Source organism: Cynocephalus volans, chromosome 2 (assembly GCF_027409185.1).
Source record: "Cynocephalus volans isolate mCynVol1 chromosome 2, mCynVol1.pri, whole genome shotgun sequence".
Classification (NCBI taxonomy): Eukaryota; Metazoa; Chordata; class Mammalia; order Dermoptera; family Cynocephalidae; genus Cynocephalus; species Cynocephalus volans.
In genome coordinates this window covers 209,151,173-209,655,973 of record NC_084461.1, presented here as the reverse complement: position 1 = coordinate 209,655,973, position 504,801 = coordinate 209,151,173, and the positions used below count along the sequence as shown (strand labels likewise).

General features: G+C 46.4%; 14 protein-coding genes and 2 pseudogenes across 23 annotated transcripts; 7 read left to right on the top strand and 9 right to left on the bottom strand.

Annotated features, from left to right (window-relative positions):
- The first annotated feature begins 1,840 nt into the window (after nt 1-1,840).
- TSSK1B (testis specific serine kinase 1B) lies at nt 1,841-3,063 on the top strand. The gene has a single exon (XM_063087433.1). The coding sequence runs from the start codon at nt 1,951-1,953 to the stop codon at nt 3,037-3,039; it is 1,089 nt and encodes a 362-aa protein (XP_062943503.1). The 5' UTR covers nt 1,841-1,950; the 3' UTR covers nt 3,040-3,063.
- A 4,676-nt stretch (nt 3,064-7,739) lies between these two features.
- Nucleotides 7,740-8,816, top strand: TSSK2 (testis specific serine kinase 2). Its single transcript, XM_063085770.1, has one exon. The coding sequence runs from the start codon at nt 7,740-7,742 to the stop codon at nt 8,814-8,816; it is 1,077 nt and encodes a 358-aa protein (XP_062941840.1).
- Nucleotides 8,817-10,687: 1,871 nt separating this feature from the next.
- On the bottom strand, nt 10,688-20,389 carry ESS2 (ess-2 splicing factor homolog). 2 transcript variants are annotated; one of them, XM_063085768.1, is made up of 10 exons: nt 20,250-20,389; nt 19,112-19,280; nt 18,931-19,026; nt 16,767-16,936; nt 16,529-16,646; nt 15,952-16,085; nt 15,019-15,121; nt 14,109-14,218; nt 11,674-11,789; nt 10,688-11,218 (listed from the first exon to the last, which is right to left on the bottom strand). In XM_063085768.1, the coding sequence occupies exons 1-10, from the start codon at nt 20,382-20,384 to the stop codon at nt 10,939-10,941; spliced, it is 1,431 nt and encodes a 476-aa protein (XP_062941838.1). In that variant the 5' UTR covers nt 20,385-20,389; the 3' UTR covers nt 10,688-10,938. The 2 variants fall into 2 exon arrangements, with proteins under 2 accessions (XP_062941838.1, XP_062941839.1); XM_063085769.1 differs by having other exon boundaries at nt 11,065-11,180.
- Nucleotides 20,390-23,752: 3,363 nt separating this feature from the next.
- Nucleotides 23,753-24,995, bottom strand: GSC2 (goosecoid homeobox 2). Its single transcript, XM_063084369.1, has 3 exons — nt 24,740-24,995; nt 24,379-24,632; nt 23,753-23,857 (listed from the first exon to the last, which is right to left on the bottom strand). The coding sequence occupies exons 1-3, from the start codon at nt 24,993-24,995 to the stop codon at nt 23,753-23,755; spliced, it is 615 nt and encodes a 204-aa protein (XP_062940439.1).
- Nucleotides 24,996-45,308: 20,313 nt separating this feature from the next.
- Nucleotides 45,309-48,576, bottom strand: SLC25A1 (solute carrier family 25 member 1). The gene is made up of 9 exons (XM_063087189.1): nt 48,422-48,576; nt 47,958-48,065; nt 47,767-47,866; nt 47,552-47,690; nt 46,935-47,019; nt 46,675-46,779; nt 46,394-46,509; nt 46,240-46,313; nt 45,309-46,048 (listed from the first exon to the last, which is right to left on the bottom strand). Exons 1-9 carry the CDS (start codon nt 48,513-48,515, stop codon nt 45,934-45,936), a joined length of 936 nt encoding a protein of 311 aa, XP_062943259.1. The 5' UTR covers nt 48,516-48,576; the 3' UTR covers nt 45,309-45,933.
- A 667-nt stretch (nt 48,577-49,243) lies between these two features.
- CLTCL1 (clathrin heavy chain like 1) lies at nt 49,244-148,773 on the bottom strand. Of its 5 annotated transcripts, XM_063088046.1 has the most exons (33): nt 148,509-148,767; nt 133,922-134,129; nt 117,086-117,354; nt 104,854-105,015; nt 101,954-102,067; nt 99,230-99,403; nt 98,348-98,545; nt 97,232-97,432; nt 96,974-97,126; nt 96,249-96,371; nt 94,783-94,920; nt 92,114-92,278; nt 91,214-91,394; nt 89,680-89,843; nt 88,293-88,418; nt 87,386-87,528; nt 86,774-87,008; nt 84,826-84,948; nt 82,066-82,211; nt 72,476-72,659; nt 71,197-71,389; nt 70,427-70,584; nt 65,936-66,100; nt 63,677-63,784; nt 60,568-60,735; nt 60,335-60,484; nt 57,617-57,748; nt 57,103-57,213; nt 56,683-56,853; nt 53,413-53,634; nt 50,629-50,701; nt 50,080-50,119; nt 49,747-49,837 (listed from the first exon to the last, which is right to left on the bottom strand). In XM_063088046.1, exons 1-32 carry the CDS (start codon nt 148,713-148,715, stop codon nt 50,100-50,102), a joined length of 5,085 nt encoding a protein of 1,694 aa, XP_062944116.1. In that variant the 5' UTR covers nt 148,716-148,767; the 3' UTR covers nt 49,747-49,837; nt 50,080-50,099. The 5 variants fall into 5 exon arrangements, with proteins under 5 accessions (XP_062944115.1, XP_062944116.1, XP_062944119.1 ...); XM_063088045.1 differs by lacking the exon at nt 50,080-50,119 and having other exon boundaries at nt 49,244-49,837; nt 148,509-148,768; XM_063088049.1 differs by lacking the exons at nt 49,747-49,837; nt 50,080-50,119; nt 50,629-50,701; ... (1 more) ...; nt 56,683-56,853; nt 57,103-57,213 and having other exon boundaries at nt 57,637-57,748; nt 60,361-60,484; nt 148,509-148,772.
- A 120-nt stretch (nt 148,774-148,893) lies between these two features.
- Nucleotides 148,894-154,661, top strand: LOC134370805 (protein-tyrosine sulfotransferase 2-like; annotated as a pseudogene).
- Nucleotides 154,662-155,513: 852 nt separating this feature from the next.
- Nucleotides 155,514-178,270, bottom strand: LOC134370804 (ATP-dependent zinc metalloprotease YME1L1-like; annotated as a pseudogene).
- Nucleotides 177,661-260,980, bottom strand: LOC134369294 (protein HIRA). 2 transcript variants are annotated; one of them, XM_063085644.1, is made up of 25 exons: nt 260,859-260,980; nt 239,978-240,040; nt 238,037-238,147; nt 236,740-236,830; nt 235,303-235,397; nt 228,086-228,181; nt 226,527-226,687; nt 224,106-224,273; nt 222,194-222,307; nt 218,756-218,826; nt 217,985-218,090; nt 215,703-215,918; nt 214,286-214,371; nt 209,549-209,746; nt 207,478-207,639; nt 196,580-196,784; nt 196,070-196,174; nt 194,179-194,327; nt 192,015-192,176; nt 191,354-191,412; nt 190,874-190,979; nt 189,513-189,635; nt 188,774-188,937; nt 186,259-186,347; nt 177,661-178,444 (listed from the first exon to the last, which is right to left on the bottom strand). In XM_063085644.1, the coding sequence occupies exons 1-25, from the start codon at nt 260,893-260,895 to the stop codon at nt 178,328-178,330; spliced, it is 3,054 nt and encodes a 1,017-aa protein (XP_062941714.1). In that variant the 5' UTR covers nt 260,896-260,980; the 3' UTR covers nt 177,661-178,327. The 2 variants fall into 2 exon arrangements, with proteins under 2 accessions (XP_062941714.1, XP_062941715.1); XM_063085645.1 differs by lacking the exons at nt 239,978-240,040; nt 260,859-260,980 and having other exon boundaries at nt 237,828-238,122.
- A 963-nt stretch (nt 260,981-261,943) lies between these two features.
- Nucleotides 261,944-265,237, top strand: MRPL40 (mitochondrial ribosomal protein L40). The gene is made up of 4 exons (XM_063087519.1): nt 261,944-262,053; nt 262,405-262,488; nt 263,725-263,883; nt 264,801-265,237. The coding sequence occupies exons 1-4, from the start codon at nt 262,001-262,003 to the stop codon at nt 265,123-265,125; spliced, it is 621 nt and encodes a 206-aa protein (XP_062943589.1). The 5' UTR covers nt 261,944-262,000; the 3' UTR covers nt 265,126-265,237.
- Nucleotides 265,238-268,397: 3,160 nt separating this feature from the next.
- On the bottom strand, nt 268,398-272,554 carry C2H22orf39 (chromosome 2 C22orf39 homolog). 2 transcript variants are annotated; one of them, XM_063086983.1, is made up of 3 exons: nt 272,411-272,554; nt 272,124-272,291; nt 268,398-269,530 (listed from the first exon to the last, which is right to left on the bottom strand). In XM_063086983.1, the coding sequence occupies exons 1-3, from the start codon at nt 272,432-272,434 to the stop codon at nt 269,402-269,404; spliced, it is 321 nt and encodes a 106-aa protein (XP_062943053.1). In that variant the 5' UTR covers nt 272,435-272,554; the 3' UTR covers nt 268,398-269,401. The 2 variants fall into 2 exon arrangements, with proteins under 2 accessions (XP_062943053.1, XP_062943054.1); XM_063086984.1 differs by lacking the exon at nt 268,398-269,530 and adding an exon at nt 269,538-272,012.
- A 2,455-nt stretch (nt 272,555-275,009) lies between these two features.
- Nucleotides 275,010-302,616, bottom strand: UFD1 (ubiquitin recognition factor in ER associated degradation 1). 2 transcript variants are annotated; one of them, XM_063086554.1, is made up of 12 exons: nt 302,492-302,616; nt 299,335-299,467; nt 298,938-298,970; nt 295,522-295,643; nt 290,102-290,232; nt 287,685-287,757; nt 282,680-282,748; nt 281,611-281,676; nt 281,318-281,365; nt 280,237-280,325; nt 279,491-279,572; nt 275,010-275,128 (listed from the first exon to the last, which is right to left on the bottom strand). In XM_063086554.1, exons 1-12 carry the CDS (start codon nt 302,492-302,494, stop codon nt 275,054-275,056), a joined length of 924 nt encoding a protein of 307 aa, XP_062942624.1. In that variant the 5' UTR covers nt 302,495-302,616; the 3' UTR covers nt 275,010-275,053. The 2 variants fall into 2 exon arrangements, with proteins under 2 accessions (XP_062942624.1, XP_062942626.1); XM_063086556.1 differs by lacking the exon at nt 302,492-302,616 and having other exon boundaries at nt 299,361-299,413.
- A 775-nt stretch (nt 302,617-303,391) lies between these two features.
- On the top strand, nt 303,392-326,068 carry CDC45 (cell division cycle 45). Its single transcript, XM_063086591.1, has 19 exons — nt 303,392-303,442; nt 303,581-303,640; nt 304,306-304,398; nt 305,471-305,608; nt 306,535-306,675; nt 310,445-310,500; nt 311,728-311,776; nt 313,173-313,234; nt 315,062-315,112; nt 316,562-316,681; nt 317,516-317,647; nt 317,916-318,014; nt 318,707-318,868; nt 320,458-320,596; nt 320,684-320,767; nt 322,004-322,122; nt 322,299-322,375; nt 324,362-324,428; nt 326,020-326,068. Exons 1-18 carry the CDS (start codon nt 303,392-303,394, stop codon nt 324,424-324,426), a joined length of 1,698 nt encoding a protein of 565 aa, XP_062942661.1. The 3' UTR covers nt 324,427-324,428; nt 326,020-326,068.
- Nucleotides 326,069-328,718: 2,650 nt separating this feature from the next.
- On the bottom strand, nt 328,719-330,211 carry CLDN5 (claudin 5). Its single transcript, XM_063086837.1, has one exon. It carries the CDS (start codon nt 330,048-330,050, stop codon nt 329,394-329,396), a length of 657 nt encoding a protein of 218 aa, XP_062942907.1. The 5' UTR covers nt 330,051-330,211; the 3' UTR covers nt 328,719-329,393.
- Nucleotides 330,212-491,099: 160,888 nt separating this feature from the next.
- On the top strand, nt 491,100-499,610 carry SEPTIN5 (septin 5). Of its 2 annotated transcripts, none has more exons than XM_063088235.1 (11): nt 491,100-491,185; nt 495,877-495,973; nt 496,080-496,166; nt 496,427-496,550; nt 496,647-496,781; nt 496,926-497,043; nt 497,146-497,247; nt 497,890-497,986; nt 498,075-498,210; nt 498,479-498,581; nt 498,715-499,610. In XM_063088235.1, the coding sequence occupies exons 2-11, from the start codon at nt 495,964-495,966 to the stop codon at nt 498,769-498,771; spliced, it is 969 nt and encodes a 322-aa protein (XP_062944305.1). In that variant the 5' UTR covers nt 491,100-491,185; nt 495,877-495,963; the 3' UTR covers nt 498,772-499,610. The 2 variants fall into 2 exon arrangements, with proteins under 2 accessions (XP_062944305.1, XP_062944306.1); XM_063088236.1 differs by lacking the exon at nt 491,100-491,185 and adding an exon at nt 494,890-495,231.
- A 366-nt stretch (nt 499,611-499,976) lies between these two features.
- Nucleotides 499,977-500,833, top strand: GP1BB (glycoprotein Ib platelet subunit beta). The gene is made up of 2 exons (XM_063088238.1): nt 499,977-499,986; nt 500,223-500,833. Exons 1-2 carry the CDS (start codon nt 499,977-499,979, stop codon nt 500,831-500,833), a joined length of 621 nt encoding a protein of 206 aa, XP_062944308.1.
- The last annotated feature ends 3,968 nt before the right edge of the window (nt 500,834-504,801 follow it).

Below are 504,801 nucleotides of genomic sequence, written 5' to 3'. Positions count from 1 at the left end.
CCTTACCGGTCATCTTTTTTAAAAAAAAAAAAAAAGGAGGTTCTGAGGATAAGGAAGGAGGGTCTACCCTGTAAGGACAGACAGGTGTGGTTTCACCTGCAAACACAACTGAGAACGTTTCAGACAAATGAGGAAATGGCCTAAGGCAGTGTCATACAAGGAGATCTGCAAGGAAGCTCAGAAAGCAAAGCCGGCCTCCTCCAGTGGAAGGACCTGCCTACACAAAGGGGGTGGCAGGGGAAGGCCACATCTGCGTGGAAGACAGTGCTGGGCAGAGACTAGGCTAAGCATCCCTGGGAACAGTGCTCCATGATGACTTTGCACCTATCATCATGAACAGCATAAACTTGGGAGGGGAGAGAGCAGTTGGGGTGTCCTCAGCAGGAGGAAGAAGGAAGCTGTCCAGAGGAAGGACCAGGCACACACACAGGTCTGGCAGTGGATGGTCAGGGCTGAGGAAGACGGTGAAGATGAGGAGCAGAGAAAATGGAAGGGCCTGCACTGGTGGGGACCCAACCCATCCTGGCCAACCTCCAGCCCCACCTACTAATTCCTGGGTGTCCTCCTGAGGGCCCCAGGATTCTAGCCCATGACACATGGGGTTGTGTGAGGGACGCGCAACCTTTCAAGACAGGTAAGGCCAAGGTCAAACAAAAGATTAGGCCAGACCTGCTGGCTCCTACTCCCCAAGGGTATGACCCAAAGCAGGTGCTGGACAAAAGGCCTGTCACAGCAGAGGGGCTCCACTTTTGGCAAAAACAATGGTCCCTGTCCAGTGCTGCCCTTGCTGCTTATACCGTCTTCATGGAGCATTTCCAGGAGCAGCTGCCAGTGCTCAGAGCAGGATCCAGGCCCAGCCTTCTGCACTATCCCCCATACCCCCAGCCCCAGATCTGCCCTGGGAGACCAGCCAGAGCCATGGGCTGGGCAGGTACCCAGGAGGGAACTCACAGCCAAGAGCAGAATTCCTGCTTGTTGTCTCCCACAGAACCATTGTAAGAGAAGCAGGCCAGCAAAGGTTCAGATGGGGAAAGAGAAGTACAGGGAGGTGAAAAGTCCAGCCAAACCATGAAGAGAGAGGGCAGAGTCCTGGCTTCCCAAACTGCACTGACCACTGGGCCAGGAGTTTTGATCCACCTCCCTTCTTGGCCCTGTTCTGCACCCCCACGGGCTGCCCGTGTGGACAGCATAAAGGGCTAAAAGGAGGGAAAAGAGGTCAGGGGCGTCCCTCCAACCCTTGCCAGCCCATGCGGTCACTGCATCCTGGCTCTTTTCCTCCCCCAAAGGTCACTGCCACTCTCAAGGTAGTACTCACTACACTATTCTCTCCAGGTTCCAGTGACCGTTCCTGCCCTCTTCTGTGCAGGCCAGAGGTCTGTTACTCACCTTAGGGCACCAGCACTACCCTTGGAGTTTCTAGTCTGCCTCCACCTTTGTAAATCCCAATTTTAAACCCTCCTCAGATTATCCTAAATTGAGTGTGATTTCTATTTCCTGCTGGGACCCTGACTGATATGATCACCATCCTGGATTTCCTGGGATGCCATGACTTGCAATAATCAGTGCCACGACTCCACAAGCAATCCTGGCTCCATGTTTGGAAGCATAGGCAGATCGATGTGTCCCCCACAACCCCATCCTACCTCAGGTCCCAGCCAAGTTTGAGGCCACTCTCTGCTGGCCTTCAGTCTGTTCCAGCCCACTGCCGACCTTCCAGAGTTCCAAGTCCAAGTGGCTCAGGCACTTCTCCTTTGTGACTTCACCCACTGAAGTCACCTGGGAGACAGTGCTGAATGTTCCACCCCAGAGTCTTGGCCTCTAGGAGACAGGGACGGCTGGCCTGGCCAGCCCAGAGGACTCTCTGTCCACAGTGTAAATGAGGACACTCCTGGCCCATGTTCCGCAGGGATGTAGAGGGCAGCCTCAGAGGCATTGGGCACTCCTGGCACCATGGATGATGCTGCCATCCTCAAGCGACGAGGCTACATCATGGGGATAAATTTGGGAGAGGGCTCATACGCAAAAGTCAAATCTGCTTACTCTGAGCGCCTGAAGTTCAACGTGGCAGTCAAGATCATCGACCGCAAGAAAGCCCCCGCGGACTTCTTGGAGAAATTTCTTCCCCGGGAAATCGAGATTCTGGCCATGCTAAACCATCACTCCATCATCAAGACCTATGAGATCTTTGAGACATCAGATGGCAAGGTCTATATCGTCATGGAGCTCGGGGTCCAGGGCGACCTTCTTGAGTTCATCAAAACCCGGGGAGCCCTGCAAGAGGACGATGCTCGCAAGAAGTTCCATCAGCTCTCCTCAGCCATCAAGTACTGCCATGACCTGGACGTTGTGCACCGAGACCTCAAGTGCGAGAACCTTCTCCTCGACAAGGACTTCAACATAAAGCTGTCTGACTTCGGCTTCTCCAAGCGCTGCCTGCGGGATGACAGTGGCCGACTGACGTTAAGCAAGACCTTCTGCGGGTCTGCAGCGTATGCAGCCCCCGAGGTGCTGCAGGGCATCCCCTACCAGCCCAAGGTGTATGACATCTGGAGCCTGGGCGTGATCCTTTACATCATGGTCTGTGGCTCCATGCCCTATGATGACTCCAACATCAAGAAGATGCTGCGCATCCAGAAGGAGCACCGCGTCAACTTCCCACGCTCCAAGCACCTGACCGGGGAGTGCAAGGACCTCATCTACCGCATGCTACAGCCCGATGTCAACCGGCGGCCTCAAATCGACGAGATCCTCAGCCACTGCTGGGTGCAGCCAAAGGCAAAGGGCATGTCCTCTGCAGCCATCAACAAGGAAGGGGAGAGCTCCCAGGGTACTGAGACCTCATGGACCCCTGAGCCCAACTCTGACAAGAAGTCTGCCACCAAGCTGGAGCCTCAGAAAGAGGCTCAGCCTGAGACGAAAGCTGAGGAAGAGACAGTGCTAGAGTCCAGGCAGTTGGAGACCCCGGGCGTCACCAGTGAGCCGTTGACCAAGGAGACAGAGGAAGGGCCCCCCCAAAAGCCTCCAGAGACACACACCTAGTGAGGCTCTTACGGCCCAGGGGTCCAGCAGGGAATGAGGCAGTGCCCATGACTTCAAGCCTGAGCTCAGAAGTCAAAGGATGAGAAGGGACGAGCCGCACAGGGAAGACAATCCCAGATAAGCCGCTATTTTTGTCAGTGTCTTCTCCCTCTCTTTGAACTTTGTAATGCACATGGTTGAAGGAACAATAAATCACTATATTAGTGCAGACCCCAACGTGAATGTCTTTGCCCTGGCTGACTGCCATCCTGGGCTCCCCCTGGCTTCCCACTCAGATTGCACTAGGATTCTGCACTGACTTGGGAAAATACATCCCAGTGTGCCCAGCCCAGACTGTGACCTTGGGCCCAGGCTGAGGCAGCTGCACCAGTTAGAGGATAGGGCCAGAGGTGGAGTGGGGGAGACCTGCAGGGGCAGGGGCAAGGGCAGAGAACTGAGTGTGGAAGGAGCTGCTTCAAGACGGAGGCCCCCAGGGGCAGTGCTGGGGGCGGGGGAGGGCACAAGAAGAGGACGGGCCGAGAAGGGCGAGGGCTGCCTGCAGAGGAGGGGCAGGAGGCCAGGGCCTCCCATGCTGGCAGAGCTGGCTCTGTCTGCAGTTGGGACTGAAGGTCTTGGCAGACCTGTCCTCATCACCCCAGGGCCTCCAGTCCCCCCAGGCTGTCAGTTGGGGTTGGAGAGACTGCAAAGGCAGGCGCACCAGCCTCTCAGCCCCTCCTGAGTTCCCCAACCTGCTGGACAACTTGTTTTCTGCTCTGTCCACCACAGGTTCTCCCCATTTCCAGCCAACACCCAGGTCTCAACAGTGCCCTGAATCACCCCACCCTGTGGTCATTCTCCAGCCCAGGAGAATCAGAGGACAACCCAGCCATACTCCAGCCTGAGCATGTCCCGCTGTCCTGTGTGGCCTTGGCCACACTCCATTCCCCTCGAGTCCCAGCCTGAGAAGCTGACACTGGCAAGGCAGACAGGGCAGTTGTGCTCATGATGCATGCTTGGCACCTGTGGGCAGGAACAGGCGGCCATTGGTGTCCCACGGGGCAGGGGCCTGCACTTGGCACCACCACATGCCACACACCCTGTGTGTGCCGTGTCCTAGGCAGTCCTTACCTTGCCACGGTGGCCCCTTTCCCTTCACTTCACTCCGGACAACCTCGTGTGGGCCTGTGGGTTTAACACACGCACAAGGGCAAGAGCTTTCAGACTCACCTCTCTCCTCAGCATGATCTCTGTCTTGAGAATAGGTCCCTGGGAGAAGTGGGCTCCAGCGAAAGCCCTGGGCCTGCCCTCTTTGTACCCCTCCCCACGTCCATCCTACCTCTCTCTCCCCACAGCCCCCTCCCACATGGCTTAGTTCCTCTGCCCTGACTCTCCTGTGACCTCCCATAGTGGCCAGAGCCACCTCCCCCCCTAAGTCTGGCTCCCACTGCCCGCAGGAAGCCCAGTGCCTCTGAGGTCCTCCCAGGCCTGGCCTCCTGCTGTCAACCCATCCTCCCTCCGCTGGCCTCCTAGCCATCCTTCACTGCCACACCCCCCATCACACACACATGCCATAATCACACCTGCGGACTCATCTCTGCAGACTCTGTCCACCTCTCCAGGCTCCGCCGAGAGGCCATGGCCCCCACAAAGCCTTCTGGGGGCCCCTAACAGTGCTCAGCAGCCAGTACTAGGACCCTGGCAGGTCCGGGTCCTAGGCACACAACAGGTCCTGAATAACACTGGAGGAGCCACCCCACTTCTCCCATAAAGAAACTCGTTGTGGAGCAGGATCCCAGAGCGAATGGGGCCTGCCAGGCGGGGAGGTCCTGACAAGAGGCTCATGAGCCTCCTCTCCCATCCTTCCTGCTGGCCTGGGTGGACCTTGGGGCAGTGGACAGCAAGAGGGCTCGGGAGCAGCTCACAGCAGCCCAGCCAGGAGGTGCGCCTGGGAGGAGGGGCTACAGGAGGAGCACCAACTGCATGCTTCACAGCTCAGAGACCTGCCTGAAGTCACACTGCCATGAGCAGCAGGCCCAGGTGACTGAGGCCCACTCCTCTGGTGGCCTCATCTTGCCAGGTAACTCCTGTGGGTTGCTCAACCCAGTGGGTTTGGTCCTGGCTCATGAGGTCCTCAGCCACCGCCCCTGTCTAGTTCCCCAGACCTCAGCCTTCCCCAACCTCCCTAAGTCCAGTCTCCCAGTTCTCTGTCCTCACAGCTCCACGATGCCATTTCCCAGCACAGCCACCATCGGGCTGTCTCACTGTTGGTGTGGTAAGGAATCTCCTGGCCTCTGTACTGTCTAGTTCACCAGCACATCTCAGCACCCAGGACAGACCCTCCCACTTGCAGGATGAATGGGTGAACAGGTGCCCATCTTATAGAGGAAAGCGAAGGCTGAGTGAAGTGGATTTCCAGAGCATGAAAGTCCCTGGCCACAGGACTGCAACACTGGGGGCAGCCCCGGAGTTCCCCAGGTCTAATCTAACCCCCTCCCTTGGACACACCAGCCCTGAGTGCACTTCTTGAAGTGCTTGCTCCACACTCTGGCAGCTGTGCTTGTGGGATGCTGACACCTGCCACCTCCAGCATGTCCCCCAAGAACCATAGAGGCCACATGGTCCTGGGCCAGGGCAGGGTGTGAGGGAGCAGAATACACAAAAAAGGGAGAATGAGTCAGTGGAGTCAGACAAGAAGGCAGATATGCAGAGAACTGCCCCGCATAGAACATTTAGGGGTGCAAGGGAAAGGTGAGGAGGAGGAGGTGCGTGTCATGCTCCTGGGTCCTGACCTGCAAATCCTCATAGCCAGCCCCTTCTAGGACACAAAGGAATGGCATTCTGGTCATCTCAGCCAAAAAGAGCACCCAAGAAAAAGGAATCAACCTAAAGATATTAACCAGGGCTGTTCTAAAGAGCTCAGATTGGAACTTGGGGGAGGCTGTTGCTGCCGGGAGGTGGTCCCCAGGGGCACATCGGCCCACCCTACCCATCCACATCTCAGCTTGGCATACTGACTTTGGCTGCCTGGCTCCTGTGATCTTCCACAGTACCCTGCAGACACAGGGTGCTGCCTGTGCACTCCAGGTGTGTCCACACAGCTGTGCCTCTGGCCAAGACTTCACATCTTCCTGGCACTTCCTGCCCCTCTTGTCAACCTAGTGGAGCTTGACAATCCTCTGCACCCCAGCTCCAACTTCACTTCCTCTTTGAAACCTTCCATGACCACCCCCACATAGAGACAGGCCTTCCCCCCCGCACCCCGAACAACAAGCACACAGGTAGCCCCTCTGTGGGCACAGGATGCCTGTGATGGACAATAAATGAACACTAGGGCTTCCAAAGTACCTGAGGAGACACATAAAGGATATCACATTTTCCAAAGCAAAAATCCATACACATGCTCTGAAAAAGTGTTTTCATGTTGTTTCCAGGTGCAAAGTCAGTTTGACATGCAAATCACATGCAGTGTCACCATTCCAACAGGCAACCACTGCCCACTCCTCACAGAAGTCAAAGCGATGTGATTCGGGACACCCCCTCCTTGCCAGGTGCTTGCTCTCGACAGTCGATGCTCTGGGTGCTACTGGCCCCCTGATCCCCCCCAGTACCAAGGTCCTGCCACAGGCCCCATCTACCCACTAGACAGTGATCCAGACCCAGGCTTGCCTTTCTCAGTCTCACTGACCCCCCCAGAAGCCCACCTGGTCTGGCCTCCTCTGACCCAGTCAAAGCATTGGTCCCCATACTCACCCCAAAACCAGTTCTCTTCCCTCTCTTCTGCCAGTGACCATCTTCAAATGCTCCTTGGATCGTGCCTCCGTCTGCAATGGCTGCCTGTCACCTAGAGAAAAAGCCCTCGACCTTCTCTGCTTCCCGCCTGACTCTATTACTCCAGCATTCTCAGAACAAACCCTCTCATTTCCCAGGCTCCTTCCTGCCTGGGTGCCTTAACACCTCCTCTACCTGGACCCTGGGCACCCAGCTGGCACACCTACAGCCCTGAGTGCTGCCTGCCCTCCCACCTGCATGCACGCAAGCCCCTGCTCACCAGAGCTGCAGCGACTCATCTGCCCTGCTCCCTACCCCAAGCAGCCTGCTGGCTCCTGCTCCCAAACATGAAGCTCATTTCATCCACCAGGCTTAGAAACAATGCTGGCCTGGCTGGACCAGGGCAGGTTCCCAGCCAGGTACTTCCATTTCCAAGGACACGAGCTCTAGAGGGTTTTTTTTTTTAACCCCCCACACCCCAAAGAAGCTGCAGGAAACTGGCCCTAGTGGGATGAGAACCAATGCAGGGTCAGCCCCCATGGCCAGATGAGTGAAACAGGCACAGGGCTGGTAATCTGGCTGGACCTGAGCTGCCTCCCCTCAGGCCTGACTAGTAACTGGGAAGCCACACCAAGGAAGAGGAGCAGGGATGGTTACCATGGTCCTGGGTGCCAGCTTCCTTTCAGTGGGTGGAGAGCAGGCGCTCCTGCCAGGCCAGCCTGGCTTCCAGGGTTCCAGGGGCCCCGTTACTCCCAGCCCAGTTCCCACTCCCAGCAGCCTGGCTTTATGACTTCATTCGCTGAAGTCACTGGAGACAATGCTGAGCGTTCCACTCCTCCAAGTCCAGGCCCAGCCCAAGCAGACGACTCCCCACAGTGTAAATGAGGACAATGCCTGCTGGCCCACGTGGGGAGGGGATGTAGAGGGCAGCGGCCCCGGCCGCTCCTGGCACCATGGACGATGCCGCGGTCCTAAGGAAGAAGGGTTACGTTGTGGGCATCAATCTCGGCAAGGGCTCCTACGCAAAAGTCAAATCTGCCTACTCCGAGCGCCTGAAGTTCAACGTGGCGGTCAAGATCATCGACCGCAAGAAAACGCCCACCGACTTTGTGGAGAGATTCCTTCCTAGGGAGATGGACATCCTGGCAACCGTCAACCACCGCTCCATCATCAAGACCTACGAGATCTTCGAGACCTCTGATGGGAGGATCTACATCGTTATGGAGCTCGGCGTCCAGGGCGACCTCCTCGAGTTCATCAAGTGCCGGGGAGCCCTACACGAGGACGTGGCACGCAAGATGTTCCGCCAGCTCTCCTCAGCCGTCAAGTACTGCCACGACTTGGACGTTGTGCATCGAGACCTCAAGTGTGAGAACCTTCTTCTTGACAAGGACTTCAACATCAAGCTGTCTGACTTCGGCTTCTCCAAGCGCTGCCTGAGGGACGGCAATGGGCGCATCATCCTCAGCAAGACCTTCTGCGGGTCGGCAGCGTATGCGGCCCCCGAGGTGCTGCAGGGCATCCCCTACCAGCCCAAGGTGTATGACATCTGGAGCCTGGGTGTGATCCTTTACATCATGGTCTGCGGCTCCATGCCCTATGATGACTCCGACATCAAGAAGATGCTGCGCATCCAGAAGGAGCACCGCGTGGATTTCCCGCGCTCCAAGAACCTGACGGGCGAGTGCAAGGACCTCATCTACCGCATCCTGCAGCCTGATGTCAACCGGCGGCTGCACATTGATGAGATCCTCAGCCACTCGTGGCTGCAGCCCCCCAAGCCCAAAGCCATGTCTTCTGCCTCCTTCAAGAAGGATGTGGAGGGCAAGTACCGGGCTGAGTGCAAACTGGACACCCGGCCAGGCTCCCGGCCTGAGCACCGGCCTGACCACAAGCTGGGGGCCAAAACCCAGCACCGGCTGCTGGTGATGCCCGAGAACGAGGATAGAATGGAGGACAGGCTGGCCGAGACCTCCAAAGCCAAAGAGCATCACGTCATGGGAGCTGAGGTGGGGAAAGCGAGCACCTAGCGTGCTGAGGGCCTGGGGGCGTGGCGCATAGGTTGTGCTCACGTAAACTAAGTAGCCAGATAGGAGCTGAAGAAGGCACAGGTGCAAGGAACAAGTAAAATTCGTCAATTAAACCACTATTTTGATTACGTGCTATTAGCTTTTTTCCACTTAGCAGCAAAGACATTAACTACTGACCACCAAATAAACCACAAAGTGTATACAAGCTTCGAGAGTGCCCGGTGAGGAGTCTTTTTCTCTAGGACTCAGCCTACCTCCCTCCCTGCAGCGTGGGGGTGTCTGCATAGGGGTCCAGGGACCGGTGTTCAGGCACAGGCAGACTCAGGGTGAGGCCTCGTGGGCAAGGAGAGGGTCTCCACCTGCCAAGCCTCACACTTGTCTCCCTCTGACCTGCCCCATCCCTGATGCCTCCAGGGCTGGCCAGATCCACAGCGCTCCCTCACCTCATGCATTGCAGCCACTCTGACCCCGTCCCACTCCCTCACTCAGCCCCTAGCTCAGTGTCCTCCTCTCCCTCTATCTCAGGGGTCATTTGACATTGGTGACCTTGCCCCTAGACATCCACCCCTGGTCCCCCAGGGGCAGGCCCAGCTGAGACCTTTCACCTGCACCCTCCCCACTCTGTGGACCTGCAAGCCCTGCTCAGCAGCCCTCAGTGTTGGCACACTGGCCAGTCTGTGCTTCCTGTTTGGTCACCCGTAACTCCCAGGAGCATGCTGCCCACATCATGACCAAGTGCTCAAGGTGGCCAGCACCTGAACAGTGTCCCCTCTCCCTCATGCCCACTCAGATCTCTGCCTCCCCACTTCCTGGGGGTTCCCTTGGGCTAAAGTCCACCCTTCCCCAAGAGGGAAAAGCACCAAAAGCCCCACTTTCCTAACCCCTAAGCAGTCCCAGCCCAGGGCCCAGCCTGCTCTAGCCCTGGTGGGTCCCAGGGCATGCCTGGGACTCGGCCACCCAGGAGCCTACACAGGTCAGCAGAAGTCCCAGGCAGGTATCAGGGCCACCCCACCCCCGGCATCCAGAGCACATTAGCACTTAGGGAGGGGGTGAAAAGACAACGCAGGAGGACCCAGAGAAGATGGGCCTAGAGCAGGGCTGGGCACACTCAAAGCAGGAAGGTCTGAACAGAGTCCAGGTGCCTCCGATCAGTGTGAGACCCCTTTTGCCCAGAGGGCACAACCCGTGACTCCCACTTGAGGCCTGAAAAGATCAGCTGGGGAGCCACGTCCTTGGGCCCAGCTGGCAGCCAGCCTCCTGCACACCCACACCCTCAGCCCACGGGTAGCTGAGGCCTGTAGTACACAGGCACCTGCAGGTCCGTGTGTAGCCTGACCCCGTTTCTTTTCACATTGTGGCCTTTGTGGCCTGGTTACTATTATCTGGAGGCTCCTGCTGGTGGGAATGATGACAGGGTGAGGCTGGTACCTCAGCAGGTGGCACACAGTGCTTGGAGCAGAGTGGGAGACTGCAAGGACAGGAAGCAGGGGACAGCCCTGCCCCACCTGAGCTGGGAAGGTGGTCTTGTAACAAATCATGCAGGTCAGGCCCAGCTGGGAGGCTGCAGACCTGCACCCAGAGCCCCTGGTGAACTGAGGGTCACAACTTTCAAGGGCTGCAACCCTCCCTCAGAGAAGCAGAAAGAACTGGGGGATGGGAGGAAAGAATGTGGGCTCAGCTCAGAGGCAGGTTGCGGCGTCACAAAGAGCAGTGCAGGAGTCACCTGCCCCCCACCATGGCCACCCCACCTGTAGCTTCCTCCCCTGAGGGGCCGTCACCTCAAGTCCCATAGTACTGAGATGAGATGCAGGCACCAGGGTGGCCCCAAGGCCTGTACAAGGAGCAGGACGGATGGAAAGGTGACCCTGCCATACTGTACCAGGTGTCCTTTAATGACAGTTCAGATGGGGGTTAAATAGAAAAGTTTCAGCAAGGCCTTGGGGCACAGCCTGGGTGCCTCACACCAAGGGGAATGGGTATATGTGTCTTTCTCCTGTGGCTCCTGGATGGTCAACTGCTTTTGGCACAGGCCTGGGTCCCCAAAAGGCAGGAGTCCTCTACTGGGTGTACAACTGCCCTGCAGGCTCCACAAGGTGTCCACGGGCCCAGCCCAGGCCTGGTTCTAAAAGAAGTCTGAAGCTTTGCGCCGGGCAGGGAGCTGCAGCAGGTTGTCCGTGATAGAGGCTGGGTCCTGTGTGAGGGGCGTGTGTGTGGCAGAGCCAGGGGCTGGCGTGCTTGTGGGGGTCTGTGGCCCGCTGGTTGGGGTCTTGAGGTGGGTCAGGCGTGCTGGAGATGGTGTGTAGCTGGCTCGCAGGGCCCGGTCTGTGTACTTGCTGGCCGTCCTACTCACAAGGCGCTGCAGGGCTGGGGACATGGCTGGGCTTAGGCCTTTGGGGGTGAGGCTGGGGTGGAGGGGTGGGTGAGAGAGGCAGGGTTAGGTAGGCTGGGTGCTGCCAATGGGGCCAAATTTGAGGTCAAGCAGAGGTGCCACCCTTGAGAACCCACAGACCTCTGAGAGTTGCAGTCCCCAGCCCCCTCCAAGGGGAATAATAACACTTTCTAATATGAGCTGAAAGGAGCTCATAGCAGGACAACAGGCCTAAAAGTGCCTCTCAGGACTGGGTCAAGGAGGATGTGGAGGAAAGAGAAGACAGAGAGGGGCCCACGTCCTGGTCCACATGTGGCCACGCTCTGGATCAGAGGAGCCACCACAGCGCTCACTGAAGAATCCCACAGACCTGCCCTGGAATCTGCCCTGCACACACTGCTGGGGGAGGCATCTACACTCTGGGGGAAGTCAAGCGAGAGCAAACAGAGACACGCGCCACCCCCACCTGAGGGCCAGGCCACCCCTCACCTGGCCAGGTTCTCTGTCACCCTCCGCAAGGCCTCCTGCTTCTTGGCTCGGTTCTTCGCGGCAGCTTCGTTGGCCATCTTCAGCCCCAGCCGCTCCCTGCGGCCCGGCTCTAAGATCTGAAAGGCAGCAGGCGTGTGGGTGGCCTGTGCTAGGCCTGCCACCGTATCAGGCAGAAGAGTATCTGCTATGGGCACCAGCCTCTTGCCAGTGGCCTCCCTGATCCCAAAAACCCTCTGTCGCCTCCCATTACATGCCCCTTGAAGTCATCGCCCATCCCACCTGACCTGCCCACCTATCCAGGCCTGGCCCTCTTCACCTGTCCTAACACTCCTCTCAAAGCAGGACTGCCAAGTTATGACCCTCTGACAATCTTTTAGGAAAAAAGTGTGTCTTGTTTTAGAGTGTTTCCCTCTAATTATAGAGTGAACGTCTCTCTGTCTTTATCGACCAACCGTATTTCTTCTGAGAGCTTCCCACATGCATCTGTGGCCTACTTTTTATTTTTTTCTTTTTTCTTAAAAAAAGTTTTTTTGATGGCTGGCCAGTACGGGATCCAAACCCTTGACCTTGGTGTTACAACACCAAGCTCTAACCAATTGAACAAACTGGCCAGCCCCTATCCGTGGCCTATTTTTCTATCAAAGTGCTTATGCTGTGTTCTGTTGTTATTCACAGGAGCTTCGTCTATGCCAATGAACTTACGCTATGCCATACACATTTCTTTCCAGTTATTTAGTTTTATTCATGACATTTTCTGCTGTACTTAATTGATCATTTTCAGATAGCTATTATTTACTTTGTGATCTCTTCCTTGGCTTCTATGTTTGGAAAGTCCTTTCTACCTTAAGATCAGATGAAATATTCACCTTTATTTTCACTTAGCTGTTTTATGGTTATTGTTTTTACTTTTAATCTTTCCACTTTTCGGGAATTTATTGTGCTATACCCATTAAGGACCTAGTTTAATTTACCTCCAAACGCTCTGCCAGACAGCATAATTTGAACTGCCACCTAATTTCTTACCTGCTCTAATTCTTACTACAGCCTGTTTCAGAACTTCTCTTCTTTCCTCTTGGCCTGTAGGTTCTAGACCCAGCAGCACACTTCTGAAGCATCCAGGGTCTTATGATATGCTCTAGTATCTGCAGCATACGTTTCTCTCCAGTATTCCTTTCTCAAGTTTGTCTTGATTATCCCTGTGTCCCAGACAAATTTTGGAAGCAAAGTACCCAAAACCGCTGCCCATACTTTGACTGGATGTACATTACCTCTATGAACTACTCTGGGGAAGGATCAGCAGTGAGATGCCGGGGGGATCCCTGCCAGGCCCTGGAGAAAGGCCGGTGCCCTCAGGCCAGTCACCTGGCAGGTGTCCTCCTCAGTCTGCAGCATGAGCCCATGGCTTTCTTTACGGAAGCCAAGCGACTCCTAGCTGCTGTAACTTTCCACTGCTGTACAAGTGGTCTCTCTTTTTCTGCTGCATTTCAAACTGATCACTGTCAGTGTTTAAAGGGACTGATGAGAGATGACCTCTTACCCAGCCGCCTAACCAGACCTCCTATACTCATTCCAGACCACACCTGACTCCTTTGGGTTTTCAAAGTAGAAGATGTAATACCACACCCTTGGGCTCTGCGACAACACAAACTTCTGCCTCTGGCCACATCTCGACACTCTAGAATCAGCACAGGCAGGGGCCCAGCACCTCGACAGCAGGATGTGCACACTCCCACGTTTCAGGGGCCCTTTCCCTACCACAGCAGTGCCTCAGTTTCCCCAAAAAACTCCCTGCAGACCAGAGTACCTCACCTTCCCGATGGCTCTCCGCAGCCACACCTAACTGTCCACTCACTCACGCCATCCTGGGCCACCCAATTTCTACAGACCACCCTCCACCCCGCCTCCCCACCCCACCAGGCCCTCAGGGGCCACCATGATGCACCCCTGCCCTGACACATTGACTTGGCTCATGAAGAGCCTCCCTTACCTGCTCCAGGCCTTGCACACTCTGCTCTAACCACTCCTACAACCCCTGGCTCAAGCCACACAATCTGGTGTGTCCTTAATTATGTTCTACAACCAGAGACCTTTCTCTGCAAGCACACAGCCCTTCTGAGGACACAAACAATGTCCCACAGCCTTCAGGGCAGTCGTAGTTTCTGGCCTGACTCTCTGTGACCGTCCCACCTCATGTGTGAACAGCCCCCAGCCTACAAGCTCTAGAGTGGCCCAGTCCACTCCCTGTCTTGGTGCCTTGGCCCCCACCGCCCCAATCCCTCCTTCACAGACCACCAAGCCACCTACACTTGTCTTCAGCACCTGACATTCAGAAGTGCTGTCAGTCCTGCTTTGACCAGTGATAGCTGGGGCTCAGCCCTCTGTACTTCAGGCATTCACACTGAATCCCACCCTGTACCCCTCACACTACAACCCACCTTGAAGGCTGGACCCGGTGTCCTGTCCACGTAGGGCGTCTCTGACCCTTCGACTCTCAAGGGTGTGTTCTCAACCTCCCCCCAGGTCATCAATGGGGACTCGTTCACACCTGCAGATGGAGAGCCCATAGCCATCTCATGCCAGGGGACCCAGATTGGGGTACTGCACAGGCCCTCCCCTTCACCACAGCCAGTTTACCCCATGTGCATCCCAGTTAACATCAAGGATGGCAGCTAGCCCTCTTTTCTTCCCCATGACTCTGGAACCCTGGCACCTCCATCCTCTGAGATGAAAATGCCAAGGTCACTGTGGGTCCAAGGCAGGTCCAGGCCCTTGCAGCCATGTGCTTAGCCTGGGGGAGGAGGGAGGGACTGGGTCAGCTAGGCCCCCATGCTAGCACATGGCCAGGGGACCAGCCTGAGAGGCTCCCCCCACCCCAAGGGAGGAGACCCTTGGAGCTTCCAGGGCTCCTAGAACCCCGGGCAAACCTGTGGTGTCTCACATGCCCTGGCCTGTGTCATAGCAACCAGCACCTGAGAATGCAGAGGCCAGTGTGCAGGAGGGCAGAGGGATGCCCACATGTACCAAGGAACTGTCCCAAGCTTCACCCACCTCCTTGTAAGCACTGCCCACACAGCACCCTACCCATTGACGTCACAGTGAGGACCAAACGTGAAATATCACCCCAAGACATCTTAGGTAGGGTCTGCCTGAGAGTCCAGCCCATGTATGGCTGACCCGCCTGGGTACCCAGCCCCTCTCAGAGCCCCAGATCCTAGCCCTGTCCTTGCACAGATGGGAGACTGGGTCCCTAAGTCACCCAAGGTGGGGGGACAGACCCAGGTGGAGCCCATCTCCCCCCAGGCAGTCCCTCTGGTGGACCAGCTTGCCAGCAGGTGCATTTCTCACCAGGGGCAGGAGAAGGGGTGGCAACAAATCCAAATCCGCTCACTCGGGGAGACTCCTGAGGGATCAGTTCCTTGCCGTCGGGGCCCACCTTGCCCTGTTTGTGCTGGAATAAGCAGAGAGGCTAGCGTCAGAAGGGCCGGAGCCCACTCTCTCCAGCTGGCCAAAGGGCAGCTGCACAGGAACACGCTGGAAATGCTTCCCCTCCGCAGGACAAAGCCAAACTCTGGGGCTGGCAGCCCAGTTGGGGAAAGAGAGGGAGGACCCCGCCCCCCAAAAGACCTTGAGAGTCTGCCAGAGTGGGTATCTGAGCAAGAGAAGTTCCCCTCCTCCCACCCAGCATAGTGCCAGTACCCTCAGCCTCAGGCGGCTACTTCCAGAGGATCTTGACTTCAGGCTCCTGCAAGGGGCAGTGCTGACAATGGGGCCTGTGTTCTAGTCTCTTAATGTTTCCCACCCTTCGTGCCCATGACCACCACTGTCCCTCAAAGATCCCCCATTTGTCCTGCTCCCAGGCCCAGAAAATCTCTGCTCTCTGCCCCACCAAGCCCTGTCCCACCCAACCCACCCTCTGGGGCCAGGCTCCCTCTGGCACATGCTGGCTACCCCAGCTGTCCACCCCAGAACCCTGTCTGGTGCCTGTGCATGGGTCTGGTCAGACTGGGCTGATTCCCAGCAGCCTCTTTTCTGTCATGTCCCCACCATCAAGGGAGCTGGCACAGATCTGGACCCATAGAATGTGTCTGATCAAGACAGTGTCCCAGTGAAAGCCCACGGGGGCTGAGAAAAGACTCAGGACCCTGCTATACAGGGGCCCCAGACACTTCCACCTACCAAGCTCTACCAAGCCCAAGAACAGTCCTAACTTAAAAGTGATATCCAAGATCAGAAGGCCATGCCTGCCCACAGCCAGCCCTGCTAGCCCCTCCTGCTCACCTGGGCGTTCAGGGCGGCTGCCTGCTGGAGCTGGGACCTGCTCAGGGCTTGGCTGAAGGGGTCCCTGAGGAAGCGCGTGTTCTTATGCACCACCTGCCGGGGCTTCTTAAACAACTGCTCTTCATCAGAAACACCTGGCAGATGAAGCAGAGACGCCAGTAGGTGTCAGGGGGTGGGCACGCCCCACCTCAGCCCCACTAGCCTAGCAACCTGAGGAGCAGGAGCATGCAAGTCACTCACAGTGGAACAGGAGCATCAAGACTCACTCAGACCCCACGTCCACAGAACCTGAACAAAGCCGGGGATGGCCTCACTTCCCTATTGACCTCACACAGACCCACCTACCCAGACACACCAGACTGCAAGGGAGCAGAAGACTGCAGGACAGCACGTACACACACTCCCTGCAGGCTGATCCAAGCACAGAACCAGGGGCTGGCTGATGAGCTCAGTTGGTTAGAGCGCGGTATTATAACACCAAGGTCAAGGGTCAGATCCCTGAACCGTCCAGCCGCCCAAAAAAAGCAAACACAGAAACAGACACACAGAGCTCCATTCCCCGACCCCGCCCACTCACCCTCCGGGTAGTACATGAGGGAATTCTTGGCCTTGTACTTCCAGGTCTCCACACTGGCCTGGCTGCTCTCGATGGCTTGGTGCTCTGCCGAAGGGAGTTCAAGGTTATCTTTCTGCCTCTACAATCACACAAGAGAAAAGTGATGATCAGAGATGCCCCTGGGCACTGTGCCCATGGCTCTGGGACTCCATCCACACCAACAGAGGGTGCTTATGCTGCCTCCGCACCCCAAGGATACCTTCTCAAATTCTTCCTCAGCCTGGTAGAGCCAGGCATGGCGTGCCCGACTCTTCTCCTTGGCCACCTCCATGATCTCCTGGAAGGAGGCATTGTCCTCACTTGTGTAGCGGCTCAGGAAGACATCCAGACTGGGGAGCAGCTCCTTTTCCTCCTCCTCTCCAGCCTCTCCTGCTCAGGGGTTGCAGGTGGGAACATACAGTACCGCAAATGACATAAACACCACTTTGCAGTAAGAGGAGACGAGCACACCACCCCAGGAATCATGCTACTCTACACGCAGGGCTGGAATCCTCACCCCCAGGCCCAAGTTCTGTCCATGAGAGCCCACACTGCTAGAGGACTCCCCATGGGGGCAGAATCAACCCATGCTGACTGCCCAGGGAGCCCTCAGGTGGTACCCTGCAGATGCCCGGCCAGCTCCACTCATCTGCTGGATGTCAGGAGAAGTGTGTGATCTGATTCAGGTTAGAGAGGCAAGAGTTCATGACCTCTCCTGCCAAAATTGTGCTAGTCCTGTAGGATCTACCTCCAAAGCCCTCAGGCTTTCCCTCCTTCCCTGGGACTTCCTTACCCTAACTGCTCTTCCCCTCCCATTACTTGCACTACAGGTGGGTGAGTGTCACCTAAACCTCTGGACCTGCCGGCTAGCACCAACAGCAGGGACTTCATACAGCCCAGTGCTCCAAATAGGCACAACCCCAGTCACCCCTGCCACCACAGAAAGTGGCACCCCCAATGAGGTGGCAACCTGGTGCTGCGTGTGGTGGTGTACACCAGAGGGGCCATCTGGAGGAGAGCTTTTTCTTCCATTCTCGTGATAGTCTTGACCATCTGCTACATGCTAGACTGCTCAAAGCACAGCGGCTACAAGTTCAAGAGCTGGGGTCAGAAAGATGAGGACTCCATCCCTAGTCCACTACTGACCACCTCTGAGGCCTACAGAAGTTACTGCCGTTCTGGGCCTTGGTTTCCTTGTCTGCAAATGTGAATAATGACTGTACCTATCACTGAGAGTATGGAAAGGATTTCTATATTTACTGACAAGTCGGGTATATATGCACACACACAAAAAGAATCTACCAATTTCCCTGTGATTCATGTGCCACATTCCAATAGAGAATCAAGCTCTCAAGACAACAACAGTGTTAATGGGAAAGAGCTGCACTGTGAAGCAGAAAACATCACGTTTGTGTGAACACACATCTGTGCCAGTACAGCACACTGTAGGCTAGAACTGGGTAGAAAATAGCATCTTGTCCATCTGTGTGTGCACTGGTGTTCTGCTATGGACGAAAAGATTGACCGCACGCAGTCCCATAGCACGCGGTACACTTATATTCAACAGCACTCAGAATGCTCGTTCCTAAACAGATTCCCCATAAAGTGGGGATGTATCATATACACCTGTGTGCCAGTAAACATGTTGAAGACAACTCATTCATCCGTTCTACGTGTTTGTGGAAGGCCCACAAAATGTCATATGCAGTTCCAGGTGCGGAGCACGCAGATGGAAGCAAGCCAAAGTCCCTGCTCTCATGGAGGGGATACTAGTTAGGGAGAGAGAAAAGCAATAAACAAACAGCAAAAGCTTTTAAAATGTTATGTCCTGCAGTGGAAACACAAAGCCACGATGGAAAGCACAGAGCACCAGAGGTGTGTGACTTTACACTGGGAAGTCAGGAAAGGTTTCCCTGAAAGGGTAAAATATCTGAGCAGAGACCCGAAGGAAGAGAAGGAGCAAGCTGTGCAATTATCTGGGGGAAGTGACCAACGTAGAAAAAACAAGTGCAGGGGCCCCTGAGGCATCTTCAGGAAACAGTGACAAATGGAACCTGCTGAGGCCCATGAAGCCCACAGGGTGGGGGCTGGCACACAGTGAGCAGGCTACTGAGAGAGGTGGTGAGATTTCCATTCCACAGAGGTGGGCCAGAGGCCCAGAGGACTGCCTCACATTTGAAAGCTGGATTCAGATCTTCTGCCTCCTAGTCCTAGTGCTCTTTGACCCCACCAGTTACTATTGAGGCAAAAAGACCCTTTGGGGACAAGATATGACCTACACCCTTCTGGACCGCACACCCCACTTCCTCCCACCCCCAGAGCCTCACAGAATAAGACTCCCAGGCAATCCTGACGTATGACCAAAAGAGGGAGCTCTCACTCACCTTCCTCCAGGCCTTGGCCCCGGGGCCTGGGCTTGTTGCCCACCACTCCAATGCCTGTGTGTACCTCAGGGGTTTCAAACGTGGCTGGAGTCACATCTGGAGGGGAGTTAGGAATTAGAGTGAGGTTGTGCCAACAGCTCAGTGGGCTTTCCCTTCTCTGCCACCCACAGGGTCTTCTTACAGGGCGGCGGGGGCTCTCGGGACATCTTGCCCAGGGCAGAACCAAACTTGATGGCAATCTGGCGCATCCGTTCCAAGTCTCCATTCTCCTCAGCCTCTAGGTACTCCTTTTGTGCTTGGAGCTTCTCCACATCAGGAAAGAAATCCCTCTGGATGACCGTCTGGAGGCCCTGTCAGAAAAGATCAGAGCAAGTCAGAGCTACCATCTGGGCACCCCCACCTCACAGTCCATGGCTGTATATGCTAAGGCCCTTGCTGAACCTCCTTCAACTTCTGCCTGCCCCAATGATTGGGTCTTGCTTGAGGGAGCTTGGGAACACTTTCTAGCGAGGTTGAACATCCCATGGCCTTGCTGCAACATCTAACATTATTAAACCCTCTTCGGATGTCCATGAAGCCCTTCACTCTCCCCTTTCCCATTCTCCTTTGCAGGCTCCACCTGCCAGCCAGACCAGTATGGGTGTTGCCACCTTCATTCCACTCACGGACTTCCTATTTCCAACCCAAACTCTTTTCCTGAGTGACTTCAACCAACGAGTCACCACCACCACCACTGGTTGAGATTCCCACGTCTGCACCTCTGGCCGGACTTTGCTCCTGAGCTGCAAATCTGTGCACCCAGCTGTCCACTAACGCCATCTGTCTGTATATCCCCGAGGGATCCCAAATTTAACCAGTCTAAAACCAAATTCACTTCCTTCAATCCCCGCGGCAGCTCCTCCTCCTGCGTCTTTGCAGTAGAACCAACACTTCAAGGAGCGTCGGCGGCCCACTCACTCAATTGATGCCGCCACAACCGCAGCCTGTTTCCAGGACCCCCAGCTCTGTAGAAAGCCTTCTTTGCCACCGTTTTTCCAGTATTTCAAACTCCTACTCACACTTTAAGAGAAAACCTTATCTAACTGAATTCCACCACAAACAGAGCCGCCCCCTTTCTCTCCTGACAACACTGCTAGTGTCTCTCACATCAAGGACACCTCCCTCTGTCCTGTTTGCTTGGCTCTCGGAACTTCCCACACACGAAGAACAGAGAGGGGCTACTCCAATTCCAGGAGGGGACCAGAGTGCCAATATCCAAGAAAAGGAGGGCGAGGAGGGAGAGGGATCCGGAAGTTGCCGTCCCCGCACTGAGGTCGTACCTCGATATACTCTTCTTCGTCCAGGACCCGCTGCTTGCTCTTCGCAGCCGCAGCCTCCCCCGCCGCGCGCTTCCTCTGGGGCCCGGCTGCGGAGGGAAGCAACAAGGCCCGGGCTGATGAGTCCGGCGTCTCCATCACTATCCCAGGACCGCTCGGGCAACGCAGGCGCGTCGCAGGGACGGGGAGGGCGCACCATTTGCGCAGGCGCCTTCAACAGTAGGCCAATAGGGAAGCTGTGCGTTTCGAATGCCGGCCCACTCTTTGTAGTGACGTCACTACAAGCGCTGGACCTTATGGGAGTTGTAGTCTTTGTCCCGCCCCTCCCCTCCACCCCGCTCTGTTTATGTGTCTGGGCTGTGGACGTGAGGGGGCGCTGTGGTAAGGGTTATGGGGCCTGTCGTTCCTGTTCATAGTGAGAAATTCCAGCCGCTGCAGAATGCAACGGCCTTGGAATTCCGATTTCTCGGAAATAGTCACTGCGTATGCGTCGATATTATTAACAAAAAGATACTTCAGAAAATTTGGTTCTATACGCGTTTCAAGCTTTATGCAAGAACAGAACGCTAAAATAATTCTTGGTAGTTACCCAACAAAAGTTAAAGAAAAGAGAACAAGACGGTGGTTCAGGGCTGGTGGTTCAGCTAGAATGCAGTGCTTATAACACCAAGGTCAAGGGTTCGGATGCCCTTACTAGCCACCCTCCACCCCCCCCCCGCCCCCCCCCCCCCCGCTCTCAACAAGTCGGTGGCTCAATAAAGAAATGCTGGTTAAAGATTATTAGGCCACAGAATTCCAGAGTGGACTTCCCAGAAGAGGGTTAATTCTCACTGAAGTGGACCAGAAAATTGCCTAGGCATTTTTCAGGAGTTTCTTCTCAAAAGGAGGTTGTGAATTATGTCCAACAAACAAGTTCTGCCCCAGAACAATTAGTACAATTTTACTTTTACAACATGCAGTCATCCCTTCATTTATTGGACTCTATGGTGATGCTCCTGCCCTCGTAGGGCTGACAGTCCAATGGAGCCGACACTAGTTAGATCATCCCACGAACAAGTGTAAAATTGCAGCTGTGACAGTGCAAGAGTTTGTACTTGGGGAATCTTGACCTAGTGAGGGAAGCCAGCCCCAGGCAGAAAGTGATTGCAGGTCCAAAAGATAAACAGGCATTGGTCAGGTAGAGAGGGAAGAGCACGTATAAAGGCCCAGCAGTGGGAGGGAGCAAGGCAAGTTCCAAAGAAGACCTTTGGATTTGCACAGAGTGCAGTGAGACATAAGATGATGCCAGAGGGGCAGGGCCAGGCTGCACAGGGCTTTGTGGGTCATGGTGAAGAGTTTTGTCTTTGTTCTGAACTAAAGGGAAGCCACAGTGGGTGCATGTGGAGACAGCTGCAATGGTCAAGGTGAGAGACGATAGCGGTTTGCATCGTCGATAGCGGATGGTGCAGTTGGAGCTGGAGAGAAGACAGATTCTGGGATCTATTTATTGATTTATTTATTTAGAGGTAAAATTGACTTGCTATTGGCCTGGCTATGATGGGTGAGAGAGAGGGAGGGGTCAGGTGATCACTAGCTCTCTGGCTCACGCACCTGGTCTGCACAGGGGAACAGCTCGCTGTGGACAAGGTGACCTTGAGAAGCCTGTAGGCTTCCAGGTGGAGTAGTCAAGGGGACAGTTGGACACAATATCTAGCTCAGGGGAGAAGCCTGGGCTGGAGATGTATATATGGCAGAAATATGGGAACTGGAGTCCAAAGATGGAAAAGATAAACCAGGGAGAGAATGGAGATGAGAGGGCACCTGCGACTGAGCCTCAAGGACACCTATGTTAATGATCAGCTGTGGAGATCAGCCTGCCAAGGAGCAGCTAAAGAGCAAGGAGAAAATTCAAGAGAGCAGCATAGTCACTGGTCCCTTGAAGGTGGAGCTCAGGCGAGCTCATGGCATGGCTGCTCTACACCATGACAAATGACCATTCAGCCAAGGAGGGCAAGGGGCCTGAAACCCAGCAAGATGGGAATGACCAGGACACGATCATGTCCACGGGTTGGCAGTGCAGTCTCCAAGCGCAAGGCCAGGATCAGGAAGAAGAGCTTTGTGACAGCCAGAAATGTGCATCCTGGGGAGTGGAGGTGAGAGCCACCTGTCCTGGAGGCACGCACAGTGGTAGGGCATACCTGGTATGGTATGGGGATATGGGGACACCATGCCTGCTTGGTGTGATCTGAGCCAGCCAGCCTTGGAGTGTCCCAGGAGCTGCAGCCCTGGCTTCTGCAGTCCTGGCTTTCACACATGTACTGTGTCTCTTGAAGATTCGCCCCTCCCACCCCCCCATTCTTTCCAGGACCTGTGAGGAGACAGAACAAGGTGCTCAAGCCAGGTGAGGTGGTAGTAGGTGCCTTGGGCCCACTTGGGGAATCAAGTCTTGTTTTCATGCTGTCCTTCACCCTGGGGCCAGGATGATGGAGGGGAGGGAAGGCATTTTCCAAAACAGTGGGTGTGGGGTCTCCCCAATCCAACCTCCTGTTGCTCCACCCTAGGATGGCAGAAATTGCTGTGAGGGAGGCAGGCTGCACAACATGGAAATCCCCAGAGAGAGGAAGCCAAAGACCCCGACCCATGAAGCAGGTTAGCAGTGCCTAGAGACCGGTGCAGGCCCCCCGGGTGCCAGACCACGATCAGTGTGGCAGTCTGTTCTGCTGGGGGGCACACTAGCACAAGGACTGAGAAGTCACTGGACTGTGCTCCCAAAGACACATCGGCCCCCCACTCCCTGGGAAGGAGGCAGACGGGGCAGTTCTGCACTGGGAGTGGGAGTTGAGCCACAGAGGACTTGGGACTCTTGCTTTTGTCATATTTGTAGCTGTTTGTTTATTTCTCGGTATCAGCATGAGACTCAAAGATTAAGGAGCTGGGGAGGGGGCTTCTGAAGATTACCTCATCCAACCTTCTTATTCTACAGGTCCAGACCCCAAGATCTAGTGCAGGTCCTGTGAGGTGGCAGCCACCCCAGGACTGCATAGACACCACCCATCCTGCCTGGGGAGGGTCTTAGGCCAGGTCGGGTGGGGCCCATATCCGTACTGAGGAGAGGAGGGAGGCCAGCATGCCCAGAGGTGGGGAGGGAGGCTCCCCTGGGAGGATTCTGGGTCCTGGTGTTGATAAGTGTGGTTCCTGTGCTGTGGTGGACTTCAAGCCTCTTGGGGTGGGGAAAGGGGATTGAGGAAGTTGACCTACTCTATGCCCAGCCCCACCCCTAAGGGAATCTCCACTGTCTTCCTACCCCATTGGCATTGGGGAGGAGAGGGCACCCAGGTGTTCAGTGTCCCCTCCTTTCACGGTGCAGGTGGCACAGGAGAACACACATACACAAACACCCAGCACTAGTTCCAGGAGACAAGATGTGGAGGTGTGGAAGTCTTCTCCCGGCTGCTTTTCAGGTAGGTCTGTCCTCTCTCTGCTGCAGGAAAGGACGCTGCCAAGCCCAGGAGTCGCTCCCAGAGCCATCAGCAGCTCTCCTTGGGGGGCTTCTTGGCTCCGGGTAGGAGCCGTGCGGACGCTGACTCACGCTTCTGGTGTCGCCACTTGGCACGGCGGTTCTTGAACCAGACCTGAGGAAGAGGGGCTGCTCAGGCCCAGCCCCAGGACCCGCGTCGCACCGGAGTCCCGAGGGGCCCACAGGTGGACTGGGAGAGGGGCTTCACGACAGGAGTGTGGGCGGACGGGGCCTGCGGAGCCGTCACCCAGCAGCGGCTGCGGGCCACCTTCCCTTATTCGCGGAGGATAGAAACGATGGCGGCTCAGGACGCAGGATGGGAGCCCGTTTCCCACCTCGCCCCCAGCTTCCGCCGGCGGCGGCGACCAGGACGCCCCTTTCGCAGCTTGTACTCTTGTGAACTTCCCAAATTCTGGAACATGAACGCGCGCCTCTTTTATCAGTAGGAAAAAAGAGGGAGGGAAGGATTAAAATAAAGTAAAAGAAAACCAGCCTGACCTCCGCTCCAGTTCCAGCGACACCGTCCCGCACGTGCCTGGCCCGCCCGCTCCTCGCCCGGGACTGGCCCTGCGCCCCACCGCCGTCGCGGAGCGTCCTCCCTCCCCCGCGCCGGGGCCCGCGCGGCCGGGCACCCACCTCCACACGCTCCTCGCGCAGGCGGATGCGGCCGGCCAGGCGCTCGCGCGTGCCCACGTCGGGGTACTGGTTCTGCACGAAGAGCGCCTCGAGCGCCTGCAGCTGCTCCTCGCTGAAGATGGTGCGGTGGCGCCGCGTGCGCCGCTGCGGGCCCGGGCCGACCGCGCCGGGCAGCGCCGCGGAGCCTCCGGCCGGCGCGGCCAAAGCCGCGTGCGCCGCGGGCCCCAGCCTCAGCGGCCACGGCAGCCGCGCGCCTGCGGGGCGAGGGCGCGGTGAGGCGCGGGGCCGGGGGCCGAGCTCGGCACCGACCGCGACGCGCCCGGGGGTCCCCCGCCTGGCCCCGCGCCCCGCGCTCACTCACCCAGCCCGGCGGCCGCCTCCGGGGGCCCGCGGAGCGCGGCGCGGGGGCCGCAGCAGCAGCAGCAGGCGCAGGGCGCAGCCTCGGGTGCGCCGGGCTCCCCCGGCTCCGCGGGGCTCTGGCGGCCGGCGGGCTGCGGCAGGCGGGCGCCTCGGGCCGGGGGGCTCCGCTCGGGCAGGCTGGAGAGGATGTGCTCGATGGAGAAGGGGCAGGGCCGTCCGGGGCCCCTGCGGCTCGCCGCGCCCCCGGCCGCCGCCATGCCCGGCCGGCCCGGCCGCCGCCGCCGCCGCGGGAATATATACGTCGGGGGGAGCGCGGCGTAATCCCCGGGCCGGGCGCCGAGTCCACGCGGGCTAATCCCGCCGTGCCGGCCCAGAGCGCGCTAATCCCCGGCTGCGGCGGCGGCGGCGGGAAAGCCTGCTCCGCCTCGGCGCGCGGGGGCCGGTCGCGCCGCGGGGACGGAGCACGTGCCCCCGGGGGTGTCCTCCTGTCCAGCCAGGGTGACCCCCCTGGGAAAGGACAGAGGGCCGCCTCCTCACGGCCCGCGGGACCTGGCGGTCCTCCTTTCCCGCTGGGGCCGCCCCGAGGACGCCCGACCCTGGCAGCCCCGAGTGCGAGTGCGGCAGCGCCTCCCCGCCCAGCCCCTGGTTCCTTTCCTCTCTCGGTTAGGGCTGGCTCCTCGTCCCCTTTGGGACCCTGCCGTGGCGCTTGAGTACACCTGCAGAAACCCTCCCAAGACGAGCGGGCTCCTGGCCCCCAAACACCTGGTCTCCAACCTCAGATGGGTCCCAGTACCATCAGCAACTCGACGATCCCACCGCACTTTGTCCCCAAACCTGCCACCCGCTTTGAGATCGGGTCTCAGCCTCCTTGAGGAAATGGGAGCGAGGGCAGAAAGCGGCGTCGGGCCCCGTGCCCCCAGTTCTCTGCCTTACGTCCTGGGTCAGGGAAACCTTGCCGTCCCCTTTCGAGGCCTCGCCTGCCTGTCCCATTCAACACTCCAGCCCCACGCTGCCCTCCCCGCGTCACTGCCCACTCGGAGCCACGATTCTCAAGTTATCGCAGGTGGACGGTCCACGTCCTCACTCTTCGGCCCAGGATGGTCCTGCTCTGTCCACACCACCCCCAGGTTCATCCTGCCCGAGATTGCTCGTGACCTGCACTTGACCAAATTCGTTTCACCCTCAATTAAGCAGCATTGGACTTCAGCTTAAGTCCCTCTTCTCTCCACCTTTGAAAATATATTGTGTGGCTCTCAGGATAGAGCAACAGACTGACTGACTTGTACCCAGCTGTCACTTCCTGGCTGTGTGACCTTCCATAGGTTCCTTCGTCCCTCTGTGCCTCAGTTTCCCAATCTATAAAGTGGTGTGATAATAGTGAGCTAACTCAAGAGTTGCTCTTTGGTATCAACCAGTTACCTGGTGTGAGTCGTTCAGAGCCCCTTGGGCACGGGGGAGGGGGGGTCCACAAACATTAGCTGCCACTGCAGGGCAACACACTTCCCTACCCTTCTCCTCCCACCTGGCCAGCCTTTCTTCAGGCTCCTTTGCCAACTCCAGTCTGGTATCAGTGAGGACACTTTGGACTTCCAGTGACAGAACCTGCTGATTCAACTCTGTCACAAGAGTCCCAATGTAGGATGTCGAGAGTTTGTTCATCTGGGAGGCTCAGTGATGAAGCTGCCACCTCTGTGAGTGGCCCTGCCTCTCCCAGCCCACCTTGTGGTTGCAGGATGGCTGCCACGGCCCCAGACCTCCCATCTCTTCCCATGTGTCCCTTTGGATGAGCGTGGAAACCTCTCCCAGAACACCTCTCAGGACTGCATTGCACACATGCACCTAAACCAACTACAATGCCCAGGAGTAGCTCTCCATTGGACCAGGGAGGTGCATGGGGGTCGACTACCCTCCAAAGTCAGAGTTCCACTAGGAAGGGGCAGCAGGGTCAGTGGTCAGGAAGACCACCGTGATGTCCATTACACTCTCCTTCTTCTAGCCCTGGCCGTTCCTTCACTCCTCCCTGTTCTCACATTTGGTCACTTCCTGCAGCCTTGGAGCTTCAGGTACCATCTGATGACTGCCAAGTTGATACCTCCAGCCTGGCCTCTTCCTCTGCTCCAGGTTAGTATTTCCTGAAGTCTGCTCCATGTCTCTATTTCAATTACCAATAAACATCTCCAAGTCACCAGGCCAGGAATGAACTCAAGATATTCTCAAAACCCATTCCTTGCCTGGTATTCCCCACCTTGACAAATGGACCACCTAACCTCCTGTCCACCTCGGTAAATACACGTTCTCTCCACCTACCCCCCTCTGCACATAGCCCACTTCTTCACTGGTCCACCTTACTAAATGGCCCGCTGGGATGGTTTTGAAACATGTCCACAAATTCTATGACATTCCTCCCTCTCAAAGGTGGAGTCTAATTGTCTAATTCTCTTCTCTTCCCTTGAGCATGGGCTGGCCTTAATGATTCATTTCTAACTAACAGAATGCAGCAGAAGTGACACTGTGTGATGTCTGAGGCCAGGTCCAACTGCTGGGTGACACAACTTCTCTCTCTCTCTCGTCTGTCTCTCTCATCCTGGGATGCTTAAACCTTGCACCTAGCCACCGTGCTGTGAGGAGGCACAAGTAGCCACAGGGGAATGACATACACAGGTGTCCAGCCAGCAGCTCCAGCTGAAGGACCAGCCAGTGACCAGCCTCAAGCACCTACACGTGGGTGAGGAAAGCTTCCAGATGGCTCCGGTCCCAGCCACCATTGGACTGCAACCACAGGAGGTACCAAAAGTGAAAACAAGCTAGCTGGGCCCACTCCAGCTCCAGAACTAGGAGAGGTGTTAATAACAGATGACCATGGATGTTTTTACAGCACTTGGTTTGAGGTGCTTTGTTATGTAGCTATAGATAACCAGAATGGGTTTTAGTACTGGAAATGGGGTGCTGCCTGTATGAAACCTCGATCATGTGGTATTGGCTTGGGGATCAGGCAGAGGGGGGAGCTGGAAGGACCTTGCCGAGGCTAACAGTGGGGACTTAGAGGAAAGTGAGGAACATGTTATTGGAAGATGGAGGAAAGGAGACTATTTTTATGTAGTCGCAGAAAGCTGAGCAACACTGTCACCTGTAGTAGAATAGGAAACAGACACTAGAGAAATATACCTAATAAATAAGATGATCTACCTAAGGAGATGCCCAGAGAGAAGACTGAAGGCACTGCCTGGCTTCCGCTAGCTCCCTATAATAAAAGGAGAGAAGGGAACTGAGCTAGAGAGTGAACTGCTAAATATAAAGAATCAGCTTGTAACGCTAAACACCTGCTTACCAGAGGAACCGATTCACCCTGGAGAAATGAAAACTGCTCATGCAAAATGCTGCATATAGCTGTTCAGGGCAGCTCTGTTCATAATCACCAAAGCTTGGAGACAACCCAAATGTCCATCCCGGGGCAAGTGGATAAGCACACTGCGGCCCATGCAGCCCATAGAAGACTACTCAGCAATGACAGGCGGGGTGGCGGGGAGCTCTTGAGGAGCCCACAGCGACAGGGACATCTGCGAGGACATGGATGAATCTCTGAGACATCATGCTGAGTGAAAGAAGCCAGTCTCATAAGGCTACATACTGTGCGATTCCATTGATACCACACTTTGAAAACGGCAGCCTTACAGTGATGGGGAGTAGACAGGCGGTGGCATGGGGGAGGACGACCAGGGAGTGAGGGAACCCTTCTGTGTCCTGACTGTGGCGGAGGTTTCACGAATCTATAAACACACAGACTTGTACACCGAAACAAGTCAAGTTTACTGTATGTTAGTTTACAGTTAAGAAATTTAAATGAGGAGCCAAGACTTTTTAGGTTTGAAAGAAGAAAGCCCTTTGTTAAGATCTCAGAGGGAGCGTAAGGGGCTGCTGTCTCGGACCCTTTCAACGCCACGGCAGGAGGAGGCTCCAGGGCAGCTGAGGCTCCCGGACGTCGGGGCAGCAGCCCGCGGGCACCGCAGCGGGATGCGAGGGAGGCCGCCGGGACTCCGGCTCCGCGTCCGGCGGGGACGGAGGCGGCCCACTCCCGCCGCTCTCGTTCTCACTCCCTAAACCCGGAGCCTGAGACTCGGATTTGGGCTCCAGAGCTTTGCGAGCCAAAGGAAAGTGGTCGGGGGAAGGCTGCTAAGGTTCCACTCCAGCCCACGGGGGTCTGGGGCCACCTTGAGCGGGATCCGGTGCACAGTCTCCCCCACCAAGGCGGCTCCCAGCGCTCCAGACCCACCAGCTCCCATCGGCGGGGCGCAGGGCGTCCCCGCAGCCCTGCCACGCTCAGCGACACTCGCCTCTTACGCTCCATCCCGATGCCCTGGAATCCTGGTTGGTCACGACATCTGGAAAAGGTTCAAGCGAAGGTAGTGGGATGAGCGGCAGCCCCTGCCACGTGTCAGTCCTGAGGCTGCAGCTGAGAACCGTCCCCTCCCTTCCGCCGCCCCTGTTCGAGACCCCACTCTCCTAGGAGCCGGTAGCACTTCTGCGTGGCTCGCCTGGTGGGTGACCCAGGTCCTCATCCTTGAGGGGTCTGAGCCCCTGGGTGCAGCGCCCTTAGCAGGCCACCGTGGCTCTAATGGCCCGTTTACAAGGGATGGCTGGGTGTAGGGGCATGAGGCTACGTCCAGTGCGTCACCAGGAGATCGAACTTCCCTGCCTGCCTCCAACGGGCTGCAGCAGCACCGGCTGCCGTGATGAGCTGGGTCGGACTCTCTGCCAGTATGGGGACTCCTTTGCTTGCTGGCAGAGGAGCCCAGAGTGACTGGGCAACTGTCTGAGTTCATGTTTGGTGCCACTCTTACTATGTTCCTGGTGACGGCACTCCTCTCCCCCACCCCCCAACCTGGGACCCAGAACCTAAAGTCGTGAGGATGAACAGGACTGCCCCAGGTGGGTCACTGGGAGTCCTGGGGAGCTGGGATCCCCAGGGCCCACACCCATGTGTTCACTCATGGACACAGCGCTGTTTCCACCCAGTGCTCTGAGTGCCTCTTCCCAGGACATCCTCATTTCCAAGCTGCTAATCCTGCTCTGTCCCGGCCCCTGAACCAACCAGCTCAACTATTTGCTACAGCCCACGGGTCCCTGTCTCCATTACCTTGGGCCTTCTCTGTCCACACACTGTGGATGACAAGAAGCTCTGCCCTTCTGGGGCCTTTGCCCTCACCGCTGCAGTTCAGGGCCACCCAAGTGAGCTGTAGGGGAGGCGTCAGTGAGGCCACATGGGGGTGGCAGTCACTTTCTGTGCAAATTACTTGTGTCCTTTGGACTTCCTCAGAGCCGATTCTGGCAATGCCATCTCCATTGTGTGACAGTACCCTAAGGCTCTGACAGTACCCAGCTATGATGAGCCATTCTGAGCCATTCTGGCCGCATGGTTAGTTGATAGCCCGTAGTCAGAAGCTCATTTCCTGCCAGGGCCCAGGAATGTGCCAAGGACAGTTTTGTGAGTGGTACATGGCATGGCCTTGCTCCAGAGCCTTAGGAGTTTGCACTGTGACCTGCTGCAGGTCCCGCAGGAAACCTTTCTCTGCCACAGGATTTGCCCTGGCTCTGCTAGGTCGTAGGGCCAGGCTCAGGGCTGAAGGTGCCACAACCTGGCCCTGCTGTAGACCTCTTTCCCACCCTGGGCTCTATCCAAAGCTGGCATCCTCCGTGTCCCCCGCAAATGGCTCGTGGCAGTATCCCCACATTTTTTGCTGTCTCCCAAACATGAAGAGGCCTGGCTGCACCATGTTCTTTCTTAGTGGTAGGAGGGGCAGGCGCTTGTCCTTTACTTAGGAGGGGATGTTCCAACATGCCCCAGACCTCTGCACTCCAGAAACTTGCTTTGTCTCTTTACTATTGGGTTGTGAGAGTTCAAGTCCCTTATCAGATATGTAATTTGCAAATATTTTCTCCCATCCTGTGGGCTGTTTTTCACTTTTTTTTTTTTTTTTTGGCTGTCCTGTATGGGGACCCAAACTCTTGACTTTGGTGTTACAACACCTTGCTCTAACCAACGGAGCTAACTGGCCAGCCCTATTTTTCACTTTCTTGATGGCGTCTTTTGCAGTACAAAATTTTTAAATTTTTGAATAAATCCAGTTGATCGGGCTGGCCAGTTAGCTCAGTTCGTTAGAGCACAGCCTTATAATACCAAGGTCACGGGTTCAGATCCCCATACCAGGCAGCAACCCCCCACCCCCCACCCCCCAAATCCAATTGATCTATGTTTTCTTTGGTTGCTTGTGCTTTTGGTGCCATATCTAAGAAACCATTGCAAAATCCAGGGTCACAAATATTTACTCCTGTGTTTTACAGTTTTACAAACTATAAACTTTATAATTTTAACTCTTACATTGATCCATTTTGAATTAATCTTTGGCTATGGTGTGAATAGGGTCCAACTTCTTTTTTTAAAAGTTTTTATTGAATCAAAATTGATTATACGTATTTTGGGGGTTCAACATTGAGATATGTTGATCAAGTCAATATTACTACCATATATATTGTTACAAATCATAATTATCCTTTATGCCCCTTGTCCAATCTCTTCCCATCCCCCACTCCCTCCCCTCTGCCCCCTCTAATTACCCTAGATTTCTTCTCTCCTTCTGAAAGAATAATGGTTACTCTGTTGATTTGTTGCTTAGATGATCTGTCTGATGCTGAGCTGTGTGTTCAGGTCCCCCAATATTATCATAGAGCAGATGCTTCTTCTGTCACCCTGAAATGGGCTTTGTGGAGAGAGATGTCCTCTTCTTTTATCTCTGACTCTCCTTGCGTCAATGCACTCCAGTAGCTGGTGGACCACCTGCATGGTGGTTGTGGTGTCTAGCCACTTTCGCAGCAGCCATGGTTATTGTGTTGGCTGTGGTGGGCCACCCACATGGAGGTGATGTTTTTGGCATGCTTCTTATTGCTGGAAGTGTGCCTGGTTGTGGGGAGAGTCCAGTCCCTAGCTCCATACCCCAGGTCCCCAGGTGGGTCCCAAGATGCTGGCATGGTGTGCCTGGTTATGGGAGGGGAGTCTGGTCGCTAGCTCCAAGCCTCAGGTCCCCAGGCAGGCCCGGAGGTGCTGGCGCAGTGCCTGTTTGTGGGAGGGGGGTCTGGTCCCTGGATCCATGCCTTGGGTGACCAGGAAGGCCCCTAGGCACTGCCATGGTGTGCTTGGTTGTGGAAGGGGGATCCAGTCCCCTTCTCCATGCCTCAAGTCTCCAGGTGGGCCCTGAGGTGCTGGCATGGTGTGCCTGGTTGTGGGAGGGGGGTCCAGTCCCCGGATCCATGCCTTGGGTCCCCGTGTGGGCCCCAAGGTGCTGGTGCAGTGTGCCTGGTTGTGGGAGGGGGGTTCTGGTCCCCAGCTGTATGCCCCAGGCCCATGGTGGGCCCCAAGGAACTGGCAGTATGCCTGGATGTGGGAGTGGGGTCCAGTCCCTGGCTCCAAGCCTCATGTTCCTGGGCATGCCCCAAGGTGCTGGTGGTGTGAGTGGTTGTGGGTGGGGGTCCTGTCTCCAGCTCCATGCCTCACATCTCCTGGCAGGCCCCAAGGCACTGGTGGTGTGCCTGGGCTGGAACTAATTTTTTGTTCTTTGCTTATTTCTTAAATGGGGGAACTTCCTGTGGGAACCAGTACTTGAGCTGTGTGGTTGAGTTAAATTGATCCTTTGCTGCTATTTCCTAGGGAAGGCTTTTTGTGCAGCTCAGGGTTTAATGGTTGACCTTATAGGCACTTCTAGCTCTCCAGAGACCTGGTGCACCTGGGTTGTGTAGAAACTCTGATCTGGGCCTGAGATTTTTCATCAAACTGCACCCCATGCAATTCTGCATTTCCGACCAGTCTCCTCTGAGTGTTCCTGTGCTGACTGGGGGATGGATCGGCTGTCCTTGCTGTGTCCCAGTGTTCTCCTGGTGGGCCCGTCTCCCCCACTGCTGTGCTCCAAACGCTTCCCATGGGATGGGCCCTGCACCAGTCCCTTGTGATGACTCACTGGCCTCTGAACAGCTCCCCTTTTTCATCTGTTCTGGCTCCTCACTCCTGTGTGGGTCCACAGGAACACTATTAGTGGTCTTGCTCTCCTGGGGGCCACCAAGGCTCTCTTCTCCCCTGCCGACTTCAAGCAACTCCATCTGAAGGGCACAGCTGTGGCTTCTGCCGGCTCCTGCTCCATGTGCCCGGCAGTTCCAGCCTTAAAGTGGCTGCAGCCCAAAATGCTCAGAGCAGTTTTTTCTTTCTCTCATAGTGGCTTCTCCCCCTTCATGAACTCTGTAGGTCTCTTCTCTTCCCCTGAGCTCCAGCAGCCCCAACTTGGCTGATGTTACATTTTTATAGTTGTAAATTGGTTGATTTGTGGGAGAGAGTGGCACTGGGGACCGTCTGTTCCACCATCTCGACCATAACCCTTATATCTTCATTCTTTTTTATTAGCATATTTATTATTACAAATCATGATTTATCTTTATGCACTTTACCCAACCTATCCGTTCCCCAAAACCTCTCCCTCTCTCCCCCTCCAACTTCATTCTTTTCTTTTGGAAATCTAGTTGTCCCAGCATCATTTATTGAAAGGACAATGCTTTCCACATTGAATTGTTTTTGCACCCCTGTCAAAAATCAATTGACTGAGGGCCGGCCTGTGGCTCACTCGGGAGATTGTGGTGCTGATAACGCCAAGGACACGGATTCAGATCCTATATAGGGATGGCCGGTTGGCTCACTGTTTGAGTGTGGTGCTGACGACACCAAGTCAAGGGTTAAGATCCCCTTACCGGTCATCTTTAAAAAAAAAAAAAAGATCAATTGACTGGATCGACTGGGCTGCATAGTTAGCTCAGGTGGTTAGAGGACGGTGTTATAACACCAAGGTCAAGGGTTCAGATCCTGGTACAGGCCAGCAACAAAAATAAAAGAATGAATTGACCGTAAATGTAAGAATTTATTTCTGGATTCTGAATTCTACTCCATTGATCTATCTGTCTATTCTTATGAAAGTATCATGTTGTCTTGATCACTGTAGTTTTGTAGTGGGTTTTGAGATTGGAAAGTGTGAGTCCTCCAACTTTGTCTTTCTTTTTCGACACTGGTTTGGCTATTCTGGTTTCCTTGACTTTCCATATGAAGTTTAGGATCAGCTTACCAGTTTCTGCAAAGAGACTGGCTGGAAGTTTGATAGGGATTGCACTGAATCTGCAGATCAGTTTGGGGAGCAAATTGTATAGAAATACAATTGATTTTTTGTTGATCTGGTACTCTGCAACCTGCAAGACCCCTTTATTAATTCTAATAGTTATCTGTGGATTCTTTAGGATTTTATAAGTATGAGATCATGTCATTTGTCAACAGAGCTTGCTTTGCATCTTCCTTTACAATATTGATGCCTTTTATTTCATTTTGTTGCCTAATTGCCCTGGCTAGAACCTCCAATGCAATGTGAAATAGAAGCAGTAACAGTAGGCATTCTTGTGTTGCTCCTGATCTTGGAGGGGAAGGATTCAGTCTTCATCATTAAGTGTGATGTTAGCTGCGGATTTTTCACAGATACCCTTTCTAATCCTAGGTTATTGAGCGTTTTATCATGAAAGGGTATTGTATGATCTGTTGGTTTTTTGCAGAAGCCAGATAATGAATTAAAGTGGGATTTGCTAGGGACCACATTCCTGCATTCTTTCAGTCTTTAACCATGACATGAACTGCTGCTATTCTTCCTGGGATGCAGCATTGTTTTTTTCATCTTGGTAGGGGGACACTTCGGGAACTTTCACTTAGCCTTTCTTACCATATGAAAATAGATCTTTCTCTAAGTGTCACAAATCCTGTGAATGTTCTGCCAAATGCTAAATATGTCTATTTCAGTGGTGCATTTAGAAAGTGGAGAAATAACCAGTGGGTAGGTCATGAGCCACATGGACCCACTGTGGGATGGAATTGGGCCAGGACTCCATTTATAGATGAGCTCTGTACTCCTTCTCTAACAAGGAGGCCGTGATGGCGCTTTGGGTTCAGGCATCAGTGTTAACTTGGGTCCTGTGTCCAAAAGCTCTAGAAAGATCTGGGTTTTCCATTTCTCCAGTATACAATTACCTGAGTAAATAGATGCAGGCTCCTTTGCAGAAGAATTAGTGGAATCACTGCTATAAACGCTTTCCATCATGTCACGGATCCTTCTCCATGAGTTACCTGGCCTCATTAGTGGCTGGGAACTGGGCAAAGGATCGTGACATTTCACTGAGGCAAATGACCTTGGCCTTTTGCTCTTCTATTATTTTTATGCATAGAATTTACCATTGTAACCATTTTAAAGCATTCAATTCAGTGCTATTAAGTACATTCACAATGTTGTGTAACGATCACCACCATTATTTCCAGAACTTTTCCATCATTCCGAACAGAAACTCTGTAACCATTAAACAATGACTCCCCAATCTCCCTACTCCCAGACCCTGGTAACCAGGGGTTAAGGATGAATAATACTCTGCTGTATGGATACACCACATTTCTTTTATCCATTCATCCCTTGATGGACACTTAGGTTGTTTCCACCTTTTGACTATCATGAATTACGCTGCTATTAACATGAGTGTACAAACATCTGGTTGAGTTCTTGCTTTCAGTTCTTTTGGATATATACCCAGAAGTGGAATTGCTCTATCTTAGTACCACACTCCCTTGCTCCAGGACAGCCTTGGAACCAGGGACTGTGTAGGGAAAATATAGGAAAATGGTCAGGGCCCCTCAGATGTTCAGAATCTTGCCAAGCATTTGATGTAAATACGCACATGTGCCCAGGTGTTCCTTGGTCTAATGTAATTGCACATGAGCACCCAGGTGTCCTGGGTTATGGACTTAAGTATAAAGGGTGAGTGGCTCTGATCCACAATGTCCCCCACCCCTGGGATACCCCTGGGGGGGCCATGGGGAGGCTGCCACCGCTGCTGCTGCTGCTGAGGGCTGAGGACTGAGGACTGAGCTCGTGTCATCTGCCAATGGCTCCCGGGATCTTTCCCAGTTACCTAGAGCATGGACCTGTGTGTGAGGGGTGTGGTGACCCAGCCAGGTGTGTGAGGGGTGTGGTGACCCAGCTGGCATGTGAGGGGTCTGTGACCCACTCTGTACAACGGGTTTGAAGGGTCGGTGGGCCGTAGCCCCTAGCCCAGATAATACAAATGGAAAACTTAGTGTAACTAAAATAATGAAACATTTTGGCTTTAGTTATGAATTGCCTAGCCTTACAATCGGCGTAGTCACGTAGCTTTATAGGCGGACTCTGCTTTGGCGGCAGGTCCAGGTCTGAGGGGAGGGGCACTGCTCCCAATAACCCAGTGGGTTCGGGGGAGTCTGAATTCAAAGTGCTCAAGGACATCCACCCAGACATTCCTACCCTGTGTGTCAGGGTCCCATTCCTTTGCCACCAGGGCCCTGACTTTGAGGCAGGAGCCATGTCTAGGTTGAGATCCCACATTGCCTGGAGTCTTGCCATGTTCCACTAAGCCCAGTGCTTCATTTTCATTTCTATCTGCCCTCCGCCTGCTGGGTCTTGGTACATGTGCTAATGGGCTCCGACACTAACGCTTTGCATTATGGTGTTCTTTTTCATCGATGTATCTGAACCTGTCATGTTCTCTCCTCGAGGAATCAGTAGTGCTCAGCAGCAGCCACTTGGTCCCACAGCACTCAGAGATCCTACGTCCTCCCTATCCCCCAAGAGCCTGAGGCATTGCACCAGCTACTGCTTCCATTTTCACCTGTCTCCCATCTGGTTCTCCAAGGTGATAGTCTTTACTGTCACACTGCTACCCAGGCCGAGGGCTAGCAATTCTCCACCTGCCACCTTGGCATCTACAGGCCAAGGAACACTTGGGATCAGCAGAAACCTCAGAAGAGTGATGGTTCCTCATTGCCACTGGCTGACTAGTGACCCACCTTCAGAGGGCCATCTTTGGGATGACTTCCTGGGACTGCCCACTCCTGGTGTTGACTGTTTAGGTTAAGTTCCCTAGAAGCAAAGACTGGTATGGGGAGTCTTGTTCAAATGACTTATTTTTGAGGGTGTGCTCTTACAAGAAGAGTGCAGAAATCTATATTAGTTTCTTAGGGCTGCTGTAACAAAGTACCACAAATTGGGTGGCCTAAAACAACAGAAATTTATTCTCTCACAGTTCTGGAAGCCAGAAGTCCAACATCAAGGTCAACAGGACTGTGCTCTCTGTGAAGGCTCTGTTCCTTGCCTTTCTCTCAGCTTCTGGTGTTTCTGGCAACTCTTGGTATTCCTTAGTTTGGAGATACTCACTCCAATCTCTACCTCTGTCATTTCATGGTGTTCCCCCTGTGTGTCTGTCTCCACATAGCATTCTCCTCTCTGTGTCTGTCTCTGCCTCTTCTTATAAGGACATCAGTCATATTTGGATTAAGGACCCACTCTACTCCAGTATGACCTCATCTTAATTTACATCTTAATTACATCTGCAAAGACTCTATTTCCAAATAAGTTCACATTCACAGGCACCAGGGGTTAGGACTTCAACATTTCTCTTTAGAGACACAACACAACCATAGAGGGCGCTAACCATCCTGGTTTGCCTGGGAATCTCCCAGTTTTTGTGCTGAAAGTCCTGCCTCCCAGGGAATTCTTTAGTTCTGGGAAAACTGAGATGGTTGGTCTGCCCCGAAGCAGGACAGGGCCGGGTGATAGGTGGAGAATGCTAAGCAGAGGGCTGTCTCAGTCAGAGGCCAGTTCCTATGTAATTCCACATAGAAGCGCTGAGGTAGACACAGAGCATTTCACAGACTTTTACCACCTTGAGGCAAAACAGGCACAAGCCTTTTGTAGCCCGGGCCAGTCAGTCGTGTCAGAGTTCTGCCCTGGGCTTGGGAGGGCTGCTGTGTGTTGGCTCTCACTACCCAGGGCAACTCTCCAAGATGGAGGCAGCTGTGAGCCATCAGGAGCCAACACTCAGTGGCTGGGGGACCAAAGGGAACCTGGACAGAGCCACCTGTGCACAGCTATCCACCGACAGGATGGATAAGTGGCACACCTTCCTACCTACCCACCAAGGTAAATGCACCTTGCAAACGAGCAAGATTCCTGCTCATGTTGGTAAATATACACCTCTCTGCCCAGGTAAATGGGCCACTCATCCACCTCCAGAGCTGCCCCAGCCTCAAACTGGCAGGCAATGCCTGATGCTGTTCCCCTTCCCCTGCCCAATCTCGTCGGTTCTACCTCCAACTCTGTCTGGCATTGCCAGGTCCATCTGTCTCTCTGCACTGCACCCATCTTAGAGTAAGTTGCAGATGTCCACCATCTGTGCCCCCACAATGGCTTTCTAACCCCCTTCCAGCATTTTTCTCTCCTGACCTTCACTCCCAAAGTGAACCTCCCCACAGAGGCCACAATGATCCCTACAAACACAAATCCAATCACGGTGCTCCCTCACCCAGTATTAATGGTCTCTGGGCCCTGGAAGCCCTGGACTCTCTCCCTTTCCCTCTATCTGCTCCCTCCAGTCTCTCCCTTCTCCCTCTCAGTGCGCCCCCCCCCAGCTCCTCTAATGCAGGGAACTAGCCCCCAGCCCACCAGCAGCCCTATCCTGTGGTTCCAGGCGCCTCTGCCGAGGGGCCTTTCCTGCTCCCCTACCTGCTCTCCACCCCGGTCCTCTGCCCACTCTCCCTGGCTGCCATCACTTCTTTTCATGGATTGGAGAGGAGTCCCTGCTCTTTTCAGGAATGGTCAAAGTTGGTTGACCCAAAAAGAGAGAGGCAGATTTGGGGCCAGAGCCTCTGGTGGGCCAGGAGGGACTGGGGGAGGACCCTGGACCACCGAAGAATGGATCTTGGGTGGGCACTGACAGACCATTGGCTTTGGGCAGTCAGAGGCTGAGAGTGCAAGGCAGGCCGAGCCAGGCCTGGGCAGGCTTGGGAGTCAGGTCCCCCACTGCAGAGGTGAGTCTGGGGGCGGGGTTCCTGCTGCAGCTAAATGGCAGTCAAGGCGGAGGTGGACAGGGGGTGCCCGGCACCGCTCAGAGCTGGGGGAGGCCGATTCGGGATGGAGGTGGGGGTCGAGGCCGCCTCCCACCCTGCCTTCCCTCCTCTCCCCCTCCCCACCCCCTTTCCCACCCCCGCTCCGGGCCGAGCGGGAGAGGCCATCAGGATTCCCCTGATTGCTTTCTTTCATCCCAGTGCCTTTCTCTGCAGCAAACGCCCGCTAATGCCTCTTTTATCAAGGAATTAGGGGATTTAGGGCCGATCGCACAAAGGGGCCCTCGATAGCAGCCGTAATCAAACGCCAATCGGCCCGATCTCGGCGGGCCGGGGAAGAAAGCGAGCGGCGGGGATTAGCGCGGGTTCCGCGGCCGGCCGGGCCGAGATAGTATCGGCGCGGCCGCGGGGCTGGAGCCGCCCGGAGGGCCCGGCCGCGGCCGCGGAGAAAGGCCGGCTTAGCGCCTCGCGCCGGGGATTCTGAAGCCATTAGGGGGGATTAACGCTCGGGTTAATCTGCTTTGGCCGCTCAATTGTCAGCAGCGAATGCGCCGGGCGAGGACGCCTGGGTCGGAAGGACCACGGGGCCTCGCAGGCCGGCAGTCCACAAGGCAGAGCTGGCCTCAGTTTCCCCAGCTGTCATCCGGCCAAGGCGGGTCCTGAGGCAGAGAAGGAATGTGCACCTGGGTGGGTCGGGCCAACCAGCCTGATGTGTGGTCCTGCGGAGCCTGTGGGCACGGAGCCTGCTGTGTCACTCTGCCCCCGCCAGCCTTCCTGGGTCATCAGGGAACACAGCCCTTGCCCTTCTTGTTCCAGGCTAAAGGAAGGACACACCTGCCCTCTTACCAACCCACTTCACATCTGGGCCCTGATTGCCTGTGTGGCCCTGGGTGTCAGCATGCCCACTGAGCTGGGGCTCCTGAGCAAGGCACACTCCCCTCCCCACCGCACGGCCAGGAAGCATGCTGCAGACTGTGTAGTCTGAGAGGCCAGATAGAGCCACCACTTGCAGACTCTCCATCTGTGCCTTGGGATTCCTTTCCAGGGTATGGACCCCTGAGGAGCATTTGTTGGCTGACTCACTGGCGGGCTGTTGTGATACTGCCTGCTGCCTCTGTCACCCCCTTTCTCACCCCTTGTCTTTATTCTCCTCTCCCTAGGTGGGGCAGGTTGGGGCTGTGCAGGCCTGGGCCAGAGGTCCCAGATAGGTTCTTTGTCTCTGCCTGGGTTTTCCCATCTGAGAAATGGGGATGGCTGAGAAAAAGAAGGGCCCAGCCAGGATGATCCAGTGTCCAGTGGTGTGGCCTGAGCTCATTTCTGCTTTCTGTAGGGACACAACCCCAACCCCCACTCCTCCTCCCGCTTTGCTATCAACAAGCCCCCAGAGTGGGAGACTCAGGGAGATGTGCATGCAGCTGGCCCCCTCCTCCACGCGACTGTGGCAAGGCCACTGTGCCTTATATAAGGCCCTGGGCAATAACAGGTGGCTGGACCAGAGCTGCCCAGGCAGGCGGCAGGCAGGATGGAGAGGATTGGAGAGGCTGGTGGAGCCCTCTTGGTCCCTATCCCCTTTCCCATGGTTGAGACCAGGGACATTGGAGCAAAAATATATAGGGAGAGGGCTGGCTAGAGCGCGGTGCTGATAACATCAAGGTCAAGGGTTCGGATCCCAACACCAGCAAGCCACCAAAAAAAAAAAAAAAGAGGGAAAGAGAGAGAGATACAGGGGGAAGAAAAAAGAGTCAGAAGTCCTTCCTTCCTTCATTTAGAAGTGACCAGCGACTCTCCAGTCCAGGACCTGTGGAGGGGACACAGGATGAGCTACAAGCCCAGGCTCTGCCCTCTGGGTGCTTGGGTCTGAAGACGCAGTAAGACAAATAAGGGAGCCCTTAGGGAAAGAGGAACAGGCTCCCCACTTGCACATGCGTCAGGGAGGGCCTGAAGAGCAGCGAGAGTTTCAGGGTAAAGGTGGAGGGTGAGGAAGAAGTATTCCAGGGAGAGGGAACCGCGCGGGCACAGTCAAGAGCAGGCTGCCGCGGGAGATGTCCAGCTCTGGGACACGGAGGCATCTCCTGGCAGGGAAGGGTGGGGCGGAAGGCCGGGAAACGTCCCCTCAGGCTGGCGCGTCAGGAGGACCCTGGGCAGGCAGCCAGCCTCCAGCGTGAGCAGCCGGTCGTGCAGGGAGGAGCCGACTTGGGGAGGGTGGACAATGACGGCTGAGCAGGCCGAGCGTCGCGGGGCTGCAGCCGAAGGCGGGGTAACTCGCGGTAAAATCCGAGGACCAGGGGCTAGCGGCAGTGACCGCGAGGGACCTCCAGGCAGCCGAGCCTTGACCAGAGGGAAGAACCCGCGACAGCGTGAGCGTCTCTGGTCATGCTCTCTCAGTCCTGGCAGAGCGCGTGCGCTGCCCCCAGCGTCCGGGCGCATCCTCGTGACGCCATCAGCGCACGCCGCTTTGACTTCCGGGCGCGAGCTTCGCCAGCGCGGATGGCCTCGGCCCTCCGGGAACACGACCGGGCTCCGCGGCTGTCTGCTTCCTGGATCGCCTGTCCCCGAGGCCGTTGAAATCCGACTTCTCTTTCAGGAATAGGCCCCAGGAAGCTTCCGTCTCCGGACCTCCGTGGCCGGGAGCTGAAGGCCATGGTCTGCGGCCATGGCCCTCGCCGCTCACCAGAAGCGACCCTTCTCCTGGCCCTGGCGTGACCTGGTCCGACCCGCAGAATAAGCCCTCGTATCACGATCGCGAGCATTTCCCCCCATCACAACCCCGGAGGAGTCTCCGGGCACCGAGAGGAGGGGCTGACTCTCCAGGGTCATCGGCAGCTGCGGTGGGGGAGGGGACTCCGATGTGCGGTCAAGTGTGTAGGGCCGCCTCGGGCAGACGAGCAGGCTGCCCTGAGAGCCTCGGGGGCCTCAGCCCGGTCAGCGCGTAAAAACTGCTCAGGGCCCCAGGAGCTTCTGGAGGCAGCGCTTTTCAGCCAGGGCTTGGGCTGCTCTGGGAGCTAGCTGAGCCTCCGCCACGGTAGGCATTTGAGCAGAGCGTGGGAGCAGAGGGGCCAGATGGTGTGTCCTTTGAGGTCACTTCAGGATATGACACCCCAGGTCACAGTTCCCAGGTCAGGCCCAGCCAATGGAGGATTAAGGGGGTGGTAGGTGGGGGTGGCTGGCCAGGCAGAGGAGACAAATGTGACCAGAGTGTGATAAGGGCCTCGTTGGCGAGGGTCCGGGGTCATGGCGTGGCCCAACCTGAGCAGAGGGGAGGCTGCTCTCAGGGATATCTGCTAGGTGGGTGGAGGAGGAGGGGAGCTACAGGGCCACACCAGGGGCCACCATGTTTTCCATGGGTCACCCTTGCTGGTCTAGGCCATGTTTATCTACTATCCTGAGTGTTCTCTATGGTGCTCCCAGTCATTTCAAGCCAGTTATTCACTGCCTGTGTCTCCGTCCCTGTCCCTGGCATGCCTGGTCTGTTCCCAGGTCTTGAGGCCAGGAGTTCCTCAGATCCCCTCATTCTGTGCCCCTTATCTAAGACCCCTGTCTGGGGAATCTGTGAAAACACGTAGAAAATAAAAAGTGAGCTAGAAAAATACTACCCTCACTCACCCTCAACCAAGGCTGTATTTGCTGTGAGTGCTGAGGGACACAATCCAAAAACCAGAATTCTCTTTGTTGGCTGAAAGCAGACAGACCCATTTGTCAGTAGTAACTGGCTTTTTTGGGTACTGAACTGACTGCCATCCACCACCTACACAAGGTCATGGAAAACCCCGGGGGTGTCCATGCAGCAGTGTATAAGGGGAGCTTCGAGGAATTTGGGGCAGGGGTGGATAGAGGGCAGCTGCCTGGGGCCTCGGCCTAGAGGAGACAGGACACTCATCCTCAGCCCCACAGCGGTGAAAACAGGGTTGGAGGTTGGCCAATCCCTACCCCAGGTTTGGTCACCACCTTGCCTCTGCTTCCGTGCCTGTCTGAGGCCATTGTCTCCTGGGCACAGTCTGTGAGGATCACAGGCTTGAAGCTGTGCCAGGTGGTGGAGGCTGCCTGAGGCCGAGTGGAGGCTAGCTGTAACTTCCGACTAGTCACCAGGCTCTGGCTGTGGGCAGGACATAGTGACACTACTGTACAATGATGTGTACACTCACCCACCTCCTGGGGTTCTCCCCAACACCGCTCATGCTTCCTGGTTGGTGGGGGCTAGAAATTCTGCCTCTGGATTAGCTCAAAGACCCACCTCTGCCACGTCTCTCTGCCCCTTTGCTGCCATTACCACAAGGGCAGGAAAAGTTCCAGCCCCAGTGCCCTCCAGGGTCTGTGCTGGGCCCCTGTCGTTGGCCACTTTGTCCTCTCACCCTACTCGCCCCCCCCCCGCCCCCGCCGCCGCCTCTCCAACCACCTCCAGCCCAGAGGCACTGCCAGTTCTTTCATGGAGATATACTTCCCCTCAGGTCTCAGCTTCAAGAATTGAGGCAGCAACTTCCCCAGATGACGTGTGAGTTTTACCAGGGCAGGTGGCTCCTCTGTGCTCACAGTCACAAAGGACTCAGACCCAGCTAAGTCAACATTTCCGGCTGGGCTACCTGATGTCCACCCTGTGCTTTGAGGCACAGGCAAGGGGACCTTGGGGTTGGCAGGGTCCTTGTCCTCCCTGAGGAGAGGATGGGAGCTAGATTGTTCCTGGGGAACGGGTCCCAGGGTGGATGGAGACCATGCGGTCCTACCCCTACTCAGCCCAGTGCAGCCTTGGCCCCTTCCTCTCTGTGAAGGGGGACAGGGACAGGATTCAGGTGCAGGTGTGTAGTCAGTGTGGCTGGCATCTCTGGAGGTCAGTATGTGGGCGCATGCTGTTGGGCTCTGTCTGCTCCAGGAACTACCTGGAAGCTGGGGAGAGTGCAAACAACCTCCCGCAACCTCAAAAGCTACCATGTGTGAGGATGTACTCTGTGCTAAGCATTGTCCTAAGCACCCTAACAGGGATTTCATCTTGTAACCCACTGAGGTGGGTTCTTATTACCCCACTTCTCAGATTAGGAAATTGAGGTTGGGCGACTTGCCCAGGCCATACAGCAAATTGGGGAGCAGGGCCTCTGAGCCTCACATTCTGCCCCACCCATCACCCCTACTGCACAGCCTAGAGGGCAGTTCCCAGGGTGCTGAGTGCCCCTCCAGCCTCAGTGGCCTGCACTGTGAACCAGTGCTGTCCATCCCTGCTCTTCATCCCCACAGAAAAGCTTCTGAGGTCGAGCTGGTGACCTGGGCTTGGGGGACAGGGAGCCTCCTTACATGGAACTCCAGCCCTGGTGCCTGCATGCCCTGATGTGTATGGGAGAGGGGGGACAGCCCCAGGGCCTCTTTGGGTGGGTAGACTTTGTTGCCTGGTCCCCAGGGCCACCTTTGGGTGTGGCCAGCCCAAGACAGTGCAGGCTCTGGGTGGTGACCAGCCTCCAGGCCTTCCCTAGTTCAGAGGCTGTCCCCAAGGAGACTTGAAGACACCATGCTCCCTTTGTCCTCCAAGCCCACGCTTGGCCCTTAGATCTGCCTTACTCCCCAGTTGCACACTTGGCCTGGGCTCTATGGATCTGGCACTATGTGAAGTGGCTGGCACAGGGCACTGACCCCCCAAGGAGCAACTCCAGGGAGGGGACCTGCCTACAGAAGTTTCCTGCTGGCAAGAGGCTATTTCTGTCTGAGTCAAACACTTGCACGACTTCCTTCGTGGACAGAGACACTTGGACAGAAGGTGATTTCTGCCCCTACACAGCTGGGAGCACCGGTTGATCCCTCCTGCCTATGGGTGTCCTCCACTTGGTTCATAGGCTGTGGAAGGAGGGTCCCAGGCCAGGGGACACACCAGCTCAGGGCTCTGTGGCCTCCAGCCCTGGCTTGGCTTCTGCCTGTGCCTGGATCCTCAGGCAGGGAGATTCCAGCCAGAACACCTTCTCCTGAGGTCCAGAGCTGTGGGGTGAGGTGACTGGGGGTCCCTAGGGCCCTGGCCAGCCAGTCCCACCCCCCTCCTGCCTCAGGATACCTGTGTCCCAGCCTGGGTGAAGGAATGAGGGTCTGCTCAGAGACTCAGGAGAGAAGAAGCAGGGAACCCCCACCACGGTGCCCTCCTCCCTGCAAGCATCCTATTTCACAAAGAAACCTCCTGAGAGAGGGAGGTGAGGAGGCAGGCCCTGCCACAGACTGAGGGACCCTGTACCGACCCTTCCCCTGGTGAGAGGCAGGCGGCGTCCTGGTAGCACTGTCTCCTGGGCCCTGCAGTCCACTCTGCCCACTTGGTGCTGTCTGCCAGGCCACTCTGAGGGCTCATGGATATACCCTCCAGCCCACAACGCTACAAGACCTTACCACAGGGAAGGCCTGGACATGGCCCAGTTCCTTCTTAGCCTGGTGCTGGGTCTCTCGGGGAACCAACACTGTGGCCCCAGGGTGGACACAAGGCTTGCCCACTACCCTGCTGGGTGGTTGGCCTCCCGTCCCCCTGCAGCACTGTCCTCAGGTGGGTGGGAGCTGCCCCCCTGCAGAGGCAAGGCCGTCACTACCCACCTACAGATGGGCGCATACAGGGATGAAAGCAGGGGCAGGAAGATAAACAGGATCCGGTTTATTCTGTCTTGGCAGGGTGGTCCTGAGAGTGGCAGGTGCCACCCTGTCCCGGGCGGAGAGAGGGCCCGAGGGCCAGTTAAGGCCAATGGCGGGAGAAGCGGGGGGCACGCAGCCCCTGGAATGCAGTGAGGCCAGGCTGAGGCCCGGAGGCAGCTGTGGTAGGCTGGGGCAGGGTGCCCCTGCTGCCCAGGGTGGAAGGCACCGGACTGGGACCAGGACATGGCTACAGGGCTGTGGACCCAGGCCACACAGGCACCCCGGGAAGTGGGGCATAGGGTCACATGACACAAAACATGAAACAGGCACGGGACTCATGAGTAAGCACAGGGACAAGTGGGCACAGATTCACAGACCAGAGGGACACCCAGCCGTGGCAGGGCCAGACATGAGACACAATGGTGGTGTCACATCGAGACCACAGGGGAGACATGGCACTATGAAACACATGGACTTGATGGCCATAATAGACAGACCAGACCATGGAACTGTGGGACGTGGGAAGGGGGCCTTTTGGCACGACTGCACTGGAGTCATGTGAGGGGAGGGGGGTGGGGCTGGTCTGGAGGCACCTGGGGCAGTACCACACAGACCCTCTGGGCTTAGTCCGTCTTCCACACTTTGTTGAGCAGCTTTACCACCTCATCGTAGATGATAAACACGATGGCCACATCCAGGCAGACCCGGCCCAGGCGGGGGACAGTGCCCTTGTAAAATCTGGGTTGGGGGAGGGGTGGAAAAGGGAGGGAAGATTAAAGAGGAAGTGAAGGAGGCAAATGAAGGACAGTGTCCCTAGAAAGGGCACCCACCGGATGCTGCAGGTCTAAGGGGGAAAGCCTGTGGCAGACAGGGAGAATGCCAGGGAGGGTCTGGGGTGGGGACAACAGCCCTGCCCATCTCCCACTTACGCCTTGAGTCCCTCTTTCCTCAGGATCTGTAGGCCGCAGTCCCATGTGCTCCGGTATTTGTGCGCCTCCAGACCCTGCAGGATACCCGCAGGCCAGAGCCTCAGCAGCCAGCCCATCCCCAGTTCCCTTCCTCCTTTCTTGGCCCCATGCCCACCTGCATCCGGGTCTTGATCACGTCCAGAGGCGTGTTCCCAAAGACACTGGCTGCACCCGCAATAGCTCCGAAGACCCCAGTGATCAGTGGGTTCATGGGTTTGTTAGGGTTGTCCCCTGGATGGGGGGCAGGTACAGTCAGGGGATGCTAAGAAGAGGCTTTGAAGGCTGGGGAGGAGCCTAGATCAGGGCCAATGAAGGTGGGCCCCCACATCTTCAGGAATGGCCCAAGGGGAGGAGCCTAGCTCAGTGTTTGGAAGTGGGGTCCTGGGGTTCACGCACCTCGATACCAGTTGCGCAGGGAGGTCATGACAAAGAAGCGGATAGCCTGGTTTGAGCCTTGCTTCAGCACAGTGGCCGTGAGGCCCTGGTATGTCCCCTTCAGCCCTGGGGGCAAGCAGTGTGGGGTCACACTGGTGTTGCCCAGGCCCCAGCTGGGGATTGGGGGTACTGCATGCAGTGCCAAGGCAGGAAGGGGAATTGCAGGCCCTTTCCAGCCTGGCCAAGGTCCCTGACCCTAAGGAAGACAGTCAGCGGCTCACCTTGTTCCCGCACAATCTCCCTGACCCCGTGGAAGAACCCTCTGTACTTAGGGTTGGGGGAGGTCTGGTCATGAATGAACTTCACCTGAGAAAAAGGGAAGCAAAAAAATTGGCTCATGGGCCACCACCTGAAGGGCACACTTGGCCCCTTGGTTGTCTGACTTAGAGCCCACCAAAGTCAGGCCAGAGCTGGGGGTGCAGCTCTTTACCTGGAAGCAGTGCAGCACAGGGACACCAACACAGAAGAGGCCCCAAGACAGAAGAGGGCCCACCTGGTGAAGTTATCTCTGCGGTTATATTTGCTGCAATTTCCCACAGTTTTGGCAGCAAATGTATTATCTCGTGTTTTCTGTTTTTGAAAGTATTTTTTAAAGACCTTAATAACGTCTTCCCACTGCTTTCAGGACAGAGCCCAGTTTTCACCTGCAGCCTCCACTGGTGGCCCTTCCTGCCAGACCTCCCGCACCTAGCTCTCGGGTAGTCCTCCCTGCATGCCTTGCCCCACTCCCTCAATACCCTGCAATCTCCTGTGGGGTCTTCCATGGAGCACAGGACCACCCCTGGCCGGCCAACCAGCACCCCCTACATTCCCTGCCCCCTGCCAAGACCTTCCCCACCTTGATGGTCTCCATGGGACACACGACCACCACGGCCTCAGCCACACCGGCGCCCAGGCCGCACAGAAGCCCGCGCGTGCTGTCCAGCCGCCCCTGGGCGTCCCGCATGTGGTTGCTGAGGAACTCGAACATTCCGAACCTGGGGGCGGGAAGCCGATGAGAAGCACTGCCTTCACCGGGATCTACTCCCGTGGCCGCCCTGAGCGAGGTCTTACCTGACGGCCGCCTTGGGGATGGAGCCGTAGAGCAGGGAGCTGAGGCCGCGGTACAGGCCCAGGACGCCATGGTTGCGGACCGTCTGCCTCACGCAGTCCCCTGGGGGAGGGGCTGGTCAGGACCCCACCGCCCCGGGCGCCCGCCCTCCGCAGCTCTCTGCCCCCCGCGGCTCCGGGCCGCCCCTCCTCACCGATGCCCCGGTACCGAGGCGGGTGCGAGCGCTCGTCCAGTTGCAGCTGCGTCTTCACGTACTCGGTGGGGAACGTGATGCAGATTTCGATGCCGCCCGCCAGGCCGCCTACGGGAACCCGGTGCCCAGCTCCTGAGACCCGGCCCGTCTGCCTTGGCCAGCTGCAGCCGCCGGCCCTCGAGCCCCTCCCCCGCCTCGGACTTTGCCCGGCGCTGCCGCCACCGTGGGGAGGCCGGGCCGGTGCCCCACGCCCCCACCTCACTGTTCCGACGAGGCGCAACCCGCGGGGCGAGCTGCCGCGCGCCGGGTGGGGACTGGGGCCGCGTCCCCCACCCCCCGCTAACCCTGGCTGACCCGGAAGTGGAGCGGAGCCTCAGCGTCCCGAGCCCACCCGGAAGCGCGGCGGGGCGGGCCGGGCCGGGCCGGGCCGGGAGGTCGGGGGCCCGCGTCACGGAGGGGTTCACCTGCCAGGATCGCCTTCCCCGGGTGCGTCAGCTTGGCCTTTCCCGGCGCCGGCGCGGCGGCCGACAGAGAGCGGGGGAGACGGGTTGCGGCCATGCGGGCGGCAGGCGGGGCGCCCGGCGTTGGCCTCGGGTCCGAGCCTCCTGCGCTCTGCGCCCAGCCCGCGGCGGCAGCAGCAGCAGCAGCGGCGGCCGGTTATGGTCCCGGGGGCGGGGCTGTCGCGTCAGCTCCCGGGCTCCGCCCCACGTGGTCTGAGCTGGGCCCCGCCCCCGGCCCTCCCCATGCCGGCTGGGAAACTGAGGCCGGGATGGAGCGCACGAGGCAAGCGTCAGGGCGGGGACCGTAGCGCAGCCTATGGCTGATGCGAGGTCCCCGGGAAACCGACAGCAGCGGGGGATGAGGGCGGAGTCTTCGCGAGCTGTAGGTCAAGGTGCAGTTTGTATAACTCGTCTGGGCCTGGAGCCGAACTAGGCGCAGGAAGAATAGGCCTCACAGTGTGCGTCTGCCACGGAGGAGGCGAGGCGAGAGGAGCAGAGTCCCCTCGACCAAGACACGTGGGGCTAGCCCATCCCTGCTGTCTGAGGGTTTGGCCTTCGGACAACCCCTGGGGCTGTGCGGTTACCACCCTGCTCCTCTCCTGGATTTAGAGCTCCGTGCAGCGAACATGGGAGAGAGAAGACCCCAATACAACCCAACTGTATTCTAGGCAGCTTCTCCGTGCGGACTCAGGTCTCCCACCCCCAAAGAGGTCACAGCAAGGCTTGCAGAGCCTATTAAATTGGACCCTGTCCCTCCTACTCATACCAAGCACCAAGCAGAGAAACTTTGCCTTGATAAACCGACTTTAATATTCATGACCGGTAGGAGGCTCAGAGCCATGTTATGAGGTCTGGTAGCTCCATACAATATGCATTCCTGTTGTGTCTGCAAACTGGCCTGGAGAGGGCAGCTGTAGCCAGCGCAGTGTGAGGTGAAGAGAGGGTACCCCTCCCCCCAAGCGCCAGGGAATCCTTGCACACAAGAATCTCCCTAGGAATGCCAGGCTCCAGCCAGAGGGCTAGATGCAGAGGTCCACCTCCAGGCTGGCTGGGGGCTGGAGCTGGTCTTCTAGGGCAGTCAGTTTCTATCCTGCCTTCCCCAGGCTCCAGGATGGCTCAGAGGCTGCTATCATTGGGCTTCAGCAGAAATAAATAACGGCCAGGTATCCCTGCCTCCTGTCAGGGTCCTCTGTGCTGCTGGAGTGCCACGCTCCTTGGAGGTTAATAACTCAGTAGAGTGGGTGTTAAGACTGAGCACCCACTACACACTGAAGCTGTACACGGGAGGTGGGGTGAAGGCAGGAGCAGTGGTGTATGCATAGGGGAAGCTGGCAGGGGCTGTGCCGGCAGCAGGGCCTGAGGTCAGCATCAGCTGCTGGCCTGTGGAAGAAGCACAGAGTGAGCAGCATGCCCACTGCCCATGGGTGTCCTCTCCTGGCTGCCCCTGAGTAGTCAGGGGCCCAAGGAGTAGGGTCTATAGGACAACCCTTGACTACCCGAAGGCTGAGGCACTGGGGAAACAGATATCTGGAGACAAGGAGAGTGGTGTTGCTGTTGTAGGGCTAGCCAGAAAGGGTGGCCAGGCTAGAGGGTAAGAGAGTCCCCAAACAGGACACACTTACTTAGTTCAATTGGCTGGGTCTCATTCATGCCCATCAAAATCTAAAAAAACCAGATTGACATTAATGGTGGGTGGGCACAACAACCCTGGGGAGGACACACTCAGCAGGAGACTTGAGACCAGTTGGTGTGCTGTGTGCTCACACCACACCCTCAGGCCTGTGTTAGCCCCGCAGTGCACTCCAGGACCCAACAGTCTCTCTAGTCTGCTTGACAGCCAGGTCATCCCAGGAAGGCTCTCAAGTGCAAAGCCCCTCCCAGCACAAGCCAGCAACAGCCTTGCTGCCCAGGGGCCAGGCAAGAAAGGACACAGTAGCAGCTCACAGCTGGGCAGATGCCTCATCAGAAGGCAGGTGCCCTCAGAGCAGGGAGGACAGTGGCCATGCCAACATTCCTGGGTACACTAACCTTCTCCACACCTAGCAGCCACGGGGGTCCTTTTGGCCCCCACTCCTCCATTCCCATCCCAATCTCAAGTCCAGCCAGGGAAGAGTGGTGTGGATCACCTCCCTCCAATCCCCAGGGGTCTGGGAGCTACAGGTGTCACCTACCAAATAGGAGAGGGGCAGGCTCTGCCACATGCTCCTGCTTGCGCAGAGTCTCTGAGGCATCCAGTTTGTCCACCTGCAAAAGAGGTTAGAGCACATGAGCCCCCACCTGACAGCACAGTCTGGGCCTCTAGGTGAACACGAGCATGGGGAGCCTGAGGCCAGGACACAAGGGCCTCTGGGTGTGGCCTGATGATGTGCCTGTGAGGCAGAAACAAGTGGCCATGCCATACCCTGATGCACGTTTCACATGCGGTGAGGCCAGGATGAGATGAAGCCTCTGTACCTGGGCTCAGCAGGAGCCCTGGTGAACCCCCAGCTGCTGCTCCAGTGCAGCAGCTTCCCAGTGGGCATTTGGCCCCCAGGTGCACTGTAGCAGTGGCCAGTGGCTGCAGGAGGCAAGTGCAGCCTGACTCACGTGGGCACCATCCTCCTCTGGACACTGCTGGTTACCAACCTGCAAGAGACACTGCCTGCTTCTAACTCCAGCCAGCCAGTCCAGCTGCCCATCCCTACCCAGCAGAAAGAACACATGGTCCTCAGGAGACAGGCACCTGACACCTGGGACACTCCACCTGAGAGGCCTTTGAGGACGAGCTGCCTCTTGGCTCTTTCTCAAGGCTTCACCAGGCACTGCTCCCTGCATGTTGCTGCCCCTGTGCAGTGTTCCCAAGCTGGGCAGGGGACAGAGGGAGGTGGGGGCTGTCAGAGACAGGTAGCACTGTGCTGGTGGGGGCAACAGCAACTGTGCATCAAGGATGACCTTGAGTAAGAAAAAGGCAGCAATGATGAGCCCCCGTGCCTGCTCCAGCCCAGGGCTGAGAGAGGAGGAAGAGCACGGCTAGCATGGTGGATGCTCAGGGCTCAGGTCTGAGCTAGCCTACCCTCCCACCTCCGCAAGAGCACTGGGGAGGGGGGGAGGCTCAGAATGACAGCCCTCATGCTTCCCCGATGAGCCAGGGGACCCCAGAGCCAGTTCTCCAATCAGGAAGAAGCTATGCCTTCCTGTCTAGCTCCCTCATCCTCACAGCACTGCTGGGCCCCAGCTCAAGCCGAGAACAAGCCCACACCCCACCACTGAGCAGGAAACCCCTTGCTGGACTCTCCTCTCCCTAGCCCTCTCCCCACCAACAGGTGCCTTGTCTGGCTCTGGCAGAAACAGGTGGGTAGTAGCAGGGACAGGCGCTGAGGCAGTCACTACCTCCCAGGGCTAGGAGAAGTGTCTGGGAAACCCAGGCCAAGGAACAGTGTCCTCTAACGAAAACCCTGGGTTAGTTGTGCAGCCACAGTGCTGACCAAGGTGACAATGGATGCCAGAACGAACTCTATCATTCACAACAGAGAGGGAATGTGCTCCTGAAAGTCCTTGGGGATCCAAACTCGGCAACAGTGATATTCTCTGAGGCCTGGGTGGGCCTGAGTTCCTCTTATGTTAACCCATAGGCCTCTACTGCCAGAAAGAGATTCCAGCCACATTCATCCTTCATGCAGGTTCTCAGGAAAGATGAACTGCTTTCAGGTTGAGACATTTTAGCATTAGCAATGGGACAAGCAGCTCATTCTGGGTCAGAGCAGTGTCCAAGGGCAAACTCCACATAGCACAGACACCTCCTGGAGGGAAATGCTGTCTACTGCAGTTGAGGAACCAGCAACCCTTATAAATCCAACCAATCAGTGTCCCCTGGCAGCCTGCATAGCTCAGGCCACGTGGCCAGGGCTGCCCCTTCCCCTACCCCTTGAGAGAACTCAGGGAGCCTCATACTCAGACATGCTGTATGGATGGGACCTGGTGCTCTCCTGCAGCAGGGTGATGACCTTGAATGGCTTCTGGGATGGCCCTCGCCAGGGCTGTAGGAGCCCTTCCTACAAGCCCTTCCAGGCCAAAGCTGGCAGCCCCAGCCCTCTCCCCTGCCCCGTTTCTTTGCTACTCTTCACTAACCCAGAGGTCCCTTCCTCCCCTGACACCACTGAAAGAAGCCTCAGCACGAGTGTCTTTGGGGTCTCTATCTGGCTTGACGTAGGGCAGGTGTATGGTTGGATGGGCAAGTATGCACTGCTAATAGGCAGTTTTTCCACAGTAACAGAAACAACAAACTAGGCCAGATGACACAGACGTCTGGACAGTGGCTAAAGCTAGGTCCCAGACAGGGACCCGAGGGCTTTGAAACCCAGGGAGAGTTTTAAAATCAGACACTGTCACCTCAACAAGGTTGGTAAAGTCATCCCCTCTGTTGCTGTTGGAAGGATTCAATACATGTGTTAACATCTCTACTAAATGCTCAGCAAAACGGGGTTACCACCAGAGGGTCTGCCAATGGCTGCACCTCCAGATTTCACCAGAGGCTCTCTGAGGTGAGACAGCCCCGCCCACACAGAGCCCAATGGGCTGTGCACTGGAGGCTCTACAGGGGAGCCAGTACTGCCAGCTGGTGCCTCCCTGTCACCCTGACAAAGCCTAGGGCTGTGGGCAAGGACACCTGCCGTGCTCCCTGGCAGTGTGCACGCTGCCTCAGATCCCAGGCAGGATCTGCCGCAAGTGGGAAATGCTTTGTTCTACCTAATGCCCCCCATGGAGATTCTCTAGAGGAGGTTAATGCTGTGCAGAAAACCACTTGAGCATGAAGGGAAGAGGCCATTCCCAAAGGCAAGCTAGGGTTGGTTGAGCAATCTGGGCTGGCTTCAAACAGGCCCACCACACAGGCCTCTGCAGGCCTGGGGCCAAAGTCACCACCAGGAATAGGTCACGTCACACAATGGCCAGGGAGCCACAGCGTGGCCAGCACTTACCTTGCTAAGGTACTCCCTCATCACCTGGATGAAGTAGGGCATGGCAAAGTCCACAAGATTGTGTCTCCAGGCCAGTTCGAGCACCACATCGGGGTGAAGCAGGTCGTAGCAGGTGAAGAGAGAGGCCGCAAAGCACTCCTGCTTGCCTTCCTCCACAAACCACTGCAGCAACTTCTCGGCCAGCTCGGCATCCCGTGACTCTGCAGTATGTTGCATGGCGTCCTGCAGCCAAGGCAAGTGCACAGCTCAGGCCCTGCAGGCTGCTGAGCCAGCAGGGTAGGGAGTAATGCCAGTTCCATGACGGCCCTCCCCTCGCTGCGGAGTGAGTCTGGACACACAGCTGAGCCATTCCCTGGGCCTTGCTGCCCTTGGTCAGATGGAGGCACCACTTCTAGGGGCCTCGGGGGGAATGAGTGTGACCCTGTCAGATCTAGTTGAACTGCCTAGACATGGCACACACAGGTGCAGGAGCCATGGAAGATGGGCCCCAGGCTCAGGGCATGACCCACATGCAGAGGGAGTACATGGGCTGCTCTGGGTGGGCACTCAAGGGGGAGGTACTGCAGTGTCAGCATGCTCAGGCCAACAGCTGGCACTTCCTTCCAGAGTCCCACTCAGCATGGAGCAGCTATGAGGGGCTCAGCTAGTGCTCAAGAAATAACAATATGCTTTTTCTTCAAGTCCCTCAAAACCCATACTTGCCATTTTCATACTCGTAAATTTATCTAAAATGACAACATTTATAAAATGAATTGACTGGCCAGGTAGCTCAGTTGGTTAGAGCACAGTGTGGGTAAAACCTAGGTCAAGGGAAAAAAAAAAAAAAAAAAAAAAAACTAAAATGACACTGCATGGTGACTGGTCGTTAGGAAACTCACACTTTCTAGAGCCACCCTCTATTTCCTAGCCACGTACCAACAGCTGGGCACCTTGACTCCAGCCCAGCCCTTCACAGCAGGGGTTACCATATTTGACCAGAGATGAAGTCCCTTGCCCAAAGTCACTCAAACCCAATCTGGTTTCCCACTGACCAGGACCTGTGCTCTCCAAGGACAACCCATGGAGAGTGCCGGAACAGAGGTGCTGTCGGCCACCATCACTGTCTTTGCTCCACGTGACCACTGTCACCTCCAGCACAAGCCTGGAGACTACTGAGTGCACTCAGGTTCCAGATGCGTGTGGACCCAGTGCCCACAGAGCCAGCTCCACATGTCCCTCTTGACTTTCCTCCTGAGGAATTCTCTCCCACCTGCTAGCTGCTCAGTTTGCTGAGTCCTGCTTCGTCCCCAACACTGTTCCTACTAAAGCACCAGGACTCTTTTTTTGTTTTTTTTTTTTTGGTCAGCTGAGACTCAAGTGAAAGCTCTAGGCTGCTGACTCTGTCTTCCCTTCTCCATGGGCCTTGGGGACTATCTCCCAAATCACCTGCCATCACCCGAAAGCAGACATTTTCAGAACTCTTGTGCTCCAGACTATGAGTTCAGGGCCCAGTGGCAGATCCCTAGAGAACTCTCAGGTAGAAGGAGCCCAAGGGAAGCTCTCAGTCAGCCCTACCCTGTAGACTGGAACTCCCTTGGGTCTGAGACACCCCCCCACATTTTCTCTTCCCCTCACCACCCCCAGCCTGCACCACTCTCAGGGGTGCTCACTACCACTCACAGGGTCCCCGTGTACCTCTTCTCCCAGCCCACGCCTGCTCTGTCACTTCCATAGGCTCCGGTTCTTCACTTGTGGCATAGAGGGGCCCGTGTTCCCCCTGCTTCTCATCCTGGCTGTCTCATGTCTCACAATGGCCAAGCAGACCACTGCCCAGTCCTCATGGCTGCCACTGTCCACAATGCTTTTATCTACATTGCTTCTGTCATCTGGAAATACTTTCTCCTGTTGCTCTCTGACTGGGCACGCACACTGTGTCCTGGCCACGCTCTTCCAGGAGGCCTCCCAGCTTCAGCTCTGGCTCCAGGACAGGCCTCTCTAGCACAGGTGGCAGTGCTGACATTTGTGGGGACCATCTGGGCATCGGGGACTCCTGAGCACCATCCCTGGTCTCTACCTCTACGCACCACACCCCCAACTGGGGAAGCTTGCTCAGCCACTTCTACCTGTGCCTTATCCTCTGTTCTCTCTTCTTGGCCACATGGCTCTGAGTGGGGTCGCTGGCTGGAAGACACCAGCTGGCCCTTAAGCAGCACTTACATCACCGCTCAATCATGATGGCCTGAGTGGCTGTGACTGGTCAGGCAGGGGACAGCCTCCCTTTTGGTGTGTCTGAGTCCCACTGCCACCTCCCAGCAGCCAGCTCATAGGCACTATGTGCAATCTCCGAGCTTCAACAGCGCTTCCTCTCACTTCCCTCTGCAAGGCCCCTGTTGACACCCCAGAAAGAACAAGGAGCTCTGTCACTAAAGGCTAGGAGATGTCACGGGACAGTCCAAAACACTGACAGTGACAACTTGGGGTGAAGCTCTATTTGACCATGACATCATGAGTCACAGGCCTCAATGGAGTCTAAGCCAAAAACTACAGCCCAGGTGCCATGAGAGCGAGGCCCCTGTGCTAGGTGGGTAGCAGAAGCTGTCCGTGTGTCCTGGGCAGCTACTCAGGAATGCTCAAGGACAGTAGAAACACCCTCAGATCAAGCTTACAACCTGCTTGGGGGGCTTACAGGGTCTCCTGGCACATGGACTCCTTAGGAATTAGCTTGGCCACATACATATTATGGCACGGCCCTCTTGGGCAACTCCACTTTACCCCAGTGGGGAGACGCTAAGGCCAAGCAGAGGATGGCGATCCCTCCAGGCAGCCCGACCTGACTGGCAGATACCTGGATCGGGGTCTGAGAGCCATGCTAAGCCACCTCTCGTTAGCAGAAACAAATATTCTGGACATTACTTTAATTTAGGTTTTTAAATCTTGATAGGAAGTGAAGCAGGTGCCAAGAAGTGAACCCTGCCACACTACGTTTAGGTAGAGCGAAACTCACACGTACCTGCTGGGAAAATAATCAACTCTGGAAGACTCTGTAAGAGTCTTTCAATACAAATAATTTTTAAGAGGCTCTAGATCACTCCCAACTCTCATCCCATGTTCTAAAAATGGTCCCCCCCTTAACATCAGTCCCCCACTCCCAAGAGGATCTCCTGGTGAAGCTTACAGCCAGTCTCAGGAAGAAGAGAGAAAAGGTGTGAACCCCATCCCCTGCCCCCCAAAGCATCAGGAAGTACACCAAAGTTGCAGGGTGGAAGAAAAAGGGGGCACAGGGCCACTGACCTTATAAAGACGGTCCTTCTTGCACAAGTCCACGCTCTGGGTCCACCGTTTGTTGCCCTTGTACAGATAAGCCGCAATGCGCCGGAATTCGATCAGTGGGTGCTTCTCCAGCCGCTGAGCCAGGTTGATGTTGTCAAAGTTGTCATAGGCATCAATAGATGCCCTCAAGCCCTAGGAAGATAGACTTTCTGTGAGGGAGGAGACACCATGACATGTGTTGGCCATGTGCAGGCACCCAGAATTACTTGGTGGTGGTTGCTACCACCAGTCTCAGAAATGCCCCTGCCCATGTATCCTCTGGGGCCCTGTGGGACCTGCACACCCTCCTGTGCAAGGGCAGCCTGCTGCAAGGACAGACTGTCCCATGGTGGGGAAGAGGCCACCCTGGCCGCCTTGAGAGGCTCCCTCTTCCAAACTCACTTGATAATCCTCCTCTTCTGTCAGCAGGTGATTGAGTGCCTCGTTCACACTCTTGTTGTTGTGGCTCTGGACTGACTGCAGGTACGGCTTCACAAGGGGCAGCTGGCCTACCTGATGAGATAGGGGAAATGGTCAAGGCACTCAGCAAAGCTGGTCACAAGGAGTCTGGGCAGGGGCACCCTGTGACACAGATGAAAGGTATGGGTGGGCATGGGTGCTGTTCTCTAGATGGGCCAGTTCCAGGGCACCTTCTGGCCACCTGGAAACAAGAGACCTTCACGCACTCCCACAAGGAGGACTGTCTGAGCCATTCAGTTGATGCCAATTTCACCTGTGGATGTTCTGGCCTGAACACAAACTTCTATCTGAAACCTACAGCAATTGGATGAATTAAATCTTGAAAATGCCCAGGGATCAATTTCCAAAACTGTTTATAAAGGTGCTACCATTCAGATGACCTTGGCAGAACTGGCCCAACACACTCTTCTCTGACATGGGTTCTCTGCTGACTCACCTTTGAAAAGAAACAGACCGTCCGGGTGTGGTCCAGCCGGGGTGACAGCACCAGCAGCAGGTCATTGATGAGCAGAGGCTTGTAATCCAAATAGAACTGCAGGGCTTTGTAACAGAGTTCAACGTTGGCAACCTGGGCAGCAGCGGGGATGGTGGGGAAGCCGGGGTTAGTCCTTGAGGCCTGTCGTAGCCAGCCCCAGGAGACTGACTGGTCCCTGCCCACCTTGCAGTACTTTTGTCTGACATACTGCACATCTCTCTTGAGAGCCAGGGCTTTGTTTCCTGCCTCACCCAAGCAATTACACCATATATCTGACACAGGGTCAATGCTCACCCAATATCCGCTGAGTGAAGGAACAGGGTGTAATAAGCTGCATAAATGAAATCACCAAAATCAAACATCAAAATATGTTTCTAGGGCTGGCCCATGGCTCACTTGGGAGAATGTGGTGCTGATAACACCAAGGCCACAGGGACACCAAGTCAAGGATTAAGATCCCCGTACTGGTCATCTTTAAAAAAACAAACAAACAAACAAAAAACCATGTTTATATCCAAGCAAGATTTCCTCAGGCCCCTGGGAAGGTCAACCTGAGCCATAAGCAACTCAGTAGCACATCCCATTACATCCCCAGTGTGAACCTCAGCAGCCAGCCCAGGCCGAGCAGGTTCTGATGGCAGATGAGAAGGCCTGTCCTCAGGCTGCTGTGTCCTCTGGCACGTTCCCACTGGTCTGTTGCCATTCTCTTGCTGGGTGATGTCATTCGGTGGCCTGCTGACTGTAGCACTGATGTCCAAGGAGCAAGGTGGTCCCTGCCTTCCAGAAGGGCATGAACCACAGGGTGACCAGGGTGTGCTCTGAGCTCAGGACTCTCTGGCTCCTAATGATGGCCTCACGCTACCTTTGAAAAGCACCTACTGTATGCGAGGCACCTGCCATCAACCACTTGGCAAGGAGGAAACATGTCTGTTTCATCAACAGGATAACTGAGGTTCACAGTAATGACACCCTAGTCCACAGTGACAGAGACAGCAAATGATTGAGCCAGGATGCCAAGCCCAGTCTGTGTCAGCAAGGCCCCTGCTTGGCCTGCCACTGCCCAGCTTGGGGGCCAAGTGGATTCCAAAGCACCTCCTTTTGTGTGCCTAGAACACAGACTCAATGTCGCCTTGTTGCCTGGGCCACCATACCAGCTAGTATTCTCCTGCTGAGACTGGGGATGGTGTCTCTCCCCTCCCCCTCCACAGCAGAGTGTGGCAGAAGCATCATGCATCACATGAAGAAGAGGACTTGGCTGTCAGCCCTGCAGGCGGCAGACAGAGATGCTGCTCTCCCAGGACAAGTCTCAGCTGTCCTGCTCTGTCATATTATGTACCACTAAGAAATAAAAGGCTCTGCCATTTCAACCATGGCATGTCAATTTTAAGGTACACTCTGGTATCAGAGAAGTTAAAATGTGAAGAAAGTATACATGGCACTGATCAAGTATGGATTTTCCAACATGTGGACCTATCTACATGGAACTGGCCAGGTGTGCTGGGCCAGGGTAAAGTGTGATCTGCCCATGCTCCCACCAGCAGCCCAGCAGCCTACAGAACCCGCTCAGGGTGAGACCCCCATTAGGGGCTACTGAATTTACATGCCACAACACTGAATAACATGGATGTCCTTCACCAGGAGGCTCATTATGTGTGGCTGCATGTGTGACCTTGAGGATGACTATTTCCAAGAAGGGGAAAAGCTGAAGACCTCGCTTGGCAGCCCACCCATTGTCCACGCCCACCTCAATGGCTGCATGTGGAAAAGAAGGTGCAAGAGAGAGACAACACCTCCCTGCTGCGAGGGGATGCTGTGCCAGCCCCGGCTCTTGACTCGAGAGTGGTAGGACTGAAACGCAGCTAGGATGCTAGCTTTCACTGGCAGAGAGCAGAGGGGAGAGACATACCCAAGGACACAGGGACAAAATGAGGACACTCAATGTAAAAGGACTGGGAGTAATGACAGAGCACTTCATCCCTTTCACCTTTTAACTCGCATGCAGAGCTGAACAGAGGAGGAGGTTGGATCCGCGCAAAGACCAGAAATGCAAAATGACAAAGGCTGGCTTGGTGTCCACACTCACACTGACACCACCCACAGCTTGGCTGCTGGTAGAGTGGGGGGTACTGGTTTAGCCCAACAAGTCTGCAGAAGGAACAGCTGCTCCCAGGTCAGGTGAAGACCTGAGGCTGGGCAGCCCCGGCCTCATCCCTCTACTACGGGATTTACAGTGCCTCTATCAGGTGCCTGCACTCCTCTAGGGCTGGCAGTTTTGCGTGGGAGAGACATGAAGAAAAAAAATTCCAGAAGGTGAAAACACATGAAAAAAAAAATGCAACAGGAAATGGGGACAGTGTGTGGGGCTGGGAGCCCTGAGCCTACAGGGTAGAAGGAAGAGCAAAGGGAAGTCTGGTCATGAGAGGGCATGGCGTGGTGGGAGGGGCCTGACCCTGCTCGCAGCCCTGCTGTGTGGCCCTACACCAGTCATCTCCTCTTCCTAAATGTCAGTTCCCTCTGTGTAGAGAGCATCACCCCCACCTGCCTGAAGGGTGGCAACTCACATGAGACATGCATGGGGGCACACGCTGGCACTCACTGCACCCTCACCCGCTTTGCTGTGTCCCTGCTCCCAGAATAGGGCCTGGTAGAGGCAGGAGGGGTGCTCTGTGTCCCTCTTACCTTGGTAATGATGTCCTTGAACTGACCTTCTCTCCACGCCTCAGTAGGGTGACTCATCATGGTTAGGACGGCATTGTCATACTCCTCGTACTTCTCATAGAGGAACACCAGCTCCACCCAGAGATGTGCCTGCTCCGCAGCTCTGAGCACCTGAATGGGAAGGGCACAGGCTGGAGGTAGATTTGTGCCATGTGTGGACGTGGCAGCCAGGACCTGGAGGAGGGTATGGGTACCTTCGGGATGTTGACACGGGACCAAAAGAGCTCCAGGTGCTCCGGCATCCTCTGTGGCTTGAACTTGGAGTAGAGGATGGCCAACTCTGTGAACATGCCCATGTGGGCTCGCTCCAGGCCCAGGGCCGCCTCCAGCAGGGAGATCAGTTCCTCAAAGTAGCCCCGATCCTGCCAAAACAATAGCCACAGGTGAGGCAGAAGAACTGCATGCTCTCCCGCAGCCTGCCTCCAGCCAGAGCCCCTCCCAGAAGGACTCTGCAGCAATTCGATTGATGTTGAGGAGGTAAGTGTGAAAACGATGCATGCACGTACCGTGTTACAAACTATACACCACTGTAGTGAGCAACGTGTTGGATCATTTGACAACTGCCACTCTTTGGGAAGTTCCCAAAAAAATTAAACAGGAAATGGGGGTAATAAGGTGTGAGGATCATTAATTTTAATCTCTGCCTCCACAGCTCACTCCTGGGAGCTTGACTCTAATAAGCCTTCAAATGCACTCAGGATGCCATCTCACTATCCCCATGAGGTCCAGCCCTTTGCATTCAGCCCACCGGGGGCCTGCTCAGCATGCTGGAACCCTGGAGAAACACCCACCACCACGTGAACACTCTCCCTTCATATTAATGACTACAGCCCTGGAGAGGGCTTATCCTAGAGGACCACCTCATACCTCTCCTCCCCCAAAGAAGGATGCCTCCATCCCCCTCACTCTCAGGCTAGCCTTGCCTCCTGGTCCCATGCCTGCCTGCCTGCAGCATCTGCACACACAGTCTACAAACTGTTGGAACCCACTCAACCTGTACCTCCCGCTCACATACCGAGGCCACTGCTGCAGTGACTCCTTTCTTTTCTGCAAAACTTTCCTCTCCACAGCTGGCCTTCAGCAAACCGTCTAATTCCCCTGTCCTAAAACATCCTCTCTTGACCCTATGTCCCCTGCCAGCTACCATTCGTTTTTCTACTCCCCTTTGCAGCAAAAACTCCTCAAAAGAATTGTTTACTTTCCTCTCCTCATTCTCTCTGGCCCACCCAGTCGGCTGTCTTATCCCCATGACTCAAGGCTACCAGCGACCTCCTCTCTCAGCTCTCCCTTCCTGTCATCTGCCCCGCAGCAGGACCCAACACTCTTGCTGTCTGCTCCCTCCTCCTGGCACAGCTGGGAGACATCGTGCTCTCTGGTTTTTCTTCTCACTTCACTGGTTGATTTTTCTCTCCTCCTTACCGCACTGTGTCGGCAGCTCCAGGGCCCAGAGTCTGGTCTCTTCTCTACTGACGTTCACCTCCAGGGGATCTCATTCAACCCCATGTTTTTATATACCATCTTTATGTCAACAACTCCCATTGTGTTTCTTCAGCTGGGTTCCTTTGTGGAACACCAGACCCTATTTCCAACAGCCTACCTGATACTTCCACTTGAATATCCAATCGGCAGCTCAAACTCAGTGCATCCAAAACGTCATTCCTGTCCTTCCCTTCCACGCAGTCCCCACCTTCAGTCTTCCTCACGCCCACTAATGATACTTCTGTATTTCTACTTGTTCAAGCCAAAAATAAATGAAGTCATCCTTGACTCTTTCTCTCACTCCACATCCAGCCCATTAGCATATCAAGTTTGTTGCACATCCAAAACACATACCCCAAACCCAATCACCTTATCCTGTCTCACCCATCTTGCCACCATCCTGGTCACAGCTACCATCCCTGCTCACCTAGATGAATGCAACAGACTCCAGATGCTCTCCCAGCTCCTGCCCTGCCCCTCCACCTGCCCACAATGCCCCAAACTGTCTGTCATCAGCATATGACCCAGAAGGGTCCCCTTTCCCTCCACAGCCCTGCACTCCACTCCACGTACAACCCAAGTCCTTCCTAATGGCTTGTGACCTGGCCCTCCTTTACTCTCCCCACTATTCTCTGGCTCCAGCCTCATGGGCCCCTTCCTTGAATATATGGGCATGCTCCTCCCTCAGGACTTGGCCCTGGATGTTGACCCTTCCCTCAAATGTCTCCATGGCCAAATTCCTCAATTTCTTCAGGTCTTTGCTGAAATGTTACCCTCTAGATGAATGCTACCTTGCCAGCCCCTTTAGAAACTCTACCCAGGCACTCCCATCCCCCCAAGCCTGCTTCCTTTCCCCCTATAATTCCTCACCTTCAAACACACTATGTAACTATTTGTTAGGTTTGTTGCTTGTTAGTCAATCTCACTGAATGCAAATTCAACTGAACAGAGGTTTGTCTGTTTTGTTCATTGATACAATTATCTAGAATATGTCTAGTACACAATAGGTGCTCACGTATTTCCTGAATAAATGAATCATCCCATTTACCAGCCTCTAGGCCACTTCATTACTCTTCCTGCTTGCTTCATAGTTCACTTCCCAGGCTTCAGTTGAGCAGGAAAGCATTTCTCACTGAAGGGTCATCAAGCTTGGCTGGATACTGTATTCGGACACTGCTGGTCCCCCAAGCTGGCCAGAGCCCCTCCAGGCTACTTCTCACTCAGTGAGGTGGGGCTGGGGCTCGAGTTCCATGGGAACAGTAACATTGCTAAGCCAAATCTTTAATCTGCCTTGACTAACCACATGTGGTGTGACATACAGCTCCAGGACTCCCGGGTGGAGGCCCAGGTCCCTAAACATGCAGATGACTGTCTATCAACCACTTAACAGCCAAGCCAAACTACGATGTGAACACACAGTGCCCCACCCTTTTAAAGGGTTTCTTCTCTTACACATACTCTGTCCCTAAGGCATTTGATTAACATACCCCCTGTGGGTCGCACACTGTGGGGAACTAGGGTGTGGACCACAGCCCAGAATTCTCAGCAAGTTACACAAGAGTTGTCCTGTTTTGCAAGCCATTAACTGGGCTTCTGAAGGCCCAATGACACAAGAGAAGGGAGAGAACTTCTAAAATCACAAAATATCAGCCAGCCATGAGGTCCAGGATAGCTAAGAAACCAATTTGAATTTAATTTACAAACTGTCTAGCACATGAAAGAATTCCCCACAGAGACAATGCTTTGTACATGCTCATCTGTACATGTGACACTGTGATCATCACATACTATTTGCAGAGATCGTCTCTGGCCAGAGATGAGTACCTGGTAATATCGTATTAGCTCCTCCAGCTCATCAGCATGAATGACGATGTGAAGACCGCACAGCTGTGCAAGGCGGAACTCCTGCCCGTCCACACAGGCAAAGCACACCTAGGGGAAGGAGGATTAGAGAGAGTGAGTGTCCCCAAGATGGACATGGCACCACAGCAGCTGGCTTGCAAGGATGCAGCTGAAAATGCAGAAATACCAGGAAACAGGCTTTTAAAGTTGGATTCTGAACGTCGATAACTGTAAGATAAACTGCATGAAACTGGGAGAAAAAATAATGACATTTATAATCTGCAGGCCAAGGGCGTGTTTGAGACAAAGGAGAGAACGAGCTCATGTGTTATGTCTTAAGTCCTGAGATGCAGAGGTTTGTTTAGGTGACAGAAGGCATGCTGCATTCAGCTTTGGAGTTTGAAAAGGGCTTAACAAAGCTCAAGAATACTTGTAATGAGAAGGTATTTTATCTGGGTGCTATTTACCCAGGAGGAGCTTGCTTTAATGATTATTTCTTAAACTGTACTTTTGTTTCATATATTGTACTGTATGTGTACTTAATGAAAAGAAGTGTTAAGAAGTGAAGAACTCCCCTGTGCAGAAGGGTCCTCTCTGCACCACAAAGCAAGCTGGGTTTGTGTGTAGTTTCCCTATTTCCCCATGTTCTATATACAGCACATGTTCTCAGGGTATATAAAACAGAAAATGCAGACAAACAAAAATAATCACATAATCCAGTAGTAATTAACTTAAGACATAATCTTTGGTCCACTATTTTCTGTGTGTACACAAGTACCCTGCCAAATCTCTTACACACACAACAGAATTACATTATGTATTCTGCTGTCAACATATTTCATAATATTGAAAACACCTTTTCTTGTTCATTTTTTTTGGTGGCTGGCTGGTTTGAGGATCCAAACCCTTGACCTTGGTGTTACCAGCACCATGCTCTAACCAACTGAGCTAATCCGCCCTGCCTGTTCATTTTGAACAGCAGGGTAGAGTTGCAATGCATATGATATTTGAACAGCAGGGTAGAGCTGCAATGCCATAGCATTTATATTAGACATTTAGACTGATTTTAGTCTTTCATTAAACAATGCTTCGGAAATTCATTGGAGCTAAACTGAAGCTAAAAGCTAAGCTTCTGCACATCTCTTTACAAATTTTTTTCCAGTTAAAGATGATTATGCCCGGTCCTACCAATTTGCCACAAAAGACAAATAATGTCAATTTACACTGACTACGCTACTAATAAGGTGATATGATTTTATAAAGTGTTATGATAGTTCAACATATTATTGTGATTGTTGTTTGACTCATTCATTCATTCATTTTTTAGCTCCCATTTATGAGTGAGGATATTTATTCATGTATTTGCTTCTACTTATGAGAAGGACACGTGGTATTTCTCTTTCTGTGCTTGGCTTGTTTCACTTAACATAATTTTCACCAAGCTCATCTATGCTGCTGCAAATGGCAGAACTTCCTTCTTTTTTCTTGCTGAGTACTCAGTCTCGAACTACATCATCAGTTCTCCTTAGTCTCCAGTTTGCTGACTGTAGGTCTTGGGACTTCTCCACCTCCATAATTACATAAGCCAATTCCTTTAATAAATTTCTTTCGATACATATCCTTTTGGTTGTTTATGGCTATAAAGCGAAATCTCACATAATGGGCCCATTTTCCCACTGATACCCAACATCGAACTGTTCTAATAGAATGTAGAAAATTTCCATTCACTGGTTTGATAAAATAATTTAACAATTTCAGGCTTGATAAAGCAAAAAATTGAATTGAATTGAATGCTATAATTAAAGATCTTCAGGCATGATTCCTTCCTTGATTTATCAATTTTTGATTTATCAATTTTGAACAATGAAGATTTCACATATCAGGTTGCCATAGGTTACATGATGTTATTATAATTAAGAATTATATAATAATAAAAAAACTTCGGACAAATGAAAAAAAGTTATGATAATACTTTACTTATAATACTGATAATTCCATGCTATTAAGACAACTTCTGGGAGCTGAATGGTCCGACATAGGGTTCTCTGGGGCCTTTGCTTCCAACCACAATGCTAGCTTCTGAGGTTCTCTGAGCCATCCCAGAGGATTCGGAAACTTGCCTGTACAAGAGGTCATCACTCAGACTCATTGCATTTGAAAGAAGAGTGTGGGGAATAACAAGCAGGAAAGGAGAGAAGACTTGTGAGACCAGAACTATTCTGTAGACTCCCCGTGGCTTACCTCCTTCCAGGTCCGGGTGCTGCTGGCCTTGCGGCTGCTGTCCACTGCTGCCTGATACTCCCCAAGGTGGACCAAAGTAGAAGCCAGGCGGGCGAAGTTAGAGACGCTGCTATACAGCAGCTTGGCAGCCTCGTACTTTCCCTCTTCATAACAGCGGTCTCCAACCTACAGATGATCAGGGAGCTGAGACATTCCCGAATGGGAAGGTTTCTCCAGAGTTGGTTTTAAGCTCTAGATAGCAGAGGTATTTTTCTGTTTGCTAAAGAGGTAAGCATCTTTCCGATCACATCAGCAGCAACAGGCCACTGCAGAGCACCCACCTGCCTGGTCCTGCATGACCCTGCATTCTGGCACCTCTCAGGCCCTGGCTGTCATCTCCCATGCCTGCACCCCATGGGGGCCAGCCTCTTTGCTGCTTGCTTCCAGGCTGTTCCCCTGCATCTCACTAAAAACCGTCAACAGTGAATCCTGTGCCAGGCACTACTCACCAGCCCTAGTTCCTGATGCCATTTACACATCTTGTTCCCTAACATTTTCTTTTGACTTCCTCTGCTCTGAGGACCTTGTCTTCCTCAGAACAGCAGCCAGTTACTGCCATGGCCATACTTTTAACCTCACCAGAGAGCTGCCACCCCTGGGAACCCCTGTCACAAGGGCCCACTCTCTGCCTAGCACCATACTCCTCCCCCCATCCAGCCTCACTGTCTCAACTCCACTAGTCCAGTGACTTGACTGATTTGCTACTGCTACTGCTTATACTCATTACCCTCCTGGCAGCCCATAGTCAAACAGTATGGCTCTTGGCATTCACCCTCAACTCTCTTGGCTGGTCTCAGTCCTGCTTAGAGGTATTCTCTGCCTGTTCCACGCCTGTGACTGCTAAACAGGGCCAAATAGAAGTGGAACTCCAGAGTGCTGACAAGGCTCTCTTTAAGTTCATGGTCACCAACCTCAGATGAGCTCACAATACCACCAATCCTCCTTCCTTAATCCATGTCTTTTCTCCTTGTCAAGTATTTCTTATCTTCTCTCCTCAAACCTCCAACAATTCCTCAAGGTGAGTACTGGCTTCCTATCTCAAGACAACAGAAACCATCAGAAGAGCCCTTCTATGGCTCCAGGACCATGGCTATCTGCTGAGGCCAACTCCACTGGTGCACTTGACCCTCTTCCCCTGCTCTGCATCAGGGTCCCAGCAACCTCCTGCATCAACATGCCCTCTATACTGAACCACTCCAACAAGCTCAAGGAACCACTGTAATTTCCCTTAGCTTACAACAAGTCCTATTCATTCTGCCCTCAACTTACCTGGTGGCTGCCACTCTGTTTCCACCCCTCCCTTTATAGCACATTTCTCAGAAGAGGCATCCCTGTGTCTACAGTAGCTGTCCCCATGTCTTCCTGTTTTCCTTGCAATCCACTCCAATCAGGCTTTTGCCGCTGACCCTGCCAGGGTCATCGCTCCTCCTGACAGATGCTGACATGGTTTCCTGGACAACCCCTGCCTGCTTCTCTCCACCTCTCTGGTCACTCTCCATTTCCACGTCACCCTGCTGCTGGGGCTGTAGGGCGGCCCAATCTCCGTCTGTGGCCCATTTCCCCTTGCCCCATATCTTTACTGCACACTCCCCCCAGACTGTGGCTGTGTCACCTGTACACCAAAGGCTGCCACATGTACATGTCTACCCTGGACTTCTCCTCAGAAACTTAACTTCTGCATCAGCTGGACAAGTCCATGTGGCATCTAACAGAGGTCAGACTCCTCCAAAAGTGAGTTCTGATGCCCCCCCAGGCAGTCTTCATACACTGTTCCCACATCTGTAAGCACGAGTCCCATGCCCCCAAACATGGACTACCCACCCTCACTTCTCTTCTCACACCTAACTCATCAGCAAACCCTGTTGGCTCTGTCTTCAAGACACGTCCAGAAGCTGATGACACATCACACTCACCATTCACCTCAACTGCTTTGTCTGCACGGCAGATACACTCCCGCTGGCGCCACTGCCCCAGCCTCCTTCCTGCTCTCGCTGCTCTGTCCTTGTCCTTCCCTCTGTTTTCAACACAGCAGCCAGAGGGATTCTGCTAATGCCTAGATCGAACCATGTCCCTGCTCTGCTCAAAATCTTCCAGTCTCACCCAGAGTAGAAGCCAGAGTCCTGACGATGGCCCACAAGTCCTGACACACCTCACTGCCCATGCCTCTCACATTTGATGGCTCTGCTCCAGCCACCACGACCATCTCTGCACTGCTCCTGCATACACCCCAACACTCTTGGTGATCCCTGCACTCAACCTTCTCTCTGCTCTAAGGTTTCTTCCCCACAGAGATGTAGACTTGGTGCCCACCCTCACACCCATGCCATCCTAATACTCCCCATCCCTGCCCTCCTTTCACTTCTCTCCTTTACACTTACCATTTAACACACCACTATATCTTTATGGATCTTACCGTCCATGGGGACAGAAATTTGACTATTTTCACTGCTGCATCCACAGCCTCCACCCTGGCACACAGCTGATGCTCAATAAAAGTTTGTTGATGAATGAATAAATGAAATATTATATCAAAGACTGTAATCATGTAAGACTACTGTTACTGCCAATTTACAGGAAATGCAGGGGAAAAAGTTGAGATGCAGTCAGCAGCACCACTCACCAACAGGCGGTGGACTGGACCTGGCCTCCAGGCTGAAGATTACTGACCCCTGTCTCAGAGGACTGCAGAAGGTGGGAAGCACACTAGGCCTTGGGGCCACCATGAAAACAGGCAAAGCACAGGACAAGCCCTGCTCCCCCACCCAGCCAGCCCTGGGTGATAGAGCTTCTGCCTTGCCCCCACAGCTCCTTTGACTCAGGAGAATGCTGTTACTAACTCAGAAGGGGATATGGGGCAAGATTTTGTTTTCTAACATTTTCATTAATTTTCTGATTATAAAGGCAATTTTTGAAGTTATAAGTCACTAACTAAAAGATACAGGCAAGTAAAAGGAAAATAATATAATACCACCAATTCCAAATCCCAGAGTTGTTGACTGTCCCCATCTAGGGCATTTTTCTAGGCATATATGTTTATTATATCATGCATGCAGTTTTTCACTCTTGCTTAAACTGAAAGGTTTTCCATCACCAACCAGGCTCTAACTACTTGTAATGGCTATGTTATATTCCACTGTTATTTAACTATTTCCTTTTGTTGGACACTGGCTTTCAATTTTTTTTTTTTGTCTGTTTCGTGACTGGTACTCAGCCAGTGAGTGCACCGGCCATTCCTATATAGGATCCGAACCTGCGGTGGGAGCTTCGCTGCGCTCCCAGCGCCGCACTCTCCTGAGTGCGCCACGGGCTCGGCCCTAATTTTTATTAGCATAAATCATGCTGCAATGATAAAATATTTATATGTAAAGCTAGGTGGATCTTTTCTACTTTCTTGGGATAGATTTTTACATCTAGACTTACAAGACCCATGACTGGAAATACAAGTACTAAAACTCTCCACATGTATTTAAAATATTTATGCATTAAATGAACTGATATTTTCCTTTATGTTTTTCTTCCACTGTTTATATGCTTAAAAATGCCTTTCTCATGCAAAGATTAAAATATTTTTAAAAATCTTATTAAGGAGAAAACCTCAATTTTTACCTTTAAATCTTCATTTGGAATTTTATTTTGTTTTGTTGTTTTTTTGTTGGCTAGCCAGTGAGGAGATTAGAACTCTCAACGTTGGTATTATCAGCACCATGCTCTAACCAAGTGAGCTAACCAGCCAGTCTTGGAATTTTATTTTGATTACAGAATTACATGATGAGCTTTAACTTCTTTCAAAACTTTAACCTAATTTCTAACAAGTTAATTGGAACTTATTTTGAAATAAAAAATTCAGGTCTACTTTTGTGTTATTTATTTCAATGAACTGTGTACATTCTCTCAAGAAGAGTGCACCTGTAACTACTGCAGAGTTAGAATATATTCTACTGTCCCTTCATCTCCCTCTATCACTTTTTCCAGGGGTAACATTTTAACTGCATGTCAGACTTTACAATTATTTAGATCTTCTTTTATTTGATGTGGTTTTTTTTGTTAAGGTTTATTTAAACATTTTGGTTTTATTCCTATATACAAAGGAATGTTTTTTTCCTATTATATTATCTGATTAGTGCTGACATATGGGAAAGCTATTAATTTTCAAAACATATCTTTTATGTACCCAGATTATTAATTCTGAGTTAATCAGTGAACTCTGTCTTCTTGTTGTAAGCAATGAGAACACCAGCACGTAAGTCCTGACATCTCCTCTTTGAGAATCATTCTGATGTGTACAGTCAAGGGCAAGTCAAATTCCATGGGTCTTAATTTCCATACCAATAACAGCAACAAGTTACTTACTTCCATGTGTGCCTTGTTTCTCACCATCACAAATGTGCATCCCTCTAGGGAACATCCCTGGCCTAAAGCTGACTGTGATAGTTCACAGGGGGCATGGCCTACCTGCTGGATGTGGGCATTGTTGGGTCCATTAATACAGTCTTCTAGCTCAGACAGACGGCTGGTTTTAGCCAAGGCAAAAATAAATTCAGTCTCTACATAGGACTCACGACCCTTTTTCCTGGCCATCTGCAGGAATTTAACTAAATCCTCCCAGTTGTCTAAAGACAGAAAACAAAGACAGGTTAACCCAGAGCTGATAATTTTGAACAGGGGCTCAATTTCTTCCATTCTGTCCTCAGCCAGACACGTTTACCCTCCCCACTATGTCTCCCTGAGAGCTCAGGCTCCAGGTAATGTCCGGAAGGTCTTGACTAAGCTCACTAAGCAGAACCCTATCCCAGGAGGGAGAAAGGGAAGGCACAGGGCCACACATGAGCCCCCCCGGGTTGGGAACCTCTATGTCCCCAAGTAAAGACTTCACCAGGGGATGCCAGGATGCTTATTCTAGCCACTGGAAAGGTCAGTGCCATAATCAACTAGAAACACCAAAAGATCCCCAGGAAACTTTTGGTCTAAATCACTGACCTTAACATTATTATAATAGGGATATATATTGTGCTTAAACTGCCTAATCTTATAAAAGAGGGCAATAGTCAACTGAAGACCAGTGTCATTAACAGAAAAATATTTATGTCAGACTCTTTTGGAAAACTTTTACTTAGCTGTGCCCTCTGTTACCACTGGATGCATAATACACAGAGATTCTTGGTCCAGGTGTCAGCCAGGTGCTGTGCCAGAAGCAGAGGCCCATGGAAAGGGAATTTACTTACTATTCCTGCTGGCTGCCTGAACAACTTCTAGGTAAGAGGAAGGGTCGTCCGCTCTGATATAGGAGTCAATGGCTTCCTTCACCAAGTCTTTCTGGAGTTGGGCTCGGGCCAGCTGACTCCACACAGCAGGTTCATTGCATCTCTCTGCAAATTCATATGCTCGGTCTAGGTTTCCAATGTGCTCGATCAGGACCTAGGGGTTATAAGAGGATTTGCACTCCCCACATTACCTAACCAGCTCCAAGGAGCAGACAAATTTTGTTTGGTTCCCTATTCTGTCTAAAGTTGCATGACCATTTCAATTCAGCCCAAAGCAATTAGGTACTAAGTATTTCTCAGATGAATGAATTCAAAGAAGAGACCCAGCTGTTTTATGGGGAAGGGATGCCATACAGAGAAGAGACACTTTAATAAAGAGGAATAAAGAAATGAAGATAGCCAGATTAAGCTTTCTGGGCTGGGAGTAGGACACAGGACATGCCTCTTGATCTTGGCAGGAGAGACAGTACAATAGAGCATATGGGCTTCAGTAAAGGCCACCACCATGTGACAGTGGAGGTGGTGGCGGCAATAACTGCCCCTGATATGACAGGGTGGTCTGTCTCAGGGCAAGGCCATAGCCCAAGTATAAGCACAAAACAAGGGCTTCTAGATCAGCAGCTTCACAGGCAGGTACAGAAAAACAGTAAAGAAGAGGCAAGGAAGTAAGAAATATTGGTAGGATAGTAGTTAAAGTGATATGTTCTGTGGTTTACAAATGACTTGGAAATAAAACCAGAAAAGGCTCATAGACTGGAAAGAAAAGAAAATGTGGTTTGAGGGAAAAGAGTTCTAGGGAGGTAGAAGGGGAGACAGGGAGGGCTGGAAGGATTGCTATGGGAGCTCAATCTCAGATACTGAACAGATCCTGCAAACGAGGCATGGGAGCGATAGGGCAGGGGGATGGGGAGTTGAAATAGCATAGTGGTGAAGTGCTGCAACAATTACTACCTGGGGGTAAGGTGTGAGCCCCTCTGAAAATCAAACACCTAAGTCACCAGGGCTGACTGCATGACCTTGTGTCAGGTACTCAATTCCAGGAGAGTGCTAGGAAGCAACTGAGAAAAGGCGGGCTAACAGGCAGGTGGCAGGAGCCCCAGCAGAGAAAAGCATGAGAATTTGAAAGACACACTGGACAATCAGAGGTTCTGACACCCTCAGTGATGACAAGGACTCAAGGGGGCGCTCACGGCATGGCAGAGGGTGCTAGGGTCCAACATGACTGCACACAGCAGCCCACCTGGATTGCTGAGGCATTCACATCAAACTTGCAGAAGATGACAAAGGCCTCCTCATACAGTGCACTGCTAACAGCAATGCTTGCAATGTCTGGGGCATCGTAGTTGTCCAGGCGGCTGATGTATTCCATGACCCGCGTGCGGTCTGCCTTGATGGCTGTCAGAATCAGCAGATTCTGGAGATTCCTGGGAAGAGGGGGTGGTCAGCTAGTACCGGAGGGATGAAAGCTGCACACAGCATTTTCTGGCAGGTTGGGCAGCCTAAGACCCCTAATTTTTAAAAAAGAAATGTACACATACATGACTGATAAGTAGATACAACAGACTATTTGTGAATTATATGGGGTCTAAAGAGAACAACATAGTAAAGTTTTGGGAAAGCACTGCTAAAAGAACCAGAACACTGTCAATCTCAGGAGCCCAGCCTTCGGCTCCCACTTCAGAGGTGACTATTATCCTAACTGTGCCTCTATCAGTCCTTTGTGATTCTTTATAGTTTTATCACTTACACTGTATCCCTAAGCAATACAGGTAGATTTGCACATTTTTAAACTTTCGTTTTCTTTAGTCATACTGGATGCATTCTTGCAAAACTTTTCTTTTACCCTATTAAAAAATGTGGGGGGAAAAAATCTATGCAACATACCATATATCAAGAATCTAAAAAGAAATACCATATAATCAGTATCAACTGATTCAGAAAAAGCATCAAAAAAAAATCCAACACCTGTTAATATTAAAAACTCTCAACTAGAAACAGAAGGAAACTTCCTCAATTTGATGAAGGACATCTACAAAAAGCCCACAGCTAACAATGTAAGTAGCAGTGAGAGGCTGGATACTTTCCCCTATGCTTTACCCTAGGATTAGGAATGAGACAAGGATGTCCACTCTCACCACTTCTAGTCAACACTGTGCTGGAGGTTCTAGTCAAGGCTTTTAGGCCAAAAAAAAAAAAAAAAAAAAAAAAAGAAAGAAAGAGAGAGAAGAAAGAAAAGAAAGAAAAGAAAGAAAAGAAAGAAAAGAAAGAAAGAAAGAAAGAAAGAAAGAAAGAAAGAAAGAAAGAAAGAAAGAAAGAAAGAAAGAAAGAAAGAAAGAGCATCTAAATTAGGAAGGAATAAAACTGTCCCAATTTGCAGGCAACATGAATGATACGTGAATGATCTCATCATGGAATATACCAAAAAAGCAAACTAATAACTTAGCTGCTAGAACTAATAAGCAAGTTTTAGCAAAGTAGCAGAATAAAAGTCAACATACAAAAATCAATTAATCAATTGAATTTCTATATACTAGCAATGTTTAGCAATGTGCAATTGTAAACCAAAAAACTACTTACAATAGCTTCAAAAATATGAAATACTTAGGTATAAATACTAATAAAACATGTATATGATCTATTTGCCAAAAACCATAAATTGTTGATGAAAGAATTCAAAGATCTAAATAAATGAACAGACGTATCACCTTCACAGACTCAAAAGCTAGTAAAGATCAGTTCTCCCTAAATTGGATCATAGATTTCATGCAATCCCAATCAAAATCCTGGTAGATTTTCTTGTAGATATAGATAAGCTAATTCTAAAATTTATATAGAAAGGGAAGGAACTAAAATAGTAAAACAGTTTTGAAAAAAGAATAAAGTTGGAGGAATCACATCACCTGGCCAACTGATTTTTGACAAAGATGCAAAAGCAATTCAATGAAGAAGGGACAGTATTTTCAACAAATAATGCTGGAATGACTGGATATCCACAGGCAAAAAGATGAACCAAACCCTAAACCTCACATTTTATTGGATATTGGATCATAGATCTAAATGTAAAATGAAAAATTACAAAACTTTTAGAAGGAAACACAGGAGAAAATCTTTGTGACTTGGTATTAGGCACAGAGTTCTCAGACTTAACACCAAAGCACAATCCATGAAAGAAAAGTTTAATGGCTGGCCAGTTAGCTCAATTGTTTAGAACATGGTGCTGATAACACAAAAGTCAAGAGTTCAGATCCCCATACTGGCCAGCTGCCAAAAAAAAAAAAAAGTTTATGAATTGGATTTGATCAAAATTAAAACTTTTGTTCTGCGAATGACAGTTAAGAGCATAAAAAGAGAATCACCAGAATGAGAAAAAATGTAAGTAAATCATACATCCAACAAAGGACTTGTATCCAGAATACATAAAGAACTCTCAAAACTCAGCAATTAAAAAAAAACTCAATTAAAAAAGAGTCAAAAGATTTGAAGAGACACTTCACCAAAGAAGACATACAGATGGCAAATAAGCACATAAAAAGTTGTTCAACATCATTATCCATTAGGGAAATGCAAATTAAAACTATGACATACTACTATACACTTTTTAGAATGGCTAAAATAAAAAAACTGATAATACCAGTGCTGCTGCTGCTGAGGAACAATTGGAACTCTCACATATTGCTGGTGGGAATGCAAAATGATACGGACATTCTGGAAAACAATAGTTTGGCAGTTTCTTAAACAGTTAAACATACATCCATGTGACCTAGGGATTTCTGGGTATGTTCAAACAAAAATCCGGACACAAAAATCCAGACATTTCTGGGTATGTTCAAACAAAAATCCGGACACAAAAATCCAGACACAAATAGCAGCTGTATTCATAATCACCCCAAACTAAAAACAACTATAATGTACTTCAATGGGTAAATGAATAAACAAACTGTGGTACATTCATACAAATATTCAGCAATAAAAAAGAATGAAATACTGATACCCACAACAACTTGGATGAAACTCAAAAGCATTATGCTGAGTGAAAGAAGCCAGTCCATTTATATGGCATTCTCGAAAAGGCAAAACTAGAGAGTGGTTGCCAGGGATTGGGGGGAGGTGTAACTATACAGAGCTGCTAGCACAAAGGAGTTTTATAGGGTGATAGAACTGTTCTGTATCCTGATTGTGGTGGTTATACGAGTATATGAGTCTACCCATGTATTAATCTTAGTACTGTACCCACCCTGCCATCCCCCGACAAAAGGTCAATTTTACTGTTTGGTGATCTTAAAAAGAAAAGAAAAGAAAATGAAAAACAAATTTAAAGATACATCCTAAAATTAGTATTCATTCCCACTGCTATCTGGTATGTATTCCACTGTATGACTGCACCACAATCTATTGGTTATATGGATTGCTCTAAGATTTTTGCTATTAGAAACCAAGCAAGTGCTGCTTTGAGTATTCTTGCACACATCTCCTTATACACATAAGCCAAGCTCCTTTAGGGTTTATCATCAAGTGAGGAAATTCCTGGGTACAAACATCTTCTAGCACCAAACTGTTTTCCATGTGTATTAAGTGTTCCCAGCGGGGGCACATAAGGGGCCCAGTTGCCCGACAACCTCATCAGCGCTGATTAGGAGAGCTGGATTCCTGCTGTTCTGGCAGGAGTAAAGGGTGGCCTCACTCTGCTTCCTCAATGGCTAATGAGGCTGAATTCTTGCCTTGGGTTCACAAGCTGTCTTTCCTCTCACCAAAGGCCTATTTAAGTGCTCTGCTTGATTTTTCATTGGGTTGCTTGTGTTTTTCTTTCATTACAACTTCTCCTTATTTAGTCTTTTGTTGGTTATGTCATGCTGCAAATTTCTTCTTCCCATTTGTAGCTTCCCTTTTTTTCATCTTCTTTATGATAAAATTCTTAAGTTTATTTATTTATTTATTTTTAAAGTTCTTATGTTTAAAACAGTCATTCGTTTTTCACTAAAGCTTTATGTTTTCTGTGACTGACTTAAGAATTCATTAGGTCACAGACATATTCTTCTAAATATAAACTCTAAAAATATTATAATTTTGCCTTTTACACTTAAATCTTTTCATAGTATGAGACAGATACCCAATTTTAATTTTTTCCCAAATGGACAACCAATTGTCCCAACATCATTTACTGGAAAGTCTATCATTTCCACCTGTTTTAGCCAGCTCTGTCATAAATAAATTTTTTACATACATGTGGGTATAGTTTAGGGTTCTGTATTCTATAGGATGAGTATCTCTTATCTGAAATGCTTGAGACTAAAAGTATTTTGGATTTTGGATTTTTTCAGATTTTGGAATATTTGCAGAATACATACTGGTTGAGCACACCTAATCCAAAATTCCAAAATCCAAAATACTCCAATGTGCATTTCCTTTGAGTGCTGTGTCGATGCTCAAAAAGTTATGGATTTTGGAGCATTTAGGATTTCAGATTTTCTTTTTTTTTTTTTAACTTTATTTTTTATTTTATTTATTTTTTTTGTCACCAGCCATACCGCGCTCAGCCAGTGAGCGCACCGGCCATCCTTATATAGGATCCGAATCCGCGGCGGGAGCACTGCTGGGCTCCCAGTGCCGCACTCTCCCAGTATGCCACGGGGTTGGCCCAGGATTTCAGATTTTCATTAGGGAAGCTCAACCTATATCACGATGGTCCATTTCTCTATTCCTTCACCAAAACCATCATGTCTTAATTTAATATAGTTTTATAGTAATTCTAGATTAGAGGAAGTCCTTGCCACCCAAACACCCACTCCCACCTCTTGGGTAATTTATTATTTGTTTTAGATGTATCTTGACTATTTTGGGCCTTTTATCCCTTTGCTTTAACATTTAAAACCTCTTTGTCAAGTTCCATAAGTAAATAAGTAAGAATTGTTACCGGTACTGCACTGGAATTTGAATGATGTGGGTAAAACTGATGTCTTTAGACAGGATCTTCTGATCATTCATGAATTACATCAAACTATTAACCATGTTTGAGTGGGAAGGACTGCAGAAGTTCACGTCGTTCTTTATTTATCTGTCTTCTGGTTTGTTTTTTCTTTTAATAATCACATCTACTTATTGAATACATTATATGTAAATTCATTCAGGCAAGCTTATAATGGAATTACCTGTCAACAGTTATACTTACTTTTCTTATATACTTTTAAAATACATTTTCATTGTCATTTTATTTATACTTTTTTCTTCTTTTTTAAAAAATTTTCAGCAGCAGTTGGTTGGTACAGCATTCTGAACCCTTGACCTTGGTGTTAGTAACAACATGCTTTAAACAACTAAGCTAACTGGCCAGCCCCTATATATACTATTTAATATACTGTTATTTTTCAAAAAATACCTAACAGTTCTATCAATTACTTGGAGAGGTATATTAAAATCTCCCAATACAATGAATTTGCCTATGTCTCCTTGTAGTTGTCAATTTTTGCTTAATATATTTTGAGGTTATAATATTAGGTGTATACAAGTTCAGAATTATCTTTCTGATGGCAAAACCTTTCATCATTATGTACTTGGCCCTCTTTACTTCAATAATGCTTTTTACCTTAAATTCTATTTTGTGCAATACTAATATAACTATATCAATGTTTTTAGGTTTGGCATTTTCCGACTGTTTTTTTCAACTCTTTTATTTTCAACCTCTCAGAAATCTTATATTTTAGATGTATTTTATAAAAAGCATATTCGTGATTTTGTTTATCCATTCTCACCATTTTTTTAACTGAAATATATGATCCATTTACACTTAACGTAATTGTGCCACATTTAGATTTACTTCTATCATCTCATTCTATACTTGCCGTTTATTGCTACCTTTTCTATGTTATCTTTCTCTCTTTTCTTGGCCTTCTTTGGGGTTAATAATTTTCTTATTCTATTTTTTATCCTCAACTAGTTTAGAAATTATATACTCTGTTAATGGTTCCACTTGAAATTTTAATACATACACTTAACCTACCAAAGACTAATGTTACTTATTATCTTTATCTTCTTCTTGAACAAAAAAAGAACCCTAGAATACTACTTCCCAACTTTCACTCAGTAAGAATTTTAGTTCTTTTTTTCCTAATACCATAAGATATTTCTATTGTTTTATAAAGCCACTACTTTTTTGCTCTTTATTCTTTCTCATTTCCTCATAGGACTGCTTTCCTTCTGTCTAAACACATCGATTAGAATTTCCCTTAGTGCGGGTCTGTTATTCACAAAGTCCCTCATTCAATCTGTATGAAAATATCTCTATTTAACCTTTCTCTCTCTCTCTCTCTCTCTTTTTTTTTTTTTTGGTAGCTTGCCAGTATGGGGATTCAAACCCTTGATCTTTACTCAGTTTTTAGAAGTATATAATCTAAGTTGACAACAGCTTTTAATGAGCACTCTGAAGTCACTGTATCACTTCACTATTCTTTAGCTTCCAATGAAGCTGTTGATAAGTGCTAGTGCTGTCAGTCTAATTCAGATTCTTTTGTAGGTAATCTATTTTCTCTCTGGCTGCTTTCAAAATTTGTTTTTGATGTTCTGAAGTTTTGTTATAATGTATACAAGGGTGGATTTAAAAAATTAATCCTCCTTGGGATCTATTGGGCTTCCTAAATACGGGAGATAGAATATTGTCACTTTTATTGAAGTCGCCATAGATTTCCTTCCAAACAGAGTATTGTTCATTCTCTGTTCTCTCTGAGGCTCTGATTAGATTTCCTTTCAACCTCAACATCTTTTTATTTTTTCTTATTTCTTCTTTCAACCTCAACATCTCTTAATCTCTTTCATATTTTCCACCTGTCTGTATTGGCTACATTCTTATGATTTCTTCAAATCTATCTCCCAATTCATTTATTCTATAATGCTGCTAAACCCCTTTGGGATTTATTTCAAAATATATATACTCGTGTGTGTGTGTCAAAGTTATTTGGTACTACTTCATCTTTTTTGATATTTAAAAACATTACATATAATTTTATATTCTGTGCCCAATAATTCCAACACTAGTAGTTTCTGCAAGTCTGATTTGACTATTACTGCTGGCTGTTACTAGTGGTGCCTTGGTTCCTTGAGCATTTTATCAATTTTTTTTTACTACAAGCTCATTATTTCTTGGAATGTGTTATATGTCAGAATTCTTTAAAGCCTTGCCTAGAAGATAGGTTCTTCTTAAGAGGATTTGTGTCTGTATCTGGCAAAGATCTAAAGGCACTATCTGATGGTGATCACTTTAAAGTTAAAGTCCTAAGCTGAGGATTTTTAACACCATGCCAGTAGTAGAATTCGTGCTAAAACTGGTAAGAGGGCCAGCTTGTCAGGGCCAGTTTTTTCCTCTCAATCTAACACTGAGTTTCAAAAAGCTCTTTTCTGTTTTGTTTTGGCTGGTCTCTCCGCAGAGGCCTAGGCAATACTGTTACATTGTTAGTTTTTCCTTGCATTTACGAGGGGTTTCTTAGTAGACATCACACCTTTGTAGGCCCTCGGGTTTTGTCTCCTGTCTTTGTGTCCTGTAGGGTGTGAGAACCACAGCCTTGGTTCAACAGGGTTTGGCAAGTTAGATTGTATTCTTCTCTAGTTTCCTGCTCTTGTTACTACCAGTAGTTTTCAATGCTGGACTTCTTTATTTACTTACTAGCTCATCAATCCATTTAAAACATTTAAAAATTTTTATTTATTTTTTTGGAAGCTGGCTGGTATGGGGATCTGAAGCTTGTGATTCATTTTAAAAGATAGTTTGCATAATTCATCCTACACTTAAGTTCTTCCGATGATAGGATCTGTCCAGATCTCTAGGTGTCTAGTTTGCCATACTGCCAATCCAAGCTATTTTCACCTACACATAAAACTATGTCCAGTGAAGTACCCACAGAAAGAAGAACAAGAACTTGAAGGTCCACCTACATGTTAGAGAAATAACAGTGTTCAAGAAGGCAGCAGAGTTAGAGTCACCTTGACGTGTCTGGAAATACCCACAAAGTAATAATACCTAACAGAGGAGATTGGACAGACAGCAAGACAGAATATCCTAGCCACCTTAGAAACCTTAATGCTGGCATCCTATAATCAATCACGGTTTATGATTCTATTAAAACATAATTTCATATTCCATAATCCACCATATAGCATTTCCAAATTTAAAAACAAAAAACATACACTGCTTTCTACAATACCACAGCCTCTGAAAGCCTTTCTGGCCTACAATATAAATCTTATAATTAAATATTTACAGCACTAATCATCAGGGAAATGCAAATCAAAACCACTTTGAGATATCACCTCACCCCAATCAGACTGGCTATTATAAAAAAGACAGAGAATAACAAAAGCTGGAGAGGATGTGGAGAGAGAGGAACCCTGCACTGTTGGTGGGACTGTAAATTAGTGCAGCCATTACGGAGAACAGTATGGAGGTTCCTTAAACAACTACAGATAAAACTTCCATATGATCCAACAATCCCACTCCTGGAGATATATCCAGAGGATTGGAAACATCAGGTTGAAGGCATACATGCACTCCCATGTTTATTGCAGCTCCATTTACAATACTAGGCAATGGAACCAACCTAAATGTCCATTGATGGATGACTGGATAAGGAAATTGTGGTATGTATACATCCTATGGAATACTACTCATCCATAAAAAACAATGAAATTCTACCATTTGTAACAACATGGATGAGCCTAGAGAAAATTATCCTTAGTGAAACAACCCAGGTACAGAAAGAGAAATACCATATGTTCTTACTCATAACTGGGAGCTGAATCCATAAACAAATGAACAATAAAGAGAGACGGAGAAAGAAAGAAACAACAATCACAGTAACATATTGAACTTTTAAAAAACTAGAGGTGGAAAAGGGGAGGAGATGGGGGAGAGGAATGGGGGCTAATGAGGAATTTGGTCAACGGACACAAAGAATGATCATGTATTGTAATGATGAATAAGCTAACTATACTGATCTAACCATCACACACGTTCTACACAATTATTGAAAATCAACATTGTACCCCACATGTATGTATAATAAAAACAAAACAAAACAATAAATCTTTATAGCAGGATTTGTGATGTGAATATGCAATAATCTTTCAGAGAATATTTGACAATGACTTTTATTTTTTATTTATTTATTTATTTATTTATTTTGTGACCGGCACTCAGCCAGTGAGCGCACCGGTCATTCCTATATAGGATCCGAACCTGCGGCGGGAGCGTCGCCGCGCTCCCAGCGCAGCACTCTACCAAGTGCGCCACGGGCTCGGCCCGACAATGACTTTTAAAGTGGCAATAAATACTAGGTGAAACCATGCTGAAGTGAAGCTCTACCTCCAAGATGTCTGCTCATGCTGCTACTTCTACTCCTAACAGTCTTCCCTACCACAGCTCCCACTCAGATTATAATTCCAGAAAATGTTTCGATACGAGCCCAGATTTGGTTTTCCTGCCACCTCTTTCCAAACTTTGTTCACCGTGATTTCAAGAATTTAACACACACTTGTGACACATTAGGCCCTCATAAAATGTTAGCTCCCCTTCTCAGTTCTTTAACTATGGTGGGCCAGAGCAGTCAGAGGAATGAAGGTTTCCTGGAGAATTTAGGCTGGGCTAATAAGAGATAGGTAGGGTTTAAATAAGAGAAGGCAAGTGCTGAACTGAAGATACAGGAGGGAGTAAGACGACTGGCTGCATGTCGGGGGAGCAGCCAATGATGAGGCTGGAGAAGTGAAGCAGACGAGATTATAACAGAATGTGAATGCCAAGCAGATGTGTGAGACTGACCAAGTCCACAGTTACTCCTGGCACACACTCACCTGTGCTCGCTGAAGACAGAGTTGTCCAGAACAATTTTCTCCAGCAGCTCAATCAGTTCGTTAGGCAGGTCAGCTGTCATAAAGGCTTTGACAGTGACTGAGACCTCTTCAGGATCCTGTGTTTCTGACAATGCTGTTTGTACCACCTGGTTTTAAAAAGCATTTAAAAGAACTTAAAGTCAATTCAAGACTATATTTTTGAAGCTAAACAGAGGGAAGGACTTCTCCAAGAAGGGAAGACAGCTGGAACAGATACAGAAAAAATGGGAGTTTTCTCAGGGTAGAAAGGGAAGGACATCTAAAAGAGTCAATCTCAGGGAATTCTAATTTTGCTCTATTTGACAGTTTTTCTCTTACATCAAAAGGGCTACAGACTCTAATCTCTCCTCCAAAGACCACACTAAATTTACTCCAAAGCCAATACATAACACAGTGCACTAAACAGGTATTTGAAATGCATGTTTGCTTTTATCTGTTTCTTAAAGCCTCTTTCTAGCAGACAGCACTGCTGCTACTATGGCACAGTCCACTGCCAGTGGACACGGTCAAGTGCAACCAGAGCTACGGAGCTGTGTGCCTTTGGAAGCCACTCAGAACCACACTCTGAAGGAAAAAACAACAAAAGACTGGCCCTACTGCCCCTCATTCAATTACAGGTGTCTCACCTACAAAAGAAACTTACAAAGAGGGCAGAAAGACAATTTTCCAAAGAGTATGTTTCACAAATAACAGCAGGTTAGAAGACCAGCACTGTTCTCTTTGCACTTTGTACCAGGGCCTTCAGTGTCTTTAGGATCTATCATTTTGCCAAGTTTCTGGTGTTCCTCAGAGGTTGGTAACAGCAGTGTATTAATGAGAAAGAACAGACAACTCTGAGGAGGTCTTACATAACTGACATACACTGTTGGCTATGAACTTTCACCTCCCAATAATGAGCGGCCTTAAAGGAAACCAGGAGCAAAGTCAGCCCATTCCACCTTTTGGGTGGCCTCTGTACACTCAATGACACCTTAAGATACAAAAGTTCTGCCTCTGTGGAGTTTACAACAATCACAATATGCATGCAGAGTAGTCATAGAAAAGGAGCTGTCGCAAAGCTAAGTAACCAAAAGAGCTATCTTTGAGGGAAAGGGGTACGGTGATGCAGCACAGAGTCCAGCCAAAGAAGAAGATGTGTTTTCTGACATTCTGACAGTGACATCTAACTGCCAATTCTTGAAAACCTTAGAGTGGTTTAAACAAATACATAGAAGTTGTTTAAAGGACAAAAATAAATTTTCACCATCTATTTGAGTGAACACAGGATGCCCAACCTAAGGTTACCTAAGGACACGGCCTCCTCTAAGTAAACTTGTCATAAGGTTCTATTCCAGACACGAAAAGCAGTCTGCCTCTGTCATTATGGGCTCCCAATCAGAGAGGCACTGCAGTTAGTGTCCCACCAGGAGGTGGCTACAGATATTCAATTATAGCAGACATAATGACTGGACCAGCAGCTCCACACAGCATCAGGAAGACAAGAGGTACCTGCTGGCTCTAGTTCAATACAGTCTTAAAGCTGCCCTTCCCTAGTGCCAACACAAGGTTATCTACACGGTGAACCAGATGGGTGGACTATACCTAGAGACATATCTGATGTCTGTGAACTTGGGGGTGGATCCCTAGTAGAATCTAAATAAATTCTGTTCCTGGCCTTTGTCATTCAATGTTTTTATCAGATTTGGATGAAGTGTATTAAATCTTCAGGCAAGTTCTCAAGACAGGTAGGCCCAAAGCTGGTATAATAAAGATTCAAAACAACATGGGCTTTTGTAATCTAAATGTGTTTCAAAATTAAAAGTTTACTTTAAAAAAATAATGGCACAAGCTTGAGAGAACAGTAAACAGAAAACAGGAAGGTGAAGTTCAGTAGAGATAAAGGTGACATCTAGCTCTCGAGTTCAAAGCACCTGCCCAGCAGATTGGCAACATGCATGAAGAAGGTGCGAACTTTAACTGATTGCATGCTCAGAGCTAAAGCCACTCTTGGGCCAGGGTTTTGTTCCCACACTGGTCTCGGTCCATCCCTAAATAGTATGCCCAGCAGCCTATGGAACAGTGCTGAGGATAACAAAGGTACTACGTGCTAACATCTGCGAGGAGGGCAGGCCTCTTCCACAGAGCTGCAGGAAGCCCAGAGGCCAAGGCAGACTCTCACCTGCCAGGCTGTGCCTAGTAATGACCCCTGGCCCCAGCACTATGCTCCAGCTCCAAGGAAGTCAGCTCCAAGGATAAGTCAGCTGAGACAACCTTGAGAGCCACTTAGCTACTGTCAACAGAGGGCTGAGATGGAAAAGCAATTAGCATCCAGCATGCAGGCACACCATCAGATTTTTTTTTTTTTTTTTTTTTTCGTGACCGGCACTCAGCCAGTGAGTGCACTGGTCATTCTTATATAGGATCCGAACCCGCGGCGGGAGCGTCGCCGCGCTCCCAGCGCAGCACTCTACCGAGTGCGCCACGGGCTCGGCCCAGATATTTTTTTTTTTTTTTTTTTTAATGGGGCTGCACATCCCCGCTCTAGATACAAGGGCCAATTTTATGCCCTTAGCCACAACCCCAAGTCAGTTTACCCTTGGTAATCAAGTTGCTTCTGCAGGGAAGAAGGTTCATAAGAGCTGTAAGATGTTTTAGATGTAACAATTAAATCAGTCATTTGAGCTACAAGATTAGTAGAGGGCAAATTGCAGGCATGCATACACACCCATTTGTGTGTCTCACCTGGTCAATCAGCTGTCTCCTGGATGGGTTGGTCTCCTCAAGGACATAAGCCCAGAGCTCTGGATCCTTCCTGTGCACCAGGTAGCGGGCCTCGCTTTTGAACAGAGAATTCTCACTGCAAACCTGAAATGAGTACACCTGTGTTTAACACAAGCAGCCAACTGACAGAAGTTACTTGGGAATACACACCCCAGTTAGTTCCCTCTTTCCTGATACTACATTGGTGGACAGCTGGAGACCAAGCAAGACATTGTGTTTTGACATAGGAAGAGCAGCATCCCGCAGGGTTAACACTGCACTCCTCAGAGAGACAAAGCACCTCAAAATGCAGCTTTCTAAGTTTATAGCAACTCACAGGGAAGTGCCATGGCTCAGCCAGTGGATATTTCTGTGATGATGGATATGCTCTATATCCTGTGCTGTCTGATATGGCCACCACTAACCACAGGAGGCCACTGAGCCCTTGAGATTTGGTATGCAACTGAGTAAATTTTTAATTTTAATTTCAGTCATTTTAAATTTAAGTATTCACATGTAGCCAGCTCTAAACCATCTCTAAAGAGTTATCAGAATAGCCCAGAACTAGTATAAAATAGCACATATACTGCAAAATTTAGAGGCCTAAAAACTGTAAAACGGAGTTCACTGACTGATCTTGAGACCCTTTTCTGAATGTCTAACAGACCTCCAAAACACCAGCTGTGTCCTAGAACGTTCTGATGTGTGAGGCATCTGCTAGGTCCTGGTGAGAGCCATATCCGTTGAGTACCAGATGCTAGGCACAAGGCAGATACATGCATGTACCTGTGAATGCAACACAGGCTGCCTGTGTACACATGGCAGAGGCCAGAGCAGGCTGGTGTGGTGTCAACCACACAGGTGCTCTGCCCCTGAAATCACATTGCAGCTCTCTTTTGGACAGAGCAGACCTTAAATGAGCATTTCTTTCCAATCTAAACCTTGCCTCGCTAAAAGGACACTTCACCACACAGCACAGACAAGTGCTAAGGTCTCGAAGAAGTCACTAAATTTTGCTTTAATAAAAAGGTGGTAAATTAAGCCAAAAATGGCTTACTGGTATCAAACTAACTAAAGTCCCAGCTTTACAAAAACCAGTTCCCTAGAGACTGTCAGGTGAGAGGCTATGTCCACTCAGACCTGTTACTCCTGTGGTCAGTGTCCAAAAACTAGGGTAGAATGAGAAGCTGGTAAACTGTTCTCCATCTTCAACTCCACACATTTATAACCTAACATATGCCTTCCATGGCTGCTACATGTGTTACAAGTGGTCAGAAATTCTGAGGTGCTGGGGACAAGCAGACGACTGCCTATGAAGAGCTTACAGTTAAACAAATATCAGGTTCAACCACATTGAGATTTCTGGTCAAATGGTTAAGTACTGACAGTTCATATGGTTTAACCTGAATACACAATTACATACATGCAGATCCAATCCCAGGCAGACACAGGCAGGGGACCTGAGTGAATGTTTCAAGGTTGGGGGGATGGGCAGTAAGAGCTGGGTCGATCAGGAAGACAGAGAGGACATGTGTAGGGAGTTCCTCTAAGAAGGGGGCAGACAATACAAGGGCACCAGGGAACTGCAGGCCACTCCAGGAGTGGTGGCAAGAAGGGCACTGGTCAGGTCAGTGGAAGGAAGGTGGTAGTCCACAGAGGAGCTCATGGGTCGGGCTTAGAAGTTCAATTTTGCTCTCAAGTCACCAGGTAACATGGAGTGCTGTAAGCAGAAGGGTGATGTGTTGAATTTGGGGCCAACTAGGCCTATAGATACAATACATACAAACAGGGCATGAGCAGATCCCAAAAATGTGTCAGACCTGCCATCTCTGGGTACAGAGAAAGCCCTGATCAGCCCCCACAGGCACATATTTGAAGCTCTGCCCCATGAGGCCAGAGCAACATGGGCTGCTAAGCAAATTGTGCCCACCTTGATGAGCTCCAGGTCACACTGTCCCCGTTCATAGGCAACACAGGCCAGATGTGGGTCCCGCTTCTCACAGTACCGGCCCACCACACTACTGTCATAGTAGACGTTCTCTCTCAAGAAGCGCTCGGGACTGTTGTTGCTGTCAATGTAGATTTTGGCAAGTGCATTGTGAGTGGCAGGCTCTTCACAGCCTTCATGAATCCGGGACTCCAGCCAGGGAAGCAGTAACTTGAGCCTTTGAAAGAAAGAAGATACTGTCAAAGCCTCAAGGCTACTATCAAAAACCTCCAGGACAATCCCTGTGCTGAGGGTTGCTTCTTGAAACAAACAAGCAAAAACCTCTCAATCCATTAACTACGGGTTGTTCTAGGGATCAAGACAGACCTGGTTTCCAAATTTATTTCAATCCTTAAAGCTTTTGCCTAAGGTCTTCATTACCAATAGCAAATAACTCACTACTAGATATAAGATGTGTATGTGAAAGACCAGCCATGGAGACAGTCCTGGGGCTAACAGGGCGACCATGAAGATATCCAGGATAATTAGTCAGAGACTTAACAACAAACACTAGAATCCAGGTGCAATAGAAGATACCAAGTAAGGATCTCATACCTGTTTCTTTTCTCTACTTCAGCCACCAGCTCATCAGTAGAGAACTGTCCTCTCACCACCATGACTAAGTTTTTAATTACTTCTTCAGAACAATCCACATCAAGCAGTCCCCCAACCACAGCTGGGATCCGGCTGGGGTTGACCTAGAATAGTCAAGGTGGTGATTTCAGCGCTGCAGACACAGGTCATTGCTAGCAGCCGCCTAAGACTTGGACAGTGTGGGCAAAACCTGAAAGGGCTCCTGTTTAGAACTGAACTGTGTCCCATCAAAATTCATATGTTGAAGCCACAACCCCCAATGGGACGTTATTTGGAGATAGGACCTTTAAGGAGGTCACTAATGTTGAGAGCGGGGCCCTAATCCAATAGGACTGGTGTCCTTATAAGAAGAGGAAGAGACACCAGGAGTGCACACACACACACAGCAGAAAGGCCATGTGAAGACACAGTGAGGAGTTAGCTGTCTGCAAGCCTGGGAGAGAACCCTCACCAGAAACCAATCCTGCCATCACCCAGATCTTGGTCTTCTGGCCTCCAGAACTGTGAGAAATAAATTTCTGTGTTTAAGCCACCTGGTCTGTGATATTCTATTTTGGCAGCCTAAGCGGGCTAATATAATATTATATATTTAATATTTAATTATATTGTAATATTTATAATAATATTTAATTATATATTTAACATTTAATATAATAATATAAATTTCTGTTGTTTAAACCTGGTCTATGATACCCTATTTTGGCAGCCTGAGTAGACTAATATACTACCCTTCAAACTCACAGTCTCTGAAATGCTTAGGTGTCAGGCAGCCTCTTAGGTGTAGGTTATTACCACTGACTGAAGCCCAGAGGCAGCCAGGCAGTCCTGGGCAGCTCTGGGGAGCCAGAAGCGACCGTCTCAGCAGTACCTTCTGAACGTAGATCTCAATGTACTTCTGCAGGTTGTTGCGGTATAAATATAGCACGAGGTCATGGACAAAGTCAAACCGATCACATACGATGATGAGAGGAAGCTGGTCTGTGAGCTTGGCCTCCTGAGGGTCGGAAAGCCCAGAAAAGTCAAGCAGTAAGGACCCTCAGAGCCAGACCCCAGGGCTCATCGCCCAGCATGGAACAGCACTGCCTCTGCAACAGTGACCCACAGGAGACTCAGACTGGATTTCCCTTTAGATATACTGTCATTTTAAGGTATTTACTTTTGGGGATGTAGTGTTTGCTTTGGCAAACAAGTGAGGAAATACTACTAAAGTATTTGATTTAAAAAAAGGTGTGGGGGGGAGGCTAGCTGGTTAGCTCAGTTGGTTAGAGCATGGTGCTGATAACATCAATGTCAAGGGTTTGGATCCCAATACCGTCTAGCTGTTAAAAAGAAAAAAAAGACTTCACTAAATCTGGCAATAACATCTCAAATTTGTACAAAACCAAACATTTTTTGGGTTAAGAGAAGCAGCTCATTATGCATAAACCCAACACAGACCAAGCTGCTCTCAGGACAGCACGTCTGCGTTAGGGTTGCCTTTCCAGACAAGCAGCCACAGTGCATGGAAACACCAGCCTGTGGGTGCAGGCAGCTGCCCTCCACACACTCGCATTCCATTCCCAGACAACAATGGCACTTTGGCAGGACAGCCAGCAGGCCACGCAATCACACCTCCCCTTCTCTGGACCTGCATCTAGATTACATTTCCCAGGCTCCCCTGAAGTTTTAGGTGTGGCCCTGTGACCTCATTCCCTCCAAGGGAACATGAATCAAAGTGTCATCTGCCACTTGCAGGTCTCACCGATAAAAGCCACCCATGCTGGTTCCTCCTTATTCTTCCCAGTTTTCTGGGATGGCAAAGGAGTCATCGGCCTGGTCCTTGAAGGACGGTGGGAAGGAAAGCCACCCCACTTACCTCCACGAACACGAGGGTTGTCATGTGAGAAAGAAGCAGGCTTCCTATTCTTTACGCCATGAGTGGTTTATTTATTAGTGCAGCCTTGCCTAGCCTAACCTACAGGGGCACAGTTGGGATGCTGCTGAACTATAACGTGGCAATAAACTAATTCCTTCCATTCACATGCCAAGTAATTCAGAGCACAGCCTCAAGCTTCTTTCCACAAGGGATCTTAAAACCATGAATGGGTTCCTCTAAGAATTTCAGACTACAAAGTTCTAAGAGATCTGCCACTTGGGACGAAAGGAACACTGGAGAGACAAATCCAGCTTTTGGCCTCTTAGAAGCCTGGCTGATGGTCTGCCTGATCTGCCATCAGTGAAAGCCGCTCCCAGAAGCAGGCAATGCCTGGACACACCTTCAGGAAGTTCTTCACATGCTCCGGGTTGTAGCAGCTGCTCTCTCGGCATATCCTCTCTACTTCTTTGATCTGCCCCATCTTACAGGCTGCCTGAATGTATTTCAAATGCACGTCTGGATCTTGGCTGAAGTTCACAATTGAGCCCAGGAAGTAGAAGAGGCCTATGAAGAGAGACTGTTCCATTCTGTCCCCATAACATCCCCCTGCCTTCTCTGTAGCTGCTGCCCATGATGACCCTGCTCTATTCTCCAGGTACCCACAGCCCACTCAGAACTCATAATCCATATGAAGTTTGTCTGCTTTGACCTCTCCCCCAAATAGCAAGTCAGATTTCCAAAAATTTGGGAAGTATACCTGGGATGTTTTGGTGTAAAATACTGGTGATTTGCTATAGGTGTAATTCCTTCTGGGGGGCCCAGGGACACCTCAGATGGTTATCTTCAAGAGTAACTCATGCTGAGATAACCTGAGAGGGCTGTGTGACTGTTGCTCTAAAAAGTCATGCCAGGGACAGAGGAAACAAGCAATGGTCTCCCACAGGAGCTGCCAAATGGGGGGGTCTGTGACCTGACACAGAGCTGATGTGGACACCACTACATACTGAGCCCCGAGTGAGGCAAAGAGGATGTCAGTCAACAGAGGCAGATGATGTTCCTAGTCATTACAGGGGCCAGCCAGGGATACCAGTAACAATAGGATATGATACAGCAGAGAAGGCCACTTTTCCTGATGAGGTCTTCAGTTCTAACAGTGAGGCTCTGACAACAGGAGCAGAATGGTAACCCCAAGGCCAGTGGTTCCCTGCCAATGCTGCTCTGCTGCCACTTCCCATTCCAGCTCCACCCAATCTTCTGCTACAGCCTTTCCTATAGTGCTATCTTCTCAAGAGAAGGCCAGCTACCTGAGGGCAGGGTCTTGTCCCATCCTACTCCAATGCCCCAACCGCACTGGGCACATGGCTTGACACCCCACTGGACAAATGCTCAGTCTCTATACTGGGCAAGATAGACAGCCACTGGCCTGTCCTCAACAAAGCCACTCCCCCTACCCCCAGAAGCATGCTATTTTGGTGTGATGCCCACAGAAGCACAAAGGAAGGAAACCAGGTCAGCCTCATCAATCAACTGGGTAACACACACCACAAAGAGACAGACCCTCCTTTGTGGGCTCTCACTTAGGAGAGGACCAGGCCCTTTCACTGGTACCCAGGATCATAAGTGCAGGATTTTAGATGAATTCTGTGCCAATGTGCTGCATAAAAACTTCAGAGATATGAGGAGGATTCCAAGTCTTCCCATCCCAATGCCAACCAACCTGATTTCTTTCTTTGGAAACACCAATAAGGTTACAGAAGCTAAGCAATACACATGAAATAGCAGTAATATTCTGCAACACTGTGTATGTAAGGCAGTGAGTGCTGCATGTTGCCTGGCTTTGCAGCAAGACCATTTTAAGTTAGGCAAGTAGACGTTACACCTCAGAATGGAGGTGCAGTCACATGGCGGGGTCAGCAAGAGGCGGCATGGTTTACCTTCATAACTCTTGAAGGACTCAAAGAGCTCCACCAGGGACTGTGTACCCAGTTGTTCGTGGTACTTGGAGGCCACTTGCACGCACAGCTGAAGGTTCTGCCTGATGTTAGCAGACAGCATGGCATGCAGACACTCCACAGAATCCTCCACTGACAAGGAGCCAAAAAAGTTGACAAGCCACTAGAAACAAGGAAGAATCTGTCCACAACTAGGCATGCTTTTAAGAGTTGCTACACTTGGGGACTGGCCGGTTAGCTCACTTGGTTAGAGTGCAGTGTTGGTAACACCAAGGTCAAGGGTTCAGATCCCCTTACTGGCCAGCCACCAAAAAAAAAAAAAAGTTTTAAAAATGTTGCTAACAGGGAGCTTAAAAAAAAAAGTTAACACTTTGAAATAACTGGATGACCCCCTCCCCAACCCAGTGTCAAAAATATAAAGAATTTTCACTTAAAAGGACTAAAAAGCAACTATCCATCATAGGAAAAAGTGGGAACAAGGAGTAAACTTGGGATAAGACACTGACCCGAAGTGTTCATCCTAGAACATTCCACAGCCAATACTAAAACCTATTCTGTAAATGGAATACAATAGCTATTTTAGCTTTTGCTAATGGTTTCAGACAGCCCTGCTGAGTTGTTAATGTTAAAAGATTATCTCTATTCCTGCTATTAGACTAAATCAAAGGTGGACATTGGAAAGAAAGGATGATATAGGGCCCAGACACACTGCCGAGCAGATGAAGTTTGTGTGCAGGCTAAATTTGAACTGATTTTGGCAGTAAAGTATGACAAGCTCATGCCATGGTCCCATAATCAGACAGGTGGACACTCGGGGGAATGTGATGCTAACGACTGCACAGGTGCCAGCCACCATGGGAGTGCCCCAATGATGCGCCATACCTCGGGATTGAGGAGGTGAGTGTGGACCACAGCCCTCTTGATGTCATAGAGGTCGGTGTAGTGCTCCAGCGCCCGCTGCAGAAGGCCCGCCTTCTCACAGAGCTGGGCAATGTGGGCCCGATCGTAATGAGTAAACATCTGATTTCCAAGGATGGCATCTGCAACCTATGAAACAGTGAGTTCGGTAACAAAGCCTGTCAGTGGCAATAACTTTCAAAGCAGCTGCTCAACCATGCCCTCCAGGATAGAGTACAGCTCAGGAACCCGTGCTATGGGTGGTTCCTGCCCATATCCATGCTTCCATAGCAGCAACAGCAGTGCTTATGGGTTCTGAGCAGAGCCCTGCCCATCCTTGAAATCATCTGAGGCCCTTCACGCAAGGTTCCGATCTCCCTTGTTGCAGAGCTGGCTATAGAGTCAAGCTGTGAGAAAGGCTGCGGTGCCATAAAGCGCTATTACTGGGATTAGTCCAAGTCGTTGTTGCAGCTTTTTAGCAATCACATTCTCAGAGGGTTTTCTACAGCAAGATCAATGAGCACGCTCAAGTTTACCAAGCCTTCCTTTAATGAGCTCAGTTCTCAAACTCATAACAGTCTGAATCAGACCTGAAAGTAACAAATCCTATCTGTTACTAGACTTCTTCACTAGATTAAGGCAGTATTAGAAGTTGGGGGTTACATTTAAAAAACAGTAAGCACTCCTGGAAAGAATTCTGATGAGGTTTAACATTATCTTTAAATAAGTAATCTCTGGGCTAAGAATGGATGGGCTAACAAAGCAGCCTTGCTGCCCTATGATCCCATCCTCAGTACCTGTAGCTGGTCTTGATGAGATGCACCCTTGGGGGCCTTCCCCTGCTGCCCAGTGCACTACTGCCCTTCCCTCCTAGAATGTGGAACACCAACCAAGTACAGTACTGGTCAAATACACAGTCACCACAGACACAGTCAACACCATACTGCTCCAGGATTCACACACTCCAGGTTGCACAGGGAGTAAATGAACCAAACCAAGTCCTGAGAGTAGAGCTTAAAGCACCTGCTTCCCCTGTCTTTTATTTCCTTCAGATCTATCCTTACTAACGTCTTGGTTTTAAACATTTCCCCTTATTATAGTAACAGTGTATTTTGGAGAACTCAGAAAACACAGATAAACCAAGAAAGAAAACATCACCTAGTCCCCATCATCCAGAAAAGATGACCCAGCATTTTGGGGTGCTGTATGCAGCACTTGCTAGCACCCTGCCCAGTTGCTTGCTCATCCAGGCTGCCTCCCTTTGGGATTTGGGTGCCCCTTTGGGTCTGTCTTCTGAGTTTCTGTTTCAATCCTGATTCACTAAGAACTGTTCTATATGATCATAAAGTCATGGGAGCCCAACAGTATACCAAACAGTAAATTAATAGCACTTTTATTTCCTAGAGGTGAGATATGACCCACTTATCAGTAGCTACCATTTGATTTGAATAAACCGAGTTAACAAAACATTATAATTGACATGTTTCCTAGTTATAAAACATGTGATCATTAAAAAAAAAATCAGAAGACAGATAAGTAAAGAACGAAGTGAACTTCTACAATCTTATCCACTCACAGAATGTTGGTTAACAGTTTGACATAAATTCCTCTAAATCCCTTTCCTGTATACATATCCAAATTTAACCAAAAATAGCATCTACATGTGATTTGATCATAACTTTGAGGTCGAGAAATGATGCCCCACCACAATGAGGTACTATCACATACCCATTAAGATGGCTATTTTTTTTAAAGGGGGAAAATAAGTGTTGGCAAGGACATGGAGAAAATGGAACCCTAGTGCATTGCTGGTAGGAATATAAAATGGTACAGCCTCTCGGAATATAGTAAGGCAGTTCCTCAAAAAGTTAAACACAGGATTACCATGTAATCCAGCAAGTCCACTTCTAGGTATTTACCCAAAAGAACTGAAGAGATATTTGTACAACCATGTTCATAGCAACATTATTCACAATAGCCAGAAGATGGAAACAACCTGTATCCATCAACTGATGAATGGATAAACAAAATGTTCAATAGAGTATTAGTCAGTCTAAAAAATGAAGAAATTTCTAACACCTGCTATAATATGGATGAACCTTGAAAATAATATATACTATGTGAAAATGCTAGACAAAAGGACAAATATTTTATAATTCTATTTATATGAAGTATCTAGAATAGGCAAATTCATAGAGACAGAGAGTAGAATGGTGGTTGCCAGGGGCTAGGGATAGGAGGAATAGGAATTATTGTTTAATGGTTACATAGTTCCTGTTTCGGATGATAAAATATTCTGGAAATAACATAGTGGTGATGATTTTACTATACTGTGAATGTTCTTAATACCACTGAATCATACACTTAAAAATTGTTAAAATGGTAGATTTTGTATGTATATTTGACCACAATGATGAAAAGAAGAAAGGAAGAAATGATGCCCCGATTGTAACTATTTCCATGAAAGTCTTGCACCATGACTTCTGGGAAAACCTTGTAGGAAAGTTATGAAGAATGTCCACTGAGAAGTACAAAGATAAACATCTGGCACGAGCACAACCCAGCCCAAAGCCACTGTGCTCAGATCAGAAAGTCCCACAGAGAGGTGCAACAGGTACTCTAACCCTTGGCATTAGCCTAGAAATGTCACTTGCCTGGGGTGCATGAATCAGGTTCATCTCCAACAGCCGAGTCTGGAGGTGCCCCTCAGCTGGGTGATTATTCTTCAAGGCATCCAACAAGAAGGAAGTACACTGCTGAATTAAACTGTTTTCCATAAAAATGTCTACAATCTGAAACAGATCCAAACCACATTTTCATGCAAAGGAAATAGTGTTTTATCTTCCTATTGAAATAGTTCCTGAAATAGAATCTCATTTAGAAATTCAACAATTTAGTTTCTTTCTTTGCATGTTCTTATGTCATCAAAGCTCATGTAATTAATGGTCATTATTTAGTAATAGGTAATTTTTGTGAAATCATACCACCTATATCATATCCACCAACTGGGCATTTTACTGGAGTGGATTAAAGGAAGTAACTTTTATAACATATGAACCCTCAGAATGCTCTGAAATGATACAAGCAATCTTAACAATATACTTAATTAAATCCTAGAGACAGCTAATACTTGAAGTCTAGCCTTTATACTATCATTATATTATTCAGGCATCACCGGGAAAATGAAAACATCTACTTAGATATCAATTATTAAAGTTGAATAGATGTTAATTTGAAGAACTAATAAGCTTTAATAAGAGATGAAACACAAGGGGGTCTTCAAAAAATTCATGAAAGGATAGTATTATCTTTTAATTCTATTTTTCCATGGACTTTTTGAAGTACTCTCATATGGGTAATAAATTTACATAAATAAACAAACAGTAAATTGCATAACTTTTCATATTTAAAGTATAAGAGGAAAGTTTATATTTACAAAAAACTTTAAAATATGAAATGCAATCAAGATTTAAACTGGAGACCTCCATCCAATTGACAGCCGAGTAAATATGGCTCAAACCCCTTATTCACTATCTCCAAAATATCTGCAAATTCCCAGCTGTATAAACCCAATATAACTGCACTTATCATTTCTAGACAGGTTTACTGCAGGTTACTTGTCATACGTTTACATCTAAATACTATGGAGGATGTACTAAAAAACTAGACCAATGCTGACATAAATCCAGGTCAGTCAGACACTAACAAGATGAAAGTCTGGGTGCCTCGCCAGCACTCACCATAGTCCTCAGAGAGTTCAGGCCGTTTGTCAGAAACATCTAGTAGAGCAGTAACTGGGGATGGGGTGAGAGCTGGAGGGTTCCACCCTGAAATGCACCCACATACCCTACCACCCAAACCACACAAAGGAACAAAATCCTCACAACTTGACATGTGAATCCTAGAAAACACTTCAAAACAAAGGCAAAAGACAAGTATTCAAATAATAACAACTAGAAGACAAGCTCCGCTAGTACATTAGGTTTGCAAAAACTGGAACATTAATAGCAGACAAACAAAAAAAAAGCACTGAGACACATTAACGGAAAAGCAAAGGAAGGGAACCTACTTGATGGCTATAAAAAGCCACGAGAAGTTGTCCCAAACAGCCTGTGCTTACCTGGTTAATGTTGGCCAACGGCTCCTCATCCTGTACTAGCATTTGAGAAAACTGCAGACCCTGTTCTGGGCTGATCCTCATCACACTCCTCAGCAAAAAGATCCAGTCTGGGGTACACCCAACCTAGAAGCAAGGGAATACCAATCAGGCAATTAAACTAGAAAACTTGACATTAAAAAAATGTTCTCCATCCTTTGTTCTGGACTTGTGTTCACAAAGAAATGAACAGCAATAGAGTATGTGTGTATACCAGCCCTCTGCCAAATATAACATCCAACTACATGAATTGATTCCACATATTCATGAGGGCACAATTAACTATACAAACAGCCCGACCACAAAGAAGATACCCCGACCAGTGTGCAAGCACAGCTGCCAGTGAGCACACTGGGACAAGATCTAGACACCCTCCAAAACACCGAATTAACATACAGAAGGGTGCTGAGGTGGGAGGAGGAAGGGAGAGAAAGAACAAGATAGATAAAATTACAAGAAAGTTCCCAACTGGAAAGGAGATAGAAGTACTATAAGAATAAGACAGTATAATAAAAAACTGAAGAGAACAAAATATGATCCTTACCAATGAATGACAGATGCTAACAGCAACACTGACAACTCCTTCACAGAGTACTTATACAGAAGGGTGTTTTATAGACTTCAGAATCAGCAACCACCCAACCACAAATGAGTTATCTGTGAGATGCCAATGGTTAAACATGCATTACCTTTTTGGCGTACAGCACAATTTTCTGAAATTGGCCTGTTTCTGCAAAACACTGGATAACTTTGCTCGGCACATTTGCCCGAAGGTACACACTCAAAGCGAGGGTAGGGTCAGCAGTTTTGACCAAATCGCCAAGCTCTTCTGAACACTCCAGCTGTGGCATGCCAAAGGACAAGGCAAAGTTAGGACCAGAGGATTAGGGAGCCTGTGACCCAGTTTTTAAACTGTGCTGGGGGTTATGCTCTCACAGTGTTTTTACCTTTTCCTCTTTCAGCCACTTTTCTAAGAGTTGCTTGCGCCCCTGATGAAGAACCGGCCGGCAAAGTTCTAAGGATTCAAGTTTATTGAGCTGACCCTGGTCAAGCAGAATTCCAAAGTACTGGAGCAAAGGAGAAGCCTGACCAGGCTGGGCGGGTACGCTTTGGAACTTCTGAACTGTGTCGCTGGTACGCAGGATTCCCTAATAATAAATGGAAGCAGGTCACTGTGTTGTAATCACAGGGCATCCCTTCACTCAACTTACTTGCATTAAAAAAAAAAAAAAAGCTGTCAATCAAAATTCCACACTGAACTATCAGAGACAAAAAGTGCTCTACCAAGGCAATTGCTTCTACCTTCAATAATAACCGTTAAGTATGGTAGGTCTAGATCTTAAGGGCAACTTCATGGTTAGGGTCTTCTCTCCTAGCATGCTGCAGTGAGAATCAAGCCTCTAAATTAGTCGTGCAGTAGTGAAGTTCTACTGTCTTTATATCCTAACTCAAAGTCCTAGATGAAGACTAGAAATGGTTTGTTCATAACCATCAATTGAAAGACAGGAAAAATTTTTTCAAGGAGAAGCAACTTGAAAGTTTTACTCAGGAGGACATCTAGTCTCAGGACAATTTATCCAAATGAAATCAACCAAAGAAAAAGCCATAAGCGGAAATGTTATACTCTAGAAGACTGAAGAAAGTCTAGAGTAGGACTATTGCTAAATACATGTAAAATAGGGTACAGGGAATTGATGTGTTATATAGTTGTATGTTTGACCACTAGGTAGCAACAGTGGAAAATTCTAAGTCACTAAAACACAAAACTGTACCTAAGCTAAGATGTTGGGTAAGAAAGATGTATGCACATAGACAAGAACTGGAAGACAATGAAAAACAACATCTTGCTATCAGGGCAGCAAGATGGTGCTATATGTTGTTTGTTATTACTATCATACCACTGGTGCAAAAGTTTAAAACTGAAAAAAAAAAAAAAAAAAAAACCCCTAACATAACATTAATATACTCCAATATCAGTAGTGAAATGCTTTTATGATTTATTTCACTCTCAAAGTTGGTTCTTGAAACTTCAGAGTACTTGAACCACATTCAAGTTTCATTACCTTTGGTGCAGATGCTGCTACTTTGGCGGCTTCAGCATAGTTCCCCTGTGCAAAAAAGGTACTGAATTTTCTCACAAACAACTCCTCTGCCCCAGCCAGGTTACTACGAATGGCCAAACGCAGACCAAAGTCTGGATTCTGAAGAACGCTGGTGGCATAATTCACAATGTTATCTTCTTCAACACAAACTGACAGCACCTGTAAAAACCCAAGTGAGACCGGCTTATCCCAGAAGAGTGTTCCATACATATGCTCTTCCATGTTTCCTCGTAACACTGAAATGTCAGTCAAGTTCTCAGCTCATGCTGAGCATGCATGTGATGCTGGCCCTAACAGTGAAAGGATGAAAAGCAGCCAAATGACTGATGGTAACAGTGTGAGACAGCTACAGCATGGGATTCTATAAAGTTCTATACAAACACATATGGACAATGACCCCAGGGATGCATCAGGACTATGACAAAATGGATGGAACATTTTTCTTCTCAATCTTTTTTTTTAAGCACAGATTTTCTTCTCTTAACTATCTTTTTAAACTTTGATTGGGAAAAGTAACTCAGATATCATGGTATCTGCTTTTTCAACCCTCCCCAATCAGTGTGTGCATGGCATAAAGACAGTGCTGTTATGTATTAGAACTGCTGCTCCACTGGTAGAAACTCCATGTGGGAAGGAGCTGCTCTCCTCTCAGAATCAGTTCTGTGTTAGGAACGGTATTCTCTGAAGAAGGGAGGTGATGATATAAAGAAGGGAGACGTGGGTGTAAGTTTAATAACAGGAGCTAACTCCATGTAGTTACCCCCGCCCCCGGAGAAGAGGGAAAGTTTAAGTGCCAGACCCCAGTAAGTGGAAAAGGTGGAAAATGACACCTCAGTCACATACCTGTCCCTTTTTGTTGACACCAATAATTCCAGAGGTAAGTTCGTGTGGAGCTGTTACAAAGATCGTGTCGGCACTAATACGGTTCATATAGATGCACACACCAGACTCCAGGTCATACATATGAAGATAGCCATACTTTGTGATCAAGTAAATCACCCCATGTTTGGCTCCAACCTACAAGAAGACAGAGAACAGACTGGAAGAGTAAGGAAAAGACAAGTAGAGTAAAAGAGCTCACAGATGATGAGAAGTATTCTTGAGACTTGCAGGTCAAGAGATTATCAGTGGGAGCAATGCTTCTCTGAGACATGGGCTCCAGTCCTACACTACTGAGAACTAGTTTTAAAGCTAATACTTTGCCCAACCACTCTCAAATACAGGTCCAAGAAAATCTGGCTATTCCACATCCTTTCCCCAAACCCCTTTAAGCAAGCTGTGAGTTCACAGAAGAAGGAGAAAATTCTAAATAAAGACCCCCCCCCCAAATTAAGTTCATGTTCCACCCTGCCCTCCTCCACCATTTATTAACCTTTGACCTTTTCCAAGTACCATCAACTCTTACAGAAAAATATTTAACACAAAAAAAACCCCTGAAGGTGTAGGGAAAAGACAAATGAATTTGCCCAATTAGATTACTATAAAACATACAAGGGTACTTCAAAAAGTTTATGGCAAGATTTGTATTATCTTTTAACTCTATTTTTCCACAAACTTTTTTTTTTTTTGGTGCTGGCCAGTATGAGGATCCAGACCCCCCCTTTTTTCCCCATAACTTTTTGAAGTACCCTTATATAATAACTTTTATAGAATTCTATTAGCATAGGAAGACACAGAGACAAATGGGAACTGAGATCCCTGAAGGAGAATCAATCATATACAAGAATTTAACATGAATGAGTAGGTAACATATCAGTGGCAAACAGACACTTTAATCAATATACGATGTTAATATAACCAGCAAGCCATCTGGGGATGGGGGGTGAGGGTAAAGAATTAGATCTCTATCTTACTCTTTAGATCAAAGTAAATTCCAGATAGGTGAAAGATTTTAAATAAAAGCAAATAAAATTAAGAGAGTAAAAGAAGAAAACATAGGTGAATATTGTGATTATCTTGAAGTATAGAATTATTTTCAAAACATGATACCACAGCCACACAAAAATGCAAAACTTCCACAAGGTGGAACACGTCACAAATTATGACTAGGAAAAAACATCTGAAACATCACTTTTTTTTTTTTTTGGCAGCTGGCTGGTACAGGGATCCAAAACATCAGATATTTAGTATTCCAGAATTACAAAGAGTTCCCACAAATAAGATAAAGACCCCAACAGAAAAAATGCAAAGATTAGGAAGAGGCAATTAAAAAGGTGCATATGAGTAACTGATAAATCCATTCTATTTTGACAGTAACCAAAGGAAGGACAAGAAAACTATTGGACACTATCAGCTATCAAGGGCAGCACTGTCGAAGCTGTCAACTGGCTGGCATGGTTGTGAGAGCCAGTGACACGCACTTGCCCCTGACTCAGCAGTTTCATTCCTAGAAATTTATCCTTGAACTTCTGGACTAATGCACAAGCCGTATGGACCACAATGCTTCTTGAAGTGTTTATTGTAAACATAAATACCCATCAATAGAAGATTGTTTAAATGAGTCATGGCACGTCCACAGAACATCCACGGATGATGCAGACAATAAAATATATATGTTTTTTGTTTGTTTGTTTGTTTTTGTCTTTTTCGTGGCCGGCACTCAGCCAGTGAGTGCACTGGCCAGTCCTATATAGGATCCGAACCCGTGGCGGGAGCGTCGCTGCGCTCCCAGCGCCGCACTCTCCTGAGTGCGCCACGGGCTCGGCCCTATATATGTTTTTTAAAAATACACGTATTTTATTGATACAGAACAGTCTACAACATAGTGAGAGAAGATTATTAAGTAGCAAGGCTACTTAAAGACATTTTTGCAATTGTCCATTTGTACATATATCTGCATAAATGTATGTATGTAAAGTTACTTCCAAAAGGGTGGTGGCAATTATCAGCAAGGAAGAATTTCAGTTGATATTTAATTCTGTTACATTTATTGATACTGTTGGAAATTTAGACAACACATATTTTTATAAGACAAAAGTGTAAAAAAAAAAAGGAGAGCAGATCATATAATCTTACATATATAGTGGGATCACAACTTTGCTCAGAAAATGTTTACATCTAAATTTTTTCTTTTTCTAGTCAAGTGAAGCAATGGGAATGGAGAAGGAACAAAGAAATCTGTAACCAGTTGTGATCAATTAGCTGTAAACACCACTGCCCTCAAACCTGTATATCTACATTTTCATATATAACAAGTAGTAAGATCTTTGATAGATTTTACATCCAATTGGTTGAGATACAGAGGACTGTTTTCTTCTTTATATATTCTTTACACAGTGAACATCTAATCTTCTATAATAAAAGAGATAAGTCCTAAGATTTTGGTACATGAGTTGGAAAAGTCTCATGCTGCCTAACCCACGCCGATGAGGAGCACTCTTTTCTGAGAACTCTTTCTCAGCTCATGTACCAAAGTCCCAGGCCTCCAAATGAGTTTGAGTGAATTACAGATCTCTGGTGGAGGGAGACAGCAGAAGCGGCCTATAGATGGTGGCCTCTTGTACCTCAGAAGGTGCTAGAGTGGACAATCTAGAACATAAAGATATTTAGAGAGTAGCACATTCATACCTGCATAGCCACTGGAAAATCAGTCTGTGCCTCTGGAGGGAAAAACACATCCACAGCTTTTTTTACAAAAGGTTGGTTTCCTGCTGCTGGCTGTCCGACTTCAATTATGTGCAACTAGAAGAGAGATTTTACATCAATCCAAGTAAACGCTCTTGGTGGCAGATGGGTGCTAACCACAGTACCCCTCTTACTAAAGGTCAGATGGTGACAACAGGACAGATGGATCTTGAGAGCCCTGGTTTCTTGCTTGGGAGGTGAGAAGGGCTGATACTGCCGACAGAAGTGGAAGCACAGGAAAGGAAGCCAGGCTTCCTGGGGAGGCAATGGGAGATGGTGAGCAGAGCCTCAGGTCCACACTGTATGACTAATGCTAAAACTTACTTTCAAACAAAGCAAGATGATCCCTTGGTTGAGGTGCTTATGATTATCCACTAACCTGTTCCCACCACCACCAATGTCAGGAAACCTGAGAACACTCAGTTCCAGGATGTCGGCCAAGTCACTTCCTTCCCTGGGCCTTGGTGACAATGCCCATGAAACGAAGGGTTCCAACTACAATGTGCTGTCTAGTCCAGCTCTGTTCTCAGATCTCCTGAACACAGCTCAGGCTAACATAAACCAGGTAGTTGAAAAGATTTTGTCACTGAATGCCAAACTCACAAGACAGTCCGACCATCGCACAGGCCTGAGTTTTTCAAATTTATGCTGGGAGATGTAAGAACCTTTGTAGAATTTGGAGGAATAACTGTGGATGAGGGTTCATCCATGCTTTTATCAACTCCAAGTTCCTAATTTACATAGGTACCTTCCCCATAACTTCCATCTAAAGAAAAGATACCACAGCTAAAACAAAACTAGAGAAACATCAAGAGTAGAGCTGGAACAGACTGAAACAACAAGGGTAGGAGGGTGGGCTTAATAGAGGAAATGGACAATGGTATCCTTGGTGGACAGTCTGGATTTGCCAGGCAGAGAGAAGGGAGGAAACACCAAAGAAGCTGAAGCCAAGGAGAAACACTGGAAGATGGACTAGAGGGGGAAAAGCTGGCACAGCAAGCACACGGGGGTCAATGCAGGTGCAGACATGGGAGATCTAAATGTCTTGCACACAGGCTCTTCAAGATAAAAGGTGGCTTAGTGGCTTAGCACAATTCTTTAGCTAGGCTGATTGGTAAGACAGGGTGGAGTAGGTCTGACCTAATAAATGGCTATTCTCTAATCAAAACGTGAGGTGATAAGGGCTCAGTCTACCACAAAAGGCTAAAACAGACATGAGACTTGCTAAAAGTCAGATGGTGACAACAGGATAGATGGATCTTGAGAGCCCTGGTTTCTTGCTTGGGAGGTGAGAAGGGCTGACACTGCCAACAGAAGTGGAAGTGCAGAAAAGGAAGCCGGGCTTCCTGGGGAGGCAGTGGGAGCTTAGCAGTAAGGAACCCGTGTCCAGGCAAACTCCAGCCCACACACAGAGACCAGTGAGTCAGTCTGATAATGACAGGTGAACTCAGTTATAAGCAAGGAGCGTGCAAGGGGCACAAACTTAGAAGGACATTAATAAGATCCCACACCCTTCACTGAGGTAGAAGAGATGAGATTCAGCCACAATATATGGGGTGGCACTTGGGACAGTTACTGTGGAGGGAACCGCATTTCCCAGGCCACAGGCCTCTGAGTGTGGAATGGCCTGTCACGGAGGACTGCTCTTGGCTCATATCCACCCTTGCTTGCTTGCCTGAAGGGAGCAGCCACCTGACAGCTAATGCAGAAGAGCCGAGCATGCCTGGCTTGCCAGTCCTTCTTGTCTCGGAGCTGCTGTCTGTGCTACAGAGGGCTCACTCTGTAGAGCTCTCTTCTCTAGGGAGCTCAGCGGGACAGGTTCTGCTCCTGAAAGAGGCTTGTCGCTGCCTGGCACTGTCAGTGAGGAGACTGTTAGCCTCATTCTGAGGTGATGTGGGGGCAAGCTCTTTGTGTAACATCACTAAAGTCACTGTCCTTTAATAAGTCCTTAACAAGCTTTATTAGCAACAAGGCTGACATTTGTCCTAACTCCTATTTTCCTACTGGTTCTCAGCTGAGGAGGATATGAAGTATGTTACTCGACAAGAGACCAAAGTATCCAAAGAAGTGTATTTCTGATGAGGAAGTTTGGGAAGCCACATACTGACTTAGAACTCCTCTTCTTCAGGGAATACTTTGGGGCTAATGGACAACCCCAGACAATGGCTTCAAGAAGTGTTTTTGACAAGAGTATACTGAGATAAGGGCACTGTTTGGAAGCAGCTCTCCAAGTAACTGAGGCAACCCCAGTAGAACCCCGGATCTTCCTGATATCACAACCTCTTACACCCTCACACCTCTGCTCACAGCAGCCCTGTCAAACAGGTGCTGACCATTCTCCTGAGCCTAATGAAACTCAACTTGCTCCCAGACATGGCCTCATCTCTCTGCAGCTTCCCTGTGGTCCAACCACCACTACCACCATCACCATCACTGCCTGGGCAGAACCATGCTGGGTGGCATGGGAACCATGCCTGTGGCAAGAATGGGATTGCACTGGCGATTTCACAGCCATCTCCCCCATGACACTGATGCCCAAGAACAGAAATTATGCCTCACCCACCTACCTTTAGGGCCCACCCCAGTATAGTTTGTCTAAGAGGATTTTTAGGGGGAAGGAGCCAATGAATCAACAGCCAACTTCAGGTTACTAACTGTATGCCAAAGTTGCTGACAAACCACCAACATGTACATCAGGGTGAAGGGTTCTAAACACTGCCATGAGCCTTTGTTTATACAGACACCTGAAGGCCCTGCCCCACTACAGCCATGTTTGTATCGACTCATAACACTGACTCATGATACTTTTTCTTAGCAAGAAGACAAGGTAAAGCGGATCTTACCTTGCCTCCTGTGGGACTGCGTACAGCAAAGCAGAAAAGGGTGGAAGGCTTGGCATTCCCTTCAATCTTGAACTCTGCAAAAGCGGCAGCATGGCCTTCTATGGGTTGTGAAACCTTCCTATCCATAGAGTAGAGCTGCATTGCCCCAACCACACGGTTTTGCTAAGAAAAGTCATTTTGCAATGAAAGGGAGAGAAAAAAGATGAATGTAAGAAAACAAATCTTAAAACAAATGTTTCTAAAATGAAAGTCACATACATCACTACACGTTTTAAAATTAAATCTGAATTAAAAATTAAATCTATTTGCTATTAAAGGCATGATATAACTCTGAGTTTGATGTGAAAACATGGCAACACTAGTGAAAAAAATAATAACAGAAAAGTAAGATAGATGATCCCAATATGTTAAATGCATGCGTGTGCATTTTTCCACAGAAAATAAGTCTTGTGCACTGTGGAGGAAAAACTCCAAAATGATGACAGTAGTTAAATCAGGGGGATAAGATTATTGGCTAACTTTGAAAATTATTTTTTTCCAAAATTTATAAATAGCAAAAATTGTACTTAATAAAAAACAATAAGGCTAATATCCTTACAAAACTTACATTTTCTAGCAAAGAATTTCAGTACATTTATATCAAATGCCAAATGCTCAAAAAGCTAAGTAAATGGAGCATGAAAGCATCATAGTTTAAGTTCCTGTAATTCAACATTCAAACAATCATCTCTGCCAAGTGAGCCCTCTGTCAATTCCCCACCTACTAACATTGCCTTAAAATGAGAAAACAAAGGCTTCAACTTTTTTCTCTTTAAAAATCTTTCTTATTGTACTTTTCCATTGCACAGACTTATGTTAAAGTTACTACGCAAAGTAATGATAAATTCTGAAACATGGATGAAACTTGAAAACATGTTAAGGAAAGAAGCCAGTCACAAAAGACTTCATACTTCTGATTTCACATATGAAATATCCAGAATAGGGTAATCCATAGAGACAGAAAACAGATTAGTGGTTGCCAAAGGCTCATAGCTGGAAGAAATAGGGGAGTAACCGGCAGATAAATAGTGTGTATTCTAATAGAAGAACAAAAAGGAAAGGACAAAACTCACTCTCCCCAGGAGACTATGGGAAGATTTTCAGCAATATGGTGACTGCATACTTGAGTTCCAATTCTAGAGAAGACTAAACTGAAGCCAAGATGAGGAGGCAGACCAGAGAGAACACCTGAAAGTCAAGGCTAGAGACCTGGGCTCTTCTGTCTGGTACTTGAGAACCCAGAGGCTACACGTGTGGCTCCAGACAATGACCTGCTTCTAAGCTTTAGGCTCCTGCCGGGGAATACCCACCCCATGACTTAAATGTGCCAAATTTGGGTAAAGGCATGTTGAGGACTGTAACAGGCCAGAATTCAACACACAAATGCCTTCTATGTGCAGGCACCACGCTAGGGACTAATAAGTAAAATGATATGACACGGGCCCTTCCCTCAAGGACAGATGGTGAGAGTTTCTGGCAAGTAAGCAAGCAACTGCAATACAGGGTGCTGACTACTGTGACACAGGAGAGAACAAAATGCCTTGTTTCCTCACCCAGACCAGTTAGTCAGGGAGGGCTTCCCAAAGTAAGTTGCTGGAGTAAGAGCTAAACAGGTGATGGAAGAAGATAATATTGATTTGATCAACATACGTCAACGCTGAACCCCCAAAATATGTATAATCAATTATTCAATAAAAAAAATAAGGTGGTTCAAAGATAAACAAACATCTGCATTTGTAACTGCTTAGACAGTGGTTGGAAAACTATGGCTCCATGTTCCTCTCCCCTTTTTAATGCTAAGGTAAAATTCACAAAACAAAATTAACCATTTAAAAGTGTACAATTCAGTGGCACTTAGTACATTCACATTATGTAACCAAAACCTCTATGTAGTTCCAAAACATTTTCATCATCCAAAAGAAATCCCTGTACTCACCTCAGTCTACCAAAACCCCAGCCCCTGGCAACCACCAATTTGCTTTGTCTCTATACTTTTACCTATTTTAAGTTATTTCATATAAGTGGAATCACAAAACGTGGCTTTTGTGTCTCACTTCTTCCACTTAGTAAGGTTTCTGAGGTTTATCCATGTTGTAGCATGTATCAGTACTTAATTCATTTTTAGGGCCAAATAATATTCTATTGTATGGATATACCACATTTTGTTTATCGGTTCATCTGTTGAATATTTGAATTGTTTCCACCTTTTGGCAATTATGAATAGTGTTGTTATAAACATTTGTGTAAAATTTGCATGGACACACTTTCATATCAGTGGAATTGCTGGGTCAAATGGTAATACCATTTAACTTTTTGAGGAATGGCCAAACTGCTTTCCACAGTGGCTAAACCATTTTATGAGTACATTCCCACCGCTAATGTACAAGGTTTCCAATTTCTCCACATCACTGCCAACACTTGTTATTTTCCATTTTGCAAAAATTACAACCATCTTAGTGGGTGTGAAGTGGTACTTCACTGTGGTTTTGAACTGCACTTCCCTAATGACTAATAATGTTGAATATCTTTTCATGAGCTTGTTGGCCATTTGTATGCCTTCTTTGAGAAATGTCTATTCAAGTCCTTTGTCATTTTTCAATTGGGTTAACTTTTTGTTGTTGAGTTATGTGTTCTTTATATATTACGAATACTAGACCTTTAGCAGATATATAATTTGCAAATATTATCTCCAAGCTGTCTTTTCACTTTATTGACAATATCCTTTGGTGCACAAAAGTTTTTAATTTTGATGAAGCCCAATTCATCTATATTTTTTTCTTTTGTTGCTTGGACTTTTGGTGTTATATCTAAGAATCCATGCCAAATCATGAATCATGAAGCATTCTCCTCATGTTTTCTTCTAAGAGTTTCATAGTTTCAGCTTCTATATTTAGGTCTCTGATCTATTTTGAGTTAATTTTTGTATATGGTATGAGGTGGGGGACCAACTCCTCCTTTTAAATGAGGATATGCAGTTGTCCCAGCACCATTTGTTGAAGAGACTATTCTTTCCCCCCTGAACAGTCTTAATACTCTTGTCAAAAACCAATTGGCCACAGATATATGGACTTATTCCTGGACTTTCAATTCTGTTCCACTGGTTTACATGTATATTCTTATGCCCATGGGTTTTTTGTTTTCTTTTGTTGTTGAACGTTTGGAATTTTTTATTTGTTGGTTTTTAGTTTGTCATAAAGCATATAAAAACAAACTTGTGATTTATAGTCTTTCTTGTTTTATATTCCTTAAGAATGATGATTTTCTTATAATTAGGTGTGATTCTCGAGGGTATTTTTGACAGCCTTACTGAGATATAATTCACATACCATACAACTCATCCATTCAAAGCATGCCATTCAATATTTTTTTAGTATACTCATAGGACTGTGCAACCATCACTACAATGTAATTTTAGAACACTTCGATCCTTTAAAAGAAACCCTATTAGCACTCAATCCCCATTCCCATCTCCAACATTCCACCCCCAGTCCTAAATAACTACCTATTTTCTGTCTCTATAAATTTGACTAATCTGAATGTTTCATATGAATAGAATCATATAATATGTGGTCTTTTGTGACTGACACCTTTCACTTAGCTTAATACTCATATTTATGAGGTTCATTTACCTTACGGCATGTATCAGTATTTCATTTTTTAAAATTGCCATTAAGAATAATAAAATAAATTAATATGCCATTGTACAGACACACATTTAACTATTTATTAGCTGATGGACATTTGGATTGTTTCCACTTTTTGGCTATATTTATATAATACTTCTATGAACATGTGTATGTAAGTTTTTAGCAGCGATTTTTATCTTAAAGTCTCATTTTGTCTGATATTAGTATAGCCAATCCAGCTCTGCATGGTATATCTTTCCTATCCTTTTCTTTTCAACCTATTTGTGTCTTTGAATCTAAAGTGTGGCTCTTGTAGACATGTAGTTGTAATACATATATATACATATTCTGCCAACCTCTGCCTTTTAATAGAAGTGTTTAATTCACTTAATGTAATTACCAATAAGGAAAGATTTACTTCTGCCATTTTGCTATTTGTTTTCTATGTCTTGTCTTTATTGTTTCTTTTTTCCTTCATTACTACCTTATTCTGTGTTAAATAGATAATTCTCAAGTTTGTCATTTCAATTCCCTTGTTATTTTTTACTATTTTCTTAATGGTTGCCTAGGGATTACAATTAGCCACTTAATTTATAACAATCTAATTTGGATTAATACCAATTTAATTTCAATAGTATACTGCTCCTTTACAGCTGCATTGCCTTCCCAATTCTTTGTATTATTTATGTACAAATTACATCTTTATATATGTTACATGCCTTTAAACACAGATTTATAATTACTGCTTTATGTAGTTGTGTTTATTATTTTTATATTTTTGTCCTCAACACAAGATTATGTTTTATTATGATGAATATGCTAATTATCCTGACTTGATCATCACACATTGTACACAGGTATTGATATTCAATCCTGTAACCCACAAATATGTATCAATTATTTTTTTTCTAATTTTATTAACATTATATTTTTACATTCTATGATGTTGTTGTAGAGCAGTTGGGAGAGAGAGAGGAAAGGGGAAGGAAATGGGATGGAAGAAGGGAGGAGGAGGAGGGGTGGAATTGAGGTCTATGGCACCACCCACATTCCCACAGGGGAGACTGGTGGGCTTCCAGCAATGATTTGATTATTGCCAGGCTGTGTGCAGATGTCAAGGGGGTGTAGGAATAGCTCTTGCCCCCCACCACCCCAGCTCAGGAACCTGGGGCCTTTCTTGATGAGGCTTTCTGGTCGTCACTGGGCTGGTTGAGCATGGGGAGGGACATGGTCAAGACCCTCGGCCCCTGCCACCCCAGCTTGGGAGAGTGCAGGGTGTCTCACTCATGCTGCAGCTTGGTGCAGGGCTGGTCGCTTGTGCGGGGGGGCTCAGGTGAGCCCAGGGCGCTTCCTGCAGAAGCTCAGTGGTCGCCACTGGGCTGGCTGTTCATGCGGGGGGAGGGGGGAAGGGCCATGGACAAGGTCCTCGGCCCCACCCCTGCTGCCCCTCGGGAGAGCCTGGGGCTTTTCCTGCAGTGGCTTAGTGGTTGCACTTGTTGGGGGATTGTGACCAAGGCCCAAGGGCCCCATCGTAGAGACTGGTTGCATGTGTCGGGAAGCATTGCTGAGGCCCCGGGCCCTCCCAACTTCCTGGCTTGGTAGCCCAGGGGACTTCCAGTCCTTCTAGGTGTTATAGGTGTTCTTTGCTGAAATAAGATCTTTACTAGTTATCAAACTTTGTCTCTGGTTGTGGGGACTTTGTTTTTTCCTTCAGTTCTGTGTTGGATTATTTGCTATTCCCACCACTTAAACTCTGCACTGGAACTAATTTGTTGTTCTTTGCTTACTTCTAAAATGGGGGAACTTCCTGTGGGGACCAGTACTTGAGCTCTGTAGTTGAGCTAAATTGCTGCTTTGCTGCTGATTCCCTAGGGAAGGCTTTTTGTGCAGCTCAGGTTTTAATAGTTGACTTTATAGGTACTCCTGGATCTGGTGAAATCTAATGCACTGGCCTCTGAGTGGCTCCTTTTTTTTCAGTTGTTGTGGCTCCTCGGTCCTATGTGGGTCCACAGGAACCCTGTTGGTGGTACTGCTGGCCTAGGGAACAACAAGGCCCTCTTCTCCCCTGCCACCTCCAAGCAACTTCATTTGAAAGGAATAGCTGTGGCTTTTTGCCAGCTCCTGCTCCGTGCACTCAGCAGCTCCAGCCTGAGTTCAAATCCGGGTTGGGAACTTGCTTGCTGTGTGTCCTTGACAAAGCAACTTAACATCTCCGTGGCTCAGTTCCTTCAACTTCTGCCATGGGATGACCCTCACCAGATGTCAGTGCCATGCTTTCAGACTTCCCAGCCTTCAGACCATTAGCCAAATAAAGGGCTTTTCTTTATGAATTACTCAGACTGTGGCATTACTTCTGGAGTCTGGGAAGTCCAAGATCAAGATGCCAGCCAATTCAGTTCCTGGTGAGGGCTCTCTTCCTGGCTTGTAGATGGCAGCCTTCTTGCTGTGTCCTCGCATGGACTTTTCCCAAATCAGGTAAGAAAACAGGATGGGGAGCTGAGAAGACTGTGACTGTGTTCGTCATTCATTCAGCAGACACTGTTGCAGAGCAATGGGAGAGGGGCGGGGGGCGCCAGGCCCACTCCAGCTCAGGAGACCAAGGGACTTCCCATAGCAGTCTGGTCAAAGCTGGGCTGGAGGGGCTGTATTTGTGTCTTAAATCAGACATGAGAAAAAGAGTTATCAACAAAAAGCACATTAATACACTGTCTTTCATAGTTTCCTAAATATTTACTTATGCCAGTGCTGTTTATTTCTTTATGTGGGTTCAAGTAACTGTCTTGTGTCCTTTCATTCCCACCTGAAGGATTCTCTTTAGTATTTCTTGTAGACAAGGTCTGCGAGATACAAATTCTGTTTTTGTTTACCCGGGAGTGTCCTAATTTCCCTTTCAATATCTAAAGGATAGTTTTGCCGGTTTAAGAATAGAATTCCTATTTGATAATTTTTAATTTTTTTTTTTTTTAGCACTTTGAATATGTTATCCCATTGCCTTCTGGGCTCCATGCTTGATTATTCCCTTTTACTTACTAATTTTAGAAAAAATGAATTGTTTCCCTATCATTTTCCAAAGAGACTGAGAGCTTGTTTGCTTTTGTTTCATCGTCATTATGGTTTTTTGTGGTGGTAAGATTTAGTTTCTTTTCTCTTTCTTGTTTGCATTTTTGAGTGGGTTTTGTTCTTTCTTGTGTATTCGTAATAGTGATTATTGTTTTTCGGCTTCCAGATGCAGGATTCCCTTAAGGATTTCTTGCAGGGTCGGTTGTGTGGTAAACTCCTGCAGTTTTTGTTTCTCTGGAAAATACACTATTCCTCCCTCTTTTCTGAAGAAAGCTTTGCTGGGTATAGTATTCTTGGCTGACACTTCTTTTTTCTTTTAATATTTTGAATAACATCACCCTATTTTTTTCTGGCCTGTAGAGTTTCTGTTGAGAAGTCTGCTGTTAGTTTGGTAGGGGCTCCCTTATAGAAGATTTGATGCTTTTCTGTTGCTGCTTTTAAGATTCTCTCTTCATCTTTCAGCTTTGCCAGTTTGACTATATTATATCTTAGAGAGGATCTTTTTGGGTTGGATCTATTTGGGGATCTTTGAGCCTCCTGGATCTGAAGGTCGGTGTTTCTCCCTAATACCCAGGAAGTTTTGTTATTATTTCCTTGAATAGGTTTTCCATGCTCTTTCCTTTCTCATTCTCTTCTAGAACACCCATGATTCAAATGTTTGCACACTTAAGGTTGTCTGCTAGCTCTTAGATTTTCTTTGTTTCTTAAAACTTTTTTTTTTTTTTTGCCTGCCTGGATTATTTCAAAAAGACTATCTTCAAGATTAGAAATTCTTTCTTCTGCTTGTTCTAGCCTGCTGCTTAAGCTCTTAGTTGTGTTTTTTATTTCACTGAGTGAATCTTTCATTTCCATGAGTTCTGCTACATTCTTTTTAAGGTATTAATCTCTCTGTAAATTTCCTCCTTCATACCATAAATTTTTTCCGCTTCATTATGTTGCCTGAGTCTTCTCATATCTCAGTAAGTTTCCTTAAGATTGTTGCTTGGGATTCCTTTTCAGTCATTTCAAGGGTTTCCTACTCTAAAGGGTCGGGTATTTGGGAATTACTATATTCTTTTGGTGGTGTCATATTTGCTTAGATTTTCGTATTTCTAGTATCTTTACTTTGATGTCTGGTCATCTGGTAGAGCAGCTGCTGCTTCTGTTACTCTGGAGTGGGCTTTGAGGAAAGAGACTTCCTCTTCTTTTTCTGGTCTCTGCTAGTGACTCTCCTTGTGTCAATTCAGTTGGATGTCTGGTGGGCCACCTGCACAGTGGCTGTGGCTACTGCTGTGGTGGCAAGCCACTTTTGTGGCAGCCATGGCTGTGGCAGTGGCAGTGGTGGGCCATCCATGCAGAAGTGGTATTTTTAGCATGCTCCTTGCCTGCTTCCTCTGTGGAGGAAGTGCTGCCCTTGGCTCCTGCATAGGACGCCAGGTGTGGCTCTCTTGCTTGCTTCTGGGCGGTGGCTGCTGCCCTCCACTCCTGCCTAGGACCCTGGGTATGCTCCTTGTCTGTTTCCAGGATTGGGGGTTGCCCTCAGCTCCTGCCTAGGAACCCGGGCATGCTCCTTGCTTGCTTCCAGGCAGTGGGGGCTGCCCTTGGCTCCTGCCTAGGACTCTAGGCATGCTCCTTGCCTCTAGCCAGTTTTCTTAAGTAAAAGTTCTTTGAATATTTGCAAGCCTGTGGTTAATTTCCAGAGTTCTGAGAAAGCAGTTTTGACAATGCTTGCCAGTGTTCTATTTGCTTTTATGGAGGAGCAGATTTTCCGATGTATTTACTCCATCAATCCTGATGATGTCCTGTGTATAATTTTTTGTGCGGATACACATTTTAATTTATCTTGGGTTTATCTCTTTAGGAGTGGAATTTCTAGGAAATATGCTATGCTCAAATTTTTGAGAAACTGACAAACTGCTTTCCACCACTGCTGTGCCATTTTACATTCCCACTGGTTCTGATATGAGGGTTCCAATATCTCCACATGCTTGGCAACACTTGTAATTGTCTGCCTTTTTTATTATAGCCATCCTCGTGGGTGGGAAGTGATAATCTCACTGTGGTTTTGATTTGTATTTCCACTATAACTAATGATGTTGAACATCTTTTCATATGTTTATAGGCCACTTGTACATCTTCTTACAGAAATATCTGTTCAAATCAACAGTCCACTTTAAAATTGGACTGTCTTTTTATTATTGAGTTGCAGGACTTCTGTACATATCCTGCATACAAGTCCCTTCTCAGATATATGATCTTGAAATATTTTCTCCAAATGGTGGGTTGTTTCTTCACTTTTTTTTTTTTTTTTTTGGTGGCTGGCCAGTATAGGGATCTTCGCTTTCTTGATGGTATCTTTTACAGCACAAAAGATTTTAATTTTGATGTCCAACTACCGATTTTTTCTTTTGTTGCTTGTGCTTTTGATGTTGTAGCTTAAGAAGTCTTTTCCTAACTCAAGGTCACTGAGATTTACTCCTATGTTTTCTTCTAAGAGTTTACATTTAGGTCTGATCTATTTTGAGGTAATTTTTGAATGTGACAAGAGGCAGGAGTCCAACTTCATGCTTCTGCATATGGAGATTCAGTGTCCCCAAACCATGTGTTCAATAGACTATGCTTTCTTTCACTGATTTTTAACAAAGATGCCAAGACAATTCAATTGACTATAAAAGATACAAAATTTAATTGGACAGAAGGAATAAGTTCAAGAGATCTATAGTACAATATGGTGACCATAGTTAATAATATATGGTATATCTGAATATCACCAAAAGATTTTAAGTGATCTCACCACAAAAAATAAGTATGTGAGGTAAAGCACATGTTAATTAGCTCAATTTAACCATTCCATAATGTATACATACCTCAAGATCATGTTGTAAACCATAAATATATACAATTTTTATGTCAATTAAAAAACCTAATTAAAAAAATTATATTTAAACTCCACTGGTATTATTTTGGTTCAGAAAAATAGGTTCATAACTCATTAGAGATAATCTCGTGTAAATCTAAAGATGTTTGTTTTCAAGTTGACACTATGGCTAGGTTTTGATATTTCTTAATAGGTTTTCTTTTCATTTAATCAGAAAATTAACTTTCATATCCTGTTTACAAACCATTAAAGGTGATTTGGAAGCTTAAAAAAATCAATTACCATAAATATAAGGGTGTATTTCTGGACTCTAGATTCTATTCCATTGATCTATTATGTTTATTCTTATGTAGGTACGACACTGTCTTGATTACTATAGGTTTGTAGCAGGTTCTAAAATCGGGAAGTATAAATACTTCAACGACTGTGTTCTTTTTTCAAGACAGTTTTGACTTTTCTGAGTTCTTGCAATTCTATATGAATTTTAGGACTGTTTGTCAATTTCTACAGAAAACCTAGCTGGTATTCTGATAGGGATCGTATTGAATTTGTAGATCAATTTGGGAAGTACTTCCATCTTAAAAATATTAAGTCTTCTGATGCATGAACATGGGATGTTTTTCCATTTATTTTGATCTTTTTTACTCACTTTCAAAGTTTTGTAGTTTTCAGAGTATAAGTTTTGTGCTTCTTTATTAAATTTATTCCTAAGTAGTTTATTCTTTTTTATGTTACTGCAAACAAATTTGTTTTGTTAATTTCATTTTTTGATTGTTCCCTGCAAGTGTATAGAAATGAAGTGATCTTGCATTCTGCAACAATGCTGAACTTATTAGTTCTAATAGTTTTTTATTGGATCTCTTAGGATTTTCAATATATAAGATCATGTCATTTACAGATATTGTTTTAATTCTTCCTTTCAAATCTGGATGCATTTTATTTCTTTTTCTTGCCTAACTGCCCTGGCTAGAACCTCTAGTCCAGTGCTAAACAGAAGTAGCAAGTGTGGATACCTTTGTCTTATTCCTGGTCTTAGGGGAAAAGCTTTCAGTCTTTCACCATTAAGTAACATGTTAGTTGTGTTTTCTATAGATGCCTTTTATCAGGCTGAATAAGCCAAAGTCTCAGTCTTGCTTCTCCTGTACATCTCTAATGCCACTGCCTCTATCTAAGTCACACACGCCTCATTTCTCCTGGATGTTACAGAGTGGAAGAGACCCCCAAAGTGGAGAGAAATACTCCTTTCCCTCTTTGCTTGTTCTTCACCTTTCTCATACATATCTCTACTCCAGAACAGATTATATGGCTTTATTCCTATATCTGCCTGTCAACTAGTCTCCCGGCCTCCAGTCTTCATGGTGGGCCATCATCAACATTCTGATAGCACTTATTTCCATTCTACCACACTGCCAAGAAGGAAAATTAATCATATCACTCTCACTTAAAACATGCTATAGAATTCCCTGGGCCGACCCCATGGCGCACTCGGGAGAGTGCAGTGCTGGGAGCGCAGCAGCGCTTGCCGCGGGTTCGGATCCTATATAAGGATGGCCGGTGCGCTCACTGGCTGAGAGCGGTATGGCCAGTCGCAAAAAGACAAAAAAAAAAAAGAAATCCCATAGCCTGCAAGATACAGCAGGCACTTCAGTCTGGTCCTACCCATCTCTCCAGCCTTCCCCTTTAACTGCCTCTTATGATTACCTATGGGTACCAGCTACAGCGAAAGACCCCAGACTCCCTGAAAGTGCCACTGTCTTCCATTTCTATACCTTTGTACAAGCTTGTTTCCTTCTGAAGTGCACTTTTATAGCTAGCAAAATGCAGCTTAGATGCCCCTTCTGTTGTAGGTTCTCCCTTACTTAAGGGACTCTCTCATGGCTCCCACAGCACTCTCTTCTAATATTTGACAGTTCTCTAACTATTAACATTCTGCAGACATACCTTCCCCACTAGGCTACAGCTAACAAAGATCTATATCCCCGGTGCCAAACATCCTGTAGTCCTCAAGTATCTGATGACTGGATCAGCCACCAGGAATGAAAAAAAGGAGGAGAGAAAAATATTTCTTTCATTATAAAAGGACTGAGTTAGTCACCTTCCATTAAGTCCTTAAAACAAAGCCTAAAGAATACTTCTCATAAATCTAGAGGTTCCAAGATGCTCTACAAAATTCCTCAGTTCACTTCTCAAAGCTGCACCAGAGACAGTTTATAGAACATCAGTAACCTGATGGAACACAGTTGTTAAACAGACCAAAGTTGAGTTAAAATTACTAGATCCTAAGTTCAGATTTCTTTCTTTCTTTCTTTTTTTTTTTTTTTGTCTTTTTGTGACCGGTAAGGGGATCGCAACCCTTGGCGTGGTGTCGCCCGCACCGTGCTCAGCCAGTGAGTGCACCGGCCATTCCTATATAGGATCCGAACCCGCAGCGGGAGCGCTGCTGCGCTCCCAAGCGCTGCACTCTCCTGAGTGCGCCACGGGCCCGGCCCTAAGTTCAGATTTCTTAGTAATCTCTATTTCTTTCAGTCCCAGGCCTACTTCTTCTGCCTTACATCCATACCAACCTCAAATGATTTAACCATTCTACTCTAATAGTAGGGCTCTAAGTTACATCAGACCAACCCCTGAAGGCAGCCAAAAGCTTACTCACCTGAGCTGAGATGCCAATAAGGAGCAGCCACTTCTGGTACTCATCAGTTCGGTAGTGGATCATCTGGCACCCTGCCAGATTGGTGTGCCTATCAAACATCTTTATGGGCTGAGAGTCACCTTCCATGCTCCAGTGGTAGACTGTGGTCTCAGTCACCAAGGCAATAGTGTTCACAGAGATCCATTTCCAGAAAATGACCTCTTCTGCCATAGTATGAGACTTCATTTTACTCTTCATCTCAATATTAAAGATTTGAAGTGTCTTCCCAGCTAATATTTGATGTGATAAAGATTAGAGAAAGACAAATTAAAAATCTGAAAGACAAATTCTTATATTCTTAATTCTGAATCCTTTTAATACAAGTTGTATTACTTACAGCTAATCTGATTAACAGGGAAAAAAAAGCTGTCTGAGTAATAATTAACCTTACTTTGCTGTCTAAATATTGAGAAGAGCTCCCTTACAGGTTCTTCTTCAGAAGAATGTAAAAGTGTGTGAATATTTATAGAATGTATGAATAACAATCAGAATTAGCTCTATTGAAGCAATTCTCAAGACAAATAGTTTTAGATTGGTTTCGTCTAGGTTTAAAATAGTTTTCTGGAGTGGAGGTCAAGATGGCGAAAGAGGAGAGCTGCCTGCCGCTTTTCCGCCACGAGTAGAAGCAGCCTGAGGCCCACGCCAGATGCAGCTGTAGCAGGATCGGTGCAAAGGAATGGCTTTGAAAGGGTGTCTTTACCCTGCCGAGAACTGGGAATCTTCCCCCAACCCGCGCGTGCGACCCGCCGGTGCGCTACGGCCGGTGTCGCAGCCGCAGCCCAGGCGTGGAAACACGGAGGCCTGAGCTGGCGTGTGTCACCCTGGGCTGCAGCGGTGACCGTGGCTTCTGACCCCCCACCCGCCCGTCCCTGGAGCTGGAAGCGAATCAACCCGCGGCCAAGACAGGGAGACGTCCAGCGGGAGAGGCAGAAGCCCCGCGGAGACCACACGCCCTGCGGGGCCACCACTGCGTGATCCAACAGGTAGGCTTCACCGCTGCCACCCAGCTTCATTCCCACCCCAGCCCAGTGCACACAGAGGAGAGAGACGTCTGACACAGGAGGCAGGAACTCCACAGGGTCCACGCTGCTGCTGCACAATCCAGCAGCCCGGCCCAATGTGTACAGAGCACAGAGTCATCCAGCAAGGGAGACAGAAGCTCTGTAGAGTCCACACACCCTTTGGGGGGCCATCACCGCATGATCCAGCAGCAGGTAGGCTTCACCGCGGCCACCCGGCTCCATCCCAAGACTGGCCTAGCGCGCACAGAGCAGGGAGGCATCCTGCAAGGGAAGGGGAAGCTCTGCAGAGACCACACACTCTGCGGTGCCTTGGCACATCCCAGCAGCCTGGGCCAGAGCACACGGAACAGGGAGTCACTGAGGTAGCCATACCAAATTGGCAACCACAGCAACATCTTAGTCATTCAACAGTGTCAAACCTGTGGACTGTGAAACCCCCTGCCACAATGAATAAACATCAAAGAAAAGATACCAGAAATATGAAAAATCAAGAAAGTACACCACCAAAAGATAATAAATCTCAAGCTCCAGATCCTATAGAACAAGAAACCCGTGAAATGACTGACAAGGAATTTCGAGTGATAATTCTAAGGAAACTTAATGAGATACAAAAAAACTCAGCTAGAGATCATGATGAGATGAGGAAAAGTATACAGGACCTGAAAGAGGAAATGTATAAGGAAATCAATGCCCTGAAAAAAAATGTAGCAGAACTTGCCGAACTGAAGAAATTATTCAGCGAAATAAAAAACACAATGGAGAGTTTAACCAGCAGGCTTGTGGAAGTTGAAGAGAGAACCTCTGAACTTGAAGATGGGCTGTTTGAAATAACACAAGCAGACAAAAAGAAAAAGAAAAAAGAATCAAAGCACTGAAGAAAATCTGAGAGAGATATCAGACAACCTAGAGTGCTCAAATATCCGAGTCATGGGTATTCCAGAAGGGGTGGAAAAAGGAGATTGCATTGAAAACATATTCAACAAAATAGTGGCAGAAAACTTCCCAGGTATAGGAAATATCACAGATCTTCAGGTCCAGGAAGCTCAACGATCTCCAAACATATTCAACCCAAAAAGGCCTTCTCCAAGACATGGTATAGTCAAATTGGCAAAACTCAAAGACAAAGAGAGAATCTTAAAAGCTGCAAGAGAGAAGCGTCAAATCACCTATAAGGGAGCCCCCAATCAGGCTAACATCAGACTTTTCATCACAAACTCTAAAAGCCAGAAAAGAATGGGATGATATATTCAAAATACTAAAAGACAGAGATTGTCAGCCAAGAATACTCTACCCTGCAAGGCTATCCTTCCGAAATGAAGGGCAAATAGTATATTCTCAGACAAACAAAAACTGTGGGAGTTCACTACCACACGACCACCCTTACAAGAAATTCTCAAGGGAGTACTGGGTTTGGTTCCTGAAAAATAACTACCACTGCCATAAAAACCCAAGAAAAATCAAAACTCACTAGTATAATAAAAATGGCATTCATGAAGAGAAAACAAACAAACAAAAAGGCTATCTACAACCTATGGAACCAAGAAACACAGAAAACAAATAGTAAATCAGAAAGCAAGGAACAAAAGACACCTAAGACAACCAAACAACAATCAATAAAATGCTAGGAATAAATCAACACTATTCAATAACAACTCAATGTAAAAGGCTTAAATTCCCCAATCAAAAGACACAGACTGGATGACTGGATTAAAAAGGAGGACCCAACTATATGCTGCCTTCAAGAGACCCACCTCACCCACAAAGACTCACATAGACTAAGAGTGAAAGGATGGAAAAAGATTTACCATGCAAACAGAAAAGAAAAACGAGCTGGAGTAGCTATTCTTATATCAGACAAAGTAGACTTTAAACTAAAAACCATAAAAAGAGACAATGAGGGACACTACATAATGATAAAAGGACTTATCCATCAAGAAGACATAACAATCATAAATATGTACGCACCCAATGTTGGAGCAGCCAGATTTATAAAACAAACTCTATTAGACCTAAAGAAGGAAATAGAAACTAATACCATAATAGCAGGGGACCTGAACACCCCCCCGTCAATATTGGACAGATCATCTAGACAAAGAATCAGCAGAGAAACACAAAATCTAAACAATACACTAGACTAATTGGACTTGGCAGATATCTACAGAACATTCCATCCAACAACCTCAGAATATTCATTCTTCTCATCAGCACAAGGATCATTCTCCAGGACAGACCACATATTAGGTCACGAATCAAGTCTCAACAAATTCAAAAAAACTGCAATTATCCCATGTATTTTCTCAGACCATAATGGATTAAAACTAGAAATCAATAACAAACGAAATTCTGGAAACTATACAAACACATGGAAATTAAACAGCATTCTACTTAATGACATATGGGTCCAAGAAGAAATCAAGCAGGAAATCAAAAAATTTATTGAAAATAATGAAAATAATGATACATCATACCAAAACCTGTGGGATACTGCAAAAGCAGTATTAAGGAGGAAATTTATTGCATTAAATGCTCACCTCAGAAGAATGGAAAGATGGCAAGTGAACAACCCTAACACTCCACCTTAAAGAACTAGAAAACCAAGAACAATCCAAACCTAAAGTTAGCAGATGGAAAGAAATCATTAAGATCAGAGCAGAACTGAATGAAATTGAAACCCAAAAAACAATACAAAAGATCAATGAATCAAAAAGTTGGTTTTTTGAAAAGATAAATAAAATTGACAAACCATTAGCATGGCTAACAAAAAAAAGAAGAGAGAAGATTCAAATAACAAAAATTAGAAATGAAAAAGGTGATATTACAACTGATTCATCTGAAATACAAGGAATCATTCAAGACTACTATAAACAAGTATACGCCAACAAGTTTGAAAATCTGGAGGAAATGGATAAATTTCTGGACATACACAAGCTCCCAAAACTGAGCCATGAAGAAGTAGAAAATCTGAACAGACCAATAACAATAAAGGAGATTGAAGCTCTTATCAGAAGGCTCCCAACAAAGAAAAGCCCAGGACCAGATGGATTCACAGCAGAATTTTACCAAACATTCAAAGAGGAATTGACACCGATTCTTTACAAACTATTCCAAAAGATTGAAACGGACGCAAATCTCCCAAACTCATTCTATGAAGCAAACATCATCCTGATACCAAAACCAGGTAAAGATATAACCAAAAAAGAAAACTACAGGCCGATACCCTTGATGAATATAGATGCAAAAATCCTCACTAAAATACTAGCAAACAGAATACAGCAACACATACGTAAAATTATTCACCACGATCAAGTGGGATTCATCCCAGGGATGCAAGGTTGGTTCGACATACGCAAATCAATAAATGTGATACACCATATTAATAAAATCAAACAAAAGGACCAGATGATCATCTCTATAGATGCTGAAAAAGCATTTGATAAAGTTCAGCACTCATTCATGACAAAGACCCTCTATAAGTTAGGTATAGAGGGAAAGTATCTCAACATAATTAAAGCCATACCATATATGCCAAACCCACTGCCAATATCATCCTGAATGGGCAAAAGCTGAAAACTTTTCCTTTAAGAACAGGAACTAGACAAGGATGCCCACTCTCACCACTCCTATTCAACATGGTGTTGGAAGTACTAGCCAGAGCAATCAGAGAAGAGAAGGAAATAAAGGGTATCCAGATTGGAAAAGATGTCAAACTGTCCCTGTTTGCAGATGACATGATCCTATATATCGAACAGCCTAAAGCCTCTAGAAAAAAACTCTTGGAGTTGATAAATGATTTCAGCACAGTAGCAGGATACAAAATCAACACACAAAAATCAGTAGCATTTCTATTCTCCAATAGTGAACATGCAGAAAGAGAAATAAAAAATTTTTGCCCATTTACAATAGCCACCAAAAAAAATAAAATACTTAGGAATTGAGTTAACCAAGGATGTGAAAAATCTCTATAATGAGAACTACAAACCACTGCTGAGAGAAATTAGAGAGGATACAAGAAGATGGAAAGATATCCCATGCTCTTGGATTGGAAGAATCAACATAGTGAAAATATCCATACTACCGAAAGTGATATACAAATTTAATGCAATCCCCTTCAAAATTCCAATGACACTTTTCTCAGAAGTGGAAAGAACTATCCAGACATTAATATGGAATAACAAAAGACCACGCATAGCCAAAGCAAAGCTGAGCAAAAAAAAAATAAAGCTGGAGGCATAACACTACCTGACTTTAAACTATACTACAAAGCTATTATAACCAAAACAGTATGGTACTGGCATAAAAACAGACACACTGATCAATGGAATAGAATAGAGAATCCAGAAATCAACCCACACACCTACAGCCATCTGATCTTTGACAAAGGCACCAAGCCTATACACTGGGGAAGAGACTGCCTCTTTAGCAAATGGTGCTGGGAGAACTGGATATCAATATGCAGGAGAATGAAACTAGACCCACACCTTTACACTAAAGTCAACTAAAAATGGATTAAAGAATTAAATATACACCCTGAAACAATAAAACTTCTTAAAGAAAACATAGGAGAAACACTTCAGGAAATAGGACTGGGCACAGACTTCATGAATACGACCCCAAAAGCACGGACAACCAAAGGAAAAAATAAACAAATGGGATTATATCAAAATAAAGAGCTTCTGCACAGCAAAAGAAACAATCAAAAGAGTTAAAAGACAACCAACAGAGTGGGAGAAAATATTTGCAAAATATACATCCGACAAAGGATTAATATCCAGAATATACAAGAAACTCAAACAACTTTACAAGAAAAAAACAAGCAACACAATTAAAAAATGGGCAAAAGAGCTAAGTAGGCATTTCTCTAAGGAAGATATACAAATGGCCAACAGACATATGAAAAAATGCTCAACATCACTCAGCATCTGGGAAATGTAAATCAAAACTACAGTGAGATACCATCTCACCCCAGTTAGGATGGCTAAAATCCAAAGACTCTGAACGATAAATGCTGGCGAGGTTGCGTAGAAAAAGGAACTCTCATACATTGTTGGTGGGACTGCAAAATGGTACAGCCTCTATGGAAAATGGTATGGAGGTTCCTCAAACAATTGCAGATAGATCTGCCATATGACCCAGCTATCCCACTGCTGGGAATATACCCAGAGGAATGGAAATCATCAAGTCGAAGGTATACCTGTTCCCCAATGTTCATCGCAGCACTCTTTACAATAGCCAAGAGTTGGAACCAGCTCAAATGTCCATCATCGGATGAGTGGATACAGAAAATGTGGTATATCTACACAATGGAATACTACTCAGCTATAAAAACGAATGAAATACTGCCGTTTGCAACAACATGGATGGACCTTGAGAGAATTATATTAAATGAAACAAGTCAGGCACAGAAAGAGAAATACCACATGTTCTCACTTATTGGTGGGAGCTAAAAATAAATAAATAAATTCACACACACACACACACAGACACAAAAACCGGGGGGTGGGGGGGAGAAGACATAACAACTACAATTCCTTAAAGTTGATATGACAAGCAAACAGAAAGGACATTGTTGCGTGGGAGGGGGGAGAGGGAGGAGGGAGTGAGGTTTCAGTAATGGACCACAATAATCAACCACATTGTATATCGACAAAATAAAATTAAGAAAAAGAAAAAATAAATAAAAATAAAAATAAAAAATAAAATACTTTTCTGGATAAGTTAGCAAAAACATAAGACATCCTTTCTCTGTTGTCTCCAAGTTTCACGAAAAAAACCACAAATATCCCTTCACGTTAAACCAATTTCTCCATATAACAGGGTTCCTTTGTCTTAAATTATAAACACGTACTGTCAAACAGACTCATCTTCAATGTTGGAAATATTTTGCACCTGCACTATCCATTAAAGTAGATATTCTGTTGCTATTCAGCATTTAAATGTATGTAGTGAGATACACTTCAGGAACTACATTTTTACTTTTATCTAACTTTCATTAATTTAAACAAACAGCCCCCATGTGGCTACAAAAGGACAGTACAGTTCTAGATAAAAGGCTTTGGCATCCATCCTCTGGCAAGAGACACATACTGTTTCCACCACTGGCAAGGAGCTGAGTTCTGATCTTGGAATCTACACAAAAACTTAGAGCTAACATGAAATATTGATATTGCTTCCTCCCAAGATCAGAAACTAGGCAAGGATTATTTCTCTGACCAATTCTTTTTGACACCGTACTGGATATCTCAGCCGGTACGATAAGGTAATAAAAGTAAAAGGCATAAAGATCAAAAAATAAGAAGTAAACCTATCTTTATTCACAGACAACATAATTATTTACAAAAAATACTCTAATGAACCTACAAATCTATAAAATAACTATTAGAATTAATAGGTGAACACAGCAATGCTGCAGGATACAGGTCAATATACAAAAATATCAATTGAATTTTGAGATGCTAGCAGCAAACAATTTGGAAATAAAGAATTTTAAAGAATTTATACCACCACCAAAAACATAACATTTAGGAATAAATTTAACAAAAAATAAGCAAAACTTCTACATTAAATGATAAAATGAATGATAAAACATTACTGAGAAAAATTAAAGACCTAAATAAAAGAGACAACAGAGGCATACCATGCTCATGGATCAGAACATTTAAGATCACCAAGATGTCATTTCTCCCCAAATTGATCTCTAAGGTTCAATGCAATCTCAATCAAAATCCTAGTATCATTTTTCGGGGGTAGAAAATAAGCTGATTCTAAAATGTACATGGAAATGCAGAGGACAAACAATTTTGGAAAAAAGCAAAGTTGGAAGACTTATTAATACCTGACTTCAAGTCATGCTATAAAACTACAGTAAGAAAATCTATGTTTAAAAAAAAAAAGAAAGAAAAAAAAAGAAAATATGTGTTATTGCCAAAAAGACATACATACAGATCAACGAAACAGACTACAGTCCAGAAATAGCTGCATGCACTTATCAACATTTGTCAACTGATGTGACAAATGTGCCAAAAACCCCTCAATGGGCCCAAACACATTTTTTACAGAAATAAAAAATCTATCCTAAAATTCATATGGAATCTCAGAGGTCCCTGAATAGCCAAAACAATCTTGAAAAAGATGAACAAAGTTGGAGATCTCACACTTTCTGATTGTAAATCTTATTACAAAGCTACAGTAAGCAAATGGTATGGTAATGGCATGAAGACAAACATACAGACCAATGAAACAGAATACAGAACCCAGAAATAAACTCTCACGTATATGATGAAATGATTTTTGACAAGGGTCCCAAGATCATTCAGTGGGGGAAAAGACATTCTTTTCAACAAATGATTCTGTCAAAAATGGATATCTGCATGCAAAAGAATGAAATTGGACCTTTACCTTATACCATACACAAAAATTAACTGAAAATTAACTGAAAATCAAAGACCTAAAATAAGAGCTAAAACTAAAAAACTCTGAGAACAAAACATAGGGGAAAAGCTTCATGACATTGGATATGGCAATAGTTTTTTAAGATATGACACCAAAAGCACAGGCAAAAAAAGAAAATAAATAGACAAACTGGACTGCATCAAAGGACAGAAAAGAGCGAAAAGACAACCCATGGGATGGAATAAATATTTACAAATCATGTATCTGATGAGGGGTTAATATCGAGAATACATAAAGAACTCCTACAACCTGACAACAACAACAGTAACAACAACAAAACAAATTTAAAAATGAGTGAAATTTGAATAGACATTTCTCCAAAGGAAATATACAAATGGCCAATAAGAACATGTAAAGATGGTCAATATCACTAATCATTAGGAAAATGTAAATTAAAACCACAATGAGATACCACCTCTCACCCATTAGAATGGCTATTATAAAAAGAAAAAAAAAAAACAAGTGTTGTCAAGGATGTGGAGAAATTGGAACCCTGTACACTGTTGGTGAGAATGTCAAATGGTGTAGCCACTATGGAAAACAGTATGGCAATTCCTCAAAAAGTTAAAACAGAATTACCATATGATCCAGGAGTTCCACTTATAGGTATATACCCAAACAAACTGAAAGCAGGGTTTCAAAGAAATATTTGTATAACCGTATCATTGGCAGCATTATTCACAGATCTAGCTGTTTTTGAAGTATTATGTCTGAGCTACACAGCTGGAAAAAAGAATTAATTTACCTGTCCAGTTATGTAGCCAAGTTATTCAACAACTCACATCATCATATCAACTAGCAAATTAACTTTTAACTACAATTTGATTTTGTTGTTTTTGGCAGCTGGATGATACGGGAATCTAAACCCTTGACCTCGGTGTTAAAACACTGCACTCTACCCAACTGAGCTAACTGGCTAGCCCTTCATCTACAATATGAGAAACAAGACTGCTGTTGCTAAAGGAAAGTCTTTTATGACGTCATGATATAAGATATATGACATCATGATATAAGATAAAGGAGTGCTGGCTGAAAACAGTTCTAAAGTTAACTACAACTATATACCATATTAAGTTTATACCATACAAATTTATGAAACAGCTGGTTTTAAACACAGTTTAGGTGTGACCTACTTTTGCTGTCTTGACCATATGGTAAATGTTAAACCCTCACCATCTTTAGACACTCGCAGCTTATGGTAAACTGGTTCTAATCAGACTGAACTAAGATGGGAACTCAAACCCACGAAAAGAAATTAAGAGCAATGAAAATGATAAATATGTTGGTTAATATAAAGACTCTATAAATATATTTTTTCTCATTGCTTTTCTTTGCTTCATTAAAGGACATCATATAAAACTATAATAATACAATAGGATTGTTGGGTTTATAATATACGTACATGTGTATATATATACTTCATTTTATCTATTTTGGAAATACTTTATATATTCATACATATAAGAATGACAAAGATAGCACAATAGAGGGGAGAGGGAATGGAGCTATATTGGTTTAAAATTTCTGCATTTTAACTGAGTTAATATTTACCTAAAATAGTCTGTGGTAAGTTAGGATAAATTTTGTAAACTCCAGAACAACCACAAAACACACACAAACACACAAAATAGAAAAAAGAAAAATTCAAAAGAAAACAATATGCTATTCTTTTTTTTAAAAAAAAAAACAAAAATGGCACATGGCAGGCAGCTGTGCACATGTTCCAGGAGCACTTACACACAGCTTGCTGGAGCCAGGGTGTTCTTTGAAACAATCAAGAACACTGACAAATATTAGTTACTGATCAAGAAAAAAAAGAAGACTTAAATTATCAAAATAAGAATGAAAGAGAGGACATCACTGCCAACTCCAAGAAATTAAAAGCATTATGAGGGAATAATATGAATAATTTTATGCCAACACATTAGAAAACTTAGATGACTTGGATAAATTCCTAGAAATATACAAATTACCAAAACTGACACAACAAGAAACAGAAAATCTGAGCAGATTTATAGCAAGTAAAGAAGTTGAGTTAGTAATTAAAAATCTTCTCACAAAGAAAAGTCCAGAAGGCTTTCACTATTGGATCCTATCAACTACTCAAAGAATATTAAGATAACAAGTACTTCACAAACTCTTCCGAAAAGAGAGGAGGGACCACTTCCAATCTCATTTTTTAAGGCAAACATTCACCTTATTACAATGTCAGATAAAGACAGCACAAGAAAAGAAAACCACAGACCAATTATCATAAAAATAACAGAAAAATCCTTAAAATATTAATGAACAAAATCCAACAACATATAAAAATGATCATATACCACAACCAAAAGGGATTCACTGCAGGAATGCAAGGTCAGTTTAACATCCAATAAGAAATTCATGTAATACACCACACTAAAAAAAGACAAAAACCGTGTGATCATCTCAATAGATCTGGAAAATATTTGATAAAATCCAACACCTTTTCATGATAAAAACTCTAAACAAAATAGGAAGGAAGGGAACTTCTCCAACTTGGTAAAGGCTTTATCTACTCAAAACCCACAGCTAACATCATATTCAATGGTCAAAGACTATTTCCCCGTAAGATCAGAAACAAGTCAAGATTATCTGTTCTTGCCACTTCTATTTAACACTGAACTGGATATTCTAGTCAATGCAATATTGAAACAAACAAAGAAACAAACAAAATAAACAGAATCCATATTAGAAGGGAAGATATAAAACTGTCTATTCACAGATAACATGATACCGTATATAGAAAATACCAAAAAATCCACTAAAATCTACAAGAACTAATAGAATAAGTTTTAAAAGTACCCAAGATATAAATAAGCAAAAATCAATTGTATTTCTAAATACTAGCAACAAACAATCCAAAAATGGAATTAATACAATTCTGCTCATAATAATGTCAAAAAAGAATATAAGACTTAGGAATAAATGTAACGAAGTGTAGGATTCGTACACTGAATGCACAAAACATCATTGAAAGAAATTAAAGAAGATGTAAATAGAGACCATAACTAGAAGACTTAATATTGCCAAAATGGCAATTCTTGCCAAATTGACTGATAAATTCAATGCAAACCCTATCAAAATCCCAGGAGGCTTTTTGTAGAAACTGACAAACTGATCCTAAAATTTATGTGGAAATTCAAAGGATCTAGTTTCAAATAGTTTCAAAACTTATTTTGAAAAATATGAACAAAAATACTAACATTATCTAATTTCAAACTTACTATAAAGCCACAGCAATCAAGTAATCTAGTAATTGGTACAAGGATGGACATAGAGATCAAAAGAACAGAATTAAGACTCCAGAAATAAATCAAAGGGGAAAGATGGTCTCCTCAACAAATGGTGCTTGGACAACTGAATAGATATGCTCCCCCCACGCAAAGAAAAAGAAAAAGAAAAAAATAACTTACAACCATACTTCACACCATACACAAAAATTAATTCAAAAGACCAAAGAATCAAATGTAAGAATTAAAACTATAAAACCACTAGAATGCAGAAAATTGTTATGACCTTGAGTTAGGCTAAGCACTCTTAGATATGACACCAAAAGCATGATACATCAAAGAAAAAAAATGGATAAACTGGGCTTCATCAAAATTAAAATTTTTTGCCCTTCAAAAGATATGCTATGGTTTAATGTTTTGTCTTCTCCAAAATTCACGTTTAAACTTAATCCCCAATGCAACAAGGTGGGACCTTTTGGGAGCTGTTTTGGTCATGAGGGATTAATGCCATTATAAAAGGGCTTGACTGAGGGAGTTTGGTTCCTTTTTGCCCTTCCATCCCTTCCACCATGTGAGGACACAGCATTCCTCCCCTCCAGAGGTTGCAGTAACAAGGAACCATCTTAGAAGCGGAGACCCGCCCTTAACAGACGCTAAACCTGCTAGCAGCTTGATCTTGGACTTCCCAATCTCCAGAATTGTGAGAAACAAATTTCTCTTCTTTATAAATTACTCAGTTTCAGGTATTTTGTTGCAGCAGCACAAAGGGACTAAAACAAAACACCATTAGGAAAATGAAAAGACAAGCTACAGACTGGAAGAAAATATATATAAATCACATAGCTGATAAATGATGTATATCCAGAATATATAAAGAACTCTTATAATTTAATAATAAGACAAACAATCCAATTAAGAAATGAGCAAAAGATTTAAACAGATGCTTCTCCAGAGAGATATATAAGTGGCTAATAACCATGTTTAAAAATAAAAGATACTTGACATCATTAGGCATTAGAGAAATGCAAATTAAAACCATGAGACACTAGTACCCAACCATGGGAACTGCTGTAATAAAAAAGACAGTATCAAGTATTGAAACGGATGTGGAGAAATTGGCACCCTCATACATTGCTAATGGGAATGTAATACGTTGCAACCACTTTGGAAAACAGTTAAACACTTTGCAAAAGCTAAACAAATTTACCATATGATCCAGCAATTTCCCTCCACCCAAGAGAAATGAAAATATATGTCCACACAAAGACTTGTAAGTGCTCATGGCAGCAATATTCTTAATATCCAAAAACTAGAAAAAAATCCAAATATCCATCAACTGGTGAATGTCCATACAATGAGATACTATTCAGCAATAAAAAGGAACATAAATATTAAAATAAAATAAAAACGATGCACACTACAACAGATGAGCCTCAAAAACACTATGCTAAGAAACAAAGCCAGATATAAAAGACTACATACTGTATGATCCCCTTTATTTGAAATGTCCAGAAAAGGAAAATCTATTGAGGCAGAAAGCAGATCAGTAGCTGCCTAGGGCTGGGGGTGGGAGTGCGAATGACTGCAAACAGGCATGAGCAAACTTTTTTATTTTTATTTTATTTTAAAAGATGACCGGTAAGGGGATCTTAACCCTTGGCTTGGTGTTGTCAGTACCATGCTCAGCCAGTGAGCGAACCGGCCATCCCTATATAGGGATCTGAACCCATGGCCTTGGTGTTATCAGCACTGCACACTCCCAAGTGAGCCACGGGCTGGCCCTTGGCATGAGCGAACTTTTTGAGGTAATAAACATGTTCTAAAACTAGACGGTAGTGATGGTTCCACAACTCTATAAATTCACTAAAAATCACTGTACTGTACACTTAGAACAGATGAATTTTACTGTATGTAAATTATACCTGAATAAAGTGATCAAAGGAAGAAATAACTAAAAGTTCAACTATAGGATGGGGGTGCTTTTTAGTTTCTGGTGGGGTTTTTTTTTTTTTTTTTTTTTTGGCAGCTGGCGGATCCAAACCCTTTGACCTTGGTGTTGTAATACTGTGCTCTAACCAACTGAGTCAACTGGCCAGCTGTTATCTTTTAGTTTCAAATAGCCTTGGATCACAGAGGAAATTTCCTCTAGCTTGAAATCTGTCAAGTTGTCCTTAGACTGGTTAAAAGAACTTGTGTTATAGGAGGTACAAAATATTTAGCATCACAAAAAAGAAAAAAAAGGACCAACCTCCTTTGGGAATCAATCTAAGGTCAGATTGAAACAGTCAAGGTGAAGAGTGTGCCACCACTAGGGGGTGCCATTCCACCACCTCGCCCCTCCCTACCTGAGCTAAGCACTAACTGCTGTGCAGGCACTAGATTAGCCTATACTCAATCTACTTCTAAAAATTAAGGGAAAAAAGGTAAAATTTGTAAAAAGAAACACAAATATTAAAAGGGTAATGTCATAATAAAAGTGGGAATATCATACTCAGGTCAGTAATGCAAGATTGTCAGCAAACTTTTTCTGTAGAGGAACATATAAGATCTCTGTCACGTATTTGTCTGTTTTGTTTTTACAACTCTATAAAAACCATTCTTAGCTTGGGAACTGTACAAAAAGCAGGCTATTTGCCAGTCCCTCAGTTAAGGTATTATTGTTCCATTAAACTGATGAACAGCAGATAAGGAATTCTACACACCACCTCACACTTTTGGTCAAGTGCAAAAATGTATCTCCAGTTTTAAAGTATTCGCACAAATCCATCAGCAGAGAAAGTCTGTAGAGAGACTAGGTTGAGCAAATCTGCTCCAGGCTTCTCCAGAAGCCACGACATGGGCTGAGCACCTAAGATACGAGGACAGACTATAAGGCAGACGTTTTTACAAGAGTTCCAGCTCATAAAGAGCTCCACCAGCCAAAATGGGGAGAATCTGGGAGATATAGACGAGGTCCCTGTATTTCCTGCTTTCACACTGTCACCCACAGAACTAACTAAGGTGTCTGAAATGATAGACCCACTCCGCAGAGCTCATCTGTAATTCAATTATCTTTGTAATTCAATCACTGTACAAATACCTTTTTTTTTTTTTTAAGACAGTTCTGCTCATTTTGGTGTAGGGCCTTTAAAACACACTGTACATCCTCCACTTGCCAACAATTTGTACCACAAGGATCTGAGATCATCCTTATGGCCACAGGATTGCAGTAAAAATAGAATAAAGCCTTAAAATTATCTCTCTTTGGTTCCAGAGCCTCACACTTCCCTATGCAAAAGATAACAGCAATTCAACATAGTTATAGTTGAAGCAATTAACATGAATATTGAGAAAGAAACAAAAAGGAGCAGCCCCTGCCACCCTGAAGCTGGCCTGGCACTCACAGATAGGCCATGTTGCTCTCCTGCTGGACATAAACCATCTTGGAGTACACGAACTTCAGATAAGGGCCCTCTGAGACCACGATAAAGTGAGACAAAGCAAGCCTGCTTTGGAATTTTGTCTAAACACAGACAAAAACAAGTTTACTGTGCAATCCACAAAATACCAGCACTCTCTCAGCCAAAACACGTGACTGCTACTTCTTTACCAATTACAGCTTTATCCTCTCTCTCTAGTCTTCCCTCCCTTGTAGATAAGATTTATTGAGATACCCAATCATACAATTACCCCCGCTTTCTGAAAGCACCCAATCTACAGCAAATCCTTGCTTCTTTAGTTCATCCCCAAATCATCCAACCAAATCCCAAATCCTATAACAGGTTCTTTCTAACGCTCTCTTACTGAGACACCCTCCAGTTCCCCATGGTATGTGTTCTCTCTTGCTGCAACGAGTAATAAAACCAACTTGTTCAAACACAGGTATGTTCCTTGTGGTCTTTGGCTGGAAGGGATTAACAATATCTAAATACCATGTTTCCACTACACCCCTACCACCACCCCCAAAACACACACACACATACATGCACGCACACACACTAGGAGATCCACACTGTACACTGTTAAAGAGAACTAAGCCAGAGAACCAGGAAGGCTAAAATGCAAGTCATTTCTGAGATCTGCTGAGAATACCAAACAGCAGACATGCTAGATAACGTCTCTCAAAAGTACTGCAGCAATATAAATTGCAAAAAACAATGCTACAAGGTGCGAATTCCATCAAAAACTGCCAAAGGATAGTGATACAGTAAGAGAAACAGAAAAGAATCATTAAGAATCCTTAAAATAGTTTACATTGCTACACTCCATGTTCAAAAAAATGCTTTGACAAGATTGCAAGGAAAAAGGTAGAGTGATAATGGAACAAAGCTCCTTTCAAATAAAAATAATTCAGCTACTTCTTTTTAAATAGAAAGGTCTTAACTTCCAGATGTACATACACTTACTAAAATGACAAAGTAGACCCTATTCCTGTAACAAAACAGAAGCCTAGACAAAGCTAATATTTGGCTTTCACAAATTTTAGGTCCAGAAACAGTTTTCACTTTCCAAGGCAAGTGATATAATGCATTTCACATAAAACATTAATAAGTCCACTACACATGTAATTCTTTAATTTCCCAAATCAAGACAATATGAAAAGATTCTCTATTTCTCAAGAATAGAAAGTTTCCAGCACCTGAGGTTCCCTGAGTGCAGGGAAGTAAAATTCTATTAATTACCTACTTTCCTGTCGCTGATGCACTTCACAAAAGAGTAAGTCTCTGGGCCTGTATCCTGGGATGACTGGAGCACCACCACAGCAGGCCCTCAAGGCAAGGATGCCACACAGCTCTACTGGGGAACACAGTGCTGTCCAGACATAATGCATCTTTGGACCCAAGAGGACAAAGTCCTGGGGATTCACCCCCTCACAGTGTCTGGCACTATGGATGATATTACAAAGAAGCTCTGGTGCTCAGAGGCCTCTTCTTAGGGCACACTAAACACAGCTTTTGCTAAAACTTCTAGAATTAAGTTGAATACTATTGATGACACTTTGTTATGAGCTTACTGACACTTGCCCAATATTTAAGGTAATGAAGCAGTTAAAGCAAGATAAAATTCCTTTCTAAAATTCCCTTTGGACTTACCTTTTAGAGCTATCACCTTAGAGGCTGGATTCATGATGGCACTTTCTGCAGAGATAGGCCGTCTGATCGGAGCCATTGGATCACTCATGTCAATAATCACTACCTGTGCCTGCTCGCCAACTTTCTCTCGGACACATATGAACTTGTCAGATTCCATGGTCAGTGTGCTGAATCCAATGTTGGCTGGATTAATTCCAAGGTTTTGGAGCTAAACAGAAAAGAAGTATTTGATTAAAGTTTTTGCTCTCTGAAATAGATTAGCTCTAGCCTAGTATTTACCAAAGTCTAACAGAAGGAGGGGGAAAAGTTAAACAAGAGTTTAGAAAAAAAGTTAACATTAGGTAACCATTCGAGGAAAATGGTGGCTTGCTTTTCTACACCTTTAACAGATACAGCCATAGGTCAACAGAAGCCTGTGAGTCAACTCTCCAGGGGCTTACAATCCCACAGGGGTGATGGGACACGTATAAGAATAAAGACAACACCAGGGAGTATGAAGGGATGCCACAAGTGATACAGACAAGAAGTAAGTTGTGAGGAGCCCACAAAAGAACACCATCAGAAAAGGCTTCCCAAATAAGCCCACCACTAAGGAGAGCTTCAGGAGGAAAAGGTCTTGGAGAGGTAAGGTGGAGGAAGAGGAAAGGAAAGAGAGAAAACACAAAACTGATTTCTCTAAAAGGCAAACAAGAACAAAGAACTAGCCTAGAGTTTTTGCATAAAACATTTCCCTAGATACCATCAAGTCTGTCTCAATCAGATTTAAGTGAATTTCTAAGTCAGTTTGAATACCTCCCGGCAAGTCTGAGGTTAATAAAAAAGTCAGCAGGTTTGGTAATCTTCCAAGATAGATGGATTGCTTCTACTTGTATAAACTGAAATCAGATGCCTTTCTCCAAAGGCCATCTTATACAGAGTGGCTGGACTAAATAAAGACCTGTTAATGGGATAAGCTTCAACGAAAAACCCTGAGAAAACACACCCTCAAGAAATGTATATCACACCTATAAAGGGCCATGCTTACTTCTATAAATCCCCCTGCCCCAACCAACCTTTATTTTTAAACATTGATCTACCCAATCCCAACCTTACTACTGTTGATTTGACATTTTAACATCTGTTAACCTTGTATAGGTTTACATTAGCAATAAAGATCATGGACCACTGTTTAAAAATAAGCACTACTCTTTGGAAGGAGCACAAACGAGACCATTCATATGGTATAATTCTTTATTCTATCATTTTTTTCCTTTCTTATAGACATGAACTCTTCAAAAGCAGGGACTGTATCTTATTTGTATTTTGTAGCACAGAGTCTAGCATATTTGGGACATTTCAGCTGCTGAGTGGAGCAGGCTGCATGACAACAGGTCCCCTTATCTGATCTTCCTGTTAACCCATGAGGCAAGTACACTATACACAACTTATGCTGGTGAGAAACAAGGCTTTTGGGTTAAGAAATCTTTCCAAAGTCACAAAGGTGACTAATGATGGGGTTGGTTATAATAAAGCTCTGAACCACATAACTGCATTGTTTGAAATTCATATTTCATTTTAACACAGAAAGGATGAACTAAGCGGTGACTATGTTCCCAAATGAGTCCACCAAAACAAACAAAAAAACACATATAATAGCATAAAACATTACTTCATAATTGTAGTGAAATAATTTTTTGGAAAAAAAAAATAGAACTTACTCACTGATATTGCCATTAGAATAAGAAAGTCCTTTCACATTTCAACCTAGTGTCAAAGCAAAGAAAATAATACTGACAGTGGGCAGTGTTCAGGACGGTTTATTAAGGACAAGAAAAACCAAAGTGTTTTTCCTACTCTCAAACACCACTTAAAACAACACTTTTGACACCACATGTGTTGGGCCCTTGCCAGGGGTCCTGGTGGTGTGGTTTTAGTACATCCTTTGTAAGCAAATTGGGGGGGGGGGCAATGTATCTTTTTAGTTTTGTTGCTATTCTTGTGGGGGGGAGGGGAGGGGAGAGAGAGAAAGAGATATTGAGAGGAGAGATTGAGAGATTACCAGCAGGTAAAAGAGCCCAACAACTGGCAAAGTCATGGAGCCTGACAATTGGTGACGGGGGCAGAATTCTGACATTAACCGAGGCTTAACAGTGGCTCCACAACACATGTGGGAGTCTCTCCCTACACACCAAGCAATTCTCCAGTGTCTTACGATTTAACTCAATTCTGACACTATCTACCTGGAGATAGTATCAGATCCCACAGGTTAAGGGCTCAGTCCCAAAAGACTACCCCCACTTTGGATACCAATCACAGCCCCAGGGTACTTCAGACCAACAGGGTATAAATCGGGTTCAATTAATTTGCTACAGTGGCTCACAGAACTCAAGGAAACACTTTACTTATGTTTATCCATTTATTATAAAAGATACTACAAAGGATACAGGTGAACAAAAAGATGGAACAGATGCATAAAGCAAGATATGTGGGAGTGGGTGCTAAGCTTCTATGCCCTTTCCAGGCCTACCACCCTGCAGGCACCTCCACCTGTTCAGCTATCTGGAAGCTCACCGACCTGTCCTTTTGGGTCCTTATGGAGGCTTCATTATGTAGGCATGATTGAGTAAGTCACTGGCCATTGATGATCAATTCCACCTTCATCCCCTCTTCCTTCCCCAACCCTCTAATCACATGGTTCCCCTAGGCTATCCAGGAGCCCCCAGCAGTCAGTCATCTCAGCATACAAAAAGATGCCTGTCACTTTGGAGATTCCAAGGGTTTTAGAAGCTGTGAGCCAGGAAACTGTGATGAGGACCACAACTCCTTATAAATCATAATACCACAGGGTTACACACACATCAGTGTCTCTAGCCATAGCAGGGACAGTCCAGGCTCTTCTGTATATATGGTACACAACATCAGGGACATGCCAGAGAGAGAGACAACTTTAAGACAAGAGCATTAGGAAAAAGAAAGAGTTACTTCCTGAGACAGAAAAGAACTACTCCAGAAAAAAATAATTTGGACTGAAATTAAGTCAAAAGAAAATCTCACTTCTAAAGAAATGCCCACCCTTCCAACCTTGTATTTACATTAATTGTCCCTAACACCAAGAGGTAGAAACAACCAGCTATAAAGACCTCTTCTTCAAAGAAGTCAAAGGCAGAAGGCTATATGCTTTTTCTTTTGTTTTCAAATTTTCAGCCAGGCTAGAGAGGCCATGTATTAATCTTGACAGAAAGTAAGTTTCAGGTAAAGAACATGGCATTCCCCAGTTCTTTGGGGGCATCCCCCAAGTTCTGTTGCTCCACTGAAGAGGTCATCTTTATGTGCACCTCCGAGGAACACAATTTTCTAATTTTTCTATGTTTGGAATACTACACACCAAATTTACCATTGGTTATCTCTAGAGCATGGGGCCCTCTCACTAATCACTGCTTGTATATTTATGGTGTTTGAATACACACGTATGTTAACCTTATAATTATCTTGTAATTTGTGAGAAGATTCACAGAATATTCTTTCTAACGGATTCAGCTACTTATCAACAAAAATCTTCATCAAGATTAAGGGAGGACTAAGGAGTTATTGTTCAGTTAAGGAAAATGCAAAATTTCTCGAAATGGATAGTGATGATGGATGCTCAATAATGTGAATGTAGTTAATGACTGGACTGTTCACTTAAAAATGGTTACACTTAAAAATGGTTAAAATGGTTTATCACAATTTAAAATAAAAAGATTAAGGGAAGATTTTAAAAATGATTTGTACACTGCTATTAGGCTGAGCTAAAGACTAAAATCAAGCATACACAGTCAAGGTAAAGCACATTCAACCATGGGGCATTTTAAAACACACTGAGGTTTTTATAACAAGGGTCTTCATTTGCTAAAAACACTCTTTCTATTTGTTATTCCGACATCTCTTTCCCAACTATAAACAACATCCACCGACTAGTATATTACATTTATTAACTCAGCACAAATGACTCAACACCGACAGCTCGAATCAAGATAAATTAGCCAAGAATTAGCTAGAAAAGCAATAGATCTGCAACATAACCAGAGCCACTTTAGACAAGCCCAAGTACAAAATGGCCCCGCCCACCTCCTCCCCTCCCCTCCCCTCCCCCCTTCCCTTTAGGAGAAGCCTCCTGACTTAAACAGAAACCCCTTTGCTTCGGCAAGGACTCAGTTCTCCACCCCATCCACATTAGCATAATGACCCTCCTTGATGGTATCAGCCAGCCCTTGCCACACTATATAAGCTCTACCACCCACACCTGGTGCTGTCCACCATTTTCAGGGCAGCCCCGGGCTGTTCCCCACTTTGAGCACAGCCCGGCAGAGTTCTTTCTCGAATAAAGCTTGAACGGTACCCGGCATCTCGGCTCACTTTCTTTCAAAAAGTACAAACTGATTTCCTTTCAACAAATATGAAGTACCTACAACATGCCAGGCTTTAGAGACACAATGAACAACATTTAGGCAGACAAGATTCTGCCCTAGCTCACATTCTAGTAAAGGAAACAAACAAGATGATTATAAACTGAGATCATTACTATGATGAAATAAATGGTAAATTAACAGAGTTACAGGAGAACAGAGCTACTTTAGACATAATAAAAGGATGTGAAGGAGCCATAAGCCATTTCCCACATTCAGGCTAACCATTTATAATATATTTGACCTACTGATTATGAGACTTCCCTGGTAAAGTCTGAGCATCTTTTTATATGTTTAAGAGCCATTTGTATGTCTTTTCCTGTGAACTGTCTTTACATATCCTTTGCACATTTTTCTGCTTAACTATTAAAGTCTCTTATTGCTTGGAAGGAGTTTTTTGGTTTTGTTTTTGTTTTTTAAGGTTGATTTTTTTTTTATTGAAACAATTTATTGTACTTATCTGTGAGGTACCTCATTGAAAGTAAGGTTCAATTTATAAAAGTGGAATTTCTAGGTCATAGTTTACACATATGCAGTCATTCTCAGTATCTGGGGGGATTGGTTCCAGGACGCCTCCCCCCCACCCCACCAGATGCCCAAATCCCCAGATGTTCAAGTTGGAAGGAGCTTTTCATATATTAATAAAGTTAGCTCTGTGAAGTGAGCTGCAACCCTTCTGAGTTTATTTTTTAAAGATTTTTATGTAGTCTAATTCATCAATCCTGTATGCATGTGTGTATGTGAATGTATTCTGGGTTTGGCATCATACTTAAAGACCTTTCGTACATTTTCTTCTAATATTCTACACTTTCTTTTTATGCTTGTGTTTCTGATCCACTGGGAATTTATTCTGGTACAATGCTCCAGCTTCTATCCTTTTCTGAATAGCAATGTGGTTTTCTCAGCATCACTTGTTAATAATGTTTTCATCACTAATTTAAAATGCTATCCTCATCTCACAGTAAATTCCCAAATGTATGTCCATCTGTGCATCTATTTTTGACTTTTCTAGTCAGTACTTTTTATCTACACATTAGTACCAAGCTTTTTTATTGAGGTGTCACACTATTTTTTAACATGTGGTAGTGTTTGCCTTCCTCAGCACTCATTACTTTTAGAATTTTCTTTGGTAATATATTGCTTAACTTTTTATGACTAAAAGGAAATTTCAGATGCAAAAATAAAAATATGGGGGCTATCTATATATAGGTGGTGAAACCATGAGACTGGATGAAATCAGTAAGAGGGACTATGAAAAGTAAGATGGGCCAAGGAGCTTAAGGCAGAAGCCCAGGAGCACCAAGTCTTGCAAGGGAAGCAGAAGAGCATCTAGCAAAATGAACTTAATTTAATTCACATATTTAATTAAACTGAGAATGAGAAATAACAGAAGTCCCACAAGGCAACAATCACCTATGCTTAGTAACCCAGGAAACTCCACAATAACACAAGAAAACCTCTCAGTATTACAACACTTCTCATATATGAGCCATGTTCAAATTCTATCATCCTCTTGTAGCTTAGTCCCCTGCTGGTTTATATAATAACATCTAAGATCATAAGTCCCTGGAGGATGTAGATCAGACTGTTACTTACCCTGTCTGCAATTGATGGAAAAATCCTGGAAAACAGAATGATATCAATATCCTAGATATTACAATATTCAAAACAGAGGACAGTGGGGTTCTAGAAGATAAGACTGCTGCATTTGTGGTCCCCCTAACAAAAATTCTAAAATATTATCTATAAGATGATTTGTGAGTCCTTCAAAAAAAAAATCATAAATACCTGCAGATTCAATATGGGGCTCATTAAGAAATCATGCCAAACCAATCTCTTTTTGTTTTTTTTCTTGGATTTGGTGGCTGGCCAGTAAGGGGATCCGAACCCTTGACTTTGGTGTTATCAGCAACGCGCTCTAACCAAGTGAGCTAACCAGCCAGCCCCAACCTCATTTTCTTAAAGCCAAGCAAACGTGGAATAAATTGGCATTTCAGCAGAGCACCTGGCTTAGCTCTGCTGAAGCAGCTGTAAGTAACTTCTAGGGGCAGTAAACCCCGCATCCCAAGCCTTTCTTACCTATGGTACTTTTATGGCCATAGGTAAAAATACAGAACCTTGCTTTGTATTAGTTATCCACACATACTTTACCTCTTGTTTCTTCTCAGAGTCAAATTCAGGGTCTCCCCATTTTGAATCCATCAAAACATCAAGCACATAAAAGCTCAAACAACATATGAAACAAAAGACATTTGGAATAAGAGGAAGAAGCATGAAGTGAGCTTATACGTAAGCAGGTGCACAGCGAAACCACAGCCCAAGGGTGCTGGCCACATGGATCACTGTCTATCTGGTGGTAGGCCCCAGGGTCCATACCTTAATCATCTGCTAGTCAATATTTTGAACAAGTACTCTCATCAAAGTCACAGACAGGGATGATTTTACTATCTGCTAAGTAAGGGTCTGCTTTGAGACTGAAAAGATACTAGGGTTAACAATCAGAATCAATAGATCTGAAAGGACTATGAATAAAAAAAGATACATGTACACAAACAAAATACAACATTCGTGTTAAATATCCAAAAATAAGATCATGGCTTTCTTTGAAAAGTAGCTCTAAGACATAAAATGTCAAACAAGTACAATATATGGGCCTTCTTAGGATGCTGATTCAAACAAACCAAATGCATGAAACATTTCAGACAAATAAGAGATTTAACACTGACAAGGTATTGAATGATACTGAGGAATTATTGACTTTTTTTTTAGGTGTGATAATGTTATTAGAGTATCTTTTAAAAAAATAAAGAGTTCTTAGTGTTCATTGATGAACAAATAGATAAGCAAAATGTGGCATATACATATAAGATTATTTGGCCTTAAAAAGAAAGGAAATTCTGACACATGCTACAACATGTATGAAATCTGAGGACATTATGCTAAGTGAAATGAGCCAATAGCAAAAAAAGACAAATACTGGTACCTAGAGCACTCAAATTCATAGAGACAGAAGTAGAATGGTGGTTGCCAGGGGCTGGAGGGAGACAGGAATGGGGAATCACTGTTCAATGAGTATAGAGAAGCAGTTTTGCAAGATGAAAAGAGTTTTGGAGATGGATGGTGGTGACGGTTATACAATGATATGAATATACTTACTACCACTGAAATGTACACTTGAAAATGGTTAAGATACGAAATTTTATGTTTTGTGTATTTTACAACAACGAAAAAACTTGGAAAAAATAATAAAGAGTTCTCTTTTAGAGATACATCCTAAAGTATTTAAGAATAAAATATAACATCTGGAATTAGCCTCAAAATAATTTGGTGGTGAATGGGGGACACATATAAAACAAAACTGACCATGTATTGGTAAGCAACCAGTCTTGGTCTCCTCAAGCTATCCAGATTTTCCAGGTTTTAGCAGAACAGAACTAGATGCTCTCCAGACAGAGCTGCTGCACACTTAAGTGGGCCTAGTTCATCTACTTTATCATTTTGTTCTTAGTTTGGGGATCAATGTTAGGTTAATATGGCGACATTCTGATTTCAACTACAAATACCATCAAGAATTTGTAACCCTGAAGAATTTGTATCCAATCTTTTCAACATAATAGGTTGTTAATTATTAGTGGCTGAGTAGAATTCCTTATGTAAGGGCATATACACACATTCATGGCATTTGAAAAAGGTAAAAGTACCTCACAAACACAAGTCGGTGTTTTAACATCCGAGAATAGCAAATCCAAAAATAAGATACAGACTATTAGAACCAGAAGAAATTAAGACTGTGGTTCTCAACGAGGAGTGTTATCTTGCAGTCTCTGAAAATAGGCAGGGGCAGTTTTAACTGTACAATGAATAGAGAACATTTACTGGGCTGGGGCCAGGCATGCTTAACACAGGACTTTTCCACAAAAACAACTTTTCCACCTAAAATACCAAATACCACTGAGATTTATTCCACATGCAAACACAGAGTCCCAGAGAAGTGATGTACCTAAAGCCATGGTTTTTCACTAATTAGTAGAAATAATCAAGGACTCTGACCCCTAGTATAATGATTCAGATAGGTACTCTAGCTACACATTTTCAACAGCCCATATAAGTTAAGAGTTAACCAATTCCAGACAAGACACTATCTAATGATTCTTTTCAGTTCTCAAAACTTGCAATTAAATTAACCCGAATTCAAATCAGACACTAGGGAAAACATAAAAAGAAATTACTCATTTGACAGTCCTGTGGTTTCTATATATAAGGGGCTCAGGGACATTAGTTGGACTAGGAAGGCTGCAGCTGTGTTTATACATGACGGCTGATGAAAACATCAACTGCCCATATCAGAGAAGCCAAAATGCCCAAGCTGTACTGAACAAAACCATGTTTCTATGCCTCTGAAAATGCCAGTCCTTTTTCCTTCTGTATCTGTCTCCTTCCCAATCTCATTCACTGCCTTATTCTTGTGACTAGCACATGGATGTTAAATAATTAGTAAAGAAGTTACTTATTTTAGGCATATTTAGTTCATCTGCAACTTAAGAAAATATATTTTATATTTCAAACTTACCAACAAGTTTTTCCTAGCTTAAGAAAGAAGGTGCTTTGTAAATGAGGGCTTATGAAGAATGACAATATTAAAGTCCTTTCCAAAACTTACATTCTTAGGAGAAGATTAGTTCAGGGATAGTTTAAAAAACTACATTTGTACAGTGTTTTACAGAACCTCTCTCAAATTACACCACTGCAGGTTTTCTGTATTTTAAAACTAATGCATAAGACTCTATATTTACACCTGTTAAATGTCAACTAGTTGGATTCCAGCCTGTCAAGATCTGTTTGGATTCTAATTTTGTCACTGAACTTTGCTATCCAGTTTTGTGGCATCCTTCTTCAGCTAGCCAAGAGTGATGGTAATCTCCCAGGCCTGGAAACCACCAACAGGCCTTATGGAAGAGACGCAAAAAACATGGGAGAAGAGACTGAAAGCAGCAGATTCGGTGAAGAAACAAGGGAAGGAAAAATCAGGAAGAGCAAGACAAAGCAAAGAACTACTTAGAAGATGCAGTGACAGGGTGCCAACAACTACTTCCCTAACAGTATATTAATAAACAATACTATTGAATATATGCTGTGATCTGTATGTGATCTTAAGTGAATATCTTCAGACTGTGTTATTACAAAAGCAAAAGGCAGGAGAATACTTACAGTAGAATTCTTTTAATCATTTCTGGAAGGATACAGTGGCTTCCTTAATAGTGGTTTCCTCCAGGGAGAGGGAGCCAGAGGTTGAATAGAAAGACTTTGATTTCCATTTATACTTTCTATGTGGGGCTCTTCTTCCCATGTATATGAATTACTTTAAAGCTTGTTCTAGACAGACTTTGTCCCCACTACAGAATGCTGAAATGCCTGGGTGGAGAGGAACCTTGACTAAGATCCTCGGATTTAATAATTCTTTCAACCCAATAAACTCAAATCTTGTATAGTTTAGGGATTCTGAACATTAAAAGGTGTTCTAAAGTGACGATTTGTTTTTCCAAAGAGGCCCCATCCAAGTTCATTTACTTTTTGGTCACTCTCAAACCCACAGTGGTGGGCACTTTCACAAGGCTCACTCTCCCAGACGCCCTGGCTGAGGTAGATGGTTACTCTTCTTGCTCTGTAAATAAGAAAGTCAGAAGACAAATGCTGGCCAGTATGTGTTTCCAATACCAGGAGCAGAAGTCTGCCAGTAGGCAAAATTTAACAGCTTACGCAATACCTTAAAAAAGGTTTTAAACAGGTATACAGTAATTTTAGGACACAATGAGCCAACTGTTGTTTGTCTTAGTACATCAAACACCATTTTACAAAACGAAATGGCTACATAATGGCAACATAAACCAAATAAGTACTGGGCTATAGGTACAGTGCGTCGCCTTACAAAGTGATATCCGAGAGAAGACTCTCCAGACAGACACAGGTGTATATGGGAAACCACTTTCAGTTAAAACTTACCATTCCTTCATAATTCTACCTTCCCTCCTCACATGTAAAAGGCTTCAAACATTAACCTTTTTCCTCAGTTATCAATAATGATTAACATTTAGATGGCTGGTTCAACTGGGCTTCACCTAGGAATACCAAAGCTCTACCTCAACCTCTCAAGAGATTCTGATGTAATGTCCCAAAGAAGTGTTTTTAAAGCTCCAGGACATTCTCACATGCAGGCCGCCTTGAGAAGCGTTGATTAGTACCAGTCACCATCATTTTCCTACAATGTACAGAGCTCACAGACTCTATATCTGTTTAGAACATCACCTCAGGGAAAAGGAAAACAAAAAACAAAAAAACACATCATCTCAGAGATATACTCATAATTAAAACTTTGACGGAACACATTTCTGCTTTCTGTGTATTGAGCTGTGCCACCTTTCACAGCTTACAAACAAGTAGCTGCTTTTTTTGATACAGCTGGGCCATATCAGGTGTATACTGGGTATTACTTAGTTCTCATAACAGAATTTCTACGCCACCAAATCATCCAGTCACTCCTCTTCCGAATCAAGGTGTAATAAGTTCTTAGCCCTTCAGCTTTTTTCTTTTCTCAGACTTCACAAACAGCAACAACCCTCCAAAGAAAAGTTCAAATGGTTACTCCCTGAGCTCACAATATAGCAGGGAAAATAAACAACTACAATACTGTGGGATGCGGGGCATTGTTAGGAAAGCCTCAAAGCCTCAGGGGCACAGAGGAAGGACTCTTTAACCCTGACAAATCAGGGATAGCTTCTGGAGAGTGTCATTTAGGCAAACACAAGAAGGCTCAGTAGGAGTTAAATGGGTAAGGAGAGTGGTGAGGAAGAATGCATTCTAGAAAGGACATGAAGGGAGGAGCAGGAAAGTTAGGCAGGTGCTGGGCTGGGCAGGGCTTGAAAGGACACTTGGGAGACTGGCATTTTCATCCCAGAGGCAACAGGCAACCACTCCCTGAAGGACTTTAAGCAGATACTCATGCTTTCAGAAGATCACTTTGCCTGTGTACTACAGATGAACAGGAGGAGGGTAGAAGGACAAAGCTAGAATGACCATAAAAGTGGAGAAGGATGGCACAGTCTAGGGCAGTGGTGGTCATGATGACAGTGGCAAATGATGCTAAAAATAAATGGGAAGAAGAGACAACAGGATGGGAAGAATGCATGACTGTCTGCTAAGTTCCTGGCTGGAAACTGGAGAAGATACACATGTGGGGAGACAGGGAAACCCCATTCCTGAACATGATGTGTTTGAGGAGCCCACTGACCATCCAGTGGCCTTCTTCAGTAGACAGCTGTCACAATGACAGCAACAGCTAACAAGGACTCAGTGCTTTATTATGTATCAAACACTTCAACACTTTACGTCTATTAACTCAAAATCTCACAAGTACTCTGAGACAAGAACTGTACCTTTTATTCCTTTTTTATAGATGGAGATGGTGGCACAAAAAAGTTACAAATATTGCCCAAATTCACATAGCCAGTAAGTTCCTGAGTCCAAATTCAATGCCTTCAGTTGGCCTGTCTGTGCTCTTAACTAGGCCCTGCCATTTCCTCTCATACACACAGCGTTGAGGATCAGCAAAGATACATGGATAGCTTGGGAACACTGAGCATATGGGTATACAGAAAAATCATCCAGTAGAGTATCCGGAATAAAAAAATAAAGAGGCTCAAGACAGAGACCACGCGCACACACAAGAGGAGCCCAAAAGGGACATGGGTGTGGCTGGAGAGGTAGGAAAAACCTGGGGAGACTGTGGTACCACCAAGAGTAACAGAGAAAGGATCCTGCAGAGGCAGTAAAGTGCGGTGTCAAGTGTAGCTGGAGAGCCATGGAAGATGTGTGTGACACTGGGGCTTTTATTTTTAAAATGTTCTCTCACAGCCTTTGATCTCAGATTATTTTATTTTTTATAGCAAAGGTTGGCCAACTACAGCTTGTTTTTGTACGGCCCAAACTAAAAACGGTTTTCACGTTTCATTTTTTGTAAGGCTAAAAAAAAGGGAAGAATACTTGACAGAGACACGATGTAGCCCTCAAAGCCTAACATATATACTATTTGGCCCTTAATAAAAACGTCTGCAGGATGACTTGTGACCTGGACAAGAAGTGATTCAGGAGAACAGTGGGGACAAAAACCAGACTGCAGGTTACTGAGGAACTTAAAGGAGTAATGGAGAGATAAGTCAACTCTTTCATGATGTCTGGCTATCAACGAAGAGCTTTGAGGGGACAAGGAGAGAGAATGGAAGAGGTGTGAGCACTGCTGAAGGTAAACAGGAAGAAACCACTGAGAGGCAATGGATGAAAATACTGGAAAGAGAAGCTGCTACTGAGCAAGGCCTCTGTTAGAATGGAGGATACAGGATGCAGAACAAGACAAGAGTAAGGACACCACCTTTGAGGTAACAGGAAGGCAGGAAAGGGTGGCTGCAGACAAGTTTGTAAATCTGCAGGCATGAAGGTGAGGAACATCCCAGTTTATGACTTCTGTTTCCTCCAAGTCATCTGTTAGCAGCAAGCTGGGAGTGGCAGGATCAGGGATTTAAGGAACAGGTGTTAAGTTTTGAAATGTCTGTAGTGAAAGCAGAGTGTGCCGATTACAGCGAAATACAGAAAGCAGAGCAGCTTCAAACAGTTAATAAAGCAGTTACTATTAGAGACCACAAAGCAGAGTTTCGTTCATATGGCCTGCATGTCACAAACCACAAGAATTTTCCAGATAACAGAACATATCCCTTTAAGACATTATAAACTCTGATGGACATCTGAAATGCCTTGCTCCCTTGCCTTTTGAAAAGAGCTAGTTAAGCGTAGGGTTTGAAATCAGAGACCTGGGTTAAAACCCAAGCTCTGCCACTTACTAGTTGTGTAATTTTATCTAAATTAACCTCAGCTGCCTGTGGTGTAAAACGGGATATCACTAACTGCCTCATTATTATGAAGACTAAACAAGATGTAAAAAATACATAGCCTAGTGAGTGGCAAGATAAATGGCTCAATAAATAGTAATCATTATTATATTATTATTATTAGCAGCATTTTGCTAACTTGCATTACTAGCACTGGCTCAGCTTATTGGTAGAATGTAATCCAGAGTGGAGATGGATGTTCAGTACACTTCCACCTCCACGCAACTTCAGGACTGGATCACTAACTAAGTGACACAGGATACTGTATGAAACTGCAGAATGAGGGGACCTAACTGGTCACTATAAAACTCCCAAGGCCATTCTCATTTGGAGGTAGGGCTAACAGTGCTCTGTATGGTGAAAAGATGACCTTTCAACCAATCACATTCCTTGCTGCACAGCTTTGTAGTCAAAAAGACTGGAGTCTGAATCCTGCTCTTTTATTTAACATCTTTGAGTCTGGGTTTCTTCATTTAGGAATGTATGGGATCATAATGGTAGCTATCACTCCCTGAGCCGCATCTCCTCCCCCGCAAAATGTGAGACCCAGCACCTCTCACAGGTGCGACAGGTGGGCGAGAAGACGCGAGGGAAGCGCTGCACTGAACCCTTGTTCAAACGCAGCCGGCCAATCCTCATTTTCCTGAAGCACAAACGTATCAGGAGAACGAACTGGGACCTCATTAAAAAATCAAACTTTGGGGGTATTACTGTACTGAAGGCATTAAAACATCCCGTCACTCATTTTTCCTCTTGGGTCACACATTCTGACGGTCTTCCCCCATGAAGTCACCCTGGTGGACTACGACAGACCACAGACCGGGGCATAAAGATCGCAGGACGCAAAAGGGGAACCTTAGAATGAGTCGCGGATCTCGGAGTTGTAGAGCTTGGAACCGGACTATGTGAACGCTTTTGGCAGGCACGAGAGCGGGGCGTTTCGGCAGACCCTCGCGACCCACCCCCACCCCCCCGGCTCCCCGCCGAGCCGTCCTGCGGTAATGAGCTTCGGCCACAGCACCCTTCGGGTCCGCAGGTGCGGTCACCGCGCCCGGAAATCCGCGGTCCCCACCCGAGGTCCGAGCTGCCGGCCGGCCAGCGGCTTGGCGGGGCTGGGAGCGCGGGGTCGTGCCGGGGAAGCCAGGCGGCCGGGGGCGCGGCTGACAGGACGGAGCGCATGGCCCGCCCCCGGGGCCCTCTCGGCCTCGCGCCGGAGCCTGGCCTCACCTGGAAATGCTCCTGGAAGCGGATGGGGAGGATCTGCGCCATGGCGGGCAGGGGCAGAGCCGGCGGCGGCGGCTGCTCTCCTCCTGCGGGCTGACGAGCGGCGGCGGCGGCTGCTCCTCTCGTGCCGGCTGACGAGCGGCGGCGGCGGCGGCGGCGGCGGCGCAGGCGCACTTCTCCGACCGCGGGTGCCAAACCCCCTCGCGCCATCGCTCTGCGCGGGATCCCTCCGCTCGCCCCCGAGGGTCCGCGAGAAGTAGTCCCGCGCGCAGCCGCACTTCTGGCACCCCGCAAGAGCAGGTCCTTCTGCACTGCCACAGGGCGGTTGTGCGCAGAAAGGTGGACTGGCTCCCGTGGGTGCGCGCGGGAAGGTGGACAGAGTCCAGGGATGCCCAGGGCAGGTGTGCGCGGGAAGGTGGACAGGGTCCGGGGCTGTCCCAGCCGGTGCCTACAGAGCAGGTGTGCGCGGGAGGGTGGACCGGGTCCCGAGGGTGTGCTGGGGAAGGTGGGTCCGGTCTGGGACTGCTTAGGGCAGTTTTGCGGGGGGAGGTGAACCGGGTCTGGCGCTGCCCCGGCCAGTGTCCAGGACAGGTGTGTGCTGGCTTGGGGATCGGGTGTGAGCCGCCCTCAGCAAGTTCCCTGAGTGAAGGGTTTTCAGGAAAGCTAAACAAAGTTATCGGGCTGCCCTTGCCTAGAACCTTCCATATGTAGAGAGGCGGCAGCGGTGGTCGTTCTATCTCAAACTATGAACTGTTGAGTTCAGGGCCAATTTTTATTCAAGCACAGATCAGACAAAAACAGGGAAGGAGATATTCAAAGTATGCATTACAGATGTGTTTCTTCGTAAGGCTCAGCCACCGCTCCTTTAGGAAACATCTTTCCTGGGCCATACGATTTCTAGGGAACGCTGTGTCAGAGTATCCAAGCTGAGAGTCCACAAAGATCATCTAGCAGCAGATGACCAACCAAAAGCCAGTGAGGACCACCCGGATTGCCTGTGGTCGTGGAATAGTAGTGGCAGGTTGGAGCTAGAATCCCACACCTGCTTTGCCAGTGGCCAGTTGTTTTTCTGAGGCACCATTTGAAGATGTGTTTTGCATGCAGATGACTCAGCTGCATGAAAGATATTTGTCAGGAAAGGGAAACCCTTGGCATTCAGCACACGTACTCCCACGGTGTAACTAATACCCTTCTCTACCACTTCATATGTTGCTCACTGGTAATTTTAGGAGATGCACGGTCCACTGTGAATAACACAGTGATGGTGCAATTATTTGCACAATAGCTTGACCATCTAGTAGCCAAAAATATGTTAAAGAATAGAACAACTGTTCACTTTCAAATTAAATCTCTTACAGTATTAGTCAAGACCTCTGCAAGCTGCCTTTAAACATCTGCCTAGCCTCATCCCCTAAAAATAGAGCTAATTTTCGCTGTGGGTAGTACATTTCCCAAATCCCTGTGTTTCAGCAATAATGCCTGTGACCCCACGTACCCTTTACCTCAAACATTATATAAATCTTTTAGTATTAATAGTATCATTCTCTAAATCACCTACCTTTACCAGGGCTTTTGGGGGGTCAAAACTAAAAATTTATATCCTAAGAGAAAGAATTTTAAGAAAATTGTGGTTAAACAAAATGACAGGATTGTTAATGTCAGGACCTCACCTAATGTCTATACTTGTAAAGGAACTAAATGTTCCGACTTGAAAAGGATTTTAATATTCTCACCACTGGTGGATAATTTGCCAAGTAATCCTGAAAAAAATCAGTCCTATGTGCTGATTTCTTATCTTTACAATAGAAATGGTGAGCATATGAAAAAATAATTCATAAAAAAGAAATATAACTGACCTTAAACATGAAAAAGAAAAATGTCTACCTTCACACATAAGAGGCAAGTTAAAGTACACTGTATATATATTTTATATACAGCAAACCCTTGAACAACATGAGTTTGAACTACACGCGTACACTTATACATGGTATCCCCACACAAACTATTTAAGTACTTAACTACTTAAGTAACAATGTGGGGAAAGTTATGCATCCATTTCCGACTGCAAGGAGGGTCGGTGCCCCTGTTGGAGGGTCAGCTGTATATGTTTTATTCATTATAGACGGTCCCTGACTTACCATGGTTCAACTTAACAATATTTCAATTTTACGATGGTGTGAAGTGATATACATTCAGTAGAAATTGTACTTCAAGTACGCATATAGCCATTCTACTTTTCACTTTCAGTACAGTATTCAATCAATTACATGAGATATTCAATACTTTATTATAAAATCGGCTTTATGTTAGATGGTTTTGCCCAACTGTAGGCTAATGTAAGTTTTCTGAGCCTATTTAAGGTAGGCTAGGCTAAGCTATGATGGTTTAGGTATATTAAGCCCATTTTTGACTTACTTTATTTTCAATTCACTGTGGGTTTGTCAGGTACAACACCATCGTAAATTGAGGAGCATCTGTATAGATAATATATATTATATATACTTAATTTTTAAAAACTATCATATCATAAATGTCAAAAACTTTGGTAACACTGTGGACAATGGTGTGAGGAGGGCAATTTGGTGGTATCTATGCATATACATTTTAGTATTATCTTACAGTTATTCTTGCAGACCTCGGCCCAACAAATAAAATTCCAAAGAAAATGAGCAGTTCTTGGTAAAAAAAAAAAAAAAAAAATTATTCCAGGAAACAAGGCACCACAAGCAAGAACCAGGAGAACCAAGAGGCAGATACAGACCCACAAGGTTGGAGATAATGAGATTATCACAAACAGACTTTAAATTCCTATATTTAATGTGTTTTAAAGAGCTAAATGACAAGCTTAAAAATACAGGTGGGAGAAAAATACATGCACAAAACCTGAAACTGTAAAGAATGACCAGGCAGATTTGAAAAAAAAAAAAAAAAAATAGAAATCCTAGAAATGAAAAATATAATAGAGTACAGTAAGACCTTGACATAACATTATGAATGGGTCCAAAATATGGAATCATGTTGTGAGATAAATAAAATGAGAATAGAGGAAGGGCAAGATGGGGACTTTTATCAGCCAGAATCTACTCAGAGATTGTCTTAGTCTGTTTGTGCTGCTATGACAAAATGCCACAGACTGGGTACTTCATAAACAATAAAAACTTATTTCTCATAGTTCTGGAGGCGGGGAAGTCCAAGACCACAGTGACAGCAGATTCAGTGTCTGTTGAGGGCTTGTTCCATAGATGGTGTTTTCTCGTGTCATTTCACATGGCAGAAAGGGTGGAAGGGACGAACTTACCTCGTCAAGCCCTTTTATAAGGCACTAGTTAGACATTACCAATAGGTTGGTGGTAGCATCCATGAGGGCAGAGCCCTTACGTTCTAATCACTTCTTAAAGGCTCCATCTCTGAATAATGTTGTACTTGGTGTTAACTTTCAACACATATTTTGGAGGGGACTCAAACATTCAGTCCATAGCAGAGACAGAAACCACACCAGTTATTTGAATGGAAAGAACTGGATATAAACAGTAGGTAACAGGAAATGAAGTTGTTAGCTAAGTAACTGGAAGGATAAAAAGAGAACCCCAAGTTATCATGGAGGTACACATGGAGGAGACAGCTACCACCCCTAGAGCTCAGAGATGAACGGGAAGAAGCTGGAATTATTACAACTTAGGGGAAGGACTCTGCAGAGCTGGAACTCAGATCTCTAGGGAAGGGTGTTGGCCAGCTGGAACTGGGGACTCTGAGCCCAGAGAAAGGGTCCCATGGGAATGGGACCTGGACACACACTGTGGATGAGGGGCGGCTGTGGAGCTCGGAGCAAGACCACTGAAGAGGGCACCAGGAGGCTTTGACCTGGACCTCTGACGAGGAGGCACATTGAAGCTGTTTCTACAAGTCTTGGAAAAACTTCAAACTGGATTCAGCTCCTTCTGTGGGAAGAATGTGTTACTGCCTTGTTGAAGAAGTGTAGCTGGGGTGATGCTCACAGGAGCAGGCCCTACAATCTCCCTCCACCAACCTACTGGTAACATCTAACAGGGCTTATCTCCCAAAGCAAAAATACAATTTTTAGAGTCTTAGCCCCAGTATCAAAAGCAGTTTATAGAGTAGGAAAGGAGGATAGAGCTGAAAGACAAGATTTAGTAACTGGTATGAGAAACAATGTTACATCTAAATTCAAATTCTTGGGCTGGCTGATTAGTTCAGCTGATTAGAGTGCAGCCTTATAACACCAAGGTAATGGGTTCGGCTGCCAACTGGCCAGCCTCCAAAAAAGAAAAAACATTCTCATGGGACTTTTCTATAGGTGAGTGTCAAAAGTACATGGAGGATTTTTGTTTCCAGAAAGCACCAGAGAACTAACAAGGCAGTGAATAATTATGGGGCCAATATCCAAGGGAGAGGAAATTAGAGAGGTGAGGCTGGCCTGCAGGCTGCTTTTCCTCAAGAGCATCTGCCAATTCCAGATGAGTGGTTAAGAAGCTAGGAATCTGAGCAGCACTTTTAATATCCTCAGAGCCCTAGGAGGACAAAAATTGGAGGTTGGGAACAACCAAGGAGGTATCCTTCTGTATTGTTTGGGACTCCATTCAAACTATGTCAGTCCTTGCCAGCAGCAAACATAAATTCTCCCTGGAGAGTGATAACCTCATCCTGGATCTCAAATTATTTCTACAGTTGTTCATGTGCACTGCTCAGCACTCCACCAAAAAATATTAGGCATACAAGGAGAAAAGACAAAATGATTATAAACCAGGAGCAGTAACAGACAAATAGACCTATAGGGGATCCAGAAAATGGAGTTTTCACAAAGACTTTTAAATAACTGCACTTAATATGGTTAAGAGGATAAGAGACAAGACTGAGGATTTTATCAGACCCATAAACTGTCTGCTGACCTGTCATCGAAGCCACCGAAGTGGGCCCCCAGGCCAGGCCTGCCCCACCCCCAGCTGGGCATTCTCCTGTAGGTGCAGAGGGGTTGCTGGTGGCCGGCTGTGCCCTGGTCTTGGTGCTGGCGGTCCAGCTGGGCCAGCAGGTAGTGGAGTGTTGGGCAGTGTTGGCCAGCCTGCAGAGCCCGCAGTGGGCCCTGCAGCCGGAGCAGGAGGAACTGGTGATGGTGGGCATGGACCACATGGAGTACTGCTATGGCAAGGCCATGCCGCTCATCTTCTTGGGCAGGCACCACGCTGATGCATGCCATGCTGGTCGCCCACCCCACGGTGTGCTATGGCAATGAGACCTGTCATTCCCCACGTGCTAGCCATGCGCTAGGCCTGGTCTGAGTCAGGCCTGGAGAAGCTGCAGCTGCACGAGGCGGGCATGAAGGATGCCTCCTTGCAGGCCTTCACCCTGAAGGTGATCGCCAAGCACGGCGAGCTGGTCCATGTGCTCTGCAACAAGGACCCCTTCACGCTCAAGTCATTGGTCTATTTGTCATGCCTGTTCCCCAACTCCAAGTTCGTACTGATGGTGCGGGACGGCCGGGCCTCCATGCACTCTAGGATCAAGTGTAAGGTCACTATCTCCAGATTTTACCTCAGCAGTTACATCACCAAGTGGAACAAGGCCATCGAGGTGATGTATGCCCCGTGCATGGAGGTGGGCAAGGACAAGTGTCTGTGTACTATGAGCAGCTGGTGCTCAAGATTCTTATGCTCTTTTGCATGAGTTTTCAAGATATGTTCTTCTCGTTCATATGAGTCAATTAGAAGGATTCTTAAGCTCATCTCAACTTCCTGGGCATCGTCTGGAGCAACACCATCCTGTATCATGAGGACCTCATTGGCAAGCCTGGTGGTGTCTCCCTGTCCAAGACCAAGTGATCCACAGACCAGGTCATCAAGCCTGTGAACCCAGAAGTGCTCTCCAAGTGGACTGGCCACATCCCTTGGGACATAGTCCAGGACATGGCCCAGATTATCCCCATGTTGACTTGACTCGGCTATGACCCCTAGGCAAATCCACCTAACTACGGTAACCCCAATCCCATCATCATCAACAACACACACTGGATCTTGAAAGGAGACTATAAAACACCAACCAATCTGAAAGGATATTTTCAGGTGAACCAGAACAGCACCTCCTCCCACTTAGGAAGCTCGTGATTTCCAGATCTCTGCGAATAGCTTTGTTGCCAGGAAGGGAAGAAACTGCATTGGAGTGGAAATTAGACCTCTAATCCAAGAATATTGCTTGCTATTAATTGGCAAAACAGGACTGCTAATGAAGAATGTATTTGCATATGTTTGCAAAAGCTGAATCATCAAAAACATACCTCCAAACTCTCTTTGGACACTGTAGGGTAGAGATTGAAGAGTGTGGAATAGTCCGGCTTTTGAAACTTAGATATTTTATATTTTTCCCCTCAATAATTTTTTTTTTAAGAACTGGATTTGCCGTCCTCCTTAAATTGCAGGACTGCCTTGGTGGCTTTGTTTGCTGGGACAAGGCCCACAACCTGTGCCTCTCCTAATGACCCTTATTTTGAACAAAGAATACATTTAAGAAGTTAATATATGAGGCTTTCTTTAATTCCTTCTCAGTTCACTTTCACAGGGAAAAAAAGTTATTTGAATAAAGTGAACAGGGGCTCAAAAAAAAATATTTGCTATAGTTTACTAATTTGCAGTAGGTCTCATCAGGAGAATAGCTAAAATTAGACAAATGCAACAAAAGATTGACAAAGTGTTTCAGATCCTTGAATTATACCAAGTCAAGAACGGGGGAAGGGCCAACCCGTGGCTCACTCGGGAGAGTGCGGTGCTGATAACACCAAGGCCACGGGTTCGGATCCTATATAGCTATGGCCGGTTGGCTCACTGGCTGAGCGTGGTGCTGACAACACCGAGCCAAGGATTGAGATCCCCTTATTGGTCATCTTTTAAAAAATAAATAAATAAAATATCAAGAATGGGGGGAAAGCGTTCCAAAAGAAGACAACTGCAGTGCTACTTATATTCTTGCAATAAACTTAGCAATGCATCCATATCAAGAGAGTTACCATCTCACTTCCAATTTCTTCCCCTCAAGACAACTTGAATCTCTTTGGCATTCAAAGTCTCATAGGTCAAGAAAGCTTCTGCTAGATTCTTATGCTCTTTTGCATGAGTTTTCAAGATAATGTTCTTCTCGTTCATATGAGTCAATTAGAAGGATTCTCATTTCTGGTTCAATGGCAGATTGAGTTTCTGTACTCAGTTTCCCTGAATCCCTTTGGTCATAACTACAGGCTTTTCACTCATCCCAAATCTGGTAACCATCTGCTTTGCTATTTTAGTTGCATTATTAAAATCACTGGTAGCACCTGTTATAATATGGTCAGTTCCAAATATAAGCTCCTCTGCCACTCTTCTTCCCATAGTAACATCTGTTTCCTGGGTTCTAGTTTCATTCCAGCTGTCATTCTCAGGCAACAGAGACCCATGTCCAAATGCTGGCCCCTGTGGCATGATTGTGGCTTTGTTGACAGGCATTGCATTTTCCGTGTACTATGCAATAATAGCATGACTAGATTCATGATATGCTGTGGTGTTTTTTTTTTTTTTTTTTTAACAATTTACATGCTTCTTCATTCAGGTCCCATTAGAATTTTATCTTTAGAAAACTCTAGTTCCTTCATGGTAACCATTTCTTGTCCATCAACAGTTGTCTTTAATGCACCTTGATTCTCAAGATTCTCCAACTCTGCTCCAGAAAAGCCAATAGTACCTTGAACTATAATTTCTGGATCAACAGACTGATCAAACTATTTTATTGAGACACGATTACAAAATTTCTGTTCAACTTCTTACTTCTGGACTTGGAACCATAACTTGCATGTCAAAACTTATTAAGGCATTATCTAATGCTTCTGGGAAGTTTGTAGGTCCTGTGATGATAATGCCTTCATTGGGTTTAAAACCATTCCTTTCAGCAAGAAGTTGATTTATAGTCTGCCTTCAATATGAATGCATTGGAGATTCAATTCTCTTCCCCCAAACAATCTAATTCATCAATAAATATAACACAAGGAGAATTTGTTCTTGCATCCCTAAAAAGATTTCTGATGGGACTGGCTCCCACACCCACAAATATCTCATGAAATTCTTATCCAGAAGCATAAAAAAGGAACATCAGCTTCTCCTGCCACAGCTTAGGCAAGAAGCGTCTTTCCTGTCCCTGGTCATTCAGCTAAAAGAATTCCTTTTGGAAGTTTACCTCCAAGCACAGTAAATTTTTGTGGATTTTTCAAGAATTCAACGACTTCTTGTAATTCTTATTTAGCTTCCTATACTCCTTTAACAGGTTCAAAAGGTGATATTTTTCATCTGGACAGGATCTATTGCAGAATCCAGCCCTGTTGTTGTCCAGAAGTGAACGGGTAAAAAAAAAATTTTTTTTTAAGAGTGTAAATGCCAAATAGCAGCAGAACAAAGAGAATCAGAGTTAGCCTTAGGGAATCATTGTTTTTTTAGATTAGTGTTTGAGCTTTCAGAAAACCCTCTGCAAAACCAGTTTTGAATGCACCTTGGTGAACTTTAGGTATGTTTTTGGTTTTCATGAGTTTGTCCAAGCTCTGAACATCTGACCCTGAATCCCACAAAAGAAACCCCTGGTCAGTACTGAAGATCTGAACAAATGATCTGAAGAGCTTCTTGGATATGTCTCCATAAGCAAAAGGAACGTAACATACTAAATATATCTAATAACCGTATTTATTTTCAAAGAAGAATTGTGCAGAGACATGAGATGTGTGCCAATAGGAAGAAACGTTTTTGCCTTTAAAAAATCCGGGAAGTAGATTTTTCTATGAGTTGATAAACCTGTCCAATTTTTAATTTAGATAATCTAAGGTCCCTTAAGTTAAGTGCAGGCTTATTGCTGGGAGCCTCATCTTCAAGAACTACAGCTTGATGCTGGTTTTGAAAAACTGATGCATTAATAGAAACAGATGTGTTTTTTGGTGAATGGAAGGCTTTGATGAGATGACTCAGAGGAACTGTAACCAACCCAGAAACTCACCGAATGTCCTCGTTCAAGAGTTTCTAATGGAGAAACTGCTCCTCTCCCCAGACATGTAGGCCTGAAACCAGTTGTTAAAGAATTGACACAACACAATCTCTTTCAGAAAAAAGAAGAGGAGGGATAACTTCCAAATTTATTTTATGAAGTTAGTTAGTATTACCCTGACACAAAAGCAAGACAAACAGTACAAAAAAGAAAACTACAGGCCAATATCACTCATGAATATACATGTAAAAATTCTTAACAAAATATTATAGACTGGAATTCAGCAATATATAAAAATAATTATACACTACTGTGTATAATTAAATGTTAAATGTGTCCCCCCCACAATTCATGTATTGGAAATTTGACCCCATTATAAAAGTGTTAAGAGGGTGGGAATTCCAATTATGGTATTTGAAAGGTGGAGCCTTGAAGAGGTGATCAGATCATGAGGACTGTGTCCTCACTCTTGCTCAGGCCATTCTCTCACCATGTGACACCCTGTGTCACTATAGAGAGTAACCATGCAGAAGAAGGCCCTCACCAAATGTGTCCCTTGGACTTTAGACTTCCCAGCCTCCAAAACTGAAAGAAATAAATTTCACTTCTTTATAAATTACTCAGTTTCAGGTATTTTGTTATAAGCAATAGAAACAAACTAATTCAGAAAATTGATACTGGGAGTGGGGTATGGCTAACAAATATCTGAAAGTGTGGAAGCAGCTTTGGAATTGGATGATGGACAAAGGCTGGAAAAATTTGGAAGAGCAGGCTAGAAAAAGCCTAGATTCTAGTTAGGGCTTAGAAGACAAGAAGACCAGGGAAAGTCTGGAAGGTCTTAGAGACTGGTTAAGTGGTGATGACCAGAATGGTAGTAGAAATATGGACAGTGGAATTCTCACCATATGATACCCTGTGTTGCCATGGGACCCTTTAGAGAATTCCCACCCAGAAGGAGGCCCTCACCAGATACAACCCCTGTACCGTGACTTCCTAGCCTCCAAAACTAAACTGACAGGTTGGTCCTGAAATTCATATGGAAATTCAAGGGGAACAGAATAGTCAAAACAATCTTGAAAAGAAAAAATGAAGTTGGATGACTCCTGTTTCCTAATTTTAAAACTTACTACAAAGATACAGCAATCGAGACTGTGTAGTACTTGCATAAGGATAGACATGTAGATCAATGGTATAGAATTAAAAGACCAGAAATAAACCCATATATTTTTGGTCAATTAATTTTCGACAAGGGTGCCAAGACAATTCAAAGAGGGAAAGAATCATTTTTTTCAAGAAATGATATTGTAACAACTGGTTAACCATTGCAAAATAATAAAGTTAGATCTCTCCCTCTATATACTATACTAAAATGAACTCCAAATGGATCAACTATAAAGCTTTTAGAAAAAAATAGATGTAAATTGTCACAACCTTGGATTAGGCAATAGTTTCTTAGATATACTTAAAACAGAAGGAACCAAAGAAAAAATAGATAAATTGGGCTTCATCAAAATTAAAAGCTTTTCTACTTTAAAGGACACTATCAAGAATTACCATGGGGGACTTTCAAGATGGCGGTGGCTGCGGCGGCTGGCGCGGAGTAGCTGAGGTGGAAAAGGCGGCCACTGGGCCTCAGGCAGCCGGGAAACTTGTGGACCCTCCTCTTGCCATCTCTTAAGGGAGGACTGCTGCTGCTGACCGGTTGTGGGGGGTGACCGCCACTTTGCCCTCGGCAGGAGAGGCTGCCTCATTTACAGGCAACAGCTTTGAAGTGTGGAGCAGGAAAAGAACTGTTTCTTAGCTGCAAAAGCGAGTCTCGAAACAGGGAACACGGCGCCAGGGCTGCTGTGGATGCAGACAGGATCCCGGAGGCCGGGGCCGCGCTGAAGGCGGCCAGCTGCCCTATTCAGGAGTCGAGGTTTCAGGCCGGCATTAAAGAAGATTCCTGGGAGCGCCCGCGCTGCGCCACGACTGAACAGCCCGAGGCGGCAGCAGCCGAGAACTGGGAAAGGCGGCAAACCAGAGACAGAGAGTGAGCGCCCGACCTGGCACAGCACTGTGAGTGACCCCTGGACCAGTCCTGTGGGCGGCAGACGCCCACCCAACTCCCGCCTGCATCACCAGGCCACTCACCGCCCCGGGGCTCCCTCCATTTTCCCAGGTCCGGGCAGCTCCGCCCGGCTCGGCCGCCACTGAGCCCTCGCACTTGCTTGGCCTGGCGCAGGGCTTTCCGGAGCCTGTGGGCCGGCCTCCCCTCCCATTCCCTCCGCGGTTCTCTGGCGGGGCTGGTGGCGTGGGGCGTCTCCGGCCAGTGTTGGGAGGGCAAGGAAGTACGGGCGGGCCGACTCTCACTCCACCGCACCCTGGACTCTGGCCCCCGGTAAACTTCCTGTTACTGGGAGGCAGATACCATCTCTGCGGCCACCAGTTCGGAAAAAAGCCTAACCAATTTCTGGTTGGGAATAGTGTGGTAGGAGAGTTCTCAGGTCCACTTGAACCTGCCGGAGAGCTGGCTGCAGGCGGGCGCTAGACTCGGTTTATACCGGGGGGATACAAAGGTGAACAAGTCCCGAGAAAGATCTACACAGTGCTACAAAGGCACCCAGAGCAACCGGTCGTCTGTGCCTAGCAGAAACCTGGTAGACTTCCTGGGCGAGGCGGTGCCGAGCAGGGTCTTGAAGGCCCAGCTGACAGACGAGGGTTGCAGAAGACACTCCCCAGCCCAGCACAGTGCGCACAGAGTAGGGAGACGTGCTGCCAAGGAGGCGGAGACTCGACAGAAACCACGCACCCTGTGGGGTCGCCACTGCACGATCCAACAGCCTGGGACAGAGCACATGGAACAGGGAGAAGTCCTGCACAGGAAGTGAAAGCTCAACAGCGATCACACACCCTGTGGTACGTGATCCACCAGCCCAGCAGAGTCCAAGCTGACCAGAAAGGTGGCTCCCCGGAGAAGCCCAAGACCCGAGGCAACCACACACACAAGGCACTAGAGGCCAACTGAGCAGCCATGGAGGTAGCCATACGAAATTGGCAACCACAGCAACATCCTAGTTATTCATTAGTCTCAAACTGGTGGATTGTGAAACCCCCTGCCACAATGAATAAACATCAAAAAAAAAATAAATAAATAAGATACCAGAAATACAAAAAATCAAGAAAGTACACTACCAAAAGTTAATAAATCTCAAACTCTAGATCCTATAGAACAAGAAGCCCTTGAAATGACTGACAAGGAATTTCGAGTGATAATTCTAAGGAAACTGAATGAGATACAAGAAAACACAGCTAGACATCATGACGAAAGGAGGAAAAGTATACAGGATCTGAAAGAGGAAATGTACAAAGAAATCAATGTCCTGAAAAAAAATGTAGCAGAACTTGCTGAACTGAAGAAGTTATTCAGCGAAATAAAAAACACAACGGGGCCGACCCTGTGGCGCACTCGGGAGCGGATCCCATATAGGGATGGCCGGTGTGCTCACTGGCTGAGCGCGGTGTGGGCGACACCAAGCCAAGGGTTGCGATCCCCTTACCGGTCACAAAAAAGACAAAAAAAAAAAAAAAGAAAGAAAGAAAAAACACAACGGAGAGTTTAAACAGCAGGCTTGTCGAAGTTGAAGAGAGAACCTCTGAACTTGAAGATGGGCTGTTTGAAATAACACAAGCAGACAAAAAGAAAGAAAAAAGAATCAAGGACATGGAAGAAAATCTGAGAGAGATATCAGACAACCTTAAGCGCTCAAATATCCGAGTCATGGGTATTCGAGAAGGGGAGGAAAATGGAGATTCCATTGAAAACATATTCAGAAAAATAGTAGCAGAAAACTTCCCAGGTATAGGAAATGTCACAGATATTCAGATCCAGGAAGCTCAACGATCTCCAAACGTATTCAACCCAAAAAGGCCTTCTCCAAGACATGTCATAGTCAAATTGGCAAAACTCAGAGACAAAGAGAGAATCTTAAAAGCTGCAAGAGAGAAGAGTCAAACCACCTATAAGGGAGCACCAATCAGGCTAACATCAGACTTTTCATCACAAAGCCTAAAAGCTAGAAAGGAACGGGATGATATTTTCAAAATACTAAAAGACAAAGATTGCCAGCCAAGAATACTTTACCCTGCAAGGCTATCCTTCCAAAATGAAGGGCAAATAGTATATTTCTAAGACAAACAAAAACTGCGGGAGTTCACTACCACACGACCACCCTTACAAGAAATCCTCAAGGGAGTACTGGGTTTGGTTCCTGAAAAATAACTACCACTGCACTAAAAACCCAAGAAAAATCAAAACCCACTAGTATAATAAAAATGGCATTCATGAAGAGAAAACAAGCAAACAAAAACACTATCTACAACCTAAGGAACCAACAAACACAGAAACCAATCAGTAAATCAGAAAGCAAGGAACAAAAGAGACCTAAGACAACCAAACAACCAACAAAATGCGAGGAATAAATCAACACCTTTCAATAACAACTCTTAATGTAAAAGGCTTAAATTCCCCAATCAAAAGACACAGACTGGCTGACTGGATCAAAAAGGAGGACCCAACTATATGATGCCTACAAGAGACCCACCTCACCCAGAAAGACTCACATAGACTAAGAGTGAAAGGATGGAAAAAGATTTACCATGCAAACAGAAAAGAAAAACGAGCTGGAGTAGCTATTCTTATATCTGACAAAATAGACTTTAAACTAAAAACCATAAAAAGAGACAATGAGGGACACTACATAATGATAAAAGGATTGATCCATCAAGAAGACATAACAATCATAAATATGTATGCACCCAATGTTGGAGCAGCCAGATTTATAAAACAAACTCTATTAGACCTAAAGAAGGAAATAGACACTAATACCATAATAGCAGGGGACCTGAACACCCCACTGTCAATATTAGACAGATCATCTAGGCAAAGAATCAGTAGAGAAACACAAGATCTAAACAAGACTCTAGACCAATTGGAATTGGCAGATATCTACAGAACATTCCACCCAACAACCTCAGAATATTCATTCTTCTCAGCAGCACATGGATCATTCTCCAGGATAGATCACATATTAGGTCACAAATCAAGTCTCAATAAATTCAAAAAAACTGGAAATATCCCATGTATTTTCTCAGACCACAATGGATTAAAACTAGAAATTAATAACAAACTAAACTCTGGAAACTATACAAACACATGGAAATTAAACAGCACTCTACTCAACGACATATGGGTCCAAGAAGAAATCAAGCAGGAAATCAAAAAATTTATTGAAACTAATGAAAACAATGATACATCATACCAAAACCTGTGGGATACTGCAAAAGCAGTATTGAGGGGAAAATTTATTGCATTAAATGCTCACTTCAGAAGAATAGAAAGATGGCAAGTGAACAACCTAACACTTCACCTTAAAGAACTAGAAAAACAAGAACAATCCAAACCTAAAGTTAGCAGAAGGAAAGAAATCATTAAAATCAGAGCAGAACTAAATGAAATTGAAAACCAAAAAACAATTCAAAAGATCAACGAATCAAAAAGTTGGTTTTTTGAAAAGATAAATAAAATTGACAAACCATTAGCATGGCTAACAAAAAAAAGAAGAGAGAAGACTCAAATAACCAAAATTAGAAATGAAAAAGGCGATATTACAACTGATTCATCTGAAATACAAGGAATCTTTCGAGACTACTATAAACAACTATACGCCAACAAATTTGAAAATCTGGAGGAAATGGATAAATTTCTGGACACACACAACCTCCCAAAACTGAACCATGAAGATGTAGAAAATTTGAACAGACCAATAAAAATAAAGGAGATTGAAGCTGTTATCAGAAGGCTCCCAACAAAGAAAAGCCCAGGACCAGATGGATTCACAGCAGAATTTTACCAAACATTCAAAGAGGAATTGACACCGATTCTTTACAAACTATTCCAAAAGATTGAAACGGACGCAAATCTCCCAAACTCATTCTATGAAGCAAACATCATCCTGATACCAAAACCAGGTAAAGATATAACCAAAAAAGAAAACTACAGGCCGATATCCTTGATGAATATAGATGCAAAAATCCTCACTAAAATACTAGCAAACAGAATACAGCAACACATACGAAAAATTATTCATCACGATCAAGTGGGATTCATTCCAGGGATGCAAGGTTGGTTCAACATATGCAAATCAATAAATGTGATACACCATATTAACAAACTCAAGCACAAGGACCATATGATCATATCTATAGATGCTGAAAAAGCATTTGATAAAGTTCAGCACTCATTCTTGACAAAGACCCTCTATAAGTTAGGTATAGAGGGAAAGTATCTCAACATAATTAAAGCCATATATACCAAACCCACTGCCAATATCATCCTGAATGGGGAAAAGCTGAAAGCTTTTCCTTTAAGAACAGGAACTAGACAAGGATGCCCACTCTCACCACTCCTATTCAACATAGTGTTGGAAGTACTAGCCAGAGCAATCAGAGAAGAGAAGGAAATAAAGGGCATCCAGATTGGAAAAGATGAAGTCAAACTGTCCCTGTTTGCAGATGACATGATCCTATATATTGAACAGCCTAAAACCTCTACAAAAATCCTGCTGGAATTGATAAATGATTTCAGCACAGTAGCAGGATACAAAATCAACACACAAAAATCAGTAGCATTTCTTTTCTCCAATAGTGAACATGCAGAACAAGAAATCAAGAAAGCCTGCCCATTTACAATAGCTACCAAAAAAATAAAATACTTAGGAATTGAGTTAACCAAAGAGGTGAAAAATCTCTATAATGAAAACTACAAACCACTGCTGAGAGAAATTAGAGAGGATACAAGAAGATGGAAAGATATCCCATGCTCTTGGATTGGAAGAATCAACATAGTGAAAATGTCCATACTACCCAAAGTGATATACAAATTCAATGCAATCCCCATCAAAATTCCAAAGACATTTTTCTCAGAAATGGAAAAAACTATCCAGTCATTTATATGGAACAATAAAAGACCACGCATAGCCAAAGCAATGCTGAGCAAAAAAAATAAAGCTGGAGGCATAACACTACCGGACTTTAAGCTATACTACAAAGCTATAATAACCAAAACAGTATGGTACTGGCATAAAAACAGACACACTGACCAATGGAATAGAATAGAGAATCCAGAAATCAACCCACACACTTACTGCCATCTGATCTTTGACAAAGGCACCAAGCCTATTCACTGGGGAAGGGACTGCCTCTTCAGCAAATGGTGCTGGGATAACTGGATATCCATATGCAGGAAAATGAAACTAGATCCATACCTCTCACCGTATACTAAAATCAACTCAAAATGGATTAAGGATTTAAATATACACCCTGAAATAATAAAACTTCTTAAAGAAAACATAGGAGAAACACTTCAGGAAATAGGACTGGACACAGACTTCATGAATATGACCCCAAAAGCACGGGCAACCAAAGGAAAAATAAACAAATGGGATTATATCAAACTAAAGAGCTTCTGCACAGCAAAAGAAACAATTAACAGAGTTAAAAGACAACCAACAGAGTGGGAGAAAATATTTGCAAAATATACATCTGACAAAGGATTAATATCCAGAATATACAAGGAACTCAAACAACTTTACAAGAAGAAAACAAGCAACCCAATTAAAAAATGGGCAAAAGAGCTAAGTAGGCATTTCTCTAAGGAAGATATACAAATGGCCAACAGACATATGAAAAAATGCTCAACATCACTCAGCATCCGGGAAATGCAAATCAAAACCACACTGAGATACCACCTAACCCCAGTTAGGATGGCTAAAATCCAAAAGACTCTGAACGATAAATGTTGGCGAGGTTGCGGAGAAAAAGGAACTCTCATACATTGTTGGTGGGACTGCAAAATGGGGCAGCCTCTATGGAAAATGGTATGGAGATTCCTCAAACAACTGCAGATAGTTCTACCATACGACCCAGCTATCCCACTGTTGGGAATATACCCAGAGGAATGGAAATCATCAAGTCGAAGGTATACCTGTTCCCCAATGTTCATCGCAGCACTCTTTACAATAGCCAAGAGTTGGAACCAGCCCAAATGTCCATCATCAGATGAGTGGATACGGAAAATGTGGTACATCTACACAATGGAATACTACTCAGCTATAAAAACGAATGAAATACTGCCATTTGCAACGACATGGATGGACCTCGAGAGAATTATATTAAGTGAAACAAGTCAGGCACAGAAAGAGAAATACCACATGTTCTCACTTATTGGTGGGAGCTAAAAATTAATATATAAATTCACACACACACACACACACACACACACACACACACACAAAACCGGGGGGGGGGGAAGAAGATATAACAACCACAATTCCTTGAAGTTGATACAACAAGCAAACAGAAAGGACATTGTTGGGGGGGAGGGGGGGAGGGAGAAGGGAGGGAGGTTTTGGTGATGGGGAGCAATAATCAGCCACAATGTATATCGAGAAAATAAAATTAAAAAAAAAAAAAAAAAAAAAAAGGACACTATCAAGAAAGTGAAAAGACAACCTACAGAATGGGAGACAATATTTGTAATTCATATGTCAGATAAGGATCGAGTATCCAGAATATAAAAAGAAATATTACAATTTGACAATGGAAAGACAAATAGCCAATGTAAAAATGGGCAGAGGATATGAATACACATTTCTCCAGAGAAGATATACAAATAGTGAATAAGAACATGAAAAGATGTTCAACATCATAGTTATCAGGGAAATGCAAATCAAAACCGCAATGAGATACCACTTCACACCCACTAGGATGGGTATAATCAAAAAGATAAACAACAATAGCAGGTGTTGTCAAGAATGTGGAGAAATTAGAGCCCTCATGCAGTGCTAGTGGGAATGTAAAATGGCCCACTTCCTCAAGAAGTTAAACATACAGTTACCACATAACCCAGAAATTTCAATCCTAGGTGTTTACCCAAGAGAAATGAAAACATACATACAAAAAAACTTGTACATCAATGTTCATAGCGGCATTATTCATAATAGCCAAAAAGTGGAAACAACCTAAATGTCCATCAACTGATGAATGGATAAACAAAACGTGGAATATTAATACAAGGGAGCTTATTTGCAATAAAAATGAATGAAGTACTGACACATGCTACAACGTGCAGTAACCTTGAAAACTATGCTAAGTGAAAGACGCCAGTCACAAAAGGCCACATGTCGCATGACTCCATTTATATTAAATGTCCAGAATAGGCAAATCCATAGAGACGGAAAGTAGATGAGTGGTTGCCAGGTGTGGAACATGGGGAGTGAATGATAATGAATACAGGGTTTCTTTCTGGGGTCATGGAAATGTTCTGGAATTAGGTTGTGCTAGTGATTGCACAATCTTGTGATATACTTTTTAAAAACACACTAATTGTATACTTTAAATAGGTGATTTTTATGGTATGTGAATAATATTTTGATTAAAAAATATATTTCAGACATACAGAAAAAAAAAGAAATGTGGACAGTAAAGGCCATTCTGAGGAGGTCTCAGATGGAAATGAGAAAGAGCTTATTCGAAACTGGAGGAAGAGTCTTCCTTGTTATAGAGTTTCCAAGAACTTGGCTGCATTCTGTTCATGCCCAAAAGTCCTTGTTTTCAGATGACATGATTGACTACATGGGAAGTCGAAAGGAATAAAAAAACAACAACAAAAAGAAAATGCACAAAAATTCCTGGAACTAATAAGTGAATTTAGAAAGGTTTCAGGATACAATATCAACATAAAAAAATCAACTGTATTTCTATATACTGGCAATTAACATTTGGACACTGAAATGAAAATATACAACACTATTTGTATTTGCTTCATAAAAATACTTTGGTTGTAAATCTAACAATACAGGTATAGGATTCACACTATGAAAACAAGACAACACTGGTGAAAGAAATCAAAGACAATCTAAATAAATGGAGAGGCATAGCATGTTCATGGATTAGAAGACAACATATTAAGGATGCCAATTTCCCCCAAATAGTACACAGTAATAATACGATTACTATCAAAATCCAAGCAAGTTTTTTTTTGTAGATGCAATCAAGCTTATAATAAAATTTATAGAGAAACATATAGGTCCTACAATAACTAAAACATTTTGAAACAGAAGAATAAAGTTGGAAAAATCACCACCCAATGCTAAGGCTTACTATATAGCCACATTAATTAAGACTATGTGATGCTGACAGACACATAGATCAAAGCAAAAGAGTAGAGAACCCAGAGATAGACCCATAAAAATATGTTCAACAGATTTTAAAACATTAGTAGACAACTTTTTAGTGCAGTCTGGGTTTACAAAAAAAAATTGAATAGGTGAGAGTTCCCATATACCCTATCTCCACTACTCAGTTCCCCCTATTATTATTAGCATGATGAGCCAACGTTGATACATTATTATTAAGTAAAGCCTATAGTTTATATTAGGGTTCACTCATGTTGTACAGGTCTATGGGTTTTGACAACTGCATAATATCATTACAATATCATATAAAACAATTTCCTCACTATAAAAATTTCCTGTGCTTTACCTACATTTCTCTGTCTCTCACAGCCCCACCCTAGCCATGGAATCCCTGGCAACCACTGATCTTTTTACTGTCTTTATAGTTTTGCCTTTTACAGAATGTCTTTTAGTTGGGATTATACAGTATGCAGCCTTTTCAAATTGGCTTCTTTCACTTAGCAATATCCATTTAGGGTTCCTCCATGTCTTTTCATTGCTTAATAGCTCATTTCTTATCATTCAGTAATATTCCAAAGTATGAATATACCAGTTTGCTTATCCACCTATTGAGGGACATCTTGATTGCTTCCAGTTTTTGCAATTAAAAATGAAGTTGCTTTAAACAGTCATGTGTATGTTTCTGTGTAAATACAAGGAGTGCAATTTCTAGATCATATATTAAGGCTATGTTTAGCTTGGAAGAAACTGCCAGATCATCTTCCAAAGTGGCTGCACCACTTTGCATTCTCACCAACAATGAATGAAAATTCTTGTTTTTCCACATCCTCACCAGCATTTGGTACTGTCAGGTTTTTGGATTTTAGCTGATATATTATGTGTAGTGGTTACTCATTGTTTTTTGAATTCATAATTCCCTAATGCATGTGATGTTGAACATCTTCTCATATTCTTATATCTATATGTGTATCTTCTTTGGTGAGATATGTGTTTAGATCTTTTGTCCATTTTTAAATGGGGTTCTTTTCTCATATTTGAATTTTAAGAGTTCTTCGTATATGTCGGATAGAGTCCTTTATCAGAGAAGTTATTTGCTAATATTTTTTTCCAAGTCTGTGGCTTGTCTTTTCACTCTCTTAACAGTGATGTTCTCAGAGGAGCAGATTTAAATTTCTGTCTAGATTCTTTTTTTTTTTTTTTTTTGCATGTGGATGTCCAGTGCATCCATCTCCATTTATTGAAAAGATTAATCTTTCTCTACTGAATTATCTTTGTTCCTTTGCCAAAGATCAGTTGACTATATTTATGTGGGTTTATTTCTGGGCTGTCTGTTCTGTTCCACTGATCTATTTATCTATTCTTTCACCAGTGTTACACTGTCTTGATTATTGTAGCTTTACAGAAAGTCTTAAAGTTGGGTAGTGTCAGTCTTTTGGTTCTGCTCTTCTTAAACATTGTGTTGGCTATTCTAGGTTTTTTGACTTTCCTCATAAACTTTGGAATTATTTTGTCAATATCTGCAAAATAACTTGCGGGGATTTTTATTGGGATTAAGTTGAATCTATAGATTGGGAAGAACTGGCCCAGAAATTGCCCTCCTGGGCATATATTCCATAAAGACTTATATTCACACAAAAACTTTAACTGCAGCTTTAACTATAATCACCAAAAACCTGATGAACTACTACTCAGCAATAAATAAATAAAAAATGAATGAAGTTATGATACATACAACAACTTGACTTAATTTCCAGACAATTATCCTGAGTGACAAAAGCAAATTCCAATTAGTTAAATACTGTATGATTCCATTTACATAATATTGTTGAAATTAAAAAATTACAGAAATAGAGGACAGATTCACGGTTACTATGGGTTAAGGAGGTGGTGATGGGGAAGTTGTGTGACTAAAAGAGCAACATGACTCCACTTAACAACAGAGGAACACACATTTTTCTCACGTGTATATGGAACATTTTCCAGGGTAGACCACATGCTAGACTACAAAACAAGCCCCAATAAACTTAAAGGATAGAAATAATATAGTTTTTTTTTTAACACAATGAAATGATATCACATCACTAACAGAAAGAATGTTGCAAAACTCACAAATATGTGGAAATTGAACAGTACACTCTAAATGACCAATTGGTTAAAGTAGAAATCAAAAGGAAAACTAGAAAATACTTTGAGATCAATGAAAATGAGCAAACAACATACCAAAAATTATGGGATGCCACTAAAGCAGTCTTTAGAGGGAAATTTATAGCTGTAATCACATAAACTTCTAGAATAACACACTGGAGAAAAAAGGGGCAAACTAAACCTAAAGCAAGCAGAAGGAAGGAAATAATAAAGATTAGAGTACACATTTATGAAATAGAAAGTAGAAAAACAATGGAAAAAATAAAGGAAACCAAAAGCTGGCTCTTTCAAAAGATCAATGTATTAGTCTGTTTTGTGTTGCTATAACAGAACTACCTGAGACTGGGTGATTTATAAAGAAGAGAGGTTTATTTGGCTTACAATTCTGGGACAGCTGCATCTGGCATGGGCCTCAGGCTGCTTCTATTCATGGCAGAAAGTGGCAGGCAGCCAGTGGGTACAAGCAGATCACATGGCGAGAGGAAGCAAGAGAGCGAGAGGAGGTGCCAGGGTCTTTTAAACAACCAGCTCTCACAGGAACTATTAGAGTGAGAACTCACTCAGGCCCTCCTCCCCCAGGGAGAGCATTAATCCATTCATGAGGGATCCGCCCCCATGATTCCAACACTGATTCCAACACAGGGGTCACATTGGGGATCAGATTTCCACATGAGTTTTGGGGGGACAACACATCCAAACTCTATCAATCAACAAAATTGACAAACCTTTAGCTGTATTGACCAAGCAAACAAGAGAAGATTCAAATTACTAGTATTAGATTTTTTAAAAAAGAGGACATTACTATCAATTTTACAGAAATAAAAAGGATTATAAAGGAATACTATGAGTAATTATATGCCCATAAATTAGATAGGTGAAGTGGGCAAATCTCTAGACAGACAATAATTACCATAACTTACTCAAGAAGAATAGATAATCCAAATATACGTATTGAATAAAGAGACGGAATTACTAATCAAAAAATTTTTCATGAAAAATGTGCCAACCCAGATGGCTTTACTGCTGAATTCCACCAAACATTAAAAAAAAATTAATGGCAATTCTTCACAAGCTCTTCAAATAAATAGAAAGGAACACTTCCCGGGGCTGGCCCGTGGCTCACTTGGGAGAGTGCGGTGCTCGTAACACCAAAGCCACGGGTTCGGATCCCTATATAGGGATGGCCTGTTAGCTCACTTGGGAGAGCATGGTGCTGACAACACCAAGCCAAGGGTTAAGATCCCCTTACCAGTCATCTTTAAAAAAGAAAAAAGAAAAGAACACTTCCCAACTCATTCACTGGTTCTACGAGGCCTATATAACCCCGATGCCAAACTCAGACAAAGGTCTCACGAGCAAAGAAAACTGCAGACTAATCTATCGTATGAACATGGAAAAAATCCTAAAAATATAATGACATGTATAAAAATATTATATACTACAAACAGGTGTAATTTATCTCAGGAACACAAGGATGGTTCAGCATATAAAATCCAATTAGCTAGAAGGGAACTTCCTCAACCTGATAGAGGGTATCTATGAAAAGCCCATAATGAGTATAAAACACAATGGTGAAAGACTGGCTGCTTTCCCCCTAAGATCAGAAACAAGACGATGATGCCCATTCTTGTCACTTCTATTCAGCATTGTACTAGAGGTTCTGGTTGGAGCAATTAGGCAAGCAAAAGAAAAGGGATCAAAATAGGAAAAGTAGAAGAAAAACTATCTCTATTCATAGGTTACATGATCTTATACATAGAAAATTCTAAAGAGTCCAAAGAAAAAACTGTTAGAACTAATAAATGAGTTCCAGCAAGGCTGCAGGATACAAGATCAATGTACAAAAATCAACTGAGTTTTTAGACACTTGCAATGGAAAATCTGAAAGTAAAAATTTAAAAACACTTCCATTTATAATAGCATCAAAAAGGATAAAATACAGGGGCTGGCCAGTTAGCTCAGTTGGTCAGAGTGCAGTCTTGTAACATCAAGGTCAAGGGTTTGGATCCCCACACCGGTCAGTCATCACCACCACACACAAAAAAGATAAAATACTTGGGAATAGATTTTACAAAAGAACTGTAAATTTATACGCTGGAAACTACAAAACATTGTTGAAAGAAATTAAAAAGTCTAAATAAATGGAAAGATGTGCATGTTCATGGATTGGAAGACTTGAAGTTGCTAAGATGGCAATACTACCCAAATGGATCTACAGATTCACCACATCTCTATTAGAATTTCAGCTGGCTTCTTTGTAGAAATTGTCAATTTAATCCTAAAATTCATAAGGAAAGTCAGAGGCCCCAGAATAGACAAAACAATCTTGAGAAAGAACAACTAGGTTGGAGAACTCACACTTCCTGATTTCAAAACTTACTATAAAGCAAGAGTTATCAAGACAGTGTGATATTAGCATAAGGATACACATATATTTCAACTGTATAGTATTGAGAGTCCGGAAACAACCATGTTGTTATGGTCTGATTTTCGAGGGTGCCAAGACCATTCAATGTGTGAAAGAACAGTCTTTAACAAATGACTTGGTTGATTACAGTGTGGTGCTGATAATACCAAGGTTTGATCCTGTACTAGTCAGCTGCAAAAAAAAAAAAAAAGTGAAAACAATCCAAATGTCCATAAACAGGTGAATGGATAAGCAAAATGTGGTATATCCATACAGTATAATATTATTTGGCCATAAAGAGGAGTGAAGTATGTAGTGATACATACTACAACACAGATGAACCTTGAAAATATTATGCAAAGTGAGAGAAGACAGTCACAAAAGACCACATATTCTGTGATGCCATTTATATGAATGTCCTGAGTAGGCAAATCCATAGAGATGGAAAGTAGATTGGTGGTTGCCTAGGGATGATGTGAATGGGGCATGATAGATCAAGTGGATGGGGTTTCTTTTTGAGGTGGTTAAAATGCTCTAATAATGGGCCGGCCCGTGGCTCACTCGGGAGAGTACGGTGCTGATAACACCAAGGCCCCGGGTTCGGATCCCATATACAGATGGCCGGTTCGCTCACTGGCTGAGCGTGGTGCTCACAACACCAAGTCAAGGGTTAAGATCCCCTTACCGGTCATCTTTTAAAAAAAAAAAAAAAAAAAATGCTCTAATAATGACTGTGGTGATGGTTGCACATATATGTGACTATATTAAAAACCATTGGATCGTACACTTTAAATAAGTAAATGCATATTATGTTAATTATATCTCAATAAACTGTTATTTTTGTAAAAAGGCAACATGAGGCATCCTTGTGGTGATGGAAATGTGAATAAAGTTTGAAAATAACACTGGGAGTGGAATAACTGGATTGTATGGTAAGTGTATGTTTATAAGAAACTATCAAACTGTTTATCAAAGTTACTATACTATTTTGTCTTCCTACCAGCTAAGTATGAAAGTTAAAATTGCTCCATATCCTCACTAGTACTTGGTATTTTTAAAAATTTAAGCTATTCTGGGCCAACCCCGTGGCTCACTCGGGAGAGTGCAGCGCTGGGAGCGCAGCAGTGCTCCTGCCGCGGGTTCGGATCCTATATAGGGATGGCCGGTGCGCTCACTGGCTGAGCACAGTGCGGATGCCACCAAGCCAAGTGTTGCGATACCCGTACCGGTCACAAAAAAAAAAAAAAGAAAAAAAAAATTAAGCTATTCTAATAGGTATTTGTTGTTATATTATTGTGATTTTAATTTGCATTTTCTGAATGACTAATGATGTTGAACATCTTTTCATATGCATATTTTATTTGCCATCCATATATCTTTCATGAAGTGCTCTAAGTTTGTTTTTTTTGGCAGCTGGCTGGTACTGTGATCCAACCTTGGACCTTCATGTTATTAGCACCATTCTCTTACCAACTGAGCTAACTGGACATTATACAAACAAAAATAATTTCACAAAAATTAGGAACTTGTGTCATCTTGTTTCATATTGCTATAACAGAATACCTCAGACTAGGTCATTTATAAAGAAATTTATTTCTCACAGTTCTAGAGGCTGGGGAGTCCAATATCAAGGTGCTGGCATCTTGTGAAGGCCTTCATGCTGTGTTATCCCATGGTGGAAGGCAGAAGGGCAATTAAGAGTGACAGCAAGAGACAGAGAGGGTGAAACTCGCTTTTTAACAACCCTCTCTCATAACAAACCCACTTCCATGATAACAACATCAATTCATTCATGAGGGCAGAGCCCTCATGGTCTAATCACCTCTCAATGGTCCCACCTCTTAATACCATCAGAATGGCAATTAAATTCCAACATGAGTTTTGGAGAACACATTCAAACCTTAACATTAAGTTAATGCACACATACAATTTAGAGATGAAAAATTTAGAGATGAATTTTGTCATGTATTTGAGGGGACAGGAATAATAGGACTAATATGGGAAGAGGTGATGTACTTTGCTCCCCCTCTTGAATGCATCTGTTGTGTGTATATACAACCTCCAACTCATAAAGATCTGCAAGTCCTCACATGTGATCTGGAAGCTGAAGTTAGGGGTATCTGTTGCTTTGTGTTGCTTCACCCCCACGGATTTGTCACCCCTCTTTCCCTGGGTGATGGAGATGCAAAGGATTACTCAAAGCCCATCTCTTCTGAGCAGTGAGAATCCCTGAAGTGGTTAACTTCCCTGGGAATGCTCAAGTGAGAGTCAACCCTTTCATGTGGGAAATTAACGCTGAATTGGGGTTCTCTTCCTGCATTTATTTTCCAGACCAGGAAGTTACAGGAAGAGACAGAGGTGGGGTTATAGTTTAACTTTCAGTGAAACAAGCCAGATGACATTCCAGTAGACAATTAAGTGGTCTTATCAACACAAGCTTGATCTTAGCAAACATTCCTTCTTATAGCATTTTCTCAGTATTGTTACATAACAATCAGTAACTAGTCTGTCTTTGAGCCAGCAACCTGCTGTGCCACAAATCTTTATCTTAAACCAGAGACTTATAGCCTGAGGAAAATTTCCAGTCCTCCGCAAGGTCAATATTTGAAACTGCAAGACTTTGGAAAACCAGGCCCTGTGAAGTACATATGCTTTTTAGTATATTCCACAGGTATCCAAGGAGACCAGGTCAGAACTTGGAGGAGAGGCAAGGAGTCTCAGCTCAGGAAGATATGGGTCCCCAGTGTTCTGCTTGGAAACAAGGTCAATAGGTGGAGGCAGTTAAGAAGGAGAATGGGAGCCAGTAGGAAGGTGTGGGGCATCACTGGATAGGGGTAGGGGAGTCAGGGGGCATGGGCATGGATATCAGGGGTGAAGGTGAGGGGAAAATGAAGTGGCATAGGTGTGAAGTTACAGGGGCACAAGGTACAGCAGGAAAGGGTAGAACAAGTTTTTGTCTATTATTCCTTGAAATAAATTTTTGTCACTCCTTTCTCCCTCTTCTTTAGCAATTTCCATTCCTTATATATTAGGCTACTTGAAGTTGTCCCATGGCTTTCTGATGCTATTTTCTTTTCTTTCCTCTTTTGGATTTTTTCTGTTTTGGAGCATTTCTATTGCTATGCTTTCAAGCTCATTAATCTTTTCTTCTGCAATGTCTAATGTACACTTTTTCATGTTGATGTTGTATTTTCATGTCTAGAAGTTTGTTTTGTGACTTCTTTATGACCTTCCATGTCTCTACTTAACTTTTTGAATATAGGAATAGCATTATGATAACAATTTTAATGTCCTTCTCTGCTAGTTCTAAAATCTGTGTAAGTTCTGGGCAAGTTTGAATTCATTTTCAGATTATTCTCATTTTGGATTACCTCCCTGCTTCTTTGCATGTCTTTTTATCTTGGGATGTTAGGCTCGGTTAACTTTACCTTGTTGGATGTTGCATATTTTGTATTCTTACAAATCTTAAACTCTGCTTTGCAGTGTAATTAAATTACTTGGAAACAGTTTGGTCATTTTAGGTCTTGCTTTTATTTTTTTGTTAGATTGCTCTGGCTGGTGCAGTGCTCTAATTATTCTGCAATGCTAAGGCAAGACTTCCTGAGTACTCTACTCCAAGCCTGTGAGTTATGAGTTTTTCTAGTCTAGTTGCTAGGAACATGCACTATTCACAGCTTTGAGTGACAGCCAGGCAATTTACATTCCATTCCTTTTAGATGGTTCTTTGCCTGCCTCAGTGATTTCCTCATATGATAGTTTTCTTATGAGCATACACTTGTCAGGAGTCAGCAGCATAGTCAAGGGGGTCCCTCTGCAGATCTCCAGGGTTCTCTGCCTATGGAGCTTTATATTCTTTGGTATTCAGTCCTATGAACTCTAGCTGCCTTGTTCTTTCTTGAACAGCTCCATTTCTTCAACTCAAGTAGTCCATTGAGCTGTACCTCAGCTCCGCCTCCCTTTGCTTCGACCTGGAAACTTTCTTCAGGTAGTAATCTGGGGCAATTGTGGGGCTTGCCTTGCTTGTTTCCTATCTGTCAGGGATCACTGTCCTTTGCTTTCTGATATCCACTGCCTTGAAACCATTGTTTCATGTATTTTGACTGGTTCCTTTGGTTGTTTCAGGCAGGAGGGTAAATCTAGTCCTTCTTATTCCATCTTGGCTGGAAATGGAAGTCCCTGACAAGTTTTTTTTGCTTGTTTCTCTGTTCTCTCCAAACAATAGTGGTAAAAACACCCACCGATGTTTTTCCTTCAAGGGAGCATTTTCTAGGTGCCAGGACTTTACCTATGTGGTCCCGGTTTTACCTCATAATGATGCAGGATTTCTTACCCTCATCTCCATTTGACAGCTGAAAATATGAGCCCCAGATGTTTGCTGGTCTGGAGTCCAGACAGGCTGTTGATCCCGAGGCTGTGTGCATCCTGTGGTTCCACAAAGTCTTGCTGCAGAGTTGCCATGGGAGCTGCCTGACCCACATAGTGAGTCTCTGGCTTCTCACTCCTTAAAGAAAAGTTCCCACTTGCAGCCTGGCTTTTGACGTGTTCATGCCTACTCACATTCTGTGTGCTGGCTTTGCTGGGCATGCATGTGTGCCTAGGTCTCATCCAGCCAGTTGACATCAAGTGAGACATGGAGTGGGATGGCCACTAGGCAGGGAAGCAGCCAGAGAGATGTCAGTGGTCAAAGTCACCCAGGCCTTCTAACTCCAAGTCCAGGGCTCCTTCCCCAGACTCAGCATCATACACAGCTGGCAGGGTGGCAAAGACGAAGTCCAGAACCCAGAGGTAGGGGATGCTCAGCCCTTACCTGTGCTTGAAGATTCTGTGAATTTATCTCCTTTTCTGTGGATCAGCATCTGGACCATTTTCTAAGAAAATTCCAGCTTTACTGATAATTCTTTAGTACACCTAAGTCAGTACTTACTGATTTGCTTTCATGAAATTGACTTTTCATGAATATCAGCTGCAGCCGTTGGTGCCTAGCATGATTGGGGACCTGGGGCACAGCTCAGCTAAAACCAATGATCATGATACTCAATTTGGAGATGACAGGTGCAAGGTGGCCTGTCTGCTAGCCCCAGGTCAGCCTGAGGTTCTGCATAGCCAGAGAAGTGACCACCACACTATGAAATGAATTTCTGCATGGGGATGGGGGTGCGGGGGATCAGATGACATCAAAAGATCCCTCCTGGCTCTGATGTTCTGTCACGGCCCACTTCAGGAGAGATCCACAGTGAGGGGTAGGAAAGTGGAAGTTAGAAGGAAAAGGCAGGGGAAGCCAGGATGGTTTGGTATCCAATGCGTGTTCATTTATTTTACACTTACAAAAGAAATTGCCCACCCCTTTGCCCCATTCCCCCCAAAAACAGTCTCTTTTTACAAACATTTAAAAATTAAAACCAAATGAAGATAGACAAGTTAATTTCAGTACAATTATTTTTCAGTGTAGCTGTCATAATTAGAGTTTAAATTTCCTACAAGTGACCAATGTCCAAGTGACTTACAGGGAAATCCTGATTATTGGCCAAAAGGAAAATTCCATATTACAAGTTAGCAAATTCTAGTACAAAAATAGTCCATGTGTTGAAACAGCTTTTCTTTTATATAGGTCTCAGTCAGTCTGCTGACTGCATAATACCTAACGTTTTCGGATTCTTCCTCTCACGAATGGCTCATTTGTCATAGCTAAAGCAGCACAGCGCCTGCAGAGGCAGGGGCTAGTGTCCACCTCGGGGCCGTGCTGGAGATGGCAGGCCTGGGAGTGCCTCACTGGCCCCAGGGATAGCAAGGCAGAGCCCAGCCCCAGCTCTGCATGGAGGTCCTGGAGGGAGGGACAAGCTGCCCCTTTCTGAGGAAACATCAGACCCAGGACACAGGGCACGTCCACCTGGGCTGGTTCTGGTGCGGAACAGCACATCTCCTGCCATTGTCTCCTCCTCCCACTGCAGTCTGGCCAGGTGAGAGGTGGCCCTGGGCATTGTCGATGGCGAGAGTGTGGCCCTGCCCTTGCTGCAGCCAGGACAGGCTGGGGCAGGCTACTTGTCCCTCAGGATATCGAGCTGTTCCTGACACTCGGTGAAGAGGCGTTGGAAACGGAGATTCTGCCCGATGACTGGCAGCAGCTCCTTCAGCAGCTCCCTCTTCCGCAGACCCTGTGTACACAGGAGTGACAGCTGAGTGAAAGTGTCAGTGAGGAGACCTAGATTGTGGGGACTTCCCTGGTCTGGCAGAGACCCTTGTGTCTGCCCTTTAGAGAAACCACAAAGTGAAAAGAACAATTCCTCTCCAGGTGAGAAAGCCCAGGAGACCTGAAAGGCTGGGCTGGCTATGTGTGCAGGGCAGAGTGGCAGGCGGAGGAAAGCAACACAGCGCGGGGGCAAGGGAGGATAAGTCTAGGGTAGGTTCTGCCCTCTGTCTGCTTGAAGTCTGTTGGTACAGTCACTGATGACCTTCTACTGACTGAACAGCGGCTGCAGTGGCTTGGCCTTCCAGGGCAGGATGAAGTGGAATAGCAAGGTTGAAGATTAGGTGAATGGCTACTGGGGAGGGGCTGTTCTCTCATTCTAATGCTTTCCAGGGGTGTGAGGTCAATCCCTGGAACGAACAGGTGCCTGGTGGGCAGTGACTGACTTTAGCTTTAGTTCTGGGGCTCTCTGCCCTTGGCTCTAGCCGATACTTCTTCCATGCCTGGGCACACTGGCACCAGGGTGTTTAACACACACTGCCAGGCAAGGTCTCTACTGCACAAGCCAAAAGAGCAGACTCCTGAGAAGTACAGCTGCCTCAAAGAGAAAACAACCAGACAGACAACATTTACCACCAGAAGAGAAGGCCCGTGATTTAAAAATAAGTGTAATAGATACACTTGCAACAAGACCAGAAATGACAGAAAAGAACCAAGTGTAAATTTAGGTTTGAGCAACACAGTAGTTGAAGCAGATGGGAAAAGCAGAAGAATGGCTCTGCTGAAGACCAAGCCAGAGCAGGGAGTCAAGTCAGATGGAGGAGCAGCCATACTCCAAAAGGGATGCAGAAGGGAGGAGAAACGACCGGGACAGCAGATAGGTGCAATGTCTGCATGATAGGGTCCTCCAGGAGAGAGACAAAGAAATATCTGAGGAAATATTTGAAGAAATAATAGAGGGAGAGTTCACACAATTAAAGAAAAATGAATGGCTTTAGATTGAAATGCTCCACAGAGTGCTGATCAAGTAAGATATGGAAAAACTGATATCTAGACACATTAAAATAAAATATACATAATTTTAGGATATCAAAGATAGAAAAATTCTGAAAAATTTTTTTTTTTGTCGTTTTTTCATGACCGGCACTCAGCCAGTGAGTGCACCGGTCATTCCTATATAGGATCCGAACCCGCGGCGGGAGCGTCGCCACGCTCCCAGCGCAGCGGGCTCGGCCCTGAAAATTTCTAAAGAATAAGAACATATCACCTGGGAAGATACACCAAGATTCACAATAAAATAGTATTTCTAACATGTTGGAAAAAAATCCCATAACCATAACCTTTAATCCAGCCAAACTGCTATTCATATATAAGGGTATAATAAAAATATTCTTAGGCTTACAGATCTTAGAAGGTTTGCCACAGGAAAGACCCAGCCTGAAAATGTTTTGGAGGAAATACTCCAAGAGATAAATCCAGAAGATACTACATATGATTAGATCTATTCCTAAAGTTTATGCTGGTCTTAAAAAAAACAAGCAAACAAAAAATGCAAATGAACTGAACTTGGAGATGAAAAAACAGCTTGTCAGATTAGATAAAACAAAAGCCAGTAATATTATGTGGAAATTAAACAAAACAGTGGAAACAACCAATGATTCAAAGAAATCAAAAGGGAAATTAAAAAATATTTTGAGACAAATGAAAATGAAAACACAACATACCAAAACTAATGGGATGCAGTGAAAGCAGTGATAAGAGAGAAGTTTATAGCAGGAAATGCTTATATCAGAAAAGAAAGATCTCAAATCAACAACCTAACTTTACAACTTAAGGAACTAGAAAAAGAACAAACTAAAGCCAAAGTTTGCAAAGGAATGAAGTAATAAACATTAGATCAGAGATAAACAAAATTGAAAATAGAAAAATATAGATAATGAATGAAACCAAGAGTTGGTTCTTTGAAAGTATCAACAAAATTGACAAACTTTTAGTTAGATTGTCTAAGAAGAAAAGAGGACTCAAATAATGAAAATCAGAAATCAGAGTGGACGTTACAACCAATTTCACAAAAATAAAAAGGATTATAAATAAGAGAATGCTATGAAGAATTGTATGCCAACAAATTGGATACCCTAGATGAATAAATAAATTACTAGAAACACACCTGCCAAGAGTCAATCATGAAGAAATAAAAAAATCTGAATAAACCCATAACTAGGAAGAACATTGAATCAGTAATCAAAAACCTCCCAACAAAGAAAAACCTAGGACCAGATGGCTTCTCTGGTGAATTCCACCAAACATTTAAGAAGAATTAACACCAATCTTCCACATACTCTTCCAAAAAATTGAATAGGAGGGAACACATCCACACACCAAAGCCAAACAAAGACACTACAAGAAAACTACAGACCAATATACCTTGTGAACATTGATGCAAAAATCCTCAACAAAATACCATCAGTTAGAATCCAGCAGCACATTAAAAAAGTTATACACCAAGACCAAGTGGATTTACACCTGGAATGCAAGGATGGTTCAACATGTGAAAATCAATCAATGTAATACACATTAACAAAATAAAGGAAAAAAACACCACATGATCATAATTGATGTAGAAAAAGCATTAACAAAATTCAATTCAACACCCTTTCTTGATGAAAACACTAAACAAACTATGCATAGAAGAAAATGTTTTCAACATAATAAAGGCCATATATGAAAAGCCCAGGCTAACATCATATTCAATGGTGAAAGACTGAAAACTTTTTCTCCAAGATCAGGAACAAGCCAAGGATGCTTGTTTTTGCTACTTCTATTTAACATAGCACAAGAGGTCCTATGCAGAGCAATTAGTCAAGAAAAAGAAATAAAAGGCATACAAGTTGGGAACAAAGAAGTAAAATTATCTCTGTTCACAGACAAGCTGTCATATACAGAAAACTAAAGATTCCACAAAAAACTTGTGAGAGCTAATAAATTCAGCAAATTTGCAGGATATAAAATCAACACACAAAAATCAACTGCATTTCTATACACTAATAAGAAACAATGCAAAAATGAAATTTAAAAAATTCTATCATAGTATCAAAAAGAATAAAATACAAATAATCTTAATCAAGGAGGTGAATGACTAGTACACTGGAAGCTATCAGCATATCTGTGATGTGTGATAATCTAAAATATTTTCTACAAAGTGCAAAATGACAAAATGATTTAAGAGGGAAGATGGCTCATAAGTCCATATGATATGTGGTAAGTGAGATTTCAGAAAAGTTGATTACTGTGAACTAAAGAGTCATGCAGTCATGATTTTTGCTTATATGTTCTTCATTCAAGGAAACCATAGGCATATGTACACAGTGGGGCCCTAATTGAACACCTCAGAAAGACACAGTAAATGGAAAGAAATTCCACCTTCATAGATTTGGAAGATTTAATACTGTCAAGATGTCAATACTACCTAAAGTGCAACCCTTATCAAAATCTCACTGGCCGCTTTTATGGAAACAGAAAAATCCATCTTAAAACTCACATGGAATCTCAAGGGACCCCAAGCAGGCAAAACAATCTTCAAAAAGAACAAAGTTGAAAGTCTCATACTTTCTAATATCAAAACTTATTTTTTAAAATTTTAAATTAATTTTTAAAATTAAATTGGTCTGGAACACAGCTCATCATCACCTCTCTGGCCAATGCTACAGCTCCTACATGAAGACCTCAGCAGAGGGAGGTTTCCCAAGAGCAAGGCCTAGCTGGGGAGACCATGGCTAGCACAGAGCCCAGGCATCTGAAGGGTAGTAGCTTAGTGCTCCAAACCTATGCTTCTCCCTCCTGTGCACACTCAACCAGGATCCTTGAGGCTGAAAAAAGCCTGGACCTTTGGAGTCCTCAAGGTACATTGGCGGCTCAAACCACAGAGTATATAAAGTTCCTACAATATATAAAGAGTTCCTACAAACCAATAAGAAAAACAAATGACAACAAAGTATTTCAACAGATAGTTCAAAGAAAAGGAAACACAAGTGGCTCTTAAATATATGAAATGATATTCTCCTAATAAACCCTCTTGGGAGGGATGCTGGTTGGAGTCCACCCTCCATCCATAGCTGCATTTCCTGTTATCTCAACGACCAATTCCACTTGAATGGCCAATTTTCACCATTAAAGTGTTCACAAAGAAACTCAACAAGAGAGCAGTGAGCTCACACTTAACTTCCTCCTCTGCCCCCAATACCTAGATGAAAAGACAGTAAAAATATAAAAGAAAAAAACAGGAATAAATTCAGAACACTGCTGAAGTCAGGAGAGGATGTGACAGACACTGAGAGTTGGCTATGCCCACTTCTCCAAGGCCTCTTCTACATATTTTTTTACAGAGGCAGAAAAGTTGCTTACTTTTTCTTAAATGGTTGCCTGTGAGGCATGGGCTAATTCCTGGGAAAGCTTTTCTTTTCCTAATGAGAGGGATAGATATTGCTGGTACCGGCTTCCTCCTGTTCTTCTTCCTTGAACTTGGATATGAAAGCCATTTTGTGACCATGAGGGAAAAGTCAGGAGAATCACAGAGATATAGGCTGCCATTTACCTCCAGATAACTTGTTTTGGAGGAGAGAAAAAAACCTATTTCAGCCATCATCAGATGAGTTATTATTTACCTGAAGCTCAAAGCATTTGTCATTGACACAGGGGGCCATGAGCAGACCAGTATTTTAGGCAGTTTATAGAAGGTAGAAAGTAGGTGGGACCACACTGATGGGCGACTCTGGGAGGGGAGCCACAGGTTCTCCTGGGTAAAGCCTCAGTAAGGTGTCCTGCTTGTAGTTGGCAAGAAGCAGCAGCTGGAAGGAGGGGAAAGGAGAACTCATGGTGCCTAACTGGTAGCCTGTTTGAGGATCCTTCCCTCTACACCAGCAATGGCCCACAGCACTCACTTTCAGGTTGAGACAGAGACTGCTATGGTGAACATTGGGTGGTGTTTCAGGCTAAGGCAGAGTTGAGCTGGGTCACAGAGTGAAAGCCTGCAACCTGGCCATGAGTGGGGTTGGTTGGGCAGGTGCCGGCCTGTCTCCCACCCAAGCAGATGGCCCTGGAGGTGAGGTGTGCTGGGGAAACAGCTCTGCTCTTGCAAAGGAAACCTGAGCCAGCTACCAACCCAGGTTCTTCACTTGTAACTACAACCTGACAATCAAGGATCCCCAGATGAATAGGAGAAAATATCCAAAAGTAAAGACCACAAGGAACAAATCAAAAAGTGAACCTAGAGGGCCAGCTTGTGGCTCACTTGGGAGAGTGCGGTGCTGATAACACCAAAGCCATGGGTTCGGATCTTAAATAGGGATGGCCGGTTAGCTCACTGGCTGAGCGTGGTGCTGACAACACCAAGCCAAGGGTTCAGATCCCCTTACTGGTCATCTTTAAAAAAAAAAAAAAAAAAAAAGTGAACCTAGAAAAGGCAGGTAATTTAGGGAACAAATTACCTCAAAAATGTTCTAGTTAGAATCTGCAGCTGCTATCTGAGAAGATATTACAAGCTTTTCCTTCCAGTAACAGACCAGACAATTCAGAACAATCTTCCTTGCTGAGAACAGGAAAAAAAGCTAGACAAGAAGCAGAGCTCAGAGAGCTAACATGTTAATGACTAGTGACTGAGCCATGGTGTGGGAAAGGCAAGAATCCAGAGAGGGATGCCTTTGCTTTGGAAATATTTATTGATAAGGAAGAGTCTGAGCAGAGTGTGGACCAGACTTGAGGGCCTATGGGGACAAAGGCTGGGGCTAGGGTCCAAGAACAGTGGGGTCCCTACTAATGTACACCTCTTCTATGCTGATATCCCAAAGGAATGCACCCTAGAATAAGGGTAAACTGGAAAGAAACCAATCCCTGCACCAACTAGTGCCCAGCTTTGAGTCCCAGGCAGCCCAGAAAACTTTGATTCCTGAACTGGAAGGGAAAATATTATCAAAGAGTATAAAAGAAAATCACTGTCTCTGTGTTTCTGTTTCCACAGAATGAATAAAAGATACAGACTTAGAGCTTCGTGAATCTTCAAAACACCAAAATAAGATCCCCAAAGTCCTTAAAAAAGCAATGGAAATCAGATTTATATCAGGCTTTTTTGGAACAACACTGGCTGCTAAAAGTCTATGGAACAATACCTTCGAAGATCTAAGTGGAATTGATTTTGTACCTGAGACTCCATTACCCAACCAAATTAAGACATATTGCAACAAAATTTTAAAAAGGTTTAAATAAGGGCCGAGCCCGTGGCGCACTCAGGAGAGTGCAGCGCTGGGAGCGCGAGGCTCCCGCCGCGGGTTCGGAGCCTATATAGGAATGGCCGGTGCACTCACTGGTTGAGTGCCGGTCACGAAAAAGACAAAAAAAATAAAAAATAAAATAAAATAAATAAAAAGGTTTAAATAATATAGGAGGCCACTGCACACACAAAGGTCTTCAAAGTCTTGTGAGGACTGGCTCTCCGATCTTTCTGATCTTAATTCCTTTCACCCTCTCCTCACCACTCTGCTCGGCTGTTCTTTCACATTCCAAGCTCTTCCACATCAGGGCCTTTGCACTTGCTATTCCCTCTGTCTGGATGTTCCCCCAAATATATGCATGGCTTCATCCCTCACCTTTTCTGGTCTCTGCTCAGTAATTCAGTTAGTCTTTGCTTGATCACCCAATATGAAATAGCATCCCACCAGTACCCCTGCCCTCTTTATTTTCTTCCAGAGCACCCAACATCACCCAAGACACTATATACACTTACACATTTGCTTACAGTCTGCCTCTCTCCACAAGAAAACAAGAAAGCAGAGAGTTGTTCACTGCTGCTACCCCGTGCCTAAAACATACCTGGCCAGAGCAGGTGCTCCATCAGTAATTGCTGAATGACCCAACAAAACTGTGAACTAACTCTTGTCTCCACAACTTCTCCCATCCCTCATCATCTCTGCCAGCCAAAAAAAATCTGGAGGCGACCACGTGTTCATTATTTTCTTCCTTCCACATCCAACCACTCAGCAAGTCTTGCTGATTCTGCCTCCAAAACACATGTTGAATCTCTCTGTTCCCCAATCATGGCCACCACCACTGATCCAGTTGCCTTCATTTGTTCCTGGGACTGTTGCAAAATACACACCCTGATTGGTTTTCTATTTCAGTTCACATCACCTCTGCACCAACTCTTTCAACACTCCCACTGCCCTAGAAGAAAACTCTACCTTCTCACAAGGTCTCTATGGCCTATGTCCTGCTCATCCCTCCTGCCTCATCCCACACCCTGTACTATTTCCTCCCATATGCCCTCTCACTGACACTGGGACTCAAGGCAGTGTGCTGCAGAAGTCCAATGAGGAAGAATTTCAAAGCACTTTGGCTTATTTTATTTTTTTTATTCTATACCCTTATTTTTTTATTTTTACTTTTTTAAAAAATTTTTATTTTGTCGATATACATTGTGGCTGATTATTGCTCCCCATCACCAAAACCTCCTTCCCTCCTCCCTCCCCCCCTCCCCTCCAACAATGTCCTTTCTGTTTGCTTGTCGTATCAACTTCAAGTAATTGTGGTTGTTATATCTTCTCCCCGCCCCCCGGTTTTTTTGTGTGTGTGTGTGTGTGTGTGTGTGTGAATTTATATATTAATTTTTAGCTCCCACCAATAAGTGAGAACATGTGGTATTTCTCTTTCTGTGCAACTTTGGCTTATTTTAAAAATCTCTGCTTTCACGTTTCAAGAGAGAATCTGTGCAGCAACAATGAAAGAAGCACCTACCACTACTGTGGATTCCCACTGGCTTCCGGTGGAGTAGTGAACCGGACCCAGTAAGTCCTTGCATACTTCTCGGAGTCGGTATTCAAACCCTAATTATAGAAAAACAACAAAACAAAAACAGAAATAAGAACACATTACAAAAAGAAATAAAAAATCAAGAATATGCTAAGTTGTGTATATCAAAATAGAATGAACAAATGCTTATTTTATTGCCTACTATGGGCAAAACGCCTCTGAGTGTCTCCAGTTTGGGGCACTGAGACCCATAATCACAGATTCTCACTCACCCTCTCCCCTGACAACATATGCAGCATCCCCTCTGTATGCTAGGCCCACAGGAAAAACAAGCCATAGCCAGTTCTGTGACAAACTCCCCAAGGTGATGGGAAAACATGAGAAATGGTGGCAGGAGGGGAGTGGGCTGGTGAGATCTGTTTGGGAGGTGACAGGCTGGCATCTGGTGTGAGAGGAAATCAGAAGGGTAGGAGGCCCACAGGAGGTAAGAGGTGGTAAGAGTATGACTGAGTAGTGGTGCCTAAGTGGATGAGTCAACTCAAGGGTTACAGGCACTGCCGGGTGGAGCTACTAGAAAGGCTGGAGGCAGAGTATGCGAGGTTTGTCGGCACTTGGGGGCAGTTAAAGCCATAGGGAATGCATGAAATCACCCAGATAAGGGTGGAGAATAAGAGGGATGAAGGTGGAATCTGAGAAATATTGGAAGTGAATGGGGTCTCACATTAACACTTGACTCCTTCTTTTACAGCTCAGAAAACCAAGGGACAGAGGGAGGGGGTGACTCGTGTATGGAAACTGGAACAGACATGTGGAAGATGGAGAAAGAGAAGCAGGTGACAGAAGTGATCTCACAAATGGGTGGCGGGGGCCTAGAGGGGGCAAGGACTTTATGTGGGCATCAAGGCGAATCCTGATCTACACCCAGGATGAGGCAAACCAGAGAGGTGTGAGAGGAGGGGTATCCTGGGAGACGGGGTACGAGCTCCAAGATGTGACTAGAACACCTCTGGAAAGGTATGAGGGCTTGGGAAGGTTGAGTATTTAGAAAAGCCGATGACCACACATAATGGGCAACCACATAATCCTGGTGGGAGGAGTCCACATGAAGTGTATCACTGGAGTCCTCTGGGGAGGGAAGCAGGGCTTTGAGTTGATCAGGAATGTTTGTTGTCATTACAAGTGTAGACACACACATTCATATTTACATAGTTGGAGACACATGTGACATTTTAGTTCTGGGAATGACATTTATAGGGGTGTGAGGAAAATGGAGTAGTTTAGTCAGGCCTCCTCACTTCAGGTCCGGCTGGGTGTGGTACAGCACATCCACTGTAAACAAGTTGTGTGAGAGTAGAGTTAATGCGCATTTGCGCCCTTGTACCCTTTGGCTTATTGCTATTTTTGTGTGCTCTTCAGTGTGTGAGGCAGCGGCTCTGAACTGCTGGTTGGCAGAGCTCGTGTCTAAAAATAAAGCCTATTGTTTCTTCACCCACGGCTCCAAGGACCTTTTCCTGTTACCTAGCTTGTAGACCTGCGTGTGAAGGGTTGTGACCTAGTCTGGACAACGGGCTCAAGGGGTCTGTGAGACCTAGCCCTAGCTTTACAAAGGGTTTGGTATGTTTTCCTCTGTCTTTTCTGTTCTTACGTTTTTTTCCCTCTAAATTGTAATCAAAATGAGGAGGATGATGACAAAAGCAAAGCAAAAAGGGCAGGAAAAGCTGTGGAGGAGGCCACTCTGTGACCAGGCCTGGTGCCGTGTACTGACACAGGGAGAGCTTTGGGCCAGCCAGTCCCATGACATGGCCCTTGGAGGCCAATCTCGAGTGGGAGAAAGTGCTAGTAAGGCACGACTCCACACTTGTCCAGTGGAAGGATGAAAGGCTGCTATAGGTCACCCCAAGAACAGCACAACCACCTCTTCCAGCACACCTTGCTTTCTGTGGGGGATGCTGTGGAAGGGCACAAGTGCTCTGAGAGCCATGGCAGGGAGCTCCTAGTCTGGAGGGCCAGAAGACTCAGAGAAGAAATAGAAATGCTGCCAAAATTCGCCCTCCCTGGGGTGACTGTCTCGCTGAGTATCAGTGCTGCCAGGGTGTGGTGGAGGGCAGGAGCCAAAACATGGAGTCTGCTCCTTCAGGGAATGTCTTCCCACACATGTGCTACCTCTCCCTCCTTGCTGCCAGTCCTCCTGCTCCTCTGAGGGAACATTCTCAGGCCACTCTATTCAGGGCCTCAGAGCCCATAATGGGGCTGGGTGTCTGCTCAACTGCCCTGATCGCAGCTCTTACTGGGAGGAGGGGGGCTGAGGGATCCACCTCGCTGACAGGGGAGCAGGAAGCCAGGACCTTGGGGGATGACCATGGGTGCCCATGAGGAATGCACGAGAGTTCAGAGAGCTCCGGGCCACCACACCTCTTCCCTGATTCATGGGGACTGAGACAGGCCTGGGAGGATGAAGGAGACGAAGGAGAAGGTCACTCAGGGCTGCCAGGAACCTCACCTTCATTCACGAGGTACCGTGCATAGAGGAGGAGCCAATGGCGGTACTCGTGGCTGGACTGCAGGGTGAGTGCTGCTGCAACCTGGTTCTCTAGGTAGGCCAGGGTGGTCTCCTGCTGCACCACATGAGGCACGGAGAAGAGCCGGGCAGCCTGCCTTCCAGAGCTGCAGAGATTGGCAGAGCACGCACGATGAGGTAGTGGGTACTGTATGGAGGCTGGAGGCTGCTCCATGTGCCCCAGGGGACTGGCGAGGAGCCGGCAGGGGTGGCTGGCACCAGGGCTGCCCAAGGCCTCCCATCCACCAGCCAACCTGGTGGCAAATGCCACAGACTCCTTGGCCTGCCCATCGCCATATCCCAGCCATGGACCTCCTGGCACCCCAGGAGAATCCCACCCTGCACCTGCATCTAGGCCCCTGAGATGATAAGCCAGTGACCCATTCTCCACACCCAAAATACTGCCTTCCATGGCCTTCCATGACCCTTCGCACCCTTGGACTGCCACCTGAGCCTCTGAAGTAACAGGGCCTGTGTCCTGGCCACCCCCTGAGATATAATCTGATGCTGGCCAACAACTCTTGGCACCCACAGCCTGCCCTGCCCAGCCTGCCTGTGCTGAGCAGCTGCTGGGGCAAAGCGGACAGGCAGAGACCAGGCCTACGTGGACTGTTCTTGTACCAACCCAGTCACTTCCTGGGGCAGGGCTGCTGATAGTGGCCACAGTTATCAGGTCACGTACTTGGAAGTGCGGCCCTGGATTATGGCTAACGGTCCTGAGCACAGCATAGCGTCCTGGGATGGCAGGCTGCTCCTAAAGTCTGCACACTGGGCCAGTGAGTCTTGCTTGTCAGAAACCAGGTTCCTGAGGAGGCAAAGGCAGGAGCAGATCTCAGGAAAATCGGGTCTACTAGAGGCTGGCCAGGAGGTCACAGAGAAGCAAGCCCCACCCGACATAGGCAGAAAGCCAGCAGAGGCTGAGTGCCATTGCTTTTCAACACAAGTGCCCATCCCTGACAGGTGTCATGGTAACGGGCCTGATAAGCTATTGTTCCAAACGAAAACTGAATGATAGTGAAGGTGGCTGATTGGGTATTGCTGTGGACATTTCAGCTCCACAGTCTTGGTGCTGGTTCCAGATGCCTGGCTCACACACTGCCATGGTTTACCCAGGGGCCCACATGGTCTGGGACCTCTGGCCTCCCTGTGCTTCTACAATGTTCCCAGGCAGGCAGTTCTTCCACCTTCTGTGGACCCTTTACATCTTTGTTAAGAAAACATTCTTCAAACATTTTAAAAATAGCTGGGTGCCTTTGTAAGGGTGTCTAAGATACAAAGATGCCTATGAAGAGTCAACATTTCTCTTCTTAAATAATCAGCCTTTTTCTGTTATACTAATCTCGTATAATACCCAACATTTTGCAGTTTGGGAGAGCAGGTGGTGGAGATTTCTTTTCACTCAAAAAGAAATCTCAGTGTGAGTATAAACTTGGCTCTTTGCAACTATGAACAGAAAACAGGCTAGAAGGTAACAAGCTTTGGTTCTGATGGACCAAGGGTGTAGGCCAGAAGAGAATTTCCTGGAGTGGCTGGGATACAATTTACACATTTCATATGCCTGGGTTAAGATCTCTGATGCATTAAGAGATTTTGCAAATACAGAAAAGGGCTCTAAATTCCAAACTGGGCAGAGAAAAAGTATGAATCATCACAGCTGGGTGAGTGAATCTGCACCATTACTAAGTCATTAAGTCTGAAGTGTTACTAAGCTTACAGAAATTGACTAGTGATGGCAAGGCTACTCTGGAGCAGAGTCACCTATGCTGACGATGGCAAAAGAGGCCAGCCTGGATACATATCAAGACCCACAAAAACTTTTAAATGCCTATTCCAAAAAAAATGGCCCCAGAAAACAATGCAGAAGGACAGAGCCCCTATGCAAAGGCTCTGAGGGTAGAGGCCATGGGCCACGGTGTCCACAGGGACAGGGTGGAATGTGCTGGCTGTCACTGCAGCCTGCACTCCAGGATCTGAGCCTTTGCTCTGCTGTCCAGAGCAGATGGACACTCTCCAAGGTAGCAGGGCTGGGGGAGGCTTGCTTACCATGTAGAAAGTGATGGATTAAAGCAGTATGCCTTCCCATCGGACAGGTTCATCACTGGGATTCCATGCTGCGTCAGCAAGATCTGTGATACCGTCATGTCACTTCCTGAGGGACAGCACAGGAATAAGTTCTGGGTGTGCTCCGATCAGCAAATGTTTGCACATGCACCAAAGGAGAAATCTGAACCCCAGCTCCCACGGCTCCAGCAACAAGTGCCTTAAGGCCAACTCAGCAACAGGGGGACGGGAGAGCTGCTAAGTGCTGTGTAGAAGTCATTCTCAATACCACCTGCCAGGCTCTGTCACCTCTTGGGGACTCATTCAAACATGCCCTGGAGAGCGAGTGGACCCCCTGCCTCATTGAGAGCCTCTGGCTGTGCCCAGAGCCTGGCTCTCCTCTGGGCTACATGGGGCCCTTTTGCATCAGACTTGGGACTCAGGCTCCCCAGGGGAGGAAGGGCAGCCTGCTGCTTGAGTTACCTGCCAAGATGGAGTGTAGAGACTCTTCTTTCACCACAACCACCTGCCTGTGAACATCCCTAAGAGGAAGACAGGGAATAGTTTACTTTCTAATTGGGGCAAATGTGTCATAGAGAGTCCTCGGCTGCTCAGACACCCTGGTCCCTGCATGCACCCCCAGCCCTGGCCTCTCCTAGTGAGATGGGCTCTGGGTCAACAGTGGTTTCTGCTCCCCACATGCTACTGCACTCCCTCGGCCAAAGTCTATAGCAGAGGGCCCAGGAAACAGAGCCATGGAGACTGCCCCCAATGCCCACACCACTCTGGGAGAAGCTAGGCCATAGCAGCCACACCAGGAGTGTGGCTACACTCTGACAGGTGAGACCCCATTTCTGATGAACCCTACATAAGGATCCTGGCACATGCAATTAGGCAGTGCAATTTATCACGTGGTCTGCTCCTGTAAGGGTGACAGCAGGGTAGGCAGGTTGCCTCACCTCACCTTGTACACCCTCCCTCAGCCCTCGCCCACACAAACAACATTGCTGACTGCTCAGGGCCTCCTCTAGGGCCTGATGGCTGGCCTTCTCCACTACCTGCCCTGCCCCTGCAGTGAGGTGGGACCTGCACAGCCTTGCCCTTTCCCACCTGGAGCCTGCCCCACCCCACGCCTGCCTCTTACCAGACAGACAGTGTGGCCGCAGCAGTGAGAGCCATGACATAGGAGCCTGTGCAATGCAATGTGGAGATTGGGGATGGCAGGAGGATGGGAGGGAGGAGGCGGCGACCACAGGTGGAGAACACTGACAACATCCTCTTTTCACAGGCAACACACACCACGTCACTGAGAAGGCAGAGGGAGGCAGGTGTCATGGGGGCTGGGTACTGCCAGAGGCAGCTGCTCTGGGGCGGGGCAGGGCAGGGATGGCGGGGTTGCCAGAACCTGGGAGCCGGCCTGAGATCTCAGATGAGAGTGACTTCTGTGTTCTTCCTGCCTACAAGGCTGCTTGGAAGGGTGTTGGGGCTTTGGAGGGCCACCACACTCGACGGTCACTCAGGAAGCATGCCTTGCTCATCAGGTAAAACCACATAGATCCCACATGACCGTCTCCTGGCCATAACTAGCCAGTCCAGTCCTGAGAGGGCTTCTGCTGAGGCAGGCCGGGAGAAATGTGGGGTCACTGGTATGCCCGTCCACAGGGGAAACCAGCTGTGCACTCAGAGGGCTGTTTTGGCTGGGGTGGGAGAGGCGTATCACTCCCTGGACAAGGAGTGCCTCTAAGGAGAACACCTGTCCAGTGTCTCCCGAGTGACCACCAGGGCCCTCAGGCGGGCCCAACAAAAGCAGGCTGCTGCCTTCTCAGTGAGGGCCCCCTGCAGGCCCAGCCACAGGCCCAGGGTGAGGCTGCAGTTCAGACCCCAGTCAGTAGGAGCAAGTGTGCAGCCAGCACAGCGAGATCCTGACCATCGCAGACAATCCAAGAGCTCTCCTTTGTGTCACTCCTATCCTGCTCAGCTAGGGCCTCGGCCTGCATGGGCGTGGCCACCCCCCCCCCTCAGGAGGCTTACAGGAAGAAGGTCGGCTAAGGAAAGAGCTCTCACAACTGCCTTTCTAATGAGACACTTGTTATTGGCTTCTGAAAAGGGAGAGGAAAGTGAGATGTTTTTCTTTACAAATGTCCATTTTGAGAGTATGAATCAGAGAAGAACCTGCTGCAGGACCCAGCAGCAGGGAGCTCTCTGTGGAGCTGTGACTGAATTCTAGCCAATTAGCTCTGATGGTCAGGGCGTTCCTAAAGCCAGCCCACAGCTATAATTCTGGGGCTGCAGCACTGGGGAACAGGCCTACAGACTGGGCCTGGGCTGGAGGAACTGTGCAGGCAGAGAGGTCCCAGGTTGCCCTGCAGGCCTCCCTAACGGCTACTGTGTCGCCATGGGGGGTGCTGTGCTGACATCCCTTAGCCCCCAGCTGGCACATGCCACCTTCCTTGGGATTGGGAGCTCAACCTGCTCATCCTAAGGGAGAATGCACAGAAGGAACAGAACAGTGGGGTCCTTCTAGGCCTAACACCAAGGCCCACGGGAATCCTGACCTAAGACCTAAGACCAAGTGTTTATAGACACATGTGAAAGCATTCACATGTGACCTCATGCTAGATGATAAAGGGTCTAACTAAAATGGCTGTATCTGAGCAATCATCTTTGTAAAACTCTGGTAATAGTATCTGCCACATGGTCCTGACTGCAGCCCTATGCCTGGTGGTCAGCTGAGGAAAATGCTGGTCCTCTTTCCAGATTGAGTGCAGGCATGGACAGAGCTCATGTACAGTTCCAAGAGCCCATGGGAAGACATTGGGAGACTAACCACTAATCAAGGTCTCTTCCCAAAGAGCAGAATCTGGGGAAGTCTGTGATGGGGACTTAGGGAACAGTCAGAAATTCATCCTGACCATTTTGGATGAAAATCTGGGGTTCAGAGAAAGAACCAGCCTAGGTCGAAGAGAGCCAGGCAGACCTTAGCCTGGAACCTGAGACTCTGGGGATCTGGGCAGACAAGGGAATCAGACCACCAGATTCAAAGACTGGCTTGGATAACCCTTGAGGGCTCAGTTTCCCCATATGTAACATAACACGGGGATAATGATGCTGACTTCCTTGGGTGTTGCAGGGATCGAGATGACAAATGTACATGTGTGGGCTGGAGTGAGGCTTGTGTGAGCCTCCATGGGAGCCGGCACTTGAGGGGCCATGCACCTTCCCGGACAGTAATAGTGCCACCCATCACAGCAGGTGGTGCCTGCTTTCCATGAGAAGCCAGGCCAGGCTGAGGTCCTCGCCCCCCTTACCAGCTGCCGGCAGCAGTGAGGATCCGGCTGGTGAGCACTGTCTCCCACTCCTTCCCTTCCCGGTTGCACTTCAGGCGGCTCAGCTTCACACCCCCCACAGCAGTCACTTCATTCTCTACCTCTATGTACATGGAGGGGTCGGAGCTCACCTGGAAGGAGGAAAGCAAACACATGTCTTTTCAGGAGACAGTGGGCTGGTTTAGATGTGGGCCATGGGACAGGTGAGATGTCCAGAGGCCCTGCAGCCCTGGGCTCTGAGGCAGGGGGAAGACATTGACAGGTAGACTAGCTGGCTGGCCAACAGAGAAGGGTGATGGTGGGGAGCGGTCACAGGACTGGGTAGGAGGGCCAAGGGGCCAGAGGGTCAGATATGTGGCTCCCCAGGGCAGGGAGAATGCTGGGAGCTGGTTTCCCACCACCTCTTTTCACAAGGGAGTAACCTGTCCCAAGAGCAGGACTTTACCAGCCAGGGACAGAGCTGGGAGAGAGACTTGGGTTTGTAGCCTCCTAATTCAAAGATCCTCCTATCTTCAAAGATTGCTGAGTTTGGCAAGAACAGTGCTTGGAAGGAAAATCCCCAAGGTGCTCTTCAGTTTCCATGGCAGTGAGCCTCACTCTGTCAACTGAGACCAAGGTAGCAGGCGTGTCCCCAGCATAGCAAGTGTGAGAAGTGCCTGTTTCAGTGCCTGATACCAAATGGGCTCAGCCTCATGTGTGTCTGGGGAGCCGACCAACAGATATGCTGTATGGAAGACCAGGCAGAACTGCCACAGTTGGCATTCGTGTGGCCACGTGAGTGTGTGAGCTGGAGCAGAGGGCCAGCAATAGCCTGGAGCCTTTGTCTCCTTCACAGACACCCAGACAGCAAGAACAGTCCCAAGCAGTGCTCAGTGTTGAAGATGCCCAGGGGAAGGGCTGGAGGAGTTTGGGAGGGGAGTTTTATGCCGAAGGCCCAAGAAGCAGGGCATCAGGAAGGAATTTGAGTCAGGGCACTTGTGAGCTCAAGAGCACATCTGTGTGCTGGTGACTGCTGGTGGCGCCCCCTGCCTCCACTCACATCAGCAACAAGAACAAACCATGTAGGTCCCTACCATTTGGCTCCACCTGCTTCAATCCTCTGCACCATGGCCCAGAAGAAATAACAGCTGGGAAGGGTCAATGCCTGCTCTCCAGGGCCCTATGAGGACCAGCCTGGGCCCAGAGCAGTGTGTGGCCAGTGGGAGTATACACAAGGTCCAAGAAGGTTGGCCAAGGATATGCACTTGAGCTGAGGTACAAAGGGTGCGCAGAGAGGTGACAGTGTGTGCAAAGGCACCATGGCATGAGAGTCCTGGACACTGGTGCTTGGCTGTGACCAGAGGGCCTCTGTGTATAAAGGATTATTTGCTCTAGAATTGTGTTTTCAATAAGCACATGGTTACTAGCTTCCACTCTGAGAACTCAAAAAGCTCTGACAATGACTCAGTGCTGGGCACTGAGAAGTAGACAAGGCCAGCGGGGCGGTCGGGAGACAGACCATGACTACAGTCCAAGGCACCAAGACTGAGGCTGCCCAGGGCCAAGTGTGGAGATGGAGAAGGCTTCCAGGAGAAGGGACACCTGAGATGAGTCTTGAAAGAGATGGCCATCCAGAAGATGTGATGGTAAGGGCAGCCCTGGCGATTGGGACTTCAAGAGCAAAGCCGCAAAGAGACATGAGGATGGGGGAGAGGAAGCAGCGATCTTGCTAAGATCTGGCGGGTACCCAGATCAGCTACAACTTCCTCCAGAAGGTGATGGAGAGCCACTGGAAAACAGTTCCTAAGGCAGTGACAAGATAGGGTTTATACTGCGGGAGAGAAAACGTGTACGTGCTTATGAGGGAGAGTTGGCAGAGGGTCCCAGCACTCACCTGGAGGGTGAATGCTCTCTGGGGGCCTGGAATCGGCAGCTTCAGTGCAAGTGTTGGTGCAGACAGACACATGGCCTCCTTCTCTGCAGTCAGGACAGCTGGAGACTGGAACAGCCAGAAACATCCCTGAGTCCCACTCTAATATTACAGGGGGGTAGTGTTAGGAAAAGGTAATTCACCCAGAGGTGAAGCTGAGCCTGTTATAAGGGCATTTCCACCTACTCAGTGAAGGAGAAAGCATAGGGGAATGCTACAATGATCCTCACCTTACTACAGGTAAGGTAGATGATAACAGAGAAACTGCTCAAGAATTCTGGGTAGGTCAAGGGCAGCCCCGAGGAGGAGCGTGGTCTCTGTGCTACATTCCAGGGGGATACATGTCTAAGTGAGCAGGATCCCCAGGTGTCCCACACTGATGAGTCACACCACAGAGTGTGACTTGCAGAACCTCTAATCACTAAGCACAGAGAGGCAGGGTAGGGGAAGGCAGGATGGGCCCACAGGCCTCACCTGAACAGAGAGAGACACAGGCATAAGGCGGGAGTCCTTTCGAGGACGCCCTTTCTTCTTCTTCTCTACTGTCTCTACCTCGAGCTCCAGTTTTCTCTTGGATAGTGAGGAAGGCTTGACCAAAGGGACCTTTTCATCACTGTCACTGCTGCTCTCCAGGAGGTCCCGGGGCCTCAGCTCTTTCACAAGGTTCTGCTCTTTTAACCTGCACAGAGAAGTTATGTCACACTTCCCTTCAAGCAAGAAAAATGTGAAGTGAAATATTTAGTGTTTAAGAACCGCCCCCCCCAACCTAGAATTCTGTATCCAGTGAAATCATGCCTCAAAAGTAAAGGAGAAATAAAAACATTCTCAGAAAAAACAAACACACACCTCAGGCAATTTGTTCCCAGCAGATCTGCCTTGCAAGAAATATTAAAACTTTTTCAGGGAGAAGGAAAATGATGCAGGTCAGAAACTCACATGTGCATGAAGAAAGGAGGGTGTTAAAGAAGGAATATGTGAATATAAAGTAAAATCTTTTATTTTTCCTATTCTCAGTTGATCTAAAGATAACTTTTTGTTCAAACTAATAACAGCAACCATGTATTAGATGATTATAGTTCATGATGAGTGAAATAAATGGTAGTAATATTATAAGGGAGAAATTGGGAATACCCTGTAATAGGGTACCTGTACTATCCATGAAGTGGTATAAAAGTATGTGCAAACTGTAGGGCAACACCAAAAGGTTTTTAAAAAAGAAGTAGAATTGATAACGCTAAAAGAGGAGAGAAAACAGAATCATATAAAATGTTAAATTAAAACCACAGAAGGCAGAAAAAGAGGGGAAGATAAAAAATTAAGAATAAATGGAATGAACTAAAAACAGTTACAAATATGGTAGATATCAATCCACTACATCAATAATCACCTTAAATGTAAATGCTCTAAATATACCAATTAAAGACAGAGAGTGACAGAATGGATAAAAAAACAAAACATTTTTAAAAATGGGTTTATGTTTTAAAACATATATAATTTTCATTATACAAGACACATAGATTACAAGTAAAGGAATGATTTCAACTGTATGACATTCTGGAAAAGGCAAATCTATGGAGACAGTAAAAAGATCAGTGCTTGCTGGGGGTTAAGGAGGAGGGAGGGTTGAATAGGTGGAAAATAGGATTTTTAGGGCAGTGAAACTATTCTGTAAGATACTATAATGGTGGATATGTGTCATTATACATTTGTCAAAACCCATAAAAGATATAATACCAAGAGTGAACAATAATGTAAACTATGGACTTTGGGTGATAATGATATGTCCCACTCTAGTGTGGGATGTTGATAGTGAAGGGAGGCTGTGTGTATGTGAGGTCAGGGGATATATGGGAACTCTGTACTCTCTGCTCAATTTTGCTGTGAACCTAAAACTGCTCTAAAAAATATAGTTTATTTAAAAAAAAGTAAAGGAATGTAGAAAGACATGCCATGCTAACACTAATCAAAAAAAAGGTGGAGTAGCTATATTCATTTCAAAGCAGGTGTCACAGCAATGAAAGTTATCAAAGATAAAGAGAGGCATTACACAATGGTACCTTAATTCCAACCTTCAATTCTCCAAGAAGTAACAATCCTTAATTATGCATATGCCTAACAACAGAATGTTAAAATACATGTGGCAAAAACACAGACTGCAAGGAGAACTAGACAAATCCACTATTATAGCTGGAGACTTCAACACCCCTCTAACAGAAACTGACAGATCCAGCAAACAGAAAATCAATACAGACACAGTTAATTGAACAATATAATCAGTCATCTGAATTTAATTGACATTTATAAAATACTTCAACAATAGCAGAATACACATTCTTCTCAAGCTTGCATGGACCATTCATCACAAAAGATCACATTTTGGGCCATAAAGCACTTCCTAACAAATTTAAAAGAACAGCAACCATACAAAGTATGCTCTCAGACCACAATGGAATTAAACTAGATATCAATAACAGAAAGATGATGGGAAAACGCCCAAATATTTAGAGATAAAATAAAATACTTCTAAATAACACATACGTCACAGAAAAAGTCTCCAGAGAAATAAAATGTTTTGAACTAAATGAAAATGAAAATAGAACTCATCAAAATTTGTGGCATACAGTGAAAGCAGTACTTAGAGGGGAATTTATGGCACTCAATGCATACATTAGAACAGATCTCAAATCAATAATCTAACCTTCACTCTTAGGAACTAAAAAGAGATAAGCAAAATAAACTTAAAGCAAGTAGAAGAAAATGAATAATCACTGAAATTGAAAACAGGAAAACAATAGAGAAAATGGACAAAATAACAAGCCAGTTCTTTGAAAAGATCAGTAAAATTGATAAGCTTGTAGCCAGGTTAACTAAGAAAAAAGGAGAATACACAAAATTAGTGTCAGAAATGAAGGAGAGGCCCTCACTACTGATCCCATGGCAGTAAAAGAATCATGAAGGAATTTTATGAACACCTGTATGCCCACACATTTGATAACTGATGAAATGGACTAATTCCTTGAAAGAAACAATCTACCAAAACTCACAGAAGGAAAAAGAGATAATCTGAATAGGCCTATATCTATTAATAAAATTGAATCAAAAATTTTTTCCAATAAAGAAAGCACTAAGCCCGGATAGTTTTACAGGTGAATTATACCAAACACTTAAAGAAGAAATGATATCAATTTGCTACGATCTGTTATAGAGAATAGAAGCAGAGGAAATAATTCCTAACTCCTATGAGGCCATTATTACCCTAACACCAAAACCAGACAAAGACATTAGAAGAAAAAGTATAGATCAATATCTCTCATAAACATAGATGCAAAAATCCTTAACAAAAAATTAGCAAATTGAATCCAGCAACGTATAAAAAGGATTATATACCACGACCAGCTGGGCCTTATTCTAGGTATGCATACTGGTCCAACGTTCAAACACCAATTAATGTAGCTGGCTGGTTATCTCAGTTGGTTAGAGTACGGTGTTTATAACACCAAGATCAAGGGTTCAGATCTCCATACCGACCAGATGCTAAAAAAATCAAAAAACCAAAACAAAACCCCCCAAATCAATTAATGTAATCCATCATAACAACAAGGTTAAAGAAGAAAAACCTTATAATTTAAAAATATATGATAATCACTAGACATAGAAAAAGCATTTAATAAAATTCAACACCCATTCACAATAAAAACTCTCAGCAAACTAGGAATAGCAGGGAATTTCCTCAACTTGATAAAGAATATCTACAAAAACTCCATAGTTAACATCATACTTGATGGTGAGAAACTAGATGAAAGCAAAGATGTCTCTGCTCACCACACCTATTCAACATGTACTGGAAATCCTAATTAATGCAATAACACAAGAGAAGGAAAGAAAAGGTACAAAGATTGGGAAGGAGGAAAAAACTGTCTTTGTTCATGATGACATCACTATCTTTATGGAAAATACAAAAGAATGAACAACAACAAAATCTTGAATTAGTAAGTAATTACAGCAAGATTTCAGGATACAAGGTTAACATAAAAAAGTCAATTAATTGCTTTTCTATATAACAGCAATGAACACCTGGAATTTGGGCTTTTCTTTGTGGGTAGTTCTTTGATTACTAATTCAAATTCTTTACTATTCACGTTGTCTAGTTCTTTTTGAGTCTGTTTTGGTAGTTTATGTCTTTCGAGGAATTTGTCTCTTTTATCTAAGTTATCTAGTTTATTGGTATACAATGAAATAGCATACTTCATAATCCTTTTGGTAGTTATGTCCCCTCTTTCATTTCTGATTGTATTTATTTATATAATAACCATATTTTAATATGACTTTATGTTCTGCTTTTTTCAAACACTCCATTTGAACTATTTTTCCATAGTACTTTTAGTCTTCATTAATATTAATGAGAGGCTACATAACTGACAGCTTACTTCTTCAACACTTTTCTTTTGTAGAAGTTAGGTAAATACTTTCTTACGATGCTTCAAGAAACATTTCTTGAAGAGACATGACAGAATCCCTGGGTCATAGGCACCATCACTAAACTACTTTCCTCAAGGAGTCCATCATGAATTACACTCCAGCCTGGTGCCCAAGAGCTCTCAGCCTTGCCTGCCTCCTCCCTGCTTACCAGCACATCTAACCATGGGCCAGCTGTTAGCCCCTAAACTGGGTACTGTCTTTGGGCTGTTCTCTGTACTGGTAGCCCCAGGTCATAGAAATGTGGACAGGTACACCAGTGTCTAGAATTCTGAACTCTTTCCATTTGTACCCATATAAAAATTGGAAAAATCACAAGCCCTTGACTCTGGTCTGTGAAACCAAAGAGCCTGTTTCCCACTCTTCTAATGCTTTTCAACAGGGAGTAGCATCCACCTGCAGGCATAGATTAATGTTCTGAAAGCCCTAAGTGAGTGCTTCTCAAAATCCTTAAAATCTTTTTTAAAATTTCAAGAGTGTTGTGTAAACTATAGCTTTGTAAAATGCAGTAAGAATGTCATAGCAATGACAAACTATCACAAAAATTTCTAGACGATTTGATCACTTTCTGAGCCCATCTCAACACTGGCCTATAAAGTTGACTTTGCTTGGCACTGTCCCAGCTTAGGCTGCTCCACTCTATGGCTGGGACTTCTACTAGAGCCCTTGGGAGTCTCCTCACCTCCTGCCTCTGCCTGACACCCCATTCAGGGCCCCTGTGGCCAGTGGCCCCTTGGGAATTGCACCTCCCTAGCCCCATTATGGGCTGGCACCAGTGGTCACCCTGTGCCCCTGGGAGCACTAGGTTGCGGATCTATAGCAGCTGATCCTGGACCCACACATTTGCTGAGGAAGAGCACAGCTGGCTGGAGCTGCTCAACTTATGAATGGGCTTCATCCTAGGTTCTTTCTGTTCAGACCAACTTGCCCGGTAGTCACCCACCCCAGGTCCCTCTGTGCCTCTCCCTGACACATGGCTTCAGGGCAGAGTGCAGTGGGGGACCCATAGTTTCACCCAGGACTGCCACTCTGTATCTGGGAAGCTAGCATTCAGCTCTCAGACTCACCTGAGGCTCTTGGCTAATAAGTGCCACAACAGCAGGGGCTGACATGTGCTGCTCACCTTGAGACAAGGACCAGGACAAGGCTTTATAGGCACTCTTCAATGCTCAAGGAACATCTTTTATGAGGCAGTTCTCCTGGGAGGCCCATTCTGCCTGTGAGGCACCAAAAGACTATGCATCTTCTGACCATAGAAGACTATGTATTCAAGATCAACTGACCAGGAAGCAGGGAGCTGGGACTCAATTGCAAGGCTTATGGCTCTGAGCACTGCCCTGCACCACCAGGTGACACTGTGTCTCAAGGGAAAACCTCCATTGATTGGTGTTTTAAAGAGTTCTTCCTGGTTTTCATTGAGAAACAATGCATGAAATAGTCATATCAAGAAAGCTTCTGCATTTTCTGTAAAGCTTTTATTAAAGATACTGGGCCTTGTTTTATTCCATTTTCCTCATATGAGGATCTAACCCAAATTCCTCTCAGAATTTAGCACCAGCCTCTTGGAGGCCCATTAGACACACATTCTGTCTTGGAAGCAGGAAGCTCAGCCCTAAGTGAATGCTCACTTACTGCCACGAGTGACAAACTTGATGGCCCCTTATTCTATAGGTCTTGCTAGAGCAGTATGTACGGCTGAAAGGTCTTGTGAGATTTTGGGAACACAATGCCAAGGGACCAACCCCAGTGGCATCAGGACCCCAGGACATGCAGTCAAGACTGCCCCTAGCAGCCCAATTCAAGGGGTATCCTCTGTGCCTCTCAGTCAGGGTGTACACCATCCAAGAGATAAGAAATAGTGTGACCAGGGCATGGAAACCCCCAAGGCAAACAAGGAGTGGCTTCCTCAAGGAGCAGAAAGACCTTCTGTCTATGGCACTGTTTCTCTCAGGTGAGGATTTAATTTTATTTATTCTGTTCAGGACTCACTCCATTTCCAAACCTAAGGTTTTAATACTTTCCAGTAAGCCTGTTACTCCCTCTTGACAACTGCCCTGCAGCATGTCCTCTATGGGGGACTCCGGCAAGCTGCACAAGGACTCTCCCTCTGCTCACTTCCTCACCTCTGTGGCACTCTGGCTAGTTCCTCAGACTGAATGCTCTCTTCAGCTGGCTCTGATCTGCTCTCTGAAATATCCACTGACTTTTTAACTGCAGTGACTAATGTATTATTTTTCTTTTCTAAAAACATTTTTTGGTTAATTTCCAAATCTGTCTGGTCTGTTTTGATGGTGTGTCATTCTTTTTATTTTTTATTGAGACATAATCCACATACCATAAAATCTACCATTTTAAAGTATGGAATTCAGTAGTTTTTATTATATTCATACAATTATGCAACCATCACCATTGTCTAATGCCAGAGCATATTCATAGTTCCAAAAAGAAACTGTACCCATCAGCAATCACTTCCCATCCTCTGCTCCCCCTAGTCCCTGGATACCACTAATTGTTGTCTCTGTGAATTTGCCTATTCTGGACATTTCATATAAATGAAGCCATACAATATGTGGTTCTCTGTGACTGGCTTCTCTCACTTAGCATGTCTTCAAGGTTTCTCCCTGTTGTAGCACACATACGTACTCTACTCTTTTTTATTAGTGAATAATATTCTATTGTATAGGTATACCACATTTTGTCTATCCATTCATCAGTTGATGGACATTTGGGTTGTTTCTACTTCCTGGTTATTATAAGTAGTACTGATATGAACATTCATGTACAACTTATTGCATAAAAATGTCTTCAATTCTTTTGGATATATACCTAGGTATGGAATTGCTGGGTCATATGATAACTCTGTTTAACCGTTTGAGGAACTGCCAGACTGTCTTCTCCCATCCACAGTGTATGAGGATTCCAATTTCTTCCTATTCTCACCAACACTTCTTATTATCTGACCATTTGATCTTTAGATTATAGCCATCCTAATGGGTATGAAGTGGTACTTCACTGTGGTTTTGATTTGTATTTCCCTGATGGCTAATTATGTTGGGTGTTTTTTTTTTTTTATGTGCTTATGGGTGATTTGTGTATCTTCTTTGGAAAAATTTCTATTCAAATACTTTGACTGTTTTATTTCATTTATTTATTTATTTTTCAATGTTATACTTTTCTTGTTCTCTTTTAAAAAAGGAAAAAGAAATGTCCCCGAGACTGTTTTTTTTTTTTTGAAATTCAAAGAGAGAGAGATGCACACATGCACATCCCAAACATGGAAGCCTACAAAATGCAATTAGAAGACGAGGATTTGATTGTTGCCAAAGTCCGCCATGGCAATCATTCTGTCAGGGGTGATGGCGATGCTGGAAGGGTGGTCCATCTGCCCAAATCTGCTGCCTTGAGTGCCAAACTTGTACAAGAAGCTGCCACTGGATTTAAATGTCCTGTGTTCCTGGAATCAGCTACAATGATGAGCCCTTCCTGGTCCACGGCCATGTCTTGGGGGCACAGGAACTGTCCATTGCCAGTGCCCTTGGAGCCCAGCAAGTGTGCCGATTGGTAGTTTGGGTGAAGACCAGGAGCTGGTGGTTGCTGAAGTTGGTGACCACCAAGTGGTCCTCATGGTTGAAGGCCACACCTCATGGGGAGTCAAAGTGCTTCCAGAGAGTTCCTTCAAAGCCATACTTATTCAGGAAGAACCCATCAGGCCCAAACAGCTAGATCTGGTGGTTCCACTGGTGGGTCTTGCCCTCAGAATTCACTGCCACATCCCAATGGTAGTTGAACTGCCCGTTCTTGGTTCCTTTCTCACCAAACTTGAGGAGGAACTGGCCCTCAAAGGTGAAGATCTTAATGTTATGACTGTCCTTGTCAGCCACCAAAATCCTGTGTGAGGTGTCACAGGCCACCCCCACTGATCAGTCAAACTGCCTGGGCCAGGAGCCCAGGGTGCTGAATTTGTGGTGGAAGGTATTGCAGGGCTTGAACACCAAGATGCGGTTGTTATTGTGGTTGGAGACAATGATGTAGCCCTCCTTGTCTACACTCATGCCCCAAGGGTGGCAGAGCTTGCCGTTGTCATCCTCACTGCCGAAGCTGAGGTCCAGGAGGCCAGTGCCCATGTAGCTGCGGCCTGACTTGACCACCAGTTTGAAGGGGTTATTTTCAATGTGCTAGTTGCACATGGTCACCAACACCAGGTGTTCACCATCCAGCTGGGGCTGGTAGCTCATCACATAAGTCCCATTCTGCTGACCGCTCACCTCTGCACCAAACAGGTTGCCACTGGGGCCCAAGACCATGGCTGACATTAGTCCCCCAAGAGATGGGGCTAGCCAATGATAGTGAAGGAGGCCACCTTACCCCGGAGGGCCTGCTTGAGGATATCATCTGTGGCTTTGGTGAGCAGGGCAAAGGCCTCACTGCTAATGAAACCAAAGGACTTCATCTGTTTTAAATTGTATTGTTAGTTTTTTTTTTAAAGATGACTGGTAAGGGGATCTTAACACTTGACTCGGTGTTGTCAGCACCATGCTCTCCCAAGTGAGCTAACTGGCCATCCCTATATAGGGATCTGAACCCATGGCCTTGATGTTATTAGCACCACACTCTCCCAAGTGAGCCACGGGCCAGTCCTATCATTAGTCTTTTTATTATTGAGTTGTAAGAATTCTTTATATACTTCAGATATTAGACTTAATCTGATGCAATTTGCAAATATTTTCTCCCATTCTGTAGGTTGTCTTTTCACTGTTGATAGTGCCCTCTGAAGCACAAAAGTTTTAAGTTTTGATGAAGTCCAATTTATCTATTTTTTTCTTTAGTTGTTTGTGCTTTAGATGTCATACCTGAGAAACAATTACCTAATCCAAGGTCACAAAGATTTCTCTCTATGCTTTCTTATAAGAATTTTATAGTTTTAGCTCTTATATTTAGTTCTTCAATCCATTTTGAGTTAATTTTATATACAGGATAGAATATTAATCTTTCCTCACATTTTGTTTTATCTTTCATGATTTTAAGTGTATTTGTTTTATAGTTCCCATTTGACAATTCTATGACCAGAGGTTTATGGAGTCTAAACCTCCTGTTCATTATATCTCCTGACATTTGTACACAATGGACTGTTTGTTTCCTCATGCGTTTTGTTACCTTGGATTGTAGTTCACCTAGGCAGTGCTTTATTGGTGGGAATGCTGTACACCCAGGGGTCAGGGAATGTCCCTACAAGATGGATTTACATCTTTGTCAAGTGCCTCTGGATGTTAATTAGGCCAGAATCCCCTTTTGTATTCATTTCTTGGCTTGGTGATTTCTAGACAACAAAGGCAGTGTTAGATTGACCCAAAATTCACATGACGGTAGGCCTGTGGTTACACTGTCTCAAGGGAAGACTGTTTTCCTAACCCTCAAGGGCAGGCAGAGACATTCCAAATTCTCTGCCTTGTTTCTGTGTTCCAAGTCGGGTTTTTTCTAGTACCTACATCTCTCTGGAGCTGTCCTTTTTCTAGTGGCTTAATTTCAGGTTGGTAACTTAGTTCCAAACTCTGACATGGCTTAGGCCCAAGACTTTCTCTCAACTCAGTGTGGCCATTAAAACTCAGTCCCCATGGGCCAGCCTGTGACTCACTTGGGAGAGCGTGGTGCTGACAACACCAAGTCAAGGGTTAAGATCCCCTTACTGGTCATCTTAAAAAAAAAAAAAAAAAACAGTCCCCAGGTCAGCAGCCCCCAGCCTAGCACCCATGGTGTGGTCCTGCCCACTTGTCTAATTTTTCTTGTTCACTCTTAGATTTTGGCTCTAGGGACTGTCCGTACTTTCTTGTGAACTAGTCATACATTTTGGGGATATGAATTACATTTAATCTAGCATTTACAAAGTGTTTAGTAGCAAGAAGGTTTTGAGATCCTCCATATTGCTGGACAGAGCAATTGCTAGATAAAAAAAATCACATTGAATTTTTTCACTAAAACAATCATGACTACATTACAGAATAGAATACCACACTAAGTTCACAGATACAGGAGCAGACTTGAAGGGAGAATCCTCCCACGCTGGCTTCCAGGGACTGTTCTCCAAGGAGAACAAATTCTGCCCAGACAAGCAGTTTTGAGATCATAAGCAAAGACCCAGGGACAGGGACACTGCAGCTTTAGTTGCAAGGCACTGTCCACTGCAAGGATAGGTCTCATACTAATGCTCCCTTTATGGGACACCAGCTGGCTATGTGGCTACTGTAAGAGTCACTGACCAATCTCCCTGCACTTGGCTGATGGTGGCACAGGCTAGGGTGCATCTGCCTAGGGCTGCTGAGCCCTAGTTGCCTTGCAGTGAGAAGCAAGCCCAAGAGGACAGTCTTTAAGCCCTCAGTACCTGTGGAAGAAGGCAGCCCAGCCCACAGGCAACTCTCCTAAGTCCCCGACCCACTGGGATGCGCAGTGAGGCCCCTTCAGTGGCAGGCTTGGAAGGAGGGTCACTCCCAGGAGGCAGAGAAGCTTGGTGCCAACAGAGGCTGCATACACTTGCTCTGGTTGCCTGAGGAGGACACTCTCCTGTAATTCACCAGTCTCCTGCTCCTCTTCTGGGCAAAGTCTGAGCTCCATTCAAGCAACATTAGTCTCAGCACAGACTGTACTGACCAGCACTTGTGCCTTTGCCCTCCTTGTTCTTTTGCCCACTGTGTTCTCCCCCACGGCTCCTTCTAGCCTCCTTCCCACTTTAAGTAGCTGCCCCTTTCTCCTTGGAGCTGGTGGCTTACCATGGGCTCTGCAGTCTTGCTCCCCCACTTTTTCCCACCAAGAGCAGGCTGCTTGGTGGGAAAGCTGCTGAGGTACTGCGGGCCAGCACCAGTACCCTCCCTGGTCTCTCTGGGTCCCATGCAGTTACTGCCTACCTTTCCACGGTCGTGGGAGTCACACTGGTCAAGGCAGGAGCACCTGGCGTGGCTTTGGACCGCTCTGTGAATCGGGAGTCAAATGCTTTCATGGGCTCGATCTTGGACGGGGTCGTTAACACGGAGGGTGACAATGCAGCAGGAGTAGAGGTAGCATTCACACTGGGGGCGAGGAAGATTGGAGGCATGTCAAGCATGGTCCTTAAAGGATGTGGAGCTCTAGGGTTTGCATTATGTGGAGCCTATTGAAAGGAGCACAACTTTCAAATGCCTATAAACACATTAGAAATTTAATTTGCTGTTTCTATTTCTTTAAAATTTTCCTGTATTAAAATTTTGGAAGTCTGGCTACCTGGGAAGGTCATGAACAAATGCATTCATATTTGCCCCTTTGTGTTGTTCTGAGAGCTTTTGGGAGTAGCAAGAAGCCTAGAAAGTGGTTCTTACAGCCCTTTTCTCTAATCATTCCACAACTTGAAAACAGCATCTCCACCCCAAACCACTCCAACCAGCAGGCTTTCCCACTTCAACAGTAGGTCTGAGAAAAGGCCCCACCCAGGGTCTTGAAGCCATAGTCAGCTCCTGGCTGGCCTCTCCCATCTCTCACTGTGATGATGACAATTTCTTAGCATTCTTCTTCACGTGCTCACCCCACAGCCCTCACCTTCTACTCCAGGAAGGAAGAACAGACCCACGCATGAGCTGGCCCAGCTTCCCTCCGTGCCTAAGCCCATCTCACATGATGGGGCCCAAAGCCACTGGGCTTCCTGCTGCCCACATCCAGGCTGGCACTCTCCACCTTCATCCTCCTGGCAGTCATCCTGGACAGCCCTCTCCTCCTCCTCTATGACCTAGGACCACCAGGATCTGTAGGGTGAAACACTTCTCAGATCTGGCACTGTTCTTCCCAGACCCTCTTCCCCTCTGGATGCTTTGCTTCCTAACTGGTCTTGCTGCTCAGTCTCCTTCTCTTGCAATTTGCCCTCACAGTTCCCTCAGAGGAGGGACACTTGATGTTTGGCGCATGCCTCCACAGCCATGACACCAGAACCCAGAAGTGGGAGGCTTCAATAACACAAGACTCCATGCTGTGACAGTTATCAGTTGTGTGATAGCGTCTGGCTAAATTTTGGCACCACTGCCTACTGGAGCCATCTTCCTAATATACAAGTCCCAAAGCCTTCTGAGTCCTCACTCTGGGGAAAAGCCTAGACTACCCGGTTTAGCACACAAACCCAGGCTTTCTCCTCTCTTTCCTTCCCCTCTTTAGGGGCTCGGGACTCCGTACCTGTGCTGTCCCTACTCATCACACCTCCTCCCCTGGTTGGCTTGTATGGGCCCTGGGCAGGATGCCCTCTGAGAAGCCTCCCCAAGACCTGCCCAGCACCCCCTTGCCCGGATGGCTAGCCACTGCTGCCCAGGGGACCTCAGGAGCCACCCTGCAATTCTATGGCTGCCTCTTCCCCACTAGTCTACATACTCCCTGAGGACAAGGACCCACCAATCGGTCCCCTGCAGATGCCTCAGTCTGGCACACGGTGTAACCAGAGCAAGTGCTGGGCAAACGTTAGCTCCTGGTGCTTATTCAAGCTTGCCTGGTCCTTTCTGACTTCTAACTTGGTTTCCAGGAAATGGTCAGTGAGCTCTCTGAGCAAATATCATTCTGGGAGTGTGAGGGGAATCCGGGGATGAATGGTGTGGTGTGATGCTCTTGACAGACTGAAATGGAGGGTAAAGCCCCAGAAAGCAAAGCCACCGCCAGTGTAGAGCTGCCAGAAGGTGGGGCTAGCCCTGCAGTGGGTGGCATGTAACTGGCAGTTCCCCACCCTTAGTAGCCCACCCCTCGGTGACTGTGACATACTCTTTGTGAAGGCCTCACAGCCTGGTGCATTACAGACTCACCTGAACAAGTCTTCCCTTCTGAGCAGGCCCTCATCTGAAATCAAGCATTTCTTTCTTTTTCTATTGAAGGGGCCATAAAGTGCAAATAGAACAACATTCTCTGTTCCTGGAACTGTGCCCAAACCTGAACTTTCCCCAGGGACAGGAACAAGCCTTGGCGCCCACTAACCTGTCCTTATTGACAGAATCGCCTGCAGGCCTGGGGCCGGCTGCTGCCACAGGCTCTGTGCAAGGCTTGGAGGCGCCGAAGGAGTTGGGGGTACTGGAGTCCAGTGGCAGTAGCTGCGAACTGCTATGAGAGGACAGCATGGTGCCCGCCAGGGAGCCTGAGAGCGGGATGCTGTTAAAGAACGCCGTGGAGAAGTCCCTGTCATCAAGCAAGAACAACAGTCAGCCTCGAAAATCAGATGCCACAAGTACCTTATACATTCTGAACAACTTTTTTCTGGGTCCAAAGACAATATATTTTCATGGTGGAAAATTTGGAAGTAATAGAAAAGTAAAAAGAAAATTAAAACCACTTAATACACTATATTTAATTGAATCTAAGATGTACTAGTATTATATGTACCACTGAGAAAACAATGCTATTAATTTGTCAGATGCCATTGACTGTATGTTGCACCCCAGATCTCAGAAGTGTTAAGCTGTGCAAACATGTGCCTTAGAGAAAATGAAACGCAGCATACAGAAAGTACTTCCCTCTCATTAAGGGTTGTAGGTACACCACTGGACAGATGTACCATAATTTACCTAACCCAGAATCTACTGAGGAAGAACAGGCTGTCTTCCAGCCTTTTCTGTAACAGATACTGCTGCAACAGGAGGTAAAATATTGCAGTGTTAAGACTGAGGGCTCTGAGCCAGACCAGCTGGGTCTGACTCCTCTGCCATTTACAAGCTTGTGACCTTGGGCACTTCTACCACTCTGTTGTGCCTCAGGTTCCTGTCCGCAAAACAGAAAGTGCCAGGACCCTTCCCATGAGGCTGCTGTCACAACAAAAGTATCCAATATAGCACACACTTAGAACACATAGTAGCTGCTCAAAGATGCCTGAAATTGTAATAATTGTCATTACACCAGTTAATCCACATACTTACATGTCTAGGATAAATTCCTAGAAGTGGACTTGTAGCAGCAAATAGAATGTTCATTGATAACTTTTGAGAAATATTTTTAAAGTGCCCTCCTCAGAGTTTTAAATTACAAGCCATGTATGAGAGTGCCTATTTCTCCATACTTTTACTAACAGTTTTATCAAATTTCTTGATACTTAAGCAATCGAATAGATGAAAAATGGTATATTATTATAGTTTCAATTTGCAATTATTTTCATGTGAATGACAGTCAGATTTTCTTATATCAAAACATTTGCATTCCTTTTTTTGTGAACTGTTCATGTCCTTCATCTATTGTTCCATTTGGTTATTGGTCTATATTATTGATTTGCAAGAACCATTTACATATTAAAAAAAATTCCTTATGTGAGCAGGCAATATTTTCTGCAGGATGTTGTTTTTCAACTTTTTATTTATTTATTTTTGGTGGCTGGCTGATATGGGGATCTGAACCCATGACCTTGGTGTTATAAGGCTGCAGTCTAACCAACTGAACTAGCCAGCCAGCCCCATGTTTCAATTCTTCATGGTGTTATTTTTCCTTGCCAAAATTTTTTATTTTTGTGTGATTCTGTGTCACAAATTTTGTATCATTTCTAGAAAAGACTTTACCTCTGAGATTATAAAAATATTCTTCCATGGAATCTTCTAAAATTTTAAATAAAAATATTTTAAACAACACACACACACACACACACACACACACACACACACAAAATGTTAAAAACAAACTCTGAGCTGTTTTAGAATGTATCTAATTTTAAGTTGTGAGGATGAGATCCAACTTTGTTTCTGGAGGGTGACAGGTAGTCCTGACTCCCATTAATTGAATTAGCTGTTTCATCACTGATGTGAAATGCTTCCTTTAAAATTCCCATACGTATTTGGGCCTATATCTAGATATTCCCCTACATTCCATTGCTCTGTCTATTCATGTATCAGTATTTTACTATTTTGATTATTATAGCTTACAAGTTTTAATTTCTGGTAGAGCTAGTGTTCCCTGATTAATCTTCTTTTTCAGAAATACTTCAGCTATTCCTGTTTATTTTTTCACATAACTTTAGAATCACCTTGTCTGATTTTGAAAGCTCCTATGGTTATTTGTATTGGTTTATGTTTAATTTATAGGTTAAGAGAGAAGTGACATCTTTATGATGGTGAGTCATCCTAGCTAATCAGGGGTACACATTCCAGTTATTTCTTTGAGTTTTCTTTTAGGTCCCTTAGTAGGGTTTAGAACATTTTCTTTACAAAGATCTACATTTCTTAATACATTCCAGATATTTTATTTGTGAATATGATTTCTTCCTTTATATCTCTAAATGTAGTTGGTGTTACTTGATCTCATGACGAATATATACAGCCACCTTATTGTCTTCTTTTATTGTTTACAGCAGTTTTTCCAGTTGATTCTCTTACAGATCATATCATCCTTAAATAATAATATATTTTTAAATTCTCTTGTCCAATTTATTCTTGCTCTTGACTAATTGCATGGGCTAGGACCTCTAGAACAATCTTAAATGATAGTCTCAGGAGTAGACATTTGTTCAGTTTTTGAACTCAATTTGATAATTTATCAGGTTAAGGAAGCATCCATCTACTCCCATTCAAGTGAATCAGAACAAGGTTGAATTTTATCAGAGTGCCTCTTAAGCATCTACGGAGGTGATCCTATAATTTATTTATTGACATGTAAAATTAAATTAAAAGTTGCCCCAAATTTGAACCTCCTTGCTTTCTTGAAATAAACCTTACTTGCTCATTAGCTTTTTAACACGCAGGAAGGTTCTGTTTGTCACTATTTTATTTAAGATTTTTGCATTGACATTCAGAAATGAAATTGATCTGGAATTTTTATTCTATCTTTATGTTTTTATGTAAATACTATGTTCATTTCAAAAAAGATTTTGCAAGCTTTCCTTCCTTTTCTATGCATTAGAATATTTTAAATACTATTAGTGCTATCTGTCCCTTAAAAGTCTGTTAGAATTTTCCTGTGAAGGCTTCTTAGTCTGGTGGCTTTTGTGGGGTTAACTCTTTCACAGTGTCCTCTATTTCTTCTATAATAATTCTTCAGTCTTAGTAATTTTATTTTCTTCAAAAATCATCCACTTTCAAATTTATTTGCACAGAGTTCAGTAAAGAAGTCTCTCATGCTTTTGATTTATTCTATATCTGTAATTATTTTCTACTTATAACTACTTTGAATATTTGTGCTGTTTTTCTTTCTTGATTAGCTAAGCTAATTATTACCTATTCTGTTGCTACTTGTGTGAAAAGGGAAACAGGAGGGCAAAAGAGTCCTTAAGACCAAAGGAATTAAAGAAAAAAAAAGAAAAGAAAAAGAAAAAAATAAGACCACAGGAATCAAGTTGTGGTGCCACAAATATACACCCTATGGAAGAAAGCTGGCTCAAGGCCAGCTAGGAAGCCACTTATCTCCTCTGCTTCCTCACCAGATAAGGCTTGGAGAGATCCACAGTACAAAAGTGTCACCACCCCCACCACCACCTCCCTCACTCCCACAGGCCCAGCAGTTCAAAGCACATTCACACACTTGGTCTCATTTGGTCCTAATAAAAAGTAGGCAGGTGGCAGTACCCTGTAAGTTTACAATGGGGAAAGGCTTAGAGGAAAATCTCTGTTCTGGGAGGAGTCAGGAGGCCTTGGAGCATGCACACCTAATGAGGAGGTAGGATCAGCACATGGTATGAATGAAGTTCTCTCTTCAGGCTTCAAGGAAGATTTGAAACAGCTCATGGATGGACAACTGCAAAATGCAGAGGACTACTGTGCGTGGTCTCCATGAAGGACTTCCTGATGTCCTGAGCAGATCGACTGAATGAGTGTAAAACTCAGTGTGAACAGCCTTGAGAGTGGCAGTCTGTTTCTTTCATATAAAGCCTTATCATCCTTTGAATCAACACACATCGTTTTGGGGAGCATGACCAATACGAAAGCAAGCCCGCAGACGTTGAGACAACAGCAAATGGTGAATGAGTCTCCTTCCCCCTTCTTTGCCCCTCACAGGGAGATGTGTCTCACAGCTTTACCCTCCACCCAGCAATTCCACTTCTAGGAATTATCCTGAGGGAAGAGTCACAGGTATGCTCAAACATTCATTTACAACCAAGAAAAACTGGACACAAACTACAAGTCCACAGTTATGGGGCTGGTTAAGTAAGTCATAGTGCGTTCATAGGACAGAAACCTGGATAATCAGCAAGCAAATGCTTCAGAGGACTATTTATTAAAATGGATGAATGGTGAAGATACAGTAACAAGTGGGGAAAAAGACTGAAAATACAGATATCAAAATGTTAACAGTGACTATTCTCTAATACACTGGATTATGGATAATGCTTATTTTCTTTGTGCTTTCACTATATTCTAAATTTTCAACAATGTTTATATATACTTTTCATAATCAGAAAAAGGTTATAAAAGGAAAAGAAAGAAAAAAATCAGTCTGACTGCTTTCTCTATATGTCCTCCAGTGACCAGTCAACAGTGAAGCATGGCAGACCCGCTGGCCCTGTGAGGGCGCCCTGGCCTGCCTGCCATCTCAGCTCCTACCCCCACCCTCCACATAAGGGCTCTGGGAGGAACACGGGGCATTGAGGCTCGTGGAAAACTGGGCCCAACTCCCTCACTTCCACATATGGGTCAGGTTGGCCAAAGAACCAGTGAAGACTCTAACTATGAAAGTGATAACTGGCAAAAGAAGAGAGGAAGACCTCCCCAGCTAAGGCCACAGAAAGCTCGGTGAATGAGCAAGTACCCAGTGTCCAGCTGTGCTATGCAGAGAGGTGTGATTCTTCTCCGACCGTCTGCTGTCCGAGTCTCAACTTGTTTCTTCAAAAGATTCTGGCAAAGTAGAGTCACATAAATGAATAAAAAAGTTTCTGCCAACTATCTCCAAATATCAAAAAACAAAGCTTCGTATTTTTTGTGTGTGATTAAGAAGACTTGGAATAAGATCTACCTTCTCAGCAAATTTTTAAGTGTGCAATACAGTATTGTTAACTGTAAGCACTATACTGAACAGTAGATCTCTAGGATTTATTTATTTTGTATAGCTGAGACTCTGTCTTATATCTCCCCATTTCCCCCTGTGCCTGGCACCCACCATTCTACTCCCTGCTTCTGTGAGTTTGACTACTTTAGATTCCTCACATAAAAGGTATCATGTAGTATTTGTCGTCCTGTGTCTGGCTTACCATTAAGTTGTACACATTAAATATGTAGATCTTTGTGTGTCAATGATACCTCTATACAGTGTGTTAAAAAATAAATAAGGCTTCTAAGGAAAGGTACTCTAACTTATAGCTCTCCCTACAGCCTTTCTGGTACAACTAAAGTAAACCATTGTGCTCAACTTCCTGCCCAGTAAAGAAGCAAGGACAGAAAGCTCCCAGGTGAACCAGCTCCAAGCACCTTCCTCTCTCATCAGTACTATAGACCTGGCCAGGTTCCCAGGTCAGTGAGCACATGCCAGGCTGGCCGCCCAACAGCCATGGGGTTCAAATAGGGAACTAAAGGGCTGATACTTGTTCTATGACCCACATCTGTCACTAAGCCACTGATTTTCAAAGTGACTTTCATCAAAGAGCCCTTTCTTCTACGGAAGGCTCATAACCAACGGTTCCCAATCACACATTATGTCTGAATCACCTGGGAGAGGTTTTCAACCTGCACAAGAAGCTCCTGGAGATGGCTTAAGTTCTCCAGCTGATCTCAACATTTTCCACCCTATTTCTGCCCCATTTCCAACCCCATACCCCCACCTGACAAAACGTGTATTTCCAGATGCAGAAGGGGAGCCCACAGAAGTCTCCTAAGGGTAGAGCCTGAAACCCACTGTTCTCAGCATCTAGAATTTCCTAGAAAGGCCAGCAGGCTAAGTTCGGGAAGTTCCTCCTCTAGGGCTCCCTGGAACAAGGAGGCCTTTGATAAAGGTGCTTCAGGCCCCATTACTGCCTCATGCAGGTGCAGGCAATGGGACAACTGGCCCAGGCTGGCTGACCCATGGGTCCCGCATCAGTTTCAGCACACACCCTTCTCACCACCACTCATGTCTGAGACACCATATCTGTGCCCTGTCCAGGCTGTCTGTGCCATGCACCACCTGCCTGTTCCCTTCATCCTGTCCCTGGGTGTGTGCTGATGTTCTCAGTGCCACCAGGTCAAGCCCTCACCTTCCTGATGTCTTCCAGACTCTCCCCGTTGACAACGCCTGCAACCGAGGCAGCTGAGCCTGTCTCTCTGGCTGTGGCACTCTTCTGATCCAGCTGCTGCTGTTGCTGCCTCCGCTGGTACTTGAGCATCTCAGGGTTCTCAATGACAGCTGTGGAAAGCTGGGCCTCGGTCATGATGGCCAGGCTCTTGCCATAGGTGGACTGGTGGATGCGGCTCTAGGAGAGCAGGGAGAGAAGCAATATGCTGGGTGTGAGTGCTAGCATGGCCAATACTGCCCACCAGTGGGCAAGTTGCAGTGCAAGCTCTCCTGGCTCTGAGAGTGGAAAGGGTCCCAATGCCAGCTCTCCCTAAAGTTTTTCCAGGGATTGCCTCCCACCCTATTTTACCTTTTCTTGACTAGATGGTTCTGCAGAAGTCTCATACCCTCCCTAAGTGTTTACAGTCTCCTGTGTATCTATAGCTGGGGACGACAGTGAATGGTATGGCCAACAACATCTACTCCATAGTCTGGTGTAGAGCAAATGGCAATCAACGTGTCAATGTGGCCTCGACTGAAATGAGGACGCTCAAATTGCTAACTTAAGGCGCTTAAATCACTCCAAGGACCCCAAACACTCTTTGGGAATCAGATGTTGAACCACAAGTCTGCTTTCACTGCTCTTGTCCACAGATGTGCCCCTATGGTGGGAGATCCCCATGGGCCTGCTAACAGTGTCTCTAAGAGCGAGGGAAGGCTTGGCACAGCAGACTTGGGGAGACCCTTCTCTGCTTCCCCACTGTCCCTCCTAACATGTCCTGTCTTTCTGAGCAGGGGTCCTCCCTCCCATCCTTCTGGGCCCTATTAGTCCTGTGACATAACAAGGTAGACAGGAACTCTACGGGAGTAGGGACAGTGTCCCCAGCACACTGCAGTGACTAGTGCTCGTAAAAGTGTGATGAAGAGCAGACGCACACTCGGATGTTCAAATGACCAATGAGGCATTTTTTCCAGGAGCAGAGACTGTATTAATAGGACATCTGCTTCATACCAGAGGATGCTGGGTAGGGGGAGGCAGCTTTTCAGGAGAGGTATCTGGGACTTGCTCCTGCAGGGCCTGAATGTGGCCAGGAACCTTCCTCCCTTGCTATCTTGGTTTCTACCCATTCTCTCCTGAATCTATTCCCTGGAATCTTGGGACAGAATTCAGAGTTTGGTCAAAGTTCCCCTAGTGTTCTTCAAATATGCAGTCCCTGTTTGTGATTGGGAAATGGTAAGCTAGACGGGGTTATTACATAGACTCCCACAGTGACTCTCCAAGGGAGTGCATGGCAATCCCAGGTACCTGATGACAGTGACAAGGTGGGAAGACTGGGGTCACTGAGATATTCATTCCTTCACTTAAAAATGACTGATGGGTGCCAGGTCCCATTCTAGTTGCTGTCAACAAGGCAGACCTCCTCCCCCAAGGGGTTTATATCTCAGTGGGGGTGGTCACACAGTAGTTTAAAAGGCAGCTTCCATGAGCACTAGTGTCACTAAGGAGAGAGCTGCCAACATTCTTTGGGATTTCACAGAGCTCCTTTTAGACAAACAAATATATACCACTAAGTGTTGGCAAAGGCCTGTCTGTACAAACAGTAAATTTCTAAGTCTATGGTAAATAAAGCAGAGCCTTTCCCGAAGCCCTTGCAGAAGGGGACACAGATCCCACTGCCTCATGCACAGGCCAGAGAGGAGAGGAGGCCTGGCTCAAATGCAATAGGCCTGGGTCATGCTTTTGACCTAATGGTCACATATGGTCTTGGCAAAGGGCTATTTTCTGAGGCTTAGTTATCTCAATGATGAAACAGATGAGCCCCGCATCGAAGGGTTCTGTGAAATTTAAGTGGAATAATATATGCAAAGCACATGGCCCAGAGCCTGGCATATATTATAATCACTGCTATGTCAGTAAAAGACAATGGGGAAAGTGACGTGAGCAGGAGCCCTTGGGGAATCACTTCAGTTCTCTCCCAGGGTTAAAACTTCCCAGTGGGTATCCTATTATGAGTTCAAGAAGGGATGCCCAATGTAGTTTTATTCTTAATTCCAGGACTTGTTTCTGACATGAATAGAGACTCATTTTTAAATTAATCTATTTTGTAAAGAAGATAAGGATTACAAGTTATAAAAGGTGAACACCCCATTATACTTTAAGAAATGATGCATCTGTGTATCCTATAAGAGGTTCCAATCGCAGGGGTCTCTCAGAGGTATTGTGGCTATTTCTGTGGCCCCAGAGCACATGGGCCACCAGCCTACCTTCTCCTCCTCGCTCAGTGGGTCTCCAAGTTCATCCTGGGAGAAGTCGAGGAATGCTACAGAACCATCCATGGAGCACACTAGGATGCCCAGCCCATTCAGAGTCCTAAAAGAGACGGTCATCAGTAGCCTGGGAGCGAGAGCCTGAGGCAGCCACCCACGCCTCAGTGGCTGGCCTGTGAGGATGGTGGGGCAGTGCTCTAGGGAGATACTGAAGACCCCTGGTTCCCTTCTGTGGCCTTGGTGGGGGTGGGTTTCAGGGGTGGGGGTGGGGTGTGACAAATGCATCCCAGAGGGCCCTCAGTTCTAAGCACATGTACAAAGCATTTCCTAACACGTTTTGTACGAATTTCAATTTTATTTATCTTATTTTTGAAACCATTAAAAAAAAAAAATTGAGGAAGTATGTATCTTATTAAATAAGGTCACTGAGCAGCAGAAAGTGTGCTCTCACTTCGGGTTATGTAATGACAGAGAGTGAAGTGGAGTCCCCGTAAGACACATAGCTCTTGTCTCAGACAAATCCCAGTGTGTCTGAGAAGGCATTTTCCAGTGGCAAATCCTACTCCAGGCAGGACATTCTCACAACAACAGGCACAAAGCTGCTGGTTCCTGAATCATGCATAGACAGCACCCTGGGGACTGTGCTGGCTACGATACTCAGGGAGGGTCCACTGGCCACCTGACCCTAATCACATCTAGGAGGTCTCATATTCCAAGGTGTGCCTTCTCCTTTCTCAGCCTAGTTACCATAAAAAGAATCCACCTTACCAGGAAATATCCATGATGGATTTGTCAAACAGCTCATGGATGACAACCAGTGGCCGTTTGAGACATGTGAGCTGGAAGGAAAGCAGCAGCAAAGGTTAACTGAATTACTGAAACCCCTTTTTTACACTCCACCCAGATAACACTGCTAGCCTAGAAGCCTTGGTTAGGGTTTCTGCTGACATACCAGGGTACTTCAAAAAGTTCATGGAAAAATGGAATTAAAAAATATTAATCTTTCCATGAACTTTTTGAAGACTCCTTGTGTAGGACATATTCAATGTTATTCATACAGCAACGACAAGATCCCAATCCACGGAACCCAAAGCCTTCCAAAAATGTGCACTCTAGGGTGGTCCGTTTCCAGGGCTTGCTCCTGTCTGGCAGGGGAGATGGCTTTATACATGGACAACCAGCAATGAAGAAGGCAGAGTGGTAGGGGGTTCTGGAAGGACTATGATCTGAACAGAGGGACAGGCCCAAAGCAGAGCTCACAGAGGCTCTAAGTTGTGGAAGACAGGATGCCAAGGTCTGAGATGGGATGAAGCAGCTTCAGAGAGAACCCAGAACATCCTCTCTGGGCCCAGGGAGCTCTGCTACACATTTATCCATGGCGTGGTTATAACCAGTTACATAAGTCATACAAGCTCAGGCTCATTCTACAGTGTGTGTGTGGATAGTACAGAAACACATTCCAAAAGTTATATTAACTATATTAACTATTATTAGTACATTGATGAATTATTTTCTTCTGTTCTACCTTGTGCAAATATTTATTTTATCCTTCAAAATAAGGCATTTGTTTATAACTACTTTTTCATTTAACATGAGCATGTCATTAAATATCCTGCAAAAATCTGTTTTTATGACTGCATAATATTCACCATGTGTATATTCACTATCTAGTCACTCTAATGTTGAAACATACACTGGCTCCAAGTTCCCACAAGTTAGCAAGCCCCATCTCTCATACACAAGTGTCTGGCCACCCTGACGACAGGCCCTGAGCCACAGGATGGTGGGATGGGTGGGAACACACTTTTTCATGGGACAATGGGCTCCCACAGGTGCTGCTGTAGCTTCTGGGACCCTGTGCTACAAAGCCTCCCACCTGCAGCCTGAGACTATTGTGTGGGAAGAAAGGAGGTTTAGACATCCTAGTCCTGGGCTATCTAGAATCCACATTAAGAATCTTGCCCCCAGAGCCGGCCCATAGCTCACTTGGGAGAGTGTGGTGATGATAAAACCAAGACCACAGGTTCAAATCCCTATATAGGGATGGCCGGTTAGCTCACTTGGGAGAGCGTGGTGCTGACAACACCTAGTCAAGGGTTAAGATCCCCTTACCGGTCATCTTAAAAAAAAAAAAAAAAAAAATCTTGCCCCCACCCTAATTCCACTTCCAGAAAAAACAGCCTCACCCCTCCTCCCAAAAATATGCCTACAGACCTCTCAGAAACCTGGAGCCTATGTGACCAGCTAACCTCAGCATTCTAAGAAACACAGCACCATGGTCAGTGATGTTCTGGTTGCAGCACATGAACGGAGCCTCATGCTGCCCATTATGGCACTGGTTCAGGTTCTAAAAGGGGTGTTAAATAAATACTGGGCTTTAAAAAAGCCCCACAATATACACAGCAATAGATTCTTCTGTAACAAAGTATAAAAAATGCAGCCAGAGATAACCTTCAAACACACAAGTTCAAATCCACTGCTTATGAGGAAATTTTTTTCAATTAAAAGATTTTAATGCGTGTGCACTTTGCTTTAAACGAGTCGGTGCAATGCTCAGCAGCAAGGCCACGTCCCACACTGCACATAACAGTGTCTCTTGCTCTGCAACCATGACAATCTGAGGCCACAGAACATAAGCCTTTGGCAATAAGGAACTTAATACTTCCTCAGGAGTCCTAACTTAGAAACCTTCACAGTTCTCATCCTTCAGTTCTCAACCATGAATCCATCACTGAATATTTGCTGAAAACCTGCTCTGTGGAAGACACTGAGTTAGGAAGGGAAGGGGTACAAAGAAATTTAAGATGCAGCTCCACCTCCCAGAGGTTGCTGTCTAGTGAGGAGCACAAAACTCACAGCCTTATCCATCACAGTGTCACCTAAAGAGTTTAACGGACAAATAAACGAAGATACAAACTAACTACAGGTTAAATATCCCTGATCTGAAAATCTGAAATCCGAAATGTTTTGAGCACCGACATGATGTTCAAAAGAAATACTCACTGGAGCATTTTGGACTTTGGATTAGGGATGCTCACAGTATGTATTCTGCAAGTATTATAAAATTTGAAAAAAATCTGAAATCCAAAACACTTCTGTTCCCAAGCATTTTGGACAAGGGATACTCAACCTGTATATAAAGAAGTCAACACTAGGAACTTTCTGCATGTCTTTATTTGTAGACATAGCACTTATCTGCCTTGGTTACATACCCAGGAGTGGAATTGCTGGGTCATACGCTTACCTTTATAGAAACTGCCAAACACTTTTCCAAAGTGCTTGTGCCAACTTAAATGCCCATCAACAATGTATTAGTTCCAGTTAACTGTTTCCTTGTCAACACTTGGTACTGTCTTTTTTTTTTTCCAGTCATTCTATTCCTAGGTATGTACTCAAAAAGAAATGAAAACGTATGTCCACAAAAAGACTTATATATAATAATGTTCATAACATCTCAAAACTGGAACAACCCTAACGTCCATCAACAGAACGCATAAACAAACTGTAGTATATTCATACAGTGGAACACTACAAAGCAATAATAAGGAATACCTAACCACGTAATACCTAACCAAAGCAATAATAAGGAATTGCTAACCACAACAACACACATGAATCTCAAAAACATTATGCCAAGTCAAAGAAATGCAAGACACAAAAGTAAACACTGCACAATTGCATTTATATAAAATTCAAGAGCAGGCAAAACTTATCAATGTGATAGAGGTTGTGAGAGCAGTTGCCTTGGTGGGCAGGGCAGGTCTTGATTGGGCAGGGACAAGAAGGGGTGTTCTGGGCAGTGGTGACACTGGTGTAAACATATATGACAATTCACCAAGCTGTACCTTTCATGTGGACACACTTCATATGTGTTGTATGTCAATACAAAGATTTTCAAACACTGCATACCAACTGTGGCACTGACCACTGAGGGTGCTGCCTGTGTCTACACTCAAGAGCTGCTCTGGCTGAGCATGAGGTTGGCCTCTCCTGGCTAGGCACAGGACCAGTCTTCAGTGCTTCCTTCCAGGATGGCAGGAGAGCCTGCGGGCTTTTGAGTAGGGGCTGACTCCAGGGATAGGGTGGAAGCACACACTGAGCATCACCCAAGGCAGTGGGTCTCTCCTCCCTTCAAGGCCTCCAGGCTTGCTACCTTCCCAGCCCACACCTCTTGCCCTGCAGCAAAAGCTCAGGGTGGCAGCTCACCCAGACAGAGAGCGAGCGGTCCTTGCTGCCAACAGCACAGCAGCAGTACGGGCAGCTGGGCTTTGCAGAACTCCCATTCTTCTGCTTCTTTTTGAAGATTTTTGGGTTGAATTTCTAAAGCCAAATAACAAATGTTAAAATAATTAATCAAGCATTACTCATGTACTCCATGCCCAAGCATTAGAAACATACCAAAATCTCACCCTGCCAGTGGGAGTCCCCCCAGATATTCTCTGGGCCCAGGCATTCATTATTTCATCTTCATAACCACCCATGAGGCATTTGCTGATGATGAAATGTGGATTTGAAGCTACTGAAACTGCCATCTCAGTTCCTCCTGGTCTGGCAGGGACAGCCCTAGGACCTGGGGGGAGCTAAGCCTGCAAGGAGGCTTCTGGGACAGGGATCTGCACACTTCCCATCTCCTTAGGCAGTCTGAGGCAAAAGGGTCTGACAGGAGAGGACTGATCCATTAAATTCCTTCTCCTCTCACTGTATTTGTTGTTGACAGTAATAACTAGTCTAGCAAAGATCTTCTCAGCCTGAGAGGCTCTCATTATCTCACTGGGCCAGGGACGATGGCTACATCACCCAAAGGTGCTCTACTGGCTGCTCAGTCCAGGGAGCTACCCCCCAGTGTAACGTGGCTGTCACTTTTGGAAAGGTTGGAAGCATACACTTAGCACCCAGCCACCTTCCTGGATGGAAAGGGAGTCGGAACACTTGGAATCCCCAAGCTAGGACAACCGAAGGCAGAGGAAGGGCGGCTCCTTAGACCCTGGTGTCAGGCGGCCTAGAGGGGTTTTAACTCCAGCAGGCAGGCAGGAATGGTTAGGGGTGCACAGAGACCAGAGACTATGGAATCTGGAGGCATGTATCCTGGGCTTCAGTCCCCACTCCTGCTGAATAGGCTGTAGGGCCTTGTGGAGCTCCATGGGCTTCTCCATAAGGCAGGCATCAAGACTTTAAAGTGGTTGGTGAGGATCACATGAGAGAATCATGGAGAAACACTGTGCTAAATGAAGCAGTGATTTTTCAAACATTTTAGCAATAAGGCCCTGGTTTCAAACAAAATCCTACACGGACTCTAACACAAAAATTAAAGAATCAATATTTTATTCTTATAAAATTTATATTTTAAGGTGCAATATATTATATTTATTATCAATTTAAAAACAGGCAATGATGAGCCCTTTTGATCAGGGTTTTGGATGATCCTTCATTTTTTATCAACTTTGGGATCAGCATCTTTTGTTTATTTTGTTTGGTCGCCCAGTGTTGGGAAAATCCTATGCTCACAGGTTATTTACAACTGCTTAAGAGCTTGCCTTGGACACTCTCAGGACACACTTTAGTTAGAGTCACACAGAAATAGCCAATATTTCAAGCCTGAAAGATTAACAACAGCTCACATCTCTGGCACTCTTCGCCCTCCATAGTGAGATTGGGCAAGCAGCTCCTGACTCAGGACAAGCACACCAGTGATCCACAGCACAGCCTTGCAGCTACAACTGACCACTGCCAGGGTGGGGACAAGCACACCACTCGGTGTGCACACTGTGCTTGAGTACCCGTTAGCAGACCTGAGTGTGTATAAGGCTAATGCAAAGATATACTATTTCTAACCAAAGACTGATTTTGGTGATATTCACCACGTTAAAGTTTGCCCAAAAAACAGGCATGAATTCTATTTCATAAAATTGGTTTTTAAATGTTTAAACATAAGTATTTAAATGAAACAAGAATCAAGATGTGCTCAATCTCAGAGCCTATGGTTTCAGTCCCCCATGTGACCCAGTCTTGGGAGACTCCCTGGGAGAGTCTGACACTCCCCAGACATTAAGGGTATATGTAGGCTACTCAGGGTGGTGCTGAAAGCTGGCTAGGACTTCCAGAGGCCAAGCAAACTCACCACAACGGTCACAGCTTTCCGGTGCCCAACGAAGTCCATGTTGGTTTTCCAGCCCTCCCGTTCAATGATCTGGGCAGTGGGGCCAGAGTTGTTCATGGCATGGGCAGACACCAAGTAATGCCCGTCAGGCGACCAGCTGAGCCGCAACACATGAGTTGTCCCTCCACACTGAAAGAAACACCTGTGCTTGAAAATAGCCCAAGGCCAACTTTATGACCAAAACTTTGGCCTCAAGGATAAAACTGAACTCTGATTAGCAAATGTATAATGATAGAGTGTGTACCCCATGCTTCTGGCTACACTGACAGCTGTCACTCCAGTCTCTCCAGATGGCCCAATGAAAAAGGGCTCTCTGTCAAATGAGTCTGGGAACTGCAGCATCCTACACTCCCCCACAGGAGCTGACCAAAGAACAACAGCACAGAAGCATAGACTCTGAGGAGACCTGTGATCTGCAGGAAGGCCACCTCTCTGACCCATCAATGCTGTATGGGCTAAATCTATTTTTTTGTTTGTATTTGGCAGCTGGTCGGGACAGGGATCCATACCTGCACCCTTGATGTTACAAGGGTGCACTCTAACCAACTAGCCCAATAATTTTTTTTTTTTTTGGTAGTTAGCCGGTATGGGAATCTGAACCTGTGACCTTGGTGTCACAAGGTTGCACACAAACCAACTGCGCTAACCAGCCAGCTCTGTGTAGGCCAAATCTATCTGGTCACTGACCTACTTTTGATTCACCACATGATGTGTGCACAGCATCCTCAAGAAGAACCCTGTTGACATTCAGGAGCCTGGCAGAAGCCTGTCTCTGTAGTGCCAAAGTAACCCTGAGGCATCACTTACTCCCTTGAGCCTGTCTCCTCACCCAAAGGGTGGTGAGGACACCCACAAAGGAGAAAAGGTTGGTACAGTCCTTCTAAACAGTAAAGGCACAGCAGAAAGGCACTGTCTCCCTGACCTGGACTGAGGGCTGAGGTACAGCTCTCTGCACATTATTCCTCCTGCAAAGTGAGATGACATGGGTCCAAAGTCAGCCCCCTGAAGCTAAAGTTTTGCCGGGGGCACCACTAAAGACATAGGGGTTAAGATATTGACCTCACAGCCCCAGAGTGGGACAGGGCAAAGCAAGGCATGAGTGCAGTAACATCACCTGCCTCAACTTCCAGCTCGGGCCACAGACCCCTGATGGCAGGATAGGCCCACCTAGCAGAGGCTGAAGAATGCTGCCAGCTCTCGCTGGTATTCATGACAATCCTGCAGCTGCCCCCAGGAACACAGCTCACAGAACCCCGGCCATCTGGAGCCCTCAGGAACTCCAGAAGGTGTGAAGGCCTACATCACCTGCACCAGGCAGCTGTAACTGAGGAGGGCAGGACTAAGTAAGGTGAAAACCGATGTTCATATACCCAGCTCAGGAACTAATGTTGGTTTAGGGAGAACCAAATACATAATTTCTACTTTCCTCCTGCAGCCAGCCCTGACCAGTGGGTAAACACCTAGTCTTCCTGCAAAACTTCACTCATGAGTTCCTTGCTCCGAGAAGCCTTCCTTGATGTAATCACCCCACCTGGGCCATTTCTGCACACTCTGGACAACTCCATCACCATACTTACAGCTGATGTGAATGTCTGTTCTTTCCCATTGTACTATAAGCTTTAAGGGGAGAGACTCCATCTCAATCCACTTCTATTTCTTTTTACCCAGGACTGCCTTACATATATAGGCACTTAATAAATGTCTAATGAATAACGTGATCTTGAGCTCTGATTCCAAACAAAATCATAACTCAAATAAAGGAAGAGATAGTAAAATACTACAGATGCCACTGTATTCTGATCTCCAAACACTTTGCAAACCATACTGCTAACTTCACCTAAGAAAAGTTGTCTCGCCTGCACAGCAGACAGCAGCAAGCAAAGGCACACAAGCAGAGTCAGGAACAATGTGAGAGAGAGTCTCCTCCATCCCCTCCACCCACTCCACCTCCAACAAGGCCCTCTGTAGGGCAGCTCAATGTCAACTCCACATTGTTAAGAAACAGTTTCATCCATGTCTGTGGCAGTGAGCTGGGTGACTCAATGATGTGGGGATATCTCTACAGCTTTAAGGTTCTCTTCAGTTTTAAAATCTGCACATCTTTTTCACTTCACAGTTGAAAATTTAACAGCTTCTCAGAAATGTACAATTTCCATCTTCTGACACTTAGGGCCAGAGTGCCCACCCCAAAGAACCCTGACTGGTCTTCTCAGGCCCCCAGAGTGCCCACCCCAAAGAACCCTGACTGGTCTTCTCAGGCCCCCAGACTGTGTGTTCACCCATGTGGTCTGGACCACAGCCAGCTCTCTCTGTGCACAGAGTTCTGTAAGGAGCTGGGGCAGCTGCTGGGGTCCCCGGGCTCCCTGGGCCATCCCCAGTTACCTCGTCAAAAGGCTTGGTGATGCTGGTCTCTAACTGCCAGTCTAGTGTCCTCCACACCTTCAGGCTGCGGTCATCAGCTTGAGAGGCAATGTATTTACCAACAGGGTCCCAAGTCAACCCTTTCACCAAGCCAGAATGACCTCTCAGAGTAGCTAGAATTTCTGCGAAGAAAAAAATAAAAGAAATTTGGAAAGGTATTACCTAGGGGAAAACAGTGACTCTACGGAGAAAATGTGAGCTGGACATCCAAGAGAAGGGACTTCAGGAGTCTGCTTTGGTCAGCCCCTACCCCTGGGCACAGGCAGAAGGGCCCCCTAATTTGATCTCCACCAAGGCAAAAGCAACCTGAAGAAATGAATGTATCAAAGAGGCAAGCACTGTGGGTTTCCCTTCAGCTACAGCTAACACTTGCAGGTTGAGGCTGCACATGCCCCCCATGTGTGGGGCAGGCAATGAGGAGCCCAGGCTTGCACCTCAGCTGCCAGTTCTGCTCCCATTTCTTGTCTGCAGCCAGTGGACCTGTCCACGGCTGCCCTTCCTGGAGAGAAGCCTATGCCCACCTGGGCTATGATATCAACACTTCTGCAGTGAACCTCCCTAGCAGCTCCCTGATAAGGAGCAGGCCTTAACAGCTCAGGGGGCTGGGCACTGGCTGAGTGAGTCTTTTGTAAGTCATCCCTGAAGACAAAGACGTGCATGAGAGCACCTCTTACAGATCTGTAATCCAAATGCCACTCTGGTCTCTAAACCTGTCCCTCTCATGGCCAAACCAAATATCCCCACACATGCTAGTGGCTTTCAAAGAGAGTTAAAATGACGTGGACCTAAGTCCATGGATGAAACATTTTAGCCCACAAGGAATATATATTATAGATACTGAGCAGGAATATGAAAAGTGTTTTACTAGTTATAATTTGTAACACTATGCCAGGTTATGCCATCTGTTGTGACTTTAAACATGATGAATAAGAAAAATTAATTTTCTTTTTTTTTTTTGTCGTTTTTGTGACCAGCCGCCCAGTGAGCGCCCGGCCATCCCTATATAGGATCCGATCCTGCGGAGGGAGCGCTACTGCGCTCCCAGCGCCACACTCTCCCGAGTGCGCCACAGGGTCGGCCCGAAAAATTAATTTTTTTGAAAAACTGTATTTGTGTTAGCTCACATCTCCTCAAGAGCTTCAGAGATGACAACTGAGCTGAGGCCAGAGCCCAGTGGTGGGAGGTGCATCCAGCATGTGTGGGAACACCGGGCACAAGTTGGATGAGGGTCCCCAACACCAGTTGTCCTTGTACCACCCTCATGATTTGTGGTCCATGCACACCAGAACTCAATTACTATTTTCTTTAGCATAAACCTCTTTTTAAACCTTAAACAAATGTAACTCAGAGAGAAAAAAAAAAGAACTGGGTTACTGACAAGACACATAAATCCCAGGCTACTGTGATACCCTTGCTGCCACCAGGAGTAAGGAGACAAAGAGCCCACTCCCAGACTCCAGACACTGAAGTTGGCATGTGGCCCATTTCTTCCATCAACCAGTCAGAGGAAGACCCCAGACCTGGGAATTTCACAGCGTTCCAAATGACGACAGTGTTATCCACGCTGCATGAGGCCAGCCAGGCATCATGGGGAGACCACGCTACATCCATCACATCTGGAATAAGACAGAAAGCTTTTGGTGAGATCTCTTACCTGGCATGCAGACTTGAGCTAGGGTGGGCACTAAGCACCATCCCTGTCTGCTAGCTGGGCCAACCATCCCTGGGGTTCTCATGTCTGAGGTCACTCGACCTGGGACCATCACAACTAGACTTTTTTTTAAAGCAACTTGAGAAAATTCTCCACTAAGACTTTCCATTGGTCATAAAATTTAAAGCATCTAATTAACCCCAGTGCCTTAGTCCTTTTACAGATGAAGTAACTGAGGGAACAGTTGAGAACTTGGGTGGCATGTGGCATCACACCCATATGTTAGAACCATGGCCTTCCTAGGTCTTTGGCCATGGGCATGTTCCTCAACTCTACTAACTTGCTTTTCTGATCCTAACTGGGCCTTCCTCAGAGAGCCTTCTGACCACTAGACATGGGAGATAAAGCACTTAGCAGAATGCTTGGCACACAGAGCTCAAGAACTGCTGACAAATGGAACGAAAGCCATCTTCTGGTCCTTCTGCTGAACTGGATCTTATCTCCAAGACTCTGCCAGGAACACCCCTTCCCGATGGAGCCCCCAAACAATTAATCATGCTCTTTTCTTTGTGACTCAGTCTTCTCATTTGTAAAAGGCAGATTAAAAACAAAAAACAAAAAATTCTATCCTTATAGGGTTATTGTTAGGATTCAATGTGAGGAATTGCTGTAGCATAGGGCCAGACACACACCAAGGCATCGATAAAGGTCAACTGTTGATATCGATGGCAAACATGCCTATCTTGCCACTGAGGTGTGAAGGGTGTGATCTTATTTATTTTTCTAACTTCAGCGCCTGGTGTAGTGGTGGGTGTATGGAAGAATAATTGTTCAAGAAACAAAGCGGTAAGTTAGTAGCTATGTAGCCTTTTCTCCACAGAATATTTAAAAGATATATAAGCAAAATGTTCGAAATTTCTATTGCACTTTTTCTAGTTTAAAAAATCTTCAGTGACAGATTGACGGATTTTTTCACACTGCACTGCACTTTGTAGTTCACATTGTGTATGCACTAGCATGCTGTATTTAGAATACTAATCGCCTGTGTGATCTTCACAGCTTCTTTTCATTTTTGCTCTGCATTCTATGCATTGAGAACATTCACTACCATAAACAGACCTAACTTAACATTGAACATTGACTGCATTCCAGTTTTTCATGCTAACAAACACATGTGTATATGTCGCTCTCCACACTCTAGATTATTTCTCTGAGATTGATATCCCAAAGTGGAAATCTGGGCACAATATCTGAACCTCTTCATAGGCCATAGACTGCTTTAAAAAAACCTCTATGACTTTACATTTCTATAAGCAGAATGCCCCCTTCAAAACTCCATTAGCAAAGAAGCTTACAATTTTTTCCCCTCTGACTAATTTATTAAATATATTGATATTTTTAATTTTTAATTTGAGTATTAGTGAATGTAAAATTCTTTTAGGTCTGTTTGTCTATTATCTAAAGTTGTCTTTTTGAACTAATTTGCTCACATCTTGTGACTGTCTACTGGGAGATCTTTTTGTGTAGTGGGTCTAACAAACATGAATGATGTACCTACAAAAATTAAGAAAATAAGAGCTTTCTCTAGGAGTTTAGAGTCTGGGAAGGGTGCACACGTAAACATCAGAATTTTACCAGAACAGAGAAGAAGTGGTCAGATGGGAACCCGGAAAGGATACATGATTTTCTTAACAATTTCTATGGACTATTTATAATATAGATATTAGCTACAAATTTCACTCTATTTGCCCTATTTGCCTTTCTAAGTTGTTATATTCAATGATTTTCGTTTGTAAGCATTTGGTGTAATTTAGTTTTTTTTTTTGTCTTTTTCGTGACCAGCACTCAGCCAGTGAGTGCACCGGCCATTCCTATATAGGATCTGAACCCGCGGCGGGAGTGTTGCTGTGTTCCCAGCGCCGCACTCTCCCGAGTGCGCCACAGGGTCAGCCCCCTATTTGCCTTTCTATATTGTAGGAGTTTTATGTAATAAATAGCCTGTTATTCTCCTTTGTGATTTCTTCTATTGCCTATTAACCTTAAAAAATAATCTCTCTGCTAGTTCTGATGAATGTTCAGTTCTATTTTTTCTTCATGTAATTATTTAGAATGTTTACTTCTTTAATATCTGGAATTTATTTTAGTGTATGCTGTATTTAGTGAGGATCTAAATTAATTTCTCCTCACTCACAAGCTCTTAAAGGTTACTACAGCACATGAAAGAATTCTTTCCATTTATGATAAGTTATATACCTCATTCACAATACACCAAGTTCCTACCTAAGTACATTGTAGCCTCCTTCAGTGTTGTTAGCTTTACCCTGAAGCTCATGATGTTTCTATCACTGACACTTTGAATGTTTTCATAAGTAACATTATTTATCCTTCCAGATGCCCCTTGGAGTCACTGCTGAATTCTGCAGTAAGTCCACATATGTGACATAATTTCCCCCACTAAACTCCAGGTTTATGGCTTCTGTCTTCAGACTATATATTCCACCCCCTTTGCTTCTCATGGACCTAAACACATCTGAGACCCTCCTTTTACTTGAAGATTTAAATTTCACTGTTTTTGCCATCATTCTTGGTAATTCTAAGAAGATGACTCTTCTAACTCCTAAGGCTCTTGGTTCCTTCAACTCCTTGTTCTCATCCAGTGACTTCAGCTTCTACTCCATTTGTTCCCATGGTCAGGTCCAGAGACCTTGCATGACAGATCACTGCAATTCCCCTCCCCCCGACCCTGGTCTCAATTCCTACCCTCCCACACCCCAACCATAAGCTCCATGCTTTCAGCTCACTCTCAACTCCAACAATACTTTAATACTGCCAGGAGCTGTGATCCACTGATGCTGTTGTCCTTCCACTGTCTGCTGGCCCTGCCCACATCCTCACCTCTATCCTGCTCCAGCTGGGATCTCTCCATCACTCCCCTTTCTCTTTTCCTATGTCTTCACAGGCACCTGACAAGACCCAGCCTGACTGAATCTAGCTCTATTCTCTCCCAGTCTTTCTTGGGCACCTTCCAATCAAGCTTTGATCCAACGACATCAACATAAATTATAATTTCAAGGACAAGTGGCCTCCATGCTGTCAAGTCCAATGGTTAATCCTCAGTCCTCACTTTACCTCTTACAATGTGTGTGACATGCTGCTCATTCCCTTTTCCTTCAAATGCTCTCTTAACTGTCATAACTGGTCTCTCCTCTTTTACCGGTTTCATCTCTCCAAACCCTGGGCTTCATCCTCGGACTCTGTTCCTACCCAGAACTCTCTCCTCAAAGATTCTTATTTTCAAATTCCTATGCGGCATGTCCACTTAGACTGGCAAACCTAATATGTCTAAAACCAAACTGAAACATTTCCCCCAACAAACAGACATCCCCACTCAGGTTACCGCAACTGCATCCTTTCCATTGTTTAGGCTGCAGTCTGTGAAGCTGCCAGATTCCGCTGCAGATTATCTCACACCCTGTGTCTGATCCACCAGGAAATCTGCCTCTGATGACTTTTCAGCACTTCCATGTTACAACCCAGGTTCTCTCACCTATATTATAACAGCAGCCTCCTCACTGGACTCCTTAGTGTTGCCCTTAGCCCTCATCATGGAGACTCTGTACAGCTGCCATAGGTCTCCTCAACTCCTCTGCCCGAATCCCTGCTGGGCCTTCCCATCTCACTCAGGGAGGAGACCTCACAATGGTCTCATAGATCCTCCCACTCCCTCTACCTGAGCCCCCTGGTGGTTCCCTGAGCATACACCCACTCTCCAGGGCCTCTGCCCTGGCTGTCCCCTCACCTCCATCTGGTCTCCCCTCAAATGTCACTTTCTTTGTAAGGCTCTCCTTGAGGACCCCACCTCCTTACTGTGCTCCCAGCCTTCATCTTCTAGTTTCTTATAGGATTCTGCTCCCTAGTGCTCATCTTCAAATCTACATGATTGGTTTATTGTCTGTCTCTTTTATAAGAGGGAGGAACAGTGCCTGGAACATAACGGGTGTTCAATTAATACTTGTTACACAGATGAGTAAATATCAATTTGGGAAAAAATAATGTATTTTAATTAGTCTTTCCATTTATGAAGTGGTCATTTTATACCTCTCAAAAAAGGTTTGTGGTTTAAGTCTTAGAGATCTCATACATTTCTTGGTAAGTTTATTCTTGAGTATTTACAGTATTTGATCCTACTGTATATGAGTTCTCCTTTTGTCATTAGATAATATAATTGGCTATTACTAGTGAAACATAAATAATTAAAAATTGTTCTTGTATGAGGCCAATTTAAAGACTCATTTTACTAGTTCTAAGTGTTTTTCAGTTCTTCATTTATTCTAAGAGCTTTATTCCTTTGGTTTTTCTTGATGTGAAATAATGCCATGCTCATTTCATTTTTATCTTATTTTACAGTATGTTTGCCTTCTGATTTCTGTTTAATTGTACTGCAGAAATTCCAGAGCAACAAATTGATAGCACCCTTCTTTGTCTTTTCTTGACATAAATGGAAACCAGGCTTAACTGTGAACTGTAATATTTGCTAATGGTTTTAAAAAGACTCAGAACTCTAAAAAGAAAACAAAGAAAAAAATAAAGAACAATCACAGCAACAAAAGATAAACAAACAAACAAAAAAAGACACAGGACTTTCATGTTAGTTTTCTAAGAGCATTTTGAAAAAAGCATTTTTATTAGGAATTGATGTTGAATTATCTAATATTCCTTGTAGAACACCTAAGATGACATTGTGGCCTTATTTAACTTCTTAGTATGTCAAGTTATATTAATAGATTTCTTTGTACACAAAATTCTTCTATTATAAATCACATTTAATCTTCCTTTGAAAAATAAATATTTCATGACTGGCTGGTTAGCTCAGTTGGTTAGAGTACGGTGCTAATACCACCAAGGTCAAGAGTTTGGATACCCTTACTGGACAGCCACAAAAAAAAAAAAAAAAATTCTATGTTCCATATAATTTTCCTTAAAAGCTTGAAACAATGCATCGACAAATAATTTAGAATCAGGAACCATTTCTGAAGTTACCTTCCAACCTCTTACTTGGTTTTTACTCTGTTCAGGTTTTCCTAACCCTATGGTATCAATAGTGAAAACCTGTATTTTTTCTAAAAAAATTGTCAATTTATTTTATTATTTTGTTTTTAACTTAATAGTATAAACATTACATTGCACTCTTTGATGATTTTTTTCCATCTGTGTTAAACGTTTTTTTCCAGACCTTTTATTTCTAATTTTGTCTAGGTTTTTTTCTTCCCACACACAAATATGCCAAGCATATACTTGTATTTTTTGCACTTTGCTTTTCAAAGACCCAGTGCTTCCTTATGCATTTATTTCTGCTTTTTCACTGATTTTTCTTCTTGAACAATTCACCTGCTACCAGGACCAGTGAAAAAGGAGTGGCAGGCACCCCAGTTGACAGTGGCCAACCCTACCTGCCTGGTCAAGGAGACCCCTGGGGTGATGGGGCAGGAGAAAACTCGAGGATATGGCCCACCCTGAGTCTCAGGTTAGGGGTCCCGTCCTTACTTGAGGCCCCACCCCATGCATGGGCACTCTCATAGGCACATGGGACAAGTTCCAGACAAGCCCAATTAGACTCTACTGTGAGTTGCTGTTAAATAAGAGCAAATTACACATTTTTATTATCAAACAATAACATGGTGCTACTGTTTCAGTTTTCACAAACGAGGATTCAATCTGCGGCCACCAAAAGATGGGTTTGTTCTCCTTTAAACTGTCTACAAAGTATTTGCTGAGCTATATAGCTAGTGAATTATAGCTGATGCTCCCAAATCTCTCACTCCTGCCCTGTCTTCCCCTAGAGCTGCCGGCTCAATTCCAGTGGTTTTTTGACATTTCTTTTCCCATCCCTTCAAACCCTGCACATCCCACACTGAATTGGTGTCCATCCCCATAAGCCTGTTGCCCTTACGGTCTCAGTAGAGGACATCACTAGCTAGGCACCAAGCTAGGAATCAACATCATCCCTCCCCCCATGCCCTGCCCTAAGCAGTACCCAAATCACTCTCCTCCTCTCCCTCTCAATTATCATCAGCCTAGTTCAGGACCTTATAGCTTTCATCTGAACCACTGAAACAACCTCCTTTTTCACAGAGCTGTCAGAAAGACCCCCCCTCTTGTACTTCAAAACTTTTAATGGCTCCATCTCATCCATGATAAGGGACACCTTCACTGACAGGGAATCCATGCCTTCCATGACTTGGCCCTGCACACTTGGCCAGCCTGCCTTTGTGTTAGTCCCTGCCTTGTATGTAAAGACCTAGCCATGCTGAAATGCCTCAAACTCACCATTCACACCAAGTCTTTCTCACTTCTGCTGTCCATCCCCCCACCTGGAAAACCCTTCAGTCCATTTCTTGAGTTAGACCACAGGCTTCCTGAGATAAGTCTAAATTGTATTCACTCTGGAATCTGTGGCACCTGAGTACAAAGTGTATGGGCTATAGACGGTTACAGACAAACCTTCCTCCTCTTCAGTCTAAATCTGCAAAATGTGCTCTTTCCATATTAAGTCCATTTAAAATACTTTGCAAACATTCTTAAGGTCATGTTGAGAAACTTTTCATTGGGCTGGTTTCTGGAGAATAAATAAAAGTGTGCTTATGGACTTAGTGATCCACTGATTAAGGCACTGATTCAGTTCAGCAGGATAAACAGCAGAATGTGGGAAATTCTATATTAAAGATATAAACATACACCCCAGGAGGGCAGGAGTGGGGAGACTGAATGTAGCTGGAGGCAGGCTACGCAGAGGGTGAAGGCACAGACCTTGAGGGACAGGGAGGGTGTGACTAATGGTGATGGGGAGAAAGCCCAGAAACAGTGCTGCTTTAAGGACCTTTCCCCACCCTATCACTGAAGCCCCCAGAGCTCTGACTTCATAAATAGCAGAAAGCACACGTAGGTCAGGAGCAGATGGGGCCTGAAGAGGAGTCAGGAGGCCACTGACCTGCCTGGGGGCATGGAGGTGCTGCTGCTGATCTGAGATAGTTGTCAGGGGCCCACCCACCTCAATAGAGAGCCAGCCCAACAGGCAGCCCCACTCACCGCCTGAGTGACTCCGGAGGATGGAGACACACCGCCACTGCTCCACATTGGCGAGCTTACCACTGGAGCCAAACACGGTGCTGGGGCCGATGTACCTGTGTGAGAGAGGTGTCAGAGAGGCACTCGTGGAGTGCTCTGAGTACTGCACAGAGATGCTTCCTGCAGCATGGCTTATCATAGCAGACAGAACAAAGCAAAAACAGACAATGGCTGGAAAGCACAGGGTTGTTGAACAAAAGGGGCTGATTAGGTAAATTATGATCCATGCACATGATGACACAGTATATAGCCGTTACAAATCTGGCATGGGAAAATGTTCACAATATATAACTAAGTGAAAGAAACAGGCCACAGGACATCATATACAATATGATACCACTTAAGTAAAGAAAAAAAATACATAAAACCTAGACACAAACTATGCATGGAACACAGATCAGAACACACACCAAAGAACAACGAAATATTAACCGTGGCTTTCTTTAGGTAGTAGAATGATGAGATACATATTTTAAAAATATTTTTTCAGTTTTCCAAATAGTGTACTAAATATGTTATTTATAGTGGCTAAAGTAGCAGAATCAACAGTATTTTTAAGTCCCCTTGTAATGAATGGAATGGCCCTGTTTTACCATTGAGGCGTGGAAACCACAAGAGCTGTGGGTATTAACTCCTACTAGACAGTCACCTATAGCTTGGGGGAGGTGGTGCTGACACCACTGATGTGCAGAGCCTCTGTCAACACCCTTTGCTCCTGTAGAGCTGTCACAAACCCACAGAAAGAGAGCTCGCTGAGGCATCCAAGTGGGCCAAAGGAGACAGCATATCTCTGCTCTCGAAGCCACAGTGACAGGGCCACTCTGGCTGAGCAATGGTGTAGGGTCTCGTCCCCCAGCCTGACTCATCCAGTCACCCAGGGCCCAAAAACCATACTGAGAGACTCTTGGCCTAGGTATTAAGAAAAATGGTTTTCCAGGTGAGGGCTAGCTCATTTTGGGTGCAGAACAGGGGCTGCCGCAGGTTGAGGTTGACAGAAAATGAGGTAAATGGCAAAGAGTGTGGGCTCTGCACCCGCTGCCCCTGATCCCATCAGTGCACCTCGACTTTTAACCATTTTGTACATTGGGGTTCCATATGAAACTTCATTTGAAGAACAAAACAAATGAAGCCACCCATGTCGGCACTAAAAGGGATTTGCCCTTCCTTTTCAGGAATAAGCTTTGCAGCCCTGTGAGTGGGCAGCTGACCAGGTCACCAGGCAGGTTGGTGGCCTCCTGACTCTGGGTCAGACCCCATCTGCTCCTGACCTATGTGTGCTTCCTGTTACTTATGAAGTCAGAGCTCTGGGGGCTTCAGTGATAGGGAAAGGTGACTTTGATAAAGACCGGCCAAGAAGCTTCTAAAAATAAAAAGTGAAGAAAGGAAAATGATGCTTACGTAGCCCGCTTCCACACCATAATCAGTTTGTCATCTCCCCCAGAAGCTAAATACATCCCACTGTTTGACCACCGCACACAGTTCACACATGCTGGGAAGAAAAAAAAATAGGGTGATGAAAATCCAACAGTCATGCCCATTTGCTTTATGCAGAGTCTGGCAAGATGTAAAGGGTTTATAAAATCTAATCTACCTAATCTATTTAAGGCATCTACTGTGTGAGAGCCCCAGATTCAGTTTAAGCACTAACCTACTTGGGCTACAATAACAGATTACCAGAACAGTCTGGATGGGGAAAATATGCAAAATCTGAGAATTGTTTGTGCTGAATGAAATAAGTCAATAGGAGGCTTATTTCCAAGAAAACCAATCACGACAATAAAATCTCATTATTTCCAAAGTGCCATCTATTGATGAGATGTATTTCTGAGTAGGGATTATTCTCAAAATGAGAGCATGTGCTAAAAAGGCTGAGATGCCTTTTCCAGAACTTTCAGGGGAGCAGCTTCGTAAAGTATAAGGCTCTGATTTCATCCCATGTGTCAGAGCCAGCCCCTTTAAATTTGGACTTTCCAAACTTGTCAGCACTGCAGATTGACTGATTCTGCACTTATAAGCTAATATCAGCAGAAATCCTCCCAGACTTGTGATGGGTCAGAGCCTCCAGGAGCACTCACAGCTCAGTCTTTGGGAGACTTGAAATACGACGTACACTATTAAAGTTGTAGACATCACATGACCTGTGTGTAACTTTTGCTCCAGGTCTGAGGACACTGAGAGGCATGTTGGGAGAACAAGAACACACAGAGCAAAGGAAGGGGCTGATGTCCAAAGGCTAGAAACTATTAATGGAGTATCTCAGGGGTGGGAAACTAAGACACTACAGCAAGAAAGAAAACCATGACACTGTTCAATGGCCAAAAGGGTCTTGGTAGAGAGACTTAGAGTAAAACAGTGCCAACCTGAGACATTTTGGTGTTGTCTCTTGTGCACCCTTCCCCAGAACCCTACTGTGTCCAGGTTGCTGGCCCCAAAGCCCCATGGAATCAGGCAGTAACGACTCATGAGCAGGAAATCACCAGAGGTACCTGCAGACTGTCCAAAGATGGTTCTGTGGGCGGGCCGAGTCTTCTGCCGAATAACTCACCCAGGTGTGCAGCCAACATCTGTGCCTTCAGACAGCAGGCCGAGGGGAGTTACCGCCGCACGGGGCCTTATCTTTCTAATTACAAACACATGTGCTAACCTTGGGCACTCTGCCAACACGCAAAGCCTGCAAAGGGCCACTCTGTAATACCTAAGTGATTGTCCATCTGGCAAAGCATCTTGGGAATATTTTCATCCTTCTCGTCATCCTCCTGGAGGACTGGAGACATATTCCAGATCACAACCTTCCCAGAATCCTGTCCTGGAATGAAGGAGCAGTAATAAATAAATGTGCAAAGAGTAGAAATCTGATATTGACACATATTATTAACTATATGAGAAGTCCTCACTTAGCTTCCATAAACATAATTGACTAGATCTAAGGAGACTGAATTTGAATTACTAACGGAAATCACAGAAAAGATGAAGAAAATCAAGTTCTCAGGGGGACCAAAAGGAGTGAAGATGTAGTAGTAAGCTGAGGCCAACCTGACTTTATGAAAAGAAATCAGGAGAGGGCCAAGCTCTCGTCTGGCCTCTAACAAGGATCCACCAGGGGCCCCTAGAAGGTCTTCATTCCTGCCCAGGGCCCAAACTTCTCTTGTGTAAAATGAAGAGGATGGAAAGTTGATGTCCCAGGAGCCTTTCAGGTCTGTGCATGTGTATCCTAGAAAGCAAGGAGGAAAGCACACACTACTGGGGTTTCCCTCTCCTTCTTGGTGCTCCCTGGAATCCATGGTTGTTCCAGAGCTGACTGGATGCTTTGATACCCAAGTGTGAAATGTGCCCTGAACACAGGAGAAAGAGCTCATTACATTCTTATGTACCCTTTGCAGTCACCTCTAGATGGGAGATCAACCAAAAGAGGATTCAGGGATCCTGTGGCCATCAGTTGATGTTCTGCTCTGCTGAAAAATATATCTATGTATTTTGGTAATAATTTCTATTTTTAAGCCTCCCATCACTGATAACAAAAGTCCAGCTCCTCATTTAACTTTCTATTACAGAGGGGCAAAAACCAATGGACACCTGGAAATGGACATGCCAAAATTACCATGAAGCATGTTTGAAATAACCTCTTGGCCAATATGTAAAAATATTTCCTAAACATCTGTCCCAGACGTTACTCTCCCAAGTAAGGTGGTAAAATGTGCATCCTCTGTGGACAAGAAGCAAGCCCTCTGTTGTCCCACCTAAGTCTAGCTCTCTTACATGAGGCTCCTCTCAGGTGTAGTTGGCAGCACGCAGAAAGGAAAAAATCTTCCTTGCCCACAGCTTTCCTGAACTCCCTTCCTGTTCTCTACCTCTGGGCAGAGGGGTCTGCAGCCAACCCATCCTGCAGCACCTAGCCCAAAACTCACAAAGACACTCAGTCTCCAGGTGCTGCCAAGGGAAGCCTGGCTGGGGGGAAGCCCTGCTCTGGGGCAAAGTTGCTGAAGTGCTGGGTTCTGTGGTAATGGTACATTGTGCCACCATATACACATCTTGGTGTCCTGGCATGAAAAATGGCTTTTATCTTTCCAAACAGAGCCATGTTACTGTAATATTGCTGTAACAGACATTGGGTGAAGCGTACTGACGATATTATAGATCATATTTTCAAAGGGCATGGGCATTCTTACTTGCCCACAGTGTACTTTCTCTCTAACCCAGTTCAATTCCTTTGGCCAGAAAATGGGACTAATAACTACATGACTGACTTGGTAGTTTAACCATGCCCTCCCTTTTTCCAGATGAGAAAACCACTGGCAGAGCCCTTGCCTCTAGGGCTGGCCTTTTTTATGCGACCACTTGCCCCTCTCCATGCTCAATAAGCTTAGGCTTGGGAATGCAGATTGGTTTAATATTAACTCAGTACATAGGAATTAGAATGGTAAACCTGCTACTAAAATATTTACAGAGAGCGTACTAGAGCCAAAACACGAATTTTGATTTAACTTGTTCAGATAACAGATTACAATAATACATTTAAAACTGAGTCACATTCATACTGAAAAATTGCAAATATTCTCTCTCCCCAGCTAAATGGACAAGGAGAAGCACAGCAAGGCGGCAGGGCTGTGATGATATCTCTCTTATTCCGTGAACTTACCTTGTCCTCCAGTTGCAAACTTGGTCCCGTCGGGGTGAATATCAACTGAAAAAATCGGCTTGCCTGGAAACAAAGAAAAAACCACACGACATCTAACTTGGCTTTTATTCATTAGGGAAGAGCAACAGACTCAACATTTAAAATATTGGTTATTCAAGTAATATCTCTAATCACTGCACCTAGCACAAAACAATAGGTACAGATAAATTACCTGTAAGGGTAGAGTGATCTAACAGTTTCAGTTAAAGTCTAAACTGCTGGAAGACTGTCCAAGCAACAGCAGATAGCTGAAAGTCCAACAGTGGGACAAAGCATTCCATCACTGAGAATGACTGAGTCCATAGGCTGCCTAGGCATTTGCCTGCCACCTTCTGGGGAACCTTGCTTGTAAAGGTTATAAGCTGTTCATGATAAAAGCTGAGTCAGAAATGCTTAGGGAAACGAGCACACAGCTATACCTCTAGATATCTTCCTACTGCATGGATTTGTACTTGGCTGGCAGCCTGGACACAGGGAGCACCTTCCATCCTTTCCAACTGGCTGGCTGACAGCTGGGTGAGACCAGTGGCTGGCCACAGCACAGGCGCCTTGCTTCCCTCATCATACTTCTGCTTCCTAAAAGCCCTCCCGTATGTCTGAGCTGCATCAAAGTTCACAGTGTCCAACTCCTCAGCATCTCCTTTGGCTGAACCTCCTTAACAGTATGTACTCTACATTAAATTGGATGTTCAGTTCCTCCAGGGGAAAAGGCTATGGCCATTAGTTCTTGGCAGTTTCACAGGGCCCAGTATGGGCCAGGCCTGTACTAAGAGCCCATGAAGTTGGATGGCTGGTTGGGTGAACAAAACTGGTGAAAGCACCGTAAGAACTTGAAATCCAGCAGACCATGGAAGGTAATCCAGGGGCCTCATCCCTGGTGGGAGTTTGTCAGTCTCCCTGGTCTGCTTCCAGGCCACAAGCACAAGAGGTACAAGTGGCACATCAGTTGCTGTTGAGTTCATCCCCACATTTTGAGTTCCCCACCAGCCTCTAGCACAGTGCCTGGTGAGTGGTAGCTCAGTAATATTTGTTCACTGACAAATTAGGTACATGACAACACAGTGAGCATCAGCAATTGCTGGTATAGACAAGGGGCTGTTGCCAAGCATCACTTAATTGAGGAAGTTCTGTCTCTGCCACCCAGAAGAGGCAGTGTGGACACCAGGATGAGGATCACCAGGTCTGGAATCACCTAGCAAGTGCAGGTGGGGCGGGGTCAGGTGGTGGTTGCCTAAGAGCTGTAAAGGCCTGCCAGGCTCCCATGCAAGTGTGGAAAATTAATGCTGGTACCCAAAAGGCAATGCCCAGCATGGGCCTCAGATGGCACCTAGCTTACCAGAGAGCCAAATCAAGCATGAGCTTCCACAAGACAAGGGGAAATATACTTTCCTTCTTACTGTCATTACACGGTAATGGGGTAAACAGTTGTGCAAGGCCACTAGGTGAGCAGGCACCGCAAATACATGCACCTTATTTTGTCTCAGGGAATCAGAAGAAACCCTCAGAAAGTTTGGAAATCATACTACATGTTATATTGTCTCTAGTACTTACTGAATTCCAAATCAACAAAAGCCCCCACAACAAGCCTCTGTCATCATGCTGGCAGTCCCCAGCCTGGTCCCTGAATCCCCTCAGTCACCTCCAGGCCCACATCCAAGAACCAGAGCTCCATGGAGACAGGTCAAGTTCAGCCAAGAAGCTGCTGACCACCCTCCTGGAACAAATTCAGGGTGCTCAAAGCTGAGGAGGTTCAGTCCTGGTCTGCTCTGAGCTTTCATTCCAAGGGTTCAGGAGACAAGCCCCAGCACAGCTCTCACTCCATCCAGCTTTGAAGGAGCAGAACCAGCAGTAGATGCACTTAGAGGTGTGAAATGAGAGAGCCTGCAAGTCTATCTTCTTTCATAGCCCAGACAGGGCAGATCTTATTTAGTCTCATTTTAATCTTCTAGAGAAGAATCTAGAAAACCATATACTCACGGGGTAAAAGACGGTAGGTGCTGAGAGTACAGGTGAGAATTACCAGAGATGCTCAACCTGGTGCTTTATCATTTGCATCCAGGCCCACGCTGGCATGTCTGCACCTGTCGTGGGTGCCACTCCCCCCCTCCCACAGGCTGAAGGGCTGGAGGGAAGCGGTTGTGAGAAGATGGCTTTCTTGCCCATCTGGGCCATGACAAGTGCTTCACAGGAAAGCCTCGAGAAACAAGGGCTATGGGCCTTGTTACATTTGGGGCTATGGACCCAGCTTCAAGCCATGCAGATTCTGTTGCTCCAATGGCTGTGAGGAGCTATGACCGACTGTGGCGCCTAGCACTGAGACAGGCTGTGAGTCCTGCCAGACACCAAAGGGCAGCGACAAATTAGCACTACTAAGAGTCTTGTGAAATTCAGAAGAGTAGCCATCTCCAAGTATGGTAAGGACTGCAGCAGGGGAGACTGGGCACCATCAGCACAGCCATCTCTTCTCAGGCCCTCCAGGGAAAGCGGCAGCAGGGTAGCCCCTGTAGATGCCTTCCAGGAGAGCCAGAGCCATGGGGCATATCCCAGGAGCTTTGTCTTTTCAAGGTCAGAACCAATTTTCCCCAGCATCTGCTCTGCCACTCAAACCCTGCAGGTGGCACAGCCCAGGGATTCTCCAAATCTCACACCACCTTCTAGAGTACAGATACTTCTGACATGCTCGTTTCACAGTTGAAGAAGAAACAGGTGCAAGAAAGGTTAGGAAAGTTGCGCAAGGACAGACAGCTGCCTGGTAGAGTCCAGGCATATGGCTCCAGAGCTTGAGGCTTTAAATACTGGGGTGTGCTGCTCTGCTAGATGAGGCTGGGAGGGAGTGGCCTGGCACTGCTGTGAGGGTGGGGATGACACTGCCTGGAAGAAATTGATGCAAAGTCTACAGGTAGAAAGTGAAGAAAGGAGGGAGAAAGAGCCCAATGGGTCCTGATAACCTGGTTCAGGCCCTTGGACCTGCTGAACATTACCCTGGATACTTCAGTCCCATGGGCCTGTATGGGAGACTGCTACTCTGCTACTTCAGTAGGCTCCAGTAAACCACATCTCCCCAGGACTCCTGCCCTTGTGTACCTCCCTCTCCTTGAATCAGGGTTGGCCCTCTGACCCATTTTAATGAACAGCATGTGACAGAGCAGTGTTGCTCCAGTTCCAGGCTTAAGCCTAAAGAGAGTGTAGCAGTTCAACTTTTGCTCTTTGGGGAAAGCCAGTTGTCATGTGAAAAGTCCAACTATCCTGAGACCACCATGCTTTGAAGAGGCCCAAGCTAACCATATGGAGAGGATAGAAAAGCCCAAACAGCAGTGAGAATCAAGACTCTAGACACAGTCAGGGCAAGGGGTTCTAACCCCAAGCTGTTCAGGCCATCCCAGCAGATTCCACAGAGCTGCGATGAGCTGAACCTGCTGAGCCCTGCCAAATTGCAGAATCATAAGCAAATAATAAAATGGCTATTGTTTTAAGCCAGTAAATTTGGGAGTAGTTTGTCATACAACAGGCGAAAACCCCAAATGCCAATTCATTCACTTTTCTGCTTAAGCCAACTTGAGTTGGGCACTTGCCATTTTAACCAAAAAAGTTCTAGGTGACTGAGCATCAGTCTTGACAGGCAATCAGGACAGAGCATGCCCCCGGCCTTCAGTTTTTTCAGTTTTGTAAGTGTGTGAGACATCATAGTATATTGGCCCCTCAGGAAGCACATCAGAAACACTCACCTGCAAGTCATAGGCCACCCTGACTACCCAGGAGCACATACAAGCTGAGTCAGACCATGCCAAGGGCTTAGCTGCACAGGTCCCATTACAGTCCATGTCTTCTAGACCATGCCCATGCACAGAATCAACTGGATGTTTTCTTACTCAGTCCACATTTGAGGCTGTCTGCTATGTGCTTGGTATTGGGCTAAGCAAGAATAAAGTAAAGATATAGAATCACATGAACCTCACTAGTAAGGTGTCCAGTGATGGACATCGCATAGGTAGAAAGTCACCTAACTCAGCCTGGGGCTTCCTGAAGAAATAACAACTGAACTGAGTTCCTGAATTTGAGTGGGAGACAGCCAGAAGGGTGGGATGGGGTAGGGGAGAGGAGTTTCAGGCAGAGGAACATGGCATGGGATCAAGATAGCCTGATGTGTTGCTATAGAGCAGCGCATGGGTAGATTGAGAGAGCAGAGGTGAGAGAGATGTGCAGAGCCCAGCAGGCACCACTGAGAAGCCCATGCCTTCCTTTAAATGTACCTTTGAAGCAGGGAAACGCCAAGGTCAGAGTCAAATTTTGGCTCCACAATAGCTGTGTGGAAGAGATGGGGATAGGGAATTTCAAGGCTCCACAGAAGGGCAGGAATGAAGTCTGGGAACAGGTCTGTGTTTTAGCATTAAACCTCCTCAGCCCTGCAGTTTACCAGTAAATTATTTAATCTCCTCAAACACCAGTTTCCTAATCTGCAAAAATGGGGAGGACACATATACCCTTACAAGCACCTTGTGAGACAGATTAAGACGCCATGTCACATTGCTTCTAAGATGCATCCGTTTCGCATTTTAACATTTCGGAGATCAGGATGTGTGCTGGTGAAAGGTGTGACAAGTCTCACTGGCACCATGTTTCCTTTCTTAGTGTGCAGTAGACTAGGTGAAACATGGTAGTGGACCTACACAAAGCCAGCAGCAGTGCTGGCTCCCAACCTCCTTACAGCACTAGGCCTTTCAGTCCAAAGGACAGCAGTGGCTCCCATTTCATCAGTAGGAAGAGACCTCCTCTAAAGGGCTCCTTGAGGTGGAGCTAAGGAAAAGGACCTCATGGACTGGCTGGGTAGAGAACTTGTCCTGTGGCACAGTGTGATGATGATGATGAGTTCCCAGCTACCTCTAGTGTCTAGCCTTTCTTTGTATAGAGACAGAGAAAAAAGATAAATGAGCACATACCCTAGACTCTCACTAGAGTATCAGGCACTCTCCTATCCTTGGATCAACCCTGGATGAGTACACTGTCCCTCCCTGCACACCTACCACAGCCCATTTCTCCTTGAAGGTTCTGCTTTCAGGTCACCCCTCCTGAAGCCCTTCCTGGATGCCCTCTTCAGCCCACACACAGCACTCCGTGGGCACTCTTTTGAGTTTGCTGATCTGACAACAGCAGCACAAATGCTTTCCATTTGACAGGTAACAAAGGGTATGTTAAGGAAGCTGGGATTATGATGGGGTACAATCAGGTAGAATCGTTTTCTCCTTCACATAAGGGGAAAGATTCCTGGAGGAGGCCCAAACATGGGAACATAAACTCTGAGAGGAGAGAGCTGGCCAGAGGAGAAGCAGGGAGGGCACAACTGAGAGCAGCTGGCTCTCTCCTCTCAGCAGTCCCATGGCCCTTTCATTTGGCTCCAAAAAGTCTCTGGGCTTTTACACTCTGATAGCTCATTGGGTAGCTCTACTGGGACATGCATGTGTACGTCCTGCTGGAATGGAGATTGGGGAGGCTGTGGCCTTCACCCATTGCACTATGCTCCTGGGAACACTTCTCTTGTACTGCCCAATAGAACTTGGTTCTAACCAATGTTGGTTAATTTAGAATTAAAAATGGGAAAATGTTTGAAACATTTATTAAATGAAAAAAGAAGCTACAAAACAATATTAAAATATAAGGTGGGTGTAGACGACATGATCTTATATGTAGAAAACCCTAAAGTTTCCACAAAAAAAACTATTGGTGCCAATAACTAAATTCAGTAAAGTTGCAGGATAGGAAATCAACAAACAAAAATCAGTTGCATTTCTATACACTAACAATGAACATCTGAAAAGGGAACTAAGACAACAATTCCACTTACAATAGAATAAAAAAGAATAAAACACTTAGGAATAAACTTAGACAAGGAAGAGAAAGACTTGTACATTGAAACTATAACACATTGCTGAAAGAAATTAAAGACACAAATATATGAAAAGACATCCTGTGTTCACAGATTGGAAGACTTAATATGTTTAAGATGTCAAAACTACCCAAAGTGATCTACAGATTTAATGCAATCGTCATCAAAATCCCAACAGCATTTTTTGCAAAACTAAAAAAATTCATCCTAAAATTCATATGGAATCTTGAAGGACCCTGAATAGCCAGAACAATCTTGAAAAGGAAGAACAAATTTGTAAGTCTCACACTTCCTGATTTCAAAACTTAATAGAAAGTGAGAGTAATCAAAACAGTGTTGTACTGGCATAGATAGACGTATAGACCAATGTAACAAAATAGAGAGACCAAAAATAAACCCTTGAGAATATGGTGAATTCATTTTGACGAGAGTGTTAAGGCCATTCAGTGGGGAAAGGACAGTCTCTGCAACAAATGGTGCCAGAAAAACTGCATATGCAAAAGAATGATGTTGGACTCCTACTTCCCACAATATACAAAAACTAACTCAAAACAGGTCAAAGACCTAAGTACAAGACCCCAAACTATAAAACTTGTAGAAGAAAGCATAGGGGAAAAGCTCCATAATACTGAATTTGGTAATGATTTCTTAGATATGCTACCAAAGGTGCAGACAAAAAAAAAAAAAAAAGACAAACTGGACTTCATAAAAATTTAAAATCTTTGTATATCAAAGGACACTATCAACAGAGTTAAAAGGCAACCCAAAGAATGGGAGAAAATATTTACAAGCACATATCTAGTAAGGGATTAATATTCAGAATATTAGAAATCCTAAAACTCAACAACAACAAAAACCAAAGAATCTGACTCAAAAATGGACTTGAACAGATATTTCTGCAAAGATAATATACAAATGACCAACAAGTACATGAAAACATGCTCAGCATCACTAATCAGTAGGGAAATGCAAGTCAAAACTACAATGAGATATCACCTCACATCCATTAAGATGGCTAATGTCAAAAAAGCCCAGAAAGCTCTCTCTCTGCTCTCTGTGCTTCCACCATCTTGCAAATGTGAGACCTCTGGTTTGCTGTCACCACCACCAGACAGACCTTGGACTTCCCAGCCTCACAAACTAAATTTGTATCTATGAAATAAATCACCCCTGCTCCTGGCACATATAATGAACCTCAAAATGCTCTGAAGTCCTTGAAGAAAACATTAGGACTGAAAAATACCCCATTTGGTCAAAGTGCTGCTTGATTCACAAAGGACTCCAGGACAGAGGAAATGCCAGGTCCTGGGTTTTATAATATCTTAAACAATACCATAATTGCCAATGATAGAAATATCTACTGGAAGAAACAAAAGAAAAGTGCATTTGGTTCTTCTGTTCTTTGGACTTTCTTCAAGTTCAGAAAGAAGCTTGTACTACTCCTGGGCCTGCTGATCATGAGGTCGGTGGATTTTTGATGATTACCTAACTTGACTAACAAATATGTTGCTTTCTTGTCAAGAACAGGAAGAACTACTGAAGTACCAGATATGGTTATTCCAGCACCAGGCAGCTATGATGTTCAAAAACCATATGAGATGTCTCAAGTTAAACATAAATACATGCCACCTATAGTTTAGTGGCTAAAAGAAAACATGCCTCCTTTCTTAGTGCAACTCCTCGATGCCTGGAAAAAATGACTGATGGGCTGGAGTTGTTACTGGAACACCAAAGCAGAATACAACCCGTTGAGCAAATAAGAATACTTGGAGTGTCTTTGATCCACAGAAGCTTGCTTTGTTTTTTTGTTGTCCTTTGAGAGTCAGGCATATTGGCCCACTTGATGATCCATTTTAAGTTGAAATTTAACTCTACTTATTTTCTTTTTCTTCTCTTAAGTTATTGCACCATTTTTGATTTTGTCAGGTTTTAGCTTTGTTATGAAGTTGAATATAAAGTCCTGTACTGTGCCTTGACCACACTAAATATGTGGTCACCCTAAAGTGATGCAGGGAAATTAGTTATCTGAAGTTCTAGTACCATCACAATCACTAAATGCAGTTAATCAAATAACAAATAATATGCACATCATGGTCTCTCGAAATAGATAATATTGATTTCATATTTTCTGAGGTTTTTTTTTCTTTCTCTGTTTTTACTTAGCTCTGCATAAAAATTCTTATAGATGGTAATTAAATTTTTTCTTTAAAAAAAAAAAAAAAGAAAGAAAAAGCCCAGAAAATAACAAGTGTAGAGCTAGCCAGTTAGCTTAGTCAGTTAGAGCAGTGCTGATAACACCAAGGTCCACAGTTCGATTCCTGTACTGGCCAGCTGCCAAAAAGAAAGAACGAAAGAAAGAAAGAGAAAGAAAATAACAAGTATTGGTGAGGATGTGGAGAAATTGGAACCCTTGTGCTGGGAGAAATGTAAAATGGTGTAGTTGTTATTGAAAACAGTATGGTGGCTCTTCAAAAAATTAAAAATAAAATTACCGTATGATCCAGTAATTCCACTTTTGGGTATATACCCAAAAGAACTGAAAGCAGGATCTCAAAGAGATATTTATACACCCATATTCACAGGGGCACTATTCACAATAGCCAAGAGATGAAAGCAATCCAAGTGTCTGTTGACTGATGAATGGATAAACAAAATGCGGTATATCCATGCAATGAAATACTATTCAGTCTTAAAAGGGAAAGTAGTTCTGACACATGCTCCAATATGGATGAACCTCAAAGACATTATATTAAGTAAAATAAGCCAGTCACAAAAAGACAAATATTGTATGTTTCTTATATGAGGTATCTAGAATAGTCAAATTCATAGAAACACATAGTAGAATGATGGTTGCCAGGGACTGGTTGGAGGGGACAATAAGGAGTTGTTGCTTAATGGATAAGGTTTTGCAAGATGGAAATGTTCTGGAGATCAGCTGCACAACAATGTAAATCATAACACTACTGAATTGTATATTTAAAAATGATTAAGATAGTAAATTTTATGTTATGTGTATTTTACCACAATTATAAAAATGCTAACTAAAACTAAAACAAACCAATAAAGAATTTAAAAACATATATATAAGGTGGGGGAGTGTGGAAAGGAGGTGGGTGTGCTTATAAAAATTGTTGGAACTGTTCAGTATCTTGATTGCAGTGGTGGATTTGCAAACCTACACAGGTGATAAAACTATATAGAACTAAACACACACAGGCACAAACACACACGCACAAACGAGTACAAAGAAAACTGGAGAAATCTGAATAAGACAGGTGGATTGCGTCAATGTCAACACAATATTGTATTATAGTTTTGCAAAAACTGGGAAAAATTTGACAACGTGAACAAGGGATTTCTCAGTACTTCACACAACTGTATGTAAATCTACAATGATCTCAATAAGAAATAAATACACATACACACATACATAAGGCCTATTTTTTAAAAACTGTGTGTGTATGTGTGTGTGTGTGTGTGTATACTAATCCATAAAGGTAATAATGGTGAATATCCAACCACCAATGGTTAGATCACAATAAAATAGATTATTTTCTGGTGCAGGAGGCAATATGCACACGTTTATAACCAGCGATCCCTTTAGAGAAATTCGTCAGCTAAGCACACAAATGTGACCTATATTCAGGTGACTCCTATAGCTGACTGCCTACCAGAGACCTCACCCTAACCCTGTTCAGGATAGAACTCCCGATCACCTCACCCAAACCTGCTCTGCTCGCTGTCTGCCCTATCACAGTTAAGGTCATCCTCACAGAGGGGAAGCAAACAGGCCTTGCACAATAGCCCCATCTCCACCCTGCACTGGACCCCAAGACTTTTCTGATCTTGTCTCCTGTTTACCCCCTATCACTGGTTCCACTCTGTTCTTGGACTGCACCAGACACACTCCTACACTGGGCCTAGCAATGGCTTTTTCTTCAGCCCAGAAGGTTCTTCCTTGCTTCCTTCAAGCCTTTCCTCACTGGTGCCTTCTCGTTGAGGCCTATCCTAACAACTCTACTAAAAAGTATTATCTCCCCAATCTGGCACAAGCAATCTCCCTAGTCCTGATCTATTTTTTTCTTAGCAATATCATACACAGTATATGTGGGTACTTCAAAAAGTTCATGGAAAAATAGAATTAAAAGATATGAATCTTTTCATGAACTTTAAAAAATATCCTCATATAATTTTTTATTGTATGTTGTCTACCCCACCACCATAATGGAAACTCCAAGAGCTTAGCAATTTTTTTTTTTTTTTTTTTGGCTACTGGCTAGTATATAGATCTGAACCCATGAGCCTGGTGTTACAAAGCTATGCTCTAACCAACTGAGCTAACTGGCCAGCCCTCAGCAATTTGTGTCTGTTTTAATTCACTAATTCATCCCCAGTACTTAGAGCTGTAGCTTGGCACATATTAGGCACTCAAATACTTCTTGTTGTTAAATGGCTGGCAAAAGCCCACAGCAGAAGTGCTAATGCAAACAACCTCAGGGTCACTGGTGTCCCAATCTTTGGAAGGCAAGCTCCTGATCTCCTGTGGTGGGGACTCAGATTTCCCCAATGGCCTGCAGGTGGGAAGAACATCTATGGCTGGCTCAAAGAGCCATCTGTTACAGTTATCTCTACCACTTTCAACCACAAAAACTTGTCCCAATCTTCTTTAGTAAGCACCACACAATGACATCTCATAGGTGTCGGATGGCTGAGAGATTGAAAACAGAACAGGAAGGAAGCTGTAGCAACCATACAGTTTTGTTTTTGGTGGGTTGTTTTGTTTTGTTTTTTGCCACAAACTAAAGTAGAAAAAGAGACAGGTAAATCGTTAGAGACTTTAATCACTTTTCTTGCAGCATTTGCCAGCACATAATCAAGAAAGATTTGCTAACAGTCACCATCTGTTTCTTCATACCCTTTCCCCCTCTAATTTTGCAGAACAGAGATATTACTTAAAAGTTATCCTCAAAATGGGGGGAAAATTTTATCTGCAAAATGGATTTCTATAAGTCTAATCTTTTTCATCTACTTCTATTAGAAAATTAAGAGCTACTTTCCCTTAGGGGGGAAAATCTGTTCATTTAACAACAATCACAATTAAGAAAATGACAAACATATGACATTATTATTATTATTGCTATTTTTTTGGCAGGTGCCAGTACAGGATCTGAACCCTTGACCTTGGTGTTTTAACACCGTGCTCTAACCAGCTGAGCTATACAGCCAGCCATTAAAGATATTATTTAAGTGAAAAATGCACAGCAACATTTTAGCTACTCCAGTTATATATATACAATGCAAGGTCTGTAGGGGAGGTTACACGTTAAACACTGAATTTGCTATGGTGACTGACAGTGATTTGGCAAAGGTCTTAAAAAACTCAGATGCTTTTATAACGTGGTGTGTGCACTAAATAAAATGCATTTTTTAAAATCACCAAGTCACCCAGTTATTTTTTTCCAAATGGTCTGAAAGACCACATAAAAAAGTTTTAAAATGTGTTTTCCTTTTTGCATTTTCTAATTTTTCCTAAGTTGAACATATATTACTTTTATAAAAAAATTATTTTAAATTTTATAAATTAAAAGCACCAAATCATAATATGCTGCTTATCCATATCCACACATAACATACCATAAGTAATGTCCTGGTACAATTATATATAGCAATTCTCACTAGCCAAAAATACAGGTATTTGTCCCATTCCTTAACAACAGCTTTAGAATGGAGCTCCAGTGTCTTCAAGAGGGAGAAGGCAAGAGAGGCAATTCTCATCATAGCGTGCTTGGAAAGGCCCTATGTGGTGGTCTCACTTGGTCCACCCCAACTAAAACTGAATCCTGGATCTTCTCTCTCATATCTGGTCCTTTCAATTTTACTGATCTCAGTTGACAGCAACTCTGCCCTTCGTGTGTAAGTCATCTTCCATCCTCTCCTACTCATATGCCACTTTCTACCCTGTTGACTCTAGCTTCCCAACATAGCCATAACCCAAACTTTCTGGGGAGATGCAAATTTTCCTTATCTTGATTGGGGAATAGGTTATAAAGTATATACACTTGTCAAAATTCATCAAATTATATGCTTGAGGTCTGGGCATTTCACTATGTAAATTATATCTAAAAAGAATATATGATGTACGTGTGTGTGCATAATATACGTTATATATAAAATGTTATATAATTATGTACTATATAGAATAACTAAGTTATATGTCATGCATAACATAATATACATATTATATAATATATAATATATAGACACACACACATAGAATGCAACCCTTTCTCACCATTATAACCATCAACACCCTGGTTCAGACCATGATCACCTCTTGCCAGGATTACTGCGACAGCATCATAACTGGTCTGCTGGCTCCCTCCCTTGCCCTCTACACCCAGTCTAGTCTCAATGCAGCAGCCAGAAAAGCCTCTAACACCCAAGTCAGACCATGGCAGTCCTCTGTTCCCACTGTAAGAATCAAGGCCTTCTAGCAGCCCACCAGGCCCTCCCAGTAAGTCTGCTGTTCACTCTCTGTCCTCATCTCTCCATGCTCTTGCCCTTGCATTACTCTGATCACAATGACATCCTTACTATTCCTCAAACCCCTCAGGCAAGCTCTGGCCATTCTCTCTGTCTGAAATGCTCTTCCTCAGATGGCACCTTACTCACCTCCATCAGGCCTGAAGTGGATGCTGTAGCAATGGTTATGCTTAGGTCCCCTCTCTCCAGGGACCCAAGCACAACTCCTCTCCCAGATATGGAGGGTTGGCAGCCCATGACAGCTCCCAGTAGAGTCTTTCTCCAGGTGGACCTGCCTCAGCAGAACTATTTGGACCAAGGTTAGGCCCCCTTCCCAGAACAGCCTCCATCCAGTGACTGTGGATGTGGGAGTATAAAGACCTGGGCCCTTCACCCAAATTCAGGACAACTCTGAAGGGCTCTCCCAGCTCCAGAGCTCCCCACAAGGTTGCCTGTGACTTTTGCTGTGCTTGCATTAAAGCTTTTCCCTCTGTCCAGGCCTGCTTCCCTCACTACCCCATAGGTATGGATCTCAAGAGTTCTAACCAATAACCCTCCTGCATGCAAAATTCTCCAGCTCAGAGTCTGACTCTTGCGACAAGGTCTGTGCTCAACTGTTACCTTCTCATACAGGCTTTCCCAAGGCATCCTAACATCTCAGCATTCCTCATCTCTATATCTGCGGTTTCTCCCCACACTCACCCACCTACCCCACTCTGTAATGGCTGTTTGTTTGTGATGTCTGCTGTGTGCCTCCCCAGTAAGCTCCCCCCAACATGTCCTCTTTTCTGCTTACACAGGACATCCCCAGCAGATACCCACTGCAGTGTCACTTGCTAGAATGCATCACATGCCGCTGCTCAACAGATACTGGCATGCTATTGGCTCACTGATGTGTTTTCAGCTCTTAGAACAGCCCCTGGCACAAAATCAACCCTCATTATTTGTTAAACAGGTGAATTTATTGAGTATCTTCTCTGAGTGGGACCTTCTGTTGGAGGATGTAGCAGAACTAGAGTCCGCTCCAATGAAGGTCTACCCCTGGTCTTCCAATAAGGCTTCCTGCCCCCTCTGTCTGGCCCTCACTACAGTGGCTTTCACGATGCCAGCCTCGCTGTGACCTAGCCTGTCCCAGGTTGGTAAATACACCAAGGCAGATAATTGCTTTTAGGAGCAATAAGTTTTGATCTAAACAGTTTTTCTTTTCGCCAGGGGTGTTCTAAACCATTTTCTACCTGTTCTGTGTCATCTATTCCCCTTCCTTAAATAGGAAGCTCCAAAAACCACAATTATGTAAATGAGCTCCTTGGGTAATGGCTTGGGTAGTGTGCTTCCTCTCATCATTGAAATTTCCAGCAGATTCCACCAGAAAGTCTGATCTATTAGAAAAGCCAATCAGGATGAACAAGACATTTTCTGAAGCAAATCAACTCTACCAGCCAAGGGTAGCAGATACATTGGCTGTCCATCCACCAGCCACCTCCCATCATGTTCTTCCAGTATTTAGCACTCATTTGACATTTACTGAGTGACTTCTACGGTGTGTGCCAAGCACCACCCTCGGCCTAGGAAATAGAGCAGGAGCAAAGACAAAGTCTCTGCCTTCCAGGAGCTTACTTTCAGCAGGGATGTCTCATTAAGAACCTAAATTTTATTCAGGTATCTATCTCTCCCCCTATATAAGCCAGTAGGCAATGGTGACTACTGCAAGAGAAAGCATATGACCTTTAAGATGCATTTATAATATGTCAGGTAATAAAAAAAAAGAAAGAAAGCACATGACCTAGTTGGCCCAATCAGGCAAACAGGAAAGACTCAAAGTCCCAGGCACAGGCCCTTCCCTTCTGTTCTTCCCTAAAAGCATCCTCTTGATACCCAGACAACTCTCAAAAACCAAATGCCAGAGAATACTCGCCAAGTACACCTCAAGAGAAATCTACCAGGTTAGAAGCCCCAAGGTACTCTGAATGGCTACAGAAGCTGCCATGGGAGAATAATCTCCAAGCACAAGATGATTCCTGGTTCCAAGGTGTACCACATGGTTTCTGAAAGCTGTCCTTCTGAGATGGAAAAGGGCCCTCAAGCCCTCCAGGACAAAGGAAGCCAGGGTCAGCACAGAGACCACTGCTTGGCAAATTAGAAAGAGTAAGCCTGGGTTTGGGCTGGACTCTGGGTGTGACTCACAACTTGTCCCATTCACATCTAGTGTAATCTTGCGGGGGGGGGGCGCGGGTGTCACCTCATCTCACTTAGCCTCAGTTTCCATCTGTAAACTGAACTGCTGCAGATGTTTGTTTCTGCAGCAAGTCACAGAGACTCTCAAGGGTAATCTGTTAACCAATATAACAAGTCTAGAGATAGCAGCTTCAGGGTTCATTAATTTAGTAGCTTAATGAGCCACATTCTTCCATCTTCCTCTCCTGTCATCCTCAGTGTGAGCCCCGTCCTCATGGTCACAAGTTGGCTGCCATGTGCACACCTAGTGAAGTCCAGCAGAAGAGACAGGCCTTTCAAGTATCTCTTCTTATACAATTCCCCAGGAGCCCCCAGTAGATGTCGCCTCCAGTCTCAATGGCTAGAATGGCATCACATGGCCATTCCTTAACTAATCCTTGGCACTCACCCACATACCAGCTTAAGACTATCAGGACTTGCCCCCTACAGCTTGGCCTGCAGTAGAGGGCAGACACCTGAAAAAAAAAATTGGGGTTCTGCCAGCAAGGAAGAAGAGGGCAGGCAACCCAAAGTATCTGCAATATTCCCTTTGTGCTATTTAACAGTGTGGATACTGTCAGTGGCCCCACTCACCTCTCTAGGTGTAGTTAAAGACCTTGGCAGGATGGTAAAATGGGCTTGTATCAATTGTTGGTTCCCAGGGCTCATTCCAGACCTCTGTTTCATGAGCTAGACACTTCTGCAGTCTATAGGCAAACATCCTACATGAATGGAATGGACTAGCAACCTCTGAAGAAAGGGAGGGGTCAATGCAGACACAGAGCATTCTTTCCCAGGTCACCAAAAGGATCCAAGGTAAACACAATGGCAGAAGGTTCCCTATCTGGCCTCAGTGGTCAAGGCCAGATGCTGCCCAGAGGTCCCTCCCAGCTGTGTAATTATGATTCTGCTCATAAGGCAAAAACATCTTTTCAACCACTTCTTAGATTAAAACAAAGGTTTAAGAAAATCCCATTTCCTAGCCCTTATCCTTACTCTTTCTCCAGCATACTAAAGAAATAAACTGAGAGTGACCCTAGTCTACACACAGTCACCTGCCTCTACTGGCCAGGTCCTATTAATTCTACCTCTCCCTTGTCTTCAGGGCCTCCCCACTCTTTCTAACCTCTACCACCCTGGACCTTCCTGCCTCTTACCAAGACCTGGTGAACTGCCTCCTAATTCCTCCAGGGTCTACCCAAGACACAGGATGGATGTTTCTTCCAGGCTTGTTAGAAACCTCAATGTTCCCCTCCCCCAACCCCAGAGAAGGAAATTCAAGCTTCTAGCAATGTGTTCAAGGCTCTGCCTCCCAGTCCCATTCTCCCTCTTCATGTGTTCAGTTTTACTCCTAACATACTTGCTCTGTTTTCTCCTAAATGCTCTCACCCTCTGGAGCTTTCCTTCTGATGGTCCTCTGAGCTGCAGCATGTTCTTTGCCATCACAGCCCTATTCCTGCCAAGCTTTAGTTCAAGGACACATCCACAAACCAGACTATACTGGAGAGTAGCCCCTCTTCTTCAGGGCTATTGCAGCTCACACCTGTGGCTTGTTTCTGTCTGCCCTGCATTCTAGAATATGGTTTGTATGTCCATCTCTCCCACCTTCCACATAGCTGTCCACACACAGGGAGAGCCTTATTTACCTCTGGATCGCCACAGAGCTTCTCCCCTAAAAGATTCAATGTTTGGTGCATGAATTAGTGAAAAATCTACATCTGTATTATCCAAGGCAAAGTCTCACCCAGTTTTCTTCTGAATCCTCTTAAGGTGGATTCTTGCTATTTTCCTAAATCAAACTTCTGTCTTTAGACATAAGTCAGCAAGAGTCAGTGAGAGACACTGTGGAGAGAACTCTCATTTTCCAAGCTCTCACAGGGAGCAGGTGGAGCAAGGGTTATTGGTTTTACTGAACACATCAGCAAAAGAGAGAGAAAAAACCTTCCATATTTAGTAAGCAGCAGAGCACAGTGACTCCAGAACAAGACTATCTGATTCTAAAACAAAAGCAAAATTCTTGCCCTCAAGAAGCTTACAATCTAGTTGGAAGGGTGAGACAAATACACAAAAAGACAAATAGCAACAAAGACTTTCTTATCCAGAATAGGGTTTCTCATCCTTGGCACCACTGCCATTTGGGGCTGGATAATTCTGTGGGAGCTGTCCTATATGCCACAGGCTATTTAGTAGCAGGCCTGGCCTCTACCCACTAGATGCCAGTAGCAGCCGCCCACCTCCAGTTGTGTAAATCAAAAATTTTTCCAGACATTGCTCTGTTTGAAAACCACTGATATAGAGCAACTGCCAAGTATATCTCACAACCACTGCGATCATACAATATCACCATTAGGATTTCCTCCCAGCATCTTCTCAGACACACGTAGTGCCTTCCAGAGGGTGTGCCAGACCTTACCATACTTATTCCTGACTTCATTATTGTACCATCAGCCCGCATTTTCCCTTCAAGCTGACTTATTTTCACACTGATGCAGTATATGTCTCAAGAGCTTGTCTTAAAATCCTTTTTGAAATGAGACAGAGTAGGGAAAAATTAATCCAATTACAGGACAGGAGAAAAAAAGCACACACCATAAAGATTAATTGGCAAGTTACCCCATTACTTAATATTTGTCAAATACCTTTTCACAATACTACCATCAAATTGTGAACCAGAAGTCAAAGGAGGATGACAACTCTTTCCATCCTGGCCCTCCTGGTTAGAACGGACTTCACCGAAGATCTGAGCATGAGCTCTGTCTGCCCACAAGTGAGAGTTCCAGAAAAAACTTTCTAGAACAAAGGCCCAGGGATGGAAAGAGCCATGAATCTCAATCAATTTTTTTTTTGGTGGCTGGCCAGTACAGGGATATGAACCTGTGACCTCGGTGTTATGAGGCTGTGCTCTAACCAACTGAGCTAACTGGCCAGCACTCAAGGAAATTTTTTAAACATATAAACTACACTTTTTTTTTTTAAACAAACTTTAAAACCAAAAACTCAGTTGCTTTCACTTTTGGACTAATATATGATCTTAACCCAAATTAGAAATGAAGGTTATTTTGGCTAAGCCTAAAATAAAATACATAGTAAAAAATACTATGTCCAAGAACACAAAATAAAATGTGTGTGTGGTGTGTGTGTGAATAGTGCCTGGCACATAACTTCTATGTCAATGATAGATATCATTAGCTGTTATTATGTACCTCAATTTAAGACAGTACTTTATATTTGGGTACAAGATGAAATGGAAGAGATGAGTCTTATTCAATTTTACCAAGACCCAGATGTAGAGTCACAAGCCCAAGAATTTACAGTGTTTGTAAATGATGGAGTCTTGAACCCAGTCTGATTACACATTCAAGGCTTATCTCACTGCAATATGACAACTTTGAGATTTATTAACTTACTGACAAACTTAGACCACTGCTTCTTGACTGGGGGTAATTTTGGCTACCAATAGACATTGGCTATGTCTGGAGATATTTTTCGTTGTCACAACTGGGTGGTGATGGGACGGTGCTACTGGCATCTAGTGGGTAGACACCAGGGATGTTGCTAAACACACAGTACAGTCCCACAGTTATATGGCCCAAAATGTCAATAGCCCTGAGGTTGAGTAACCCTACCTTAGAGGTTTCTCTATTATCAGCCAGGAAAATGAAGACCAAGGTATTCCTACACTCCAACAAATACTCCTCTCTCTGCTTTTAACCTCTCCCATTCTAGCTGCCCCTTCCAACTCATCTGAATACATCCTCTACTATCTCAAGGAAAAATGGGAAGCTCTCTGCTCCTTCCCACTTTGGACTCTCAGAAAACAGAAAAAGTATGTTTGTGCTGCATATTGAGACAGGAGATACAAATGCAGAGTGAGGAAGCCAGAAAGTGCAAAAATACACTCTCCAAAGGAACATGGCTTTGTTTTTTTCATCCAAAGCAAGTGTGCAATTTTACTGGTCACTACCTACCACTCAGGCTTCTGGCTGAGCAGCCCCTGCCCCTGACAGCTCCAACTATTCACTACAGTCTTTAGAGGCCTGCTCAGTAGTGATTCAGATCAGCATCATTTATTCCAAGATAGTGGTAATTTACCCCAGACAGTCTTCTTGAACACTCCATGAGACCGAGGTTGATTTTAGACTTTAAAAGAAAGGAGATTTGACAAAGAACAAGTTTAAAAGAAGTTAAATCCCATCCAGCCAAGTTTCAATGTCTTCTATTATTAATTACTATCTCTTAGATTTCTAAAGCACTTAGTCTGGGGAGTGCTTTTGTGTCTATGTTCCCAACTGAACAGCACAAGCATCCTGTGAAGTGGGTAGAGCAGACATTATTACACACCATTCTAGGGCTGTGGAGAGGCTCTCAGCAACAAGAGGCTTCTGGCCCACTGGTCTCCCTCCTGTGCCCGGCTGGTACATTTGGCTGATGAATTGGTTGCGTCTCTCATTCATTTGTATCTAGATAACTGTTTAAGCATCTTGACTTCCTTATGCTTACATAGCATAAAACTTTTGTCCTACAAGTGAGCTTATCAAAAGGGAAGAAATTATATGGCAGAACTGAGAAGATAGACTGGAGAGGGTAGGCTATATACACAAACTGATTGAGGCAGACCATTTTAAAATAAAGATTCCTTCAGACCTTAACGTACACAGTAAACTAGTTCTTAATAAAATTTTTCCTTTCCTGATTACAGCACTATCTGCACACTGCACACCAGGAAATGCTCTTGGAGATCAACAGAAAAAATGAAACTAAAACTCAAGGCTTTTGTTTTCACGCACAATAAACCTAGTTGCATCTTTCTAAATCATGAAAACTTCAGCTTTCTTACCTGTTTCAGTCAGTATTTACCACATACCCAAATATGTGGAAGGCACTGCTCAGTGCAATACGAATACAGAGGGGAGTGAGGCAATCCATGCCCTGGGGGCACATAAAAAGCACACCCACAACTGTCGACAGCACAGGGACAGGGATACTGTATATCTAGTGCGGTAACTTGGCAAAACAGTTTCAAAAGGAAGAGGCGACCTCACCTGGGCCCTGAAAAATGGTTAAGATGTCATACAAGAAGAAGGAAGGAGAGGGGGATGGAAGGAGGAGAAAGAACATAGATATACAGTTCAGTTTGGTTGTAGCAGTAGACAGCATCCTGGGATCAAATTCAAAACTAAAAAGCTACATGTGTAAGAAAGGCAAAGCATCCACTCCTGCTCAAAAAGAAAACCGTAGCTCCCTCTAGTCGCACTGCAAAGTAGAAATGAGGAACAAGACAGCATCAGGGTGATCCTTTGCCTGCCAGCAGTCAGAGACAGACCAGGACCAGAGCCACAGTCTCTGGGCTGGAGGAGCCTCCCTGGGATGCTTCCTGGGCTTCAGTGCCTTCAACAGAGGGATAGGGATAGGGGGTCTCTCTCCTCATCTCCCTGGGGAGCAAAGACCAACTCCTGTAGCAGTTCTGCCAACAAGGCAGAACTATGACAAAACTGTTGGTTACCAGCGTCTTCTCTACACCAGAGTCAAATTTCAACCAGGTAGATGAGTCCGTTCCGCCCGGATTTGCTTTAAGGCCACTGCCAGAGCTAGAGGGAAACCCTTCTCCTAGAACACACCTGTGCCCCATCTGCCCCAAACCTAGCCACCTTGATGCCCCAGATTATCACTAAACGTGGTTTCTTCGGCTGGGAGACCCCGGACCCAAGCCCTCATATTCCGGGACCACAGTTCCCCACACTGGAGGCACTGTCACCAGATACAGGCCTCGGCAGGGGCAGTAACAGTCCCTCTGAAGATTTCAGATCTTCACCTCGTCAATTAAGGCCACGGGGGGGCGGGGGGGTTCCGCCCCGGTTCCACACTCAGGGCCATCTGAACACATCCGGGCCGAGGCAGACGAGTGGCAGAGGCTGGCCGGCGCCCAGGCCAGCTCCCCGGAGTCAGGCCGCGGGCGCCTCTACGAACCACGGGTGGGGGGCGGAGGGCTCAGAGCCAGTGCTAGGGACGAAGTCGGACCTCGCTGCGGCCAGCCTGCAGCACGTGCCCGGTCTCACCGGCCTCCCCGCGCCGAGGACAAAGTCCGCTCCCGCCGGCTCAGCGGCTTGGGCACCGGGAACCGGGTGTCGGGGGCGAGGAGGGCAGGGCCTACGCGCGGCCCCGATCTGACGCCGGGCCCCGACCCGACTCCGGGCTCAGCCTCCCGCGACCCCTGCGCGCACTCACCATTGTGGTTGACCCAGGTCGGCTTCAGGAGCTTCATTGTTCGGCCGCCGCCGGGCTGGGGCGAGAGCCGCGTCCCTCAGCGCACCCGGGCCATGGAGCCACCGCCGTCGCTTCCTCCCGCGCCGCCCGCCCTCCGGCTGCCGCCCGCCCCGCGCCCTCAGCGCCTCCGCGCCATCGCCGGCCCGCGCCCCCCACCGCCGCCACAGCCGCCCCCCGCGCTCGGCCGCTGCCGCCGCCACCACAGCCGCATCCCCTGCGCTGCTCCTCCTCCGGCGGCTCCCGGGCAACGCCGGAAGTCACGGCGCGCACCTGCCAAATCGCCCCGGCGGGAAACCGCTCCCCACGCGGACGGGGCCGCCCGGGCTCCTCAGCGGGCAGTGGCAGCGCAGGGCGCCTCCGCTCTGAGTCGGGCTTGGGCGCGGCCGCCGAAGGGCGGGTCGGCCGGGACGGCGGGCGAGCGGGGGCCTCAAGCTGCAACCCGGACCGGCAGAGCTGTCCGTAGGGCTAAGCGTGGGTGGGGTGGTGTGGACAGCCTGTCACCAGCTCTACATCGCGGGTTCTGAGTCTGACTTATTAACTAGCTTCTGTCATTCATCCACACGAGCTACTGAGCATATCGCGAGCGCCAGGCCCCGTGCTGGCACCAGGATGCAGCCACCGGCGGGCGGCCGCGGCCCCGGGCTCGAACGAATGCGGGAACAAACGAGCCAGCTCCAGGGCAGATCGCCGGGGACGCCGAGGCGGGCGCGTTTATTGGAAGATCGGGGCTGTTTTCGTAGACACAGACACTTGGACCGAAGGAGCAGAGGGACAACCCCTCTGCCACTGCAGCTGCACCGTGGGGGCGCAGGCCGAACAGCCAGGGAGCGGCTGGCTAGGAAGTGCCTGCCGCAGGGGCGGGCTTGCGAAGCCGAGTGAAGGCGGAAGGGAGGACCCGAGGCGGCTGGAGGTGTGAGGTGCCAGGCCTGGACGCCCGGGGCGCGGTTGCGTCGGGGGCGGGGTCAGTGCGGCCCAGCCCTTCATGGGGTTGGGAATGCGGGAGCGCGGGGCGGCGCGTCAGTCGGACCTCCGCGCAGGGCACTGTGGGACGGGCCGCCAAGGGGCGCGCGCCCGGAAGCGGCGGGTAAGCTGCTGCAGGGGCCATGGCCAAGGCGACGCTCCGAGTTGCGGCTGGCGCTTTGCGCCCGCCTGAATGGTGAGTGCGCACGCCGGCTTAGTCGCGGGGAGCAGTGGACGCGTGCGGAGTCTCGGCGCGGGCAGAGGCCTAGCCTGTGCTGCTTCTCCGCCGCCTCTATCCATGGATATCTGAGATGAGACAGCTGATCGTGCCTCTTACGGATGAAAATCCAAGGACACCGACGAGCAGGCGCTCTCGGGTGCTCTGTGGTGTGAACGGGAGATTTTGAAAACTCCCACGTTGGTCTTGCAGTACTGGTCGTCCAGTACTCACAAGTGCCCCAGGTTTGGGGACATTTTAGTTTTGTTTTTTCTTTCCCCGTGAAGTGGGGGAGAATCAGATATTTATACATACTCTTGTGTCTTTCAGGCTCCGGGGAACTTTGTGGACACAGATTAGAGACACCCACCAGCAAGCTTCATTGTTGTCCTTCTGGGAACTTATTCCCATGAGGTAAAACTCATCTGTGGGCCTGACTTCTTTGGGGTTGTCAGCGAGAGACAGATGTGCCTTTGACCAGAACAAGGCAAGATAGCTGGACGTTTGGTTTGCAAATTAACAGCCTACAAAGTTTCTCAATTCAATTTAGGCAGTTGTTTTTCTGTCTTCAACATTCCCGTACCATAGGAGGGTACTTCAAAAAGGTCGTGGGGCTAGCCGATTAGCTTAGTTGGTTCATGCACAGCTTTGTAACACCAAGGTCACGGTTCAAATCCCCTTACCGGCCAGCCGCCAAAAATAAAAAATTGGTGGAAAAATAGAATGAAAGATCATATGAATCTTCTTATGAACTTTTTCAAGTACCCTTGTATATTGCTGTTTGTAATTTTACAACTAAATGTAAAAGTAGTTTAAATAAAGATTAATTACTTTTTAAGGGAGTCTTGTGCTTTAAAGCACAGCTTAAACTTCAGTTACTCTATGGGCCTTCCTCTTCCCTGCCCATTCTGACGCCCTGGACAGGGTGGGGGAGGTGCAAAGATTAAAGGTATTTCCACCTGGCACTCTGGACACTTTCTAGGGACTGGACTCAGTCTTGATGCTAGAAGATTTGATTATTCTTTCTTTTCTTTGGTGGCTGGCTGGTGCTGGAATCTGAACCTGTGACCTTGGTATTATAACACTGTGCTCTAACCAACTGAGCTAACTGGTTGGCCCCTCATTTGGTTATTCTTAATGGTAAATTATCACCATAGGAGATGTGTTCCTAGAAGTACATTAGATTTTTTTGCCAAAGCTCTAGGATGGGGAAAATTTTAAAGAAATCCTGAAAAGTAAATAGGAACATGCCAGTTGTTTTTATTATACTGTCTCTTTTAGTCTTACTCAAAGCATTTTTATAAATTCCAAGTCCATTTAAAATTTAATGAGCTTCTAATCCATCAGTTTGGTATTTTACTTTTCAGTGCAATACCAAGGCACACATGAATACTGGCACTAAAGGTGAACATTTCCCCTTAATTTATATCCTGCTGCCCCATGTTGCTTTTGCACCTCTCTTCTGGAAATGATAGCGCCCACACAGGTGGAAGCCAACTCCTTGCTACACTGAGCTCACAGGGTCAGGATCATAGTTCCTTCCTCCAAGGAAGAGCTCAGTACAAGTAGTGGGCACTTCACCTATCATCTTGTCTCAAGATGTTCATGAGACTGAAGAGGAAAATGTTTAATGTTTGCTTTATCTGTTAGAGCAGAACCTCTTCGAAAGAAGAAGAAGGTAGATCCTAAAAAAGACCAAGCAGTAAAGGAACGCTTGAAAAAGAGGATCCGAAAACTGGAAAAAGCTAGCCAAGAGCTAATTCCCATTGAAGATTTTATTACCCCCACGAGGCTCTTGGATAAAGCAAGGTAAGTGTCCTTCTCTAAGGTTGAAGTCCTCAGGGCAGAGGAGTTCCATCATCTTCAGGTAGTTATATCTGTAGTTCATGCTTGTGATGGGAATGGGTTAGTAGGATTGAGTTGACTTGGCCTTGGTGTGAGTCCTTTTCTCCTTGATTGTGCCTTTTGGGACTTGGAGAAAACATTCTTGGGTGGTGCTCTTGAATGGTTGAAGGTGGGAAAGAAAACCTAGACAATTTTTTGATAAGTCCAGGCCAGATATTTAAGCAAGTTCCGCTCAGCACTGCTGTAGAGTTTGTGTTGTTACTCTTTTGCATGAGGTGTCTTGGCTGTGACTGATGACTTGGGCCTTGGGTCTGCAGCCTCTGCCCCATCCTGCAGTAGAAGACCCTTGGCCTCTTGCTTTATCATGCAGATAGATGCCTCATAGTTGGTATGTGTTGAGATTTTGTTGTGTGCAGGGTTAACAGCTCTTGCTGCCTTCTTATAAAAATTGTGCACTATCTATAAAATATAACTTTGCCATGCAACTGGGAGATGGCAGGTGTTTTGGTTCTCCAGGGCTGATATAGCCTCTAGACTACCTGGGATTTTGATAATTTTCATAACACCATTTCACTCTTCTCCAAAATCACCTCTTACCAACGGCAGTCTTTGCCTGGGGTAGAGGAAGTGCTACCATAGTCTCAGAGCATCTGTGTTTTCTGTTGATGGAAAGCAAATCACCTTGGTTCCCAGTGTCAGTTGTAGCTGCTGCCACATTCAACATTCTATTCCTTAATTTGTCCCAAACTTCTACTTTTCTTTCCTAAGTCCTGTCTGTGCCTTGCAGGGGGGATACCTGGGTCACATGCAGTCACACAGTCTCCCTTGCCAGCCAAATCAGTACTCCCCAGCTTCACACCTTTCGACTTGTGTGTTTGCAGACAGAGGCCTCAGGTGGAGCTCCCCTTTGAGGAGAGTGAGCGGAGAGCTCTGCTTCTGAAGAGATGGTCTCTGTACAAGCAGCGAGAGCATGAGATGGAGAGGGATGCCATCAGAGTCATGCTGGAGGCCCAGCAGGAAGCTCTGCAGGAGCTGCGACTTGAGTCCCCGGAGCTCCACACTGAGGCCATCAAGCGGGACCCCAGCCTGTTCCCCTTTGAGAGGAAAGGGCCAGATTACACGCCACCGGTTTCTAACTACCAGCCCCCTGAAGGCAGGTACAATGACACCACCAAGGTGTATACACAGACAGAGTTCAAGAAATAGAGCTGCAGGCAGCTGTCTTTGGAACACATTGCCCCTGAGAGTCAGAACGATCAGGGTCCAAGTGCTTTCCACAGAATCAGGCATGCTGTTAATAAATATTTTTAATCAAGTATCTCTTTGTCTTGTGTTAGAATCAAAATTAATTCACTTGAGGATGGATGGGGGCAAGAGATGCTGCCTCTCTGCCAGGCACTGACAGATTATGACAAAGACTTCAACTGTTGCTCTCCAGTGGGAAAAAATACAATAAAAAGGAAGATTCCTATTTTGAAAATACCACCAGCAGTAGGCACAAAGTAACCCAGAGGAGTGGAGATGTGCGGTGTGTGCAGGATTTTGCCAGCTGGAAAGATGTGCAGGGAGAAGCAGGGCCTTCCTGGTGGGACAGAGGGAGGAGCCACCTTTGGACTTTAAGCTGGGGAGAGGGGCTGAATGGAGTGGAGCAAGCCAGGGATACACTGGTTAACAAAGCTGCTATATCCCCAAGGAGGGTGTGAGGCCTGGCTAGGGCAGAGGGCTCTCAGTCTTTTATGGGAATTTATTAGTCTGCCTGGGCTGCCATTACAAAATACCACAGACTGGGTGGTTTAACAACAGAAATTTATTTTCTCCCAATTCTAGAGGCTAGAGCTCCAAAGATCAAGGTATTGGCAGGTTTGGTTTCTTCTAAGGCCTCTCTCCCTGGCTTGCAGATAGCCTCTTCTCTGTGTTCTCATGTGGTCATCCCTGTCTGTGTCCTAATCTCTTATCAGGGGACCAATCATACTGGAATAGGGCCTGCCCTAATGACCTCATTTTAACTTAATTACCTCTTTAAGGACTCTACCTCCAAATTCAGTCACATTCGGAGGTACTGGAGGTTAGGACTGCCAAATGGGAATTTAGGGGGACACAGCTCAGCCCATAACAGTATAGAGCCATTTTTCCTAGTGACTTGTATCACAAGCTCACCCCAACCCCTTCTCTGTGCAGCAGCCAGAGGTCTCTGTAGAAGGAAAGTCAGGTCAGGTCTTCCCTACCTCCCTGAAGAAGGCAAGTGCCCAGCACAGGTAATGGACAGTAGTGCTTTTTTAAACAGTAGGTTCCATAAGGTTATGGGTTCAGATCCCTATATGGGCCAGCCGCAAAAAAACCAAAAAAATAGGTTCCATCCATTAGGTTGTATAATCACTTCAGTGAGTCATGGCCAGCAGTTTTGGTTTTTAACTTTTTATTTTCATGTAATTATAGATTCATAGGAGGTTGTCCAAGGAGGTCCTGCATACCCCTGCCCCAGCCTCCCCAAATGTTTACACCTTACACTCTACAGTTTCAAGACCCAGAAATTGACATTGGTACGGTCCACAGAGTGTATTCTATTTCCCTAGTCACATCTGCACTCATCTGTGTATCTGGCTCTACCCAATTTTATCACATGTGTAACCCTGTGTAACCACCACAGGCAGGTGGTGTGGATTGTTTTCAATACCATAGGACTCCCTTGTGTGACCTCTTGTCCCATCCCTAACCCCTGGCAACCACTAATCTGTTCTCTATCTCTATACATTATTTCGCCAATGTTACCTAAGTGGAATCATGCCACATGTGTCCTTTCCAGATTGGCTTTTTTTTTTTTAAAACAGCATAATTTCCTTGAGTTGCTGTGTGTACAGCATTTACTGAAAATGGCAGTGACACCCAGGTCAAGGATTTGGAAACAAAAAAAAAGAAAATGGCAGTATACCACACATGGTGTTGTTTTGTGAGGCTTGTTTCAACGATAATATGCTGTATACATAATATGTTGTATATAACAGTAAGTATCCACTTGTTATGGTGGAGTTTTGTCCAAAAAGTCTGAAAGACTGCTTTATTACTGTATTCATTTTCTTCATAGCACTTACAACCGATTTAGACTCTTATTTATTGACTGATATTTAATGTTTATGCCTTCCCCAAAACTCCAGCAGAAACTCTTTGAAGACAACTTGTCTGTTTCAAGGCTGTGATCCTCAAATCCTGCCCAGCATTTAGCAGTGCTCAGCTGTTGTGAAGAAAGGAACACAGGACCTGAATGCAGGAACATTCTGTCCAGAGAAATTAAGCACTCTGTCCAGAGAGATTATCTGTCAAAGTGGAACTTGCTGAGTAGTGAAGAAGACAGGCAGAATGCAATGGTGGCACTGCAGAGGGAGGACTTCATTGTTCGGATAGAGAAGAGCAGAAAGCATCACACTTGCTAATAGAGCATGCAGCTATACACAGCACATGGCTTAAACAAGCAGATGACAGGGAGCCCCTTGTGGACTGGGTGCTGGCTGGCACTCCTAGGCTTTATCTGCACTTTCCAGTCCTACCCCAGGAACCCCAAGGTAGCTGCTATAGTACCAGGCATCATATGCAAACGGCAAGTCAGAGGCCCGTTCTCTGAGTTTAAGAGTGAGAAAAACTTGTGGGATCTCTAGCAGCCATCTTCTCTCTCCTCATTGGCTGGAAATGCTCATTATTAAACCAACCACAGCCACACTGGAGATAGCCTGCTTAGACACCTCAAAGCTCCCCTGTGGGCCAGGGGAACCCTGGCTCTTCTTTATACTACCCTCTGCTCTTGGGGTCCTTTGAGCACATACCCCCCACCATTCACAGGTACACACATAGACACAGGGAGGGGTGCTTGGTGAGCACAGGAGAAAACACGGAGAGAGAGTAAATTTTACTCATTAATTTATCCCCTTCTGAAATGATGAATTATTTTGCTCCAAAGGAGAAATTAGAAGATATTTGCTGCAAATTGAATGCCCCCTCAAAACTCACTGAAGCTTGACCCCCATTGTAACAGTGCCAAGAGGGTGGGAAATCCACTTATGATATTTGAAAGGTGGGGCCTTTAAGAAGTGATTAGATTGTGAGGATTGTGCCCTCATGAATGGATTGATCCATTCAGGGTGTAATGGGCATGGTTCTGATGGCTTTATAAGGAGGGCAGGTGAAGTTAGCTCACTCTTGCTCGGCCCATTCTTGCCATGTGACACCCTGCATCACTGCAGAGTCACCACCAAGAAGGCCCTCACCACATGTGTTCCCTGGACCTTGGACTTCCCAGCCTCAAAACTGTAAGAATTAAATTTTGTTTTTTATAAATTCCCCAATTTCAGGTATTCTGTTATAAGCAACAGAAACAGACTAATACATGTTCAACCTACTGCCTGTGGCCAGGAAGACAACAGGGAGGGTGCTGTGCTTGTAGCCGGCCTAGCCCTCAGCATCACACAATGGAGCCTACTATGCAGACACAAGATGCCAAACCATTTTATTAGTGATAAAGAGAGCTCTTCAAGAACTATTGTTCTTGTGTAGTTCATACACATATACTTTTAAAACATCTACAAGAAAGTAAGCATGCCAAATTCTAATACTGTCCGAGCTCAGCAGTATTAGGTGGGAAAATCTAACGAATGTGAATTTAATTTTCAGCTTCTATTTGGAATCAAATGTGTGAAGTGGCTTTTAATATATTAACAACCAGGGGAAATTTTGAGGGAAGGAGAACTAAATTCCATGTGTTTTGGGCTTGGATTTCTTAAGCCAAGAGTCCATGAACCCTTTCTATGCAGGGTTATGTGTCCTGTAGCTGTGTGCATTTCTTAAAAACCAGAGTCTCCGGGGGCCTACTTGGGGGCTTAGGAGGTGAAGTGTGCTGGTGCAGAGGGGCCAACAAACCCCACCTGCTCAGCGCACCCTGGCTACGTCTGCAGTGGAACAAGCAAGTGGACTGGAACAGAGTGTGAGTGTCATGCTTTGGATGCTAGGGGCTGGCAATACACGGTGGTCACCAACCCTAGGATGCGGTGGCCTGTTTCCCAAGGACAAGGAAAGGCTTTCACAGTAGTATAACTGTTTAGCTACCTCATCCTGACCCACCTATGTGTTCACATGGGTCAAGGTTACCATTCCAGAGTTTCTCTGAGAATCCTAACCTCAGGACTACCATCTCCTAAGGGGAGCAGGAGCCAGCCTGACCTGGCTGCTCACAAGTACCTGCCCCAGTGCTTGGCTTTCTGGAAGCTGTGGAGTGGGCGCAATTGTCTTTCAGAGCATCACAGTGGTGGGGTGCCATGAACGCAGGTGAGGGCTGGGCAAGTAGGGCTGGAGATGTCCTGTTCCATGTTCCAAGCCAGGCGGGAGCTTGCAGGGACCCATTAGACTGTTTGGGCCGGTCACAGTCCTTAGGGCTGTGCAAAAGCCCCACTTGAAACACACCTGAGGAAGCTGCACAGGTCAAGGGCAGGGGTGCTTGTCACTCATCCTTCTCCTCTTGAGGCAGAGGGAGGTGCCAGTCTGCAGGGGGGCTCTGCCTGGGGGCCCACACCAGTGCATGTTTCCGTGCAGCCTGGACTCGAGCCCGCTCACTCTCACAGAGGGATCGCTGTGCAAATGAGACTCTGGTCACTTCCCACCTCACAGCTGGGCCTCAGGGCCTGGAGCACCCTCACATGGCCCCTGTACCTCCCTCCCTCAGGACCACCCCCTTCCAAACACAGATGGACAAATGAGAGTGTTCAATACGCACCGCTGCGCAGCTCAGCTCAGCTGTTTTCACCTAATATACCTGATGATTATTCCATATCAGCACACACAGATCTAGATCATTCTTTCTCAAAATCTACTGTGAAAAACTACTGGGTAGATACCATAATCTGAGGAATTTTAAAACATCATCTCCTGGTCCTCAGGGTTGGATGGCTTCGGTTGACCTACTGAGCCTGGAGCAGGTTCAACTGCTGAGAATGAGGCTGGGAGGGCTGAGTGGAGAGGAGAGACAAGAGTTTGAAAGAGCAGCTGTGGACAGCTACAGGGAGCAGCATGGTCAGAAGATAGGAAGATGAGGCAAGAGAGGGTGCCTTGGAAGGGCAGGAGTCAGACAATAGAATACTGGAATTGGGCTGTGCGCAACAGGTGCCACTCAATCCAGCAGCTTCTCTTGGCCACTGTCCCCCAAAACAGACACAGGGCAGTGTATCACAACAGGGCTGACCTCTGTTGTGGGCCCTTGGTAAATGTCAGGTGCTATTCAGGCCTCTTAACATTTAATCTGTCTACTTGTCTATCTTTGTTCATGCTCTATTGTCTCAAATAAAAAATTTTTTTCCTTGTTTAAAAAGTGATCAGAAATGCAAAGTAGAATATGAAAGAATCCCAGACCTCCATCCCTAATGTGGCAGTTTACAGCTTCCCTGACACCTTTTTAGGCCCAAATTTAGAGCTATCACCTATTTCCTTAAAGATGGACTAATTTTCTGCTGGCTAGTCTACTTCCTGATTTTTTCACTAAAGTATATACTGTAGGTATCTTTCCATGCCCAGGCAGATTACTACTTACTCTTTTCAATGGCTATGCAGTATTCCACTATGTGGTAAAAGTTATGTGGTCAAATGTCTATTAGGGAAAGTTGGGTTGCTTTCAGTTTTTGCACTATCATAAACAATGACACTATGAATATATTGAACTTTTAACTAATGTGTACTGTTATCCAATTACTTCCCCAGGATAAATGTTTAGAAGAAAAACTTTAGAGGGCTGGCCCGTGGCTCACTCGGGAGAGTGCGGTGCTGATAACACCAAGGCCATGGGTTCGGATCCTATCTAGGGAAAGCTGGTTCGCTCACTGGCTGAGCGTGGTGCTGACAACACCAAGCCAAGGGTTAAGATCCCCTTACCAGTCATCTTTAAAAAATAAAATTAAAAAAAATTATAACTTTGGGGTCAAAAGGAATGCATTTGACATTTAGATAAACAACACCTGACACTTCCACCAACACTGCACATGTACCCTGGACTTTCCAAACCCCTATCAACACTTCTAACTTTCTGCTGGGTAAAAACCACTCTTCCCATCGTTTTAACTTGTATTCTTGGCCATTTAGTTTTCTTTTTTAATGAACTGCTTCTTTGTGCCCTTTGCCCATTTTTCTATTCTGGAATCATTTCCATTTTTCTTATTGATATATAAGAGCATATGTGAGCGTGTGAGAGAGTGTGTGTGTGTGTGTGTGAGTGTGTGTGTGTGTGTGTGTATAAAGATTATCAACCTCTTGCCATACAGGCTGCAAGCTTTCTCCCATGTTTTTGACTTTCACTTATTATGGACTTATTTTCTTTTACACAGCAGTTTGGTTTCCACATCAGTTTGTCTGTTTCAGAATAACCGCATACATTAAAAAACACTGACGCTTCAGCCAGTCCTGTTGGCTCAGGTTCCCTGGCACTCCCCACGAGCACTGCACCCTCAGAACTCCTCTCCCACAACAGCTCCAAGGCACTACTGTATTCTAGAAAAGAGTGTGGGTGCCAGGAGGGCAGGGGCTCCATTCTCATCACTCCTGTATCCCCAAGAGCACCCAACATGATAAATACCTGCTGAAATAATGAACAACCACCTCCTTACTGGTCTCTCTGCCCCTCTATAATATACTCTCTACAACCTGGCAGCCAGGCTGACCTTTTGAAGATATAAATCAAATTATACTTCCCAGCACACTTTTCGGTTAAACTCTAACCTTACCCCTTACCCCTCTACAGCCCACTATCCGCCTCTGTTCCAGACACTTGGGCCTTCTTTCTGTTCCTCCGTCGTGTCCCCGGGGCTGGGTGAAGGCTGCAAAGGCTGGCTCCTGCTCATTCAGGACTCAGAAACATCACCTGCTCCGTAGGCCAACCGAGGAGCCTAACACTGGAACGTCGGCCCTCCCTCTCCAAACCACTCTACAAGCCCCTCCCTCGCCTGTCTCCCTCGTTGTCCTTAACGCCGTCTCAACGTCCCGTCAGTATACTGTTTGGTATTTCCCCCAAAGAAGGAAAGCACAAGGAGGGGAGGGACGCCGGCAGTCCTCTGCAGAGCCCCCGGGGCCTGGAACGTAGAGGGGAGGGATGAGGGAGGCTGTGCAAGGCGCTTCCAGTACCCACGCCCCGGCGGTGCTCCCGGTGGGCCCGCGCCGCCCGGCTTCCCGCCCCCGCACACCTGGGCCTTGGCGCTCCGGCGCTCCTCCCAGTCGCGGCAGCTGTCCAGGTCGCGCCGCCACTGCTCGCAGGCCGGCCGCTCCCCGTGGACGTAGTAGTGGTGCAGGAAGTGCCCGGCGCTGCGGCACAGCTTCCACTCGGCGCGGTAGGCCTCGCAGGGGCGCGGCGGCTGCGGTGAGAGGCGGCGCCTGAGCGGGGCCCGGCGGCCGCGCCCCACGTCCCACGCCCCCGGCCCGTCCCCTCGCTCGGAGAAGGCCCCCTCAGGGCCCCGGCACCGACCACACTCACCCGCCAGCCGCTGCCTTCTGCCATGTCCAGGCGACCGCCTAACCCGCCTCCTCAGCTCGCCACCCAATGAAGACTGAAGAAAGCCAGCACCGCCTGATTGACGGACAGAAAAACCAGTGAATTCCGAAATATGACGATTAAATCCTCGTCCTCCTCCTTGAGAGGCGACAGTAAACAGGACTCCTGGGCTGAGTCGCCAGTAACAGCCGAGGGCGGGGCCCCGGGGCGGATCTCAGGGGCCCAAGACCTGGCGCGCGGCGGGCGTGGTCACGCGATGACAGCGGTGGTCGGCCCAGTGCCTGTCGGGCATCTCTCGCAGAGCAGCCAAGTGAAGTTAGCTGTCTCTGAAACCACACGGTTCAAGCTACTGCTTTCCACCAGCTTTGTGATTTTCTCAAATCTCAAAATCCAGTTCATTTTCGTAAGCACATACTGAACATTAACTCCGCGGCAGCCAACCCGCCACGTCTGCGGCTATACGGTGGTCTCACATGAGTGTCTACGCAGCGAGGTGAACTGAGTAACAGGGGTTAATCGGGAGTGACGGGTGTGTTGGGGGTGAGGGAGGAACGTAGGGCGCGTGATGACCTTCCCAGTGAACCCAGGCTTGAAGGGAGGTTAAGAGAAGGGCACAGCCACAGCCTGGTCAAAGGCCCAGAGGCTGTCATGTGGCACGAGGTGAGCAGGTGTGTGTGTGATTTACTTGTCTGATAAGGAGAATGCAGATTCTATTCTAAGGGCGTGGGAGACATGGAGTGTTTATAAACAGGAGAGATCGCAAGAGGCAATAAAAGTGAAGTAAAGAGGCCTGTGGAAACGCCCTGCAATACTTATGCAATGGTTCTCATTTCTGCAAATAGAATCATCTGCTGGGGAGCCCCTTAAAATGCAGTTCCTGGGCCCATACCAGGAATGACACTGGGTCAGACTCCCTGGAGGTGGATCAGAAAGGTGCAATTTTACCAGGGGTCCAGCTTTTGAAGTGGCCCAAGGACCAAGCTTGGAGAAGACACTGAGAGGAAAGCTGCAGGCCAGCGTTCCACAGTAATGACCAGGAGCAATGCATCAGAAAGCCCCAATTGGGTCTACCACTGGCCCAGGCAGGTGAACGTGCCTCCAGCAAAGGACCATGAGTTTCACTGTATTCACAGCAGGTGTTGCTTAGGGAAGACAAAAACCAGGGCCAGTGCCTGCTGTAACATTCTTCATTGTGCATGAAACAACCATTTGTGAGCCAATATGATCCTGCAAATGGAGGCTGCCTACCTGTCAAAGAGGGCTTCTATCTCTGGTAGTGAAACTAAGACTTATTAAGTGGAGAGTCAGGTAGGTCACATCCATCCAGTGATGATGGTTTGTGTGTGCCAAAGGGCAAAGCCCTAAACATCATGACACTCATTGATGCTCTTCAGTGGAGACACGTGGGTGGACCTGGGCTGCCAACATGCAGAAGGCATGCTCTCCTCTCCAAAGTGTTGGGAAGAGCCCTGTCTAGAATGGGACCCCTCTGCCTACAAGCAGGGTAAGCCCTGGTACATGGGGGGAGCCTGCTGGACCTGACCATCCTCACCCCAGAGGTCAGGGAGCCTTGTTTCTCACTGCATTTTCCAGAAGACGCAGAGGAGCACGTTTCTAATGGCACAATGCAACATGGGGCACCTGCAAGCAGGCCTTCCTCCAACCTCTGGTTAGTGGCACAACCACCAACTCATATTAGTACCTAATCAAACATATAGAGGCGATCCAGGTTTTAGTCATGGCCTGTTTTTATTTGAAATTCTTGATTTAGAATTATTCTCAAGGAACAAATTTAAAATAACTGGATTAGCATGTCAAAAGATCTCATATTATAGAAAGTGAAGATCTGTGACCAAATTAAAACTAATCAAAAATAAAGACAGGCTGGCAGAACTTTGGATAATTTAATAAATTAAAATTGGAAGTGGGAGGTAGGGAAAAAGGAGAAAGAGGAACATATCTTTAGCATTTATTCATTCTAACATTCACAGTTGTGTTTCACCATGGAGTTGTTTAGAACAGGTTCACTAAAGAGCCAATTATTTGCATATGAAATCAAAATAAAAGTGTGAACTCATTCAGATCATGTTTTTCTTCTGAATGGCACTTAAAAAAATTCAATATATAAAATAAAAACAGAAACACTCTCAAATACTTAAATTGCAGCACAGTAGTGGAATAGCCACTGTTTATAGAGCACATATCTATTTAAACCACTTTTTTTCTAGGTCAAAGGCAACACCTATGCAATGGACCTGGGAAAAGAAAGGATAAACGAAGAGAAAGAACACCTCAAGTTGAGCAAGTCAATCTCCTCTGTTGGTTTTGTCAGGAATTAGGGAACTGTGCTCTTGATGAGACAGTGCGAGCCCCACTCAAGCTAAAAGCTTGAAGAGGTGAGGATGGGACCTCAGAGATCGCTTTCTCTTTCCCAAAATCAAGCACACAACTACGAAGTCCTGCTGCTTCACTTCCAGGTCACACTTCATAATTCTTAGGTAACTCTAAACAAACCTTAAGTAATAGAGCTTTCTCTGATGAGTTTAATCCCTGTCAGAGCCAGTAACTAAAAGCCAATGTGTTGCAATCGATTCTTTTATTTTCCAGTCAGCCAATAGTCCCCACTTATGGCTTTCTTCCTTTTTTACGCAATGACTGTCCTTCTCCAGAGAAAGCGACGAATCTGCCTCCAGCTTCATCCTAGGTATGAAGATAAAATACAATTTTCAGAAACTCCCTAGAAGTGTATAATAAACGCCTTATTCTGTAGACTTGTGAACCATCCACCCATTTCCCTTACTTTCACATTGTTTGTAATAAGAAACGTCTGCAGGGTAGCCGGTTAGCTCAGTTGGTCAGAGTGTGGTGTTGGTAAAACCAAGGTCAAGGGTTCAGATCCCCTTACTGGTCAGCCGCAAAAAAAAAAAAAAAAAAGAAATATTTCTGAAATATAAATATAAATCATAATTTATTGCACTGAAAAATGAAACTATGGAATCACAATTATGACCGTACCACAATCTTTATTCTCAGGTTGAATGTATATCTTTTCACAGAATAGCCATTTTCAATGTAAAAAATATAAAATATACACCAAATAGAAAAATCACCCATAACTTCACCACTCAAAAGTAACATTTCCAGTCACCTTTCTGTAATGCTTATATAAATGGTTTTCCCACTTAATTCTTAAGTCTAAAGCTAATGAATTGCTTAACTAGTACACACCAAAGGCTACAGAGAATTCCATCACATGGGAGAAACAGTTCTCTACCATTGGACATTCCTGTTATTTACAGGTTTGTGATATTTTAAATTGCTGTGGCAAGAAGCTTAATGTGTTTCCCTACAGCTCTGATTTTTCCCAGAAGTGGAATTTCTGGATAAAAGAGTGTACATATTTTTAAAAGCTTTTAATATAGAGAGACTAATCAACCCTCAGAAACATTCTACCAAGCTATTCTCCCACCAGCAGAAGGAGGGCTTGTTTTTTCCCAACTCTTGAAAACAGCAGGTATTTTTCCACATGCTTTTATTGCTGGTTAGTCTGAGGTCCTATCTTCTTTCTTCCAAGGAAGAAGAGGATTCTGCAATTTCCAACACAAACACTGAGTAACCAACACCTCCACCTACTGCAGTGGGCCCATTTAGCGTGTGGTGGTGACAATCATGTAAACGGGAGTCACAGCTGAGTCATTCAGTCTTCCTTTCCTGCACAGCCTTCCATTTGCCCTGGTGTCAGTACCTCTTCTTCATATATTGATCACAGCAGGTGACCCACTAATTTCATCTGCTTGAAGAGTGTGTGTCTCCTGAAGCTTCGGCCTGCCCTACCCCTCCTGGCTATTCTCTAGGTGCTGTACATGGTGGTGGGGACTCCCTATTTCCTGGATCCTAGGGCTTTCGCATTTCTACTTTATTCCTTCATTTTAGCGCAGTAAATCTTCCAGCAGCTTCCCGAAAAAGGGTGCACGAGGAATATCTTTTTGTGAGATCCTATGTGTCTGAAACTACTGTTTTTCTACTCTCATGTTTCATTGATAGGTTGGCTGGTGTGTTAGTCTGTTATGGCTACCATACAAAATATCATAGACTGCACGGCCCAAACAGAGGAAATTTATTTCTCACAGTTCTGCTGGAGGCTGGAACTGCAATATCAAGGCGTCAGCAGGTTTGGTTTCCACTGAGGCCTCTCTCCTTCACTTGCAGATGGATGCCTTCTTGCTGTGTCCTCACATTGCCTTTCTTCTGTGTCCAAATTTCCTTATTAGAAGGACACCAGTCAGACTGGATTAGGTACACCCTAATGGCCTCATTTTAACTTAATCAGTGATTTTAAAGGCCCTATCTCCAAATACAGTCACATTCTGAGGTACTGTGGGTTAGGGCTTTAACATGAAATTTGTGGGGGTGGGGGGAATACAATTCAGTCCATGAATTGGGTATAGAATTTTAGGTCAGAAAAATTTCCTCTCAGAATTTTGAAGACAGTGCTCCACTATCTTCTAGCTTCTTGAGTGTGTCCTGCTAAGATGATGATGCCCTTCTTGATCAATGTTGAAACCTCTGTTCTCTCTGGAAGCCTGAGGATCTTTCCTTCATCTCAACATGGGGCTATTTTCACTCACTCTTCTGGAACTCAGTAGGCCCTTCTTTTCTGGAAACTGGTGCCCTTCAGTTTGGGGAAGTTATTTCTCTGATAATTTCTGCTCCTTTGGTTTTTCTGGTCGCTCTTTTCTCAACTCTTATCATTTGGACATTAGAAATGGAAGCTTTCTGACTATGGTCTTCACTCTGGGGTAAGCTGGTTGGGATATTCCATAGGGAACCCTGCTGTTTGTCAGTATCTTCAGGTCTTTTTTCTTGGGCTCATCAGACAGTCCAGAGAAATCTCCTCCAACTCCAACTGCAACAAGCAAGCCCAGCTGCCAGTGTTCAGGGGCCAAACAGAGGAAGAACACTAAGGGCATCAACATTTAGGATGCAAACTGTCACTCATTCTCTTTTAATTTGGTCCTGCTATTCACTGTGCCCAATGGCCCCAGTCTAGACTTCTGTGACGCCTCCAGCCTTCCCTTTGCGGGGGTGGGGTGGGGGGTGGGTGCAGGGAGGGTTCACAACCCCAGCGGGGTGAGGGGAAGGAGGGTGCTGTAGCTTTAATTGCTTTGTAACAGGTGTTCCAGTTTCGCTCCCCCTTTCTAGAGGTGCCTTTTGAGAGCTCTACGCCAAACTGCCTCTTGGCTCTGCCAAATAGAAAAACCACCCATAACTTCATCACCCAAAAATAACATTTCCAGTCAGCTTTCCATGGCCTATCAAGTCAGTTACCACTTGTCCTGCCCTGGGGCTTTCAAAGTCTTGTTTGAGTTGTCTCTCCTTCCCCTGTATTTTCTACCTCATTACCTCTTACCACAGCTTCAGTGGTGCAGCAGGATGGAGTACAGCTAAATATGTCTTCAGTTCCATCCCTAATCAGACACTTCTTCAGTGTTTCTTTAGGGACATAACAGATGTGGCTGCGCCTGCAGCCTCAACCTCCCTTTTGAAAATCTCAGTCTGCAGCCTCAACCTCCCTTTTGGAAATGACAACAGTCATGCCACAGGTCAGCCTGGAGGACGCCCCACACTAAGGCCTTAGGTCTGAGTCCTAGCTTTAGCCTGCCTTTGTAGCTGGCAAAGGCCTGGATGGGACCTTAAAGAGGAGATGAACGGTGAGGTCTGATTGGGGACCAAATTTCCTATTAAGCATGAGTTGGAGTTGAGGTCCCCAATACTGTGTCAACTGCAGGAACATTTGGGCCAGGAGTAGCTATGAGTAAGGCCATGGTGTACAGACAGCACAATGGCCTCTGTCCCCAATCACCCCTACTGCTACAGAGGAAGAGTTCAGTAGTCAGGAGGGGCCAGCTGTGGAGGTAGCCAGTGACTGGTCCCATCTAGCAGCCCATCCTAAACCTCTGCCCTCTACCCTACTCCTGGATCCCCAAGGGTCAGATCCTTTGAAAAAAAAGGAACCAGGAAGTGATGATATGTCTTTAGTACTGGTGTTCTAGAAATACACATCACACACAGGTGACTGCATTCCAGCTGCAGGTAGGTGCTGGTGCAGCAGGCAATCTGGGTAGAATGTGCTGCATTTTATGAGTCAATTCCCAGAACCTTAAATTCCCACAAGCCAGAAGTACCCCTTTGCTAACTCAGCCTGCTCCCTGCTGCAGCCCTCCCTTCCTGTCACAGGGGAATACCCCAGAGCCAAGGAGTCCCGCTTTCTTGATGTCTCAGTAGAGATCACCTGCAGTGTGTGGTGGCACTGAGGTGGGCTGTGCAGTGGTCAGGAGCTCTACACCTGGTCCCAGGCACCCTCACTACCCTCTGCCTTCATGCATGCATCTGCACAAACACAGACGATTGCAGCAGTCACCTCATGAGGCTGTTGCAGGGATTAAAGTGTTGATCAACATCGCTAGGTGATGCCAGGGCAGTGGTGACATTGGTAGATAGGCCTAAACATGGGTGCCCAAATGCTGCTGCCTCTTATACCCCTTGTGATTTGGGGGCAAGCTTGGTCTCTGGGATATTCTCAGAAGCAAGTGAGCCTACACCCAGGACGCCCACCCAACAACTCCACCACACACCGAGCACCACTTGGTGCCAAGTACCTGCTGGGCCCACCCACACGCCTCAAAGTGCCCATGTCTGCAGGACGCCCAGCCCTTACCTTCCCCTATCCTACAACAATCCTGCTCAGCTAGAAGGTGCTGCCCAGAGACTAGAAGCTCAAGCTGTGAGAAGTAAGCAAACAAAGATGAGGCCCACCCATGGCACCCAACTCTTTGGTGGCAGAGCCTGGAGTTGGCCCCAGAGCAGGACAGGGCTCCTAACCCTCATGCTACAAGGCCTCGGCTGCACACCCCCAACATAGGCTCTAAAGGAAAGGTGATCAGGGAGAGGAGGGCCCCCAGGAATGGGAGAAAATATAACAGAACACCCCTGTTCAGAATGGTAAGAATCCCAGTCATCACTAACAAAAGAAACTTCTCATTACCAATAAAATAAACCTACCTCTTCAACCTTTTTGACCAGTGGACGTGAATTTCTGATGAAAGTAATCTTACCAAGTTTAAATTCGTAATTGGGAATTCCTCTGTAAAGAAGAGAGACAGGGAGAAATGATAAAGAAAAGGGACTAAAATTCATTCTTGAAAGAGGAAGGAAAGCAGAAAAGACAGTAAGTGCCCTCTTGGCGACTTGCTAGGGTATGCTGCTGTACCCCACTTGGGCCTTGGGCCAGCCCTCGGGAGCTCCCCAGCATCCATTCAGCAGGGCAACAGGAGGCAACTGGTTTCCTGGTTTGGCATAAACACTGGACGTGGGGTGGAGGCTGCTGATTCTGGGTCTGGCCTGCGGTAAGGGGTCATCTGGAGGCGTGAGAGGTCCTCATGGCCTCTGTCCTGAGCCTCAAAGATCCCCCTGAATGGGCTACACCCTCACTTCCTTCCCTGAGAATGGGTTAAAAACCCCTTCTCCAGAATTCTCCTGCTCTCACAAACACACAGCAATGGTAGACACCTGCCCCTGCTCTGATGACCACCAGAGGAAGATCTGCTGTGAGAGTCCCTGGACCCAACAATGTTGTGTCCCCCGCTCCACTAAGGAGGGCAGGCAGAAATTTTAGTCTACCCTCTAGCCTGATGACTCAGGCTTCGTCTCTAGAGCTAGAGGGAGGCTGCCCTACCCTAGGGGGCTGGTGCAGACCCTCCCTGGACAATGACAAAGCATTCGGTAGAGCACAGCCAGCACAGACCCACCTTTTAATGTCTCCGGGCTTAATTGGGGAAGGGCTGGGCTCTACCCCTTTCTTCTTTCCATCCAGTCTATTCCCGGAGCCGGAGAAGGCCTAGACAGGCAAGCAGGTGAGTCATTCGCTGAGCTCCCAGAGGAAGCACACACGTGCCCTTTGCTCAGAGACCACTACAGGGATGTGGTCCAGGGGCACTGCCCAGAACCTCTCAGGACTGAAGCCCTCACTCTGCAGCTGCTGGTGTGCTGGCAGCTGAGAGCTCTCTGCCCAGCCCATCAGGGGACTGCCCTAAGCTGAAAAGACCCACCTGGCCCATTGGCAACCTGGTCCTGGCCTCTGCAGGCCACCCACTCCAGCCCCTGTGGGTGGGCTAAGGCCCCTGTTGTGACTGCTCCATTGCTCAGCTTCTTGTCTGTCCAGTTCTGCCCCCTCAGCTGCCTCCCGGCACCCCAGTGCCCACACACGAGCCACCTCCACCTGTTTCCCAGGGAGTCTGGCCAGCAGCCATGCTAAGGGGCATATCTGCAACTTACTTTCAAATGGTGCAGGCAAAGCAAAAAGAGGATGTGCTTTTAGAGAGAGATAAAGCAAATGTGGTAATGTTTGGTGAACCTAAAGGAAGGGTATATGTGTATCTGCTGTACTATTAAAGCTTTTTGGTAGGTTAGAAATTTTTTTTTAAAAAAAAAGAAAATGTCGGGCCGAGCCCGTGGCGCACTTGGTAGAGTGCTGCGCTGGCAGCGCGGCGACGCTCCCGCCGCGGGTTCGGATCCTATATAGGACCGACCGGTGCACTCACTGGCTGAGTGCCAGTCACGAAAAAACGACAAAAAAAAAAAAAAAAAAAAAAAAAAAAAAAAAAAAGAAAATGTTGGGGCTGCCTTACAGGACTGTTGGGAGGATTCCAGGAGAAAGTGGATGTGAAATGGTTTGGTAACCAAGACAGTGTCAGATTTGCATGTGCATGAATACCCAGAAGCCCAATCCCTGCTGACATCCACAGATCATCACAGAGGACAGCTTGCAGTGAATACCCTGGTCAATGCAGCAGAGGGCACAGCAATTAAGATGTGTGGCCTGGTACTCACACGGAAGCCCAGCTCTCCAGCATAGCCGCCGTGGTCAGCTTCGCTTTCCTGACAGGGAGACAAAAAACCAGGAGGTGAGCCTCTCAGCAGGGGTGCCCGGTTTTTCCCTTGAACCTCCTATTTTTTTGCTGCCCCCATCCCCTGAAGGCTAGGACACACTGTCCTCCTGGGAAAACGACTGGAAGAGAAACAGGGGCACCAGCAGAGGCCAAGCACAAGTCCGCTGTCAGGAACTCAAAGAAGCAACGTTACAAAACAGGGCAAACGTAGAGCGGTTGGGAGAAATGACTTACTGTCGACTCCTCGTGCTGGATTTGTCTTTCAGGTTCTTTGTAGCCCAGGGGAGCATCAAAGTCTACCTGTGTTCTCAAGATGAAAAGTAAAATTCTGAGACACTTGGCTTCCTTATCTTTTTTGTTTTTAAAGAGACAAGTGTAGATTCACATGTAGTTGTAAGAAACAATACCAAAAGATGCCCAGTACATTTTGCCCAGTTTTCCCAATGGTTAACATTTTACCACTGCCAGGATATCAACATTGGCACAACCCACGCTCTTATTCAGATATCCCGGTTTTACATGTACTCATTTGTATGTGTGTATTTAGTTCTATGCAATTTTATCACCATGTAGGTCTGTGTATACACCATGGTCAAGATACTGAATGGTTCCAACCCTAACTACAGCAGTTGTCCTTTTATAACTGAACCCAGCTGCCTCCTAGCCTTTTCCACCAGCCCCAAGCTCTGGCAGTCACTAATCTGTCTTCCATTTCTAGAGTTTTGTCACTTTTCGGGCCGGCCCATGGCTCACTCAGGGAGAGTGTGGTGCTGATAACACCAAGGGCATGGGTTTGGATCCTATATAGGGATGGCTGGTTCACTCACTGGCTGAGCGTGGTGCTGACAACACCAAGCCAAGGGTTAAGATCCCCTTACCGGTCATCTTTTAAAAAAATAAAAATAAAAAAAATAAAGTTTTGTCACTTTAAGAATGTTACATAAACCATGTACTCTTTTGAGACTGGCCTTTTTTGCTCAGCATCGTTCCCTAGAGATCCATCCAGGATTCTGTGTATATCAATAGTTTATTCCTACTCAGGAGGCCGAGGAGGCTTCCTTGGCTCTTAAGAATATTCACTCGTTGGCAGGTCTGATCTGACTGTGGATTTAGCCATCTCAGCACTGGTGTCAAACTCTGCCACCCCCACTGGCCCTGAGATGGATCACAGGTCAGTGGCTTCCTCATGATGTTCTGACACATCTTCCTCTTCACCCAAATAGTACCAGGAGCTGTGTGACACCCTCCTGGGACCCTGGCTTCCAGGGACAGAAGATCACTGTAACTGGACAAAGACACGCACATTCATGTCACACTCGATAATGGACACAGCCTTGTCAGGTTTGGTCTCCATCACCCGCAGTTCGTAGATCTGTAGTAAGAACACAGAAAACAGCTGGACAGTTTTGTGGCACTTATTGGGGGCTATCACCATCCATGTTACTGTGGTTCTCTACCTGGCTCCTTTGGGCACATTATTCATACCTACAACACCATCCTCTAGCCCTATCTCATGCTGTGACAATGCTGCCGTGGAGGCCATGTCACTTAACCGATGCTATTCCCTACATGTGGCTCAAATTAGACAAGGTAGTTATGCATCAAATCACAAAAGATGCCAACAACCTTTAATCCAGAAAGTTCACTTCTAGCAATTTATTCTAAATAAATAATTAGCTAAGTATCCAAGGAGAAAATTCTAAGACTGCTCATTCAAACAATGCTAATAATAGCATATATCCAAAATGCCTATCAATAGACAGGTTAAATGAATTATATTTGCTCACATATAAATAAATTATAGAGTTACATAATGTAATGCTATGCGGCCAACAGGAAAAGAAAACAGTATGTTGCCATGTGTCTAGGACAATCTCTCTAGGACAATCTCACTGATGTAAAAAACATGCATAAAAAATGGCCCCATCTACTTTTTCCTACACATTTCAGGTTCTTTCTTTTTACCTAGAGTATGTCTGTCTGCGTTTACAATCATTTTAAACAGTCTGAATAGTCCCACCATTAAAAAAAAACCTAAACAGGGCCCAGTCTATTTTTAATTATTTAATAGAGAAGGAATAGAAAATATATGTGTCATTGTGTGGATGTATCACAATTTATCCACTCAATATCCCAGCTGTTTCCAATCATTTTGCTATTGCTAACAATGTTGCCATGGACATTCATGTATTTGTCTCCTGAGGTATGTGCTCACATTTATCTACAGTGTTTTTTCAAACTGCAGGACACAACCAATGAGTGGGTCATAAAACTAACTGGGTTGCAAGGAGAACTGGAAAAGAAAAAAATTGGAAGACGGTATACTAGAAATACTAGAATATACTACATGTAAGAACACTCTTGAGACATTTTCATTTAGTTTTATGTATTGTCATGGTATCAAACACATTTCTTACTATGGAGCCACTTTTCTTTTTGGGAGTAGCACTCTTTAAACTACCTGTGAAGGACCACTTTTTAAAATTTCCAGTCCCCTTGACTGACATGTGGTCCTCTTGCACAAGAGCAAGACATAGCACACACCAGATCCCCTGGTGTACACTGGGACTAGAACTGTGGCCACGTACTCATAGGTCATTCTCAATTTCCTCCTCCCTTCCTCCTCTGGCAACCACCATTCTACTTTCTGTCTCTGTGAATTTGACTACTCTACGTACCTTATATAAATGGAATCATACACTATTTGTCACTTTATGTCTGGCCTATTTCATCGAGCATAATGTCCTCAAGGTTCATCCATGTTGTATGTCAGAATTTCCTTCCCTTTAAAGGCTGAATAATATTCCACTGTATGCATATACCATATAGTTTATTCATTTGCAATTTATTTTTGACTATGGTGTGGGTTAGGAAACCACTTTGGTTTTTCTTCAGAAGAATAATCAATATTCTAGCCCCCTTTCCCCACCAGAATATCTCTTTTGCTTGGTGACATCAATGCTACCTCAGTGGTGCATCAAGATTCTTCATATATGAGGCTTTGTTCCACTGGCCTACTTGTCTATTCCAGCACCAACGCCATGCTGCATCTTAATTATTAAAGCTTTATAACACTCAGCTACCATCTATTATCTTCCTTATATATAACTAGATTCTGTTCATAAATATTTTATCTACACTCTTTAAATCTGTGTCCATGAGTGAGACTGACCTGTAATTTACCTTTCTCCTACTATCTTTGTCTGGTTTTGGTAATCAAAGAATGAGATTTTCCTGACTGAATTTCTTGACTGGTTATAGGATTACTTAAATAATTTTTTTTTTTTAATTAGTTTTTTTTTTTGAGTCAAATTTCAGTTATGCTTTTCTAGGAAAGAATTTATCAACTTTGAATAAGTTGCCTTGTTTACTGGTATAAAATTTTTCATAGTCACATCTTTTAAAATTTCTGCTTCATCTAAGACAATCATTTAAAACTATTTCTAAACATTCAATATGTATGTAGTTTTCAGTTACCTTTTTTATTGATTTAACTTTACTTAACTGTAAATAGAGAACATTTTAATCCTAAACAATTCTCTCTAAAGACATACTCTTTTCCAGTAATTGAGCTGTCATACTTTAAGCTTTACAGTTTAAATATTATTACTGCTTTACATGCCAACATTTCCCCTGGCTTCACAGATGCCAATTTATTTGTTCCCCAGTTCTCTTGCTTTCCTTCTAGGATAATGCTTATTCCTAAAATATAGGAAAGGTTTTAAAGTTCTATTGGTAAATAAACTTCCAGATTTTGTTTATCTGAAAATATTTTTATTTTGCTCTCGTTCTTTAAAGAAGACTTTGGTGATAGTTTATTTTGGTTGTAACTGCTGCTATTCAAAGGCCCCACTACTTGCTGTTATTCTGTAAGCACTGTCTTTTCTCTCTATTTACCTCTCTGCATTTCATATTTTCTATCTGTAGCTTATCCTGTTTGTTATATATTACACCAAGTCTAAATCAATTTCAGATATTATCTCTTCAGAATATTGCCACTCCTCGTTCTCTCCTACTGGGATTTGCATTGAGTGTGTTTGACTTTCTTGGTATCTTCAACATCTCAATCTCTCATTTGTTCCATCTCCTTGCTCTTCTATGCAGAATTCTAAGTTATTTCCCCAGATTTATCTTTCATTTCATTAACTTTTTCAACTATTAACTCTTTGACTGTTTTTCAAAATTTTCCTGGTTACTTTTGATAGCCTTTTGATGCTTGCTAAATTTGAGGATTCCATTTTTTATGTCTTTTGAACACTTTATATATAATTATTTTATATTTGTACATATAATTATTTTATATTTGTACCTGAAAATTCCAATACTGATTTCCTTAGTGATCTAAATCTGCTTTTGTCAGGGCTGGCCCGTGGCTCACTTGGGAGAGTGTGGTGCTGATAACACCAAGGCCATGGGTTTGGATCCCTATATAGGGATGGCTGGTTAGCTCACTTGGGAGAGTGTGGTGCTGACAACACCAAGAGTCAAGGGTTAAGATCCTCTTACTGGTCATCTTTTAAAAAAAAAAATCTGCTTTTGTTGTCTCTGCTTTGTGTGTCTGGTGGTTTTATTACAAGTTCCTGTTTGTTCAATCAATAGCAATCCCAAGTGCTTAACTATACTGGGGTGCTTTTTACAGAGAGAATCTGGGTTCACTTCTCGTGGAATAAGGACGATACCCACCTCTGTGTCTATTTTGGCTCCTTTAAGGGTCCTAGTTCAATGTGGAAGTCTCTGATTCAGATCTTCCATTAAAGACTGGTATGGCTGTTTGGTCTCAGGGCAACCCTGCTCAGAGATTCTTGAAAACTTCCTATATTTTTTGTAAGCCCAACAATACATTAATAATCTAAGTTTTATCCTGATTTAACTGGGTTTTATCAAAACAGTCCTTTAGATTATCTAGTATTCTATATTTCCAAAAATTGATGTTCAAAACTGCATTTCAATTCTATGCATACTAACCTACCCTCCCTTATAGTGCAAAATATCAGCAGTACTTTTTATCATCAATTTAAGAGTAATATTTAGTATTATTAACTTATGCAAAACAAAGACTATCAGTATGAGATGCCTCAAATAAGGAAACTGCCAAAGAATAAGCTGGATCCCTACACTGACAGTGAGGGAGGAAATGGCTGAACCACAGGCTCCTGTGACACAGCCGTGAGGGCCATAGTGTCCAAGGTGACAGGAGAGTGTTGAGAAGGAGCTCATCATGGCCTCAAGGAAAGCCAAGGCAAGCCGGGCTCACTCCTGAACACCAGAGTACAGCCCTGGCAGTAGCTCCATGAGGGTCACTCACCAACTGCCACGGTGGATGGGGTCACACACATCACTGCACTCCATGCCTGTGGTAGAACAGCCTAACAGCAGGATTGCCAACTATTACCTCCTCCCTCAGACATGTTTCCACAAACAATAGGAGAGTGGATGCTATCTTGAATTTTGTGGGACTTATCTGTCATTTCACTTTACAGCTAAATTGTCCACATCCAGACACCTATGAAGCAGGAGTCATGGATGAATGTAAGAGGTATTTAGACTTGAAAGACCTATGTCAGGAAGGGTCAAGCCCAGAGGAGCTGCTAAGGAAAAACCTAAAGAAAACAGGAGGAGGAGGACATGGGCTCCCATAAGAAGGAGAGGTGACCCGAAGAGTCACTGTCCCCAGGTGTCCCATAGCACTTGGCCCCACTGCAGTGCCAGCTCCACATAAGCCTGTCTGCTTCTAAGGGAGGGTGTTGCCAGGAGAAGGACCCAGGCTGGTTTATTTCTGTGTCACTACAGCCCAGCAAAAGGATTTGCTCAGATTATAGGTTCAGAGAAGATCTTTTGAATTGAGGCAAAATCAGCAGCCTAGCTGCCATAGTACAGAGGTATAATTAACAAGCATAACAACACTAAGCAGATTCACCTATAAATGAAATCAATCCCCAAAACAGAGTTGCTGAATGAATTATGGCTTTAGATATGAATGCAGGAAGATTTATTTTTTATTTTTTTATTATTTTTTTTTATAAAAGATGACCGGTAAGGGGATCTTAACCCTTGACTTGGTGTTGTCAGCACCACACTTACCCAGTGAGCTAACTGGCCATTCCTATATGGGATCCGAACCTGTGGCCTTGGTATTATCAGCACCACACTCTCCCGAGTGAGCCATGGGCCGAAAAAAGCAAACAGTAGGCAATAATTAGGTGATAAGATCCAGGCATACCCTGCTTAAAAAGAAGCCCCCGTCTAGCACCAGAATGGACCCTGCACAGGTGGCTCGTTAGGTGAGACCTGCACTGTATTGGGCTCACCTTCTCATTGTAGTTGATGGCAATCACATCCCCAGTGGTAAGACAGGCAAAATTTCTCAATGCATTTTCCAATCTGCAGACACACTGTCAAGGCAACATGGCAAGATGGATACCTTAAATCTGAAACAAGTTTTCATGAGGGGTTAGGTGATTACCATTATGTAGACAGAGTGTACTGTGCTTGTAGTAAAAACACGTAGCTTTAATACAATGGAATATTAATTAGCAATAAGAAGGTAGAAACTCCTGACACAAAATAACATGGTGAATCTCACAAATGACATGCTGATAGAAAGAACCAGCCACAAAAGGTAGGAAGATTCCACTCACATGAAACCCCGAGAAAGAAACAGGATGGCAAGCAGCTGAGAGGAGGCTGATGCCAAGGACTGGGTGGCAACTGGTAGGAAAGGACCTTTTGGGAAGATGAAATGTTGTGGTTATGTGAGTATTCCCATGTAATTTGACATATGTCAAGCTGGCCAAATCGTGTGCATTTTATTTATGTAAATTATACCTCAATAAAGTTGATTTGAAAAAAGAAAAAAGATTGAATGAATCAATCATAGGTCCCTTCAAATGTTCCTCAAAATCAGAGATGCTTTCATTTATACTTTTGCTGTTTCTTTTGGGCTCGTAACCCAATTTTAGGGGTATGTTCTAAAACTCAAATTCAAAATTAAAAAGGAAAAAGTAACCAGCAAGCCCTTCTCATAACAGCAAATAATAATACATTTTTAAAAACTGCATAACCCAAATGCCTAGACAAAGAAATATCTATTCACACTGAATATTTTAACCATGTCATCCTCATCAATTTACGGAATAATTTTACATGAAAAGGTCAAACATAAAACATGGCTCCAGAATTGCCAATGTGATATGGCACATCCTGGCAAGAATCTCAGAGTCCAAGTCAGAGGGTGAAAGAGTGAGGCTGCCTAGCTTCGCTTCTCTTGATCAATGGCTTTCCAGAATGGTGAGAGCTTTGTGGTGAGAGCTTTGTGAAAACTGCTTTGTGTGGCAGGCTGTTTTTCTTTGCCCCTGCACATGAAATACCACATTGCAGGGGTGCCCTATCCTCAACTCCTCCCGGTGATCCTGTGAAGAGAGGAAGTGCTCTGCCCTCCATTGCCATGGCTGGAGAAGCCAGACTCGGACCACTCAGCCTCTGATGGCAGAACTGACTCACCACATGCCTGTGTGTTCTGGGGCCTGCGGTGGCACAAGCCCTCCACCTTCTCTGCTCTGTGCTAACACTGTCTTCATCCAGACTGTCAGCCAGACCAGGAGCACTGGGCTGACTCTCAGCTGAAGAAAGTGACACCCTTTCTCCACATACTAACAACTAAGCTGACAGACACAGCCTCTGAAAGTAATTAAGTCTGCAATGCAATGCAAGTAAAAATCCAGAGAAAATCAGAAGGAGCTACAGCCATGAAAGCAGGTCCCCACTTCTGGTTACTCACGGCCAAACAAGTACATCCAGGTCAGAGTTCTGAAGCACGAGTTAACCTGTGGGACAGGAAGCCTCCACTTCTGGCCATGCTGTGGGAGGAGTGCCTAACACACCCCGGTCCTCCAGGACCCGGCCAGCAGGGGGCTCAACACATGTGAGTAAAGGACCTAACACGGCCCAGCCACATCCAGGAAATGACCAGCAGCAGCTTGTTAGTGAGAAAGGGTCTGGGGAGAGTGGGCAGGTGGGGAGGGAGCAGCTTTTGTTTTTACTTTCTACCTGCCCATGTTGTTCAACTGCTTTTCAAGCTTTCATTTTTCAAAATAAATAGAATGGAGTGACCACCTTACACCATGATCTCAACGAGCCAAATTGTGGCCACTGAACTAGAGATCTCATTCACAGTCCACACACAGCATGTCCCCCACCCACACTGGCCACTTCCTTACATTAGAAACACACGCATCTGGCTTAAGTTCAGAAGAGAAAATAAAATCACCAGAACCTAAAAATTTTTGCTTTCTGCTTGCTGAAAGAAAATGCACACTGGCTTAGAGTGACTGTGCCCTAAGCCTGGATGCATAGTGAGGTTGACTGGCTAGTTCACAGCTGAGCTGAGGTGTGAAGGCAGATGACCAGTCTACTCCTTCCACTGGACATACTGTACAACCTGGGCTGTGAGCCAGGTGACACAGTCTGACTGAAAAAAGGGCTCCACTCTGGCCTCCAGGGAGTGTCTGGAAAGTGACCACAGAAGGCCCACAGAGAATCCAGTGCACTTGGCCAGGGCCAAGTGGACCTGCTGGCTGAAAGCCATTATTCTCAAACCACAACTTCAATCACAAACAGACGTGTGGTCCCCAAAGTAGGAATAGGTTCAACAAAATGTTCACTGTTGAACAACTGTCAGCATAACCCACATTTGTTTAGAAGAACCCTTCTTATTTCAAAAGGATACACGGCTTTAGGGTTGGTGATGTCCAGGAAGTCAGGGCTCTGAGGCTGGAACTTGGAGTATGTGGCCACCTGGAGATTGACACTCTCTACCTGGACCAGGCCCCCTTCTTCCAACAGCAAATTCTGCATCATCTGAAAGGTAGAGTTTACGTGAGACTCCTGGAAATTAAGTGGCCACCATGACCGCCACTACCCATACACTGGGCAGGCCAAAGTCTTACTTGGGTCCCTGTAAGAAGGAGCCTGCAACAAGGACAGGTAATTTAACTGTGATATGATGTAAAAAGGAGGAAAAAAAAAATCAAGCGAGAGAAACACGTGGGAGGATGAAAGCCAATAAAGGGCTGCTTTGGGTGCTGCTGTAGCCAGCAGGGTGAGTGCATCTCTGCCAGGCCTCCCGGACCGACCACCAGCTCCAGGCCTTTCAGGGTGCTCACCCCCCATGTTTACAAGCTGTCCCACAAGCAGCTTACAAGGCCCTGGGGCAAGCAGAGCCACACTTGAGGTGGGAAGATAACAAGGCGAGGCTGACCTCCCATGGAACGGCCCGCCACAGCTGAGGCCACAGGTTGGTGATGAGACCCCAGAGATGGCTGCTGCAGAAGTGTAAGAAACTGCTATGAAAAACTGACAAAAAAGCCCTCACACTCTTCTATTAAACCACCCAGCAAGGTAGATGATGGCTGAGAAGACAGAAAGAGACGAGCAAAGCCCTTGAGCACCTGGCATGGGGGACCCAGGACACTATAGGGCAGCCAAGACGTGGGTCAAGGGCAAGGAGGCCAGGTCAGGAAGGAGAAACTCTGTGTGTCCTGGAATGGAACTTTGCTTTTTAAAATTTTAAACCTTAAAGAGAACATCAAAAAGTACACAAGTAGAGAGAACTGCATGAGTGAGCCTCCACACATCCAGCCCACAGTAATTAAGTCACAGACTGTCTCGTTTCATCTGTTGGTGCTCCACTCCTGGCCCCATCCCACACTGGACTGCCCTGAAGTGAATCCCAGGCATCAGGTCCCTTTGACAATGCTTCACCTAGGGTGGCAGTTAGGAGATGACTGTGACAGGCCAAGAAACAGGGGTCTGGAGAGGGAGGCACGCTAAGAGGCAGTGGCTGTACCTGGAAGGGAGGCCAGGCCCAGGCCCTGGGATGAGCCCACAGAGACCCTGAGAATCAGATTGGGAACGACAGGAACACAGGGGCGGTCACTCCACCAGACGCCATAGGCAGGCGCAGCAGGATGGAGGCAGCTGGCTTTGATAACCAGGGGTTCTGCAGCCCTGGGGAGTGATGCTCTAAGGGTGAGTCAGCCTGCCAGAGGCCAAGAGTGCAGACTTATCTGGGAAATCTGTCAGTGAGGGAAGGAGGATAGCTGCTGGCAAGAAGCCCTGAGGCACACATAGAGCAAGGCCTGAGGGAAGCCTGGCCAAGGAAGGAGGGGTGGCTACCTCAGCCACAGGCAGGACACAGCCTTAGGAGGCAGGAGGCAGAGAGGCAGAAGACACAGTCAGACCAGGGCTCAAGGCGAGGAATGGGCTGTTGGAAGAGCCTGAGGTCAGTGAGGAGGCTGGAGGAGCTGAGACCTGGCTCCATGCCTGGTTGTCCCTGTGTGGCACCACAAAGCACACATGGGACAACAAGCACCCAGCAGGTGTCCCAGTACTAGTAGGTGGCCCATGCAAGGATGGAGATCTGGGTCAGCAGATGATGCCCCACCTCCTTTCTCACCTCTCCAGGTGAGCCACAGAAGGGCTTCTGCAGAGCAGAGGAGACTGAGAAAGTAGTCACTGCTTGACACTTCAGCCACCCAGTGAAGCTTCAGTGGCCAGGCACTCTACCAGACAAACAAGACATGGCCTCGTGCCCCTGAGAAGGCACCTGCAGACACACACACATGGACAGTAGGGCACTGGGGGGCAAATGCTGGGGAGGGCAGGAGAAGAGGAGGCAGCACGGGAGAGGCCAGGTGGCAGGAGGGGTGGTGCGAGGGCAGGGGCCCCATGGGGCAGAAGCTGGCCAGGCCCCGCACTCATGAAAGGGTTCTGGGACTCAGGCTGAAGAGGATGGCTACCTCCACAGTGGCATGGGCAAGGTCACTTGCTGCAGGAGGGAAACAACCGTTAGAACTCCTATTTGTGTTTCATCTCAGAAAACAAGAGTTCAGGCCACCCATTTTGAAAGTTCAGTGATCACCGTGACAGGGAACCAGCAGGAGAGGCGGCTGTGCTTCAGACATCTCCCCAGTGGCAACAGGGACTCAGGTGTGGCAGGTGAGGGAGCACTTCTGTGTGTTCCCAGCCCAGCATTCCAGGGGTCTCTCAGTATACCTGACATGATTAAACCACAAAGAGAAGGACACATGCTTTCCTCCATGGGCTCTGTAAAGCTAAGCACTTCGGCACTGGGGAGAAAGGAGGATTTGGTTGCAGAGCGGGGAAGAGGGAGCCAAGCAGGCCCTGCGGCCACCCGTTTGTGAAGGGATGATTTGGTTGGGGAGGGGGGAAAAGGGAGTCAAGCAGGCCCTGTGGCCACCTGTGAACTCTCCCTGCTGATGGCTCCTCCCTAAAGTGGTGGTGTGGTTCTGTTTCCCTCTCTGAGGTGTTCAGCCCCCAGTCAAGCTCTAGTGGCTCTGGCACCCTTGATATCTGTACCCAGGTCTGCAATGATGTCTGTCAACTTTACACAAATGGAGAACACCTGAATATAAGAAGGAAGGCATCTTTCCTGTGGTAGCTAAGTTGAGTACCTTAGGAAGACAGTTACAGCATCTAAAAACACACGTGTGCCCAGGGGTGGGGGAGATGACACTATAATAATCTAAAAAACTGGGGAGTTCTGGTCAAGATGGTGGAACAGACAGTCCCCAGCATCACTCTCTCCTGAAATAGAGCTCCCTACACCCCCATAACGTACACTATCTGCTTCTGTAGAATTGCTTGCTTAACCTAAGGAACTCCATTTTACCCCATCTGACCTGCAGACTACCCCCGTTCTGCGTGAGAAACGGTTGACCTTCTTTTAGAAACAAAAACTGTTGCACAGAAACAGGAGCCATACACAGTGAACTATTACATGGGAACAGGAGCCACAAACAATGAAAATTTGTATGCCTGACTGCTCTAATGGCTCATTCTTGGCTTCTGTAACCTAGCTACCTAGCTTGCTTTGTGCACCTGGACACACCCATGTGCCAATGGGATGTGGTTTTTGCCCTTAAAAACCCCACAAGACCAAGGCCTGGGGCCATTCTCCCTTGGTTGCTCCTTAGGAGACGGTCGCTGGCCAGCTGGAGTGAATAAACTGCCCTTTTCTGCATGAGTGGCATGTAAGTGCATTCTTGCCAGGAGGGTGTTTCACAATACTCCCACAAATCAACCAATTCACAACTATAAAAATGTAACAACACCCGAGTTGGGGCCGCTGGAGGTCAGGGGAAGAGGAGGAGAAACCTATGGAGTGCATGAAGGTGGGAGAAGCTGTGATGAGAGAAATCAAAAACCACTCTGACCATTTTGTGCGTGGCCTCTTTAAGGTTGGAGCTGCCGAGCACATGGAGCAGGAGCTGGCAGAAGCTGCAGCTGTGCCCTTTGGATGGAGTTCCTTGGAGGTGGCAGGGGAGAAGAGGGCCTTGGTGGCCCCCAGGACAGCAAGACCACTAATAGGGTTCCCGTGGACCTATGCAGGAGTGAGGAGCCAGAACAGCTGAAAAAGGGGAGCCATTCAGAGGCCAGTGAATCATCACAAGGGACTGGTGCAGGGCCCATCCCATGGGAAGCATTTGAGCATGGCAGTGGGGGAGATGGGCCCACCAGGAGAACACTGGGACACAGCAAGGACAGCCGATCCATCCCTCAGTCAGCACAGGAACACTCAGAGGAGACTGGTCGGGAATGCAGAATTGCATGGGGTGAAGTTTGATGAAAAGATTCAGGCCCAGATCAGAGTTTCTACACAACCCAGGTGCACCCAGTCTCTGGAGAGCTGGAAGTACCTATAAGGTCAACCATTAAACCCTGAGCTGCACAAAAAGTCTTCCCTAGGGAAACAGCAGCAAAGCAGCAATTTGGCTTAACAACACAGCTCAAGTACTGGTTCCCACAGGAAGTTCCCGTTTTAGAAGTAAACAAAGGACAAAAACTTAGTTCTGGCCCAGGCACACCACCAGCACCTCAGGGCCTGCCAGGGGACCTGAGGCATTGAGCCAGGACCAGGCCACCTGCCTACAACCATGCACACTGCCAGCGCCTCAGGGCCTGCCCAGGGGCCTGGGGCATGGAGCCAGAGACCGGACCCCCCTGCCCACATCCAGGCATACCGCCAGTGCCTTGGGGATCCGCCCAGGGGCCCAGAGCATTGAGCAGGGGACTGGGGCATTGAGCAGGGGACCGGACCTCCCCCACAACCAGGCACACCACCAGAGCCTTGGGGCCCCACCCAGGGGTCCGGGGCATCAAGCCAGGGACCGGACCCCCACCCCCCAACAACCAGGCACACCACCAGCACCAAGGAGTATGCCAAAAACATCACCTCCATGTGGCTGGCCCACCACAGCCACCACAGTAACCATGGCTGCTGCAAAAGTGGCTTGACATCACAGCCATCATGCAGATGGTCCGCCAGCCACTGCAGTGCATTGACAAAAGGAGAGTCACCAGCAGAGACCAAAGAAAAGAACAGGATCTCTCCACAAATGCCATTCCAGAGTGACAGAAGAAGCATCTGCTCTATGATAATATTGGGGGACCTGAACACACCTTTCAGCATTGGACAGATCATCTAGGCAAGATACAACAGAGTAACCATTACTCTTTCAGAGGGAGAGAAGAAATCTAGGGTCATCAGTGGTGGGAGGCATGAGGGAGAGGGGGATAGGGAGAGACTGGACAAGGGCCATAAAGAATAAGTATGATTTATAACAATATACATACTAGTGATATTGACTCGATCAACATATGTCAATATTGAATCCCAAAAATATGTATAATCAATTATGATTTAATTAAAAAAAAAATCTAAAACACTATATTTACTAAACCACTTCAAAAATATCCTTTGCTTCATTATTTTAAAAAAAACCTAACTCAGGAATTACAGATAAACAGTAAGGCTGTGGTTTATGGACAACTAGTTGAGCAAGTGTCAAAGCAAAGGCTGACCCCATAGGACAAATGGTCACAATGCATATGTCCACAGCCAAGCATAATGTTTAAGGCACAGTGCACTGTCCCAGATCCCCTCCCTGTTGAAGGGTCAGGTCAGACGAAGACATTGAGGGAGGAGGAGCCAGGCCACTCTGCTCTGGGGGCAGGACTCTTGAGCCTGCACACACACCCTGGGGAACATCCCTGCCTACAAGATCCCCCACCCTGTGACAGACTGAGGGGCACAGACTCCCCAGAGACCTCGACAGCCCCACTCACCCAGTGTGGGAGGTAGCAGATGCCCTCGTCAGCCACAAACTCCAGCACACCACAGTGTGTCATGCGGTCTGAATTCTTATTGGTCAGTTTGAACAGCATGGGATAGGTAATGTTAAGCCGGCCTGAAGAAAGAGAGAGAGGTTGTGAGGCATGACTCCTGTGAAGAGAGAGAAACCCCATCCACCCAACGCCCTCCCCTGGAAGGAGCCTCCTTGCTGCACTCTGCAGCCTTGCCCCAGTGCAGGCATGCTGACTTGAGTATCTGCCCCCCCGCACCAAGCAGACTCCACACCCTCCTTGAAGCAGGGATGTGTCACCCCCTGCAAGAGCACAGTGCACGGCCCAGAAGTGGAGCTTGTGAGTGCCTGGTGGCTCTATGATGCAGCTCTAGGATAGACTTGTGATTTTCTGAAACCACAATTTTTTGTTTATTTTTCATTCTTATTTTTTGGCAGCTGCCCAGTATGGAGATCTAAACCTTTGACCTTGGTGTTATAACACTGTGCTCTAACCAACTGAGCTAACCGGCCAGCTTCTGAAATCACAATTTTAAAAAGTGCCATGTTCGTTCATTTATTCATAAATAACTTAAGTGCCAACTATGCACTAGACAAAATCCCTGGCCTCAAAGGTTTCTAGTTAGAAAGGTGAGAGAAAACAAGCACACCCAGATGCTTCAGGTGCTGTGCAAAGGAGGGGGCAGGGCCACTGGGAAGGGCTCTGGGCCTGCATAGGCCCAGTTCTCCAGCTGGTGGCTGGGCGGGCAGGCCAGGGGAGGGCAATCCAGGCAAAGGAGGAAGCGTAAGCACAGGCATGGAGAGGAAGAGCAACTCCGGGCCCAGTGGACAGTGTGGGCTCTCAGCAGGGTCACAACATGGTGCCTGCCCTCACTCTGGTGCTCCACAAGGTGAGGGCTGCATGGAGAGTAGAAGGCAGGCAAACAGGGTTGCTAGCATGTTTTTTCAGGAGGTACAGGGGCACAGAAAGGAGGGGCTGGCGATATGAGATAGGAAAGCCCAGGGGCCCTGGGGCCCTGGGGGATGGATCTGAGAAGGTACTGATGGTAGTGATGGTGTTTGCTGCGTACCAAGTCCTTGCTCAATCTTCCCAGAACAGTCAGGTAGGTACCATCATTATTTCCTTTTTCTCGATGGGGAAACGAAGGCATGAAGGTTAAGTAACATGCCCAAGATCATACAGCTCAAGAATGGTGCCGCTGGGATTCAAATCCAGGCTGCTGGCTGAAGTCTGGGAACTCAATCAGACTTTAGCTTGTCGGTTTAGGTGAAGATATCAACAGAAGTCCCATTTAGCATTTGGAGGTAAAGCAGACTCCATTTGGGATCTCCCAAAAAATTCTGCTAAAGCAAATCAAGGGAAGTACTTGGGCAGGAGGCTACACAGAAGAACCTCTGGAAGCAGCAGTTCACAGTGGAGGTGCAGTGGGGATGGTGCTCCCTCCTATCACCAAGGACGACTCTGATGCTGGCAGTGCAGGGGCCAAGGGCCCAGAGGCCAGGCCCTCCATCTTCAGGGCACCTCCCAGCTATAGAGCCACGGAGCTGACCCGCAGCTTGTCTGGGATAAACCAGATTGGGGTCCAGCCAAGGATTCAAGATTGTTGCAACTGGAAGAGACTCCAATGTTCCTCTGTCCACTGATTCTCAAACAACATTCTGTGATTTAGATAAGTGCCTTCGGGCTCTCAAGCCCTCTGCCACTCCCTCATCTCCTCCAACCAGAGCAGAGACTCTGTATTTCATAAATTAGGACTCCCTATAAATTTTATTTGGACAAAAAGGGTTTCTTCCATCACTCCAATGTTTGAACAATGGGTTTGATCTGATCTAAACTCCATTGATCTAGTCCCTGAGTCTCTTCTGGACACTTGTACCTAGGGTCACCTGGTGCCTGGCTCCTGGGTAAGCTCACTCCAAAAGAAAGTACTCTGATGCCTATCTCTCCTCTGTAATGACGGGGTCTGGGTGAGGGCCGTGAAGCCCACGGCTCTATTGACCTGCTGGCTGAATTGAGACCTCCATTGGGTATGGCTGCAGCTGGTGCTGGCTCATGGGGCATCTTCCCACTGTGGCTGGCATCAGATGGGCTTGGGTTGTTCACACACACACACACACACACACACACACACACACACACACACACACACACACACACACACACACACACACACACACACACACACACACACACACACACACACACACACACACACTCTCTATAGCAGCTCTGATGCACAGGCACTGTGAATGTCCCCACTTAAAGAAGACACTGAGGGGCCATCCCGTGGCTCACTTGGGAGAGTGTGGTGCTGATAACACCAAGGCCATGGGTTTGGATCCCTGTATAGGGATGGCCAGTTAGCTCACTTGGGAGAGCATGGTGCTGACAACACCAAGTCAAGGGTTAAGATCCCCTTACTGGTCATCTCTTTTTTTAAAAAAAGAAGACACTGAGGTTCAGAGAGGCCAAGTCACTAGTCTAGTCAGGCTGGGCAAGATTCAAAACCTGGGCCGAGTGACACCAGAGCCAGTGCCTGTTCGCCACATGACTCCACCATGCCTCCCTGGCTAGCCTCCAGTCTCCTGCCTCACACAGAAGGAATCCACAATGGAAACACCTCCAGGTCTTGAAAGGCAATGACTGCATCTGTGGTTGAGGTTGTCCATGATTGAGGTTTTCTTTGTCTAGATGGTGTGGGACTGGGGCATGGGGTTTCCAGATTGCTGTCAAGGGATAAAGGGCCAGGGAAAGACAGGAAGAGTGTGGCTGCTCTCACACCTCTGGGCCTTTCTCCCTTCTAATAGAGGCAGGAGCCTGGCTAGAGGAGCAATTTCTGGGGCAGAAGATAATAGTTCAGATTTTGATTTGCTGAGGATGCAATGGTACAGGGGGCGGTGGGTGGTGGGTGGGGGTGGTTAGAAAAGTGGGTATGGAGCTCAGGAAAGAAGCTCAGTGAGGAGATGAGAAATCTGCCTTGCAGCATCCTCCTTTGAAGCGCACACCTGTCCTTTAGGAGAAAACTTAGTGAGTCCAGCCAACTGCCCCGGCACTGTGCAAAGCAGTTATTACTTGTACCTTCCTTTAATCCTGATGGAATACTGAGATGAGCTAGGAGGGAGTGGGGTCAGGGAGGGAAGTGGAGTCCCTTCACAGAGGAGGGACCTGAAGTGCCCAGGGTAGTAGTGAAGCTGAGTGGCTCTGGCCTGGACAGCACAACTCCATACCCAAGCACTCCTGGTCCAGTTCTCCCCGCCCAGCATGGGCCCTCCAGGGACAATTCAAGACCAGATGGTGACAAAGGAAGCCTGTGTCTGGATATACTGAGGAGCTCATGACGATTCCTGGCATCCATATTTATACTACCAAAGTTTTCAAGTCACTTAAAAAGTACTTACTGAGTTGATCAAGGGCCGAGGGTGGCATAATTACTGTGGAAAGAATATTTAAGAAATATTAAAAAAAATTAAATAAAAAGGGCAGTTCAAAGGCAGTATGCAGTTTCTATCTACCCTAAAAAAGTTTTAAACAGTATGTTTAGGGTAGCCAGAATTTCATAATTATCTTAAAGAATCTTTCTTGATAGAATTTCTTTTGGGGAAATGAATGGCTACCAGCCATTAATCTAATCATAATTAGCACCCCACCCCCAATCAGCAAATCTGGGACGAGAAACATTTTTACTGGAATGTTAACTTCTGGTTGCCACATGCAAGTAAGGACTGTTGAAGGCTAAAAAGCATTGCAGAGTTAGGGCAGGAAAGGTTACTATTCAAAATAAAAACAAGCACATACTCTTCCCGCCTTTCTCCACATCTGACCTGTCATTAGGCCCTGCTAGCATGGACACGGAGAAGCAGCGGTACTGCGTGGAGAAGCGGTTCTGGAAGACGCGGGGTATCGGGTGGTCAAACATGTTGAAAGAGAACTAGAAGGAAGAAAGAAATGCTGAAGTTAGAACAAAGGTTCATTTCTTCATGCCAAAAGCCAAAATGCATCAGGGTAATTGATGTTGCTAAACGTCTTCAAACAACTCAATGTACGGAAATCTTGATTAACATGAGCATTCTGCCTTCCTGGATAGCACAATGAACCTCAAATCCTTTCTGCCACTCCCAGACTCATCCTCAAATCTAGTCTCCACTATTTTTAGAAAGTGTAACCTTACTAAAATATAAAACTGGCCATGCCACGTCTGTCCTTCACCTCTTTCTGGGCTACCCTCCATCCTTGGGATCAAGGCTGAACCTCTTGCATACCTCACAGAGACTTGCTACTGACAGTCCCACAAGTCTCCTAAACCTCCCATGCTCCTGTCTGGGTTAGTTCCTCTGCCTGGAACACTTTTCCTATTATCATTAACTTAAAAAACATTTATTAATTGAAAAACATCTTTATTGCGTGCCTACTATCTGCCAGGCTCTGATGTGAGCACTAAGGAAACATCACTCTAGTGATGTTCGTTCGCCAACAAAAGAGATACTACCTTTGCCCTGGTGGAGCTGACATTCAAGAAAAGACATAAGCCAAAGAAAATGCATATGTGTCAGGTGGTTCTGAAGACAAGAAGCAGAATAAGGGGGCAGACTGTTCCTGGAAAAGCTATTTTAAACAGGTGGTCAGGAAGGGACTCTGCACAGAGACCTGAATGCCATGAGAGGGAGCCAGGCTGAAAACAGGGAAGACATTCCTGGTATCGGGGAGAGCAGGTGCCCAGTGTTTATACCTGTTCCCCTGGCTTCCAATTACCATCCTTTTCTTTCTCCAGGAAGCCTCCCCTGCTCTGCCATGGGTCAAGGCTAGTGCCCTTCCAGTGCTCTCACAGCAGAGTAGGCACACATGTTGTGCTATAACGTGGTGCTTCCTCCTCCCTGTCAATAAGCAAAGCCAACACACGGTGCCATTAAAAAGGTAAGATCCCAGCTCTTAAACTGTCGACTAAGAAAAGCTTAGCAAACATCTTACATATCCATTTGGAGTCTTCTCAAAGTACTGCAATTACTATGATGTTCAAAAAGAGAATATAAAATCTCATGATAGGGTACATATCCAAAAGCATTGAAAGCAGGATCTCGAAGAGATATTTGTACACCTGTGTTCACACTCATATTAACAATAGCCAAAAGATGGAAGAAACCCAAACGTTCACTGACAAGTAAACAAAATGTGGTAATACATACAATGGAATATTATTAAGTCTTAAGAAGGAAGGGCTGGCCGGTTAGCTTAGTTGGTTAGAGAGCAGCTTTATAATATCAAGGTCATGGGTTCGGATCCTGTTACCAGCCAGCCCCCCCAAAAAGGAAATCTTACTACACGATATATCACAGATATGATGACATTATGCTAAATGAAATCAGCTAGTCACAAAAGGACTTATTGTATAAGTCCACTTATATGAGGTAGTGAGAGTAGTCAAATTCATAGAGACAGAAAGTGGAATGGTGATTGCTAAGGGCTGTGGGGAGGGAGAAATGAAGAGTTATCGTTTAATAGGAATAGAGTTTCACTTTTGCAAAATGAAAAAGTTCTGGAGATCCATTGCACAACAATGTGAATACACTCAACACTGCTGAACTGCACATTTAAAAATGGTTAAGATGGTAAAACTTGTGTTTTTCACCACAATTTAAAAAAAATCTCATAATAGACAAATATTTCTTGACTTGATCCCAAATATACATTAAGTACAGGGAAAGTCACCTACTGACAAAGCACTTTACTAGCAATTCCAAAATTAGCACGCTGAATCAGTCATTTTCCTGAAATACAAGTATAGCATGCTTCAGCTTAAAATCTTAGATGGTTCTTCACTCTCTGGAACTCTAGCACAGCGGTTTTCAATCTTTTATCTCTCTTTCTTCTCTTAAGCAGCAAAATTTTGTTCAACTAAATCTTGGCCAGAAGCAAAACACATGAAACAGTGGTTCTAGATGGAGATGCCAGAGGACTGGGGGACTCCGCTGAGAATCTCTCACTATACCACTCCATCTAAGCCATTTCTTGTCTTTGCACACGAAAGAAAACACTAACGAAGTTTGCAACACCCTTAACAACCTGCCTCCAAAAAGAAAAATAAAGAAAAACAAAAACAACCTGCCTCCAATTCACCCATGAACCTGACCTCCTGCCCCTCCCTTCCTGCTTTAACCCCACATCTTACTTTCCTTCATAACCTGGATGCCTTATACACTGTCTAGCACATATCAGGAATTCAGTGCCTGTTAAGCGGACGAACTTGGGAACAGAAATATGATTTGACAATGACACACTTAGAGCAATATCTAGGGAGGCAATACTGTATAGTGGTAATGAGACAGCTTTGCAGACAGACAGACTTGGCTTTAAACCTTCACTCACTTTTGTGACCTCCCGTAAACTATCTCTGAAACCTTAATTTTCTCATAATTAAAACAGTAACCGTCCTTGCCTCCAAGGGGATTGCAGGGATTAAAGAGGATGAAGTGTGATGAAGGACTGCAGGTACATACAACCGAAGGAATGAACCCGCAGGCACAGAGCTCGCGGAACCGGGGGAAGAGCTAGGTGTCCCCGCCCACGGGGATGTCCCCTAAGGATTCTCCCTGCGGAGCGCCTGATTCTGCTCCCCACCTCCAACAACCTTCCAGTTAACTTTGTTTATGGACACCTGTTGCGCGTCTAGCACTTGGAAGACCCATGGGTGGACACAAACATAGAAGGTTCCTTTTCACCCTCAAGGAGCTCAAGTCCAGCTGAGAAGGAGTGAGAACCTTGCCCCCTGGACAAGCGGAGACGAACAGAGGCGATTCATGGTCAAGGGTCTGGCTCGTGCCCGAAGCTCCCCAGATGGGAATGGCTCAGGCCCGAGGTGACTCGGCATCTCCGCAGCCGTGCCGTCCCGCCCCGTCGGGCCCTAGCTAGGGCTCCGGCCCCAGACCCCAGCTTCCGACCCGTACCCGGCCGCGCTTACCATGATGGACACCACCTCACAGATGCCGCTTCACCCAGTAACGTTACGAAAGGAGGCCGCCGACCGCTCTCCTTACTGGCGCCGCCGCCGCCGCCTCACTGAAGCCCGGACGCCCCGGGAGGCTCACCGGAAGTGCCGGACCTGAAACCCCGAGGGGGAGTGCCAGGCCCAGGTGTCGGATGCTAGGGAAAAAGCCAGGCAAAGGCGCTGGGGTCTAAAGCGTCATCAGAATAAAAACGAAAATACCGTCTGATAACTTATATTTCGTCTAGAGATAACTTTTAAAGTTATTTAAAATTATGTTTTGATAGTACTCCCCTCCAGACGAATTTAGTAAGGCCCATTCTCCTCACTGACTACGCTACCCAGGATGCACTTGGATTTTTTTCCGGCCTCTGCTTCAGCCATCGAGGACTCTGGCGGAAGTAACTTACACATCACCTTCGAAGTAGATCGAGAGCCTATTGAAAACGTAACTGCCACTGTCGTACATTGTATGACTGAATTTAATTCATGGATAGAAGTGTATTTTTCCTGGGGTTTCCAGTGCGAGGCAGTAGGCTTCTCTTCCCAAAGTAAAGATGTCCTCCGAGCGTTGGGTTTCTGGGTAAATGGGAGTCAGAGTTGAAGGGGGCAACTTGCGGCCTGCTTCATAGATGAAGCTTCTTTGGGGGCGGGCCGGACTTTTCCAGCCGTGAATGGCGGAACGCTAGTGTCCGCCACTGTGGCCCAATCAGAAATGAGAAAATGTAGGGAACTAAGTCGCTATTGGCTGGTGGCCATTGGGCCAATCGATGGCCATTGGGCCAATCGGATGAGCCGCGGCTTGGCGGGAGTCTTGACCGCCGCCGGGGCTCTTGGTATCTCAGTGCTAGCGCAGGGTGTCTGGTCGCCGTGGCTATGTTCGTGTCGGATTTCCGCAAAGACTTCTACGAGCTGGTCCAGAGCCAGGTGACTCCCAGTCGGGACCCCGGCCGAGGCCTTGTCGGGGGGAAGGGATAAGGAGAAGCAGCCGTGGGTGGCTGGGGATGCGGAGAGGGGCCGGGGTTCGGGTCGCTGCGCTCAGCCCGCCTGTTCTTTCCCCGCCAGAGGGTCCTTCTCTTCGTGGCCTCGGACGTGGACGCTCTGTGCGCTTGCAAGATCCTGCAGGTGAGCTCTGAGGACCCTCGGGGGGCGGAGCCGGGGCGAGAGGTGAGCACTGAGTAGGAGGGAGCAGGGTGGGTAGGGAGCGATGGGAGGTGAGGAGCAGGTGAGACAAGGGAGACTCTTGAGAGGTCGTCTCCCTGTCTGGACAGTATCGGATGGGTCAGAGAAGGATTAGGTAAAAGACGAGGAGACTAGTTAATATTTTTGCGACAATCTAAGCCAAAATATTGTTGCATTTGGGAGGACTTTGAAACTGTAGTGGCCTCAAATGTGGGGCCTGAGAGGAATCTGTGACAACTGAGGGCACAGTGGTGTCATAAACGGTGCTGGAAATACAGGAGCCCCTAGTTTATTAGGAAGATCGTTAGTTTCCTATTGAGTATGATACAATGTTCACATTGAGCTTTGGTCAAGCCCCGGGACCTGTAAATAAGATTAGCTTTTCCCCAGTGTTTTACTTTGGTAATTTTCAAAAATTCACCGAAGTTGACAGAATGGTACAGTGAACATGCATATTTTCACCACCTAGTTTCTCCCATAACGTTTTACTCATCTTACATCATCACATGTGTTTCTTTTCTCAACCCATCTAGTTTTTTTCTGGTACATTTTAAGGTAAATTGCAGACATCTTTAATAAAATAGGCTTTAAGAACATTCTCTCTCCAGGCTCTATTCCAGTGTGACCACGTGCAGTACACACTGGTTCCAGTGTCTGGGTGGCAAGAACTTGAAACTGCATTTCTTGAACATAAAGAACAGGTATGAAAGATACTTTTTAGAATAATTAGGCTTTTCTACCCAATTGCAATTTCTTAACATTTAGTGTTCTTTCTAGTTCCTCAATAGATTGAGTGTGTATTTAAATATCAACTACAATAGACAATGTGGAAGAGGAAAACATGCTGTACATACTGGTGACTTATCCTCAAGTTGTGGAGGCAAAATTGACAACAACAAAAAAAGATACTCAGTGTGAACAGCCCCTAACTTTGAATTTGTTTTGCAGAAATTTGCTTGTAAGGTACTTGGAATTTAGCAGTTTTTAATATGGTCTAGTTAAAATTATTTTAGAATACATCAATATTTTGTTATCTCTCCAAGTAAATGCATCCCAGTTTCCAACTTGAAATCCAGGAACATATATTCTCCCTTTGGAATTTAAGCAATATAGGCCAGAACTCCTCCCACCTCTACATGGGGCCAAATGAGAAACAGGACATTGTGGGGCCCCAAAGCGTGGGTCAGGGACATGGAAGAGGGTCCCTGGCCACATCTAGGACTGTTTTGGCAGAGGTAAATCCTCACCTGGAGTTCCTGTCATCCCGTCAGGGACCTGTGCCAGTTTGGTATTTGTAAGGAAAGGATTCATTATAGTGATAGAATGTGGTAAAGGACTTGGTGCCCAGAAACTGTGGGCTACCCAATATTTGCTAAAAATTTAAACCTGTACAATGCTATCAGTGTGGAGAAGTAGTGCTGCACAGTAACAGGAGACCTGGAGAGACGCAGCAGCATGTTGAAGGCTTGATCTGCTCCTCATTAGCTTCTTGACCATGAGCACAAGATTTGGGCTTGCTGAGCCTCAGCATGCTCCTTGGTAAAGTGGGGAGAGCCACAGGGCCTACCTCATGGTGTTGTCATGGAAATAAAATAGCATATGGAGTGTGATAAAGGCCAGCCATGGCCATTTTTGGAGCCTGTTGCTGTCCAGGTCTTGCTACATATCAGGGGCTTAACCTATCTCAGCAGAAGGACTCAGAGGCCTAGTGTGGTGAAGGGAAAGGGGCCTCCTCACTACAGTCACTTTACAACATCTCCCTTCTTTTTTCAGTGTCGTTATTTTATTCTCATAAATTGTGGAGCTAATGTAGACCTATTGGATATCCTTCAACCCGATGAAGACACTGTATTCTTTGTGTGTGACACCCACAGGCCAGTCAATGTGGTGAATGTGTACAACGACACCCAGGTACCTAGGCCTTTGGGGTCTTTCCTCTTCTGTGCTTGCCCCTCAACCTGTGTATATCTTGGTATGCCACATACAGTGTTGCACCTGGCTTTCTTGGCAAGGCATCTGTCTGGCTCCCCTGTGGAAGCTGGAGCAGCCTGAGCACAAGAATCTGGTATTGTCCATCTTTGATGAGACACATGGGACATAGCCCTTGGAGGTGCTCAGAATGCATTTGTAGAATTCCTTTGACCTGGGAGGTATAGGGACTAGAACCCTGTAGCCTAAAATGGCTCTAGCATGCTTACTGTTTGAACCCCTGAGCAGCAAGCTTGCAACCTAGCACAGAAGAACCACCTAAGCATTCTCTGGCTTGATCTTCTGTCCCGAAATCTTCATGTGAAGAACTTCTCCAAGAGAAGTCAGCCTAGAATTGCTTTTAGAGACAGGATTTTTATTTACTTAGGAGTTGCATATCTTCATGTCCTCTATCACAGGTTAAGTTGGGGGTCTTCATTTTGTTGATATGTGGGGCTGGTGGGTTAGCTCAGTTAGAGTGCAGCCTTATAACAGCAAGGTCACAGGTTCAGATCCCCATACCTCCAGCAGCCCCAAAAATAAACAGAATATTTTGTTGATGTGTGGCATAAGAGGGGAGCTGTTTTTCCAGACTTAAGTGGGCTGTAGATGGTTTTCAAAATATTGTTTTCAGATTTTCATAATTTCAGCATACCTGTGGTAAAACTTCAGCACCTCACTGAGTGGTAATGAAAACAAGAAGATGCCTGCGAAGTCTAAAACTCTTCTCAGTTGGCTATTTGTATGTACGGAAAACTTAAGTCAGCTAATTAGGAAATGAAAAGATCCTGCAGGAGAAAAACACTGTGCTGGATAGTTTTCTGTTGAGGAGAAAGGAGAGATTTGATTGCTTTTTGTTTTAAACTTAGATCAGATTACTCATTAAACAAGACGATGACCTTGAAGTTCCTGCCTATGATGACATCTTCAGGGATGAAGAGGATGACGAGCACTCAGGAAATGACAGCGATGGGTCAGAGCCTTCTGAAAAGCGCAAACGGTTAGAAGAGGTGTGTTTGAGCCTCTTGCAGTATTCTAGAGGAACTTACACGCCCAGAGGTCAAAGGTCAGCCCTGGAGCCTGCCAGGTCCAGTTGCAACTGGGGGCCACAGGGCAGTGGGAAGTGGAGGAGTTAACAGGCATGGGTGCCGACCCCGGACTCTGCCTTCTTCTGGCTGTGTGGCCTTGGGCAGGTTACTGGACTTCTCTGAGTCACAGCTTCCTCATCTGTACAGTAGGATCCTGTCAGATGAAAAGAAACTTAGGACAACTTAGCTCTAGGGCTAGAGAGAGATCACTTTTTAAGAAAGTGATATAAAGAAACAATAGACAGCACAAACACCCCCTTCTTTCTGCACTCCCCACCAGCATTGCTCACTATGCAGTCACCATGGAGGAGCAATGGGGGTTTATTGCCCTTGGCCAGGCTCAGTCCAGATAGTCACTCCAGGGAGGCATCTTATGAATGAAGATATGAGTGGTTTGTACCATTTGGGCCTTGGGTCTGAACTAGCGACCTGAGGCTCCGCCAACAGAAGAGGCCTACCCAACACTATGGCTTCTGCTAGATGAACACTATGATTATGTAAAATATGCACAAATATGGATAACCCGAGAAGACAATACTGTTTATATTCACTCAGAAAAATGTGTTTTCTACTGTTGTTGGGTAGAATATTCTAGAAATATCAATTATATAATTGTGTTGTTGGGTTCTTCTATTTGCTTGCTACTTTTCTGTCTTTCAATTTTTGAGTGAGGGGTGTTGAAGATTCCAACTGTAATTGTAGATTTGTCTCTTCTTTCAGTTCTGTCAGTTTTTACTTACATATTTTATAGTTCTTTTGTTTGGTGCACACACATTTAGGATTGCTATGTCCTATTAGTGGATTGACCATTTTATTTATTTAGTGTCTGGTAATTTTTGCTATGAAGTCTTAATTTATCTGATATTAATATCACCAATCCTGCCTTCCTTTGGTAAATATTTGCATCTTTTCCCATCCTTTTACTTTCAACCTGCCTATATCATTACATTTGTAGTGAATTTTTTTAAATAGCATATGTTTTTAAATCATGTTTTTTTAAAGCCAATCTGTGTTTTAATTGATGTACTTAGCCCATCTACATTTATTTTAGTTATTGATACATTAGTGCTGACATTTTATTTTCTGTTTTCTGTTCTTTCTGTTTTTCATTTTCTTTCTTTTTTTTATTTAGTGTTTGTTAGTGTCTCTCCTTGTATAAATTTGTTTAATGTTTGCCCCAGATATTACATTAAATATCCATAACCTATCACAGTCTACTGGTATCATCATATACCTGTTTGAGTCAAATGTAATAACTACCTTCTTTTATGTCCCTTAACTCTCCCCATTTATGATATAATTTTCTCATTTTCTTCACATAAACAGTGTTATAACTTTTACTTCAACTATCAGACATAATTATAAAACCCAAGCAGCTAAGAAAAGCCTATTGTATTTATCTAATTTTTGCTTATCATATTTTTTTCCCTTTTTCATGTTTCAAGATTTTTTCTTTTGCCATTTCTTTTCTGCTTATAGAACCTCCTTTAATCATTCTTTTAGGAGAGATCTGCTGGTGATAAATTTTCTTGGTTTTCCTTTTTCTGAGCAGTTATTGATTTTTTCTTTATTCTTCACAAATATTTTTACTAGGTGTAGGATTCTGGGTTAATAGTTCTTTTCTTTCAGCACTCGAAAAATATTGTGCCACTTCATCTGGCCTCCACAGTTTGTAATGAGTAATTCTCCATCATTGAAATTGTTTCCCCCCACTGCCCCGTAGGTAAGGTACCATTTTCCTTTGGCTGGTTTTGAGATTTTTTTTTTTTTTTTTGCTTTAGTGTTCAGAAGTTTAATCATGATGTGTCTTGGTGTGGATTTCTTTGGGTTTATCCTTCTTGAGATTCACTCAGCTCCTTGATTCTCTAGGCTTACGTCTTTTGCCAAATTTTCAGCCGTTATTTCTTCAAGTATGTTTTCAGTCTGCCCTCTTTCTCCTGTCCCTCCAGGACACTGCTGACATGAATGGTCAGTCTTTTTATTTTTTTAGTCTGTTTTCTTCCTGTTATTCAGACTTGGTAATTTCTAATTTTCTATCTGCTGGTTCACTGATTCTTTCCTCCCTTCCCTCCATTTTGCTCTTGAGCCCATTCACTGACTTAATATTCCAGTTATTATGGTTTTCAGTTCTAAACTTTCCATTTGGCTCGTCTTTAGATCTTTTGTTTCTTGCTGAGACTTCCTATTTTTCATTTGTTTCAATTGTGTTTGTAATTGCTTGATGAAGTATTTTTATGATGGCTGCTGTGAAATCTTGCTCAGATCATTCTAACATCTCTATCCTCTTGGTGTTGGCATTGATGGGTTGTCTTTTTTCATTCAATTTGAGATCATCCTAGTTCTTGGTATGAGTGAATTTGGAATGAAACCTGGATATTTTTGTATTATATTATGAGACTTTGGCTCTATTTGAATCTTCTGTTTTTGCTGGTTTTGTCTGATGCTGCTCTGACAAGTTGGGGGGGAGTAGAAGTTCGGGTTCCCTACCTAACCTCATTAACACCCAAGGGGAGTAACCCCTTGTTACCACTGGACCGTCAGGGTCCAGGCTCCCTGCTTTGCCTCCTCTGACACCCTCTAGCAGGGAGGAGAAGGGGTGCCTCATTATTGGCAGGTGTGGGTGGAAGTCCAGAGTCCCCCACTGTTTGGGTGGGAGTGGGGTGGGGGCATGTTACCAACCAGTGGGGGTGGTAGTCTTGGCTCCCCACTTGGCTCCTCTGATGCCACCCTGGCAGAGGGGTTAGGGTGCCTTCTTATAGCTTCACAAGGGTGGGCGTCTAGGCTCCCACTTGGCCTTCACTGGAGTGGGTGGAGGTGTTCTTAGTGGTATTGGCTGGAGTAGTGTGGTTATTGCCTAAAATTTTTCTTTATTATGAGGCTGCTCCTTCCTGGTCCCTTGGCTAGGCAGAGCAGCTTTTGTTGGGGATTTTTTTTTTTTTTTTGTCCTGCACCTGTTGGTTTTTCCAAGTTGCCACCTTCTTCAGCTCCAAGTCTGTGATATATGAGCCAAAAAGAAAACATAGTGCACACATACCATGTTGCTCCTCTGGTTCTGGGGTCTCCAGCTGGTCTGTCTGCTTCTCTCTACCTTTTGTAGTCTCACTTAGTTTGTTTTATCTATAATGTCCAGAGGTTTTAAATATATTTAGTAGACATATGGACATACATCTACTCCCTCTTCCGAGAAGCAGAAGTCTTGAGATCATTGATTTTTAAAACCACCACATTACCAGGTGCTTTTGTTGTGAGAATCAAATGACATTGTGCCTGTAAAATTAGAATAGCTGCTGGGACATGGTAGAATCTAAGAAACAATAGCTCTCATTAATCCTGATGCGGACGTTGGTACAAGGTGGGCATGGCCTCATCCTGGGTACCATGGTACTGTGGTAATGGACAGGTGGGGTAGACAGACAGGGAGTCTAGCCTAGAGCAGGCACTTGAGAAGCCCCCACTCCTGTCTCCTTCTGTCCACAGAATCTGCAGTGCCAGGGAGCCAGAGGGGTCCCAGTCACCCCTTGTCTTAGCTCTTTCCTTCTGGAGCAGGCTGCGCTCAGGCACAGGGATGACCCATGTTCTCCCTCAGGGGTCTGTGCTCACTGGTTTCTGCCAAATCAGGACCTTCTCAGGCTGTGGAGATCAGTCCCTGACACATTTGCTCAGCCTCTTGTTTTCTTTGTCCCTGTGTCAGGAGACAGTGGAAGAAACCATGAAGAGGAGGCAGCTGAGAGAGTGGGAGGCCCGGAGGTGAGTCTGTGTATCAAGTGGCCGCTGGTGCCAGGCAAACTGAGGTCTGTGGTGCCACCAACACCTATTTTTTTCCTAGGACTGCATGCTTTTTTTTTTTCTATCTTAGGATAATTCACTTAGTTTAGAACCTCTGGACTAGTGGCTCCAGGAGTGAGCGTGTGGCCACTGTGCTGGAGAAGAGCTCTGGTCACCCTCTGTACCACCCTCTGTTCCCATGAGTGACAGTACAGGCCCAAGGGTTTCCCAAGTACATGCCATCTATGTCAGGTGATGGCCCTGGATCTTTATTTTTATCAAGTTTTTCAGATGTAGATTCTTTATTTACAAATTCTTTATAAATGAAATAGATGCCAATTGTGTAAAACTTTTCATAGAAAAAATATATATAAAAGGAAAACTAAGTTATCCATAATTCCTCTTCTTATTGCAAATGTAAAAAAATTCAAGTGCTTTAAAGTGAAAATATTGGAAAGATATTCTAGCTTGAGATAAACGTGCAGCAGTGCCCTTGAGGTGGGTACCAGGGGACTTTCTTGCTGGATCTGTCCTTGGAGGTCTCCCCAGCTCATGTTCCCTGCTATTCAAGCTGAGGGTGTACACTCCTGCCAGCCAACCATGGCGGGGAAGGCCACCCCTCATAAGGGCAATGTAAAACCATTTCAGAAAGTGTAAGGAAAGACAAGGGAAAATAATCCATATTCTCACTACCTAATTATGGGTTTGGGTTTGTCTTCTCGGGTTATCCATATTTGTGCATATTTTACATAATCATAGTATTCATCTAATTTTGCATTTTTCTACTTAATAAACATTTAAAATAGTTCTGAACAGCCTTTCTAAACTGTATAGTACTTAATTGGCAATTTCCCTTCTTTTTGAACTATAGGTTACTACCAGTTTTTTGCTATTACATATAAGGCTGCAATGAATAACTGCACACAGCAAGTTTTCCTTTGAATTGTTGTTTTGGGATAATTTCTTGGCACTGAGATTTGGGGACTACCCATTTTACGTCATACATTGCCATAAGCAGTTTGTGTTGATTTCATTGCCTTCTGGCATTGTTGTATGTGTACGTTCTGCTAAAAAGTCAGAAGTGAAAACAAATAGTACAATGACTTAGTTAGCATTTCTTTGAAACTGTCAACTTTTAGCATTTTCCCAAATGTTTGGCTTCTTGTTGTGCTGCTTCCTGTTGAAGACCTGCATTTTATGTCATTGCAGAAGAGACATCCTCTTTGATTATGAGCAGTATGAATATCATGGGACATCAGTAAGTATGAATAGGTGTAATTCACCATAAAGTTCTGACTGTAGGGGTCAGTGTCTTAAAACATGAGGAAGAAGCACAGGTTTTAGAGCCACAAAAGCCTTCTTTGAATCTGAGCTTCACAGCTTCTCACTGTGTGACCTCATGCAGATGGTGCAGCCTCTTTCAGCCTTGAACTCCTCCTCTGTAAATTGAAGAGAATAATCCTTATTTCAGAGGCAGTTGTTAAGATGGTCCCTTGTACCTAATAGATGCTCAGAGAACAGCAGCTGTTATTTTGGTTCGTAATCAAAAATATTGCACGAGTCTGTACTAATCTCTGTGCAAGAATAAAAACTCTAAAGACTTATAACAGCACATTAGTGTCTGTGTTTTGCAGAACAGAATTTATTGTAGAAAATCTATATTGACTCTAAGAGTGTTGAGTGGAGTTCAGGGCCCTAGGAAATAAGTTTCCAGTAAAACATCCTGTATTTAGTCTTAGAATTTGACCCTGGGACTTTGAACTCTGAACACCATATTTCCAATGTCCCTTTTATTATCAAGGTTCCATTGTCCTTTGAAGGATCATCCTCTTGCCCTCTCTGCTCAGCCCTGGCAAATGGAAAGTTCTAAGCAGTAGGTGGGAAGGGAGTTGATTCTTGCTCAGACAAGATGCCCGTCTCCCTATAGATATGTAGACGGCCCCCTTGGAAGTCCTTTGGAGGAAACCCACTTCTCACAGCTAAGGGGACTTTAGAGTCTTCTGATCATACTCTGATACCCCTTACAATCTCCTACCAAACCCAGACCCTCCGCCCACAGGGAGCTAAATTCTTACATCCATGGACAGACCTATTGGAAAGACCTTCCTCAGATGGGGTCCTGAGGCCCCCTCCCTCTTTAACATCTAAGTAACTAGAACCAGGGCCCTGCCTCACTTGGCCTTCCTGGAAGGTGTTCAGAGCCGCCAGCCAGCCAGGAAGAGTGTGTGGATGCAAGGGCCAGGCAAATGATGGGGTCCCCTGACCTCAGGCTTCAGTGCTGGCCTTTGGCATCACTGAGGGGCCTAGTGAGATGTGTAGAGACCCTGGCCCAGTGCCACACCTGGGCTGTCCCCCATTCTTCACTTGCTGCAGGATGAAGTACACAGATTGTAATGACTTTAGTTAGCAGAGGAGAACACATGGGTCAGCAGAGTTACTCTCATTTTTCCTGCCCTTGGTTTAGTGTGTACTAGTTCCCCAGATTGGGCTGGAATCCACCTGCGTACCCTGGCCAGACAGACCCTCAATCTGTAGCCACTTGGCCAGGGACCCCAGCAGCTCAGGTCTGGCCCAGCTGCATGGGCCAGCCCCAGTGTGCACCCCTCACGTGAACGTGGCTGCCTTTGGCCTCAGGCTTCCCTGCTTCCTTACAGTCGGCCATGGTGATGTTTGACCTGGCATGGATGATGTCCAAGGACCTGAACGATATGCTGTGGTATGTAGCCCATTGTCGTGTCCGTGCCGGGAGTCTTGCTGCCACGTGCCATGGGAGCAGCTCTGTCCTCCCACAGGGAGGGCGCCTCCCTCATTCCCACCAGGAATGTTGGATGCAGCCCCTTTCTGGGAATGTGCATGACTGTGGTCTTCTTCCTAACTGTGAGGCTCTGGGGTCTCCACACAAATTCAGAGGGCGTGGGGCATTGGAGAGTGCAGAAAACGAGGGGTGTGGCTCAGGTGCAGCTCCACCCTCCACACCCCTGCCGCTCAGCCTTGAAAATGAGGCGACAGAAGGAGTGTGAGATTTGAATGAGGCAGCCCTTGCTAGGCATCCTTACAGCCCTGGTATGTGGTAAAATCTGACACAGGAAGAACCATCCCTGTTTCTGAGTTCTCTGTGTGGGTGGCACACTCAGCACACAGACCAGGAGGCCTTGCTCAGTTACTGTCAACTTGAGTTGATCTAGAAAAGAAATTCACAGAGCTTTTCCAAGTGAAGAGAGCTCCGCCACTTCATCACTCTGCTGGATGTCCTGGTTTTCTCTTCAGTGAGATGACAGTCTGTCTGGCGAGGCCCCTTACAGCTCTGATCTTCCACAGTGGGGATTATAATGGTCTGTGAAGAATCAGGGCCTCAGGGCAGCTGGGGGCTGGTGCAAGGCCACCACTAGGCCCGGGGTATTCTGTCATCACCTCGCATAGAGGATTTCTGCCCATCCTCTGCCCCACCAGCCTCAGCTCTTGTCCCTGCACCATGAGCCGGCACCTGGCTGTGTCCACCGTCTCTCCTTGGCCAGGTCACTCAGTCCTCAGCCTCAGATTCCCTTCCATGGTGTGGAGGTAATAATCCTCATGCCCCCAGGACCAGGGTTGGGGTCTTGCATTGAGGGTCCTGCAGTAAGGTCAGGTAGGAGACCTGTAGTGGTGATGTGGCATGTGTCTGCCATGTTGTTTTGAGAGCCCCCAGCTAAATTGGGGTTCCAGTGCCAGAGTGGCTGGCAGCCCTGCCCTGACTGGAAATTAAGGGGAGCTGACATGGGTGTTTAATGTGTGGCTTTCATGGTGTACTTCCTTTACCTGGTGGACAGCCTAATTCCTAGTTGTCTGCAATCAGGGCTCCCTCATATGGGAAACTTGTTTATACTGGCGGATGCCCTGCAGCTCTTGTCTAACCTGGGTATGGTTTATGCCTGCCTGACTGTGGCTCTGGCTCTGGGAGCCCCACATTGTGTTCTCCGTATCCTGGAGAAAACCCAGCTTGGGACAGCCCCTGGTTCTTCAGATGGAAGGTGCAAATTCAATACATCATCACAACAGGAAACAAGTTCAAAGATTCTTACTTATCCTGGGCAGCTAGGGTGCAATGGTTCAGGAGGGTCCCTGGGTCACATGAGCTGGGAATGAAGAGTCAGGCAGAGAGCACACATGGCAACTAGCAGTGTATGTAAGATGTAAGGGTGTGGGTTGCTGTAAGTTCGTGGGCAAAGGCCTGAATGGTCCATTTAAAGTAAGCTGCAGGAAAAGCAGGGAGCCCAGTCTGCCAGTCTAGATGCCGTCCCTGTCCTAAGAGACATCCCTCCTTTGTGTACCTAAAGCTCTCATGGCAGTGGACACTGTGCTGTGAGGCCTGAGTTGCCACTCTAATCTGTCCACCTCTCTGGGGAGGCCACCTGTCCAAGGGTGGGCTGAGGACTGGCCACACTGGCAGGATGCCCCTGGGAGTGTTAGGCTTGGGCTGCCCTGTCCCATTACCTCACTCCATGCCACAGGCCCTGCAGAGTTCGGGCAGCCTGCAGGCTGTCTCCATTACCTTCTCTCCTTCCAGGTGGGCCATCGTTGGACTAACAGACCAGTGGGTACAAGACAAGATCACCCAGTAAGGACATGCTCCCTCACTTTTCAGCGTCGGCCCTGTGCTGTGACCATGTGCACGGCCTCTGAGTTTGCAGCAGGGAGATGGGTGGCAGAGTCACTATAGGGTCCTATTGGGGGCTGGGGTGTGGCCCTCCTCCTTGGGCCAGGGCCTCTGTCTCCGAGGAAGGGCTTAGTACCCAGACCTCTGGTGGAGTGACTGTGGCCTTGTGTGGGCGAGGAGTCCACCAGGTGGAGCCAGCAGTGGGAGGACGGAGCTTGGTCTCCCAGCATTTTCTGTGTCCTGTTCATGCTGGGTGCTGCAGGCAGGGCCAGGCTTAGAGGCAGGCACAGAGATGTGGCCTGTGCAAGGGGAGGGGGGTGTGGGTTTGATCTCAAAGGCAAAGAGAAGGCTCAAGAGGATTTTAAGGAGGCCTGGTATGAAGCAGAATCTCTTTTTGCCCCTTGATGGTGGTTCTTCTGTTAGGCTCTGCCAGGGAACTGAGAGGCTGCCCCAGAATGTGGCCAGGGCAGGAGCAGGGGCCTTGAACAGCGTTGGGCAGCATCTTCTCTCATGCCCCTCCCTCATGGGGTGGTCCAGTCAAGCAGGACATCTAAGACAATCGACAGGGACCTCAGCCTGAGATCCCAAGTTGTTAACCCTCTCCCAGAGACCCAGGCAGATGTCCCCAAGCTGTGAATTGGCAAGCACTAGGCACAGCCTATGCTTGAGCACTGTACTCCTTGCAGTTTGCAGAGGCCCCCATACCCCCATTTCTTGTTTCCCCCACCCCACCCCACCCCTGTCTGGGTCTTGCAGCGTGGCCCATGGAGCAGGAGGGGCCCAAGTCTCAGACCTGGGGCCAGTGCCTGGACTTGCCACCTTGGCACAGCTGACCGCCTTGCTGGGCCTCAGTCCCCTTCTCTGTTAAGGGAAGCATGGGGCATATGCATAGCTAAGGTAGGATCCAGAAACGCAATGGTGTGTGCAGCACCAGTCACCATCCCCAGCCTGTGGCTGTCCCTCAAGTGAGGGCCTTGCTGTCACCATCCTGGCTGGTGGCCATTTGGGACCTGGGGTGGGGTCTGCCCGCTCCCACTATGCTCAGTAGCATTTCCTGTGCATCCTCTGCTGTGGATTCCTGTCACTTATGGGCTCTGTCCACTTGACTGTGTGGGCTGGCAGGTGGGGCCATGGTTTCCACAACGCCCACTCTCAGGAGGTGTCAAATAAGAACAGGGGAGGTGGGTGAGGCCAAAGCCCGCCTCTGCCACCTCTGCTGCTCATGTTCCCCCGGCTGCCTGGTTTCTATGCAGGGGATGGCCAACCCTCCTTAGTCCTTGTATAGGAATAGTCCATGTGGTAGGCAGCCCGCTGCACATGAGTGCAAAGGGATGCCCTGAGCCATCTGGGCCCAGCCTGCTGTGTGAGGCTAGGAGGGAGCCAGTCCAGCTTTCAGTGCTTTCTTTCTAGAATGAAGTATGTGACTGACGTTGGCATCCTGCAGCGCCATGTGTCCCGGCACAACCACCGAAATGAGGATGAGGAGAACACTCTCTCTGTGGACTGCACACGGATCTCCTTTGAGTATGAGTATCCTTGTGGCTGGGGCTCTCGGCATGCAGCCAGCACCCCCTGCCTCCATTGTTGTGCTCAGTGGGCGCTGTTTGCTTAGTCACCCTCTGCAGGCCCCAGCCCACATCCCCATGTGGCTGGTGTGCTCGTTGGTCACAGGGCTGCATATGTGAGTTGTGTAGGAAGCTTCTGAGAGTTGAGTTAGGAAGGGCGGTGGTCCTGGGTTCCAGGAGTCAGGAGGGGCAGCAGTGAGGACAGAGCACACCGAGCATCAGAGCCATGCTTGCAGTTTGAAGTTTGGCAGGGTGCCAGCATAACCGCACGAAGCAGGCAGGGCCAGCCTATGTCCTGTGGAGGAGAGGTCTGTGGTGGAGGGACCATCCACGCTCATAGCCATGTGCACAGTGCTAGGGGTGGTGAAGGGTGAGTTCAAGAAGAGGGGAGAGAATGGGGGGCTTTGTGGATGGGATCCCTGCAGAGGGTTCTTGGGAGGAACAGGTGGTAGGGAAGGCTGGGCTAAATGGAGATAGAGGGGGCAGAAGATGATGACTGCAGAGCTGGCAACCTCAACCTCTTGTGTCCTGTGTGGCCGTGACTACTCTCTGTGGCCACGGTACATGGCGTCTGCAGAACCCCTGCACCTCATTTTCTCTCTCTGTCAAATGGGGATAATGGTGTGCACCTTTTGCCTCATAAGCTCTCTATATGGGTTAAATCAAGCTAAGAAGGTCAAAGAGCTCCAGGTTACCCTTGCATGGGGTAGCCATGTGCTGCTGAGATTGCAGGTTGCTGTGCAACACAGTTCTGGGTGGGCTGGTGGGTGCCACGCGTGCTCCTTGACCTCAGGACCAGCCTCCGCCTGGTGCTGTACCAGCACTGGTCCCTCCATGACAGCCTGTGTAACACCAGCTACACCGCGGCCAGGTTCAAGCTCTGGTCCGTGCAAGGGCAGAAGCGGCTCCAGGAGTTCCTCGCAGACATGGGGTGAGTGACTGCCTTGGTCTGCAGCCCCTAGCCCTGGCCAACCCCCGAGGGAAAAGCCCTCTACTTTGTGTTGACCAACTTGGTTCTGATATGCAGCTGCTGCCTATTCCACCATAAGTTTCTTGCCTCTAGATCCCAGAATGTCGCTGGAATGCACTTGCTGTCACCTTCCTCATTTTTCCCCACCGTGGCCCCTGTTGCAGGGTTTTTTCCTTCCTGTTGGTGTTTCTGCGATCTCACTGGTGTGACCTGGGTTTGCTCTTTCCAGCCTTCCCCTGAAACAGGTGAAGCAGAAGTTTCAGTCCATGGACATTGCCTTGAAGGAGAATTTGCAGGAAATGATTGAAGAGTCTGCAAATAAATTTGGGTAAACACACATTTTTCTGGACTAAGCTTCTTTAAAAGTTAAGGCTTCTGCTTTAATCACATTCCTAAAATAATGCAAAAAAAAAAAAAGCCAAGAATGTACAAATGAGTACGACCTGAGTCTGGCCATTCTTGAAGTTTTGAGTCCTCTTTGGGTTAAAAAAAATTTTTTTTAAAGGAGGGGGGGGGCTTCTTAATATGCCTATGAGATTTAGGATACTTCAGTCCTGGGGCTGCAGTGTGGAACTGTGAGTTGTACCCAGCCTGTTCCTCACTGGAAATAGGAAACAGGTCCTCACTGGAGATAGGAAATGGGCCATCAGGGCCAGAGTCAGGAGAGCTTGGCCTGACCAGGTTCTCTTGTACCACTGGAGGCCCTGTGCCTGGCTTCTCCTGCCCCAGCTAGCTGGTATGCTGGGGTATGGGAGAGGATCCTTCATAGACTCCCAGGCCCAATGGGCTGGCTCTCCCCCAGGCTCACTGAACAGCTGAGCACTCGGCTGCTCTGGGCTGCAGGGCTGTTGTATCTTATATGTGGGCATTCTGACCCGCCTCATCCTCTGAGCAGAAGGTCATGCTGGGAGCATTAGTGGGGAACTGTGAGGGACATTAGAGCATCTGCTGGCCTGGCCTGGTGGTAAGAGCTTACCCACAACTTGAGGGTGACAGCCGCATTGCTTCCACCCGTGACAGGATGAAGGACATGCGTGTGCAGACTTTCAGCATTCATTTTGGGTTCAAGCATAAGTTCCTGGCCAGTGATGTGGTCTTCGCCACCATGTCTCTGATGGAGAACCCCAAGAAGGACAGCTCAGGGACGGATCACTTCATCCAGGCTCTGGACAGTCTCTCCAGGTAGTGGGTGTGGCCTTGGTTCCCCTCAGGGGACACCTCAGTTCCTCAGCCTCATACTGGTCAGGGTGGCCAGTGGCATGGACCCCCAAGGCATGGGAGTGACTGTCCTGCAGAAAATGCTTGTGCGAATAGGAAGCACAGCCACCAGAACAGGTGGACTTCACACATTGCCTTCCCATCTTCAGTACTAGTCACTTTTTCTTGAATCCTTTTCATCTCTTCTTTTGTCTTTTTGATTTTAAAATTTTCTTCTTTTTTCACCTTCTATATCTTTAAAGTCATTATTTGTTGTTTTTATTTATTCTTGTGTCTCTTCTAGCTTAGTCTTAATTTCTCAATTATTTTTCCTTTGTTTCTAAGGAAATAAAGTCCTTTCTTATCTCACTTCCTGAGACATCCTGTATTGCTTTTTATTCATGTCTTTGAGTTTGTTTTGAAATAGAACTTGACAGTTTTGATCTTTTTTTGGCATGTCTTTGTAGTGTGCTTTCATTGTTGAGCGAGGTTATTCTGCTCCTTATTCTCTTTTTTCTAATAGTGACTTTGAGGAGATTTGACCTTGGTACTTTGCCGTTGTTCTTTTACTTGTGAATTTTGTTTCCCTGACTTTTTGGAAGGAGGCATGATTCAGACAGCTTTTCCTGCTTCACGGAGCGGCTACTTCTGTTACTTTTGTGCAGTGGTAAAAATGTATGCAGGCCTGCTTTCTGGGCTTTCCTGGTTCTGCCCCTTTGCACACATTTTTTACACAGCTTTATGGAGATGTAATTCTCATACCATACAATTCACCCATGTAAAGTGTCCAATGCAGTGGCTTTTAGTATATTCACAAGGTTCTGTGACAATCACCACTGTGTAATTTTAGAACATTTTCATTGTCCCACAAAGAAACTCCGTACCTCTTAGCCATCACCTCTCAGCCTCTGGCAACCATTAATTTACTTTCTGTCTCTGTGGATTTGCTATTCTGGGCATTTCATACAAATGGAATCATATAATATGTGCTCCTTTGTGACAGGTTTCTTTCACATAGCATAACGTTGACAAGTTTCATCCTTGTTGTAGTATGTATCAGGACTTCATGTCTTATCATTGTGAGTAATATTCCATTGGATGGATAAATGCCACATTTTATTATCCATTCATCAGTTGATGAGCATATGGGTGGATTTCACTTTTTGACTGTTACAAATAATGCTGCTGTAAGTCTACATGTACAAGTTTGGGGAGTCATGTTTTCATTTCTCTTGGTTGTATACCTAGGAGTAGAATTGCTAGGTCGTGTGGTTACTCTAGGTTAACCCTACAGGCACCTTCCTGGGCCCTCCTGTGGCGATCTTCTCTGTTGGCTTTCAGTCTCCTGTCTTCTGATGCCAGCACCCTTCCTACTTCTTGTTCCCATTGCTGTGGGCTTATACATTTTTTATTCCTTCCTTTCATGTGAAAGGAAACTGAGGAGGGAGAGAAGATAAACTCTTATCCCCAAGCCCCTTCCTGAACCAGAAGCTGAGCAATCTCTTGGTAACTTTGATGACTTACCTGGAGTTCCCAACGAGCACAGCCAAAGCCACATGTCTGCCCTGTTACAGGAGTAACCTGGACAAGCTGTACTATGGCCTGGAACTCGCCAAGAAGCAGCTGCAAGCCACCCAGCAGACCATCGCCAGTTGCCTCTGCACCAACCTCGTCATCTCCCAGGGGCCTTTCCTTTACTGCTCTCTCATGGAGGTCAGGCCTCCTGCAGATGCACAGGTGTTGGGCCACGGGCCACGCCTACGAATGGCCTCATCTGACGGTCTGTGTCCCCCTCCCCAGGGCACTCCAGATGTCATATTGTTCTCCAAGCCGGCATCCCTGAGCCTGCTCAGCAGGAACCTGCTCAAGTCCTTTGTGTGTTCGGTGAGGAGCTCGGTGGACAAGTACTGTGGTACAGGAGGGTAGATGCTTGGAGAACACTCTGCACTGGGCATTAGATGCTAGCGTTGGGGTATTTGTGACCGTTCACCATCTTCAGGGTCTGGGCACATCCCTTACTTTTTCTGAGCTGTGTTTCCTCAGCTGACCCCTAGGAACCTTCTGCTTCCCTCAAGCTCTGATTTCATCACTCACTGTCCAAGTCACTTGGACGAGTAGGGAGGAGCCCACACAGAGCAAATCAGGCTGGAACTTGTGTTCAGCTGTGGCAGATCAGGAAGAGGTGGGGTTGGATGTAGCACAGACTTGCTTCCCAGCAAAAGTTTGTATTTTAGGCTAATTTTCTTCTATGTGGTCTAACACCCTTCTCTGTGTTGGCCTAAAATGCACCCCTCAGCTGTCCTTATCCAGCTGACAGCAGTCTCCTCCTGGGTGTGGCTATGGAAAGGACGGTCTAGCACATTCCAGTAATCAAAGTCTTGCTCTGTTTCAAGGATGAGGGTTTATGCTGGGGGCTATTTTAAATGAAATGTGTAATAGGATGTCGAAATTTTCTCAGGCTGCTGAGCTAACCGATCAAATGATTATATGAGTGTTCTTTGAAGACAAATAATGTCAAAAGATGAACTAGGGATGAAACATGAGCCTCAAAGTCCTATAGGCTGTATTCACATCTCAGCCTCATTTACCAGGTAGATCATCTGACCGCTGAGCCTTAGTTTCCTCATCTATAAAGTGGGGGAACAAATACCCACTTCACAGGATTATTCATTCATCAGACATTTATTGAGGAACCACCATCTACCAGGCCCTGTTTTCATACAGTGACCAATTGCCCCTATTCTCGTCTAGGAGGCCCCTTAGTCCTGGACAAACGGACAATTGGTCACCTTGGTGGCAGGGTGTGGGTGCCGCAGGAACACCAATTGTCTCCATCCTGAGGGAGCAGAAGTGCTGGGGAGGGGGGCAGACAAGTGAGTATGTGCAGTTCTAGATGGGGGCACATTCCAGAGTGGATGGAGCAGTACAAGGTGAGGGGCTGGTTGGGGCACCTCCTGGAGAAGTTGACAGCTGCTGCAGGACCTGAAGGAGGTGAGGAGGAAACAGCAGGGCAAAGCTCCTGAGAGGAACAGCTGGGGCATGGTGTTGCTGGGATGGTGGCACGAGGACAGTGGGGGATGTGGATTTGGCTATGCCTGAGGGTGTCATTTGTCTTCTCAGACAAAGAACCGGCGCTGCAAGCTGCTGCCCCTGGTGATGGCTGCCCCCCTGAGCATGGAGCAGGGCACAGTGACTGTGGTGGGCATTCCCCCTGAGACTGACAGCTCAGATAGAAAGAAGTGAGCGGCTTCCGCTAGTCCTGGAATGGGGCGAGTGGTAGGGCCGTGGGGGTGTCGACACATTGGCCCATTGGCCTGTTGAGTAGAGTGATGTTTGCCCTCTGGTGTCTGTCACAGGGTGGGAAGGGTCCATTGCAGGTGGCCTGGCCCCCAACGTGTCTGTTGTGTGTCCACAGCTTTTTTGGGCGGGCGTTTGAGAAGGCGGCAGAAAGTACCAACTCCCGGACGCTGCACAACCACTTTGACCTCTCAGGTAAGAGTTTTCTGCTGCTCGGCTGCACTTCTCTCACCTGACCTTTTCAGGTCAGCGCTGGCCCTGGAACCAAACAAGCTGACAATGCTGAGATGCCTGGCCAGCAGCCCTCTCTCTCATCCTCCTGGAACCAGCCCTGGGCCAGGCTGCTCCCTGTGGCTCAGGTAGCTTTGGGGTGCTTGAGGCCCTGAACCCCACGAGCCCAGAGTCTCCTGTCAGGACGGGCCCAAAGGAGAGGGGAAAGGTGTTTCCAGGGGAGCTGGAGGCCTGACTCCGGCCTTATAGTCCTGCCCTAAAGTCCTTCCCACCAAGTGTGGAGGACCAGCCACCAGGGCTTCCAGGCCCCAGCCTCACTGGTCAGGGCCATCTCCCCATTGCTTGGGTGAGGAAACAGCAAGAACTGCAGTGACCCAAGGCCACCACCACCCCTCAGGCCAGCAGCTGTTGTTATGAAGGGCACCTGTGTGACAACTCAGATACTGGCTTCACCTCTGTGCTGAATGAGTCTGGAGTGGAAGGGCCCACCCGGCCTCAGCTTCCCCAGATGCCAGCGTGGAATGTGGTTCACATCTATCCACATTTATCTTTTGTTCTTGTTGACATGTTTTAAACTAAAATGGACTTATCAACAGTCCTCCCCACCCGTGTATTATTAGTTTTCTGGGGCTGCCAGGACAAAGTACAGACTGGGTGGCTTAAACCAGTCATTTTCTTGCAGTCCTGGAGGCTGGAAGTTCAGGATGCCAAGGTGTGGGCAGGGTCAGCTTCTCCTGAGGCCTCTCTCCTTGGCCCTTTCCTCAGTGTCCTCATATCATCTTCCCTCCATGTGTGTCTGTGTCCTAATCTCTTAGAAGGATACCAGTCATATTGGATTAGGACCCACCCTGACAGCCTCATTTTACCTGAATCACCTTTTTGAAGGCCTTGTCTCCAAATATAGTCACATACTGAGGTACTGGGGGTTGGTGTTTCAGTGTAGGAATTTGGGGGGACACAGTTCAGCCTGTAACAGCCTCCTTCACCTGCATCTCTCAGGATCTTTTCTTATATTACCACCACCTGATTTCTTAATAATCACAAATCACTGTCATGGGTGACCCAGTCTCTATTCAGGTTGCCTCAGCTATCTCAGAGCCAGCTTCCTTGTGCTATGCAATCATGGCCGTGGTGCTGTGTGGCCACCCTGAGCAGCTCCCACTTCCTGTTTTGTGCCTGTATTGTGGGGGAGGCTGGTGCCCGCCAGCCTACACAACCTCCTGCCTTCCTTACACAGGGAAGATTCAGGGCCAGGCGCTGCCTGGTTTCCCCTGAGGATGGAGACCTAGGGGTGGGGGTGTGGAGCAAGCTGTGGCCAGCATGCACCCGGGCCTGGGGCTCCTGAGGCTGTGGCTGGCAGCATGGACAATTCGCAGGACCAGGCCAGGCACGTCCCAGGGCCTGGTTTTGCTGTCTGACAAGGTCCATGTGCTTGGCTGAGCTCCAAGGCCCTACAAGATGCAGGCAGTTTGCATCATGTTCCCCTTCCACGGAAGAGGATGCTGAACCCAAGGCACTGGATAGAGTGGGGCCAAGGTGGCCTCCTGCTCCATCTTGGGGCCTTCCGCAATCTATTGCGAAGGTAGGGGTCTGTTGTACAGGGTAGGAAGGCTCATTCCTGTTCAGATCTATAATTCTCTGAGTCATCACATCCCCCATGTCCTTCTGTTGGCTGTCACCACTGGCCCCAACTGCCCAGAGGGTGTTCCCCACAGGCCACAGCTCCGGCCTCTCCACTGTGCAGCCAGCAGTTCTGATAATTAAATACTATGGGATGGAGAGATGTAACTAGTCCTAGTTCAGAATATTCAGGGCCCGGAAGAACCTAGTACAGTTTGGAATGCAGCAGAAGGTTGTTCCAGTCTGAGATCGTCGGGCAGAGGGAGTTCTGTGCCTGGCCTGTTTTCCCACTCCTCCCTTCTCACAGATGTTTTTCTTTCATTACTTCAGTAATTGAGCTGAAAGCCGAGGATCGGAGCAAGTTTCTGGATGCCCTCGTTTCCCTCCTGTCCTGAGGGTGAGTTATGTGGGTGGCCAAGGGTCCTCAGGGGTGGCCAACAGTCCTCAGGGGTGGCCAGGTGGTCCTGCCCCATCAGAGCTGACCCTGATTCCCTGCTTTGTCCTCCCTCAACAGAGGCTTTTACTTGACTTTCAGAGATTTGGGGAGATTTGAGGCCAGCACATTTTTCCCAAGAATGTCTGTCCCTAGGTGGTCAGCAGGGCCACAATAGGGCATTTTTGAGGAAGTTAATTTCATTAAGCCCCTGTGATCCCTTCAAAAAGAGTTGTTATTCACTCTCTGCTGCCCACACCATGGGGCTGGGCATCGCGTGTGTGACGCATGTGACATGTAGACTCCCTGATGCCACCCTTGGATGCCACCTGGAGCCTCCTGCCCCTTCAGTCATCACATTAGGCCCAGGCTGGAGCCCACAGAGCTGGCTATCTGGGCTTCTGTATGCTCGGCCCTTGAGAAAGCAAAGCTGCTGATGCCACTCAGCTGCAACTTACATAATGTCGGCTCTACGCAGGCCTTCACTAGCGTGCGGCTGTCCTGAGTCACTGACAGGCCACCAGGTCTCTGGATGACTCCCCAGCCAGTCTCTCTCCACTGCCTCACACACTTCCTCTTTCTTGAGGGGCCCTTGAGAAACAGTGGGGGGGGCTGCCCTATGTCTGTGTGATTACCTCTCAGCCCAGGGCCCCCCACATCTAACCCTGTGATTCCCCAAGCCATAGGCTGGAAGCCACCACTGCGGCAGAGGGGCTCTGCCAAGGCTTTGATGTAGGAGGTACTTTTGTGCTAGGGCCCCATCCATGGTGAGCTGGAAGTTATTGGAATGGGTGCCTGCTCCCCTGTTGGGGCAATAGTGGGTTCTGCTGAGAATGGCATAGGGAGCCTTGGACCCCACAGTCCCTGTCTCAGGGTGATCTGGAGTGCAAGAGGTGTCCTGTTGGGGGAGGGGCTGTGGACTAGACCCTTGGGACTTTCATCAAGGTCTGTCAGCTCATCAGCAGTGACCTTGGGCCAGGTACCTAATTAGGCAGAACCCGTTTCCTCACCTGAAAATGGGGCTGACACCCTCCTTAGACAATGAGTGTGGAGTGGCGGCATGAGGCTTCTTAGGGTGGGACAGAGGTGGAAGGTGATGAGTGGGGACTCCCAGGTAGTGGAGCAGGGACTGGAAACAGACCCTTCCCCTGCAGCCTGCTTGGTCAATGCTGTTGCGTGTCTCTTGCCACAAAGGCAGGGGTGCAGCTGGGTTGGGCTGGGAGGGGTGAGGAGCAGTGTGAAGGGTAGCGGGGGCAGCCTGGGGAGTAGCTGAACAGGGTCTGGAAGGCGAGAAGGTGCCGGGGACTTCGAGGGCATCAGGGGCTTTCAAGTGGATGACAGCCGGACCCAGGCAGAGGGTGCAGTGAGAACAGTGATACCTTGGTGGGTCTGGGGTGCCCTCCGCCCCATGGACACCTACCCCTCACCCCACGATGGAGGCTATTCAGAAGTAACAGCCCAGCATGCCAGAGGGAAGGCCTGGGTAGTTTGTTTAACTTGGGGAGACATCAGAATTCTTTGAAACTTACCTATTTTTTCTTTGTTTCTTTTCTAGAATTTGATTTCTTCAGAAATGACCTCCTTCTCCTTATTTATATTAACTGGCTTTTATTTAGATTGTAAGTTATAGACATAGTTTGAGATGCAGGGACAGTGGTTTTTAATAGAATAAATGTTTGTATTTTAGGTTCTGTTCCCCATCTTGGTTCTGATCACAGGTCTAGCGCTTAGGTGTACCCTGAGCCTTCTGTGGGTCCTGTGCCCTGGGGGTTCTCGAGGCCCAGCAGGAAGCACAGGAGTATGGCCTCCACTCAGCTCCAAGGACAAGGTCTCCCCACCCTGGCCCCCAGTTTCCCTATTGGCAACAGTTAGAAGCCAGGACCCTCAGCACCCAGGCCTTCTCATGGCACCTGTGCCAACTGGGACCTGGCTCTGTCTGCCCGCCCACTGCTTTCTTCTGTCCTTCTGCCCTCAGCAGCATCGCAAATCCACCCTGTTGACCATCGTCTTACTGTCCGGCCCCTGGCCAGTTGCCCTCATCCCCATAGGCACACAGTGGGCACACTGCACCACAGAGAGGGAGGGGCAGCGAGGGGAAGGCCTTAAGCCAGGAAAGGCCCGGCTGGCTGAGCAGGTCAGGGATGCAGACACCAAGACCCCAAAGTCAGCATCACCCACATACTGGTCACAGAGGGTCCGAGTTGAACGGGACCTCAGTGACCTCCATGGCCTTCAAAGCAGCCAGGGCTTCAGTCAGGAAAGTCATGGAGTTGGCTGGTCTCACCCCACCCAGACATCCCCTGAGCACCTGTGAGTGTTGAGGGGTCGGAAGATGAGGAGGGTGTGGTTCCTGCCCTTCCTGGTGGGGAGAGCTGTTCACATGAGCATTTATGGGCTGAGGCTGTGCGGCCACCACCTGGGGACACAGGTGCTGGGGCAGCAGGCAGGCTGGAGGGACAGTCCACCTGTGTAAGGCACTGGGGCCACTGGGAGGAGGCCGCATTGGACAGGGTCCTTCAAGGCAGGAGTGATTTAGGCAGGTTCTAAGTCAGTGGGGAAAGGCCCGGAGAGAGAGGTGGGTGAGGCTGGCCTTTGGGAAAGGACAGCGGGCACAGTGGGGTCAGAGCTGAATCGAAGGCTGGCTCCTCTCCTCTGACCCTGTGGTGGTACCAACCATAGTTGGAGTTTGCTCTTGCCCCTCCTTGGCCATTTGGAAAAGCTTGGAGGCCGTGCAGCTACCCTTCCGTGCTCTGTACTCGGAAAAGGACTTTTGTGGGCTGCCACCCTCCTCACCCCCCACAGCCTCAGCCCCAGTCGCCAGGTGCAATAGTTGCGATAGTGTAAGGACCTTTGCTCCAGCCTACCCAGGGTCACGGCTCCAGGATCACACACTCCTAAGTTCTTGGTCCCTGCTGCGCAGGTCCAGATGGGACTGCAGCTTAGGCCTGCTGAGGACCTCTGTGCAGTGGGGTCTATCTCGCTGCAACTTGCCCATTGTTGGGAGCTCAGACCATTGGAAAGTTCAGACTCCCCAGAAATCCCACCTGCTGGCTCCACTGTGACTCCCAGGAATCTGCCACAACGTTCACAGCAGCTGCCCTGAGCCCCTCTGAGCCCGTGTCCTCCGGGTCCTTCCCCTTCCCCACGATGGGGAGCCCGGCCAGGCCTGGGAGACTCCTTGCTGCTGGACTTGGCCCAAGCACTTCTGGGCAGGGCCCCGAGGCCATGGTTGGTGGCAGATGCCAAGCCTTCCTGCTAGCTGGGCTTGGAGTTCCTCCCTGCAGCCCCCGCCCCCACCTACTGCTCTCTTCTGCTCCTAGCCTTTTGGCAAAAGGTAAAAATGAGTGAATTCAAAGTTCCTGGAACAGGACTGGCAACAGTGAGCACTGGTGGCTATAAAAGGTAGCTCTGGCCTTCCCTGCCCTGCCCTCCTGGGACACCCCCCCCCCCCAGGTGCCTGGCCAGGGTCAGCACTGGCTCTCAGGGAGGAAGGTCACACAGGGTGCTCCCAGAGGCTGGCACAGAGGTGCTAATGGTCAGCACCAGTCTGGGCTGGCTGCCAGGCCAGCAGGGTGGGCACAGGCCCTGTACAGAGCCATGCTGTAACTGGCAAAGGAGCCAGGACAAGGGGCTGGCGCCAAGCCGAGGCACTCTCCTGGCAACCAGCACCTCCCCATGGCAACACCATTGTGGACCTGTAGCAAGCTCTGCTGGAACCCGGCACACATCCTGGGTTCTCCCCTCTTCCCACCCCACCATTGGAAAGGTCCTGATCGGGTGTTATACAGATGCCTGTGGCCACTTGGTGGGACTGGGAGATAGGCCAGCCCTGAGAGAGCAGGTGGAAAACATCACCCTGTGGCATATAGGGCTAGTCCCTTTCTGGGAGAAGCCAGCAGCCTGGCTGCCCATCCTCAGCACTTTCCGCATCCCTAGACCCCCACTCACTGGCCCATTCTTGGGGGTTCCAACCTGTATTTGCTGCGGTCTGCCTCTGCTCCTACCTCAACCTGGCCCCCTGACTCAGCAGTGGCTCTTCTGATTGCAGATCTCACCTTCCTGGGTTGCAGTGAGCCATGGCTGTGTCTCCCACCTGGTGGGAAGGTGGCGGGGTGGCAGAGAGGACTGGGGAAAAGGCCATGGTCCCAGGGACCAGCTCTGAGAGGAGGCTTTGGGGAAGAGTTCGTGAATAGGTGGATGAATAGGGGATGCTGGGCACGGGGGTGACTGGACAGAGGACAGGAGACAAGGGGAAAGTGTTCAATCCATTTACTAAGCAAATTCTTAACCTCCTTACTTACCCCCACCCCACAAGCTGCAGTTGATGGCAGGGTCCCAGCCCCAAGCTTAGGCTCTACAGCTCACAAGCCTAGCCTTGGGAGCTGCTGGGGTGAGACGGGGAGGTCCAGGCCCAGTCCTTCGGTCCCTTGGGCTCAGGCCCTGCTGACAGGGTAAAGGCCAGCGATACACATCCCTCAGGCAGCCCATGCTGTGGGCCCTGCTCTATCCGTCTGCTTCTCCAGAATCAGTAGGAGCTGCTGGGAAGCAAGGCAGCATCCAAGACCCCCTGAGTTGGGGAAGGCAGCGGCATCTGAGAGTCTGGTGTCCATTTGGCTGATGGAATCCGAACCCCTCCCACGTTGGGGCCAGCGCTGTGCACAGAAAAGGAAACCCATCGAGTGCTCCTAACTGCGTCTTCTATTCAGGACAGGGCGCGGCCCAGGGCCCGGCTGGTTGCGGCAGGGGAGGACCGGCTGCGGGCGCGGGTAGGAGCCGGTCCGTGGGCCGCGTCCATAAGCAGAGCCGAGCGTTCCGCAGAGCCTGTGCGCGGCACGACCGAGCGGAAGACGCCGTCTATGAGGGCTCCTGGGCCGGTCGTCCGGCTCGCGGGCGTGGCTGGCGGGATGGGTCCCGCCGTGCCCGGCACCCTCAGACGTAATTCTTCTTGTCGTAGTCGCCGCTGGCCGCGGGCCGCCGCGGCGCCGAGTACTTGACCGGGAAGCCGAGGTCGGGGCGGCCGGCGCAGACCCAGGCGCCGCAGCACACGAGGCCGCCGCCGCACATGAGCAGCGCCGAGGCCGCCCAGCCAATGTACAGCGCCGCGCCCAGCTCGTACTTCTGCGACACAGGCACGGTCGGGTCGTAGAACTCGCGGACGACGATGTTGGCAAACCAGCAGAGCGGCACGAGAGCCAGCAGCCCGCAGAGCGCGTAGAGCACGCCACCCGTGAGGGCCACGCGCGCCTTGCCCGGGCCCGGAGCCACGCAGGTGGTGCACTGCGCGCCCGCCAGGGTCACGAAAAGCGCGACGAGCGCCAGAAGCACGGCGCCCACGGTGAGCGCCCGCGCCGCCTGCACCTCGGCACTCAGCGCCAGCACCGACTCGTACACCTTGCACTGCATGTGCCCCGTGCTCTGCACCACGCAGGACATCCACAGCCCCTTCCAGGTGGTCTGCGCCGTCACGATGTTGTGGTCCAGGAAGGCGGTCACCTGCCACATGGGCAGCCCGCACGCCAGGATCAGGCCCACCCAGCCCACCAGGCACAGAACAAGGCCCAGGATCTCCAACGCTGCCGACCCCATGGCTGGAGGCGAGATGTGCGCCCGACGGCCCCGGGGCCTCCCGGGTGCGGCTCGGCGCCCTGCGCAGGTCCTGGTGCTTTTGTGCCCGCGCGCCCGGCTCACTGCCCGCTGACCACTCCCCGGCGGGTCTGTAGCACCGCCTCGGGTCTGCTGGAGTATCCGGGGGGCTCCTCATTTGAAGGCTCAGAGGCGGACTCTGCCCCCCCCCGGCCCGGCCCCCCGGGCCTGAGCAGCCAATCCGTGCGCGGGCCGTCGGCTTACAGCCAATCACAGGCCCCCCGGCCGCCGGAGTTAAGGAAACAACAGCGCCCGGGGGCAGCGGAGGGCGCGCGGACTTTCCCCGCCCTGCTGCAGCCCCGGAGCCCCCACCCGCCGTTGTCCCAGTCGCTGCCCAGCGCGTTCCGGGCTGGCCTGGGGCGGGGGCGCACGCTCCGCGGGCCACCTCCCTGCGTGTCCCGGCCCAGCCACTTCAGAAGCTTCGTGACTCCCAGCCCCGCGCTACCCCTCCACCCCGACTTTCCCGACAGCCTGATGGTCCCTTCCACCCGGGCCAGCTCCGCTCTTCCCTGATCAAGGTCTGCAGGAGCTCCCCCACCGCATCAGCACAGAGACTTGCGTGGGGGGCTTTCACAGCCCCTTCTCTCGGTATAGACAAGCACAGCTCGACCTTCCTCCAGGAAGCCCGCCCTGGAGTCCAAAATCGACCTAGGCCCCTTCTCACTTTCACTCCCCAAAGCCCCTCTGAGTCCCGACACTGTCTCCTACGCCACACCAAGCAGAGATGCCGGTCAGGCCCAGGACCCCTGCCTCATCCCAGGTCCTACCCAGCGCTACCGTCCACACGATCCACTGCCTCCCTGGAGCCGGAGGCCCTGGCACAAAGTGGGAGGCACAGGGGCCTGTCCACTGACTGGGCGATCCCTGCTCTACCACTACAGCGGGGCTTCCCAGACCTCTCAACCCTCGCACCGGCTGCTCCTCTTCCTGTGACGCTGCCCATCCCCCATCTTTTGAGACCTAGCTCAGGCAACTCCACTTCGGGAAGTCCCCAGTGTTCTCCAAGCTGTGCTCCCCGGGGCATCGGTGGCCCCAGGCTTGGCGGCCTGCTCTGGCCCTCGGACAGAAGGGACACGAAGAGGCTGTGCCCTCCCACCAGTAGTGGTGATGCCCCTGGCACCCCAGCCCCCAGGTCGACCTCTGGAAGCCAGCTTGGAGTTTCCTGGCCAGGAGGAAGAGCCCCCATCCTCACTGGGGGAGGGAGGCGCGGGATTTCCGGGCATTCTTCTGCACAATGGCCCAGCTATTTCTCGAAAGGTCCGCTGGGGTGGACGCTCCAGCCCCCCTGAGGCTCAGATGGGGGCACCAGGTCCCACAGCCCACAACCCCATGGGGGCACCAGCCCCTTTCTGGCAGTCCCCTCCCCACTCCCTGTCGGCCCCTTTGTTTCCAGCAAAGTCTAGACTCCTCGCCCTCCACTGAGGCCGCTGGATGCCCCGTTCTTTTCTCGCATCCAAAGTGCTCAGCTCCATTGGATAGAGCCCTCCTAGATAAAGCATGGCATTGAGCCGGCCACAGACATGGGAGCTTTGGTAAGTCTCTCCTTCCTGGGCCCCAGGTTCCTCCTCCCACTTCAGATGGCTCTGAGGTGGGTAAATGAGTTCAGGCCAGGGCCTGGTTCATTCTGCATGGGGAGGTCCTGAAGGCACTTTTGCTGGGCCTGGAGGTGGGAGGAAACCTTACACCCCTTCCGTTCCTCCACCTGGCCTCCCCCAACAGGGTGGTGCCTCCTCCCAGCCACCGCCTTGCTGGCTGCTTTCTTCCTGCTGCACACCCGTGGGCCACTTCCCTTTCTCTCTACAGGCCATCCTGGATGTCCCTTCCCCTGTCCATTCCAGGGACCCAGATGAACTACCCACCCCACCTTCTCAATCCTGCTGCCCCCCTGGCTTGTGTCCAGTGTCCTTCCCAGGGTTCCCTCCCCCTCCCCACTTCCCTCCCATCATCTTCCCAAGACGACTGCTGCAGTGTCCTCAGATCAACTGGGCCCTGCCCTTGCCCAGCTGGGCCACCCTGGCAGGCTCTCTCCAGGGTCACAACCTGCCTGAAACCCTCTATGGCCCAAATTGCCCATGGACAAAGAACTGGCTCCCTAAGCAGCTTGATGAGCACCTGCATGCGTTGGGACTTGTCAGTCCAGCCGCCAGGCTCAGCAGACCCGAGCGCTCACTCTGTGCTCCAGCCAGACTCATCTTCCTCTAGGCCTCAGACTGGTCTGTCTCTCATGCGGCCTGCAGTGCATGTCCCTCGGGTTGGGTCCTGCTTATTTTCAAAGTGCGTTGTTGAGGTCACTTACTAGGACACCTTCTGCCCCCATCCCCATCATTGCTTCCAGAGGCCCAAGCTGGAAATGCCTGTTTGCTTGTTGATTTTCCCCACCGGTATTCAGGAATGAACCTCAACACAGTGGTCATCTTCATGCATCTGTCCCAGCTTGGGGTTGCAGCCAGCCCAAGGTTCTCCCTCCTCCCCTGCCTGCCCACCTGCCTTCCCTCTTCCCTCCACTTCAGTCCCATCCGCAGCCTGGAACCATGCAGTAGCCCCAGTGAGCTCACATCTCTTTGGCATCAGCCTCACAGAATCTCAGGGACCCAGTTGAGGAGTCTTGGGCTCCACATATCATAATCTGATTTCTACCCCATCACCACCATGTTGGTTGTGGCCCCAGCCTGCAGTGGAACCAGAGCCCCCACAGAGAGGCCCAGAGAGGGCAGCTGGGGTGACACAGCTCCCACAAACTTATCCCAGATCGAAGGTGGCCTCCAAGTGGCACAGCCCAGACCCAGGAGGGGCATGAGGATGTGCCCACCCTTCCTTCCATGCATCAGGGATCTGACCACCTACAGTGTGCCAGGCACTGTCTCTGCCAGAGCACACAGCATGGGAAGCTCCTGCCCTTAAAGAGCTGACAATAATAGCTGGGCGGGAAAGTTATTGATCGACCAATAACTGGGAGGGAATGGGAATAATGAAGTCCTCTCTGAGGAGGTGATATTTTGGCAAGGATCCAGGGGAGAAGCTCCAAGCACAGCAGAAGGAACAGCCACTGCAGGATCCCGGAGGTGGGGAGGGTCTGGGCGTCCGAGGGGCAGATGAGGCCAGTGTGGCTGGAGTACCACGTGGGCCGGGCCTGCAGGCCCAGGTCAGGGGAGGTCTGGAACCAGGCAGAGACGTGGATCCTGGCTAGGGGCTTGAGGCAGAGCTCAGGCCAAGGCCACCTGCTCATCCACAGCTATTGTTCTGCTTTCCCAGGGGAAGTGCAGCAGGATCTCAGTGATGTGTGAAAGAAAGCCCTGAGTCAGCAGAAAAGCAAGGCTTATCTGGAGCAGCTGCTGGCCGACCCTGTCTCAGGGTGATCCGGCGACCTTCTAAGGACAATCTAAATTTAGGCTCCAGGTTCCTGGGGATTGGGGTTTGGGAAGCTCCTACTTAACAGATTTCATTTCAGGGGAAGTGAAAAGCAAAGCTCCTTCTGTCTTTTGGCTTTGATTCAGCAGATGTTTATGGAGCCCTAAGCACACAGCACAGCCCGAGAGCAGCAGTGTGGGTCCTCTGTGTCACCTACCTCTGCTCTGTGGTGATGTGAGGGGCCCCTGAGTGGGCACCACCCAGCCTTGGCTGTTGTTGGCATTGTTATTGTTATTCTTTGTGGTCAAGAGCAGGCATAGAGTCAGATTCACCAAGAGCAGCAAACTTTCTGGACTAGTGAGTTGGCCCCTCTGTGCCTTAGTTTCCCCATTGATAATGAAGCCCTTGATGGTGGGGATTGTGAGGTTGCAGGGGAGGCCAATGCCTATTCTGGGTCCTCTGCTGCCATTTCTGAGTGCCTTCTGGGTTCCTGAGACTTTCTCCCTGGCTCTCTTGTCTTTCACAGCTCATCTGTCCTCAGTCCCATTCCTCAGGGTGGGAGCCACTGGCTGTCAAAATTGGAGGTCACTATGGCTTTAACTGCCTCAGCAGGTAGGGGAGTGGGGGGCAGGGAGCTGTGGTTGACATAGCACTAGGGTCCTGTAGACCCCTTGGCTCTTCAAGGACCACACAAGACAGTGGTCTCTGCTCAGTGCAGGGTCCCCCAGGAGCCTAAGGAAGGCCAGCCAAGGCCCTGATAAAATGGCAGTGGTGCCCCCAGAGGCCAGAAGCAGCCTGCCCTCCTTTCACCCCTCCATGCCTGCACTGCCTTGCTGGCCTCTCTGTCCACCTTCCTTCCCCAATTCCTTTCTTCTCTGCATGCTGCCTTTTACAATTTTATACTCTTTTCCACTTAAAACCATAGAGTGATTCTGGATCTACTTTTTTTCACTTTGCATCATATTGTGAACACTTCTCTACTTCATTAAAAATACCCTCATGATTATGGTTGTTTACAGCTGCCTAGGATGGAATCTACCACTCAAGGGGGTGGGGTGTGACTGTGGCCAGTTTCTTCTGAGATTCTGTAAATGAGGATGATAATGGGCTCGACATCAAAGTGTTTGTTTAGGGGCTTAGTGGAAAGTGCTTCCTGGCTCAAGGTGGACACTGAATTAACATCAATGATGTTATTATTGTGGTAATTATTCAACTACCCCTCAAGGCATAGTGATAAATTTTCTATTATAAATAATACTATTATAAATGTCATTATTCATAAGCCTTAGTATTTTGGATGATTTCCTTAGGAAAAATTCCTAGAAGTAGAATTGCTGGATCATACCCAGGAGGTTAGATCACTTAGATTCCTTCTCTGACTGTACATTTTCACTGCCTGTCACCAGCACTTAGGTATCCAGAGTTTTAAAAGTTTACTAATTGGATAGGTAGAAAATGGTATCTTCTTTTAATTTACATTCCTTTGAATAGTAATAAGGTTACAACTTTTTTCTAATTTATATTGGTCCTTTTTACTTCCTCTTTGGTGAATTGTCTATGTACCTACATAAGTACTGAGTAGTGATGTTTTCTGAACTTTATATTTTAGAAACATTAACTTGCTGTCATACATGCAGCAGATATCTTTTGCTGTTTGCTACTTATTCTATGAATGACTTTTTTTCAGCATGTTGTAGAAATTTAAAATTTTGAATATTTGAATCTATTAAGACTTTCCCTATGTGTTTTCCATATCTATATTTATTTTTTAGCCACCAAAACGTCTTTCCAAATCCAAAAGATACAAATTAAGTTAGAGTTTTCTTCTGCCTATTTTCATGCCAAGGAGCGCATCCAATTCTGATCAAGATGGATGGGATTAATGGCAGATTAGAGTTTGCAAAAGACATGATTAGTGAACATTAAGACATAGAAATAAAAACTATCCAAAATGAAACACACAGAGGAAAACTAAAACAAAACAAAACAAAACTTAGTATCAGTGAACTGTGGGACAACCTTAGACATCTCAATATACATATAGAGTTCCCAAAGGTGGGAGGAGGGGGAAAAACAGAAAAAACACTTGAAGAAAAATAATTAAATTTTTTCAAATTTCATGAATATTATAAACTCACATATCCAAGATGTTCATCAAGTCCCAAGCACAAGAAACAAAGTACATAATAATCAAACTGCTTAAAATTAGTGCTAAAGAGAAAATCTTAAAAGCATTGAGAGGAAAAAGACATATTATATACAGAGGAACAAAGATAAGGATGACAAGATTTCTTGTTAGAAGAAATGTAAGCAAGAAGATAGTATAGCAATATCTTTAAAGTACTGCAAGAATAAAAAAACAGGTTAGTCTTAAATTCTATACCCACCAAAAATATCTGTCAAAAATGAAGGCAAAATAAACTCTGCTTCCTAGAAGATGGATTGACATAGTTTTCCCTATTCTTTCCACAAATGAAAACCTTGAACATTATAAATAAAGCAAACATAAGATTGCAAATATTATACAGAAGAAGACAGACCAGTCAGGGACTTTGAGACCCAAGGATGAAATGGTGGTGTTTCCTGGATTTTCTTTTTGACTCATATCCCAGGCTATGTACATATTAGAGGAGCTGGACACTCTGAAATGTCAATGGCAAAAAAGTATATCCCAAGAAAGACCTGTTTTCTCTAGCCAAAAAGTCAGGAAGAAAATGGCTTAGCAAGACAGAAAACTTTTAGACAATAACGACTCTACTCAAGCCAAACTACTGGAAAAAAAACTGTGGTCCCAACCCCACTCTCACCAGGAAAGACCAAGTGGGGAGCCTAGACTTCCACCTTTGCCAGGCTGTAACCAGGTGCCCCATCCCCACACTGTGATGGCATCAGAGAAGCCCAAGTGGGATCTTGGGTAGTAATAGGTCCCCTTTCCCAATCACAGTGTCAGTGGAGACCACCTGGGGGGCTTGTATTTCTACTGCTACCTGTGGTAACAAAGTAACCTCCACATCCTCACTAGGGTAGTGTCAGAAGAACCTGTGGGGGGTATGGATTTTCACTACTTCCCAGAAGTGATAAGGCCACTCCTTCACACATACGCATACTTCCAATAAAGGCCACATGGAGACCATTAACAAGGCTATCCTCCCCTGACCCCTGTCCATGCCAGGGTGGTATCAATGGAGGCTTAGTGGAGAGCATGAACTCCTAACCCCATCAGCAGTAACAAGAATTCCCTTGCCTCCAGGTGTCAATGGAGGAAGGTGGAGAACATGGACTTCCACCTCCAACTAGCAGTAAAGTGTCCCCTTTTACCCACCAGAACAGCATCAGAGGAAGCCTGCTAAAATAGAAGATTTGAATAAGACCCAGAGTCTTATAATAACCAAACTGTCCAAATTTCAACTGAAAATCATTCACCATACCAAGTACCAGTAAGATACAAAACTAAATTAAAAAAAAGACAATCAACAGACACCAAAATGGAGATGTCACAGATATTAGAATTATCTAATATTTGAAAGTAGCCATGATCAAAATGCTTCAATGAGCAATTATGGATATGCCTGAAACAGATTAAAAAAAAAATAGAAAGTCTCAGCAAAGAAATAGAAGATATAAAGAAGAATCAACTGGAAAATTTAGAACTAAAAAATACAATAACCAAAATAAATAAGTTCATGGGTGGGCTCAACAGACAAATGTAGAGGACAGAGGAAAACATGAAGACAGAATATGAATTTGAATTTGAGGACAGAATAATAGCATTGACCCATCTGAACAAGAGAGAAAAAATGGATCGGAAAAATAATGAACAGAGCCTCAGGGATATGTGGGATTATAACAAAAGACCTAACATCCATGTCATTGGAGTCCCAAAAGGAGAGAAGAAAGAGGGTGCGGTTTAAAGGGTAGTCAAATAATAATAACTATAAATTTCCTAAATTTAGCAAAAAGAAAAAAACAAAAAACTACAAATTCAAGAAGTAGAGTGAACCCCAAACATGATAAACCCAAAGAAATTACACCAATTCATTATAATTAAACTTTTGAAAACTGAAGACAAAGAATGCAGCCAGAGAAAAACAACACCTCATGTATAGGTGAAAAATGAATTAACTGACAGAGTATTTCTCATCATAAACCATGGAGACCAGAAGAATGTAGCACATTTTTTAAGTGCTAGAAGAAAAAAAAAGTCAACCCAGAATTCTATACTGAATATATTCTTCAAGAATGAAGGGAAAATATATATATACACATTGTCAGGTAAAAGAAAATTAAGATAATTTGCTGTCAGCAGATACACCCAAAAGAAGGGGTAAAGGGGCTGTCCGGTTAGCTTGCATGGTTAGAGCACAACCTTATAACACCAAGGTCGGGGATTTGGATCCCCATTCTGGCCAGCTACCAAAAAAAAAAAAATGGATAAAGATATTACTTAAACAGAAAAGAGATGATAAAAGAAGGAATCTTGGAACATCAGGAAGGAAAAAATAACATGATAAGCAAAATACTGATAAATACAATAGACTTTCCTTCTCCTCTTGAGTTTTCTAAATCATGTTTGATGGTTGAAGCAAAAATTATTATACTGCCTAAAGTTGTTCTCAATGTATGGAGAGAAAATATCTAAGATAATTATATTATTAATGGGGAGGGTAATGGGACATGAAGGCAGGTAAGGTTTCTATACTTCATTCTAACTGGTAAAATGTTGACACCAGGAGACTTTGATGAGTTATGTATATATAACGTAATTCTAGAGCAACCACTAAAAAGCTACACAAAGATATATACTCAAAAATACTATAGATAATGCAAAATGGAATTTTAAAAAATGTTCAAGTAAACCACAGGAAGGCAGGAAAAAGTAAGCAGAAACAAACTGAAAGATACAACAAACAGAAAACAAAAATAAAATGGCACCCTTAAGTCTTACCATAGCATTAATTATGATAAATGTAAGTGGTCTAAATACAACAACTAATGACAGATTGGTACAGTAGACAAACAAATATGATACCAGTAAACGATATTTAAAAGAAGTTCACTTTCAATACAACGACATATGTATGTTGAAAGCAAAGAGATAAAAAAGATACATCACGCCTTCATTAATCAAATGAACACAGGAATAGACATATTTATATCAAAATAGACTTCATTAAGAAAATTACCAGGGAAAGAGAAAGACATAATGATGAAAAGGTCAATCCACCAAGAAGACATAGCAATCCTGAATGTGTACACACCAAACAACAGAGCTGCAAAACGGGTAAAGCAAAACTGATAAAACTAATTGGAGAAATAGACAAACGGACAATTGTAGTTGAAGCTTCAACACTCTTCCCTCAATAATTGATAGAACTACCAGACAGAAAATCAGCAAGAAGGTAGAAGATGATGATGGTGACGGTTGCACAATAAAATGAATGTACTTAATGCCACTGAGCTATACACTTAAAATGATAAATTTTATGTTATGGTGTATTTTACTACAATAAAAAAAGCAATTCAATGGAGGGAGGATAGTCTTTTTAACAAATGTGCTACAGCAATTGCATATCAATAGGCCAACCCTCCCACCCTAAAACCCTAAACAAACAAAAAACAAACATCAATCTAACGTTACAGCATTTTGTAATGATGACTATGCTAATTACCCTGATTTGATCATCACACATTGTATACATATAACTCTGTACTCCACAAATGTGTATAATCAATACATTTCAATACAAAATAAATAAAAGAAAATAAATTTAAATTAAATTAAAAAATAAACCTCACAGCATAAAAAAAAATCTCAAAATCAATCCTAGATTAAAATGTAAAACATAAAATAATGACAACAACAAATACTGGTGAGGATGTGAAGAAACTGAATCTCTCTGGCCGAGCCCGTGGCGCACTTGGTAGAGTGCTGCGCTGGCTCGGATCCTATATAGGACTGACCGGTGCACTCACTGGCTGAGTGCTGGTCACGAAAAAACGACAAAAAAAAAAAAAGAAAGAAACTGAATCTCTCATACATTGCTGATGGGAATGTAAACTTGTACAGCCCTTCTAGCAAAAAGTTTGGAAGGTTCCCAAAACTGTAAACATACTCTACCATATCATCCAGCAATTGCCCTTCTGGGCATTTATTATGAAAACATATCTCCACAAAAACCTGCACATGTTTGTTCATAGCAGCTTTGTTTGTACTAGCCCTAAACTGGAAACTACCTAATTGTCCCTTAATCTGTTAATTGTTAAACAGCTATGGTAATCTGTAGCATGGAATACTACTCAGCAATAAAAAAAGAACAAACGATGGATACAGAAAACAACGTGGATGGATCTCAAAGACATTACGATGAGTGAAAAAAGCCAATCTCACTTGACTACATACTGTGTGATTTCATTTCTATAACACTGTCAAAATGGCAAATTATGAAGATGGAAAGAGATTAGCACTTCCTAGGGGCTAGACATTGGGGGGTGGATGGATATGGCTATAAAGGGATAGTAGGAGGCAGATCTTTGTGAGGATGGAATAGTCTGTATTTTGATTTCAGTGGTGGTTGAATGAATCTATACATGTGATAAGTTATACACACATATACAGAATTATATATACATGTTGTATATGTAGATTTACACACACATTGTGTATCTATAATGATATAGAATTATACACGCACATTGTACCAATGTCAAATTCTTGGTTTTGATACCACACTGTAAGATGTAGTCTTTGGGGATAACTGGTGAAGAGTTTACAGAATCTGTCTGTACTATATTGGTAGGATCCTGTGAATCTAGAACTATTTTAAAATGTTTTCAAAAGCTAAAATAAAGACTTTTTCAAAAACACAGAGCTGAAGGAATTGACATCTGCAGTACAAAAAATATTAGAGAAAGTCCTTTAGGCACAAGGACAATACTCCCAGGTGGAAATGTGAATGTACACAAAGGAATAAAGAGTACCAGAAGTAGTAAATGTGGGAGTAAACTTAATAAAATTTAAATCAGTTTTGAGACCTCTTTATAAGACACTTTATTGTTTAACACAAAAATTGTAACCATGTTTTGTGGGGTTTGTAACATATGTACAGGTAAAATGTGTGGTAATAGTTGCGCAAAGACTGAGAGGGAAGACATGGAAATGTATTATTGTAAGGTTTTTTATTTTATGTAAAATGGTATAATGTCCCTTGAAGGCAGACTATGATAAGTCAAAAATCTATACTATAAATGGTAAAGCTACCACTAAAAAAAAAAAGAAGTATAGCTAAAAAGCAAACATAGGAGATAAAATGGAATAAAAAAGACAGTGAATCCCAAAAAGACAGAAAAAAGAAAAAGGAGAACAAATAACAGATGGGACAAATAAGGAAACAAATAGCAAGCTGGCGGATTTAAATCCAACCATATCAATAATCACATTACTTGTAAACTATCTAAACATCCCAATTAAAAGACAGATTACTAGATTGAATAAAAAAGCAGGAGATGACTATGCTGCCGATAAGAGACCTACTCTGAAGACACAAATAAATTAAAAGTGAAAGGGTGCTTCTGGTTTGGACAAAATGGCATAGATTCATCAACAGAGAACTCTGAAAGGTGGTTAAGAGGATGACTAACTGGTTTGGAACTCTAGGACTAGGGGGACAACACAGTGGCAGGGAATCATACATCTCCCACCCAATAGGAAAAGGTGACAGAGACCCAGTGTTTTCTAATCCCCAACATAGCAATGGAAGACAGTTCAGGTTAGGCTAACTCCCTGGCTCTGATGGGAGTTCCTCTGACAACACCAGGAGAGCTCACATTGTCATCGAAGAGGATCAGTTGGCAGTCCTGCTAACAATAAGAGGCCAGAGGAAGTGCTCACTTCATCTTCCAAAAGTTATCAGGGCAGCAGTGTGTCACTGGCAAGGGAGATCCCATCATAATAAGCAGCCTAGCCTGGACAGACTCTTTGAGGACAGAGACCATGTCCTATAGCAGAAAAAGTGGAGAAAAACTCTGATTTTGAATTTGCTTACCTAAAGCAACACCAAGCAAAAGAAAATAGTCTTGTCCCATCTGCTGGCACCTCATTGTTCAGAAATGTGACTTGAGGATTTGGGGTGAAGGCTGTCTGGGGCCCCGTGTGGGCCCCAGAGCTGCAATGACGCATTCACCTGTGGTTAGGCTTGGTTTAATCTCATATCAGAATGGACTGGAATAGACACCAGAGGGAATGTACCTATACAAGGTAGTATTGGTTGGGGATAGGTTGTTTCTATTTAATTTAATTCTTTTCTTGTTTACTAACTTTTCTAGTAGCCATATGTATGAGGCTTACATTGAGGCAACAAACACCAACGACAGGCGATCAGGCACAGTGGCCTCAGTTTCTGGGGCTGGGTTGCCTGGGCCTGAACCAGCCTTCTAGGTTGCTGAATGCTGAGTGGGTAGACGGGCTCCCTCAGCGACAAGGTGGAGGGCAAGGACACCTTCCTCTTGAGGCTATGGTGATGATTAAACTAGATCATTAGCTAGAGTGCTTAGAGTAGTAACTGGCCCACAAGAAGAGCCATAGAAATTATTTTTACTATAGCTCAGGGTTGCACTTCTTTTATTGAATTTATTGCTGGATTATTTCCATTTTTGTTGCTATTTCGGATTGTATCTTTTAAGAATTACACTTTCTGGCTGGCTGGTTAGCTCAGTTGGTTCAAGTGTGATGTTGATAAGACCAAGCGATGTTGATAAGACCAAGATCAAGGGTTTGGATTCCTGCACTGGCCAGCCGCCAAAAAAACCCACCTATATTTTCTAACTGATTTTTGCTAATGTATAGGAAAGCAAAGGAATTTCATTTTGAATCCAGCAAACTTATTGAATTCTAATAATGTATTTGTAGATACTTTGGGTTTTCCAAGTAGATAATCATATCATCTGCAAAAGTAATGAGAGTTTTGGTTTATTCTTCCTAAATCCTTGTACCTTTCATTCCCTTTTCTTGTTCCACTGCACTAGTAGCACATCCTATAGAAGTCTTGAGAGTGGGCATTTACGTCGAGTTTCTGACCTCTCTGGGACTGTGTCCATTGTTTCTTGGTAGCTGGCCTTTATTCTATTAACTTCTATTCCTATTTTTGTTATTTTTAAATAGTTTTAAACATAAATATAAAGTTGAGTTTCATTGGCTATTTTTTTCTGCATGTACTGGAATATTCTTGTGGGTTTTCTCTTTTATTCTGTTAATGTGGGGATTCACATTAAGTAATTTCATATTATACCAACCTTGCATTTTGGGGATATACCCAACCTGGCTGTGGTAATTTATCTTCTTTATACATTATTGGATTCAGTTTGCATCTATGTTCATGAGTGAGATTTACTGGTAATTTTATTTTTTGTCCTGTTCTTTTTCAAGTTTGTATATCTCCATAATGTTAGCCTTGAAAAAATGAGGTGAGAGTGTTTCCTACTTTTCTATTCTCTGAAATAATTTGTACAAGATTGGAACTATCTGTTTCTTGAAAGGCAGAATTTGCTTGCAAAGCTATTTGAACTTTTTTTGTGGGGGGAAGGGAAGATTTTTAATTACTGATTACTTTTTTTTAATTGTTGTGAGGCAATTGAGATTTTTTATTTCTTTTGGATTTCATTCTGGAAAATTGTGTTTTTCCAAGGAATTATCCAGTTCATGTTTTCAAACTTGTTGGCATATACTTGATTTAATAGCCTCATATATCTGTTCACTCACTGACACATCTATTGTTAAATCTCCTTTTCTTTCCTAGTGTTTTTTATTTGTGTTTCCTCTCTTTTTCTTGTTAATATTTCCAGAAGCTTGGCTTTCTATTTGTACAGTAGTCCCTTCTTATCTGTGGTTTTGCTTTCCACAGTTTCAGTTACTCGCAGCCAACCACGGTCTGAAAATATATGAGGCCAGTACAATAAGATATTTTGAGAGATAGAGAGAGAGACCACATTCACATAACTTTTATTATAGTACATTGTTATAATTGTTTTATTTTATTATTAGTTATTGTTGTTAATCTCTTACTGTGACTAATTTAAAAATTAAACTTTATTATAGATATATATGTATAGGAAAAAATATATAGTATATATAGGGTTTGGTACTATCTGCAGTTACAGGCATCCATTAGGAATCCATCTTGGAATGTATCTCCTGCAGATAAGAGGGGGCTACTGCATTTCCAACAAATCAATGCTTGGCTTTGTTGACTTAAATTTTATCTGATATTGACCCAGCTAACACATTTTCTCTTGGAAAATGTCTTTGCGTGGTATCTCTTTTTTTTCTTTGACCTTCAATTTTTAAAAAATGTTTTAGGACATTCTCCTGTAATGGCATTAAGCTGGATTTTTTTTTTTTTCATACATGTGACAATCTTTCTCTTTATCTGGAGCACTTGGGCCTTTTACATGTTTTGTGATTACAAGTACATTTGGATTTATTTGTAACATGTCATGTCCAACTCCTCCTGCCCACTCCTCCTTTCTGTCTCCTTTTGGATTAATTTTTGTGTGTCTTTTTCTTATTCCCTGTTTCCCTTTCTACCTGTCCGGCAATGACTCCTCCTGTGCCTATTTCAGTGGTCACCCTCTAAAGTTAATAATGTCTGAGGTTAATGTCTTTGCCCTCCTTCCACCCCATACCAGAACTTAAGAATGTTTTAGCCCCGCCACCCACTGCCAGCTCCCAGGCTGTTGTTGCCTAGTACTCTGTGTGGGGCATGGCTGAGAGAGGACCCCATCTGCCTGCCCTCCTCAAATGGTGGCCGCACCCAGCTTGCCAGACAGAGAGCCCAGGAGCAGGAAACCAGTGCAAACACAGGGTGGGCATCCACACTGTTCCCAGGAGCCAGTCTTCAGATCCTATCTGGCTGTCACCCTGCCTTTGTCAAGCCCTCAGGACCTTGGCACCTGGCCTGACCTGGGTCAGTGTTTGCCCAAACAAGGAACAAGCCAGAGTTAGACTCCCAGGGCCAGGCCAGACCATGCCAAAGACATGAGAACACTCTCCCAGGTTTGCAGCGCTTCCCAGACTGCTCTTGGGCAGCCAAGGTGTCCTGGGAGGATGTCTCATGCCTCTCTGTCCGCCTGTACCCCTGGGGAGCCTGGCTGGTCCTGGAGTGTACACGCTGACACAAATGTATTCGTCCCTCGACTCCCCTTTCTGACCTCTGCAGACAACCCCTGCTCTTTACACGTCCACCAAAGAGGCACCAGCCAGGAATGCCCGTCTTGTGACTGGCCCTGGCTGGGCCTGACCCTGCAGCACACACTGGCTGAACAAACATCCACTTTGCAGAGGAAGCTGCAGAATGTGCTTCCATCCATTCTCATTCCACCCTCAGATGTACCAAGCCAGGGGTGGGGGGGACAGACCCCACAGACTTAAGTGACAGGGGATGGAGAAGTGCTGGACAGAGGAGACAGCTGGGAGGTTGTGGAGAGGAGCTGCCCCTTATGGGGTTTAGAGGAATGAGCAGGAATTCACCAGGGAGAAGGTGGGAACAGGCCTCCAGGAAAGGGGAGACCCCGGGCAAGAGCAGTAACAAGCACCAGCGGGTGGGGGTGGGGCAGCAGCAGAAAAACGGGAGCCAGTGCAGCTGGGGCTCGATGGGGTGGCACCCTGGGAGAGAGCTCACAGGACCGGGTTGCCAGGAAGTTAAAGTTTCCCAGAAGCTGCCGTTCAACAATAGTCTCATGGCCACATCTAGCTTCCAGGAAGGATGAAATGTAGTCTTTTAAGTGGGTGGCCACAAACCCAGCAAAACTTCGGGCCTTCTATTCCCAGGGGAGAAGGGGGCATCCTTGGCCACGTGCTGGGCTCTGACTGCCCAGAGCTCAGGAGCAAAGAGGCAGAGTGAGTTAGGGTTGGGACCGGACCTGGGACTCTGGGCTGAGGCAGGAGTCTGGGGCAGCTGACAGAACCTTCCAGCTTCCTCCGTGCTGCTGGGGGAAAGAAAGGTGGGTGCTGCTAGGAGAGAAACCAAGCAAGGCTAGCTCAAGTCTCCTGGGGTGATAGGCTGTCAGGGTGAAGGCAAGGAACAGGTCTCTCCTGATGGGAGTGCGAGTCAGTACAACCATTTTGGAAAATAGTTTGCCATTATGGCAAAAAGCTGAACGAGTGCCAATCCCATGTGCACCAGGGTATGTGCACAGGAATATCCATGGTGGCAACATTTTCATGAGCTCAGAACCAGAATGTACCCAGATGCTCATCAGTGGCAGACTGGATGAATACATTGGGGCGTATCACACAGCAGCATATGATGCCGCAGTGACTGTGTGAAGTACAGCAGCATACCTTGTGTGAATTTTACAGAGGTGATGTCAAGTGAGAGATGTGAGACCCCAAACTGCATATTGTATGATTCCGTGGCAGATTGTATTTTCCAAAGATGCCACCAAATGAGGAGATGGTACCAAAAATCTGTATTAGTCAAGGTTCTTCAGAGAGACAGAATCAATAGGATATGTTATAAACATGAGAGGGAATTTATTAGGGGAATTAGTTCACGTGATTGTGAAGAAAAGTCCCACGATAGACCGTCTGTAAACTGGATGTGGGTAGTGTGGTTCAGTCCAAGTCTGAAGGCCTCAAAACCAGAAAAGCTGATGGTGTCCTTGGTGTAAGTTCTGGAACCCAAAAGCTGAAGAGCCTCGCACTCTCTTCACGGACATGAGAGAACAGCGTGTCTACGGACGGGAGAGAAGAGTGTATCCCAGCTCCAGCAGGTAGAGAGAGCCTCACCTTTTTTCTGTCTTTTGTTCTCTCCCAGCCCCCAGTGGTTGGATGGTTCCCACCCACACTGAGGGCGGATCTCTCCCACCCAGGCCACTCAGGCTCTCATACGAACCCCTGCTGGAAACACCCTCACAGACACACCTAAAAAGATAGCATTAGCAGGTTTCTCAGCATTCTTTCATCTAATAAAATTGACGCCTATAATTAACCTTCACAAGTCCACCCCTTGTCAACTTGGTGTCCATACTATCTCCTTAAATCATACTTAATCTTCAAATGGTACAATTACATAAATAGTTTGCCTAAGATGATACAACTATCCTGCAGCATTAAGCACATTCATAATGTGCAACTGTCCCCACCATCCAGCTCTAGGACACTTTTCATCTTGCAAAACTGAAACTCTGTCCCCATTAAACCCTCACTCCCCATTAATTCTCCCCTTCCCCCAGCTCCTGGAAACCACCATTCTACTTTCAGTCTCTATGCATTAGGCTATTCTAGGTACCTCATATAAGTAAAATCATACAGTGTCTGTCTTTTTGTGACTTTTTTTTTCACTTTGCATAATGTCCTCAAGGCTTATCTATGTTACAGTGTGAATTGGTACTTCATTCCTTTTTAAGGCTGAATAATATTCCATTGTATGGATATACTACATTTGTCTATCCATTCATCCATCAATGGACACCTTTGGGTTATTTCCACATTTTGGCTGTTGCAAATAATGCTGCTATGAACATGGATGTGCAAGTACATGCTCTTTCTTATAATGGGATGTTGATGTGCTCCCTTGCATTAGTCAGGGTTCTTCAGAGAGAGGGAACCAATAGGATGAATAGACAGAGAGACAGGTAGATAGATAGATAGATAGATGAGAGGGGATTTATTACGGGAATTGGCTAATGAAATTATGGAGGCTGAGAAGTCCTACAACAGGCTGTCTGCAAGCTGGAGACCTTGGGATGTGGGTAGCATGGCTCACTCCAAGTCCAAAATCCTCAGAATGAGGGAAGCTGATAGTGTAACTCTCAGTCCAAGGCTAAAGGCCTGAGAACCCAGGGGGCCATTGGTGTAAGTCCTGGAGTCCCAAGGCTAGAGAGCTTGGAGTTCTGATATCCAAGGGCAGGAGGAAGAGAGTGTCCTAGATCCAGGAGAGAGAGAGGAAGATCTTTTTCTATCATTTTTTTTTCCTATTCAGGCCCCCAGCTAATCAGATGGTGCCTGCCCACATTGAGAGTAGACTTTCCCCTCTGTCCACTGACTCACATGCCACTCTTCTTTGGAAACACCCTCACATACACACACAGGAGTAATGCTTTATCAGTTCTCTAAGTATTCTTTAATCCACTCAAGATGACATCTAAAATTAACCATCACACACTCCCTTGAAAGATGGGGTCTATATTCCCTCTCCTTGGACCTAGAAAGGCCATGACAAAAATGATGCTGTGTATGACTTTGAGGCTAAGTCATAGAAGGTGACACAGCTTCTTCCTAGTCCTCCTTCAGCAGCTCACTCTTGGAGCCCAGTCACCATGTTGTGAGCAATTCAAATCAAACATAGAGGCCACACGCAATGTTCCAGCCAACAACCGGTGTCAACTACCAGAGATAGAGGGAGGAAGTTTACAAGGTGGCCCCAGCCCCTGTGACCTGACCATAACTGCATGCAAGACCCTGAGCAAGAACTACCCAGCTGAGTCTGGTCAACCCCAGAACCGTGAGAGATAATAATAGAACGATCCTGTTGTTTCAGGCTGCTGAGGTTTGGGGTGTTTGTTATGCAGTGATAGATAACCAGATTTCATTAATATAAAGTTTCATTAATATAAAGCAAGCAAAATGAAAACATACGGTTATTGTTTAGGAATCCATATACAGGTGGTAAAACTATAAAGAAAAGCAGACAGATGATTACTATAAAAGTGAGGATAATCTTTACCTCTGGAGAGAGGTGACTAGGGAAGGATGTACGGAGATTCTGAGGTGACAACTGGTGGGTGACTACTTGAATGTTGGCTTTATAAAAACATGTTAAGCTGTATGTTTCTGTTGAATATTATCCTTCACAATAGGAAAGGATGTTTTATAAGAAAGGCGAAAAGAAAGTAGAGTGCTCTGTGCTTGGAGGATGCACCTGCCGAGCAGTCTTCACCATTCATCCTATAGAGGGGCCCACCCTTGGGCAGGACCCCCACATCACACGGCCATCCCCCCCCACTCAGGGCTGAAGCCCCTGGGAACAGCAGGTCAGTATGACCACAGGGAACTCCATGCTAGCCACCTTGTGTCCCAGATGAAGACAGCTAATGAAGAGAACTAAGGCAACCATGAGAACCCTTGACAATGTGAAATAATAAAGTAAAGCCGATGGAGACAGAGAGGTAGAGAGGGAAGACTTCTTCACCTTGCACAGTGGAGGCTGTCATTATAAATTGTCTACAGCAATCATGGTCTGGGATAGGTCCAGGTCCCACTGAGCAGCTGTAAGGTGGCTTGTTGTATTAACCCCACCACTGATGTGACTAGTCCCTGAAGTCACAGCATCCTCACTGCTTGTAGAGTGTACATTCAGAAAACTAGGCCCTCACCTATGGAGCACGCATTTCCCTAGTGCTGCCAGGGACAAGCTCAGAAATGTGACCCTCTGCGGGTCAATGATCTGCCAGCAGAAGACTGCGGGGGCTTCCAGAATGGGAGTGCTCGTTCTCAAGACAGAGCCGTGTGAAGAGACCACCTGCCCACCAGCCGCAGGAAAAGAGGGAAACATGGAGCTCCTGTTGCTTGGCAGCCATCCTTCAGTCACTAAAGGAACCAGTCTTGGGACAAAGCTGTAGAGTGGAGCACTGGAAGGCCCCAGGTCCCTGTGACTGCTCTGCAGAGCCTGTGGGATGAACAGCCCTGGAGCCTGCCTGATCTCTGAACTGGTGTGAGATGATAAATTACCACATAGTTTAACATAGTCTTCGTTAGGTTTCTTTTTATTTTTTATTTTAATTTAATTTTATTATTTATTTTATCATTCATTCATCCATCCATCCATCCATCCATCCATCCATCCATTCATTCATTCATGATGACCAGTACGGGGTTCTTAACCCTTGCCTTGGTGTAGTCAGCACCATGCTCTCCAAGTGAGCCAACCAGCCACACACATATAGGGATCCAAACCCATGGCCTTGGTGTTATCAGCACCACACTCTCCCAAGTGAGCCACAGGCTGGCCCTTTCTTTCTTTTAAAAAAACATTTTTTATTGACATATAATTCACATAACATAAAATTAATCATTTAAAAGTGTACACCTGAGCAGATTTTAGTATATTCACTGTGTTGTGCATGAATCGCCACTATGTAATTCCAGAACATTTCCATTTCCCCAAAAGAAACCCATACCTGTTAGCAGTTATTCTCCATTTCCCCCTCCTCCCACTTCTGGCATCCTGTAATCTACTTCCTTTCTCTGTGGATTTGCCTCTTCTGGACATTTCATATAAGTGGATTCATACAATATGCGGCCTTTTGTGTCTAGCTCCTTTCACTTAGCGCAGTTTCCTAGGTTCATATATGGTGTTGCCACTTTCAGTACTTCATTCCTTTTTATGGCTGGATAATATTCCATCGTATGGATATACCACATTCTGTTCATTCACTCATCTGTTGATGGACATTTAGGTTGTTTTCACTTTTTGGCTACTGTGAATAATGCTGCAACGAACATTCGTGTACAAGTTTTTGTGTGGACATATGTTTTTATTTCTCTTGAGTGCCTACAAGTGATATTGCTGGGTCATAAGGTAATTCTATACTTAACTTTTTCAATTGCTGTAAAACTTGTCCACGGTAGGTACCATTTTACCGTCTCACCAGAAATGCATGAAGGTTCCAATGCAGTGGCATCTCATTGTAGCTTCGATTTGCATTTCCCTAGTGATTAATGATATTGAATACCTTCTCATATGCTTTTTATTAGCCATTTGTATATCATTTTTGGAGAACTGTCTATAGAAATCTATTGCCCCCCATCCCTTTTTTTTGGCATCTGGCTGATGTGGGAATCTGAACCCTTGACCTTGGTGTTACAAGGCTGTGCTCTAACCAACTGGCCAGCTCTATTCCACATATTAAAATTGGGTTGTCTTTTTACTGCTGGATTGTAAGAGCTCTTTATATATTCTGTATACTTGACCCTTATCACATATATGATTTGCAAATATTTTCACCCATTCTGTTAGTTGTCTTTTCACTTCGATAGTGTCGTTTGATGGATAAAGTTTTAAATTTTGATCAGGTCCAATTTATCTATTTTTTCTTTGATTGCTTGTGCTTTTGGTGTCAAATCTAAGAAATTGTTGCTTAATCTAAGATTATGCAGATTCTCACCTATGTTTTCTTCTAAGAGTTTTATGTTTCTGGCTCTTACATTCAGGTATTTAGTCTATTTTGAGTTCATTTTTATATATAACGTGAGGTAGAGGGTCCAAGTTTATTCTTTGGTAGGTGGACATACAGTTGTCCCAGCACCACTTGTTGAAAAGACTATATTCTTTCCCCTTTGAGTGTTCATGGCAGCCATGTCAAAATCAGTTGATAAAATGTATGGATTTGTTTCTGGGCTTTCATTTCTATTCCATTAGCTTATATGTCTATATTCATGCCAATGTCATATAGTCTTGATTACTGTAGTTTTGTAGTAAGTTTTGAAGACTCAGGAAGTGAGTCTTCCAACATTGTTCTAGTTCAAGACTGTTTTGGTTCTTCTATGTTCCTTGCAATTCCAAGTGAATTTTTGAATGAGCTTATCCATTCTGTAAAAAAAATTTTAAAAATTTAAAAAAGAGGGGGAGTTGAAATTTGAATAGGGATTGCACTGAATCTGAAAATCTTATTAAGTCTCCCAGTCCATGAATACAGGATGTCTTTCCACTTTCTTTAAATAATTTTTTGTAATTTTCAGCATATAAACCTTGCACTTCTTTGGTTAAATTTTTATCTAAGTATTTAAAAATTCTTTTTGGTGCTCTTGTAAATTGAATTATATTCTTAATTTTATTTTCAGAGTGTTCATTGCTAGTGGGTAGAAATGCAGCTGATTTTACATATTAATCTTAGATTCTGCAACTTTACTGAACTCATTTACAAACTCTAATAGTTTTCTGTTTTGGTAGATTCTTTAGGATGCTCTATGTACAAGATCATGCCGTTTGCAAATAGAGGAGTTTTACTTCCTCCTCTCCAATATGGATGCCTTTTATTTCTCTTTCTTGTCTAATTGCCCTGCCTAGGACTTCCAGTACAATGTTATTAAGTAAAAGTGACAAGGGTGGACATCTTTGTCTTTTTCCTTATCTCAGGGGAAAGCTTTCAGTCTTTTATCATTAAGTATGATGTTAGTTGTGGGTTTTTCATAGATGCCCTTTATCAGATTGAGAAAGTAACCTTCTATTTCTAGTTTTTTGCATGTTTTCTATAATCATGAAAGGGGTGTTTTGGCTTTGTCAAATGTTTCTTTGTCAAATTTCTGTGTCTATTTAAATGATCTTCTGGGTTTTTTCCCCTTTATTTTATTAATACGGTGTGTTTCATTGATTGATTTTGTGTGTTAAGCCAAACTTGCATTTCTGAGATAAATTTCACTTGGTCATTGTGTATAATCACTTTAACATGCTGTTGGGTTCAGTTTGCTAGTCGTTTGTTGAGGATTTTTTACATCTACGTTTATAAGGGATATTGGTCTCTGTTTTTATTGTGATGTTTTTGTCTGTCTTTGGTATCAGGGTGAAGTGGAGTGAATTATGTCCCCCCAAAACTCACTGAAACTTGAACTGTGTCCCCCAAGTTTCATGTGTTAGAAACTTAGATCTCACTGTGACTGTTAAGAGGGTGGGAAATCCTATTATGGTAATTGAAACGTGGAGCCTTGAAGAGGTAATTGGGTTGTAGGACGGTGCAGTAGTGAACGGATTAAAACTGGTGGTCAAGGGTGTGGTTCTGAGGGCTTTAAAAGAAGAGGAGAGTCTGTCTTGCCCTCTCTGCTTCCACCATCTTGCAATGTGAAACACCTAGGTCACTGTTGCTACCCCCAGTTGGACTTTAGACTTCTCAGCCTCAGGAACTGTAAGCGATAAATTTCATTTTCTTTGTAAATTACCCAGTTCTGAGTATTTTGTTATATGCAACCAAAATGGACTAATACACAGGGTTACACTGGCATCATAGAATGAGTTGGAATTTTCCCTCCTCTTCTATTTTTTGGAAATATTTGAGAAGTATTGGTGTTAATCCTTCTTTAAACATTTGGTAGAATTCACCAGTGAAGCCATCAAGGTCCAGGGCTTTTCTTTGCTAGAAATTTTTTGATTACTAACTCAAAATTTATCAAATTTGGGAAGATTACAGCCTTTATTTCTTGCTGTGAATTAGCCATTTTTCTCAAATAAGTTTTCCCCAGATTGCTGCAAGCCTTTGTTTAATTTCCAGAGTTCCGTGATTTTGAGAATTTTTCTCAATTTTTTTTATTGCTTTTATGAAGGGGTGCATTTTGGATTTCCTTATTACTCCATTTTCACTGATGTCACTCCTTATTTGGGTTTCTGATAGAGCAGATAAAAGCATCCCTACTGATGAGAGATTTAGTTATAAAGGGAGGTAATAAGGCTGATGGTTCTCAAACTTTAGCATACATGAGAATTAACTAGGGGTGGTGATTACAAATGCATATTCCTAGGACTTACCACAAATTCTGATCATTTTGTCCATGGCCTGGGAATCTGCATTTTAGGCAGGTGCTCAGAGGACCAGCTTTGAAAGCACAGGATTAGAAGAATTAAAAGTAACAAATTGGGAGGTTGAGAGGAGAAGAGGTTGTAATAAACGTGTTAATTTCACATCTTCCATAGAGTAGAGCCAAGAGACACTGTCTACAGGTGACACGTTCATATGCTTTAGAGTTATGAATGTAAATAGTAAGAACTGGAAACAAATGTAGTTAAGAGAGGCTACCTCCAGGGAATGGAGTTGGAATGATGTTGGGAGGTGCTCGCACAGAGGAATCCAAGACCAACGTTGATATTACAGCTCTTTATTAGTTTACAGCTCTTTTTGGTGTTACAGCACTTTATTGCTTGCAAGCAAGGAGAGCACAAGCATCAGGCTAATGTCTTTCTGAATGAAGGAAAGGGGCAGCCTTATATAGCCAAAACTTCCTGCCCAAGTTCTCATTTAGGTCCTCTAATGCAAATGAGGGATGCAAGTCTGTTAATTCAGATTGGTTGGCTATGAGACATAGCTCATTGGTCAGTTCTGGAGCCAAATTTGCATTCAGCCCTTAGGGCAGCGCAAAACCCGCTGTTACCTTTCCTTAGCACATGGGTGCAGGAAAAAAGCTAGGTTACAGAAGCCAAAGTTCACAATTAAGACAGCCAAGCATAAAATTTCTAAAACAGTTTCTCCAGCAGAAAGGGGCAGGTTTAACAATCAGAAAATGCCCCTGCTTCATTCCCCACTGGTTTTACATACATGAGTCAAATCCTAGACTCATCAGTGTTTAATCTGGTGTAATGGGTTCTTAAAACCATAAGCTTTATCGATTGGACTCTTCGTTTAATGTATTTTGTGAGGCGAGTGAGTATGCAGGGGTCTATGGTAAAGAGTAATAAGATTATGAGTAGAGGTCTGATGGAGTTTGGATGTGTTGTCCCCTCCAAAACTCATGTGGAAATTTGATCCCCAGTGTGGCAGTGTTGGAAACTGATTGAGTCATGGGGGCGGATCCCTCATGAATGGATTAATGCTTTCCCTGGGGGAAGAGGGGTTGTGAAAGAGTTCTCGCTTTATTAGTTTCCACGAGAGCTTATTGTATATAGGACTCTGGCACCTCCTCTCTCGCTCTCTTGCTTCCTCTCACCATGTGATCTGCTCATACCAGCCAGCAGTCTGCCACTTTCCGCCATGAGTAGAAGCAGCCTGAGGCCTGTGCCAGATGCAGCTGTCCCAGAATTGTAAGCCAAATAAACCTCTTTCCTTTATAAATTACCCAGTCTCAGGTATTTCTGTTATAGCAACACAAAACGGACTAAAACAAGGTCCCATTACAGCAGTGAGGAGAGTTGTTAACCAGGGGGACCAGAGAATAAATTTTCATACCAATTATGTTTTTTGTTTCCTTATATCTTCCTTTTCTCTTAATCTTTTTCTAACTAGGGAAAGGCTATCCTTTATTCCTCCTGAATGACTTGTATAAATGCAACAGTTTTCTCCTAGAGCTACACATAGTCCACCTTAGGAATAAAAGATCAAGGCCCCTCCTATTTTGTAATACTACCTCCACTAGGGAATCTAAGGAAGTTTCTAATCGGCTAACAGATTTTTCTAATTCCCCTAAGTCTGGATCTATTTGTTGACTTAGGGCTTTAAAGTTTTAATTGCTCGTTATGAGAGCCATTGTGCTAATAGCCTCAGAGCCTGCAATGCCAAGACCTACAAATAGGGGAATTAAGACAGGAACTGCTTGTTTTACGAGGAGGTGCTTCCTCCCTGCTTCTCCTTCATAGTAATAAATTTGAGGAATAATATAGACAAGTACACAAAACTCAGTCTTATTAGGTGTAAGGAAATATTGAATAGCTAGGCATGGAGCCAATCCTGTCAAACAAGCAAACAAAGCATGAGAAGGGGCAACAAGGTCGTTAGAGACTTGTGACCCGTGGGTTGTACTATTAATGGTTACCGCATATGTACATGCGGTCCTATAGGGGGACCTTTTGAGGTCATAATCATTAGTTTTTATACAAAGCCCTCGGTTTTGTATACCACCAAGCGTGAGTTTGGGCTTTCATCCCCATGGACAGAGTCTGTCTTTGGTGATTTTAGTTAGATTCAGAGACCTAACAGTTTGGTTATTAGTGCCTAAAGAGTCGTTTATCCGTAGATGAACATAATATGGTGGCTCTGGATTTAGGCATAACCAGCAATCAGTTGTTACATTTGGGTTTGATTGGTTGACAAACATAAAAACTGAATCTAAAGTTCCTAAGAGGGGGTTGGTGAAAGCATAATCGGAGGCGCGGTTGAGGGACGGGGGTGTTGGAGCTTGGGGTGATGGGTTAGGGTTCAGGGAACGTGAAGGAAGGGGTAGGAGATCCTGGTTAGGGCCTATAGGGACCTTTAATTGATTTTCTCTTTTTAGTTGAATAGTGAATTCTCCTCCAGGATCTATTCCATTAACATATAGTCTTATGCCCCAGGTTTTGCTTGCTTTTCAAGTATCACTCATAAATGGACTCCAAAGTCTGACAGTTAGGTTCATAGGATTGCATGTCCTTGGCTTATTACAACGTGAGGGTGGGAGTTTTTTGAGGAATATATAGGAGTCTGTGAGTCCAGGAGGCCTCGGTTTCACAACCCCAAGAAGCGCACTGATATTGTTGGTGTCCTTGACAGGAAGGGCTGCTAGCTGCAGGACAGGCATAGAATTGGGCTTATTGGAGGTTTTTCTCACCTTGGGTGTCAAAAATGGTGTAGGACCTGAATCTGGTTCCCGTCATGAGCTCACATAGGTCTACTAGGAAAATGGGGATGCCGGGGGTGTGGACAGAACAAATAACCTCCCCAGTGACAGTATTTTTTAATTCCCAGGTGTAATTCTTAGGTTGATGAGGGCTTTCTGACATAGATATTATACAATATAAAACAATTGAAACAGTTAAGGGAATGAGCAAGTGAGTCTTATCTTTAGCGGGTCTCCTTTGGAGCATTGCATGGTCCATTTTTCTTGATGTTGTCCTAGCTCTGTTGATTCTGGAGTGGACGCTCCCTTAAGCTGAGAATGATGTATCCAATGGCACTTTCCTGCTACCTTCGCAGCCATCAGGGTGGTCAAGTTGATGGGCTAAGGTCCTTGCCATCTAGGTTCAAGGGTCAAAGGATGGTGACATTTCACCCATACGAGGTCACCTGTTGATAGAGATGTGGCGTCAGATTCTTTGTTGGCAGGTAGGCTTCTCTGACCAAGGGATGGATCTGGTTCAACACCTGTGGGAGGGCTTGGAGAGACTGCAGGAGGTTGTTGTTAGTAAGCTCAGCAAGTTTGTCATCTCTGAGGCGGGGTAGCAAAGGAGGTGGTCTCCCAAACATAATTTCATATGGGGTGATTCCCTATATATGGGGTACATCTAGCCCTTAATAGGGCAAGGGAAGGAGGCTCACCCGGTTTTTGCCAGTCTCCAATTTTAGTTTAGTCAAAGTTTCCTTTAAAGTCCAATTCATCCTCTTCACCTGTCCTGAACTCTGTGGCCTATAAATACAGTGTAAGTTCTATTTTATTTGTAGGGCTTTTGCTAATAATTGAGAAATTCGGGCTATGAAAGCCAGACCATTCTTAGATCCCAAAGTTACAGGCAAACTGAATCGGGGAATAATTTCCTGTAATAATTTCTTAAGTGTTACCTGAACAGTTTCAGTCTGTAGGAAAAGCTTCCACCGACCCAGAAAAAGTGTCTATAAATACCAAGAGATATCAGTACCCATTATTGTCCTGGTTTTACCTTGGTGAAGTCAACTTCCCAATGTTCTCCAGGGTTAGATCCCTGTGTTCTGGTTCCTGTTGGTGCTTCTGGTTTTTGTCCTGGGTTTACCTGTGAACAAACTTTACATCATTGTACAAAGTCTTCTGTTAATTTGTCTAAATTGTGAATATAATAATTTTTCTGCAACAATTCAGTCAATTTAGTAGCTCCAAGGTGTGTCCCTTGGTGTAGTTGTTCTATTAATAATCTTCCTAGTGCTTAAGGTAGATATATTTGGTGATCTGGTAAGATTTTCCAACATGTATCATTGTCCTTAGTGTCCAAGGTTTTGGCATGTATGATTTCTTCTGCAGTGTAATGTGGGACTGGCGGCAGCTGGGGTGCCGGCATGACTACTAAAGAATTTGATGGCCCCACTGGTTTTAGTGTGGTCTCTTTTGCTGCTAGGCCTACCTGGCACTTCCTTGGGCCTCAATTGAGTCACCTGTTTGGTGTCCTCAGCAATGGATTATGGCCACCTTTTTAGGATACCATATGGCTTTGAGGAGAGCTAGAATCTCCTCTTTGTTTTTTATGTATTTTCCTCCCAATGTTATTAGCTCTCTTTGTTTATAAAGGGCCCCGTGTATGTGGGCTGTGGCAAAAGCATATCTACTGTCAGTGTATATGTTGACAGTTTTGTCTTTTCCATGTATTAGAGCTTGTGTTAAAGCTACAAGTTCAGCCTTTTGAGCAGATGTCCCTTGGTTTAAAGCCTGTGCCCAGATGACCCATTCCCGTGTGACTACAGCTGCCCTGGCATACCCGATTCCATTGGAGACGAAGCTGCTCCCATCTGTGAACATCACCTCATCAGGGTCCGGCAAAGGCATGTCAGTCAAGTTGGGTCAGAGTCCTTGGAGGGTTTCTACAGTTTTGAGGCAGTCATGGAGGGGTTCCTCTGGGTCATCATCCAGGAGGAGAGTTGCTGGATTCAGAGCTGTAGTCTTAAGAAACTTTATTCGAGACTGGTCTAAGAGTAAAGCCTGGTATTGAGTGATGTGGGCATTGGTGAGCCAACGCTCGGGTGCACTTTTCAGGAGAGCTTGGACAGAGTGAGGTGCTACCAGGCTTATATTCTGCCCTAGGGTTAGTTTGTCTGCTTCCTTCACCAATAAAGTGGTTGCGGCTATAGCCTGGAGACAGGCCGGCCATCCAATGGCTACATTATCCAATCTCTTGGAGAGGTAGGCCACAGGCCTTTTCCATGGACCCAGGGTCTGGGTAAGTACTCCCTTGGCTACACTACGTTTCTCAGAAATAAACAGGGTGAAGTGCTTATTTAAGTCTGGTAGTGCTAGGGCAGGAGCTATGGTAAGCACCTTTTTCAAGTCACTGAAAGCCTTTTGTTCTTTCTCAGTCCATACCAGGGAAGTTTGTTTTCCCCCAAAGCTAGAGTACAGGGCTTAGCTATTTCAGCAAACCCGGGTATCCAGAGGCAGCAGTAACCTACAGCACCCAAAAATTCATGGACCTATTTCTTAGTCTTTGGTGTTGGGATCTTTAGAATTGTCTCTATTCTTCTGGAGAACAAAGTTCTATTTTCTCTCTGTAGTTCATACCCCAGGTAGGTGGCTCTTGGGGCACATAATCGGGCCTTTTTAGCTGAGACTCGATACCCCAGGATTTGTAATTCCTATAATAAGTCTTTTGTGGGCCAGCCCATGGCTCACTCGGGAGAGTGTGGTGTTGATAACACCAAGGCTCCGGGTTCGGATCCCATATAGGGATGGCTGGTTCGCTCACTGGCTGAGCATGGTGCTGACAACACCAAGTCAAGGGTTAAGATCCCCTTACCGGTCATCTTTAAAAAAAAAAAAAAAAAAAGTCTTTTGTGGCCTCCTTGCAGGTCTCATAGTCTTTAGTGGCCAACAAAAGGTCATCTATATATTGTAGCAGAGTGACCACAGGATGTTGTTTTTGGTATGCCATGAGATCTTGGCTCAATGCTTTGTCAAACAAAGTTGGGGAATTTTTAAACCCTTGAGGTAACTGTGTCCATGTCAGTGTCCCAAATATCCCCCCTCCAGATCTGTCCACTCGAAAGCAAATAGAGATTGGCTTACCTTGGCCAACGGGGGGCTGAAGAAGGCATCTTTAAGGTCTAACACAGTGTAGATCTGGTGAGATGGTGGCAGTAGGCTAAGGAGAGTGTAGGGATTCGGGATGGTTGGATGGAGGGTCTCCACGCATTTGTTCACTTCCTGTAGATCCTGAATGGGTCGGATATCTGAAGTACCTGGTTTTTGTACTGGGAGGAGAGGAGTATTCCATGCCAACTTACATGGAACTAGAATATTATCTTCTTTTAGTCTCTGGATGTGGATAGCTATTCCTTGTTTGGCTTCCAAGGGAACTGGATATTGCTTCACTTGGATATAAATAGCCTGGCTTATAAGCTGAACCATGATGGGGGAGTCAGTGAATGGCTATGCCTGGGGGGGGGGTTTATGCTCATATTCCTGGGATTTCTTGCTTTAGTTCCTCCAAGGTGGAACTGGAGTCAGTGGGCAAGGGAGCCTTTGTGGCTACCATATATTCTTCACTGATTGGGCATGTTATCATTATTTGGGTAAGGGGTGCAGGATTAAGAGTCAGTCCCATTGTGTTCCCCTTGAAAGATATGGTAGCCTGTTGCTTGTTCAGTAAGTCCCTTCCCAGCAGTGGGTATGGACAATCCAGCATGACAAGGAAGGAGTGAGTAATAGTTCCTTGTCCTATGTTAGTAATTCTTGTCTTGGTCCAAGGGTAGGATTGGAACTTTCCTGTAGTCCCCTGGACCAAAGTTTTTCTAGCAGATAAATGTCCATCAGTTTCAGTTAGAACAGAATAAGTGGCCCCTGTGTCTACAAGGAAGTTCACTGGTTTGCCCCCTTCTTGTAAAGTTACCTTGGGCTCCTGGGGGCTCATAAGTATGGAGCCCTGGCCCCATCAGTCTTCAGAATTATCTAGCTGTAGGACATGGGTGTTCTTATTTAGTAGGGGACATTTGTCCTTCCACTGGCCTTTCTTCTTACAGAGTACACATTGGTCCTTCTCTAGAAGGGCCCTGGGCCTTTTGGAGGAGTTTCCCTTCTGTCCTGTTTGAGGTCTCACACCTTTGGGTCCCTTTATTATAGCTCTTTGGGACTTGGTAAGCACAATTACCATTATCTTAGCCATTCTTTTTGTTTGTTTTTCTTCTGGGCTATCTCTGGCATTATAGAACATCTGGGCTATTTTAACTAGCTCAGATAACAGTTTCCCTTCAAATCCTTCCTGCCTCTGAAGTTTCTTCCTAACATCAGGGGCTGACTAAGTAACAAAGGCAATATTTATTGCCCACCTGTTTTCTGGGGCCTCAGGGTCCGCAGGTGTGTAGACCCTATAAGCTTCTATGAGGCACTCCAAAAAATGGCTGGGGACTCATCTGGTCCCTGAATTATTTCGCTTACCTTTGAAATGTTTGTGGGTCTCCGGGCAGCTGCACGGAGTCCTCTAAGGAGAGTCTGGCAATACAAAGTGAGAGCCCCCTTACCTTGATCTGTTTTTGGGTCCCATTGGGGTCTGTCTGAGGGGAACACACATTCGAGATGAACAGTATCATCAGAGGGTCGGCCATTGTGGTTGGTAACAGTCTTTAAGGCCTCCTGGTGGATGCACTCACATTCCTCTGACGTGAAGAGAGTCTGGAGGAGTTGTTGGCAATCATCCCAGGTGGGCTGGTATGTAAAGAACACACTCTCCAAGAGGGAGATGAGACTGTGTGGCCTTTCAGAAAAGGAAGGATTCTAGTTCTTCCAAGTACACAAATCATTAGTGGAGAAGCGAATATAGATCATGAAGGGGGGTTGGTCTTGAGTTCCAGGGGGAAGGGAGCCTGTCGGAGTGGGAGCAGAGGTACAGGGAAAGCACCAGAAGGAGAAGGGTCAGACTCAGAGTCCCTCCCGGTCTGGTAAGTGGTCCCACTCCTCATATGTGGGGGCTTAAGAGTACAGTAGAGTCGGGAGAAGTAGGGTGAGGGTGAGGCGCACTAGGAGAGACAGGAATGGGGAAGAAAGATCAATAAGGTTCTCAGAGGCATCCTGGAGAACAGGAGGCTTAGGGGGTCTGGTTGGAAGAAGGGACTTAGTCCCCCCAATTTTTTCCTTTTTCTTATCCCTCTTTTTGCCATCTTGTTTGTCCCCCTTCCAGCCATCCAGATAGGCAGACCTAGGTTTCCCGAACCGGGACTGAAGGCACTGTTTCGACCAGGAGGGCATCTCATCCATGATCTTGATCCAAACCTGAATATAGAGAACCTGATTGGGGTAACCTGGGGGAGGAGTCCCAAGACAGAAGCCCTGGACTTGATAGGCTGTTGGGAGATCAGTGTTCCTGTATGGAGGCCATCCCACACCAAATGTGGGCCATTCTAATTCACAAAATTTTCTGAGGTCATAGGGGTCTGCTGAAGCCCTGAAATCGGCAGCCTTTTTCTGAAAATAATCAAAGTGAGTTATCACTGCCTGTAAAGGGGGTGGCCCTGCAAATGGGCCAGGAGATATTCTTTCCCATGATACTAATCAAGACTATACAAACTGATGCACAAAATATCTCCACTTCTTGGGAATTGGGTCAGAAAAAATCAATCTAAAAGGTACACCAACTCAATGAGATGGCTAGGAAACACCCTACTGACAGGAGATATAGCAGTGCCAGAAAAAATTTTTCTGTGTTGGTGCAATCTCTTGGGGTGGTGGATACCAATCCTATGGCCAGTATTAGGACAAGTAGCACAATAAAGGTTAGAGACACAGGATGGCATATACTTATCATGTCCCACTACGGCAAGCTCATGTCAGGACCATGGTTAATGACACGCAACTGGCAGCACACAAAAGACAGAGACAAGTGGCCACATCAAATTCCAAACAATTCCAAACCAAAGGGCCAAACAATTCCAAACCAAAGAACCCAAAGACATCTTGTGGGAGTCCTGGACTTGGGAAGTAATGCTGTGTCCAGCATTCCACAAAGTCCCCACATCAGAGCTCTGATACCCAAATGCAAAACCAAGTTTTCGAGATCTCAAACCAAAACTTACCTCCGGAGGTTCAAGACGCAGAGTAGGAGGACAAACAAAGACTCTGGTGCCAGTTGAAGAATTTGGTGGCATTAGGGCTTTCGGACAGGGGCCAAAGGATCCTGGGGCCAAGGAACATCTTCTCGGTGGCCTCCCCTAGGGAGACTCGCCACGTTGCCCTTCATCTGGAGCTGCGGTTTCTGGTTCCTTTGAGCAAGTGCCAGGAAATCTTGCTTGGGCCTCCAAATGTTGGGAGGTGCTTGCATAGAGAAATCCAAGACCAACATTGGTATTACAGCTGTCTATTAGTTTACAGCTCTTTCTGGTGTTACAGCTCTTTTTGGTGTTAAGCACTTTATTGCTTGCAAGCAAGGACAGCACAAGCATCAGGCTAGTGTCTCTCCAAATGAAGGAAAGGGGCAGCCTTATGTAGCCAAAACTTCCCACTCAAGTTCTCATTTAGGTCCTCTTATGCAAATAAGGGATGCAAGTCTGTTAATTCAGATGTTAGCTATGAGACATAGCTCATTGGTCAGTTCTGGAGCCAAATTTGCATTTGGCACTTAAGGCGGCACAAAACCGCTGTTACCTTTCATTAGCACGTGGGTACAGGAAGCAAGCTAGGTTACAGAAGCCAAAGTTCACGATTAAGACAGCCAAGCATAAAATTTCTAAAACAGTTTCTTCAGCAGAAGGGGGCAGGTTTAACAATCAGAAAATGCTCAGGGTTCCCTGTTTCAATGAGATGGGGCAACTTTTGCTTTTTTTCTTTATAGTTTGAACTTTTTTCCTCAAATGCTGCCATTACTTTTATAATAATACAAATACAAGTGATGGGTAAGTCAGTAGGAAGGGGCTTCTGGCCACCACCTCTGCTTTCTCTTTTTGGTGCCTCACCAGCCCAGCCCTGTCTAGCCACACCAGCAGCTGTGGCTGAGGGGCATGCAGCCGGCTCCTCGGGAAGGGCGCCATGCAGCTGGGCTTCTCTCGTTTCACATGGGCCACCCTCTAGCCACCTCCCTGTAGATGCAGTCACTGGCAACTAGGTACAAACAAGATGAAGAGGACACTGGGATATAAGGAACTCTTTGCCGTTGCTGACAGCTGCAACCTGGAGTCACAGAGCCCTGGACTCTCAGGGCTGAAAGGGACCTTCCCAAGGTCACAAAGTGACCCAGTCCTTCCCAGAACCAGTAGTCTTTGGTGCTTAAAAAACATAAGCATAAAATAAAAATCAGATTTTGCTTGGAAGCTGGCCGTGGGCAGTTGGCTTAGCTTATGCATAGGTTCACCAGCCAACTGTTTCAGAGGTCTGCACTGAGGGGCCGCCCAGCAGGATGGGCTGGGGAGCCAGGACTTTGGAACACCCATGTGGGGATGGCTGCTTCTTCCAGAGGGATGGCATGTGACAGCTGTGCCCCTGGGCAGCAGTGGACCCCCCTGCTCTGGAGGGCTGTTTTCTGGGTGAAGTTTATCTAGACTGCCGGCCCACAGCCCTCTGGTCTAAAGCCAGTGCCAGAGACTCAGTGTCCTTTCCATGGTGGAGGTGTTTTCTCCTTTTCAAAACATCCTGTGCTAGCATAGGAAGTGCCTCAAAACAGAAAAACCGAAAGCACTCCTCTTCTCCATGGTGCCCAGAGTCCATGCCGGGGCAGGGTCAGGGAGGGAGGCCAGCCGTCGGCGGGAGGCAAGGGTGTGGGGCCCGAGCGTTCTGACACCCCCAGCCCCAGGGGGCACTGTTCCAATGTGGTGACTGACTGACTTAGGGAGTTTATTTGGATGTTTCCTCACAGTGCTGTGAGCTTTCAGGGTGGGCCCCTGTAGTAGGCAAGGCTTCTCAGAGGAAGCAGCACTGGAGCTGGGTCTGACAGCTGGGCAAGTCTTGGACATGGGAGGGTGGCAGCACGTCCCTGTCTCCTCTGTCAGGCAGGAAGATGCAGTGATGTGAAATGCCCCACCTGGGCCCATCTTGCCTCTTGCTCTGTGGGCCTCCTGAAGTGAGCTGGAACTGTGGAAGGCCCAGGGAGCCCCACAGGTAACACCTGATATGACCCCACCCTGTCAGGTCCCCTGTCCATGAGGGAGACACTATGCTCTTTAAGAAGAACCCATGCCTTTGTTGGTGTTGGTTCTGCTCTCACCTCAGCTTCGTGAGTGAAAGAACCACCTCTGGCTCCGGCTCTGTTCTGGCAGGTACAGGCTGGCATCTCCCACCTTCAACTGGGCTGACATGTGTGTCCCAGGTGTCATGGGCACAGTGGTAAAACCATCAAGCCGACCAGCCAGCGATGTACTAGTGACAGCAACAGCAAGTGTACTCACTTGGTTCCTGCTGAGAGCCAGGCACTACTCTGGCTGATGCACACACAGCTCTTGCCCTAAGGCTCAATATCAGTACACCTCTGGTAGAGAGGGGGACACAGAGACACATCGCGGAGCAAGGGAGTGGCAGAGCTGGACAAATGAGGCAGTTGGCTTGAGTTGGGGCTCCTGGCCACTGGCTATTCTGCCCTACATTAGTCCACAAGAACATGACCGGTCCTCTCTGTAGCCACAGAGTTTGGCAAAGCACCACTTTATCCCAGTAGATATTTGCTGAACAAAAGGATGAAAACAAGTGACCACATTCCTGCAGAATGTAAAGTAGACTGCTATCGTAACTGCAAGGAATACGAGCCAAATTAGTAGAAAGACACTAATATGTCTTCAGTAGCCACAATAAAATGAATGGTGACAAGTGCTTGAGTCAGTATGACCAACTACAACCTTGTATCATAATAACTAGAGATCCAAACGAAGAGGCAAGACATTCTAAAACAGCTAAGACACCCAAAAGGAACTGTCAAAATGCTCATCTCCTTCTCAAAAGTGTGTGTATCAGTTTTCTATTGTTGCCATAATAAATTGCCATAAATTTAGCCGCTTAAAAAAATACAAATTTATGTTCAGTAGGTCAGACGTCTAGGCATGGTATGGCTCTGCTGGTTCCCAGCTCTAGGTTTCACAAGGCTGAAATCAGAGTGTTGGCAGGGCTGCATCTTTTCTGGAAGCTCTGGGGAGGAATCCACTTCCAAACACACTCAGGTTGTTGGCAGAATTCCATTCCACTCAGTTGTAGGACTGAGCTCCCTGTTTCCTTGCTGGCTGTCGACTGGAGGTCATTCTCAGTTTCCAAGGCTGCCCGCATTCCCTGGCCCTCTTCAAAGCCTGCAACGGCAAGTCAAGTCCTCCTCACACTTGGAATATCTCTGACCTTTCATTTGCCTCCCTCTCCCACTGCATCTCCAATTCTTCTGCCTTCTGCTGCTGCTTTTAAGGGCTCGTGTGATTCCATTGCGTCCACCCAGATGATCCAGGGTGATCTCTCTAATTTAAGGTCAACTGATTATAACCATCATGCCATCTGCAAAGTCCCTTTGCAGCAGTACTAAGATTAGTGTTCGACTGAATAACCAGGGGATGGAATCTTGTGGGCCAGCTTTAGAGTTCTACCTACGACTGTAGGTCTTTGGGAAATTAAGCCCAAAGAATACAAAAAAGGATGATAGAATTAAGTAAGGCAGAAAGAGCTGTAAACAACTTGTTACTGCCCATTCAAAAAGGAGCCCAGCTCCAGCTGTAAAAGTGGCATTTCATAGCAATGGAAAGCACAGGGTGTTCTTGGTGGTGCACAGGATAAAAGTGTGGAGGTAGGGCATGACATGAAGCCTCTCACATCAATATGATCACAAAAACAAGAGCTCCATTGCAAGAAGGACAAAGTAGAAACTGCTCTGAGAGGCTAACCTGACAAAGATGAAGGGGGCAGAACCCAAAGCAAAGAGGATTGGGGCCGAAGCGGGGTGGGGGGGGGAAGTGCAGAAAATAATGGGCAAAAAAGAATGTTCTCACATTCTAGGTTTTTAGTCTTAACCATATCATAATTTGGAGTCTTAATTTAAAAACTTTTAAACTTTAGGATATTAAAAGAAATGTTTTGGTGAACGATGTTATGGGGAATTAGTAACGAGAATGTACATAAAAACATTTTTATAATTGCTCATTTTGTTTATCAAATACAAGTACAGTCATGGGCCACATAATGATGTTTCAGTCAATGACAGACTGCATATGCGACTGTGGTAGGTGCAATAGGCTATATCATATAACCTAGGTGTGCGGTAGGCTGTACCATGTGGGTTTGTGTGAGTACTCTCTATGATGATTGCACAACAACGAAATCGCCTAATGATGCATTTTTCAGAAAGAGACTCCATCATTAAGGGATGCATAACCATATAACTCTTGTAAAGAGTGTTCCTGGGACATGTTTAGGGCAAACATTCCACAAACCATTACAGGTAAGCACATCCATGGTCACTGATGAACTTTTCACCTGATTTGAAAAGTGGAATGTGCTGATTTGTGGGCGCCACCCACACTGGCCCCCACCCACATTGCCCCACAAGTGAAAAAGCATGGTCCCACGATAGCAGTAGGTGAGTAAGTCACGCTCACCCAAGGCCAGATCTTCCTTCTGCAGCACTGGGTCCTCAGGGCACAGAGGGGGAACCAGCCTCCGCCCTGCACTGGGGTGATGGGCATGCAGACTGATGCTCCCTCTGAGTCCCTGGAGTCCTGCTAGGGCCAGGCCTGCAGCTGCCTTGCTGTCTTGGAACACTAAGAACTGCATCCCCTCTCCCACAAGCTTGTCTGTGGCCCCACAATGTCATGTGCTTCTTCTACTCTTTGCTTCTCTGTGTCCTGCCCCAGATACCTGTGGCTTCTCACTAGGAGCCTGGCTCAAAGGGCCACCCGACATCCCCTGGCCTTTGCCACTCTGCTGTCTAAGTACCTCTTCACCCCCACTCAACACGATAGCAGCAGCCACACTGCTGTGTTCTTCTGATCTCGGTCACCTTGCATGTTTAAGAGGCCACTAGCATAGTAGAGATGACCTTGGGCTCTGAGTTCAATAGGCTCTAAAGTTACCTCCACCCCCAACCCCCATTCTACTATTTACTAACTAAGCACACTTAACTTTAGTGAGCTTGTCTTCTTATATGCAAAATGGGGATGGCAGTACCCACCTCATAACACTGGGATGATTCACCCAACAAATATATACTGGGCACCTTCCAGTGCGCTAGGTGCTGGGGATACAGCTGGACTGCTGCAGGAAGAATAGGAGCTAGAGCCAGGGCCAGGGAGGGGTGAGGCTGGAGATGCTGCTGGGGCCAGCCATGCAAGACCTTCAGTGCCCAGCCAGGGCACTCCGTCCTCAGAGCAGTGGGAAACCACTGGAGGGCTTCAATTGTGTGGGATGTGGGCAATGGGGTATGTCAGACTCGCCTGTACAAAGGCTGTGGCCAGTGTTGGGGGAAGGAGGGGCATCCGACTGGAGGCAGGGAGACTACATAGGTAGCTATTTGCAAGGATTTCACAGGCAAGAGAGGAGACCTAGCCAAAGCAGTGTGGAGGGAAATTGGGGATGGATTTGAATTTGAGGTGATAGTAGCTATTGGCCTTGGTTACCAATTCTGTGAGTGTGCATGTCTGTGATTTGTGGTGTCATGTTTGGTGGTGGTGGTGGCGGGGGGAAGCAGTAAACTTTAATGTACAGATGCTGAATTTGACATACCTGTTAAGCAGCAAGCAATGAAGTCCAGCAGGTCATGGGCTAGACATCTGGAACTCAGGAGAGATCTCAATTGAAAAAAAAGACTTGGAGATTTGGGTTTCAGCAATAAATGGCAGAAAACTGACAGAGATGGGGGTGGGGTTAGTGTCTTAGATTCTGTGTCTATTTGGCATCCATTCATTACAGGGCCAATTACAGTAACTATATTTTCTTATTTTCTACATTCTTGATGCTCTGACATTTCGGGGCCTTACAATCCCTGGAGAGACTGCCCTCCCAGAGATAAAAGTACGTGAGTTCAGTAATATTTTAAGTGATTTTGTATTTTGTTAACTGCAATGGCATCTATATACACTTGAAAAATACAGTTTGTATATGAGTGACACATTATATGCTCTGCTTAAGGTTAATTATACTAATTTAATGACAAATGCAAATTACTGAGCCATCTCACCTTAGGAGGTATAAATTGTGTTCTCTACGTGCTGCCTTCAATTAATCTCTGTCAAATTCCCCATACTCCCTTTAACCATATTTTGGGCAGATCCCATAAATTTGCAACACCTAGCAATTACTCAAAGTCCAGCCAGTTCAATCTCAAATACCTTTGCCCTCTCCCATCACCATCAGGGTTTACAGTGTAGGACACTTGAAGAGGAAGGGTGGGATGTGGCTGCCTCTGGTTACCAGCCCACCTGCCTTCTTAGGATCTCCCTTCTCTGATGTTGGATCATGGGGGAAGAATTAGGGGAAAGGGAAAATGTCTCTCCACCTAAAGGGTTATTGCTTGTATTTTCCGTGAGGCCAACACTAATTTTAAAAAACTGAGGTATACTTTACTTACAGCAAAGTTCACCAATTTTAAGAGTACAATTCAAGTTTTGACAAATAGCCACCACCATTATGATATAGTACATGTCCATCCCCAGAGCTCACCTTGAACTCCTTGGCAGTCAATCCTCTCCCCCGACTCCCAACTCCTAACTACTCATTTGTTTTCTCTTACAGTAGTTTCCTCTCTCTAGAATTTCCTATCAGGGGAATTCTATGTATGCAGCCTTTGATATCTGGCTTTTTCCCCTCAGCCTAGCAAACACGAGGCTCATTCATGTTGTTGCATGTACCAGTAGTCTGTTCCTTTATTTTGCTGAGTGGTATTCCATTGTATCAATCTATCACAATTTGTTTACCTATACATGTAAATTGTCCTAGTTTTGACTATTATTTGAACATTTTAGTGCAACTCTAGTGTGGACATGTTTTCATTTCTCTTGGGTAAGTCATTAAGAGTGGGATTGCAACACTATAAGAAACTGCCAAAATGTTTTCCAAATTGGCTGTACCACTTGGAATTCATTCTGACCAGCAATGTATGAGAATTCCAGTTGCTCCATGTCTTCATCAACACTTGCTATTGTGAGTCTTTTAAATTTGGGTCAGTCGCATGGATGTGTGATGGTTTAATGGTGTCACACTGCAGCTTTGTGTTTCCCTAATGACAACTAATGATTGAGCATCCTTCATTTGTCATCTGTCTTCTTTGGTGTAGTATCTGTTCTGTTCATAATCTTATTATAGGGTTAAATGATCTTTAATATATCCTGGATAGAAGTCCTTTATCAGACATGTGTTTTGATTTCCTCCGAGTCTATGGTTTGTCTTTCATTGTTCTAATGGAATCTCTTAAAAAATTAATTTTCTTCAAGTTTATTGAAGAATAGTGTACAAACATTAACATTCACCCTTTTTAGGTGGGGTTCTGTGAATTCTACCACTATAATCAAGGTATAGAATATTTTCATCACCCTCCCAGAATTCCCCCATACCCTCCTTCTGGTGAATCCCCTCCCCCCACCCTTAACCCCTGGCAATCATTGATCTAACAGGGTCTTTTGAAGTGCCGACGTTTTAAAATGTAATAAGCCCAATTGATTAATTTTTAAAATTAGGTGTCTTAGTCCATTAGCGCTGCTACAGCAAAATACCCGAGACTGGGTAATTTATAAACAACAGAAATTTATTTCTTACAGGTCCAGAGGCTGGGAAGTACAAGATCAAAGTGCTGGAAGATTTGGCATTTGGTGAGGGCCCGGTCTCTTTTTCCAAGATGGCACCTTGTTGCTGTGCCCTCACATAATGGAAGGAATGGAAGGGCAAAAAGAGGCTATCTAGTTCCCTCAAGCCCTTTGATAAGGGCACTAATCCATTAATGAGAGTGGAGCCCTCATGACCTAATCATCTCCTAAAGGGCCCACCTCTTAATACTATCATATTGGTCAATAAGCTTCAACATATGAATTTTGGAGGGATACACACATTCAAACCACAGCATTATAGCTCCTACTTTTGAAACAGTAGCTAAGAAATCTTTGCCAAATACAAAGTCACAAAGATTTTTCTCCTAGTTTATAGTTTTAGCTTTTACATTTAGGTCTATGATCCATTTTGAATTACTTTTTGTTTATGGACTGCAGTAAGGGTCAAAGCTTATTTTATTGCATATGGATGCCCAGGTAGTTGTTTCAGCCCCACTTATTGCAAAGACTATCCTCTCCTTAACACCTTCATTGAAAATCAATTGGCCATATATGTGTGGGACCATTTCTGGACCCTATTCTTTTTCCACTGGCCTGTGTCTAGATTATTGCAGCCTTATACTCAGTCTTGAAATCAGGTAGCTTAAGTCCTCCAATCAGCTGTTTTTTATTTCTGTGAGGGAAGTCTGGATGCTGGCTTTCTTTCATGGGAAGTTTACAGAAGTTCTTCCAAAGGTCCTGCAGGGTGTCCTCAGGGTACAGTGCTCTGAATATGGGAAATTGGGATCTAGTTTAACCTCTTTCACTGCCAATACTGACCAGCTCTGCCATCGGTGGTGCCTCCATTGCCTCTTTTTCCAAAGCCCCTAGCCGAGTGGATGGCCAAGCAATGACAGGAATGGCTGCTGCATGCAGCCGCTCTGCCCAGAGATCTCTCTTGAGTTTCCTACACTCCTTCAAGGCCAGGTATAGGGCAAGTTAGCAAGCTCACACTGTCCAAGAAGATTTCCAATCAGGGAATAAGATGCCGGTCTCTCTTTTTTTAGGTATTTAAGATGATTATGGTAACTCTCTTGGATCTACACCCTCTTGGCTTTGGTAACAGCAAAGCACCCTCCCTAATTCAGTATTCACAGGCTATTGAGGAAAACTCCTATAGTTCCTCTTGCCCCATCTGTCCCCAGTGGTCCAGTTACATAAACCTGAGGATAGGGTGGTGGTGACTGGGGATGGCAGGGCTGGCTCTGCAGCTGCATAATAATAAGCTCTGGGTGCTTATATGTTTGGGATTCTCTTTACAGTGTGGGATACTAAATGCCTCTGGGTCCTCGCCTTTGTGCCCTGACTCACCAATTCCAAGGTAACAGGAAAAGGCCCATTAAGCATCCTGTTACACACAGCTGTAATAAAAACAGTAATTATAACACCAAAACACTCATATAGTGCTAGCCTGGCACCAGGCTCCTTCTCTAATCATATTAACTCATTTACCCTTCACAACAGCCTGCCTTGTGAACCCTTTTTCAGTTGAGGAACCAGGCACGGAAGAGGGAAACTGCTCAAGCTCACAGGGCTACTACTCCACAGAGCTGCAATCCGACCCAGGGAGTCTGCCGGGGTCCCCACTACCAGGCACCAACTATGCTGACGTCCATGTTGAGAGGCAGAAGAAAACTGTACCCACAAAAGCCATGATTTCAATTGGGTACAGACACTCCTCAACTTACGAGAAGGTTATGTCCTGATAAACCACCATAAATTGAAAACATTTTAAGTCAATAATGCATTTTATACACCTAACCTACAGAACACCACAGCTTAGCCCAGTCTACCTTAAACGTGCTCACAACACTTACATTTTAGCCTAGGATTGGGCAAAATCACCTAACACAAAAGCTATTTTATAACAAAGTGTTAATAGCTCATGGAATTTATTGAGTACCGTACTGAGAGTGGAAAACAGAATGGTTGCATGAGTACTTGAAGTATGGTTTCTCTGAGTGTATCACTTTCACACCATCTTAAAGTCAAAAAATCATTTAAGTCCAACCTAAGACAACTGTATTTAGTTGAAAGTAAATAGGAAGGACTGGCCCGTGGCTCACTCGGGAGAGTGCGGCGCTGGTAGCGCGGAGGCCGCGGGTTCGGATCCTATATAGGGATGGCCCGTGCGCTCACTGGCTGATCCTGGTGCGGACAACACTGTGCTGAGGGTTGCGATCCCTTTACCGGTCAGGGAAAAAAAAAAAAGAAAGAAAGAAAAAAGAAAGTAAATAGTAATGACGAAGTCAATGGTCGCAAGCAAGGAGAAGCCACAATTTAGGGTCGCCATCTCTGTTCCTGAGCTCTCCCTACTTCAGCCGCCCCCTTTACCCCCTCACACCGCAGCCCGCTCACCTGAAAGACACCACCCCCGTCCCCTGAGGGCCCACAGCCTCCTCGTTACCCCGGGGCGTGCAGTGGGGCAGAGGCGGGGTGGTCACACCTCGCCTCTTCTGCAGCTGGAGGTCCAGCCATTTCCCCGACCAGGACCGTTTCCGACACCGCCGCCGCGTGCAAGAGCGCGGGCTGCGCATACGCGTAGCGAGCACGGGCGGCGGCGGGCTGCGCATGCGCGCGGGGCACAGCGGGCGGCGGGGGGCGTGATGGGCTCAAGTGAGAGGGATGGGCAGGCGCGGGCACCTGCTTGGATGCGGGGAACCGTAAACGGCAACTTTCCCCCAGGTTCTCGCATCAGCCTCGGAAAGAAAACACTTGCAACCCATCAAATGTGGAAGGGGACCGAGTACGCAGCAAATGGACGGACTCGGGTCCTCAGAGCTGCGTGGCCACGGTACGGGAACAGCGGGCGCGGAGTCCTGGTCTCCTGCGGTTCCTCACGACTGAGCCGCGCGTTAAGTGCTGGAGGTCAATAAGGTTTCTCATCGGGAGGCTTGGGTCCCAGCTCTGCCCGACCCGTGGCTTTGGGCCAGGCACGTCACATTCCTGGAACTCTTTATTCCCATTGCTAAGATGAGGGGGGCGCGAGTGTTCGACACCGCAGGTCACTGCATGGAAGGAACCCGACGGCCCCAGGCCGCTCCTGCGTTGGGTTCCCGTAACCCTGTACCAGGAAGGTGGGGGAGGGACTGTGCGGTGAAATGAGTAGAGTTGAAAGTGCTGGAGAGGCCCAGTGGAGGTGAGCGGCGAGTTCTGCCTGGGAAGAGGGGGCAGGCAGCGCAAGGTTCATCAAGGAGATGACCTCTGAGCTGGACCTTCAAGGATGACATGGGAGTGGGGTGCTTCTGGCAAAAGGGATGACTGAAAGCCTGCACAGGGCTGGATGTGTCTGGAGAGTTCTGGGAATAGCTGCTAGACCAGTGTTGAGCACGTGGGGAGGCTAGAGGAGGAGGGAGGCAAGGAGTGTCGAGGGTCTTGAAAGCCCTCTTCATCTGCAGGCGGCGAAAAGCTGCAGGTCTTTAGGCGTGGAACTTACTGAGAAGTGTGTTTCAGGAAAGTCACTCTGGCAAGAACCACATAGGAATTGTAATTGTACAAAGGAAGGAAGTTAATCTCATATTCCTGGGAATTGTGAGGACCTGAGCCTGGTGGAACAGTTAGGATGGAGAAGGAAGCCGGATTACAGAGAGATTTCAGAGATGAAAATTGACAGGCTTCCTTAGCTCCCCATTAGAGCAGTGTGAGATGATTCCTGGGTTTGGAAAACTGGGTGAACTGAATCATTAAAACATTTAAGTGTCTACTAAATGTGGACTTAGTGCAGGCACTCAGCATCTGAAGATAAAAGACCTAGTCTCTGTCCCCAAGGTGTTTGTCGTTGAATGGGGCAGGTGGACACATCACTAGATAATTATATCTATATCTCTGTGGTGCAGAGGATTATGAGTGTCCCCACCTGAGCTAGGAGTGGGGGTAGGGGCAGGGAGGGCTTTCTGGAGGAGTGAGGCCTGAGCTTCGGGGAAACGGGAATTCCTAGACAGTGTGGGCAAGGACACCCGAGGCACAGAAAGTACATGAGTGGGAAGGCCAAGGAGTATGTGATGTGCTCAAGGCACTAGAAGCATATGCTGTAGTGTAAAATGGGAGCTTGAGTTTTATTCTCAATGGGGTGGGGTGGTGAGTTGGTGGAGCCGTCACTGGGCCATAGGCAGAAGAAGGCTTGTTCAGATTTGGGCTTTGGATGGCTCACCTTGGTGCATTGTGGAGAACAGTTGTAAAGGGCAGAAGCTTGTAGGGGGAGGTGGTTGTAGGGAGTGCTGGTGAGAGATGGGCTGAACCCGGCAGTGGTGGTAGGAGCAGAAGCTGACATAGGGAGTTCGGGAAGGAGAATAGGGTGGGGAGCTGGGGGATGGGAAAGGAAAGATGAGGACGGAGGACTCAAGTTCACTTTCACACACTAAGTACATGGGGCTGTGGGGACAACCCTGTGGAGATAACTTCATGGAAATTTACTAGCCAAGTGGTCTTGGGCAATTTACTTACCCTTCGTGATATTGGCTCGTTTACAGTGGGGATGACAGGACCTACTTCAAATGTTGGGGTGATTCACTAGACAAGTATTTACTCAGCACCTACTAGTGTTCTTAGTGCTGGGGAAACAACTGGACTGCCACAGCGTGAAATACACAGGAAGTACAGGTTGAGTTAAAAACAGATGGCCCAATTAGAGGTGCAGATTTGGCTTTCATCCCCATGAACGCACCTAGAAGAGAGAGAGATGAGAGTTGAGTGAGCAAGGATCCCCCAGCTGCAGGATGGGAGGGAGGCTGCCTGGTCACCATGTGCTGGCTGGCAGGGAGCCGAGCACTTACGTGTGTGTCTGTTTGAATGGCTTTGGCAAAGCCATCTTAAATGACAGTTTGGAACTAGGCTGTCTAAGCTCTTGCACCAGTGTGATAACTTTGGGGATCACCTTTGTGCCTCTGTTTCTGTGGGTAAAGAGAGCTGACTGTGCAAGTTCAGCCACATGGGTCCAAAATCCTAGGGGTCTCATGGGAGGACCCGGACCTGGAACTGGCCTGCTTGTGTCACCGTAGAGATGTCAGGAGCCCGCCTTCTCTTTACCCCTGATGCTCTCAACATGAAGTGAGTGTTGTGAAGGGAGCTTGTATTTGCTATTTGCGTAAGAGCACAGCAGCAACTTTCATTATGTCTTATCACCACTCTTCAGAGTAGGCTAATTGTTTTATAGTTGAGAAGATTAAGGCATGGTGGAATTAGGTGCCTTGCCAAAGGCTACACTGGACTTTTTCTTTTCCTTGGCCATACGAGCTGCATCTTAGAAGTACAGTCAAGTGTTGCTTAAGGGTGGGGATACTTTCTGAGAAATGCATCATTAGGTGATTTTGTCTTTGTGCAAACATCATAGAGTACACTTACACAAACCTAGATGGTATAGCCTACTACACACCTAGGCTATGTGCTATAGCCAATTGCCCTTATGTGAATAATGCTATGATGTTATGATGGCTATGATGTCACTAGGCAATAGAGATTTTTCAGCTCCGTTATAATCTGATGGGACCACTGTCGTGCATGCAATCTACCCTTGAGCAAAATGTCTTCTTTTCATTATGTGGTACATGACTGTATTTCATAGCTTTAGTCAGATCAGTGTAAATAGCAAATTAATGGTTTGGTGTTTTTTTTTAATGAAGTAGCAATAATGGTTTATCCTGAGTTAATTTATAAATAATTTTGGAGTTTTTATTCATAATTCTTAACCAAATTTAAAATCTTCAAAGGCTAATAAAGGTAGTTGTTAATATTTATTGGGTACTTCATGAGCACAGTATATACAGAAAATATGTATTTTCTCATTTATTCCTCACAGCATTCTATGAATTAGGTGTGATCATCACAATTTTTACTGATAATTGGAGTAGGTTGGAGCAAGGTAGAGTAAGTTTGGGATGAGATGAGGTAAAGTTGGAGTAATGTTAGGGTAGGGTGGGATAAAGTTCGGGTCCAGTGGGGAAAAGTTGGGGTAAGGTGGAGTACGGTTGTGATAAGGTGGGGTAAGGTTGGAGTAAGGGTGGGGTGAGGTAGAGTAAGGTTGAGGTAACATGAAGTAAGGTTGGAGTAAGCTGGGCATAAGATTGGGGTAAGGTGAGGTAAGATTGGGGTAAGTTTGGAGTAAAGTAGGGATAAGGTCGGGGTAAGGTGAGGTAAGGTTGGGCTGATGTGAAGTGACGTGAGGATAAGGTAGAGTGAGGGGGGGTAAGGTCGGGGTAAGGTGGAGAAATTGGTCCCAGGTCACTCAGTTAGTGAGAGGCAGAACAAACTCAGTTTCAAACTCAGTATATTAGGCCTAGAACCTTAGCTATTGACCACTAGACACATTGCCCCTTATTTTATTTGTCTTTACGATTTTATCTATCTAACTAGGAACCGCAGTAATTCAGCAGCCAAAATTGTTAACCCCAAGACCTGAGGCTGAGTCTTTGCACTCCTCTTACCCTTTTTGTTCATGCTCGGTAAGGGGCAGCTTTTCTTCATGATTTAACCAGGGTAGGAATTTGCTGGAAGATTTGAGGGAACATACAGATTGTGCAGCTTTGTGTTTGCCCTTGGGAAGGCAACGTGTAGCTGTCTGAGATGGCATCCCAAAGTGGGCAGAGGAGGGCACAGTCAGAGAATGGTGGTTGGAGGGAAAACTCACTGCTTGGGAAGAATACTTTGGCATATGCATAGATGATAACTTTCCTAAATTCATTTTTTTTTCTGGACACCTTTAAGTTTACTCAAAATACTGGCTTAATCCAGGAAGGATGAGGTCCACCTGTCTTCCTTACCCTCTCTGACTGAGTGCTGTCGCTTGCCTGTCAAGGATCTCAGGTCTGATGGTGGTGGACATGGAGCACGGGCGACCAATCTGGGGGCTCTGAGGCACGCCTGGAGGAAGGAGATGTGGGAGAAGGAGGGCCGGAGATAGCTGGTTTAGCGTGGGTGGTGAAGCCCTTAGCCCAAGGGGAACACAGGACAAGGACTACCTCCGTCAACCTTGGTTTTCTCTGCAGTATTTTGTGCAATGTCCTGGTCAGTAAATCTGGCTGAGTGAGTCACTTGGAAGCAGCCATATGATCTGGATTGATAAGTGGATAAGACGTTGGCTCTAATAAATCTCTGGATTTATTAGTGACCTTTTTAAAAACGTGTTCATGTGCTTTTAAATATTAACTATTAAAAAATTTTATTACTTAAACCTAGTTTTCCTGCAGATGATTATGTGCCTTCAGCCTGTCCGATCTTTGCGATGACGATGAAGATAATATATGTGAGCCCATACTGCCTCCAGAGCGGTGACTGCCAAAAATAGCAGCTGTGAAATTATTTGTGACTCCGTTAAAGACAAACGTATTTGGGGCCGGCCCGTGGCTCACTCGGGAGAGTGTGGTGCTGATAACACCAAGGCCACGGGTTCGGATCCCATATAGGGATGGCCGGTTGCTCACTGGGTGAGCGTGGTGCTGACAACACCAAGTCAAGGGTTAAGATCCCCTTACCGGTCATCTTTAAAAAAAAAAAAAAAAAGATAAACATATTTGTCCTTTTCCATTTTATGATCAGCAAGTGCTAGACGTTCTCATTTGTGATAGTGACGTACTTTCCTTACTGTATTTCTTAGTTTAGAAGCAGACATAGAATGGCATCGTTTGTTTTCTTCCGGATCCGAGTGTGGATTGGGCCCCATTATCATGCAGACCTTGGCTCCTCAGTCTGCACAAGATTGGGCTTTCCTGTTTTTGTCAATCTTGGTTTTCTTTGTAGGCACGCTTTGTGTAGGGGAGGAAAATACCCTCGAAGGAAACTTCCAAGGAGGTTACCAGGTGCACAGTTCAGCCAAGTCGTTGACTCGATGGGATGCATCTCTTTGTGTTTGTTCGATGGGATGCATCTCTTTGTGTTTGTTCGGGTTTGGGAAGGGTGTGGCCTCGTGTTGGGACTAGGCTCACAGCCGAATAACTTTACCACCTGAGGACTGAGGCAGTTCCCCCACAGCGCCCTTCAGACAGTCCCACCTCACTGGCTGGAGAGAGCAAGAGTGTGAGAAGCAAACAGCTCAGCCACCTTGGGCATCCAGCCAACTGAGATCGCCAGTTGTGTGTGCTGCCTGCCGGCAGGCCTCAGAGCACATGCACAGGGCTTCCCCATGCCTACGTTTATGTGCATGAAAGTGCCTTTTCACATACTGAAGTTTTTGCGAGTAAAACGAGAAAGAGAAAAAAAGAAAAAGGCATGAGGGGTGGATAGATAAAATAAAATGGTAGAATGTTGGTAGTTATTGAAGCTGGATGATGGGTCCATGGGGATTCAATAAACTCTTCTCTCTACTTTTGTGACTATTTGAACATTTCCAAAGTAAAAAGATTTTTTTTTTTTTTTTTGTCTTTTTGTGACCAGCCGCACCGCGCTCAGCCAGTGAGCACACCGGCCATCCTTATGTAGGATCCGAACCTGTGGTGGGAGCACTGCTGCGCTCCCAGTGCTGCACTCTCCCGAGTGCGCCACAGGGTCGGCCCAAAAAGTTTTTAAAAGTATGTATAGTGTTTGCATTAGTCTGTTTGTGCTGCTGTCACAAAATACCTGAGACTGGGTAATTCATAAACAACAGAAATTTATTTCTTACAGTTCTGGAGGCTGGGAAGTCCAAGATTAAGGTGCCAGCATTCAGTGTCTGGTGAGGGTCTTCCTGCTGGATCCTCACATGGTGGAAGGGATGGAAAGGCAAAAAGAGCCTAGCTGGTTTCCTCTGCCCCTTTTATAAAGTCACCAGTCCCATGCCCTCATGACTTAATCACCTCCTAAAGGTCCCACCTCTGAATACCATCACATTGGGGATTAAGTTTCAATGCTTAAATTTTGGGGGGCTTCCAGACCATAGCAGTATTCAAACTTTTGTCTGCATATGTTCATGCATGATCCAGCAGGTACTTACTACACCCCTGCTTTGCTGTAGACATTGGGCTGGGCATTTGGGTACAGTGACGATTCTTTACTTTTATGGGAATTAGAACTGAGGTGGGGGTTGGGGGACAGGGACAGACATTAATCTAATATCACGCAAATACTGAGTTCTAGACAGAGACGAAGTCCTTGAAGGACAATGACAGTGTTATGAAAACTTTGAACAGTGGAAACCAACAGAAGGAGGGTCAGAACTGTCTTCTCTGAGGTGTTGAGGACTGAGCTGAGGTCCAAAAGATAGCTAGGAATTCACTGGGCACCGAGTGGCAGGGCCAGAGGGAGAGGGAGTCTCAGATGGTGGGATTTACCTGCATAGCTGCCCCAGGACCTGAGATTGGCCGGGGTGATGGAGCCCACAGGGAGGGGAAGGCAGCTGCAGGGCGGCAGGGTGTTGGGTGTTGCCAGGCCTTGTTAGGAATTGGCTTTGGTCCTGGGTGCAACGGACAGCCATTGACACATCTAAGCAGGGCGTAACTGCAAGTCAGTTTCCCATTCTCAAGCTGCCGTTTGGCTGCGGTGTGGAGGGTGAATGACAGGCGGGTGTTGGCATCCAGGTGAGAGACAACAGCTTCCTGGACCGCGGGTGGAATGAATGTGTAAGTGAGAGAGATCAAGGACATGGTGATGGTCTGGGTGTGGGCAGGGAGAAGGAGGGGTCAGCATGGATGGCAGTGGGGGTCATTGCAGAGACAGGACACCAGAATGGGACCTGGTGCCGAGGCAAAGTCATGCATCTGGCTTGGGTGGAGTTAGAGGGAGATATGGCCAAAGCAAATGGTAATGGAGAACTGGACTTCAGAAGAGGCATCTGTCCCAGGAAGCGAGCCTGGGGAATCCTCAACATATATAGGATGCTGAATGAGGAGGAGCCTGCTCAGGGACAGGCGTGAGCCGACGAGACTGTGTGGGGTGGTGCCAGCAGACTCTCAAACTCCTGCTTGGTTTTTTTTTTCTTTTTAAAATTAAAGTCATGCTTAAGCATGCTCATCAAAAAAACGTTAACCCATAGCTAGTACATATAAATACAGACCTTTTCAGACCCTTTCCTACACACACACACACACACACACACACACACACACACACACACACACACACACACACACACACATATCACTCTCTATAAAGTTTTATGTTTTACATAAAAGGGACCATACCATCTACCCAGCAACTTGTTTCTTTTGCAGATGCTTTTAAAATGACAAACATAATATAAAGTTATAATGAAAGTCCTCTCCTAAAAATCCCATCCTCCAGAGGTAAGTCACTGTTAACATATTCTTTCCACTTTTTCTTCTGTACCTGTGCAGTACTTTATTATATGGAGGAATCATTATTTGATCATTCCTCTGTTGAAGGACATTTATAGATTTTCTGCTATTAAAATAGTGCTGCAGTGAATATCCTTGAGTGTGTGCATTCACTTGTGTGCATTTGTGAGTGTTTTTGTGGGCTGGGTCGTCTGAGTGGAAGTGCAGGTCAAAGGGCATGCACATTTCACGGTTTTAACAGATGTTGCCCAGTTGCTGGAGAACGCCTATTTCCCCACACTTTCACCAGCCCTGGATTTTATCCTTCTTAATTTTTTCCAAATCTATTCGGTGAAAAACATTGTCATATGGATACTTTAATCTACATTCCATTGATGACTTGCAAGATTAAGCATCTTTAAAAATGTTTATTGGCTCTAGGCAATCTTCATGAGAAAACTGTATTTTTTACCTATTTTTCTTTCAGGTTGCTTTCCTGTTTGTTTATTGAGTTATTACAGTTCTTTATATGATATGGATAGTGATTGTTAACAACCTGTTAAGTCTAAGAATTCCCCCAACTTTAGAAAGCAGCCTGAGAAATTCCCCTTCCTCCGAGTCACCCCCAATGTCCTGTGTAAGTTGTCACCAGGACCTGCTTGTTTTCCTTGGAAGCATCTTGACAGTTCTGCTCTCGACCCCTTAAGATCAAGAGACGACACTAAACAGCATCCCCTGCAGTGTTCTCATGGTGTGAGGTGGGCTGCCCAGGGTCTCACGCCGAGCCAGGGCCACCACTGGACGGAGCCCTGGTCTCTGATTCTGTGGCAGCTTCGGATGACACGACAGTCGGTGTTGGTCGCAGAAGGGCCCACTCCCTGGGCTGTCACTGGTGAACATCTCAGGACACCTCTATGCTGTATTGTGCGCCTTGCCTCTGCTCAGTGTCTCAGGTGACCAGTAAAGGAAAAGAGTGGTGACCAACACGTCATAAGACGTTCTCTTTGAAAATGCAGACTACAGACAATTCATGGAAATGCGGGAATCTCCCAGTCCTGGTGCTTTGAGACCCTGGGGGATTAATTCATATCCGTTGGAGGTTGTGAAGCATGACACCTTGGGAAGGTGTGAGTCATGCTAGAAGGTTCGGAACATGGAGTGCTGTGACTGTTGGTTCTGCAGTGGGGAGGCTGGGATGGGAGTACTTTTCCTGACTGTGTCTTCCCTCCCAGTCTCTTCTCTCTGGGTTTTTGTTAGGGGACGGTGTCTAGGGCCCAGGCCATCACCAGAATCTTGGTGACCTGCGCCTGACCCCTCGCTCCTGCCACATGCCCCACACCCACACCCAGGCCCTAGGGGTTGTCCAGGCCACCTGCCCTCGAGCCAGTTGCCCCTTGGGCTCGCTCTGGCCCCAGCCTCCCATCCTCCACAGCTGGTTCCCAGGGTGCGCACCCCAGCAGCTCTGGCACTGGCTCCTGGGGCTGTTAGCCTCTCCTCCCCCATCTCTTCTTTCTCTACCTATTTCATTTTTTTCTTAGGAGCTTTATTGAGAAATAATTCACATATCATACAATTCGCCCATCTAAAGTGTGCAATTCAGTGGTCTTTAGTATATTCATAGAGTTGTGTGATCATCACCACAATCAATTTTAGAACATTTGTGTCACCCCAAAGAGAAACCCTGTACTCATTAAGCAGTCACGTCCATCTCCCCCAAACACCACGCCCCCACCTCCCCCACCCCTCAGCCACTGGCAACCACTAACCTACTTTCTGTATCTATTGATTTGCCTTTTCTGGACATTTCATATAAATGAAATCAGATAATATGTATCCACTTTTTTTTTAAAGTTGTGAGAAGAAGCCAGGCTGCTGAACATCCAAACTGTGAGGTCTGGGCTTGGTGATAGTTCAGTTAGGATTTTGGTGAGGTTGGCTATGCTCCTGCCTGGGTGGGGCCCAGGGCTGAGTCCCCAGGGCCAAGCATCTGAGGCAGGACATTGAGCAAACTGAGACCTTAAGAGTCAGTCACAGCCACCCCTGGGAGCTTTGAGGGATGCTGTGGGCACTGGGCAGTGTGGGCTGGATCAGGGACACAGCCCCTTGGGGCTGGGGGAGGGTGGCCCTGTCAGGGACACAGCTCCACAGGACCTTAGGATCCTGTACTCTGGAGAGACCTAGAACTTGCGCCCTCTTTTCTGTGTCTGTCGTAGACCACTCCCAATACAGACACGCTTCTTTTTTTTTTTTTAAAGATGACCGGTAAGGGGACCTTGACTTGGTGTTGTCAGCACCACGCTCTCCCAAGTGAGCTAACCGGCCATCCCTATATAGGGATCTGAACCCATGGCCTTGGTGTTATCAGCACCGCACTCTCCTGAGTGAGCCACCGGCTGGCCCCAGACACACTTCTTTGATGCTATACACAGCCTGATACATATTCTACTGGGAATTTCACCAACTAGACTTTGGATGAAAAAGCACCTTCTTAAGCTTCTCTGGAGGATTTTGACATCATTTTCATTCATTCACATCTTAAGGTAATTGTTTTAATCCAGGTACTTTCTTCTTAACCTCTCAAAGAAATTGGTTTAATGAGCCTGGAAGTCCCCAGTCACCTTACTTTTGATAATTGGCCACAAAATGTAGGGAGAACCCTGATTCCCTGGCAGTCATTCTATCGGGTGCTGTGCTGCGGACACCCTGTGGGAACTGGAGCAGAGTCAGACATCTTTCATTCAAGGGCTTTCTCTCCAGTTGTGTGTGAATTAAGAAATGACTCTGTGGATTGTGTCACTCCTCTGTTCCACACCTTGCTGTGGCTCCCATTCACTCATATAACAGTCAAGTGCCCCATGGTGGCCATGGCCCATGCCACCTGGCACCCAGTGCTGTGCCAGCCTCCCTCCTACTGTTCTCCCACCCACGCTGGCTGCTTGGTCCCCAAAGGACCAGGCACATTCCCACCTTGGGGTCTTTGCACTGGCTGGGCCCTCTTTCTGGAATGGGCGCCCCAGTCTGCCTAGATGCCTCTTTCTTTCTTTCTTTTTTTTTTTAAGATGACCGGCAAGGGGATCTTAACCCTTAACTTGGTGTTGTCAACACCATGCTCTCCCAAGTGAGCCCCGGGCCAGCCCCCAGATTCCTCTTTCATGATTCCTAGCAAAGGGCCCGGTGGTGAGTAAGTGCCCAGTAAGCGTCTGTTGGAAGGAGTGAGCGACTGTAGCATCTGTGGAAAGTCAGCTCCATGGAAGAGTTGCTGGTTTCACCAGCCTCAGGTTTCTGTCACCAAGAGGACTTTGTGGCTCTTTCCTGCACCTGGCTGTTCTAACACTGCTGTCGTTTGGGAGAAAGGGGGACTGGGAATTAGCCTCTGCACCCAGGCCCTCACGGAGGAGGTGAGCCCTGTGTGGCAGGCTGGAAACCGACCCCCCTCCTCCTCATCTGCACCCTGGGACAACTGGTGCTGCTGCCTTCCTGGGCTGGTGGCTGCTTAGTGCCTGGTGGCTGTGGACAGGGCTCCTGGCTGGGCTCTTCCTGTCCTTTCATTGGTTGGAGTCCTGTTTTACCCCTTGGTAAAACAGCACAGTGTGGTTGAGCTGTGGCGAGTCAGCGCTGTGTAGAGGCAAAGTCCGTGTCCCTGAATGCACGCCACAGTTCATAGCAGGGCGTGCCAGGCCTCCTGCCCTGGCCTCTCAGGCCCCCAGCGACTGCCACTCTCGGCCCACCCTCGTGGGCTGCTCTCCACTCTGCCCATACTTTACTATCCTCTCCTCTCCCCACAGGACACCCACTCCCTGCTGTTCCTCGGTGACAGAAGAGGGCCTGGCACAGAGTGGTTGCCTGACAAACACATGCTGAATGAATAAATGTATAGGCTTCACTTGTAATACCTTTCCTGGCTTAGTTCAGCTTTGTTCAGTAGGGCTGAGTTATTTCTGCTGAGATAGTCACTCTTGTGTTTTTCTTTAGAGAACATTCTTAACATTTGGATGTTTAGAAAGTACATAGGAGAAGAAAGGGAGTGAAAGAGGCTTCTATTTTAAAAACAACTTTATTATGGAAAAATTACAAAGGTATACACAAACAGAATAGAGTAATGACACCCTCAGCCCCTGTGGCCCGTTGACCAGCCCCAGCATGTCCCAGTTCTCTTCTATCTTGCTTCATCCAGCTTCCCCACTCCCTGGGTTAATTAGCAGCAAACCATGGACATCATAACATGCTGTCTGTAAGTATTTCAATTTGTACCTGAAATCAAGCTTCTAGAAAGAAAGGCCAAGGAGGAGACGAAGTGCTAGAGCCCATGTCCACAGGGTGCGGGTGGGATGGTGCTTGGCGTATGGTCACAGATCCCTGCCCCTGTTCTCATGACATCCAAATGAGGCTGGCCTGGCTATAGCGGCTGCACAGGTGTCCTCGTGGTCATTTCCTTCCTGTGCCGGTCAGGGACATGGTCGCCAGCTTGCACACTTTGAGGTGTTTTCCCTTTCTCCATTTCCTGTCACTGTTTTGAAACTATGAGAGGAAAAGAGATACCTCGATCTAGTAACTGTTCATTTACTGTCAAAGTGGATGTTGCATGTTTATAAGAAAGTGAGACCTGAGATCACGAATATTGATAATTTGAGGAAGCTAACATTCCAGCAGGATAGAAAGAATCTGGGAGACTCTCATTTAGAGGTTATCTGCAAGTTGTGTTCTGCTGCATTACTAACTGTTGAAAAAGATTTTCCGTGGATTATTATATGGATTATGGAGAGAAATGGAAATCTCAAATCACTTAAATGGAATGGCAAGTCTTATTCTTGTTAAAAATTATGGTGCTGACTGGAAGAAAGAATGTGGCTTGAATATGACTTGTTATTCTTTTTCTTTCCACTTCTAAGGCACAACATAAAACATGCCTCAGTTAGCAAAACAAATCAAGGTGAATATATTTTTAAAAATCAGAACTTTAGGGCCGAGCCCGTGGTGCACTTGGTAGAGTGCTGCGCTGGGAGCGCGGCGACACTCCCGCCACGGGTTCGGATCCTATATAGGACTGACCGGTGCACTCACTGGCTGAGTGCCGGTCACGAAAAAAAAAAAAAAAAAAAAAAACGACAATAAAAATCAGAACTTTATTCAACAACAGAAAAGCAAACAATGTATTTCAAAAATGGACAAAAGACGTGAATAGGCATTTCTCCAAAAAAAGGTGTACAAATGGCCAATAAGCACATGAAAAAATGATCAAAAGCATTAGTCATTAGGGAAATGCAAATTAAAACCATATTGAGATACTACTTCACACCCATTAGGTTGACTACTATAAAAAAAAAAAGGCCGAAAAAAATACAAAAACCCAAAAACCTAAAAACAAAAAACAAAAACGCCAGAAAATAACAAGTGTTGGTAAGGTTGTAGAGAAATTGGAACCTTTGTGCATTGCTGGTGGAAATATAAAATGGTACAGTCACTCTGAAAAACACTTTGGAGTTTCCTCAAAAAGTCCAACATAGAATTACCATATGACCCAGCATTCCAGTCCTAGGTATATATTCAAAAGAATTGAAAACAGGTACTCAGATAATTGTACACCCATGTTCATAGCAGCATTATTCACGATAGTCAAAGAGTAAAAACAACCTAAATGTCCAATGATAGGTGGATGGATATGCAAAATGTGGTATATACATATAATGGAATATTATTCAGCCTTAAAAAAGAAGAAAATTTGGACATGATACAACATGGATGAACCTTGAAGACATTAGCTAAGTGAAATTAGCCAGACACAAAAGGACAAATATTGTATGATCTCACTTATATGAGGTATCTAGAATACCAAATTCATAGAGACAGAAAGTAGATTAGTACCTGGGGCTGGGGAGGTGGCGGGGGGAATGGAGGGTTGTTATTTAATGAGCACAGAGTTTCAGTTTGGAATTATGAAAAAGTTCTAGAGATGGATAGTGCCGCTGGCTGCACAACAGTGCGAATGTACTTAATACTATGGAACTGTACACTTAAAAATGGTTAAAATGATGATTTTTATGTTATGTATATTTACCACAATAAAAAAATGCAAAAAAAAAGTATAAGAAAAGTAAAATGGAATAAGATAGTTTATGTGAACATGAATAATGAGAAGGCTGGAGTGACATCTGACAAAGTAGACTTCAGAACAAGGACAGAGGTAGAGAGGGATGTTTCCTGCAGATAAAGGGGCCAGCTCATCAAGAAGACATAGTTATCCTGAGTATGTATATCCAATAGAGAGCTTCAAAATACACAAAGGAAAAACTGGCAGAAGCAAAAGGATAAACAGATAAATACACAATAATATTTAGAGATTTCAACACTTCTCTCTCACTAAATGATAGAACAAGCAGGCAGAAACTCAGGTAAGGATACAGAATTCCTCAACAACCCTACCGAACAACTTAATTGACATATGGAGTATGTTCTCCAACCACACACACAAAAAAGAAATTAGAAATCAATAACAGAAAGATATTTGGAAAAAATCCTTAAATACTTGGAAATTAAACAACACATTTTCAAAAAAAACCCCAAACCCAAAAGACCCCCACATTTTCAAATAATGCATAAACTAAAGAAGTCACAAAGTAAATCAGAAGATATTTTGAACTTAATAATAATGAAAAAATGATAAATTCTGTGAGATGCAACTAAAGCAATGTTTAGAGGGAAATGTACCTGTTTAAAATGTTTGTGACCCCATACTACAAAAACAAAACTTAGAACATTAAAAAATAAAAACAAACAAAAAAAAATGAAATGTTTGTATTGGAAAAGAGGAAAGGTCTTAAAAACCAATAATCATTTAAAAAGCTTAAAAAAAAAAAGAAAAGAAAAAAGCAAATTAAACTCCAAGTAGAGAGAAGAAAATAATAAAGAACTAAAATCAGTAAAATGTAAAACAAATAATAGGTAAAAATCAGTGAAACCAAAACAAGTTCTTTGAAAAGATCAATACAATTTCTAAACCTTTACTTAGACTGATTAAGAAAAAGAGAGAAGAACGTTTTGGAAATAGATAGAGGAAGTGGTTACACAGGATTGTGAATGTAATTATTTCTATGCAATTGTGTGCTTAAAATGCTTAAAATGGAAATTCTTATGTTATATATGTTTTACCACAATTGAAAAAGTATATATGTATTTATGTGTGTGTGTGTGTGTATGTATACATACATATATATATAAATAAAGATCTCAAACACCAAAAACAGAGAGATAGAAAATGAAACTGGTTACTACTGGGCATGGGGGTCTGGGGGAGATGTAGGTCAAAGTATACAAAATAGCAGATTTGTAAGATGAACATTTTGAGGAGCTGGCCGGTTAGCTCAGTTAGTTAAGAGTACAACCTTACAACACCAAGGTCAAAGGTTCAATTTCCCACACTGGCCAGTAGCCAAAGAAAAAAATGATGAACATTTCTACAGATCTAATGTACAACAGGAGGACTAAAATTAATAAAATTGTTTTAGAGGTTTTTGTTAAACAAGTAGATTTTAGCTGCTCTTGTCACAAAAAAAGTAACTGTAAAATAATAATCTGTAAAATGATGCTAATAAACAGTAAGTTGATGTTAATCAGCTTCACTAGTACAATTGTTTTACTTTCTATATGTATTCCATAACATCATATTATAAACTTCAAATATACACAGTAAAATTTATTTTAAAAAAGAAAAAGAGAGAAGACACAAATCACCATTATGGGCAAAGATGCAGAAAATATCTCCACAGGTTCCAGCCGCAACCAAAAAAAAAAAAAAAAAAAAAAAATTCCACAAACATTGAAAGGAAAATAAGGGAACATTATGAACAATTATATGACAAAAAATTTAAAAAGTTGGATGAAATAAACAAATTACCTGAAATATCCAAATTACCAAAATGGGACTCAAGTAGAAAGAGAAGCTTTGAGAAGCTCTAGATGTACTAAAGAAATTGAGTTCATGTTAAAAAAATGCCTTCCCACAAGGAAAACACCAAGCCCAGAACTTCACTGGTGAGCAACATTCATGCAACATTTATGGAAGAAATAATGCCAATCTTAAACAAAATCTTTCAGAAAATAGAGGACGACAGATACTTCCCAGCTCATTCCATGAGGCCAGAATTACCTTAACATCAAAATCTGACAAAGATATTACAAGAAAAGAAACCTGCCGGCCAGTGTCTCTTATGAAGATAGACATAAAAATTCTTTCAAAATATTAGCCAACTGAATCCAGCAACATATAAAAAAGGATGATAAACCACAGACAAGTGGAGTTTATCCCAGTAATGCAAAATCAGTTTAACATTCAAAACTCAACGTAAGTCACCACATCAACACAATATAAAAGAAAAGTAACTCTATTCAGAAAGAAAAAGGAGAAAACTGATGATACAACAGATGGATGAACCTCACAAGTGTTATGTTGAATAAAAGAAGCCAGACAAAGAAAGGGCATATTGTACGATTCCATTTATATAAAACTGTAGGAAGGACAGACCTAGAGTGACAGAAAACAGATCAGTGGTTCCCTGGGGCCTGGTGTGACCAGGGAGAGTCACAAGGGAGGTTTCTGGGGTGACAGGAATATTCTAGGTCTGGACCGTGATGGTGGTTACTGTTGGGAAAATAGAATAGTCTGGTCAGGGACCTCACCTCAGGTCCAGTTGGGTGTGGTTCAGTATTCTTTGTAAGCAACATATTGTGTGTGTGTGGACTTGGTGCACATGTGCACCAATGTATCTTTTTAGTTTTGTTGCTGTTCTTGTGTTCTTCAGAGAGAGAGAGAGAGAAAGAGAGAGAGAGAGAGAGAGAGAGAGAGAGAGAGAGAAGTAGACAGGCAGAGAGAGGAGTTTGGTGAAGCAGGCAGTCGGGCGTCGTCCTTGGGCATCTGCGCCGCACATGGCCAGGCTTTCCAACCTATGGCTCCCAGGACCTTTTGGCCGGTTACCTAGCTCACAGACCTGCGTGTAAAGGGTCTGCTGACCCAGCCTGGCGTATGAAGGGTTTGTGACCCAGTCGTGAATGGGTTTGAGGGGTCTGTGGGCTCCAGACCAAGCCTTAACTCAACAATCGCCCGAGTTGGCAGGATTACCAGCAAGTAAAAGAGCCTGACAAGTAGCGTGGCAAGTAGCTTTACAATTGGCGTCATGAACAGGATTAAGAGCTTGACAATTGGTGCTGTGAGGATTCCAGCCCTTAGCCTAGCCAGACAACAAGTATACACATTTGCCCAAACTCATTGAACTGTATACTTAGAATGAGTGCATGTTACTGTACATAAACTATACCTCGATAAAGCTGATTTTTAAAAAATCCCTTGTCTAAGGTAAAAAACAGATGTACAGTATACTTATTCTGTATTTTCTAAAATACCCATAATTTGTATCAGAAGAATGGAGAGCTATTGAAGATGTAGAATACTGCCTATAAATTGCTACCATTTTTAAAGACTCTATTTGCACATATGCGTATGAATAAATGCATACAGTATTTTTGTAAAGATCCATTATTATTTATTTTCACCTTATTTGTAGCTTTTTAATTTTTCATAATGTGCATCCATTTCCTAACAACAAAATCTTCTGATTTATAATTGAACTCACTAAAAATGTCAATTCAACCTGGGATTGGTCAATAAAATTAACTGGAAATATTATTAAGGAAACCAAAGTGCCAGGTAATATAGTCCTAGACTTCAAGTCTATGAAAAGGGTGCCCTCAGAGTAATTAAGGTGAGTCTTCCCATGAGTGGCAGCTTGAGGAAGACCCAGGGCCAGGGGCTGTACTGTCCTGGCCTCCCACCAACAGGCTGTGTGGCCTTGGCCAGCCCCTATGGCTCCCATCCTACTTTCCTTACCTGCTAAATGTACTCAAATCACAGCAAAACCCCAATTCGCTTGAAAACAGAGTTAGACATCACAGATATGTACGTAAGCAAAGGCTATGTGCTTCCCGAAGCAAGATGATCTATTTGTCCCCTTAAGTTCCTGGCTGCCATGCAGTAATTCCACTGTATGTTTACTCAGTGTGATCTAAAATAGCCATTATCCAAGAAATAAAATGCTGATAATTCCAAGAAGCGTAAAATGGAACTTATCTTTGTGAACGGACTATAAGGAAAAGCTTAAAGATTTTGAACTGCATACATGGCCCTCACTTCTCGGATTCATTATTTTAATAAAGGAAATACCCATGTGGCTGCTGAGATTTGTTATTAGTTCAAGTCCACAAACTTCCTTAGGACAATCACTACTTCAAAGGAAGAGAATGAATTCATCTACAGTTCTAAGTTATTACTTTTTAAAATCAAATTTATTGAACTATAATTCACATACAATAAATGCATTTGCTTTTAAGTGAACTGGTTAATGTAACTGCCATCACCATCAAAATACAGAACATTCCCTTCACCTCCAGGGTTTCCTTGTACCCCAGTGTCTTAGTCATTTCTGTCACTTAGAATATCCAAAACTGAGTAATTCATAAGTAAATGGAATTTATTTCATACAGTTTGGGAGGCTGGGAAGTCCCAGATTGAGGAGGCATATCTGGCGAGGGCCTTCTTCCTGGTGGGGACTCTCTGCAGAGTCCCGAGGCAGTGCAGGGCATCACATGGAGCAGGGCAGGAGCATGCTAATGTGCTCTCTTCTTCTCCTTACAAAGCCACTAGTGCCTCTCCTGTGATAACCCATTTTTCCATTAACCCACGAAGTCATGAATGGATTAATCCATTCGTGAGAGCAGAGCCCATCCAATCACCTCCCCAAGGACCCACCTCTCAGCCCTGCTGCAAAGGGGATCAAGTTTCAATATGAGTTTTGAGGGGATAGTCAAACCATAGCACCAGGTCTCTGTCAATCCTCTCATTCACAGCCCCAGGCAAACACTGATCAAATTTCTGTCCCTAGGGATTAGGTGGATCTTTTAGAATTTCATATGAATGGAATCATTCACTATATGCTACTTCTTGTTTAGTACCTTTTGCTCAGTGCAATGTTTTTAGTTTTATCCGTGTCGCTACAGGCATCAAACATTTACTCCTTTTGACTGCTGGGTAGTGTTCTTCAAATGATTTTTAAAAGTTATTACCTGCTTCCTCACTACCTGCTAATAACTCCTAGAGAAGTGATGAAAGAGAATTGTGAAGTGGTCCTCCTAAGCTCCCGAATAATTAAACCAGTGAGCAGAGCAGTCGTCTATCCAGTTGACCAAGCCAGACACCTGGGAGTTATTTTTGGTTCCTCCTTCTGTCTCCTTTTCAAAGCCAATAACCACCAAGTTCTGTCTATTTTAATCCCTAAATATCTCTCAAATCTATATGTTCAGCTACTATTTAAGCAAGTCTTCATTATTTCTCACCCGCATTACCGTAAAAACCCATTTTTCTATAGTTTTACCCTCCATCATTCCTTCTTCATCTTTAAACCTGAATGATCTTACTAAAAGGAGTCTGCTTCTCCATATAGACGTATACATATGGCGATTATATATATATTTATTACACACATACATGCATATATATTCCAGAACTTTTTCATCACCCTACACTGAATCTCTGTGCCTATTAAACGCTAACTTCCCATTCACCATCCCCCCAGGCCCTGGCAACCACTATTCTTTCTGTCTGTGAATTTGACCACAAGAGATACCTCATATAAGTAGAACTGTACAGCATTTGTTGTTTGTGACTGTCTTATTTCACTTAGGGTAATATTTTCAAGGTTCATCCATGTTGCATTCTGTGGGGAAAATAGAATAGTTTAGTCAGGCTCCCTCGACTCAGGTCCAGTTGGGTGTGGTGCAGCACATTTCTTGTAAACAAGTCGTGTGTGGGTGGAGTTAGTGCCATGTGTACCCATGTATCTTTTTAGTTTGTTGCTATTGTGTGTTCTTCAGTTTGTGAAGCAGAAGCTGGTGGGTAGAGCTTACGTCTAAAAATAGAGCATATTCACTCTGCTGGAGCTGCTCAGTTTTTCTTTGGACTTTGCTGGTAGCAGTTGAGTTTTTGAGTTTCTCTGTACTGCCTCGCTCTTAGATGTGTGCATGCTGAATAAAGACTACTCTTTCTTCAACCAAGTCTCCAAGGACCTTTTTGCTGGTTACCTAGCTCACAGACCTGCATGTGAAGGGTTTGTGAACGGGCTCGGGGGGTCTGTGAGCTCTAGACCCAGCCCTAGCTCGACACATTTCATTCCTTTTAAAGGCTGAGTAATATTCCATTGTATGTATTACCTTCTTTTGCTTATCCATTCATCTGTTGATGGGCACTGGGTTGTTTCCACCTTTGGGCTATTGTGAATAATGCTGCCATGAACACAGGTGTGCAACTATCTGCTCGAGTCCCTACTTTCAATCTTTTCGGTGTGCTCTTAGGAGTGGAATGCTGAGTCACAGGTAATTCTGATTCACTTTTTTTTTTTTGGCAGCTGGCCTGTATAGGGATCCAAACCCTTGACCTTAGTGTGTAACACTGCGCTCTAACCGAATGAGCTAACCCGCCAGCCCCTGTTTCACTTTTTGAAGAACCGCCAAACTGTTTTCCACAGCTGCTGGACCATGTTACATTCCCATCAGCACTGCACAAAGGTTCCAATTTCTTTTCTCTTTTTTTTATTGTAACATAGTTAATTGTACATATCTGTGGGGAAGAGAATTGAATATCAATACCTGGGTGCAATATGTGATGTTCAAGTCAGAATAATTATTATATATCCAATTTCTCAAAAATCTCTTATATAGCAAACACTGAAATGTTTTGGTTTAAACTATATTTATACGTGTGTGTGTGTCTTAAAATGGGTTTCAGTGATTAGCTGTTCAGTTTTGGGCAACTTAGGCTCTCTGTGCCTCAGTTTCCTCACCTGTAAAATAGAGGTAATAATAGTATTATCTTTCTCAGGGTGACTGTAAAGTTTAAATGAGCGAATATAGGTAAACGACTTAGAACAGGACTGGAAAACATAAATGCTATAATAAGTGCTGGCTGATACCATCATTGTGGTCCTCACCATTACTGAAAATCAGTCATCTAAAATCTGCAGACTTTGCAGTCCACTCTCCTCGCCTGGGTTTCCTTGGGCTTTTTGGAGGCTGCAGTAAAAGGCAGCACTGTGGGACAGTGGCCAGAACCTGGGCTGAGTCGCACAAGCCAGTGCAGGTGAGAACAACAGACAGGAGGCAAGGGCATTGTGGAAGGCCACATAGCTCAGAGGAACGATCATCCTTAGACGTCACGCAGCACAGTCCTTTTATCTTACAGGACAGGAAGGTGAGGAGTGCAGAGCTGTGTGACTCTTCACACATCCTGTGGTGGCATTGCCAGGACTTGGGGCTGGTCTCCTCGTGGCAGGCTCTTCTCTTTTATATGTGCTTTAAGAAGCACAGCAGGCAGTGGGGCATGTGCAGAGAGAGGGCCTCATGGGGGAATCACCCTCATGGTGAGAGCAAACTCAGGTGATGCTGCAGGTGTCCCTGACCGTGACTGAGCCTGGGCTCACGCACCTGGTTTCCCTCATGACTGTTTTCAGCAACTTGGTGACTGTAGTCAAGGATGGATGTTTTCTCACGATGCTGTAGATAGAGCAGAGTGTGGCCCAAAGTGCATGCTCGGCGTCACCTGGTGCCAGCATCCTTCTCGGTGACATTATCCCTGCAGGCGTGCACAAAGAGAAGCTTCATGGCCAATTCCTACAATGCAGAGAGCCCTCAACTGTGAACTTCCAAGTCCGTAGCAATAAGATTTTCATTGTCAAATATGTGTGTCAAGCTGTGGGGATCTGATGAATGCCTCTACAGCTCTTTGTTCCTAACACCTCGCTTTCCGCTCCAGCCCCCCCGAGTGCCCGGTGGGCCCACAGGAAGTCTGCCAAGCCCAGCTCTGCTTGTGTCCCGTGGGAACTGGTGGCTTGCTTCCTGGTTCTCTCCTGTTAGTGCTGTCTGTTAAGTTTCAATAGTACTGACTGCTGGCATTAAGTACTTTCTCTAAAACTTGCTTTTTAATTGAAGGTTTATTACAGCAACTTTGGAAGAATTAGAAAAGAGCATCACTCGTACTGCTGCCAGTCTTGGATACTGCTTGCTTTCATTTCTACAGACTTTCTTCCAGTTTTTTCTCACAGTGACACAGTTTACATTGTTGTAATCATTATGTCTGGACAATTTAGGTTCTTTCTGCTCAGCTCCGTTCATAAGCATCTCTTTCATGTCACATTATTTGTTTTTAATTCCTGTGTGGTAATCTGCCAGGTTAATATACCATAGTTTATTCAGACATTCGTCTATAGTTGGCACTTAATTTTACCCAGTTTTTCATTATCATGAATTTTATTTTATTTAACTCTTCTTGGTTTTAGGCAGTTTGTAAAAAAATGTAGGTTTAGGTTTCATGTGTTAAAATTATGATTAAAATTGGCCCCAGACTCAGCTGCATACAAATGACTGAAATGATTCTATGGACATCTCTTTTGTATACTGAAAATTATTTTTCATAATTTATCTTTTCAAACATTTCCAAGGGATTCATGCCACAGAGTTTCAGGCTGGGTATGGCCATCCTCCTTCACCCCTCTTCTGTGAGACTCATAGAGGGAGCCACCAACAAGAAGTGACCAGCAGCATTTTGGAAGAACAGGTCCCTTTAGCGAGGGCCACTCCTGGGGCTGGACAAGTGCTTCTTTGGGGTGGTGTCTGCCATGAGGCTGGTCAAGCACAGGTACTTGGCTGGACTGTCCTGGTGTGGACGATACTAAGGTCAGATAATCGGCAACCTTGCTACCCTCAGCGACTGGAAACCTGGCCACAATGTGTGATTCAACTGTTTTCAGACATTGAGCAACCGGCAGCACAGCGCTGCGACTGATGAGGAAAGGGAAATAAGAAAGGAGAGGGCCGCGTTTGCCCTGGGTTTTTCCCTGGGGATTTGGGGACAGTAAGCAGCAGCTGTGGCATGACTGCACCTCTGGCAGGGCTGCACTGAGGAGCAGAGGTGGGAATGGGGTGGGTGGGCGGGAAGCTCTGAAGCAGCTGTGATTTGTGGGCAGTGTCTTGGAGAGAAGGAAACTGCAGACAAGGGGCTCCAAATCCCCACAGGGTGGCCTTGAGCTCAAGCCAGTGGGCTGCTAAGCCATGCATGTGCAGTGTGAGACGCAGTGGAGAAGGGAAAGGACAGCTGCCCAAGAGTGGAAGCGTAGCTGATTCCAAGAGCCCACTCAGACTGGGAGACACTTGAGTGGCAGCCAGACACAGTGAATGGCTCTCGCTGGACCCCCAAAGAATGCTATAGAGACCCCCCAAAGGGTCCTACCTTAGTAGCAGGGCAAACAAGCCCTAGAGTGAAAGTATGTTAGACCCTTCCCCAACAAGGCTTAAAAACAAGCCTTGAAAGGATCAAGCTGACTGCAAGCGATTAAAGGCAGCCTAAGCAGGCTGAGAAGAAACGAAAACTCTAGACAATGATCCTTCACAAAGGTGATCCCTTGGATGTGAAAATCCTTAATAAAATATTATCAAATCACACTCAGCCATATATAAAAAGGATCATACATCATGACTAAGTAGAGTTTATCCCAGGAAGAAAAGATAGGTTCAGCATTTGAAAGTCAATCAACATAATTCTTCATCTCAATGGACTCAAAAAGGAAACTTTTATGATCATCTCAATAGATCCAGAAATGGCATTTAACAAAATTCAACATCCATGTATAACAAAAACACAGAAAGCCAGGATTTAAAGGGAACTTTCTTTACCTGAAAAAAGCATCTACAAAGCCCCTACAGGTAGCATCATGCTTGATCGTGAAAGACAGAATGCTTTTTCCTGGATGATCTGGAACAAGGTGAGGCTGTGCGACCTCACCACTTCTGTCCACCGTTATACTGGAGCTTCTAGCAAGTACAAAAGGCCAGAAAAAGCAATGAAAGGCATACTGCCTGGCGAGGAAGAGAGAAGATCATCTCCATTTGCAGATGACATGATTTTCTATGCAGAAAATCCTATGGAATCTACACAAAAGCTCCCAAAGCTCCCAAGTGAGGTTAGCTATCTACTAGCAAAGAGCCACTGGAAATTGAAATAAGAGACATTTCCATTGACAATAGCACCAGAAAACATGAAATGCTTAGGTATAAATCCTACAAGAACTATACGCTGAAAACTATAAAGTGTTGATGAAAAAAAAAATCAAAGAATTCCTGAATAAATGGAGAGATATATTGTGTTCATGGATTGGAATAATCAGTATTATTTGTTTGTTTTGGTTTTGGGTTTTTTTTTTTTTTTTTGGGCTGCTGGCTGGTGACAGGGGTCTGAACCCTTGACCTTGGTGTTATCAGCACTACACTCTCCCAAAGTGAGCTACCAGCCAGCCCCTTGGAATAGTCAGTATTGTTAAGATATCAGTTATTTCAAAATGGACCTAGAGATTAAACTCAGCCCCAATCAAAATCTCAGAGGCTTTTATTGTAGAAACTGACAAGCCGATTCTAAAACTCACAGGGAAAGACAAGGAGGTAGAATAGATAAAACAACTTTGAAGAAGAACAAAGTGGTTGAAGGACACACACAATCTGATTTTAAGACTTACTACAAAGCTAAGGTCAGACAGACAGGGTGGCACTGGAGAAGGGGTAGACCCATAGATCAATGAACAGAACAGAGAGGCCAGAAATAGCCCCACGCAATTGTGGGCAATTAATTTGGACAAAACATAAGGCCAGTTTGGTGGTGAATGGATTGTTTTGGGTTGAAAGTTCTTGCAGGATATCTAAAGGGTAGTCAGAAAAATAGAGGGTCAGAAACTTAGGGGGTGGGTGCCCCAGAAACACGGTTTTGGGAGTTATCGACGTCAAGATGAAAGTGGAGGTTGTGGAAATGTGTGAACTTCCCCAGGGAGACGGGAAGATGGAGGAGAAAGCTGGGATGGTGCATTCTGACTCTGGAATGGAGAGAGACAGGAGCAAGAGGGACCCGAAGCAGGGACACTCGCATTTCTTGGTAGTGAGCATGTACAGGGAGGAGCTGGTCCACGGTGCTGGTGTCTGGTGCTGCTTGAAAGCACAAGTTGGACCAGGCTGCAAAACGGACCTGTGAATTCAATACAGGTAAAGAAGTGGAGAAGGACGGGTGAGCAGCGTGAGCACATGTGGGGCACAGACAGCTGCTGCACTCTGGGCTGGTATCATCCTCCGCTCCTCATGGAGAGATCCAGGGGTCATGGCAACAGCACACAGCTTTCCTTATTAGTGGCCTTTTAAAGAAACACCATATGGAGTGCTTTCGAGGTGCCAAATGCTATATCAAATGCTTCACTAACATCAAATCACTTTACCCCCACAACTCTCTGAAGTAGGTAGTATCACCCCCATTTTACAGACAGGGGAACTGAGGCCGAGTTTCCACTGCCAGCCTGCGGTGACGCTGGGATTCGGGCCCCCACCCTCCCCCCTGCTCTGTGCTGCTCAGGCTCAGCAATCAGGCACATCCGCTTCGGATGGTGACAGTGGAGGGCATGGTAATGACTCAGGAGGGCCCAGAGGTTTGCACACTGTGCCTGCTTCTCATGACCTCCTGCAAGGTAGACAGAGAGGCTGAGCGTGCCCAGGCTGCATACTTGGTACAGGTAGATTCGACGCCAGGCGTTGGACCATGCAACCCGAACCAGGGATATACTCTCTGGGTCTTCCTGGGGCAGACAGATGATGGAGGGCTGACGTACCCCAGTCCTCTCTCCCTCACTCCTCGCTGCCCCCCTGCTGTTCAGCAACAGTTGCCACCCAGTGTCCCCTGCAGAGCAGTCCTGGGAGACTAGACCCCGGCACGGTGTTGCTGCCTCCTGCACTCTGGGGGCTGCCTCTAGCACCAAACTCGAGTTGGTTCCTCCCTGGGCAGGTTCTGAAGCGACCAAGTCTAGTGGAGAAGGGAGTGGTTCAATGAGACTATGTACAGGTTTGAATTTGATTCTAAAGTGTGGAGGCACATTTTGAATGACTTACTCTTTGACCGGAAAGAAACATAGTTATTTCAAAATTATTTTAAACAGTGGTAACTTCTTCAAAATGAATGCATGCAAGGTGTTTGAATGTAGGTTAAAAGGCAGCATTTGTTTTCCTTTTTTGCTCATGACGAGCCCATCTCATCACTGCAAAGTCACCTGATATTTTTGGTCTCATGTACCTTTTGTAACTTCCTCTGAATAAGAGGAAGTATGGTTGCCTGTTGTGTTTAATGTACTTTAAACAAATCAAAGCACAGATTTCTACTTCCTGCCTGTATAATACTTGACTGCAGTTGGCTTCAAAGGGCAGAATAACTATGTTCTTGAGTGATTGTGCTTCTGTTGTATTATAATATAAACAGTTCAAAGCTCTGCATTGTACAGAAGCAAGTGGAACAACGCTTAGATATCATTTTCCCTCTGAGTAGCTGCAGAGAGCTTTGTGTGACCTTCTGATGTGTCTTGTGCTAGTTAGTAGATTAAATTTAGGTTTTCATCGAATATGTATTTATGTAAAGACTCAGAGTTTATTTTCCTGTGTTCTCTAGCACTGCCTAAAGCTTGTTCTCTGAAATGGTTATCACAGATGGCAGGTGGTGCTTGGAGGACGTCTCTGTTCCGGTGGCCTAAACTGGCAGGTGGTTTTAAAGGGCAGTGGCAAGAAAAGAAAACTAAAGTAAAACCAAAATACTTATTCAATGCTTGGTTTTCTTGTGGATGAATCAGGTTTAGGAAACTCCACCTAGATTAGCAGCTTGTTTCTAACAGGCCTCTCCCCAGGACTGCTTTCCTGGGGCTACGGGCAGCAGGGCTTCAGAATTCGGTGTTCCGAGGGCTAGTACAGCAAAGACGTACATGGATTCCCAAAGCAAGCTCCCTGTTTTAAAAACAGTTCTCCAAGGCTCTGCTGGGACCATGAAGCCTTCCTATCCACCTCTGCAGCCACCCTGTGTCCCTTGGGTTATGACATCCCATTCGGCCATCTGTGCATTCTGCTGCCTGTTGGCACTGCATGCCAGATGCTGGCACTGGGAGCAGAAAGGTTTGTGCGCACACGGCCACCGTGCGGTTCTCTCCTGCTGGGGTGTGGGGACCTGGAGAACATGTAGTAGCTAACCCAGCTGGAAGGGCACGTGTGAGAGTCAGGGGCCAGCTCTAGACAGGGCCAGTCAGGGCCTGAGATGCAGGACATGACGCCTCTGGGCTGGATGTGGCTCGGAGGAGGAAACCAGCAGGACAGCATCATGGTCCAGGGGCCTTTCCACCAACAGCACTGGAAGTGCAGGCTCAGCCAGTGTGGTGGTCCCCACCCCTCAGGACCACGGCTCAGAGGGACTGGAGGGAGCTGCCAGCTGACTCTGTGTGAGTTGGAGAGAGGCCGTGACACCCCTGGGGGAGGGCTGCGACCTCTGTGCAGTGGTCACGTCACAGACCGAAGCAAGGGGTTGGCCGTGTTCTTGTCCCAGGACAGGGCGGGGAGAGGGCCTTGGCATCCCCACCACCCCACACAGCGTGGGCAGGTCTGACTTGAGCCTTTGCTGACAGGAAGTGGGTTGGTGGGCTGGGGCAGGCGCTGGGCTCTCTAATCTTTTGCCCATCTTTGCCCAGCTACCGGGAGGGCTCCACTCCCTGTTCTCACTTTGGGAGTGCTGATAAGAAGAGAACAGAATGAATCAATCAGATGCTAAGTTATGTTTCCTGGCTTAGGAAGCAAAAATCTAAGTACAGCCTTGGAAGAGCTCCCAGATGCTATTCTTCCTTTTTTTTTCCCCCCTCCTTTTTATTTATTTATTTTTAATTGCAGTAAAATGTATATGACATAATGTGTACCACTTCAACCATCTTTAAGTGTATGGTTCAGTGGCATTAAGTACATTACATTGTTGTTGCAGCCATCAGTGGAGAAAACAAACTCAGTTTCTCCCACTGTACTCACAACACGCTTCTAACACCAGATGTGTGGGGATTTGTCCCCACCAGCAAGCAAGCAAGCAATCAGTTCTGCAGAGGACAACAGCTGGGTGTCCTCCAATTAATTCAATTCTGACACTATCTGCATGGAGATAGTGTCAGATCCCACAAGTTGAGGGCTCAATCCCAGAAGACGGCTCCCACTTCAGACACCAACTACAAGCCCCAGGTTGTTTTAACTGTGCTTCTGACCAATTGGCTATTAATTGGGGTTCCCACAACCCACTCTCATGTTCAATTAATTTGTTATAGTGGCTCATAGAACTGGGGAAACTTTTACTTACATTTACCAGTTTGTTGTGAAGGATATTACAAACAGCACAGATGCAGAGGGCGCGATATGGGGGAAAGGGTGTGGGGCTTCCTTGCCTTCCTGGGGTGCACCACCCTTCAGGAATCTTCATGTGTTCAGCTCTCTGGAAGCTCTCTGAGCCCTGTGCTCTTGGGTTTTTATGGAAGCTTTTTTATGTAGAGATGATTAAAACATGGACAGCCAGGTAGAAATGTGATTAGACTAAAAGAGTATGATCTATTACTAATAGACTGGGTGGCAAAATCCAGCAAGGTCTATTTATTCAGATTCTTCTTGGCCTCTCTGTGTAGCATCCCTTCCTCTCCAGCATGAGGCAGGACCCCTTCTGGAATGGTCCTATAATCAGACAAAGGTATGTCAGAGAATTTCTTTAAGACAGAAAGGTGGGAGAAGATTAGAGTTTTAGTTTTTATGGCCTGCCTTGGGGGCGGGGGAAAGAGGCAGGTAAAAGGAGAACAGGAGAGGATCAGAAAGAGAGATTCTGTTTTCTGAGGCCTAAAGCACCATGTTTATTGTTTTAGTCATTTAGCAGATGGGGAGTTATAAGCCAGGAACCATGAATGAAAACCAAAAAATATATATCACGATATCACAAGCCATGACTACCATCCATCTCCCGGACTTTTTCATCTTCCCCAGCTGAAGCTCTGTACTCATTAACCCCCTACCCCCACCCCACCCCACCGCTTTCCCCACAGTCCTGTCAAGAGCTGGCCTGATGGCTGCTGCCCTCACCGTCACTCAGGAAGTGCAACTTCAGTTCAGCACCCCCGTTCCTGAGAGGCTGTCTCTGCAGGCCTTCCCGGGATCCAGAGGTGGGCCCAGATGGCTTTGTCCCTGCAGAGCTCGCTAGCCCCTTACTCCTCCTGGTGTGGGCTGGGCAGGGATGCTCAGGGCAGGGTCACTGTCACCTAGCCCTGGTGGAGCCCTGTCTGAGGACAGCTGTTCCTGTTCTAAAGAAACGTCAGTCATCAGCAGAGTTGTCACAGCTAACATCTGTTGAGTTCCTGTGTGCCAGGTGTTGCCTCAAAAGCCCACTGCATGCAGATCTTGCCATTCTGTCACTTTCTGTCTTGTGCTTACCGAATGGATGCAGCAGGGAGCTAGTTTAACCCATGCCTTGACTTGGAGCTAGTTTAACCCATGCCTTGAGCAAGGGGTTCTCTGAGGCTGGGTGCTGGGCTCAGGCTTTATTTTATTCTGTTTTGTCCCAATCCCCACAGTGACCCATGAGGCACATAGATATTTTATTCCCATTTTGGATGAAAAAACAGGCACAGAGAAGCTAAATCTAAGGGTCTATTTCTAGATCTCAATGCTGGTAAAGGTCAGAGCAGAGATTCTGCCACATTTGGCAACATGTGGTCCGGGTCCCACTGTACCTGGCACAGGTGTGCGCAGATGGGAGGAGAGGCAGAAGACAGGGACAGAGCTCTGGGCTGGGAACTCTCAGGCCAGGGAGGGGCCTGGCTGCCCTCTGTGGGAAAATGCACCCTGAGAGGCAGCAGCGGGAGAGCTGAGTGGGCGCGTCACATCAGCCTGAGCCTCTGGGCCCGGGTGTGGCTTTTTCCTCTTGCGGGAGAGAGACTGGCTTGTACCATTTTTCTTTCCTTTCCTTTTTTTTTTTTTTTGGTGGCTGGCCGGTATGGGGATCTGAACCCTGACCTTAGTGTTATAACACTGCATTCTAACCAACTGAGCTAACAGGCCAGCCCTGTACAATTTCTGGGTTAATTTCCTGGTGAATTGGTTCTCACATGTTTCTCAAGCTTAAATCGTGCAAGCAGCTTCGGGGAGTGGAAGGTCTTGAGGCTTGAGCCGCACTTCTGAGTGATGCCATTAGCAACGGTCACGAGCCCAGGCTGTGGTGTGGGCTGTGCCCCCTGACCTGGCTGCCTCTCTGTTTATCCTCTCTGCTTCCTCTGCAGCTGATGTCATCTGGCTCACATCTTGCCCTAGCAGATTGATCCTTGGGGAGACCGGTGGAGAGGGCCTGCCTCAACGTGGGCACAGAGCAAGGGGTCAGCTGGCTGCAGGCTGCGGCCTGAGGACCTGATCCCACCCCCACCTGACCCAATGGTTCAGGAACTTGAAATGGTTGTTGCATTGTTAAATGTTTGAAAAAAACAACAACAAAAAAGATTTCATAACGTGAAAATCATATGAAATTCCAATTTCAGTGTCTAGACATAAGGCTTTATTGGAATAGTCACACCTATTCTTTTCTGTACTGTGTAGGGCTGCTTTTGCTACAGCGGCCGTTGAGGACAGGCAGTAGCCCCCTTTATCTGTGGTGGACATGTTCCAAGACACCCAGTGGCTGCCTAAAACTAGATAATACCGAATCCTACATACACTGTTTTTTCTATACATACACATATAAACCCACGATAAAGTTTAACTTATAAATTAGGCACAGTAAGAGATTAACTACAGTAACTAATGACAAAATAGAACAATTATGACAATGTGCCAGCATCACCACTCCTGCATTTGAGGGCCATTATTAAGTAAAACCAGGGTCACTTGGACATGAGCACTGCAAGACTGCTAGAGTGACCTGATAACTGAGACAGCTGCTGAGTGACCACCGAGTGGGCCTCATATACAGTGTGGAGACACGGGGCAAAGGAATGATCCATGTCCTGGGAGGGACAGTTCAAGATTTTATCATGCTACTCAGAACTACGTGCAATTTAAAACTTATGATTTGCTTATTTCCAGAATTTTCCATATAATATTTTCAAACAGTGTTCGATCTCAGGTAACTGAAACCGCAGAGAGCAAAACCACGAATGAGGGGGACTACTGTGGTTGTGACAGAGACTGTGTGGCCTGCAGAGCCCCAAATATTTACTCTGTGGCTTTCCAGAAGAGGTCTGCCAAGCCCAGACACTTTGCCTCCTCCCTTCCTGTGATGACACAAATTTAGGCCGGTCATAGCTTGTCACATGGTTGGTTCAAACCTTCATCAGAGTGGAAGAGGCAGTGGGCCAGGGGTGGGGTGGGGGGGGTGACCTGTGTGATTCCCAGACAGAGGGCAGTGGTCCGCGTGCTACTGGGCCATCCTGCTCCTGCAGCTGCAAGGTCCTGAGACCTCTTAGGGACCACCGGCATTTCACTGAGAGGACCCAGGTCTGTTGCGGGCCCCTGGCAGGCAGTCAGGCCTCTGTCCGGTGCTCAGAGGATGCTCTTTAAAGTGAGACTGACTGGAGAGACTCCTCCTCTGCTGCCAGAGGGAATCCAAGAGAGTCCTCTGCCAGTGGCCTGTCTGTGTTCTGATGCCTTTCTGTGTGCCAGTGGCCCATGCATGTTTTGACCGTCTGTCCATCCGCATGAATACAGCCACCCCCATCCCCCACCTTTGCACAGCACAGTCTGCTCCCAGCACGGTGGTTCTAGATTTGCTCTGGGAAGCGACTTCTCCAGATGGCAGAAGAGGGAGACACCTCAGTCAGTTGGTGGAATCTGGGGTCAACTCATGGTGACTCTCCAGGGTCTCCAGCCCCCTGCTGGCATTTCCTGAGGTGGGGCACTGGTGAGGAAGGGCTAAGGCAGGGTGGGATTTTCTGCCCACCTCCCAAGTTCTGGTGAGAATGAAGGATAAGGACGTGAGTTGGGGAGGCGTTTGCAAAGACCCCAGGCCCCTCACTGCAAAGCTTTTTACTTTAATTGTGGTTAAATACATACAGCAAACAATTTACCATCATAATCACTTTTAAATGCACAATTCAGTAGTGTTAAGTACATTCATAATGTTGCACAGCCATCACCACCATCTGTCTCCAGAACTCTGTTCATCTTGTAGAACTGACTCTATTCCCACTAACACCAACTCCCCATCCCTCTCCCCTAGCCCCCAGCACCCACCATTTTACTTTCTTTCTCTATGATTTTGAGTATCTACGTACCACATATGAGTGGAATCATACAGTGTTTGTCTTTTTGTAACTGGCTTATTTCACATAATATCTTCAAGGTTCATTCATGTTGTAGTGTGTGTCAGAATTTCCTTCCTTTTTAAGGTTGACAAATATCCCATTGAATATCCATTCATCCTTTGATGGACACTCGAGTTATTTCTATCTCTTGGCTATTGTGAATAATGTTGCTATCAACCTGGGTGTGCAAATATCTGTTTGAGACTCTCTCCATTCTTTGGGGTACATACCCAGAAGCAGGATTGCTGGATCATACGGGAATTTTATTTTTAATTTAAAATTTTTTTATTTTTAATTTTTTGAGGAACCCATACTATTTCTCACTGTGGCTGCACCATTTTACATGCCCACCAACAGAGCACAAGAGTTCCGATTTCTCCACATCCTCACCAACATGTGTTGTTTTCTGTATTTTTTTTTTTTTTTGAGTAGCCATCGTAATGCGTATGAAGTGGCTTGATTTAGTTTTTAAGTAAGGCATAATTTTCATACAATGAAATGCACAGATCTTGTTTCCCATGAGAGGAGTTTTGATAGATGAACACACTCATGAAACCACATCCCATCAAGAGAGAGAACATTTCCAGCGCTCCGGAAAGTTTCCTCTCACTCTTTCCTGTCAGTCCCTCCCTACCTGGTGCTGTCACCAGAGAAGAGTTGTGCCCAATGGGCCCACACAGGGAGGACTATGAAGGGTTTCTTCAGAGGACCACAGTCTGTCTCCTCACGGGGCTGCCCTGAGACAGGGGGTGGGGACTCAGGGGTCCCATTGCACAGTCAGGAGCAGGGAGAGGGTCTGTGTTTACAGGTGTGCAGAGGTTCTCTGGCCTGTCCCAGAGCCCTGCTGTGTTTGCTTTTGGAGGGCGCACACAGGATGCACCGTCCTCCAATCCACGACAGTCGGTGATGTCAGTCCAGGTGCTTCCTGGAGGCTGGGTGTGCAGCTGGCTGCCCCGCAGGGCTGGGGGAAGTTTCCTGAAGAGAAGGCTGGGCACGAGCTGACCATGCGTCAGTGATGCTGACAATAGCTTTCCCCCGTTTAGAAGTTTGAATTTCTATTCTGAGAGTCGTGCCCCTCATAAGACTGTTCTCAGCTCCCCCCAAGCTGCTAAAGGGTAGTTTGTCTTCAGAATCAACATTCAGATAGAATCCGGTCACCCTTTAACCAGAGACCAAATATGCTCAACTTTGACAACCGTGCAATTTTTATGAGCAGCAGGTTCCTGAAAAGCTGCTGTCACCCAAATTCAGGCACGTGCATGGGAGTGGCCGGTTCCCTGGGCTGAGCTCTGTCTCCCCGTCACGGTGGATGGACTGAGCTGCACTGGGGAGTCTCTTCCTCCATCAGAGCCTCACTTTTTCACTTAACCTTCAGCAAATAATCATTTCTGCCAGGCGCTTGGGGTAAGAAACAGGGCAGGCTGGATAGTGGGAAGAGAGACTCAAAGCGGATGACAGCACGATGTGTATATGTTTACATAAGAGCAGTGAAGGGGCCATGTTCAGGCTGGGGGTGGTCAGGGGTCCTTCTGAGGAAGTCACACCTGAAGGATGGGTAGGATTTAACCAATGGCATAAGCTGAGGCGATGGAGTCTTGGGGGAGTGAGGATGCAGCCTGTCTCCAAAGTGATGTGTGGAAAAGCCTGGAGAGCCAGGCACAGGGGGCCTCGCAGGGATGGCCCTGCCCAGACTGCTCCTTGGTGAACCAGGAGAAAGCTCCTGGGGCAGTGGTGTGGCCCATTCCTGGGGGCGGTGGTGTGGCTGCTCCTGGGCAGTGGTATAACCTGTTCCTGGGGACAGTGATGCGGCTGCTCCTGGGGGCAGTGACATAACCCAGAAGCAGGATTGTCTTTTCAAGCCTCAGTGGCTCGGATTTCAGTGGCTTTGGTGTCTTGGGGAGGAAGAGACTGAAGTTTTTTTTCAATTCTCTCCCCTAAAGTCAGCTTTTCTAACACAGTTTTTGATGATCCAGCCAAGTTCTATGGCCCCTTTTCTTCCAAAACATCAATCAGCTCAGAATAAAGTCTGGCATTATGAGGGGTGTGGGTCACCACCTCTGTGCTACATGGCGTCAGTGGATCCTGCTGCTTGAACTTTGTTCCTGCTCCCTGGAGGGCTACAAGTTCACACAGCTGTACTCCATCTCCACCCCGTTGCTTACTGCGCCCCTTCTGTTCCGACGGTGGTGATAACCCCTCGCGTTCCTCCGAGATCTAGTTCTTTGTAAAGCGAGGGTCAGTGAACAGAAAGGTGCTGAAGCCGGTGAAAACAGGCCGGAATGCAGAAAACAAAGAGGCTGTCAGAACTCTGTTTTGAATCTTAGGCATCTCTCTTTTTTTTCCTTTAAAAGCTTTTTAATGGTGGTAAAATATACATAACAGGAAATGTCTTAACCATTTTTAAGTGTGTAGTTCAGTAGTGCTAAGTACCTTCCCATTGTTATGCAACCAATCCCCAGAACTCTTTGTCTTGCGTGAATATTAGGCATCTTTTACAAAATAAAATGAAAGGAAATAAACAGAGTAATGCTCTCTTCAAAAATGAGCTGCAGAAGCTGACATTTTTTCCTCTTCCGTTATTCCCTTTCCCCTCCCACCTCCCAGCCCTCCGCACATGCACCGTGGTGGCTGTCCTGGCCTTGTGGCTCCCGTGGGGCCAAGGGTACAGCTGGCAACTGCTGCCCAGGTGACTCTTGTTCAGGGGCTTGTTCTTCTCCCTGATACCTGCCTTCTACTAAGTCACTGACATCCTTGGAGCCATGACAGTGCCGCTTACCCTGTAGGTTGGTGACATGAGATGGAACCGCACAGCCCTGGCGAGCATTAGTACTGTGAAAAGCTCAGTCTACAGCAGGAGGGCCCTGGGGACCCGGCCTCTGCAGAGCCTCTGCAGGCTGCTTTCCTCACATTCTCACCTGCTTTCTACACCTGCCACTGGCTGAGCCTCCCCTCCCCCGCACCCATGCTTCTGATCTTTAACATGCCTTAGTTCTTATTTTGCAGCACAGTGGGCCGTATGGTCCATTTAGCATGAAAGATTTTGAGACCTTATGCTTATCGGTAGTATCAGCATTTTCGTTTTGTGGCTTTTCACTGATTTCCATAAAACAAGGGGGAGAACTGCAATAAAACAGTGGCATTTAGCCTGTTTTGATTTTTAGTGCTGTGGAAATCAAAATGGAGTCACTTGTGTTAAAACTCTGACAAATGGAGCTGGACGAAGGCCACGAAGGGAGCCTTATCACACGTGTGCCTGATAACAAGAACTATCACAAAAGACTGCAAAAACTGCAACCTTGCACAAAGGCCAATGTAACCTTACACAGAAAATACTTCTGTAAGGATGTCTGTCCGGCAACTACCTGTCCCATCTTGGACTGATGCCACCCTTGTTATTAATCCTTATAGCCAAGGATAATTTGATTCAAAACAATTTATGTGATCTTCCTCATTTTGTCTTTAAAAACTTCACCTTGCCCCAACCCCCCCTTGAATATTCCCACTACAATGCTACTACTGAATATACATCATTTTCTTTTAAAGAATCTTCCTCCCTGTCTGTTCCTTAGAATCGACAGCAGTAATACCCTTTCTTTAAATGAAATCTTTCCTGGAAATGGTGCCATGGGAGAAACAAGCAATGGTTCTGTGGTTGAGCATGCCAGGGCATCTCTTCCCACCAGGGCACCTCCAAAGCCCCAGTGCCCAGAGGATCATCCTCTGACCCACAAGATCCAGATTACACAGGTTTGCCCCAGTATTCAACAGGCATCTCACAAAGGTGGCAGCAGGTGTACTATGCAGATGTCGGGACTGTCCTTTGAGGAGGGCTCACACTCAAAAGTCCAGACTCAGACCACAAGTTGGGGGTGACCTTGCTTTATGTATGAAGGCAGGACTTGTTTGACAGGCAAATGTAGAAGGTTAGGAATTACCTGTATGCTAAAGGGGAAAAAAGACTTCCAGGTTAAAAAAGCAGAGGGAAGCATGCATATGTATGTATCTATCTCTTTATGTATTTATGTATCTACCTATCTATCCATCTGCCATGGGTTGGGGTTTTTTTTTTGCTTTTATTTATTTATTATTATTTTTACATTCTAAGATGTTGCTGCAGAGCAGGGGGAAGGGGCAGAGGTGGAGGCGGGGCCGTGGGGCTGGCCCTTGGCTGCCTTTGTCGCTGGCCTGGTTGCGGAGGGCAGGGGGGCATGGCTGAGGCCCTTGGCACCCCTCACTCCAGCTCAGGGGTCGTGGGGCTTCCGGCAGCCAGTCAGTCATCACTGGGCTGAATGCAGATGTCATGGGGGCATGGTCAAGGCCCTCAGCCCCACCTCCACCCCAGCTTGGGAGCTGGGAGGTTCCAGCAGCAGGTGGTTGTCAGTGGCTGGATATTGGGGAGGGTGTGGCCGAGGCCCTCCGCGGCACTCCCTCATTCTGGTGGAGGCTTTGTCATTGCCCAGATGGACGTGGATATGGGGGGGGGGAGAGGGGGACATGGCTGAGGCCCTCAGCAACCCCTATCCCAGCCTGGGAGCCAGGGGGGCTTCTGCTATGGCTTAGTTGGCACTGGGCTGGATGCGGATGTTGGGGGATGTGGCTGAGGACCTCGGACCCCACGCCTTTGTGCTTTTGGTGTTTTAATTAAGAAGTTTCACTCCTCTGCCATATGGTGACTTCCAGCTCGGGAGCCCAGGGCGCTTCCGGCTCTTTTAGGTTTTACAGGTGTTCTTTGGTTGTGTTAGACCTTTACTGTTTAATATTAGAACTTTGTCTCTTAGGGGGTTTTTTGTGTTTTCTTTCAGTTCTGTGTTGGATTATTAGCTACCCCCACCACTTAAACTCTGCACGGGAACTTATTTGTTGTCCTTTGCTTACTTCTAAAATGGGGGAACTTCCTGTAGGGGCCAGCACTTGAACTCTGTAGTTGAGCTAACTACAGTAGTAGTTTGCTACAGTACTGTAGTTTGCTGTTTTGCTGTTAATTCTCTGGGGAAAACTTTTTGTGCAGCTCAGGTTTTAACTGTTGATTTTTAAAGCACTTCTGAGTCTTGCGAGGTCCAGTGCACCTACCTGGGTTGTGTGGAAACTCTGGTCTGGGCCAGAGTCTTTTCAGCAAACTGCACCCCCTGCAGATCTATATTCCTGATCAGTCTCCACTGAGTGGTCCTGTGCTGATTGGGGGGCAGATCAGCTGTCCTTGCTGTGCCCCAGTGTTCCCCCGGTGGGCCTGTCTCCCCCACCCCCTGCATTCCAAATACTTCCCATTGGGCAAGCAATATGCTGGTCCCTTGCGGTGGCTCACTGGCCTTTGAGTGGCTCCTTTTTTCAGTTGTCTGTGGCCCCTTGCTCCTATGTGGGTCCATGGGAACCCTGTCAGCCATCTTGCTGGCCTGGGGGGGCCACCAAGGCCTTCTTCCCTGCAGTCTCCAAGCAACTTCACACAAAAGGCACAGCCGTGGCTTTTGCCAGTTTTTGCTCTGTGTGCTCACTAGGGCCAGCTTTGAAATGTACAGGGCTTGAAATAGTTGGAGTGGTCCCTTCTTCCTCTCGTACAGCTTCTCTCACCTTCATGGACTCCATAGGTCTCTCCTCCTCTACGCATGAACTCTAGCAGCCCCAGTTTGGCAGTCGTCGTTTTTTAACAGTTGTAAATTGGTTGATTGTGGAAGAAAGTGATGCTGAGGACAATCTATTCTGCCATCTTGATTCTCTCCTCCTGCCATGGTTTAAAAAAGTTTGTCCCCTCCAAAGTTCATGCTGATATTTAATTGCCATTGTGGTGATATTAGGAGGTAGGAACTTGATGGAGTTTGGATGTGTTGTCCCCTCCAAAACTCATGTGGAAATTTGATCCCCAATGTGGCAGTGTTGGAAACTGATTGAGTCATGGGGGTGGATCCCTCATGAATGGATTAATGCTCTCCCTGGGGGAGGGGGGGTTACTGAGTGAGTTCTCGCTCTATTAGTTCCCACAAGAGCTGATTGTTTAAAGGACCCTGGCACCTCCTCTCTCTCTCTCTCTCTCTCTCTCTTGCTTCCTCTCTCGCCATGTGATCTGCTTATACCCGCCAGCTGCCCGCCACTTTCCACCATGCGTAGAAGCAGCATGAGGCCCATGCCAGATGCAGCTGTCCCAGAATCATAAGCCAAATAAGCCTCTTTTCCTTATATATTACCCAGTCTCAGGTATTCTGTTATAGCAACACAAAACAGACTAAAACAGACCTTTAATAGTTGTTTAGGTCATGAGGGCTCCCCCCTCACAAATGGACTAATGTGCAGGACTGGGTCTGTCCCCACTGGCTCTCTCCCTCCCTTCCACTCCTCTGCCATGTGGTGCCTTCCAGCATGTGATGACACAGCACCAAGGCCCGCTCCAGATGCCAGCACTTTGATATTGGACTTCCAGCCTCCAGAACTATAAGCATATAAAGTTCTGTTCATTGTAAATTACCCAGTCTGTGGTATTCGGTTACAGCAGCACAAAAAAGAATAAGACACCATCTCTCTATCTCTCCGTCTACCTACCTATCCATCCATGTATGCATGCATATATGTACACATGTATCTATCTATCTATTTCTCTCTGTTGTTCTGCAGCTCCCTTTCCTCACCCACAGTGTGGGAGCCCACTGTGTGCACTGTTGACGTGTCATTCTAGTCCTTTCACTGTGGTTGTAGGGCACGTAGAGTACAAGGGAATGCCAGTCCTGGGCTGGGCCACAGCATCTATCCTCTTGATGGAAGGTGGGGGCTCCTGTTTTCTGTGAGTATAGCATGGCTACTGAATACTGTTGCACAGGCACAGGGATCCAGGGCCTGTGTTGAAACACGGGCTTGCTGAGTCCCAAAACATGAACATCTTCAGCCTGTTTGGACACTGCAAATTTTCACCAAGGCTGCCCCTGGTCATCTCCCACCAGCAGGCGTGAGAACTGCCTTTCCATGTATCTATTGTCCATTCTGATTCCAAGTTGTGAATTGCCAGTTCACATTTCCCTCCTTTTCAATGGGTTGTTGGTCTTTTGCTTATTAATTTGTAAGAATTCTTTGAATATTTTGCATCTTAATAGTTTGTTAACTCTATCCTCTGCAAAGATTTTCTCCCAGTCTGCGGCCCATCTTTTCACTATGTTATAGTGTCTTTCAATATACTGAACTTTTACATTTGAGTGTAGACTAATCTGTGGATCTGCTTTGTGCTTTCGGTGTTTTAATTAAGAAGTTATATTCCATACCCAAAGCCATAAAGATAGCCTTCTATATTTTTTTCTGAAAGTTGTAAGGTTTTATCTTTAGGTCTTTTAGGGTAAGTATAAGGAGAGATTTATTTTTATTTTTTTCTCACATGGGCATGAATAGATAGTTTCTTCTCGTCCCTATGAATGGCAATGCCACGTAGTCACCTGTTATGTTTCCACGTTTCCTCGAGTCTGGTTACAGACTCTCTTCTACGTCTTTGGACTGCTTCTGCATCCTGTGCCAGAACAGCCTTCAGGTATTTTAGCTTCATGACCAATCTTTATATGGGGGTGGGGCGCCCCCTCTTTGCTCTTCTTGGCTCTTCCCCCCACATGTTTTGTAATCAGCCTGTGAAATTCCACAGTAAATCTTATTGAGATTTGGACAGCAGTTGCTTTGAACTTAGAGAGTAATGTGGCAGGACGGACATGATTATAATATTGAGTCTTGCTATTTTTTAATGCTAATAGCATCTTTATGTTTTCAATAAAATTTTATTTTCCTGATAAAGGAAGGCCTTACATACTCTTTTTTAGATTTATCTTTAAAATGTGTTGCTGTGGTAAAGGACACTTTTTAAAACTGCATTTTCTAATCATGTGTGCTAGTGAGTCCGAATGCTGTTAATTTCTGAATATTGCTCTTGGGTCCGTCAGCGCTTCTGAGCTCCTTTGCTCCCTCTCACACTCAGTCATGATCTGTGTAATTGCATGAGTTCAGTTGTCTCTCTCTTTCTGAGTCCCACACTCTTTAGCTTTCTGACATTTTACATGGTCTAGGGTCATCGCTACCATGTTGAAAAGGAGGGGTGACAGCAGGCAGGATACAGCAGAAATTTAAAATAAGAGAACTCATTATTAGTTGTGCATGACTCTGTGCTGATACACTTGAACATTTAATTGAAATGGACAATTTTCTAGGAAAAGTGAAATGTGCAAAACCTGGATCTAAAAGAAACAAGTATACGTTTCCATTGCTTTTTTTGGTCTCTTTTACAATTACTTTCATCATCTTTCCCCCTTTTTTAAGGGAAAATAATATAGGGCAGCAAAAATAAAAAAGAGTACAAAATCCCACACAGCCAGGCCATGCATCTCCAGCTTCAGCCTTGGGCGGCTCCAGCAGAAACTCCAGAGCTGAACCCCCGGCTGGCGTCTGCAGGAGACTGCCTCTGGTCAGGGCTTTTTCAAAAATTGTGTTTCTCTCTCTGTCTCCTTTCACTTAAGTTTCACTCTTTCTCAGTGCGGTTGGCCTTTTTACCCACATAAATAGATGCAGAGCTCTTTCATAAAGGCTTCTCACATGCCCTTGTCATTTAACAAAAGGGGAGTGCGGGTTCAGCCCAGGAAGTTACCGACTGTGGTTACTTACGTGTAGCAATGTCACCATGGCCAGTCTTTGGTCTGTGGAGAAGGTGATGTGGACCACAGTGCCCATCAGGGGGCCCGGCACAGTTGTGACATGTTGTGACTATCACTTATCTATCTGAGGAACAGAAATTCTTTGAAGACACTGAATTGAGATTGTTCAAATACTTACATACCCCTCATTCCTTTCTCCCCACAATGGGAAGAAAATCAAAGAAAATGCATCCAGAAGACACTAGGACTGGGTCAAGCCCCTTTTTAGTTGCTATTATTAATAGTTAAGATCTGAACTCTGCTATTACTTTGAGATAAGAACATTCCCATTTCCAATACATGTCTGATGCAATCAGGAGGTCTACCTAGCTCTCTGACTTCCCACCCACCCCCACACAAACTCCCTCTCTCTCATCTCCAGAGACCTGGATGAAAACGTAAGGCCAAGAGGCCAGGAAGAGGTAGATGGTGACGGGTCCCAGGCTCTGTGCACCAGGCAAGCACTGTGCTGGACTTTCCCCACAGACAATGCTGTAGTTCATTCATGCCCTCAAGGGCATGTAGGATGAAGGCGTTATTGCCTTGCAGATGGAGGACCTGCGCTGCCAAGCTGCTGAGAGCTGGAACCGAAGCTCAGCTTGTCAGTTTCCCAGCCTGTCACTTGCCTCCCGCATCAGGCCACAAAGGTAAATCCATGTGCAGCCCCTCAACCAGCTCATTTGCACACACACTTGCCATAGAGGCCTCTGTGGGGCATCTTGGAGACAGACCTCCATCCCTCATGCTTCCTCTTATCTGTCCCTCTGAGTTTCAGGCCATGCTGGCTGAGCTGCGAGTCCAGGGACACTGCCCACGTGGCTCTGATGGAGATGCCATGCCAGTTGAGTCATGGCGGGAAGAACACCAGGGATCGGGCAATGTCCATTCCTGTCTTCTGCCATATTTTCTTACAACAGCAAAAAGATGCCAAAATTTTCTGTGCTTCCCCTGTAATGGGCTGAATTGTGTCCCTTTGCAAACTCCCCACCCTCCGAAATTGATATGTTGAAGTCCTAACCCCCAATACCTCAGGATGTGGCTGTATTTGGAGACAGGGTCTTTAAACAGATAAGTCATTTGAAACGAAGTCATTAAGATGGGCCCTAATCTCATATGGCTGGTGTCTTACAAGAAGAGGAGATTAGGACACAGGCACACACAGAGGGAAGACATAAGACCAAGTGAGGACACAGGGAGAAGATACCATCTACAAGCCTCAGAGAGAGGCCTCAGAAGAAACCAACTGCTGACACCTTGATCTTGAACTTGCAGCCTTCAGAACTGTGAGACAAAAAATTCCTGTTGTTTAAGCTGCCCGGTGTGCGGCACTTGTTACGGCAGCCCTAGGAAGCTAATATACCCACCCCATTCCACACTTCTTTCTCGCAATAAAGAGTGTGAGTCACTTGTTAACACCAGCAGCAGTATGTCACTGTCAGAGTTAATGTGAAACTCTCCCAAGACTTACTCGGTAATATTGGCAAGTGGTCCTGAGCTGTGAGTCCTGCATCCGGTTGTAAATGGGTTTATACCTTATTGAAAGGCCACTTGTAGCCCTTTGTTTCCCAGTTCTCTTGGCAACAACCCAACTCTACGTTCCAAATAGGAAAAGGCGGGTTGATTTAAAGACTCAGACTTCGTTACCTTGATTTATGCAAAAATAATGTGTAATAATTGAATAACAATGGGTCACCATTCACCTGCGTGTGGCCTGCCAGGCTAATAAGACCCAGCACATTCATCTCTGTTGTGATGACATCAGTTTGTATCAGCCATTCTGCCAAGTTCAGAAACGTGTTATGCTGTTCCAAATGTACCTTGCCTTGGTAAAGGGTTGTGTTAAGTGGTTCCAAAAAATGACCGTGTTTATCTTCTCTAGGGAAATTCTTGTATATTATTTTAGCTCAAAACATCTCTCGCACACAATTACTAATCAGAAATGAATATCAGGATCTGTCCTGCTGGCCCAGCTGGCGGATCTGATGTGGCCCCTGCACGGCAGCCCTGTGTGGGGTGGGTGCTTTTCCCGTTATTTCAGGCCAAGCAGAAGGAGCACTCTTGCAATTCTTCAGAAGGAAACCCTGCTTGAGGCCGTTCCTGTTTTGTCCCTCTGGGATTCAAAGGTATTTTTTAAGCCTTTACCCCCACTTGGGTTGAGAAGGCCTGGAAAGTGGTTTCACAAACTGTACCCTGTAGAACTTCCAAGGAAACCTGCTCAAAAGAATGACTTCATGAGAGGAGAACGAATATTTGTTTTTTTTTTTCGTTTTTTTCTTTCCTAATTTCCCAAGGGAAGGCTAATCTTTAGAAACACAGAACCTCTGGAGGCCAATAAAACTGAGAGCAGGAGAAGCGGGATTGTCTCATTGTTGCCACCATGAAATAGAGTTTGTTTTTATTGCATTTCTTTTTCCCTTCAGGAAAACTCTGGGTTAAGAGCCCTCATAGATTATTCTCGCACCCTGGTGCTGGCTTTCCCCCCATTGTTCCAATTGCTTTTTATCACCGAGATCTCTGTCAAGATCAATGCCAAGCTTGTTTCATGTACTTGTTCCTGCTCTGCTCAGAGTTCTTGAGCTGGCCTCTGCCCGGTTCCTTGAGGGATGCGTGCAAAGCCGTTACCACCCTTTCATGTCTCCAACCTTGTTGAGTCGTCCTGAAGCCAGCATGGGGTGTCGGCAGGATGGTGGCATACCAGTAGCCCAGGTGGACCATCCGCTCGAGCATTTCCCAGCTCGGCAACGGGCCATCGGGCATCCGCAGTGGGTTGGGAGCCTTTCCTCGTGCACCTGGGAGCCTCCGCTGTGGGGTTCAGGGAGGACCTCGTGCAGTGTGAGCTCTTGGACTGTCCTGCCGTGTCTGATCACGAGGCAGCGCTTATTATACAGCTCTGTCCGATAAAAGAATCGTGGAGACCGCAGGCAGACGTGACACAACACAGTGGACTGAGTGCACTGCCTTTTAAGTCAGGGGCTGAGCTATGAGCACATCACATAGGGACTGAAATGCTGTTATGTGCACGGTGGCAGACACATATGTGAGAATCTTGGGATCCGGTAAAGTTCAGACAGAAGGCCAGTTTAGGCACGGGAAGGAGGTGAGGGACTAGACCTGGGTAGGGTGGGGTTCCCTTCCCAGGAGACCCAGCCCTGTCCCAGCAGCTCCCAGATGGAGCCTTCAGGTACCTCAAGGAGGCAGGACCAACCCCTCCCCTACCATCCCCCCCCCAGCCCTCTGCCCTCTCAAGTTTACCTGCAGGACCAGTGAGGAGGCCTCCCTTCCAGCTTATTAAGGTCTGGGGAGATTTTAATTCTGAAGCAGAAGATAATGATGGAAAAACGATGTCTGATTGAGTAACTTCTGGAGGCTTAGTATTTGAATCTCTCTGGGCATCCAGGGGTGCCCAGCCCTTCCAATGACAAGGAGCCTGGTGCCCCACACTCATGCCTTCGCCCCCTCCTGACACCCCCAGTCTGGACTTTGTGTGTGTATGTTCACCCCTTCCCAGACCTCTGAGATGGTTCCTGGCAGCCCAACCTGCAGTGAATTCACACACGCTCACCCAACTGTGTGGCAGGTTAATTTCCCCTGGAAGCAGCATTTTTCGCATGGAAACGTATCTTTGTTTTCCATAGGTATGCTGTCAGTGATCACTCTTAAAAGGAGCCAGGCGCCCTGCTTTTGTTAAATTGAAGAGAAGAAAAAATGCCCCTTCCCGCCTGGCATGCTAGGGCACAGACCTGCTGCTTTTTGGGCTCTTTAGGGCTCAGGAGCAGGAGGGCAGGGCAGAGTGCTGCGAGCTGTGTCAGGGGCCACAGCACTCCAGGAATCCGATGACAGGACCGGCCCTGGGGTGCCTGCAGCAGGCTGCAGGGCTGTGCAGAGAAGAAAGGAGAGTACCTGGGGGAGGCCACCTCTCAGCCCTGTCCCACTGTTTCCTTTGTAAGCTATTTCTTATCTTACGGAGATGTATCTTATCTTACGGAGATGTTTCTTACCTTATTGAGATGTTTCTTATCTCAGATAAGATATGGCACACAGTTAGGAATGCTGCTTGGACCCATCTTATCTGAAACCTTTAAACCAGTGAATACTGAGCCATTGCTCCCAGGGGAACTGCAGGCTTCAATATGTAACCTTGTTGTATGTTTGTTTCTGTTTAAAGACACCTTATTTAATAATATATATTACTGATTCTTTAATGTGGAGCTCACAGCCAACAGTAGGAGCTTGACTGCAGCTCATCTAACTCATGTATATTCTCCATAAGGCTCGTCACAGCCTTCCTGCACTTAGGAATACCAGACGTCTTCGGGTCTACACCTGTAGAGATGGCAGGGGGACAGCCAGAGGCCACGCGAGACAGAGTGTGTGGAGTCAGCAGCAGGTGCTGGTGGAGGAAGTCCTGGGCCCACCCCCAGAGCTGAGCTTGGCACTTGGGCCAAGCAGGTGGCCGGCCAGGAGGCCCCCAGCCCCTAAGGACCCCTGGGTATGTAAGTGTGGGCGAGGATCTCTGGTTAACATGCACAGGGTCCTGCTGCACTCAGTCTCCATGCCCTGGACTGGTACCCGGGAGTCTGTGGGGATATCAGAACCACAGGATGGGCTTGGAGGACACGTCTCCAGTGAGGGTGTGGCCACTTCTCCTGTCCTCACCAGACTCTGATGACACTGAGGAGCAGTGGTCCAGGATCCTGAAGAGGTGGCTCTGGTCTGGTGCCCACTTCCCTTTCCTCCTAAACACACAGTGTGCAAGGGGACTTGTAGCCTCTGAGACCCTGCCTGGGGTGGGAGTAGGCTGGGGTCTTGACTGATACTCTCAGGCTGTCCAGGTGAAGGTGTTTCCTTGGGAGCACTGATCAAAGAGGGGTCCAGGTCTCCTCCCTGCTCACCTGGGTTTCTGCCCACCTGGGTCTCCCTCCCTCCAGCTAGGCCAGGGCCAAGAGTCTAGAGGGAGGTTCCCATTGCTACCAGGTGACCCCTGCTCCCATCTGTGGCCTGGAGCAAACTTGCCCTTGCTATCAATTTAACACAGATAAGAGATAACATTCATTTCCCATTCCCACTAACTGGGCTTCCTCCTCTCCTTGACCCCATGGCCTGAGTGGGGGGTGCATTTGCATTAGCAGGGTGGGGCTCCCCTCCGTGGAGCTCTCGCCCACCTGGCTTGCAGGCCCCACCTTCCTTGGGGTCTGCTATCCTACTGACTAGAGAGTACATGCTGCTGACCTCCTAACTCAGTGTTTTAGGAGGACCATTCCTTTCCTGGACTCCTGTTTCCCTGCAAATTTTCTAGGGCATAGCAGTTGACCTTTTGGGGGGACCATGGACCCCTCAAGTAGCCTAGTGAGCCCTATGGGCCCCCTAAAACTGTTGTCATCTGTTGCTTACGTTCAGAGATGGAGGTTAGAGGTCAGTGAAAATAAAGACAATTTCCCCCCATCCAAGCTCATGGATGCCCTGAAATCTATCCATGGGGGCTCTTGGGGAATCACAGGCCTGGTGGAGACATACAGACTGATGGTCCAGAGTTGTGCTCAGTTGCAGGGCAAAGCGTTTGCAAAGTGTGGACCCTGAAAACTGGGTCTGCTCCCTCCAACCCCTCCGCTTTGCCCGAGACTCTGCCTCGACCCCGTGGTGAAGCAGGACACCAACTGGCCTGATGGGCTGTGGGCTGGGTTTTCACATCGGTCAGAGGCAGAGCCGGGGTCACCTGTAAAGACTTGGATGGGGGAGGGGGTGGAGTGAGGATGGGCAGGGGATGGGGGCTAACCTGCAGAACAAAGGCTGGGAGCGCCTCAGCAGCACAAAGGGCACCCCCAGACGGGATCTAGGTCAGCTTCGTCCCTTCTCTGTGGGAGAAGGAGAATGGCCAGAGTCCAGAAGGCTCCTGGTGCGACCAGCTGTTTCCTCTCTCACGTCAGGTGCGTACAAAGCCTCGGGACCTGTGCTTCTGATTGTCGGCCTTGCCCCAAGCCGGCACAGCCCCTCTGCAAGCAGGGAGGACTATGTCAGCCCCCACGTGTCAATGGAGTGTTGCCTAAAAGAGTATTTCCTTTTTTGTGGTCATTTTTTTTTGTACTGTGGCAAAATATACATAACATAAAATTTACCATTTTAACTGTGATTAAGTGTGCACTTTGGTGGCATTAAGTACATTCACATTGTTGTGCTACTGTCACCGCCATCCAGCTCCAGAACTTTGTCATCATCCCAAACTGAAACTGTCCCCCTTATACACTAACTCCCCCTTTCCTCTTCCCCAGCCTCAGCACCCCCCATTCTACTTTCTCGCTATGAGGTTGACTACTCATATAGATGGAATCAGACAATCTTTGCGTGTGGCTGTTTGTACCTAACATAATGTCCTCAAGGTTCACTCATGTTGTGCCCTGTGTCTGAACTGCCTTCCTCTTTAAGGGCTGGATAATATTGCATTGTCTGTCTCGACTACATTTTGTTTACCACTCATTTGTTGAGGACACTAGGTTGCTTCCACCTTTTGGCAGCGGTGAATGTGGGTGTAAGGAGGGGGGCTTTTAGAAATTTGAAAGGTACCTTTGTGAATGTTAGTGTCGTATATTTTTTTACACCTGAAAGAGGATTGGCAACGATCCCCAGTCATTTTAGATACAAGATTTCATTTTCCTTAATTTCCTGGCCCTGGTGGTTGCTCCTGGGCACTGATGCAGTGCCCTGTGTCTGTGCATTTATTCAGGCTTGCACCCCAAGTTCAGTCAGCAGTTCTGGGAAGATCATTAAAGCCAGGGCAAGAAGACCAGGGGCTGGCCGGGTCAGGGGTGCCGTGAAGGGCCCTTAATTATGGACCTTGCTAGAGTGGGTAAAACCAGCCAAATACACTGTTGTCTTTTTAAAAATTAATATTATTTTAATTGGCAAATCATAATCGTTTACAGTTATGGGAGTACAATGTGATGTTTTAATATATGTACACACTGTGGAATGACTAAATCAGCTGAATAACACATCCGTCACCTTGCTTACCTATCATTTTTTGTGGTGAGACATGTGACATTTGCTTTCTTAGTTATTTTGAAATATACAGTACATTGTATTGACTGTAGTCTCCCTGCTGGGCAATAGATCTCTTTTCTTATGGGAGGAGTCTGTTTCCCTGATTGTGCAGAGTGGAAAGTAGTCGCTTGCAGAAAACCAGAATTAAAAAATGCTCCACCTAAGCCCAAAGTCACCACCAGGCAGTGACCACCCTTGGCTGCATGGCAGAGCTGAGTTAAAGGCCACTCATTAGCAGGTGTCTGTCGTAGCCTGTCTGTGGCAGGCGGGCAAGGAGGAGGAGGCTCATTGCCTTATCTCAGGCTACCCATCCATGTGTTCCACCCACTGGATGGTACAGCCATCAGAAGAGAGGCTGGCGTCAGGGAGCCCTCAGCCAGAGAGGAGAAGGGCGGCTGGAGGCATCAGAGCTGGGATGGGAGGGTGAAGAGGGTCCCCTGTCCCTGTCTTGTTGCCAGAGCTACCACTCAGTAAAATCACCCCTTGAATTCACTGGCTTTTTTGAATCTTTCTAGAATCTGTTTCCTACATACCTAAGATCCTGTTCAGCATAATAGTGTTCTGCAGGGTGTGGGTATAATCAATGACCTTTCACAGCAGGGGCCCTGGGGATGGGCAGTCCTTTCCCTTCCCACCACCATCCTGGTGGTGCTGGGTCTGCAGGGACCTTAAGTCACTTTAGCATGGCATGGAACCCGAGAGAAGAAAGTTCAGAACTTCCACATCACCTTGCGTACTTGACCCAGAATATGGTTGAAAAGTTCGCAGCCTGCAGAGGTCCTGGGCTCTGTGTTCACGAGCGCTGGCTGCTCTCTAGTGGAGAGATGGATGAGGAACAGGCCGTGGGTGTGTTTCCTGTCGATGTCACCAGTGAAGAATGGGGTTGCAGAGTGATGCTATATATAACAACTCACACGCTGTTTTGGTACATATTTTAGTTTGTACATGTTGTATGCACAATGTACATGTTATGTATCAGATGCTATGGGCATAGGAAATGAATTACACATTGTTATGGACTGACCTGTGTTCCCCTAAAAGTCACATGGTAAAGTCCTAAACCCTGGTACCTCAGAATGTGACTGTATTGGGAAAAGGGTCTTTAAGAATGTAATTAAGTTAAAATGAGCTCATATGGGTGAACCTTAATCCAATATGACTGAGGTCCTTACAGGAAAAGCAAATTAGGACATAGACACACCATGTGAGGACACAGGGAAAAGATAACCATCTACAAGCCAAGGAGAGAGCCCTCAAAAGAAACTAACCCTGCCGACGCCTTGATCTCATACTTCCAGCCTCCGGAACTGTGAGGACATACGTTTCTGTTGTTTGAGCCACCTAGCCTGTGGAACTGTGTCACGGCAGCCCTAGCAGACATGCACATGTGGACTCTGCCCTTAAGGAGATAGCATCTGCAGGTAAATCCTTACTGAATAATGACAGCAATGGGCAAGGTTTAGTGGCCCCTTACCAGGTTTCAAACACCATGCGGGGCGCATGTGGCATACAGCCTTACGCAGCAGCTTGGGGGTGCTGTGCACACCTTCATCCTTAGCCAAGGAAAACCAAGGGACAGAGAGACAGCTGCAGGCCCAGAACCCAGATGATCCCACAGCCAGAGACCTCAGCCAGGGGATTGCCCAGAGGAGGGACGTATAGGGAGGGAACACTCAGGCTTTTGAAAGAAAGAGGAGTTTCTGATGAGGCAGGCGGGGTTGGGGGCGAGGGTGGTATTGTTTTTAGTTTTGGTTTTTATTTCCCTTAAGTTCTCCATAAAAACAGAAGCAACCAGGAACCAGGGTAGTGAAACTAAAAGCCCGTGGGTAATAGTTATAATCCAGTTGAGGTGAAGCAGTGTCCTCAGGGACCCCAAAGAGGAGAGCGTGAGACGGATCCATATCACGGTGGCATCTGTGTGTGGAGAGCAGAGGGCAGGAATGGGCTTCGGCCGCGCAGCAGGGCAAGGATGACAGGGAAAGACTTGCCTCCAACACTGAGGGCAACTGTGGCCTCATTATTTCCAAACTAGAGGAAATTGAGAAACTGACAGAAGATACATTAGAACAACATACATAAACTCTTTTTTTTTTTTTTTTTCTTTAAAACTTTTTAAAAAATCCAAAATGAGTTGAAAGGATTTGGGAAAGAGTTATATCCATGTTTACAAATCATTTCAGAAATGACTACGGAACTAGAAGAAAAACAGGAGCCAACAGATAAGGGCTTAAGAGCAATAGAAGGAAAAAAGGAAGAAAAGTTTTAAAACAGAAAGAAAAGAGAAACGCATAAAATCTCACTACAGATCAGCATTAATGGAAGAACATTTTCAATTTGATGATAAGGATCACTAACTTTGTTTATTGGTTTTGGGGTTTTTTTTTGCAGTTGGCCAGTACGGTGTGATCAATACCATGTTTAACCTTGGTGTTATATCAATACCATGTTTGACCTTGGTGTTATATCAATACCATGTTTGACCTTGGTGTTATATCAATACCATTCTTTAACCAACTGAGCTAAACAGCCAGCCCTGAGGCGCACTAACTCTGGATCTTGATTGAGCAAAATGCTTCCCTCCTCTCCCTGCTGCCAAAAAAAAAAAAAAAAAAAAAAATTCGAAAGATTCCAAGTCTTGGTGAGGATGTGAGAAATCAGAACTCATGCACTTTTGGTGGGAACATAAAAAGCTGCTGTGGAAATGATTACGATGGCACATTTTATGTTATGCGTATTTTACCACAATTTAAAAATTTTCATTAAAAAAATTCTATTCTTCTCATTAGTAGACCTATATTATGAAAAATTGTACTCACTATTTATTACGTTTGAATTTTGCCAAGAAAAATTGGTGGAAATTTGTTTTCTCTCTTATGAGATAGGTACCTACATAATATCCTCAATTTTGTCTCTTGTCCTGCAAAGTCTGAAATATTTACTATCTGGCCCTTCACAGAAGACAGGTCCTGACCCCTAACCTAGAACAGGATTTGGCCCGTGGAAGACTCCCAGGAAATACTTGTGGAAGGAATGAAGAAAGGAGCTTCCTTTCCCACTTCATTTGATTCATTCAGTTGCTTCTGGGCCCCCTCCCTACTATGCAGGGCCAGCTCCTCTACCTGGACACTCTACCCCACAAACACTCACCTCCAGCCCTCATCTCTTGCAGCTGGAACGTCTTTCTGCTATAAATGGACTCAAGTCTCCTGGCCTTAGAAAGGTGCCCAGGCTCTGCCCACACCCATCCCTCTGTCCACACACAACCAGATTCCTCCCTGGGGGGTAGGAGGCCTCCTTTGGCTTCTTGTCTCCTGTCCATGCTCTCTGTGACCTCTGACCTCACAGTTCCAGGGGTTTAAGGGCCCTCCCACCAGAGATCCTACTATTTTCTGGGGTGCAGTGTCTAAGAGCCATGGGGAGTGTCCAGGAGCCATGGGGAGTGTCCAGGAGCCTCAGGCAGTGGCCAGGAGCTGCAGTGTGCCAGCATCCCCTCTGCAAAGGTGGAGCACCCTGGCAGGCACATCTGGAACCTGTGTACCATGTCTCGTGCCCTTTACTCTGTGAATCAGCTGGTTCTCCAGGTGCCTGCTCTTGAATAAGGGAAGACGATAGTACTTGTGATTGGCCTTTTCCTTAACTCCTCCCTTTGCAGTTGTTACTTTTCAGTCTAAGCGTGCCAAAAGGATGACCTTGTAATTCTCAAGGGACCCCTACACAGGAATAACAAAGACAGAATAGCTCCTATCCAAGGCATAGGTTCATGTGCCAGTCTTTCTTAGCTCATAGGGAAGCCCCAATGCTCAGCCAGAAAGCTGCCCATGGCCCTCAATGAGTTCCAGAATCTTCTTTTCCTGCAGGAACATTTTCTGGAGCCCACAATGAGTTTGAATGTCTGCCCCCACTAAAGGTCATGTTGGAACTAATCCCCAGTGTGGTATTTGAAAGCTGAAGCCTTTAAGAGGTGATTGGATCATGAGGACTATACCCTCACAGTGAATTAATCCATTCATGGATTAATGTGTTAATGATTGAATGGGTTATCAGGGAGTAGACTGGGGTCTTTATACAGAGAGGAAAAATGCATGTAGAAATGCGCTATTGCTCAGCCCTGGTCATATGATACATTTAGAAACATGCCCTGAGCACTCCCGGGGTGCTCAGGCAGAGAGAATGCTGTGGACTGGGTGGCCGGAGTGCATTAATCACATTTTCTATATTTTATGATGTTTTAACATCTTGGGAGGCCAGGCTGGCTGGGGAGAGACTGCCTCTTGCTGGGCTAACTAATTCCTGGAGAAAATAAACATCTTGCCTGCGAGTCTACCATTCATATGCAATCCAACCAATCCTGAGTCCACCCCCGACCATCTCCTTTATCCAACTCATGCACTAAGCCAAAGTTCCACCTGCCCTAAATCACGCAGGGCCAGGTACGGCTAGAGACCAGCCCTATAGCTCAGGTCCACTGACACTGTTCAAATCAGCTTCCTGTGGAAGCCCCGAAAAAGGCTGTGGCCTCAGCTTTCCCCTCATTGCTTTCTGCTCCTGATCAAACCTGGAGTTCTCTGTGCAGCCCTGCGGGCGTGGTGAGTGTGTCCTCCCCTTTCGGGAAATGTAAATAATAAAGTCTTCTATCAATGGCATTAGCCTCTCTGTGTGGTCATTCAGTGGCCACCATGAATTAAAATCCCACAGGTACAACTGAGACACTGTGACATGGCTTCCAAATGCCAAGGAGGCAAGTTCTGCCTCAGAGCCTCAGGGGGCCGGCCAGAGCATGGTAGATCCTGTACACATTTCCTGTCACCTCCCCAGCACTCCTGCAATGGGTCGGCATCTACCCCATCCTTGACATGCACGGTGCTGCTTGGCTTCATCTCAGAAAGAGGACATGCACGTGTGTTTACTTTCCATTTTTTACCTTTTTGAATTTTTTTATTGTGGTAAAGTACATATAGTATAAAATGTGCAACTTTAACCAATTCAGTAGCATTAAGTATATTCACATTGTTGTGTAACGATCATCACCACGCATTTCCAGAACTTTTTCTTTTTTCTATTTTTTGGCAGCTGGCCAGTATAGGGATCTGAACCCTTGACCTTGGCCTTATTGTGATAACACTGCCCTCTAACCAACTAAGCTAACCAGCCAGCCTTTCTAGAACCTTTTCATCACCCCAATTAGAAACTCCGTATCCACTAAGCACTAATTCCCCGTTCTCTCAGCCCGCAGTCCCTGGCAACCACCATTCTACTAATTGTCTCTATGAATTTGACTACTCTAGGTACCTCGCATAAGTGGAATCGTTCAGTATTTGTCTTTTGGTGACTGGCTTATTTCACTTAGTGTAATGACCTCAAAGATCATCCAAGTTGCAGCATGTTCTATGCTTTGAATGTGGTTTGACCTCACCAAATCTCATGGTGAAACTTGGTCCCAATGTGACAGTATTGAGAGGTGGGGCCTTTGGGAGGTGATTAGGTCATGAGGGCTTTGCCTTCATGAATGGACTGATCCACTCATGGATTAATGGGTTACTATGAGAATGGTACCTTTATAAGAAGAGGAACCATGTGATGCCCTGCAGCACCTCGAGACTCTACAGAGTCCCCACTAATAAGAAGTCCCTCACCAGATGCAAATCCTCAACCTTGGGTTTCCCAGCCTTCAGAAAAGTAATAAATATGGGCCGACCCCGTGGTGCACTCGGGAGAGTGTGGTGCTGGGAGCGCAGCGACGCTCCCGCCGCGGGTTCGGATCCTATATAGGAATGGCCGGTGCACTCACTGGCTGAGTACCGGTCACAAAAAAGACAAAAAAAAAAAAAAAAAAAAGAACAGTAATAAATAAATTTCATTTCTTTATAAATTACCTGGTTTCAGGTATTCTTTTATAAGCAAGAGAGTATGGACTAAGACAGCATGTGTCAGAACTTCATTCCTTCTTACGGCTGAATAATATTCCATTGTATGGATACACCACATTGGGTTTATCCATTTGTCTGTTGAAGGACACTGGGTTGCTTCTACCTTTTAGCTATTGCGAATAGTGCCGCTATGAACACAGGTGTGCAAATATCTCTTCAAGACCCTGTTTTAATTCTTTTGGGTATATAGTCAGCAGCAAGACTGTTGGTTCATATGGTAATGCTATGTTTACTTTTTTTTTTTTTTTTTGTCTTTTTCGTGACCGGCACTCAGCCAGTGAGTGCACCGGCCGGTCCTATATAGGATCCGAACCCGCGGCGGGAGCGTCGCTGCGCTCCCAGCGCCACACTCTCCCGAGTGCGCCACGGGCTCGGCCCCTATGTTTACTTTTTTGAGGAACCTCCATACAGTTCTCCACAGCAGCTGCCCCATTTTGCATTCCCCCAGGCATGCACTTATTTTTAAATCCTCTTTGGTAGGATAACAACATTCAGGACTCCAAAGAAAGAGCCATTCCTCTTCCTGCCTGTGGTGTTAGTGCAGGTGGGAGGCAGGGAGGTAGGTGTACCCTGTGGTTGAAGAGAAGCTTTTTCTCGTGAAAGCACTGCCATGGATCAAAAGTTGGAAAACACGTTTGATTTTTTAGATTTGTTCAACACATATAAAGCAAACATTGAATTTTCATTTATTTTCTGAGATCTCTGCTGTAAAATGGAAAGCCCTCGCTGCTTTTACCCAGCAGTATCTCCTTCCTGGTTCTGCACATTCTTTCAGGCCATCGGGTACTCTCCGTCCCTCCCTGTCCCATTTCACGGGACTCTTCCCTCCTTTGTGTTTCTGGAGGCCACCAGGTCCTTTGGGAGGCTCCTCTGGGCCACCAGTTTCTGGAGTGGTTGATCCTGAAAAGCCACCAGTTCCACCTCCAGCCCGAAGTCCCACAAAAGGGAGGACAAAACAACCCCCCACCTTCTCCCAAGGAGGAGGAACAGTGCCTCAGGGAGTGTCCCCCAAACCCCAGTTCTTTAGAGGCCTTTGGGGGGGTGGGGGGAAGAGAGGAGGAGGGGCAGGAGACTAGGAGGGGAAGGGGAGGGGAAAGGGAAGGGGGTAGATGGTAGGGAGGGAGAGTGGGGAGGAGGGACCACGAGGTGCCCCGAGGTTCCAGGCGTGAGGACATGAGACACTAGATGGGTCAGGCGTGCTTGCAGGGTCTTCTGGGTTTTCTGTTTTTAATGGCATCAGAGCACTTGCACAGGGCTGTCCCCGTGCTGGCCCCCAGTGGCAGGGTTTGTCCAGGCCTACCTGGCCTGAGCACCCTCCCCTAGTACCCACACAAGCCGGTCATGCCAGCGTGTCCCTTTTGACCCACATGTGGTGACATGTGGCCTAAGTGCCAGCTGCACTGGATGTGGCTGTGGAGCTGCTGAGACTGGGTGCCCTCTGCTTATACAGGGGTGCACAGCTGAGGAGGGGGACCCCAAGTCGGCCTTAACCAGCTCTGCCCACCTCGTTTTAGGAGCAGATGTGCCCAGGAGCCACCGGCTAAGGAAACATGGGTCGCACACCAGTCGCCCTGGGAAAGACCACAGCAGACCCTTTAAAAAATACTTTTTCCTGATTATGGTAGTGGCAGGATAATTTTAGAAAGTTCAGAAACCATAGAAAAGTATAGAGAAGAATATAAAAATTACCTGGAGCCCCAACAAGCAGTGATAAACCATTGTCAACGCTTTAGCAAACTTTCCTGGGTTTTGGTAAATAGAGGCATATTTTTTAAATAAAAACATTCTATATTTAGTTTTGATCCTTCCTTTTATCACTTTTTTCTCATTGAAACATAGTTGATTGTGCATATCTGTGGGGAACAGCATTGAATATCAGCACCAGTGTACAACATGTGATGCTCAAATCAGGATATTAGTATATTCAACATTACACAGTGTAACCATTTTTGTGGCCTTTACCAATTTCTCGCCAACACCCCTCCCCCCCACTTTCCCACCTCTGATGGCCTCAGTTCTGTTCTCTCCTTTTGAAAGTTCAACCTATTATTGTAATTGTTGTATCTTTCTTTCTTTTTTTTCTTTTCCTTTAAAAAAATTTTTTTTTATGTTTTTAGCTCCCACTTATGAGTGGGGACATGCAGTGTTTCTCTTTCTGTACCTGGCTTATTTCACTTAAAATCATTTTCTCTAAGTTCTTCCATGTTGCTGCAAATAGCAGAGTTTCATTATTTTTTATGGCAGAGTAGTGTTCCATGGAGTATATATACCACATTTTCCTTATCCAGTTGTCCAACAATGTACATTTAAGTTGGTTCCAACTCTTGGTTATTGTAAATAGAGCTATCACTTATTGTTAGAAGGATTTTTGGTGTCATTCAATAATCTCCTAAAACACAGTTCCCAGTGACTGCCTTCTCTCCATCCCAACACTGTGAGGGATTTCATTCCTCTCCAGTGGTTGGTCATTTCTGTTTGTTCTTTTTTTCTCTCCTGGTATAAATAATATTATGAATGTTCTAGAACACGATGAGTGTACTTGATTATTGAAATTCCTTAAGGATAAATGCCTGGAGGGGAATCCCTGGGTCAAAGAGGGGGTCCCAGGAGACACTTGGCCTCGCTGTGGGAGACACAGGCCACTGGGGACAGGCCAGCCACTCACACCCTTTAGAAAGAGACTTTGCCATTGTGATTGGCCAGAAATGGAACCTCACTTTCAAACACGCCACCTTTGTTTCCTCGCTGCTGAGGCCGAGCTCTCTTTGTAGTTTCTTACCTGTCTGTAATTGTGTTTTGTGAATTGCCTTTTTCTGCCTATCTTTTCTTTTTTGTTTTACAAAAGCTCTTCATATCCCTTGTCATGTATGATCCAACATGTTGTCAGTTTCCCCTTTTCATTTTTATAGTTTTTCAAAAGCTTAAAATTTTATGTAGTCACATCTATCCCTTTTAATCTTTCTGGTGTCTCCTTTGCTCTTATGCTTAGGTTATCCTTTCACACCTGTGGGAAAGTAAACATTTTCCTAGGTTTCTCTCTGTATGTATTTTAGTCCTTCTGTTTATGTACATTTGGCCCTTAAATCTAGTAGGTCCCAATTAGGGGTGCGCATCTCCAGTACTGGGGTGCTTTTCTAACCTCGCCTATCTCTGCCTTTCTCCTTCCAGATCTCTCCGTCAGCCCCAGGGGGAAGCCTTGGTATTTTGGAAAAAGTGCCACAGACGATTCAGATGCAAACCTCTGATTAGGGACTTTTTCCTTCAGGAACATTTGTGATGTAAGATAAGAATCTATTTTTATTTGTTTATATTTTTAAAATAGCAATCGCACCAACACAGCTTATTAAATGTGCCTTTTTTCCCTGCTCGGTGAAATTACATCTAAACCAAATTCTCAAGTATAACACAGTAGCATTCTCCTTTTGCCTGCAAAGACCCTGTGTCTGTGCTGTGGCGTTTCTGGCTCCCAGGCCACTTGGAAGACACCTGGGGCTCTGTGATCTCGGTGGCTGGACTTCAGTCACAGTGGGGAGTCACTGCAGACCCTGTGTCTGCAGTGGAGCTGGGCTTGCCACTCACATCCTACTTGTGCTGTGCCTTTGGAGCAATAGCTCACCAGGCCTTTAGCCCCAATCCAGCCAGCTTTAGATTCTGTCCAACCACCCTCTAGCATCAGCACAGTGCCACCCAGGGCCTGGGGAGGACCATCCCCCGATCTGGGTTCGGTGGGGGAGGATCTCAGGAGGGACTTTTCCCCATCCCCCTGGCAGATATCCCAAAATGTGTATCCCCCAGCCCAGCAGTCAGGAAGCCAGATCCCTGAGCTGTTGTGGGCCCATTCTCCACTTACTTGGCTCCTGGGCTAGAGTGGGATGGGACCTGGGAGCTTGCAGACCCTTTGCCCCTTGGTTCTCCTGCTGGCCCTCCAGGGACGTGAGCAAGACTATTAAATGAACTCAGTGGAATGAAATCAAATCTAATCACAGGCCTAGTATACACACAGGCCTGGTCCTCTTACTGTTCAGAAGAGGCAAGTTATCCAAGTACGAAGAGGTTAGACATGGAAATCTGAGAGTAAAGCATGACCCACTTTATGTGTGATGACAAGTCTGAAAGCAGGTAACCAGGACGCCTGTTCACTCAGAAGCTGGGAGCACAAACAGGCCAGCGAGGAATTTCAGGACCTCTCCCTTCCCAGGGGTGTCTTCCTGGCAGATTTAAGCATGCTCTTGTCAGAGAGAACAACCTTGTCGCCTGCAGCCACTCGGATGATCGTCCCGCTTCCCCTCATATGCCTCAGCACATCGCCACACCCTCCTCCCCATCTCTCACTCTCTCCACTTTACAGAGTTCTCTCCGGGTCCCCAAAGCCCCATGGGCAGTCTGAGCCGTTTTCTTACTTGGCTGGTTACTCTCTCCCTGGGGGCGCTCCTTCCTCACGACAGTCCCCTGCTCTTGAGCCCCTGCTTCTCTGTTCTCTGCTAGACATCACGTTCTGCTCACATCCTCCGGGCCATCCTTGGTGCTTTCCTCGCTCAGTGTATTTCCTACCCTACTGGGGCCTGGCTTCCCATCGTTATGTGGGGCCCCTGCACACCCATTATCCCCCTGCTCCTTGGGCCTCTGCACCTGGGCACACACAACCCCCTCCCACTTCACAGGTCCCACACTGTCCCCCCCACCTAGGGATTCATGTATCGGTGAACAGTGCCACTGCCCACCCACTGCCTTAGCAGGTGTCCGGGGCCATCCACGTTCAGTGGCCTGACTCCACTTCACCTCCCACTGTTTCCTGCTCACCCACCGGAGCTGCCATCAGAGTCCTCTCCATGCCAGGACATGTTGACCGAGTAGATTTCTGTCTTAGTCCATTTTCTTTTGCTGTAACAGATACCACAGACTGGGTAATTTATAAACAACAGAAGTTTATTTGGCTCACAGTTCTGCATGCTGGGAAGCCTGAGAGCATAGTGCCAGCATCTGGCAAGGGTCATCTCGTGGCAGAAGGCATCACATGGCGAGCAAGCATGCAAGACAGAGAGAGAAATGGGGCTAAACTTATCCTTTTATCAGGAGCTCACTCCTGCAATAACTAACCCACTCCCTCAATAATGGCACTAATCTATTACCTCTTAAAGGTCCCACCTTTCAACACTGTTACAATGGCAATTAAATTTCCACATGAGTTTTGGAGGGGACATTCAAATCACAGCAGTTTCCAACAATTGCTTTTTTTCTTTTACAGTTTTATTGAGGTATGATTTATATAACCTAAAATTTACACATTGTATTGACTTAGTAAATTTTGGATTTGTGTCACCATCACCTCAGTCCAGATTTAGAACATTTCCATTGACCAAAAAAGCTTTTCTTGGGCCTGTTTGCAATCCCCATGCCCTATTTGCCATCACCCCTCTAGCTCAAAGTAACCAAAGATCTGTTTTATCTCAACAGATCTGCCTTTTCTGGATATTAAACATTTACTATTCATCAATTCACTTCAGAAGACTGCAGCGCAGCAAGGTTAAGGGACTTGCTCCGGAGAGGCGAAATCAGCAAAGTGGTGGAGCATGGACCTCTGGGAGTTCTCCCCTCCAGAAAATTGATATAAATGCTGGCAAAAAAGAAAAACAAATCATAATCAACTTTTTCAAAACTCTGGAAATTAACCAAAGTCTCACAGAAATCTGGGAAATGTTTATGCAAGAAAAACAGCTAAATCTCAGTGAGCACAGTGATATTTGTGGTAGTTTAACTCGCTCTGTTCTCATCATCCTCTCTTCAACTCCACGGTGGCATTTTTTTTTTTTTAAAGATGACGACCGGTAAGGGGATCTTAAACCTTGGCTTGGTGTCGTCAGCACCACGCTCAGCCAGTGAGCGAACTGGCCATCCCTATATGGGATCCGAACCTGTGGCCGTGGTATTATCAGCACCGCACTCTCCCGAGTGAGCCACAGGCCGGCCCCACAGTAGCTTTGAAAACCAACAGCCCACAATCATGGTGAAAACAAACAGTGTGGCAGCCACTGGAAGGTGTGAAACAGAGTTGGAGTATCTTCAAAGCCCCATTTCTAGAGAATTGTCGTTATTTGACCTATCTGGTGGTTCCCTGAAGACCCCACCCATAAGGCTTTCTTCCTTTGGTCTGACTTATAACATGGCCAGTGCAAACAGCCTTTCCCCAGCAGCATTTGTTGAAAACAGAGACAATTGTTGGACATTGTGGGTGACTAAGGTAGCATATAACAGTTGGGGCAAACAGTAGACTAACCAAAACACTTACAAGGAAAAGGTGGGAAATGAGATAACTCTAGGTAGGGGCTTTGAAAAGCTCTGACATATTCGTGGGAATCTAGAAGGTCATGTGTAGGGCCATGTGCATACTCAGGAGAAACTAAGCTCTTATCTCTGCCTAACCTTGAAGCTCTATACAAGTGGAGGTAAAGGATAAGGTGAAATGGTAAACTTCCCTGCTGAGTGTTACTGTTGTCCTCACACACAGAACCCCTCAACAAAGACTGGGAGACATGCTGATTCCAGGGATCTAAAGAAATTTCTGTCCAATTATTAGCTGACTACTAGGCTAACTGATCAGAGACTTCAGTGACCACACACATAACAGAATACAGACTTTACATAATTATTTCAGGAAAGTCACTGAACACACAAACAGCAACAAAGTCTGATTTCCAGAGTTGCCACATTATATTATTTTAAATGATCAGTTTTTAATGACAAAAATTATGAGGCATTCAAAGAAATAATAAAGTATGGCTCATACATGGGTAAAAAGCAATTTATATGCATTTTCCCCAAGGAAGTCCAGATATTGGATTCACAGGAAAAGACTTTAAATTATCTATTTTAAATATACTCAAAGAACTAAAAGAAATCTTGTTTAAAGAACTAAAGGCTCTCTGACTCTGTTGGATGGTGTTTCCTGGGCCAATCCTCACATTTGACTCCCAGTAAACTTTAAAAAATTTAAAAAATAATTATAAATAAAGGAGATTATGAGAAATGTCTTACCAAATAGAAAATATCAATAAAAAGAAATTACAAAAAAGCACCAAATAGAAATTCTCATGTGAAAAGTACAATAACTGAAATTTTAAAAATTTACAGCAGATTTATGTGGGCAGAAGAAAGAATCAGCACTTGCAGATAGTTCAATTGTGATTCTCTAAAGAACAGGAAGGAAAGAATTGAGTCTGAGGAAAAGAAAGAAATGAATGAAGAAAAATGAACAGAGCTTCAGAGAGCTGTGGGACAATCACCCAGCATACCAACAAATGCATAACAGGAGTTCCAGAAGGAAGGGAGGAAAGAAAGGGGCAAAAAGAATATTTGAATAATGGCTGAAACTTGAATGATATTGTGATGAAAAATATCTACAATCCAAGAAGCTCAATAAACTCCAAGTGGTATAAACTGAAAGAAATCCACAACTAGACACATCATAATCAAGCTGTCAAAAGACAAAGAGAGGATCTCAAGAACAGCAGGACAGAAACAACTCATTACATACAATAGAGCCTCAGTAAGATTAACAGCTGATTTCTCACAGAAACCATGGAGGCCAGGAGGCAGTGGGATGACATATTCAAAGCATTGAAAGAAAACAAAACTGTTTACCAGAAATCTATGTCTGTCAAAACTATCCTGGAAAAGTTAGAACATTCCAAGATAGATGAAAATTGAGAGTTTGTCACTAGCAGACCTGCCCTACAACAAATTCTAGAAGGTGTCATTCAGACTGAAATGAAAGGGCAACAGACAGTATTTTGACTCCACATGCAGAAATAAATAACTCCAGGAAAGATAACTACATACATAAATAGAAAAGACAGTATAAATGAAATTTTTGTTTGTAACTATTTTTTTCTCCTGTCTTATTTACAAGGCAACTGCATAAAGCAATAATTATAAATCTAAGTTGATTGGCACACAATGTAGGAAGATGTAATTCATGACAACTGCATGAGTAGGGGACAGAGAGAGCTACATAAGAGCAAAGCAAGGCTTTTGTATACTATAAAAGTTAGGTTGGTATTAATCTGGACTATAATTCAATAAGATGTTAATCCCCAGGGCAACCACTAATAAGATAACTAAAAGTATATATTGTAAAAGAAATGGCTATTTCTTAATCACTTAAAGATAACTAAATGATACACATTTAACACAAAAGAAGGCAGTAATAAAGGAATAGAGGAACAAGAAGATATAAGAAATTTAAAAAACAAATAGCAAAATGGCAGATAATCCTACCTCCTAAGTAATTGACATGATCTTATATATAGAAAATTCTAAGGAATCAAAAATAATTATTAGAGGTAATAAATTAGTTCAGCAAGTTTGCAGGATACAAAATCAATATGCAAATCTCAATTGTATTCCTGTACAGTAGCAATGAAAAATACAAAAATGAAAATAAGAAGAAAATTCCGTTTACAACAGCATGAAAAAGAATAAAATACTTGGAATAAATTTAACCAAAAACATGAAAGACTTGTATAAAACATTGTTGAAAGAAATTAAGGAGGACCTAAGTAAGTGGAAAGACATCCTGTGTTCATGGATTAGATGCCCTAGTGGCAATATTCCACAAATTGATCTACAGTTTCAATGCACTCAGACTTTGCAGAAATTAACAAGCTGATCCTAAAATTCACATTGAAATTCAAGTGGCCCAGAATAACCATAACAATCTTGAATAAATGAACAAAGTTGGAGGACTCACACTTCCTGATTCCAAGATTTATTACAAAGCTATAGTAATCAAGATTGTGTGGTACTGGCAAAAGGATAAACATACAAGAGTACTTCAAAAAGTACATGGAAAGATTCATATTATCATTTACTTCTATTTTTCTATGAACTTTTGCAATACCCTTGTATAGATGAGTGGGAAGGAATTGAGAGTTCGGAAATAAAGGCTCACATTTATAGTTAATTGATTTTTGATAAGGGTGCCTAGACAATTCAATAGGGGAAAGAAAAGTCTTTTCAACAAATTGTGCTGAGACAACTGGATATATTCACATATAAAAGAATAAAATTATGCCCTTACCTCACACCATACACAAAAGTTAACTCAAATTGATCAAAGACTAAGTGTAAGAGCTAAATCTATAAAAGTCTTAGAAGACAATATAGGTATAAATCTTCATGACTTTGGATTTGGCATTGGTTTCTTAGACATGACACCAAAATGCAGAAGCAACCAAAGAAAAAAAATAGGTCAATTGGACTTTATCAGAATGTAAATACTTTTGTGTTTGAAAGGATACTATTGAGAAATAGACAACCCACAGGATGGGAGAAAATATTTGTGTAATATTTAATATCTGATAAAGGACTAGTATCTAGAATACATAAAGAATTTTTACAACTCAACAGTAAAAAGACAAACAAGCCGATTATTAAATGGGCAAAGGACTTGAATAGACATTTCTCCAGAGAAGATATGGAAATGTCCAATAAGCACATGAAAAGACGTGCAGCGTCATTATCCATGAGAGAAACGCAAATCAAAGACACAGTGACATATCCCCTCACACCTACTGAGATGGCTATAATAAAAAAAGATATGCAATAATAAATATTGGCAAGGACACTGGAAAATTGGAGCTCTCACACATTGCTGATGGGAATGTAAAATGATACAACTGTTGTGGAAAACAGTTTGGCAGTTCCTCAAAAAGTTAAACATAGAGTTACCATAAGACCCAGCAATTCTACTCCTAGGCATATACCCAAGAGAACTGAAAGCACTTATCTATCTGCACGAAAACTTGTTCAGAGCAGCATTATCCATAGTAGCCAAAAGGTGGAAACAACCCAAATGTCTATCAAATGAAATATGGATAAACAAAATGTGGTATATCCATACAATGGAATACTATTTAGCCATAAAAAGGAATGAAGTCCTCATTCAAGCTACAATACGGTGAACCTTGAAAACATTATGCCCAGTGAAAGAAGCCAGATAAAAAAGAGCACATATTGTATGATTCCATCATATGAAAGGTCCAGAATAGGCAAATCCATAGAGACAGAAGGCAGATTAGTGGTTGCCAGGGGCTGGACTCAGGGAGGAATGGGGGGGGGTGACTGCTCATGGGTACAGAGATTTTGGGGAAAGTGCTAAAAATATTTTAGAATGACATAATTTATGATGTTGCACGATGTTTTAAATATACTAACAATCAACTGAATTGTAAATTTTAAAAGGGAGAATCTTATGTGAATTACATGTCATTAGAAAAACACAAAAATTTAAACTAAAAAGGAAGAGGAGAGAGAAACAGAGATGGTACAGAGAGAAAGAGAAACGGAGAGAAGAGGGGAAGACTTGTCTGACAGTCTGACTCTCTGGTGTATTGCGCAGGTGCAGCTGGGGAAGCAAGGAGTTCATCAAGGGGCTCCATTTGAGATGCGCCTTCCAGAGTGTGAGGATTCTAACAGGTAAACGTGGACTATTTTCCTTATAAATAAAAGAACAGTAACATAAAAATTCAGCTCAGTTGAAATACTTTGTATATCTTTCTAAACTCTTTTCCCAAAGTAAAATAAATACCTTTTTGGTCGTGAATAGGTTTGCTGGAGTATATTTCTGCATGATGGGGCAAAATTGTCCCCCATGTCCCCCCCCATGTGTGGGGTAGCCTTCCTCCTTCAAGGAGCAGAAGGAGCCACATGGGGGCAGCGTCTGTCCCTGCTCCCTACTCCTTGCTCAGACACTGGGAGATGGATCTCTGGCCCCAGAGCAAGATGGAGCCACAGACTGTAAAATGTTTGCAGCCCAAGTAAGGGTCACCTGGGGGGCCTCCAGGAGATGCTGCGTGGGCTGATGTTGCGTAATGGGAAGGAATTATTTCATTGGTTTTTATTTTGCCAGATGTGATGATGATATTGTGATAATATTTTAAAATTCTTATCTTTTCATGTTTCCCAAATTTTTTAGGGATCAAATATATGTGGGCCACGCTGAAAAATATTTTAGGCAGAGGGAAAAACAAGAAGAAGCAGATATGATAAAATGTATTGTTGTTGTTTTTAACTTGGAAATGCTTTATTTTATTTTATTTTTTTTTGAAACAGTTGATTGTACATATCTGTGCAGTACAGAGTTGAACAAAATATTAATAATTTTAAATGTAGCTGATGGGTATATAGGAGTTGCACTAAATATTTTCTTTTTCATATATATGTATATATTTAAAATTTTTTCATTAAAAAAGGGGTTGGTTGGTGTGCACACTCAAAGATGTCTTCTCTACTTAACTCACTTACTTCTAAATGATCTTGTTCTCTTTGAGCAGAAATAAAGGATATTATGATCTCATCACTTTAGAAATGAGATAAAAAATGATGAAATTCAGTTAAACTAGATCAATACAAACATGAAATTATCCCCCAGAACGTTTTGGTCCAGCCGATGCAGCAGGCTTTAGAAACAATCGAGTTGTGGTCAGGGATCTTCCCTGTTTGATCATCTGTCATAGCCAGACGTTGGAAACTGCCTGATATCTATCAGAAGCGGCCTGGCTAAATCACGAGGATTGCTGTGCTGTGGCTTAAGTCACATTATAGCACAGCAGGGCGCGCGGGGCAGGGGGTAGGTGCTGCGGGGTGGCCTCAGGCAGGCTTTCAGGATATGCAGTTTGGCTGAGCTGGAGCTGGAACCATCGAGCCAGGTGGCCTGGGCCCTCCTTCCCTCCCTCTATCCCTTTCTCATCCCCTTTCCTCTCTCTGCTCTGTTCTTCTTCATCCCCTCCTTCCTCCCCTCCTCGCCAGGCCAGGTCTCTCGAAATTCTCCAGGCCCGAGTTTGGAAGCTCCTAGTTTGACTGGGGGCCCTTCCCGTCAGCCACTCTGGAGGTGCAGGCGGCCCTCGGATGGGGGGTTCCACCCTGCCCGTTGGTGGCTGAGCCCAGTACTGCCTTACAGATTAAGGAATGAGGGCGGATGGGGCCGAGGTGGGTGCAGCCCACACTACGGAGGATGTCACCACACACCAGGAGCAGGGCGTCTGCAGCAGCCATGCAACTCTGTAAACCACACTGGCTTTGTGCAGAGCGGCCGCGGCTCCTCCCCTCCCCCGCCCGCCCGAGGACTCGCCTCTCTCCCTGCTTTCCTTTTCTCCTGGCACTTGTCCCATCCCACGCTCCACCACGGGTTGTAGCGATGACTTATTTGCGTATTGAGGTCAGTCGGTCTCCTCCACATGGAAACGGGTCCCTTGGGGACAGCAGATGTCTGTGCTGGTCGTTGTGGTAGCCCTGCCCCCGAAGCCGGAGCATGTCCTACCCGGTAGACACTCATTTATTTGCTGTCAAATACATCAGAGAATCACTAGTGATTTTCATTTTATTCTTTATGTTTGTCTTTTGGATTTCAATTTTTCTATAAAGAGGACATTTTATATTAAAAGTGTAATAAATGTTGCTTTCAAATGTAAATGTGTGTGGAGTAACAGGAAGTCTCATTCATTGCTGGTGGGATGCAAAATGGTGCACCCACTTTGGAAGACAGTTTGTCAGTTTCTTACCAAACTAAATGTATGTTTACCATACAACCCAGCAATCACACTGCTTCCTATTTACCCAGAGGAGTTGAAAACTTAAGACCACACAAATTCTGCACACAGATGTTTATAATAGCCTTATTCACACTTGCCAAGCCTTGGAAGCAAACAAGACGTCCTTCAGTGGGTGAATAGGTAAGTAAACTGTAGACATCCAGACAATGGAATATTATTCAGGGCTAAAAAGAAACGAGCTATGAAGCCATGAAAAGACATGGAGGAAGCTTAAATGCATATTACTAAGTGAAAGAAGTCCCTCTGAAAAGGCTGCATACTGTATGATTGCAACTATATGACATTCTGGAAAAGGCAAAACTATGGATACAGTAGAAATATCAGTGGTTACCCAGGGTTGGGAGAGGGAGGGATGAGTAGGCGGGGTACAGAGGATTTGCGGGGGTAGCAGGTTCCTGGATTGTTAACACATGTACCATCTGGTGAAGGATGCTGATGATGGGGGCGGCTGTGCGTGTGTGAGACCAGGGACGATATGAGAAATCTCTGTAATTTCTGCTCAATTTTGCTATGAACTTAAACTGCTCTAAAAACTGTCTATTAAAACATTTGTTTTTAAAAAAATAAATGTGAGGCTCAGAGAGGCGGGGGGTGGCTGTGGGTGGGTCCCAGGCACCCGGCCCTGCACAGTGGGAGAAGCTGGAGGAGCTGAGCTGGGGGAGGGGCAGGCGGTCAGAAGGCCAGAGTCAGTAGCTGAGTCTGCAGAGAGCCTCTGGGAATGTGGAAGTGCAGGCTGTTCCTGCTTGTCCCTGTGAGTACCAACCCACCTGCATCACCCAGCTCTCTGGCACAGTCACCTCGAGTCACTTGCAGGTGTACCCTTATCTCCAGGCCAGCAGGAGACCCGGCCTGAAATGGGGCTTGACCTGTAGGAGGAAGGCCAGGATGGAAGTTCTCCCTCCAAAAGTTGCTTTGGGAGCTGAGGCTGGGCAGTGACCTTGGGCTTCCTGGGCGGGGAGCAAGGGACCCCCAACCATACAGACACCTCCGCTGGAGTGTCGGGAGGCCACCCTGTGGACAGTGGGAGGGAGCACAGTGAGGGAACTGGGTATGGCAGGCATAGCCAGGTGGTGCCAGAGGATGGCAGCCACCACACAGGGGCTGTGTGGCTTCCTGGACAACCCACGAAATTCCCTGAGCCTTGCCATTTCCATCTGAGAGATGAGCTCAATGTCCCCTTTGGAGGGTTAAGTGAGAAGTTGTATGTGAGTCATGCCTGGTCCCCAGCTTTTCTTGCCCTTTGGACACTCTGCTTCCTTTGCCTGTGGCTCTGAGACCACCTGGGCCTCTGCCCCAAGTGCTGGCCGGGCACCCACTACAGACAAGTGATTTGCCTTCTACTCTGGGTTCAGAGTCGAGGGGCTCATCCAGTGTTCCTGGCAGCTGAGCAGTCTGTGCCCCGCAAGTGTCCTGCTAGGAATAGAAACAGCCTGCTTGGGCTGGAGTTCAGTGAGTGAAGGGTAATGGGGTCTCTGACAAACCCCTGGGGACACGGAACTGGGGGCAGCTGCGCCTGTTGTCCCCAAGAGGAGCTGGGCTCCATCTGGGTGCAGGGCCCATGCCCATGGCATAGGGTGCCGGCCTGGGCTATGGGAGCAGCTGCACGTTTCTCTTCTGAGTAGAAATCCCTCTCTTTCAGCCATACATTGTGTTTGACTAGGGTGTGTTTTTCTTGGCTTTAAGGAACAGGATTAGTTACACTCTTTGTAATTTTTGGTATTGAAGGTATTTTTAACAAATGCAGTCAGTATCGTGGGAACATCCTGAAGTCCCCGGCATGTCTGGAGTCTAAAATCAACCCCGTTCCCACCCCCAGCCTTCCTCTTTGAACACACTAAGTCACTCACTGGGATGTCTATTTTTGTTCATTTAGGTTTTGAATTGAAACATGGCTAGAACTGAGGAAACTGGTGTTCCCCTATAGTTCTTCGTTCCTGTGTCCCTGGTGTGTGACAACAAAGGGTAGGGTAACAAAGTCGAGGCGGTACAGCACGTGCCGGGCAGGGGCAGTGGGGCAGCGCCCTGCCGCTCCCAGCCAGAGGGGGCCCTGTCCGCTCACCGCGCACTCCAGCAGGAACAGCAGAGCAACAAGGGAGCGCACTAGCAGGCGTCGCACCAGCAGCGTGTGCGTTTCCCACTGCATCGTTACACATCAGCACAAACACGGGGCTTACAACACCACCAACACGTGTTCCTGATCACACAGTTTCTAATGGTCAAGAATTTGGAAATGGTTTAGCTGAATCCTCTGCTTCCAGGTCAGTCCCTCTTGAGGCTGTAATCAAGGTGTCATCCAGGACTGTGGTCTCATCCGAAGGCTTAGCTGGACGGGAATCCGCTTCTAAGCTCACACACGTGGTTGTGGCAGGATCCAGTTCCTCTGCACTGTCGGACCAAGGTCCCAGTTCTCAGCTGCCTGATGGCCAAAGGTCACCCTCGGTTCCTCACCACATGGGCCACCCTAATGTGACAACTTACTTCACCAAAGCTAGCAAGGGGGAGACTCTGAGTATAATCTATCACAACATGACATTCTCAATGTTGCAAATTACACCGGTTAGAAGGAAGTTACTCAAGCGGCAGGGATCCTGCAAGGCTGTGCATTCCACGCCACAGAATCGTGGGGCTGTCTCAGACGCTGCCTACCACCTTGCAATGTGTGCATTCACCAGGCAGGGCTTTGACCCGTGGTCCAGATGGGGCACGCCAGGGTGAGGTCCTGACTCGGGACCCTCTGGCAATCATCTGAACTGCTCTGACCATCAGTTTCCTCCTCTTTAGAATGGGGTGACAGCAACCACTGTGATGGTTTGTGAATTTTTGAGACTAGGTGTGGGGAAGAGGATTAAAGAGCTGGTCACAGCATCTCATTCATAGCTGGCGTTCAGAAATTCTTGCTGAATAAATAAATGGATGAGCTTCCTGTTAACATGGGGGGGGGGTGCCGTGGTCTGAATGTCTGTGTCCCCCCAAAGTTCACGTGTTGAAACCTAACCCCCAAGGTGATGGTTTTAAGAGGTGGGGCCTTTGGGAGATATTAGCACCCTTATAAAAGAGGCTTGAGGGAGCTTGTTCGACCCTCCCACCACGTGAGGATGCAGCAGATATTCCTGAGTACCATTTGCTCATCATCCTTGCTGTGACCCAGTATTACCAAACTCTTTAACGTTGATAATCTGATGGCTGACCAAGAGTGTCTCATTTTAATTTACATTTCACTGAGTTTGGACTCGGTTGCAATATGTTTATTGACGATTTGTGTTTCCTTTGTTGTGTGTGAATCGTTTTTATTAGGTGGGTAGTCTAGTTGCTATGTAAAGATTCTCTCTGTGTTGCTGTGATTTAAATGTGTCCTCCAAAGTTCATGTGTTAGAAACTTAATCCCCATGCCGTGTGGAGAGGTGGGACCTTTAAAGGATGATTACTGCCATTTTCATGGAGTGAGTTCCTGATAAGAGCATGAAATCGGCTTGCTTCCTCTTGCTCTCTTGCTCTTTCTTACCCTTCCACCTTCTGCCATGGGATGATACAGTGAGAAGGCCCTTGCCAGACGCAGACCCCTTGACCTTGGACTTCTCAACCTCCAGAACTGTAAGAAATAAATCTCTGTTCTTTATAAATTACCCAATGTCAGATTTTCTGTTAAAGCAACACAAAATGGACTAAGACATGTGTCTTTCTAATCCTTTGCCTGTTATATATATATAGCAAACATTTTCTCCCAGCCCATCAATTCTCTTGTAACTTTGGTTTTGGTGTCTTCTGCCATAGAGAAGTTTAGCTATGTGTGTAGTCAAATTCATCAGTATTTTCACTACGGCTTCTGAATGTTATGTATTGTGTTCTCTACTTCTCTTCATAACCAACTTTTCTATTTTCTTTTTCTTTTGTCTCCCATCGTTATTGATGTCCATCAGCTGAACACCACCAGGGACATCTGTAGTCAACCAAGTTAGGCTTAATGCTTTGCTGCAAGGGAGGCTGCCCATTAAAAGGGGTGTAGTTTGGGTTAGCCATAGGATGTCTTGGAAGAGGTTGGACAGAGCTTATAAACTGGGGAGAGAGGGTGCTGGAACAGTGATGAGTGGCCTTGTCTTTTTTTTTTTTTTTAGAGTTAAACATTTAATGTATTGAAAGGAAAAATCACCAGACATCTAAACATCATCATGGGTCAAAGAAAAAATTTAGAGAGAAATTTTAAAATATTTTGAACTAAATGAAAACAAAAATACAGCCCATTTAAATTTGTGGAATGCAGGGACAGCAATGCTTAGAGGAAAATTTTTAGCATTGGATGCCTATATTAGAAAAGAAGAAAGATCTAAAATAAATAACCTAAGCTTCTGTCTTAGTCCATTAGAACTGCTATGACAAATACAGTTACCATGAACTGGGTGGCTTATAAACAACAGAAATTTATTTCTCACACTTCTGAAGGCTGGGAAGTCCAAGATCAAGGTACTGGCAGATCTGGTGTCTGGTGAGGGCTGCTCCTCCTAGACGGTGCCTTCTCACTGTGTCGTCACATGGTGGCAGGGCGAAAGGAGCTCTCTGGTGTCTCTTTTGTAAGGGCACTGATGCCATTCATGAAGTTTCTGCCTCCATGATCTAATCACCTCCCAAAGACCCCACCTCCTTGGGGGTTAGGATTTCAACTTATGAATTTTAAGGGGAAATAAGCATTCAGACCATAGCATTCTTCCCTGACCCCCCAAACTTCATGATCTTTACACATGCAAAATATATTTATTTCATTTCAATAGCCCCCAATGTCTTAACTGTCCCAGCATTAACTTTAAAATCTAAGCCCAAAGTCTCATCTAAATATCTATCTAAATCAGATATGGGTGAGACTCAAGGTAAAATCCATCCTGAATCAAATTGCTTTTCAGCTATGAACCTGTGAGATAAAACATGTTATGTGTTTCCAAAATAACAATGGTGGGATAGGCGTGGAGTAGACATTCCCATTTCAAAAAGGAGAAATAAGAAAGAAAGGAGTTTTAGGTCCTGAGAAAGTCCAAAACCCAACAGAGCAAACAACATTAAATCTTAAGGCATGACAATAATTTTCTTGACTCAATGCTCTGCCCTTCAGGACCATTGGGATGGAGTGCTGCTTTTTGAAAACACTGGGACTAGGATCCCACCCAAAAGCTTTGCCAAGCAGGATGTATTAAATCCTAACCAACTGGCCAGCTACCCCACCCACACCACAGCTGTCATGGGTTGGAGTACCTACAGCTCTTGTAGGCTAGAATCACATGCCAGTAGCTCTGCTGGTCTGGGGTCACAGGGGAAGCCCTGCTCACATGGTTCTGCTGGGTATTGGCCTACTGGAGGGCTCACTGCAGTGGCCATGCTCCTGTGGTAATTCTCTGCCTGGACCCTGAGGCTCTCTGGAGTATCCTTTGCAATTTAGGTTGAGGCAGCCTCTCCCCTACAGCTTTGCTGGGCACAGAACATGCTGTACCAGGGCCTGCCAGAACCACACCTGGGTTGACCAAAGAGTATGTTATTAGAGTGTAAAGAGCAGAGCCCAATGTAAAGAAGCACCAGGCAGCAGTGACTCCTCCTTTGAGATTATTCTGCCCCACAGACCCTAGAACCCCAAGCCTGTGATGGGAAGGGCAGCTCCTGATTATTTCCAAAATGCCTTTGGGTCGTTCTACCATTGTCTTGGACAATAAATCCTAGCTTCTGTTCAGAGGGCTAACTAATCTTCCCATTATATTAATAAATAGTACCTGACATCTGTTGAGATGGTGAAACCACACTAATCTCCTTATCAAATGGTTGTTTGGAAACACCCTTGTTCTCTCCTGAACAGGCTTTCTCATTTTTTCTACTATGCCTAGACTGAGAATTTTCCAAATTTTAAAGTTCTGTTTTCCTTTTGTTTAATAATTCCATCTTGACATTGTTTCTCTCGTCTCACATTTTATTATAAGTAGTCACAGGGAATCAGGCTGTTCCTTCAACACTTTGCTTAGAAATTGCCTCAGCCAGATATTCAATTTTATTGGTCCCAAGTTCTATCTTCCACAAAAGAGTAGTACATGAACACAATTTAGCCAAGTTTTTTGTCACTTTATAACAAGGATGGCCTTTCCTCCACTGTCCAATAACATGTTCCTTATTTCCATCTGAAATGCCTGTACCATCCATATTTCTACTAATGTTGTTTATGACCACTGAGGTTCTCTATGATTGAGGCTTTCTCTGCAGCTTTCTTTCCCTCCTTGTGATCCCTCGCTAAAATCACCCTTTATGATCAATTCACAGCAATGTAGGCTTTTTCTAGCATGTACCTCAAAATTCTTCCATCACCTACCCATTATCCAGTCCTAAAACTGCCTCCATAATGTAGGTATTTGTTACAGCAGCACCCTCACTTCTCAGTACCAATTTTCTGCCTTAGTCCATTTGAGCTACTGTAACAAAATGCCATAAACTGGGTAGCTTATATATATATATATATTTTTTGTAATTTAAGTGAGGCCTTTATTTAGGTTTGCAAACCAGAGAGACCACTTCTTAGCCTGAGAAGTAAGTTTGCACACCCAGCAAAAAAGGCCAGGTTTTATATTATAGGTTCAGGAAGGTCTAAGCAGTAAACAAATTCCAAACATTGTGTGCAGACAGAATAGATAACTGACTATGAAATATTAAATAAATGGTTTCTCAGGCCTTATGCAATATTTATAGCTACTCTAATCAAGGCTATTTGACTTGTAAGTTATTCCCAGATGTTTAATAGGTTGGCATATCCTGTCTTCCCAGGATTTCTCTAAATACTGTTATCTGTGCTTTTCTACACAATAGTGTGTTTGTCAAGCAGTACATTCTAAAAAAGGGTCTACTTCTTTTTTTGTTGTTTGACATAATATAAAGTTTATGTTTTATTTTATTTTATTTTTTTTCCTAATTTTATTTTGTCCATATACAATGTGGTTGATTATTGTGGCCCATTACCGAAACCTCCCTCCCTCCTCCCTCTCCCCCTCCCACCCAACAATGTCCTTTCTGTTTGCTTGTCGTATCAACTTCAAGGAATTATAGCTGTTATGTCTTCTCCCCCCCCCAGTTTTCCTTTTTGTGTGTGTGTGTGTGTGTGTGTGTGTGTGTTATTTATTTTTAGCTCCCACCAATAAGTGAGAACATGTGGTATTTCTCTTTCTGTGCCTGACTTGTTTCACTTAATATAATTCTATCAAGGTCCATCCATGTTGTTGCAAATGGCAGTATTTCATTCGTTTTTATAGCTGAGTAGTATTCCATTGTGTAGATATACCACATTTTCTGTATCCACTCATCCAGTGATGGACATTTGGGCTGGTTCCAGCTCTTGGCTATTGTAAAGAGTGCTGTGATGAACATTGGGTAACAGGTATACCTTCGACTTGATGATTTCCATTCCTCTGGGTATATTCCCAACAGTGGGATAGCTGGGTCATATGGCAGATCTATCTGCAATTGTTTGAGGAACCTCCATACCATTTTCCATAGAGGCTGCACCATTTTGCAGTCCCACCAACAACGTATGGGAGTTCCTTTTTCTCCTCAACCTCGCCAGCATTTATCGTTCAGAGTCTTTTGGATTTTAGCCATCCTAACTGGGGTGAGATGGTATCTCAGTGTAGTTTTGATTTGCATTTCCTGGATGCTGAGTGATGTTGAGCAGTTTTTCATATGTCTGTTGGCCATTTGTATATCTTCCTTAGAGAAATGCCTGCTTAGCTCTTTTGCTCATTTTTTAATTGGGTTGCTTGTTTTTTTCTTCTAAAGTTGTTTGAGTTCCTTGTATATTCTGGATATTAATCCTTTGTCAGATGTATATTTTGCAGATATTTTCTCCCACACTGTTGGTTGTCTTTTAATTCTGTCAATTGTTTCTTTTGCTGTGCAGAAGCTTTTTAGTTTGATATAATCCCATTTGTTTATTTTTCCTTTGGTTACCTGTGCTTTTGGGGTTGTATTCATGAAGTCTGTGTCCAGTCCTATTTCCTGAAGTGTCTCTCCTATGTTTTCTTTAAGAAGTTTTAATGTTTCAGGGTATATATTTAATTCTTTAATCCATTTTCAGTTGACTTTAGTGTATGGTGAAAGTTATGGGTCTAGTTTCATTCTCCTGCGTAGTGATATCCGGTTCTCCCAGCACCATTTACTAAAGAGGCAGTCTCTTCCCCAGTGTATAGGTTTGGTGCCATTGTCAAAGATCAGATGGCTGTAGGTGTGTGGGTTGATTTCTGGATTCTCTATTCTATTCCGTTGATCAGTGTGTCTGTTTTTATGCCAGTACCATACTGTTTTGGTTATTATAGCTTTGTAGTATAGTTTAAAGTCAGGTAGTGTTATGCCTCCAGCTTTATTTTTTTTGCTCAGCGTTGCTTTGGCTGTGCATGGTCTTTTGTTATTCCATATAAATGTCTGGATAGTTCTTTCCATTTCTGAGATAAATGTCATTGGAATTTTGATGGGGATTGCATTAAATTTGTATATCACTTTGGGTAGTATGGACATTTTCACTATGTTGATTCTTCCAATCCAAGAGCATGGGATATCTTTCCATCTTCTTGTATCCTCTCTAATTTCTCTCAGCAGTGGTTTGCAGTTCTCATATAGAGATTTTTCACATCCTTGGTTAACTCTCTTCCTAAGTATTTTATTTTTTTGGTGGCTATTGTAAATGGGCAGGCTTTCTTGATTTCTCTTTCTGCATGTTCACTATTGGAGAATACAAATGCTACTGATTTCTGTGCATTGATTTTGTATCCTGCTACTGTGCTGTAATCATTTATCAACTCCAAGAGTTTTATTGTAGAGGCTTTAGGCTGTTCAATATATAGGATCATGTCATCTGCAAACAGGGACAGTTTGACTTCATCTTTTCCAATCTGGATGCCCATTATTTCCTTCTCTTCTCTGATTGCTCTGGCTAGTACTTCCAACACTATGTTGAATAGGAGTGGTGAGAGTTGGCATCCTTGTCTAGTTCCTGTTCTTAAAGGAAAAGCTTTCAGCTTTTCCCCCTTCAGTATGATATCGGCCATGTGTTTATCAAATATGGCTTTAATTGTGTTGAGATACTTTCCGTCTATACCTAAACTACTTTCCATCTATACCTAACTTATAGAAGGTCTTTGTCATGAATGAGTGTTGAATTTTATCAAACGCTTTTTCAGCATCTATAGAGATAATCATATGGTCCTTGTGTTTGATTTTATTAATATGGTGTATCACATTTATTGATTTGCGTATGTTGAACCAACCTTGCATCCCTGGGATGAATCCCACTTGATCACGGTGAATAATTTTACGTATGCGTTGCAGTATTCTGTTTGCTAGTATTTTAGTGAGGATTTTTGCATCTACATTCATAAAGGATATCGGCCTGTAGTTTTCTTTTTTGGTTATATCTTTACCTGATTTTGGTATCAGGATGATGTTTGCTTCATAGAATGAGTTTGGGAGATTTGCGTCTGTTTCAATCTTTTGGAATAGTTTGTAAAGAATCGGTGTCAATTCCTCTTTGAATGTTTGGTAAAATTCTGCTGTGAATCCATCTGGTCCTGGGCTTTTCTTTGTTGGGAGCTTTCTGATAACAGCTTCAATCTCTTTTATTGTTATTGGTCTGTTCAGATTTTCTGCATCTTCATGGCTCAGTTTTGGGAGCTTGTGTGTGTCCAGAAATTTATCCATTTCCTCCAGATTTTCAAACTTGTTGGCGTATCGTTGTTTATAGTAGTCTCGAATGATTCCTTGTATTTCAGATGAATCAGTTGTAATATCACCTTTTTCATTTCTAATTTTTGTTATTTGAATCTTCTCTCTTATTTTTTTTGTTAGCCATGCTAATGGTTTGTCAATTTTATTTATCTTTTCATAAAACCAACTTTTTGATTCATTGATCTTTTGTATTGTTTTTTGGGTTTCAATTTCATTAAGTTCTGCTCTGATCTTAATGATTTCTTTCTGTCTACTAACTTTAGGTTTGGATTGTTCTTGTTTTTCTAGATCTTTAAGGTGAAGTGTTAGGTTGTTCACTTGCCATCTTTCCATTCTTCTGAGGTGAGCATTTAAAGCAATAAATTTCCCCCTTACTACTGCTTTTGCAGTATCCCACAGGTTTTGGTATGATGTATCATTATTTTCATCGGTTTCAATAAATTTTTTGATTTCCTGCTTGATTTCTTCTTGGACCCATATGTCATTAAGTAGAATGCTGTTTAATTTCCATGTGTTTGTATAGTTTCCAGAATTTTGTTTGTTATTGATTTCTAGTTTTAATCCATTGTGGTCTGAGAAAATACATGGGATAATTCCAATTTTTTTGAATTTGTTGAGACTTGATTTGTGACCTAATATGTGATCTATCCAGGAGAATGATCCATGTGCTGATGAGAAGAATGAATATTCTGAGGTTGTTGGATGGAATGTTCTGCAGATATCTGCCACGTCCAATTGGTCTAGAGTATTGTTTAGATCTTGTGTTTCTCTGCTGATTCTTTGCCTAGAGTATCTGTTCAATATTGACAGTGGGGTGTTCAGGTCCCCTGCTATTATGGTATTAGTGTCTATTTCCTTCTTTAGATCTAATAGAGTTTGTTTTATAAATCTGGCTCCTCTGACATTGGGTGCGTACATATTTATGATGGTTATGTGTTCTTGATGGATCAATCCTTTTATCATTATGTAGTGTCTATCATTGTCTCTTTTTATGGTTTTGAGTTTAAAGTTTACTTTGTCAGATATAAGAATAGCTACTCCAGCTCGTTTTTCTTTTCTGTTTGCATGGTAAATCTTTTTCCATCCTTTCACTCTTAGTCTATGTGAGTCTTTATGGGTGAGGTGGGTCACTTGAAGGCAGCATATAGTTGGGTCCTCCTTTTTAATCCAGTCAGCCAGTCTGTGTCTTTTGATTGGGGAATTTAAGCCTTTTACATTAAGAGTTGCTATTGAATAGTGTTGATTTATTCCTAGCATTTTATTGATTGTTGTTTGGTTGTCTTAGGTGTCTTTTGTTCCTTGCTTTCTGAATTACTGTTTGTTTTCTGTGTTTGTTGGTTCCTTAGGTTGTAGATAGCCTTTTTGTTTGTTTTCTCTTCAGGAATGCCATTTTTATTATACTAGTGGGTTTAGATTTTTCTTGGGTTTTTATGGCAGTGGTAGTTATTTTTCAGGAACCAAACCCAGTACTCCCTTGAGAATTTTTTGTAAGGGTGGTCGTGTGGTAGTGAACTCCTGCAGTTTTTGTTTGTCTGAGAAATATACTATTTTGGAAGGATAGCCTTGCAGTGTAGAGTATTCTTGGCTGACAATCTCTGTCTTTTAGTATTTTGAATATATCATCCCATTTCTTTCTGGCTTTTAGGGTTTGTGATGAAAAGTCTGATGTTAGCCTGATTGGGGCTCCCTTATAGGTCATTTGATGCTTCTCTCTTGCAGCTTTTAAGATTCTCTCTTTGTCTTTGAGTTTTGCCAATTTGACTGTAACATGTCTTGGAGAAGACCTTTTTGGGTTGAATACGTTTGGAGATCGTTGAGCTTCCTGGATCTGAAGATCTGTGATTTTTCCTATACCTGGGAAGTTTTCTGCCACTATTTTGTTGAATATGTTTTCAGTGCAATCTCCTTTTTCCTCCCCTTCTGGAATACCCATGACTCGGATATTTCAGCGCTTAAGGTTGTCTGATATCTCTCTCAGATTTTCTTCAATGCCTTTGTTTCTTTTTTCTTTTTTTTTGTCTGCTTATGTTATTTCAAACAGCCCATCTTCAAGTTCAGAGGTTCTCTCTTCAACTTCCGCAAGCCTGCTGGTTAAACTCTCCATTGTGTTTTTTATTTCGCTGAATAACTTCTTCAGTTTGGCAAGTTCTGCTACATTTTTTTTCAGGACATTGATTTCCTTGTACATTTCCTCTTTCAGGTCCTATATACTTTTCCTCATTTCATCATGATGTCTAGCTGAGTGTTCTTGCATCTCATTCAGTTTCCTTAGAATTATCACTCGAAATTCCTTGTCAGTCATTTCAAGGGCTTCTTGTTCTATAGGATCTAGAGCCTGAGATTTATTATCTTTTGGTGGTGTACTTTCTTGATTTTTCATATTTCTGGTATCTTTTCTTTGATGTTTATTCATTGTGGCAGGGGGTTTCACAGTCCATAGGTTTGACACTATTGACTGACTAAGATGTTGCTGTGGTTGCCAATTTTGTATGGCTACCTCAGTGACTACTCAGTTGGCCACTAGTGCCTTGCATGTGTGGTTGCCTCGGGTCTTGGGCCTCTCCGGGGAGCCACCTCTGTGGTGAATTTGGACTCTGCCAGGCTGCTGGGTCACAGGGTGGTACTGCAGGGTTTGTGGTCTCTGCTGAACTTCCACCTCCCGTGCTGGACTTCTCCCTGTTCCGTGCCTTCTGGCCCGGACTGCTGGGATGCGCCAAGGCACCGCAGAGTGTGTGGTCTCTGCAGAGCTTCCCCTTCCCCTGCAGGATGTCTCCCTGCTCTGTGCACACTAGGCCAGGCTTGGGATGGAGCCGGTTGGCGGTGTTGAAGCCTACCTGCTGCTGGATCGCACAGCAGTGGTCCCCCCACAGGGTGTGTGGACTCTACGGAGCTTCTATCTACATTGCTGGATGACTCTGTGCTCCGTACACATTGGGCCGGGCTGCTGGATTGCGTGGCAGCAGCGTGGACCCCGTGGAGTTCCCGCCTCCCCTGCCGGATGTCTCCCCACTCTGTGCACACTGGGCTGGGCTGGGAATGGAGCCGGGTGGCAGCGGTGAAGCCTACCTGCTGGATCACGCAGTGGCGGTGGCACAGGGTGTGTGGTTTCTACAGAGCCTCCGCCTCCCCTGCCGGACGTCTCCCCACTCTGTGCGCACTGGGCTGGGCTGGGAATGGATCCGGGTGGCAGCGGTGAAGCCTATCTGCCATATCGTGGGACGGCGGCCCCGCAGGGCATGTGGTCTCCGCGGAGCTTCTGCCTCTCCTGCTGGACGTCTCCCCGTTCCATATGCACTATGTTATGTTTTTATAGTTTAAATCGGTTGATTTGTGGGAGAGAGTGACTCTAGGGACCGTCTATTCTGCCATAGGTCTGGAGGCTAGAAGTCCAACATCAAGATGCTGTCAGGGTTGGTTCCTGGTGAGGCCTCTCTTGTTGGCTTGTAGATGGTCACTTCTCACTGTGTCCTCACATGGCCTCTTCTTTGTGCATGCCGAAGTGTCTACTTCTTAGGCAAAATCGCCTGCAGGCAGATTCTGGGACAGCTGCATCTGGCATGGGCCTCAGGCTGCTTCTACTCATGGCAGAAAGTGGCAGGCAGCTGGCGGGTACAAGCAGATCACATGGTGAGAGGAAGCAAGAGCTGGCCTTGTCTTTAGAACACTTGAGTTTATATGTGTTCATGGACCAATTCGTCCATGGCTTAGCTTAGAATACATGGGTCTGAATGAACTGGCATTAAAAGGATGCCCATCATAGCTTGGTCTGACATGGTTTATCTGTATGATGAGTCAGGGTATGTTTTGCAAGCCACAGTTTCGGTTTTAATCCTCAGTTCCCCCTAATGGCCTGGATGCATCAGGACCAGTTTACACCTGAGCCGTGCCTCTCCCAGTCATTTTCCTGGTCAGCCTTGGGTAAAGGACTGGCCTTACTCCTCTGGACATGCCATCAGTCCAGATCTACATCTTATTCATTTGTGTGTAGAGTCAAAAGGCAGTGTCTGACACCTGGAATATCCAGCTGCTAGCTCCTTTTGTTGGATAATTTGGTGGGACAGCAGCTGCATGGCAGTGTTCCAAAACATGGAGCTACACACTTGGCAACACAGATAAACACTAAGACAAGGGTATTTATCAACACGTGCCACATTCTCCTAAGTTCTATGGTCTATTTGTTTCTTCCTTAAGTGACCACGTGGTTTCTTTCCTTTGATCTGGATATGGCTTGTTCAACTTTGCCAGAGTTTGAAGAATTAATTCTATATCTGGTGATTGACAAGGGTTAGGGTCTTGAGTACGACATTACTAAACAACAGGGGTGTCTACTAGCAATGTAGCACCTGAATCAGCAGAAAGGGGAAAAGAGCCAAGAGAATGAAGAAGGAGAGCATGTGGAGAAGGGGTGGAAGGATTCTCTTCTGCCGTTCTCTGCTCCTGGACCACATGGTCCTGGGAATCCTGACACAGTCGCAGGTCCACATTGATGGCATTGGCAATGCCTCTAATTCTATTCCATGCAGTTCCAGTATTCCCCTGAACCCAGGCAGTCCTTTACTGAGGCTCTGCTGACGTTTCTTCTACATGGTTCAATTCCTGAGCTTAATGGACAGCAGGAGCCTTGAGGGGAATGTGAGTAACAGTCAGAAACCCTGTTGACAGCAAGACTAAGTGCCCAGATTAATTTATTACAGTAACTCATGTTATTGGAACAGAGAGAGCAGAATAATGAACTGAAGCATCACACAACTAATTCTTAACTTAGTCATTAACTGGGGAATAAGAAAATCTCTTGGTCTTTGACTTATCCCTTTAACTGAATTATAGATATCAGCAACTGACAAGCGTATTTTAACCTAGTCCCAAATTATTTTGTAGACAGTTGTTGTGTCAGTCTTTGTTCATGAATGTGAGTCTTTTTTTAAATGTGAAAGGTTCACAACTGAAATATATACATTTTTACTTATAATTAAACTAGGAATGCTGAAATCCTCTTTTGATTTGACATTTTTTTCTTTTGTGGCACCCTAAATTTAGTAAACAATAGGACTCTAACAATAGTTGTGAAGAAATTTAAATTTAGAGAATGCCAAGTAAATTATTCTTGTTACCCTTCCTTTAGTAAGTTGAAGGAGCAAGACTTTGTTTCATTCAATGGCAATTCTAGAAAACACAATGACACTTTAGGCAACAGAAGACCTCCTAGTGTTTTTGTTCTAGATTTGGGAAAGGCAAAATCAAATAGAGCTGTCAGAGAATTTAACATATGCTTAGGTTGGAAGTGGTTACAGACAATATTTTGAAAACACAGCGATAAATGACAATGATTAAGGGGAACTTTAGTCTTTTCAAAAACAAGAAATTCTTTAAAAAGAAAAAGATCTAAAAGTACATTAAGAAGCACAGAGAGAGAAAAGAACGTTTTGTAATGGAAGGAAACGTAGTCCTCTCTCTGCTCCATCCGTTCTCTCTAAGCATCCTCCACCTCCACCAGCCCCAATGCTGCTTAATGTGGGGTCTTTTTCCTGGGTGGGGGACAGCAGGGTGAGGTCCGTATTCCCGGAAAGGTTCTGGCCTCCTTCCTTGCCCAACCCGTCCCTCCCCCCAGATTCCTGGTGCTTCCAGCGATGCCCAGGGTGAGGTCTCACTTTGCTCTGGGTGCTAAGCCGATCACCACCCAACCCCACTCCCAGTTGCCTAAATCTCATACCTTCTTCATTCCTCAGCTGTCATTTTAGTGCAGTTAAGGATGGAGCCAGGATGAACCCGGACGTGTTGAAGCATGAAGTTCCAGTCCTTTTTCCTAATTGCTTCAAAACTTTTGCTGTGTCTGTAGAGCTCTTCAAGCAGCCGCAATTTATTTTTCCGTGGGATGCAGGGGACGAACCTTTATTCTTTCCAAATGGATAGCCAGTTGTTCCTGTATTATTGACTAGTATGGCCATTCTTCTGTTTTTATGAATAGTACAAGGGTACTTCAAAGAGTTCATGAAAAAACAGAATCAAAAGATAACAAATCTTTCCATGAAATTTTTGAAGTACCCTCATACTTTAGAGAATATCAAGCACTTGTGTGTCTTTTTGTTCACTTGGGCTCATTTTCTGGAGTTACATTTCCTGAAGTGGAATTACTGGGTCAAAGGCATGAGACTTTGGAAGTTCTTGGTGCTTGTCACCAGCCACTTTCAAAAGAGAAGTGGCACCCACAGGCAGGGAAGAATGCCCATCCTTGGGTATTCTAATTCTAAAAAATAAACTTTCCTAATGTGTATAAGCAAAGTATTTCAACATTTTTTAAATTTATACATCTTTAAAAATTAGGAGCTGGCCGGTTGGCTCAGTTGGTTAGAATGTGGTGTTGTAGCACCAAGGTCAAGGGTTTGGGTCCTCTTACCTGCCAGCCACCAAAAACAAACAAATAAACAAACAAAAATTAGTGAGTGGCCACTTCACACCACTAGGATGACTGCTATTAAAACAAACAAACAGACAAAAAAAAAAAACCCAGAAAACAAAAGTGTTGGCAAGGATGTGGAGAAATTGGAACCCATGTGTGTTGCTGGTGGACACGTGCAATGTTGGAGCCGCTACAGAGAACAGTATGGTGCTTCCTCAGAGAGTTAAACTCATATAATTTGATCCAGCAATTCGCCTTCTGGGTATTCACATGACAGAACTGAAAGCAGGGACTCAAAGAGATGTCTGCACACCCACGTTCATGGCAGCATTATTCACAATAGCCAAGAGGTGGAAGCAGTTATTCACAATCCAGCTATCCATCAACAGGTGAATGGTTAAACAGAATGTGGTATATCCATGGAATGGAATATTACTCAGCCTTAAAAAAGAAGGAAACTCTGATGCATGCTACAATATTTACAAAATTCGAGGACATTATGCTCAGTGAAATAAACCGGTCTCAAAAGGACAAATACTGTACGATTCCACTTATATGAGCTACCTAGAGCAGTCAAATTCATAGAGATAGAAAGTGGAATGGTGGTTGTCAGGGGCTAGGAACAGGGGGAGCGGGGAGTTGTTTAATGGGCACAGAATTTCTATTTGGGAAGATGAACAAGTTTTGGAGAGGGATGGTGGGATGATTGCACAACCATGTTAAAGTACTTGATGTTAAAGTACAGTGATGACACGGAAATGCACACTTAAAAATGGTTAAGATGGTAAATCTTACGTCATATATATTTTATCAAATAAAAGAAAATAGTGAGAAGAACATTTCTTCCAGTGTTGATTAGCCAATTCTATTTCCTTTTTCTGAGTTTTCATTTTCTGAGCTTACTTATGCCTGTGCTCATAGTTATCTGGGCCAGTGGAGTGGCCATCCGAGCAATCCTGGATTACGGTGGGGTCAGGCCTTCCTCAGCCCCCTGCGTGCAGTCTCAGGAGGCCTGTGGGGGAGTGGAGAGGAGGACTCGACCTGAGGACAATGTGAGAACGGAGAAGGCTCCTGGGTGGCCTGCGGAGGGAACAGCCCTGGGAGGACATGGGCTTCCTCAGGCCTGGCACCGTGAACAGGGGCTGGAGGCAGGGTGCTGAGGAAGAGCCCATCCCCTCAAGAGGCCCTGACCCCAGGAGGTATTTGCAGAACAGCCAGGTGCCTGGTGACAGTTGGGGTTCTAAGCCCAACTGGCCTCAGAGGATCAGCATTGACTATTTTGGACTAAATGTCTCTGTCTCCCAAAATTCACATGTTGAAATCCTCACCCCCAGGTGATAGTATTAGGAGGCAGGACCTTTGGGAGGTGATTAGGTCATGAGAAAAGAGCCCTCATAAGCAGGATTAGTGCCCTTATAAAAGAGACCCAGAAAGTGCTTTCTGCTCTCTACCATGTGAAAACACAATGAGAAGGTGACTATCTTCAACCAGAAGAGAGAGAGCCCTCACCAGATCCCAACCATGTTGGTCCCCTGATCTCAGACTTCCAGCTTCCAGAACTACAAGAAATAAATTTCTGTTGTTAAAGCCACCTAGTTTGCGGCATGTTGTTACAGCGGTCCAGACTGATGAAGATACTGCTATGCCCCAGCTGGCCTGAATGACTGGCAAGGTGCTCTCAGGTCTAATTCCATGTGTTCTGAGAGGGTTCTGGAACCTCTGGTACCCCACAACCTGCATATCTAATCTCTAGGACAGGTTGGGGGTCTCCCGCATGTCAGGAAACCTCAGGGTGGTTTTCTAGAAAGTACAGACACTTGCTCTGTACACATCCCCACCCCACTCTGCTGTGCTCTCATCTCCACGCCCAGTACCTGCTCCAGAAGATTCTCAGCCCACAGGCCTGGGGTTGGGGAGCCCTGGTCATAGCCCCCAGGCTCTGCCACCAGTGGGGCAGTGTGGCCTACAGGAGGCTACTCTATCTGGAGCCTCTGCATTCCAGTCCATGACCCCACTCCCTTGGGCAGACCCTCTCCAAGGCCTTGGTGGACATTCTTAGCTCAGATCTAGACGTGGTTTTCTATTGTTCCATCGCCTAAGAGACTGGGGACCTCTTGGGTGGAGAGGCAGCCAGAGCAGGCCAAGGCACAATTCCTTAACCACACACATAGCCTTGCAGAGCTGGCTATGTAAGAGTCACCTAGAGGAAATTGTTTAAAAAAAAAATAGAGGGACTTCCACTTCTGGGAAAATGGAGTAGAGGTACTTTTCCCTATTCCTCCCACTAAGTATAACTAAATACCCTGGACACCATATATAAGACAAATATAAGAAGACTCTGAAAGGTGGAGAGAAGAAGGCAGACTGGACCTGAGGAATGACACAGTGATAAGTTCCCTGGGCTTTCTTTCTGCCTCATACATCTCACCCAGAGCTGAAGATGCCAGCAACTTAGAAATGCCAACGGACACAGACAAAAATAGCTCCAACAAAAATCTGCTCTGACTAGCCAAAAGATCAGGAAGGAGAAACCTAACAAGACAAAAAGCTTTTAGACAATAACCACTTTACTCCAGCCAATGCCACTGGAAACACCCCCATCCACCCCAGCAGTGGCTGAGTGGGAGCCTAGATGCTCTCCCTTGCGAGGTTGTAACAAAGCACCTGACCCCTCTGCTTGGGTTGCCACCCCACTAGTTGGTAATAAGCTCCCCACAGTGTCATGGTATGCTAGAGAGCACATGGGAGAGCCTGGATTTCCACCCCACCTCCCAGTAATAAGGCACCCCTCCTCATCCCTGCTGAGGGGTGTCAGAGGAGGCAAAGCAGGGAGCTGGGACTTTCACCTCCTCCTAGTAGTAATGATTCCACTCCCATGCAGGGTCAGCAGATACCACATAGGGAGCCAGACGCTGCCCAGATTAAAGAGGTAAAGATCTCCCCTTGGGTATAAATGGAGATTGAATGGGAAACCTAGGCTTTACCACCACCTTGCAATAACAAGGTCCCAGAACAGTGTCAGAAACACACACACACACACACACGCACACGCACATGCACGCACGCACACGCACACACACACACGCACACACAACACCACAATTATTTTTAGAAGGATCAGGAGGAAACTTCTGGAGGGGATGGTTATGTTCATTATTTTGATTATAATGATGGTTTCATGGGTGTTTCTACGGTTTGAATGTCCCCTCCAAAGCTCATCTTGAAATATGATCTCCATTGTAACAGTGTTAAAAGGGTAGGAAACCTGACTATACTATTTGAAAGACGGAGCCTTTGAGAGGTGATTGGGATGGATTAATAGGTTAATGTTTTAATGACTTATTGGGGAATAGACTGGGGGCTTTATAAGGAGAGGAAGAATGCATATGGAAAAATGCTCTTGCTTACCTCTCATTATGTGACATGCTGTGTCACCACAGGACTCTGTAGAGAACCTCCATGAAGGAGAAGGCCCTCGCCAGATGTGCTCCCTGGACCTTGGACTTCCCAGCCTCTAAAACTGTAAGAGATACATTTTATTTCTTTATAAATTATCCAATTTTAGGTATTCTGTGACCAGCAACAGAAAATGAACTAATACAGGTATATATACATATGTCAAAACTCATCAAATTGTCCACTCTACTCCAGCCAACACCATTGAAGACACCCACCTCCACCCCAGCAAATGCTGAGTGGGAGCCTGGACGCCCACCCTTGTGAAGTTGTAACAAGCACCTGACCCCTCTGTTTGAGTGGTGTCAGAAGAGCCATGTAGGGAGCCGAGACTGTTTCTTGTATACCATTATACCTCAACAAAGCTGTTTTTAAAAACTGAAATAGAACATTTAAATAAGATCAAGAGTTTCACAACACAGAAATTTCCGGGTTTCATTAGAAAATCATTCCCCACTAGGAGGATGATTCTTGGTGTGATGAAACTGAATGAAACTGTTGAGTGAACTGAAGTGAACAAAGACAATCTATAGATGCCAACACTGGGGTAACAGAGACGTTGGAATTAACTGACAAAGATAGAACAATAGAAATTACCCAGTCTCAACAACAGGAGAAAAGACACTAAAAAAAAAAAAAAAAAATTTGAAAAATAATAATAATAAAAGAGCAGGGTCGCAGGGGCCCGTGGGACTACAACAAAAGACTTAGAATGTGTGTCTCTGATGTTTTGGGAGGAGAAGAGAAAGAGGGCAGGGCTGATAAAGTACTTAAAGAAATAGTGACTAAAAACTTCCCTGATTGGGCAAGAGACGTACACTTAATTGGAGTGAACTCCAATTAAGGTGAAGCCAGAGAAATCCATGCCAAGGCACATCATAATTAAATTTCTAAAAACTAAAGACAAACTCTGGAAAACGACCACAGAAAACAACACCATCCCTATAGGGGAAAAAAAATTCGTGTTATAGCGGATTTCCCTTCAGAAGTGATGGAGGCCAGAAGGAAGTGATACAATATTTTTCAAGTCCTGAAAGAAAAGAACCACCAACCCAGAATCCCATCCACAGTGAAAAAAATATTCATCAGGAAAGAAGGAGAAGTCAAGAAATTCTCAAATGAAGGAAAATTTTCTTCAAGTAACCCCTATTTTACTTAATAATGGCCCCAAAGTGCAAGAGTATTGATGCTGGCATATTGTTTTAATTGTCCTATTTTATTATTAGTTATTGTTGTTAATCTCTTTCTGTGCCTATTTTATAAATTAAATTTTATCATAGGTATCATAGTATATATAGGGTTTGGTACTATTCGAGGTTTCAGGCAGCCATGGGGAGTCTTGGAATGTAATCCCCATGGATAAAGGGATTTCTTGTCAAAAGACCTATCCATAAAGAATGGCTGAAGGATGCTATCTAAACAGAAAGGAACAATAAAAGAAGGAAGTAAGGAAGGAAGGAAGGAAGGAAGGAAGGAAGGAAGGAAGGAAGGAAGGAAGGAAGGAAGGAAGGAAGGAAGGAAGGAAAGACATAACAAGTAAAAAATTTGTAACTACAACAGACTTTTCTACTCCCCTTGAATTTTCTAAGTTATGTTTGAAGCAAAATTTATTGCACTACCTTATGTGACTGTAAAGATATGTAGAGAAAAAAATTAGGTCAATTATATTAGAAACAGGGATACGTAAATAGATATAAAGAGAGGTAAGGCTTCTACATGTCACTCAAACTGGAAAAATGACCCCACCAGTCAATTGTGATAAGTTATATAATGTAGAACCTCCACTGAAAAAGCTGTTCAAGGAGCCACACTCAAAAACATTATCAATAAATCAAAATGGAATTCTAAAAATTTAATTAATCCACAGAAAGGAAGGAAGAAGAAAACAGAAACAAAAACCAGAAAGAACAAACAGAAAAAAAAAATGGCAGAATGTAGAGCTAGAGCTGGGGTCTGGAGCTCATACACCCCTCGAGCCCATTCATAAACCCTTCACATGCAGGTCTATGAGCTAGGTAACTGACAAAAAGGTCCTTGGAGCCTAGGTTGAAGTAGGAATAATCTTTATTTAGCATACACATGTCTGAGGTCTAGGCAGTACAAAGAGAAACTCAAAACTCAACTGCAACCAGCAAAGTCCAAAGAAAAACTGAGCAGCTGCCAGCAGAGTAAACATGCTCTATTTTCAGATGCAAGCTCTGCCAGCCAGCCAGGTTTACAAACTCAAGAACACACAATAGCAACAAAACTAAAAAGATACATTGGTGCACATGTGCACTAACTCCACCCATACAACTTGTAAACTCCAACTTGTTTACAAGAAATGTGCTGCTCCACCCTAACCAGACCTGAGCTGAGGGAGCCTGACCAAATTATCCTACTTTCCGCACACAGAATTATGCACTAAAGTATCAATAATTACATTAAATGTAAATTATCTAAATTCACTAATTAAAGGACCCAAATTGACAGAATGGACTTAGAAACATGCCTCAACTATGTGCTATCTACAAGAAATTCACTTTAAGATGCTTCACACAAACATTAATCAAAGGAAAGCAGGAGTGGCTATATTAGCATCAAATAATGTAGGCTTCAGGGCAAAGAAAATTACCAGAGACTGAGGCTGACATTTTATAATAATAAAAGGATTAACCCACCCAGGATACATAGCAATACTAAATGTGCATGCACTGAACAACAGAGCTACAAAATATGTAAATCAAAAAGTAATAGAACTGATAGGAGAAATACACAAATCCACAATTGTAGTTGGAGACTTCAACATTCCTCTCTGAACAATTGATAGAACTACACAGATAGTCAGCAAGGAAACAGAAGAACACAAGGACACTATCAACCAGCAAGATCTAATTGACATTAATTGAACACTATCTCCCCCAAACAGCAGAATACAGTCTTTCCAATTGCCCATGGAATATATACAAATACAGACCATATTCTGAGCCATAAACCAAACCTCAACAATTTTCTAAGAGTTGAAATAATACAGAGTGGGTTCTCCAACCACAATGGATTCAAACTAAAAATCCACAGAAAGATAATAGGAAAATCTCCAGACATTTGAAAACTAAACAACACATTTATAAATAATTCATGGGTAAAAGAAGTTTCAAGGGAAATTCTACAAAAATACATTGAACTGAATGAAAATGAAATACAACATGTCAAAACTTGTGGGACACAGGAAAGGCAGTGCTGAGAAGGAAAGTTTATCTATAAATTTATAAAATTTACAGCAATAAATGCATACATTAGAAAAGAAGGAAAGTCTCAAATTAATAATCTAAGCTCAAACCTCAAGATGCTAAGAAAAGAAGAGCAAAATGGAGTAGCCTCCCCTTATCCATGGGGATTACATTCCAAGACTCCCCATGGCTGCCTGAAACCTCGAATAGTACCGAACCCTATATATACTATGATACCTATGATAAAATTTAATTTATAAAATAGGCACAGAAAGAGATTAATAGCAATAACTAATAATAAAATAGGACAATTAAAACAATATGCCAGCATCAATACTCTTGCACTTTGGGGCCATTATTAAGTAAAATAGGGGTTACTTGAACATAAGCACTGATCTGATAGCCAACAGCTACTAAATGATTAATGGGCAGGATGGAGCAGGAAGGTGCAAATTTCATCACACTGCTCAGAACAGTGAACAATTTAAAACTTATGGATTGTTTATTTCTGGATGTTTTCACTTAATCTTTATGGACCATGGATAAGGGGGGACCACTGTAAACCCGATGCAAGCAGAAAAAAGAAAATAATAAAGAGCAAAAATCAATAAAATTGACAACAAAAATTATACAGAAAATCAGTGAAAGAAAGAGCTGGTTTTTTGAAAAGGTCAATAAAAGTCTAGCAGCACTGACAAAAAAAATTACTGATATTAATGGAATTAATTTCATTAATGTAATTACCAATAGGTCACTATGACCCTATTCAACGCATATAAATTTGACAACTTGGATGAAATGAGCCAATTCCTCAATAGACACAAACTACCACAACTTACCCAAAATGAAAAAGACAATTTGAATATCTCTATTAAGAAAATTGAATCCACAATTTTAAAACTCCCAAAAAAGAAATATTCAGGCTTTTATGGTTTAAATGGAGAATTCTATCAAATCTTTAAAGAAGAATGCACCACTTCTTCAGAAAGTAGAAGAGGAGGAACCACTTGCCAATTTGTTTTATGCAGCTGAAATTACAGGCATACCTTGGAAATATTGTGAGTTCGGTTCCAGACCACCACAATAAAGTAAATATTGCAACAAAGTGAGTCACACAAATTTTTTGATTTCCCAGCGCATATAAAAGTCATGTTTACACTATACTGTAGTCTATTAAGTGTGTAATAGCATTATGTCTAAAAAAACCCAATATACATACCTTAATTTTAAAACACACTTTACTGTTAAAAAATGCTAATGATCATTTGAGCCTTCAATGAATTGTAATCTTTTTGCTGGTGGAGGGTCTTGCCTCAACGTTGATGGCTGCTGACTGATCAGAGTGCTAGCTGCGGCAATTTCTTAAATAACACAACACTGAAATTTGCCACATTTATTGACTCTTCCTTTCACAAAGGATTTCTCATATGATGTTTTTTGATAGCATTTTACCCACAGCAGAACTCCTTTCAAAATTGGAGTTAATTCTCTCAAACCCTGCTGCTGCTTTATCAACTAAGTTTATGGAATAGTCTAAATCCTTTGTTGTCATTTCAGCAGTGTTCACAGCATCTTCACTCATAGTAGATTCCATCTCAAGAAACCACTTTCTTTACTCATTCATAAGAAGCAACTCATCTGTTCAAGTTTTATGGTGAGATTGCAGCAATTCAGGCTCCATTTCTCATTCTAGTTCTCTTGCTGTTTCCACCACATCTGCAATTACTTCCTCCACTGAAGTCTTGAACCTCTCCAAGTCATCCATAATGATTGGAATCAACTTGTTCCAAACTCTTGTTAATGTTGATGTTTTGACCTCCTACCACGAATCACGAATGTTCTTAAGGGCATCTAGAATGATGAATCCTTTCTAGACGGTTTTCAATTTACTTTGCCCAGATCCATCAGAGGAATCACTGTCTATGGCAGATATAGCCTTACGAAATGTATTTCTTAAATAATAAGACTTGAAAATCAGAATTACTCCTTGATCGGTGAGCTGCAAAATGGATGTTGTGTTAACAGGCATGAAAACAACACTAGTCTCCTTGCACATGTCCACCAGAGCTCTCGGGTGACCAGGTGCATTGTCAATGAGCAATAAGATTTTGAAAGGAATCTTCTGAGCAGTAGGTCTCAACAGTGGGCTTAAAGTATTCAGTAATCCATGCTGTAAACAGATGTGTGTCTTCCATACTTTGTTGTCCCATTTATAGAGCACAGGCAGGGTAGAGTTTGCATAATTCTTAAGGGCCCTAGGATTTTTGGAATAGTAAATAACAAGTGGCCTCAACTTGAAGTCACCAGCTGTCTTAGCCCCTAACAAGAGAGTCACCCTGTCCTTTAAAGCTTCGAACCCAGGTACTGACTTCTCTCTAGCTATGAAAGTCCTAGGTGGCACCTTCTGCCTATCAGTAGAAGGCTGTTTCGTGTACATTGACAATCTGGTGTTTAGTGTAGCCACTTTCACCAATGACCTTAGCTGCATCTCACGTACAACTTGCTGCAGCTTCTACATCAGCACTTGCTGCTTCACCTTGCGCTTGTACGTTAGGGAGACGGCCTCTTTCCTTAACCTCATGAACCAGCTTCTGCTGGCTTCACCCTTTTCTTCCAAAGCTTCCTCACCTCTCTCAGCCTTCACAGAATGGAAGAGAGTTAGGGTCTTGCTCTGGATTAGGCCTTGGTTTAAGGGGATGTTGTAGCTGGTTTGATCTTCTATCCAGACCATTCAAACATTATTTATATGAGCAATAAAGCTGTGCTGCATTCACTGGAGTAGCACTTTTAATTTCCTTCAAGAACTTTTCCTTTGTATTCACAACTTGGCTAACTGTTTGGTGCAAGAGACCTAGATTTCAGCCTGTCTCGGCTTTTGACATGTCTTCCTCACTAAGCTTAATCATTCCTAGCTTTTAATTTAAAGTGAGAGACATGGGACACTTCCTTGCACTTGAACACTACGAGGCCATTGTAGGGTTATTAATTGGCCTGATTTCAATATTGTTGTGTCTCAGGGGATAGAGAGGCCCAAGGAGAGGGAGAGAAACAGGGAAACAGCTGGTTGGTGGGCACACATTTATCAACTAAATTCACCATCTCGTAAGGGTGTGGTTTATGGTTCCCCAAAATAGTGACATTAAAAGTCACTGATCACAAATCACCATAACAGATACAATAATAATGAAAAAGTTTGAAATATTGCAAGAATTACTAAAATGTGACACAGAGATGCAAAGTGAGCACACACGTTGGAAGAATGGTGCCGATAGACTTGGTCAATGCAGGGTTGCCACAAACCTTCAATTTGTAAATGCAATATCTGCAAAGCACAATAAAGTAAAGGGCAATAAAACAGGGTATGCCTGTGCCCTGATACCAAAACCAGACAAAGACAGTACATAAAAAATCATAGACCTATATCCCTCATGAATATAGATATAAAATTCTTTAACAAAATATTTGCTAATAGAAATTCAGCAATAGTAAAAACACTTGTGCAAGGCTGGTTAAACATTCAAAAAGCAATCAATATAATCCATCATATTAACAGGCTAAGGGAAAAAAATTATATAATTATATCAATTGGTGCAGGAAAAGCACTTGACAAAATTCAACACCCAGTTATGACAAAAATTGTAAAAATAGGAATAAAGGAAGAACTTTGTCAACTTGATAAATAACATGTACAAAATACCTATAGCTAACATGATACTTAATGGTGAAAACTAAAAGATTTTCCTCCAAGATGGGGAACAAGGCAATGATGTCTGCTGTCACCACACATTCAACATAGTGCTGGAAGTTCTAGCCAGTGAAATAAGGTAAGAAAAGAAAATAACAGGTACACAAGTAGGAAAGGAAGAAATAAAACTGCCCCTGTTTGCAGGTGACATGATTGCCCACATAAAAAAAAAACCCTCCTAGAACTAATAAGTGAGTTTAACAAGGTTGCAGGATGCTGTAGACAGGATGCCCCCCCAACCTCATTGAATCTTAAATCCTCATTCTAACTGTTGAGGGTGGTAAATCCTACTGTGGTAATTGAAAGATGGGCCTTCGAGAGGTGATTAAATTGCAGGACCATGCTGTAGTGAATGGATTAAAAATGGTGGTCAGGGGCGTGGTTCTGAGGGCTTTAACAGAAGAGCACATGAGAGGTTAGTCTCTCTCTGCTCTGCCATTTCCTGCCACGTGAGATCCCTGGGTCACTGTCACCACCACCAAGACCTTCATCAAATGTGTTTCTCAGCCTCCAAAACTGTAAGCAATAAATTTCATTTTCTCGTAAATTACTCAGTTCCAGGTATCTTGTTATAAGCAACAGAAACAGACTAACACAGGGCCAACCAATGGCTCACTTGAGACAGTGTGGTGCGGATAACACCAAGGCCACGGGGCCAGATCCCTATATAGGGATGGCCGGTTAGCTCACTTGGGAGGGTATGGTACTGAAAACACCAAGTCAAGGGTTAAGATCCCCTTACCGGTCACCTTTTTAACAACAACAAAAAATAATAATTAATTAATTAAAAAAAGAGACTAACACATGGGATATAAGATAAACATTCAAAAGCTAATTGTATTTCTATGTGCTAGCAATAAACACATGGACACCAAAATAAAAAATACAATACCATTTTGAATTTCTCAAAAAATGAAATGCTTGGTGTAAATCTAACAAAATATTTACAGAATTTGAACACTGAAAACTACACAATGCTGATGGAGGGGAAAAAATGAATAAATTACTTATTGATACATGCAACAACCTGGATGAATCTCCAGAGAATTATGCTGAGTGGAAAAAGCAATCCCAAAAGATTACATGCTAGAACGATTCCCTTTCCATTTATATAACATTGCTGAAATGGAAAACATTGTAAAAATGGAGAACAGATTAGTTGTTGCCAGAGGTTAAGAAGGAGGTGCGGGTAGTAGGGAAGCAGTCTGGTTATAAAAGGCACCAGGAGGGAGCTTGGCGGTGATGGAAATGTCCTGAATCTTGACTGTACAAATGTCAACATACAGGTTGTGATGTTGTGTTACAGTTATGCAAGATGTTACCACTAGGAGGAACAGGATAAAGGTACAAGGAACCTCTCCGTGTTATTTCTTAGGACTGCATGTGAATCTACAATTATCTAAAAATAAAAAGTTGTATTAAAAAAAAGGTTAAGTACACAACAGGCAGTAATGTGTAATTTGGCTCATGCAGAGCAAATCTGAATCATACAGACTGTGAGGCTGGTGTTCACTTAACTGAGAGTCTGTCTAGCAAAAAAACAGCATCTGCATTTTAAAAAAAATTTTACAGTATCCAGCACCACCCTCAGAGAGCTCCATCACGAGCTCAAGAGAAGAACCCAAACATCACATTTTTAAAGCTTTTAAGCTACACTCTCAGGAACTGGCTGTGGATTGTGTTTCTTTGTGCTCAGTCCTTGCTCCTGTCCCCATGCTCCTGCAGCCCTTCCGTGCCCTGCATGTGGGCCCTGCCCTCTGTGACCTCCACGTCCCTGCAAATCTCATCCCTCCTTCCTCAGTCTCCTCTCCCAGGACTGTCCTGAGGCAGGGCCTGTCCTTCCCCTCAAAGTCCCACAGCACCCTTAGGGATGGTGTGGCCCGTGGGCTGCCCATGGGTGCTCCTCGCCTGCACAGGGGCTATAGGAGCACAGCTGCCTGTTGACCTCCCTCCTCGATGACAAGCACATGCTGCTGAGGAGCCTGCTTATCTTCTGCTTTTCAGGCCAGGCTCTTTCAGGTCCTCACTGCCAAAGAAAGAAATTGCAACACAGCTCAGTGTGTTTCTGCTCAACTGGGGCGGGGGCTGGCCCTCAGCCGCAGGGAACCTGTTGGGTAGGCTGGCAGGCACTTCTCTGCATCCGAGGGCTGCACACCGCGACCAGCTGCAGTCCAGGCTGCCTAGAATCCTCAGTCACACCCTGTGCACGACATGGAGCTGGGTGGAGGGGGTGTGCAGGGAGGGGTCCCTCCCCAGGGCTAAGGAGTGGCGGGCTGCATCAGGGCGGGTGTCACAGCTACAGGGCAGCCTTGGAGTCTGCAGTTCGCTTTTTAATTCATGGTCACAGCCAGCGAGTGTGGAGATGAGAGCAGGGCTGGCTGAAATGGGGCCGACTGCTGCGGTTGCTTCATGGCTGTGTCCTCACTCCTCATGTCGCCATCCATCCCAACCCCTCCCTGCCTTCCTTCCTTCCTTCCTTCTGGGCTCACTGGGCACTCTCTCTCCTCCTTAACCAGCCCCTCAGATCCTGGCAGGCATCTACAGCCTTCTGGGTGGCACCATCACCTCGACCTTCCTGGGGATCTGCTGCCACCACATTATCCTCCTTCTCAAACCCCGTGGTCTCTCTTGACAAAAGCTAACATGGGGACCGGTGCCCTGTCCCTGCTCTGGCACGTGCTGCTGTGGCCCTCCGCCCTGCCCTCTCCTAGGCTCATGGGCTGCGTCCAGGAGCCCTTCCCTGACGGCTCCACCTGCACCACCTCAGCCTCCTCTGGCTCCGAAGCAGGGTTTGCGGGGCCGCTCAGATGCGCTGGGATGAGTCAACACCATGTTGTGCTTAGTGGGCGTGTCCTATCCCCCAGAGCAATGGCCTTGGAGGTTGAAGATCCTGGATGGCCACGCTCTGTTGGGGTTTGGGAACTCTTTCACCTGGAGCCCTGCTCTTGGCCTGCTGCCCCTGGGCCTGTGCCCTCATCTCTCTTCTCATCAACACTAAAACTGGAAGGCTGCCCCCACCCCCAGTTCTCAGGCCAATGCCCTTGGCTGGAGCCCCTGCTCTGCATCTGCTCCCGGTCCCCCGAGCCCCTACAGGTGTTCTCTGTCTCTGTGTTTGTGGCCTCCTGGGAGGCCCATGGCTGCCTTTTGTCTCTGGGTTCTCTGTCCCTGCTCTTCCTCCGGCCACCCTATGCTCACAGGCTGTGGGTGTAGGGAGGCCAGGAGCTGGCTTGCAGGGAGAGGAGCAGGTGCTCAGTGCTCAGTGGGGGGCAAACGTTTGTGCTGTCGTTCCCTTGGCGGGGAGTCACTGTGGCAAGACATGAGGACAGACCAGGCTCTCATCCCCCTAGCAAAGGGGGCAGATTCCATTGCCAGGCAAAACCCTGCTAACCGCCCATGTGTCCCCCACAGCTTGGCTGGATGCAGGAGGTGTTTGCACAGATGTCCATAGGGCCTGGGGTGAGGAAGTCATTCCTGCCTTACCAGGTATCCAGAAGAGAAGCGCAGCCCACCAAGGGCACATGGGAAGCTTGGGTCAGTGCTGCCCAGGGAGCCCCGTTCACAGCTGGTACTTAATGAAGGGCATCGTTCAGATCTGGAGAGCATTGCTTCTTCATGGACCGGGTGGAGACCTCCTGGTGCACTGCATGGGAGAGGCGCCCATGGCAGGGCAGGCCCCTATGACAGCACAGAGCGCTCAGGCAGGGTCTTGGGCCAGCCGCATCCCACATCCCTCCCTGAGGTGGTGTCGTGTGGGAGTGCTGGGGCTTTTTCCCTGACCACGCCTGTGTGCAGAGGGTTAGGTCTCTGTCGTGTGGCAGACTTGGACACCCTGCCTAGGCAGTGATCTCCTGTCATCCCCCCACAGGGCCACGACCTACCCTTTTGGTGGCCTCAGACCCGCTCAGGAGCTTTCTCTGGGGTCTTCCATAACGTCTGAAAAAGTACAATGAGCTCTTTAAACCCTTCACTTCAGTTTGCCAGTTTGTAACGTTTTGTGTCATTTCCTTTCTTGCTGTCTCTGTATAAATCTGCAGAGTGCTACTTCTGCTGCTGCTGCTGCACAGTCATCATTCCTGGACCACTTGGGAGTGTCATCGTCCGTGACCTCGAAAGCCTCAGTGTGTTTCTCTCAAGAACAAGGGTGCTTGACTCAAGTATTAAATCCAGGAAATCTAATGTTGATATAACACTGTTATCAAATATATAGTCCATATTCAAATTTCACCAACTGTACCCATAATGTTCCCTGTAGCCATTTCCCCCAGCCCAGGACCCCACTCTGCATCTTGCGGGCGTGGGTCTGGAGTCACCCCTCGGCCCTTCCTGTCTCCCCTGACGCTGGCACCTGTGCATACAGGCCACCTGTTCCACTTGTGCGTCCCTGACCTGGGTGTGCCCGACCAGTCCTTCCGGATGAGACCTGGCATGGCCGCACATTGTGATGGCGCCGAGTCTTTCTCAGAGCGCTGACGCTCCTGGTTGCAGGTGTTGTCTGCCAGGTGTCTCCACCCATGTCACTAGTGAGAGAGCTGTGGAGAAACTGAGTGAACATCTTTCCCCAACAACCTTTCACCCAAAAGCTTTCCAGCACCTGGGGCCGATCCTGGCCTGAGTCGGTTATTGCTGTAGAGGTTGCAAGATAACGATTTTGTAACTCCCTCATTTCTTCTCCACTTATCAGCTGGCACCTGCCCTGAGGAAGAGCTGTTCAGTCTCCCTCTCCTGTTTATTCACCTATACCAGCATGGGCTTGAGGCTTTTTCTTTTATTCAGTGAACTATAATCTGTTACTGTCGTGGCTCATTCTGATGCCGCAGACCGGCTCCTGTGTCCTTTGCACGTGTCCCATTCATGTTTGGGCACTTCCTTGCTTTCTGGCACTATAGGGTCCTCCGGGCTCAGCTTGTACGTCCCTGCCGCAGCCCTGGACTCAGGTTCTTCTCTGACGAGCACGGCTTCCTGCAGAGCAGAATGTTCCCTTGACACCAAGGTCTAGGTGCGAGTTGTGCCCTTTTCACTAGGGTGTCACCTAGGTCCTAGAAAAAAGTATATTAATTATTATTATTATTATATTTTTAAATAAATATGCAATTAATATATAATTACTTATTAACTATAATTGAATTAGGATATATATTAATAACTTGTTCTTAATATGTAAGATGATTCTATAATTACATTGTTAATATATAATTACATTATTAACTTTAATTACATTGGTAATTAATTATAATTACATATAATTACTAAATAATAATTAATCCCATGAGTTTGCACTGTTACTTCTAGTCCTACCCCAGCAGCGCTGCCGGCTCCTCCTTGGGTCCTCCAGGTCATATCTTCTCCCACGGACAGTGCTAACTTCTGACCACATCTCTATATCGACCACCCATCTAGCCCTCTAAACACACCGGATGGTTCCAGAATTGCTCTGCCCACACCCTGCAAACAGCAAACCTACTAAGATTTGTTGGCACTTCTTGTCTTTAGACTGAGTCTACAGAGTATAGGGTTCAAAACTTACTTTGTTTTCTCCTACCTAGTGTGTCATTCTTTTGAAATACAATTTTTGGTCTTCTCTTAGTATTCACTTTTATGGTTCCCTCTCCATTGTTCTTGATTTAATTTTATTTATGACTAGGAAACATTAACAAGATGCAAACTCAGAGCTACACAAAAGGTCCAGCTGCCCTCACTCCCACCCTGTCCCCTTCCACTGCCGCTAGGCAGCTAGCTAATGTCATTCATTTCTGGTTATCTCTCCTGTTTTCTTTGGCAAGTATCAGGAGATATATGTATATATTTGTATATATTCTCATTTTGCTTTCTCATACAAAAGGTAGTATACCACTCGTGATCTCTCTGTGGTTTTTGTCCCACATAACATGTAGGCTGGAACCACTGTGAGTGGTCCAGGAGCTCCTCCCGTCCCCCTCATTCGGCTGTGTGGTGCTCCCCTGTGTGGCACTGCTGTGGCTCTAGGTTGTTTGTGATGCTTGTAATGACCACTCATGCTGCCTTGAATACATCTGTGCACACGCACCTCTCCTGTAGCTGATGTATCCTCAAGGCAAATTCCCACAGGTGGGATTGCTGGAGCGAGGCTGAAGCGAGTACATGCAGCCAGCTGAGGAACTCCCCGGCCCCACTTAGGGACTGAGCCGTTTGGCAGCCCCTACGTGTGAGGGCGCCTGTCTGCAGGTGACAAGTCTCAGATGGGTCAATTTGCATTTTCCCTCATTGTGAACTTGAGCATCTTGTTCTACATTTAAGTCAATTTTTATATCACGTGTTTCGTGTTGTCTGTTTGTATCTTTTATCCATTTTCCTATCTTTTTCCCCCATCATTGCTAAGAGTTCTTTATATTTTAGGGATATTGGCAGATTACCTGTGGTATATGCTGCAAATACTCTCTACCCATTTGTCATTTTCCAATGGTCTTTGCTTATGGTATCTTTTACCTTGGGGTAGTGTTTTGTTTTTACGGAATTGAATTTAGATCTTTTCTGTTATTGCATGTGGAGTTTGGGGTTTTCTTTAGAAATCCTCTCCCTACACCCAGCTTGCAATGGAATCCACCTGTGTTTTCTTCTAGCACTTGTATGATTTCACTTGTTACATTTAGATATTTGGTCCATTTGTAGTTTAACTTTATAAGGTGTGAAGCATGCATCTAAATTTATCTTTTTCTAAATGGCTTCCTGGTTGTCCAAGCATCATTTATTTAAAAGCCTGTCTTTTCCCCAGTGGTCTGAGATGTCGTCGCTGTCATAGAGCCCCTCTTATCTGCAGTTCTGCTTTCCTTGGTTTCAGTTTCACTCGTGGTGCAGTGCAATAAGGTATTTTGAGACAGGGAGACCACATTCACATAATTTTTATTACAATATTAATATATTGTTATAACTGTTCTATTCTGTCAATAGTTATTATTGTTAATCTCCTACTGTGCCTCATTTATAAATTAAACTTTATCATGGGTAGGTATATGTAGGAAAAAACATAATATATAATTAGGGTTTGGTATTATTTGAGGTTTCAGGCATCCACTGAGGGTCTTGGAACATATGGCCCTCGGATCAGGGGGGACTACTGTACTGAATTTCCAAGTAAACATAGATCTGTTTCTAAATTTCCTATGCTAATGCTGTCCAAAAGTAATAGAATGCAAGCCACATGTATAATTTTAAACATTCTTGGAGCCACATTAAAAAAATAAAAAGAAACAGATGAAATTAACTTTAATATTTTTTAACTTAATGTATCCAAAATATTATCATTTCAACATGTTGTCCGTGAAAACAAATGATTCACGAGGGGGTTCACATTTCTGTGTCCACAAGGACGGTGTGTGCTGTATACTTGGAGTCCCTCTCCATCTGGGCCTGCCACATCCCGGGAGCTCAGCGGCCACAGATGGCTCATGGCCACCACGGAGTACACGCGGGCTGCGCCTTCCCCTCGCTCCCGCCCCTGTGCCGGGGCCAGCGCTGCCGCACTGTGGTAATGACGGAGGCTGTAGAGGGCGTCTGCACGTGAGGCAGGGCCCTGTCCTCCCAAATGGCAGCAGACTTTGCTCTCTCCCCAGAGAATGTCCTCATTCTCTGGAAGGAATGGCCTTACGGCAGCACCAGAGGCAGCTGGCGTTTTGGCCAGAAAGCACAAGAAATTTCCATTTCTTTGGAAATTTGATCTAGGAAAAGTTGTGTCTCTCATTTTATAATGTAGTTTCATCAGTCAGAGACTGTGAAGTGACTTCTTGTTTTGAACAGTGAATTTTCTTCTGATTCTCAAACCTCAAACTAGCTTGATAACTTTTTGGCGAATTTTCAGAAAGGTGAAAATAAAAACAGAGACAAGTAATATACTTTGTTACTGCTCCTTAATGAGGTAGGTGTCTGGCTTCTTGGGCTGCTGAGATGTAAATCTTGAATAAAATGGACTGTGTTTTTTTTTTTTTAAATTCTTTGCATCGGTGCTAACATTCCAGGCTCAAACTAAGTTGATTTTAATTGCCTTTACCTGAACCTTCCCTTTTTCTGTTTCTTCTATTTCCACAGTGGGTAATCCTTCATCTTAAGATCCTTGTGCTGGAGAGAGAGGCGGCTTTAAGCTGGGAGCACGTGCTCCGACGGGAGCGGGGCTGGCGGCAACGTCTGCTCAGATTCCACGGGCTGAGCGCATCCACTCGGCCTAGCCCGCCCGGCCCACCACATGCTGCTGGACAAACTGAGCAGAGGATGTGTGAGGTTAGAGGGAAAGAAATAAACAAAGTCGCCTCCCTCCCCGCTGACCTGGTTTGGTATGTCACCATTACTCAGCTCCTTACAGAACAGGAGCTTCGAGTTTTCATCCAGAAAGTCAGGGGTGGGGCAGGCTGGCTTCTCCCTGCTGGCCCCCGCCCCACGATGGGGTGGGGAGAGCTGGGGTGGGGTGGCTGTCATCAGGGAGTCCTTGACTCTTTTTCCTTGGCTTGGCCTCCTTCTGAAATTATTTTTTAACTTGTTCCAAGAGGGAATAAAGTCCCAAGGTTCAAAGTTCCAGATGCATGCAAGGGTTCATGTTTCAAGAATCCTGCCAGCCCCTCCTGCCCACCCACCCAATGGCTATGTGGGCACAAGTGCATGTGTGCATACAAAAGCAACTTTTCTTTTGCATCTTTTTGAAACACACTGCAGCAGTCTATGCCCACTGGTCTGCAAGTTTTTGTTTGTTTGATTTTTAATTATTTATTCTTTTAATATTGTAGCAAAATGAATATTACATAAAATTTACCACCTTAATCATTTTCAAGTGTATAGTTACAGTTCGGTGGCATTAGGTACATCCACAGTGTGCAACCATCACGACTGTCCATTTCCAAAACTCTTTCATCTTTCTAAACTGAAACTCTGTCCCCATTAAATACTAACTTCCCGTTCTCCTCCTCCAGCTCCTAACACCCACCATTCTACTTTCTGCCTCTATTAATTTCACCACTCTCGGTATGTCAGATAAGTGGAATCATACGGGATTTGTACTTTTGCGGCTGGCTTATTTCACTGAGCATGTCCTCCAGGTCCATCCACATTGCAGCATGTGTCAGAACTTTATGGTATGTGAATTATATCTCAATGTTAAATGTTCTAGAATTAGAGAGTGGTGATCAGTGCACAACTCTGTGAAATGTACTAAAAACTTTTGAATGCTACACTTTAAGTGGGTGAATTGTGTGGTCTGTGAATTGTCTCGATAAAGCTGTCATTAAAAATAAATACTAGTGAAGGCTCAGTGCCATGGCAGAGAAGGACTGCGCGGCCCTCATAGTGAAGAAGGGGAGACTCCAGGCACAGTGAAATCCCTCGTGTTTGAGGGAAAGCAAAGAGGCCCGTGGCCTGAGCCCCGGGTGAATGGAGAACGCAAGGCTGAGAGTGGGCTCGGGCCTCCTCACGTGGGCCTTGTGCGCGTGGCCGGTGTGGAGCATGTGACTCGAACAGTCCCCTCTGCAGCATAGAAGGTGAGTGTGGGGCCAGATCGGAGGTCTGAGCTGAGGCAGCGTGGATGGGTGTGGCGTTGGGTGACATCATGGGTTGAATTATGTCCCCACCCCCTCAAAAATTCCTATATTGAAGTCCTGAACCCCAGTACCTCAGAATGTGACAGTATTTGGAGACAGCATCTTTAAGAAGGTAATTAAGTTCAAATGAGGTCTTTAGGGTGGGCACTGATCCAATATGACTGGTGTCCTTGTAAGAAGAAGAAATTTGGATACAGACGCCTAGAGAGGAAAGAGCCTGCAAAGACACAGGGTGAAGGTGGCGTCTGCAAGCCAAGGAGATCGACTCAGGAGAAACCAGCCCTGCCAGCACCTTGATCGCAGACTTCCAGCCTCCAGCACTGTGAGCCAATGAATGTCTGTGGTTCAGCACCCAGCCTGTGGTGCTTTGTTAACAGCAGCTCCTGGACACAGCTCTGGTGACAGAGCGAAGTGAGCAAATTTTCAATCTATTTGTAGAATTGGCAGGACTTGCCAAGGGGTCAGAGGCATGCGGAGGATGAAGGCAAGGGGACGAGCAGGGCGACTTCGAGAGGTTTATTTGAGTGAATGATGAGCGATGCAGGAGAGCCCGGGGCAGGCGCTGTGCGGCTTCCTAGCAGGCCAGTCCGCCAAGTGGATGATGCCTTCTAGATGTTCATACTGCTGCTAGGTGGGTGCCCACACGGAAGCCTGGTGTCGGGGTGAGGACACAGAGCTGCCCTGAGCAGGCAGCAGGAGCTGTGGCCCTCACCCCAGCTCTGGGTGTGCAGCTGCCTTCTCGGTTTCCTTTGTGATCCGTGGCAAGGTCTTTACATGCGGACATGGAAGCATAAGAAAAACAAAAGTCAAGAGGTGCCCTTGGTTCAGTTTCTGAATGGGAGAGGTCATGTGCTTGCACATGCTACGGGGAAGCAGCGTGGACAAGACAGGCAAGGGCCCCACTCTTAAGACTTGGTTCATGAGAGAGAGAGAGCCAACACATAAGCAAAACATGCGATGCACAGAAGAGCGAGGCAGGATGGTGCAGGGGGAAGCAGCCTGTCTAGGAAGGCCAGTGGCCGGGCAGGCAGTGAGGAGGAGCAGCCCCCAGAAGGTGGGGGCGGCCTGAACAAAGGCCCCGAGGTGGGATGGAGCTTGACCAGCGAGTGGTGGGGAAAGAGGCAAGAACTATCCCTGGGAGATGTCAGGCAAGGAGACAACCTAAGGGTGAAGGGCTGGGGTGGTTCTCAGACAGTCTCCCCACCCCTGGATTGGACCCAACATACTGTATAGTTCGCCAAAGGCAATGCAGCTACTTTGGGCCAGGGTGACAGCAGCCTGACCTTCTGTCAAGAGTGATTTCTTAGGGATCTCCTCAGATCAGGAGTTGTGAGGAGGAAGGGTCGTCTGCATAAGACGTTGGAAACTCTCTGTCGGCCCCCAGGGTGCTGATGCCCTGGACAGAGTTGGCCAAACACAACAGGGCATCCCCTCCCCAGGCTAGGCGGGGACAACACAGGCCCCACTGCCACAATGGAATGTGCCCTCTCACTCAGCACCTCTCCTGGAGCTCAGACGGCTCCATTCAGCTCAGAACGTCTTCCTTGGGAGCCCCGGCCAACCCAAACACCCTTGTTTGCATGGGGCTTTCTTTCCCAGCCAGTGCAGCACAGCAGGGCAGGGTGGGGCGTCAGCAGCCCCTCCACCCAGCAGATGCATGATACCCAGCTTTCCTCCTCTGTCCCTGAGTCTTGTTACCCACCTCCCCTGCAGCCCATGGCCCCTAGGGAGACAGCCCCAGTGGTCTCCAGACTCACCAACACAGCCCCTTTCAGACCTCAGCACATGAGTCTCAGAAGCACGTGGAGGTCATAGGCAAAGGGACACATAATCACCCTCCCTGTCTGCCTTTCTTCACCACCATACTTGGTGCCATGCAGTTATGACCAGGTGTGACCACACACCTGGGATGGCCTCCTCCTCTCCACTGTCACTACCCAGCCCTGGCCTAGGTCTCCACTGTTCCTCATCTTGATCTGGGGAGTCTTCCCCCAACTGCCCACTCCAGTCCAGTGTCTCTGGACACTGCTCTCCAGAGAGAGATCGATACAGATTATCCAGTCTGCAGAACAGAGATCAAAGATTGAACAACAACAATACAGAAAGGATGAGATTTCACAGATCGTATTTTTCAAAGATGGCCACAACAATGTCTCCCATCCCAACTGCTCTTCTAGAATCGTGATACTCTGCCTTGAATCTCAGCGATCTCATACTTCTTATAAACAGTAGAAAGCAGTAGACATAATGCTGCAGAGCTCTTGAGGCTGGGGCATAGGAGATGATGCCTCATCTGCCTTGGGTGCTGGAGCACTTGCACTCAAAGCCTTGAGGCCACCATGTTTTCAGGATGCCAAGCTAGCCCAATTCCAGAGGTGATATGAAGAAACCCTGAGAGTTCTGGAAAGAAAATGTCCAGCCAGCTGCTTTAGCTCCAGCCATTGTCTGCCTGAAATCACATGAACTTCCCAGCTGAGCCCTACTGAATTCCTGACCCACAGAAGCCATGATAGATAATAAAATGACTAAATTGATGTTTCAAGTCACTATGTCTAGAGTTGTTAGGCAGCAAAAGAAAACCATTTCAAAACAGAATAGAGAATCCAGGAGATTTACAATATACAGCCAATTGATTTTCATTAAATGTGCTGTAGCAATTCAATGGGGAAAGCCAAAATTTTCAACAAATAGTGCTGGAACTATTGAGTTAACTGGGGGCAAGGGAGAATGAATCTTGGCTTCTACCTAACACCATACATAAAAATTAATTCAAGATGGATCATAGTCCTAAACATAACACTAAAACTATAAAGCTTCTAGAAAAAACAGAGGAGAATATATTCATGATCTTGGGGTAAGTAGGTAAAGATTTCTTGGAAAGGACATGAAAAGCACATAATATAAAATTTTAAAATTGAGAAATTGGAATTTATCAAAATTATAAACATCTATTTCCCAAAAGATACCATTAAAAAATAAAAATCAAGCCATTGTTTGGGGGAAAATACATGCAGTGAACATATCTGACATTAATATATAAAGAACTTTTGCAAATCAATAATGAAAAGACAATCCAAGTTTTAAATGGTCAAAAGACATTTCACAAAGAAAGATATACAAGTGGCCAATAAGCACTGAAGAGAAGCTTAGCATCACTAGTAATCAAAGAAATGCAAATTAAAACTGCAGTGAGTTATCCCTATATACTCATTAGAGTAGCTAAAATAAAAGACTGATACTAGTAAATGTTGACAAGGATGCAGAGCAACTGGAGCTCTCATTCACTGCTGGTGGCAGTGTAAACTGGTAGGACCACTTAGGCAACAGTTTGGCAGTTTCTTATACAGTTAAAAATACACCTCCTATATGATTCAGCCATTCTACTCCAAAGTATGTACCCAAGAGAAAAGGAAACATATGTCCAAAGATTTATACACACATGCTCATAACAGCTCTATATTACAGAGCCAAAAATTGGAAACAACCCAAATGTCCAACAACAGGTGAATGGATAAACAAATTGTGGTGTATCTATATAATGAAATGTTACTCAGCAGGAAAGATGAATGAATTGTTGATATACATAGCAACATTATGAATTTCAGAATAATTATGCTGTTAAAGAAGTCAGATTTTAGAAGTACATAGTGTATAATTTGTTTTATTTGAAGTTTTAAAACAGGCAGAATTAATTTGTGGTGATGGGTTAGTGGTTGATGAGGCTGGAGAGGGTAGGGTGGAGGTGGGAATTGACTGGGAAGGGACACAGGAAAATTTCAGGGATAATGATAATAGGGTTTTGATTGCATAGATCTATACATTTGTCAAAATTCATTTGAATCAAACACTTAACATCTGTGCATTTAAATGCATGTAAATCTTACCTCAAAATCATTTAAAACAAAATAAAAAGGTAAATTAGTGCTCAGTCTGTGGCAAGTGGGTTAAAATAACAATGATAGCTGTTCTTGTTCCTTTGCCTTTCCATATAAATTTTAGAATAGTCTGCCTATTTGAAAATCTACAAAAATTTTTGCTGGGATTTTTATATTTTTGTATTTTAACATATAGGAATTTGATGAGGATATATCAATTTGGGGATAATTGACATCTTTACAATGTTGAATCTTCCAGTCCATGAACATGGTATGTCTCTCCACTTATTTAAGATATTCTTTGGTTGATTTCATCCACATTCTGTTGTTGTGAGCATATAAATTCTATACATATTTTGTTAGCTTTACACCTAAGCATTTCATTTTTTGAGAGATTATAAATGGACCATTTTTTAACTTTTGATTTCCATGTGTTTATGGCTAGTACAAGGGTACTTCAAAAAGTTTGTGGAAAATTAAAATTGAAAGATAATACAAATCTTTCCATGGACTTTTTGCAGTACCCTTGTATATAGAAATACCATTGATTTTTGTATGTCTTTCTTCTATTCTTTGACCTTGCTGCAGTGGGAAGAAACAGTCTATCTGATTTCAAGACCTATTCCATAGCTAAGTAATTAAACTGTATGGTATTAGCAGAGAGGTAGACACATAGATCAATAAAACAGAGTAGAGAACCCAGAAATAGATCCACATAAACATGCCCAAATGATTTTTGACAAAAGTGCAAAAGCAATTCAGTGGAGAAAGGGTACAACACATGGTGCTAAAGTCCTTGGACATCCAGAGGCAAACAAAAACCTCAGCCTATCTCACACCCTATACAAAAATTAGCTCAAAATGGAAACATATACTTAAATTTAAAATGTAAAATTATAAAACTTTTAGAAAAAAAAACCAGGAGAAAATCTCTAAGATCTAGAGCTAGGCAATAAGTTCTTAGACTTGACCTCAAAAGCACAAGCCATAAAAAGAAAAATTGACAAATTGGACATCATTAAAATTAAAACTTTTTGCTCTTGCCAGTGCCTCAGGACCTGCTCAGGGATCTGAAGCATGGATCTGGGGAACGGACCCCCCTCCCATAACCAGGAACACTGCCAGTGCCTCAGGGCCTGCCTGGGGTCCTGAGGCATGTAGCCAGGGACTGGACACTCCCTCCCACAACCAGGTAGACTACCAGTACCAAGGAGCATGCCAAAAACATCACCTCCCTCCGTGTGGGTGGCCCACCACAGCCACCACACAAAAGCAGCTAGACGCCACAACTACCATGCAGATGGTCCGCCAGCCACTGGAGTGCATTGACACAAGGAGAGTCACCAGCAGAGGCCAAAGAAAAGAAGAGGATGTCTCTCTCCACAAAGCCCATTCCAGAGACAGAAGAAGCATCTGCTCTATGATAATATTAGGGGACCTGAACATACCTCTCTCTCAGCATATGACAGGTCATCTACGCAACAAGTCAACAGAGTAACCGTTACTCTTTCAGAAGGAGAGAAGAAATCTAGGGTAATTAGAGGTGGGAGGGGGAGGGGTAGGGGGATGGGAAGAGATTGGACAAGGGGCATAAAGAATAAGTATGATTTGTAACAATATATATGCTAGTAATATTGAGCTGATCAACATATGTTAATATTGAACCCCCAAAATATGTATAATCAATTATGATTCGATAAAAATTTAAAAAACAAACAAAAAACTTTTGCTCTGTGGAAATGTTTCTCTGTTAAAAGGATGGAAAGACAAACTACAGACTGGGAGAAAATATTTGCAAACTACATAGCCAACAAAGGATTAGTTTCTAGAACACATAAAGAATTCTTGAAATTCAACAATAAAAAATCTAATTAGAACACGGGGAAAAGACATGAACAGATATGTCACCAAAGAGGATACAAAGATGGCAAATAAGCACATCAAGAGCGCATCAGTAGCCATTAGAGAAATGCAAATGAAAACCACAATGAGCTATCACTACACATCTATTAGAATGGCAAAAAAATTAAGTGTGACACTGCCCAGTGCTGGTGAGGATACGGAGAAACTGGATCACTCACACACAGCTGGTGGGAAGGTAAAATGGTACAGCTACTTCAGAAAACAGTTCAGCAGTTACTGAAAAACCTCAACATGGAACTATCATATAACCCAGCAATTGCAGTCCTGGGCATTTATCCCAGAGAAGTAAAGATGTGTTCACACAAAGACCTGTACATGAATGTTAACAGCAGCTTTATTCATAACAGCTACACACTGGAAACAACCCAGATGTCCCTCAGTGGGTGAAGGGTTAAATAAACTGTGGTGCCTTCATACCATGGAATGCCACTCAGCAGTAGAAAGGAAGAACTGTTGCTACACACAGTAACCTGGATGAACGTCCAGAGAATTATGCTGAGTGACAAAAGCCCATCCCAAAAGGTTACATACTGTGTGATCCTATTAATGTAACATTCATAAAATGACAACACGATACAGGGAAGATTGCCAGAGATTCAGGAGAGGGTGGGAGGAGACAAGAGTGGGGAGTAGGAGTGTCTATTACAGGGCAACAGGAAGGATTTTGGGGTTGATTGAAACGTTCTGCATCTCGCCTTCATCAATGACAACACCTGGGTTGTGGTATTATGATACTATACTACAGTTGTGCAAGATGGCATCTTTGGGGAAAACTGGGTGAAGGGATATGGTCTCGCTTTGTATTACTTCTTACAACTCCATCTCAGAATAACAAATTTGATTTTAAAGATTTATAAACCCTGACAACCGGTTTATTCAAAGCATCATACAAGTCTTTTGGGGAGGCGGACGAAATCAGAAGTTGGACCCAGCGTGATCGAGGCATAGAGTTGAAGAGTTAAATCCCCAACCTCTAGAATGGTAAGTCAATACACAATGCTAAAAATATTTGCCACTGAAATGTGTCCCACTTTGAAAGAGCTCGTGCTCCATCTGTGTTTCTGTAGTCTGCAGCACGATTTGAGGCCCATAATAGATAACTATGCAGCTATATCTAGATAGATAGATAATAGATCAAATGTTTTATGAACAGTTTTAAAAATCACAGTGGCAGCTTTGATTGTGGAGCCCTGTTATCCTATCTGGACCCGGCTGCATCCAGGGAGTCAGGCTCCGCTGCTGCCCCACATTACAGATGAGGAAAACAAGCTCGAGCCCAGGAGTGACCACATCCACCCTTAATGGGTGCGCTGAGGCCCCTTGCAGGCGGAGTGCCCCGGGTGTCCTCAGACCTGGTGGCTCTACCTGGGGAACCCGGATGGGGCAGGAGACAGGAGGAAGTTATTAAACATTGGGCACATGCCTGTGCCTGGCACTGAGACCCAAGCTCTTCTCTGCCCTCAGTCACTCAGAAGCTTTATCACCAACACAGCACAGACTGCTGCTTTTTAAGATTGCTGACTGTTTCTGGAACACAGAAAGTCCAGTCATTTTCTCTGTGGCTTCTGGCTCCCCAGAGTTTTCGGGGGAGGGAGCAGGGTTATGCAATTGATTGTTTCTATTTGCCCTCATTAGTGGTTGCGCCCATGGATTTTTTGTTTTTGTTTTTCTTTTTGCTGCCTTTCCCCTTCAAGCACTGTTGAGTCTTTCAGACAACAACAGAAAGTGGTGGGTTTCTTTGAAAAACACTTGAACTCAGTGAATTTTCCAAATGTGTGGCATTGTTGTAGTACTGAGAGTCCCAGCGTGAAGTCCGTGGCCAGCTGACATGACCAACTGCGTCTGTCGTAGAGAGAGGGACAGAGCTGCGCACCTGGGCAGGGCAGGGCGGGCAGCGACTGGGTCTGTTGCTAGCCTTCAGTCTCAAGACGGGGCAGGGTTGCCTGCTGCGCATCTCTTCCATTTCCTGGAGGGCAGTTGGGAGCCTGCCACAGCTCTCATTGTGGCTGAGCTTCCATCCATCTATAGAATTTTTCTCCTTCTTGCCCAGGCTAGGGACGAGAGTGCGGACGATGCCGAGGAGTGTGGTAGACGCAGCCCTGCCTCCGTCAGTCAGGAGAAGGAATAAGCCCCTGCATTGCGACTGCCTCGTGGGCAGACCGCATCCCCCTCTAGAGCGCCGTGTGCTCGCTGGGGGTTGCTGTAAGAAAATGCCCTGGGTGGTCTCTGTCTGTCTTACTGGTAGAAGAGGGCCTGGTCAGACCCCTGCACTCAGGTGGCTCCTCTGAAAGAGATGGTGTCCTCCTCCTGTGGACAGAGAGGGTGCCAGCCCCATGCCAGTCCATGCCCCCAGCCTCCAGGCTCTGGGTCCGTTTGGGCCTAATCTGTTTATAGTTCTGTACAAGAAATTCTCAACAGGGCCTTTCCCTTCTCCATGTTGCTTCTTGGTCTCTCTCCTTCCTCTGTGTGAGCTGTTTTTGGTTTCACTGTACTTTGTTGTGTGCAGAGCATAGCAGTCTTGAGAGCTACAGGAGTCTTCAGACATCCTCTGGGCCAAGGCGCACAGTGGACAAGTGTCAACTATTCTGGAAGGGCAGATTCTTACCCCAGGTCCCACATGCCACTCGGCACTGGTGCAGTGCAGACCATTCTCTTCCTCAGGCCACACTGATCCCTTCCTCTCCTCTCAGCCAGCCTGCAGGCCCTGCCTGGAGTGGCCCAGCCCTCTTCTCTTCTTCTGGGCTGCTGCTCACCCTTACAAGCCTTCTCTCCAGCTCTCCTCTGACAAAGCCTCCACCAACATGGTCCTGGTCACCGCCATGTGGTGCAGGTCTGGGATCTCCACCAGACCAAGCTCCAGGGAGCCTGTGGCCTAAGCAGATTGTCACCTCAGACCCAGCCCAAAGCCTGGCCCATGGGGGGCTCTCAGGAGGGAATTTCCTGCCCATTGAGAGGGAAACACTGGGATTCCAAAAAGCACTTATGATCCACATAGGTCCTGATCAGGTCTGATTTGTCCTTTCTGGGTTGAGCTCCCCTGAAGTTAGATGATGAAGTAGAGGCCTGCCTGCTCACCCTCTGTCAAAGTCCTGGACAGCCCCTGTGCTGTGTCCCCCCAAATTCATGTTACAATCATACCCTCTAAGTTAATGGTGTTAAGAGGTGAAGGCCTTTGGGAAATGATTAGCTCACAAGGGCAGAGCCATAATGAATGGGATTAGTGCCCTTATAAAAGAGGCCCAAGAGAGACGCCTGCCCCTTCTGCCACAGTAAGAAGATAGCAGGAGGAAGCTGGCCCTCACCAGATGCTTGATCTGCTGGCACCTTGATCTTGGACTTCTAGTCTCCAGAACTGTGAGAAATGAGTGTTCATTGTTAAAGCTGCCCAGGATGTGGTATTTTGTTACAGCAGCAGGAGCTGACTGAGACATCTGTATTAGTTTTCTGAGTCCACCCTAACAAGGTACCACAGACAGGGTGGCATAAGTAGGGCAGTGACGATGGACACAGGGAGGCCTACAGGAGGCTGTGCAGCTGAGCCAGGTATGGCAAGCCTGGGAAGAGGTGAGCCTCAGGAATTCTCGGCCCCCATCTCTGGCCAGCTCCTCTTTGGAGAAATATCAGTTTAAGTTCTTTGCCCATTTTTGAATCAGGTCATCTTTTTGTTATTGACAGTCTCTCTTTTTGAACCTCAAAATAAGCTCTCAAAACAGGTGCAGCCAAGACAGACCCCTGAGGCACAGGTTGGGAGACTGAGCCAGGCCTCTGTCCCACACATCAGGATGAATGGACCCCAGCATGGTGCAGGGGCTTCCAAAAGCTCCAGGGTGCTCTTATTGGACCCCTGGTTTGACCAGTGTCTGTCAGATTGTCTATCTGGGAGGCATGGGCCCAGACCCTGCATAGGAAGTCTGGCAGAGCCTTCTAGTCTATTTTGGCAGCAAGATCCAAACGTGGCTGATGCACACTGGCCCTGCTCCTGCCAGTGCACAAGCAGAAAGATCAGCCTAAGGACACCCTCACCCTGGGCCCTAACGATGCACATCACCCTGGCTCTGCAGACTTTCCCGCTTCCTGGGCCCCGTCGTAGCCAGTGCTTGCCCAGGGCCCCACTTCCCTGTTCCAAGTGACCCCTCGGGCCTCTGTGCCAGCCCTGACGGTCCAGACCTCTCTCCTGGCTGTGGAGACCTGTGGCACGTTGATCCCCAATGTGAAACCCCGAGGAAGGAGGGTCCTGACCACCATTTTGGTGTACAGGGCACTCTCCTATCTGTGGTGGCAGGGCTGGCAGCTGCTGTGCAGGCCTGGGCGCAAGTCCTGCCCACTCAGGGCCCTCCACCTACAGCCCACAGCCGCATGGGAAGTTCTGGAGGGAGGGCCGGGTTAGCCCATCAGCACTGTTCTGCCAAGGAGGCCACACGCAGCTGCTCATCGGGCAAGAGACCCATCCCAGAACATCAGCAGCTGTGCGTGGCTGTGGAGAATCATGGCTGCAAGACTCCTATGAGGGGACTGAGTCCCAGGGATTCCTTTTTCCCACATGGTCCCTCTTGAGTTTCCCTGGGGCCAGCTCCTAAGTGCATCCTGGTCATGCTCTTTGGTTTAAATCCTCTGAGCTACCCTAAGGGAATGTGGCCAGAAGCGGTCAGGGTTGGTGGCCAAGCCCTGTGCCTTCCACGTGCCATTCTGAGCCACAGGTGAGGTTGAGGCTTCCTTCCTTTCCTGCAAAAGAGTCCTATCCTGGGGACTCCGTCTCCTGCCACTCCCCTGTCTAGAGTTGACCCTGAAAGGCTCCACTTTAAAGTCAGCCTTTGGAAAGGGGAGGTAGCAGGTACCAACTTCAGCCCAGGATGTGAGAACTGGGGACCACAGGCACGCATGGGGCTGGCCCTGGCTGGCTATCAGCCTTAGATATCCTGCCTCATGCTGTTCTTCCAGTCAAGGGGAAGGAGTGTGGAGGCATCCTGGTGTGCAGTGTGCGTGTCTGTCCCCTACACACCTGGATCCTCCTCCCAAGGTCCTTGAGTAGCTCTGGCCTGGGGTGGGTATGTAGCTGATGCTTGATGGGAAGTGAGGTTCACATAGGAGCAACTGAGGAGGCAGGGCAGGCAGAACCCCCACCATGCCCTGAAGCTGGGAGCAGGAAGCCCCCACCCAGGCCAGACCCACTCTGCCAATGGCCCTGGCCAAGGCATTTTGGGACAGCAGCCCATCACCCCACCCTCCACCCACCTCACTGGTGTGTGCTGCACACCTCAGGGTAGACAGAGCCCTGCAGACAGCTGATCTCCATAGGCAGAGGCGTCCCCGACGGTATTAGGCCAGGAGGAGGGTAGAGAGGAGACTCCAGTGGGGAAGGAGCCAAGACCCTGAGTCCTTGTCCTCACCCAGGCACAGCCAGTCACCTGGGGCCTTGGAAACCAGGAGATGGACACCTGTGCTGAGGGCCCTGGTGGCAGGTGCCTTCCCCATTAGATCGTGGGTGTGTGACCTGCCAAGCTCTCCCTGGGTGCTGCCAGAGCCCAGTGGCCTGCGTGCATGGGGGGATAGGGTGCCATGGGCCGCAGGGCCTGTGCCTGCTGTCTAGGGTGCCAAGGCCACTGTGGGATTGGGCCCGCGGCCCGGGTAGTTGGGGCCTGAGTCCTCTGCCATGTCCTGTTTATTCCAGAGGAATTTAAGATCTGTATCTGGCCTGACGCTCATGGGACAAATCTGGAAGGTGGCAGTGGGGAGCTGGAGCTGCCCCTGGAACCCCACACTTGGCCCTGTCTGGCAAGAGAGGCGGGTTGCTGGGAGGGGTGGAGTGAGCTCCGCTTGTCACCCACTGGCTGCCTCGGGATCTAGGTCACCCGTGCTCCAGCCTCCACACTCTGCCTTTCCCAAGCACGTGTCCCCGTGGGATTTTTTTTAATGCCTCGGTGCCTCCGGGAGAATCTGTGTTGGCGCCACTTCATATCTTCTCATTCGTCTTCTGTTCTCCCACCTCTGGCTGTTCATAAAATCACAGAACCGCAGTGAGGACAGAGAGCCTTGGAACTGCCAGGACACCTTGGGGAAGGTCCTGTCCAGGGTTGTGCATGGGCTCCATGGGCAGCACCCCTTGGGAGGGTCCCCCGGGGGGCAGGTTGTCAGTCGGCTCTTCCTTACTGAGTCACACCACCCCGAAGCTCCCTGCCCTGGGCTGCTCTCTGCACCCTCTCCCAGGTGCCATCCCTGAGCCCTGCAGGGGACTGTCCTCATGACTTGTGGCTGGAGGCCCACACCCCCCTCAGCGACCCTCATGCTCTGGGTCCCTGGGCTGGCTCACTGCCGCCGAGCACAGGCGCCCTTTGTAGCACTTGCTCCAGCTGCCCACTGAACCGGGGACTCGGTGTGAACCAGGACTCAGTCCCCTGGGAACCCTGCTCAGTCCACCCCAGCAGGACACAGGCGGCTTTAACCGGGGCCAGGCAGCACCCTCTTGCAGAGCAGCTGCAGTGGACTCTGTGTTCTTTTAATGGGCCTGTCTTTGATTGGTAGTGAGGACTCGTTTGTGTTGCAAACCCTTATATTTTTCTAACAAGGAAATCAAGAAAAGTATTCTCCAACAGTCTCCCCACTCTATACACATTTCCCCTTGTGCTTGGAGATAGCCACTGCCTTTGGGAGCAGGGAGGACACCCCAGAGCTCCTGGGTCCCTTCCCCCCCGCCAGCTGGGTTGACCACTCAGAGCACCCTTCTGTAGGCAGCAAGAGGTTCCAGGATCTCAAATACTTCATTTGTAGCCCCCAGACCCTGGCTAACCTGGCTGGCCCGCCCTGTAGGCTCCAGACCCAGGGTGTCAGTGTCCCCGCCCAGCATGAACTGATGCTGTTGAGCTTTCCTGGGTGCCAGACGGGGGCTGGGTGCTGGGAGCCCAGCAGCAGTCAGGCAGGCCAGTGAGCTGGTCAGGAGTAAGCTGCACCTGGGCTGTGTCCTGCAGAAGTGAGGCACTGATGGGCTTGGGCTGGGAGGGGCTGGGACAGTACTCCCAGATCAACAGGGCTGGGGAAGGGCAGTGTGGGCAGAGGGCACACCAGTCCCAAGGCGTGGAGGCACCTCCTGACTCAAAGGCCCCAGGTGCTGGGGGATGGGTCCAGATGCTCTCACCTGGCTGGCTGGGCAAGGTCAACAGGAACAGCAAGCATGGGAGAATGGGAACGATGCCTATAAGCAGACAAAGGCAAAGGTCAGCGGGGCTGTCTGGGCCCCATCAGGCTGTTGAAGGATTTGGGGGACAGAAGGGACGTGAGTTTACTCAGATGGGCTGCCTGATCAGGGCAGGCACCTGGCCAGGCTGGGACCAAGTCACTGCCCTTTGCAGGAGCGAGGACTAGTCTCAGTGGTCCTGGGTTCTAGTCTCAGCTGTTTGATCTCGGGCAGATCTCCACCACGATCTGACTTCTGCTTCCTGCTCTGTACTTGGGGCACAAAACCACCCCATTCCCAGCCCAAATCAGGGCTGCCTCCAGACGGTCATGTCGGTGGAGCTGTGGGGGCTCTCAGGTGTCTAATCTGTTGCCCCCAGCTCGGCTTCTGCCCTCATCCTTGTCCTCAGATGGATTGAACATTCTGGAATTTTGTCACTAGTGGCCCCTGCCCCACCTGATGTCTGTGTGTCACTTAAAGCAAACTGCCCCACCTCTGAACCCAGCACCAGCATCACCTACTTCCCAAGTGCCAATGACAGGTGCCTTGTTCTTTCTTCACCATCGCTGTGGTTTCCACTGAGGCCACCTCCCCACAGCCTCCTTCCTTCGCCCCATCCTGGCTCTGTGGCCAGAGGAAACCTGCTCACTCCACCGCGCTGCCTGTGCTGAGGGGGAGACACAGCCTGGTTTAAATGTGGCCTCTTGAGAATTTCTTGAAGAGTTTTTTTCTGAAGAGCGTCAAGCTATTTGTAGCCCAAGTTAGTTGAACAGATTTTTCCTGGTGTAGCTTATTTTTTCACTCATTAACTTCTTTTCCTTATGAATTAAAAAATAGCATTTTTTTTTTCCCATGCAGGAATGTTTTATTTACTTCTCTTTGTACCACAGCCAGCACTTTTTCTGCTTGCCGGGTAAGGCAGACACAAACACCCACTCGGGAAGGTGGTGTCCTCCATGCCTCGGGTGAGTGTGGTGTGTCCAGGGTCATGCCCTGCTGCTCCTGCCCACTCCCCGGCATCAGACATAGCACTGAGGGCTGCGCTTTTTGATAGAAGACTTTCGGGTGTTTCGCTTGAGCCATTGGCCCCATGTGTGTTGGCTAAAGTCTGAGAGCCTTTGTCTACTCGTAGGTATTGTTCCCACCCTCCCACACTGCCCACCTGGCAGAATTGGACACATGTCCCGTGAATCTGCTGATCCGTGCCCCCATGGCCCATTTTCCTGACTTTAGAAATGTCCATGCAGATGCTCTGCCTGTTGAGCCATGGTACTGCCACCCAGAGGGTCTCCCAGCCCGGTTTGTCTGTGGAGGGATTCAAGGCTGTCCCCTGGACATACAGTCATGGGTGACCCAAGTCCCAGGGTAAAGGGCAGACCCCACCTCCCTCTTCCAGGCTGGGAGCCTCCAGCCATGCTCAGGCATTTTCTATGAGGCATCGACCCAGGGCTGCCCTTGACTTTGTCCTTCCAGAGAGTGGCTCCCAGTCCTATTTATTACATGAACTCCACACTGGTCCTCCTTAAACTCTGTCCTCTAATCCAACTGCACTTCTGTAAGTAATCTTTTGGGATGTACTACCTTAATAAAAAAAAAAAAAAAATCATGTTTTTGTGGTATATCTCATCCTTTTCGTCTCCTATCTCCAAAATTCTTTTAAAACCTATTACTCTTGGGGCCAGCCTGTGGCTCACTTGGAAGAGTGTGGTGCTGATAACACAAAGGCCACGGGCTCGGATCCCTATATAGGGATGGCTGGTTAACTCACTTGGGAGAGCGTGGTGCTGACAACACCAAGCCAAGGGTTAAGGTCCCCTAACCGGTCATCTTTTTATAAAAAAATTTTAAAAACCTATTCCTCTTGTACACATGAATCTCCCACCTTTTGCCTGAGCTATGTCCCTGATCCGCTCTACACTTCCCCCAAGGCCAAGTTCAAATCCCCTGACCCAGGGCAGCACTGGCTAGGGCATATCTGTCTCCTTGCAGACAGGGTTCCTGTCTCTTCTCCCTTGTCTCCACATGGGTCACTATGTGCTAAATATCCAAGCATCATTTTTCACTGACCATTTTGCAAAGCTCCAGTCCTTCTGAGATGAGATTTCCACTGAGGCCCTCTGGACTGATGAGCAGCACGCTCAGAACACTTGCCTGGCACTTCAGACACGCCCCCCACCCCCGCACACATCCATTTCTTTATCACAGTTCCAAACTTGCCAATGCCCTGAAACCTAAAGATTTTCAAAACTCGGTGGCAAAGCCAACCTGAGCTGATTTGCAGCCATTTATTATGGTCTCCACATATTTCAGTTTGTGTGAATGGTCATAAGTTTCCTTGCAAAAAAATACCAATGTGCTTGATTATGAGGTGCAGCCCCAGGTTCCAAAGAGGTGTCATATAATATACAACACACATGAAAAAGTCTGAATTCCAGAGGCATCTGGTCCTGAGGCTTTGGATAAAGGGTTGGGACAGTGGAGCGTCCTCATATTGGTCACAGTTCTGGACCAGGAGGAGGTTCTTGGTAAACAGGGATGGGTTTTGGCCACAGAATCTGGCAGAGTGGGGACTACATGACTTTTTCACTTACTGTGCTGGGCGCTAGTGATTCAGAGATGGAGGATCCCCAGGAGCACCCCCTCCTCCTAGGGAGCCCATGGGTGAGAGGAGGGACACAGAGGCACATGAGGGGCTGGAGGGCAGAGGCTGGTTTCCTGGCTGTGGAGGGATACTGCCTGGACTGGGTGTAGCCGACCATCTCCCTCCAACGGAACACCTGCCTGGGAAGGTGGTGACCACAGGCCCAGCAGTCCCTTTCTGTGGGACTGAGATGTGCCACTTGGGGGCACTTTGGGGAGGCCCAGGCCCAGGGTAACAGGGATGTGATAGTGGTACAGAAGAGGAGTAGCACTCTGCCACTGAGTGCCACTGAGTCCAACTGACTTGTCGAAGGTCTGAGGCCTCAGCTTTCCCATCTGTAAATGGGGTGCAGGCCCTGGCCCTGCCTACACTCTGCCTCTCGTTCCCCTGCGGCCTTTCTCCTCATGGTGGTAGCAGGTCTGCCTGAGCAGGAGTGTAGAGTTGGCGTGAGGTGGGCAGGGCAGGCTTCAAGTTGGGCCGGTCCTGTCCGGTCCTTCGGCTCAGTTCCTCTTCACAAGTCATCCCATTTTACAGCCCAGAAAAAGAGAGGCCGAACCACTCACTGCCTGAAGGTGTATGCTTTGCAGCTTGCCCAGGTGTGTCTACAGGTCTGCACAGTCTGCAGAAGAGGAGCTGGGACACGGCCTTGTGCCTGCTGACCATCACCTTTCCTGCCTTAACCAGGAGGAGGACTCCCCACCAGTGCTTCCCAAGTCCATCGTGATGGGGTGAGCCTGGGGCGTCCACTGACCCCAGTGGGGTGGGGCTGAGCGTGCAGGCGCTGGCACGGGGCTGCCATGGAAAGCCCGGGCAGGATTCACAGAATGGCCACACGATGGATGGTCAGAGGCCCAGGTATGGATTGGGGTCCCAGCAAGAGCAGAGAGAGTGCAGCATCCAGCCTGGTTTGGGGGACAGGGGAGGTGGGGGGTAGGGGAATGGGCCAGTGGGAGCAGCCATGCGTGCAGGGCGGGGGCAGCTCGGGTCTCGCCTGCGTGCCCCGGGCGGGCGGGTGCGACCCGGCCCGCAGGAGGCGGGGGCGTCGCCCCGAGGCCTCGGGCACGGGGACCGTGGGGGGGCGCCTCGGTCCCCGCCCCCACCGGCCACGCCGGGTCGCGCGTGGGCGCGGCGGGCGCCGATTGGCTGGCGGGCTCGCGGGCGGGGCGGGCGGCGGCGGCGGCGCGGAGGGGCCGGTCACCCCGCAGCCTGGCCTCGGCCTCCGCCGCTCGTCGCCGCGCCCCGCCCGCGCGCCCGCCGCCGCACGTCCCCCGCCGGCGGCCACCATGAGCACAGGCCTGCGGTACAAGAGCAAGCTGGCGACCCCAGGTGAGCCCGGCGCCCGCCCGCGTGCCCGCGCCCGCCTTTGTCCCCGCCGCCCGCCCGCCTCTCACCGTGTCTCTCTCCGTCTCTCCCCCGCCCGCCGGCCCGGACCCGCCCGGACCTGGACCCGACCCCGACCCCGACCCCGCAGAGGACAAGCAGGTATGTGCGTGGTGCCGCTCAGCCTGTCGCTAGACCCCGTCGGCTGTCACCTTTTGTGGCACTAACGCCGCCGGCACCCAGGCGCGACCCCGCCCCCGCCGGCCGTCATGCAGCCCTGTCGCGATAACCGATTGTCAGCGGGGGTACTGTCGTCGCGCTGCGGCTGAGGAGGGGAGGAGTAGGCGCCATGCCACGGGGGTGCTGAACCCCTGGCCCTCAGAGCAGGGACCGTGCGCCACTCCCCAGGATGGGGGGATGGGCCGAGTGTCCCTCTCTCAATGGTTCAGCGCCAGCATCTCCTTGCTGGTTTGGCTTGTAGGCCATGTGCTGTGAGTCCTGGGTGAGACCATGGTCATAGCCAGACACAGGCTGGGCGAGGGGTCTCTGCGTCTACCAGCCAGGGCACAATCCCTGAGTAGGCCCATGTGGGGGAGCCTCTGGTCACCCCAACCCACTGCCCTGCACCTTAATGCCCCTCGCCCAGCACACAAATTCCAGTGTACTGGTCTGTGGCTGGGCCTCTTCCCCTGACTGGGGGGTTCCAAGGCCTGGTCTGAGTCATCTTGGTGTCTAGCACCCATCCTTGGACCCGGTGGGTACAAACAGGCTTGTGGCTTTCCAAAAGGCCTGGTCCAGTCCCCACCCTCCAGGATTGTAGAACCCAACCGGAAGCTGGCCTGTGCACCCACCCTGAAAACCTGGCCCAGCTCAGGGTTAAACAAAGCTGTAAGACCACGAGAGTGAGGTGAGGTTGGTAACCAGGTGGGCTGGGGGCTCTGGGGTAGCCCTGCTGGTGGCCTCTCTGGCTTGAGTTCAGCTATGTTTGGAGGAGGAAAGAAGGGCCCAATTCTGGCATCAGGATGGCTCTAGCAGCCTCTATCAGGGATGGGCGTTCACACATGGTGTGGGTGCTGGGTGGGACCCCCAGAGTCCTGCTCAGAGTGCAGCAGGCTGGGCAGGAGCAGCTGGCAGGTGGGGTGGGAGCTGGGGAGTCACTGGCTGCCTGATGCCAGTCTCCTGGCAGGGACATGCCCCGCCCAGGGGTGGGTGAGACCCATTGGGAGGGGCTCCCCAGGGAGCCTGGCCAGGAGCTGCCTCCCCATCACTGCCGGTTAGACAAAGCCAAGATGCAGGGACACATGCAGCCAGGCTATTGTTTGAGAGAAAGGGAAGGAGGCTGGCTCCCTCAGCTTCCCCTGGGCCTGCATGTGTCCTAAGCATGGCCCGAGGGCATTCTGAGTCACTAGGCTCAGCACCAGTCAGGCTCTCTTGCCCTTCACTGCATGGATGGGGACTCCCTCCTGCTGAGGTGTGAGCCCCTACAGGCCTGTGTCTGCCCATCCTTGAGGTCAGCTGGGAGCCAGCCTCACCCCATCCCCTGCCCCCAGGCCCAGAGGCAGAGGGCACTGACAGGTGAAGGGAGGGAGTCCCAGGAGCAGGGCCAAGGAGCCAGGTGTTTTGGGTGGGAGGGTGGGTCTGGGGGAGCCCAGAAGCACATGGTCACTTCATGTTACCCTGTCGTTATTACTGAGTCTCAACCTATCCAAGCTTCTTTTTTTTCTGTGAAAGGGGGTTGGAGAGGCAGTGGGGGGCTCTGCCGGCCCTCTGTGCCCCCCACCTCCTCTCAGGCAGTGATGGGGGTTCTGTTGGCTCTGGCTGCTGCTTTCCAGAGCTGACTCGGGTGATTCTAAGAATGGAAATGCCTCGAGAGTCTCCGGCACTAGGAGGTGGGCGCAGCTGTGTCATATGGCTGAGAAAGCCTTGAGTATTTGTTGTGCATCAGGGACCAGAGACCAAGGGTGGCAGGGTGCCTTCCTTGGGGCTCCCCTGGGGATTCCACAGGCCCCGACTGGGTCCAGTTGGATGATGGGGCAGGCAGATTGGGAGCTGAGAGTGAGACTCTTGCCCTCCTGACCCGGGCCTCCCCATGGGGTGTGGCTTATCAATGAGGAAACTGAGGCAGTCTGAGAGCTACAAGTTCTATTGGATACCAGGATGTGGAGAACAGAGGTGCCCTTCCAGTCTGAGGCCAGGCCCCACACTGTCTTCCTGAAGATGCCCTGGGCCTTAGATACCCTCCTGTCTGGGTGGATGCTGGGCTGAGGGCTCTATAAAGCAACCCAGGGGTGGAGCGTGGGTGGGACTCAGCCCAGAGGCTTCCTGCAGCCGTAGAGAGCTGGGGCTAGGTGAGGAGGCTTTCTGGAAGCAAGAACTGGGGGGCCCAGCTGGCAGAGCTGGGAGCCTGTGGCTGCTTCCCTGCCCTGGATGAAAGGCTCTCCTGTTCCCAGCTGTGTGCCCGCCCCTCCTCCCCAGGTGCCAGCGGCTTCCAGGCCCCACAGCAGGACCAGGGTCTGGACAGCGGGTGGAGGCCCCTCAACTAGGGGAGGCTTGAGTGGGGGCGGGCTGGGGGGCTCCTGGTCCTACTGAGGCACACTAGCTGGGGGCATATCCATCCAGGCCCCCTTTCCTGTCCCATTGGCATTGGCTTGTTGGGATTCTGGTGGGGTCTTTGGGGTAGTGAGGAAGGGTTTGGTAGTCCATAGAGGATGGTTTCCCGGCTCAAGAGACCCCTGCGTAAGGAGAACCCTGCTCTCTCTGGGGTGGCCACAAGGGGGAGTGAGGGACCAGCTGGCTGTAGCTCTCCAGTTCTCGTGTGACCAGTGCTGTGGTCAGAGAAGTCGGGGAAGCTCGGAGGGGAGCGGAATGTCCACCGGGCTAGTGGGGAGTGGCCCCCACTCCACCCCCCCACCTCCCATCCCCCAACTCTGGGGGCAGGGGCCATCTAGGGGTGGCGGGGACGACGCGTGGGCGGCGGTTTTGCTGAGCCGCGGACTGGCCAGGGCTTCCAAGTTTGAGGGGAGAAAGGGGGGCGTCCAGTACTCTGGCCGTGAGCGCCCCCTTCCTCCCTCAGTCTCCACGGGGGTCGGGTCGGGGCTGAACTTCGCAGGAGAGGTGGGCTTTGCCCTCGTCACGCTCCCGGTATGTCTCGGGGCGCCGCGCCGGGAAAGAATCTCCCAAACGTTCGCACAGGGGGGATTCAGCCCCAAGCGGGGGCGGGCGGGGAGTGCAGGGAGGGACGTGTCCTTGGGTGGTTGGGGGCGCCGTGACACCGCAGGAGGTTTCGGGGCCGATCTGACAGGAGGGAGGGGCTGCTTAGGGGTCCGGTTCCCGCGCCGTCGCTCGTGGGTCCGGGAGCGTCCTCCGGCGCCCTCTGGCGGACGGAAGCTGCGCAGCGTCTCTGGGGGGCGGGACGCGCGGCACCACCGACCCCGCGGCCCGCGTGCGACTGCGGACCCCCGCCCCGCTCCCCGGACGCCTGGACGGGGACGGCCGGGCCGCAGCGAGGCTCCCGGTCCACGCGGCGCCGCAGCCTGCCCCCGCGCCTCGGCTCGGCCCTGCCCTCCGCTCAGCCTTCCGGTGGCTCCGCCTGCGGCCCAATTTCCAGGCGACTGTTTCCCGGCGACGGTGGGCGGGGCCGTCTCCGCCGCTCCCCGCGCCAGCTCCGCGAGCGCCCACGAAGCCCCGCCTCTGGCTCGGTGCGGGAGCCGGCCTGCCCGAGGCTGCGACGCCGCCGCCGCTCGGGGCGGGTCGGCACGGACGGGGCATGGCTCGGACGACACCCGGGGTCGGCGCCCCCCCGGGTAGACCGCGGCCCCTCTCCGGGCCTCAGTGCCCGTGTCCCCAAATCGAGGCCGAGAGCACAGTTTAAGGGTACTGCCGCGCGTAAGTCCCTCGCGAACGCGTGGCTCGGTCGGCCTGACCGGGTCTGGGGTGCGAACGGGGCCGGCAGAGTCGCGGGGGTCGCCGCGATGGACTCCCTGGCAGCGCCCCAGGACCGCCTGGTGGAGCAGCTGCTGTCGCCACGGACCCAGGCCCAGAGGCGGCTCAAGGTGTGTGTGGAGCAGGGGTGGAATGTGGGTCAGTGTGTGTGTCCGCTCGGCCGGGACCCCGCGGGCTCCAGGACGTGGCAGGGGCCGGCAGGGCCGGGGTCCGCCAGAGATGGTCCCCCGGACCCCGAGGGCGGGGGAGGATCGGCGCCGCTGTCTATAAATAGCCCCTGTTCTGTCGCCACCGCAGCCGCCGCCCCCGCGGCTGGATCAGGGCCAGACTGGGCCTCCCACCCCTAGTACTCTCAGGAGGGGTGAGTGTTGAGGCCCCAGGGCTTCCCCTCTTTATGGTGGGACTTGAGTGTATCTGAGGGGTCTCAGTCCTGCTGTCCTCTGCCCACGAAGGGAGGACACTGCCTGTGCCTGCTGCTGCCTGACATCCTCCCAAGCCCACACACATAGTTTCAAGTTACTGCAAAGACCCTCGCTGAGATGGGGGGCAGCGGTGCCTTTTGCCACTCCCTCATCTGCCTTCCCATATCCAGAACTTTGCCCGCAGCCCCTCACCCCATTTTTGTCAATGAAACGCCTTCCCCTGAGGACTGTGCCCTCTGCAGCCTCCTCATCCTGAGAGGGTGAGAGACAGGGCATTGGGCTACCCCAAGGAACCCCAATGTGCCCCTGACCTGCCCTACCCCTGTCCCCCAGGATATTGACAAGCAGTACGTGGGCTTCGCCACTCTGCCCAACCAGGTGCATCGCAAGTCGGTGAAGAAGGGCTTCGACTTTACGCTTATGGTGGCCGGTGAGTGGGCCAGGCTCCTGGGTGGAGGGACTGGGGCCACTGGCCAGCCAGGCTCAGTTGTGGGGGCCCCAGGTCTAACCTGACTCCTCCACTGTATCTGTGGCAGGTGAGTCCGGCCTGGGGAAGTCCACACTGGTCCACAGTCTCTTCCTAACTGACTTGTACAAGGACCGGAAGCTGCTCAGTGCAGAGGGTGAGTAAACCACGTAGCTCTGGCACTGACCCAGCAAACCCTGCCATGTGACCCTTCAAAGGGCCCCCTTCCAGGTCCAGCCCCCACGCTTCTCACAGTGTGGGTCCCGGTTAGGGTCCAGCAGGAATGGTGTACACTGCAGTCAGGCCTTGTGGCCAAGGCCAAGGCACCAGGATGGATGAGGACAGGAGTCCTGGTGGTCTGGGACGGGAGCGAGGGTCAAAGAGGTTTCTCCAAACAATGCCTTCCCCTTCCCACAGAGCGCATCAACCAGACGGTGGAGATCCTAAAGCACACAGTGGACATTGAGGAGAAGGGTGTCAAGTTAAAGCTCACCATCGTGGACACGCCGGGATTTGGGGATGCTGTCAACAACTCTGAGTGGTGAGGAGAGCCTGGCTGGGGAGTAGGTCCCTGCTCCGGCCATCTCGGGCCGGCCACAGCCCTCACAGCCTGGCCTCATGTCTCCTTCTGCCCCAGCTGGAAGCCCATCACTGACTACGTGGACCAGCAGTTTGAACAGTATTTCCGTGATGAGAGCGGCCTCAACCGCAAGAACATCCAGGACAACCGAGTGCACTGCTGCCTGTACTTCATCTCCCCCTTCGGGCACGGGTGCGTGGCTGTCCTGGGGCCAGACTCTGGAGTCCAGCCACCTGCAGCTTATCCCCATGGCCATGCCTGTCACTGCCCTTCCCCACAATCTCACTGTGCCCCCATCACCCCCTCACCATGCCCATCCCTGGCTGCCCTCTCTAGGCTGCGGCCAGTGGACGTGGGTTTCATGAAGGCTTTGCACGAGAAGGTGAACATCGTGCCCCTCATCGCCAAAGCCGACTGTCTCGTCCCCAGTGAGATCCGGAAGCTGAAGGAGCGGGTGAGCCTGCTGTGGCAGGGGGGCCTGGCCCAGGACCCTGGGGCTGGGAGTACCAGGTGGACCTGGCCAGCCCCAAATCTGACAGCCCTCACCCCACCGCAGATCCGGGAGGAGATTGACAAGTTTGGCATCCACGTGTACCAGTTTCCCGAGTGTGACTCAGACGAGGATGAGGACTTCAAACAGCAGGACCGGGAACTGAAGGTGAACATGCAGCCCAGTGGGAACAGGGGTCGGAGGTGGCCAGGGTCAGAGAACTGGAGGCCAGAGGGCCTTGTCCTGCTCACACAGGGCCTGGAAGAGGGCCAAGCACCCAGGGCTGACCTGGTTAGGGCAGGGATCATTTGTCCTCAGAGTAAAGAACCCATACCCTCTTCACCTAGGGTTAAAGGGTGAGGGTCACCTGTGTCCCCAACTGGACTGTGGTGGGTCATTTGGGTCCCACATACATGCTTAGTGGGTCATGGAGCACTTACTCAGATCTTAAGATGCTGGTCAGGCTCCCACCCTCATCCTCTTCCTGCAGGTCCCCAGGGAAAGGGTCCAGCCAAGTGGCCACAGGGCAGCACTACCAGGAGGCACAGGCTCGGCTCTGGGAAGAGAAGATTCTTAATGGGGTTGGGGAGGGGGATCAGGAGAGGAGCCCTAGAGGTGTAAGCTGCAGGGCTCTGGCTTCAGCAGGCAGCAAAAGCAAGAAGGGGGAAGACGCCAGGATCTCTTTGGGGAGAGGTGGCTGATGGTGATGTTGGAGGGTCGCCCTGGGTGTTGAGCGCCCTTGCCCCTCTCCAACCACTAAATCGGCACTCCTACTGGCTGGGCGTGAGCCCTTGCCTACCCCTCCCCCAGGAAAGCGCGCCCTTCGCTGTTATCGGCAGCAACACGGTGGTGGAGGCCAAGGGGCAGCGGGTCCGGGGGCGACTGTACCCCTGGGGGATCGTGGAGGGTGAGTTGATGCTTGGGATACGGGGTACGGGGTGGGAAGGCTCGTCTGGGCCAGCGCCCACTCACCCACCGCCCGCTCCTGCCCCCAGTGGAGAACCAGGCGCACTGCGACTTCGTGAAGCTGCGCAACATGCTCATCCGCACGCACATGCACGACCTCAAGGACGTGACGTGTGACGTGCACTACGAGAACTACCGCGCACACTGCATCCAGCAGATGACCAGGTATGCCGCCCCCGCCCCCACAGCAGAACGGGACCTGCCCCTCCTGGTCCCGGCCACATCTCCATAACCTAGGGCGTGTCCCACCGCCCACTATACCCGAACCTTGCCCAATGCCCAAATCGGCCCCCCAGTACCTGGTCTCCCCAGAGCCAGCCCAGGGTGTGAGAGCTCAGGAGGGCAAGGCGTTGGCAGTGGCAGGGGTCGGCTAGGCATCCCCCACCTCAGCCCACTACTCAGCGCTCCCGCTGGCCCTCCCATCTCCCCGCAGCAAACTGACCCAGGACAGCCGCATGGAGAGCCCTATCCCTATCTTGCCGCTCCCCACCCCGGACGCTGAGACCGAGAAGCTCATCAGGATGAAGGACGAGGAGGTTGGTGGGGCGACAGGGGAGGAGCCAGAGCCCAGTGGGACGGCAGGGAGAGGGGTGGGGGAGGGGTGAGTGCGGGGCCAGGCGCCTGTCCTCGCGTTTCTCACCCTGCTCTCCGTTGTCCTAACCCTTCCAGCTAAGGCGCATGCAGGAGATGCTGCAGAAGATGAAGCAGCAAATGCAAGACCAGTGACCCTGCCCCAGCCCCACGTTGCCATGGATATACCGCCCGTCTCCGGGCTGGCGCTCCCGCCCCTGGACCCCGGGCTGGCCTGGACTCCACCCTGGGTTCTTCCGGATCTCGGACTGGCCTGGACAGAAACCCAGACGGGCCTTAACTGGACTGTTCCTGACCCGGAGACGCGCTGTCCCTAATTTATTCTCAGCATCAACCCCTCCCAGGTCATTTGTATGTACCTCTGACGGGCCTGGACAACGCCCTCCGCCCCCCGCTACCCACCCCCCAAGCTGGCACCCTCTCTCTGGCCTTGAGAAATCAGGAGCTAAGCTGGTCACGACTTCTGAGATCTCCCCTCCCCACCCACAGAAGATAGCAGTATCCAGGCCCTGCTCAGGCAGGCGGGTAAACCAAGGAAGAAGAGGGGAATGGATCCCCGGGGTCCCGGGCCTATTCCCCGACCCCAGTGCCGCAGAGCGGATTTGGGAACCTTCCTGTGCCCGTTCCTGGGGGCCACCCAGCGTATGCTGAGACCCTGCTCTGTGCCGAGGTGGGCCGGGTCCTCTCTTACCTCCTCACCCACGCACCGGAGGCCCAGAGGACCGGGTTGGGCAGCAGAAGCATTGGGCATCCCCCTGACATCAGGAGGCCAAAGGCTGCTGGCGAGGAGGGCGGGAATGGACACTTGGGACCGCCCACGTCTCTCCCCCACATGCCCCGGCTCTACTTGGAGGGTTCCAGGGGCAATGGGCTGCCAGCCCTCTATGCCTAGACAGCCATTCCCTGTCTGTAGCTTGGGGTCCCTTCTCCCCAGCAGCACTGCTGCACCAGGAGCCCAGCCCTTGGCCTCCCGGGTCTCTCCACCCGCATGATCCCTCCCCCACACCTCACACCGTTTTGTTCAGTTGTGAATGCCGCGTCCTGTCCTGGTGACAGGAGAACAATGTTGGTGAACATCGCAGCGAGTGTCCGAGTGTTCCGTGCGCCCCTTGGAGCGGGTGGGGGCGGAAGCCCTGGTGGCTGGCGGGCCGTGGCGATAGCGCGCTATCTGCCGCCGCAGCGTCTGTCCACGCGGCCTCGGGGTTATTTCTGGCCAGGCGACAGCAATGTGGTCGGTGCCGCGGGAGCGCCGGGGCCTGGCAGGGGCGGGGCGGCCTTATCGTCAGACTCCCCGGCCAACGCCTCCGCTCCAGAACAAGCCGGGCCACCGTCCTCTCACCATGGGCTCCGGTGAGTCTGCGGTCCGGTCGGCTCTGGGCCTCTCCCTGGGCAGACCCAGGTTGGGAGGCGCTCCAATTGTTCTGGTTGCAGAAGGGAGAGTCTTGGCTGACAGAGGAGACTTCCAGCCAGCGCGCGGGGTGGGCGGGGTGGAGAGGCTTGCGGCTAAAGGGGCCTCGGAACTGGATGGAGCCGGGCCCAGGGCTCCGGGTGCCAGCCGCCCGCTCACCGCGGCGCTTCCCTTCCAGGGCCGCGCGGGGCGCTGAGCCTACTGCTCTTGCTGCTGGCGCCGCCACGCCGCCCGGCCGCGGGCTGCCCCGCGCCATGCAGCTGCGCCGGGACGCTCGTGGACTGCGGGCGCCGCGGGCTGACGTGGGCCTCGCTGCCGGCCGACTTCCCTCCGGACACGACCGAACTGGTGCTGACGGGCAACAACCTGACGGCGCTGCCGCCGGGGCTGCTGGACGCGCTGCCCGCACTGCGCGCCGCGCACCTGGCCGCCAACCCCTGGCGCTGCGACTGCCGTCTGCTGCCGCTCCGCGCCTGGCTGGCCGGCCGCCCCGAGCGCGCGCCCTACCGCGACCTGCGATGCGCCGCGCCCCCCGCGCTGCGCGGCCGCCTGCTGCCCTACCTGGCGGAGGACGAGCTGCGCGCCGCCTGCGCGCCCGGCCCGCTCTGCCGGTGGGCGCTGGCGGCGCAGCTCGCGCTGCTCGTCCTCGGGCTGCTGCACGCGCTGCTGCTGGTGCTGCTGCTGTGCCGCCTGCGGAGGCTGCGCTCGCGCGCCCGCGCCCGCGCCGCACACCGGCTGTCGCTGACCTCCCCGCTGGTGGCCGAGCCGGCCGGAGACGGCTTGTCCTGAGAGAAACGGACTGGCGTCGAGTAATGCGGGCCAGCATACTTCGAGGAACCCTGCCCGAAAAGTCCTCGCCTTAACCTGGACCCGCCTCGGCCTCCGCCCCCGCCCAGTCCCCCAGACCCACCCCAGCCCGCAGGCCTGAATCCACGTGGGAGCAAGTGCTGCAGGCCCTACCCCCAGCGAGGCGAACAGGCGTCCTCCACGCTTGGGGAGGTCGAGGAAGGCGAATGGCAGCTCAGACCCTGCTGAATCTCCCCTTTCCAAACTTCGGTGCCAAATAAACTCTTCTCCTCCTGATCTGGCGGGTCTCTGCAACACTCGACCTGGAAATCCTCTCGCTAAGCCCCACAAAAGGCCCCGGGGAGGCGGTTCAAGGGACACAATCACATCGTCACACACACCCAAACTGACCTGGGGCAAACAGGCGTCAGTGGGTAAACTCCCCCGCTGCACACCCTCACATAAGGCCACTTGGGAAGGAATGGAAAATATTCTAAGGACACTCTGGGTAGTGAGGACACCGTGGACGGTGAGGACACTGGGCAGAGAGGTCACTAGGTGGTGAGGACAATGTGGGTAGTGAGGACACTCTGGGTAGTGAGGACACAATGGGTAGTGAGGACACTGCACAGTAAGGATATTCCGAGTAGAGAGGACACTGTGGACAATGAGGACATGGTGGGCAGTGAGGACACTGTGGGTAGTGAGGACAATGGATGGTGAGAACACTGTGAATGGTGAGGACACTGGGTGGTGAGGATACTGTGGACAGTAAGGACATTGTAGGGACAATGAGCATGCTATGGACAGTGAGGACACTGTGAATGGTGAGGACACTGTGAATGGTGAGGACACTGAATGGTGGAGACACGGTGGAGAATGAGGACTCTATGGACAGTGAGGACACTAGCAGTATGGATGTGCGGACTGAGGATGCTCAGAGCAGGGGTTCGCAGGCAGTGAGAGGTGGTGAGGACACTCTGAGGCTAGCTCAGGGATTGTAGTGTCCTCAGTGCACTGATCATGCTGTGTTGACATCCTGCAGAGCAGTTAGGGAATGACTGAGGTTGGGTGACCCTGTATGGGAGAACAATTGGGTGGGGTCTGTTGGTCCATCTGGGACCCCCCAAGTGAGAAGTCGGCCTCTGGAGGGTGGGTGGGGCCGGGGTGATGAAGCTATGGACACTGGGGGTCCTTGGATGGCCCCCGCAGGTGTGAGTGGACACCAGGGGTTGCAGGGTCTCTGGAATCATGACCCGAGTGAGCCAGGGTCCCCAATGCCCCTGGCCCCTCCAGGTGCCCCAAATCTCCTCCCTCCCACCCCGCCCCCATCCCACAGCAGCAATTGCAGCCTCTGGCTCCTTTTGGCAGGCTGGCAGCCCACTCCTGCCAGCTGAAAGCTGTCCCTATCCCCCACCCCACGGCTTCCACCTCCCCAGGCTTCCAGGCTGGGCCACCCTGGCTATGCCTGCAAGCTAGGCCTTTGCACATGCCGTTACTTCTGCCTGGTACACGGCACCCATCACTGCTGCTCCCTGCCCATCTCCTGCATCTCCAGTGAGTCCCCCACTCCCGCTGCTTCCCTCAGGAAAGCTCTGCCTGCCCAGACCCGCAATCGGCCCTCCAGTGTCTGGTCTTCCCACTGTCCCGGCCCTAACCCTGGAGCTGAGCAACCAGGTCCTCCGATTCCTCCCTGGGCTGGTACAGGCTGCTAACAAGGGGCACAGGACACCCAAATGAAGGAGTGATGCCTTCCTCACTATTCGAGTCGGCCTGGAGGTGACTAGGACAGGGTTCCTCCTCACCCCGTGTGGCCCCCATCTGGCTGGCCCTGTGAATAATACAGGCTGTTCTCTGTGGATCCCAAACAGGACCCCAGTGAGGAGCCTCGGGCTCCAGCTGCCGGGCGCAGGAAGGCCCCCAGTCCTCACTGATAGCCACTGACTGCCACTGACCGGGTCGGGGAAGCTGTCGCTGACACGGCCTTTGTCCTGGCCTTTGTGGCATGAGACGGATGACCCTCCCGTAGGGCTGATGCTATCTTCAGGCTGCCGGTCAGACGTGAGTCAGGAGCCACCCCCTCCTTTGTGGGCAGGTATGGGGCATCCGGCTCATTGTGGGCTGCAGCTGACTGTCCGGACGTCCATCCGGCCTTATCGCTACATCAGAGATGGTAGCCCCCTTTGTACAAATGCACTTTCCACCTTGCTCTCCCCAAGGGTGGCCCAGCACCCCCAGAATCCCTGGTGGAGGTCAGGGGTAACAGTCATCCCAAAGTACACAGGCAGCTCCCTAAATTCAGTACAAACACAGTGCAGGGAAGCGGTATGCCATCTACTTTCCAGAGGAAGAAACCGAATCCCAGAAGGGGACTCCCTGCTGGGCCCCAGAGATTTCTTAGTGGTTGTACTGGGAGCAGAGCTGAGACAGGCTCCTGGTACCCCCACTTTCCTCCCTGAGGCCTTCAAGGGGCAAATGTAGGGGGCAAATGCAGAGCCCAGGAGAAAGTGGCCAGGGTGTCCTAGGTGACCCCAAGCTAAGAGAAAGAGGCGCCCCTGGGCTGTGGGATGAGGCCCCAACAGGAGCCCAGGCCTACTGCCCTCAAGGCTTGAAGACTCTGGGGCCAGTGTCTCCCTGAGAGGGGTGCATGGGGGCCCTGAGGGCAGAAGCTGCAGAGGTAGGGCTCTCCTCTAATAGGGAAAGCAGTTGGAATCACAGTGTGGTCAGATGTAAGGAAGAACTTCCTGCTCATTGGTCAATAGTGCAACTGAACCTCATGGTTCCCAGAGGATCCCCTGTCTCACTGGTTCTCCAGGGTACTGACTACAGGGGGCCTGCCTGGCCTCCCTGGCTGACCTTCTCCCACAGCCTGGGAGCCCCAGTCCCAACTCTTGACCCTGAGCTGACCCTCCATGTGCTGGCCCTGGGGCCTCAGCCTCCAAAGAACGTGGGGAAGTGAATGGTCCCAGTTCAGCGCCCCTGAATGGCCATGTAGGGGGTAAGGGGATGCACACCCCTCCCCACAGACCAGGGACCTACGGTGCCCCTGCCCCTGTTCTATAAACAACACACCTGCCCCGGGGCCCCTTCCCCACTGATAAGCTGCTCCCCTCTGTGGCCTTCTAGGAGGGAACAGATCAGGGGCCTATCAGGGCCCTGTCCAGCCCCCTGCACCTCCAGCCCCCAGGCTGGCTGATGGGGGCCTCTTGCCCTGCAGCTCAAGGACCTCTGAGCACACACTGCCCACTCGGCTTCCCTGGGCTCCCAGGATCATGGCCTTAGGTCAAGGCCTAGCCCCCGGTGCAGCCTCCACGCCTTTGCCTAACCATTCCTTTGGCCCAGAGTGCCCTTCCTGTTGTGACTATGTCCCCAATACTCAAGGCCCTGCTCAAGCACGTCCTTGCAGGGTGCTTTCCAGCCCTGTCCTGGCCTGACACATGACGCAGGACACCGTGTTCAGGGTGGTGTCCCTGAGGTCCACCTTGGGTTCAAGTCACATCTGGGTCCTGCACACAGCCAGCTAGCGAGGGAGCAAGTGACCAAAGAGTTGGATAGAGAGTGAGCCCCAGCAGGGCCACGGCAGCCCCGGGGTAGAAACTGCCGTAACCTCCCACTGGCAGCCTCATGTGTGAAATGGGTGGGTGGTGCCTCGGCTGTGCACCTCCTCACCCCGGTGCCCCAGTTCTGTCCTCCCCTCGAGCACTGCAACCCCGGGCGGGCACCAGAGGGCGCTCGCGGCCTGCAGAAAACGCCTGCGATGGGGCCAGTGCAGACAGAAGTGGGCGCTGGGGGTGCAGACAACTGGGGTCTGCGAGAAACAGGCAGGGAGATGGGGGAACTTTTCTCGGCTGGAGAGCGCTGCCACCGAGAGGGGCGAGCAGATCGCCCCCTTGTGGGACCACGGGGAGGGGGCACCAGGCGGCCGCTGACAGACGGAGAGGGGATGAGCACAGGCCCCCTCCCTTAGCCTC

Bases quoted from the DNA above. Each gene is read 5' to 3' on its own strand.
- TSSK1B (XM_063087433.1), top strand. From the start codon at position 1,951: ATGGATGATGCTGCCATCCTCAAGCGACGAGGCTACATCATGGGGATA.
- TSSK2 (XM_063085770.1), top strand. From the start codon at position 7,740: ATGGACGATGCCGCGGTCCTAAGGAAGAAGGGTTACGTTGTGGGCATC.
- ESS2 (XM_063085768.1), bottom strand. From the start codon at position 20,384: ATGGAGACGCCGGACTCATCAGCCCGGGCCTTGTTGCTTCCCTCCGCA. The intron at 19,027-19,111 runs GTAAGAAGACCC...ACTCCCCTCCAG, and splicing joins CCGAGAGCCCCCGCCGCCCT to ATGTGACTCCAGCCACGTTT. The intron at 16,086-16,528 runs GTGAGTGGGCGG...TTCATCTGCCAG, and splicing joins CCTCATGTACTACCCGGAGG to GTGTTTCTGATGAAGAGCAG.
- GSC2 (XM_063084369.1), bottom strand. From the start codon at position 24,995: ATGGCGGCGGCCGGGGGCGCGGCGAGCCGCAGGGGCCCCGGACGGCCC. The intron at 24,633-24,739 runs GTGAGTGAGCGC...CTCGCCCCGCAG, and splicing joins GGAGGCGGCCGCCGGGCTGG to GCGCGCGGCTGCCGTGGCCG. The intron at 23,858-24,378 runs GTGGGTGCCCGG...CCTCTTCCTCAG, and splicing joins TGCGCGAGGAGCGTGTGGAG to GTCTGGTTCAAGAACCGCCG.
- SLC25A1 (XM_063087189.1), bottom strand. From the start codon at position 48,515: ATGGCCGCAACCCGTCTCCCCCGCTCTCTGTCGGCCGCCGCGCCGGCG. The intron at 47,691-47,766 runs GTAAGACCTCGC...TCCCGCCCCCAG, and splicing joins ATCCCCAAGGCGGCCGTCAG to GTTCGGAATGTTCGAGTTCC. The intron at 46,314-46,393 runs GTGGGCATGGGG...GGTATCCTGCAG, and splicing joins TGATCAAGACCCGGATGCAG to GGTCTGGAGGCGCACAAATA.
- CLTCL1 (XM_063088045.1), bottom strand. From the start codon at position 148,715: ATGGCGCGAGGGGGTTTGGCACCCGCGGTCGGAGAAGTGCGCCTGCGC. The intron at 94,921-96,248 runs GTAAGCACAGGC...GATCTGTTTCAG, and splicing joins CGTTGGCCAACATTAACCAG to ATTGTAGACATTTTTATGGA. The intron at 71,390-72,475 runs GTGGGCTGCTGT...TATAACCCCTAG, and splicing joins TGAATGCCTCAGCAATCCAG to GTCCTGATCGAGCACATTGG.
- LOC134369294 (XM_063085644.1), bottom strand. From the start codon at position 260,895: ATGAAGCTCCTGAAGCCGACCTGGGTCAACCACAATG. The intron at 228,182-235,302 runs GTGAGTGGGGCT...GTCTTATTCCAG, and splicing joins CCTCCGGAGTCACTCAGGCG to ATGTGATGGATGTAGCGTGG. The intron at 196,785-207,477 runs GTAGGCAGTAAC...TTCTCTGTGCAG, and splicing joins ACTCCCACGACCGTGGAAAG to GTTAAAAGAGCAGAACCTTG.
- MRPL40 (XM_063087519.1), top strand. From the start codon at position 262,001: ATGGCCAAGGCGACGCTCCGAGTTGCGGCTGGCGCTTTGCGCCCGCCT. The intron at 262,489-263,724 runs GTAAAACTCATC...TTTATCTGTTAG, and splicing joins TGGGAACTTATTCCCATGAG to AGCAGAACCTCTTCGAAAGA. The intron at 263,884-264,800 runs GTAAGTGTCCTT...GTGTGTTTGCAG, and splicing joins AGGCTCTTGGATAAAGCAAG to ACAGAGGCCTCAGGTGGAGC.
- C2H22orf39 (XM_063086983.1), bottom strand. From the start codon at position 272,434: ATGGCAGAAGGCAGCGGCTGGCGG. The intron at 272,292-272,410 runs GTGAGTGTGGTC...CTCTCACCGCAG, and splicing joins CAGAAGGCAGCGGCTGGCGG to CCGCCGCGCCCCTGCGAGGC. The intron at 269,531-272,123 runs GTGTGCGGGGGC...TCATTTGCACAG, and splicing joins GCCGGAGCGCCAAGGCCCAG to CGATCCCTCTGTGAGAGTGA.
- UFD1 (XM_063086554.1), bottom strand. The intron at 282,749-287,684 runs GTGAGCCCAATA...TTCTTACTACAG, and splicing joins CCATCAACTACAATGAGAAG to ATCTACGAACTGCGGGTGAT. The intron at 281,677-282,679 runs GTGCGTGTCTTT...TTGAGAACACAG, and splicing joins TTATCGAGTGTGACATGAAT to GTAGACTTTGATGCTCCCCT.
- CDC45 (XM_063086591.1), top strand. From the start codon at position 303,392: ATGTTCGTGTCGGATTTCCGCAAAGACTTCTACGAGCTGGTCCAGAGC. The intron at 310,501-311,727 runs GTGAGTCTGTGT...ATGTCATTGCAG, and splicing joins AGAGAGTGGGAGGCCCGGAG to AAGAGACATCCTCTTTGATT. The intron at 318,015-318,706 runs GTAAACACACAT...CACCCGTGACAG, and splicing joins GAGTCTGCAAATAAATTTGG to GATGAAGGACATGCGTGTGC.
- CLDN5 (XM_063086837.1), bottom strand. From the start codon at position 330,050: ATGGGGTCGGCAGCGTTGGAGATCCTGGGCCTTGTTCTGTGCCTGGTG.
- SEPTIN5 (XM_063088236.1), top strand. From the start codon at position 495,151: ATGGACTCCCTGGCAGCGCCCCAGGACCGCCTGGTGGAGCAGCTGCTG. The intron at 496,167-496,426 runs GTGAGTAAACCA...CCCTTCCCACAG, and splicing joins GAAGCTGCTCAGTGCAGAGG to AGCGCATCAACCAGACGGTG. The intron at 497,248-497,889 runs GTGAACATGCAG...CCCCTCCCCCAG, and splicing joins AGCAGGACCGGGAACTGAAG to GAAAGCGCGCCCTTCGCTGT.